The sequence below is a fragment of the Lissotriton helveticus genome, chromosome 10 (assembly GCF_964261635.1).
Source record: "Lissotriton helveticus chromosome 10, aLisHel1.1, whole genome shotgun sequence".
Classification (NCBI taxonomy): Eukaryota; Metazoa; Chordata; class Amphibia; order Caudata; family Salamandridae; genus Lissotriton; species Lissotriton helveticus.
Genome location: NC_136071.1, coordinates 11,481,370 through 12,058,085, shown reverse-complemented (window position 1 = coordinate 12,058,085; position 576,716 = coordinate 11,481,370). Strand labels below are relative to the sequence as shown.

Sequence of the window (576,716 nt, the reverse complement as noted above, 5' to 3'; positions counted from 1 at the left end):
TATGCCAAAGGTGAGGGCCCAGGTGCATGAGCCCTGTGCCCCTACAGTACCCAGGGCCATTCCTGGGCACTGTAAGTGCAATGATGCCATTTAAGAGTATATGGTGCTGGGAGGTTGTCATTACGAACTCCACAGCACCATAATGGCTACACTGAAGACTGACAAGTTTGGTACCAAACTTCTCAGCACATTAAACCCGCACTGATGTCAGTGTGGGATTTAATGTAAGATGCACGAGAGGGCATCTTAGAGATGCCCTCCAAAACCCGAACCTACAATCCACGTCTGGGCTGAGTGGCTGCAGAGGCTGCCCCTGGCAGACATGTTGCTGGACCCCTGGGTGGAGAGCCCCCCGCTCTCCTGGGCCTGCAACAATGCACATCCTGGGCGAGGTGATATGTCTCCTCCCCAGGATGGACAGGGGGAAGCTTCAAAGGCATACCGCCTCTGAGAACTTCTCCAGACCATTTGCTGTACCCAGCAACTGGCCCCCCATCCGTTCTACCCCCTCTCTGGCGGGAAAAACTACGTCAGGAAGGGTGTGCCAACTCCACCCCTCAGGTGGAGGAGGCGAGGTGAAGCACGACCCCGGGCTCCGGCCATCTTGTGGAGAGGAGCAGGCTAGGGGGTGTCCTCACCCCAGGACCAGGACCCATTGGTCCCTGCCCTTGCCCTACATGTAACACCCCTAAATTTAGTATTTAGGGCCTCCCTGACCTTCCTTCCTCAGATCCCAATATTAAAAGAAGATTAAGAAGAAGAAGACCCGCCGCGCAGCTGCTAACAGGACAACAACAACTGACTTGACCCCAGCCCTACCGGCCTGTTGATCCTGGAACCTGCTCCTGCCTAATCCCGGCGACCTCCGCGGACAGCAACCTTGGGACACCCAGAGGACCTGCCTGCCTTGACCCTCTCGAAGATTGGGACTTCCATCAGCAGAGGCTCTGCTGCAACACCCCACCTGGTGCTCACCAGGAAGCTCCGGACCAGCCCACTCTGCACCAGCCGGGCCAACCCGAACCAAGACCACGAGGACGTCCCCCCGGCGACTGGGACCCGAAGTCCAGTGCCCAAAGACCCTCCTCGACGAACCAGTCGACGCCTGCAGACTCAGAACCAGGGGCCACCCCAACCGCGACCAGCCGAGGGTAAGCTTTTCCGACCCCTAAAGACACCCCTGCACCCGGCGCCTTGCGGCCCCCTGTGCCTCCCTTTGGGGTACCTACCTGTGCGCTATACAAGTATCAATTTTTTTTACATCCCAACTTACCTCTCGAAGTGCTGGTCGGCCCTGGAGAGTCACTGACCCCGAGCCTGCAGCCTTTGTTCCTTTTTCAAGATCCTCATTGGATAACATTGAGCGCCCTGTAGGAAAGTGGGGTCTGCAATCCTATGGTCACCCCAGATTTTTGCTTTTTGCTTCACTGGTTTACGACTTTCCCTGGCTGTGGGCCTGCTAATCAGACCCACAGTCTAGCTGTTCTGTCTCTCAATCGACAACCATGTACTTTAGGTGCATTTACCAATTGGTACTGGGCCACCTTATCAGTCCCTGTACAGTGTATCTTAGGTACCCAGGGCATAGGTGTACCCAGGGCCTACCAGGGGCTGAAGCATGTATTATGCCACCCCTGGCTGGCCATCTAAAACTGACACAACTGGCTGCAAGACAGCTGGGGCAAGGTGGTGTAATCACCCTTTGCTATAGATATAGTATACCTATATCTAACCCTAAAATGGACACATATTCCTATCAGTCACTCCTATGGCAGGCCTTATCTTCCCTCTAAGGCTGTTAATATAACTAGAACTAAATCTAGTAATGTAGTAGATTTACCCCCGGATTCGGCAAATTGTTATTATTCTTACAGGCGTCCCGACTCTGTCAGGTGGTAACATTGACTATAATTCCAGCCTTAAAAACAAAGTTATCCATTGGCTGTGTAAGAACAGACCACTTCCCCCGCATCTTAATGGAGACATAGTTTCGGTGAGACGCTGTAACTGGGTGGGCATACGACCTAAACAGATTGAAGGGGATGTGATAATAGTCAATTTTAAAGATCATAGACTGGTCACACATATCAGCGACTGGTTCCCTGGGAGATGTGAGGGAGGCATATCCACGCGGAATCTGAGCTACTTTTACCCTGAAGCTCTGATGACGCACATTTATAAACCACCAACGAGGTTTGCGAGCCATCCCCCATTGAAGTATAGATCTGACGCGTCACATAGACCTGATATAACTCGGAACCAGGCTGTTTTTAGCCATCATAGTGACCATGACACCCCTTTCTACCAATATACGCCCACCAACTATCCATCATTGACTCGGAGACACATACCAACATACAGACAAAATTTTGTCCCGAATCAAGTAGTCCATAGATACGGCACCAAGAATGATAACTCCTTATTTCAATATACGTGCGCTAACTCACAACAACCCTTGGCCAATAACAATTACCCCCATAACAACAATCCTAGGGATTACTGGGACATACCACTAACAAATTTCTTTTACCCCTTGTCTAGTCTGGACGAAAACGAATGACTCAATGCATCACGCAAGAGGAAGATTTCCCCTTGTGGGTATAGGCTTAACAGTCAAACTAAAGCAGATGCATGTAATCCTGATCTAGGGAAGGTAAATATGGTTAATACAAGTAGTAATTCGACAAGGGATATTTCCACGAAAGGGAGGTGTGATGGTAACAGGGGTGACCCTGGCAGAGTCAAACATGATGGCAATTTGGAGGAGCATAGTGGTAATAGGGGTGACCCTGGTAGAGTCAAACATGATAGCAATTTGGAGGAGCATAGTGGGTCCCTTAAGTGCCACGAAGCCTTTATAGGCATGGAAGTCATAGGATGTGGTCCCAAGGGAACTATCCATGACAGCGTCCAAGATACCAGCTGTGGTCTTATCGAAAACTTTGGCAAACAATGGTCTATTACATTCTGGAATATAGCTGGTCTGCAGGCTAAAATAGAGAACCCAGATTGGAAGCTTTTTACGGAAAAATGTGATGTAATTTGTTTACAAGAGACATGGGTAAAGAGCGAATATCATCTGAGCGGTTTTAAAACTGTATCGATTCCCGCTGTTAGTTCTATACATGGACGAGCAAAAGGGGGTTTATGTATGTATATCTCTAATCGCTTCATTTATAAAAAAGTTCAAGTGTATTTTCAGACCTGCTTTTTCCATATTGTAGGGGTGCATTTTAGTAGTGCTGTCTCTATATTACTAGTTAACTTCTATAACAACATTCCTCCTGCCGATGTAGGGACGGTACTTGGAACTCTGAATAACGAAATAGATGGTATTATTAATGGCTCTAATAGATTGTATACGGTAATATGGGGTGGGGACTTTAATTGTACTCTTTGTGATAGATCCGGAATAGGAAATTGCGGCCTAACCATGGAAAGGGACGTTTACCTATCTCATTTTGAGCACTCAATGTTGGGGAATGCGTTAAATGAGATTCTGTTTACTTATGATCTAGGGTTTGCTAATGAATTGTGCCATAACAAGACCGCATTTACTCCAACATTTAATGGGAGAGGTTTGATGTCAACCATAGATTTCATACTCATTTCGTCATGTTACAGGGATTGTATCATCAATTGTAACGTCTTAAATATTCCTCTTAGTGACCATTTCCCTATAAGGATAGAACTTCTGGACGTAGATTTAACAGTGCATAAAAGAGCTGTGGCTTTTTCTACGGACATAGACATAAACAGGCAAAACGGATATGCCATTAAATGGACTAGGGTGGTCCCTGAGGTCTTTCTCAGCAAACTTGTTAGTGCCTGTAGTGCAAATTTTGATGTTTGTCTGGACCCAGAATCTGAGGATGTTGAAATCATAAAGAATTTTAAAGAAATAATTGCAAGTATAAAAAATGGGCTTTGGGTTAATTTCAAGGCTAACAAGAACCAAAAGAAAAGCAGAGGCTGGTTTACACCGGCCTGTAGTAAGGCACACAAAAAACTTAAACTAGCCCTGCAACAGCGAGCAAGAAATCAACCCCTTATAAAGACCCTTCGCAAAGAGTATAAGACCGCACTTAAAACCCAAAAACAGCTGTTAAAAGACAAAGCATGGACTGACATTATGGAGGCCTCGGAATTAAAGGACATGACTGCCTTTTGGAAAGCAGTCAATGCTCCTTTTTTTAAAGACAGCTCTAAAGCCCGCATAGAGGTAGCTGTAAATGAAGGGGACTGGGTTACGCATTTTGAAAGTCTATATAACTCAGTATCAGTTACCACTGATCTAATAAAAGCGCCTATGGTTAAGGAAAAATATCTAGAAGGGCAGCAATTTAACTTTACACTTAAAGAGGTAATTAAGGGCATTAAGTTGAGTCTTGGGGGCAAGGCACCAGGCCCTGATGGTGTCCCAGTAGATATATACAAGATGAACATCTGTCTCTGGGCTCCGCTACTTACTAGAACCTTTAATGCTGCCATTTCTGTAGGCCTATTTGATACGTGGTACCAATCTACTATCATCCCAATTTTTAAAAAAGGAGATAGATCTAGCTGTGCTTGCTATCGGCCTATATCCTTGCTCGACTCTACCATTAAAATTATTGGGAGAGTCATTTTAGACAGACTCCAGAAATGGGCTGAGGAACACCACATCATAAGTGATCTTCAATATGGGTTTCGAGAAGGAGTCGGCACTACTGAGCAAGTACTTAATCTATCAATTTTGATAGAGAAGTACACAACGGCTAAGGGAGGTAGATTTTTTCTAACCTTTTTAGATCTTGCCTCGGCTTTTGATTTTGTAAATCATGGCAAACTATGGACTATCTTAACTAACCTGAGTGTTGAAGCAAATATTATTAGCTTTCTAAGAGAACTATATAGTGAGGCCACTGCAATGGTTAGATTTGGTTCGAGGGGTGAATGCACGAGGGAATTTAGAGTAGGCAGGGGCGTGAGGCAGGGGTGCGTGCTTGCTCCTTTTTTATTCTCTATTTATATTAATAACCTAGAGGACACACTTCTACAGGAATGTATCGATATGCCAAATGCCTCAGCTCGCCGGTTACCTGCACTTATCTATGCAGATGATACCGTGCTTATGGCGAGAACCCCCCTAGCCATGCAGATCATGATTTCGTCTTTTAGTGCCTTCATGGAGAAATTGGAACTACAAATAAATTGCACGAAGACATTTGCAATGAACTGTGGTGGCAATGTCCGTTTAAGGAAAAAAAACATGTTCATCAAATCAACTCCATTACAGCACACCCCAACTTTCCCATACCTAGGCATTCTGTTTGATCAAACTGGAAATTGGAAAAGTGCAATACAGGCTAGAAATCTATTATTCTCTAAAGCCATTATGGCTGTTAAATCTTTTAGCAAAAAAATGGGCAAGAAGCCAGTTAAAGAGCTTATTTACATTTATAAGACTAGTTGTGTCTCAGTGGCACTATATGGGGCAGGCATATGGGGAAATTTAGACGTCAGCAGATTACAGGTAACCGAAAATGGTTTTTTACGCTATCTACTGGCACTCCCAAGGAGCACGTCCAACTATAATTGCCACACAGAACTGGGAATTCCTTTCTGGGAAGACCTAATTAGAATTCAACCGATACCATTATGGCATCGGGTATGGACCAACGAGAAATGTCATCTAAATAGACTCATATTGGGAGATGCGTTAAAATTGGACGGGGCAAAAAGGATAAAATGGTTTTGTTACATCAAAACTGTAAGAACATTAAACATCCAGAGTTTTTTGATGAGCCAGAAACTATGTCTAATATTACTAGAAAGATTTTGAAATCCTTGTGCCTAAACTTCCTTTTTAGTCTTAGACAAACAGGTGAAATGTCAAGAAAAACTGTGATTTCTCATCAAATGGTCACTAATGTAAGGACTATCCAGCCCTATCTAAATCTACACATGAAAGAGCACGAAAGGTTCTTACTGATTAGATTTACGTTTGGAATCCTATTTAGATTAGTAAGTCTCCCAGCCATGAATGACTGGGCAAGGGTTTTGCCTAAATGCTCCTGTGATAACATCTCTGATCAATCGGATATACATATCTTATTTTTTTGTAGATTTTATTTGATATCTAGAAAGAGATGGATTGTGCCAATCTTAAAATATATGAACTTGAGACATTGTCGCCCCGCCTATTTGGCCATACAGACTTTGGAGGATATTTTTACTGTTTCCTCCGTTGTGACATTTCTGAAAAGTGTTTTTCATTTGCGTAAAACAATGATAATATGATTTTTTTGTTTACGTATATACTATGTGTTGTTTGCTCATCTTTTACTTTTTTTATTATTAACGTCTGATCTTTGTAAATTTTATTGTGATTTTATGTACTTTTATGGCTATGAAATATAGCCGAATAAAGTTTATTGACTTGATAACGCTATACCATATACTCTTAAGTGCATTATCAACCTCGCGGTTAAATGCTAACTCTGGTATAGCATTATCAAGACATGTCGAGTAAGGTGTCATACGAATTGGAATACTACCCCCTCGCCAATTCTGGCGAGGGGGATAGCATTCCACCCTTCTAGAGGGGCACGACATGTATGTAACTGTGAACCCCGGTTAAAGTTAACTCGAGCCTTGGCATCACAAAATGGATGCTGCCACCACAGACACAAGTCTGACCTCCTGCTGCTGGGAGTCCTTCCAGCGAGGGAGGCCTGGACAAAGGGTTTCCTGCCTTGGGAGGTGCTAGCACCACCCCAGACAGGATTTTGTGTATTGAGGTAGGGAGGCCTGAAAGGAATGAGACATGCCTGGGGCACACAAGGTGTCCTGTGCATACACCGGTTCAAACCAGTTGCTGGGGCATCCCTGCCCCAGCTCTGGCGCGAAACCGGACAAAGGATAGGGGGTGTAGCCACCCCCCTTCCTGGTCCCACCCAGGGGAGGGACCTAGTCAGTAGTGCAGCCCCCTTTAGGAGAATAAAGGTAGGAGCTGGTCCCATTCCAAATTAGATTATCCTGAACAACTTTACAAGAAGAAACTCTGGACTTCGACGTTCTGCTCCACAGAAGACTGAAGAATCTCCCTTGTGGGCAAGGAGTGTACACCCTGCAACTGCAGGCACCATCAAGCGTCCAGCGGCTTCTCTTTGTCGTCTTCCCTTGAGGATCCAGACTTCAGAGCCCGACGAGACCCGGATTCCCAGACCTCTCCGACCTCAACTCACATCTGCAGCACAGCTGAGATCCGTGGGTGCGACGAGACACGTGGGACCGGCCATCTTGAAAGAAACTGCACTTCGCTTCCAGCACGACTCCCGAGGTAAACTCGACCAAGTGCTTTGGGGATTGAGAAGCCCCAGCCCCGAGCAGCCCCTGCACCGAAGATCAGCCCTCCAGCTTCCACGAGATCTGCGTGGGGCCCTTCTGCTTGGTTGCTGCTCGATGCGTTGTCTGGTCACTTGCCGGCTGGCTAGTGGCCTCCTAGACGACGAACCTTGAAATCTTCACTGCTGGTCTGGTTGCTCCAGACTGGCCCTTGCTCCCTTCCAAAAGAGGGGCACCCCGGACTCTCCTAGTCCGCACCAGACGCCTTTTTCACTCACCGCGTGGGTTGCCTTTGCCAAGGCCTGTTGACTCCAATTCCGGATCCGACACCGCCGACAGTGAGAGCCTGCGTGGAACAGCTCGTGCCTCCATCCTGGTCGTCGAAGACACCTCCTGGTCCACATGGCTGCAGAGTCAAGCGTCCACTCTTCACTTGATCGCGACGACGACATCTGGTTCCTTCCTGGTTCCACTCCAGTCACTGGCTAGTGACTGTGAACATTGTCCCCTCTGCTTTCAGGTCTTCAGCATCTCTGATCCACCCTTGGATCACACCGGACATCTTCCTCCTGGTCGCCTGCAGCATCTTTTCCTCCAGGCTCCATAGACTTCAACGCCGGAACCCGACACGACTTTGCACCTGGGCACCCGCAGCCCGTGGGTGAGGTAACAAGAGCATTTCGGTGCTCAAGGGTAGAGTGACTCTCCTAGTGTCCAGTTCCACTGTCGTTTTAGTCCTAACTAGTCAGGATTGTCTGTACTTACCTTTTTCTTGAACTGTACTGTCCATAGACGTTGTTACGCATCTCGCGTGCGAGTTCACACTCTGCACACGCGTTCCGTGGGTCTCTTATTACTTACCTAAAGATAGGATAGCGTAGTCCCAGCGATCCTACAGCCTCTGGACAGCTCCATTCCTTCTATCGACTTTCACATTCCACTTACTTAGTATATGGTTTGCCGTGGCCCTAGGGCACCATTGTAATTTTGTGCAACTTATCGTATTTTTCCTAAGAGATTGTCATGTGCTTAGCCCTCTGATCTCATAAAGAGTTCAGAGGTGTTTGTTATTAATAAATATATTGTTTATTTTCATAAGAACCTGTGTGGTGTCCTTTCATCTGGTATTCAAGGGGTTTTATGTGGTAAAACAGCTGGCTTCACATGCCAAAAGAGTTTAGCCTAAGACTGCTTTGTCCATGCTACCATTAGGATAGCTGGTCTATAAGGTTGACTTACAACCAATCGACATAAGGGTTGTTTGGACTGATACAAGGTGATCACTAGAACTAGTGAGCATCATATATCAGGCCAACTTCTCACATTGGTGTGCAGTGGTTGGGATTTGAGCTTGCTGTTGTTTTTACCACATATAATCTTGAAATATCATTTGAAAGATCACATAAGGTACCATAGGTACATATAACAAGCTTAGACATACTCTGAGTTCTACTGAACCAGCTTTTGTAGTAGAAAGAGCCTAGCTACCCTGACTACAACTCTTAGCAAGGGATCAGTAGGAAAACCCATAGTGTAGGTAGGTGCATCACTTACACCTCACTAGAAGCATGTCTACCCATGGAGAGACTTCAGAGACTCCCCAAGTGGTTGTTGACCCTCCACAGGTCCTTTCCAGATATGCAGCTCTCAGTTTCCAGGAGATGAGACAGGTGTGTACCTCCAGGAAATTGAAACAGGGTTCTAACACAGGCCCCTCTAATCCAGATGGGAGCATGCCCCCTTAGAAGGTACACCTGGTGATCCGACTCCAACCTCCCTGAAGCAGAGAATGAAGATAGGGAAGAAGGGGATGTATCTGAGGATGAGGCAGACAATGGGCAACCTTTAGTCAGCAGACTTACAAGGGCCAACTTAGACCTACATAGGGAAGGAACTGGGGGACCCTCAGTGCCATCCACAAGCAGGCCTAACTTTGGGGTCAGGAGAGATAGATCTCCTTCTAGGGACTCCAACAGATCTGTGCCTCTCATGCATCTGCTCAGAGGAGAATGACTTCCCCTCAGAGGAGAGAGCATGAAGCAAAGATGAGGGAGGCTAATCTGAGGATCCAAAGGGAAGAACTTGCCCTTGCCAAGGAGAAGCTTGCCTTTGCTAGAGAGCAACAGTTGAGTGGGGTAGTCCCCACTGGTGGCAGCAATATCCCTAGGGATAGAGAAAGGGGTTTTGATACTAGAAACCGGAGTAAAATAGTGCCCTCCTATAAGACAGGAGATGATATCCACAAGTGGATAACTGCTCTGGAGAGGGCCTGCAAAGTACAGCAGGTACCCCAGAGTCAGTGGGCAGCTATAGTGTGGCTCTCCTTTGAAGGTGAAGGTAGAGATACGCGCCTCACTGTTAGAGATGAGGATGCAAATGATTACCAAGTCTTGAAAACTGCTCTGATTGATGGGTTTGGCTTAACAACTGAACAGTACAGGTTAATGTTCAGAGACACCCAGAAAACTCAGGCTCCAGATTGGACTGACTTTGTTGATTGTGCCACTAAGGCTTTGGAAGGCTGGTTACTGGGAAGTAAAGTTACTGATTACACAGGATTGTATAATCTAATTATGAGAGAGCAAATCTTAAATAATTGTCAGTACCAGTTGTTGCATCAGCACTTGATTGACTCAGATCTGACCTCTCCCCAAGAATTGGGAAAGAGGGCAGACAGATGGGTCAGGACAAGGGTCAAGCAGCAGAACCAGAACCAGGGTGGTGGCCAGAAGAAAGCAGACCAGAAGGGTAATAATGAGAATAAGCAAAATGACCAGAAGTCTTCAACAGGGCCCCAACAATCTAAGGACGGTGGGTCCCAGAATTCCCAAAAGAAGAAGAATGATAGTCCTAAGAAACCATGGTGCCAATACTGTGATAGTAAGACTCACTGGTTTAGTGAGTGCACCAAGAAAGACCAAACTCCTACCAATACTGTCCCTAAGACACCCCCTAGTACAGTTAGTAGTGGTAGTGTACCTCCCAAGGCTATAGTTGGGTTAACCCTGGGAACTGAGCTGGGTTCTGACTTAGTCAGGATACCTACTCAGGCAGTTCTTGTTTATACTGGGGACATGGATATGACCCCTACTGTAAGTCCTAGTACTCTGGGCAAATACAGGCAAACACCTTTAATCAATGGAAAAATGGCTCAGGCCTACAGGGACACATGTGCCAGTGTCACTATGGTGACACCAACATTTGTGGACCCTGACCAGATCATGCTAGGTTCAGATTACCTAGTGACCAATGCTAGCAATGTCACTACCAATCACAGTTTGGCAGTTGTTAATTTCTCCTGGGGAGGGGTAACTGGCCTCAAAAGGGTTCTAGTTAGTTCAGACCTCCCAGTAGATTGCCTTTTGGGCAATGATTTGGAATCCTCACTGTGGTCAGATGTGGATTACAGGACTCATGTAGAAATGCTAGGTCTCTCCTCACATGTCCTTGCTGTGACCAGGTTACAGGCCAAGAAATGCCCAGCTGAACAAGTGCTGGATCCTGGAAGAATGGACGAGACACTACCCAAGAGGAAGAGCAGTAGGGGCAAGGCTGAGCCTTCCCCCCTGCCTCAGGTTGAGGATCAGCCTTCACAGGAGGCTGACCCAAAGACCCCAGAAGGAACTGTCCTAGAAGAGCTTGAACCTGAACAGGTTGAGTTTCTTGGGACAGGGGGACCGTCCAGGGCAGACTTGAGGCAGGCACAGTTAGACTGTTCCTCCCTTGAACCCCTCAGACAGCAGGCTGCTGCTGAGGCTGCAGGGAATGCTACGGGTGCCCACAAAGTATATTGGGATGATGGACTCCTATACTCTGAGGCAAGAGACCCCAAGCCTGGTGCTACCAGGAGGCTGGTCATCCCCTTGTCTCTTAGAGGTTTCCTTCTCACCTTAGCCCATGAGATTCCCCTTGCAGGTCACTTAGGCCAGAACAAGACTTGGGACAGGCTTGCCCCACACTTTCACTGGCCTCATATGTCTGAAGACACCAAAGAGTTTTGTCGCTCATGTGTCACCTGTCAAAACAGTGGCAAATCAGGTGGCACAACAAAGGCCCCCCTGATACCACTACCTGTGGTGGGGGTACCCTTTGAAAATGGTGGGGATAGACATTGTTGGACCAATGGACCCCCCAACAGCATCTGGGCACAGATTTATACTGGTGGTAGTGGATCATGCCACCAGGTATCCAGAAGCTATTCCCCTTAGGACCACTACAGCTCCAGTTGTGGCCAGGGCCCTACTTGGAGTTTTCTCCAGAGTGGGGTTTCCTAAGGAGGTTGTCTCTGACAGAGGTGCAAACTTCATGTCCGGATACTTGACTGCAATGTGGAAGGAGTGTGGTGTAAATTACAAATGTACCACACCCTATCACCCACCGTGCAATGGGCTTGTTGAAAGGTTCAACAAGACCCTAAAAGGGATGATAAAAGGGTTACCTGAAAAGCTTAGGCGAAGATGGGACATCCTTTTACCCTGCCTCCTGTTTGCTTACAGAGAGGTCCCACAGAAGGGGGTTGGCTACAGCCCTTTTGAGCTTCTGTTTGGGCATCCTGTAAGAGGACCCCTATGTCTGGTAAAGGAAGGATGGGAGTTACCTCTCAAAAAGCCTAAGCTTGACATGGTGGAATATGTACTTGGTCTCCGCTCCAGGATGGCAGAGTACATGGAGAAGGCATCCAAAAACCTTGAGGCCAGCCAAGAACTTCAAAAAGCTTGGCATGACCAAAAGGCTGCCCTAACTGTTTACCATGCAGGACAGAAGGTGTGGGTGTTGGAGCCAGTGGCCCCAGCAGCTCTCCAAGACAAGTGGTCTGGACCCCATACCATCATTGAGCAAAAGGGAGAAGTCACCTACCTGGTGGACATGGGAACTCCCAGGAGCCCCCACAGGGTGCTTCATGTAAACAGGCTCAAGGGGTTTGTCAACAGGGAGGACATGGGCTTGCTCATGGCCACAGATGAGGGGCAGGAGGAAGAGAGTGACCCTCTCCCAGACCTGCTCACTCAGAACCCTGATGATGGGTCAGTAGAGCCTCTCTGAACATCAAAAAGAGGATTGCAAACAAGTTCTTCAATCCTTTAGACAAATGTTCTCACTGACCCCCAGTCAGACAAACTGGTGCACCCATGAGGTGGACACTGGTGACAGTCTGCCTGTCGAGAGTAAAATCTACAGGCAACCTGACCACGTCAGGGACTGCATATAGAAAGAAGCCCAAAAGATGTTGGAATTGGAAGTCATTGAACCCTCAGAGAGCCCTTGGGCTAGTCCTGTAGTTCTAGTGCCAAAACCTCACACCCAGGATGGTAAGAGAGAGATGAGGTTTTGTGTAGACTACAGGGGTCTCAATGCTGTCACTAAGACAGATGCTCATCCAATACCTAGGGCAGATGAACTGATAGACAAGTTGGCTTCTGCAACTTTCTTAAGTACATTTGACCTAACAGCTGGTTATTGGCAGATCAGGTTAGCTGAGGATGCCAAGGCCAAAACAGCATTTTCTACCCCAGGAGGTCATTACCAATTTGTGGTGAGGCCCTTTGGTTTGAAAAATGCCCCTGCCACTTTTCAAATTTTGGTGAACCAAGTTCTCACTGGGTTGGATGACTTTTGTGCAACATATCTAGATGATATTGCTGTCTTTAACTCCACCTGGGAGGATCACCTGATCCACCTGAGGAAAGTTTTGGAGGCCCTGCAAAAGGCAGGCCTCACTATCAAGGCTACTAAGTGCCAGATAGGGCAGAGTCAGGGTGTGTACCTGGGCCACCTTGTGGGTGGAGGCCAGGTTCAACGCTTGGAGAGCAAGATACAGGCCATAAAGGACTGGGCTCCTCCAACCACCCAGACGCAGGTCAGAGCTTTCTTGGGCCTGTCTGGTTACAATAGGAAGTTTGTCAAAAAGTGTGGGTCCATTGTGACACCACTTAATGACCTGACAAGCAAGAAAATGCCAAAGAAAGTTCAGTGGACAGTTAGCTGTCAGAAGGCATTTGATGCCCTAAAGCAGGCCATGTGTACTGCACCTATTCTCAAGAGTCCTGACTACTCCAAAACCTTCATTGTCCAAACAGATGCATCTGAGTTGGGTGTGGGAGCTGTTCTATCTCAACTGAATATTGATGGTCATGACCAGCCCATTGCTTTTATAAGCAGAAGGCTGACCCCTAGAGAGAAACGTTGGTCAGCTATAGAGAGGGAGGCATTTGCTGTGGTTTGGGCCCTGAAGAAGTTGAGGCCATACTTGTTTGGAACTCACTTCAAGATTCAGACCGACCATAAGACCCTCTTATGGCTAAATCAGATGAAGGGTGAAAACCCCAAACTTCTTAGGTGGTCCATTTCCCTACAGGGGATGGACTTTACAGTGGAGCACAGACCAGGGACTGACCATGGCAATACAGATGGTCTCTCCAGGTATTTCCACTTAGAACAGGAAGACTCACCTGGTCAAGGTTAGTTTAATGACCCTATGTTTGGGGGGGTTATGTAGGAGAGTGGGGTCTGCAATCCTATGGTCACCCCAGAATTTTGCTTTTTGCTTCACTGGTTTACGACTTTCCCTGGCTGTGGACCTGCTAATCAGACCCACAGCCTAGCTGTTCTCTCTCTAAATTGACAACCATGTACTTTAGGTGCATTTACCAATTGGTACTGGGCCACCTTATCAGTCCCTGTACAGTGTATCTTAGGTACCCAGGGCATAGGTGTACCCAGGGCCTACCAGGGGCTGAAGCATGTATTATGCCACCCCTAGCTGGCCATCTAAAACTGACACAACTGGCTGCAAGACAGCTGGGGCAAGGTGGTGTAGTCACCCTTTGCTATAGATATAGTATACCTATATCTAACCCTAAAATGGACACATATATTCCTATCAGTCACTCCTATGGCAGGCCTTATCAATCCTGAAGGCAGAGTGCTTGGAATTATGTGAGATGGTGCTCTGGCATGAGCTGAGCCCGTCTGCAGCTTGCGGAACCAAGTCCTAATAGCTGTTCCATGATAACGCTATACCATATACTCTTAAGTGCATTATAATCCTCGCGGTTAAATGCTAACTCTGGTATAGCATTATCAAAACATGTCGAGTAAGGTGTCATACGAATTGGAATACTACCCCCTCGCCAATTCTGGCGACGGGGGTAGAATTCCACCCTTCTAGAGGGGCACGACATGTATGTAACTGTGAACCCCGGTTAAAGTTAACTCGAGCCTTGGCATCACAAAATGGATGCTGCCACCACAGACACAAGTCTGACCTCCTGCTGCTGGGAGTCCTTCCAGCGAGGGAGGCCTGGACAAAGGGTTTCCTGCCTTGGGAGGTGCTAGCACCACCCCAGACAGGATTTTGTGTATTGAGGTAGGGAGGCCTGAAAGGAATGAGACATGCCTGGGGCACACAAGGTGTCCTGTGCATACACCGGTTCAAACCAGTTGCTGGGGCATCCCTGCCCCAGCTCTGGCGCGAAACCGGACAAAGGATAGGGGGTGTAGCCACCCCCCTTCCTGGTCCCACCCAGGGGAGGTACCTAGTCAGTAGTGCAGCCCCCTTTAGGAGAATAAAGGTAGGAGCTGGTCCCATTCCAAATTACATTATCCTGAACAACTTTACAAGAAGAAACTCTGGACTTCGACGTTCTGCTCCACAGAAGACTGAAGAATCTCCCTTGAGGGCAAGAAGTGTCCACCCTGCAACTGCAGGCACCATCAAGCGTCCAGCGGCTTCACTTTGTCGTCTTCCCTCAAGGATCCAGACTTCAGAGCCCGACGAGACCCAGATTCCCAGACCTCTCCGACCTCAACTCACATCTGCAGCAAAGCTGAGATCCGTGGGTGCGACGAGACACGTGGGACCGGCCATCTTGAAAGAAACTGCACTTCGCTTCCAGCACGACTCCCAAGGTAAACTCGACCAAGTGCTTTGGGGATTGAGAAGCCCCAGCCCCGAGCAGCCCCTGCACCGAAAATCAGCCCTCCAGCTTCCACAAGATCTGCGTGGGGCCCTTCTGCTTGGTTGCTGCTCGACGCGTTGTCTGGTCACTTGCCGGCTGGCTAGTGGCCTCCTAGACGACAAACCTTGAAATCTTCACTGCTGGTCTGGTTGCTCCAGACTGGCCCTTGCTCCCTTCCAAAAGAGGGGCACCCCGGACTCTCCTAGTCCGCACCAGACGCCTTTTTCACTCACCGCATGGGTTGCCTTTGCCAAGGCCTGTTGACTCCAATTCCGGATCCGACACCGGCGACAGCGAGAGCCTGCGTGGGACAGCTCGTGCCTCCATCCTGGTTGTCGAAGACACCTCCTGGTCCACGTGGCTGCAGAGTCAAGCGTCCACTCTTCACTTGATCGCGACGACGACATCTGGTTCCTTCCTGGTTCCACTCCAGTCACTGGCTAGTGACTGTGAACATTGTCCCCTCTGCTTTCAGGTCTTCAGCATCTCTGATCCATCCTTGGATCACACCGGACATCTTCCTCCTGGTCGCCTGCAGCATCTTTTCCTCCAGGCTCCATAGACTTCAACGCCGGAACCCGACACGACTTTGCACCTAGGCACCCGCAGCCCGTGGGTGAGGTAACAAGAGCATTCCGTGTTCAAGGGTAGAGTGACTCTCCTAGTGTCCAGTTCCACAGTCGTTTTAGTTCTAACTAGTCAGGATTGTCCGTACTTACCTTTTTCTTGAACTGTACTGTCCATAGACGTTGTTACGCATCTCGCGTTTGAGTTCACACTCTGCACACGCGTTCAGTGGGTCTCCTATTACTTACCTAAAGTTAGGATAGCCTAGTCCCAGCGATCCTACAGCCTCTGGACAGCTCCATTGCTTCTATCGACTTTCACATTCCACTTACTTAGTATATGGTTTGCCGTGCCCCTAGGGCACCATTGTAATTTTGTGCAACTTATCGTATTTTTCCTAAGAGATTGTCATGTGCTTAGCCCTCTGATCTCATAAAGAGTTCAGAGGTGTTTGTTATTAATAAATATACTGTTTATTTTCATAACAACCTGTGTGGTGTCCTTTAATCTGGTATTCAAGGGGTTATATTGTGGTAAAACAGCTGGCTTCACATGCCAAAAGAGTTTAGCCTAAGACTGCTTTGTCCATGCTACCATTAGGATAGCTGGTCTATAAGGTTGACTTACAACCAATCACCATAAGGGTTGTTTGGACTGATACAAGGTGATCACTAGAACTAGTGAGCATCATATATCAGGCCAACTTCTCACACGCCCAACGGCTCAAAAGCACCCTGCACCCAGCCACCCGAGTGCCGCTGTGACCTCTTTGCCCTATCCTACTTACCCCTATGCCCAGAGCAAGTGACCAGGAGCCACCAACCGAAGGCCCCCTTGCCTTCATTGGATAACATTGGGCCTACCTACCTCTGCACCTGGCCGCCCCTGTGCCGCTGGGACTGAACTAACTGTACTCACCTGACCCTGGAGGACCCCTGAGTCTATGCCAAAAACCCTAACTTCACCCACCAAGTACTCACCTGGAAACCAGTAATTCACTTACCTGCCATTGGATAACATTGACCCATTTTTGACTCGAAAATTTTCCAAGTGTGAAGTTTTGAAAACTGAAAATGTTCCTATAAAATCAGCCAAAGTCCGAATTCGAAAATACTCACCTGTGATCAGGAGAGAAGCCAGTACTGTACCTTTCAGCCCAGTACTGAACAGCAAAAGTAATCCCTAGCGGATTTTACTAGTAACCTGTATTTTCTCCATAGGAACCCATTGTCTGCTTTTTTATGAAATTTCTTCTAAGTGTCTACTTTTGAAAACTGCTAATATTCTTTACAAATTGTACGAAATACTGAAACGCAATTACCTACCTGTTTTGAGTTATGCCCCTAGTGCTGGCCCTAGGAGACTAGTGCTGGGTTACAAAAATAACGCAATCGTACTTTACCTGCAACCTGACTTTCCTCCCATTGAATAAAATTGTCAGAATCACCTTGAAAAGTGTGAACTTTTACAACAGCTTTATTTTCAGGAAAATTCATCACAGTAACTAAAACGTTTTTGCTAATCTGGTTTCAGTTTAGACCCCAGGACTGAATCCAAGATCTAGTCCTGGGGCTACCAAAGTAATCCATAAAGTAATCAACTGTACTTTCCATTGAAAACCCATTGAGCCCAATGCTAGAGTGCGTTTCAGAACTGTATTGCTTATTAGCTAACCTGTGATTATTGTGTGTACAAACTTATTGCTCCTCTGCAAAGTATTTACATGAGAGTACTCGTAACTTGAAAAGTATATTTTTATAACTGTTGGTTCTAAAAATAAAACAACTATATCTGAGGATATAACAACAATTGGCCTGGAGTTCAGTTATTGAGTGTGTGAAACCTTTTGCTGACTGATTGTGTACAACAAATGCTTTACACTGTCCTCTTGTACTGCCTTACTGCTCGAACAAGCTATCAGTTTGGAGAGTAAGGTCAGTTCTGATTTTAACCTCTGTTATACCCTTGGGGGTTGTGGACTTTATACTACCTTATTGTCCAGTATATATAGAGCCACTTTCTCACAACCTGTGACCCTGTTACAGAACTGGTGTCCATTCCGACAGGAGCAAAAGCATCCTGTGGTGGTTCTAAGAATGCCGACATCAACATGGGAATGCGCTGAGGACATTAATACGTGGGCCTTTAAGGTGTCCAGTAGTACATCTGCGTACGGCGGTGCAACCGATGTAAGTGTTAGACTCATGTCCAGGATGCATTCGTATCCAAAGAATAGGCAGCAGAGCACTGGCAAGATGCAGTCAACCCAGACTGATCTGAACAATAGAAACAGATGCTCACTTAGCTACCCACACCGAGGGGTGCCCAGATGGAGTGGCAACATCGCACCAGGAGTACATTTGCCATCTTTTTGGAGGTGGGGACGTCCATTGCATAGCAGGAGAATTAAAGCCAGGATACCCACTACAAGTAGTAGGACCAGCGGAAGCCTACCAAAAACGCTTCCTAATACGGAGTGTATAAGTGATGGAATAACTCCGAAGATCGTCTGAAAGGTGCTCAATATTCCAGAACCTATGCTCTTAAATAGGTGTACTATCCCACTCGTATCAGATCTAATAAAGATATGAGGTACCATTTCTCCGAAATGGAGTGGGAAGTTAGTTCGGACTATTGCCTGTATCTCAGCTGAGGACCTTGCAAACCTGGAGATCAAAAGACTCTTGTGCTGAGGTTAAGGCCACATCCTTCTGTAAAAGCATGGCTTTCAGTCGGCTCAGAGAATCAAACTGTATAAGGTGTGTATGGGTATTCAATGAAGGCCATAGAGGCACCTCCCTGACTGTGTGGGTCGGTGGAAACAATTCTTGCATACAGCAAGTAACCCTGGAACTTACTGTGACCAGATATTTGATGCCTTGAAGAGCCCCACAACAACCTTGATTATTCAAAATCGAATAACTCCCATTCAAGAGCATTTTGAACACCGGATGAATCACGGCAGTCGGGACCCTTTCAAGTGGCCCAATAGGCATGCAACTAAAACATTACATGCTCCGTGAAGCATAATATCCTGACAAATTAGAGACTCACTTAACAGATTCTCACAGTCTGAACCGCTGAGAAAAACTTCAGTGTCCCCATTCCTGTACCTAAATCTATATGGTTATTTCCAAGATTCGTGTATGTATTCCTTACCCAACGCTTCATACCTGCCTACCTGGTGATACTGTAGAAAGTATTGACATTGGAATGTTGTGACTGGCAGTGTAATAAAGCCATGGATTAACCACTCTGTGGAAGGTGACTCAGCCACAGTAAAAGGTAATTGGTCTAATTTTTCAAAGTGCAGGATTGTATATTTTGCATCTCTACGTGCCAATTTTGTCTGCCTTTCTGTTAGATTGTATGCAGAAAACAGAGACGTACTGTTGTTATACTGTCCGTGCATGTGACCAGAGTGCAATGAGTGTAGTGTCCAGCTGAATAATAGAATGGATCGCAATTGCGATTGCCCGTGTTTAAGAATAGACAAATATGGTTCTATTATATCTACAGCAGGACACAATGTTGCCCAATGAATAAATCCTGGAAGTCAGTGTGGTCATGCCGTTGTCGACATCAGCCAAAGCCTTTTCTAGGTTAACCCTGTCAATCTCACGCAATCTCTCAGCAGTCTCCTGTTGCAAGATTTTCCATACCTCATTGCAAATAGCATATAAAAGCAGTTTCAGACGTGGTTCCAGGAGACCTAACAAAAAATCCCCGAGATTTATGTCTTTTGAGAGTAAGGATATTTGTTGTTTCACCTGGGATAGTGTTGGTGTTTAACGACTCTAGGCATAACTTCCCAACACTGTGAGATGTCACGTACTACCCCGTAGCGTTGGTCAGGCCAATGGACACTAAACCCTTCGGTTGTACCCTTAAATCTTGACTGACACCTATTTGTGTTGATAGGCCAATCCAGCCAGCCCTTCAAATTGGGGTCTAATGAATTGTATGAACCATCATTAGAATGTCATCTAGAGTATCCTCACTATGTTGTGTATAGTTTCACCATCCCTCAAAGTGTGTAAGAGAGGGAATTTGAGGTAGGTTCAAGTCCTTTTATCTTGGCTAATCCAAGACAGGAAGTCTGTTGCACTGTGTTGTTCAGGAAAATAATTTGCTGTGGTATGAGGCATGCTCTAAATAAGGCCTCAGTTTCCTGAACTTGCCAATCTTTAGTCCCCCAGACAGATTTTGTGTCTATGGTGTCCCTCCAGAAGTCAAAACCCTTTAAAGTTAGCTGGGAATGAAAAGAAGCAGAATATCTCTGTTTCATGTTGGTGAGCATATTTTTGTTTGCAGGTGTAGGTGCAACTTTATAATAATACGAGGTCCGGTCTGAACCCGGAAAAATAAGCAAACTTCTGTAACAACGTTTGTGAACTACCTTTCGGTGGTGTAGGGCAATGTTCCCATTAATGGTAAGTAAAACATTACGTGGGATACTTGCTTTATGCAAGAAGTGATGACCATAGTGTTGGTAACAGTACATGGTGTCAAAGTCACAGGTATTATCATACAATTAATTACTGCAAAGTGCAGCTGATTGAAACTGTAAATAATATACTATCTGATTCAGAACAGAGTCCCAATCTTCAGAGAAAATACTGGCGGTGATGATATCATTTAAAACGTTTTTAAACAAGTGTAGTATTTTCAAAAGTTCAGTTGGACCATTAACATCATATGCAACCCTTTACCAAACTATTCCCCCAGGAACTGGAATTGCTGTAATGTTCAATAAGGACAGGTCTCTGTTCACGATGTGATGATGCATGCGGTTTCAGGACCAAGTTCCATGTACAGCAGAGTGTTCAGGGAGATAATGTCCATTCAGGAGCGGGAAAAAGACAGTCACAACACCTATCCAACGGACTAGGAAAAGTAGACCAATTTCAATCCAGAACTGTAGCCAGGGTGTAACAAAATAAGGGGCAGATTTACAAGCCCCTTGCACCACTTTTGCGTCACTTTTAACATGGGAACAGTGACGCAAAAGTGCCGCAAGGGGCTTGTAAATCTGCCCCTAAGTCTTTTTCATCCAAAGGTAGACGTCACAGTTTTTGTTTGTGGGAAACAGGCGCTTGCAGTGACTCGGGTTCACTTGGATCCAGAGAGAAAGTATCAAAATCAATGAAGTAGCCAGACGAAGTTTTATCTTTGTCAGTTAGGCTTTATTTCGATGTGGTACATATCTTAAAAAGCATTACAAATAGATAAAAACAGTTAAAAGAGCCAATGCGTAAATAAAAGGCATACAATTCATATTGCAAATGGCGCGAATAAATTACATAAGAACAGTCTAAGAATACATATTAAACCAGGTGCAAAAGCCTAGTGGATCTAATACGCCATGCCCAACCTAGAAATTTCGCCATTCCACATGCAAACAGGGGCCGCGGGTCCGTTTTCAAAATTCGTAGGGCCTCCTTGTGGGATCTAGTCCCGAGCTCTCTACAGAGTGGTTTCAACCATCTGCGGCGAGGAGCTGCAAAGGCCGGGCATTCAAACAGCAGGTGGGGGACTGACTCTATCCTGGACTCACAGAAGGGGCAGAAGGGAATTGTCTGTGCCGGGACCTTCCACCTGGCGGTCAGATTCCCAACTAGGAGTAGGCCTACCCTAAATTTAAAATATAGCGCCCTGTCCCAGGGTTTTAGAAATATATCCAGATATGGCTCGCAGAAATGCACCTCCTTGACCAAGAGGAAATCCGTAGTGGACCTACACAAATTAGCGTTACTATTTCTGCCATCAAACACCCAACTCCAGTATAACTTCTTCAAAGCTGGCTTGGACGGGGCAGTTCTGGTAGTCCAAGCATCTTCGAGGCCCAGGTCTGCGAGAAGGAGCTTGACTTCCCTTAACCAGCGGATCTTAGACCAGCCAGGCATTGAAAGAACTTCTTTCAGACCTTCCGCATAGCTGGACATCTCCGGGACTCTCCAAATACGTGCCCACAAAAGAAGAGGGCACAACCTCGTCTGGTCACTAATAGGCCGAGTGTCCATATCTAGAAGGAGTGGTAGAGTTGGTGTACTATAGGGGAGTCCCATTAAGTCCTTGTGGAATTTGTTTTCTGACCGGGACAACTGGTCTACATTCTCCACACCCCAGAGTTCCGCCCCATAAAGAGCTGCACTGACACCTTTTGCCCTATAGATGTGAAGTACCGGTGCAATGGGTTTGAGGGTTGAGGCACGCTGTTCATTAAGGAGGGCCCCCACCACCCTCTTGTGGGTCAGCAACATCTTTTGGTGATGACATTTCCAACTCATAGAATCGCAGAGACGAATACTGAGGTAATCGAACTCCTTAACCCTCTCGAGTGGAACTGAGTCAAGGGTAGGTGGTTTGACGGTCTTCTTCGGAGGGTTTAGGACTAGGTACTTGGTCTTCCCTGTGTTGATAACTAGTCCTCTAGAATCACAAAAGGACTTAAAGCTAGTTAGGAGATTCTGCAGGCCTGCTTGAGTTTTGGAGACCAGGAGGGTGTCATCTGCAAATAAGAGGGTGGGTATTCTCCTGCCAGCCAGGGATGGTGCGTCTGCAGGGTGTTGTAGCAGGCGCTCCACCACTCAGTTGACGTACAGAGAAAAGAGAGTGGGGGCTAGCACACATCCCTGGCGGACCCCTCTATTTACAGGAATACGTGATGTTTTTTGGCCCTGGTTACCCCACCTGATCTGTGCAAAGTTGTCCGCATGCAGCTTTATCAGCATGCTTAATAGGTATGGGGGAATTCCCAGTGCATCAAGCACACTCCAGAGTTGGCTACGTGGGACCAGGTCAAAGGCAGTCCGCAGATCTATAAATGCTAGGTACAGACTGCCTTTGCCCAGTAGAACCACTTTCCAATAAAGCATCATGAGCCGAAATGATTGCTCTATTGTCCCCATACCTGGTCTGAAGCCCGCCTGGTAGTCAGAAAGGATATGCTTCTCCTCTACCCACTGCAAAACCCTTCCTAAAACCACTTTGCCTGCTACCTTCTGTGTGGAGTCCAGGAGGCTTATAGGACGATAATTAGCTGGCTCCTCCCGGCTCCCTTTCTTGAATATTGGGACGACCACTGCGCCCCTCCATGAATCCGGGAGAGCTGCACCAGCCAAGCCAGCATTCAGTAAGGAAGCAATAAGTCTCCCCCACTCATCTGGATTGATGCGGAGCAGGTCCCCCGGTAGACCGTCAGGGCCCGCTGCCTTGTTGGGGACAAGAAGTTTAATCGCCTCCACCACTTCCTTGGGTGTGAACAGGAGTTCCTCATTAAGCTCAATGCAATTTGTGGGGGAATATTCAGTCGGGGTTACCTCAGTGCCCAAAGCCATAGTGTAGAGCTGCGAGAAGTGATCAAACCATACGCCTTCCGTTATGTTGCATGTTATAAGCGAGTCCACAGGTTTGACCCTAGCTCTTATTAAGTCCCAGAATCCCTTCGAGTCCTTCTTTGAACTTGCCACCTTAAGGTCATACCAAAACTGATTCTCATGAAGTTTTATCTATCTTTGGGAGCTCTGCAGGTTTTTTTTTTTTTAATTTATTTTTTAATTTGGGCCTTGAGAAACACAGCTTGACTCGCCTACAACCCGGGGGCCGGCAGCGTCTACCTAAATTATGCATTCACTCTTAACACAGCTTGGTAGCCGACAACCCGGGGGTTCGGCAGCGTGTCTACTTGGTAAGCATGACAGTGTCGCAAGATTAAGCGTTAGAGTAAATCAGCAGGTCAGGATCAGGGGAATGTTCACATCAAGAGACATATATCACTGCTGTTCATCAGCCACTTCAACTTTTCAGAAAAAAGAACCCCCAACTTCCCCCCCATTACTTTCATGGTTGTAAAGGTATGTACGCAGTCTCTGGATCCCATGTATAATATGGAATAAAACCATGTCAAACATTTGTCAGTATAGCAAAGTATCTTAAAATCAGGTTTTAAGCAGTCCTCCTACAGGACAGATTCAGCCAACTCCCTCCCCCACCCCCCTAGGTTCCCCGGAACAACCCCCTCGGGCATGATGGCAATGTGAATGAGTCTACAAGATTAATTCAGGTCACAGGAGTGAACTCTGTATGTGACGTCTATAGTTGATTGCAGTGTGCAAAGGTGGCGGGATGTGTCAAGTGGGATGAGCCAACGCAAGAACCCAGTGTCTTATACTGGTTAGCGCGAGTGGGAATCTTCAGTGTCCTCGTGGTCTTCCACCGCAGCCTCCTGCTGCGCTCTAAGGTATGTTAGTAGAGGGCCCCAAATGTCTTTAGGTCTGGACTTCACCGGTATCTGCTCCGCATAGACCTGCAAGTTTTCCTGCCATGTCGTCATGTCCTGTATCCACTCCTTAAACTTAGGAGCTCTCCCTCTGCCCCAGCGGCATGCCACTTGGCGCCTCGCTAACACTATACTAATGGCCAAGAATCTTCCGTGCGGGGTTGTGATATCGCCCGTGAGGCCCAGCAGGGCGATCGTAGGAAGTGGGTCGATAGAAAGGCCCAACATCACAGCGAGTCCAGCAAACACTTCTACCCAGTATTCCGCCACCTTGGGGCAGTTCCAGGCCAGGTGCATGAAGTCAGCCGGGCTCTGCCCGCATCGAAGGCACCGGTCATCTGGAAGGAGACCAATTCTGTGTAGGAGGGCTGGCATGTGGTATAATCTGTGCAAGAACTTAAAATGTAGTAGACGAAGTCTGCTGCTATTCGATACGCGTTCCGTTTGCGCGCATGCCGATTCCCACTGTTCGTCTGTGAGCGGAACAGGCAGGTCCTGGTCCCATGCAGCTCTGGCCCTGGCCAGCAGTTTCTGGCTCTTGTATATAGCACCGAAGTGGCGTGTTTCAGTGGGGCGCTCTGCAACATCAGATGGAGGGACTGAAATACATCTGGTTCCGCTGGGAAGCCAGGGCTTATGGCCTTCACGCTTTGTCGTATCCTGGTGTAAAGGAATAATTCCATGAATGTGGGAGGAGTGTCCCCGAAGAATTGCTCTTTGGACCGGAACTGTCCGTCCAGAAATAAGTCTCCAACTAGATAATAGCGTAATTTGGACAACATGTTCTGGCAGATTTTCTCAGTGGTGACACTTAGTAGCGGACAGGAGTGCAGGGGTATCCTAGGGGAGTAAAGATGTGTGAGTCCTTCAGCCTTCGCTAAGGGAGCTCTGCAGGTTTTGTAGAACTGTCCGATGACTCATTTTGAGACATACTCACATAGATGTAGGTATTAGGCCGAATTGAAATCTGTTTCATTTGTATTTTATTGTTTAATTTCAACAGGCACAAGTTACATTCCATTGTTGGTAACTGTTAGAAATGGGATTTCCGGTTGGCTACGGCTTGCGCCAGAGTCAGGCAGAAACCACCATTCTACGTCAGGGCAAGGAAGTCGCCCGCCAAGATAACCCCTGCTCACCCCCTTGGTAGCTTGGCACGAGCAGTCAGGCTTATCTCAGAGGCAAGGTGTAAAGCATTTGCGTGCGCACCCAGCAACAACACCCAAGGCCCACCCCAAAGGAAACTCCACACAAGGTTATATATAAAAATAGCCTTTGTATTATACCAAACACATTAGATAATAAATACACACTGTACAATGCGCCATAGGCACGGGCAGAATTTACAGGGGATTATGGACATGGGACAGGGCCACGTGGGCCACTGTCATGAATAGGCACTTTTAGAACTAGTGCTTGATAGAATTAGCACTTTGTAGAAGTAGCCCTTAGAACATAGAACAATAATAACTGTAGCACAAAATAGGAAATAGAGCACACAACCAGTAACCACTGGCAAGAGGTAAGTACCACCTACGCAACCCTAACCACCTTAGGAAAATATCACGCAGGGAACCATGAGCTCACGAATATCACTATACTAGGCAAACAACCTCCTAAGCATTACAATACATTCAGAGGTATAGGAAAGAACTTGGCACAATTCTGTGTTTGACCTACAGAGCTCTCGAGGATGGACCTAAAGGCGCTATCAGCTCCCTGCTTACCCGTTATCACCCTACAAGGTGTTTGCGCTCTTCGGGACTATTCCAACTTGTTGTCCCCCGCTTTAAGCTCACCAGATGGGGAGCTAGGGCCTTCTCCGTCGTTGCGCCACAGCTCTGGAACATCTTGCCGATGGAGTTGAAGATTTTACCCTCTCTATCGCTCTTTAAAAAGGCCTTAAAAACGTGGTGTTTTTCCAGAGCTTACACAGGTTGAGCTGCAGGGTTTTTTGTTATGAGCTGGATTTGGAATTAGGCGCCTTGACGCCCATTGGGCTAAGTTTGCGCATGATAAGACCCCCTTCAATTCAATGATGCATCCATGACATTAGGCAGGTATCACATTTGCGCCAAAATATCACCCAGGGCATAAACACATAACTTGTCCCCAGGCCAACTGGCCTCTCAGGGGCTGAAACGCCATGTGTCCAGCAGAGTCAGGGCCGGCTGCGCAGGCAACCAACAGAAGAAATGCGCAAAAGTTCCTAAACGGAGCAGCTGCCCACTAAGTGCTGGGCAGCTGTAGCAGGGAGCCTGGCACCACTGTGCCTCCTGGTTCTCTTCTGGGGCTCTGAAATAAACAATGTGGAAGCCTCCTGGGCTAAGTACAATTACTGGGGCCTTAGGAGCCTCGTGGGCTATGTACACTGTAGCCTCGCTGGGGGGAGCAGCCCGCTGCCAGCCGGGGCCGCTCTATCACCCAAATATGCCCCAAGAGCCTCTCGGGCTCGGATTGAACAGTCATGCCCCTAATCAGGTTGGAGTCCCGCTCGGGGACTCAGAAACACTATCACCCAAAACGAAGGTCGCACTTAGCAGGAGGGGGCGGGCACCGGCAATGTGTCCCGACGCCTCCTTTAACAATAATGGCCCCCGGAGCCCCTCGTGGGCTCTGAATGCACTGGTGCCCGAGAGAGCCTTGTGGGCTCGGGATCAACTGGTCGCTGGAGCCTCGTGGGCTCGAATACAAGAAATGCCTCCATCCAATGCGGAGATTTAACTTGGGGGCTGCTCGGGGTAGGACACCGGCAGGGTGTACGACCTAACTCCACCCCACCAGCCGGCTTTCACTCACCGGTTCGGCAGGTGCCTCCTCTCTCCACCCGGTCCCTCCTCTGGGGCCCGGGATCTCCCTGAGGCGGCGGTCTTCTCTGGCGGAGCCTCCGAGGCTCCCACTCAATCCCGCCTTAACAAGCAGGCGGTCCGGGGCGCTCCCTTGTTCTCGGGAGCCCCGGTAAGGATGCGGCTGGCTATTTCCGGGCACAGGAGCGTGGGGTGGGCTCCCTTCCGCTTCCTGTTTACTTCCGCTCTCTCCACCAATGACGCTGCGGGAGGCTCGGCCGGTTGGGGCCAATCCCAGGGCGGCCTTAGGGTGATGCTGGCAGCTGCCTTCTTCAGGGGGAACTCGGCCTCGGGGCTGTGGCGGTGATTTTCCCGGGCAAACGAGGGGTAGGCTCCCTCTCACCTAGAAAGTAAAGCGCCAAAGCGCCACTGCAGAATAACTAATGAAACGGGGTCAGCACCCGAAATAATTAAATATAAAGTCCCTGGCAGGGCAAGATGCAGGGTGGGCACCTGCCTGGAAGATAAGGCACAAAAGGGGGATCCTCTCTCTCTTCCCCAGCAGCGCGACGCTGATGAGAGCCTCCTGGAGCAAGTCAAGCGCCCCCAGGCGCTGCGAGGGAAATAAAGCGCTCCCAGGCGCTTGATGCACAAAAGTCCAGGGCAAGTCACAGCAAAAAGTCCTTCAGGAGTTGGGGGGGGCAAAGGCTGGGCCCAGGGGCCAGCTCACAGGGCCCTCCCAGCAGGGAGGCAGTCCCAGTGGCGGTCCTCCTGGCGCCCAGCAGCAGAAGGCCCCCCTCAAAGTAGTATCAGGAAGAGAACATTTTTCAAGGGGTCACAGCCCCTTTTTATATGCACAAATCCTTTGTCTTTAGGTGCTGGGTGGGGGGGATACCAGTCGCAGCTGGTTTTGGAGCACTCTGTTATGCTCAGCCCCTCTGACCATTCACTAGGCAGGCTAGGGTCATCTGTCGCACCACTCCTCCAGTCCTTTGGAAACCCCACTCTGGAGGGCCCTTGCCACAACAGGACCTGTTGTGGTCCTCGGGGGAATAGCTTCTGAATACCTGGTGGCATGATCCACTACCACCAGTATAAATCTGTGCCCAGATGCTGTTGGGGGGTCCATTGGTCCAACAATGTCAATCCCCACTCTTTCAAAGGGAACCCCCACCACAGGTAGTGGTATAAGGGGGGGCCTTTGTTGTGCCACCTGATTTGCCACTGGCTTGGCAGGTGACACATGAACGACAAAACTCCTTTGTGTCTTCAGACATATGAGGCCAGTGAAAGTGAGGGACAAGCCTGTCCCAAGTCTTGTTCGGGTCCAAGTGTCCTGCTAAGGGAATATCATGGGCCAAGGTAAGAAGGAAGACCCTAAATTGCAGAGGTATAACCAACCTCCTGGAAGCACCAGGCTTGGGGTCTTTAGCCTCTGAATAAAGGAGCCCATCATCCCAATAAACCTTATGGGTACCTTGAGCATTCCCAGCAGCCTCAGCAGCAGCCTGCTGTCTGAGGGGTTCAAGAAATGGAAATGGAAATGGAAATGGAATGGGATTTATAAAGCGCATGGCTGCCCGTAAGCGTCCCGGCGCTGGTGAGTGTGCTAAATGAAGAAAATAAGAAGGATTTAAGGAAATAACCAAGTTTTCAGCAGTTTACGGAAAGGCAGATGGTTGGGCTGTGCCCGAATGGCAGGTGGTAACGAGTTTCACAGTTTGGAGGCGTTATAAGAAAAAAGACGGCCCCCCGATCGGGCTCTCTTGACCCTGGGCATAGAAGCCAGGTGAAGATGAGTGGATCTAAGGGCTCTGTTATTCTTGTAGGGCACAATAAGATCCTTCAGAATAGGAGGGGCATTGCCATAGAAGATTTTATGAGTGGTACATAGAGATTTAAAATACACTCTTTCCTGTATAGGCAGCCAGTGAAGTGAACTGAGGGCGGGTTTTGCTGAACAGCAGTTCCCGGTGCCCGTAAGAAGCCTGGCAGCTGTATTTTGGACAACTTGTAGTTTGGCAGTTACTTTCTTGGGGACCCCAAGATACAGGGCATTGCCATAATCCAGCCTGGACAATATAAGGCCCTGGATCAAGAGCTTCCTAGATTGGGGGGAAGTAAAGGAAGGATTTTCCGGGCGGTGCGCAGGAGGCCATAACAAGCCCCCGGCGTTTTCCTGGCTTGAGTATTGAACGTAAGTTCTTGGTCCAACCATATACCTAGACTTTTAATATCCGGTTTGGGGGTCGGGGCGGACCCATACAAGATGGCCACATGGTCTCAGGGCGAAAATGTGACTGGTCACCCATGACCAGGATCTCACTTTTAGCGCTATTTAACTTTAGGTGGGAACCATCCATCCATCTAGTTATATCTTCAAGGCAGGAGTAAAGGTCCGAAGGGGGGCGATCCATCTGGCTCAGTGATACGATAAGCTGGATATCATCAGCATATGTCAGGAGTTTGACCCCATGTGGAGTAACGATTTCCTCAAGGGGAGACATATATACATTAAAAAGCGTAGGGCTCAAAGATGAGCCCTGAGGAACGCCACAATGTACCGGAGTGATATTGGAGATGGAGTTCCCCTCAGCCACCTGAAAAGAGTGGCTGTGGAGGAAAGATTTCAACCAGAAAAGGGCAAGCCCCGTGACTCCCAAACCCTTGAGGCGGTGAATCAGGGTAGAGTGATTCATGGTGTCGAAAGCTGCACTCCGATCCAGGAGGATCACTGCCACTGATCCCCCTGAATCTAAGATCTTTCTGGTCTCCTCTACCACCGCAACCATTGCAGTTTCCGTGCCCTGACCAGGGCGGAATCCTGTCTGGCAAGGCTGGAGTAAGTCCCCTGATTCAAGAAAGGCAGATAGCTTACGGTTGACATATTTTTCTGCTATCTTGCTAATACCTGGAAGTAGAGAGATGGGCCGATAGTTGCTCAATTCCGAGGGGTCAAGATTGGATGTTTTGGGAAGAGCTTTTACTATGGCCCTCTTCCAGTTTGGGGGGACAATGCCCTGTGAAAGAGAGGTGTTGATCAATCTAGCCATAGGGGTAAGGAATGTTAGAAGTAACTAACTTTAAGATGTTGACTGGGGCTGGGTCCCGCGGGGATCCGCTTTTGATAGATAGAAAGATGGGAAGGAGTGTATCTTCAGTACTAGGAAGAAAAAAGTCAAGGTTAAAAGCTGATTGCTGAGGGACTGCCGAAGGTATATCTTCCAGATCAATAGATTTACATGGAGGAAGAAGCCTCAGAATGTTTTGGATTTTAAGGTCGAAAAACTCTGCCAGCTCATTACAGCGATGATTAGAGGGGTCCGAGGAAGGAGGAGGGTCCGGGGTTTTGAGAAGTTTCTTCACGATACGATAGGTTTCCCTAGATGAATTTGATGAAGATCTAATTTTTTCCTCAAAAAAAAGCCGCCTGAGAAGATTTTAAGGCCTTTTTTATAATTTAGGACCGTGTGTTTATAATCTAATTCTTTTTGAGGGTTGAATTCTCTCCTCCATGCCCTTTCTGACTTTTTGCAGTTTTTTTTAGGAGTCGAAGTTCGTTGGTAAACCAGGGGGAAGTTGTCTTTCCCCTTGGTTTAAAGGCCAATTTTTTGGGGAGAGCTATATCCAGTGAGCTTTCGATCCATGCAGAAAACTGAGCATCTGCTAATACAGGGTCGCAATCATAAGTGGGGAGAGAAAGTTCAAGGATTCGCTTCCATTCTTCCGAGACCATTTTTGACCAAGGACGGGCCGGCATACTGGGGGTCTGCCTAGGGCGCGGGATGGCGGGAATCCGCCAGCTAAATTCTATCAGGAAGTGATCCGGCCAGGGCACAGGAAATGGTGCTAGAATCTTTAGCTCAGGGAGGTTGGAGAATATAGGGTCTAGGAGGTGCCCTGCTATATGAGTAGGTTGGTGGATCTCCAGGTGGAGTTGATAGGCTGCAAGGTCTAGTTTCAAATCTGTTGCTGGATTGTCTCCAGGGCTGTCAAAATGGAAGTTTAAATCTCCTAGAATCATGAAATTCGGTAAAGTATTGGACAGGGCTAGCGAGGTTTCTAAAAGGGAATTACAAAACTGCCCTGCCGAGCCAGGAAGGCGGTAAATAAGGACCCCAGAGAGCGAGTTGCAAGGGGAAAGTTGAATGAAGAAATGAACGTTTTCGCCATCTGATATGGGGCTGCCGTGAAGGCGGCAGATGAGGTGATCTTTGTAAATAATTGCTATTCCCCCTCCCTTTCCCTTCGGCCGATCGATATGTTGAATAAAGAAGCCCGGGGGCAAGGCCTGGACGATGTCTGAGGCTGAGTCTGGAGAAAGCCACGTTTCTGTAAGAAACAGAACCTCCATCTGATGGTTTTCCAGTAGAAAGGCTACATCCTGCGCATGTTTGGGCAGGGACCCGCAATTCAGCAGGGCCATGTTAATAACACGATCTGAGGTGTGACAAAGCTTATGAGTAGATAATGTATACGGACAAGGGAGGCAATGACTGGGAATACCCGATTGAAATAGAATGCGCACAAGACGGCAGGGGGGCTGTCTTAATTGAAGCAGAACATCCCTTGGGTAAAATGGGGTTATCCGGGGATTGGGAGGTATGATACTAGGCCCTGGGCCCGGTCTGGCGTGGACGGGCGCAGACGGGCTTACCTCTGGCGCACCTCCGGCGCGCCAGCGGCACACCTGCTGCGCGCGTCCGCTGCGCGATCGAAACATGGCGGTTTTTAAACAACTCCGCCTGCCGCCTAGCTCCAGCGTCAGGCGTGCCAGGAGGAATGTCAGGCCGTGTGTGTCCGCCCTCCACTCAAACAGCGTCAGCTGCGGTGGAACGGGGCCGGAGCACACGAGCCTGGGGACAAGTGCCAAGTGCAGGTAACTGTGCAAATAAGCAACGTGAATTTTTAAAAGACGATCAGCAAGACAAGACACATTAAATTTTAAAAGAAACACACAAACAATCGCGTTGAGCAGCACTCACTCTAGGCTGCGCGCTTTCTGTTTGCCGGTTTTAAACAACTCCGCCTGCCGCCTAGCTCCAGCGTCAGGCGTGCCAGGGGGAGTGTCAGGTCGCGGGTGTCCGCCCTCCACTCAAACAGCGTCAGCTGCGGTGGAACGGGGCCAGAGCACACGAGCCTGGGGACAAGTGCCTAGTGCAGGTAACTGTGCAAATAAGCAACGTGAATTTTTAAAAGACAATCAGCAAGGCAAGACACATTAAATTTGAAAAGAATTACACAATGGCGTTGAGCAGCACTCACTCTAGCGAGAGGAACATTCTAACTGTGCCTGCCTTCAGATCTGCCCTTGAGGGTCCCCCTGTCCCAAGAAACTCAACCTGATCAGGCTCAAGTTCTTCTAGGACAGTTCCCTCTTGGATCTCAGAATCATCCTCCTGGGAGGGCTGATCCTCAACCTGAGGCAGGCTTGCTGTTTCTCTTGGGTAGGGTCTGGTCTATTGTTCCAAGATCCAGCACTTGTTCAGGTAAGCACTTTTTGACCTGTGACCTGGTCACAGCAAGGACATGTGCTGAAATTCCCAGCATTTTTGCATGGGTCCTATACTCCACCTCAGACCAAACTGAGGTTTCAAGATCATTACCTAACAGACACTCTACTGGAAGGTCTGAACTCACAACAACTCTTTTGAGGCCAGTTACCCCTTCCCAGGAGAAGTTAACAACTGCCATACTTTGGGAGGTAGTGGCATTGCTAGCGTTGGTTACTAGGTAGGTCTCACCTAGTATGATCTGATCAGGGTTCACAAAGTTAGGTGTCACCATAGTGACACTGGCACATGTGTCCCTGTAGGCCCGAGCCATCGTATCATTAATAAAAGGTGTCTGCCTGTACTTGCTCAGATTACTGGGACTTACAGTAGAGGACATTGCTATGTCCCCATCACAGACAAGAACAGCCTGAGTTGGTACTCTGACTAGGCCAGAGTCCACCTCAGTTCCCAGGGTCAACCCTACTACACCCTTTTGCTGGGAACCACCACTAACAGCTGGACTAGGGGGAACAGTTGCCTTAGGGGCAATGGTGGTTGGTGCTGTGCCCTTCTTGGTGCACTCACTAAACCAGAGAGAGACTGATTTACAGTATCCACACCAGGGCTTCTTTGAACCTTCTGGTTTTTGTTTGTTCTTTTTGGAGCCACCCTCCCCCTGTGTCTATTGGGGACCTTCAGAAGACTTCTGGTCTTTGGGTTTCTGCTCATTACCCTTCTGGTCTGCCTTTTTCTGATCACCCCCTTGGGTCTGGTTTTTCTGCTTAATCCTGGTTCTGACCCATTTGTCTGCCTTCTTTCCCAATTCTTGGGGAGAGGTCAGATCAGAGTCAATCAGGTACTGATGTAATAGCTGGTTTTGACAGTTGCTAAGGATTTGCTCTCTCATGATCAAATTATACAATCCTGTATAGTCCCTAACTTGACTTCCCAATAACCAGCCTTCCAGAGCCTTAGTGGCACAATCAACAAAAACAGTCCAGTCCTGAGTCTGTGTCTTCTGGGTATCTCTGAACATCAACCTATACTGTTCAGTGGTTAGGCCAAACCCATCAATCAGAGCACTCTTCAGGACAGAGTAGTTGTTAGCATCCCCATCACTAACTGTGAGGAGCTTATCTCTACCTTTTTCAGAAAAGGAGAGCCATAAGATTGCTGCCCACTGACTTTGGGGTACCTGCTGCACTTTGCAGGCTCTCTCCAAAGCAGTAATCCATTTGTGGATGTCATCCCCTTCTTTCTAGCGGGGCACAATCTTGCTTCGGTGTCTATTCTCATAGGACCTATCTTTATCCTTAGGGATATTGCTGCCACCAGTGGGTTCTAACCCACTCTCTCTATGCTCTCTAGCACGAGCAAGCTTCCCTTTGGCCAAGGCAACTTCAAGTTCCTGCCTCTCAATCCTAAGAGCAGCTTCTCTCATCTTTGCCTCATGTTCCTTTCTCGGAGGGGAAGTCATCCCTCTCTGAGCAGGGCCATGAGAGCTATTTAAAGCCTGAGATTGGAGAGAGTCCCTGGAGTGGGATCTCCCTCTTCTCTGCCCCTGGTTAAGCCCACTTGGGGGTCTGTATGAGGGCTGCCCATACTGACTCTCATGTATGCTTAGGTTAGCCTGGCTAAGTCTTCTGACTGGGACCTGGCTGTTTGTCTCAAGATCAGAATCATCTTCTTCTACCCCCTCTTCTTCCTCTGGTACAGGAGTATCCGCATTATCATCAGAAGAGGGAAAGACTTCATCTGCACTGCCTGTGTCTCCTGTCTTAGGTGGCTGTTGAGCATCATACTCTTCTAAGAGCTCAACCAGGAACTTGAGGGTAGGGTTTGAACCCTGTTTTTGCCTTCTAGAAGTACACAATTGTCTCAATTCTTGGAAGGCTAAGGCTTCATATCTCGAAGCAGTCCTCAAGGGATTTACCTCTGCAGGCAGAGAACTACTGGGGTTCACTGTCTGAGACATGGTTTCTAGTGAGGTGTGGTGTTGCACCTACCTACACTGTGTGTTTTCTTACCGAACCTTTCTAGGCGTTGTAGTCAGGGTGTGCTAGGCCCAGGCTCTACAACAGCTAAGTTCAGTAGAACTTAAGTATACTAAGACTTGTTTTTATATGTACCTATAGGTACCTATGTGATCTTTCAAATGATATCTCAAGATTATAAGTGGTAAAACAACAGCAAGCTCTAATCCCAACCGCTGCACACCAATGTGAGAATTTGGCCTGATATATGATGCTCACTATTCTAGTGAACACCTTGCACCAGTCCAAACAACCCTTATGGTGATGGTTGTAAGTCAGCCTTATAGACCAGCTATCCTAATGGTAGCATGGACAGAACAGTCTTAGGCTAAAAGACTCTTGAGGGCGTGTAAAGCCAGCTGTTTTATCATATGTAACCCCTTGAATATCAAATGAAAGGACACCACACAGGATATATATATATAAAATATATATGTATTTATTTACTAACACACTCCTCTGAACTCTTTATGAGATCAGAGGCAAAGCACATAATAAGTTACTTAATCAGAATACTTTAAGTTGCACAAAATACAGTTAGGCCCTAGGGGAGAAGCAAACCATATACTAAGAAAGTGGTATAAGTACCATGTCACAAGAAAAGGAAAGGCCTAGGGCCTGGAGATTCACTGGGGCTACACTATCTGAACCTTAGGTTAGGAGTAGGAGGCCCACAGACGGCGCGTGCAGTGTCTTTACACACACGCAAGAGTCAATGGGAACTTAGAGTTTAGAAAAAGAAGAATTTAGAACACTTCCGGTCTAGCTAAGAGGAAACAACTAGAAACCTAGACACTTGGATAGTCAATACCCTTAGGAGCACCGAAGTCCTCGCGTTACCTCACCCACAGGAAGCGGGTGCATAGGTGTGAAGATGTATCGGGTTTCGCCGGTGAAGTCTATGGAGCCTGTGAAGAAAGATGCTGCAGGCGACCAGGAGGAAGATGTCCGGGTGGATCCAAGGGTGGATCGAGGATGAAGAAGACCTGAAAGCAGAGGGGACAGGGTCTGGGTCACTAGCCAGTGACCGGGTGGAACCAGGAAGGAACCAGACGACGTCGAGGAGCAATCAGGTACTGTCGTGAAGCTTGTCTCTTCAGCCACGCGGACCAGGAGGCGTCGAGAAAACCAGATGCTGGAGAGGAGCTGTCCCACGAAGGTTCTCGCAGATGGAGGGGTCGACTGCCTGATTGGAGTCAACAAGCCTTGGCAAAGGCAACCCACGCAGGATACAAAGAAGGCTTCTGATGCAGACCAGTAAGGTCTGAGGTGCCTCACCTTTGCAGGGAGGCTAGGACCAGTCTGGAGCAACCAGACCAGTGAGTTGGTTCAAAAGGATTGTCGTCTCAGTGGCTACTAGCCAGCGGGCCAGGAACCGGACAACGCGTCGAGCAGAACACAAGCAGAAGGGCCCCACGCAGAACTCGTGGAGTGTGGAGGGCTGATCTTCGGTGCAGGTGGAGCTCGGGTTCGGGGCTTCTCAATCCCCAGTGCACAGCTGCGAGGATACCTCAGGAGCTGCACAGTTAGCAAGTCGTGGACTTTTCAAGATGTCCGGTCCCACGTGTCTCGTCGCCTCCACGGATCTCAGCTATGCTGCAGACGTGAAGAGAGGGTCAGAGAGGTCTGGAAGTCTGGGTCTTGTAAGGCTCTGTGCTCGGGTCCCAGCGGGAGCGTGGACAAAGCAAGCTGTTGATTTGCTGGATGGTGCCTGGTTGCCCAGGGTGGTCACTCCTTGGCCACAAGGGAGATTCTTCAGTCTTCAGCTTCAGCAGAACATCAAAGGTCCAGAGTTTTGTTTCAAGTTTCAGTTCAGGATCAAATCTAAAGTCCTGGGGCTCAGCTCCTACCTTTATACAACTAAAAGGGGCTGGATTACTTTCTAGGTCCCTCCTATGGGTGGGACCAGGAAGGGGGGTGGTTACACCCCCTCTCCTTTGTTCAGTTTCATGCCAGAGCTGGGGCTGGAGTGCCCCAGCAACCGGTTTGAACTGGGGAATGCATGGAGCACCTAGTGTGTCCCAGGCAGTGTCTCATTCTATTCAGCCCTCCATGTCCCAATACACAAAGTCCTGTCTGGGGTGGTGCTCGCACCTCTCCAGGCAGGAAACCTATTGTCCAAACCTCCGTGACTGGAAGGACTCCCAGCAGCAGGAGGTCAGACTTGTGTCTGTGGCAACAGCGTCCATTTTGTGACGCTGGGGCTCTGGTTAACTTTAACCGGTATAGTCAGCAACAACATGTCTTCTCCCTCTAGAAGGGTGGAATGCTACCCCTATCGCCAGAATTGGCGAGGGGGTAGTATTCCAAAGCGTATGACACCTTACACGACATGTTTAGATAAAGCCAAACCAAAGTCCGCATTCAACCGCGAGGATTATAATGCACTTAAGAGTATATGGTATGGCAATATCATAGAACAGCTATAAGGACATGGTTCCGAAAGCTGCAGACAGGCTCAGCTCATGCTAGAGCGCCATCTCACACATAACCAAGCACTCTGCCTCCAGTCCAGGATTGTTAAGGCCTGCCATAGGAGTGACTTATAGGTTACTGTGTGTCTGTATATAAGGGTAGATATCGGAATACTATACCTAAGCAAGGGGTGATTACACGACCTTGCCCCAGCTGAGTGATCAGCCAGTTGTATCAGTTTGAGTGGCCAGCCAGGGGTGGCATAATACATGCTGCAGCCCCTGGTAGGCCTTGGTTGCACCTATGCCCTGAGTACCTAGGGTACACTTCTACAGGGGCTGACTAGGTGAACCAATTCCCAATTGTGGATGTACCTAGAGTACATGGTGTGAATTTAGAGAGAGTGCATCTGGGCTGTGGGTCTGATTAGCAGGCCCACAGCCACATCTAAGTCGAAAACCATTAAAGCAAAAGCAAAAAGTGGGGGTGACCATAGGAAGCAGACCCTACTCTCCTACACATGACACCCCCCAGCTGAACATCTTGGCCAGGCCAAAACATTGGGTAGTTTAGTCATCTACTTCTACTGGTCAAGTATGTCCCAGAAGGTGAAGGAGTTTTGCAACTCCTGTGCCACCTGGCAAGCCAGTGGCAAGACAGGTGGCCACCCAAAGCCTCCTTATTCCACTTCCAGTGGTTGTGGTTCCCTGTGGAAGGGTAGGGATTGACATAGTTGGTCCCCTTGACACCCCAACTGCATCAGGAAATACATTTATTTTGGCAGTAGTTGATCATGCTACCAGGTAGCCTGAGGCAATTCCCCTAAAGACTACTACTGCTGTAACTACGGCCCTCATTGGTATCTTTAACAGAGTGGGCTTTCCAAAGGAGGTGGTATCAGACAGAGGTACAAACTTTTTGTCTGGCTGACTAAAACATATGTGGGAAGAATATAGACTGACCTATAAGTTCACTACCCTATATTACCCACAACAAATGGTCTTGTTGAAAGAGTCAACAAGACCATGAAAGGTATGATTGGTGGACTCCCTGAAAACCTTAGAAGGATAGTCTTACTGCCATGCCTACTTTTCGCATACTGGGAAGTGCAACAGAAGGGAGTAGGGGTTTCCCCCTTTGAACTTCTGTTTGGTCATTCTATGAGGGGAACATTGTGTCTTGTGAAGGAAGGCTGGGAGAGACCTCTTAAAGAGCTTAAACAAGACACCATGGATTATGTGCTTGGCCTTTGTCAAGGATTGAGGAGTACATGGAGAAAGCATACAAAAACCTGGAGGCCAGCCAAAAATTCCAGAAGCACCGATATGACCAAAAGGCTGCAATGGTGAAGTTCCAACCAGGGCAGAAGTCATGGGTGTTGAAGCAAGCCTGTGGCTCCTAGGAGGCCCTCCAGGACAAATGGAGTGGACACTACCCTATATTAGAAAGAAAAGGGGTGGTCAATGCCAGGTGGACCTTAGCTGTTGCAGTAACCCTAAAAGGGTCATCCAAGTAAACAGCCTTAAACACTGCCAAGACAGGGATGATGTGACCATGCGGATGGTCACTGATGAGGATCAGGAAGTAGAGAGTGACCTTTTCCCTGAACTCCTCCCCAACAGTCCTAAAGGTGGGTCAGTAGATGGAGTGATCTTTCCATACACCCTCTCTGCTTAACAGCAAGCTAACTGCAGGCATGTCTTTGAGCAGTATACTGAGCTATTTTCCCTTACCCCAGGTCAGACTAACTAGTGTGTCCATGAGGTGGATACTGGTGACAGTCTACCTGTCAAAAGTAAACTGTATAGACGGTCTGACCAAGTGAGGGAAAGCATCAAAGCTGAGGTCGGCAAGATGCTGGAGTTAGTGGTAAATGAGCCCTCTGAAAGTCCCTGGGCAAGGCCAGTGGTCTTAGTCCCCAAACCTGCTCTGGGATTAAGAGAGCCAGGCAAATGGTTGGCGACTACTCATGTTTCATGCTGGTGCTCGCAGGTCAACAGCCTCAAAGCTTCTTGATAGAAAAGGTGAGATTCCACTGATCCATTTTAGTTTTTTTTGAATGGGTATAGCCCTCCCTACAATTTATGAGACCTCGGGAATCCAGAAAACAGGATGCCTGTCAAGATGCCGAAGATGATTCACAGGAGCCGATGATGGTCCCACTGCCCCACTGCCTCAACCGCCACTCGAATATAATCAAAGTGACTTCTGAAACAGGGGGGAAGTGGAAGAAAAAGAGAGACAGCCTCTGTTCTGAAGTGTAACGGCTTCTTCTGCAATGGTCTTTTAGGGTTCTGTAGAGTTGGCACCTAAAAAGAAGGCATGTTATAACAACAACTATATTCACTCTATGCCAACTTTCAGTTCTAGAATTACCAAATGATTCTTACCCCTAGAAGCCTAGGCTATTGCTTCTCTCTTATTGAATGGTTGTATTCTTATAACAGATTCTGATACTGTTATTTTAAATGCCTTGAATTGTTTCAACTGGAACCTCTGGTGCTGTGGAGTTGGATTCACTCTTCAACATAAATTGACCCTAGCTATGAGTAAACTTAAACTGAAAACAAATATTGTCTGAAGAACAAAGTTATGCTCCATGCATTTTTGAAATTATAAAACGTCTCACAAGTTCTGCATTCCGGTTTTCTCCTACCGTTGAATGACGACAAGAACCCTCCCGAGTTCACTTCACTCGGAAACAACTTTTCTACCTCTGAACAAGGTGTGTCCTACGTTGCGCATGAGTTTTTCTTTATCAAAATTTCTCCGGAGTCTCCTATAATTGCAACAGCATCGAGTTCCTTGCGTGAAGAGAAAACGCTTCTTCACACGGGAACGGTTACAGTTGAAGTGCGCAGTTCACCTGTGGACCGCGCATCCCGTTTGATCTGCCGCTCTCATGCTCTGAGACGCTAGAACGACAACCTGATTTCAACTGTGTCCACTCAGTTACGACATTTGACTCCCTGGATCTCCTCAACACGGACAAGCATTGTTTAAGAATTAATTAAGAAACAATGTGTTTTCTTCTCCATCTCGGATATCTAGCCTTCCCTTTTAAAAGTGGTTTTAACATTACCCTTGTGCTCACGTGGTAAGTTGTAGCCACAGCAGACCTGACAGTACCTCCCTCCAAAAGGGGTCCCCCCCAATTTGGGTTTCTTAGGATAAGCCTTATGAAAGTTTTTTATTAGTCTTGGTGCATGCACATTTGAGGAGGGTTCCCATGATCTTTCCTCAGGTCCAAACCCCTTCCAATCCACCAAATAAAACAGCTTATTTCTGGAAATTTTAGAATCTAGGATCTTGCTGACTTCGAACTCCTCACCTGACTCTGCATTTATAGGCATTGAAGTGTTTTTGAGCCTCGCACTTACTGGATTCTTTTTTTAAAGTGAGATATGAAAAGCTGAGTGAATCTTTAATGACTTAGGAAGTTGTAATTTCACCACCACTGGGTTTATAATCTTTAAAACCTTGAAGAGGCCAATAAACCTGGGTTGGAATTTCCTATTGCCTTTAAGTCTTAGATGTTTGGTGGACAACCACGCCTGGTCCCCAACTTCAAACCTAGGGCTAGATGTAGGTAATTTAAATTTACAGATTCGAAAATACCGAATTTTACCGATTCGGTATTTTCGAATCGGTAAATACTATGTAGATAAAAAAATCGGTAAAAATTACCGAATCGTTAAGATTCGGTAATTACCAAATCGGTAATTACCGATTCGGTAATTGCCATTCATTCCTAAGGGCCTGGAGGCCCATAGGAATGAATGTCAATTACCGAATCGGTAATTAGGGAAAGAGTCAAGGGTGGCAGGGTGTCACTTTGACTCCCTGTTGCACCCCTGAATAGTGCTTGTGTGCACATGTGGCACACATACATGCCCTAAGGGCTTGTATGTCTGTCACATGGCACAGGTGTAAATGCACAGATTTGCATTTACAGAGGTATTCGTTATTTACCACTAATTAATAGTTGGTGGTAAATAACAAATCCTGTAAGCACAGAAGCCCTCTTCAAAGTGCTTCCTACATTTCATTTACTGATTCGGTAAATACCGAATCGGTAAATTTGCCACCTACATAGGAAAAGCCTATTACCGGTCGGTAACGGCCGAAATCGTCCGTTACCGACCGGTAATGGCCTTCCTACATCTGGCCCCAAGTCCCTACTCTTCTATTCTTGTCAGCTTGTTTTTTGTAGGATTCTTTTGCTTTTAATAAGTTTCTCTGGGCCTTTTCATATGAATGCTTTAACTCAGTCATTACATTGGTGATAGCTGATACAGTCTCATCTTGCTTACCAATCATAAAACTAGGATGTCGGCCTGAATTCAAATAGAATGGTGAATACCCAGTTGAATCATGAAGGGCATTATTGTAGGCGAATTCAGCCGTCCATAGTAATTCTGACCAGTTACCCTCCTGTTCCAACAAATAGAGTCGCAAATACTGCTCCAACTCCTGGTTCACTCTTTCTGTTTGACCGTCTGTTTCCGGATGGTAACTGGTAGAATACCGTGTGTCTATACCTAAATTGTGCATGAACTTCTTCCAAAATTTTGATAGAAATTGGGTTCCTCGATCAGATATGATTACCTGGGGAACACCAGGAGCTCGAATTATGTGCTGATTAAATAGCTGCACTAGTTGAGGGGCTGTGGGTACTGATTTTAATGGAATGAAGTGCCCAATTTTTGAGAAGGAGTCTACCAACACCAATATGACTGTATTGCCCTGACTGGAAGGTAGGTCTACGATTAAATCTAAGGTCACTGTATGCCAAGGATGTGGTGCATTGGGCAAGGGATGTAACAGTCCCTGAGGAGCTTGCCGACTAGGTTTCCCTTTGATACATATCTCACAAGTTGAAACATACTGCCCCACTTGAGCCGCCATGCCAGGCCACCAAAAATATCTCCTGATCAACTCCAAAGTCTTCTTCACCCCTTTATGTCCAGCTAGCCGATCACCGTGACACCCTCTCATAGCCTTTTCCTGCATTTCTTGAGTAGGAAGGTACAATCTTCCTTCGTAGTAGGGAAGACCTTCAGTCGCAGTTCTCTTGTCATCCAACTCGACCCAATCCTTTAATTCTTTGCCGGGGTACATTTTTTGGATTTCATCTGAGAATTCCTCTAAGTGTATGGCTCCTATGATTTTGTTTAAAGGAATAATTGGATCTTCCAGTGGCGTTCTCACCTCGTTACATGAATTCATTCTGGACAAAGCATCAGCTTTTCCATTTTTGGCTCCTGCTTTGTATGTTATGACGAAGTTGAACTCCAAAAAATACAAAGACCATCTTAGTTGACGAGGTGTGAGGGTTTTTGCAGATTTTAAAAACTGTAAGTTCCGATGATCTGTGAATACTGTCACACAATGTTTGGCTCCCAGAAGGTAATGGCGCCAGTCTTGGAAGGCTTATTTAACAGCTAACAATTCTTTGTCAGCTATAGAGTAGTTGACTTCAGCATCAGATAACTTCCTTGATCGGCAAGCCACAGGGTGGAGTTGTCCAGTTTGTTTGTTTCTTTGAGACAGTATACCACCTGTTGCAAAGTCTGAAGCATCAGTTTCACATAGAAAGCCTGTTCCGGGTCTGGGTGCATTAAGTGAGGTTACGTAGTTTCAGCCTCGCTTTGCTACAGTCTCCATTTTACGTTCAGTCGCCATTTTATGTTGCCTCACTCAGGCAGCACGGCTAACGTAAGGAAAATGGTCTTTTCTGCCACTTTCAGCTGCGCTGTGTTTTTCTTGTCGACGAGCAACCTTTGTCTTCGTGTGCAATACTGATGTCAGGGTCCGGCCGAGTTCGCAAAGCCATGTCTAGACTGATTAATCCGTGACTTTACTCCACTGTTTGGGTCCCACCATTCTTCTCTTCCTTATCTTATTTAACTGGCCTTCACTATTCTCTCCGTGTGTTCTCTTGTTACATAGCTCTCCTTTTGAAGCATTCTACACATGTTTTACCACCTGCAAGCTGGATTATGGTTGCCTGTGTTGATTAACCTAATGGGAGGGGAGCACACGGGGTCTGAAAGGAGGGTGTGATTTAGACATCTGATACTTGTTTTTGAACTATTCCTATTCGTTAGTTTTGTGTATCTTGGGAGTTGTCATTGTAAACTTACGTTGTATAATAGACTGTGCGCCACAGATTGAAGTGGCAGTCTCTTGAGAACCTACCTGTTGGTACTTCTTAGATAACTGTGCTTAGCTGCAGCTAATAAAACTACTTTTCTATGCCTAACAGTGTCCAGTGTCTCTGTCGGTCAAGGCAGGTGAACTCGGGGATCTTAGGCGTGCCCTGCGCCGCTTGGCCCGTAAGGCCAGGTTCTCCAATTGGCGGCCCAACGTGTGGGCGACTTCAGCGGTAGTAGTTTTGCCCGAGAGTCGTGAGGAGCTTCGCAGGAAAATTCCGGAGGATTTCGCGAACCACGTGAGCGACCCCTGCATGTCGAAGTGGACCGAAGGTCTTTTGAAGCGTGGCTACTCCTTCCCGACGGCTGCTGACGACTGCTGCCCTGACTGTCGCCCTGCCTTGGCCCCTGGTGATGATTGGTATCGCGAGACGATAGACGGACATCTGTTGGCGTGAGAAAAGCATTTAGTTAAGTATTTGTGGGTAGCGCCCACTCTCTTTGTTTTGTATTTTTGTTATTCGATTAGCGCGCTAACCGAAGCCAAGGGGTAAGTACGTTTGTGCTGTGACTACATTGTCTAAATAGATCCCTTGACGTTTGTAAGGTTAAAATGCCTGGATTTAGTAAATTTAAGAGATTTTGTTGTTGTGCTTGTTCTGCGGACTCCCGGTTGGAGGATTCGTGTCCGATTCCTCCAGTTGGAACTCCTAATTATGAGTTGTACTCAAAGCACGGTGTGGGTCCTATAGTTTTTAATGACATATGGACCCGTTACACTAAAAAAGACGGTGTTTTACAATGGCCACAACACGGGTCATTTGAAACTGAGATTTTAGACAATTTGGAAGCGATTTTATTCAAGAGAAAAGCCCGGCCGGCAATGTTTGACTCTTTTCGCCTATGGCGCAAGGAAGCCAAACAGAAAGAAATTAAGCAAATGAAGAAAGATAAGAAAGAGCAGAGTGTGACGATTCTTCAGGCTGCCCAGCAATTTAAAAATGATGAAACTGATCAGATGATTCAGGTGTCGGAAAGGCAACATCGTATGGCAGCGGATAGATGCTACCCTGTATTGCCTACCGTTACAAAGAGTAAACATCCTGATGACGATTCTTTCATGTCCCATTTGTTGACATTACCTCCGCCTTACGTGGTAGGAGCCAATGCACCACCATTACAGCCTGCTGCCAATGCGGCCGCTGTCCTTCCTGCACAAATACCTGTCCCTGTCATTTTCCCTCAGCCTCCTTTTCCGACAATGTCTGTACCCCAATCTCCTTTGCCTCAGCCTTCTCCATCTGTCGTTTCTTTCGCTACAGATTCTTCTTCCATTTTACAGAATACACTGTCTCCTGTCTTAGTTTCAGATTCTCCTACAGCTAGACGGAGAAGTGTGGCTCACTGGTTAGAGCAGTGAGACCCGGACGCTGAGATCAGGCCCGGGACCAGGGTTCAATTCCCGACGCGGCAGGGTCTTGAGCCCAAAATGTCCACGGACTCGGTAATTCTCGCTTCGGTGCCTACTCGGATCACAGGTTCACACTCTGCAACTCTGGGCAATAGCTTGCTTAGTCTCCACAACGGCCCCCCGCGGCGGGATGCCTGGCTTTCACCTTGGGGATACCCAGGGATAACCAGGACGGGTTCCCAATGCAAAGCGCTTTGAGACCTGGCGGTGATATTGCGCTATATAAAAACCCATCCATCCATCCATCCAGACGGCGTTTAGTTGATACTGTCGCAGGTCTGTTATCGCCTTTGCTTGGCCCTCTTTTCTTCTCTCCTGCTTCGTCTAGGAGACCATCTCGTAGTCAGTTTCCAGATTTTGAAGAACAAACTAAATTGGATTCCCTTGCTTCTAATTGGATCACGAGTCGTGTACCGTATGACACACGTGATATATTAGATACTTTTCTTCAATGGAACGCGCCCACACAGAGATACGTATTTGATGTGATGTGCAATACTTTGATTAAAGCGTGGGAAGACGTAGATCTAGACTCGCCTCCTCGGGATTTATTTGACATCCAGGATCAATTTGATAAGGGATTGATCGTGGGTCCTGCTGTGGAACGTGCTGTTCAACAACTTGTTGCTTTTCGGTCTACCCTTTTCTCTCAGAATTCTCCTGAACCTGATCTTGCGGTTCGTCGTAAGACGACACAATATCCTATGCGAGAAGTTCCTCCAATATGGAGAGATGCAGTTCCTCAAGCAGGTAATAATCCAGGTGTTCCTGCTCATTTTCAGCGCATATGGGTACATGACCCGGGGAAAAGATCGGAAGTATTGGCTCTTAAACAGTCTTTACCGGACCCTCGTAAGAATCCTGCTGGATATTATAAGGAGCTGTCCCAGACTGTTGACGCCTGTATTATGAATTTGGCTGATATTGACTTACTCATGGGGAATGTAGTCCCACAAGCTATATGGGCTAAGATTCGTAGGCAGGATCATGCGGCAGCTTTAGGTGGTGATTGGGCTGCCATTACGGCTGCAGACGTAGGTCAAGTAGGTGGGGCTAAACCAGACGCTTTGATTACAGAATTACCTGGAAGAATCATAGATTTGATGAAGACTCTAATGCCTGCGATGCGTGTTAACTGGGATAAGTTGGCGGCATGTAAGCAAAAGACGGATGAAAGTGTCTCTGACTTCTTTACTCGTTTTGAGGAGACTTTCATCGATCATAGTGGGCAAGACATGAGCACTGAAGGGGGACAGCGATTATTCGTAGACAAATTTGTTTTTAACTTACTTCCAGAATTATCAAACAAACTGAAACAGTCGGAGAGTTCGTGGGCTGTCTCTTCCACTGCCCAGATATTGGCTACTGCTCAATATTATGAGAATAGGGAGAAGGAAGATAAGGAGAAAGCGGAGAAAAAGACAAAAGACTTGAAAATGAAGGTTCTTCTGCAACAGGCTTATCCGCCTCGTTCTGCTCAACCCCCATTTTCCCAGCCCCCCCAGTTTCAGAGGTTGTTGCAGAAGCCAGCTCCCTCTGTTCCTCGGGCTCCATTGGGCCCCAACCAGTGTGCTTACTGTAAGGAGGATGGTCACTTTAAGAACACTTGTCCGATTCTATTACAACGGTATGGTGGATCGTTAGCGCCACGAGGTCGTGGTGATTCTCGATCCATGTCTAGAGGTAGAGGTCGTGGTGCTCCTCCTCAGGAACAACGTCCCTCTCCTCCTCAAACCTCTGCGAATTATTTTGACCAGCAGACTTCTCAATCTGCACAATACTACAATGATGACTATTGTTACGACAATGAGAATGTTGCTTTCCATACTAGCTAGGACAGCCAGAGACAAAGTGAGGGAGTCATATCAGTTCCAGTAGATCAAGAAGGACCTTATGTTAATGTTATGGCATTAGGTGTTACAGAACAATTTCTCCTGGATACTGGCGCTATGAGAAGTTCTATAATGCGTTCTAAACTCCCTGGGGCACCTTTGTCCGGCTTAACAAATGTTTCTGTAGGATTCTCTGGCGCCCCAGTTTCAAATCCTATTTCTTGTCCCTTGCCCATTTCCATTGGTCCATATGATTTGGAAGCTCCACTCCTCTTAACGACAGGATGCAGAGAGAATTTGTTGGGTTTAGACCTTTTGAAACGTTTATACGCTACATTGTATTGTTCACCCTCTGGTGTACATCTTACATTGGGTGATAAAACGACTTCTCCAATGTATGTTTCTAAGGAACAACTGCCACTCGAGTTGCAATCTCTTCCAGCTAAACTTTGGGCTGTGGGTCCAAATGATGTTGGTTTGTTACAGATTCCACCGTATGTCATTACTATCAAAGATAATGTTAAGATGCCACGTGTTCCTCAAAATAAGATCTCCAGTGATGGTGAGCGAGCCTTGTTGGCCATTGTTCATGATCTGGTTCAGAAGGGTGTGGTTGAAGAGACTAGAGGAAACGTCTGCAATAGTCCTGTTTTGCCTATTCTTAAACGTACTGATCCTTCTCAGCCACCTGTTTATCGTTTTGTCATTGATCTTCGAGAGGTCAACAAAATTGTTGTCCCTCAATTTCCTGTTGTGCCAGATATCACGACTTTGCTTACTATGATTCCTGCTTCAGCAGTCTGGTTCTCAGTGATCGATCTTAAGAATGCTTTCTTTAGCATTCCCATTGCTGCAGAAAGTCGGGATCTTTTCGGCTTCTCTCTCGGAGGTCGAAGCTTCCGGTTCAAACGCGCACCTCAAGGCTATTGTGAGAGTCCTTCAATATACAGTCAAGCTTTGAAGTCACAACTTGATACATTTTCTTTGCCCTCAGGCGCCACTCTTATCCAGTATGTGGACGATCTATTGATTGCGGCTGATTCTGAGACTGCTTGTAAAGCAGCGACTGTATCGCTCTTACAGCATTTGTCTGATTTAAATCATAAAGTATCGTCTTCCAAGTTGCAATATTGCCGACACGAAGTTACCTACTTAGGTCATCTCTTGTCGAAGGAGGGAAGGCGATTGACTCCAGAACGTATTCATGCAATTGCACGAATGCCTGTACCATTGTCACAGAAAGAAGTGCGTGCTTTCTTAGGTATTACCTCTTATTGTAGGCAATGGATTCCTAATTTTTCCCCTCTTGCTAAACCTTTGTTGGCACTTACACTTAAAGATACGCCTCAGCCTTTGCCTTGGACTGATGAATGCCAAAAGAGTTTTACAGACTTATGTACTGCTTTGTGTTCTGCTCCTGTGCTAGGTACTCCAGATTACAGTAAACCTTTCACACTATATGTGCATGAAAGGGAAGGTTGCGCATTATCAGTCTTAACGCAACGATTTGGTGACAAACAAAGGCCGTGAGCCTATTTTTCTGCAACATTAGATCCAGTAGCGAAGGCATTACCTAGTTGCCTTAGAGCAACAGCAGCAGCGGCCATTTCTATTCGTCAGTCTGCTGGACTAGTGTTAGATCACACTCTTAATGTGATGGTTCCACATGCAGTGGATACTCTTCTGAATAGAACAAAAACTCAGCATTTAACGAGTGCTCGTTTGTCTGGATATGAGTTGACGCTTCTAGCTAGTCATATACATATAAGAAGGTGTAATGTCTTGAACCCAGCCACATTGTTGCCTGTTCTGGATGTTAATAATGTACAAGATCAGCATGATTGTTTTCTTCGCACTGAAGAAGAAACGAAGGGTCGGATAGACCTTAAGGATACACCGCTTGTGGATCCAGATGGTACCCTATGGGTGGATGGGTCATGTTTCAAGCTCCCTAATGGCGAAACAACGGCTGCTTATGCAGTCACGACGTTGTACACAGTGGTAGAAACTGCACGTATTTTGCATAACTCAGCGCAAGCTGCAGAACTGATTGCGTTGACAAGAGCATGTGTGTTGGCGAAAGGGAAAAGAGTGACTGTCTATACTGACAGTCAATATGCGTTTGGCGTTGCCCATAGTTTTGGTCGTTTGTGGAGGGAAAGAGGATTCTTTACCTCCCACGGCACTAAAATACAGCATGGTCAATTGGTAACGGATCTTCTTGATTCACTTGCCTTGCCTATTCAGATAGCGATTGTAAAGTGCAGTGCGCACAAGAAGATTACTGATGACGTGGGTAGAGGGAATGCATTTGCAGACGAGGTGGCGAAGGAAACAGCGAGGAATGTTGAAAGTCGCATGTATGTTGCAGGGCCTGCTAGATGGGTTGCAGAAGCTGGTATGTGTGAAAACACAGTGGAAAGTGTGAAAGCAATTCAGAAGGAGGCTACTGAGAAAGAATTGAGTACGTGGAAAGAAAGTACGGGAATGTTGGATGATACGGGTTGTTGGACGGAATTGTCAGAGTATCAGCGATGGTTGCTACCTAATGCGTATGTCCTGCCGGTAGTTACTATGGCTCATGGACCAGCTCATATTAATGCTCGTGGTATATGCAAACTTTTAGCTCCAGTATGGCAGAATGAGGGTATTCCAAAATGTGCAGAAAATGTGGTGAAACACTGCATTGTTTGTTTGATGCACAATCCAGGAAAAGGAACTCCAACTCCAGCAGGTCAATTTTCACCCCCTACATACCCATTTGAAGTACTGCAGATAGATTACATCCATATGGAGCGTTCCAATAATCTCAAGTACGTCCTGGTGGTGGTTTGTGCCTTTTCCAGATGGATAGAGGCCTACCCCCTAAAGGACAATACTGCTTTGTCCACTGCTAAAATACTCTTGAAAGAATTCTTCCCGAGGTTTGGTTTGCCGCGCATTGTCTGGAGTGACAATGGAAGTGAATTTGTAGGTCAAATTATGCAAAAGGTGTGTGTAGGTTTAGGCATTAAACAAAAATTCCATGCAGCAAACCATCCTCAGTCAGCGGGTCTGGTAGAGGGTTACAATGGTACTCTCAAACTTAAGCTAGCAAAGATTCAGGCCAGCACGGGCCTTCCTTGGCCTGATGCATTACCTTTAGCACTCCTTTCTACTAGAACAACTGTTCATTCTCGTTTGGGGCTTAGCCCATACGAGATTGTGTTTGGACGTCCAGCTAATGTCTGGGGAGTCCCCAGACCCAAGGAGTACTCAGATATCCCCTATCCACTGTTGATTGACTATTTGCATGATCTCACCACTAAATTGCATGTCATTCGTCAACAGGTTCAAAACGCTTTACCAGAGGCCTCTTCAGATCCCGGACACACCATCCAGCCTGGAGATTGGGTGTGTCTGAAGAACTTCCAGAGGAAAAAGAATTTGGAACCTCGCTGGGGGCCTCCAAGACAAGTCCTGCTTACAACTCGTACGGCTGTCAAGGTCCTGGGAAAAAGACATTGGATTCATGGTGTGCACTTGAAAAGGGTACCATTGCCTTTGCTTTATGACCAGTGGGTCCGAGAAGGCGTTGGTGATAGTGAGTGCGAAAAGGTACCCAAGTTTATTCCATTTAGCAGTGCACACCTGGATTGGACTAGTCCAGAGAAAGAGGACGATGATGTTTTGCAGGAAGCTGTACCTTCTCATCTGAGACTTAATACAACAGATCCCGAACATTTGTTCCAGGACCAAACAACACCCGGAAAGAGACGATACAATTTAAGAAAAAGATCCTCTGAAGACAAATAATTCTAACTTTCCTTTTCTTTACATTCTGCTAATAAAGAAAAGTTTTTCCTTCCCTTATCCATCAAGTTGCAGGGTCGCGGTAGGAGTCTTGAGCTGTGACCTGAATAGTGACTAGGTCAACAGGACTTGCAGTGTCATAGGACGGCTAACAATCACAGCCAAGTCATCTAGGAATATTATCGTAAGCAACGCTTTTAGAGTAATGGATAGTACAGGGAAAGGAAGTGATGCGAAAATATTGAAGAGAGCTCATTATAAGAAGTTATTATTTGGTCGATGTGGCGTAGCATTGTGTGTTTTAGTAGGTTTGAGTAGTTTATTAGCATGCATTGGATGGCTTATTCATGTTCTACAGTTAGTACCTGTTCCTATGTCTGCCCCTTTGACTCCATCTACTACTGTTTCACCCCATACATTTTACTCACTCCCTGATCACGAGCAAATGAGAAGAATGGAATATCTTAACAATTCGTTCATTCAACTGTTACACCAGCATCAATTGATTGTAAATATTACTGATTGTTGGGTATGTGGCCTCATACCACATAATATACAAAGAGGAATGCCGTATCTAGTTCTCCCTTTTTCATACGAAGGTTCTGCTTGGGCTTATCTGGCCATGTTTTCCAATACATACCAGAATCTACTCAGATATCCTTCTGGTGGATCCTATAATGGTGGAGTGGATTTCAGTCACAGTTCGTTGATAAAGGGCATTGTAACTATGGCAAAGATTGCTGACATCATCAAGATTCCCAAAGATGAAAAGAGAGCGTATGATGGGTGGAATATAACTCGTTATACTCTTAGTCTCACTGACAAGCTTAAACAGCGGAATTCTGCACCTATTTGGGTACTACCCCAGAAAGGTCATTTATGCTTACAAATAAATGGCCAGAATACGAAAACCAAGCAAGGGAGGAGCAACTGTTCCCACACTTATGTCTATACTCCTTCTACTCCCGCACCGTTAGTGGCATCACAAGGTACATATTTTATCTGTTACGATAAAGCTTATACATGGCTTCCCACACACTTTTCGGGAGCATGTTATATAGCCTTTCTCCTCCCTCCTACATATACTGCTCCTGCTGATTATCACAAGAAGAGAGTTACTAGAGGAGTAATAGATTCGGAAGACACAGCAGGGTAAGAAGGAGGGGATTTTCTGAAAGGATTCCTTCCCTTTTGGGGTCCGATGGCCAATAGTAAAAATATCAGACAGTTGGTCCGTGTGGTTGATGCCACAATTAATGTCACTTCTGGAGCATTGAAGAATTTAACTGCTGAGCTTCAGGCGGACCGACTTATGACTTTGCAGAACAGGATGGTGTTAGACATAGTGCTTGCAGACAAAGGAGGAGTTTGCAAATTGATTGGGTCTAGTTGCTGTATTTACATTCCTGATAACGCCCCTACGGTATACCAAGCCATCTCTAAGCTAGATGTCATCTCTGAATCCATACACCAAGATACTGGAGATTGGTATGTGATGGGATGGTTTTGGGGACTACTGTCCACTTGGGGATGGAAAGTACTAACTTTCCTTGGAATGATTCTAGCACTCATCTTTTCCTGTTGTCTTTGTCTGCAGTGTGGTCCAGCTGTTTGTGGACTTTGTGCCACGATCTGTGTTTCTAAACCAGTAGCACAACAGACTGAAAATGTTAAGATGATGGTGCAACAGCATCTTAGTGAACTCATGACCATTGACATCGACTCAGATTGACATGGGTTCCTTTTGCTTTGCCTGAGTATGGCAAAAGGAGGGTCTGATGTTACGTAGTTTCAGCCTCACTTTGCTACAGTCTCCATTTTACGTTCAGTCGCCATTTTATGTTGCCTCACTCAGGCAGCACGGCTAACGTAAGGAAAATGGTCTTTTCTGCCACTTTCAGCTGCGCGGTGTTTTTCTTGTCGACGAGCAACCTTTGTCTTCGTGTGCAATACTGATGTCAGGGTCCGGCCGAGTTCGCAAAGCCATGTCTAGACTGATTAATCCGTGACTTTACTCCACTGTTTGGGTCCCACCATTCTTCTCTTCCTTATCTTATTTAACTGGCCTTCACTATTCTCTCCGTGTGTTCTCTTGTTACATAGCTCTCCTTTTGAAGCATTCTACACATGTTTTACCACCTGCAAGCTGGATTATGGTTGCCTGTGTTGATTAACCTAATGGGAGGGGAGCACACGGGGTCTGAAAGGAGGGTGTGATTTAGACATCGGATACTTGTTTTCGAACTATTCCTATTCGTTAGTTTTGTGTATCTTGGGAGTTGTCATTGTAAACTTACGTTGTATAATAGACTGTGCGCCACAGATTGAAGTGGCAGTCTCTTGAGAACCTACCTGTTGGTACTTCTTAGATAACTGTGCTTAGCTGCAGCTAATAAAACTACTTTTCTACGCCTAACAGTGTCCAGTGTCTCTGTCGGTCAAGGCAGGTGAACTCGGGGATCTTAGGCGTGCCCTGCGCCGCTTGGCCCGTAAGGCCAGGTTCTCCATAAGATCGGAGCTGTAATGAAAGGGTTTTTTAGGTTTTGAAAGGCTTTCTCAGCTTCTTCGGTCCAATCAAACTTCTTCCCTTTTTTCAGCAATTGAGTGATTGGAGAGACTTTGGCAGAGAAGTTTGGAATAAATCTTCGGTAAAAATTGCCAAAGCCAATGAAACTTTGTATTTCCTTTACGCTTCTCAGAGATAACCAATCCTGTATGACCTTCACTTTGGACATGTCCATCTCAACTCCATCAGCTGACAAGACGAAACCAAGAAACTCCACTTGCTCTGCATGAAATGAGCACTTTTCGAGTTTAACATATAAATGGTTGTCAAGTAGTCTTTGCAGAATAGGCCTCACATGATCAATGTGATCCTCTACACAATCTGCGAAAATCAAGATGTCGTCGATGTAAACCACCGCTATCCTGTCCAGGAACTCTCGAAGGACATCATTGACCAAATGCTGGAAGGCTGCGGGTGCGTTGCTTAAACCATATGGCATGACTTGGTATTCGAAAAGGCCATATTTTGTCCTGAACGCAGTTTTCCACTCATCACCCTCCGCAACTCGAACCAAATGATATGCCCCTCGTAAATCAAGTTTTGTATAAATTTGAGCTCCTTTAACTTGATCCAGGAGTTGCGATATGAGGGGTAGGGGATACCGATTCTTGACAGTCACTTGGTTTAATGCTCTGTAGTCTATACAGATGCGCAGGGTCCCATCTTTCTTAGGTCGAAAGAACAAAGGCGATGACACCGGTGACTGAGAGGGTCGGATAAACCCAATTTTCAAGTACTCATCCAAATATTCCTTAAGGTGGAGGTTCTCTGCTTCGGTCAAAGCGTATATTCGACTGCATGGTAATGAAGCTCCAGGTTCCAGCTCGATCTTACAATCATATTCCCGATGAGGAGGAAGTCTTTCAGCGTTTCGTTTGTCGAAAACACTAGCCAAGTCTTGGTATTCTTTGGGTATGCCCTGTGTTTCCAGAACACAAATGCTAGTAGTGAGTTGAGCTAACTCGCTGGCTGGGGATCCTTCGAACTTGAGTTTTGTTCCCAAAAACAATTCTTCAAACAATGTTCAGAGTTCATTTTCACGGTTCTTCTCTCCCAGTCAATAGTGGGGTTGTGTTCAGTCAGCCACGGCAACCCCAATATTAACTGAAATTGTGGGGCATCAATTAGATTAAATCTTATAAATTCGCGGTGACCCTGCAGCCCCTCCAATTCCAGAGTTTCAGTCTCTTCTGTGATGGGGCCGGAGGTCAAATTTGTACCGTCCACAGCCTTCACCACTTTGAAATGTTTTTTTCTTAATGGCCTTGACTCCAATTTCTCGAGCATATCTTAAATCGCAAAAGTTCCCAGTAGCGCCGGAATCAATCATCACTGACACCCCATTTATTTCACGTGATCCAAATTTGACTGTAAATGTAACGGTTAAGTGGGGGGCCGCTGATTGCAATGTGTTGACCAGCTGTTGATGTTCAGGAGTTGACTGTTCTACACTTCCCACCAGGGCAACTCCCCCTACTGATGGGATCTGTCTTTTAACCCCAGATTAACCTTGGGTTTTTTCGGACACTCTTTTACATAGTGACCCGAGGCCCCACAATACAGGCACAGATTGTTTGAACGTCGTTTCTCTTTTTCTTCTTTGGTCACAGGACCTCTGATGGAACCTATCTGCATAGGTTCCTCTCCCGTAGCAACGTCTGTCTTGCTGCCTTCAGATTTGATGCGATCAAGCCGGGAAACCCAAGTTCTGAAATCTTTTTTCTTCTCAGATCGTCTCTCATAAAGTCGATGATCTATCTGTAGAACTAAATCTATCAGTTGCGCAATTTCTTGCGGTCTCTTCGGTATCTGTGCTAGGGCATCTTTTAATTAATCTTTCAGACCACAATAGAATATGGCTGAGCGATTACCTTCAGTTCAATCGGTTTCCACAATTAGTTTGTTAAACTGTGCGATGTATGCTACTAAATCACGATTCCCTTGCCTCAGATCTAGCAACTCGATGTCGGTGGCTTGATTAGCGGTTTGTCTATCAAAAATTCTCAAAAATTCTTTCTTAAAGAGTTCAAAGTTGTACAAAGCAGGATCATTTCTGGAGATTAATGGCATGGACCAGGCAGCGGCATCACCACTCAAGTAGGACAGCATGAATGCGACCTTCGCTTGATCCTCTTTAAACACTACCGTCCTGCATAGAAAATGCAAGGAGCACTGGGTGAGAAATATTTGGGCCTTATGAGGGTCCCCACTAAATCTCTCTGGGTTAGCTAAGGGAACAATTGGAGCCACTGAGTGTATAACTTGGGTTGCCACTTCAGTAGCAGATTTACGAGTAGGATCTATCCCGGTAAAGGGGTAGTTCCAGCTAGAAGTTTTTTGTTTAATTTGATGGGTCTCTTGTTGGGATCTTTTGACCTCATCTCTAAGGACTCTATTTTCCTCAGAAGTACAAGTTAATTGGTTCTGTAACCCTTCTAACACCCCCGCTAAAGATTTTAAATCTAAACTTTCGACCATGTCGACTCGGTGGATAAATTGGCACTTCAATCTGTCAAGATGCCGACGATGGTCCCACTGCCCCACCGCCTCAACCGCCACTCGAATATAATCAAAGTGACGTCTGAAACAGGGGGGAAAGGGGAAGTGAAAGAAAAAGAGAGACAGCCTCTGTTCTGAAGTGTAACAGCTTCTTCTGCAATGGTCTTTTAGGGTTCTGTAGAGTTGGCTCCTAAAAAGAAGGCATGTTATAACAACAACTATATTCACTCTATGCCAACTTTCAGTTCTAGAATTACCAAATGATTCTTATCCCTAGAAGCCTAGGCTATTGCTTCTCTTTTATTGAATGGTTGTATTCTTATAACAGATTCTGATACTGTTATTTTAAATGCCTTGAATTGTTTCAACTGGAACCTCTGGTGCTGTGGAGTTGGATTCACTCTTCATCATAAATTGACCCTAGCTATGAGTAAACTTAAACTGAAAACAAATATTGTCTGAAGAACAAAGTTATGCTCCATGCATTTTTGAAATTATAAAACTTCTCACAAGTTCTGCATTGCGTTTTTCTCCTACCGTTGAATGACGACAAGAACCCTCCCGAGTTCACTTCACTCGGAAACGACTTTTCTACCTCTGAACAAGGTGTGTCCCACGTTGCGCATGCGTTTTTCTTTATCAAAATTTCTCCGGCGTCTCCTATAATTGCAACAGCATCGAGTTCCTTGCGTGAAGAGAAAACGCTTTTTCACTCTGGAACGGTTACAGTTGAAGTGCGCAGTTCACCTGTGGAAAGCGCATCTCGCTTGATCTGCCGCTCTCGTGCTCTGAGACGCTAGAACGACAACCTGATTTCAACTGTGTCCACTCAGTTCCGCCATTTGACTCCCTGGATCTCCTCAACACGGACAAGCATTGTTTAAGAATTAATGAAGAAACAATGTGTTTTCTTCTCCATCTCGGGTATCTAGCCTTCTCTTTTAAAAGTGGTTTTAACTTTACCCTTGTGCTCACGTGGTAAGTTGTAGCCACAGCAGACCTGACAATGCCCATCCATTCACCGGCTGCACATGCTCCTTCAGAAGCAAGCTATAGTAGCTTTCCTAGAAGTGCAAGGAAGGAGGAAAAGGAGAAAGAAAATGCTACTTACCAGTATGCATCTGTTTTTAGCATGTAGAGCTGAAGAGTTGCACACTGTGCATAGATCGCCACCTAGTGTTGGGCCCGGATGTTTGCAGTTTGTTGTTGTCCTGAAAAGTTCTTGGGAAGTCACGAGATAGGTGACTCCTCCTTTGGACCACATTGCACATGGGCATTGGCTCTATCCCCAGATTGTTTTTCACCATAGGGAAATGATGGAGCTTTGCAAAAAAAAGGAAGGATGACCATATAATTTGTATCTAATTAAGAGAATACTGGAACAGACGAGGGTAGCCAGGGAGGCGGGTGGGCGTGTGCAACTCTGCAGCTCTACATGCCAAGAACAGATGCATACTGGTAAGTAGCATTTTCCGTTCGAGGCATATGAGCTGCAGATTGCACACTGTGTATAGATTGTATAGCAGTACCCACTCTTAGCGGCGACCACACTTATCTTTTGCAGTAGTTTGGAATAATGTTTTGAAAACAGCCTGGCCCACATTAACTTGTTGTTTGGTTTGCACGTCTACACAATAGTGATTTGTGAATGTGTGTGGTGTACACCATGTAGCTGCTTTGCAGATGTCATCCAGGGGAATGTTCCCTAAACATGCCATTGAAGCCCCTATTTTTCTTATAGAGTGGGCTTTAGGAGGAACAGATAACGCACGTTTAGCTTTGTGGTAACAAATCTGTATGCATTTGACAATCCATCTAGCTATCCCAGATTTTGAAACGGGATTACCTTTGTGTGCTGGTGAGAAAGACACAAAGTTGTTTTGTCTTACGAAAGGGTTGTGCCCTGTTATGTTGTTCTCTTCTTCACTTACCTGTATATCCTCGTGCCCTCCTCTCTTACCTCATTGTAGAATGCCCTGTGTCCTCTGATCTAGAATGTGAGGCTTTCAAGACTCGGCCTCTGGCAGTTCTTGTTGGATCGTCGAGGGTCTTGGATGTCAGTTTCTTCTCTCTACAATAAACGTCTTGAAATTCACTTCAGTCTTCCTCGTTTCATCACAAGATTTTTGGCGACGCTTGATTTTCCTCGGCGCATCCTGAAGAGTGAGAGAGAATTTTGGTATCCCTGCGCTGCACGCTTGATCTCTAGTCTTCGTTGTTGTTAGAGCTTCTGTTCTAGACTTCAACACTGCTTCGGTTTGGCTTTGATCTCCGTTTTCCTTTCCATAAGGTACTTTTCTCATTTTTATATTTGTGGAAACATTTGCTTAGAGATCTGCTGCTTAAGCTCTCACGCTCGAGCACAAGCCAACCGTTGCTCTTCCACGTCATCAACTCCAACTTTGCTGGAACGCTTCTATTCAGCGTGAAACGCACAGCACAGAGTTTGCGTGCTTCGATTACGTATTCGTGTGTGTGTCATCACACCTCACGTTACGTGCGGCCTTTTTGGATTGGTTTTGTCAGTTTCCCTCAAGTTTCGGAGCTGTTACCTGTTCATCCTTCGTGTAAAGCTGTTCTTGTTTTAAATGGCAAGGTATTATTTTTGCTTTTCGTTATCCTCTGCAGCACTTATACGGTGATCTGCACACCTTTACCTTGTACCTGTTTTTTTTGTTCGAGATTTTTGTTTCTCCGATCAACCCAGTGACGCTTTGCTGTTTTTCACCTTGTTCCTCCCTGACTTTTGTCTTTCAACACAAAGACGCTTTGTAGTGTGATTTCCGTCACACCCTTGTGCAACACTTTCACGGTGATTTGCACACCTGTCTTCATTTCTTGCTTTTCACAATGGCTGGGTCTAATTCTAACGTTATTATGCCTCCTTTGTTTCTTCCAACTCCTGGTCCTCCAAAAATCATTTGGGAAGATTGGTTAGGCATGTTAGAAAATCATATTGTAGCCCTGGATGGAGGTAATTTTTCTTCCGCTAGAAAAAAAGCACTTCTTTTAAGCGCTTTGGGAAGTGAGGGCCAACGTATTTTCAAATATCTTCCTGTTGCTATGGGTCCTAATTGTCAACCCATGGACAATGAATACTTTGAGGCTATTAAGAGATTAGAAGTTCGTTTTGCTAAAGATGTCAATGTTGTCATGGCTAGGTATAAATTTTATACCCAACCCCAACTTGAAAACGAAACTATAGATGATTTCATTTCCAGACTGAGAGAACTTTCTGTGAAATGTAGATTTGGCAACATGTGTGAAGAGTTAATTCGTGACCAGTTAGTTGTACAATGTAGGAATAAAAAGATTCAGGAGAGACTTTGGGCTGCCAAGAACCCCACACTTAAAGAAGCTATAGACTTAGCCAAAGTCATTGAAGAGTCTTAGATTTGTATTAAGGAAATAAGCAAGAAAGACAGGTCATCTAATGAGATTGCCAGTACCAATATTGAAGATGACTGTGAAGTTAATGTAGTTGCTAAGAGAAGAGTTGGCAATTTTTCATCTAATATTGTCAAACCTAGAAACAAGGAATGTTCTCATTGTGGTAGTCAGTTCCACTCTTCTGATTTAAAAAAATGTTATGCTTTAGACCAGAATTGCAACAAGTGTGGTCGTAAGGGCCATTACTCTCGTATGTGCAAAAGTTCAGATACCTCTGATAAGTTTAAATCTAAAGTCAATGTTGTTCAGGAACTGCATATGAACAAAAGGATTTTAGCTCTTGGTGAAGAGTTGGATCTCAGTTTGGTCTCTGAAATTGACTCTCGGAGACTTTTTAGACCTTCTGCCAAATTTAATGTGTGTGGCAAAGATGTGTCTCTGATGGTAGATTCTGGTTCCATGTTCACTATCGTACCCAAATCTATTTTTAACTCGTGGCATGATGTTGTCTTGTCTATCAAGGATATTAATCCTGTGAGTTATCAGGGCCAACCTATTGACATCCTTGGCTTCATGAAAGGTCCCATAAAATTTGGTTCTAGGTGTGTTGAAGGCAAGGTGTATGTTTCCAGAGATGGTCCTCCCACTCTTGGGTGGATGCACCAGTTTGACCTAAATATCATTATCAATCCCAGAGCACCTAATCAAATTATGGTTTTTGAGGAAGATATCCTACTTGATCAAATTCTTCAAAATGCCCACAGGGTTTTTGAAGATAGATTAGGTTGTGTAAAGGGATATATGCATAACATTATTTTAAAGTCCAATGCATGTCCTATTCAACATAAACTCAGAAGAGTTCCTTTTGCCGTTAGAGGTAAACTCAAGGATTTGTTGAAGGACCTTTTGAAGTCTGGTGTGATTGAACCTATTGAAGCGTCAACCTGGGTTTCTCCGGTTGTTTTGACGCTTAAGGCGGACGGCCGTTTGAGATTCTGCATTGATTTGAGATCTCTTAATAGAGATATTGTAATGGATACTTTTCCTTTACCAAATATTAACGAATTGTTACAATCAATTGGTAATGCCAAGTATTTCTCTAAAATCGACTTAAGGAGTGCATACCATCAAATCAAGCTCCATCCCTCTTCCAAAGCACTTACAGCGTTTATCACCTCTGAAGGCACTTTCCAATTCACTCGCATGCCGTTTGGCTTAGCCTCGGCTGCGAGTGTTTTCCAGAGGATGATGAGTGGGCTGTTTAAAGACATCAAAGGAGTCATATTCTTTCAAGATGATGTTTTAATTTCAGGTTTAACTGTGGAAGAACATAATGTTGTCTTGAAACAAGTACTGTGGAATTTGGAGCACAGTCAACAAGGACAAGTGTAAATGTTTGACTGAGAAAATCGAATACCTTGGTTACACTGTTTCTAGTGGGGGCTTTACTCCCAAACATGATTTGTTGTTGGCTATTAGAGATGCTCCTCATCCTAAAGACAAGGAGCAATCGCGCTCTTTCTTAGGATTAGTTGAATATAATTCAAAATTTGTGAGGTCCTTTGCTGATGTTGTGGAACCTTTGAGATGTTTATTGCGCAAAGGTGCTAAATTTTGTTGGGCCAAGGAACAACAATTAGCATTTTCAAGTATAAAGGAAAAGATTTGTCATGCTGGGATTTTAGCTCCTTTCACTTCCAACTGCAAAACTGTTTTGACTGTTGATGCTAGCCTTACAGGTTTGGGTGCGGTGCTCTCTCAAATTCAAAAGGGGGTGGAGAGGACTATCGCATTTGCTTCAAGGACTTTGACACAAACTGAAAGAAACTATTCAGTCATCGAGAAAGAGGCTCTGGCGGCTGCATGGGGTACTGAGCACTTTAGAGTATATCTGTGGGGATTGCGTTTTTGTTTGAAAACTGATCATAAACCCTTAATGAAGATTCTTTCAGCTGGGGGTGCGGACCGCATTATCAAAGTGGCTAAACATTATGTGGTAGTCGAAGGTGGTCGTAAATGGAACTTGCGTAGGATTGCACTTTACCAGAGAAAAGGTGATTTGGCTAAGGAGGGTCCTTATGTGGATTTTCTTCTGATGATGAGTGTTCAGGTGCTTTGTTCATTCCTGATAAAAACAGTGTTGTTGTGGGGAGGGAGAGGAGTGGTTATTCTGGTTCTTGTTCTGCTCCACATGATGTGTCTCCACAAGAGGTTGTTTCTCAGGATCAAGGTTCTTCTTCTTCAGATTTTACTGTTCCACCTGCGAGTTTAGGATGTGAGGAACCTGTTGTTTCAGCTGACTTGGTCGGCAGGGTACGCAGACCTCCTTCTTACTTGCAAGATTATATTACTTCTTAAGAGTAATGTTCTATTTATTTTCTTCTGTGCTTTATTGTGTTTTTAATTTCTTTCTTTCATTAGGGAAGAGGATGTGTTATGTTGTTCTCTTCTTCACTTACCTGTATATCCTCGTGCCCTCCTCTCTTACCTCATTGTAGAATGCCCTGTGTCCTCTGATCTAGAATGTGAGGCTTACAAGACTTGACCTCTGGCAGTTCCTGTTGGATCGTCGAGGGTCTTGGATGCCAGTTTCTTCTCTCTACAATAAACGTCTTGAAATTCACTTCAGTCTTCCTCGTTTCATCACAACATGCCCTCTCTATGTAGTATAGCAATTCTCTTTTGACATCTAGGGTATGGAGAGCTCTTTCTGCTACTGTTTGTGGCTGCGAGAAGAAAACGGGCAGTTCCACAGATTGATTGAGATGGAAGGGAGAAATTACTTTGGGCAAGAATTTTGGATTAGTACGCAGAACTACCTTATTGTGATACATTTTGCAAGAAGGGTTCTAGAATGGTTAGTGCTTGTAGTTCACTAACTCTCTGCAGAGAAGTAATAGCTACTAGGACCACAACCTTCCACGTTAAAAATTGTAGTTCATATGTGTGTAAGGGTTCAAAGGGAGGTCCCATTAACCGTGTGAGAACAACATTTAAATTCCACACAGGTGAAGGTGGTACTCTGGGAAGAATTATTCTTTTAAGGCCTTCCATAAAGGCTTTAACTGCAGGCACTCTGAATAGAGATAGATGTCTGTTTTGCAGATATGCTGCTATTGCAGCAAGATGTAGTCTAATAGAGGTATAGGCTAAGTTACATCTTTGGAGATGCAGTAAGTATCCTATGATGTGTTGAATAGACCCATCTAGAGAATCAATATTGTTGTTGTGACAATATTCAACAAAATGTTTCCACTTGGCTGCATAACATGCCCTAGTGGTTGGACGTCTAGCTTCTTTTATGATATTCATGCAGTCTGGAGGAAGGTTCAGATATCCAAATTCTAGGATTTCAGGAGCCAGATCGCAAGGTTGAGCTGAGCTGGGTCCGGATGTCTGATCTCTCCACGGTTCTGTGTTAAGAGGTGTGGAGACCGGTGCAATTTTTGGTGCGGTACTACAGACAGTTGTAGTGTACCACGGCTGTTTGGCCCACGTTGGAGCAACTAGGATGAGGGTGAGAGAATGCTGCTGTAGTTTGCGTACTACTAGTGGCATGAGTGGTAGAGGTGGAAAAGCGTACGCGAATCTGTTTGACCAGTTCATCCATTTCGCATGGCCTTTGGATAGTGGGTGTGGATACACTAGCCTATCTTAGTCCTTTTGCAAAAAGAACCAAACTTGGAAACCAGCCAATCAGGCAGCAGCCCCTCCTAGAACCTTCCCCACAGAGAGGCAAACCCTCAGATTTTCGTAGCACAAGTGACCATAAGTATGCCACAATGATAAGGTAAGCCTCTCCGAGGAGGAGGGAGGGTCGCAAGTGAATCCATGAAAGATACCAATACAGGATAACTGGAGTTACAGGTAAGCAACTCGTTTTCTTATCCAGTATTTGGGTATCTGTCATAGATTCACATGCTTAGAGTCAGAGTAGCTAGCAGTAAATAATACTTATACACATAGTGGATGGTGGGTATCATAACAAGTTCAGGAGATACCATGTCAAACCATTACAAAATATATATCAGCAAACCTATACTGTGAGAAAGAGTAAGCCATACTCATACACAACAATGATTGAATACAATAAAGAATCTGTATAATATCAGAAACAATATACATTCCTGCCATCAGGCTTACCTTATCTAAAGAGGTTTCGTAGTACTGCTTGTCCAACTGCTGACTCAGCTTCTGTTGCCAGATCCAGGCAATAATGCAGAGTGAAAGTATGTACACTCCTCCAGGTTGCAGCCCGGCAAATCTTGTCCAGAGACACACCAGCAAACAATGCCGTAGATGAGGACATTGCCCTGGTAGAATGAGCTCTAGGCTTGCTTGACAATGGATGGCCTGCCTTACAATGGCAGAATTGAATAGCGGATGCAATCCACTTCGAGATAGTAGCTTTTGATACAGCTGAGCCTGGCTTAGGTCCACCATATGAGAGAAATAACTGATCAGATCTTCTGATGGACACAGTCGGAGATATGTAGAATTTTAAGCATCTTTTGACATCCAAGATATGCAATGACTTCTCCGCTGCGGAAGTCGGATTAGGAAAGAATGTCCGCAATATTACCGGTTCATTGAGATGAAATGAAGTAGGAACGTTAGGGATTAGTCCGCAGGAGTGCATAATCATTAGCAAATTTGAAATATGGTTGCCTTATAGTAAACGCCTGTATTTCACTCACTCGTCGGGAAGAGGTGAGTGCCAACAGTAGAGCCGTCTTCCATGAGATATACTTGATATCTGCTTTATGAATGGGTTCAAATGGATGTTTCATCAGTTGTTGTAGAACCAGATTAAGTCTGCACTCCGGAGGAGGAGCTCGAATAGGTGGGAAAATTCTGAAAAGTCCCTTCAGGAACTGCTTAATGAGACGATTGGAACAAAGTGATGCCATCCCAGAAGATCTTCTGTATGTTGAAATAGCGGCCAAATGCAATTTAACCGATGCGAACGTTAGACCAGACTTTGAAAGCGACACTAGATAAGGCAGAACCTTATCGGGAGAACATTCCAGCGGATTTAAGCTGTTGTTAGAGCACCAGCAAGAGAATCTCTTCCATTTTAAGGCACAGATCCGTAATGTAAAAGGGGCTCAAGCTTTATTCAGTGTGTCCCTGCATTCTTTTTTCCTTCAAATCTGTTTTTATTTTCAGCAAGGGGAAAGGGTCATACTCCACAGGAGGATCAGATACACAGCGTTAAGCCTACAACCCTACTCAGGGCCGGCCGCGTAAAAGAAGAGCATATCAGTTGGCATTAAATTCCATGGGGGAGGAGAGTTATACACAGCGTTGCGCCTACAACCCCAGAGGGGCCGGCCGCGATCTAATGGCAGAACATTAGGTAGACCTGTGGAGTGGAAGGACCCAGTGCCCCGTTCTAACCTATAGACGGGCAACAGGCCCGCATGGAACAACCAGTGCAACAGGGCATCATGGCCCGAGAGACAAACAGTGATAGCAAGAAAAAGAACAGCCAGAAAAGGATAGGCAGGGAAAGGAAGAGGAAAAGGAGAGCAAGAGTAGAGACAGTGCGCGGAGAAGGGAGTACTTGATGTTCCCGCCTGTTAACGACAGTGGCGGGGTGCAGCCTAGGGGGGCAGGCATGGTAGCAATCTGTTCGGGTCAGGGGGGGCGAGAGCATCCTCAATCGCAGCGCCCTGAGTTTGACAGGTACGTGGCGCGCCCGCTCAACTGCGCAAAGATATTTGACATGGGGCTGCCACACAGCTTGAAAGCGGGTGTTGCGCGCCTGCAGGCGGGCTGTGAAGAGCTCCCTCGTAAGGACATTGCCAGAGGCGCACAAACCAAGCTGCTATTGGAGGGGCTTCAGGCTTCTTCCAGTATAAGGCTATGAGCTGTTTGGCAGCACCCAGCATTTGTAGCGCCAGGATCCAATCACTCCTGGTAAGGGCCTTTAGAGCAGCTGGTCGAACTCCCAGCAGGATGGTGGTAGCAAGTTCAGGCAGAGGAAACCCCAGTACCCCCCTGATGTGGCTAAGGACCTCCTTCCAGTAGAGAGTAAGCATCGGGCATGCCCACCATATATGTATGAGATCCCCCGTTGCAGATCGACACCGCCAGCACAGTGGCGAGGAGGCAGGAAACATCTGTTGCAGACGCTGCGGGGTGTAATACCATTGAGTCATTAATTTATAGGCATTTTCCCGCTGTGGGATGCTACGACATATTTTGGGGATGTCCCGCCAGAGACTATGCCATTGCGCAGGGGTAATGTCCGTATCTGACAATGCCTGCCATTTGTCTTGATAGGGGTGGGAAGGCGGCGTCTGCGGGTGTAGTAGAATCTGATAAATACGAGACACCAGCCCCTTGGACTCAATGGGATGGCGGGCCAGCCGCTCAAAAGGGGTGAAGGCGCGCGTGGCCGCCTGGTACACGGTGTCTGCCGTCACCCAGTGCCGTAGCTGGGTGTACTGTAGTTGCGCCGTCGCCGGAACACGGAACTCCTCTCTACATTGGGCAAAGTATTTTATTTTGCCCCCCTCAAATAGGTCCGTGACCACCCTGCAGTCCCCTTGAGTCCACTTAGTAAAGGCCCGCGTTCGATGCGCCGGCGGGAAAGACGGGTTTCCTTCAATCGGGGTGTGCGGCGAGGGAAAAGTCGTCAGGCTTCTGCGCACCTCTACCGCGTCCCAGATGTCGAGCACCGTCCTCGTAGGGACCGCCAAGTAAGCACTCTTAGGGCGCGCCACACGCTGATGCCAGGCAAGGTCCCAGATGGTGCGCCCCGTCACAGCTCGGTCCATGTGATGCCATACCTTCTCACTCTCTGTCACTCCCCACTCCACCATGAAGCAGAGGTGCGAGGCCCAGTAGTAATCCAGTAAATCAGGGAAAGCCAGGCCCCCCCTATCTTGCGGTGTCATCAGCAATTTCTGGGAGAATCGAGGCCTCTTACCGCCCCAAATGAAGGCTGTGAGGTCAGGCTGGAGATCGCAAATGTTGCTAAGCAGAATGGGCGTGGGGAGGCACTGAAATAGGTAAAGGATTTTAGGGAGGATTGACATTTTTACGGCGTTGAGCCTACCCAGCCATGTCAGCACCAGGGGCTTCCACCGCCGTAGCTCCTCCAGGACCGCTCGTCGGCACTCCCGCCAGTTGACTTGCGACCATGTGTCCAGGGAAGGGGTTATCTGCAATCCGAGGTAACGATTGCTCTGGGCGGCCCATTGGTACGGCGCCAACTGCTTGAGACGAGGGACGTCTGCCTCAGGAATGGTTAGGGCCCAGGACTTGCAGTGGTTAATCTTAAGACCCGAAGCCCGCTCAAAAAGGGCCAACGCTGAGTGGAGCGCCGACAGAGACTCGTCAGGGCGGGTGAGAGTGAGGAGAAGATCGTCAGCAAACATCGCCACCTTGTTCTCACAGCCCCCCATGCGGATGCCATGGATGTCAGGCACCCGACGGAGCATTGCCGCCAGCGGTTCCACCACGAGGGCGAAGAGCAAGGGCGATAGGGGGCAGCCCTGTCGAGTGCCCCTGTGGATGGGGAACGGCGCAGAAAGCTGTCCATTAATCCGAATCCGGGCCTGCGGAGCAAAGTATGGCGCCATGATCCTAGTGATCATGGCCGGTCCCAATCCAATCTTGCCTAGGACCGCCCGCAGGAAAGTCCAGCTCACCCGGTCAAAGGCCTTCTCTGCGTTCAGCGAGAGGAGGCAGGCTGGGATTTTCCAGTGGCGCGCCTTCCCCACCTGGTGAGCCACTTTGCGAACATTATACGCACCCTGCCGGTTGTGAATGAAGCCAACCTGGTCCGGGTCCACAAGACCCGGCATGTGGGGGTCCAGACGTCTCGCCAGGATCTTGTTGTAAATCTTAAAGTCGGTGTTCAGCAAGGCTATAGGGCGATAGGAGGCGCACTGCGTCGGATCCTTGCCGGGTTTTAGAATCAGTGCTATCTCCGCCATTCCCATGTCCCGAGACGGGCCCACTACATCAGTAAATGAGTTAAACAATCTCAAGAGGTGAGGTCCGAGCTGCGCTTGGAACATACGGTAAAAGGATAAGGGCAGGCCGTCCGGTCCTGGGGTCTTCCCTAGGGGGAGATCCCATATGGAGTCTGCTATCTCTTCCTGGGCGATCGGAGTTTCCAAGGCCGTCGCATGATATGGGTGGAGCGGCATCCCCGTATAGGCTTGCAAGCCCTCCGCCATAGCACCTGGGTCCGGTGTCTCCTCCTGATAGAGCGCAGTGTAATAGGTGCGGAACGCCTCACATTTACCTTTCTCTGAAACTGCGTGCGTCCCATCAGGGAGCTGAACATTTGCGATGTGGGCCCTGGCCGCCCGTGCCCTCAACCGCCTTGCCAGCAAGCTGCCTACCTTGTCTCCACCTTCAAAGTATTTCTGCTTCAGGGCCAACAGGGAAGATTCCACCTTGTTAGTGCTCAAAAGTCGGAGCTGTCCCCTGAGATTGGCCAACCGCCGCCTAGACACTGCAGAGGTGCTCTTATGATCCCGCTGCTCTTCTTGCTTTATATCCCTTTCTAGCGTATCCTCGAGGACCCGGGCCGCTCGTGCCCGAGCAATCGAAAGAGTGGTGATGTGCCCCCGAATGGTCGCCTTGAAGGCGTCCCATACAACAGGGAAGGGCATCTCCGGCAAGTCGTTGCTCAGCAAGGCTATAGGGCGATACGAGGCGCACTGCGTCGGATCCTTGCCGGGTTTTAGAATCAGTGCTATCTCCGCCATTCCCATGTCCCGAGACGGGCCCACTACATCAGTAAATGAGTTAAACAATCTCAAGAGGTGAGGTCCGAGCTGCGCTTGGAACATACGGTAAAAGGATAAGGGCAGGCCGTCCGGTCCTGGGGTCTTCCCTAGGGGGAGATCCCATATGGAGTCTGCTATCTCTTCCTGGGCGATCGGAGTTTCCAAGGCCGTCGCATGATATGGGTGGAGCGGCATCCCCGTATAGGCTTGCAAGCCCTCCGCCATAGCTCCTGGGTCCGGTGTCTCCTCCTGATAGAGCGCAGTGTAATAGGTGCGGAACGCCTCACATTTACCTTTCTCTGAAACTGCGTGCGTCCCATCAGGGAGCTGAACATTTGCGATGTGGGCCCTGGCCGCCCGTGCCCTCAACCGCCTTGCCAGCAAGCTGCCTACCTTGTCTCCACCTTCAAAGTATTTCTGCTTCAGGGCCAACAGGGAAGATTCCACCTTGTTAGTGCGCAAAAGTCGGAGCTGTCCCCTGAGATTGGCCAACCGCCGCCTAGACACTGCGGAGGTGCTCTTATGATCCTGCTGCTCTTCTTGCTTTATATCCCTTTCTAGCGTATCCTCGAGGACCCGGGCCGCTCGTGCCCGAGCAATCGAAAGAGTGGTGATGTGCCCCCGAATGGTCGCCTTGAAGGCGTCCCATACAACAGGGAAGGGCATCTCCGGCAAGTCGTTGCTAGCGAAGTAAGAATCTATGGCCTCCTTGATGCTATCTACATCGGCTGCATCCCTCAGGACACTCGGTGGCAGACGCCAGCGCGCCTCTCGAGCTGGGTGGACGGCCGGGTCCTGCAGCAGCAAGTCGACGTGCGCATGATCCGATAGCAAGATGGCAGAGATGGAGGAACCCAGGACATCCTTACGCAGGGCATGAGAGATGAACAAATAATCGATACAGGAGTACGAGCGGTGGGCATGGGAATAAAACGAATAGTCAGTCAACCCCGGGGAGCAGTAGCGCCATACATCGTAGAGTCCCAGGTCCGTGATCCGGGCGCGCAGCACCGAGGACATAGCCCCAGAGCCGTATGCCAGGGCATCGCTACGGTCTGCGTCCGGGTCCCAGACTAGGTTAAAATCTCCCCCCAGAATCAGGGAGGGGACCCCCCGCGGATCGTGTCTGTTAAAAAGCATGCGCAGGTATCGATCCTGCGACTGGTTGGGTGCATACACATTGCATAAAGTGAAGGAGCGTCTTCCAACGCCCACACTCACCCTGAGAAAACGTCCGTCGTCACTCCTGAAGGGCTTGGTGTCCCCCCGCCTGATGCCCTGTCTACATAGAATCGCCACACCTGCTGTCTTAGTGCTTGCTGCAGCCCAAAATTGGAGGGGATATCTGGGATGCGCCATGCGCCCAACGTCTGCCCGCAGAAGATGGGTCTCCCGGAGAAATATGATGTCAGGGTTCTGCTGCAGGAGGTAGCACCAGGTCAATTGCCTCTTATTGGGGGAGTTGAGGCCTTTGACGTTAAGCGTCAGGACCTTTAGGGGGCTAGGCAAGGGGGCAGCCATATTGAGGTTCTAATGAAAGTCGCCTGCGCCGCTCCACCCCCCTCCCGCAGCCGTCCAACAGCAACCGCACCCCACACCAGCACCACGCAAGCCATGCGCCATCATCCCACCGCTCCCCACCCCGCACAAGGAAAGAAGAAAGGAAGAGGAAGGAAGATGAGGAAGGCCAGAAAGAAGAGAAAGACAAAAAGTAACTAAATGATCCAACAGTGGCCAACTGGGCCAGGTCCAGTCAATCCCGCCAACGGGCATCCTACACCCGGGGGTTCGGAAATGCCCAGGGATGTAACTCCCTCAGGGATCACCAGGTAGTAGGGGCGTAGCCTGTCCCGGGGTCATCGTGGGTAGGAGCCCCAGCGTCGCCCACCCTAGAGATAGGATCCGGGGTGCAGAGTCAGGTAGGGCAGCCGTCCTCAGCGGCGCCCCGAGGGAAAGGGGGAGAGCACTCGCCCCCCGAGGAAGCAAATCATGAGCCGATCTGAGCAGACTTCCACAGGCTCACGGGGTCGACGAACGAGAAGCAGCCTCCTCTCGGTCTCCCTCCAGGGACTTGATGTGGGCGATAATGTCCTGCTTGGTCTGGGATGTAGATTGCTCATCCAGTCGGGGAGATCGGCGGTGGCGATGGACCGTGGTCCAAGACGGTTTTGCGGGGATACGCTCCTGCCTTTGAGGGCGCACCGGACTCGCCGGCAGTGATGTCGGGAGCTGCAGAAGCTGCGCCGCCTCCGCGAATTTCCAAATGACTCTCCGTTTTGTCTCCCACTGGAAAATAAGGGCGAAGGGGTGGCCCCACTGGTAAGCAATGCCCAATGCACAAGTTACTACTTGTGTAACGATATATCTGTAAGAGACATTAGTTAGTATTAGATTCCTTACCTTAGAATATCCCCAGGCGTCAGACTGGATCCGTAAATTTTTGAGTAGCAGTACCCTTGCGCGTCGGTAGGCGTCGTCTACGGCTCCGCGTCCGTCGTCGGCGTCGTGGGCGCCGTGATGAAGTCGTCGGAGTACTTAGACGCCGCCTCCGCGTGCTGACGTCAGTTCTTAGACACAGCTTTTCCGCGCCAGAAACGCAGAGCCATGTTAAAAACCAACACTGGTGCCATTGAAACTAGGGCCCTGAAAGGGGACAACCCTAACCCTAAATATTGGTTCGTAGAACGGGGAGGATGGGTGGGTCGGTAAGGAATCTAATACTAACTAATGTCTCTTACAGATATATCGTTACACAAGTAGTAACTTGTGCATCTGAAAGAGACACGTTAGTATTAGATTCCTTACCTTAGAATAGATACCCCAGCAATACCAACCCCGGTGGTGGGTCTGCGAACCAATAACCACACCAGAAAGTCCTGGAGGACGGAACGGCCAAAGAAGCCATCCCTCCGGACTTCACTGTCCAGGCAGTAGTGTCTTGCAAACGTGTGCAGCGATGCCCACGTAGCTGCCTGACAGATGTCTTGTAAGGGCACACCCCTGCCCAGGGCAGTGGTAGTCGCCGTCGCTCGGGTAGAATGAGCCCGCAGTCCAACGGGGGGCTCCTTCCTAGCCAAGGAGTAGCATGCCTGGATACACAGGATGATCCACCGGGAGATGGTCCTCTTGTGCACCGCTTTCCCCTTCTTAGCGCCCACGTAACAAACAAAGAGTTGGTCATCCACCCGGAACTGGCGTGTGTGATCCAAGTAGAATGAGAGCGCACGTTTTGGGTCCAGACGGTGGAGCCGCTCTTCCTCTTTAGAGGGATGCGGTGGCAGGAAGAAGGTTGGCAAGGTGATAGACTGCCCGATGTGAAAGGCCGTGACAACCTTGGGCAGGAAAGAAGGTTTGGTACGAAGCACCACTTTGTCCGGATGGACAGAAAGGAAAGGTGGAGTACAAGAAAGAGCCTGGAGCTCACTCACTCTCCTGGCAGAGGTGATGGCAACCAGGAAAGCAGTCTTCAAGGTCAGAAGGCGAAGAGGACAGTTGTGAAGTGGCTCAAAGGGAGCGCACATCAGGAATGTTAAAACCAGGTTCAAGTCCCACTGAGGCATCACAAACGGAACAGGAGGAAACGTGTGAGTGATGCCCTTAAGAAATCTGTTTACAATAGGGGACTTGAACAAAGAAGGCTGATCAGGTAGCCTGAGAAAGGCTGAAAGGGCAGAAAGGTAGCCCTTGATAGTGCCCAGAGCAGAGCCCTGCTGGGTAAGGGAGAACCTCCGAAAGAGGGGCAGAAAGAGGATCCACAGCCTTTGCTGTGCACCATGCCACAAATCTGTTCCACCTGCAGGCGTATACCGACTTTGTGGAGGGACGCCTGGCTGCCAGAATGATGTTACAGACTTCAGGAGGCAAGTCAAATGGCCTCAACTGTCGCCGCTCAATCTCCAAGCATGGAGGTGGAGACTGGACAGGTTCGGGTGGAGGACCGTCCCCTGCTGCTGCGACAGAAGGTCCTCCTGAAGAGGCAGACGAACCGGGGGATCGACTGACAGACTGAGTAGCTCTGGATACCAGTACCTTCGAGCCCAGTCCGGAGCCACAAGGATGACTTGGGCCCGGTCGCGCTTGATCTTCTTCAGCACTCTGGGCAGAAGTGGTATAGGCGGAAAGGCGTACAACAGACCGCAACTCCACTCGCGACGAAAAGCGTCTCCGAGCGAGTGCCGCCTTGGAAATTCCAACGCGCAGAACTGATGACATTACGCGTTCTCTTCGGTGGCGAATAGATCTAACCAAGGCTCTCCCCATCGCTGAAAGAGGCCTTGCGCCACGTCCGAGTTCAGACGCCATTCGTGATCCATCATGCACCGACGGCTGAGCTCATCCGCCCTGGCGTTCAGAGAACCTGCCAGGTGTTGAGCCACCAGGGTCACGCACTGGCGTTCCAGCCATTGCCAAAGGCGAAGAGCCTCTTGACAAAGGATCCACGACCCCACCCCGCCTTGTTTGTTGCAGTACCACATGGCGGTGGTGTTGTCCGTGAACACCTGCACTACACTCCCCCGGACAGAGGGGAGGAATGCCTTCAGTGCCAGACGAATCGCCCTGAGCTCCAACAGGTTGATGTGGAGCCGGGTCTCCGCCGGAGACCAGAGGCCTCTGATCTCTGCCTCTCCCAAGTGGCCTCCCCAGCCCTGGAGGGACGCGTCCGTCACAACTACGTGCTCCGGTTGGGGAAGGGAGAGGGATCTGCCGCTGACCCAATCGCGGTCCGTAAGCCACCACTGCAGCTGTCTCGCAGTGCCCTCCGAGATCAGGACGTGGTCGGATAGGTTGCCCTGATGCTGGGCCCACTGAAACTTCAGGTCCCACTGCAGAGCCCGCATCCGCCACCTGGCGTGATGCACCAGTAGGATGCAGGAGGCCATCAGCCCCAGAAGCCGCAGCGTCAACCTGACCGAAACCCGGGATAACGGCTAAGAGTCCAGAACCGCTCCGATGAAGAGGAGCTTCTGAGAGGGACACAGGTGTGACTTCGGCACATTGATGGAGAACCCCAGCTGGTGCAGGAGGTCGGCCGTAGTCTGGAGGTGGCTGACGACTGTCTGGGACGAGCCCGCTGTGAGAAGTTGGCTTGATATGCAGTGCTCACTATTCTAGTGATCACTATGTATCATTCCAAACAACCCTTATTGATGATTGGTTGTAAGTCAACCTGATAGACCAGCTATCCTAGTAGCATGGACAAGAGCAGTCTTTAGGCTAAACTCTAGAGGGCGTGTTAAGCCAGCTGTTTTACCATCACATTTACCCCTTGAACACCAAGTGAAAGGACACCACACAAGTTGTTATGAAAATAAAGTATATTTATTTATAACAAGACTACCCTGAACTCTTTATGAGTCAGGGAGCTAAGCACAATACGAAACTCTTAGGAAAACACTTTAAGTTACACAATTTACACAAATGCCCGAGGGGCACGAAAAACCATATACTACAAAAGTGGAATGCGAATTACTAGCAGGTAAGTAACTATTCTCAGAGGCTTTGGGATCACTAGGACTAGACTACTGAACCTTTAGATTACGAGCAGGAGGCCTAGGGAGATCGGGTGCAGAGTGGGCACTCTCACGCGGGATGCGGAACAAAGTCTATGGAGGCTAGTAAATGCAAAGTTGCAGTTATCGGACGAATCCGACTAGATAGGCTGAAAACGAAAAAGGATCTGGACACTTAGATAGTTAAGCTATGCTGGAGCACCGAAATGCTCAGGTTACCTAGCCCAGGGGCTGCGGCTGCATAGGTCTGAAAAGACGTCGGGAATCCTCGTTGCAGTCTATGGAGCCTGAAAGAAGAAGTTGCTGGCAGGCGACCAGTGATGAAGTTCGATGTGATCAAAGCCTGGATCGATGAAGATGGAGACCTGTAAGCAGAGGGGACCAAGTCCTGAATCACTAGCCAGTGATTAGGTGGGCACCAGGATGGCACCGGGCGAAGTCACCTCGACCAGGTGAGTGGGCGACACTGGGCTCTGCAGTCTCTCGGACCAGGAGGCGTTGTCGGCGACCAGGATGGAGGTGCGAGCTGTCCCACGCAGGTGTCTGCTGTCGACATCGCTGGACCCAGGATTGGGGCAACAACTCTTGGCAAATGCAAGCCCACGCGGTGGACTCAAGATGGCGTCTGGAGTGGACCAGGAGGGTCCGGGGTGCTCCTCTGTTGGAGGGGAGCAAGGGCCAGTCTGGAGCAACCAGACCAGCGGTGTTGTCGTCGTGGTTCGTCGTCAGAAGGGCCACTAGCCAACGGGTAAGTGACCTGGACAACGCGGTGAGCAGCAAAGAGCAGAAGGGCCCCACGCAGATCTCGTGGATGCAAGGGGGCTGGACTTCGGTGCTGGAGCTGCTCAGGGTCGGGGCTTCTCAAACCCCAAAGCACTCACTCGAGGATCCCTCGGCGGTCGTGCTGGGCAAGCGTCGTGCAGTCTTGAAGATGGCCGGTCCCTCGAGGTCTCGTCACACCCACGAATCTCAGCTGGGCTGATGATGCAGGTAGAGGTCAGACGTGCCAGGGAAGCCGGTTCTCGTCGAGCTGGGCAGTCTTGATCCGGAGGAGAGACTTACAGCAAACCGCGATGCTTGGATGGTGCCTGCGGGTGCAGGGTGGCTACTCCTTAGCCACAAGGGAGAGTCTTCAGAAGTAGTTCAAGAGTTCTTTCGTGGAAAGGAGTCAAGATTCAGAATTATCTAATTTGGGAAGGGGGCCTGCTCCTACCTTTATTCTCAAAAAGGGGGCTGGCACGCGACTAGGTCCTGCCCATGGGTGGGACCAGGAGGGGGGTGGTTACACCCCTCTCCTTTGTCCGGTCTCTCCCCAGCTCTGGGGCTGGTGTGCCCCAGGAACTGGTTTGAGCCGGCCTATGCACAGTGAGCACCGGGGTGCCACTTGCAGTCACCTTCCTCTCACGCGCTGCCTACCTGGGATACACATAACCCTGTCTGGGATGGTGCTAGCACCGCCCCTGACAGGAAACCCTTTATCCAAGCCTCCCGCGCTGGAAGGACTCCCAGCAGCAGGAGGGCAGACTTGTGTCTCGGTGGCAGCATCCATTTTGTGGAGCTGAGGCTATGTTCAACTTTAACCGGGGTTACAGGCTACCAACATGTCTTCTCCCTCTAGAGGGGTGGAATGCTACCCCCGTCGCCAGAACTGGCGAGGGGGTAGTATTCCAAAGCGTATGACACCTTACACGACATGTTTAGATAATGTCAGACCAAAGTTACCATAACCGCGAGGATTATAAGGCACTTAAGAGTATATGGTCTGACGCTATCATGGAAACGGCTAAGAGATAGCTCTCGAAAGCCGCAGACAGGCTCAGCTCATGCCAGAGCACCATCTCACACGATTCCAAGCACTCTGCCTTCAGGATTGTTAAGGCCTGCCATAGGAGTGACTGATAGGAGATCTGTGTGCCCATTTTCGGTTTAGATATAGGTATACTATTTCTAGAGCAGGGGTGATTACACCTCCTTGCCCCCAGCTGTCAAGCAGCCAGTTGTGTCTGTTTAGTTAGTCAGCCCAGGGGTGGCATAATACATGCTGCAGCCCCTGGGAGACTTCTGGGTGCACCTCTGCCCTGGGTACAGGGACTTGGAGAGGGCCCAGTGCCAATTCAGTACCTGGGTACAATTTGGAATGGAGAGAACAGCTAGGCTGTGGGTCTGATTAGCAGGCCCACAGCCAGGGAAAGTCGAAAACCAGTGAAGCAAAAAGCAAAAATCTGGGTGATCATAGGATTGCAGACCCTACTCTCCTACACCCGCCTTTAACAACCAGTCGTCGAGGTAGGGGAAGACTGAAACACCTAACCTGCGCAGATGAGCTGCGACCACTGCCATCACCTTCGTGAACACCCGTGGGGCGCTGGTAAGGCCGAAGGGGAGCACGGTAAACTGAAAGTGCTCGTGGCCCACCATGAACCGCAGGTAGCGCCGGTGGGCAGGCAGGACGGGGATATGAAAGTAAGCGTCCTGCAAGTCCAACGCTACCATCCAGTCTCCTGGGTCCAGGGCAGTCAGGACCTGAGCCAGTGTCAGCATCTTGAACTTCTCCTTCCGGAGGAAGCCGTTGACGTTCCGTAGGTCCAAGATAGGGCGTAGGCCCCCTTTGCCCTTCTTGGGTACCAGAAAGTAGTGGGAGTAGCAACCACACCCTACTTCTGGCCCAGGAACGCGCTCGATGGCCCCCTTGGCCAAGAGGGCCGTAACTTCCTCCTGCAGAAGTCGCAAGTGATCCCCCGATACACGGTGGTTCTGAGGTGGCATGGCTGGAGGAGTCGCCTCGAAGGGGAGGGAGTAGCCCCTTCGGACGATTTGCAGCACCCACCTGTCCGACGTGACAGTGCGCCAGTGGAGGTGGTGATGGCGAACCATGCCTCCCACTGGCGTCACATGGGCCTGAAAGCACGGACTAGGAGGGTTTAGAGGCAGATGCTGCGGGGGAAGGTGTGGACTGACCTCGCCGCTGCCCCCGACCACCTGGACGGCGGTTCCCACGGCCGCCACCGCGTTGGGTATTGCCCTGCGGTGCGTGGCTGGCGGCACGTGTGGGCGCACCCCTTCCGTGGCCACGAAAGGAGTGATAGGTAGCCGATTGCTGGCGCTGGCCCGAGAGGCCTAAGGACTTGGCCGTAGCCCTGGAGTCCTTAAAACGCTCAAGCGCATGGTCTGCCTTGTCGCCAAAGAGGCGACGGCCATCGAACGGCATGTCCATAAGCGTGTTCTGGACATCTGCCGAGAAGTTGGCGGACCTCAGCCAGGCGTGGCGTCTGACCGCCACCGTCGTTGCCTTCGCTCTACCCAGCGAGTCAGTGGTATCCAGCCCACACCGGATGGAATACTTGGCTGCATCCCGGCCCTCCACAAGGGCTTGGCCGAGTTTGGCCCGTACCTCCAACGGACACTCTGGCAGCACTTCCGCGACCTTATCCCACACAGAGTGGGTGTAACGTCCCAAGAGGCAGGCGGTGTTAGAAGACCGCAGGCCTAGGCTAAGGGATGAGAAGATCTTCTTCCCATACTGGTCATACCTCTTGGATTCCCGGTCCGGGGGGGCGGACGGGAATGCGGTCTGGGAAATTGGAGGCCTGGATGACCAGGCTCTCGGGGGTAGGGTGGGAGGACAGGAAACATGGGTCGCCCGGGGCTGGGCGGTGGCGTCTGGCCACGTTCCTATCTACGGGCGAACCCGTAGCAGGCTTGGACCAAGTGCCCAGAAGAACGTCGGTCAAGGCCTCATTAAAGGGCAGCAGAGGCTCGGCCGAGCTTGACTGCGGTTTAAGGACCTCAGTGAGGAGGTTAGTCCTCACGGCCGCGACGGGGAGCTCAAGGCCCAAGGCCTTGGCAGCCCTCATTTATTTATTTATTTTATTTATTTTAGGTTTTTATAAAGCGCTAACAATCATCCTGGCTAGGATATCACGGCGCTATGCTCGCTAATGTGAGAGTAGCATGGATGGAAGCTAAGAGGGGGTTTATTCGGGGAGAGGAAAGAGGAAGGTTTTTAGCTGCTTCCTAAATGTCAGGTGGTCTTCTGTGAGTCGAAGCGCTGTAGGTAGTTCGTTCCATTTGGCGGCTGCAATATGAGAGAAAGCGCGTTCGCCCATCCTGGCTCTCTTTACCCTGCAGGTTTTTGCGCGAGCCAGGGATTGAGAGCGGAGGTTCCGAGTGGGCGCATAGAACTGCATCCTGTTTCTGAGGATGAGGGGGCCAGTTTTGTGAAGTGCTCTGTGGGTGATGCACATCATTTTAAAGGAGGCTCTTTGCCTCATTGGTAGCCAGTGGAGGTGGCGCAGACAGCTCTTGGCCGAGTCGTATTTCTTTTTCATGCATATGGCTTTGGCTGCTGCGTTCTGCACCATTTGGAGCTTGGAGAAAAGGTACTCGGCCATGCCTACGAACAAAGAGTTGCCGTAGTCCAGCCTACTCATCAAGAGTGACTGGGCCAGGATCTTTCTGCACTCCAGTGGAATCCAGGGGAAGACTCTTTTGAGCATTTTCAGGATTCCGAAGCCTTTGCCACAAATGGCAGCTACATGAGTCTTCATGGAAAGTGCAGTATCCATGGTTATTCCAAGGTTTTTCGCAGTTTGTGCCGGGGTTGGTGGAGTGCCCAGCGCTTTTGGCCACCAGCTGTCGTTCCACAGCTCAGTATGGCTGCCGAACAGAAGGATCTCGGATTTGTCAGCATTGAGTTTTAAGCAATGTTGATGCATCCATTCGGCCAGCTCGGTAAGACAGTTGAGGAGCCTTTCTTTGGGGTTGTTTTGTTCGTCCAGGATGACCGTAAGTTGGGTGTCGTCGGCATAGGAACAGATTTCCACGCCCCACTTTCTACCTATTCCTGCCAGTTGGGCTTAGTGAGGCCCCCTGTGGGACCCCATATTTGATGTTCCGGCATGGGGATGAGAAGTTACCCATGTGCACTGACTGTGATCTGTCCGACAGGAAAGACCGCAGCCAACCCAGAGCTTTGTCCCTTATACCTTTGGATGCTAAGGTTTCCAGAAGCAGTTGGTGGGGGACGGTGTCGAAAGCCGCCGAGAGATCCAACAGTATCAAGGCCACTGTCTTTCCCTGATCGACATGCATCCTGATATTGTCCAGCACAGCTAGGAGAGTAGTTTCTGTGCTGTTATTAGCCCTGAAGCCCGTCTGTGTGATGTCCAGCAGATTGTTTGCTTCGAGAAAACTGGCCAGTTGTCTGTTGACCAGTTTCTCTAGGACTTTCGATAGATAGGGAAGTTGGGATATAGGCCTGTAGTTGGCCGGGTTGTTGATATCTAATCCAGCTTTTTTTAACAGGGGGGTGACTGTGGCGGTCTTCCAGCACGATGGGAACTCTGCAGTTTCTAGTGAGTGATTTAATACCTGAGTTACAGCGGGGCAGATCAGGGGAGTGAGCTGCCGGAAGATATGATGAGGGCAAGGGTCAAGGGGGGAGCCAGATTTGATTTCGAGCATAGCTTTACTTACTTCCTCTTCGGAGTAAGGACCAAAGCTAGTGCAGTAGGTTTTGGAGGAGGGGGACTCGTGGTCCAGCAGGCAGTCGGTGTTAAGTTTAGGGAAGGATGAATAGATCTTGTCTATTTTTTCGCAAAAGAAGGTGTTCATTTTGTCGCAGCCTGTTTGAGAGGGAGTTAAGTTGGCCGAGAGGTTGGCAGGGCTGCAGAGCTCTTTAACAATTTTAAAAAGCTCTTTCGAGGAGTCCTTGTTATCTAAGATTCTACTTGAAAAGTAGTCTTTTTTCGCCTTTCTGATGGCTTTGGTGTATTGTGACAGTTCATTTTTGTAAGTAGCCCTCATCTCTTGAGTTTTTGTTAGTCTCCACTTGCGTTCGAGCATAGTGCATTTCCTTTTTTGAGCCTTCAGGTCTGGCCCGTACCAGTTTTCAGACACGGTGCGCCTAGGATTGACATTGCGACGGAGCTTCGAGCAGTGCTCCAAGGCTGAGGCTATGTGGCTCTGAAGTCTGTCTGTTGCTTCATCAGTACCTAATTCGCCGCTTAGGGGGTGGATGAAATGTTCCTGAAAGGTTTCAACTTTAAAGTTGGCATAGCTTCTCCTATGGGTTGTTATTAGGTTGGAGGACCTGGGGTTTTTTGTGGGTAGATGAAAGTTGAACTCGACCAGCGAATGGTCTGTCCACACTAGTGGTTTAAGAGCGGAAATAGAAATGGAGTCGATATTGGAGAACAGCAGGTCAAGAGTGTGTCCTGCCTTATGCGTAGGCTGATTAATTTTTTGGTACAGCTGTAGTATCTCCATATACTCGGTCAGTTGTCTGGTGAGGGGGTTGTTACTGTCATCGAAGTGGATGTTAAAGTCTCCTATGAGCAATATATTTTTGTTCTGAAGGCATATAGGCATGACTTGTGACAGGAGCTGGGCATTAAAATCGGAGGCGCAGCCTGGGGGTTGTAGATAATAGCACCGCCGAGTATGATGGTGGTATTGATGGATACTGAGAAGGCCATCGCTTCGTGGTTACTAGCCTGAGTGATTACCTCCTGTCTCATCAGCACCACACTACAAGTTGCCCCCTCCTCCGATGCCATGGAAGGAGGGGAGACAAAACCAGTGTCTGGAGAGGTGTCCAGGCCACTGGCCTCCCCAAGGTCTCCTGCCCAGTCCCCATGAGACTGACACTCCTTGGTCAGAGGGTCCTCAGACCCCTCCCAGTCCTCTTCATCACCCATCTCCTGAAATTCAGGGTTCTCATCTAATGGGGCCTGTTCGTAGAGATGGAACTCTCCAACCGGCGTCTGGAGCGGCGCCCATCGGGGCCGTCCCGACGCCGGAACAGGAACGAAGGTGGAACCGGGGACGGCGCCGCCCGAGGCCGGCGCCGGAGGTGACACCTGAGGGTCCGACGCCGGGGAGGTCGTCAGATCCACCGGCGACGAACCAGATCCCGAAGGAGGACCAGCGGCATCCTGCGGCGCCGGGCCCGAAGGCGTCGGCGGCGTCGGAACAACTGGACCCCTCGGCGCCGGGCCCGAAGGCACCGGCGGCGTCGGGATAACGGGGACCTGCGGCGCCGGGCCCGAAGGCGTCGGGGCCAAAGCACCCGACGGCGTCGGGGCCGGAGCCGCCGACCCGCTAGGGCCCCCAGACGGGTCCGCTGGGCCCGAAGGCGCCGCGGAGCCCGTCGGAGGAGAGAGTTTCCTCATGGCCATGAGGAAGCGCTCGATCTCCTCCGGCGACGCGTTCAGCCCAGGGACCGGAGGGTGTGGAGCTGCACGCGGCGCCCGCGACTCCGACGGAGCCACGTGGGCGGTGTCACCCGAACCCCCGGCCGCATCGCGCGAGCGTCGGGGGGGAGTCTGAGGTGCGATGACGCCGCTTGGACTTCTTGTGCCTCTTACCTGACGACGACTTCGACCCGGAGGGGTACTGCTACGCAAAAATTTCCGGATCCAGTCTGACGCCTGGGGATATTCTAAGGTAAGGAATCTAATACTAACGTGTCTCTTTCAGATTTCCGCAGTTTGTCAGTCACCGGTCTGAACGCTCTCCGTCGCTGGAGGGTGTGAGGCGCTAGGTCTTGAAAGATTTGGATCTTGTGGCCCCTGTAGGTAAGGTCCGGTTTGCTTCGCGCGGCCCGCAGGATAGCCTCCTTTTCCGTGAAGAAATGGACCCTCGTCAGGATATCTGGAAGATATCCTGACGACAAAAAGAATGGTTGATTTTTTAAGTAAGCATGATATTAAGCATGTTAAAAGTCCTTTGTATTTCCCAGCGGGAAATGGACTGGTCGAGAGAGCTAATAAATTTTTCAAAGAAGGGATACAAATAGCTTTATCATCAGGCATGGATGTTAAGAAACATATTAAACAAAAGGCTTGGAGTTATTTGAACACTCCACATTCAATAACAGGTTTTACACCCTTTTTCTTATTGAAGGGTAGAGATGCAAATGATATAATCAAACCAGTTTTTGAAAAAAAATTTGACAACTTTAAAAAACATAGATGGGCATACTTCTGCGAGATCTATTGATGAATGTGTCAGAGATAACTTTGAAAAAAAGTACTGTTTAGGTAATAGGATTTCCCCTCAAAATAACTGCAAGTTTGAAACCGGTGATTGGGTGATTATCAGAAAACCAAAAAAAGTTGTCAAAGGTGAATCTAAGTATTCTTCGCCTCAACAGGTTGTTAGATCATCAAATTCATCTGTAATGATTAAAAACAAGGGCTGGTGGAACAAAAGTGCTGTTATTAGGATTGAACCTTTTCAAAAAGACATTATTCTAAAAAAAAAATTGAAGGTAAAGGTTATTTGGACGATTCTTCTTTTTTATGTTTTAAAGACTTCTTGAATGTAGCACAACCATTACATAATTCAGAAGTTGTAGCACAACCATTAAATAATTCAGAGGTTGTAAAACAACAAACTTTACAAGATTCAGATGTTGTAGAACAACCAATACATGATTCACATGTTGGTGAGACTAGTTTTGAATCTTGTAACAGTTTGGAAAGGGGTGAGAACAGTAATTCAGTTTTGGAAAGGGGTGAGAACAGTAATTCAGTGTTAAATGAGAATTTGAATTCTTCTGATTGTTTTGCGGAAAGTTTGTTAGATGAAACTAATGTTTCTTCAGAAATTAGTTCTGATTTGAATCAGACTTGTGCAAAGAGAAATATTGTTATTCCTGCAAGGTTTAAAGATTATTATTTATATTAATGTTTATATTTTTATTTTGTTTTTCTTCCTTTGTTTATGGAAGGGAGATGTTGTATCTGCACCTTTAATTACTTTGTTATCCTTCCATGACATATTCAGTGTTCTGTGTTCTATTACTGATGTTTGCTGTCGTGTCATTCTGTTCTGTTATCTGGACACGACAACATCACTCTTTCTAGCCTCTTCTTGTGGGTTTTTCTTATCTTGATTTATTCTGAAATAAATCCTTTTATATAACTCCTGCCATTCATGTTGTCTTGATTACAACAGTCCCTATGACGTGTAACTAACCTAGACTTCTGTATCCGAGTTGTCTCCTCTCTCTCCGGACATTCAAGGATAGTGGGTGACTGGACTATGTCATTTTCACCTTTTTCTTTTTATTGTTCTCTCCACCTCCGCTGCACTGCATATTTATTTCCCATGCTGTATTTTTGTCTTTGGTTTGCTTCCATACTGCCGGTCTACTATGTAATGTAATGTCCTGTTTTTTACTGTGTATGTAAAGCGCTCTGATACCTACGGTTCAAGCTAGCGCTATATAAAACTTTTAAAATAAAAAATTAAAATAAGTTTGAGTTTAACAATAGGATTCCTACTCCACCGCTCGCGCCCTTTCAATAGTGAGACGGGGTTAGTTACACCGTACTCGCATGACTATAGCACTTCAGAGAAACAAGTTTACTTTGTGAACCATGTAAGGTTTTTCAACAGGAAACATTTTTTCATTTGTACTTTATTGTATGATTAATTAAAATCTTGCAATATGTAGACAATAGTTCCTATTATAAAAATCCAGCTTTAAAAAGGAAGAAAAAAGTAATTAAAACATGGTTAAAACATTCTTTCATATTATAAAATAGATTGGACTTAATAATACTGTTTCATAATACTATTTACATATTATATACATCATACGTTACATTTCAATTTGACTGATCTAACTTTGTTCTTAGTATTATTAAAAACTTTACAAAAGCTGGGGTCAATAGTATATCGTCAGTATGAAGACATCTTATCAGTGCTTGTCTACAACTCCCTATTTCTTGTTAATTAAAATGTCTCCTAAGTATAGATGTTTTTTTTTTTTACAATTTGTAAAGTGTGAAAATACCCGTGGGTGTCTAGGCGCTGTGGACCGCGAGCAAAACCAAAGACTATAGACTATTGGCTGAATAGCCATGTTTTTGTAATTTTCCTAAAGGCAAGTAGGGTCGGGCTAGATTTGATGTGTATTGGAAGGGAATTCCATAGCTTGGCTGTGGCGACAGTGAATCGTCTGTCACCCCATGAGACTGTCTTGGTGCGGGGTACCCTTAGCAGGTTTGCTGTGGATGACAGTAGAGTCCTGTTAGGGATGTAAGCACCCAAGGCATCCTTCAAGAAGGTAGGTCCGGAGCTTTGATGATTCTGGCCAGGTCCGACATAGATATTAAATAGTGTCGGACTCAGTGATGATCCTTGTGGCATGCCAAAAGGGAGGGCAACACTTTAAAGTTTCAGTTTCAGACATACACAGCAGGTGAATAATATTCTCTTCTCCTTGTTTACATAAGCGGCAGACCATCAATTTCTCTTTTATGAATATTTGTTTGGTCTTCAGGGACCATGGGATTTCAAGATATGGTTGCACTTTCATCTTGGTGTAACCATTCATTAAAGGCCATGCATGTTTTCTTTTTACAAAAGAGGCTTTATCCAAAAGGAGTGATAAGTGTTTTGTTGTATTATTAATAGCTTTTTTAAATGAATCTATTTTTATTGTCATTTCCCAGATCGAGTTTGCGGAGTACTCATCTAGTGCAGCCTGAAGGTATTTCCAGGCCTGGGATTTCCAGTTTGTATTTATTTCCTGCCCCAATAGTTTAGACATTTGGGGCCATATTATCAAGAAGGGCGAAAACATTATTGCCCATTTAGCGGCAGGAAACTGCTGCTAAAGCGGCGATAAGGGGCTTGAAAATATGCCCTTGTGAATTCCCATAGAAACCAAGGTTCTGGTGTGAACCTGGGCCCTGAGTTTACATTATCCATTTTTATTGTTTTCCACACTTTTATAAATTAGCCTTTTTGTGTGTAAATAATTGGTTAGTTATACAAATTCCAATCACATCTGTGCAGGTGATGCATTATGAGGCAGATAAAAGAGGGTTTAATATTTTTTTATAACAGCATTATTAATAGTTACCGAGTCTTTTCCACACAGTGCTTCACAACCATATGTTAAAGTTGGCAAGAGTTTTGCTGATATTACTTTTAGAAATTGTGGTAAGATTTCTGCAAGGTCCTAAAAGCAGATAGCAGGGTATTTGCTTTCCTTTGCATATCGATCTTATGTGGATGAAATGTTCCTTTGTCATCAAATAATACTCCCAAGTATTTATATGTTCTTCCTTGCTCTAGTTGTGACTTATCCAGGATCCATTTATACTTGTATTTTGACCTTAAATTTTTGTTAACCTCCATAATTTTTTTCTTTAAGTTATAGCCATTGTATTTTCATTAGAGTATCTTGATAACCTGTTTATCAGGCGTTGCAGCCCGACCTTTGTTTGGCTAAGTAAGATAACTTCATCTGCATACATCAGGTTTGATATCGGAGTATTAGCTAGTTTAGGCGGATAGGCATTCACCTCATCCAGTGCTTGCGTTAGGTCTGCTATGAACAAATTAAAAAGTAGTGGGGCCAGTACACACCCTTGCTTTAGGCCTGTAGTAGTTGGAATTTCTTTAGTTACAGATGAACCATCTCCCATCCAGGCTTTGATTCAAGTATCAGAGTAGAGGGGTTGGATTGATGTTAAAAGGGAGAATGGTATGCCTTCTTCCTTCAGCTTTTGCCACAAGAAAGGTCTATGAGCACAATCGAAAGCCGTTTTAAAATCCCCCCAAAAAAATACAGGGGTTGTTTCTTTGCGATAATTTATCCACTAACACTGATACCACAAGTATATTTCCCCTGACCTGAGAGCCCTGAACTGGCTGCCTTTTGAAGCCAGAATTCATCTGAAAATCGCCTGCATCACGCACAAGGCTGTCCACCTGAGCTCACCCGGATACCTCGCCCAAAAGCTGACGATTTCCGGAGGCTCTAGAAACACCAGAGGCACAAACAACCTCCTGCTAAAGCCCCAAAGATTCCGCAAGGAAAAAACGTATAAACGATCCTTCTCAGGAATGGCACCCAGGATCTGGAACTCACTCCCCCCTGAAATCAGACTCATCTCCTCTACCATGCTTTTTAAGAAAGAAGTAAAAGCTCTCCTCATGGCTAAATACACTTGAATTATTATTGGGGATGATATTTACAGACGGTGTACCATACAGTTTTACTAATCTTTTTTGCATTTTTGTATGATGCGTGTTATTGACCTGCCTGAGTGTTTACGCTATCAATTATTATTACTTGTATCATTATTGATGTATCTGGCTGACTATGCTCCCACATATATCCTCCCCACCCCAATTGCTATTTACTCACACGTTGTTCCTTTCGTCTGTAAAGCGCTCTGATATCTGTAAAGATCTTGTTCGCGCTATATAAAACTTTCAAAATAAATAAATAAATAAATAAAAAAAGAGCGGGACGCCCTGGCGGCGCGGGAACCTGGTGGGCGCGATCCAGGGTCGGCAGCGAGGCATCACTATCGCCCCACACCTCATGGAGGAGCTGAGCGACAAAAGTAAGAAAGTCTTTCCATTCTTCTGCGAGTGGTACACCGCGAATACGGAGGTTGTTCCGGCGACTCCTGTTCTCCAGGTCCTCTTGTTTGACCTGCAGCTCTATGTGCTGTTCCTCCAGCGTTGCCAGACGTTGCCACAGGAGCTCCTGGTCCTCGGTGCCGGCATCAACTGTCTTCTCCAGGTCGTCTACGCGATCTCCCAGATCCGTGACCTCGCGGTGCAGCTCCCGCACACAAGTGTGGACCTCCGAGCGGAGGGAGCCGATCTCCATTTTCAGGTCCGACATGAAAGATGTCATAAATGCCTGCGTTACAGGAGCCGCGTCTCCCAATGGCCGCGGCGCCTCCACCGCCGGCGCAGATGCCCCCGTCTTGCCCCACATTGCCACCACTGAGTTGTCCCTGGGGGGCACTGTTGGTTCAGCCTTGCTCCCTTTGGAGCGCGTCATGGCCAGTGTTGGCTGGGCCCCGCCGGCCCACCAATTCCACAAGGGCCTGGGTCGAAGCTGTCGTAGGCGATAAACAGGCCGTGGGGTACAGTCTTCTCGGCAGTCCTCCCAGAGCGCCACAACACAGAGCCCCAGGTAGCCCAAACACAAACCACCAAAAGGACCTTCAGCAAGGACACAATGCCTGGGTCACCCCTCCAAGGCACGCAAGGCGGCGGTCCAATCACCTGTAGAGCCCGTCCAGTATCGTGGAGTAGGCGGTAGGGTCCCCAGGCCAGGGGGAACCGCAGTGCAATCACAGGAGGGAAGGGGGAGCCCCTAACACACCAGGCTCCAATTTCCGCCCGGCCCCCCAAGGCCCAGCTATATGGCCTCTCATGGTGGGCCCGTGCCGCCGACCCATAAACAGTTCAGGGGCCCCGGGTCACCAGTCACGCACACCAGCCAGCGCTCTTCAAGGCTGGGGACCCCGGGTGACGCAGAGAGAGTCCACCACAGGTCAGTGGGGCTCCACCAGCACCAAGGCCCTCTCCCAGGGCTCAGCAGCAGCAGGCGCAGCTTCACCTCCAAGCGACTCGTCAGGGGGGGGGGGCGCACCTCGAAAGGCCTCAGCTCAACAGACAGCAGCACGAGGCCTCACAGAATCACCAGCGCCAGAAACTTCCCCCCACAGGCACCAGCGCGGGCCCTCACCGCCACCCCCACTCCTCACCGAGTACGTGCTGGAGAAATTCCCTGACTGCAGCCTGCCTGCCACCTCCGGCCCGCCACCACTGAGGCACACCGTCCAGCAGGGGTCCCGCCGTCAGCCACGGGAGGGTGACGCCGCCACCAGCACCACCGAGCCACTCCGTACGTCGGGTACTCCGGTGTAGCACACGGGAGAGGGGGAGGGACCCACACCTCAGGGCTCCAGGGCCGCCACAGAAGCCAGCAGCCAGCGGACAACAGGTCTAGTCCTCCTCGCGAGGATCGCAAGATGGCAGCTCCCGGCCGCTCCGGGCAGAGGAAGAGCAGGAGCCTGGAAATCAGTCGCGATGGGCTGCGCAATCCAGTCCGCAAACACCAGCTAGGAGGCACGTTCCCTGGGTCAGCGACCCCTCCGGAGGCGATGGGATGCCAGCTCGGGCGCCAGGTGGGCTGTGCAAAATGGCGGTTCCCGCCCGAGGGCCGTCCCCGTCTCTTAACCGCCGGGACCACAGACCTCAACAAGAGGACACCCAAGGCTCTCCGGGCACCTCAGGACCTCAGCTACCTCAGGGTGAGTAGCGATCGCCCCAGGATCCGCTTAAAATTGCTTGTGCAGGTGGTGGACGCCGGGAGCTCCCGGGAGACACGTCCTACCACATCGCTTGCTAAGCCACGCCCCGTCCCTGCATTCTTGAGGTAAGTCTACATCCCTGAAATCTGTGAGTCCAGGAACCAAGCATGGAGTTGCAGTTGATCTGGGCAAGGATGAAGAATCTGGCCTTTGCTCATTGTTAGCAGATCCGGTAGTATTGGAAGGCGGAATGGCTTACTCTAGGAGAGAAGGAGAAGCTCTGAGAACCAGTGCTGACGTGGCCATTTCGGTGCAATCAGAATCATGCAGCATGGTTCCTTCTTCATCTTGTGTAGAAGCTTCGGGATCAGAGGAAAGGGAGGGAATGCGTAGGCAAAGATTCCCGTCCATCTCCTCATGAAAGCATTCCCCCAGGAACCTTTCTCCGGGTCCCAACTTGCGAAGAAAAGACACTTCCAATTGTCTTTCATGGCAAAGAGATCCATATTTGGTTTGCCCCACTTCTGAAAGATATTGTCCAGTATTTTTGGATCCAGCCACCATTCGTGACACGATTTCGTTGCCCTGCTGAGGGAATCTGCCCAGGTATTCCGGACCCCTGGAAGATGTTCCACCTGGATTGTGATATTGTGCCGGAGAAGCCCCTTCCAGATGTTTTGAGCTTCCTGGGACAGAATGTGCGACCTTGTACCACCCTGCTTATTTAGGTAATGCATGCAAGTGGTGTTGTCGGTTCTGATGAGAACTGTAGATCCTCGGAGACGAGGTAGAAAAGACTGCAGGGCCAGTGAAATTGCTCGAAGCTCCAAAACGTTGATGTGCATTTTCGCCATTGCTGAAGGCCTCTTACGCTTAGGTCTTGAAGATGTGCACCCCAACCTTGCAGGGAAGCATCTGTGGTGATGATAAAATCCGGAACTGGAGGCTGAAAGGTGAGCCCTACGGAGACATTCTTGGAACACCTCCACCAAGAAAGCGTTTCTTTCATAACTGGAGTTACTTGAACCATGTCGTCGAATTAACCTGAGATCTGGAGCCACTGATTGTCTAGCTCCTCTTGAATTGGCCTCATCTTTAGCCGTGCTTGAGGCACTAGCAGAATTGCTGACGACAAAATCCCCAGAAAAGATTTGATCATTCTCACTGAAGCGAACTTTTTTAGAAGGTCTGTTGCAAGAGAGAGAAGGCGAGATTCTGTCTGCGGACAAGAATGCTTTGTCTTGAATAGTGTCCAATCTTGCTCCCAGAAATTGTATCACTTGAGAAGTATAAAGGCTTGATTTTTGTGCGTTTAACGAGAGGCCTAGTGTGAGAAAGTGCCATCTTTCTTGCCTTGGTATGCCCCCACTTTTTTTCTGAACTGCTGATGTGCTTTGACTGAGTGTGCCCTGGATCTCTGCCAACCAGGTACCCAGGGCCTGTGTTCCTTCCCTACAAAGAAAAGCTATGCTAAAACAAAACACCCAATTGGCATCTCTGGCCACCTGTCAGCCCCTAGTAAATGGTACCCTAGGTACCCAGGCATGATAACCATAGAAGACCTCTGAGGGCTGCAGCACTTATTGTGCCACCCTCAGGGACCCTGTACCCTGGCACCCACACACTGCCTTTGCAGGCTGAGGGCCTAAGTACAGAACTAAAGCAAGAGTCGACATGGCACACATCCCTGTGTGCCATGCCCACAGAACCCACTCCACTGGCATACTTCAGTCACCCCTCTAGCTGGGTGCCCTATGCCAGAGGTGAGGGCACCGGGGCCATTCCTGGGCACTGGGCCATTCCTGTGCCCCTACAGTACCCAGGGCCATTCCTGGGCACTGTAAGTGCCGTGATGCCATTTAAGAGTATATGGTGCTGGGAGGTCGTTATTACGAACTCCACAGCACCATAATGGCTACATTGAAGACTGACAAATTTGGTACCAAACTTCTCAGCACATTAAACCCGCACTGATGCCAGTGTGGGATTTAATGTAAAATGCACAAGAGGGCATCTTAGAGATGTCCTCCAAAACCCGAACCTACAATCCACGTCTGGGCTGAGTGGCTGCAGAGGCTGCCACACAGCAGACATGTTGCTGGGTGGAGAGCCCCCCGCTCTCCTGGGCCTGCAACAAGGGCAAGGTGCTATGTCCCCTCCCCCAGGATGGACAGGGGGAAGCTTCAAAGGCATACTGCCTCTGAGAGCTTCTCCAGACCATTTGCTGTACCCAGCAACCAGCTCCCCACCAGGCCTACCCCCACCCTGGCGGGAAGACTGGCGGGAAAAACTACGTCAGGAAGGGGGGGGTGCCAACTCCACCCGTCAGGTGGAGGAGAGGTGAAGCACGACCCCAGATTCCGGCCATCTTGTAGATGGGGAGTCCTGCCCAATCCCAACTAGGCTCCTGCCCCTCTCCCACAGAAGAGGAGCAGGCTAGGGGGTGTACTCACTCCAGGACAGGGACCCATTGGTCTCTGCCCTTGCCCTACCTGTAACGCCCCTAAATTCAGTATTTAGGGGCTCCCTGAACCTTCCTTCCTTAGATCCCGATATCAAAAAGAAGATCAAGAAGAAGACCCGCCACGCAGCTGCTAACAACAGGACAACAACAACTGACTTGGCCCCAGCCCTACCGGCCTGTTGATCCTGGAACCTGCTCCTGCCTAAACCCGGCGACCTCCGCGGACAGCAACCTTGGGACACCCAGAGGACCTGCCTGCCTTGACCCTCTCGACGATTGGGAATCCCATCAGCAGAGGCTCTGCTGCAACAACCCACCTGGTGCCCACCAGGAAACTCCGGACCAGCCCACTCTGCACCAGCCGAGCCCGGGCCGGGCCAACCCGAACCAAGACCACGAGGACGTCCCCTGGCGACTGGGACCCAAAGTCCAGTGCCCAAAGACCCTCCTTGACGAACCAGTCGACTCCTGCAGACTCAGAACCAGGGGCCACCCCAACCGCGACCAGCCGAGGGTAAGCTTTTCCGACACCCAAAGACACCCCTGCACCCGGCGCCCTACAGCCCCCTGTGCCTCACTTTGGGGTACCTACCTGTGCTCCTAAATCCCAACTTACCTCTCGAAGTGCTGGTCGCCCCTGGAGAGTCACCGTCCCCGAGCCTGCAGCCTTTGTTCCTTTTTCAAGATCCTCATTGGATAACAATGAGCGCCCGACGGCTCAAAAGCACCCTGCACCCAGCCGCCCGAGTGCCACTAGCTGTGACCTCTTTGCCCTATCCTACTTCCCCCCTTGCCCAGAGCAAGTGACCAGGAGCCCCGCTCCCAGAGCCGCGTGCCAGCAGCCACCAACCGAAGGCCCCTTTCCCTCATTGGATAACATTGGGCCTACCTACCTCTGCACCGGCCGCCCCTGCGCCGCTGTGACTGAACTAACTGTACTCACCTGACCCTTGGGGACCCCTGAGACTATGCCCAGAACCCTAACTTCACCAACCAAGTACTCACCTGGAAACCGGTAATTCACTTACCGGTCATTGGAAAACATTGACCCATTTTTGTGTGAAGTTTTGAAAACTGACATTATTCCTATAAAATCAGCCAAAGTCCGAATTCGAAAATACTCACCTGTGATCAGGAGAGAAGCCAGAACTGTACCTTTCAGCCCTGTACTGAACCGCAAAAGTAATCCCTAGCGGGGTTACTAGTAACCTGTATTTTCCCCATAAGAACCCATTGTCTGTTTTTCTATGAAATTTCTTCTGTCTACTTTTGAAAACTGCAAATATTCTTTAAAAATCGTATGACATACTGAAACGCAATTACCTACCGGTTTTGAGTGAAGCCCCCAGTGCTGGCCCTAGGAGACTAGTGCTGGGTCACAAAAGTAACGCGATCGTTCTTTACCTGTAACCTGAATTTCCTCCCATTGAATAACACGTGAGAATTGTGAGAAGTTGGCCTGATATGCAGTGCTCACTATTCTAGTGAACACTATGTATCAGTCCAAACAACCCTTATTGATGTTTGGTTGTAAGTCAACCTGATAGACCAGCTATCCTAGTAGCATGGACACGTGCAGTCTTTAGGCTAAACTCTAGAGGGCGTGTTAAGCCAGCTGTTTTACCATCACATATACCCCTTGAACACCAAGTGAAAGGACACCACACAAGTTGTTATGAAAAATAAAGTATATTTATTTATAACAAGACTACCCTGGCTCTTTATGAGACAGGGAGCTAAGCACACAACAAAACTCTTAAAGAAATACTTAAAGTTGCACAATTTACACAAATGCCCGAGGGGCACGAAAAACCATATACTATACAAGTGGAATGCGAAATACTAGCAGGTAAGTAACTATTCTCATAGGCTTTAGAATCGCTAGGACTGGACTACTGAACCTTTAGATTGCAAGCAGGAGGCCTAGGGACGTCGTGTGCAGAGTGGGAACTCTCACGCGTAAGGCGGGAAAAAGTCTATGGAGGCTAGTAAAAGCAAAGTTAGTGTTTTCGGGCGAACCCGACTAGGTAGGTCAAAAACGAAAGTGGATCTAGACACTTAGAGAGTTCGTCTACGCTGGAGCACCGGAGTACTCGGTTTACCTAGCCCAGGGGCTGCGGCTGCATAGGGTTCAAATGTCGTCGGGTTTCTTCGTTGATGAACCAGGAGCCTGAAGAAAGAAGTTGCTGGCAGGCGACCAGTGAAGAAGTTCTTGGGGATCCAAGCCTGGATCGGGAAGAGGAAGACCTGTAAGCAGAGGGGACCAAGTTCTGAATCACTAGCCAGTGATTTAGGTGGGCACCAGAGTGGCACCGGGCGAAGTCACCTCAACCAGGTGAGTGGGCGCTGCTGGGCTCTGCAGTCTCTCGGACCAGGAGGCGTTGTCGGCGACCAGGATGGAGGTGCGAGCTGTCCCACGAAGATATCTGCTGTCGACGTCGCTGGACCCAGGATTGGGGCAACACGTCTTGGCAAATGCAAGCCCACGCGGTGGACTTAAAATGGCGTCTGGAGTGGACCAGGAGGGTCCAGGGCGCTCCTCTGTTGGAGGGGAGCAAGGGCCAGTCTGGAGCAACCAGACCAGCGGTGTTTGTCGTCGAAATTCGTCGTCAGAGTGCCACTAGCCAACGGGCAAGCGACCTGGACAACGCGGTGAGCAGCAAAGAGCAGAAGGGCCCCACGCAGATCTCGTGGATGCAGGGGAGCTGAACTTCGGTGCTGGAGCTGCTCAGGGTTGGGGCTTCTCTTACCCCAAAGCACTCGGTCGAGGGTCACTCGGGAGTCGTGCTGGTCAAGCGTCGTGCAGTCTTGGAAGATGGCCGGTCCCTCGAGGTCTCGTCACACCCACGGATCACAGCTGGGCTGATGATGCAGGTAGAGGTCAGAGGTGCCAGGGAAGCCGGTTCTCGTCGAGCTGGGCAGTCTTGATCCGGTGAGGAGACTTACAGCAGACCGCGATGCTTGGTTGGTGCCTGCTGCTGCAGGGTGACTACTCCTTAGTCACAAGGGAGAAATCTTAGGAAGAAGTCTTGAGTTCCTTTCGTGGAAAGTAGTTTCAGGATTCAAAGATGATCTAATTTGGAAGGGGGCCTGCTCCTACCTTTATCCTGCAAAAGGGGGCTGGCACGCGACTAAGTCCTGCCCTATGGGTGGGACTAGGAGGGGGGTGGTTACACCCCTCTCCTTTGGCGGGCTTTCCCCAGATCAGGGGCTGGAGTGCCCCTGGAACTGGTTCAAGCCGGCCTATGCACAGTGAGCACCGGGGTGCCACTTGCAGTCACCTTCCTCTAAAGCCCTGCCTACCTAGGATACACAAAATCCTGTCTGGGACGGTGCTGGCACCGCCCCTGGCAGGAAACCCTTTGTCCTTGCCTCCTGTGCTGGGAGGACACCCAGCAGCAGGAGGGCAGACTTGTGTCTCGGTGGCAGCATCCATCTTGTGGAGCTGAGGCTATGTCTGACTTTAACCGGGGTTACAGGTTACATACATGTTGTGTCCCTCTAGAAGGGTGGAATGCTAACCCCGTCGCCAGAATTGGCGAGGGGTTAGTATTCCAATTCGTATGACACCTTACTCGACATGTTTTGATAAAGCGATACCAGAGTTGGCATATAACCGCGAGGATTATAATGCACTTAAGAGTATATGGTAAGCGTTATCATGGAACAGCTATTAGGACTTGGTTCCGCAAGCTGCAAACGGGCTCAGCTCATGCCAGAGCACCATTTCACATTATTCCAAGCACTCTGCCTTCAGGATTGTTAAGGCCTGCCATAGGAGTGACTGATAGGAATACATGTGTCCATTTTAGGGTTAGATATAGGTATACTATATCTAAAGCAAAGGGTGATTACACCACCTTGCCCCAGCTGTCGTGCAGCCAGTTGTGTCAGATTTGGATGGCCAGCCAGGGGTGGCATAATACATGCTGCAGTCCCTGGTAGGCCCTGGGTACACCTATGCCCTGGGTACCTAAGGTACACTGTACAGGGACTGATAAGGTGACTCAGTATCCAATTAGATATGTACCTAAGGTACATGGAATCAATTTTAACAGAGAGAGCAGTGGGCCTGGGGTCCTGAATAGCAGGGCCCCAGGTCAACTAAGTCAGAAAACCAGCAAAACACCAGGCAAAAAGTTGGGGGCAACCATAGTCAGGGATCTACCTTCCTACATAGAACCCATTGTCTGTTTTTCTATGAAATTTCTTCTGTCTACTTTTGAAAACTGCAAATATTCTTTAAAAGTCGTATGACATTCTGAAACGCAATTACCTACCGGTTTTGAGTTAAGCCCCCAGTGCTGGCCCTAGGAGACTAGTGCTGGGTCACAAAAGTAACGCGATCGTTCTTTACCTGTAACCTGAATTTCCTCCCATTGAATAACACGTGAGAATCACCTCGAAAAGTTTCGAAGTGAGTACTTTTAAAACAGCTTTATTTTCAGGAAAAATCATCACTGTAACTAAAACGTTTTTGCTAATCTGGTTTCAGCTTCGACCCCAGGACTGAATCCAAGATCTAGTCCTGGAACTACCAAAGTAATCCATAAAGTAATCAACTGTACTTTCCTATGAAAACCCATTGAGCTCAATGCTAGAGTGTGTTTCAGAACTGTATTGCTATTAGCTAACCTGTGATTATTGTGTGTACAAACTTATTGCTCCTCTGCAAAGTATTTACCTGAGAGTACTCGTATCTCGAAAAGTATATTTTTATAACTGTTGGTTCTAAAAATAAAACAACTATATCTAAGGATATAATAACAATTGGCCTGGAGTTCAGTTCTTGAGTGTGTGAAACCTTTTGCTGACTGAGTGTGTACAACAAATGCTTTACACTGTCCTCTGGTGCTGCCTTACTGCTCGACCAAGCTACCACTTTGGAGAGTAAGGTCAGTTCTGACTTTAACCTCTGTTAAACCTTTGGGGTTTGTGGACTCTATACCAACTGTAATGCCTTATTGTCCAGTATATATAGAACCACCTTCTCACACCTAGAGAATGAAACATTTGCAGGCATTTGGTTGTTGCAAGAGAAGCCTGGCAAAAGGATGGAGCCTTTATTAGCCAGTCGTCCAGATATGGGAATAGTTGGATGCCTTGCAGCCTGAGATAAGCTGCTACCGGAGCTAGAAATTTGGTAAAGACTCTTGGAGCCGAGCGCAGGCCAAATGGAAGGACTTTGAATTGGAAATGTGCACCTGTCACAGTGAATCTCACAAACTTTCGATGTTTGGGATGAATAGGGATATGAAAATATGCATCCTGGAGATCCAAGGTTGCCATGAATTCCGCATGGTCTAGAAGCTGAAGAATTTCCTTAAGTGTTACCATGCGAAAGGATTTCTTCTGAAGGTACTTGTTCAGCATTAGCAAGTCTAAGATCGGCCTCCAATCCCCAGACTTTTTCTTTATCAGGAAAAAACGAGAATAGAATCCCTTTCCTGTTTGAGAGTGAGGAACTCTTTCTATCGCCCCTTTTGACAACATAGATTTTACCTCTTTCTTGAGTAGAGAAAGATGCAGTGGGTTTTTCTTTGGAGGTGGATGAGGAGGGGGACCTTTGGTGAACTCCAGGGTGTGTCCAAATTTTATGATATCTAATACCCACTTGTCCTTGGTTATTTTCATCCAATTGTTGAAATGTTGGGAAATAATTGGAATTTTGAATGCTTGAGGCATGTCTGGTGCAGGTGCAATAGGAATGTCACTGCCTTCTGGCAGAATCTCTGCCTTGAGGTTGACGCCTCTTGCCTTGTTGCCTATAGGCGGCTGTCGGAGGGTTCCTGAAGGCTTGCTGTTGTTGGTTCAAATATTCGCATCGACCGGGTTTCTCTTGCTGTTGTTATTTCTGGTAACTCCCACGAAAGGAGTAGGAACCTCTGCCTCTTGCTCCTATTGCAAGGTACCCAATGATATTGCAGTATCTGTGTCCTTTTTTATATCCTGTAGTGCGTTGCCTCCACTTTCTTATCATCAGGCAGATCTTTCATATAGAGCGAGATGTCTGACCATAATTGACGATCATATCTTCCTAAGATGGCTAAACAATTTGTAGCCCGAACAGTAGCGCCTGTCATCGTGGTAAAACGTTTGCCTATGTTGTCCAGGTGCCTTCCATCCTTGTCAGGAGGAGCTGCTATTGGAGTTGAAGGGTTCCGAGATTTTCTTTGCACTGCCTGAGAAATAACGGAGTCTGCTTTAGGGTGATCCGAAAGGCAGGCAGGTGCATAATCCGGCGCTTTGTATTTTTTGTCAATCCTAGGGAAGATTGCAAAAATGGAGAATGGAGTTTTCGTGATCTTTACTCCCTCTTTCCATATATGATCAATTATGGGAATAGAACGTGCAGACTTCCTGTTTAGGTCTTTAAAATCATATAAGAAACACTCAGTCTTCTGTACTGGCATGTTTAGGTGAAACCTAACCGATGCCCTTTCCATAATGGCATGGAAACCTCCTATGTCCTCAGGAGGAGAGTCTGCAGCTGGAGGAATCGGTGAAGCTGGAGTCGGAATTAAATATTCATCCCATTCGTCTACGGTAGTGGGTGAATTAGGAATTTCTCCATCCTCAGCTACCGTGTCCCCGTCATCATCTTGCAGCAGCTGCGAACGCAACGTCAACTGGGGCTCAGAAACTCGTGTTGCAGGTGTCACAGGTTGCATATCTATAGGTGCAGAAGGTTGTTGTGGAGGTGTAACTGGTGGAAAACTGCTATTATAGTCTTTTAACATTGCCGTAAGGTCCTGGAGCAAAGAGGCAGGTATTTGAACCACTGGCTCTTGATGGAATACTTTGTGAGGCCCTCTTAGAGACTCACATGGTTCATCCTCTTGATATTTTATCCTGAGTTGTGAAGGGTCATGTGCCTGTCCATAGGGGTGATCATCATCTTCAGATTCCTCCAAGTAATGGCTAGGAGGTAAAGGTGAAATGTGTGATACATCATGGGAAAATTGTCTGGAAGACGACAGTTTAGAGCTCAAAATAGGCGTAAATTGTAAAGGCGTATGTTTCTTACACCTCGAAGTGGCAGAAATATATGTTGATGGTGATTCATATTCTGCTGAAATGGTTGTAACAGACGGCATCGCCGATGTTGTGATCATAGCTGTCGTCGACGGAAAAGACAGTCGACGATGTGGTTGTCTACGTCATAGTTGTAGTTCTCGTCGACTATGGACTAGCCGTCGAGGGTATAATTATCGTCGATGGTGAGATCGTCGACAGTGTCGTCGTCGATGGTGCGCTCGTCGACGGTAACGTCGTCAACGGCAGGCTCGTCGACGGAACATGATGCATCGTCGACGGGATACTCGTCGTCAACGGGATACCGGCGGAGTCATCGTCGACGGGATCTTCGACGACGAAGCCGGCGTCGACATGATGTGAGTCGTCGACGGCGTAGGGACACTCGTCATCGATGCAGTCGACGGTATACTTTTCTTCGATGCTGAAGATCCTTTCACCTTCTGAGGTGATTTTCTCTTCGACGAAGATGTTTTACTCATCGACAGAGGTCCTGAAGAGATTTTGAGGTAGTTTTCTGAGAAACCTTCATCTTATCTCTAGATTTTACCTCAGAAGAGACTTTCTCTTTTTTTGAGGAAGAGTGAACCACCTCAGAAGAGGATGTTTTCACGGTCTTATTCAGCTTCTCAGGAGGATCTCCAGATCTATCCCTCTTCTTGGATATGGGGGTGGACACTTGAGGACTAATACTGCCCTCACCTTCAGAGACAACTTCAGATGATGCCTTCAACTTCTCCAACCAAACCAGCAGGCGTCCTTCTCTGTCCTTCAAGGTCTTGGCTGGAAAGGTTCTACAGATCCTGCAGTCCTTAACCTTGTGTGCTGGGTAGAGGCAATAAATACACTCCTTATGTGGGTCCTCCAAGTGTAGTCTCTTCTTCCCACATGAAGAACAGGCCAAAAACAAACTTCTTGGAATCAGACATATTTCTTCACAGAAAGTAAGGCTTAAGGAAAAAAATTGACCAGAGCTCAGGGAGACTCCCTAACACACGAGGTGCGGTAGAAAATCTGAGTGTTTGCCTCTCTGTGGGGAAGGTTCTAGGAGGGGCTGCTTCCGGATTGGCTGGTTTCCAAGTTTGGTTCTTTTTGCAAAAGGACTAAGATAGGCTAGGGTAGTGACTTTGCTATCTACTATAGCCTATGGTATGTATGTATAAATCGTTTTATAACCCGCTCTGTTACTTGGGAGTATCCTGGCGCGATGGGAAAGAGCAAGAGGAAAACATACAGGAATCAGCTTATATCACACTCTTAAACAGATGGGTTTTAAGTTTTTTCTTGAACTGGACTAAACATTGACTGGAACGCAGATGAAAGGGAAGGGCATTCCAGGCTCGGGCTGCTACTACTGCAATGGACTGGCCACCTAGCCTGGTTCGCTTAAACCGGGGAGGGTCATTTTAAACAGAGAGGATGATCTAAGAGCTCTTGTAGGGGCATAGAGAGTAAATCTCTTCTTCAAATATGCAGGTCCTTGGTCGTGCGTGGCTCTGAATGAGAGCACTAGGGATTTAAAAAGGATACGTTGTGGTACGGGAAGCCAATGAAGGCTGGACATATGAGACCGGGCGCTCTTCCATCTCGGGACATTAAAAAGGAGACGGACAGCGGCATTCTGAATGACCAGCAAACGCTTAACCAAGTAGGCAGGAATGCCACTAAACAGGGCGTTCGCGTAGTCCAGCCTTGCTAAAATGAGCGCTCGAGCGACAGTCTCCCTAGCCTCTCTAGGAAGCAGTGGGAAGAATTTTCTGAGCATTCTTAAGGTAGCAAAGCAGTTCCCGGATAGCTTTTTTATGTGGTCCTCAAATCTTAGATCCTCCCCAAACCAGATCCCAAGATTTTTCGCAGGGCCACCCGTCACCTTGGGGCAGGGAATATTCGGGGGCCACAGCAAATTCCTGAATTCAAGGGGGAATGAGCCATAAAAAATAACCTCCGATTTATCCTCGTTGCATTTTAACTGGGCCAAGGTAAGCCAACGAAAAACTGAAGACAGGCAGAGCTGTACCATAGAAGTGTCCAAGTGATCGTCTGGCCAAGTAAATAGTAGCTGCGTATCGTCAGCATACCCTATGATCTTAGCCCCGTACTGTTCCGCTAGATAAACCAGGGGGGTGATATAAATGTTGAACAGTAGGGGACTAAGGGTAGATCCCTGTGGAACCCCAGTAAGAAGAGGTTTAGGCTCAGAGGCATAAGGTGGCATCCAGACCTGCTGTGTCCTCCCAGAAAGAAATGAGGACAACCAGGCCAGGACATTGCCACCAATGCCAATTGTGGATAGCCTGGCCATGAGGAGCGCATGGGGGACGGTATCGAAGGCGGCAGAAAGGTCCAGCAAAATCAGGACCGCTCTGCCGCCCCCGTCTAGACACTCCCGAATCGATTCTGTCATCTCTACCAGCGCCGTCTCCGTACTATACGCCGCTCTGAAGCCTGACTGGGCTGGATGCAGAGCGTTAGAGGTCTCTACAAAACTCTCCAGTTGGCGAAAGACTACTTTCTCGCATATTGTAGCCAATGCGGGCAAAAGGGAAATGGGACGATAGTTTCCTGGAGCAGTGGCATCCAGGTCAGGTTTCTTCAGAAGCGGCAGGAGCTTTGCCTGCTTCCATTTAGCAGGAACCTCTGCTGAAGAGAGAGAAAGATTCACTATCTGGGTAACATCCCTACAGACAATACTGGCCACTTCCGAGAGTACCCGGGCAGGGCAGGGGTCGGAGGGAGAACCATATTTGAGGGACTGAAGCAGGGGCAGGACATCGCACTCTGCAGCCAGGTATGATGTTATTATGACTATAATGTATACATTTTATTGTACCACAAGCCTCCCACCTCGTCGGCGGGGATGATTCTAAGCATGTGAATCTATGAAAGATACCCCAATACTGGATAACTTGTATTTGTAGCTCCCACTCATGGGTCTGTTGTGTGTGACGACTTAACAGATCCGCTATGGTATTTTGTACTCCTGGAACATGCTGGGCTAGAAGGAATATGTTTTGAGGTACAGCCCACCGCCATATGTCCTGTGTTAGTTGAGAGAGCTGCAGGGAGTGTGTGCCTCCCTGCTTCTGTATGTAATACATGGCTGTCATGTTGTCTGTGCGGACCAACACAGCTTTGTTTGATACTTGCTTTTGGAAAGCTTTTAGTGCTAGGAATATTGCTAGTAACTCCAGATGATTGATGTGGAGTAACTTTTTTTGCAGAGTCCACCTGCGTTGCATGGTGTGTTGCAGTAGGTGGGGTCCCCAAACGGAGAGCGATGGGTCCGCAGTCAAGATTATATGAGGAACTGGCTCTAGGAACGATCGTCCCTTGGAAAGGTTTTTGGTGTTCCACCACTGCAGAGAGCGACCGTCTACCAACACTAGGTCTGTTAATTGACCTTGAGCCTGGTTCCATTGACGTGATAAGCATTCTTGTAGCGGACGCATTTGAAGTCTTGCATTGGGCACTATGAAAATGCAAAAGGCCATCATCCCTATGAGTTGCATGAACCCTCGTGCTGGAAGGGAGTGTTGTAGCTGAAACTTTGTTAGAAGAGTTTGCATGCTGGCTATCCTTGCTGGAGTGGGATAAGCTAGCGCTGTTGAGGTGTTTATTGTGGCACCGAGGTACTGTTGTACTTTGGATGGTTGTAGATGGGACTTGGCGTGGTTTATTGTAAACCCCAATTTGTGGAGCAGCTGTATCGTGGCATGAGTGTGCTCCACGCATCGGTTGTATGAGCTGGCTTTTATGAGCCAGTCGTTGAGGTATGGGAACACATGGATGTGCTGTCTTCGTAAATGCGCTGCCACTACTGCTAAGCACTTGGTGAATACTCTTGGTGCTGTTGTGACTCCGAATGGGAGTACTTTGAATTGATAGTGTTGCCCGTCTATCACAAATCTGAGATACTTCCTGTGAGCCTTGTGAATGGGATTGTGGAAGTATGCGTCCTTGAGATCTAAAGTAGCAAGGAAGTCGTTTTGTGACAGGAGCGGAAGGACTTGTTGGAATGTGACCATGTGAAAATGGTCTGACTGTATGTATATGTTTAGCGGTCTGAGGTCTAGAATAGGCCTTAGAGAGCCGTTCTTTTTTGGGATTAGAAAATATAGAGAGTAAACCCCCTTGTTTTGTTGGTACAGAGGAACTGGTTCTATTGCACTTTTTTGTAGCAGATGTAGGAGAGTAGGGTCTGCAATCCTATGATCACCCAGATTTTTGCTTTTTGCTTCACTGGTTTACGACTTTCCCTGGCTGTGGGCCTGCTAATCAGACCCACAGCCTAGCTGTTCTCTCTATTCCAAATTGTACCCAGGTACTGAATTGGCACTGGGCCCTCTCCAAGTCCCTGTACCCAGGGCAGAGGTGCACCCAGAGGTCTCCCAGGGGATGCAGCATGTATTATGCCACCCCTGGGCTGACTAACTAAACAGACACAACTGGCTGCTTGACAGCTGGGGCAAGGTGGTGTAATCACCCATTGCTTTAGATATAGTATACCTATATCTAAACCTAAAATGGGCACACAGATCTCCTATCAGTCACTCCTATGGCAGGCCTTAACAATCCTGAAGGCAGAGTGCTTGGAATCGTGGGAGATGGTGCTCTGGCATGAGCTGAGCCTGTCTGCGGCTTTCGGGATCTATCCCTTAGCCGTTTCCATGATAGCTTCAGACCATATACTCTTAAGTGCCTTATAATCCTCGCGGTTATGGTAACTTTGGTCTGACAATATCTAACCATGTCGTGTAAGGTGTCATACGCTTTGGAATACTACCCCCTCGCCAGTTCTGGCGACGGGGGTAGCATTCCACCCCTCTAGAGGGAGAAGACATGTTGGTACCCTGTAACCCCGGTTAAAGTTGGACATAGCATCAGCTCCACAAAATGGATGCTGGCACCGAGACACAAGTCTGACCTCCTGCTGCTGGGAGTCCTTCCAGCGAGGAGTGCTTGGACAAAGGGTTTCCTGTCAGGGGCGGTGCCAGCACCATCCCAGACAGGGTTTTGTGTATCCCAGGTAGGCAGGGCTATAGAGGAAGGTGACTGCAAGTGGCACCCCGGTGCTCACTGTGCATATGCCGGCTCAAACCAGTTCCTGGGGCACACCAGCCCCTGAGCTGGGGAGAGACCGGACAAAGGAGAGGGGTGCAACCACCCCCCTCCTAGTCCCACCCATAGGGCAGGACTTAGTCGCGTGCCAGCCCCTTTTCTCAGGATAAAGGTAGGAGCAGGCCCCCTTCCAAACTAGATCATCTTTGAATCCTGAAACTACTTTCTACGAAAGGAACTCAAGACTTCTTCCTAAGATTTCTCCCTTGTGACTAAGGAGTAGTCACCCTGCAGCAGCAGGCACCAACCAAGCATCGCGGTTTGCTGTAAGTCTCTCCTCCGAATCAAGACTGCCCAGGTCGACGAGAACCGGCTTCCCTGGCACCTCTGACCTCTACCTACATCATCAGCCCAGGTGAGATTCGTGGGTGTGACGAGACCTCGAGGGACCGGCCATCTTCAGGACTGCACGACGCTTGCCCAGCACGACCACCGAGGGATCCTTGAGTGAGTGCTTTGGGGTTTGAGAAGCCCCAACCCTGAGCAGCTCCAGCACCGAAGTCCAGCCCTCCAGCATCCACGAGATCTGCGTGGGGCCCTTCTGCTCTTTGCTGCTCACCGCGTTGTCCAGGTCACTTGCCCGTTGGCTAGTGGCCCTTCTGACGACGAACCACGACGACAACACCGCTGGTCTGGTTGTTCCAGACTGGCCCTTGCTCCCCTCCAGCAGAGGAGCACCCCGGACCCTCCTGGTCCACTCCAGACGCCATTTTGAGTCCAACGCGTGGGCTTGCATTTGCCAAGACTTGTTGCCCCAATCCTGGGTCCAGCGACGTCGACAGCAGATACCACCGTGGGACAGCTCGCCCCTCCATCCTGGTCGCCGACAACGCCTCCTGGTCCGAGAGACTGCAGAGCCCAGCGTCGCCCACTCACCTGGTCGAGGTGACTTCGCCCGGTGCCATCCTGGTGCCCACCTAATCACTGGCTAGTGATTCAGAACTTGGTCCCCTCTGCTTACAGGTCTCCATCTTCATCGATTCAGGCTTGGATCACATCGAACATCTTCACTGGTCGCCTGCCAGCAACCTCTTCTTTCAGGCTCCATAGACTGCAACGAGGATTCCAGACGTCTTTTGAACCCTATGCAGCTGCAGCCCCTGGGCTAGGTAACCTAAGCATTTCGGTGCTCCAGCATAGCTTAACTATCTAAGTGTCCAGATCCTTTTTCGTTTCAGCTCTACCTAGTCGGATTCGTCCGATAACACTAACTTTGCATTTACTAGCCTCCATAGACTTTGTTCCGCATCCCGCGTGAGAGTGCACACTCTGCACCCGATCTCCCTAGGCCTCCTGCTCGTAATCTAAAGGTTCAGTAGTCTAGTCCTAGCGATCCCAAAGCCTCTGAGAATAGTTACTTACCTGCTAGTAATTCGCATTCCACTTTTGTAGTATATGGTTTTTCGTGCCCCTCGGGCATTTGTGTAAATTGTGCGACTTAAAGTATTTCTTTAAGAGTTTTGTGTTGTGCTTAGCTCCCTGACTCATAAAGAGTTCAGGGTAGTACTGTTATAAATAAATATACTTTTATTTTCATAACAACTTGTGTGGTGTCCTTTCACTTGGTGTTCAAAGGGTAAATGTGGTGGTAAACAGCTGGCTTAACACGCCCTCTAGAGTTTAGCCTAAAGACTGCTCTTGTCCATGCTACTAGGATAGCTGGTCTATCAGGTTGACTTACAACCAATCATCAATAAGGGTCGTTTGGAATGATACATAGTGATCACTAGAATAGTGAGCACTGCATATCAGGCCAACTTCTCACAGCAGAGATACTACTTCTTGCTTTAACAGTGATAGATGTTATTGTGACATTGGGCGCTGTTTGGGGGGGTAGTTGTTCGTACTAGACAGTAACCTGACTGAATAATTTGTCGCACCCACCTGTCTGATGTGATGTTGGTCCAGGCAGGAAGGAATTGTTGCAGTCTTCCCCCCACAGGAGTGGAATGTTGGGGGGGAAGGGGAGGAAAGTCGTTGGGTAAGGGTAGAGGCAGAGCTGGAGTTGTTGGTTTTGCCTCTGCGTTTGTTGTTGTTACCCCTGTAACCCCCTCTCTGGTAGCCCTTAGTGAATGTGGATTAGCTAAGAGTTTTGTAAGAAGTGGAGGGATTTTCCGAGGAGTAGCCTCTAGTGTTGCCTCTGTATGATGAGCGACAAAAAGAACGCCTGGGAGCTTGCTGCTGCAAGGCTCCCATAGATTTTGCTGTATCAGTGTCTTTTTTCATCTTTGTTAAAGACCCGTCAACATTTGGGCCAAATAAATGTGTCTCATCAAATGGCTAATTAAGGATGGAGTTTTGTACCTCAGGTTTAAAACCTGAAATACGTAGCCAAGCATGACTACGTAGTAGGGGGCTGGTATTGACTGCCCTTGAGGCGGTATCTGCAGCATCTAGGGCACAACGAATGGAAGTATTAGAAATATTTTTACCTTCCTGTATAAGTTCATTGGCCCTATTTTTGGATTTGTCTGGTAGATGCTGCATTATGGACTCTAGTTCATCATAATCATAATGTGCCCTGTCATATCTGGCCAGCAACGCGTTGGCAGCAGAATTAACTAAGTGGAGCAGTGAGGCAGGCTGCATTTCAAAGCCTGCTGGCAGAGTGCTGTTGTGTGCGCTTCCGTAGCTTAGGGCAACTTGCTAGAAAATTGTTCACACGGCGGCCCGGCCGTGGGGGGCTGCACCATCCCCAGCTGTGAGAGGAGTCAGAAACCAGCTGGGTGAGGCTACGGTTAGAACCTTCCAAGACCGAATTAGCACAACGTTCTATATGCAAATTGAGCTTGCTTCCTGACTCTACATCCTACTAAGGAAATACTCGGAAAAAATTACAAAAGAGACATTTGAACTTACTATAAGGAATACCATACTCGCCTCGGGACTCCATGTCCCATCATGCATTCACTGGACATCACATTGAACGTACGCCCACTGAGGGCAGATATGCAAATAAATAAAAGCGGAAACCAAAAGAGTGCGGGTGTCAGACGTCGTTTGTTTCCAGCCCATGAGGAAGAGGTAGTTGGACCTCGAAACGCGTTGACAGCAGAATTAACTAAGTGGAGCAGTGAGGCAGGCTGCATTTCAAAGCCTGCTGGCAGAGCGCTGTTGTGTGCGCTTCCGTAGCTTAGGGCAACTTGCTAAAAAAAATAAATAATATATATATATATATATATAGGTAGATAAACCAAAAGAGGTACAAAAGAGGAAAAATTAGGCCTAGGCCTTATACTATTTTGTAGCCTATAGGTGTCCTTTTGTAAAAAAGACCCAAATGTAGAGCACCAACCAATCAGAACAGCCTCACCCTGTGGAACCTTCCTGAGAAAGCTCAGAGCCTCAGATTTTCGTAGCCGTTGTATAGCCCTAATGACATATGCCAAAAGGGGTGAGCTTTCCCAGGGGAGGTGGGTGGGCGCATGGGATTCTATGAAAGTTACCAATACTGGAGAACTAAAGTTACAGGTAAGTAACTTGTTTCTTACTCCAGTATTGGAACTTTCATAGATTCCCATAGCTTGTATCAGAATAGATAGCAGTAGTATACTTAGCACATTTCGTGTATAACGTCCCAATAACCTCACATAATATGTCATGAACTCACCATATCACAATACCGTTAAACAACAGTATAAATAACGAAATGTGAAAGAAAGGAAGGAGGGTAGAAAGGAAAGCTCACCACTCACTGGAAGAGATTTCTCAGGACCGCTTGACCAACAGACGCATCCCCTTTAGCAGAGGAGTCCAAGCAGTAGTGCCTTGTGAAGGAATGAGTACTGCTCCAGGTGGCCGCTCTGCAGATGTCCTTAATCGATACTCTTGCAAACAGCGCCGTTGAAGATGAGATAGACCTTGTGGAGTGCGCTTTAACCTGTCCTTCCAGGGGCTTCCCCGCCGCCTGGTGGCAGAAACGGATCGCACTAGATATCCATCTGGAGATCCCTTGTTTTGATAACGGAAACCCCTTACGAGGGGCCCCAAAAGCCACAAACAGCTGAGGTGATTTCCTAAACCCAGCCGTGCGTTGAAGATAGAATTTTAGACATCTCTGGACGTCTAGAGAATGAAATGCCCTTTCGGCCGGAGTGGAAGGCCGAGGGAAAAAGGAATTCAGAACAATTGGTTCATTCAGATGAAAGTCTGTAGGAACCTTAGGAATAAACTTGGGGTTCATTCTAAGGATCAAGGTATAATTTTTGAACTGTAAGAAGGGCTCTTTAATGGTCAGAGCCTGTAGTTCTCCCACCCTCCTCGCAGAGGTGAGAGCGAGGAGAAGAGCCACCTTCCATGACAAGAATTTCAAGTCAGACTTATGAATTGGTTCAAACGGGGGCCTCATTAGTTGGGCCAGAACCACATTCAGATGCCATACCGGAGGTGGCGGCCGGATTGGTGGAAACACCCTAAACAGTCCTTTCAAGAATTGCTTTATGACTCTTGTCGATAAAAGAGAAGGACCCGACCTTGTTCTTCTGTATCTGGAGATTGCCGCCAAGTGGACCTTGATGGAAGAATGGGCAAGACCTGCATGAGCTAATGACAGGATATATGGCAAGAGTTGATGTGGAGCAGACGAAAAAGGGTGCACTCCTTCTCGCTGGCACCATATGTAGAAACGTTTCCACTTTGCTCTATACGTCCTATTAGTGCTAGGCGCCCGCGCCAAGATGTTTCTGCATTCGTCAGAAATGTCTAGATCCCTGAACTCTCTGTGCTCAGGAGCCATGCTGCCAATTGAAGCGAGCTCGGGTTGGGGTGGAGAACTTGCCCGTTGGACATTGACAGCAGAGACTGGCTGGGTCGTAGATGTATGGGATTGTCTGGAGACAGAAGGAGAAGCTCCGTGAACCAAAACTGGCGAGTCCAGGCGGGAGCAATTAGAATCATCTTGCATTGGTCCATCTTGAGTTTCCGGAGGACTCGAGGAATTAGGGGAAACGGAGGAAAGGCGTAAACAAATGCGCCGGACCAGGACATCAAAAGCGCATTCCCCAGCGATCCCCGATGGTGTTCCCTGCTTGCATAATGCCGGCATTTCTTGTTCGCCGGCGTGGCGAACAGGTCGATCGCTGGTGTCCCCCAGTGGGCGAAGATCTCCTTGACCACTGAATCGTCCAATTCCCATTCGTGAGAAATCGCTCTTAGGCGACTTAGAGTATCCGCCTTTGTGTTGTCTACGCCTGGCAGATGCTCTGCCACGAGCGTGATGTCCTGCGATATCGCCCATTTGAACTGCAGCTGAGCTTCCTTGGACAGTTGAGACGATCTTGTGCCTCCCTGCTTGTTGACATAGTGCATGGCCGTGGTGTTGTCCGTACGCACTAGGATGGATGAGTTCCTTATCCTTGGGAGGAAAGCCAACAGAGCCAACCGAATGGCTCTCAGCTCCAGAATATTTATATGTAGACGACCTTCCACCGGCGTCCAATGCCCACTGACTTGGAGGTCTTGCATGACCGCTCCCCATCCCTGAAGGGAGGCATCCGTTGTAATGATGTGAGGGGCCGGAGGCATTCTGAAACTGAGACCCACCGAGAGGTGAGAAACTTCTATCCACCAGACAGCCGCCTGCTTCATCTGTAAGGTGACCTTGACCATGACCATGTCGTTGAAAGAACCGTCCACTTGCCTCCACTGAAGGTCTAGTTGCTCTTGCAAGGGACGCATTCGCAGCCTGCAGTGTGGAATCCATTGAATACAAGATGAAATCGACCCTAGAAGAGACTTGTACATCCTGACTGACACTGACCGCTTCTTTCGCAGTCGATTGGCCGAAGAAATGAGTCTTGCTTGTCTTTCTTCTGATGGGAAAGCTTTGCAAGCCTGCGCATCGATAAGAGCGCCCAGGAATTTCACCGAAGTGGCCGGCCGAAGGACCGATTTTTCTCTGTTGAGCTGGAAGCGTAGTTGATCGAAGAGACGCAAACATGTCTCTACTGCTCCTGCAGCCGCTTGATAACTTGGTGCCTTTAGCAGCCAGTCGTCCAGGTACGGGAAAACCTCTAGCGACTGCCTTCTCAAAAAAGCTGCCACCGGGGCCAGCACCTTTGTGAATATCCGCGGCGCTGATTTCAACCCAAATGGGAGCACCATGAATTGGAAGTGACTCTTGCCCACTGTGAAGTGAAGGAAACGTCTGTGAGCTGGGTGGACTGGGATGTGGAAGTAGGCATCTTCCAGGTCTAACGTAGCCATAAAGTCGCATGGATTCAGGAGGCGCAAAATGTCCTGGAGTGAGAGCATCCGAAAGGAGAGTTTCATGAGATAGGTGTTGAGCTCCCTTAAGTCCAGGATTGGACGCCACTTGTCCTTGGTCTTTCGAATCAGGAAAAACCTGGAATAGAAGCCTTCGCCTCTTTGCGATAGAGGGACACGCTGGATCGCCCCTTTCTGAAGCATTTGTTGAACTTCCAATTGCAGAAGGCTTAGGTGTTTCGTATTGGTGGCGTGGGGAGCTCTGTACGGTGGAAAATCCTGAAACTCCAATGTGTGTCTGTGAGAAGTTGGCCTGATGTGCAGTGCTCACTATTCTAGTGATCACTATATATCAGTCCAAACAACCCTTATTGATGATTGGTTGTAAGTCAACCTTATAGACCAGCTATCCTAGTAGCATGGATACGAGCAGTCTAAGGCTAAGACTCTAGAGGGCGTGTTAAGCCAGCTGTTTTACCATCACATTACCCCTTGAACACCCAGTGAAAGGACACCACACAAGTGTTATGAAAATAAACAATGTATTTATTAGAATCACAACAACCCTGTACTCTTTATGAGGACAGGGGGCTAAGCACACAACAAAACTCTTATGAAAATACTTAAGTTAGCACGTTATACACAAATGCCCGAGGGGCACGAAAAACCATATACTCTAAAAGTGGAATGCGAATTACTAGCAGGTAAGTAACAGTACTAATAGGCTTTGGAATCGCTAGGACTTGACTAGGGAATCGTTAGATTACTACTAGGAGGCCCAGGGGACTCGGGTGCAGAGTGTGCACTCTCACGCGGGATGCGGGACAAAGTCTATGGGAGCTAGAATTCACAAAGTTAGTGTTCACGGGCGAACCCGACCTGGTAGGGAGAAAATGACAGTGGATCCTGACCCTTGGATAGTGAGGCTATGCTGGGACACCGAAGTGCCGAAGTTACCTAGCCCAGGGGCTGCAGCTGCATAGGTCTGAAAAGACGTCGGGAATCCTCGTGCCGGACCAGGAGCCTGGAAGGAAGAAGTTGCTGGCAGGCGACCAGTGAAGAAAAGTTCGATGGATCCAAGCCTGGATCAAGGAAGAAGAAAACCTGAAAGCAGAGGGGACCAAGTTCTTGAATCACTAGCCAGTGATTAAGTGGGCACCAGGATGGCACCGGGCGAAGTCACCTCGACTAGGTGAGTGGGCGACGCTGGCTCTGCAGATCTCACGGACCAGGAGGCGTTGTCGGCGACCAGGATGGAGAGGCGAGCTGTCCCACGATGGATGAAGCTGTCGGCGTCGAAGTTACCCAGGATTGGGCAACAAGCCTTGGCTAATTCAAGCCCACGCGGTGGACTCAAAATGGCGTCTTGAGTGGACCAGGAGGGTCCGGGGTGCTCCTCTTTTGGAAGGGAGCAAGGGCCAGCCTGGAGCAACCAGACCAGCAGCAGAAATGTCGTCGGGCGTCGTTCAGAAGGCCACAAGCCAGCGGGCTAGTAGCCAAACAACGCGGTGAGCAGCAGAAAGCAGAAGGGCCCCACGCCGATCGTGGAGATGCTGGGGGGCTGCTCTTCGGTGCTGGAGCTGCTCAGGGTCGGGGCTTCTCGGACCCCAAAGCACTCACCAGGAAATTACTCGGCGGGCTTGCTGGAAAGAAGTCGTGCAGTCTTGAAGATGGCCGGTCCCTCAAGGTCTCGTCACACCCACGAATCTCAGCGTGACTGATGATGTAGGTAGAGGTCAGAGGTGCCAGGGAAGCCGGTTCTCGTCGAGCTGGGCAGTCTTGATCCGGAGGAGAGACTTGCAGCAGACCGCAGTGTTCTTAAGATGGTGCCTGCGGATGCAGGGTGACTACTCCTTAGTCACAAGGGAGAAATCTTAGGAAGAAGTCTTGAGTTCCTTTCGTGGAAAGTAGTTTCAGGATTCAAAGATGATCTGATTTGGAAGGGGGCCAGTCTCTACCTTTATCTGGGAAAAGGGGGCTGGCACGCGACTAGGTCCTGCCCTATGGGTGGGACCAGGAGGGGGGTGGTTACACCCACTTCCTTGGCGGGCTTTCCCCAGGCCAGGGGCTGGAGTGCCCCTGGAACTGGTTTCAGCCGGCCTATGCACAGTGAGCACCGGGGTGCCACTTGCAGTCACCTTCCTCTAAAGCCCTGCCTACCTGGAATACACAAAACCCTGTCTGGGACGGTGCTGGCACCGCCCCTGGCAGGAAACCCTTTGTCCTTATCTCCTGCTCTGGGAGGACTCCCAGCAGCAGGAGGGCAGACTTGTGTCTCGGTGGCAGCATCCATTTTGTGGAGCTGAGGCTCTGTTGGACTTTAACCGGGGTTAGGGGTTACATACATGTCGTGTCCCTCTAGAAGGGTGGAATGCTAACCCCATCGCCAGAATTGGCGAGGGGTTAGTATTCCAATTCGTATGACACCTTACTCGACATGTTTTGATAAAGCGATACCAGAGTTGGCATATAACCGCGAGGATTATAATGCACTTAAGAGTATATGGTATGCGATATCATGGAAACGGCTAAGGGATGGATCCCGAAAGCCGCAGACAGGCTCAGCTCATGCCAGAGCACCATCTCACACGATTCCAAGCACTCTGCCTTCAGGATTGTTAAGGCCTGCCATAGGAGTGACTGATAGGGGATCTGTGTGTCCATTTTAGGGTTAGATATAGGTATACTATATCTATAGCAAGGGGTGAGTACACCACCTTGCCCCAGCTGTCGTGCAGCCAGTTGTGTCAGTTTAGTTAGTCAGCCCAGGGGTGGCATAATACATGCTTCAGCCCCTGGGAGACTTCTGGGTACACCTCAGCCCTGGGTACAGGGACTTGGAGAGGGCCCAGTGCCAATTCAGTACCTGAGTACAATTTGGATAGAGAGAACAGCTAGGCTGTGGGTCTGATTAGCAGGCCCACAGCCAGAGAAAGTCGTAAACCAGTGCAGCAAAAAGCAAAAATCTGGGTGATCATAGGATTGCAGACCCTACTCTCCTACAGGGTCCCTGACGGATGATGTTCAATACCCATTGATCCGATGTTATCTGTTCCCAGCTGCTCAGATGTTGAGAGATCCTGCCGCCCACTGGTGACACATGGGGCGGAGGAACAGTCGGCAGAGTCAGGAGGCCGCTATTGACGCTTGGAGGCGTCCCTGCCTTGACGACCCTGTCGCCCACGGGAGCTTTGGCGAGAGAAAGATTGTGATTGCGATTGACGCTGATAGTACTGATTACCGTACTGAGGTCTGTACGATTGTGATTGTTGAGAATAGCGTTGCTGTTGGTAGCCACCTCTTGTCGATGTGAAAACTCTTCCTCCACGGAAAGGTGTCTTCCTATATTGCAGTGTGCCCAAGGACCAAGCCGTTTCCGTGTCTTTCTTTATCCCCTGTAGAACATCATCAACATGTTTCCCAAACAGCATGTCTCCGTCAAAGGGTAAGTCCAGGATTTTATTTTGGACTTCTGGACGAAACCAGGTCGCTCGCAACCAACCCTGTCGTCTAAGAACAGCTGCTCCACCAAGAGCGCGGAAAGCGGTGGTAGCGATGTCCATCGCGCAATCTATTATTTCCGATGAGGAACGTTGTCTCTCCTCCAAGAGTTTCTGGGCCTCAGCCTTAGGATCGTTAGGGAGCTGATCCAGGTATGGAGAGACGTCACTCCACATCCGACGGTCGTACCGTGCCAGGATTGCTAGGGCATTGGAAGCCCTGACCAGCAAACTAGCAATAGACGAAAAACGCTTCCCTGCGTTATCCAATCGTCTTCCCTCTCTGTCCGGTGGAGCTGTTAGAGGAGCCGATGGATTGCGTGACTTTCGCTGAGCTGCTTGCGATATCACCGAATCCGGTCTTGGTTGGCCAACAAAGCAAGCTGGACTGTCATCCGGCGCCTTATATTTCTTTTCCAAGCGCGGAAGGACTGGAATGACCATAGCCGGCGCCTGCATCACCTTCTTTCCCTCCTCCCATATGTGTTCCACAATGGGAATGGAGCGGACAGCCTTGCAATATGATTCCTTGAAATCATATAAAAAACAATCCGCGGAAGTTGAAGGCATGGTGAGTTTAAAACATGCTGTGGCTCTATCCATTAAGTTGTGAAAACCTCCCACGTTCACCGGAGGGGAGTCTATTGGGTCCGGTATTGGGGATGCCGGATCTGGAATAACATATTGACCCATTCAACATCAGGATCTTGAGCCGGATTATCTCCTTCATCATCCTCTGAAGTGTCAACATGGGTAGGCTCTACCCGCTGAGGAACCTCTACAGCCTCCTCTACATGCTGGGACAGTGAAGAGCAAGTAGCTGACAATTGAGGTTGCTCCTGCGCCTGTTCTTGCACTGGACGCGACGCTTGCCTGCTACGATATTCCTCCAACATAGCTCGTAAGCAGAGACATCGGCATTGAGATCATACCCTGCTGGTTCGGGATTTCCTGGTATTGTACGCGATCCTGCTGCTGCTGTTGTTGCTGATGATAAAAATATTCATTCTCTGGCTCAGAGTCATGAAACTTCAGGTGCAATTGTGATGGACTATACGCATCCCCAAAGTCACCATCTTCCTCATCCGAATCTTCTTCTTCGTCAAATAATAAGGCCGGAGGTAATGGAGCTACCTTCCTCAGCGAAGTCATATCTGGCGTAATACGTCTTTTCCTAGGGTTATCCGCCCTCACTAACGTCGACCCTTCCATCGTCGACGGTGGTGTCGTCGATGACAGAACTGGCTTTGTCGTCGTCGAATTCATCGGCGACGGGATTGTCGTCGTCGACTGAGTTGTCGTCGTCGACGGAGTTGTCGTCGTCGACGGAGTTGTCGTCGTCGACGTGGTCGTCGACGAAGTTGTCGTCGTCGACGTCGTCTTTATCGACGGTGTACTTCTCGTCGTCGTCGACGATGTTACCTTCGTCGACGGGAGCTTCTTCTTCGTCGATGGCAAAGGAGATGTCGTCGTCGATGGTAAACTCGACGACGGTGTCGTCGACGAAGTCTTTGATTCTTTACCCTTGGCAGCTGAGGGAACTTCCACAGCTGGCTTCTTGAAAGTCTTAGATCCATCAGCCTGATGGGATGGCCCAGCCGAGCCATCAACTTTCTTTGATTTTGGCACCTCAGGTACCGGCCTCTCCCTTTCCTTTTCACTTCCGTGAGGAGATTCGCCAGGCCCAGGCTTGCCAGACCTGTCAGAGGTCCCACGCACAGCCTTCGAGGGGGGTTCCAAAGAAACTGAAACAGATGACCTACCCCTCTTCTGTGACCTCTTCGAAGACGTAGAAGCAGCAGCATCCTCTTCATCACTGGAAATAATCCTATCTCTCATCTTCATTTTCTGTTACCACGTCAGCAGACGCCCCTCACGGTCACGAAAAGTCTTAGTCGAAAAGGTTCTGCAGATCTTACAGTCTGCCACGTTATGATCTGGGTATAAGCAATATATACAACCCTTGTGCTTATCCTCAGCAAAAAGTTGTTTAGAACATGTGGCACAAGGCCTGAACAGGCTTTTCTTCTCCTTGTCAGCCATTATATAAAGATGTTAAGAAATCCTGTAAAGATTTTGAAGAAAAACAGTACCTCAAGAGAAAACTAGAGCAGAGCTCTATGGAGACTCCCTATCACCAACGTGCGGTAGAAAATCTGAGACTCTGAGCTTTCTCAGGAAGGTTCCACAGGGTGAGGCTGTTCTGATTGGTTGGTGCTCTACATTTGGGTCTTTTTTACAAAAGGACACCTATAGGCTACAAAATAGTATAAGGCCTAGGCCTAATTTTTCCTCTTTTGTACCTCTTTTGGTTTATCTACCTATATATATATATATCTACCTATATATATATATATATATATATATATATATATATATATATATATCTATATCTATATATATCTATATATATATATATCTATATATATATATTTTATTACAGAGGCTCCCATTCCGACGACGGGGAATGATACAAGCCATGGGAATCTATGAAAGTTCCAATACTGGAGTAAGGCTTAGTAGGCTTCTTTGCTGGGCCCCAAGGCGGGGCGTGGGAAGCAGTCTCTCAGTGTGCACCCGGGCCCGAAGGTGAGGGTGTGCCCAAAGCCTTTTTTGAGGGTGTCGAGGAAAGGTTGGGGTCGACGATCTTACTTACGACCCGTTGAGCTGGAGTGATTTCCTCGACGTCGGAGTCTTCGGCATCTGAGGAGCTGGTACTCTCTTCGGCGTGCTGGTGTTCTGGCACGTCAAAGCCCTCTTCGAAGAGGTCGTCGGGGATGGAAGCTGACGAGCGAGCTATAGTTTTTCGAGCTTGTCGGTCCCGGATCGTCTTCTTGGAGCGGAATGAGGCACAAGCGGAACAGTCTTTGGCCTCGTGCTCCGTGGAGAGGCAAAGGTTGCACACTTCATGTAGGTCGGTGTGGGGAAACTTCAACCCACATTGAGGACACTTTTGAATGGTGTCCTTTCCAAGAGCCAGAAAGTAAGGCCTAGGTAGGCCCGAAGGCCTTCGTCGACGACCGGAATTGAAGTCTGCGAAGTGGTGAAGAATGGCGACGATGGAGAGCTATCGAAACAATACCGTCGAACTGGGTGAGGATTGCGTGCCGAAGGAAATTCGGTTCCAAACCAGAGCGCAGGAAACCCATCCGAGCCCGTTGGCGGAAAAAAAAACAATCGGGGGATGGAGCCGATGCCCATGCGCAATGTGGTGCAAAGGAGGAGTCACCTACCTCGTGTCTTCCAAAGAACTTCAGGACGCAAACATCCGGGCCCAACACTAGGTGGCGATCTATGCACAGTGTGCAATCTGCAGCTCATATGCATCGAACAGGCGGGTTCCGGAGGCCTGTTTCCTTGACCTACAAAGTGGTTTTGCAGCTGCTGCACGGTCTGTGAGGGCAGGAGCTGCCTTTACTGAAATCCCTTTGAAAAACCTTTGAGTTTGCGAAATTGGCTCAAGTCCTTTTCAAGGGTTTGGAGCCCTAGATTTGACATGGCTGACATCCTTTACACTTTAAAGTGTTAAAACGCAGCATCCAACTTGTCTTTGAAGAAATGTTCACCATCAAACACCATGGCCTTTACACTGCAAGAAAAGCCTGTAGATGTCAGCCAGGCACAACTGCGTAGGGCCATTGAAGACCCCATGGTCCCTGCCACCAAATCAGATATGTCCATAGCTTTCCTGACCATCCCACACTACCTCCTTAAATATCCATCATGTTGCCAGAACAAAGGCTGAATGAATATTTGGTAAATATTTTAACTGTGTGGAGATAAGATATCGGAGGATAAAAACACTGGGTCATTAGGCAGACACACACACACATGTTCTTGTAGCAAAGATGCTACAAGCGCAAATAATTTACCAGTTACAACAGGCCAGCAAAAAGAGAAAGAAGAAAAGACCAAAAGATGACTTTTTACTAAAAGAATAGACCTTTATTAAGCACTGTAAGTCTCTTGGCATTAACTGAACAGCAAACTTGTGTCCATCAAGAAACAAACCCAAAGCAATCCACTTCCCTTCACAAATGCTTCCCCGAAGAGTCAGCCATTCAAACTTACATTGATAATCTATGGAGCTGTTGTAAGGGGGTTGGGTATGGTGCAGGACAGTTTGGGTGGGGGAAGGAGTGGATCTGGTAGAGAGTTGGAACTTCAGGGGGTATATTTCTGTGTGCAGGGGGAGCAGGAAAAGGGAAGAGTAGCACATTTTGTACTCACTAAAACGGGTGTCATTAGCATAAAGGAACATATTACACAGAGAAGGAAACCAGGATACCATTCTCTAGTTTTTCATAAACATGTACGGCATCATTTAACAGGTGTAACTAAAATAGTTTTGTATTCTTTCCAGTGAAATATTTAATCTAATCATATATATTAAAAAGAAAGGACTGTTTAAAAAGAGCATGGATTAGTGATAAAATCTGCAGCTAAACTTGATCAAGCTCGGAAAGGGAGGAAGGCTTACAATAAAAGTTTAAATGTCTATATTTGTTTTTAACTGAAATTAAATTTTACTAGTTAAGTACTACCAACAAGGGAGAACCATAGTTCCATAGCATGGGAGCAATAGATACATCAAGGGGAAAGTGTTGGCCCCGGTTAGACAGAGCCATGTTTTTATGTTATTAATTCATTTTTAAACATTCACGAACAAAAAACCCTTCGAAATTAATGACAATATTCAACTCCAAAGCCCTAAGCAACAACAGGTGGTGAAGAGTTGTATAATGTTAGAAACATCCTCTAGATAGCACAAACAATCCAATAAAAGGAAGGAAGTTGAGATACTGAGAAAAATGTAACAACAAAATAAAAGTGAAAAATAGGTTTTAGATAATACACTCCCGACCAGGAACTACACATCAGCACAACTTTGGAAGGTGAGTAGTGACACTTGCATCCCAGGAGGAGATTTTTCTGTTGCAACACACAGTAATGGTGAGACTTCCTATATTAGTCAGGCAACAGTGCAAATTACCAGCCTGTTTGACAATAACAAATTCTGAATTATAGCCTCCCCCTTGAGGTGGGACCTGTTACTGATCCCTGGAGTGTGTGAACACCAAAGACTGGTGTTCGCCAAAGGTCAGATACCCTACTGAAATACCTAAACCTAACGAAAATGACCAATTACATTGTATAATCATGTTTCACAATACATATGGGGATTACTATCAGCATAGGAAATCTAGGCCATCTGAGAACAGGACCCAGCAGTAGTTTAAAGAGAGTTAAGATAGGAGATAAAACAAGAGGGAAAAACGGCGCCAATAACACAGTATGTGTTCATTGGTAAGATTAAAATGCCTGCTAATCACAACAGAACATCAATGGTTAAATATTAATGAAAACATTCGTGCAGCTGTAAAAATGTGGCTCGTGGAGATAAAGATTTTTCGTAACTGTTCATAGCAGTATCTGCTCACAAAACTGCAGCGTTTATTGGCTACATCTCATAAAATGTTAACTTCCCATCTAGGTGTCAGAAGAGGTTAGAGGGACATTTGATCCATCATGGGGAGGGAAGGATGCAGGCATAGCCCTCTGAGGCCCTGCTAGAAAGTGTCATAATATCAGAACAATGTGGACAAAAAGCTGATGCCCCTTAAGCATCTTTGTTGGAATAACAGATGGTAGCTTCCACCACTAGGAAAAGGGGTTTAAAAGTGGGCATAGTGCCTGGAAGCGCTCCTACTTTAAACGTTAAGCAATCCTACCAAAGATAACGGATGCTTCTGCATTCACCAATAGTACTGAAGTTGTGTTAAAAGTTTGAAATTAGGGGAATATCATGAATGCTTCAATTCAATACAGCCATAAAAGGCTATGGCTGGGATTGGCTGAAGCCTGACAAAAGTAACTCACACAGAATTAAAGTATCATGTTAAAAAAAAGAAAATAAATATCCCTCATCATGATAAAAACCTTAAAGGTTTCATCAAAATAATCATAATTATGTATGTTAAAAGGTCGGTTAAATGACCCCAAAATATGCTCCAGTACAAAATAAGCGGTCCCCACACTTTTGAAAAGGGAGCCGGAGCTCGCTTTTCCTCTTCATCAGTCTTGGAAATGGCAGGGGACGCCTCGCCTCGTGCAGTGCGCCTGGTAATCTGCAGGAACCACAAGTGCCATCTCTAGGTCCGGCTGGAAAATGAGGAAACAGCAGCCAGGAGTCCTGATGCATGTGTGCATGGGATCTATTTTGGAAGCAAGAAATGCAAACGGGGGTTTACAAGAGGAGCTTCCCAGTGGACACGAAAGGTCCTTATCCTCCTCCCCTGCAGGAATGATCTTGCCCAATATGCATGCAGATAAGCCAAAGATTCTTTGATCTTGGGGGGCACTGCACAGCCAAAAGGAGATGCCAAGTAGCTTCCTGAAATACCAGTATCAATGAACCTATGTTTTGAACAGAACCAGTAGTAATGAAGTCGGCTTGGAGACGTGTTACGTGCAACTTCAGCAACCAACGTTGAGGTCACAGCATCTCCCTTACAGGGAAGCTGAATGTTTAGAATTGTGGGTGTCACAGCAAGTAAAGGAGACACAGCTGAAAAAGGTCTTACATGGTCAAAGACGATGTGCTGCTGAAACAGATGTGTCGAAGTCACAGGGAGTTCTTTTGCAAGGGTACTCACTGAGTCTGAATACTGCATGGATGACTGGTGACATCTCATTACAGAAGCCTCTCGTTGCAGTCCATATGAACCACTAGGTATCATCTGGTGGTTATCGGATGCCGCTCGGGTTTATGTCAGTACCGAGAAAGGATGCTGTATGTTCAGCCCCATGAAGACTCAGTACATATATGTAGATGACCAGTTTGCAGCACAGTAGTGCAGGTCAAAGTCATAAGTGTGTTCAAATGCACTTTCACCAAGGCGGTCAATGCATTCAACTCAATCTCTGCTTCTCCCCTCCTCTAACAATGTCTGCTAGATGCTCAGGTGGGAAGGTTTGGTCTTTGCAGAGAGCCCCGGGATGTGATGGGAAGGGAGGCTGCAGAGGAGCCTGGGGAAGAATTCAATTGAGCCTCCGACAGAGCTCACAGTCTGGTCATTCATGACCAATGCGGATTTCTCGGGTACCCACAACCACTACAGACATCAGGTCACGCATGCCTCACCACAGCCCTCCTGCTAGAGCCAGACTCCAGATTGGCACATCCAGAAAAACCAAAAAGGTGCACTAGCAAAAGGTAAGTGGACACAACACGAAAGTGCAGATCAGTGAAAAGAAAAGATATAGAATGCATAGGGATTAAACCACCGGTAATCACAAGTGAAGGCAGAGTGTGAGTCTTCGCTTTTACTGCAGAGCATGCAACAACTGCAAATAGATATTACTTCAAGAAAACACTCAATGGTGCATTCCACAGTAAAAAACGGTGATGCCTGAGACCAAATGTCCTTTAATCCAGGCAAGAAACTAAAATGATGCGCCTTTGAGGAGAACAAATTCAGGAATAACATCAAGTCCAAACAAAAAGCCATGGATTCTTTTTTTAACCCGTTGGCTGCTTCTGCTTTTTTGCGGCAGTGCGGCCGTTTTAAAAAACGGGCGCGGTCGCGTCGGCTATTGGCTGACGGCATCACCAGCGAGGTAGTGCTGCCGTTGGCCATGGGCCGACGGCAGCAGCCAACGGGTTAAATGAGGCCAAATATAACCTTCTCCCATATCCAGCCAGCAAGTGGCAACATTGACATCTAGGGAGAACAGGACACTGGGTAAACAAGAGCAATCCTGCAAGAAGTGACTTAAGTGAGGTTCATTAAGAAATTATTTTATTCCTAAAACACCTCCCAGTTAACCATTCACGCCATCACTTTGTAGTTGGGTGGCTCCGATTGTGAACTGTACATATATGTTGAAAGAAAATGTAATGATGAAGACTACACTGGGTCAGTTTCAAGGCATGTGTTCCTGATGCCACATTAAAGAAAGAAGACCCTATGGGTGGACTCAACTACCAAGAATAAAAAGTCCTCGTTGACGGATGGTAGGGATGACTCAATAAAAAACGCTTCTCTTTTTAAGTTCCGCTGCCAGAACAAGGTTTCTTGTGCTGTGGACACATTTGTTTCCTGGCTGGGAGCTTTATACCAAGGACTACAACAGTTCGGCTGTAGACAATCCTTTGCCAGACTCCTCTTGGATCCAGAGCGGGCATTGTCTGTGAGAAACCTCAGAAGAACAATACATGTAATTTTATGGACATAAATGAGACTTGAACACACACGTGAAGAAGCCCCTCAATGTTGTAGATAATTTGACAAGCTCTCTCGTTGGCAGCAGATCTCTCCTAGTAAAACTGGGATGCATGTCTGCTTTTGGACGTCAAGGAGAGTCATTAGGGAGGGCCTGCCAATCAAGAGCTGTCATGTTTTAAACACCGCACTCCCAATCGGACGTGGAAATCAAATAGTGAGCTCTAGTAATATTCTAAGGCCCCAAAGGTAGGCCATTCACCAATGATTAGGAAGAGGAAGACTGAAAACTCCCCTAAATACAATCTGTGGCCTCACGACATTACAAAGTAATCTCAGTCTCCGATGGAGTCCTAACATAATATGGTTTATTAAATAGTATTCATGAACTAGGTAAAGTCCCCAGCACGCAGCCAAGTAGTCTCATTGGCTGCTTCTCTTCGCGGCTTGTGGATTCATCGAGGTACAAAACAACAAGACGGTGCTGTTTTTGTGATGCTTTGCTGGCACCCCCCTTCAGTCTCCCCAACAGCTGAAGGAGTCACTCCTCCTGGGCTGCTTGGGGATTCCAGGCTGCTGTGCTCATTTAGTCTTGGTGGAGTAAACCAGCTGCTGTGCTTGTTTCTTGGAAAAGGCGTGTGCAAATGGTTTATATATGGGTTACAGGAGAGTCTAAGAACACTCGCCCTCCTTCGATGTGCCTGGATGCCCAGAGAACCAGAACATTAATGTTACGTATGCATGATTGAATGGCCACTGCTCCCACAAGACAAGCCCAGCACCTTTATGAAGCACTGCATGCGTGTGTGTAAGCGTGGCTTTGATAGTACATCTGGTGCATGGTTTGTCTGATCGACCCCCCACTCAAGAGTTGAAACCCAGGAGCAGTCCGGAAGACCGCTCTGGGACAGGGAGTCGGCTGAGAGGATTTCCTATTACACGGTGTAGTAAGATTCAACGGGTAGGATGTGTCACTGTTCTGTAACCTGGGGCTGACAGTCGGAGTGCCAGAGCCTTGTGCAGGGACTCCACACCAGGACGAGTCCATTCGTCTGTGCTCACAGGAGTGATCAAAGTCTGATGAACCACAGCAGGAATACAAACATCTGGCGTCTGCTAAAAACACCTCCAAGTCAATACCTGGGAGCAGTCCGATTATCACTGCAAATCCCAAAACCATCATTGTTGGGTAAATGCTCTGTCGCTGGTGTGGCAAATGGAAACATCCATCATTGGATCCTTTCGCTCTTGACTTCACTCATTTTTGGCATTTGCTGGATGCCACTGGTCAACACCCGAACCTGAAAGACACTTCACAAGAAATGTCCTGCTCCCCTAGGACACCGATCGCTTCCTAGGTATATATTTATATATAAACATCTTTCTTTCTACATACATATATAAAGTTTGTGTGCGGCCATGCATGTTTGCAGACACGCTCAGGAATATATATCATGTATATACACGCACATTCACTTTCTCATCAAATGAAGATTCTCGCCCTCTTTCACACCTCATCCATAACCCGCTCACTGATGCAAACGTTGCAATGTCTGTTCACTTGAACATCTGAGAAGTAGATTAGGTCAGTGACTCAGAGGCTCCGTCGTCCATGCAGCGCCAATTGGCAGGAAAAATCTGCCAGCTACCTTCAGATCTCTAATCTCCTTGTACAAAGGTTCAATTCATATATTTGTATGTATGCATACAGTAGGAAATAAACGGGGACAAGCTCTAATCATGTACAGGGCTGATATGCAGACTGAGCTCACCAGACTAGACAGTGAACCGGGACGCCCACACCGAAGCTTGTGTGTTCAGGGAAGAAGAGTGCCGGTGCCACTCCATAGGAGCTTGACAGCATGGCCTTCCTCCGCAGCGCCCCCTCCAACATGTGTTCACAGTATTTGTAACATTCATACTGGGGAAGAAGCCAGGTAGACACTTCAGGCTACAGCTCCATCATCTTTATACTCCCAGACCTCCCTAACCACACAGGGCAGGGAACATGGACAAGAAAGCCACATAGGTGTCCCACTATTCTTTGTCAACTCCCCCAATCTCCCCTCTACCATTTATGTGCCATTACTTCCAACTCTGGAAAAAAGGAGACTGGAAGGAGGGTGGGACTGCACAAGAGAATACATTAAAAAATGGCACTCATATAAAAAAAGGGATTCTTGCAAGCCTTCAAGTTTGGGGTCATTTCTTGTCCAGCTTCCCTCGCCTGTTTCATTTAGGTTAGTGGGATAGCAGCCAAACTCTACCCAGTAACTGAAGCCCACCACCTTGGCCTCTCCCCAAGCTGAGTCTGTCCATCAGGTACTGTACAAGATTTCAACCCGTTTCTTCTTGGTCCTGTGCTTCACTCCTCCTTCTGAAGGGGAGCTGCGAGCACCTTTTCCTCTCTGCAAGAGTCACTGTTCTCTCCAAGAGTGCTAAAGTGGGGTCCCCCAGGACTGGTATCATTGCACACATCATTGTCTCTAGGTAAGGCACATGGGGGCAGCGGGGCGGTCGGGCCACTCTCCTCCTCTGCCGCTGTGCCGCCACTGCTTCCGTCGTTCCCATTGACTTGAAGGGGACTGCGGTTCTGTTCTGTTGGCTTCGGGGCTCCATCTGCTGAGCTCTGTAGATGAAAAAGTGCAAGTAACTTATTAAGGCAACTGTGGCTTAAGTACTTTCATTTCTAAAATCATGCAAATGAGATAGCTGAAGAAATACTTCAGAAAACAAGCTAAACAAAGCCAGAGAAGGTTATGTTCTATAAAGCACTCTGCCACGGAGCTTCGCGACACTGGCTAAAAAACTAGCACCACAATGACAAAGAGCAACAGAATGTGGGACAGAGGCTAAAAAAGGTTGTTGATTAGTAAACCAGGTCTGCAATAACTTTCTAAAACCCATCAGATTGGGTTCATCATGTAGAGCAAGGTAGCAGGCCTTCCAGACTTTGGCCGCTGCAATGGAAACTGATCGCCCCACAGCTCGCAGATTTTGCTTTATAGACCGCAAGAATAAATTGGATAAATGAAAAGGTCAATTTGGAGTATAGCACTCAAAATCTGAAGACAGAAATGCAGCAGTCTTTTGGTGCACAGCTTATTCTTCCAGCTCTGAAACAGCGCCCAGCTACGGATGGAAAGCTGTAGGAGAAAGTGCTCCTAGCTTCAGAGCCAAGCGACCACCAGGCAGCAGCATTCTGAACCAGCTCAAGATGAATGTAGCCTTTTCTGAGTCCGGGCAGGGTATGTGTAGATGTGCCAATATGTCTATCAACTCAAAAATTTCCCATCACTTCCCTTTCTACGCAGACGTAGAATCTACTTTAATGCAAGGGGCTAAGAGGGCACAGATCAGGAGCTGGATGCCTGAGAACTGCCTGATCGACAAAGTAGCAAAGTCAGTTCTGTAGGGATAATGTTACTTAACCAGTAATCATCTGTTCTTGGCAAGTAGAGCTGTAGCTTGGGCATTTTGCGTTTTCTGCTGAGGCGAACAGGTCTATTTGAGGAAATCACCATTCCTGAAAGTAGGTAAGGAGAACCGGAGGATTAAGTTCCGACTCGTGGATTTGCTGCTTCTATCTGCTGAGAAGGTCGGCAATCTGATTGTTTACTCCTGGAAGGTGTTCTGATAGCGGTCATGTTGTCCGTGCGGACTAGTACAGCTTTACCTACGAGGTGAGTTTGAAAGGCTTTGAGCGCTAGAAATACTACTAGTAGCTCTAGGTGGTTTATATGCAGACGTTTGTGCTTTAGACTCCATAATCCTTGGATTGTATGATCCTGTAATCAACCAGTGAGCGATGCGTCTGCTATTATCATTGTCTGTGGAATCGGGTCGATGATGGGCCATATTATGGATACATTTTGTGAGTTCCACCACTGCAGAGAGCGATGGGTGAGGCCGTCTAACAAGAAAACCAGTTACTTACCTGTAACTTTGGTTCTCCAGTATTGGAAACTTTCATAGATTCCCATGCTTGAATCATTCCCCTAGAGCGTGACCTGATGGAGCTTAGGGTGTGCAGAAATTGGGGTGCTCTAGAGCCCTGTGGAGTGCAATGGGTAACTGCTGGGGGCCAGAATACTAATGTGTGTATAAAACAAAGGGACAATATGCTGAACTGGACTATATACATGATTTGGACAATTTCTTGTTCGCTGAGCCTACGGGGGGGAGGGAGTGGGTGGGGATGTTAGTGAGTTTTTGTTTATTTCAAGAGTTTCATGCCATGTCACACATTGGTGCAGAATTTTACGGACCTGGACCCTTAGACCGAGATATATCCCTCAAGCACTGTACAAAGAATAGACCTGATCAGCGGGGGATGTTTTTCTTAAAAACAAAAATGGAAGAAGGAATAATACTGGGTATATTTAAATGTGTGCACATGCTAAGATGCGGTACATACAACTCATGGCTTGCTATAATGTGTTAATGAATATGCTACTTACCAGTATGCATCTGTTCTTGGCATGTAGGGCTGCTGACATTCATATCTATAGTATAGATCGCCGCCTAGTGTTGGGTCCGGAAGATTGCACATTGTTGTCCTGGAAGAGTCTTCGAAGTATCACGAGATAGGTGGCTCCTCCCCTGGACTACAGTGCGCATGGGCATCGTCTCCATCCCCAGATTGTTTTTAGCCATTGTGGGGAAGATGGAGAGTAACAGTGTGAGCAATGACCATGCTAAGAGTAAGTGTAAATTCTGCAGCCGCTACAGGCGCCGGGGAGGAGGGTGGGTGATCTGAATGTCAGCAGCCCTACATGCCAAGAACAGATGCATACTGGTAAGTAGCATATTCAGTTCGAGGCATGTGGGCTGCTGAATTCATATCTATAGCATAGAATATATAGCAGTCCCTCCATTATCGGCGGCCGCCTGTGCCAGCTGCAGACGTTTGAAAAAGTGTTTTTAGAACAGCCTGCCCTACAGCTGCTTGGAGTGCACATCTACACAGTAGTGTTTAGTAAATGTGTGTGGGGTAGACCATGTGGCTGCTCTACAAATGTCTTCCAAAGGGATGTTACCAAGGAAAGCCATGGAGGCCCCCAACTTGCGGGTGGAGTGGGCTCTGGGGGGGGACCGTTAAAGTGCGCTTAGCTTTGAGATAGCAAATTTGAATACACTTAACGATCCACCTGGCTATACCTGCTTTGGAAATGGGGTTGCCTTTGTGCTGGGCTGAGAAGGCAACAAAGAGTTGTTTCGTCTTCCTAAAGTCTTTGGTCCTATCGATGTAGTACATCAAAGCTCGTTTGACGTCAAGAGTGTGGAGCATTCTTTCAGCCACTGTCTCAGGATTTTGAAAGAACACAGGCAGTTCAATAGTCTGATTGACATGGAACTGTGAAACCACCTTAGGAAGAAATTTAGGGTTAGTGCGCAGCACCACCCTGTTTGAGTGAATCTGTATGAATGGCTCTTGTACAGTGAGCGCCTGGAGCTCACTAACACGTCGCAGGGACGTTATGGCTATTAGGAAAGCCACTTTCCATGTTAAGAACTGAATCTCGCAGGAATGTAGAGGCTCAAAAGGTGGGCCCATCAGTCGGGTGAGTACCATATTAAGGTTCCATACAGGAGCTGGCGGGGTTCTGGGAGGATTGACCCGCTTCAGTCCTTCTAGAAAGGCTTTAATGGCAGGCACTCTGAAAACGGAGAGATGCTGCCTGTTTTGGAGATAAGCCGCTATGGCGGATAAGTGTATCCGAATGGAAGCGTACGCCAGATTGCATTTGTAAAGATGTAACAAATAACAAATTATGTTGTGAGTGGATGCATCTAGCGGGTTGATGTTGTGTTCTGCACAGTAAATGACAAACCGCTTCCATTTGGCCGCATAGGATGCTCTGGTGGTGGGCTTCCTTGCCTCCCGTATGATATCCATGCAGTCGGGAGGTAAGTTAAGGTAGCCAAATTCTAAGACCTCAGGAGCCAGATCACCAGGTTGAGCTGTTGCGGATCTGGGTGCTGAATGGCGCCATGGCTCTGCGTCAAAAGCCTGGGTGTGAGGTGTAGCCTTTGATGCGGTACCATGGAGAGTTCTAGAAACGTGGTGTACCATGGTTGGCGGGCCCACGTTGGAGCAACCAGGATGAGTGTCATCGAGTGTTGCTTTAGCTTTCTTGCCACCAGCGGTATGAGAGGTGCTGGGGGAAAAGCGTACGCAAATCTGCCTGACCAGTTCATCCATATCGCATTGCCCTGCGACTGTGGGTGCGGGAACCTGGCGGCAAAGCTTTGGCATTTTGCGTTTTCTCTTGTGGCGAATAGGTCTATCTCTGGATGACCCCACTGCTGGAAGTACGGGTGGAGTACTGATGGCTGTATCTCCCACTCGTGCATTTGGTGGCTGTACCTGCTGAGCAGATCCGCCATCTGATTGTCCTTGCCCGGGAGGTGTTCCGCCATGAGGTAGATGTTCCTCTGAATGGCCCACTTCCACATGCTCTGAGCTAGATGAGACAACTGTGGAGAGTGTTTACCTCCCTGCTTTTGAATATAGTACATGGCCGTCATGTTGTCCGTCCGGATCAACACGACTTTGTTGCACAGATGTACTTTGAATGACTTGAGTGCCATGAAGATTGCCATCAGTTCTAGGTAGTTGATGTGCATCTTCTGGTGCTGCGTTGTCCATAGTCCCTGCACCGTGTAGTGGAGCACATGAGCTCCCCAACCCTGGAGAGATGCGTCCGTTGTCAGAATAATCTGTGGCACAGGCTCTTGGAACGGTCGGCCCTTGCAAAGGTTGTGTGGATTCCACCAATGCAGAGAGTTGTATGCCCGACCGGTCACCAACACTAGGTCTTTCAACTGTCCTTGAGCCTGATTCCACTGATGTGCCAGGCATACCTGGAGCGGACGCATATGCAAACGTGCGTGCGGGACTATGAAGATGCAGGAGGCCATCATGCCTATCAACTGCATGAACACTCTTGCCGGAAGCGAGTGTTGCGGTCTGAACTTCTGGATCAGCGACTGAATGCTGTTGACCCTCACAGAATTTGGCTGAGCCGTGGCTGCCAGAGTATCTAATGTCGCGCCCAGATACTGTCGCACATGGGCTGGCTGAAGGTGCGACTTCGGATAGTTCAGTGAGAATCCCAGAGTGTGAAGAAGGTGAATGGTGTGGGACATGTTGGCAGCGCACTGCTGGGCCGACTTTGCTTGGACAAGCCAGTCGTCCAGATAAGGGTAGACGTGAACGTTCTGCCTCCTGAGGTGCGCAGCCACTGTCGCCAGGCATTTTGTGAAGACCCTGGGGGCTGTGGTCACTCCGAAAGGGAGGACCTTGAATTGATAATGCTGATTCTGAATGGTGAATCTGAGGTATTTTCTGTGTGACGGATGTAGTGGAATGTGAAAATATGCATCCTTGAGATCTAATGTTGCGAGGAAGTCTCCCTGATTGAGCAACGGAAGAACCTGCTACAGCGTGAGCATGTGAAAGTGCTCTGAGAGAATGTACTGATTTAGGGGTCTGAGATCCAGTATGGGTCTGAGGGACCCGTCCTTTTTCGGGATCAGGAAGTACAGGGAGTACACTCCGGAGCCTCTGTCCTCCACCGGCACGAGCTCTATTGCCCCTTTTTGCAGCATGACGAGCACCTCCTGCTGCAATAAGTGCAAATGCTCTGTTGACATAGGACGGTGCCTTGGTGGGATGTTGGGTGGAGTGGACGTTAACTCCAGACAATAACCGTACTGGATACGTTTTCTGACCCACCTGTCTGTGGTGATGGATTTCCAGACTGGCAGGAACCGTTGGAGTCTCCCCCCGACAGGTGTTGTATGGTCGGGGGGCAGTGACAAGGCGTCACTGTTTGTTGGCGGCGGAGGATCGGGAGTTGTTGTTTCCACGACCTCTGCCCTTGGTGCTGTTGCCACGATAGCCGCCTCTACTCTGCTTGTTGTAAGAGGTCTGCGCCCCACCTTTATTGTACTGTGTTTGCTGGGACATCTGGCCTCTGGAAACACCTCTATTGCTTGAGCGACTAAAAGTACTACCCCTGAACTGCTGGGACTGGGGAGCACCCATGGACTTTGCAGTCTCGGTGTCTTTCTTTATTTTTTCCAGGGTGGTATCCACCTCAGGTCCAAATAAGCGATCAGGGTTTACAGGCTGATTGAGGATGGTGGTTTGAATCTCCGGTTTGAACCCGGAGATCCTGAGCCAGGCCTGACGCCGCAGCATCACACTCGTGTTAATTGCCCTGGCCGCGGTGTCTGCTGCGTCCAGTGCACACTTAATAGAGGCATTCGAGATGAGCTTTCCTTCCTGAATGAGCATCTCCGCTGCCTCTTTATACTCATCGGGCAAGTGCTGTAACAGGGTCTCAAGTGTATCATAGTGTGCCCTGTCATATCTGGCCAGGAGTGCCTGAGTGTTTGAGATACGCCAGATATTGGCCGCTTGAGCCGCCACCCTCTTCCCTGATGCTTCTAGCACTTTCGATTCCTTGTCAGGGGGAGGAGCATCACCAGTAGTTTGAGAATTCGCCCTCTTCCGGGCATTAGAAACGACCAAAGAGTCCAATGGCAACTGGCCCTTGATGTAGGTAGGGTCGCCAGGTGCCGGCTTATACTTTTTCTCGATCCTGGGGTTTATAACCCTGGCACGTGTGGGTTCCTGTCTGCAGCATGTTTCAGAACCCCCTTTAGCATTGGCAGAGTCTTGACAGTCTTTTCAGAGGTGGAAAAGGTATCAAAGAGGAAGTCCACCTCAACAGGGTCAGCATGCAGCTGGACGTCATGATTTTTAGCCGCCCTTTCAATGAGAGCATTGAATGCCGCAGAATCCTCAGTAGGGGAGGTTTTGACATTATACACTTGAGTGTCCTGGGCAGTGTGCGGATCATCAGGGTCCCCCGCATCTGCCCATGAGTCCTGGTGATCCTCAGGATCAGTGTTGGCAGGGAAGTTGTACTCCTCATCACCCCCCTCCCCAGCCTCCACATCTGAATAAGTGGGTGAGGACGGAGCCATGGTCTGAGGCCGTGGATCATGCGGCTCCACCAGAACTGGGGAATCCGTAGAAGGCCTTTTGCGCTTCAAGGGAATGATGTAGGACTCCATAGGCTGAGCCGGCGTGATCTTTCTCTTGTAGAGTGAAAGTTTACAGGTGTCGGCGTCGATAAAGTGTTCAGACTGCTTCTCCATCTGGGGTTGTCGATGCTTCAAGCTCACCACTGGCTGTGGAGGCTTCGACCCCGTGGACACCTTGACGGAAGCGTCGTCGACCGTTCTTGGTGCGAACGCCTTCGGCGCCACTTTCGGTGGTAGAGTGAACTGGATTGGCGCCGAGTACTTCGGCTTCACGGCAGGGGGTTTGGGGGTGGAAGAATCCTTCGGATCGACCCCGGAAGCCTCGCTCCTGATGCGTTGTAAGGAGTCCGACACCTGCTTTGTGAAGGAGGCGGACGGTTTCGTCGACCCGACCGGCGTCCTCGGTCTACCAGCATGTGCCGACTCGAGCGCAGAACTTTTGGCCTTCTCCGGTCGATGTGTAGGAAGTGCCTCTTTTGAAGCGCTGTGTCCTCTGCCGGAGTAGAAAGCGGTTCTCGAACTTCCTGCTCGTCCGCTTCTTCCCCCTCGAAAATGTCCACCGGTGCCGGTGCCGACCGCCGGGCCTCCTGGCGCGCCACGCGCCGAAGTCGAATCGTCTTCTTGGAGCGAAAACGGGAACAAGCCATACAGTTGGCTTCATCGTGATCCGGCGACAGGCACTTGTTGCACACCGGGTGGACGTCGATGTGGGATACTTAGATCCGCACACGGGACATTTCTTGAACGGGCTCCGTTCCATGATGTGTAGTCGAAAGTCTGGTTGCGTCGACTGGGCCTCGAGCACCGAAGAGCCACACGACTTCTCTGGAAGTCCGACTCGGTAACTGAGCCTGAACAGAGCAGGGCACCGAACGCAAGACAATGCCGACGCTAAGGAAAGGCCTTCGGGCCTAAAGGAAAGTTTCTATCGATTCCGATCTTGAGTGATCAAATATGCATCCGAACCCAATGGCGGAAAAAAACAATCTGGGGATGGAGTCGATGCCCATGCGCACTGTAGTCCAGGGGAGGAGCCACCTATCTCGTGATACTTCGAAGACTCTTCCAGGACAACAATGTGCAATCATCCGGACCCAACACTAGGCGGCGATCTATGCTATAGATATGAATTCAGCAGCCCACATGCCTCGAACCTATTGTTATGTTACAGATGTAATGGATGCTGCACCCAGCGATATACTGTATTGACACCTAATAAAAGTATGTTAAAAAAAATGTATACCGGGACACTCATCTCGATGATGGGGAATGATTCAAGCATGGGAATCTATGAAAGCTCCAATACTGGAGTAACACTAGATTGGTTAATTGACCCTGCAACTGGTTCCACTGACTTGCTAAGCATTCTTGAGGGGGAAGCGTGTGAAGTCTTGCATGGGGAATGATCAGGATGCAAGACGCCATCATTCCCAGCAGTTTCATGACGTCTCTGGCTGGTAATGAGTGGTTGGGCTGATACAGAGTGAGAAGAGGCTGAATACTGTGAATTCTGGCTGCATTGGGAGAGGCTACAGCTTTTTGAGTGTCTATGGTGGCTCCCAAATAAGTCTGTGTGTTTGGAGGATGAAGATGGGACTTCAGGAAATTCACTGTAAATTCTAGTTGGTGTAGTAAGCGAATTGTGGCCTGAGTGTGTTGGTGACACTTCTGGTAAGTGCTGGCTTTGAGGAGCCAGTCGTCCAGATAGGGGAAGACGTGGATATGCGGTCTTCTCAGATGAGCTGCGACTACTGCCAGGCATTCGGTAAATACTCTGGGAGCCGTAGTGGCTCCAAACTGTAGTACTTTGAATTGGTAATGTTGACCCGCTGTCACAAATCTGAGATATTTCAGATGAGCAAGGTAAATTAGAATGTGGAAACATGCGTTCTTTAAGTCTAGAGTAGACATAAATTCGTCCTGTTTTAAAAGTGGGAGCACTTGTTGAAGTGTCACCATGTGGAAATGTTCTGACAGTATGCAGAGGTTCAGTTCTCTAAGGTACAAAATAGGTCTTAACGAGCAGTCATTTTTGGGAATTAGAAAATACAGGGAGTAAACGCATGACCCTTGATATTGTATTGGTACTGGCTCTATGGCTCCTTACAGCAAGAGAGACTGGGCTTTCTGTTTGAGGAGGTGCAAAGGTGTTGGGGACAGTTTGCGAGTAGGAGGTGGAATGTTTGGAGGATTGGTGGTAAGCTCCAGGCAATAACCATGTTGGATAATTCATAACACCCATTTGTCTGTTATAGATTACCAAATGGGGAGGAATTGTAGAAAACGTCCCCCAACAGGAGTTAAATGATCAAGGGGAAGGGTAGGTAAGTCACTGCTTGTTAGAGGAAGGGGAGTTACACAGTGTAGGACCCTTTCCTCTACCCTTGCCGTCGTTTCCTCTATAACCTCCTCGTGGAGGAAGGTTGATTGTTGCCTTTAAAGGAGGAAACATTGGTGTCTGAAGATGTGGTCTGAGACACCCCATGGTAAAAGGAGTGACGAAAGGAGCCCCGGTTAGGAGGAGACCATAGAGCTCCCATAGACTTAACTACTTCAGTGTTTTTTTCATTTTTCGAATGCCTGATGAACTTCAGGCCCAAAAAAGATGCTCTTTATCAAACGGGGTGTTTAAAACGAATTGCTGGACTTCAGGCTTGAAACTGGAAATCCTTAACCTGGCGTGTCTCCAGAGTAACACACTAGTGTGAATCTCTCTAGCTGCAGTGTCAGCAGCATCTAAGGCACAGATAATAGAGTAATTGGAGAGGAGCTTTCCTTCTTGTACTAAATCGTGTGCTTTAGCTTTGTGCTCATCTGGAAGACATTGGACCAACTGCTCCATTTCGTCCCAGTGCGCTCCATCATACCTGGCTAACAGGGCCTGGGTGTTGGCGAGGCGCCATCGATTAGCAGCCTGGGCAGCTAATGGTTTGCCAGAGGAGTCTATTCATTTTGATTCCTTGTCCGGAGGGGGGCATCCCCAGAGGTTTGTGAATTAGCCTGTTTACGGGCATTAGAAACAACAAGTGAGTCAAGGGGTTACTGTCCCTTAATAAAGACTGGATCAGAGTGAGCAGGCTCATACTTTATCTATTCTTGGAGTCAGAATGCGAGCTCGAACAGGGTCTTTGAAGAGGTCATTAGCATGTCTCATAATGCTTTTGAGCATAGGGAGTGACTAGATCTGTGTGTACTACTTACATTTTCGATCAAGAAATCTTTTTCTAGTGATTCTTTTTGTAGTTGTACCCCGTGATATTGTGCAGCTCTAGCAAGCAACTCTAAATATCCTACATTGTCGTCAGGCAGGGAAGGCTTTGCATGGTCATTGTCTGTAGGTGGATCAATAGTGTAGTCTTTCCAGGGATCTACAGGTAATTGAATATCCTCATCATCATCATCCTCATGCTGTGAGGGTGGAGAATTGTGTGGTCTGATAAGTAAATGCTCCAATATTGGAGAAGGTGGTGAAGGTCTAGGGGAATGTGGTGGAAGGCGAGGATGAGAAGGGTTAGTACCAACATTTTACCTCTTCAAAGGAATCTTATATTGTACGCCCTCTGACTCAGGTTTGCCTTTTGTTGTTTGGAAGGTTGTTTGGAAAGAAGAAGTCCTGTTTCAGGGTTGGTGTAAATTTCCTTTTGTTTAGGATCCCATTTGGGGGGTGGTAAGTCGAGAATTGGATCCTGCAGCTTCAAAAGAGCATTTTCCGATTTCAGTGCTGAGGATTTTGGTGCTGGGATGGAAAGGCCTTTTGGAGTGGAAGGTTTGAGCTCAGAAGCAGTTTTTGATTTTGACGTTGAGGATTTCTGCTCTGAAGCAGTCTTCGGCTATGAGCTCGAAGGTTTTGGCTTGGTCCTGGACTGTGGCTGACTCGATCCTGAGCCGGAAGACTTGATAATAGGTTTTGGTGCAGAGCCGGGAGGTGGGACGTCGGAAACATTGTCTCAATGCCGACCTTGGCCCAGGGGTGGAACTGAAGCATTTTGCTGCCTTTGAGTTGGATTATAGGGCAATGGGTGTTCGGTACTCACAGGACCTTGACCCTGCGGTAAGTCCTCTTCCATCTAGGAGTCTGATTGAGAAATCGATAAAAGGTGTTCTTCCGGTTTCCTCTTTGGCCCCATGTGCATCGAATTCTTCTTTTTCGAATCATTCACCGAAGATGGCCGGAGTGTATTTGATGTTCTATTTTTGCATGTCACGACGTCGAGCCAGACGATTGCGGAAAGTTTTCTTGGATCGGAAGAATCTGCACGTTTCGCAGTCTTGTTCGTTGTGCTTTGGAGATAAGCATAAGTTGCACACTTTGTGCGAGTCGTAGCACGGAGGGCAGAATTTGAAGTCCGTTCACTCGACTGAGAGGTGGATGCAGTTAGGCCCGACGGCCTTGCACAAGTTTTCAGATCGAAACTGAAATTTGCTTTGACCGATACGATACGCAGAGAAGTGGGATACACGCAAGGAAACAATACAGACGCAGGTATAGTGGATTGCACACAGAAGGGAACCCGAAGAAAGGTTTTGAACCGGAGCGCAATAATTCATGTCTGAACCCGATGCCGGAAAAAAACAATCTAACAATGGAGTCGATGCCCATGTGCACTATCACCGAAAGGAGGAGTCACCTTACCTCGTGACGGTAAAGACTTCTTTAAAGAAAAACAACTTGCAAACATCCAGACCCAACACTAGATGGGAGGGGTATGTAAAGCATGTGATCCACAGCTCACATGCCTCGAACACTACTTTATGTTCCAACAATACGACTACTTGTATGTGTTCTCTAAACTTTTTATAATGTATTTCTTCCTATGAAAAAAACCATTAACTATAAGAAAAGATGTCCAAATTAGTCAGATTTATAGCTTAAATAATAAAACAGCCATGTTAGTTCCAAAAACACTTATTACAATATTTTTTTTAATGGCAAAGTACAGGGAAACTATAGCTTCCAACACAGGCTGTGCATACAGTCACAAATTGTACTACACCTTTATGATATCCAGAAGCGGACACCTATCTATCCTCCTGCTTTGCTGCGACAGCCAGGCAGTTACTGTGTGAAGGTAACATAGTCAAAGGATTTTGGCACACTAACACAGAGGGAAGGAGGATTATCAACAGTTTCAGAGTGAAACCTGTTGAAGGTAGAATAGAGTATCAAGATCAACACAGAACCTTGCTTCAAACAGGCCACTAACACCACAGATTGGAAGAAAATAGTTATATTAAGCACACAAATTACACAGAAAGACCTGGCCCCTTAGGAAAGCAGTCTTGGTGTCAGAATCAATACAATGGTATTTTGTCAACCTATGAATAGGGACTTCGAAGCAGCCTCCTAAGCGTGGCATAAACAAATAATTTGCTTACCTTCTGTACTAATAATATTTCTGGTGGATACTTCTAACCACAGATTCCTCACCTTTTAAATCACCCCAGGCACCAGACTGGATCCGGAAGAATTGCAAAGCAACTCCCTGGCATGCCAATAGCTGGTGTCATGTGGGTCCACGTTGGATACGTCCACCCCCGGATGTGACAGAAGGGCCACTATATTTGTGCCACCTCCGCATGCTGACGGCAGTTTCTTTGTGATCTCTGTTTAAAGAAATCAGAATATGCCAGTGTGCAGATGTTTCAGATTTGTGATCTTATTAATGGACTGCATGAGTCCATTTGACAGAACTGCGGTTAGGTAGAGTCTCTGCCAGGAAAGGTGTTAACAAAGGTAAGTAACTTGCTCTTCTGATAGATATCCAACTGCAGATTCCTCACCCTGTGAATAGATACTTAAGCAGTACCTCGTCAGGTGGTCGTTCTGTGGAATGACTTCGACCTGGAAATCCTGCAGGACTGATCGGGCAAAGTGCCTGCCCTCCCGGACCTGGCTGTCCAGACAATAGTGGTTCATGAATGTGAAGAGAGATATCCATGTAGGAGCCTGGCAGATGTCCAGGAGTAGCACACCACGTGCCAAGGCAATGATAGCAGCCTTTGCTCTAGTGGAACGAGTGCACAAACCTTCTGAGGGCTGCTTCTCTACAAGCCCATAGCAAATCTTTGTGCATAATACAGTGCATCTGGAGAAGGCTCTCTTTTGTGCTGCTTTCCCCTTTTAGGCTACAGAGAAGCCCACAAAAGCTGATTGCCTAATCAATAGTCTCTGGTCCTCTCAATATAAAAACTGAAGGCCCCCATAAAAAAAAAAAATGTGGATACACTTCTTCTTGCAACAGATAAGACGGGCATAGAAAGACAGCAAAGTAATAAATTGCCCTTTGTAAAATGGTGCGACTACTTTTGGCAAGAAAGCTGCTTTTGTCTGTAGGACCAGTTTGTCTGTAAAGAAAGGTGTGCAAGATTGCTGGACGGACAAGGCCTGGAGTTAACTCCCTCGGCGAATGCACATCAAGTAGGCGAGAACCAAATTGAGGTAGCACTGCAGCATCAACAAAAGGTATTGGTGGGAATATTTGGTTCCGCCCCTCTAGGAAACACAACACAACCAGTGATTTAAAAAGGGATGGCTGATCTTGCAACTGTAGGAAGGCTGACTGAGCTAAACGATAAACCTTAACTGTCGCCACAACAAAAGCTTGCCAGCTTGAAAGACAAAGCAAAAAATGTCAGACCATTTTGCCTGTAAAGGCTGAATATCACAGGAGGAACACCAGACAAACCTCTCGAGCATCATGTATATACAGTTTTAGTGGAAGGATGCCAGGATGACACCAACTACTTCAGGAGGAAGATCGTAGACAGCGACTGTCGCCGTTCAATCTCCACGTGTGTAGGTTGTGCAGGCTTGGTTGCAAGACCCGGTCCTTGTGTAGCAACAGAAGGTCTCGCGAAATTGGAGGATATATGGTCATGATCGTAATTTCCAGTTACCACACTTGCCTCGCTCGACCAGTCAAGAACCACAAGGATTTTCAATACTCTGGGCAGTAGAGGTAGGGGAGGAAAAGTGTACAGGAGTCCCGAGCCATAGCCAAAGTAGAAGGCGTCTCCAAGCGAGAACTGCCTCAGAACTACAACGCACAAAATCTTGGATAATGTGCGTGTTCTGCGGTGGCAAACAGATCGAGACAGGGTTCTTCCCATTGTTGGACGGAGCCACCTCTAAGTGTAACTACAATACGGGATCGACTAGGCACAGTTGGCTGAGTTTGTCTCCTTTGGCGTTAAAGATCCTGCCAGGTGCTCAGGAAGATGCCTTGAGCATCCAGCCACTTTCAGAGGAGTAGAGCCACTGGCTCAGAATCCATGAATCAATCCTGGTCTCTCATGAGACTTCTACTGGATCCCCAGAATGGGATTGCTCAAAATCTGATTCTAGCAGGTTTATTGAGGACGGAGTTCAGCTGTTACCCAAGGTCTCACTGTACTCTTTAGTTAGCACCTCATGATAATGTGTACCACATCAGACACAGCTTTCCTGACCTCTGCACAGGGTAAAACAAATTGAAATGAAAAATTAGGAAAATCACAAAAAGTGACCACAAAAAGTGACCATAAAAATGAGAAGAGGAGCTCTGATCCATATTAAAGGGTTCGAAAAAAGAGATCTGATATGGGTCTGCCAAGGTGGGTGTGATTTCATTCTGCCGTTGCTTTGGATGCTGGAATGGAGCCAGCACTGCCTACCAGCAAAAAAAGAGATAATGATTCTACAGGTGAGGAATCCGCAGGAATCTGTTGGTAGAAGTATCGTCAGATATACTCATTATGGATTTCTAGACAATTCTATGAGAGAACTGTTACTTACTTGTAGTCCTTCTTCTGCATCAGTGGAATCGTCCATGAAGGGGTAAACGAAGATCTCAAAACATTTCATTTACAGACTTAACAAAATAATTAAATGGAGGGGATATCACTGCCATTTCCGAAAAATAAGTTAGGATTATGATGCAGATTTTTTTCCCTGTTAAAATGGAGGAACATACGGCTCAGAAACCCCTCCATGTTGTTATGGAGACATTCAATGATTGTGAATATTGATAAAGATCCTTTGGAAAATCTTTTTTTTCAGCAGCCCTACATATGACAGGGGTGATTCACAGCATGGGCTCTAGCAACACAACTATCAAATTCAGCTTACAAACATTTGCACGGTAAAATTCACAACACAGAGCAACTGCAATTCTTTTTACAGCCGTTTAGAAAAATGTGAGCAAATGTTTACCTTTTTATTTCCTTTGGCAGTTTTTGCAGCCAACTCCCTCCCTCGTCTGTGAAGTGAAAAATATCAACGTCAAGATTACCTAATAAGCACAAGCAAGTATTTGGTATTCACAGTTCAAACACTATTCTATCACATAAGACTACCGTAATTCTGCATGTGCAGAAAGAGAATGGTTCGATCACACACCATCGAAAGTGAAATCGTTCAGGCGTTCCTCGGTTAATAACAGTGGGGTAGGTCAGCTCGAAAGAAAAGTAAACTCTGCCAGAGAAGCAAATACATAGGATGAAAATAAGTTACTCACCTGTAACTGCAGTTATCCAGTTTTGGTATCATTCATAGATTCACATGCCTGAATATAGTAATATCAAGCAGTAATATAAACTATCTAACGCTAGAATGGCCCTACACCATAAATTTAATAGCCGATCTATGTCCTTTAAAAAAAAAAAAAAAAAGGACCAAATTCGAACTATAACCAATCAGCCGCTAGCACCCTCTAAATTTACTCCTAACAGTGGCTGAGTCCGTCAGATTTCCACTGCACGTTGTCTGTTAAGAGAGTCTCCCTGAGCTCTGCTGAGTTTTTCTCATTTCAATGCATGTTCTTCTGCATATTACCAATATGTCAGACAGGAAAGACCTCTTTCGCCCTTGTAAGTCCTGTGGAAAGAAGAGAGTTCATGTGGATAATCCACATAAGAACTGCATTTACTGCCTCTATCCAAAGCACGAGGCAAAAGAGTGCAACATTTTACGTCTTCTGAGGCGGACGGGACTCCTCTGCCAGGTCTCATAAGAGGGCTAGATCTTTGGAAGGAGCTTCAGAGGCGTCCAGAAAATCCCTCCGGACTTCCCAACAGCCTCAGCTCCAAGAAAAACGAGATGGTACGTAATTTCTTCTCACACACATCTTTACCTGGCCCATTCTCATCTTCTGCCAGGGAAAAAAACAACCCTCAAGCCTCATCGTCCAGCGGTCTGAAGTGATCTCGTGCCAGCGCTCTGCATAAACAGACATTTTTGCATCCACGGGTGGGGGAAGGGGGGGAAGGTGGACTGGCACCCTGAGAAGCTCATTGTTTTCTGGCAGAATCCCAGCCTTGTTGTGGTCTCTTTCAGCCACCCTGGCAAGAGAAACCAGTCGTCGATGACTGACGGTAAGAGGTTTGGGTGTACATCTGTCAGTAATGAGGTTGGCACTGTCGATACTGCTGATTCGACTGTTAGCCGCCCCGATGTGTAGAGAACCCTTGCCCTCTGGCTCCTCTGAAAGGTATGCAACTATATTGTAGAGCACCTAAAGATTTTGCGGTGTCTGTCATTTTTGATTGCCAAAAGGGCTTCACCTATATGTTTCCCGAACAGTGAATCCCCATCATAAGCCATGTCCAGTATATTCACCTGAACTTCGGGTCTAAAGGTAGTCGGCTTAAGCCAACCTTGGCGTCGAAGAACAGCTGCCCCAGCTAATTGCTGAAAGCTGGTGTTAGCGATATCTAACGCGCAGTTAATTGTTTCAGAGACAGCTCGTTCACCTTCTAATAAGATCTTCTGTGCCTCCTCTCTTTGATCCTCTGGGATAAGATTTATCAATCCCGCTATATCGGACCACATTTGGAGGTCATAACGGCAATGATTGCCAAGGCATTAGCAGCTCTAATTGAAGCTGCAGCCATAGTCGATAATTTTTTCCCCCCAAAAGGTCCATACGACGTCCTCCTTTGTCTGGAGGGGTGGTAATTGTTGTTGCAGCGCTTTTCGAATGCTGTTGTGCACCCTGAGATATTACTGAATCTGGCCTCGGATGACCTATGAGGCAAGATGGACTGTTTTCTGGAGCGCTGTATTTTTTCTCTATTCGAGGTAACACCGCAGTTATGGATGCCGGTGTCTTCATGATTTTCACTCCCTCTTGCCAGATGTAATTAATGATCGGAATAGAGCGGATGATCTTCCTGGTATCTTCTTTGAAGTCATGTAAAAAAACAGTCTGTTTGATCGTAATAGGGAGCTGGAACCTAGAAGCCTCTCTCTGCATTAAATTATGAAGTCCTCCGATGTCCTCGGGAGGAGAATCAGAGGGCAAATGTGGAGATGGTGTCTCTATGATATATTTGTCCCATGGATGTGGAGCATCTGCCTGTTTAGGTAACTCGCCTTCCTCAACCTCCTTATCCGAGGAGGAGGTGTCTTGATGTCCAGTTGGATCTTGTGCAGGAGCCGGTGTACCAGGTTGAGTAGGCTCTGGTACCGGAATAGGAACCTCCACTTGTGGAATTGGGTTCTCTGTTAGAACCTGCTGTGGAGGAAATCTCGGGCTATAATCCGCCAACATAGCCTGTAAGTCTTGTATAAGTGCTGGAGGAGGACGAGACATTTCCCTATGACGATATTCCTGCCGAGGAGCCATATATTGCCCATGGCAGTAGTGCTCCTCCTGGTAACCATCCTCGTCAGTATCTTGACATTTAACGTTAAGCACAGATGGACTATGAGCCACTCTGTATGGACTTTCCTCTTCATAATCGTCGTCCTCCATGAAGCCTTCTAACAGATGGGAAGGTGGTAACGGAGAAATGTTACTATAATCCTGAAAAGTCCTTTGAATTGTCTTTATTGATAAACTCTCGTCGACTGGTGCGTCAACGGTGCAGAGATATGAATGGTGGGAATGTCTCATCGACGATCCTGTCGTTGACGGTGGTAGAATCACAGGCACGTTCATAGACTGTGCCGTCGACGGTGCCGTCGTTGATGCCTCTCCCGGCAATGGTGTCGTCGTAGACGGTATTGTCGTCTATGTTTCTCCCGTCGACGGTGTCGCAGTCGACAGTGCAGGAGGAATCTTCGTCGACAGCTTCTTCGTCGACGGTGCATCGTTGACGGGTCTCGTCGAAATAGAAATTCTCGTCGATGAGATAGGTGATAAAATAGCCATTGTTAAAATAGCCGCCGTCAACGATGGTGTCGACGACGTAACACATACCGCAGACAATGTGGTGAAAGTCGTTGTCGACAGAATCTTTGTGCTTTTTACTCACAGTTTTTGAAGAGGATGATCTTGGAGTAGAAGGCGGAGATGATGCTGGCTCAGGAGTGTTTAGAACTCCTTTCTTTGTGAAGAGATATTTCTTGGGAAGTTTTCAGATGTTTTCTTCCCTCACCTGAGGAACCTTCTTGAGACCTAGCCCTCTTGCTAGATGTAGAAGCTCGCTCCTCTTCCTCAGCCGAAGAAGGATGCTCTTTAGACTTGAGCCATAAAAGTAATCTTGCCTCTCTATCCCTTAGAGTCTTGCTGGGGAAGGTACAGCAGATTTTAAGTCTTTAGCCTCATGTTTGGGATAGAGGCAATAAAGAGAATCTTTGTGAAGATCATCCACGTGGGCCCTCTTCTTCCCACAGGTCCTGCAGGAGCGGAAGAGGCCCGTCTTATCAGACATGCTTGCTTGAAGAGGTGAAGAGAAGAAAACTGAGTAGCACTCAGGGAGACTCCCTTCCACATGACGTGTGGTGAAAATCTGAAGAGTACTGCTTCTGTTAGGAGTGTTCTAGAGGGTGCTGATAGCTGATTGGTTGGAGCTGACTTTTGGTCCGTTTCCTATAAGGCCGTAGATAGGCTACTAAGATATAGCCTTTAGCTTATTTTGGCCTATTTATTACTTATGGCACTGCTTTTGTATTTTACCCTGGGGCTCTCATCTCGGCGACTGGGAATGATTCAGGCATGTGAATCTATGAAAGATACCCCAATACTGGATAACAATAGCTTCAAACAAGGTAGAAGTAAAGAATAAAGCATGTTAAGTTCTTGATGCTTAAGGACTGTGGTGGGGCTTTCTGAAGGGTAGTAAATCGCCCATTTTTCTTGGATTAAGTTTCCCTCAAGGTCGAGTGCCTAATCCCTGCTGATAAGTGGGTTGAATACTTTGCTAATAATTTGGACCTTACTGATATGCCATCTGACCTTTGTTCTTAGGACACTATTGACTGCGAGGGTGCTTGAGAACTTAGCTGGAACATAGAATTGAGGAAAATCAGCTTGGCTAACAATAGCCCTAACAGGAAAGACTCAGGGATCGGACAGCGTACACATGGATGTAGTCATAGATACCATTTCTTCATCTGCTCCAATTTTAACCAATGCTATAAGAGCAGCCATTATAAGTACTATTCCCGCAGTCAAAGTTCCCATTTTTAGGGGGGGGGACAGAAAATTGCCTTCACTCAGTCTCATTAATTGATTCAACCACAACAATTTTGGGCACAGTACTATTGTCAAGGCTGGAGATATGGGCAGAGGAAAATGCCGTCCTGCTTATTGTATTGAGAAGGGTGGGGCTGAGGGACGATACGTGTGGGACTCCGCATATCAATTTCTTGGTCTCTGATGTGAAGGGTGGCAGCCTGACTCTTTGGGTTCTTCCAGTGAGGAAGGAATAGATCCATCCAACAGCTCATGGCATAACCCTCGCCATCACACCTTCCCAACTCTTCCATGGCAGAGCCACCATCACCATCTACAATAACGGGATTGTCCTAATTCAATCCACGGACAAGAACCTGGAAATACTAGACAACCTGTTCCCCAAGTTCAAAGAGCACCTCTCCAAGATGCGGACCTCCACCCAGAACTCCATCAGCACTATCATCACCCCTGACGACGCAGCCCCCACCCACAACACTACTAACATAGCTCAGCGCCGGATCTACACGCACCTCACCACCTCCCACAGCACCCTAATCAATCGCCCACCTGCTGTTACCGCCCCACACTCCCCAAGCGCAGTCACCAATCTCTCCCCCTCATACACTAGCCGCCCCTCTAACAATACCCCCACTTTGACCTCCACTCACACCTCCCCCATCCCTCTCTCCCCTGACATAACAACCCCCACCCACAACACCTACTACCTAGATCAGCGCCAGAACAGCACGCGCAATGACAAATCCTACCCTTTGTTCCCCCCCATCCTCAGTCCCCATGTGAGTACACCCCCTCCCATAAATACTCGTTACACCCACATCCTCGACTCCCCCACGCCCCCTTCCCCCCACGCTACACCCCCCATGAACGCTTCTGAACACGCCACCGTCCGGAGTTTATCTCCCCCCCCTCCCTCCCCCCCAAGGCAGTTCCATCTCCCTCCCCAGCTCCCTCCCCACTCTCACTCACGACACCCCCACCCTCGCAACTAGTCCCACAGAACATACCGCCTCTCTTACCTTAGCATCCCCCTCTCTCTCCCCTCCCACTCTCAGCCCCCACTACCTTCCTGCCACCCCCACTGTCTTCAGCCTTCACTCTCTCTTTAACTCACCGGCACCGTCTCCCACTGACGACACCACATATGTCTCCCACCCTCCACCTACTTCACCCACACCCCTCGTCCACAAATACGCCCACACTTCGAATACCATCCCACACATTATCACCGCAGAACCCTCCAACAACGCTAGCATATCCCCCCCCTCGATACCCTGCCCGCTTTCTAGCTCACTAGTCAACCATTCACCGATGGCTCTCACCACCAACGCCATCTCCAATCCTCCTCTTGACCTGACCTTATCTACCCTCCAACAAGTCAAAGAGGATCTCCTACAAGTCAAAAAAGATGTCCACGATATCAAAGACCTTCTCCTCTCACAGCCCAGTCTACCTCCCACCATCCCACTACCCTACAAACGACGCACCCTCCCTACATACCCTCGCCTCAAACGATCCCCGAGATGGCCGACTATCCCCGTTCGCAATAACTCCCACCGCCCCCGCCGTGCCTCAACTCACTGTCTGACCGCGACCTATGCTCTCTCCTACGCTCTTATGGCACAGGTCCGGTAAAACACATATCCAACACACACATCCCCATACCCACAACTCTCTCAAATCCTCTGAGGCTCCCAACCCATAGCAACAGAGGTTCCATCCCTAGCAACCTCAGAAAAGTTCCCCTCTCTCTAGAAGGCTCGACCACCCGTCTCACTCCCAAACGCAAATGCATCCTACTCAACTGCAGATCAGCACAGAGACACTCCTCCGACATCGCTGATCTCGTCTCAGCAATGGAACTGGACCTAGCCATTCTGACTGAAACGTGGCTTACTGAAGCCTCTACCCCGATAATGGACATATTAGTCCCCCCCAATTATCACATCATTAGACTGGACAGGCCTGTCAAGACGGGCGGGGGAATGGCTTGCATTTTTAGGAGCAACCTCTCCGTTACTAAAGCCGCCTCCCCCTCCCTTACCTCCTGTGAACTCCTCTGCCTCGATATCACCAGCGAGGGCAAACAAGTTTGTGCTCTACATCTCATCTATCACCCGCCTGGTGACAACCTCATATTCACCCAACAACTCATGGACACGATCACTTCCAATGTCGGTCGGCAGATCACCCAAGTCTACCTGGGTGACTTTAACCTCCACTGGAATGATCAGAAAGACACAGAGGTGAATAGTCTCAAAACTTTCTTTAATGCGCTTGACCTCACCCAAATATGCGATAGACCAACACACGACAAAGGCTATATACTCGAACTCATCATCGCCAAAGAGGACTCTACCCAACTGGAGGCGATCCAACCCTGCGACTGGTCAGATCACCACATTATCACCTTCTTTATTAACGAAAAAGTTAAACCTAACCCGGTCCAACCCACCAAATCCAAAATCTGGAAAAGGGACATGAAGAATCTTAACCCCACTACACTGCCTCCCCACATCGGCAGTCTCCTCCTTCCCCCTTCAGGTGTCTCGGATGCTCAATCACTGACCAACCACTACCTTGACTATGAAATTAATAGTCAATGAAGTCGCTCCATTGCAACTGAAGAGAGTCTCCAACAAAATTTCTAACCCCTGGTATGATGGCAGACTCAATGACGACAAGCGCACTATGCGAATGGCAGAGCGTACCTGGAGATCTGACCCCTCATCAATGCATCTAAAAACGCTTAAAAAGAAGAGAAATGCCTACTTTAGGAAAATAAAGCGCACAAAGTCGGACTTCTTTAGCCGTCAGCTGGACCAAGCTAGAAACAGGCCAAGAAAACTGTTCGAACTAATCAAGACCCAAACAAAGACACAACCCTTACAATCAAACAGCACAACAAGCGACACCCCACACTGTGAAGACTTCTCTGCTTTCTTTAAGCAAAAGACCGACAACATAAGAAATGACCTTGTCATGGATTTAAGCCGATTCCCCAACCACACCAGAATGTCTAACATTCAACCCAAAAACAAGGCATCATGGCTGCACTTCGACATCTACTCGGAAGAAGCTATACACAAACTACTCTGCACCCTGAAGCCCTCTAATCACCTCACAGACCCCCTACCTGCTAATGCAGTAAAAGACTTCATCCCCTTGCTCCTCCCTCTTTGGACCAAAATCATCAACTGCTCCCTTCAACAAGGCCTCATCCCAGACTCCCTCAAGGTGGGGCAAGTCACACCTATACTCAAGAAACCCACAGCTGACCCGTCTGACCTGAACAATTACCGGCCTATCACCAATATCCCCACCCTGGCCAAACTGCTGGAGAAATGTGTCCAACTCCAACTAACAAAACACATTGACCAATTTGACCTCCTCAACCCTCACCAATCAGGCTTCCGAGCGAAACATAGCACGGAAACAGCTATGACACACATAATTGATGACGCCCTCCAAATCCTTGACCGCAATGAGTCCTGCCTCCTCATCCTTCTTGACCTATCGTCAGCTTTTGACACGGTCAAGCATGAGAACTTATTGGAGCTGCTAAGCACTAGAATGGGTCTTTCGGGAACTGTTCTCAAATTGTTTTCTTCCTGCCTTCATATCCGGTCGCAGAAGTTCAAGATCGACAATGTGCTATCTAAACCGCTGCCTGCAGATCTAGGTGTTCCACAAGGATCTTCCCTCTCCCCCACACTGTTCAACCTCGTCATGGAACCGCTCGCCACCTTGCTCCAAGCATCCAATGTTCAATTCCATATGTACGCCGATGACACACAACTTTACCTAAAGATACAATCCCCGGAAGATATCAAACTACTGAATTCCACACTTAGCAACACTCAATCCTGGTTGGCCGATAATCACCTCAAACTAAATGCGCTGAAAACTGAGTTCCTACTCATCTCACCCCCGGCGAAGACTTCCACCACCCAAACGGCTCAATAACCTAACAGCACTCAATGTCCAACCTACCATCGTGGACTCAGCGAAATCCCTAGGCATCACAGTCGACGCCAAGCTCAACATGCAACAGCACGTTAGCAAAGCCACAAAAGGGGCTAATTTCTAAATCAACACACTGAGGAAACTCAAACCCTTCCTCCCTGCCAAAGACTTCCAAACTGCTGTACAAGCTTTAGTCATCCCTCGCATAGACTACGGAATTGTGACCCTCAGCGGACTACCGCTATCCACAACAGCACCCCTAAGAGCCTCCCTGAACGCTGCCGCGAGACTCATTACTGGCTCAAGAAAACATTCGCATATTTCCCCAGACTTAAAATCTCTAAAATGGCTGCCTTTTGAAGCCAGAATACAGCTAAAAATTGCAGTAATGACACACTCGGCCGTGCACCACAAGGCACCCAACTACCTCGCGCAAAAGTTGTCTATATCAGGAGGGTCGAGATCCAATCGTAGTACAAAAAATCTACTCCTGAAACCTAGTAGATTCCGGAAAGAAAAAACATACAAGCGCTCCTTTTCAGGAATGGCACCCAGGATCTGGAATGCGCTCCCTCCGGAAACCAGGCTTATCTCCTCCACTGCACTCTTCAAGAAAGAGGTGAAAACCATCCTTCTGGCCAAGATCTCCTGAACTTTACAGATACTGGATCTGAGACTCTGCATCGCTCTGTATCACTGATCACCTTACTCTCTGACACTATACTCCTACCTTATGGGGTCACTACTACGCTACTCTCTTACTACCAACCAATATATGTTACTCTTTGGTGTATTTATATTACTTGTTTACCTGACTGTATCTTGATATGTTTCTGTACATTTTGTTATCCTACTATGTTAGTAATTACTATGCTGCTCCCATTATCTTGTTCATTCCTGTTGTCCCTACCCCTGTCTCTGTGAAGCGCTCTGATATCTGTAAGGATCTTGTTCGCGCTATATAAAACTTTGAATAAATAAATAAATAAATTTGAGAGCAGATCCATGTATGCCAATTTTGTGGCACCCATTTCAACATATAAATGACACCGCTTGCCAACATCATCCAATTACCATCACCATCATTTCCTACGCCGATAACACTCAACTCATCCTCTCCTTGAAGGACAAGACAACCACCACCAGGACAAACTTCACTAACTGCATGATCATGGCAGACTGGATGCGAAACAACTGCTTGCAACTCAACTCCGACATGAAGGAAGTACTGGTCTTTGTCAAGAAGATCTCCTCGTTGGGACTTCACCTGGTGGTTGCCGGAGCTAGGACCAACATACACACGCACTCACAGACCACACAAGAAATCTAGAGATCATCCTAGATGACAAGTTCAACATGACTGCTCAAGTTAACACAGTGTGCACCTCCTGCTTCCACATTCTACCCATGCTACGAAAGCTCTTCAAATGGTTACCTCAAAACAACAAATGGACCATCACACAAGCACTAATCACCAGCAGGCTGGACTACGGCAAAACTCCCTAAGCCGGCATATCCAAACAACTCCTACACAGACTCCAGACCATCTAGAACGCCGCTGCAATACTCGACCTCCTACGCCACACCCACATCACACCTCAAGAAGCTTCATGAGCTCCCCACTCACAAAGAGCAGCCAATTCAAATTTCTCACGCACAAATACAAAGCTCTACACAGCTCAGGACCAGAATACTTGAACAGCCGGATTCACTTTCACCAATCCCACAGACAATATCTCTGCCTCACTCGCACACCTTCTCCACATCCACAAAAGCAAAAGCAAAACTGGAGATCGCACATTCTCCTACATTGCACCCAAGATATGGAACAACCTCCCTCAAAGCATCAGAGCCTCCTCCTCATTTCTTAAGTTACAACAATAAGCTGAAGACTGGGCTCTCCGTATAAGCACCTTGGGGACCACACACCTACTCACCTGCCCAAGCACCTGGATACACTCTTGGCCGATTAGTGCGCTATTCAAATCAATATAATATAACACAACAAAACATAACATCTCAAAGCGATCTCAGTTAGAGAAATCTAAAGTAGACACCAAGATCACTAGAAAACCTTCCCTATGAACCTGGGCTCCACAAAAGGAATTGTTTAATTAATTTCTTTGGTGCGTAAACTGTAAGTCTACTGAATTGTGTCAAGCTAGAAGCGGTCAAGGCACCAGACCATGCAATTATTTGTCAATCTTGAGTGTGTGGCACAGAAAGCCTAAGGTTATGAGCTGCTTGTCCCCCCTCCCACCCACCCCACACATAGCCAATATAGGTTTTCTTTCTGAGCCTAAAATGTCCATTTACTGACTATTTCAGAATATGGTCAATAGGCTGCTGAATAGCTGCTTCTCCTCACAAAGGATCCACAGAGAACATGAAAATGAAGCAGCCATCAAAAAGTGATCTAGAAAATGCAGGACTTGAAAAGAAACAGCTGTATCTATTTTCTTACGTGCGATACAAGCACTGCTGTGCTGAAACAGATGTCCTAATCTGTACTTTGAGAATCCACTTGAGAAGACCACTATCAAGATGGCCGCCTAGTAGGAGCCTCACACCGGAGCTCCCAGTGCTGGGGATCCCTGTAATGAACTATCCCAGATAGCACGCACCGTCATCGGGTGAAAACAAGTAACTGGTTTTAGAAGAGTAACTGGATTAAAAAATCAAGTAACAGGATTGAGAATTTGAACTGGTTTTTTCCACGTACCTGAACTGTGGGCAATCGCCGGCGACTGGACACCTATGATCTTCACCGGAGCTGTGGCGGAGCCCTGGACAGTGGGGGAGAGCCCGCCGCGGATGCGGGCGTAGCTGTACGACGTGACCGCCTCTGAATCTCGGTCTACCGGCTGGGGCTGCAGCTGCTATCGTGCAGCCCAGGGCTCAGGGGAGAAACGCTGCCTTCCTCTACCCGAGCGCAACGCTCGCAGGGCGGGCGCCTCGAGACTGTCTGCAGGGCCCGCAGGATCGGCCGTGCGGCACTGGGGGCAGTGTGAGGCGCTGCCTGACGCCTGCTGATGCCGGCGGGCTCCGTGAGGCGAGGCTGAGCGGAGCGACCGGGAGCCGCCGCCCCCCCGAGAGACCTGCCGCTGTTGACCGGTGAGCGCTGCCGAGAGCGCAGTGGATCGTCCCCTGAGCTGGAGGGCTGGCTCGAGGCGGCTTGCGTAGGAGCTGCATCTGGCCTCCCCTCTCTCGCGGGGCTGTCTGCAGCAGAGAGCTGGTCAGACTATGTGGCTAGAGCTGGTCAGACTATGTGGCTATGACAGCGGAGCAACCGGGAGCCTCGGGGCGTGAGGGAGAAGTGCGGCGGCGGGTCGGCTGGTGGACCCTGGAAGGATCGCGCTGTGACAGCGCCAGGATGAAAGGAGTTATCAGCCCCGCCCCCCCACCCCGGGAAACGCTCGAAATGAAAACACAATCACCCAGCATTGGAGTTTCATCATGTTTTTAACCAATCTTCTGGAATAGTGGATTTGCCTCAGCTACACTTGGGTATAGTGAGTCTGATTGGGACAGCCTCATTGGAGCCTGACTATCCTGAAGGTATTTACAAGCACATCATTTAATTTCTATCTTGAACATGCCGGCGCTACATTCTCTGCTCTAAAGATACAAAGCTGGCTGCTTACAACCTATTCACGCGGCATGGCGACCCTGTAGCTTGTCTCACTCTCCTTTACCTAAAATGGCGGGGGCCATATACCGAAACCATAAATCGCCTCCACTGCCCACCAACTGACCGTGAATCTGCATACCAACGTGGTCACAGGTCACCTTAACAGAGATAAGGCTTCCTCCTCGCCTCCTGAACAGTTTGAAACCTAATCTCTCCCCTCCCCTCCTAACAACACAGAGGATGGACTAACTCGACCTGCCCCGGAAAGGGAAACTAGCTCCCAAAGGCACAGCAACAATAGAGATAGGACTACTTCTGGCTCCCTATATGCCACTCTGGTGGCCATCTTTGAATAGTTCACCACTGGAGCGGCCATCTTAGACTAGTCATCCATACCTACTGCCCACACTCTACCATTGAGGCTTAATGCCCCGCAACCACACAAGCTCCCCACCTCTTCTACCCACGCCTCTTCCGCCATGGAACGCTTGGGCGAGCACACCTACAAAATCATATACCCACCTGAGCTCACCAAAAAAAACGCCAAACGCCACAAACATAATTTCCTGAAGGCACACCCCGAACTACCGTGTGTGGACACCTACTTTTCATTGACCAACGGAGACACAAACAACGATATAATCTTTTACACTAGACGGAGAGCACAATGGAGGAAAGCGTTCCTCTCCACTCTCGCTATTCACACCACCAATAAATCCGCTCATGGCCTAACTCTTTCTATCACACCATCCCTAGTCTTCCCAGGCAGAGCCACAATCACCATCTACAACAATGGGACCATTCTACTCCAAGCCACTGATAGGAACCTTGACCGACTAGACAACCTTTTCCCTACCTTCTTAGAACACATCGCCAAACGGCGGACCTCCATTCCGCACACATCAAGCTACACAACTCCGCCCAACTCCAATTCTCAAAATATCCTGCCTTGCCCACTGCAACATCGGAATGACATACACCCCTCCCATCCCCCCAGTGTTATAGTTAGGACCACACCTGACGTTACCCCCCCGATTCCCATCACCCACAGACTTAGTTCATTCCCCCTCGTACAACCAACTTACCCCCATCTTACACCTCATACGAATATCGCTGAATCCAACATCACCCGGAGTATATCTCCCCCCCCCTGTGGCAGATCTTCTTCCCTCTCAACGCCCCACCCATTCTCACCCCCCACTCCCCCAACTAGCACCCCAGAACTTGCGTCCTCCCATACAATAACACCCCCCCACCTCTCCCCCCCATTACTCAGTCCCCGCTTCCTTCTTACCACCCCTATTATCTTCGACCTTCACTCATCCCTCAACTCACCGACAACACCCCCCACCGACGCCCCCACCATTACCTCCCACCCTCCCCCTACTTCACCTACACCCCTCACCTACAATTCATCGCACCCACCGAATACCACCCCACCCACTTTAACGGCAGAGCCCGCCACTAACGCTAGCATACCCCACCTCCCCGCCCCAAATTCGCCCTCTAACTCCCCTCTCAAAGCCTCGCCCAGGGCCCACACCACGAACACTAACACCAAGACACCTCTCGACCTGATTCTATCCACCCTCCTACAACTCAAAGACGAGCTCCGCACCATCAAAGGGTTTCTTCACACACCCTCCAGACAACATCGACCCACAACGACCACAACCGTACCCAACAAACGACGCACTCTCCCCACAGTCCCGCGCACTCAACGCTCTCCACACTGGCCCTCTATACCCGTCCGCAACAACACCCACCGTCCCCGGCGTGCCCTTAACTCCCTGTCGGACCACGACTTATGCACCCTCCTCCGCTCTTTTGGCCCAGGACCGGTAAAACACATAACCCCCACGCACCGTCCCATACCTACTATTCTCTCAAATCCCCTCAGGCACCCAACACTAAGCATCAGAAGTTCGGTCCCAAACAACCTCAGAAGAGTCCCCCTATCGCTAGAACACTCGACCTCCCTTCTCACCCCCAGACTCAAATGCATCCTTCTCAACTGCAGATCGGCCCAGAGACACTCCTCTGACATTGCAGATCTCGTCACATCAAGGGATCTTGACCTAGCCATATTGACGGAAACATGGCTAACTGAAGCCTCCACGCCCCTTATGGACATACTAGTTCCCCCCAATTACCACATCATCAGACTCAACAGGACCGGCAAGACGGGCGGGGGAATCGCATGCATTTTCAGGAGCAATCTATCCGTCACCAAAGTCACCTCCCCCTACCTCACCTCCTGTGAACTCTTCTGCCTCGATATCTCCAGTGAGGGCAAACCAGTATGTGCTCTACACCTCATCTATCACCCGCCGGGGGACAACCTCATCTTCTCTCAACAACTCATGGACACTATTACTTCCAACGCCGGTCGGCAGATCACTCAAATCTACCTGGGTGACTTTAATCTCCACTGGAACGACCAGAAAGACGCAGTGGTGAATAGTCTTAAATCTTTCCTTATTGCGCTTGACCTCACCCAAATATGTAACAGCTCAACACATGACAAAGGCTCGATACTCGATCTCATCATCGCCAAAGAGGACACTACCCAACTGGGGTCAATCCAACCCTGTGATTGGTCAGATCACCACGTCATCACCTTCTTTATCAATGAAAAAATCAAACCCTCCCCGGCTCAACCCACCAAATGCAAGATCTGGAAAAGGGACATGAAGAATCTCAACCCTAACTCCCTACCTCCCCACACCTACAAGCTCCTCCTTCCCCCTGCTGGCGTCTCTGATGTTCAAACACTGACCGACCTGTACCTCGACTCTATGACCTCTATAATCAACGAAGCCGCCCCACTGCAGCTAAAGAGAGTCTCCACCAAAAGCTCGAACCCATGGTATGACGGCAGACTCAACAAAGACAGGCGTGCTATGCGATCGGCAGAGCGCATTTGGAGAACTGACCCCTCATCACTACATCGCAAAAAGCTTAAGAATAAGAGAAATGCCTATTTTAGGAAAATCAAGCGTGCGAAATCTGACTTCTTTCGCCTCCAGCTTGACCAAGCGAAAAACCGACCAAGAAAATTGTTCGAACTAGTCAAAAGTCAAACAAAGCCGCGACCCTTGCTATCAAACAACCCAACAAGCGATATCCCACACAGTGAAGACTTTTCCGCCTTCTTCAAGCTAAAGACAGACAACATAAGAAATGATCTCCTCAATGATGTAAGCCAACACCCTGTGCACATCAGAATGTCTAACGCTCAGCCAAAAAACAGTGCATCGTGGGCTTCCTTTGACATCTACTCTGAAGATGCAATACTCAGACTGCTCGGTACCCTGAAGCCCTCTAATCACCTCACAGACCCCCTGCCTGCTAACGCGGTAAAAGACTTCACCACCATGCTCCTCCCACTCTGGACTAAAATCATTAACAGCTCCCTTCAACAAGGTCTCATCCCTGACTCACTCAAGGTGGGGCAAGTCATGCCCATACTCAAGAAACCTACAGCTGACCCGTCTGACCTAAACAATTACCGCCCCATCACAAACATCCCCACCTTGGCCAAACTGCTGGAAAAATGTGTACAACTTCAACTAACAAAACACATTGACAAGTTTGATCTCCTCAACCCTCATCAATCAGGCTTCCGAGCTAAACACAGCACGGAAACGGCCATGACTCACATAATTGATGACGCCCTCCAAATCCTTGATCGCAATGATTCATGCCTCCTCATCCTCCTCGACCTTTCATCAGCTTTTGACACGGTCAAACACGAGAACCTCCTTGAGCTGCTAAACACTAGAATGGGTTTATCCGGGACTGTTCTCAAATGGTTCACCTCCTTCCTACATAACCGGTCTCAGAAGTTCAAGATCAACAATGTGTTGTCCTCGCCTGTGCCAGTAGACTTAGGCGTGCCACAAGGATCCTCCCTTTCACCCACACTGTTCAACCTCATCATGGAACCACTTGCCACCTTGCTCCAAGCATCCAATGTACACTTCCATATGTATGCCGATGACACTCAACTCTACCTAAAGGTACAATCCCCGGATGATATCAAACTCCTGAACTACACTCTTATAAAGACCCAATCGTGGCTGGCCGACAATCACCTCAAACTAAATGCTCTGAAAACTGAGTTCCTTTTGATAGCACCCCCTGCGAAATCTACCACCACCCAACTTTGGCTCAACCACCTAACAGCACTCAATGTCCGGCCCACCATCGTGGATTCCGCGAAATCCTTAGGTATCACACTTGACGCAAAGCTCAACATGCAACAGCACATTAGCAAAGCAACGAAAGGAGCTAATTTCCAAATCAACACATTGAGGAAGCTGAAACCCTTCCTCCCAGCCAAAGACTTCCAAAATGCAGTACAAGCCCTCGTCATCCCCCGCATAGACTATGGAATTGTGACCCTCAGTGGTCTCCCTCTAGCATCAACTGCACCCCTAAGAGCCTCCTTGAACGCTGCCGCGAGACTCATTGCGGGCTCAAGAAAACACTCTCATATAACCCCTGACTTGAAATCTCTGAAATGGCTGCCCTTTGAAGCAAGAATACAACTGAAAATTGCTGTGATGACACACGCGGCCGTACACCACACGGCACCTAACTACCTCAATCAAAAGCTGACTATATCAGGAGGGTCGAGATCCAATAGAAGTACAAAAAATCTACTCTTGAAACCTCGCAGATTCCGGAAGGAAAAAACATACAAACGCTCCTTCTCAGGAATGGCACCGAGAATCTGGAACGCACTCCCTCCCGAAACCAGGCTTATCTCCTCCACGGCCTTCTTTAAGAAAGAGGTGAAAGCCATCCTCATGGCTAAGTTCACCTGAACTTTAATGCCTGTTGCTCAGAGACTTCGCACCGCCAGGTTATTACTGGTTACATGTTTGTCTAACGTCAAATAATGTCATATTATTCATGATCTAGATTCGTTTATTCTTCTTGTTTGCCATAATTCCACGATGGTTAGTCGATCCTTTTATGCTACTCACTAAATATCTATTATTAGACTATTCACGTTAGCCTACTGAATATCGATGCCCGTTCCCCTTGCTCCCTGTAACTTTTAGATACTGGCATAAGCCATCCCTTTAGCATAAGTTCTATTGATTTTTATCGTAGTTGCATGAAAGACTCAGTTTCGTCTTATATTATCGCTTATTTGATTGTTTGTTGACATTTTATTAGAACATGACTGCTATCCGATCATGCTACTGAATTTTATATTGCACCCAATATTTTTGCGTCACCCTCATGCTATCGTCACCCCCTGTCTCTGTGAAGCGCTCTGATATCTGTAAAGATCTTGTTCGCGCTATATAAAACTCTGAATAAATAAATAAATACATGAACATTAAAAGGGAAAATGCTACTTACCCAGTATGCATCTGTTCTTGGCATGTAGAGCTGTAGTCGTATGCTGTGCATAGATCGCCATCGAGTGTTGGATCCGGATGTTTGCACTTTGTTTTTCTTCAAAGAAGTCTTTTCCAGTCACGAGGTTGCATGGGCATCAACTCCATTATTAGATTGTTTTCCCGCAGAGTTAGTGAGAGTAGTAAAAAGGCTATGTCCATGAATGCATGTATTTAAGTATGATGTTACTGCAACAGGTATAGGTACCAGGGGAGGCGCATATTACTCTACAGCTCTACATGCCAAGAACAGATGCATACTGGGTAAGTAGCATTTTCCGATCGAGGCATGTATTTATTTATTTATTCAAAGTTTTATATAGCGCGAACAAGATCCTTACAGATATCAGAGCGCTTCACAAAGACAGGGTAGGGGCAGTAGGAATGAACAGAGATAATGGAAGCAGTATAATAGTCACTGACATGGTAGGATAATAATAACATACATACAACATATCAATATACAAGCAGGTAAACAAGTAATATAAGACGGCACCAGTCATTGATCCCACTACAGAGGAGTTCAGGTACACCTTGGGTGTGTGGATGGCTTATACCAATGTCTTAGTGTATAAGGAACACTGAGTGGGGGCATCGGGAGAGTGAATCAGTAAGCCAAAGTGTAACATATATTGGTCGGTATTAAGAGAGTAGCGTAATAGTGTCCCCCATCAACTAGAAGTATAGTGCCAAAGGACAAGGTGAGCAGTGATGCAGAGCAATGCAGAGTCTCTGTAGATCAGAGTAGCTGTAGATCATATGTTGGGCATAGACTGCATAGCAGTTATCTCCCAAAGCAGTGGCAAACCTGTATCTGTTGCAGTGGTTTGAAAGGATTAGTTACTTACCTGTAATCCTAGTTCTCTTCCAGGGGTATACTCATTAAAGTCATAAGCACTGAATTATCTCCGCCCATGAGCGGGAACCCGGAACACAAACAATATACATATATATGTGTAAATATATCAAAAAGTACATAGTACTAAACTAATTATACACATATACATGTATAATAACCATAATATGCAGCCTAACATATATACATTGGCTATTAAAGCCAAAATTACACACGTTCTGAAGCATGAAAATATGCTGCATATAAATGCAATAAACAGGCATGAGCCTAAAATGCATTTCATAACCATGAAACACTTTTATTTTCATCAAAGAACCTGTTGTAAACAGTTATTAGCCTAAAATCTGTGTACAGAAAATCAGACTGACACCCTGCCTTTAAGGCCCCAGAGATTCTGCACACTTTGCCTTTAAGGCCTCCAGGAGAACTCTGTTCCCATCATGCACCACAGGTGACAGTTAGGTCAGTTCTTTTGTACGGTACAGTAAACTTTAGCAGGAATCTGCACTTAAAAACTTCATAATACATATTGAAAACCTCAATGCTACTGCTCGCCCGGGGAGGTGGGAGGGTGCTTATGACTTTAATGAGTATACCCCTGGAAGAGAACTAGGATTACAGGTAAGTAACTAATCCTTCTCTTCCAGGGGATACTCATTAATAGTCATAAGCACTGAATAGAGTAGAAAGCTCATACCCACCAGAAGCGGGCGAACAGATAACTGCATACACTTTTAAACCATAGTGTTTAGCTAGAATTAGCAAACAAATTTATGAGGGATGCTTGTCCCACTTGTGCATCAACCTGCGCATCAGAATCTAGACAGTAATGTGGTGTAAACGTATGCACTGAACGCCAAGTAGCTGCTTTACATATCTCTGACATAGCCACATTCCTAAGGAGAGCTGTGGTAGAAGCTTTCCCCCTCGTAGAATGCGCCCTAGGTCTACCTGATAAAGACTTGTGGGCTAGCTGATAAGCCAGTAGAATACATGACACTATCCATCTAGAAATGGATCTCTTGGACGCTGCCAAACCAGTATTTGTAGGACCATAGTTCACAAAAAGACGGTCCGTGTGCCTCAAAGACTTTGTTTTATCTAAGTAAAATTTCAAAACCCTTTTCAGATCTAACGAATGTAGAGCCCGTTCAGCCGGACTCGAAGGGTTTGGGAAGAAAGTAGGCAATGTTATGGTTTGATTAATATGAAAATCCGACACCACCTTGGGTAGGAAAGCAGGATGAGTTCTGAGCACCACTCTGTTTCCATGAAAAATAGTGTACGGTTCATTGCAACACAGAGCCTGGATTTCGCTCACCCTACGAGCAGAAGTGATGGCCACCAGGAACGCTACTTTCCAAGATAAGTGTTGTAAAGATGCTTTATGTATGGGTTCAAAGGGGGGACCCATTAACTTGGTCAACACCACATTAAGCTCCCAAGGTGGAGAAGGAGACCTGACTGGAGGATACACCTTCCTTAAGCCTTCTAGAAAATCCTTCACCACAGGCATCTGAAAGAAAGATATCTGTCTTGGCGATTTTCTATAAGCAGTTATTGCAGCAAGATGGACCTTGATGGAACTAAACTGCAAACCAGATTCAGCAAGATAAAGTAGATAAGGTAAGATCACCTGTTCTTGACCATGAATAGGGTCAAGACCCTTACTCTGACACCAGAGGTAAAAGCATTTCCACTTAAATCCGTAGGATTGTCTTGTAGAAGGTCGCTTTGCCTCCTTAAGAATGTTCATACACTCCGGATTCAGCTGCAAGTGCCCGTACTGGATGACTTCAGGAGCCATGCTGCCAAGCGCAGGGAGGGCAGATTGGGATGAAACACTCGCCCCTCCTGTTTGGACAGAAGATCCGGGCGACAAGGCAATCTCATGTGTGGTACTTCTGACAACTGGAGGAGATCTGGGAACCACCACTGGCTTGGCCACTCTGGGCAAATCAGTATCATTCTGGAGTCAATCTTGTACATCCTGTTGATCACTGCTGGTATCAACGGTGTTGGTGGAAAGGCGTACAGCAAGTTTTGACACCAGTCTATCAAAAGGGCATTCCCTTGAGACCCTTTCTGGAAGAACCTGGACGCGAAGACGGGGCATTTTGTGTTTGCCGCGTCTGCGAACAGATCAATGTCTGGTGTTCCCCAAGCCTGGAAAATGCTGTGCACGACGTCTTCGTTGAGAACCTAGTCGTGCGCTTCGACGAAGTCTCTGCTGAGGTCGTCCGCCTGTGAGTTGAGACTCCCTGGCAGTTGAACCGCTGGGTTTGACAGATCTCGTGCTAGCAGCCAATGCCAAATGGTCTGGGCTTCTATGGACAGAGTCCTGGACCTGGTACCCCCCTGCTTGTTTAAGTAATACATTGTAGTTGTATTGTCTGTTTGCACCAAGAGGGACCGAGTCTGTAGAGATGGTGCCAGGGACTTGAGAGCAAGATGGACCGCTCTGAGTTCGAGTAGATTGATGTGATATCCTTTCTCGAAGTCTGACCATAGCCCTTGTACCTGCAGAGGGCCCATATGAGCCCCCCAACCTTGGAGAGAGGCGTCTGTGATCAGAGTCTGCGTTGGTGGGTCCTGATGAAAAGGAACTCCCTTCATCAAGTGTGTCTTCTTCATCCACCACCGGATGGAATCTCTTGCAGACTGTTGGAGATGAATTCGATCCTCCCAGCAACCCGTCCTCTGCTTCCACTGATCTTCTAGACACTGTTGTAGAGGACGCATATGCAAACGTGCGTTTGGAACGATGAAGATGCACGATGCCATGGACCCCAGAAGAGAGGACACTTGCCGAACTGTCGGACGTGCAGACTGAAGGAGAAGAATACACTTCGCCTTGAGGGATAACCACCTCTCCTCCGAAGGACACACGTTTTCTTTTTCCGTGTCCAGTTGAGCACCCAGGTAGTGGATCTTCTGGGTGGGGTTCATTATGGACTTCTTGTAATTGACTTGAAGACCCAACTTGCACATGAGTTGGAGGCATATCGATAGATGTTCTTCCAGTAGAGATGGGGATGAACTCTTCAGAAGCCAGTCGTCTAAGTACGGATATATGAAAATCCGTCTCTTTCGAAGACAAGCCGCAACTACCGCCATACATTTGGAAAATGTTCTGGGAGCTGATCTCAGGCCGAATGGGAGTACTGCATACTGATAGTGATGAGCAGCTACTTGAAACCTGAGAAACTTGCGATGTTGTCTGGATACCGGAATATGAAAATAAGCTTCCTTCAGATCGATGGAGCACATCCAATCCCCCTGATGCAACTGGGGGAAGATCTGATGAAGAGCCAGCATTCGAAACCTCTCCTTTCGAATGAATCTGTTCAACCATCTCAAATCCAGAATGGGTCTGAACTCCGTAGCTGGACCTTTTTACTTTACGAGAAAAAAATCGAGAGTATAGGCCTTGACATCTCTGCTGAGATGGTACTAGTTCTATGGCCTTCTTCTTCAGAAGGATGTTCGCTTACTGTTGTAAACGCTTTACATTCCACTGTAACCTCTTTACAGGACGCATGACAGGGGGTGGCTTCTTGAATCTCAAAAGGTAACCGTTCTGAATGATACCCAGCACCCATCTGTCCTTTGTGATCTGTTTCCACTCGTCCAGAAAACACACAATACTTCCTCTAACCGGAGTGGCACACGGTTGTGGAGGAAGCCTCCGTTCATTGTTTTTGAGGCTGTTTGGTAGCGGATGACTGCTGCCCATTTCCATTGCCTCTGCCTCGCCCAGGTCGCCGCTGCTGGAATTGCGACCTCTGTTGATTCGGGCCTTGGTTTTGCAAGGACCAATTCGTCTGTTGGCTCCTCTGCTGAAAAGATCTCTTGTCAAAGGGACGAAAATTACCCCGACGTTTAAATTCTTTCTTCTTTTCAAGACCTACGGCCTTAAGAGTGTCCAACTCCACTTCCATCTTGGACATCTCATCGTCAGCGTGAGATCCAAACAGAGTCGAACCATTAAATGGTAAATTCACTATTTTCCTCTGGGCCTCAGGCTTTAGCCCAGTAAGGCGAAGCCAAGCTGAACGCCTAGCACAAACACCATGTGCATAGCCATGCGCTGACAAATCCGCCGAATCAGCAGACGCACTAATGCTCTGGTTAGCCACCAGTCCGCCGCCTTCCACAATTTCCAGGAAATCCTTTTGATCTTCCTTAGGGAGTTTATCCGCAAACCGAGCCACTGAGTCCCAGAGCAGACGATCATAGCGGCCCAGTAAGGCTGACGCACTGGCCACTCATGACCGACCCCGAGGTGTTACACATTCTTCGCCCCAAGGAATCCATACTCTTACTATCCTTTTCAGGTGGAGCAGAAGAGGTAGATGCTGCAGAATGCGCTTTTCTGACTGCCGCTACAATAAGTGAGTCTGGAGGTGGGTCAGAGCGCAAAAATAGTGGATCTTCTTCTGGAGCCTTGTACTTTTTTGCAATCCTAGAAGGACCTGAACCCACCGTGGCCGGAGTTAAAAAAGTTCTCATTGCTGGTTCTATCAAACCGGGCACTAACGGCAGAAGAGGCCTGCCAGTCGTCTTGTGATGCAGGGTTTCAAAGATGACTGACGTTGCCACTTGGGGAACTGCCATCTTGATGTTGAACTTATTTGCCCCACGACATAGCACATCATTAAATGTGCTCAAATCATCTACAGGAGACACTCTGGAAGGCGGAGTAGATGATATAGTGGGAGAATAGTCTCTAGATGAAGACCTTGAAGAAGAGGAAGATGACGTAGAAGATGGTTAAGGGGTTCTACGCCGTCTCTGAGGAGTTGCAGATCGCTGCCTCCTACGCTCCCTTGAACGTGACCTCTCTCTCACTGGGGATTTCAAGCGTGATTGTAGTATTCTTACATCTTATTATGTATTCATGCTTTCTCCACTACCAGTCCAGCTTGTAGAATGTTGCAGCTATGATGCACTAGAGAATGTTGGGTCTCAGTGGGCTGAGGTTGACAGTTGACATTGGGCTGAACATCATGCTAGATGCTCCTGGTGGGGCCAAACATTGCCACGAGCGCAAGTGCGCACTTACATTCGTCCCGTGTTCTTGGCCTCCATAGTGACGTTGACCGCACTGCTGATTAGACGTCCTGCTGTTTTGCCGTGCGGTGAACCACCCGGCTTACGTCAGCAAGCGTGCCTCCATTTTAGACTTGAATCTCCACTGCATCCTTTTATTTGTCTTTTTCTTAGCAGCTGTTGCACACCAAAGTACAGTATGTCGTTGATCTCCCGTCTTCTGCTTGGCAATGCTGTCGGGTATTATCCCGCGTTATACCATCTTCTCCTGCTTTGGATTATTGTATTGGGCCTCCTCACAGGTACTGGTTTCTTCTTTTTGGCCAAAAGTATTCACATGATTTTCTTCAGATCGGGTGAGACATCACTCACCAGCACCTTCTTGTTTTCACGAGGAACAGTTACTTCAAGTTATTTCAACATATGGAACAATTATTTTACGATTTTGTCATAATGTATTTTTCTGTCGAAGTATTATATTCCTGTTACTCATTTTACAGTACCATTTAAAAATGCACATATGTCTTTATTTACTGCATAGTATCACTATCTTCCTGATTAACGTTTAATTGTTTGCATACAGTTCACTTACTGCTTTGTCTTTTGGCACGTGGGTTATTTCCCATGATTTCTTGCTGTTATAAATGCCATACATTATTCTTCTGGTACATTGTTAGCGTACTGGGTCAGTTTTTAAATCTGCCATGCTTAGTGAGAGTTTGAGTGATGAAAAGTTTGTTCTTATGCTAGTTTGGCGCTAGGACTTCTACTTAGGGGATTTGTTTGCTTAGGAGCTGGTTTCCTTGCATTTATTGTATTCTTTCAGTTGAGGTTGTGCACACCTTTTTACTTATTTCCTTCCCCTTAGTTTTGTGTGTCCAGCAGCCTAGGCCATTCTTGAGTCTCGCTATTACTTTACCTTTTGCATTGGCTCATGTAACAGTTCCACTTGTTTTTTTTTTTTTTCTGGTGTATGTGTCTAGGGGGTTCCAGTCCCACCTATGTAATTAGTATTGGGTGTTAGTCCCACATACTTAGTGTTTAGGGGGTGTTAGTCCCACCTAAGTTTTTAGTATTGGGTGTTAGTCCCATATACTTAGTGTTTAGGGGGTGTTAGTCCCACCTACGTTTTTAGTATTGGGTGTTAGTCCCATATACTTAGTGTTTAGGGGGTATTAGTCCCACCTACCTTTTTTTTAGAAATGGGTTTTAGTCCCATATACTCAGTTTTTACATGGAGTTTCTCTACATGGGAAACATCTTCACCGTCCCTCGTTGGGGCAGGTTTTGGGTTAGAGTCCCATTTTCCTTTGTTTTTCATTCTAGTCCTTAATTTAGAAGCAAGGTTTGGGTTTCAGTCCCATTATCCTTATTCTTACATTAACTGTCTTTTGTTTTAGAGACAGGTTTTGCGTTAGAGGCCCTTGTTCTTGGGTCAAGAATTTGGAAATGTTTCTATCCATCTTGTTATATTATCTTTATGGTGGGAAGATGGGTAATGTTGACATCTATTTTTGTCTTAATTTTATCCATATTCTCATGTTTTTAAATTGTTTACACTCTCGTGATGTGGTATATTTATTGCACATTCCTGAGAGTTGAAAAATTTCGCTTGTTTGATCTTGTACTATGTCTTTCCTTCTTGCATGCCTGTTCTGGCCAGTAGGTGTGTCTGTCGGTTAGTCATCGGTATCTTCAAGCTTAGTTTTCCTCTTTGTTGTTTCCTTTTGTTCGGTTCTTGTTTTTCTCTTGTTATTTGTAGAAAGGAGGATGAGTATGTTCTTCTGTTTGTTTTCCATTCTTTGATTCTTCATGACCTGTGTTCTCCCCTTATATTTTTCTTTGTTCTTTCTGACCAGCGTTCTTTCCTTTTTGTTTTCATTGTGGAAGAGAGGGGATGATGTAGTATTCTTACATCTTATTTATGTATTCATGCTTTCTCCACTACCAGTCCAGCTTGTAGAATGTTGCAGCTATGATGCACTAGAGAATGTTGGGTCTCAGTGGGCTGAGGTTGACAGTTGACATTGGGCTGAACATCATGCTAGATGCTCCTGGTGGGGCCATTATACCAACTTAACTACTTATCTTCTAATAAACATCTTAACTACATCAACAGCGTGAGACTTCATTACTACAGTGATCTTCTATGCAGCTCCGTCTGAGGGACCGGAGCCCTCATCCCTATCAGTCCTGCATCTGGACGCATCTTGCAATGTCTCAGGCTTTCCAACCACCTCGGTGACAGGTTAAGAGGCCGTTCCGCACGCTCAGGTGAAACCTGCACAATATGCAGCCCTGCCGAAGACTTGGAGGCCCTGGAGACTACACTGTGATCGGAGTTCAATGAGCCAGATGGAGTCCGTTGTCTGGGCACCAATTGTCTGTCATCTGACACCTGCCCTGAAGTTGAGCCAGAATGCGCCACCACAGAGGAGTCCTGATGTCTCTTGACCCGCCACAGACCTGTGGTCTTGCTGTCCCTGCGGTGAAGACGTCACCCCAAGCTGTGGGCTTATTTCTGACCTCGACAAAGACCTAAGTGAGGTCCGAGAGGCTGGTCTTGATAGTCTCGAAACCGACCTTTCATCAGGTGGGGGAGACCTAGACTCTGACACTCCATGCTTCGAGCCCGAAGCAAGCTTCGACGTCAACCTACGTCGCGATGGAGACCTCGACCGTCTCTTTTTAGGTCTCGACGTCGAATTCTTCGATGACGATCTTCCTCTCGACGTCGACGTTTTCCTCGACGACGACGTACGTCTCTCCTTCGACGTCGATCGATGACTCCCTCTCGGCGTCGACACTGAATCCTTTGACGTCGACACACGATCCTTCGACGTCTGACGCCTCTCTTCCCTCGACGTCGATCTCTTACGATCCTTCGACGTCGAACCTAGCGCCCCGACGTCGTCCTTACTGCAATCGACACCCGATGTCTCGACGTCGAAAAAGATTTCGACGGTGACTGTCGAGACGCCGAACCTTGCCTCACCGGCGAAGTCCTCGACGTCGATGGCTTCAACGCCGACATTGCTGACGGCGATCTGGATCTCGACGTCGAGCGCACCTTTTTTGACGGCGACGCTCCCTGGAGTCGATTTTTCTTAGTTCTACCTTCAGGAGAAGCTGTTCTTCGACGTTTGGGTTGAGAAGATGGCTTAGCAGATGATAACAAACTCCTGGAGCCCTTCTCACCACGGCTTTCTCTCTCCAGAAGGCCCAGCAACCTCATTTTCTCCCTTTCTCTTAAAGTTCTACTAGAAAGGTTGAGGCAGTGATAACAATCTTCCACCTTATGAGAAGCTGGAAGACAAACCACACAAACAGAGTGTGGATCCGTTTTTGACATCTTCTTCCCACAGGAAGGACATTTGTAAAATAAAGGTGGCATTCTGACTAAAAAATCACCAACAGTTTAGTCAGAAAAAGGTATTAAACCACCACCAGAGTAGTATATTGTCAAAAAGACCAGAAAAAAACAACTTCTGACAGACAAACTGCAAAAATTAGCAGAGCTCAAGTTCCAGGTTCCTCACAGAACAAGCCGGAAAAAAGAACTGACCTAACTGTCACCTGTGGTGCATGATGGGAGCAGAGTTCTCCTGGAGGCCTTAAAGGCAAAGTGTGGAGATTCTCTGGGGCCTTAAAGGCAGGGTGTGCCAGTCTGATTTTCTGTACACAGATATTTTTTCATATGCAGCCTTTTAGGCTAATAACTGTTTACAACAGGTTCTTTGATGAAAATAAAAGTTTTTCATGGTTATGAAATGCATTTTAGGCTCATGCCTGTTTATTGCATTTATATACAGCATATTTTCATGCTTCAGAACGTGTGTAATTTTGGCTTTATTAGCCTATGTATATATGTTAGGCTGCATATTATGGTTATTATACATGCATATGTGTATAATTAGTTTAGTACTATGTACTTTTTGATATATTTACACATTTATAAGTATATTGTTTATGTGTTCCGGGTTCCCGCTCATGGGCGGAGATAATTCAGTGCTTATGACTAATAATGAGTATCCCCTGGAAGAGAATAGTGTACGTAAAACTGCCTGGCCCACTCTGGCTTGTTGTCTTGCTAACACATGCACACAATAGTGTTTTGGGAATGTGTGAGTGAGGTGTAGACCATGTTGCAGCTTTGCATATGTCATCTATGGGTATATTTCCTAAGAATGCCATAGAAGCCCCCAGTTTGCGTGTTCACGTTTGTTTTGCTTTTGCATACCATACTTGAATGCACTGGACTTGCAATACCTGATTTTGATATGGATTGCCTTTGTGTGGTGGAGCAAAAGCAACAAATAGTTGATTTGTGTTACAGGAAGGTTTTGTCCTTTCTATATAATAAAGTTATGCTCTTTTCACATCTAATGTGTGTAGGGCACGTTCTGCTACTGAATATGGTTGAGGGAAGAACACAGGTAACATAACAGAATGATGAATATGAAAAGCAGACATGACTTTAGGAAGGAATTTAGGATTAGTCCAAAGAACCACTTTATTTTGGTGCATTTGTAAAAAGGGTTCTTCTATAGTTAATGCCTGAAGCTCACCCACTCTTCTGAGTGATGGGATAGCAACCAGGAAACCAACTAAATTGCAGTTCACATTTGTGCAATGTCTCAAAGGGTGTACCCATTAGGCTGGCGAGAGCATTGTTGAGATTCCACACTGGTCAGGTGGACGTCTCGGGGGAATGACTCTTGAGTCACTCCATATAGGCTTTGATAACAGGCACTTTAAAAAGAGATAGATGTTGGCTATTCTGGAGGTATGCAGCTAATGCAGCCAGATGTAAGCGTATGGACGTGTACGCTAAATTGTAACGTTGTAGATGTAACAAATAACATAACATTTTGTACAGAAGCATCAAGCGGGTTGATGTAGTTGTTATTACAGTATATCACAAACCGCTTCCACTTTTCTGCATAGCTTGCTCTTGTGGTAGGACGTCTGGCCTCTTTGATAATATTCATGCAGTCTGGCGGTAGATTAAGATAGCCAAATGCTAAGACTTCAGGAGCCAGATCGCCAGATTGAGTTGACTGGGGTCTGGATGTTCTTATGTCTCCATGGCTCTGTGTAAGGAGACTGGGTGCGAGACGTAGTTTTTGGTGAAGGAATACTGAGAGTCACAATAGGGTTGTGAACCAAGGTTGATGTGCCCATGTGGGAGCAACTAGGATTAGTGTCAGGGACGCTTGTTTGAGTTTCCAAACCACTAATGGAATGAGTGGAAGAGGCGGAAAAGCGTAAGCAAATATCCCTGATGAATTTATCCATAGCGCATTGCCTTTTGGCAATGGGTGTGGATACCTGGACACGAAGTTTGGGCATTTTGTGTTTAGGTGGGTGGCGAACAGGTCTATGTGTGGGAAACCCCACATTTGGAAAAATGGGAGGAGAACTTGAGGGTGTATTTTCCATTGGCGGATTTGCTGCGTCTAATGACTTAGCAAATCTGCCATCTGATTGTCTACTTCTGGAAGGTGTTCTGCTAGGAGATATATTTTGTGATGTATGGCCCATTTCCAGATGGTCTGTGCTAGCTATGACAGCTGGAGAGAGTGTGTCCCTCCCTGTTTTTAAATGTAGTACATGGCTGTCATGTTGTCTGTACGAATTAGGACAGACTTGCGTACTAGCTGAACTTGAAAAGCTTTCAGCGCCAGAAAAATCGCTAACAGCTCTAGATGATTTATATGAAGCGGTTTCTGCTGCAAGCTCCAAATGCCCTGAATTGTGTGGGTTTGGAGATGCGCTCCCCAACCTGTCAGTGAAGCGTCTGCTGTCAGTACTATCTGTGGAACCAGGTCGCTGAAGGGCCGCCCTTTTAAAAGGTTTTGTGTGTTCCACCACTGCAGAGAGCGATGGGTGCGGCCGTCTACCAACAATAGATCTGATAATTGACCATGAGCTTGGTTCCACTGACGTGCTAAGCATTCCTGTAGGGGACGCATTTGAAGTCTTGCAAGACGCCATCATTTCCAGTAACTGCATGAACACTCAAGCTGGTAAGGCGTGCGGAGGCTGAAACAGGCATTAGGGTTTGTATATTCCGGACTGTGGCTGGAGTTGGGTATGCTAGAGCTTTTTGTGTGTAGTAGCTCCTAGATTTGCTTGAGACGCGAATTGTTGGAGATGGGATTTGGACAGATTTACTGTGAATCCTATCTCGTGGAGCGATTGCACAGTTTTTTGTGTGTGGAGTAGACAGCGGTTAGACGACTGGCTCATAAAGGCCAACTCGCACAAGTATGGGAAGACATGAATATGTTGTCTTCTTAGATGGGCTGCGACTACTGCCAAACCCTGAGTGCGGTTTTTAGTCCGAATGGGAGGACTTTGAATTGATGGTGCTGACCTGCTACCACAATCCTGAGGTATTTGCAGTGCGTAGGGTGTATTGGAATATGAAAGTAAGCGTCCTTTAAATCCAAAGTGGAGAAAAAGTCGCCTTGCTGAAGAAGGGGAAGCACTTGTGTTACCATATGAAAATGCTCCGACTGAATGTACAGAATTAGTTCTCTGAGGTCTAATATAGGTCTGAGAGAGCCAACCTTTTTGGGAATTAGAAAGTAGAGGGAGTACACCCCTGCTCCTTGGTATGGTAAAACGATTGGTTCTATTGCACCTTTTTGCAACAAAGAGTCAAGTCAAGTCAAGTCATAACATTTATATAGCGCACTACATACCCAGAGGGTTTCAAGGCGCTTAGGAAGGGGAGGAGGATTATTTGTCAAATATCCACGTTTTAAGCTGCTTTCTGAACGCTAGGTGATTCTGGGTGAGGCGAAGGTAAGCGGGGAGTGAGTTCCATGTTTTGGCAGCCAGGTATGAGAAGGATCTGCCTCCCATGGTGGTCTTGTTGATGCGAGGTACAGTGGCGAAGGCTTGGCTGGAAGAGCGAAGTTGTCGGGAGGGGGTGTAAAAGGACAGTCGAGAGTTGAGGCAATCTGGTCCGATGTCGTAGAGTGATTTGTGTGCGTGGGTAAGCAGTCGGAAAGTAATCCTCTTATTGACGGGTAGCCAGTGGAGGTCTTTAAGGTGACCAGAGATGTGTTCGTTGCGTGGGATGTCTAATATGAGCCTGGCTGAGGCGTTTTGGATTCGTTGTAGTTTCTTCTGGAGTTTAGCGGTGGTACCTGCGTAGAGGGTGTTTCCGTAGTCCAGTCGGCTCGTGACTAGAGCGTGGGTGACTGTTTTCCTTGTATCGGAGGGGATCCAGCGAAATGTTTTTCTGAGCATGCGAAGAATGTTAAAGCAGGAAGAGGATACGGCGCTGACTTGTTTGTTCATTGAGAGTGAAGAATCCAGGATGACGCCAAGGTTCCGTGTGTGGTCTGTCGGGATGGGTGCATTTCCGAGGGCTTCCGGCCACCAGGAGTCGTCCCATGCAGAGGGGGATTTACCTAAGATGAGGACTTCTGTTTTGTCTGAGTTCAGTTTCAGACGGCTTTGTTTCATCCATTCGGCGACTTCTTTCATTCCTTCGTGTAGGTTAGTTTTGGCGGTGCTGGGGTCCTTGGTGAGAGATAGGATCAGTTGAGTGTCATCCGCGTAAGAGATGATGTTGAGGTTGTGTTGGCGGGCGATGGCCGCGAGGGGGCTCATGTATACGTTGAAGAGGGTGGGACTGAGTGAGGATCCTTGTGGTACGCCGCAGATGACTTCGGTGGCCTCGGATTTGAAAGGTGGGAGGCGGACTCTCTGGGTTCTTCCGGTGAGGAACGAAGTGATCCATTCCAGTGCCTTTCCTTGGATTCCGATGTTTCTGAGGCGTTGTAAAAGGGTGCTGTGGCAGACTGTGTCGAAGGCTGCAGAGAGGTCGAGGAGGATGAGGGCGACTGTGTCTCCATTGTCCAGCAGAGTTCGAATGTCGTCTGTTGCTGCGATGAGGGCGGTCTCAGTGCTGTGTTTGGCTCGGAAGCCAGATTGTGAGGGGTCGAGGGATTTGTTGGCTTCGAGGAAGGCGGCGAGTTGGTTGTTGACGGCTTTCTCGATGACTTTGGCCGGGAATGGAAGAAGCGAGATGGGGCGGTAGTTTTTGAGTTCGGTGGGGTCTGCTGTTGGTTTTTTCAGAAGGGCGGTGAGTTCAGCGTGTTTCCAGTCTTCTGGGAAGGTAGCGGAGTTGAAGGAGCAGTTGATGACGTCTCGGAGGTGCGGAGCTATGACGGAGTCTGCTTTGTTGAAGATGTGGTGAGGGCATGGGTCTGTGGGGGATCCAGAGTGGATGGAGTTCATCAGGCGGATGGTGTCCACAGTGGAGATTGGCTTCCAGGCGTTAAGGGTGTTAACGGGGGGAAAATGGTCAGCTGATGGTAGGGTGGGTTGGCTTCCGGGTTGGTTGACAAAGCTGTTGTGGATGTCAGCAATCTTGTTGTGGAAAAAAGAGGCTAGGGAATCGCAGAGGGTTTGAGAGGGGGTGATGTTGTTGGAGTTGGCCGAGGGGTTGGAAAATTCCTTGACGATGTTGAAAAGTTCCTTGCTGTTGTGGGCGTTGTTGTCAAGTCGATCTTTGAATGCTGTTTTCTTGGCTTTTCGGATCAGTTGGTGGTGAGTACGGATGGCGCTTTTGAAGGCGTCCTTGTTGCTGGTGGATGGGTCTTTTTTCCAGGCCTTTTCAAGGGAGCGGCATAGTTTCTTGGACTTCTTGAGGTCGTCGTTGAACCATGCGGCCTTCTTGATGCCAAGTTTGTGTTGACGTTTTTTCAGTGGTGCTAAGGTGTCGGCGGTGTTGGATAACCAAAGGGTGAGGTTGGAGGCGGCTTCGTTGGCGTTAGAAGAGAGGGCTGGGGAGGTTTGAAGGAGCGATGTGGAGATCTGTTCTGTGGTGATTTTGTTCCAGTTTCTTTGTAGAGTTGGTTGGAGGTGGATGATGGGTTTCGGCTTGTTGTAGGTGAAGTGGACGCAGCTGTGGTCAGTCCAGAGGAGATCCGTAGTGTGGCTGAAGGAGACATGGTTGCTGGAGGTGAAGATGGGGTCGAGAGTGTGACCTGCGATGTGGGTGGGGGAAGTGACCAGTTGTTTAAGTCCGAGGTTGTCGAGGTTGTCTAAGAGGGTGGCGGTGTTGCGGTCGTTGATCTTTTCAAGGTGAAAGTTGAGGTCTCCCAGAAGGATGTAGTCTTTGGAGGGGAGCGCGTGTGGGGTGATGAAGTCCGTGATGTCTTCACTGAATTTTGCGCGTGGTCCTGGTGGTCTGTAGAGGAGGGTGCCTCTGAGTGTGGTCTTGGGGTCGATGTGGATCTGGAAGTGAAGGTGTTCCGAGTTGGCGAGGTTGGCATCAGAGCTGGTTGAGATGCGGATTGTTTTCTTATGGACGATAGCGATTCCACCTCCTGTATGGTCGGTGCGGTCCTTGCGTGAGAAAGTCCTTTTAGAGAAAGAGAGAACCTCTTTCTCTAAAAGGGTGAGATGTCCTTGTGAAATGAGGTGTGACCTTGGAGGAATGTTCGGTGGAGTGCTTCTAAGCTCCAGGCAATAACCAGATTGGATAATTTGTAGAACCCATTTGTCTGATGTAATCGTACTCCGAATGGGTAGAAATTGGTAAAAGACGTCCCGCGACCGGAGTGGAATAGTCGTGGGGTATGGAAAGGAAGCCACTGTTTGGTGTTTGCAGGGGAAGTGCGTGTCGAGTTACCTTTGCCTCTTCCCTTGCTGTTGTTTCCTCTATATACACCTCTAAAATAACCTCTTGAAGAGGGCGACTGATTGTTGCCCTTGTAAGAGGAGGAGGGATTGTCTGTAGACACATATTTGGAGCCGCCTCTGTAAAATGAGCGACAAAACGATCCTCTGTTGGAAGGTGATTGTAAGGCTCCCATGGACTTAGGAACCTCAGTATCCTTTTTCATCTTTTCCTGTGATGTATCGACAGCTGGACCAAAGAGGTATTCTTTCTCAAAGGGTTGATTAAGAATAGAGGCTTGTACCTCCGGCTTGAATCCTGAAATTCTTAACCAAGCATGTCTATCGAGCAGGTCACTAGTTTTTACTGCCCTAGCTGCTGTGTCTGCCTGGTCTAGAGCACACCTGATAGAGGTATTCGTTATTATTTTACCCTCTTGAATAAGGGCACTAGCTCTAGACTTATGCTCATCAGGAAGAAATTCAATGAACTTTTGAAGCTCATAATAATGAGCTTTATCATACCTTTCCAATAGTGCTTGAGCATTGACAATGCGCCAATGATTAGCGGCTTGTGACGCTATCCTTTTACCCGAAGCGTCAATTAGTTTGGACTCTATCAGGAGGAGGGGCGTCCCCTGTTTGCGGATTAGCTCTTTTACAAGCGTTGGAAACTACCAGAGAGTCCAGGGGTAGCTGGCCTTCGATATATACAGGGTCATTAGGTGCAGAGTTGTACTTTTTCTCTACCCTGGAGTGATGATTCTAGCTCTTACTGGGTCTTTAAAGTTGTCATCAGTATGTTTAAGCATACCTTTTAATATTGGTAATGTTTGTGTAGCCTTTAAGATGAACTTAGTGTGTCAAACAGAAAATCCTCCCCTAAAGTCCCTTTACGAAGCTCCACTCCATGATATTGTGCAGCTCTGTTAACAAGCTCAATATATCCAATGTTATTATCTGGAGGAGAAGGTCTGGTTGGATATAGGTCGGGTCATTATCTGGTTGACGGTCAGCATTATAATTATCCTATGGGTCAGTATCCTGTCGTGTGTAGACATCTATATCCCAATCCCCTGTATCCTGTGGGTCAGGTGATGGTGGTAGAGGAGAATCTGTAAGTGTAATGAGTACATTTGGATCAATGGGTGAAGATGGTGGAGAAGGGTTAGTACCCACATTTTTCCTTTTTAGAAGAATGTGGTAGTCTTCTTGTAAGCCCATCTTTTCTCTTCTCAGGAAGTTTGGCATGAATATGTCCAGTTTCTGGATGAATCACAATCTCCACTTGTTTCGGATCCGAAGGTGTAATATCGGTCCAAGGCTCTTTAGTTGAAGTACTTTCTTTAGACACTGGTTTTGGTGTCGAACGTTTTAGCTCCGAAGTTTTCGGCACCGAAGATTTAGCGTTATGCACAAGTGGCACGGAAACCAGAAGGTGTTAGGATTTCGACGCCGAATGTTTCGGGTCGGCACCTGAGTGAGGACGAGTAGAGCACGAGCCGGAAGGCTGTTGACGTTTCGGCACCGAACTCGAAGGCGGGGCGCTCAAAACTTTTTCTCTGTGCCGACCTTAGCCCGAAGGCAGAGGAGGGACCGGAGCCTTTTTATGGGGGAGATGGTAGGGGAAGGAAGTCTCTTTACTCACGATCCGTTGGCCCGGTGTGAGGTCTTCAGCATCGGAGTCGTGTAGCTTCTCTATTTCAGCGTCCTGCGCTTCTTGTTGGGACTATCTCCGAGCAGACGCGGCGCAGAGTCACTTTGCTGTTACATTTCGTGACGTCGAGCCCACGGTCACGGAGTGTCTTCTTCCTTCGAACGAAATGATCGACACGCGTCGCAGGCCTTCTCGCCGTGTTCCGGGGACAGGCAAAGGTTGCACACTTCGTGCAAGGCGGTGCGCGGAAATTAGCACAACACCCTCAACATAACTTAAATGGAGTCCGTTCCATCAACTGCTACCGACCCCGGCGCAGGTAGACCCAACAGCCTTCCACGAATCTTCAGATCAAAGGTTTTCTAGTTTAAACGATACGCGGAGAATAGGAAACGCAATCGATAAACAATACCATCGAGGTTAGTGTATTGCGCGTCGAAGGGGGCCCGAAGAACATTGCTGAACCGGAGCGCAACAATTCACATCCGAACCCAATGGCGGAAAAAAACAATCTAACAATGGAGTCGATGCCCATGCGCACTATCACTGAAAGGAGGAGTCACCTACCTCGTGACTGGAAAAGACTTCTTCGAAGAAAAACAAAGTGCAAACATCCAGACCCAACACTAGATGGCGATCTATGCACGGCATATGATCTACAGCTCATATGCCTTGAACGTAACATTTTCTAGTATAGCATGTTGGGGCTACGGTACTGGTTTTATGAGCCAAGACAAAAACAACACCATGATGTTATGAAAGCATTAAATAAAATACATCCACATCTCAACGTAGAAACAGAAATACTTATTTCTAAAAGAAAAGCAGCCTGCTTTTAGCTGGTTAAAAATAGGATAATTTAAAAGGTTACTGAACAAGGTACTGAAGAGTCTTGGAGTGGGTAATGATGGAGGTAAGAATGACTAGACGATTGATATAGGAAACAGTAATTCATTCAGCAGTCAGGGTAACTTCATGACTGACTTGTGTTGTCAATGTTATGGCATATTTTATATGTACAGTTATCTCAAAATCGACACAGGTATTTTGGGAAATCTTTTCCCTTTGAAACTTTTAGTTTAATAGTGACTATCACTCTTGAACTTTAACTCCAATTACTAGATTGTGTCTCAAGGGGCTAGATAGACTGCACCGGTGCTCATGCCACAAACACTAAAGTTTCTGTTCAGGGACATGATTTTAGAAGCACATTATGTACAAGCATGTTGAAGTTAAATCCTGATCAAACCCTTACCCCTTTCCTGGACCTCCAACCGACACCACCTGCATACCGAAGGATCCTCTTCCCCGCGAAGGTTTGCTGCCAGCCCACTGGCCAACAACCATTCCAGCTATCTCAAGCTTACCACCCTGGGGTGGGATCTGGTGAATACCTGGGGACACAGAAGTAGAAAAAACATGAGAATGTGAAAATGAAGGAACAGACAAATGACCATATAGGAAGCTGGCTCTGTATATACTATACCAAAATGAGGTGTGGTGTGCACAGAGTCCTGAGGAAGCCCAAAGGTAGGCAGAGGTAAATGTAGATAGCACCTTACTCTCTATTTGTGGTAGGGTGGGCAAGCAGTAAGGCTGATCAGAGGGTAGTGTTAAGCATTTGTTCTACAAACTCAGGCAAGAAATGATGCCCCACTCACAAAGACTGAATTTGTTTGTATAAAAATATTATTTAGTTATTTTATTTCTAGAACAGAACCAAGCCAAGCCTAGTGCAGGTAAGTGAAATAATACTTTAGAAAATCTTATGCAGTGATATACAGTTTAATGCAGGTTCAAATGCAGTTGTTTGAATTGAACAAGTTACTTACCTTCGGTAACAATATATGTAAGAGACATATATTAGTTATGGATTCCTCACCTTAGAATTACCCCCAGGCGGCAGACTGGATCCGGAGAATTTTTTCTTTAGCAGTACCTCGGAGCGTCAGTAGGTGTCGTCGGTCGAGTCCGCCTTCGTCGTTGGCGTCATGATCGCCAGAATTACGTTGCGGTATCTACTTAGACGTCGCCTCTGCGCGTTGACGTCAGTTCTTTAAACGACATTCGACGCCAGAAGAGCAGGCCCATGCAAGACACTGACCACTGGTGCACAAAAACTCGGGTCCTGAAAGGGAGTCCCTTATCCTAGAAGTCAGTTCGCAGAACGAGGAGGATGGGTGGGGCGGTGAGGAATCTAAAACTAATATAGGTCTCTTACAGATATATTGTTACCGAAGGTAAGTAACTTGTTCATCTAAATGAGACTATTAGTTTATGGATTCTTCACCTTAGAATAGATACCCCAGCAATATCAACACCGGAGGTCGGTCTGCTACCTAAGTTCACACCAGAAAGTCATGGAGAACGGAACGGCCAAAGAAGCTGTCCGTCCAGACTTGGCTGTCCAGGCAGTAGTGTTTAGTAAACATGTGCAATGAAGCCCACGTGGCTGCCTGGCAGATGTCATGAAGAGGGGCTCCACATCCCAAAGCAGTAGTGGCTGCCGCCGCCCTGTTGGAATGGGCGCGCAGCCCCACTGGAGATTCCTTCTTTGCCAAGGAATAAGAGATTTTGATGCAAAGAACGACCCATCGAGAGCTGGTCTGCTTTTGCACGGCCCGACCTTTCTTGGTGCCCACAAAGCCAACAAAGAGCTGGTCCTCCACCTGGAATTGCTTTGTTCGATCCAGATAAAATGAAAGCGCACGTTTTGGATCCAGATTGTGGAGCCTCTCCTCTTTAGAACGATGAAGGGGCGGGAAGAAGTGGGTGTCTGCCCTATGTGCAAAGTGGAAAGAGGTAACCACTTTGGGAAGGAAAGAAGGCCTTACGCGAAAGACAAGTTTGTCCGGATTAACAGCCAAAAAAGGAGGTTTTGAAGAAAGAGCCTGAAGCTCACTCACCCTGCGAGCATAGGTGATGGCAACCAAAAAGGCAGTTTTAAGAGTCAAAGGTCTGAGAGGACAGTTATGTAGCAGCTCGAAAGGTGCACACATAAGGTGGGTCAGAACCAGGTTCAAATACCACTGGGGCATTCTTATGGAAGTGATTTACAAAAGGGGACTTGAAAAGAAAAGGCTGATCAGCAAGCCTAAGAAAGGCCAAAAGATAGCCTTTTAGAGTGCCCAGAGCAGAGCCCTGCTGGGCCAAAGAAAGAATGAAGAGGAGAACCTCTGAAAGGGGGGTAGAAAGGGGATCCACAGCCTTTGCTGCACACCATGCCACAAATTTGTTCCATCTTCAGGCGTACACAGTTTTGGTGGAGGGACGCTTGGCTGCCAAGACAACGTTACAGACTTCGGGAGGAGGGTCGAAAGCTGTCAACCGTCACCGCTCAATCTCCACGTAAGGAGGTGGAGGCTGGACAGGTTCGAGTGGAGGACCGTCCCCTGCTGCTGCAACAGAAGATCCTTCTGAAGGGCAGTCTGATCGATGGCTATGGGAAGAAGCTCGGGATACCAGACTCTTCGTGCCCAGTAATGGGCCAGAAGAATGACTTGAGCCCGGTCATGCTTGATCATCTTTAGCACTGTGGGCAGAAGTGGTATAGGCAGAAAGGAGTATAGAAGACCGTAACTCCACTTGCGACGAAAAGCGGTGCATAGCGAGTGCCGCCTTGAAAATTCCAACACACAGACCTGCTGACATTGCACGTTTCTCTTCGGTGGCGAATAGATCTAACCAAGGCTCTCCCCACTACCAAAAGAGACCTTGCACCTCCTCCGAGTGAAGATGCCATTCGTGATCCATCATGCACCGGCGGCTGAGTTCATCTGCCCTGGCGTTCGGAGAACCTGCTAGGTGTTGAACCACCAGGGACATGCCATGATGTTCCAGCCACTTCCACAGATGAAGTTCCTCCTGACATAGGGTCCCCGACCCTACCACGCCCGGTTTGTTGCAGTACGACATAGCAGTGATGTTGTCTGAGAACACCTGCACTACTCTTCCCTGCCAGAGGTAAGGAATGCTTTGAGCGCAAAACCAATCGCCCGAAGCTCCAGATGGTTGATGTGGAACCCGGACTCCACCGGAGACCAGAGGCCTCTGATCTCCGCATCCCCATGTGGCCGCCCTACCCCAGAAGTGATGCATCTGTCACCACTGTGAACTCTGGTTGAGGAAGGGAGAGGGACCTGCCGTTGACCCAATCCTGGTTCATTAGCCACCACTGCAATTGGTGTGCATCTGGACACAATCATAAAGATTCCCCTGATACTGTGCCCACTGGAACTTCAGGTCTCACTGCAGAGCTCGCATATGCCACCTGGCACAGTCCACCAGCAGGATGCAGGAGGCCATTAGGACCAGTAGCCTCAGGGTCTCACTGCTCGGGAGGATAATCCGGTGTGACTTCGGCACATTGATGGAGAACCCCAGCGAATGCAGGAGATCGGCCGTAATCTGGAAGTGGGAGATGACAGACTGGGGCAAGCCTGCGTTCAAGAGCCAGTCGTCGAGATAGGGGAAGACTGACACCCCTGAACTGCGCAGGAGAGATGCAACGACCACCATCACCTTCGTGAACACCCGAGTGGCCTGGTAAGGCCAAAGAGGAGCACGGAAAACTGAGAGTGCTCGTGGCCTACCATGAACTGTAGGTAACACAAGGGGCCGGCAGGACGAGGATGTGAAAATAAGCATCCTGCAAGTCCAACGCTACAATACAGTGTCCAGGGTCAAGGGCAGACAGGACCAGAGCCAGTGTCAACATTTTTAACTTCTCCATCCAGAGGAAGCGGTTGACGTTCCTGAGATCCAAGATAGGACGCAGGCCCTTGTCCTTCTTAGGCACCAGAAAGTAGTGGGAATAACAACCACAACCTACTTCTGGGGCAGGAACTCGCTCGATGGCTCCCTTGGCCAAGAGAGCCGTATCTTCCTGTTGGAAAAGGGCCAAGTGATTTTCCGACATGCGATGGAATTGAGGTGGCATGGATGGAGGGGTAGTCTCAAAGGGGAGGGAGTAGCCCCTTCAGACTATCTGCAAAACCTACCTGTCCAACGTGATGTTGAGCCTGTGGGGAGGTGATGAATAATCCTGCCGCCCACTGGCGAATGGTGGCCCTGAAAGGTCGGACTAGGAGGGCTTGGAAGCTGCTGCAGAGGGGGCGCTGGTGGACTGGCCTGCCCGCTGGCCCCCAAACCCACAACGGTGGGTCCCATGTGCCCAGCCGCGCAGGCCTGTAGCTCTGGACGGAACATGGCAGGGCGCCCCTTCCATAGCCACGAAAGGGGCGAAAAGCAGACTGCGCGACGCGAGAGATGGAAGCGAGGCCCAAGGACCTGGCCGTAGCCCTGGAGTCCTTAAAGCACTCGAATGTGTTGTCTGCTTTGTCGCCAAACAAGTGACTGCCATCAAAGGGCATGTCCTAAAGCGTAGCTTTGACATCACCCGAAAAGCCAGTGGACCTCAGCCAGGCGTAGCGTCTCAGGGCAACTGATGTTGAAATCTTCCTGCCCAGCGAGTCGGCGGTGTCCAGCCACCTTCGTATGGTGAACTGCACTGCATCTCTTCCTTCTGCAACTGCACAAGAGCATGGCCCGAGCCTTCTCCGGGCACTGTGCCAGCACCTGCCTGACCGTGTCCCACATACAGTGGGAGTAATGGCCCAAGAGACATGCGGTGTTCTCCGACCGCAGTCCTAAGCTGGACGAAGAAAACAATTTCTCCCAAGGTGGTCCAGCTTCTTGTATTCCCCATCAGGTGGTGGGGTAGGGAATGCGCCCTTGGAAGTCTAGGTTTGGACCACCAAGCTCTCAGGTGGGGGTTTGAGAGAGGAAAATGGGGTCGCCGGGGAGGAGTCACTGTGTTGGGTTTGGACCAAGTGCACAAAAGGACATCTGTGAGGGCCTCACTGAACAGCAGCAGGGGTCCGAAGAGGCCGCTGCCGGCTGCAGCAACTCGGTCAGGAGGTTAGTCTTGACTGCCAATGTTGGAAGCTCTAGGTTTAAGGCCTCAGCCGCCCTACGCAACACCACTGCGTATGATGCACCCCCCTGCGTAGCCACAGCAGGGGGAGATAGCATGTCAAGGTCTGGGGAGGTGTCCAGACAACTGGCCTCACCCAACTCCTCTGTCCAGTTCCGTTCTTCTAACTGGTTTGCAAGAGGGTCCTCAGACCCCTCCCAGTCCTCCTCACCCTCCCCTCTGGAGGCCACTCAGGTGGATAGGGAACACCAGGGGAGAACAGGGGTGCAAAAGTACCGGTCGGCGCCAGTACCGACGTAGGTCAATGTTGGTCTGGCTACGTGTCTACATTGAGGGGGAGGCTGTGGTCGACGTCGGTTGGAGACACAACCGGCGTCGGAGGGGGCGCAGGTGTCGCCAATGGATTCGGCCTGGATACCTGTGACGCCGAGCCGAAGCCGCCGGCCTCAAAGGCCTAGAGCCCCCTGCTAAGTCCGTGGGGCCTGAAGGCGTGCCGGCGGAGTCGGAGCGCCCAAATATGGAGTAGAGGTTTTCGTAAAAGCTACGAGGTTGGGCAGGTAGCCCCGGCTCCTGGACAGGGAGGGAGGCTCGAGCCGACCCAACAGGCTCCGCGGGCAGAGCCGTGTGACTACCATCCGCAACCCATGTCCCGTCGTCCAACGGACAGGGAGAACGAAATAGCGACAATGCTTCTTAGCCTTCTTTTTGTGCTTCAACCTACACGAAGAATTCGGTGAGGAGTGGTGGTGATGGCTCCGCGACCTCCCTCTCGAACAGCACGGAGCCGACTGCCGGGCCTCTAGAAGCTTTCGGGACTGCTCCCACAAAGACTTCGGGCCATGGCCCGGCAGTTGGAGCAGGACTTCGGGTCGCGCTCCTGACACCATAGGCACACAAGATGGGGTCCGTTGCGGACATCAGCTTGTGGCAGGAGCCACAAGCCTTGAAGCCGGTCCACTGAGATGACATTCCTGTGCACCAGGAGTCGTCACAACTTGAAAAGAAGTCGACAAAAAGTCACAAAAAGAGAGTCAAAAAGTGGCTCAAGGTACCGCTCTCTCAGGATCTGGGATGGCTGGCGCGGAAAAAGAAAGAACGGACGTCAGCGCGCAGGGGCAGTATTGCTGGGGTATCTATTCTGAGGAATCAATAACTAATAGTCTCTTTCAAATGAACAAGTTACTTACCTTCAGTAATGATATATCTGTACATGACATATTAGTTGTGGATTCCTCACTGCCCCACACATCCTTCCCATTCTGCGTACTGACTTCTAGGTTAAGGGACTCCCTTTCAGGGCCCTAGTTTTTGTGCACCAGTGGTCACTGTTTTGCATGGCTCTGCGCTTCTGGCAAGGAATGTTGTGTAAAGAACTAACGTCAGCGTGCAACGGCAGCGTCTAAGTAGATACTGCAACGTCATTTCGGCAATCACAACGCCAACGACGAACGTGGAGTCGACCGACGCCACCTCCGGATCCAGTCTGACGAATAGGGGTAATTCAAAGGTGAGGAATCCATAACTAATAGTCTGTTTCAGATTTCTTGTTTTGGACCTGTTTTTAGAACCAGAAGTGATGGGAATAAACTTGTGTTTCTTTTTGGTGAAGGGAGACCTCCTTCAATGCATGTTTCTCTAGTAAGGTCACCTCCTTTCAGAGCAGCTCTTGATGATACTGATAGGACATTAGTGAAATAGGAGGATATCTGAATCTCAGAGTACCTATTCTGAACAATATTCAACAATTGCCTTCTGTTATCGTCTGACACTCTAGTAGATGATTCACAATAATTCCCAACATCGGAAGTACAAATGGAGATTGGGGAAGGGAGCACCCTCCATTTTGAAAACAATTTTTCCAGGACTTCCTCTAGTGGCATGATTGCCTCTGTAGACAGCCACAAAGGGGTTGAGGTGTGTCCTTCCTTTCTTACTCATAGTTGGGCTGAATAGGCCTGGTCTGCATTTAGGGTGGTGGGAGGAGTTTTTGCTAGCACCTGAATAGGCAGTGTCTCCTCTGCACAATGCAGTCTCCACCTCCTGCAGGGAAGCTGGGCCAGAGAGGGTAGAACTCGCTTGGACTGAGTTCAGAGACCCTTGCCCCAAGGAGAAAATGTGGTATACATATTGGGGCCTTGACCCAAGGACTTTAGAACTCTTTTGGATCAAGAAGCCTGCCAAGAAGAAGAGCTGGATAAGCTGTGAGGAGGAAGCACCACTTTGCGGTGTGCTTTGCTGTGTTGGCCTGCAGAGGCTGCTTATGTCTTGGGCAGAGAAAGGACTGGACTGAACTGTCTGCAACTTCTTTGTTTGAGTTTCTCCAAGGGCTTGAGGTAGAGCTTGCCCCTGTTCAAGAAGCCTCAGGAACGGTAAAGACTTCAAGTTCATCTGCTACCAGCACTGGAAACTGTGTGTTGTGTGCAGCAACAGAATAATAAGCAACCAGACGCCGTCAATGACACCGCTGCTGGCTCCGTGTCCTGAAGGCACCGCAGAGGGCACCGCCACACTTCGCACTGCAACCCTGGTTTCACTGCCACCGAGCTGCAGCTTGCATCGCGACCTGTGGGCATGGTACTTCGCACAGACTTGCTTTAAACCGCTGCCCTGGTATGCCTGACGACACAGATCCACGCAAACATCGATCTAGCTGCTTGCACCGTGGTTTGAGGGCCCACTTATAAGTTACACATTCACTGCCCCGTCCCACACTGCAGCCTTGGCCTACTGAACCCGTCACCATTGACTCTGGTTCCTCAGCCGACAACAGTGCTTCAGCAACGACAACGTTGCTGCGTGCACCGTAATCTGTTAGTACTGCACCACAGCCCTGGTCTCACCAATGCCGCCGGGCGACTGTTACGAGGTGCTACCTACACCGCTACTTGAAGGCACTGCATGCCACACAGCTGCACAGAGTTCGATCTGCAACACGTGTGACTTCAAAGGCCCAACAACGTCTGCACCGACCTCCAGACCCGGAAAGGTACTGCTTGCGGGTCTTCCCCACACCGTAGCTGTCCCGCGACGCCATGGTCAGCCATAACTGTTTAGATTTGAAGCTCACGACGCCGTGATAGCCCTGGGAGGAGCTATTGACGTCAAGGAAATGTTCGGGCTGGAATGTTCCCATGAGGCACACGGTTAAGACTGATTTGCATATGGCTGGGTTCAAACTGGAAAGGCATGGTGGAGCAAAAAAACCGATGGATTTAGGCCAGATCTCTGTACTTGGGTGAATGTATGACATTGTTCTGCATTCTGTCCATCAACTGTTCTTTTTGCATTTGCCACTGGATATGTCCAGCACCAACCCAAGCCAGGATACCAGATCCAGCCAGATCGGTGAGTCCTCACCTCTCCGTACCAGACGCCCATGGCCCGAATTCGAGAGGCCTAACACCCCAGCGAGGTCTCCCCGGCAATCCTGACCTGTGTTCCAGCATTGGGCAACTTCGACCTTCTCCTTGATGCCTGCAGCCTCATCCTGAAGGGTCCTCTAACCGAGACCGCAACAGGTGTAAAGAGCCAGACACGAAAGGACGCCCCTGCACCTGCAGCTCTTGAGCCCTGAGGGGCCCGACCGACGGTGTCTTGGTGTCCAGCAACTCTTAATCTTCATCCTCCAGTCGTTGGTTCCCTTCCTCCAGCCTGCAGTCCTTTTCCGCGACCAACATCCTCCATTGAAAAGCATTGGGCTCCCGACATCACCTGAGCACCTGGCCGCCATGGCGCCACTGGTGGTGTGGACTTGGTGCCAACCTGGGACCTCCTTTGTCCTTACCTTAACCCTAGTAGCTTGGCTCCCGAGACAGAGTGGCCTGCCCGTGAGCAGCCTCCAACTGAGGCGCCCCTATCCCCATTGGCTAACATTGGCCCCTAGCACTCTGCACACAACCGCCCTAGTGCAGCTGGTGGTGCCCTTGAGTGGAAACATGAACCTTGGGGAACCTTGGTTCTACCCTCCAAAACTCCAGCTCTGAAACCATTCACTTACCTGCAAACTTAAAACTTTGTATTTCTACATAGGACTGAATGGTGGGTTTTGTCTGAAAATTTTGTGTTGAAATGTCTTGTACTGTAACAAAAAGTAACTTAGTGCCTTCACCACAGTAACCTGTTCCCTAATGTCCTGTGTTGCTTGGAACTGTGTTAGGAGTGTGTTTCATGCTAAACTAGGAAAGTAATCTTGAAGTAGTCTAAATGGTAATCAACAAGTAATCTCAAGTGCTTTTGAACTGTTTTCTCAAACACAAAAGTAATCTGAATGTTCCTACAAACCCAGTGTTTACTGTATTCTTACACATAACATTGTATGAAGAGTTTTACTTACATGATACAAAGTATATCTTGGTTCAGGAACTAAAACAACAAAATAACTTTTTCATACAAACAATTGGTCTGGATTCAGTCTGAGTATCAACAACCAATGCTTAACACTACCCCCTGATAAGCATTACTGCTAGCCCACACTACCACAAAAGAGAGTAAGGTATTATCTGCCTCTGCCTACCTCTGGGGATCTACTGCTCTCTGTGCACACCATACCTTACTTTGGTATAGTGTGCACAGAGCAAGATTCCTACATGACCCCTTCAGGGTGACTTCATAGCAATTCCACAACGTTCCCACCATTTACGGCGTCTTTCATGCCCATTGATACTCAGGATGAAAAAGTAGGCTTTTACACCTCAGCTTTTTTATCCAACTGCTGAGATGACTCAACTCATATCATTTAAAAAACATATTTGTGATTGTTTCCCAACTGTCTGTTAATCTGCCCTCATGCCTTCCTGCCCTTTGTATATTATATCCATTGTGAGGCAAAGCTTCTGCATTATCTAAAAACAGCTTTTAGACAAGGCACCAAAAGCAGTCTTAGAACAGAGATTGTACCTTTTAAAGGATACATAAAGCTCTTCACCGGTGCTGTATCATGTAATACTCACCAGACAGCCCTCTGTTGCGTCCTGGAGGGGGTGGCGGCATTGAACCCATGGCTCGTGGATAGAGGGGGACTGGATAAAAAGGTGACATCATTGGGGGCACGAAGGCAGGGGGAGGCAGCAGAGGAGGAGGGGGTTGCCGGTTCAGGTTGATGCCCTCCAAGATACTTTGCCGCATCCTTTCGACTTTGGCAGCCTGCTCCGCCTGGGAAAGAAAAGGGAAGAAAAGAAACATGAAAACTTAAGATGCATTCTTTAACAAAATTGCACTGAAAACAGATGTGGCTACCCCTTTCACACATCACCATCCAACACAATGAGAATATTTGGCGCACTCTATAAATGTAGCTGAGGCTCAGCAGCCCCAGGCACAGACAAAGAACTCTTGGATTAAGAGATCAGTAAGGAGAACTGGTAACAGTTCATGAAAAGTATTGCAATTAAATTCATAAACGCTAAATCTCTCTGCTGAAGGGCATTATTTCAAATAAGTTTTTTTTTAAAATGATACCTTACTAGACATTACAAATGAACAGTGAAGGGAACAGAAAGGATATTAAGTAAGAAAAGACAAGCATTGGCATAGCCAATAGGTCTCGCTTTTGGGACCTTATAAGTATTTAGTTATGTAGCAAACACTCATAGGGAGTGAACGATTAAGTAAAGCATGTGAAATGTAAGCAGAAACAACATGGTTACCTTAACGATCTCTCACTCACTATTCAGTAATCAGCAAGTGGTTTTACCTGAAAAGTTAAGTACATGACTACGGGGCCCTGAAGGGAACCGTTTCAATGTCCACTGCGTATATCCTTAATAAACGTAAACAGTATGGCTTAAAAAGACCACATCCATAAACACAGAGGTACACATTTTGTTTTCCAATCCACCCATCAACCAGGTACTGCAATACATCCAGGAATGGTGCACTTCCCACCTGGGGGCAACAATGCTGTTCAAAGAAATACGAGAAAATAAAAGTAGCGCTTCACTGCAAAGTCTGTAATGTGAGGCCGATGTGTTTGGATGTGAATAAAACCAATTTGACCACTTTGCAACCACTCGGTCTTGCTTTATTTAGTTATGTATTCATTTTTCATATTTAAAACCTTTTATTTCTCTTCATTCCGAGGCTGCAATCAGGAATACAAAAATGTCAGAAAAAGGGCATTCCCTGCACGAGCGTTTTTCTTTTTTGGATCCATTTCACAGGGAAGCAACTAAATGAAAGAAGGAAAGAGGTTGTGAACCGTTTCTTCAAGTCACAGTTTTCAGTAAGTGAGGAGCAAGACCGAAAGTGAGGGAATAATAGGAAGAGGGGTTGGGGGGTCAGCTGCCAGCACAAGATAATGCTGTACGGAATTAAAACGAAATTTAATTCCCTACAGCATTATCTTCCATTCCGCCGCCTCGACGCACCCGCCCCGGCCTGTTGCTCTGATCGCACCGCACAGCTCAATTCTAGCCCGGTAGGTGTTTTCCTGTGCATACCCTCTCTGACTTAGTGAACTATCAGGCACAACTGAACCCCTGGTCTTTTCCCACAGCGGCCACAACCATCCACAAGCACCTTACTCTCAACGCAGCGCGCTTTCCAGTGCCGTTATGCACAGCACCTTAAGACTTCCACACGCCCCCAACCGGGTTGAAATTATCACCGGTTTTATGGTGAGCATCGCCTTATACTCATCCACTCCATTTCAAGAAGACCACGACTTGTGGTTGCCTCTACCGCAGACTGACCCCTGTCCTCTCATATCTCTTCCAAACAGGGGCCTGCTCAACTTCTTATCCATTCGCAATACAGGTAACCGGCTCTCTACCTTGCATTAGCCACTGACCCAGCGCTCTTAGTAGGTCCAGTTTTCCTTGTCTGTGTAGTTTCTGACTTTTTCCACTTAGGGCCTCTCAATCCCCCGTAGCCAGTTCACTACCTGCGGTATGACCGTTCCTCTCTATTCGAGGCCTTTTACCTGCTAATGTATGTTGACGCACATTGCCCACTATGTATGATACAGTTTCCACCGCCGCCATTGTATACTTTTTCCTTTTTGTCCACTGAGATAAACTCTGGCTCCACTAATGCTCGCACTTGTTTTTTATGCCACATCACCACATATGACATGTTTTCCCGTGTTTCTTATGATGATAACCATTCCATGAGAGCGGCACACACAAGAGTCGCTGTCTTACCATCCTTTCCCGCGGCTCCATCATGGGTTCAGACTCATGAGAGCGGCACATTCACAAAAGTCACCTCTCACCATACGTGTTGCGCGGTGCTTTCTCTTTTTTCTTTTTAGATACACCGAGGGTGATCCCTTCCTCACCATTCCCTGTATATGTCAATGACTAGGTTACCCTATGTTTACGAATACACAAAAGTGGGCTGCCCCTTGAATCAATTCCTATGTGTATCTACAGAGTTCTGTAGAGATGCACTACCAGTGGGGGCATCTCATAAAAAGTTACGGACTGGTCTCACACACCGCCCGGTGTCATGCTTCATCATCGGCTCTCCTCGCCCTCTAAAAACTTGGTTTGATAGAGGGCGGGCATACACCTGGAGACAGGGATGCACTACTAAATCTAAGTGATGGCCGTGGGGGAGTGATAAGGGATTTAAAAACCATTACATTAGTCCATGTTCTATGTTTATTCAAATGGAAAATGTATGGTGGTTAAAAACTAAGTGGACGGTGGTATGGGATATTATTCTCCCTTCACCGTATCAAATGCGGTCGACATGTTTCTGCTGAGGTGTCCCCGAAGGGTACGTAGCATTCTACAGTACCTAAAAAAAGGGGGGGTGGAAGGGGGTGTAAACCCTCTGTGTCCACCTTCCTTTTAACTAGTGAAAATGGAAGGAAAACCCTGTCGCTAGATCAGGGGAGGGGTTTGTGGTTAAAAACACTATGTAAATCGATTGTTCCCTCTTGGTGTAGTACCACTAAGCGTAACTCAGTAGAGAAAGGAAAACAAAAACAAAGCATACAAACCAAACCGCGTGAGTATGTAAACAAATAGTTTATAAACATCATCCATCCCGCGTCATACCTATAGTGCGCGTGGTGGTGTGAAGTGGTCTTTATGAGACACGTGACCGGTGCAACGTGTACTCTTACAGTTAAAAAATGGTTGTAAGCCAACTCTTACCCTGTATTTCTACCCTAAACGCTCCATGGGAGGGCTGAGGTGGAAGGACCTACTTAGACGTTCTGAGGGGAAAAAAATAAAAAAATTACTACTGGTAGCTAAGGGTGAGTCACCAGTATGCAGAAAGAACCAGGACCAAGGTCCCTAGTTAAAGCAAACATAACAAGGTGAAATCCAGAACTAATGGACCACCTATTCATTCAAGTTCACACCAGCATTCCTTCAGGCATACTCTTACTGTCTAGTTTCAGTGCTTCCAGACGTTCTTATCGGAGGCGTCCTCTCTGTCTCCCCGCTGATGGTGAATGGTGAGAAACAGGGTTTTTATACTAAAGAGAAGTGACTAATAAGTGAACTAATCAGTGTTAATTGGGCCCGTTAAGTGTGTTTCCTGTGTCCCTCTACGGGGATGCCTGACCGACTGGTGGGAGGCATGACAGTAAATCGCCCCACCTGATTGGTCAAAACCTGCCTCCAACACTACCTTAGTGTTAATTGGGCCTGTTAAGTGAGTTTCCTGTGTCCCTCTACGGTGGTGCCTGACCGCCTGGTGGAAGGTGTGACTGTAATCGCCCCACCTGATTGGTCAAAACATGCCTCCAACACTACCTTGGCCGTTTAGAAAGTTACAAATGGGCTTGAAGGTTTGTTTCCGGTGTCCCTCTTTGCGCGAGCCTGGCCGCCTGGTGGAGGGTGTGTATATTGGGATTATGGGCCATTGGTACCCACTGTTAGTGAACCACTTAAAATAATGTAGACCAGGAGGGTAGCAATAGAGAATAGTCCCTGCTCTATTAAGCCAGCTTTTTTGGAGTTGGTTGTTTATTTATTTAAAGAGTTTTATATAGCGCTGGCTAGACCCGGAGGTATCAGAGCGCTTTACATGAGAAACAACAATGTAACAGAAAAAGTTCAACAATAACACAATAAATCCCCAAAATTAGGCAATACAATTAGGAGAGGAGCGAAAGGAGAGAGAAAAGTAGTGGAGGGGGCAGGGGAGGTGAGAGAGGGAGGATAAGGGAAGAGACAATACGGAGAGACGAAAAGAAGTCTGTCTAAAGACCGACTAGGTAGGTGAAGACTAAGGAGGGAATCCACGGCCCATCTCACCTATAGCTAAACCAGGTAGCTCCATTGGGCATCAGACAAAAAAGTTCAGTCTCAATACATTGAGAGAGGGGAGAAGGAGAGACATAAATAGAGGGAGGATGCGGTAGGAGGCGACAGGAGGGACGAAAGGAAGTGCAAAATGTGGTTTAACAGTATAACAGAAAAAGATCAACAATTACACATTACATTAAACCATCAGCAATACATTAGGAGAGGAGAGGAAGGAGAGAGAAAAGAAGTGGGGGATAGGTGAGGTGAAAACGTGAGAATAAGGGAAGAGACAACCGTAGAGACGAGAGGAAGTCTGTCAAAAGATCGACTGGGTAGGTGATGACCAAGGAGGGAATCCACGGTCCATCTCCCCTATAGCTAAACCAGGTAGCTCCATCGGGCATCAGACAAAGTAGTTCGGTCTCAAGTGTCGAGGTTTGCAGAAAAACAGGATGGGAGGGAGAAACGGCAGAAAGACGAAGGAAAATCTGCCCAAAGACCGGCTGGGTAGGTGACGGTCGAGGGGGAAGTCCCAAAACCCATCTCCTCTATAGCTATCAGGTAGCTCCACCGGGCTATGGCCAAATAGCTAGGTCTCAATGGGAAACATTTAAATAACATGGAGGGCAAAATAAATGGAGCGTAGAGGGGAGGGAACAGGGAAGGTGAGAAAGGGAGGATAGGGGAAGAGACAACAAGGAGAGACGAAATTAAATCTGTCTAAAGGCCGACTGGGTAGGTGGCGACCAAGGAGGGAATCCCCGGCCCATCTCCTCTATAGCTAACCCAGGTAGCTCCATCGGGCATCAGACAAAATAGTTCAGTCTCAATACATTGAGAGAGGAGAGAAGTAGAGATATAAATAGAGGGAGGAAGCGGGAAGAGACGACAGGGGAGAAGAAAGGAAGTCTGGCTAAAGACCGACTCGGTAGGTGACGTCCAAGGAGGGAATCCCCGACCTGTCTCCCCTATAGCTAAACCAGGTAGCTCCATCGGGCATCAGACAAAATAGCTAGCTCTCAAATGACGCGGGAAATTAATTGGTAAACAGGGTGGGGACTAGGGCAAGGACAGGTGAGGGTAAAGGTTAGTAGCAGGAAAGAGGAGGAGTAGAGCAGGGAGGGGTAGGGGGGTTGAATATGCTACTTACCAGTATGCATCTGTTCTTGGCATGTAGGGCTGCTAACATTCATATCTTAGCATTAGATCGCCGCCTAGTGTTGGGCTCGGATGATTGCACATTGTTGTCCTGGAAGAGTCTTCGAAGTATCCTGAGATAGGTGGCTCCTCCCCTGGACTACAGTGCGCATGGGCATCGGCTCCATCCCCAGATTGTTTTTCGCCATTGTGGCAGAAGATGGAGTGAAAAGTGTAAAGGATGTCCATGCTAATGAATAAATACAATAGTATATCTGCAGCTGCGACAGGCACCGGGGAGGAGGGTGGGCGATATGAATGTTAGCAGCCCTACATGCCAAGAACAGATGCATACTGGTAAGTAGCATATTCAGTTCGAGGCATGTGGGCTGCTAAATTCATATCTTAGCATAGAATACATAGCAGTCCCTCCATCAGCGGCGGTTGCCCGTGCCAGCTGCAGAAACCTGAAAAAGTGTCTTGAGAACAGCCTGTCCTACAGCTGCTTGCTGCTTGGAATGCACATCAACACAGTAGTGTTTTGTGAAGGTATGTGGTGTGACCCACGTGGCTGCTCTGCAAATATCCTCTAAAGGAATGTTCCCTAGGAAAGCCATGGATGCCCCCAGTTTGCGTGTGGAGTGCGCTCTGGGGGGTATTGTTAAAGTGCGCTTGGCTTTTTGATAACATATCTGGATGCACTTAACAATCCACCTGGCTATCCCTGCTTTGGAAATTGGGTTGCCTTTGTGTTGTGGTGCGAAGGCAACAAAGAGTTGTTTTGTCTTTCTAAAGGGTTGTGTTCTGTCTATGTAGTACATCAACGCCCTCCGTACATCTAAGGTATGGAGCATTCTTTCCGCCACCGTTTGCGGGTTTTGAAAGAATGCTGGTAAGTCAATAGTTTGGTTTAGATGAAACTGTGACACCACCTTCGGAAGGAATTTGGGGTTAGTGCGTAGCACTACCCTATTTGGATGAATTTGAATGAATGGCTCTTGGATTGTGAGCGCTTGCAGCTCACTGACACGCCTCAGAGACGTAATAGCTATAAGAAAAGCCACTTTCCACGTAAGGAATTGGAGCTCACACGAGTGCAGTGGCTCAAATGGTGGTCCCATCAGTCTGGTGAGAACGACGTTGAGGTTCCACACCGGAGCTGGTGGTGTCCTTGGGGGAATGACTCTCTTCAGACCTTCAAGGAAGGCTTTAATGGCGGGCACTCTGAAGACAGAGAGGTGCTGCCTGTTCTGAAGATAAGCCGCTATGGCTGATAGATGTATCCTAATGGAAGTGTACGCCAGATTGCACTTGTAGAGATGTAACAGATAGCAGATGATGTTGGGGATAGATGCATCTAGTGGGTTGATGTCATTGGACGTACAGTAGATGACAAAATGCTTCCACTTAGCAGCATAGCATGCTCTAGTAGTTGGTTTCCTCGCCTCCTTGATGATACTCATGCATTCTGGAGGTAGGTTAAGGTATCCAAACTCTAGGACTTCAGGAGCCAGATCGCCAGGTTGAGCTGTTGTGGATCTGGATGCTGAATGTCTCCATGGTTCTGCGTCAAAAGACTGGGCGTGAGGCGCAGTCTTTGATGCGGCACCACTGAGAGTTCGAGGAACGTGGTGTACCAAGCCTGTCGTGCCCACGTTGGAGCAACCAGGATGAGGGTCATGGAGTGCTGCCTTAGCTTTCTTGCGACCAGCGGTATTAGAGGGGCTGGCGGAAAAGCGTACGCAAATTTGCCTGACCAGTTCATCCATATCGCATTCCCCTGCGACTGTGGGTGAGGGAACCTGGCGGCAAAGAGTCGGCATTTTGCGTTCTCCTTTGTTGCGAACAGGTCTATCTCCGGACGACCCCACTGCTGGAAGTACGGGTGGAGAACAGAAGGGTGTATCTCCCACTCGTGCATCTGATGGCTGTATCTGCTGAGCAGATCCGCCATCTGATTGTCCTTGCCCGGGAGGTGTTCTGCCATGAGGAAAATGTTCCTCTGAATGGCCCACTTCCACATGCTCTGAGCCAGATGAGACAGCTGTGGCGAGTGGGTGCCCCCCTGCTTTTGAATGTAGTACATCGCGGTCATGTTGTCCGTCCGGACTAGCACGACCCTGTTGCTCAGATGTACAATGAAGGACTTGAGCGCCATGAAGATTGCCATCAGTTCCAGATAGTTGATGTGCATCTTCTGTTGCTGCGTCGTCCATAGTCCCTGCACTGTGTAAGTGAGCACATGAGCTCCCCATCCCTGGAGAGATGCGTCCGTTGTCAGGACAATCTGCGGCACGGGCTCTTGGAACAGTCGGCCCTTGCAAAGGTTGTGTGGAGTCCACCAATGCAGAGAGTCGTATGCCCGACTGGTAACCAACACTAGGTCTGTCAATTGCCCACGAGCCTGTGTCCACTGATTCGCTAAGCACTCCTGGAGCGGGCGCATATGTAACCGTGCGTGAGGGACTATGAAGATGCAGGAGGCCATCATGCCTATCAACTGCATGAACACTCTCGCTGGCAGGGAGTGTCTTGGTCGGAATCGTTGGATCAGTGACTGAATGCTGTCGATTCTGACTTGGTTTGGCTGAGCCATGGCTGTCAGGGTGTTGATCGTAGCACCCAGGAACTGCCGGACATGTGCCGGCTGAAGATGCGATTTTGGGTAATTTAGGGAGAAACCCAGATCGTGAAGAAGGTGAATTGTAGTCGACATGTCTGCGGCGCACTGTTGCTCTGACTTGGCTTGTACGAGCCAGTCGTCTAGGTAGGGGTAGACATGGATATTCTGCCTCCTGAGGTGCGCCGCCACTGTCGCTAGACACTTGGTGAACACCCTCGGGGCTGTTGTGACTCCGAAGGGTAGGACTTTGAACTGGTAGTGCCTGCCTTGAATAGTGAACCTGAGGTATTTCCTGTGTGACGGGTGTAGTGGAATGTGGAAATAAGCATCCTTGAGATCTAAGGTTGCTAAGAAGTCTCCCTGGTTTAGCAAGGGAAGAATCTGCTGCAGTGTAAGCATATGGAAATGTTCTGACAGTATGTACAGGTTGAGGGGACGTAGATCGAGAATGGGCCTGAGAGAACCGTCCTTCTTTGGAATAAGGAAGTACAGGGAATATACCCCTGTGCCTTCCTCCCCCACCGGCACGAGTTCGATTGCGCCTTTTTGCAGCATCGCCACCACTTCCTGCTGCAATAAGTGCAAGTGCTCTGCGGACATAGGCCTTTGCCTCGGTGGGATGTTGGGTGGAGTGGATTTTAACTCTAGGCAATAACCATACTGGACTAGTTGTCGCACCCACCTGTCTGTGGTGATGTTTCTCCAGACGGGCAGGAACTGCTGCAGTCTCCCCCCGACAGGTGTTAGGTGGTCGGGGGGCAGTGACAGAAAGTCACTGTTTGCTTGGAGTAGAGGTGCGGGAGCTGTTGTTACCTCTGCCGCGACCTCTGTTGCTGTTATTCCTGTAACCTCCCTTGTTCTGTTTAGTGAACGAGGATTGCGCCCCACCTTTGGAGAACTGGGATTGTTGACCCATTTGTCCTCTGGTGACTCCACGTGCACCTGAGCGACGAAAATTGCTGCCACGAAACTGTTGGGACTGTAGGGCCCCCATGGACTTAGCAGTTTCTGTGTCCTTCTTTATTTTCTCTAGGGTGGTGTCAACATCCGGACCAAACAGACTATCAGGATTGACTGGCTGATTAAGAATTGTTGTCTGAATATCCTGCTTAAACCCTGAGATGCGGAGCCACGCTTGTCTTCTCAGCATAACGCTAGTGTTGATAGCCCTAGCAGCTGTGTCCGCAGCGTCAAGTGCACACTTGATGGCTGCGTTTGATATTAGCTTTCCTTCCTCAATAAGCATTTTGGTGCCTTCTTGGAACTGTGGGGGCAGGTGTTGTATAACCTGTTCTAGGGTGTCGTAGTGCGCCCTATCATAACGCGCCAGGAGCGCCTGTGTATTTGCGATGCGCCAAAAGTTTGCTGCCTGCGCAGCCACTCTTTTGCCTCCTGCCTCCAGCACTTTGGACTCCTTATCCGGGGGAGGAGCTTCACCCGTTGTCTGGGAGTTGGCACGTTTCCTGGCATTGGCAACCACAAGAGAGTCCAGTGGCAATTGTCCCCGGATGTAGGCGGGGTCCGCAGGTGCAGGCCTGTACTTCTTTTCAATGCGAGGGTTGACCACTCTTGCCCTCGTAGGTTCCTTAAAAATGTCCCCAGCATGTTTGAGGACACCTTTCAGCATAGGAAGTGTCTTTACTGTCCTTTCAGATATTGCAAAGGTGTCGAAAAGGAAGTCTTCCTCAACCGGGTCGGCATGCATGTCCACATCATGATTGGCCGCCGCCCTTTCAATTAGTGCATGAAATCCTGCTGAGTCCTCAGTCGGGGATGCACGTGCATTAAAGGTCTGCGGGTCTTGGCCCACACCTTGGGTGTTCTGGTCACCAGTGTCGTCGTATGAATCCGGTTGTACATCAGGTTCATCGACAGGGAAATTGTACTGCTCATCCTCATCATATCCCTCGCCCACAGAGGGTTCTGGGGAGGGAGTAGGGCTCCGTCTTGGAGAAGGCTGAATCGGTTCCGTGAGGCCTGAGGCGTCAAGGGGCACCCTCTTCTTCTTCAGTGGGATGATGTAGGGGTCCACCGGCTCAGAAGTGATCTTCCTTTTATAGAGTGTCAGCTTGCCGGTGGCAGCATCGATGAAATGCTCTGAATCGTCTTCCGATTCGAGTACACGACGTGGAAGAGGGTCAGCCAGCGAGGAACCCCGTTTCGGAGCCTATTTCGTCGAAAACGCTTTCGGCGCCTCCTTAGGTGGCAAGAGAAAGAGGAGTTTTCCAGAAGGCTTTGCCGGAGCGTCCTGTTGCGGCTGCGGCGATGGCATCGGAGCCGATGGAGCAAAGGCTTTCTCCCTGATTCTTTGCAGGGACTCCGCAATGGGGGACGGTACACTGCCAGTGGGTTTCGTCGCCGACAAGGATGCTTTGAGCGGTCCCTCGGATCCGACGTCCACGTGGGCCTTGTGCGCTTTGGGCGCGGAAACCGTCTTCGGCACCTCCGATTCTTGAGGCCGGGGCGCAGACTTCTTGTGCGTAGCCTCTTTGGAGCCGACCTTGGCGGGCTTGGACGGCGCCGTAGCCGCTGATCCGTGCCGACCATCTTTCTTGGGGGCCCCTTCCTCGGGCGTCGGTTTCGATTTTGGAAGATCGGAATCGACAGACTTCCTCGGCTTCTGCGGACCGGAGGTCGACGGAGCCGATGGGGTGACGGGCACCGACTTCTTCACAGGCACGGCAGCCATCTTAGGGACACTCGAGTCCTTAGGTTTCAGTTTCGATTTCGGGTCGGCCATTTTAGGTGTTGACGACCCCGATGGTTTCAGTTTCGGTTTCGAAACGGCGTGCCCAGCAAGTGAGTCCGTAGCCGGGCCCGAAGGCGGGGCTGTGGCTTGCGGCAACGGGTCCTGGGTAAGGCCGAGAGGCGATCCCGTGTCCCGGTCGGCATCTTCGTAACCTTCAGGGCAGAGCTCGTCCCCCGAGCTGTCTGCCGCGGCCCCATAAATCTCATCGTCGTCTCCTACCTCTTCGACGTATTCGAGGACTGGACCCGCGACTCCGTCGTCGTCTTCAGGATCCGCCTCGACCTCCGTCTGTGATGGGGAGATTTGTAGATGGTGACCCTGGACCTCTTCTTCCTGGTCGCCGAAGATGTTCTCCGGATCCGGGGCCGCTTGTCTAGCTTCCAAGCGCACCGCGCGCCGAAGCTTGAGAGTTTTCTTGGAGCGGAACTGTGCACAGGCCTTGCACTTGCCGTCGTCGTGGTCCGGCGAAAGGCACTTGTTACACACGGGGTGTAGATCGATGTGTGGGTACTTGGACCCACAGAGCGGGCAGTACTTAAAAGGGCTCCGCTCCATGTCCGTAAAGGCTTGCAGTCGTGTCGCGATGAGAAGGCCTCAAAGTTCAGAGAGCGAAGAAAACTCCGCTTATTCCGGCTCCAAGAGACGGAAGACTCGAGACCGTGCGCAGACAATACCGACGCAAGAAAATCGAGGCCTTTTGGCCGCTAAAAGTTAGTTTTACTTGGTTCCGACAGTAAGACGTCGAGACCACATCCGAACCCAATGGCGGAAAAAAACAATCTGGGGATGGAGCCGATGCCCATGCGCACTGTAGTCCAGGGGAGGAGCCACCTATCTCAGGATACTTCGAAGACTCTTCCAGGACAACAATGTGCAATCATCCGAGCCCAACACTAGGCGGCGATCTAATGCTAAGATATGAATTTAGCAGCCCACATGCCTCGAACAGGTAGTTCGGTAAAAAGTTGGATCTGCTGCGAGGCATTCAGAAAGCAGGTCCGTTTCTTCACAGGCGCCACAGTGGAGTTCTCCATGCGGTGCCGCTGAGCGGGGTCCGGAGCTGACACTTCCAGGCTCTCCTCTTCCTGGGGCCGGTTCGGTGTTCGAGGCGTTGCTCGGAGTGCCGGTCCGGAGGCGATGAAAGTGCAGCCGAAGAACACGGAGAGCGTGATTGCCGAGCCGAGAGGCAGAGAGAGGGAGGACCAGGATACGATAGCAGCAGAGCTTTGCTGGAAGCACTAAACAGACCTGCTTTTGATACACGGAAGTGCTCGTGACACCGACAGGAGGAGGCAGTTCTAAGAACACTGGCAGAGCCGTTGGCCAGCTGTGAACCCAATACACACTGTAGCTATAAGTATAGTTGCCACTATGCTGAAGCTGGATAATTTTGGTGGATACACTCTAAATTATTTTTCAACTCGGTACGTTCACAACAAGTAATTTGGGCTATTGGTCCTCAGCTCCGCTATGTCTCTGCAGGCAACCCCCAATTAGTAATGAATGCGCAGCAAAAAAAAAAAGGGTAAGACTAAAGAAGGTGAATTCTATATATTTTCTATTTCGGAAGTTGCAGCCATGGTATCTCATCATTTAAGCCTTTATCATCGCTGTGAAGTCTGTATATCCAGCGCTGTTCTCGGATGTGGAGTTGTCTAGAGATATCGGTCTTTTGTTTATTCATAACCTCAAGCACCACCTATCTGAGGTCCAGGTCGTTGTGGCCTTTCTCCATGAAATGTTTCATCAGTTTGGTGTTGGTCTTCCTGCACCTGATCGTAGTCCAGTGTTCGCTGATCCGCGTCTTCACCTTCCTGGGGGTCATCCCGACATGCTTCAGGTTACATGGTCAGGATAGGAGGTACACCACACCTTCGGTATTGCAGTTGCTGAAATGTTTTAGCCTCCAGGGTCTCTCTGTACCTATGTCGACTTCTTTTGTGGTGGTGGTCAGACGGCAACACACAGAGTTGCCGCATGGGTAGTGGCCTGTTGGTCTCGGTTGGCTCCAGAGAGTCATCCAATTCTCAATTTTATTATTGGGAGTTTTGGAGTGTACCAAGGTGTCCCTCAAGTTCCTACTCCGTTTGTATGCGCATAGTGGGAGTTCCCACTTCTTGTTCCCGCTGTTTAAGATGGCCCATTTTTTCTTTATAATGTTCTGGATTCTGTTAGACACGGGCGTGTATGTAGTAACGCAGACCAGGCGGTCTTTCTTTTCTTTTTGTGTTGTCTCCAAAAGGGCATCCGGGTTATTATTCCTCGCCCTTTTCTTTGCACGTTTAACCATCTTCTTGGGGTAACGTCTCGCCAGGAGTTTCGTCTCTAGTTGTTCTGCCTGTACCTGGAATGTATCTATCTCAGAACAGTTCCTTCGAAACCTCAGGAATTGGCCTACAGGAAGTTTCTCACGGAGAGCCCTCGATGGTAGCTGTCATACATTAATAAACTGTTCTCGTCTGTTGGTTTAGTGTGGACTTTTGTGGATATTCCTTCTGATATTAAGGTTATATCCAGACCCAAGAAAACAGCCTGATTTTTGTTGATGGTATGTGCATCCCTGTCTCCAGATGTATGCGCGCCCTCTATCAAACCAAGTTTTTAGAGGGCGAGGACAGCCGATGATGAAGCATGACACCGGGCGGTGTGTGAGGCCAGTCCGTAACTTTTTATGAGATGCCCCCATGTGCAGCATCACCAAGAGGCAGAGTCATACACCCTAGTGATTCGAAGAAAACTTCTTGGAACAAAAATAACTTGTAATCATCCCAGCCCAACACTAGCTGGTGGGCTTATGCAAAGCATGTGTATCTACAGAACACATGCCTTGAACACTTTGGTTACATCCTGCACTAATCCTCCACCCCACATCAAAGCTGCTTATAGATGTAACTCACAACCTGCACTAACCATCAGTCCAGCTGAATGCCACTGCTCCCAAACAGCTCTAATCTGACTTTAATCAGAAATGTCCATACACGGTTTACCACGTCCTCCTCACCCCAATTCTGTGATCAACGATAATAGGACACAAATCTCGCCCACATGCAAATTCTGAAAATCCTATATACGGATGTCACCTGCATGGAGACTATGCACATAACCTGCACAAATCTAATCTGCTAAACCCGGGTTATACCTACACTATTTTCACCTCCCTGTAGACTTCTCACCTATGCTCACCTCATCTGTCAGTAGGTTGTTTATAGTCTACACTAAACGCATCCAATTGACTTTTGTGTGCACACCTTGGACCAATTTCACTGCCATCAAACCTATCTTTAGTCTCGGCTCACACCATGCACCTATGAGATTACAGTAGGTACTCCCTGCCAGACACTAGGTTGTCTGTATGCATTGCGGAAAAACAATCTCTCGTCATTAGCCACTGCCCACACTTAGCACTAACTTTAAATGCCTCTGTACTCTGTTCACAGCCAGTCTTTAATATTCATGCATAACTCTGCTTTGTTTGACACAAGATGTGGGTTAATCTCAGGAGCCAATGAGATGTTTGGCAGCTAGAAGAGGAATTCGGACACTGGTGGTCAAGATTTAGTAGGATGTATGGAATAGGTTACTAACCCTGTGTGAAAAAGTACCTCTTTTCACATGGTTAGCTCCCACTTTTTACTCGGTATGTGATGTGGTTTCAATCATAGTGCACAGGGTACCTGCCAACCAGGTTCACTGTGCCAGTGCTTCTTCCTGAAAACGATTCCACAACTGACCCTTCAGGGCGCCCTCCAAGTCCCTAGTAAAGAGTACCTGGGTACCTAGGTTAATGGGACTAAGGAGGGTCCCCTAGGGACCTTTCACCTAGGCCATGCAGACTGCTGCTGCAGCACACATGCCAACTAGCAGTGCCTAAAGTATTTTATGTAAGTCTACCCTCTAGCAGGTCTCACAGACCAAAGGCAGGGTGCACTATACCAAAGTATAGCAGATATGCCCCTGCAATATCCAAGTCCATTCTTAGATACGGCTGACTATTACTTGCCACTGCACGCTCGCGTAAGCTGCTGCTACCTGCTGATTTTATAATTTTAAAATACTCACTTGCACCTGCACTATCGCGCTGCTCGAATTTAGGACGCAGTCGCTTTTCGTGAATTGTGGACATCTTTTGGGGCCATAATTACCAACCAGCTCTTACCTGCACTATAATCGTTTTGCCACCCGCATTTTGCGGGACTTAGGACTTCTTGTAACAGCATCGCGGCGTTTTGGCCGCCATCTTGGGGTGGGTAGCCAGGAGGTGCTCATTAACGGGCGCCATCTTGGGTGTGGGGCCAGAGGTCTGCCTCGCAGGACTCCCGCGCTTAACGGCTACTTAAGATGTGCCTTTCTCAAGCGCGCAGCGTAGGCGTGAAGCGGGCGAGCCGGAGGTGCGCCAGAGGTAAGCCCGTTTGCGCACAGGATGAGCCGGGTGCCGGAAATGCTGCCTCTTCGTCTCGAGCTGCTCTTACTTATTCCCGTGATGAACTTATAAGCCTGAACTCCGGCACTATTCCCAGTCGCCAGCCTTATACCATCAGTAGGCATCAAGAATCCTTGTCCTGTGGCTTGCTGAATGTGAGATCTCTCAGCAAGCATTTTGAAGAAATTGCGCTACTCATTGAGTTTCATGAGTCAGACGTACTCTTCATGACAGAGACTTGGACTAGAGCGCATAGCACGGTGGAATTGGGTTTAGCTTGCCCTCCTGGCTACAAAATCAGACACAATCCCCGGGTGGGGGCCAGAGGAGGAGGAGTTGGGCTGATTTTCAGCGAGACACTAGATCTTTCCCAGCTCGATATTAAGGCAATCCCAGGTTGTGAACTGCTGGGTTTCTCCCTAAATGGTCAGGGAAGTGTTTTACATACTGGGCTGCTGTGCTATAGAACCCCGGCCAGCGCTCTGCCTGCTGTGACTGAGCTTATCGATCTTATTTACGATTTATCTTACTCCCACACAAGATTTAAGGTGTTGGGGGATTTTAATTTGTGGCCGGATGGACCGACTGACTGCTTTCAAAGAGTTGGTCCAGGCCTGCCGCAACATCCAGCTGCAGCTGCTAGTACTCTCTCAGACCCATTTAAAGGGTCACGTCTTAGATTTGATCTTTGCAGACGCATGCCAAGTGACCATACGGAATATCCTACCCCAGTGTTGGACGGATCATGCGCTCGTCCATTTTTCTCTCTCACGTTCTGCCGCCTCAGCGAAGAAAGGCAGTTTAGGAGCCACTAAGGTGGGTAGACAATGGTCTAAGCTCCTTAAACATTTAACTCTGCCTACTCTGCTTCTAGATGGCTTCACCTTGGGAGATAGTGTGGATGTGAGCTATGAGGCCCTCAGCCAGAGAATTTTGGCCTCATTGGACTCATTGGCCCCGCTGCGAAAAACTAGAGTTAGGACCAAACACGCCATGCCGTGGTTCTCAGGGGAACTTCTTCAGCTTAAACTCCAGTGCAAACGGGCTGAGCATGCCTGGAGAAAGCAGTACCTTGAATCAGATAGAGCTCTTTTTAAACAGGCACTGGCGATCTATAAAGCTCAGATTAGACGTGCCAAGGCTAGATTCTTAGAGGAATCGCTATTGTCAGCCGCGAACAAGTCTCAGGCCCTATTCAAGATCGTTAAAGACTTGGCGCGTCCTGCCTGCATTGCAAATGATATTCCTGCCTCTCAAACTTTATGTGATTCGTTGGCACAGGCCTTTGAGGACAAGATTGCTACCATCCTGAGCAATCTTGCTACACCGCCAGGCTCTGTCTCTCAGTCCTCGCCTAATCTCATTTCGACTTTTATCACGGAGAGAGATGCTAGGCTAGTCCGGCTGAACAGTTTTCCTCTGCCGTCCTTTGAGGATTTTTGTGTATTGGCTAACGGTGTCTCTTCGGGCTCGCCGTTTGATCCACTTCCACATACATTTTGGAAACTGTTCCATGAAGAGCTTTTTCCCCCCACTTTTTTCCATCTGTTGTCAGTCCCTCAGGTCTGCACGGGTCCCGGATTGCTGGAAGCTGGCGGTGGTCTCTCCACTCCTGAAGAAGGAAACTTTGGATCCCACCTGCCCAGCAAATTACAGGCCTATTTCTCTACTTCCATTTCCAATTAAAATTCTAGAGAAATTGGCCACAAAACATCTTTCCAGCTTCTTAGAGACCAATGCTTGCTTGGACGTGGCTCAATTCGGTTTTAGACCAGCCCATAGGACGGAGTCAGCATTGGTGACGGTTTTGGATGATCTTCGGACGCGTGCCGACCAAGGTCGAGCAGCCTTTTTAGTGCTGCTTGACATGTCGGCCGCGTTCGACACGGTCAGCCACACGATCTTGATCAGGAGACTGGAGGAAGTGGGGGTGTCTGGCTTGGCCCTTGACTGGTTGGTGTCTTACCTTGGTAATAGGCACCAGGTGGTGGCCCTGCCACCCTTTAAATCTAACATCAGAAGGGTTGGGCAGGGCGTGCCTCAGGGGTCGGCCATCAGCCTGATTTTATTCAATCTTTACCTCCGTCCCCTGATCAAGCTGATAAAATCTTTCGGCATAGCAGTCACCAATTACGCTGACGACACCCAACTTATTTTCTCGTTTGAGGGAAAGGAGGCGGTGTCACAAGAGATCTTTCACCGTTGCATGACTACTACGGCGGAATGGTTGAGACACAACTCCTTGCAATTCAACAGCTCCAAAACCGAGGTGTTGCACTGCTCAATGGATCGCACCCCTAGGTCTCTTCCACAGGATTTTTGGCCTCCTTCCTTTCAGGGCACTAGTTTACCGGCTGAATCCGTTCGGAACCTGGGGGTGATGTTCGGTTCCAACCTGCAGCTAGACGTGTCCGTGAATAAAACGGTGGCCACCTGTATGGCACTGCTTCGTACGTTGTGGAAGATTCTACCTCTGCTCCCTGTGCAGGTCAGGCCAGAGGTAGTGTGGAGCATCATCTTAAGTAGGCTTGACTACTGTAACACACTACTTCTGGGGGCGCCTACGACTTTGGTGGGAAAACTGCAGCGTGTACAGAACTTTGCTGCCAAACTGGCCCTTTCGCGCCGACTTTCTGACTCATCTGCTATGGCACTTAGGGATCTTCACTGGTTGCCAGTCCTTCAGCAGATTGATTTTAAAGCCCTTTGTTTGGTATTTAGGGCCCTTCATGGACAGGGTCCGTCTCCACTGCAGGACTTGTTCTCCTGGTACACCCCGTCCAGATCTCTCCACTCGGCTTCAGCTTGCTTGGTAGTAGTTCCCAAGATTCTGAAGACCCGAATGGGAGGTCGGTCCTTCAGGTTCACCGCAGCGAGACTGTGGAACTCGCTACCGTTGTGCTTGAGAAGTATGGGAGATCTCCCTTCTTTCAAGTAAGCTCTAAAAACACACCTCTTTCCTAGAACAATATAAGCTGAGCAGTAGCTGGAAACATCGTGTATGGGTTACAAACGTCTAAAGCGCCAGGATACCCGTTGGGTGACAGTCATTGCACTATACAAGTATGCCAATACATACATACATACATACATACAGATATTGAAGCTAATATATGAAACGGTAAGGGTGACTCGACAAGCGCAGGGAGAAAATCAATATATTAGTAACAATAAACTGTAAGTAGTCCGTGCATTCTTAGATATTGTAAGTGCCAGGTAAGCAATAGAGAGTACATGGGCTGGAAACGAATAGTTTCTTACCTGTCGGTGTAGTTTTGCAGCTTGAAGATCTTTCTGGATTCACTATGCTGTGCATATTCCGCAATCTGGTGGTTGGGTCCGGAATCGTAGTCTTTTTTCTCTCTCTCCTTTTTTTTTTTGTCGTAGCCCAGGTGGGCGTCGACGTCCCACCATTTGGTGTACCTTCGTTGACGTCGGCGTGCTTCCGGCGGAAGCTCCCACCCTTGGGCGCCATCTTCGGATTCTTTTTTCTGTCTCTTTTTTCTTGTTTGTCTTTGTAGTGAATCCATGGCTATGTTTGTTAATCTTTTTTTCAACGTAATTCTTTTCACGTATCTTGTAATCGTTTTTTCAACGTAATTCTTCCCACGTATCCTTTCACGTATCTTGTAATGCTTCAACTTGCTTTCTTTCCTATGTGTTTCCACCCTCTTCTCCAGCCTCATCTTTCTGGCGGAGGCGGGTGGGTTCGCTAGTGAATCCAGAAAGATCTTCAAGCTGCAAAACTACACCGACAGGTAAGAAACTATTCGTTTTGCAGCGTGAATCTTTCTGGATTCACTATGCTGTGCATAGATTTTGTAGCGGTTTTCGTTACTTTTGTGGCGGTTGGGTGGAAGATGAGCGTTGGTTGTTGAAAATATGTTGAAGCACTTTTTGTCCTACTTGTGCTTCTTTGTTCATCTGTACATCCACGCAATAGTGCTTAGTGAACGTGTGCACTGAAGCCCATGTTGCCGCCAGGCATATGTCCTGAATTGGTGTGTTGGCCAGAAAGGCAATTGTTGCTCCTTTCTTCCTGGTGGAGTGGGCCTGTGCCCCTCCTGTTAGTTCCTGGCCAGCTTGTTTGTGGCAGAATTGTATTGTCTGTGCGATCCATCGAGCTATGGTATTTTTTGTCACTGGTTTTCCCATGTAACTGTTTGCGAAGGATACGAAGAACTGTTTTGTTTTCCTGTGTTCCTTTGTTCTTTCAATATAGTGCATCACAGCCCTTCTTGCATCTAGGGTGTGGAGCGACCTCTCAGCGCTTGTGGTGGGCTTTTGGAAGAAGCTAGGGATCTGAATACTCTGATTCATGTGGAACCTTGACACCACCTTTGGCATGAAGTGTGGGTCTGTTCTCATCACGACTGTCACTGTGTATCTGGATGTAGGGTTCCTGCAGTGTGAGTGCCTGCAGTTCGCTCACCCTTCGTAGCGAGGTGATTGCTACCAGAAAGGCCGTCTTCATAGTTAACATTTGCAGTGATGCTTTGTGGATGGGTTCGAAAGGTGCTTTCATGAGCTCCGTCAGTACCACATTTAGGTTCCAGGCCGGTGGCGGCATTCTCTTTGGCGGCGCTATTCTTTTAGCTCCTTCCAGGAATCTTTTTACGACCTGAGATGTAAAGAAGCTTCTCCCTGTTTCTCCTCTTGTGTATGCCACAATCGCTGCCAGGTGCACCCTCAGCGAGGATGAGCTTAGCTTAGCCTTAATTAGGTGCGTGAGGTACCTTAGCACCGTGGATTCCTTGGTCAGTTTCCTTTGGAGCTGTTTCTTGCAACACCATTGAGTGAATCTTTTCAATTTTTCCCCATAGCACTTGCGCGTGCTGGGCCTTCTTGCCTCTCGCAGCACCCGCAGGGTGCTCTCTGGTAGTTTTAGGTGTGCGAATTCTAAGTCCTCAGGAGCCAGGCTGAGAGGTTGAGGCTCTCTGGCTCTGGGTGTAGAATTTCTCAGTTTTCCATGGAGAGTAGGTCTCTTCTTTTTGAGAACTTGTGGGGTGGCCCCTGCGCCATCTCCATTATCTGAGAATACCAGGTCTGTCTGGCCCATTGTGGGGCCACAAGGATGAGCGTCATGTTGCTCTTCATGCATTTGTTGAGAACCCTGGGATCAGTGGTATCGGGGGGAAAAGCGTAGGCAAATGTTTTTGACCAGCTTATCCATAGGGCATTCCCCTGGGACAGTGCCTCTGGTTGCCTGGATGCAAAGTATTGGCATTTTGCATTCCGGTGTGTTGCAAATAGGTCTATCGTGGGACGCTGAAGTCTGCCTGCTGAGCCAATCCACTTCTACATTGTCCTTCCCTGGCAGGTGTATGGCTAGCAGGTCTATTTTTAGTGGTATAGCCCATTTCCAGATCTCCTGTGCCAAGTTTGACAGAGGGAACGATTGAGTTCCCCCCCTGTTTGTTTATGTAAAACATTGTTGTGGTGTTGTCTGTTTGTATTAGCACCTTCTGGTTGTACAGGTGTTTCTGAAAAACCTTGAGGGCTAGCAACACGGTTTTCAGTTCCAGGTAGTTGATGTGCCTGACTGCATCTGTAGGGCTCCACAGACCCCTCACTCTGAGCCTGTTCATGTGTGCGCCCCACCCCTTCTGGGATGCGTCTGTGGTGCTGGTCACTGTTGGGTCCGGTGGTGTTAGAGGTTTCCCTTCTGTTATTCTCTCCTTGGTCCACCACCATCTCTTCCTGCACCCTGTGCGTTACAACCACTAGATCCTCCCAACTTCCTGTAGCTTGTGACCATTGCTGTTGCAGCCACTCTTGGAGTGGTCTCATTTGTAGGCGTACATTGGGGACCAGGTGTATGCATGATGCCATCATCCCCAAGATCTTGCTCACAGTCCTCACTGTCAGAGCTCGCCCCTTCTGGTAGTGACGTTTCTCCCTCAGTAGGCTGAGCGTTCTATTTTCGCTCGGTAAGACTCTGCATTGGACGGTGTCGATCTGGGCTCCCAGGAAGATCTTCACTTGCTCTGGTTCCATCGAGCATTTGCCCCAGTGTATGGAGAAACCCAGGCTTGCTAGCGTTCTTGTCACCTGTTCTGCATGCTCTTTGCATGTCCTGTAAGAGCTTGCCTTTACCAGCCAGTCGTCGAGGTAGGGGTACACGTGTATCCCCTTTCTTCTTAGGTGTGCGGCCACTGCAGCGAGGCATTTGGTGAACACCCTTGGTGCGGACTTTAGGCCGAAAGCCAGGGTCGTGAACTGGTAGTGATCCTTGTTTACTGTGAACCTTAGCATGTGCTTGTGCTGCCTGTTCATGGGGATGTGCAGGTACGCATCTTTTAGGTCTATGGTGGACAAGAAGTCTCCGGCCTTTATCTGTGGGATGACCTCTTGTAGGGACGTCATTTTGAATTTTTGAGTTTTGACGTATTTGTTTAGGAACCGTAGGTCCAGGATGGGTCTTAGACTTTCGTCCACTTTTGGCACTAGGAAGTAGTTTGAGTACACTCCCTTGTTCCGTTCTTTGAAAGGGACTCGTTCGATGGCCGCTTTGAGGAGGAGTTCTTGGGCTTCCTCTTGCAGTAGTTGCAGCTCTCTTCCAGAGTGCTGTCTTTTCTTTGGTTTTCTGTTTGGTGGCCTCTTTTCCAACTCTATGCAGTATCCGAACTGCATAATATTGAGTATCCACTTGTCTGTTGTTATTTTTCTCCACTCCTGGAGAAAAAATCTCAATCTTCCTCCTACCCGGCGTTACATGTTCCTTTGTGTCTTGTCCGTGTAGCCCTCTCCTCTTTGTTTTTCCGTGCTCCTCCCCCGGAGCGTTTGGGTGGTGGAGCACCATCTCCCGTGTGAAGTCACTTAGAGGGGGGTTGTTCACCGCCTCGCCTTCTCTGGCCCCGTCCATTTCCTCTTGACCGAAAGGACTGGCCCCTGCTTTGGTAGTTCCAGCTTTGCCTCTGCTGGCCCTGGTGGCCTTGGTTGTCACTCTGTTGCCCCTGGTGGAAACTCTGGTGAGAATCTCCTCGCTGACTTCCACCTCTGCCGTTCGGCCTCCGTGTAGGAGTGCCCCTTCTCATCCCCCTGAACTGCAGGGCCCCCATGGACCTTGCCGTCTCGTTGTCCTTCTTCAGTTGGGTGAGCTTCTCATCAACTGGGGCTCCGAATAGTGTTTCACCGTTGAAGGGTGTGTTCAGGATGTTGTTCTGAACCTCAGCCTTGAAGCCTGAGATCCTGAGCCAGGCTTGCCTTTTCTCTGTGATGCCTATAGCCATCAGTCTGCCGGAAGTTTCTGCCCCATCCAAGGCTGTCTTCAGGCACGAATTGGCGATGCTCTTCCCCTCTTCCACAAGGTGTGATGCCCGCTCACGGTATTGTTCCGGGAGGTGCTTGAGCAACTGTCCCATCTCATCCCAGTGCTGGTATTGATGCCTATTCAGGAGGGCGTTGGAGTTCGCCATCCGCCAGTGCGTTGCGGCGTTCCTCTCAATTTTCCTGCCAGTTAGATCCATCCTCCTGCTTTCTTTGTCAGGTGGAGGTCCAGACGTTGTTGGGACGTTTGCCCTTTTCCTGGCCGTTGCAGCGATTATAGAATCTGCTGTGACGGATCCCTTGATGTAAGCTGGGTCTTGGGAGGAGAATTTGTATTTCTTCTCCGTCCTCGGCGTTACTGATCTGCATGTAGCCGGGTCCTTGAAGGCTTCCTTCCCCTGGTCTGTGATACTCTTGAGCATGGGCAAGAACTGGCTTCTTGTCTGTATGGGGAGCAATGTCTCGAGCAGGAAGTCTGCTTTTGGCTTCTCCTCTTCCAGCTTAACTCCATAAGCTGCTGCCGCCTTTCTGACCACCTCATTGTATGCCCCAATGTCATCCGGTGGCGAAGGCCTCGAGGGGTATGTTTCCACAGCCTCCTCTGGGTTTTGGGCCTCGATGTCCTGCCATTCCTGGTCTTGGGCCGTCGAGGAACCTGAGCCGTAGCTTGACTGCTGTTCCCCGTAATCCCCTTCTGTGAAGTAGAGGTCTTCCTCCTCTTCGTGCTCCGAAGGTTCCGGAGTTTTCGGCGGCTCTTCGACGTCGAACTCCTCGAGCTCCTGTACCTCAGCGATGGTCGGTGCCGGCTTCAAGGGGATCTTGTAACTTCTCATCTTTTCATCGAAGTCCTTCTTTCTCTGAAGGATGTTCTCCATTTCAGCCTCGAGCCTTCTTCTCTTTCTCTGCATCTCTGCGGCCTGTTCGTCGTCGAGCGTTTCGGCTGCTCTTTTCGGCGTCGTCGAAACTTTCTTCGGCTCCTTTTCTTTCGACGTCGAAGTCGAAGGCCCTTTTTCGGGGGCTTGCTTCGATGACCTTTGCTTTTCGCTGGTCTTCGGCCTCCGGGAGTCCTTCTCGGAGGATCCGCTGGGCTCTTTTTCGGAGGATGCAGCTTCGGTCGTCGATTTGTTCGGCGCCGGTGCTCCTTTCGAGGCTCTGGGCTCAGACTTTCGGGAGTCTGCCTCTGGTTTTCGAGGCCCTGTGTGAGTTTTCGGGGTCGTAGACTCTCCTACCTTATCAGGCGTTTTCTTATCGGTCTCAGCGACCGTGAAGTCATCTGGGCCTTGAACGATGTTGTCCTCGTCGTCGGTGGAGAGGCCAATTTCACAAAGCGTCGGGGCTTGGCCCTTGCCCTGCATCGTGTGGTGAGCCGTCCTCTGTCTTTCTCGAACTCGGAGTGTCTTCGGCTTGAAGACGGAGCAGGCGTTGCAGTCTCTGCTCTCGTGGTCGATTGGCAGGCAGAGGTTGCAGACTGGGTGCTGGTCCTTCTGCGCGAACTTGTGGTGGCAGTTCTTGCAGAATTTAAAGGGCGTCTTGTACATCCCTGCGCTCAGGGGGCCCCCTGTGTGCGCATTCCTCCAAGGACGTCGAAGATTTCGAAGTTCTCTCCTTTCTTCGTCGTCTCTTCTCTAAAGGTCTTCTTCTCTCGATCTTCTCAGGTGTTCACCGTTGAAGAGTTGCTGTATTTTCTCCTTTCCTCCTTCAAAACTTCTGGAGCTTCACGCGACGATCCAGACCCAACGGCGGAAAAAAGATTCTGAAGATGGCGCCCAAGGGTGGGAGCTTCCGCCGGAAGCACGCCGACGTCACCGAAGGTACACCAAATGGTGGGACGTCGACGCCCACCTGGGCTACGACAAAAAAATAAAAAGAGAAAATGAGAAAAAAGACTACAATTCCGGACCCAACCACCAGATTGCGGAAAATATGCACAGCATAGTGAATCCAGAAAGATTCACGCTGCAAAACTCAACTCAAATTCCCAGCACCATGATGGCTTTTCTAAAACCAGGAGTGTTGGGTACCAAACAACTCCTCTCAATAAACCCCCACTGGTGCCAGTGTGGGATTTATTGTAACATGTCCCCTGCGGCACCCCTGAAAACCTATCAACCATGACAGGCTCACAAACTGTCTGCAGACAGCCTGCCACCACCAGAAATGTTTCTGGACCACTGGGTCGAGAGCCTCTGCTCTCTGGGACCAGAAACAACGGACAATCTGGGAGGAACGAATAGTTTTCTTACCTGTCGGTGTAGTTTTGCAGCTTGAAGATCTTTATGGATTCACTATGCTGTGCATTATTCCGCGGTCTTGTGGTTGGGTCCGGATTCGTAGTCTTTTCTTTTCTTTTTTTTTTTTTGTAGCCCAGGTGGGCGTCGGCGTCACACCCCTTTGGGTGTATTTCCGGTGACGTCGGCATGCTTCCTGCGGAAACTCCCACTCTTGGGCGCCATCTTCGGGTTCTTTTTTTCCGTGTTTCTTTCGTTTCCGAAGTAATGGCAATGTTCTATTCAGGTGATATGTTACCGCTTGTACCTTCAAAGTATTTTCCACTTATTCTAATTCCACCTCTTCTCTCTCCAGCCTCATCTTTCTGGCGGAGGTGGGTGGGTTCGCTAGTGAATCCAGACAGAAAGATCTTCAAGCTGCAAAACTACACCGACAGGTAAGAAAACTATTCGTTTTGCAGCGTGAATCTTTCTGGATTCACTATGCTGTGCATAGATTTTGTAGCGGTTTCTCATCTCTGTGGCGGTTGGGTGGAAGATGAGCGTTGGGTATTGAATATGTGCTGTAGCACCTTCTGTCCAACTTGAGCTTCCTTGTTCATCTGTATGTCCACACAGTAGTGCTTCGTGAACGTGTGCACCGAAGCCCATGTTGCCGCCAGGCATATGTCTTGTATGGGTGTGTTAGCCAGGAAGGCTATTGTAGCACCCTTTTTCCTAGTGGAGTGGGCACGTGTCCCCTCTGCTAGCTCTTGTCCTGCACGCTTGTGGCAGAGTTGAATTGTCTGCGCGATCCATCGTGCAATGGTCTTTTTGGTTACTGCTTTTCCAATGTAACTGTTGGCGAATGACACAAAGAACTGTTTTGTTTTCCTGTGTCCCTTCGTCCTCTCAATGTAGTGCATGACTGCCCTTCTGGCGTCCAGGGTGTGCAGAGCTCGCTCTGCGGCAGTTGTTGGTTTTTGGAAAAAACTCGGTATCAGTATAGACTGGTTCATGTGAAATTTAGATACCACCTTCGGCATGAAGTGTGGGTCAGTCCTCATCACAACCCTATCATTGTGTATTTGTATGTAGGGTTCTTGTTGCGTCAGAGCCTGAAGCTCGCTTACTCTGCGTAAGGACGTTATTGCAACCAGGAAAGCTGTTTTCATAGTTAGCATCTTTAAGGACGCCTTGTGGAGCGGTACAAAGGGCTCCTTCATGAGTTCCGTTAGGACTATGTTCAAGTTCCATGCAGGTGGCGGCACCCGCTTGGGTGGTGCGATCCTTTTCGCTCCTTCTAGGAATCTCTTCACCACCTGTGATGTGAAGAAACTCCTGCAAGTTTCTCCCCTTGTGTAGGCGACTATCGCTGCCAAGTGAACTCTTAAATAGGATGAGCTAAGGTTCTTCTCTAGCAAGTGCGTCAGGTACTTTAGCACTGTGGAGTCCTTCATTTTATTGTGAAGTCTATCTTGTCTGCACCATATTGTGAACCTTTTCAATTTCGCAACATAGCACTTCCTCCCGCAGGACCTTCAGGGTACTTTCTGGCAATCTTAAATGTGCGAACTCTATGTCTTCAGGAGCCACGCTACTAGGCTCATGCTCTCTGGCTCTTGGTGTAGCACCTCTCCGTTCTGCATGGAGAGTAAGTCTTTCCTCCTGCTGAATCTGTGGGGTGCACACTGTGTCATCTCCATGATCTGCGAGTACCATGTCTGCCTCGCCCACTGTGGTGCGACCAGTATCAGTGTCAGGTTGCTCGCTCTGCACTTGCTCAGTACTCTGTGCATCAGTGGTATCGGGGGAAAGGCGTAGGCAAATGTCCTTGACCAATCTATCCATTGGGCATTCCCTAGTGACCCTTCCTCGGGCTGCCTGGATGCGAAGTTTTGGCATTTTGCATTCTGGCGTGTGGCAAACAGGTCCACCGATGGAGTTCCCCATCTGTCGAATAGGCGCCTTGTCTCCTGAGCATTGAGCTCCCACTCGTGGGATGCCGATGTCTGCCTGCTGAGCCAATCTGCTTGTATGTTGTCCTTCCCTGGCAGGTGTATGGCTAGCAGGTCTATCTTGAGAGGGATGGCCCATCTCCATATCTCCTGCGCCAGCGATGAAAGCGGGGCTGACTGTGTGCCCCCCTGCTTGTTGATGTAGAACATCGCAGTGGTATTGTCTGTTTGTATCAACACCTTGTGTTTGTACAGTCTTGTTTGAAAGGCTTTCAGTGCCAGGAAGATTGTCTTCAATTCTAAGTAATTGATGTGCTTTGTCGCATCTGTTGGTGTCCACAGTCCCCTCACCTTGAGCTCCTCCATGTGAGCGCCCCATCCCTTCAGGGATGCGTCTGTGGTGATGGTCACTGTTGGCGTTGGGGCGTTAGAGGCTTTCCCCTTGCTATGTTCTCCATGGTCCACCATGTCATCTCCTTCTGCACTGCGTGCGTTACAACCACTAGGTCCTCCCAACTGCCTGTAGCTTGTGACCATTGCTCCTGTAGCCATTCTTGAATGGGTCTCATGTGGAGTCGTACATTCGGTACCAGGTGGATGCATGATGCCATCATCCCCATGATCTTGCTCGCAGTCCTCACTGTCCGAGCTTGTCCCTTCCGGTAGAGGTGAGTTTCCTTCACCAGCGCCCTCGCCCTCTTCTCGCTGGGGAACACCTTGCCCTGTAAGGTGTTGATCTGTGCTCCCAGGAAGATCTTCACTTGTTCTGGCTCCATTGATGATTTCTTCCTGTAGGAGAGTAGGGTCTGCAATCCTATGATCACCCAGATTTTTAGCTTTTTGCTTCACTGGTTTACGACTTTCCCTGGCTGTGGGCCTGCTAATCAGACCCACAGCCTAGCTGTTCTCTCTCAATCCAAATTGTACCCAGGTACTGAATTGGCACTGGGCCCTCTCAAGTCCCTGTACCCAGGGCTGAGGTGCACCCAGAAGTCTCCCAGGGGCTGCAGCATGTATTATGCCACCCCTGGGCTGGCTAACTAAATCCGACACAACTGGCTGCATGACAGCTGGGGCAGAGTGGTGTACTCACCCTCTGCTGTAGATATAGTATTCCTATATCTAACCCTAAATGGACACACAGATCTCCTATCAGTCACTCCTATGGCAGGCCTTAACAATCCTGAAGGCAGAGTGCGTGGAATCGTGTGAGATGGTGCTCTGGCATGAGCTGAGCCTGTCTGCGGCTTTCGGGATCCATCCCTTAGCCGTTTCCATGATATCGCATACCATATACTCTTAAGTGCATTATAATCCTCGCGGTTATATGCCAACTCTGGTATCGCTTTATCAAAACATGTCGAGTAAGGTGTCATACGAATTGGAATACTAACCCCTCGCCAATTCTGGCGACGGGGTTAGCATTCCACCCTTCTAGAGGGACACGACATGTATGTAACCTGTAACCCCGGTTAAAGTCCACCAGAGCCTTAGCTCCACAAAATGGATGCTGCCACCGAGACACAAGTCTGCCCTCCTGCTGCTGGGAGTCCTCCCAGAGCAGGAGGCAAGGACAAAGGGTTTCCTGCCAGGGGCGGTGCTAGCACCGTCCCAGACAGGATTTTGTGTATCCTAGGTAGGCAGGGCTTCAGAGGAAGGTGACTGCAAGTGGCACCCCGGTGCTCACTGTGCATAGGCCGGCTGAAACCAGTTCCAGGGGCACTCCAGCCCCTGGCCTGGGGAAAGCCCGCCAAAGGAGAGGGGTGTAACCACCCCCCTCCTAGTCCCACCCATAGGGCAGGACTTAGTCGCGTGCCAGCCCCCTTTTTCAGGATAAAGGTAGGAACTGGCCCCCTTCCAAATTAGATCATCTTTGGAATCAAGACACGACTTTCTACGAAAGGACATCAAGATTTCTTCTTCAAGATTCTCCCTTGTGACTAAGGAGTAGTCACCCTGCATCCGCAGGCACCATCTTAAGAACACTGCGGTCTGCTGCAAGTCCTTCCTCCGGAATCTGACTGCCCAGCTCGACGAGAACCGGCTTCCCTGGCACCTCTGACCTCTACCTACCTCTACAGCTAAGCTGAGAACCGTGGGTGCGACGAGACCGAGGGACCGGCCATCTTCAAGACTACACGACTTCTTTCCAGCATGACCGCCGAGGGATCCTCTGGTGAGTGCTTTGGGGTCCGAGAAGCCCCGACCCTGAGCAGCCCCAGCACCGAAGTTCAGCCTCCCAGCATCTCCACGATCTGCGTGGGGCCCTTCTGCTTTTTGCTGCTCACCGCGTTGTTTGGCTACTAGCCCGCTGGCTTGTGGCCTTCTTAACGACGCCCGACGACATCACTGTTGCTGGTCTGGTTGCTCCAGACTGGCCCTTGCTCCCTTCCAAGAGAGGAGCAACCCGGACCCTCCTGGTCCACTCCAGACGCAATTTTAGGTCCACCGCGTGGGCTTGAATTTGCCAAGACTTGTTGCCCCAATCCTGGGTCCAGCGACGTCGAGAGCATCATCCATCGTGGGACAGCTCGTACCTCCATCGTGGTCGCCGACAACGCCTCCTGGTCCGTGAGACTACAGAACCCAGCGTCGCCCACTCACCTAGTCGAGGTGACTACCATCCGGTGCCCTCCTGGTGCCACCTGAGTACTGGCTAGTAGTCACGAACTTGGTCCCCTCTGCTTTCAGGTGTCATCTATCTTCGATCCAGGCTTGGATCACCCGAACAATCTTCACTGGTCGCCTGCCAGCAACTCCTTTCCTTCAGGCTCCTGGTTCGTCAACGGAGAATCCCGACGTCTTTTCAGACCTATGCAGCTGCAGCCCCTGGGCTAGGTAACTTCGGCATTTCGGTGCCTCAGCATAGCCTCACTATCCAAGGGTCCAGATCCACTTTCGTTTTTGACCTACCTAGTCGGGTTCGCCCGAGAACACTAACTTTGTGAATTCTAGTTTCCATAGACTTTGTCCCGCATCCCGCGTGAGAGTGCACACTCTGCACCCGAGTTCCCTAGGCCTCCTGCTAGTAATCTAAAGGTTCAGTAGTCCAGCCCTAGCGATCCCAAAGCCTCTGAGAATCGTTACTTACCTGCTAGTAATTCGCATTCCACTTTTGTAGTATATGGTTTTTCGTGCCCCTCGGGCATTTGTGTAAATTGTGCGACTTGAAGTATTTTTATAAGAGTTTTGTTGTGTGCTTAGCTCCCTGTCTCATAAAGAGCCAGGGTAGTCTTGTTATAAATAAATACACTGTTTATTTTCATAACAACTTGTGTGGTGTCCTTTCACTGGGTGTTCAAGGGGTAATGTGATGGTAAAACAGCTGGCTTAACACGCCCTCTAGAGTCTTAGCCTTAGACTGCTCGTATCCATGCTACTAGGATAGCTGGTCTATAAGGTTGACTTACAACCAATCATCAATAAGGGTTGTTTGGACTGATACATAGTGATCACTAGAATAGTGAGCACTGCATATCAGGCCAACTTCTCACATTGGTGAGCAGCGGTTGGGATTTGAGCTTGCTGTTGTTTTACCACACATATCCTAAGAATATCTTGTGAAGGATCACATAAGTACTAAGGTACATATAACTTAGCTTAGAATACTCTGAGTTCTACTGAACCAGCTGTTGTAGCTCCTAGGGCCTAGCATACCCTAAACTACAACTCTAGCAAGGGATCAGTAGGCAAACATATAGTGTAGGTAAGTGCACCACTTACACCTCACTAGAAAAGCATGTCTACCCAAGGAGAATCTACTGAGACTCCCCTTGTGGATATTAACCCTCCACAGGTCAAATCAAGATATGCAGCTCTCAGTTTCCAGGAGATGAGACAAGTGTGTACCTCCAGGAAACTGAAACAGGGGTCTAACCCCACCATTCCCTTTTTAATAGGTCTCTTAGAGACTTATGATGCGAGAAAGATTTCTCAGCTAGATGGAAATATGCCAGCCTTAGAGGGTACCTCTGGGGATCCAGACCTCCCCAACACTGCCAATGCAGTGGAGGAGGAGGATCAAGAGGAACTCTCTGGGGATGAGGTAGACAAAGGTCTTGAGGTAGTCAGAAGGCTAACTAGGGCCAACTTGGACTTGCTTGGGCTAGGATCTGGGGGACCCCCAGTACTGACCCTAAGTAGGCCTAACCTTGGAGTTAGGAGAGATAGATCTCTTTCTAGGGACTCCAATAGATCTCTGCACTCTAATGCCTCTTCTCAGAGGAGAAGGAACTCTCCCCAGAGGAGATTGACTTCCCCTCAGAGAATAGAGCATGAAGCTAGGATGAGACAGGCTACTCTGAGGATTGAAAGGGAAGAACTTGCCCTGGCCAAAGAGAAGCTTGCCTTTGCTAGAGAGCAGCAGATGAGTGGGTTAGCTCCCACTGGTGGCAGCAATCTCCCAAGAGATAGAGAGAAGGGTTTAGATACTAAACACCTGACTAAGATAGTGCCCCCCTTTAAGCAAGGGGATGACATCCAGAAATGGATGGCTGCTTTGGAGAGGGCCTGCACTGTGCAGTGCATTCCCCAGAGTCAGTGGGCAGCTATACTGTGGCTCTCCTTTGATGGTAAAGGTAGAGATAAGCTCCTCACTACAAGAGTGGAGGATGCTAACAATTACCAGGTCCTGAAGAATACACTGGTTGATGGGTTTGGTTTAACCACTGAGCAGTACAGGTTGCTGTTCAGAGACACCCAGAAAACTCAGTCTCAGGACTGGTCTGACTTTGTGGATAGTGCCACTAAGGCTTTGGAGGGCTGGTTGCTGGGTAGCAAGGTTACTGATTACACAGGGTTGTACAATCTCATGATGAGAGAACACATTTTAAATAATTGTCAGAACCAGTTGTTGCACCAGCACCTTGTTGATTCAGATCTGACCTCTCCCCAAGAATTGGGAAAGAAGGCAGACAAATGGGTCAGAACAAGGATCAAGCAGAACCAGAACCAGAACCAGGGTGGTCAGAAGAAAGCAGACCAGAAGGGTAATGCAAAGAGTGAACAAAATGACCAGAAGTCTTCACCAGGTCCCCAACAAACCAAAGAGGGTGGGGGTCAGGCTTCCCAGAAGAAGAAGACTCAAGAAGGCCAGTCAAAAAGGTGGTGCCAGTACTGTAAAAGTAAGTCTCACTGGTTTAGTGAGTGCACCAAGAGAGGAGGACAAACTCCTGCCACTACAGCCCCTAAGGCAACTGCACCCCCTAGTACAGTCAGTAGTGGTAGTGCACCTCCCAAGGCAATAGTTGGGTTAACCTTGGGAACTGAGGGGTCTGACAACTTAGTTGGCACACTCACTCAGGCTGTCCTTGTCTGTACAGGGGATATGGATATATCCCCTGATATAAGTCCCAATACTTTGGGCAAATACAGGCAGACACCTTTGATTAATGGCAAGATGGCTCAGGCCTATAGGGACACTTGTGCCAGTGTCACCATGGTGACACCTAACTTTGTGGACCCTGGACAGATCATGCCAGTACAGATTTCCTGGTGACCAATGCCAGCAACGTCACTACCAGTCATAGTATGGCAATTGTGGCTTTCTCCTGGGGTGGAGTGAAGGGTCAAAAGAAAGTTGTAGTCAGTTCAGACCTCCCAGTTGATTGTTTGTTGGGCAATGATTTGGAGTCATCACTATGGTCAGAAGTGGAGCAGAGGACTCACATGGAGATGTTAGGCTTGCCAGCACATGTGCTTGCTGTGACTAGGTCACAGGCCAGAAGATGCCCCACTGAACAGGTGCTGGATCCTGGAAGAATGGACCAGACACCTTCCAAGAAGAAGAGCAGTAGGGTTAAGGCTTTGCCTTCCCCCTTGCCCCAGGTTGAGGATCAAGTCTCTGAGGAGGCTGATCTGAGAGAGCTGAGGGAAACTGAGCCTAAAGAGCTTGAACTTGATCAAGTTGAGTTTCTGGGCTCAGGGAAGACCTGGGGAAGGCACAGTTAGACTGCCCTTCCCTTGAACCCCTCAGACAGCAGGCTGCTGCTGAGGCTGCAGGGAATGCCACAGGTGCCCACAGGGTATACTGGGAAGATGGACTCCTGTACTCTGAGTCAAGAGACCCCAAGCCTGGTGCAACCAGGAGGCCGGTCATCCCCTTGTCTCTGAGAGGTTTCCTTCTCACCTTGGCCCATGAGATTCCCCTTGCAGGTCATTTAGGTCAGACAAAGACTTGGGACAGGCTTGTCTCACACTTTCACTGGCCCCACATGAATGAGGATACCAAGGAGTTTTGTCGCTCCTGTGTCACTTGCCAAGCCAGTGGTAAGTCAGGTGGCACAACAAAGGCCCCCCTCATACCACTACCTGTGGTGGGGGTTCCCTTTGAAAGAGTGGGGATTGACATTGTTGGTCCAATGGAACCCCAGACAGCATCAGGGCACAAGTTTATACTGGTGGTGGTGGACCATGCCACCAGGTATCCTGAAGCTATTCCACTTAGGACCACTACAGCACCTGTAGTGGCAAGGGCCCTAGTTGGAGTGTTCTCCAGAGTGGGCTTCCCTAAGGAGGTCGTTTCTGACAGAGGTACAAACTTCATGTCAGGATATCTGACTGCAATGTGGAAGGAGTGTGGTGTGAACTACAAGTTCACCACACCCTATCACCCACAATGCAATGGGCTTGTTGAGAGATTCAACAGGACCCTCAAAGGGATGATTCATGGGCTACCTGAAACTCTTAGGAGAAGATGGGATGTCCTGATCCCCTGCCTCTTGTTTGCTTACAGAGAGGTCCCACAGAAGGGGGTTGGCTACAGCCCTTTTGAGCTTCTGTATGGGCATCCTGTAAGAGGACCCCTGTGTTTGGTGAAGGAAGGATGGGAGAGACCTCTCAAAAAGCCTGCAACCAACATAGTGGACTATGTACTTGGTCTCCGCTCCAGGATGGCTGAGTATATGGAAAAGGCATCTAAAAACCTTGAGGCCAGCCAAGAACTCCAAAAAGCTTGGCATGACGAAAAGGCTGTTCTGACTGTGTACCAGCCAGGACAGAAGGTGTGGGTGCTGGAGCCAGTGGCCCCAGCAGCTCTCAAAGACAAATGGTCTGGGCCCCACACCATCATTGAGCAAAAGGAAGAGGTTACCTACTTGGTGGACCTTGGAACTCCCAGGAGCCCTCTAAGAGTGCTCCATGTAAACAGGCTCAAGGCATATGTTGACAGGAAGGACATGAGCTTGCTCATGGCCACAGATGAGGGACAGGAGGAAGAGAGTGACCCTCTCCCAGACCTGCTCACTCAGAATCCTGATGATGGATCAGTAGATGGTGTTGTCTTTTGTGGCAGCCTCACTGAGCATCAGCAACAGGATTGCAGGCAAGTTCTGCAATCCTTCAGACATATGTTCTCTCTGACACCCAGCCAAACTGATTGGTGTACCCATGATGTTGACACTGGAGACAGTCTGCCTGTCAAGAGTAAAATCTACAGACAGCCTGATCATGTTAGAGACTGCATCAAAACAGAGGTGCAGAAAATGTTGGAGCTGGGAGTCATTGAGCCCTCAGATAGCCCTTGGGCTAGCCCAGTAGTTCTAGTGCCAAAGCCTCACACCCAGGGTGGTAAGAAAGAGATGAGGTTTTGCGTAGACTACAGAGGCCTCAATGCAGTCACTAAGACTGATGCCCACCCAATACCAAGAGCAGATGAACTTATAGATAGATTGGCTTCTGCCAAATACTTAAGTACATTTGATTTGACAGCTGGGTATTGGCAAATCAGGTTAGCTGAGGAGGCCAAACCCAAGACAGCATTTTATACCCCTGGTGGGCATTATCAATTTGTGGTAATGCCCTTTGGTTTGAAAAATGCACCTGCCACCTTCCAAAGGTTGGTGAATCAAGTCCTCACTGGGCTGGATGACTTCTGTGCAGCATATCTTGACGATATTGCTGTCTTTAGCTCCACCTGGGAGGATCACCTGGTCCACCTGAGGAAAGTGTTAGAGGCCCTGCAAAAGGCAGGCCTCACTATCAAGGCCACTAAGTGCCAGATAGGGCAGAAACAGGTTGTATACCTGGGCCACCTTGTAGGTGGAGGCCAGGTTCAGCCATTGGAGAGTAAAATACAGGCCATCCAGGACTGGGCTCCTCCAATCACCCAGACTCAGGTTCGAGCTTTCTTGGGCCTGACTGGTTATTACAGAAAGTTTGTCAGAAATTATGGGTCCATAGTGACCCCTCTTAATGACCTGACAAGCAAGAAGATGCCAAAGAAAGTTCAGTGGACAGCAAGCTGTCAGAAAGTATTCAATGACCTAAAACAGGCCATGTGCACAGCACCTATCCTTAAGAGTCCAGATTACTCCAAGCCATTCATTGTCCAAACAGATGCTTCTGAGTTGGGTGTGGGAGCTGTTCTGTCTCAGCTGAATTTTGATGGTAATGACCAGCCTATTGCTTTCATTAGCAGGAGGCTGACCCCCAGAGAGGAAAATTGGTCAGCTATTGAGAGGGAGGCCTTTGCTGTGGTTTGGGCCCTGAAGAAGCTGAGGGCCTACTTGTTTGGCACTCACTTCACCATTCAGACCGACCATAAGCCCCTCTTGTGGCTAAATCAGATGAAGGGTGAAAACCCCAAACTGCTTAGGAGGTCCATTTCCCTACAGGGAATGGATTTTACAGTGGAGCATAGACCTGGTACTGATCACAGCAATGCTGATGGGCTCTCCAGGTATTTCCACTTAGAGCAAGAAGACTCACCTGGTCAAGGTTAGTTTATTGTCCCAAAGTTTGGGGGGGGGGGTCATGTAGGAGAGTAGGGTCTGCAATCCTATGATCACCCAGATTTTTTGCTTTTTGCTTCACTGGTTTACGACTTTCCCTGGCTGTGGGCCTGCTAATCAGACCCACAGCCTAGCTGTTCTCTCTCAATCCAAATTGTACCCAGGTACTGAATTGGCACTGGGCCCTCTCAAGTCCCTGTACCCAGGGCTGAGGTGCACCCAGAAGTCTCCCAGGGGCTGCAGCATGTATTATGCCACCCCTGGGCTGGCTAACTAAATCCGACACAACTGGCTGCATGACAGCTGGGGCAGAGTGGTGTACTCACCCTCTGCTGTAGATATAGTATTCCTATATCTAACCCTAAATGGACACACAGATCTCCTATCAGTCACTCCTATGGCAGGCCTTAACAATCCTGAAGGCAGAGTGCTTGGAATCGTGTGAGATGGTGCTCTGGCATGAGCTGAGCCTGTCTGCGGCTTTCGGGATCCATCCCGTAGCCGTTTCCATGATATCGCATACCATATACTCTTAAGTGCATTATAATCCTCGCGGTTATATGCCAACTCTGGTATCGCTTTATCAAAACATGTCGAGTAAGGTGTCATACGAATTGGAATACTAACCCCTCGCCAATTCTGGCGACGGGGTTAGCATTCCACCCTTCTAGAGGGACACAACATGTATGTAACCTGTAACCCCGGTTAAAGTCCACCAGAGCCTTAGCTCCACAAAATGGATGCTGCCACCGAGACACAAGTCTGCCCTCCTGCTGCTGGGAGTCCTCCCAGAGCAGGAGGCAAGGACAAAGGGTTTCCTGCCAGGGGCGGTGCTAGCACCGTCCCAGACAGGATTTTGTGTATCCTAGGTAGGCAGGGCTTCAGAGGAAGGTGACTGCAAGTGGCACCCCGGTGCTCACTGTGCATAGGCCGGCTGAAACCAGTTCCAGGGGCACTCCAGCCCCTGGCCTGGGGAAAGCCCGCCAAAGGAGAGGGGTGTAACCACCCCCCTCCTAGTCCCACCCATAGGGCAGGACTTAGTCGCGTGCCAGCCCCCTTTTTCAGGATAAAGGTAGGAACTGGCCCCCTTCCAAATTAGATCATCTTTGGAATCAAGACACGACTTTCTACGAAAGGACATCAAGATTTCTTCTTCAAGATTCTCCCTTGTGACTAAGGAGTAGTCACCCTGCATCCGCAGGCACCATCTTAAGAACACTGCGGTCTGCTGCAAGTCCTTCCTCCGGAATCTGACTGCCCAGCTCGACGAGAACCGGCTTCCCTGGCACCTCTGACCTCTACCCACCTCTACAGCTAAGCTGAGAACCGTGGGTGCGACGAGACCTCGAGGGACCGGCCATCTTCAAGACTACACGACTTCTTTCCAGCACGACCGCAGAGGGATCCTCTGGTGAGTGCTTTGGGGTCCGAGAAGCCCCGACCCTGAGCAGCCCCAGCACCGAAGTTCAGCCTCCCAGCATCTCCACGATCTGCGTGGGGCCCTTCTGCTTTTTGCTGCTCACCGCGTTGTTTGGCTACTAGCCCGCTGGCTTGTGGCCTTCTTAACGACGCCCGACGACATCACTGTTGCTGGTCTGGTTGCTCCAGACTGGCCCTTGCTCCCTTCCAAGAGAGGAGCACCCCGGACCCTCCTGGTCCACTCCAGACGCCATTTTAGGTCCACCGCGTGGGCTTGAATTTGCCAAGACTTGTTGCCCCAATCCTGGGTCCAGCGACGTCGAGAGCATCATCCATCGTGGGACAGCTCGTACCTCCATCCTGGTCGCCGACAACGCCTCCTGGTCCGTGAGACTACAGAGCCCAGCGTCGCCCACTCACCTAGTCGAGGTGACTACCATCCGGTGCCCTCCTGGTGCCTCCTGACTACTGGCTAGTAGTCACGAACTTGGTCCCCTCTGCTTTCAGGTGTCATCTATCTTCGATCCAGGCTTGGATCACCCGAACAATCTTCACTGGTCGCCTGCCAGCAACTCCTTTCCTTCAGGCTCCTGGTTCGTCAACGGAGAATCCCGACGTCTTTTCAGACCTATGCAGCTGCAGCCCCTGGGCTAGGTAACTTCGGCATTTCGGTGCCTCAGCATAGCCTCACTATCCAAGGGTCCAGATCCACTTTCGTTTTTGACCTACCTAGTCGGGTTCGCCCGAGAACACTAACTTTGTGAATTCTAGTTTCCATAGACTTTGTCCCGCATGAGAGTTCCCACTCTGCACCCGAGTTCCCTAGGCCTCCTGCTAGTAATCTAAAGGTTCAGTAGTCCAGCCCTAGCGATCCCAAAGCTTCTGAGAATCGTTACTTACCTGCTAGTAATTCGCATTCCACTTTTGTAGTATATGGTTTTTCGTGCTCCTCGGGCATTTGTGTAAATTGTGCGACTTGAAGTATTTTTATAAGAGTTTTGTTGTGTGCTTAGCTCCCTGTCTCATAAAGAGCCAGGGTAGTCTTGTTATAAATAAATACACTGTTTATTTTCATAACAACTTGTGTGGTGTCCTTTCACTGGGTGTTCAAGGGGTAATGTGATGGTAAAACAGCTGGCTTAACACGCCCTCTAGAGTCTTAGCCTTAGACTGCTCGTATCCATGCTACTAGGATAGCTGGTCTATAAGGTTGACTTACAACCAATCATCAATAAGGGTTGTTTGGACTGATACATAGTGATCACTAGAATAGTGAGCACTGCATATCAGGCCAACTTCTCACACTTCCAATGGATGGAGAACCCCAGGTTTATGAGCGTGCTTGTCACTGTATGTGCGTGCAGCTTGCATTTCTGGTATGAGTTTGCTTTCACCAGCCAGTCGTCCAGGTAAGGGTATACGTGTATTCCTTGCCTTCGTAGGTGCGCTGCGACTGCTGCGAGGCACTTTGTGAAGACCCTTGGTGCTGACTTTAGTCCGAAGGCCAGTGTCGTGAACTGGTAGTGGCTTTCTCCGATGGTGAACCTGAGCATGTGCTTGTGCTTTCTGTTCATTGGAATGTGCAGGTATGCGTCTTTGAGGTCTATTGTGACCATGAAGTCCCCGATCTGCAATTGTGGTAGCACCTCTTGCAGGGAGGTCATTTTGAATTTTTGTGTTCTTATGAATTTGTTCATGAACCATAAGTCGAGAATGGGTCTCATTGTCTCGTCTACTTTTGGTACCAGGCAGTACGTTGAGTATACTCCTGTGTTTCTTTCCTTGAAGGGTACCCGTTCTATGGCCTCCTTCCGCAGGAGTTCCTTGGCCTCCTCCTGCAGACACTGCAGCTGCTTGCCTGCTAGTGGCTTTCTTCTTGGTTTTCTGCTTGTTGGTCTCCCCTCCAACTCTATGCAGTATCCGAATTGGATAATGTTGAGGATCCATGTGTCTGATGTGATTTCTCTCCACTCTCGGAGGTGAAATCTTAATCTTCCTCCCACTGGTGTCATGTGGTCGTAGGTGTCTAGTTTGTCTTGACCCATCTGTACGTGCTGCCCCCTGGGATCTTTTTTGTGGGCGGGCACACGGAGTTTTTTGAAGTCACTTAGAGGTGGGCTGCTGCCCCCCTCTTCTATTTTGTCCCCGTCCATTTCTCCCTCGAAAGGACTGGCCTCTTTGTTGGTACTGCCAGGACTGCTTCTGCTGACCATGCTGAGTCTGCGAGTCTGCCTGGTGCGTTTGCTGGAAAGCCTGGTGTGATGTACCTGGCTGGTTTCCGCTTCTACCGCCGGGCCTCCGTGACGGGGTGCCCCTCTTGTTCCCTCTGAACTGCAATGCTCCCATGGATCTTGCTGTTTCGTTATCTTTTTTCAGTTGACTGAGCGTTTCATCAACTGTTGTTCCGAAACGCGTGTTGCCGTTGAACGGTGTGTTCAGGATGCTGTGTTGCACCTCCGGTTTGAAACCGGATATCCTGAGCCAGGCGTGCCTCCTTTCCGTGACGCCCATCATCATGAGCCTGCTGGCGGTGTCTGCCCCATCCAGGGCCGTCTTAAGGCAAGAATTTGCCGCGTTTTTTCCCTCTTCAACCAGATTTTTGGCCTTCTGCCTGGCATCTTGGGGCAGTCCTTCACCAACTGCCCCAGCACCTCCATGATTTGGTACATGTGCCTGTTTATCAGGGCGTTGGAATTAGCCATGCGCCAGTGGGTCGCGGCATTCCGTTCGATCCTTCTGCCCACCAGATCCATCCTTTAGCTCTCCTTATCCGATGGTGGGCCCGAGGTAGTGGGTACGTTAGCCCTCCTCCTTGCTGTGGCCGTGATAATGGAGTCTGCGGAGACCGTGCCCTGAATGTAGGCCGGGTCCTTTGTGGAATGCTTGTACTTCTTCTCAGTTCTGGGAGTTACTGCCTTGCATGTTGCGGGCTCCCTGAAAGCTTCCTTCCCCTGAGCTAAGACGAGCATTGGAAGGAACTGGCTCCTCGTTTGTGTTGGGAGCAATGTTTCTAGAAGGAAGTCTGCTTTCTGCTTCTCTTCGTCGAGCTTGAGCTTGAAAGCTGCTGCGGCAGCTTGTATCACCGAGTTGTAGGCCCCGATGTCGTCTGGCGGCGAGGACCTCGAGGGGTAAGTGTCGACCACCTCCTCCGGGCTGTCGGTGTCGACATCTATGTAATCTACCTCCTGTAGGTCAGAGGGTGTCGAGTCTGCGTCTGTCCTGCTTTCCTCTTCCTCCCCATAGTTGTAACTATCGTAGGGATTCTCGTACTCCTCCTGGTCGTCGATCACCTCGACGTCCTGGTCTTGTTCCTCGACGACTTCGGCGATCTCTTCCTCCTCCTCGACTGCCTCCACCACCGGTGGCTTGGTCTTGTGAGGGATCGTGAAGGCCTTCATCTTTGCATCGAAATCTTTCTTCCGCTGCATGATGTTTTCCATTTCGGCCTCGAGGCGCCTTCTCTTCTTCTCCATCTCTGCCGCGTGTTCCGCGTCGGATGGGTCGCCGTTCTTTTCGGCGGATGGTTCGTCGCCGTACCTTTCGGCGTCGAAGTTTTCGACATCGGACCGGATCTTGGGTCTCTGGTCGTCGTCGTCGTCAGTTTTGGGTCTTTCTCCCTCGGCGTCGATCGATCCTTTTCGGGGACGATTTTCGACGTTTTCTGCTGATCAGCAGCCCTCGGCGCCGGGGACTCCTTCTCGGAGGATCCGCTGGGCCTGGGAGTAGTCGCGGACGCCGCCTTCGGGGTCTTGCCCTCGATTTTTCTAGACTCAGAGTCTCTCGGGTTCTTGAGGGCCGAAGAGTCTCCTACCTTGTCAGAAGTCTTCGTGTAATCGGTCTCTACGACCGTGTAGCTGTCGTCTTCGGCGGCAGCGTTGTCTTCTTCCTCGGAGGACATCCCCAGATCGTAGAGGGACTGAGTCGGGGCCTTCCCCTGCAGGGTGGCGTGTGCTACCCTCTGCCTCTCTCTCACACGAAGGGTCTTCGGGGCGAAGGCGGAACAGGCGTTGCAGTCTCCGCTTTCGTGGTTCACCGGTAGGCAAAGGTTGCATACCGGGTGCTGGTCCTTCTGCGCGTACTTGTGGTGGCAGTTACGGCAGAACTTGAACGGCGTGTTGTCCATCATCGAGCGTCCAGGGCCTCTCTGGTCGCGTGTTCGTCGACGGTCGTCGATGATCTCGATGAAAAAACGCCTTCTCCTTGCCGGCTTTTCGTCGATGAAGTCCCCTGCAGTCTTCAGATGACTTCTCCTCGTCTTTTCTGTATTTTCTTTCTTCTTTCTCCAAAAATGTCTGGAGCCCAAACGGGAACGATCCAGACCCGACCGCGGAAAAAAAGAATCTGAAGATGGCGCCCAAGAGTGGGAGCTTCCGCAGGAAGCATGCCGACGTCACCGGAAATACACCCAAAGGGGTGTGACGCCGACGCCCACCTGGGCTACAAAAAAAAAACAAACAAACAAAGAAAAGACTACGAATCCGGACCCAACCACAAGACCGCGGAATAATGCACAGCATAGTGAATCCAGAAAGATTCACGCTGCAAAAGTGTCACAACTCGTCCCCCAGGAACAGCACAGGTGCTCGAGAGGGAAGCTTCAAAGGCCTGCCACCTTTGTAATGCAACCTCCTGCCCCTGCTGCTAGCGGATGGCAGCCCCGGGTTTACACCCCCACTTTCGGCGGTTAACCTAGGAAGAATAGGAGCTGTGTCCACCTCTGGCAACTCCACCCCTAAGGTAGGGGAGGCAAGGTGAAGCAAATCTTTCTGTCACTGCGATCTTGAAGATAGGGAGACAGCTCCAATCAGGACTAGGACTATGCCACCTCCCACAGAAGGGTGGCATAATTGAGGGTGTATTCATCCCAGGTAAAATGCCCAATGGTCGTACCTGTTACTCCCCCAAAACTCCCCTAAATTTTGCATTTAGGTGGCTCCTTCTGACCTGGAAGGAAAATGCTACTTACCAATATGCATCTGTTCTTGGCATGTGGGGCTGCAGATTCACACACTAGTGCATAGATTGCCATCTGGTGGTGGGCCCGGATGATTACACTTTGTTGTTGTCCTTGAAGAGTCTTTGTTTGGTAGGTGACTCCTCCTCTGGAGCATAGTGCGCATGGGCATCGACTATATCTTCAGATTGTTTTTCGCCATTAGGGAAAATGATGGAGTTGTGTGAGAACAGAAAGAGATGTCTATGTATGGTGTATCTAAGATATCACTGGAACGGAAAGAGATGTCCATGTGTTGTGTATCTAATTAAGATAATACTGGAACAGACACAGGTAGCCGGGGAGGAGGGTGGGCGTGTGTGGTTCTGCAGCCCTACATGCCAAGAACAAATGCATACTGGTAAGTAGCATTTTCCGTTCGAGGCATATGGGCTGCAGACCACACACTAGTGCATTGATGGCATAGCAGTTCTCTCCCTTAGCGGAGAGTACCAGTATCTGTTGCAGTGGTTTGGAATAGTGTTTTGAGTATTGCCTGGCCCACAGCAGCTTATTTTGCTTGCACATCTACACATTAGTGCTTTGTGAATGTGTGTGGTGTAGACCATGTGACTGCTTTGCAGATATAATCTAAGGGAATGTTTCCTAAAAATGCCATAGATGCCCCTAGTTTACGGGTGGAATGAGCCCTAGGGGGAATGGATAGAGTGAGTTTTGCTCTTTGATAGCAAATTTGAATGCACTTGACGATCCACCTTGCAATCCCCGTTTTTGAGATGGAATTACCTTTATGTGGAGGAGAAAAGGATACAAAATGCTGTTTTGTTTTACGAAATGGCTTTGTACTATCAATATAGTAGAGGAGCGCTCTTTTGACATCTAATGTATGGAGAGCTCTTTCAGCAACTGTTTGAGGTTGGGAGAAGAATACTGGCAACTCAATAGACTGAGATGGAACGGTGAAATTACTTTTGGGAGGAATGCCTCTTCCTCCTCAACCGGTGATTTGAGGTTGTTCTTCCTGCTCGACATGGTCATGACAGAAAATGTGTGGAGTGTTCTCAATGCTCCACTGCGACATCTCAAGCCTATGTGCGCGATGGTTTCGAAGGGTTTACTTGGAGTAGAAGCCTTCGCAATCAGCTTTGCGATGTTCCGGCAACAGGCAAAGATTGCAGACCTGGTGTAAGTCGATCAGTAGGTACTTGGCGTGGCAGTGAGGACAATAACAGAATGGCGCCCGTTCCATCACCAGCAAGTTATTCTTAGAAAACGCGATGGAGGCCCCAAACAGCGGGGCCCTGTGGGGGCTGCGGTAGAAGCAATACAACTCACTGAAATATGTATACCTCGATATGTGAGAACTGGAAACGTGATCGAAAACAACACAGACGAGGGGGAAGGTAGTGAGCGAACCGAAAAGAGCTCCAAGACAAGGACGAACCGGAGCTCAGGCACACAAGTCCGAACCAGACAGCGCGAAATAAAACAATCTAACAATTGTGTCAATGCCCATGCGCAATATCGGCAAGAAGAGGAGTCCCTTTACCTCGTGACTTGAAAGACTTCTTAGAAAAAAAACAGCTTCCACACATCTGGACCCAACACTAGTCGGCAGGAGTATGCAATGCATGTGTATCTACAGCCACATATACCTCGGACATAAATGTTACTTAAGTGCACTTTGCCGGCATGGAGAATGGTTATCAAAAGGAATAAAAAACATTGACAACAAAGACTGTTCAACATTATACCTGTCCATCACAGAGATCGATCAAGGGTGCTCGCTCTCGCCCTGCCCGAATGAGCTTGCTCTGGAAAAGCTTTCCATCAAAATAGATCCAAGGACAGCAGTGTTCCCACGGAACCGGCTGTCCACAGGCGTCGTTGGCAAAAAGGGCTGTGTCCACCCCACTCATGAAAAGGGCAGCAAGCTGAATACCACGGACATCCAACCTCTCAATCTGTGAAGAACACAACCAAAAGAAAACAACAAATAGGAAAACTGGGTGACCGCAATCTGGTATTAAGTGATTCTCAATCCTGAACAGATGTCTGTGAGAGACGTTTACAATGGTCTGTATCTGGTTTTTAAATTATGCATCTTTATACAATTTTCTCAACCTGAAGATAGCCAATAAAACCTTTAACCTGACAAATTAAAAGCACCATCCTCTTAACTTTCCTCCTGTTTTTGAGTATGTGCATAAGTGAAGTTGGATGTTAAGTGAAAAACAGATAAGTTGCTTATCAGTAACAACAGTTTACCAGCGAGGGAAACTAAATCCTGAATCATAACCTTCAGAAAAAACTCCGGCTGCTAGGCGGAGCCTCTGAAATATACTTATTTTTACATATATTTCCATGAATAAAAGCATTTTATATTTTGTAACAAATTATTTGTTTGATGCGTATTGCAGCTCCTGCATATTGTAAGATCTTTTATCCCAGGTGCCAGATTGGATGTGGTAAATTTGTAAACGTCTTGTGACAGCCAGAGCTTTTGGACCTTAAAACTTGATTAAAGAGGAAGCACTTAATGTATTTCTTTACAGTTTAGTTTCAACAATCCAGAGCAATCCTAAAGTTCATAATACAATTACATTTGTTTGATCCATATAGGAGGAGGGAGCCATAACGTGATTTTTTTAAAGCATCTTTATTTGCATTCCAGAAATTTTGCGCACTTCCGGACAGCCAAGCCAGTCGGTCTAGGGCCCACACTGCTCTGTTTCATAGTGTGTGATTCAGTTGAAGCTGAACCCTGGTTGTGTTTTACCAAAAGTGACACTGCAGGCCCAGGCAAAGCATCACAGGCACTGGTGACGCCCAATCGGTTGTTTTACTCACAAAGACTAAGGTCACAGGGGCAGAGTTAAGTAACGAAAACAAAAAAAGATCAAACTCTCAAGAAAGGGGTTATGTGGACGATGAGCAAACTGCTTGAACAGAAAGTAAATTAAAGAAGAACAAGTTGCTTACTTTCATTAACGCAGTTTCTGGTCGAAACTTCATCTAACTGCAGATTCCTCCACTTTAGAATACCCCTGAGAGCCAGACTGGATCTTGATTAGATTTTGTAAATCGCCTCGATAGCCCAACAAGTGGTCTCCTATTGTGCAATCTGCTGTGGGTTTGGGGTATACAGGACAGGGGCGCTCAAACAGTGCGTTTGTAATATGTGGTGATGGACAAGAAGTGGTTAGACGGTGCTGCCAGTGTAGAGGATAACGCTAAAACCTCTAAAAGGTGTACAGGCGTAGGATGCCTCAACACCATACAAAATTTCAACAGGTACTGGGCACACGTATGGTTAATAATTATGATAGTACAGTAATTCGAGACCAATACGATTGACACCGGTAGTCTAGTAAAGCCAGTATGTAATGCTTTATGTAGTTCTTTTTTTCAGATTTTACAAACGCCAGCCGACACGTGTTTCATCAACAGGGCATTGCCTGTGATTCATCAGGGCTGTAAGCGGCGCGGTGCTTGATGTGGATCCGGTGATCGTACGGAAATAAAGGGATGTAAGAAGGGTATGGAGACGGAGTGGTCCAACACACGAGGCAGTCGGGTACGACTGACTGGAAGTAACCTAGGATAAAGGTAACTGGTGAGCTGTCGAGCGGGATCGGTCCAGTGAAAAAAATGTCACTGGACCGATGTAAAATCTGAAAAAAAGAACTACATAAAGCATTACATACTGGCTTTACTAGACTACCGGTGTCAATCGTATTTGTCTCGAATTACTGTACTATCATAATTGTTAACCATACGTGTGCCCAGTACCTGTTGAAAAAAGGGGTGTCCTATTGCTGAAGGAACTGGAAGGCAACAGAAGTATGAAGAGCAATGGTAGATTTTGAAGACCTTGCGGAACGGCAGAAGATGCTTTCATCAAAGATGGCCGACACAAGAGCCTTCCAGCTTGGATGGCGACCACTGAGGTGGAGCGGCTGCCTAGATCAGCCTTCCTGAGTTTGGAAATGTTAAGGTGCTGGAGAGAAGACTGTAACAAGAGAAGAAAGAGAGGCCAGGTAACCGTCAGGGGGACCGGATATGTAAAGCCTTATGGAAGAAGCTGAGTGGCTTAAACAGACACCATTTGCATAAGGGAGGGCAGGAAGATGGGTAACACTTACTTTCCTACTGAGCCCTAGGAAAAGGTATTTTAAATGAGCTTTTGCTTGGAAAGAAGGTAGTTGGGCAGGTCACGGAACAAAACCTTTCTAACTTAGAAATAATCAATGTTTGGGCCAGAGTGTTCCTGGAGAAGCTGGGGAGTAATGGGAGGATTTTTCTGATCATCTTTAACATGAAGTACAAGCAAGAATGATTATTGATAGAACCTCAAAAGTAAGTTTGTTATCAAATATAATCTACAGCTTTCGAGCAGAAGGAAGAGGGATGGAAGCCTTGCTGAGGACACCAGGTCACTAGCTGGAGGAATTGGCAGAAGGATTGCCGATCTAAGGAGCTCCGTTTTATCAGTATTTAGCCTGAGGGTGTTCAAAAACTTCCAGTTAGCAGCGTACAGAGGCAATCCTAGAACTGACTCTATATAAAACTCAAGCCTCCAACAAGGAGGAGGATCCGTTGAGTGTCCTCAACATGACCATAAAAGCGAAGATCAAAAAAAGAACTAAGAGTGACAAAAGGAATCACACAGATGTCAAAAGGCGTAGGGCTCAGTGACGAGCCCTGGTAAAGCCCACTGGTGATGGCTTTGCAGTGAGAGCCAATGTGGGAGTATCCTTGAAATGGGTTAAGTAACTAACTGATTGAGCTGAAAAGTCGTGCAAGAGTGTTTGCGGTCTTGGGCCATTCTGTCCGAAACGTCATGGACCTGGAGACTAGAATTGCCCAAGACTATTAACGGGTCAGTATCTAGAGTAATGCCAGAGATAACTTCCAGCAATGAAGAGATAAAGCAGTTAATATGACCAGGTTTGTAAATGAATAACATTTTCACTTTGTGATTAATGGTGAGGGTCACAGATCTTTCTGGGCAGGACTCCTGCGCGTTAGTAGGCGATGTCATGTGGCTCCGCAGTAACCCTACAGCACCCTGGAAGTGACGGAGCGGAACGCATGCAAGCAGCACCCCTGCATGTGGATGTCACATTCCATGCCTCCTGACATGGAAGCAGGGGTGGGGGAATCATATCACCCGAACCAAGTAGATCGTTAGAATGGGCAAGAAGATTTAATGTCTATTTGTGCCTATGGACAAGTGGACATTCAATCACTAAAAATGTATGAGCTGATGGCACTCTGGGGCTCACAGCCAACTGCCGTCAGAAAGCCTTTGGAGCCCCTTGAGTGGCTGTATGCCCGTGACTGGGCTCTAGCCACTTATTGGCTGGGGGAGCTTGAGCCAAACGTCAGTGTTCTGTTTGAAACGTGGGGCTTCAACACAGGTGCACTCCACCTGCTTAACCCAGCTGCAGAACATGCAAAGGTGGGCCCGAATAGGGAACCCTCTTTGCGCTGCTGGGTCCCAGCACTGTGACCAGCAAGCCATGTGGTCTCTGCCGCTGATTGTTGCATGGCTTAATGCTCCAGTTCACGGGTATCCGTCCAAGGCAGGCCACTCTTCTTTGGGGCACTGTGGCACCTGTGCACACTCCCTGGAATCGAAAGCAGCAGGTCGGTGTCTCAGACACACTGTATGCTCCCCCAGTGGACTAATATTAGCCCTCGGGGTGCAGGGGTGAGGGCCTCTGACAGTGTGCACGGGCCCCCTTACCTTTCATTATGCCACTGGCTCCCCTGGCAGGTGGGTCAGCCTGATAATAGTTTATGCAGCGGTCAGAGCCTTTAGAAAAGGATTTGTGAGCTGTGACGCCGCCTGTGCAAGGGCTGTGTTCAGTAAGCCCGAGGGCAGATCAAGTGGATTTGTGAGCTGTGACGCTGCCTGTGCAAGGGCTGTGTTCAGTGAGCCCGAGGGCAGGTCAAGTGGATTTGTGAGCTGTGACGCTGCCTGTGCAAGGGCTGTGTTCAGTGAGCCCGAGGGCAGGTCAAGTGGATTTGTGAGCTGTGACGCTGCCTGTGCAAGGGCTGTGTTCAGTAAGCCCGAGGGCAGATCAAGTGGATTTGTGAGCTGTGACGCTGCTTGTTGAGAGCTGTGTTCAGTGAGCCCGAGGGCAGATCAAGTGGATTTGTGAGCTGTGACGCTGCCTGTGCAAGGGCTGTGTTCAGTGAGCCCGAGGGCAGATCAAGTGGATTTGTGAGCTGTGATGCTGCCTGTGCAAGGGCTGTGTTCAGTGAGCCCGAGGGCAGGTCAAGTGGATTTGTGAGCTGTGACGCTGCCTGTGCAAGGGCTGTGTTCAGTGAGCCCGAGGGCAGGTCAAGTGGATTTGTGAGCTGTGACGCTGCCTGTGCAAGGGCTGTGTTCAGTGAGCCCGAGGGCAGATCAAGTGGATTTGTGAGCTGTGACGCTGCCTGTGCAAGGGCTGTGTTCAGTGAGCCCGAGGGCAGGTCAAGTGGATTTGTGAGCTGTGACGCTGCCTGTGCAAGGGCTGTGTTCAGTAAGCCCGAGGGCAGGTCAAGTGGATTTGTGAGCTGTGACGCTGCCTGTGCAAGGGCTGTGTTCAGTGAGCCCGAGGGCAGGTCAAGTGGATTTGTGAGCTGTGACGCTGCCTGTGCAAGGGCTGTGTTCAGTGAGCCTATAGGCAGGTCAAGTGGATTTGTGAGCTGTGACGCTGCTTGTTGAGAGCTGTGTTCAGTGAGCCCGAGGGCAGATCAAGTGGATTTGTGAGCTGTGACGCTGCCTGTGCAAGGGCTGTGTTCAGTAAGCCCGAGGGCAGATCAAGTGGATTTGTGAGCTGTGACGCTGCTTGTTGAGAGCTGTGTTCAGTGAGCCCGAGGGCAGATCAAGTGGATTTGTGAGCTGTGACGCTGCCTGTGCAAGGGCTGTGTTCAGTGAGCCCGAGGGCAGGTCAAGTGGATTTGTGAGCTGTGACGCTGCCTGTTCAAGGGCTGTGTTCAGTGAGCCCGAGGGCAGGTCAAGTGGATTTGTGAGCTGTGACGCTGCCTGTTCAAGGGCTGTGTTCAGTGAGCCTATAGGCAGGTCAAGTGGATTTGTGAGCTGTGACGCTGCCTGTGCAAGGGCTGTGTTCAGTGAGCCTATAGGCAGGTCAAGTGGATTTGTGAGCTGTGATGCTGCTTGTTGAGAGCTGTGTTCAGTGAGAGTGGAGGCAGGACACGTGGATTTGTGAGCTGTGACGCTGCTTGTTGAGAGCTGTGTTCAGTGAGAGTGGCACAGGTTCAAGTGGATTTGTGAGCTGTGATGGTGGTTGTTAAGAGCTGTGTTCAGTGAGCATGGGGGCAGGTCTCTAACCAGCTCCGGTCGCGGTCGGGTGGGGGGGGGGCTGGGGGGGATCCTCCAGAAAGAGGCTGCAGGCTTCGCTGGGAGATTGGAGGCAAGTCATAGATCACAAGATCCTGGGTCAAAATCACCAAGGAGACCTCCTCGTGGTGTTGGGCCACTTGCACTCGGGCCGGGGGCGACGGGTGCAGAGTGGGGCAGACTCGCAGATTTGGCCAGAGCTGGAGTCTGTGGGTGAACAAATCCTGTGTTCACAGGAGGCAAAGTCTTTTCTTTGGAGGGCAGGGCAGGTTCATGGGGTTGCTGGCTGCAGGACACACCGGGCTTTTGCTTCTGCAGGTTCGAGGTGGGGACAGGCCGGTAGGGCTGGGGCCAATTCATTGGGCGTCCTCCTCTTCTTGGCTTCGGAACAGCTGTTCAGTCCGTTCTCTTCTTTTCCTCCTAGTCGTTGCTTGTCTGAGGAGGCAAGGTTCAGGTGTGCCCCTAAATACTAGGCTTAGGGTGTTACAGGTCAGTAAAGGTTGGGACAAATGGGTCCCTTCCTTGGGGTGGGTACACCCCCTATTATGCCACCCTCTAGTGGGAGGGGGGCATATACGCCTCACTCTGGTTGGCTGGGTCCCCCATTTGCAAGATGGCATGGACTGGGAGTTGTGCTTCACCTCGCCTCCCGCACCTGAGGAGTGGGGTTGGCACACCTCCATTCCTCACTTAGTTTTCCCGCCGGTTCTGCCGCCCAAAGTGGGGGTTAGGACCTGTGGGGACCAGTTGCTGGGAGCAGCAAAAGGCCTGGGGACGCGCACAAAGGAGGCAAGCCTTTGAAGCTTCACCTTCGTGGACCCTGCCCATCCTGGGGGAGGAAGCTTTCCACCTCGTCCCAGGATGTGATTTGCCCTGATTCAGGCCAGGGCAGTGGGTTGTAGGCATGGCACACAGGGATGTGTGAGATGCCGTCTCTTCACTTTGTTCTGCACCAAAAAACGCAGACTGCAAAGGCAGTGCGTGAGTGTGAAGGTACAGGGCCTCTAAGGGTAGCACAATAAGTGTTGCAGCCCTTAGAGGCCTTCCCTGGCCACAGTTCCCTGGGTAACTGTGATATCATTTACCAGGGGCTGACCTGTGACCAGAGAGTGCCAATTGGATTTTGTCTTCAATGCAGTTTTAGAGAAAGAACATAGGCCCTGGGTACCTGCCTGGCAGGAGCCCAGGGCACACTCAAAGTACACCAAAACTTCAGCAAAACGTGGGAGCAACCATGCAAAAAGAGGGCACTTTTTTACACACTTGGTTGAATCATTGGACACTGAGGTACTGATGGACCCTTTAAAGGCCCACGGGTATATTTGTCCCCAGCATTTTCCATTGCTGTTGAATGCTTTCCTCCAGCTACAGTGGGATGCTTTGGCTCCTAGTGAACTGGATATCATCTCTGCGTAAGGCTTACAGGATGTAGGCCCTTAATCGGCGGCTGCTATGAGGACTGGATGGGACCACCTTTGCTCTATAAACCTGCTTCGGGGTGCGTCTTTAGGAATGTCATCTGTGGTTGCTGACCACAGGAATGTTGCGTCCACCACTTTCAACACAAACTAGGCTATTCCGTTTTGTGGGAACGTTTTATTTGGCCTGTTTTCAAACAAAAACAAACAAAATGATGTTTTTTTTTCTTTTCTCTTCTCTTCTTTTGCCTCTGGGCACCTTGGCTTTCTGAGTGCTTGAAGATTCAACCGGCCTGATGGTTGCTTTTTATGTTTTGTTTAGGGTGATTATTTATAGGTGACTTTAGAATGGTTTTAGATTTTATAATCTTTTATGGACTGCTGTTTTTAGATATCTTTTAGGTCGACCTTTAGTATGAGGAGTGGGTGTTATGTGCCTGAGCAAGACCCCTGTAGCAACGCAGCACATTTCTTACATCGCCATCTTTTTGCATAATAACATTTTACGATAACCCTTTGCACATATTCACATGCGTGATGACGTTAGATTAGTTTCTCACAAACTGCTTTGCTTACACTTTGCTACGCACTTCATTATCATGATGCTTCGAACACTGAGTACAAGTCCTTTGCACACGCTGTACAGTGTTGTTCTATCTTCATCCACGGGGCGAAAGGGCTATCTGCAAACCCATAAGAATGCTAATTGCATATACGTTGCAAGGATGCTTTTTATTATAAATAAATAAGTATTTCCGAGGATTAGCCCGAGGAAACACTTCAGACCTCGAGGGGTCCCTGCATGCTGATGCTTCAGCAAGCAACTATGTAACATCTCTATGAGAGGTGTCCAGTTTGTGACCAAGACGGGGTCCTACATTCTTTCCTGCCAGGTAATGGGGTTGGATCATCCTGTGGGGGGATTCTTGGCTACACACTCTCACACACCCTAGACACACATCGGGTAGGGATTACATATCAGGAGTACGAAAACAAGTTACTTACCTGTAACTGTAGTTCTCCAGTATTGAAAGCTTTCAGAGATTCACATGCCTGAATCGAAGGGCTGTTTCATCAATTGAGATAGTACTATGTTCAATTGCCAGAGAGGTGGAGGAGGGTTTATCAGAGGAAAGGTTCGAAATAACACTTTCATGAATTGTTTGATGATTCTTTCGGACTACAACAATGGTCCTGAGGATGTTCTTCTATATCGTGATATGGCGGTGAGATGCACTTTAACCGCATGCGCGCTGCGGCGATTTTCGCGCTACGCGGCTTTTTTCTAAAAGCTGCGTTACATGACGAGCTCAGCTCGTCATCAGCGTGCGAGCGGCGCAACTGATGACGAGCTGAGCTCGTCATCAGCGCCGAAGGGGTTAATAAACGCATGGGCTAAACAAGATTTTGCCAATAGCAGAATATATGGGATAATTTCATGAGCTGCTGAGTTCAAAGGGTGAATCTTAACCTGTTGGCACCATAAACAGAACCTCTTCCATTTCATCCTATACGTTCTGGTTGTACTTTCCGCTCTGGCCTTTGACAATATATCTCTGCATTCCGATGAAATATCTAGATGTTGAAAGCGCAGTGATTTGGGATCTGGATGAAGCACTTGTCCCTGGGACATCGTCAAGAGCGACGGTATCGGTTGGAGGTGAATTGGTTTAGAAGCAGCTCCGTGAACCGGTGTTGTCTGGGCACCATGGAGCTATCAGTATCACCCTGCACGGTTCTATCTTCATCTTTGTAAGAATGCGTGGCAGGATGGGAATCGGGGGAAGGCGTAAGCAAAGACACCTGACCATGCCATCAAAAACACATTCCCCCAAGATCCCCGTTGGTAACACCAACTTGCGAAGAACCAGCATTTTTTGTTCTGAGCTGTCGCGAAGAGATCCACTGTCAGCTCTCCCCATCTTAGGAAGACGTTTTGTAGGATATCCTGGTTTATCTCCCACTCGTGGCAGGTTGATTTTAGTCTGCTCATAGTGTCCGCTTTGATATTCTGATCCCCTGGAAGATGTTCCACGGTTAGGGACACTGTGTTGAACAGCCCAATCCCATATTTTTTGCGCTTCCTGAGACAGGGAAAGCGATCTTGTACCTCCCGGTTTGTTGAGATAATGCATCGCTGTTGTGTAGTCTGTCCTGATTAGTACAGCAGATCCCTGTATCCTCGGCAGAAAAGCCAGCACTGCTAAGCCCACTGGGCTTAGCAAATTGATGTGAAGCTGTTGTTCTTGTAACTTGCAACGACCGCTGACGTGAAGGTCCTGAAGGAATGCTCCCCACCCTTCCAGGGATGCATCGGTGGTAATCACCAGTGATGCTGGTACGGTAAGGAAGGAGAGACCCATAGAGATGTTTTGTCTTTGGGTTCACCATGTTGCTGCTTGGACCATGGTCGGTTTGATCTTTACCATGTCGTCGAAGGATCCGTCCTGCTTGACGCCATTGTTGATCTAGTTGTTCCTGTAAAGGACGCGTTTTTAATCGGCAGAAAGGAACAAGGGGAATGCAAGAGGACATTGTTCCTAGTAGTGATTTGTAACGGCGTACTGAAAGATACTTTCTTCTTGCAAAAGCCTGGGAAAGAGATATTAGTCCCAGTTGCCTCTCCACGGAGGGAAATGCCTTGTTTACTGTGTTGTCTAGAATCGCCCCCAAGAACGTGATGTTCCTTGAAGGTTGAAGGGATGACTTTTCAGTATTCAGAGTCAGACCCAGTTTGGCAAACAATTCCACGCATGCCACTGTTGATGACTGAGCCAACCTTTGTGAAGGCGCTTTGACTAACCAGTCGTCCAGCTATGGAAACACCTGGTGTCTGTTTCCTTAGAAAATCTGCCACTAGAGCCAGACATTTTGTAAAAATTTTCGGGGCTGATTTGAGGCCAAATGGCAGTACCTTGAACTGGTAATGGTCTCTGGCTACTGCAAACCAAAGATACTGTCTGTGGGAGGGATGATTGGGGATGTGAAAATATGCATCCTGTAAGTCTAAGGTGGTCATATGATCCCCTGGGTTTAAGAGTAGCAGAATGTCTTGAAGGTAAACCATCTGGAAAGATTGCTTCTTAAGATATTCTTGCCATCTTGGGTGGGGGAAACTAGGTTGGGTGCCGATTTACGGGCGCCATCTTTGTTGTGGGGCTAGAGGATTTCCTCGTAGGACTCCCGCGCTGGAGGAGCCTTTAAAACCGGACTCTCTTCGCTGGCAGGTAGACTTACTGACCGCAGCGCGCATGCATACTTTGCTTACTGCTAAGCTTTTAACTTTTTAATTCTTGCACGATTGCGCTGCTGTTTTTTTTTTTAACACAGGCGCTGCCTCTCACCTTTGCTACTCTGGGGGCAATAATTAGCATTAGTTCCTGACCTCGCACTATAATTGTTACTCACCCCGCATTTTGCGGGATTTAGGGCGATCTAGGTCCCGCTGTTCACCGCGTCGCGGCGATTCAGGCCGCCATCTTGGGTGGGGGAAACTAGGTTGGGTGCCGATTTACGGGCGCCATCTTTGTTGTGGGGCTAGAGGTTTTCCTCGTAGGACTCCCGCACTTACGGTTATTTAAGATGCTTACTTCTCAGGCGCGCAGCGTAGGCACGCAGCGGACGTGCCGTGGGCGCGCCGGAGGTGCGCCAGAGGTAAGCCCCTTTGTACCCGTTCGCGCACATGTCCCAATCGTCGGCCGGCAATGCTGCCTCTTCTGTTTGTTCCCGCTTAGTGTATTCCAGAGATGAGCTTACTCGATTTGATCAGCACCCCAAACTGAGCGGCCGTTCAAATACCACCGCCAGCCGTTTAGAGACGCTGTCCTGCGGCCTGCTTAATGTTAGATCTCTTAGTAAGCATCATGTGGAAACTGCTCTCCTCATTGAATCACATGAGTTAGATGTGTTATTCCTGGCGGAGACATGGACTAGAGTCGACAGTGTGGTGGAATTGGGCCTAGCCTGCCCCCCGGGTTATAGAATCAGGCATAACCCTCGTGTAGGGAATAGAGGGGGTGGCTTAGGTCTAATTTTCAGGGACACACTGGACCTCTCACTTTTGGAGATTAAGGAAGTTCGGGGTTTTGAGCTGATGGGCTTTTCCTTAAAAGGTCAGGGCGGTGTCTTGCACTCTGGGCTGTTGTGTTCTAGACCTCCTGCCAACACTCTGTCAGCTTTACCTGAACTGGTAGATCTTATTTATGATCTCTCCAATACTCATGCCAGGCTAATAGTTCTGGGAGTTTTTAATTAGTGGCCTAATGGGCCCTTGACTCAGCCTATAGACACCTGACCCAGGCTTGCTGTATTATTCATCTACAGCAGCTGGTGCTCTCCCAGACTCACCTAAAGGGTCACGCTTTGGATCTGGTTTTTGCAGATGTTAGTCAGGTAGTGATCAGGGACATAATCGCACAATGCTGGACGGACCATGCTCTTGTGCATTTCACCCTACTTCTCCCTGCTGACACCTTGAGGAGTGGCACCACGGGAGTTACCACCAAACTTAGTAGGCAATGGTCCAGGCTTCTGAAACATTCTAGCCTACCAATCCTACTATCAGGGGGTTTTACCCTGGGAGGAAATGTGGAGGAGAGCTATGCGTGCCTAAGCCAGCAAATCACAGAATTTCTGGACAAATCGGCCCCCTGGCGGAATGCAAGAGATAGGTCTAAACCTGCCAGGCCTTGGTATTCAAAAGATCTCCTCCAGCTGAAACTTTGGTGTAAGCAGGCGGAAAGAGCCTGGAGAAAACAGTACTTGGAGCCAGATAAAGTCTTCTTTAAACAGACACTGCTGGACTATAAAGCGCAAATTAAGTGCGCGAAAGCCAAGTTTCTCGAGGAGACGTTGATGCAGGCAGTGAATAAGTCTCAGACCTTGTTTAAAATCGTTAAGGATCTTTCCCATCCTGCCTGTGCCACTAATACCATCCCGGCCTCTCAATCCTTATGTGATTCTTTGGCAACAGCCTTTGAGGACAAGATTGCCACTATTTTGAGCAATCTCGGTGACCCGGCTACTCCTCCCCTCCAGCCTCGGCTGAACTCGGCACCTTCAGCCATCTCTGGGGTTCATGAGGAAGCCGGGATACAGGCACGGCTGGACAGCTTCCCTCCCCTTCCTTTGAGGATTTCTGCCTCTTGGCCAAAGGCGTGTCCTCGGGTTCTCCCTTGGACCCGCTGCCTCATAGATTTTGGAAGGTGTTCCAAGAGGAACTCTTTCCTCCTCTCTATGCCATCTGCTGCCAGTCCCTTAGCACCGCCAGGGTTCCCGAATGTTGGAAACTGGCTGTGGTCTCTCCTCTTTTGAAGAAGGCAACGCTGGATCCTACATGCTCGGCAAATTACCGGCCAATTTCGCTGCTTCCCTTCCCCATTTAGATCCTGGAGAAGTTGGTCACCAAACATCTGTCCGGCCCAGTTTGGCTTCAGGCCAGCTCACGGCACTGAATCTGCACTGGTGGTCATCCTGGACGATCTTCGCTCGCGAGTCGACTCTGGTCGGGCAGCCTTTCTAGTGCTGCTCGATATGTCGGCCGCGTTTGATACGGTCAGTCACGCTATTCTAGTCAGCAGACTGGAGGAAATTGGGGTAGCCGGCCTGGCCCGGGACTGGCTGGTTTCCTATCTTTACGATAGACGTCAGGTAGTAGCCTTGCCGCCTTATAGATCTGAGATCAAAAAAGTAGGGCAAGGTGTGCCCCAGGGGTCGGCAATTAGCCCTATTTTATTCAATCTTTATCTCCGCCCTCTGGTCAGGCTGATCAAATCTTTTGGTATCTCGGTTATCAACTATGCTGATGACACGCAGCTCATCTTCTCTTTTGAAGGAAGTGATGCCGTGTCTCAGGAGACTTTTCATCGTTGAATGACAGCCACTGCGGAATGGCTGCGTTGTAACTCTCTTCAGTTTAACAGCTCTAAAACCGAGGTACTGCATTGTTCCATGGATCGTACCCCCCGCCCTCTGCCGGCGGACTTTTGGCCCATTTCCTCCCAGGGTACAGTGGTGGCAGCAGATTCTGCCCGCAACCTGGGTGTCATGTTCGGAGAAAATCTGCAGCTGGATGTATTCGTGAATAAAACAGTCGCCACATGCATGATGCTGCTTCGCACGCTGCGTAAGATCCTTCCTATGCTTCCAGTCCAAGCCAGACCAGAGGTAGTGCGCAGTATCATTTTAAGCAGGCTTGATTACTGCAATGCACTACTTCTGGGCGCACCTAGCACTTTGATTGGTAAGCTGCAGCGAATATAGAACATGACAGCCAAGCTGGCTTTGTCTCGGCTGCGCTCTGACTCCTCCTCTTTAGCGCATATTGACCTCCATTGGCTGCCTATCCACAAGCGCATCTACTTTAAAGCATCCTGCATAGTTTTTTCAGGGCCCTTCATGGTCTGGGGCCTGATCCGCTGCAGGAGCTGTTCCTCTGGTACACGCCAGCCAGACCTTTGCGATCCTCGTCGGCATGCTTGGTGGCAGTTCCCAGACTTTTTAGGAGTCGGATGGGCGTCCGCTCCTTTGGTTTTACTGCGGCCAAGCTCTGGAACTCCTTACCTTTGTCCCTAAGGAGTGCGGGGGAACTTACCTCCTTTAAAAAGGGATTAAAATCTCACCTGTTTCCTAGGACAGTGTAACATCGTTATAGAGTAACATCGCGCATGCTCAGGAAGGTCAAAGCGCCAGGATACCCTTTGGGTGACAGTTAGCGCTATATAAATAGGCGATACATACATATATACATAAGTATTTAGAGCTCTCCGGTCCAGAATAGGACGCCATTGGATAACATTCTTCGGGACTCGGAAGAAACTGGAATAAAACCCCCTTCCTCTCTGGGAGATTGGCACTGGTTCTATTGCTCCCTTTCGGAGCATTGCCTGAATCTCACGACGCATCGGATGTAGATGCTTGACCTCCTGAAGTGTCGTAGGAGTACAAGGGGGGATCCAAAGGAATCCCAGAGTATGTACGAATTGTATTATATTGAGGACCCATCGGTCCGTAGTAATTTTCTGCCACTGATTAAGATGAGAAGCAATTCTTCCACCCAGGGGAACTAGTGGAGGGGAAGGAATACATGTAGCTGGATCCTGAAGGTTGTCATTGTCTTCTGGAATTGTCCTTTCCTTGATGACTTCCTCTTCCTCTAGGGGCAGATTTTGTATAGCCCCCTGCATGTCGTTGACCATACTGCTCACAGTACTGTTGAGAAGATGACAAATAAGATGGGTGTCTGCCCTGCTGGTATCCTCCTCTATATGATGTTTGCCCTCTACCTCGGGGCCCCCCCCGAAAGGGCACCTTGCGTTAGAGTAATGTTCCTAGGGCCATTGAGGTGTCCGTATCCTTCTTGATACCTTGAAGCACATCATCCACGGCTTCCCAAATAAGTCTTCTCCATCAAAGGGGAGATCCAGAATCTTATTTTGTAACCTCTGGTCTAAAAGCTGTAACTCTTAACCATCCCATACGGCGTAACACCGCCGCTCCTCCAAGCGATCTGAAGGCCGTGGTCGCGATATCCATCGCGCAATCAATGACTTCAGCCGAAGCCCTTTCTCCCTCTTGAATGATCCTTTTTACCTCCTGTCTATTATCCTCAGGGTTGATGTCTATGTAAGGTGTCCGGTCACACCGCATTTGCCTATCGTACCTGCCCAGAATGGCAAGGGCATTAGCAGCTTTAACTAGAAGAGCAGACATGGCCGAAAACCTTTTCCCTGCATTATCCAAACACCTACCCTCTCTGTTGGAAGGCGCTGCAATGGGAGCCGACTGATTTTTTGATTTTTGTTGTGCCGCTTGGGATATAACAGAATCCAGATTGGGATGGCCCAGTAAACAAGCTGGAGTGTCTGAAGGGTCTTTATACTACTTTTCCAGTCTGGCGAGCACAGGTGTGACTGTTGCCGGTGTCTTCATGACCTTCAAGCCTTCTTCCCACACATGGCTAACACTCGGGATAGCCCGTACGGATTTCAGGTATGGTTCCTTAAAATCGTACAAGAAACACTCCATTTGTGTCGTTGACATCGTAAGCTCAAACCTCTTTGCAGCTCTATCCATCAAATTATGGAAACTGCTGATGTCTTCTGGCGGAGAATCAATGGGTACTGGTGAGGGAGACAAAGGAAATGGAATCAGGTAACCAACCCATTCCTTGATAGGTTCAGTTATCTCTCCCTCCTCTTGGTCATCATCAGTGGTGACAGGATCCTGTTGATGCACTGGTTGTGGTGTCCTAGGTGAAGGCTCTGGCAATAATTCCCTTCTTCTAATTGGAGTAGTAGGAATGGAGCGTGGGCGCGGTACCCATAATGGTATTTCCTGAGAGGTTGGAGTTGGTGGAAACCTCTTTCCATTGTCCGGCAGCATAAATTGCAGTTCCATCATTAGAGAAGATGGCATGCCAACCATCTCTTCTTGGTAGCCCTGGCGATAATGTTGCTAGGGAGGATATTGATATTCTCTCTATCCCTCCTCAAAGTCATCCTCTTGGCATTTTACTTGTAAGAACCTCTGCCAAGACAGCACTGGTTAAACTGCACTGGCTTCCCGTAAGGGAAAGAATAAAATTCAAGAGTCTCTGCTACGTCCACAGGATAGCCCACAACAAGGGCCCAACCTACCTAAGAAGACTCATGACCATTCATCGCCCCACTCGTCATCTGAGGTCCGCAGGAATGTCCCTTTTTAAACTACCTCGTGTTCACAAAGCAAAAATCGGTGGCCGCTCCTTTCGTTATCTAGGAGTGAAACTCTGGAACGCTCTCCCGATCCATCTAAGAATGGAACCCTCTGAAACTCTTTTCAGAGCTAACTTGAAAACTCACCTTTTCCCTCAATAATTCTCCTCACTCTTCCCTTTAACCTGATTCTCGGATGAAAGTTTTCAGCAATTAGCGCGGGGATACACAGCTGTGCTGCCATGCGCTTAATAAATGTTTTATTATTATTATTATTATTAACTGCGAGGGGCTACTAGCGTAGCCAAAGGGTCCTTCATCTTCTTCCTCCTCTGAATCCTGCTCTTCCAGGAGGTGTGATGGCACAAGAGGAGTAATCTTGCTTGAGGAAGTGATTTCTGGCGTAATCGTCATCTTTTCTGTTTTTTTCCCCTCGTCGTCGAGATCGTCGTCGAGATCGCCGTCGACAACCTTGTCGTCGATGCAACAGTCGACACTAATCGTACTGCTTTACCCGTCGACGACATAGTTACCATCGTCGCAGTCGACGATCCAGTCGTCGCCGTCGACACTAACTTTACCTCAATCTTCGCCGTCGACGATGAGGATTTCGTCGTCGACATTCCCGTCGACGATGCAATTTTGGCAGATTTTACCACTGGAAGCATAGATGACGGCTTCCTGAAAGGTTGCTTGCCTTGAGGGGGTGATATTGAAGGCTCTGAACTTGTCTTCTTTTGTGGCTTCTCCCCACAGCATGTCCCTTACTCTCCTTTTCTCTAGGCTGAGGAGATTTTTAGGTACTGCGCCCAGAAGACCTTTTAGTGGTCTTTTTTAGGGCCTTCTCAGGACGTTCTTCTGAGGAATGAGCCTGAGGAGATCTTTTTTGAGACCTCCTAGAAGTAGAGGAGGATGCCTTATCACTGTTACTGGACAGAACCTCCTTTCTGGCCTTTAGCTTTTGAAGCCATATCAAATGGCACCCTTCACGACCCCTCAGGGTCTTACTTGAAAAGGTACAACATACCTTACAGTCGTTAGCTTGATAGTCCGGATAAAGACAGTAAATACAGTCAGCATGAGGGTCATTAATGTAGAGCCTCTTCTTGGAACAGGTAGCACAGGCTCTAAATAAACATTTTTTCTCCTTTCCAGACATTCTCAGAAGGATGAACTAGTAGGCAGCAATGAAGAATATATATTAAGATAAAATTCCCAGAACAACGTTCCAAATCTCAAGTAGAAAGAGTAGATTTTGAGATGAGCTCGAAGGAGACTCTAGCACAACATGCGGTAGAAAATCTGAGGGGCAAAAGGTTCTCTCAGGAGTGTTCTAGAGGGTGAGAGGTTTTGATTGGTTCAGGGACAATTCTGGTCTCTTTTACATAATGAAGGATATGGGTTGCAAAAGGGAAATGGGCCTAGCCTCTTTTCAGTTTGCTATCTATCTAAGAATTGCTTTTTTATATATCGGAGACTCCCGTCTCAACGACTGGGAATGATTCAGGTATGTGAATCTATGAAAGCTCCAATACCGGAGTAAGCCCGATTACTACCTTGTTTTATAGTCTTACATATATACACTGTTCTTAGCACCATGGTGGAACCTTGCCTGCTATTCACTCTTTTAGTGCTTGTAATCACTTTCATAGGCTTCTGTCTACTGAATATCACAGGCACATATACTTGAAATAAGAATAACATTGGTTCAGCGTGACCAAGGGCTTTTGGCCCGAAACGCGTCGCTGGTTCTGTTGTTTTAAAATAAATTACCATCTTGCTGACTCTGCTGGTCCGGTCCTCATTCTTTGCTGGCGTGGAGGCGGTGTCTGCGAGCGCAGAGCGAGCTGAGGAGGAGCTCTGTCTATATATATATATATATATATATATATATATATATATATATATATATATATATATATATATATATATATATATATATATATATATATATATATATATATATATATATATATTGAAGAACATCATATTGTGTATTCTCGGTCTAGTTTTCGGAGAACAAGAGTGCACAAGTCACTGATGGAAAGGGTTCTAGATCTGTTATCGTCCCAGAGGAGTCAGGGTTGCCAGAAACCATTAACTCTGTTTTGGTTTGTGTGTGTGTGGGGGTGCTCTTGTAGTGACACTGAGCTAGCTGGTTTCTAAGCCAACATATACTACAGGGTGCATGGAATTAGTCTAGGCACCTCACCCAAAGTTTGTTGTAAACAAGTGCGCAGATCCTACTAATCAGGGAGAACTACGTGACAGAAGGGCGGTCCTGGTCCAAAGAGGTCGGTCCCAAAGGCCTGTCCTTGGTATCAATTGTTGGTGTTGGGCCCCAGGCCAGGGAGTCAAACATTCTTTCGTATCCAACCACGGCCCAAAGGCAGTGGCGGTCCAGCGATCTCTGAATGAGGATGTTTTTAGGCCTGCTTGGGTAATAGAGCAGGGGCCATAGTACCCATGCACGGACTTGAACGGCTACGCATCTCCAGGCCCATCTCCATGTCAGAGTTGGCGATTTGATCAAAGGAAAACGGTCCCTCTTCTTCCCCCGAAGCTGGCTCCTGGGTATGCTCCTCACCGAAGATGTTGTGAGTGTCATCATTGTGGCCGTGAGACATTTCCATTCGACACGTACTTTGATCCCTAAGAGTATTCTTGCACCAAACAGACTTACACACATCGCAGTCAGCCTAACGATGGTATGGCGAAAGACACAGATAGCAAAAAGGTGTTAATAGGTGAGTGTATATTTTGCATGGCAACGCGGGCAAAATCTTAAGTGGGTGTGTTCCATCAGAAGGGCATCTTAGATGGAAAGGAGTGCACACGGGAGTAGGCCCAAGACGGACGGCGCCCTAAGTGCGAGCAGTCGGATTCTGAACCCATGAAATTAGAAAGCAACACAGAAGCGCCAGGCCTCGGAAAATCCCACGCTCTAGTGACATGAATAATCTACTCAACCTAATTATAATGCTCCTGACCCTTAAACTGGTTTCAAATTGTGTGATCCTGGGTAAGTATTTTAATTCACTGAGACGCCATTTTCTTTATCACATATGAGAGCTCCATCAAATATGGGAGTTCAGCAGGTCTGCTGTACAGAAAACTTGTTTTGTTTAATAGACTAAACATTGCTTCATATATAATACCAATCTAGCCACATATAGGATACACATGACCGCTGACTGGCCTCTATTCATTAACAGCACTGTCATGTTTAAAAACTGTCACTTTTAATAAATACATAACTAAAGTAGCACCACACTGCCATTTGCAATTAGCAGATTTTACATTGAAATGCCCACAGAATTTCCCACTGACATGTGGTTTTAAAACTATATAGAGTAAAATGTCTTGAAATCGACTTTCTGCAAATATTTGTCATTTGCACATCACCAAGTAAAGCATGCATGAATGCAGCTGAAGAGAAGCAGTAACCACCCCATTCACTCGTGCTTTCTTCCAGTGTACCTTGAGCTCTTGAAGTTGGTCGGGTTCGTACAGCTGCGCAGAGACCGCCTGAGCTAGGAAAGCATCCAACTCATGCCGGAGAAGGATTCTGCCACCCGGCCACTGCATGATGTAACTAAAAAAATACAAAAAGGGATGATGGAAATTTGAGCACAGTGTTACATGATGCAGATTTGTAGAGCACGCTATTAAGAGGGAGGGTATCCTGGCACGGAGCAGTAGGGAGTTTAGACACGCATAGGGGGCTACTCAAAAAGCCTGGTCTTCAGCTTCTTTGGGAGGAGGCTCTTAAGTAGAGCAGTAGGTCATTCAATGCTTTAGGAGCAATATAGGAGAAGGCTCGACAGCCAGGTCTGGTTTTCTGTATGCGTGCGATTTGTGCCAGCAGGAGTCCAGACAAGCGGAGGTGTCTGGAAGGTTAGTGCTTGCGCCATTGGGTTATGTGCTATCATGTTGTTACTCATACATTCAAGGAATGTGGTTAGGCCACTCCATAGTGTGCAACTCATGCTATACTGTATGTGTGTACACGCAAAGTGCCTTCAGACGATGTACTGTATGATGAGCTGGTTTAGTAAAACAATTAAAAAATAAAAAGTCTTGCGTAGTGCCTTGGAAGTATGCATGCAGCAGTTCAACTAAGCAAAAATGCATACTGCAACAAACCATTCTAGAATCAATGTGACATTAGAAGGGAAAACTGGGTTGTACCTGTTCCACAACAGAGGAAGCACTGGCATGGAGTAATGCAACATTGAAGAAAGGAGCAGAAATGCTGAAATTCAGACCATTCACAAAACCCTGCCAAGACCTGCGAGTGTTACACCTACAAAGGTTATACTAGAGCGCCAGCGTATCTACTCACGACAGGTGCACTCGTTGTGTTTTGGAAATTACCCTTGACAGCACATTATACATTCATAAGACTCGAAAGCATGATAACGTAGCGGGAACTCACCTACTCGCTGTTGCTACGTAAGGCAGCTCACATACAAGCGACTAGTTAAATGAAAAGGTTACTTACCTGTAAACAGTAATTCCAGCGCACAGAATTGTCCAAACATTCAAAAGCTCAGACATCAGGAAATACCAAAAACATTTTATTTTCCACCACCCACTTTTTTAGGTCGAGCAGACCTGCATTCAATGCGAAGCATTGATTGCGGTTGTCTGCTTCTAGTTAGGTCGAGCAGACCTGCATTCAATGCGAAGCATTGATTGCTGTTGTCTGCTTCTAGACCTATTGTCAGCCGTATTTGGGAATGTGGACAAGAGATGGGCACAAGCACAGATTGCACCTCGTGGGCGCGCACGGCGCCGTGCCCATCTCCTGCCTCGGAAGCTCCAACACGCATGCGCATACCCAGAGACACACACACACGAGCACCCATGCACGCACCCATACATACAGAGAACACCCCCCCGCCGTCGCATACACACACGCGCGCACACACACTGCATACACACACGCTCCCCCCCTTACCTCACTAGAGACACACACACGAGCGCACATACACACACGCACAGAGACACCCCCGCCGTCGCACACACACACACACGCACACACATACACAAACGCGCCTCCCCTCCCCCCGCCGCTCCCGAATACAGTCCCACTTACCGCCAATCCGGTGTTCTGTAGCCTCCGCGGGGCTCTCCCTCGGGCATGGGAGCCCCACGTCACCACTGCTACTCGGGCCAGGAACTCCGTGGGCGCTGATTCGCGCACAAGACGGAAGTCCCGCCCCCACGCTAGGTTTCGTTTTCATGAGTGCGCGCGCACATCTTGTTATCACTTGTTGTGGGTTCCCGTGCGTCACTGCTTCTTTTGGTATGAAGAAGACTGGCTCGCGCACCCGAGACTGCAGCCAGCCAGCACTGAGCCGCAGATGAGTCCGTCATCAGAGAGGAGGGCTGGGTGATGCTGGTCAGGATGCCACCATGGCCATACCGGGTCAGGCCTGTGCTGGGTGATGTCATCAGGGGTCAGTGGGGTCACGCAAGTGAGTTTATCAGGAGAGCGAGTTAAGACTTTTCCATCCGATCCCATGGGTTGCTGGGGGCAGACAGGTACGGGAGCAGCGATGAACTGCCCTGAGAAGGAACCATGACTCCGCAATGACAAACAGCTACTTTTCATTTTGTTTCCTCTGTGATAGCTGATGCTTTACCATTGCCAAAATGCAAAATTAGCGTTTAACGTTGTTGTTGTGGTGGTGGTGTCTGTTGAGGACTTCTTCACACAAAGTGTACTCTGCCTGGATTTTACAGTAGAAGGAACCCGGCTTTATCTAGTGGTTTTTTTTTTTTTGTGTGCAAGATTTTATTGACATTTCAATAGAGCACAGTATCAAGCCTACAACCCTGGGGCCGGCTACAATCAACCATATGTAGTCTAGGCAATAATTACACAGCTATTTAGCCGACAACCATCGGTCCGGCAGCCTTTCTGTTAGTATACATCGCAATTGTGTCATAGTTATCGTACGCATGAATAAGTATCATCTTGCTTTTTGTATTTTAAATAACATAACAAAACTTTTGACTCAATAGTTATACATGTGACATTGTGTGTTATTCAGCATCTGCTCCACCAAATGGCAATTACTACACCCCTCACAACCACCCCGCAGTCTCCCTCCCAGCCCCGGCTCTGAACTACTAGAGTGTTCTACGACCCGACCTTCCCCTTTCTACTAATGAGTCCAGTAAGCTATCACTCCATGTGCTAAATATCTTCCATCTCATCCCCCGAGCTGTCAATATCCTCCTCTTCTAAGGGTTCACATAGATTGCCCCTGTATGCGTTCCATGACAGCCATACTTTGTTCCATTTGCGGGGGTTCGCTCTCAGGTGGTACACCGCCCGCTCTGTCACCATAATTGCATCCATATTTTTACACCATTGTGACAGGGTTGGCAACTCCGCAGCCCCCCATCTCTGTGCTATGTCCTTCTTGGCTGTCATTGTAACTATCGTGACCCATAATCTACTTTGGAACGTTAAGTCATTCGGGCCCCATATACCCAGCAGGCATAACCGTGGGTCGGGCATCAGGGACAGTTTCAGCGTCTGCGAAATGGTACGCATCACCTGTTGCCAGTATCTTATCAAAGCTGGGCAGTCCCAAAGTGTGTGTAGGAAGGTACCCTCCATTCCACAGCCCCTGAGGCAGAGTGGGTGTACTGCTCTGCCAAGTTTGAATAGTGTCGTTCTGGTGTAGTATATTCTATGCAGTATTTTCAATTGTACCAGGCGGAATCTAGCTGAGATACCCGCCTCGCGCGGAGAGACTAATGCCGCATTCCAGTTTGATTCATCCATGTCACCTATCTCGTCCACCCATTTTTCTCGCAGCTTTATTAACGGGTCAGGTAGGTTATTCATTATTTTACGATCTGTAAGGGAAGTTGCACCCTCCTGCATGAAGTCAGTAAGCAGTCGATCCTCAAGCGGTGAGGCCTCCGGTACTGTAGTACCTGCTGGGATGGCTGCCATTAGGGCGTGCCTAATTTGCACATACCGAATAGTTTTCTTACCTGTCGGTGTAGTTTTGCAGCTTGGAGCTTGAAGATCTTTCTGGATTCACTATGCTGTGCATTATTCCGCGGTCTTGTGGTTGGGTCCGGATTCGTAGTCTTTTCTTTTTTTTTTTCTTTCTTTTTCTTAGCCCAGGTGGGCGTCGGCGTCACACCCCCTTGGGTGTATTTCCGGTGACGTCGGCATGCTTCCTGCGGAAGCTCCCACTCTTGGGCGCCATCTTCGGGTTCTTTTTTTCCGTGTTTCTTTCGTTTCCGAAGTAATGGCAATGTTCTATTTATTTGGTATTTTACCGCTTTGTACTTTTAAAGTCCTTTCTTTAGTTAACCACCTCTTCTCTCTCCAGCCTCATCTTTCTGGCGGAGGTGGGTGGGTTCGCTAGTGAATCCAGAAAGATCTTCAAGCTGCAAAACTACACCGACAGGTAAGAAAACTATTCGTTTTGCAGCGTGAATCTTTCTGGATTCACTATGCTGTGCATAGATTTTGTAGCGGTTTCTCATCTCTGTGGCGGCTGGGTGGAAGATGAGCGTTGGGTGTTGAATATGTGCTGTAGCACCTTCTGTCCAACTTGAGCTTCCTTGTTCATTTGTATGTCCACACAGTAGTGCTTCGTGAACGTGTGCACTGAAGCCCATGTTGCCGCCAGGCATATGTCCTCTATGGGTGTGTTAGCCAGGAAGGCTATTGTAGCGCCCTTCTTCCTGGTGGAGTGGGCACGTGTCCCCTCTGCCAGTTCTTGTCCTGCACGCTTGTGGCAGAGTTGAATTGTCTGTGCGATCCATCGTGCAATGGTCTTTTTGGTTACAGCTTTCCCCATGAAGCTGTTTGCGAATGACACAAAAAACTGTTTTGTTTTCCTGTGTCCCTTTGTCCTTTCAATCTAGTGCATGACTGCCCTTCTGGCGTCCAGGATGTGCAGAGCTCGCTCTGCGCTTGTTGTTGGTTTTTGGAAAAAACTCGGTATCTGTATAGACTGGTTCATGTGAAATTTCGATACCACCTTCGGCATGAAGTGTGGGTCAGTCCTCATCACAACTCTATCATTGTGTATTTGTATGTAGGGTTCTTGTAGCGTCAGCGCTTGAAGCTCGCTTACTCTGCGTAAGGACGTTATTGCAACCAGGAAGGCTGTTTTCATAGTTAGCATCTTTAGGGAGGCCTTGTGAAGTGGTTCAAAGGGCTCTTTCAGGAGTTCCGTTAGGACTGTGTTCAAGTTCCATGCCGGTGGCGGCACCCGCTTGGGTGGTGCGATCCTTTTCGCTCCTTCTAGGAATCTCTTCACCACCTGTGATGTGAAGAAGCTCCTGCACGTTTCTCCCCTTGTGTAGGCGACTATTGCTGCCAAGTGAACTCTTAAATAGGATGAGCTAAGGTTCTTCTCCAGCAAGTGCGTCAGGTACCTTAGCACTGTGGAGTCCCTCTTCATTTTATTGTGGAGTCTTTCCTGTCTGCACCATATAGTGCATCTTTTCCATTTCGCAACGTAGCACTTCCGAGTGCTGGGCCTTCGTGCCTCCCGAAGTACCCTCAGGGTGCTTTCTGGTAGTCTCAAATGTGCGAACTCTATGTCCTCAGGAGCCACGCTACTAGGCTCATGCTCTCTGGCTCTGGATGTAGTACCTCTCCGTTCTGCATGGAGAGTAGGTCTTTCCTCCTGCTGAATCTGTGGGGTGCACACTGTCATCTCCATGATCTGCGAGTACCATGTCTGCCTCGCCCACTGTGGTGCGACCAGTATCAGTGTCATGTTGCTCGCTCTGCACTTGCTCAGCACTCTGTGCATCAGTGGTATCGGGGGAAAGGCGTAAGCAAATGTCCTTGACCAATCTATCCATAGGGCATTCCCCAGTGACCCCTCCTCGGGCTGCCTGGATGCGAAGTTTTGGCATTTTGCATTCTGGCGTGTGGCAAATAGGTCCACCGATGGTGTCCCCCATCTGTCGAACAGGTACCTTGTCTCCTGAGCATTGAGCTCCCACTCGTGGGATGCCGATGTCTGCCTGCTGAGCCAATCGGCTTGTATGTTGTCCTTCCCTGGTAGGTGTATGGCTAGCAGGTCTAACTTGAGAGGGATGGCCCATCTCCATATCTCCTGCGCCAGCGTTGAAAGCGGGGCTGACTGTGTGCCCCCCTGCTTGTTGATGTAGAACATCGCAGTGGTGTTGTCTGTTTGTATCAACACCTTGTGTTTGTACAGTCTTGTTTGAAAGGCTTTCAGTGCAAGGAAGATTGTCTTCAGTTCTAGGAAATTGATGTGTTTTGCCGCATCTGTTGGCGTCCACAGTCCCCTCACCTTGAGCTCCTCCATGTGAGCGCCCCATCCCTTCAGGGATGCGGTGATGGTCACTGTTGGCGTTGGGGGCGTTGGAGGCTTTCCCCTTGTTATGTTCTCCATGGTCCACCATGCCATCTCCTTCTGCACTGCGTGCGTTACAACCACTAGATCCTCCCAACCGCCTGTAGCTTGTGACCATTGCTCCTGTAGCCATTCTTGAATGGGTCTCATGTGGAGTCGTACATTTGGTACCAGGTGGATGCATGATGCCATCATGCCCATGATCTTGCTCGCAGTCCTCACTGTCCTCACTTGCCCCTTCCGGTAGAGGGGAGTTTCCTTCACCAGCGCCCTCGCCCTCTTCTCGCTGGGGAACACCTTGCCCAGTAAGATGTTGATCTGTGCTCCCAGGAAGATCTTGACCTGTTCCGGCTCCATTGATGATTTCTTCCAATGGATGGAGAACCCCAGGCTTGTGAGCGTGCTCGTCACTGTATGTGCGTGCTGCTTGCATTTTTGGTATGAGTTTGCTTTCACCAGCCAGTCGTCCAGGTAAGGGTATACGTGTATTCCTTGCCTTCGTAGGTGCGCTGCGACAGTTGCGAGGCACTTTGTGAAGACCCTTGGTGCTGACTTTAGTCCGAAGGCCAGTGTCGTGAACTGGTAGTGGCTTTCTCCAATGGTGAATCTGAGCATGTGTTTGTGCTTTCTGTTCATTGGGATGTGCAGGTAGGCGTCTTTGAGGTCTATTGTGACCATGAAGTCCCCGGTCTGCAATTGTGGGAGCACCTCTTGCAGGGAGATCATTTTGAATTTTTGCGTTCTTATGAATTTGTTCAGGAACCGTAAGTCCAGAATGGGTCTCATTGTCTCGTCTACCTTTGGTACCAGGAAGTACGTTGAGTATATTCCTGTGTTTCTTTCCTTGAAGGGTACCCGTTCTATGGCCTGCTTCCGCAGGAGTTCCTTTGCCTCCTCCTGAAGACACTGCAGCTGCTTGCTTGCTAGTGTTTTTCTTTTTGGTTTTCTGCTTGTTGGCCTCCCCTCCAACTCTATGCAGTATCCGAATTGGATAATGTTGAGGATCCATTTGTCTGATGTGATTTCTCTCCACTCTCGGAGGTAAAATCTTAATCTTCCTCCCACTGGTGTCATGTGGTCGTAGGTGTCTAGTTTGTCTTGACCCCTCTGTACGTGCTGCCCCTGGGATCTTTTTTGTGGGCGGGCACACAGAGTTTTTTGAAGTCACTTAGAGTGCTTCTGCTGACCATGCTGAGCCTGCGAGTCAGCCTGGTGCGTTTGCTGGAAAGCCTGGTGTGATGTACCTGGCTGGTTTCCGCCTCTCCCGCCGGGCCTCCGTGACGGGGTGCCCCTCTTGTTCCCTCTGAACTGCAATGCTCCCATGGGTCTTGCTGTTTCGTTATCTTTTTTCAGTTGACTGAGCGTTTCATCAACTGTTGTTCCGAAAAGCGTGTTGCCGTTGAACGGTGTGTTCAGGATGCTGTGTTGCACCTCCGGTTTGAAACCTGAGATCCTGAGCCAGGCGTGCCTCCTTTCCTTGACGCCCATCATCATGAGCCTGCTGGCGGTGTCTGCCCCATCCAGGGCCGTCTTAAGGCAAGAATTTGCCGTGTTTTTTCCCTCTTCAACCAGCTTTTCGGCCTTCTGCCGCGCATCCTGGGGCAGGTCCTTCACCAACTGGCCTCGGTCCAACAAATCCCCCTTAGCAGTGGGGTCTTCCTAATCGTCACGGCCATGGCTCCAGAACGAGCGCGAATAGCAGTGGGGAGAGTGGGCATCCCTGTCTGGTTCCCCTCGCCAGCGGTATTTCACGGGAGATATGTCCGTTTGCCACCACACGTGCTGCCGGGCTCGTGTAGAGCAGCCTCACCCAGGAGATGAATGTGGCGCCGAACCCCATGTGGGCCAGGACCGCAAAGAGGTACTGCCACTCCACCATGTCAAACGCCATTTTGGCATCTAGGGACAGTATAACGGCCGGCTCCTTTAATAACGGGGCACGCGCCAGTGCTCCATGCACTCTACGTAAGTTGAGTGCGGTGCTTCTGTGCGGCATGAAGCCCGACTGGTCAGGGTGGATCAGGTGTGCCAATTATCTAGTGTTTTTTAATGCAGTCCCGCTTGCTTTGAGGTGAGGGTTCTGCATTATATATTTTTTTAATGAATAAACTTTTACTTAGCTGCTTATTCCCGCATTACATCTGTTTCTTACCATCTGCACTGTGTGTTACCGGAGTGACTCCCAACCTTAACGCATGCAACGCATGCACAGCACCACCTTTGAGCAGCCCACCTCTGCACTGTATTGTCACATTTGTGAAGGCGAAGAATGTTTTGTGTTCTAAAGACAGAGATTAGCCCTTGTAAGCCATTCTAAAACACGAAGAAATAAAGGAGACCTTGTATACATAATGCTGGTTGCCTTGTGCATTACTCATAAAATAAATATTATAACCACTGACAGACTTTGATGCTGCTGTGGAATTAGATCTCTCTTTCAATGTGATATTTTAAGCACTAACATTTCTTCAGAAACACGTAATATTATAATTGTATTATAATATGGTATTCTAACATTGTAGCTGTATATAGGAAAGTGGTGTAAAAATCCAACAGGTAGAGAGCATTACGGACCACAACGAACTCTAAAAACATTAATACATTCAATAACAAATTATACAACATGCTGCGCGTGCACACGGCACTTGACTGTTTCATTGGTTTCCTGTTTTGAAATAGCTGAAACTTCCGTCGGTTTCTCGAGGAGCGTTTAAAAAAAAAAAAAAAAGGTCATGGGGTAATTTATCTGTCATTGGGATGTACCACTCTTTCTTCTGCTCTTCATGACGCTTTCAGTGCAGCCAGCCCTTTGATGTCCATTTATTGAACAGCAATTATCAATGTGTGCACACAAATTTTGGCTGCTGTGCATGCCTTGGCAACGTGCAGCTGGTTGTGATTCAAAGTACGCAGGAAAATGTTATTCGTGATAATGTTTTATTGATATGTATTGTGCAACTTTTTTTCTTGTTCTCCAGTGTGGCCAGTTCTTGTGCAGCCTCCTAAGTTCCTTCCCTGCCTTTCTCGCCCCCCTCAGCCGTCTTCTTCTCAGACTATTTTCCGATTTTCTCGGATGTCAGAGTTCTGTCTCTATCTATCTATTGCCCTCACTCTATCTATCGCCCTCAATCTATCTGTCTATCTATCGCACTCACTCGATCTATCTATCTATCTAGCTATCTATCTTTCTATCTATTGCCCTCACTCTATCTATCGCCCTTACTCTATCTATCTGTCTATCTATCGCCCTCACTCTGTCTATCGCACTCACTCTATCTATCACCATCACTCTATCTATTGATTGCCCTCACTATATCTATCTGTCTATCTATCTATCTATCACCGTCACTCTATCTATCGCAATCCCTCTATCGATCTATCGCCCTCCCTCTAGCTATCTGTCACCCTCACTTTATCTATATATCGCACTCGCTCTTTATATCTGTCGCATCACCACAGCATCATTCAGCACCACCACAACATCACTCAGAGCCACCACAGCATCAATCTGTGACTAAACATAATCTTCACAAAAGTTATTTACCAAAGTTTAAGCTATTGCCATTATAAATTACAATAACTTTTATTTACGTATTAATTATTTAAAAAAGCCATTGTTGTTTGTAATATCAATACATCTAAGTCACGTAAATACAACACATATTGCATTACAAATGCTATAGGTGTCACATTTGCGAAAGTTAAAACTATTGGCATTGTAAATGACAAAGCTATTAATTTAGCTATTTTCAAAACCAACACATAAATACAAAATTTGTCATTTACAATACCAATAGCTCAAACTTTCCTAATGCGAGACCTATTGCATTGCAAATGCTTGTTTCATAAAAGTTTTCAAAATGGAAATTCATACAGAAAGACATGAACTGCAACACTTACAAAATGGGTTTATCTAGGGAAAAAGTTCTGCTATAATCTGAGTTTACATTAGGTTAATATAACCAGTCCACGAGCAGACATTTTAGCCTCAACTCCTTTTTGAGGAGTTATTCTGCCAAGCCAGTAATTACAGAAGGGTGGGCGTCTTTCGTTATTTTCCTTTGTTATCCATCCTAGTAGTGGATACTATATTTTACTACAGACTCTTTGCATTGGGATTCCTCTCCTTGTAACTTTCCCCACAAAGAGACTACATATAGAACATTTTCTGCAATCGGAACTGCGCACTGGTGCCATTGCCCTCCACTGCAAATCCATCTAACCTCCAGATTAAGTTGAGGTTCCACTGTGGCACGATAAAAAGAGAGGAAAGAAACAAAAGCAGCACAAGACAACTAGAAACTTAAAAAGGGCTGATAAGGCACCCGTAAAAAGGCTAAAAGAGCCCAAAGGTATCCTTAAACTGTGCTTAGAGCAAAGCCATGTTGAGCTAGGGACAAAAATAAAACCGATAACTGTGCCTGGAAGAAGCCTACCTGCCAAGTTCTGCACCAAGCCACAAACATGTTCCAACAACAGACGTAAGTAAGAAAGTGGCTCTATATATACTGGACCAACGTAAGGTACAGTGTACACAGAGTCCACAGTCCCAAGAGGTTTGGCAGAGGCTAAAGTTAGATATAACCTTACTCTCTAAAGTGGTAGCTTGTTCGAGCAGTAAGGCAGTATCAGAGGACAGTGTAAAGCGTTTGTTGTACACACTCAGTCAGCAAATGGTCTCACACACTCAAGAACTGAACCCTAGGCCAATTATTTTTATATCAAAAGATATAGTTGTTTTATTTTAGAACCAACAAGGTATCCAATGAGTGACTTCAGGTAATTACTTTGCAAAAAGGCAATAGATTTTGTAAATACAATAGCTACAGTGGTTGCAATAGGCAGCACAATTTCAAACACAATATAACATTGAGCTCAATGCGTCTTACTAGATAAATGCAATTGATTACTTTGTGGATTACTTTTCTAACCACAGGACTGGATGCTAGATTCAGTCCCGGGACATATGCTGTAAACAGTTAAGTAAAAGTGTTTTGGCTACAGTAGTACATTTTAAAGAACATAAATGTATTTTCAAAGTTGACACTTCGAAACTTTTCAGTGAAAACCAAGCAATGTTATCCTATGGGAGGAAATTCAAGTTACCGGTAAGTACAGTTCTATTTACTTTTTCGGTTCAGTACTGGGCTGAAAGGTACAGCCCTGGCTTCTCTCCTGATCACAGGTGAGTAATTCGGAATTCGTTATTTGGCTGATTTTAGGTGAATATTTTAAAGTTTCAAAACTCCACACATGGAAGAATTTCAAAGTAAAACCAGTCAATGTTAACCTATGGAAGAAAATTGAGTTATCGGCATTTAGGTAAGTCCTCGACTGGTAGAGTGAAGGTTCTGGGCATAGACTCAGGGGTCTCCCAGGATCGGAAAGGTACACTTGTTACACCCTCAGCGGCACAGGGGCAGCTGGGTGCAGAGAGAGTAGACCCAATGCAATCCTATGAGCTGAGCGTCTGGTCACTTACTCAGGGTAAGTGGGGAGGTAAAGTAGAGTAGTTGTTGCACTTCCAGCGATACTTGGGCGGCTGGGTGCAGGGTGCTTTTGAGCCGCCGGGCACTCAATGTTAATCAATGAGAAAAAAAATTGAACAAAGGTTGCAGACTCAGGGACAGAGATTCTTCAGGTGCAACCACCACTTCGAGAGGTAAGTTGGGATCTTGGCGAAGAGGTAGGTACCCCAAAGGGAGGCACAGGGGGCCACAGTGTGCCGGGGTGTCTTTTAATGTCAGGAAATCTTACCCTCAGCTGGTCGCTGATGGAGGGGTCCCTGGTTCTGAGACTGCAGGCGTTGTCTGGTTCATCGAGGAGGGTCTTTGGGCACTGGACTCTGGGTAACAGTGGCTAGGGGGACATCCTCGTGGTCTTGGATCACTCGGGCACAGGCCGGGCTCGGCGGGTGCAGAGTGGGCTGGATTCGCGGTTCCTGGCTGGCACCAGGGGTATTGCTGTTTGAGCAGAACCACTGCTCGTGGGAGTCCCAGTCTTTTGGAAGGTTCAAGGCAGGCAGGTCCTCCGGGGTTTTCGAAGTTGCTGTTCTCAGGAGACGCCGGAGTTTCGCAGGATTAGGTTCGGGATGGACAGGCCTGTAGGGTTCTGGGTCCAAGTCAGTGGGTGTTGTCCTTTTGTTAGCAGCTGGACATCAAGTCGTTTCTTGTTCTTGTTGCAATCTGGATCTGAGGAAAGGAGGTTCAGGGTGCCCCTAAATACTAAATATAGGGGCGTTACAAGTAGGGCAAAGGCAGGGACCAATGGGTCCCTGTCCTGTGGTGAGTACACCCCCTAGCCTGGTCCTCTCCTGTGTGAGCAGGAGCCTATCTCTGATTGGGCAGGGCTCCCCATCTTCAAGATGGCCGGAGCCCGGAGTTGTACTTCACCTTGCCTCTCCCACCTGAGGGGTGGAGTAGGCATAGGCTGGCACACCCCCTTTCCTCACTTAGGGTTTCCCGCCGTTCTTCCCGCCAGAGTGGGGGTCAGAACCGGTGGGGGCCACTTGCTGAGTACAGCAAGTGGCCTGGAGGAGCTCACCAAGGGGGCATGCCTTTGAAGCTTCCCCCTGCCCATCTTGGGGTAGGAGGCTTGGCACCTCGTCGCAGGATGTACATTGTTTCAGGCCCCCGAGAGCGGCAGGCTCTCGACCCAGGGGTCCAGAAACCAGTATGGTGGTGGCAGCCTCGGTAGCCACGCAGTCAGGACACTGGGAGTTGGTTAGGTTTCAGGGGGCATCTCTAAGATGCCCTCTGTTCTGCATTTTACATCAAATCCCACACTGGCATCAGAGCAGGTTTAATGTGCTGAGAAGTTTGATATCAAATTTCTTAGTCTTCAGTGAAGCCATCATGGTGCTGTGGAGTTCGTAATGACAATCTCCCAGCACCATATACTCTTAATGGCATCACTGCACTTACAGTGCCCAGGAATGGCCCTGGGTACTGTAGGGGCACAGGGCTCATGCACCTGTGCCCACAGCACTGGCATATGGCACCCAGCTAGAGGGGTGACTGATGGATGCCAGGGCAGTGAGCTTGTGGGCATGGCACACAGGGATGTGTGCCATGTCGACTGTTTAGTTCTGCACCTAGCCACTCAGCCTGCAAAGGCAGTATGTGGGTGTCAGGGTACAGGGCCAACAAGGGTGGCACAAAAAGTGCTGCAGTCCTTAGGGGTCTTCTCTGGTCACCATGCCCTGGGTACCCAGGGCACCATTTACCAGGGTCTGACAGGTGGCCAGAGATGCCAATTGGGTTTTAGTTTCAACACAGTTTTTGGGAAGGAACACAAGCCCTGGGCACCTGGTTGGCAGGAGACCAGGGCACACTCAGTCAAAGCACATCAGCAATTCAGCAAAAAGTGGGGGCATACCATGCAAGAAAGATGGCACTTTCTCACAACGTATACAGTTCTTGTCAACTTATGCTGGCTGCCAACATGACATCAACCACCTTTGGAGGAAGGTCTAAGGTGTACAGCTGTCGCCGCTCAATCTCCAAGCAGGAAGGTGGAGATTGCAAAGTCCCGGTTGCAGAACCCTGTGCTATTTCTAGGACAGCAGATCATCCTGGAGGGGCAGTCTAATCGGAGGACAGATGCTCAAACTCAAGAGGTCAGGGTACCACACGCTCTGAGCCTAATCTAAGGCCATGAGGAAAACTTGGTACCGGTAAGTCCTGATCTTCTTGAAAACTCAGGCGACGAGTGGTATCAGCAGAAAGGCATAAAGGAGTCCACTTGAGGTGGAACGCACCTCCAATTGAGAGACGCCTAGGAAACTCCAACATGCAGAAGTGCTGATATTGTGCGTTCTCTGCGGTGACAAACAGATCAAGCCAAGGTTCTCCCCACTTGCAAATGAGACCATGCGCCAACTCCAGGTGTTACCTATAGGTGCTGATGGCCGAGCTCATCCGCCCTAGTATTCAAGAAACCGGCCAGGTGGTTCACCATCAGGAAAATGCCTTGTTGGCCCCACCATTTCAGAGATGCAGCATCTCCTGGCACAGGGTACAAGACTCCACCTAGCCCTATTTGTTGCAGTAGAACATGGGGGTGTTGTCCGATAACAACTGTACCATACTCTCCTTGAAGGACAGAAGGAAGGCTTTAAACGCTAAGTCGATGTGTCTCAGCTCTGGAAGGTCGATATGGAGCCGGGACTCTGCTGGGGACCAGATGACTGATCTTCACCTCTCCCAGATGGCCACTGCAACTGAGAAACAATGAATCAGTCACTGAAAGGGGCCTAACTTTGATTCAATTGCAGTTGATCAACCATCGCTGTAGATCTTTTGCAGTCTCCTACGAAATCTGAACTTGGTCAGAAAGGTCCCCTTGATACCGTGCCCACGGAGTCTTCAAAGCCGGCACATTCCGCCTGGTGTCCTTCACCAGCATGATGCAGGAGTCCTTCAGCCCCAGAAGCCGCGGAGTCAACTTCAGTGAAATCCAGAATCATAGCCTAAATGTACTGGACTCTCTTTTTTAGGGGAAAGGCACTAAACCAATCTGACTTCGGTTTGACTTAGGCACGTTCATAGTGACCCCCCAAAATTATAGGAAGTTTGCCGTCATCTGAAGGTGATAAATTATTGCCTTACCTCCCCCCTCCTACATTGCGCTCTAGTAACCAGTCTCTTTTCAGTGCCTAGATTATGACGTTCATGCATTGGTGGGTGATCCTTTTCCTTTATTGGTCCCAAATTGTGGAACATACTGCCATAGTCAATTAGAGGCTGTAACTCTCTAACCTCGTTCCGCAAACAGTTGAAAACTTGACTATTCTAGGCACCCCAAGTAGGTTAACAACCAATGTTCTCCAGCGCTGGGAAACCTTTTAGGTAGCTGCGCGCTATATAAGAATTTAATAATTACTGCCTGGGGTAAGCCTTCCTTCAACAGCCAGTCGTCGAGGTAGGGGGAAGACTGGAACACCTGACCTCCGAAGGTGTGCTGCGACCACCACTTGAGGGGCACAGGCGAGACCAAATTGGAGTATACTGAACTGAAAATGTTCTTGCAAACCATGAACCGCAAGTTGCGCTTACGGGCCTGCATAATGGGTGTATGGAAATTGGCATCCTGCATGTATAAAGCCATCACCCAGTCTCCAGAGTTGAAGGCAGCCAAGACCTGGCTAGTATAAGCATCTTGATTTGTTGCTGCGAGAGGAAGGCATTGAGAGGCCGCAGGTCTAAAATGGGACAAAGGCCTCTGTCCTTTTTGGACAACAGAAACTAGCAGAAACAACAAACACAACCTACTTCTAGCAAGGGTCCCCTCTCGAGAGCCCCTTTGACCAAAAGGTGTTGCACTTCTGGAGGCAAAACAGATGGTCTTCCATCAGTAATTGAGGGTATGGTGGGAGGTGCGGTGGAGTGGAATGCAGGGTAGGGCTCATCCTGTCTGAACAATTTGCAGGACCCGCCTGTCTGATGTTATAACCAACACAGAAAGAATTGTCTGATCCTGGCTGGGCTCCACTAAGGGCATGCTGAAAGGGTTTAGCAGGTGGAGCTGAAGGGGGGCAGAGGACTGGGCGGCTCCTTCACTTTGAAAGAGGGGGGAGGTGGGTATCGCTGCCTCAACCACTAAACTGCCGGTCTCCTTGTGGAGATTGGCTTGACAGACAGTATGGGGTACCTCAGCCGAAGCTGTAAAAGAGCAACAGGGCTGATGTGGCTAGCAAGGTGGCCCAGGCAGAGTGGTGTGGCACTAGTCTCCTTGAACTGCTCTAGAGCAGAATGTGCCTTGTACCAAAAACACAAAAAGAACAATTGATGGACAGAATGCAGAACAATGTCATAAATTCACCACAGTACAGAGATCTGGTCCTAAATCCATCGTTTTTTAGCTCACCGTGCCATTCCAGTTTGGACTCAGCCATATGTAAATCAGTGTTCCCAGCGCCCAATGGGAACAGTCCAGCCCGCACTGCCAGGCCAGGTCCTCCCTAGACTGGAAACAAGCATCCTAGGCCCTTTTTTGGGCTTTCAGCCCTCATCAGCCAGGATAGCTTGATTCCAGTGGCATGGAGAGCACGGGACTCCCGTCTGAGCATACCCCTCCCACTCGGGGTGACAAATGCAAAAAGAACTGTTGATAGGCAGAAAGCAGAACAAGGTCATACATTCACCTCAGTACCGAGATCTGGGCCTAAAGCCATAGTTTTTTTTGCTCACCGTGCCATTCCAGTTTGGACCCAGCCATATCCCCTTTGGTTTTGCTTTGTTTGCCCTAAGTTGGCAGGGTATGCCCAGACATGGGCCCCTTGCTCACTTTGCCACTAGATTCAAGCTAGCTCGGCTGATGACAGCTGATTAGCCAGAAACGGTCCCAGGATGCTTGTTTCCGGTCCAGGGAAGCCATGGCTTGGAAGTTCTGGCTGGACTGTTCCCATGAGGCACAGGGTCAGACTGATTTGCATATGGCCATGTTTGAACTGGGGTGGTGGAGTCAGCTAAAGAATGATGATGGATTAAACCCAGATCAGTTGACTGAGGGCGAGTGCTTGCATTGTTCAACACTCCGTCCATCATCCCCTTTGGTTTTCCTTTTACAGAGGGGGCTCAAAAAATATGTTCGAGGCATGTCACATGTAGGCTTTCCTGTTTTCACTTTTTTTTAATTTTGGTAAATTCTGGTGGTTTTTCAGTGTTTTACAGGGATTTCAATACCTCAAAAAAACTGCTTTTTAGTGGTTACTTATTTTCACGCCATAAAAAAAACAACTGAAACAGTGTTTTACCAGTGTTTATGGAACGCTTTGCTTTTATTATTGCTTGGTTTCTTCATTGATGCATGGTATATAGACCGTGTACGTACAGTGTATATGAGGTCCAAATACATTTTTACAAGTTGAATTTATTGTAGTACACCATACAATATTTCTTCAGTGAGTCTTTGGTCATTCGCGCTTTCTCTTTCCTTCCCATGTAAACTTTTATTTGTGAAAAGGCCCTCACCACCACATTAGCACTTGAGACTGGCAACGCCAAAACAGCCAGTACATACACACCTTGGTTCCCCAGCAACAAATGCAAACCATGTAATCAACAAAAAACAGGCAAAAAACACACTCCATTCAGTGAATGCAAACTAAGCAAATGACTCACTGACCACTGCTTAGAGCAGCAAGTGTGCAGGAAACAAACACACACAACAACCGATACACCATGAGCATTAACAATGAATGAGTTGAATACCACACTGAGAAACAAAAAACATCCAACATTTTTTACTATTTCCTGACTGCAACATAAGGTTGAGTCTCATCAGACAGGTAACATAATTTTGCTGTGTTATACATTACACTTTTTGTGATAAACTGATCTGAAGTGTTTTTATTTGTGTGATGTTAATAGTGCTGTTGGGTCCCTTTCTTGCATCTCATACAGTTTCTTGGATGGACTGCTTGTGCTACGGTTTCAAGAAAAGCTTGGCATTTCTCCCAGAAACAAGCTTTGAATTCTAGGCACTTGTTTGTTTAACTTTGTGGGGATCAGTGAAAGTGCACAGAGATAAAGCTATACCCAGGTTAGAGGGATAGCATATGCTTTGTTTTTGGTTCAAGCAAAGCTGGCTGCCCCCAAGACAAGTGCTCCCTCATGTAAAAGTGAAAAGGAAGAGCAGGACTTGCAGGAAATCCAAGAACAGACCAGCTTCAGCACATGTCATGATCTCACTTACCGGAGCACGCAGCACATGAGCAGCAGGTGTGTGGGTATGTTGGCTGGATTCAGCATACTCGGAGTATCAGACTTCATACAGGCAAGAAATGCCCGCATCCTTCGGTTCTTGTCCTCCACAGCCTTCCCAAGCCAGAGTTTCTTGAGGTTCGGACAGGTCCATTCCCTAAAGGTAAGCGCAGAAACCAGTTCGGGGGTTTGAGGAGACTTTCCCTTATAGGCGGACCATTCTTTGACAATGACCGGAGGTACTGCAAGAATCGCAAGGAAATGTGTTAGTATTTGACGAAAGCACTACAAATGCACTCTGGTACACATAAAAGGTTCAGCAATCAAAAGCTACACTTGCAGCATGAAAGTGACACTATTACAAGCAAAGGGACAAAGTTCTAATCCTAGTTAGCCAACATGAGTGTTTCTTGAAATTGGTAAACAGATTAATTCTGCCATGAGGGGGGATCCAAGAACACACAAGAATTACATTTTCGACGGAAGCAACATTTTGTATCTTTAAGATATGATTAGTTACAATCCAAATTCTATTTATTGAGTACAACAGCATGAACATTACTTATTTACAATACAATATGAAGAAGGAAAATTTAAGTAGCAGAAATCCTTATTCTCGGTCATAGGTATTCTCTCAGAATCTATAAACAGTAGAATATCTCTTCCCAATAATCCCAGAACGCCATTTTTAAGACTCTGTTATACATAATGAACACACACCTATAGTAAGCAACCTTTTCTACTTATTTTTTAATTTTTGTTTGAAAAAGTAAATTCAGTTAGCCACATTAACGAACAATGCCAACTACCCCATTTTTGAAAGCCCCAAAAATAAACAAAATGTTAAAACCGTGCATTTTATTAAGTTTGGAAAGGGGTTTGACCCTAGCGCTCTGTATGACTCTTCGCATTGTCAATTTATGTAATATTTTTTAACATCACTCATGTGAAGAACGCGATGGTAATGTAATATGATGTACTTTGCCAAAATCCTTAATTAAAATAAGTTTGACAAAATTTTAAAATCACCCACTTTTCAGCTTTATAACAGAGGGGAGCAAACATTTGTTTCACCAATTATCTAAGTGCTGGTCAATAGTTCCTATTTTGCAGCTTTTACCCACTTGCAATTTGTGTGAAAAACTGGAGTAAAACCTAGTCTTACAGTCATGAAATATTGTATTCTCAATTGAGCACCAGCTCCATTTCTTCAGAAGAAACAAACTGTTGAAATAATGAAAGGCGAACGTAAAGGAGAAAAAGAGACACAAACAAGGTGAAGTTATTCTTAACCCAGCCCCTCATCATGGGCATGTGTGAAATTCCGGAACATGTGTACAAGCAAAAAAAAATGCCAGAAAGTGGCATTATCCTTTTTTTTTAAACAACTGCACGAAAATAAATTATTGGTATATCTGGTTAAAAACATCACCCGTAACAGTTTATATTACAAAACAAAAAAGCAGAAAATGGTGGTCCAATGAAAAACAATGTACAACCCTGCTCCTTTGAGAAGCAAGGAAGATTGCACTATCCCATCATGTACAGAAGGGCGAAGCACGGGATAGATACCGATGTATAATGCAGTCACCTGCTCAGAAGCAGGGAGGTGGAAGAGGCTTTTATGAATTCAGAAAGTCTACACAAAGGGCGAAGAATTAGGATTACACGGTAGGAACCTTCCCTGCTTCCCCATGGGATTCGCTGAGATATTAATAAAACACCCAAAGGAGTAGCAAGCTAACCCAAACTTAAAGGCAGTCAGAGTACTGAACTTATCCCGCAGGCAAGAACGTTCGGGAGAGAGTCCAAGCAATCGTGCCAGAGGTATAGGCTGATCTCCATGTGGACGCCTTACACATCCCCGACTAGTAGTCATTTCTTTCACTATTCCATTTCCTAGATTCATATGAAACAGAATACGACGAACCACTAATGTAACAAGTGCTGTTCTAAGCATCAGGTGACTGTTCATCTAAGTTGCTATGGTTCTTTTTTTGCATGAGACCTGTTTTGTTCATGAACTATTCTAGATTGTCTTGTTCTATGGCGATTTTCAGGAGTCACTCCCTTTGCAGGACTCACATTTCAGACGTCTCAAGTGGCCATAGAGGCCAGTTTTTTTCCTGCCACTGAACTGATGCTTGCCCGGACTCTTCATAAAGTGCTATTCAACGCGCAATACGACTCCATTTGAGCCACACCTCAGAATATAGAAATGCTGAATTCATTCTCGCAAAAATACACGAGGTCTTAATAGATATATTTTAACACTCAGGTTGCTCCGTAATCAGTCCTGATGAAGAACCATATAGACGTTGCTTAGTAATTAGGTTATTGGAGGGTCGAAACGTCAACGATTTACTTAAATTGACTGTACTGTGGTAGTCAGAGAAGAGATAACCTTTGTCCTCTCATACGAGACTGAAACCAAAATGACGTGGACAGGCTGATTATTATTTTGTTACGATTTTTTATTGTTAATTTGAATGTGTTTTTTGTTTACTTGCACAGTTACATTTTACTTGATGCGCTGCACGAGCAGTTTCACTTTGCACTTATGAAGCATTGTTCTTGTACACTGATGTGAATCAATTTACTTAATCATTTGAATATATGAAAGACTAAGTTAAACAGACCTGTGTTTACTTTATTGTTTTTGTGTATTTTATCTATGGTAATTTATGCCCTGCATATACAGCTATTGGGTAAATGTATGCACACTAGCGAATTTGCTTCCACAGAACCATTTGTTTTTATGTGCTAATTGATACCCATGTTCTGAGCAATATAGTGTAACTCCATTGAAACTTGACACCTTCCCAATGAAAGCATTATAGGAGGTACCCCATAGGAGGAGAGGGCCTGGAGGGTAAAAAATTCCAGTTAGGGCAAAGTGTGAAGTCCATTGGCCTCCGCAAGCTCTAGGTAACCCTCAGTGGCATCATAAAGGTCCCCAGCCTCATTCGGCTCTGAATCCATGCCAAAGAGGTGTTATTAAGAGTAGTTTTAATCGCTATATAACGTCTCTACCAGGAGGCGCTAGATCTCTATTCCAGACCTCTGAATCAACCCTAAAGGCAGTGAAGTTGTGGGATCTGGTTCCGATGTCGGCATCAACGCCTCGACTGGGACTGGTGTTGCAAGGCTAAGTCGGCACCACCAATAAAGCCATTAGGACCAACTGCACCATCTTCGGGGCATGAAAGATGCAGATTAAGCCATTGGCAGACCCACCAGCAGTAGTCTACACGACAAGATGAAATGCACCAGGAAAAAAAGGGGTTCAGGTACAGTTCCAGATCCATACTAGGTGAGTTGTGCGCTGGTCACTGGAGGTGGCAGTGGCTGTGGAAATCACTGTGGTGCTGCCTCCAAAGGAGCCCATGTTTCGACCAATGCTGGCTACGAAGAGGAACCTGAAGGGAGAGGAGAACCATTTGGAGACTTCTCTCATTCTTCCCGCTGCTGTACCGCCTGAAAAAACACCTCTGAAGCGCTCACGACTGCATCAAATGCACAGAAAAAAGGGAACGGATGTTGTCTTGATGGTGGGGGCGCTTAAGTATTCCTGTGATAACACATGCAAAACGGTGGAGGTGCAGCCCAGTACCACTGGTGGGATGGGTGGACTTTGGCCGGGGTCAGCCAGATCAACGGCAGGAACCATTGACAGACACCTGACTGGAGGCCTGACATGTCCATGGAGAAGGAAAAAACGCTGTGGGTGCTGGAATCAACTGGGAACCTCCAATCTGCTGTAGATTCGACAACTGTCTGATGAACTCTGGTACATCAGCCCAAAACCCTGCATCTAGTCAGAGTTGGCCAACAAAGTCAAAATTGAATGATGTTGCGGAGACTTCGCTTTAGCTCTACTGGACAAGGATGACCTGGATGAAGACTGAGCCTGCTTCTTGCGTTCCACACAAAGTTTAGTCTCCTTTTCTCTGTTGGCCTTCGTATGCAAAGAACACTTGATGCACGACTTAGAGTCATGCTTTGGCCCAATGCCCCTCAGACAAACGTAGAGTAGGTCTGTCACCTTCGTCTGTTTGAGGAAGATTCCAATCTTAGAAAACACCTACTAACACTCTGTTAAGAACCAATTCATTGGTCTCCACATAGAATATGTTAAGTATCTTTGCTTGGGTATTTTGGAGGCAAGAACTAGGAATGGCTTTTACAGAATGATTTCTCGATAGTCGCCAGTTCCAGGTAGTATGGGCTTCCAGTGAAAGGTTCTGGGTTCAGTGCTCCTAGCTAAGCATCAAGAGAAAATCAGGGAAAGCATTAGAGTCCCGGAAAATCATTCCAGAGGAAAAACAAATGAAAATCTAACTGCAAGGAGCAAATATCAAGAACAAAAACAAGCATTTACAATGCAATGGTTTTGCCTTTGTTAAAGTTAGAGCTATTGGCATTGCTCTTGACACTCTGAAGCTCCACTCTGAAGCTCCACTCTGAAGCTCCACTCTGCACTCTGAAGCTCCACTCTGAAGCTCCACTCTGCACTCTGAAGCTCCACTCTGCACTCTGAAGCTCCACTCTGCACTCTGAAGCTGCACTCTGAAGCTCCACTCTGCACTCTGAAGCTGCACTCTGAAGCTCCACTCTGCACTCTGAAGCTGCACTCTGAAGCTCCACTCTGAAGCTCCACTCTGAAGCTCCACTCTGAAGCTCCACTCTGAAGCTCCACTCTGAAGCTCCACTCTGCACTCTGAAGCTCCACTCTGAAGCTCCACTCTGCACTCTGAAGCTCCACTCTGCACTCTGAAGCTCCACTCTGCACTCTGAAGCTCCACTCTGCACTCTGAAGCTCCACTCTGCACTCTGAAGCTCCACTCTGCACTCTGAAGCTCCACTCTGAATCTGCACTCTGAAGCTCCACTCTGCACTCTGAAGCTCCACTCTGAATCTGCACTCTGAAGCTCCACTCTGCACTCTGAAGCTCCACTCTGCACTCTGAAGCTCCACTCTGAAGCTCCACTCTGAAGCTCCACTCTGAAGCTCCACTCTGCACTCTGAAGCTCCACTCTGAAGCTGCACTCTGAAGCTCCACTCTGAAGCTCCACTCTGAAGCTCCACTCTGAAGCTCCACTCTGAAGCTCCACTCTGAAGCTCCACTCTGAAGCTCCACTCTGAAGCTCCACTCTCCACTCTGAAGCTCCACTCTGAAGCTCCACTCTGCACTCTGAAGCTCCACTCTGAAGCTCCACTCTGAAGCTCCACTCTGAAGCTCCACTCTGAAGCTCCACTCTGAAGCTCCACTCTGAAGCTCCACTCTGAAGCTCCACTCTGAAGCTCCACTCTGAAGCTCCACTCTGCACTCTGAATCTGCACTCTGAAGCTCCACTCTGCACTCTGAAGCTCCACTCTGCACTCTGAAGCTCCACTCTGCACTCTGAAGCTCCACTCTGCACTCTGAAGCTGCACTCTGAAGCTCCACTCTGCACTCTGAAGCTGCACTCTGAAGCTCCACTCTGAAGCTCCACTCTGAAGCTCCACTCTGAAGCGCCACTCTGAAGCTCCACTCTGAAGCTCCACTCTGCACTCTGAATCTGCACTCTGAAGCTCCACTCTGCACTCTGAAGCTCCACTCTGCACTCTGAAGCTCCACTCTGAATCTGCACTCTGAAGCTCCACTCTGCACTCTGAAGCTCCACTCTGAATCTGCACTCTGAAGCTCCACTCTGAATCTGCACTCTGAATCTGCACTCTGAAGCTCCACTCTGAAGCTCCACTCTGAAGCTCCACTCTGAATCTGCACTCTGAAGCTCCACTCTGAAGCTCCACTCTGAAGCTCCACTCTGAAGCTCCACTCTGAAGCTCCACTCTGCACTCTGAAGCTCCACTCTGCACTCTGAAGCTCCACTCTGAAGCTCCACTCTGCACTCTGAAGCTCCACTCTGAAGCTCCACTCTGCACTCTGAAGCTCCACTCTGAATCTGCACTCTGAAGCTCCACTCTGAATCTGCACTCTGAAGCTCCACTCTGCACTCTGAAGCTCCACTCTGAATCTGCACTCTGAAGCTCCACTCTGCACTCTGAAGCTCCACTCTGAATCTGCACTCTGAAGCTCCACTCTGCACTCTGAATCTGCACTCTGAAGCTCCACTCTGAATCTGCACTCTGAAGCTCCATTCTGAATCTGCACTCTGAAGCTCCACTCTGAATCTGCACTCTGAAGCTCCACTCTGAATCTGCACTCTGAAGCTCCACTCTGCACTCTGAAGCTCCACTCTGAAGCTCCACTCTGAAGCTCCACTCTGAAGCTCCACTCTGAAGCTCCACTCTGCACTCTGAAGCTCCACTCTGAAGCTCCACTCTGAAGCTCCACTCTGAAGCTCCACTCTGCACTCTGAAGCTCCACTCTGAAGCTCCACTCTGAAGCTCCACTCTGAAGCTCCACTCTGAAGCTCCACTCTGAAGCTCCACTCTGAAGCTCCACTCTGAAGCTCCACTCTGAAGCTCCACTCTGAAGCTCCACTCTGAAGCTCCATTCTGCACTCTGAATCTGCACTCTGAAGCTCCACTCTGCACTCTGAAGCTCCACTCTGCACTCTGAAGCTCCACTCTGCACTCTGAAGCTCCACTCTGAAGCTCCACTCTGAAGCTCCACTCTGAAGCTCCACTCTGAAGCTCCACTCTGAAGCTCCACTCTGAAGCTCCACTCTGAAGCTCCACTCTGAAGCTCCACTCTGAAGCTCCACTCTGCACTCTGAAGCTCCACTCTGCACTCTGAAGCTCCACTCTGAAGCTCCACTCTGCACTCTGAAGCTCCACTCTGAATCTGCACTCTGAAGCTCCACTCTGCACTCTGAAGCTCCACTCTGAATCTGCACTCTGAAGCTCCACTCTGCACTCTGAAGCTCCACTCTGAAGCTCCACTCTGCACTCTGAAGCTCCACTCTGAAGCTCCACTCTGCACTCTGAAGCTCCACTCTGAAGCTCCACTCTGAAGCTCCACTCTGCACTCTGAAGCTCCACTCTGAATCTGCACTCTGAAGCTCCACTCTGCACTCTGAAGCTCCACTCTGAATCTGCACTCTGAAGCTCCACTCTGCACTCTGAAGCTCCACTCTGAATCTGCACTCTGAAGCTCCACTCTGCACTCTGAAGCTCCACTCTGAAGCTGCACTCTGAAGCTCCACTCTGAAGCTCCACTCTGAAGCTCCACTCTGAAGCTCCACTCTGAAGCTCCACTCTGAAGCTCCACTCTGAATCTGCACTCTGAAGCTCCACTCTGCACTCTGAAGCTCCACTCTGAAGCTCCACTCTGCACTCTGAAGCTCCACTCTGAAGCTCCACTCTGAAGCTCCACTCTGAAGCTCCACTCTGCACTCTGAAGCTCCACTCTGAAGCTCCACTCTGAAGCTCCACTCTGAAGCTCCACTCTGAAGCTCCACTCTGAAGCTCCACTCTGAAGCTGCACTCTGAATCTGCACTCTGAAGCTCCACTCTGAAGCTCCACTCTGCACTCTGAAGCTCCACTCTGCACTCTGAAGCTCCACTCTGCACTCTGAAGCTCCACTCTGAAGCTCCACTCTGAAGCTCCACTCTGATGCTCCACTCTGAAGCTCCACTCTGAAGCTCCACTCTGAAGCTCCACTCTGAAGCTCCACTCTGAAGCTCCACTCTGAAGCTCCACTCTGAAGCTCCACTCTGAAGCTCCACTCTGAAGCTCCACTCTGCACTCTGAAGCTCCACTCTGCACTCTGAAGCTCCACTCTGAAGCTCCACTCTGCACTCTGAAGCTCCACTCTGAATCTGCACTCTGAAGCTCCACTCTGCACTCTGAAGCTCCACTCTGAATCTGCACTCTGAAGCTCCACTCTGCACTCTGAAGCTCCACTCTGATCCTGCACTCTGAAGCTCCACTCTGCACTCTGAAGCTCCACTCTGAAGCTCCACTCTGAAGCTCCACTCTGAAGCTCCACTCTGAAGCTCCACTCTGAAGCTCCACTCTGAAGCTCCACTCTGAAGCTCCACTCTGAAGCTCCACTCTGAAGCTCCACTCTGAAGCTCCACTCTGAAGCTCCACTCTGAAGCTCCACTCTGAAGCTCCACTCTGAAGCTCCACTCTGAAGCTCCACTCTGAAGCTCCACTCTGAAGCTCCACTCTGAAGCTCCACTCTGAAGCTCCACTCTGAAGCTCCACTCTGAAGCTCCACTCTGAAGCTCCACTCTGCACTCTGAAGCTCCACTCTGAAGCTCCACTCTGAAGCTCCACTCTGAAGCTCCACTCTGAAGCTCCACTCTGAAGCTCCACTCTGAAGCTCCACTCTGAAGCTCCACTCTGCACTCTGAATCTGCACTCTGAAGCTCCACTCTGCACTCTGAAGCTCCACTCTGCACTCTGAAGCTCCACTCTGAAGCTCCACTCTGAAGCTCCACTCTGAAGCTCCACTCTGAAGCTCCACTCTGAAGCTCCACTCTGAAGCTCCACTCTGAAGCTCCACTCTGAAGCTCCACTCTGCACTCTGAAGCACCACTCTGAAGCTCCACTCTGAAGCTCCACTCTGAAGCTCCACTCTGCACTCTGAAGCTCCACTCTGAATCTGCACTCTGAAGCTCCACTCTGCACTCTGAAGCTCCACTCTGAATCTGCACTCTGAAGCTCCACTCTGCACTCTGAAGCTCCACTCTGAATCTGCACTCTGAAGCTCCACTCTGCACTCTGAAGCTCCACTCTGAAGCTCCACTCTGAGCTGCACTCTGAAGCTCCACTCTGAAGCTCCACTCTGAAGCTCCACTCTGAAGCTCCACTCTGAAGCTCCACTCTGAAGCTCCACTCTGAAGCTCCACTCTGAAGCTCCACTCTGAAGCTCCACTCTGAAGCTCCACTCTGAAGCTCCACTCTGCACTCTGAATCTGCACTCTGAAGCTCCACTCTGCACTCTGAAGCTCCACTCTGCACTCTGAAGCTCCACTCTGAATCTGCACTCTGAAGCTCCACTCTGCACTCTGAAGCTCCACTCTGAATCTGCACTCTGAAGCTCCACTCTGCACTCTGAAGCTCCACTCTGAAGCTCCACTCTGAGCTGCACTCTGAAGCTCCACTCTGAAGCTCCACTCTGAAGCTCCACTCTGAAGCTCCACTCTGAAGCTCCACTCTGAAGCTCCACTCTGAAGCTCCACTCTGCACTCTGAATCTGCACTCTGCACTCTGAATCTGCACTCTGAAGCTCCACTCTGAAGCTCCACTCTGAAGCTCCACTCTGAAGCTCCACTCTGAAGCTCCACTCTGAAGCTCCACTCTGAAGCTCCACTCTGAAGCTCCACTCTGAAGCTCCACTCTGAAGCTCCACTCTGAAGCTCCACTCTGAAGCTCCACTCTGAAGCTCCACTCTGATGCTCCACTCTGAAGCTCCACTCTGATGCTCCACTCTGATGCTCCACTCTGATGCTCCACTCTGATGCTCCACTCTGATGCTCCACTCTGATGCTCCACTCTGATGCTCCACTCTGAAGCTCCACTCTGAAGCTCCACTCTGAAGCTCCACTCTGAAGCTCCACTCTGCACTCTGAAGCTCCACTCTGAAGCTCCACTCTGCACTCTGAAGCTCCACTCTGAATCTGCACTCTGAAGCTCCACTCTGAAGCTCCACTCTGCACTCTGAAGCTCCACTCTGCACTCTGAAGCTCCACTCTGAATCTGCACTCTGAAGCTCCACTCTGCACTCTGAAGCTGCACTCTGAAGCTGCACTCTGAAGCTCCACTCTGAAGCTCCACTCTGAAGCTCCACTCTGAAGCTCCACTCTGCAGCTCCACTCTGAAGCTCCACTCTGCACTCTGAAGCTCCACTCTGAATCTGCACTCTGAAGCTCCACTCTGCACTCTGAAGCTCCACTCTGATCCTGCACTCTGAAGCTCCACTCTGCACTCTGAAGCTCCACTCTGAAGCTCCACTCTGAAGCTCCACTCTGAAGCTCCACTCTGAAGCTCCACTCTGAAGCTCCACTCTGAAGCTCCACTCTGAAGCTCCACTCTGAAGCTCCACTCTGAAGCTCCACTCTCCACTCTGAAGCTCCACTCTGAAGCTCCACTCTGAAGCTCCACTCTGAAGCTCCACTCTGAAGCTCCACTCTGAAGCTCCACTCTGCACTCTGAAGCTCCACTCTGAAGCTCCACTCTGAAGCTCCACTCTGAAGCTCCACTCTGAAGCTCCACTCTGAAGCTCCACTCTGAAGCTCCACTCTGCACTCTGAAGCTCCACTCTGAAGCTCCACTCTGAAGCTCCACTCTGAAGCTCCACTCTGAAGCTCCACTCTGAAGCTCCACTCTGAAGCTCCACTCTGCACTCTGAATCTGCACTCTGAAGCTCCACTCTGCACTCTGAAGCTCCACTCTGCACTCTGAAGCTCCACTCTGAAGCTCCACTCTGAAGCTCCACTCTGAAGCTCCACTCTGAAGCTCCACTCTGAAGCTCCACTCTGAAGCTCCACTCTGAAGCTCCACTCTGAAGCTCCACTCTGCACTCTGAAGCTCCACTCTGAAGCTCCACTCTGAAGCTCCACTCTGAAGCTCCACTCTGAAGCTCCACTCTGCACTCTGAAGCTCCACTCTGAATCTGCACTCTGAAGCTCCACTCTGCACTCTGAAGCTCCACTCTGAATCTGCACTCTGAAGCTCCACTCTGCACTCTGAAGCTCCACTCTGAATCTGCACTCTGAAGCTCCACTCTGCACTCTGAAGCTCCACTCTGAAGCTCCACTCTGAGCTGCACTCTGAAGCTCCACTCTGAAGCTCCACTCTGAAGCTCCACTCTGAAGCTCCACTCTGAAGCTCCACTCTGAAGCTCCACTCTGAAGCTCCACTCTGAAGCTCCACTCTGAAGCTCCACTCTGCACTCTGAATCTGCACTCTGAAGCTCCACTCTGCACTCTGAAGCTCCACTCTGCACTCTGAAGCTCCACTCTGAATCTGCACTCTGAAGCTCCACTCTGCACTCTGAAGCTCCACTCTGAATCTGCACTCTGAAGCTCCACTCTGCACTCTGAAGCTCCACTCTGAAGCTCCACTCTGAGCTGCACTCTGAAGCTCCACTCTGAAGCTCCACTCTGAAGCTCCACTCTGAAGCTCCACTCTGAAGCTCCACTCTGAAGCTCCACTCTGAAGCTCCACTCTGAAGCTCCACTCTGAAGCTCCACTCTGCACTCTGAATCTGCACTCTGAAGCTCCACTCTGCACTCTGAAGCTCCACTCTGCACTCTGAAGCTCCACTCTGAAGCTCCACTCTGAAGCTCCACTCTGAAGCTCCACTCTGAAGCTCCACTCTGAAGCTCCACTCTGAAGCTCCACTCTGAAGCTCCACTCTGAAGCTCCACTCTGAAGCTCCACTCTGAAGCTCCACTCTGAAGCTCCACTCTGAAGCTCCACTCTGAAGCTCCACTCTGATGCTCCACTCTGATGCTCCACTCTGATGCTCCACTCTGATGCTCCACTCTGATGCTCCACTCTGATGCTCCACTCTGATGCTCCACTCTGATGCTCCACTCTGAAGCTCCACTCTGAAGCTCCACTCTGAAGCTCCACTCTGAAGCTCCACTCTGCACTCTGAAGCTCCACTCTGAAGCTCCACTCTGCACTCTGAAGCTCCACTCTGAATCTGCACTCTGAAGCTCCACTCTGAAGCTCCACTCTGCACTCTGAAGCTCCACTCTGCACTCTGAAGCTCCACTCTGAATCTGCACTCTGAAGCTCCACTCTGCACTCTGAAGCTGCACTCTGAAGCTGCACTCTGAAGCTCCACTCTGAAGCTCCACTCTGAAGCTCCACTCTGAAGCTCCACTCTGAAGCTCCACTCTGAAGCTCCACTCTGAAGCTCCACTCTGCAGCTCCACTCTGAAGCTCCACTCTCCACTCTGAAGCTCCACTCTGAAGCTCCACTCTGAAGCTCCACTCTCCACTCTGAAGCTCCACTCTGAAGCTCCACTCTGAAGCTCCACTCTGAAGCTCCACTCTGCACTCTGAAGCTCCACTCTGAAGCTCCACTCTGAAGCTCCACTCTGAAGCTCCACTCTGAAGCTCCACTCTGCACTCTGAATCTGCACTCTGAAGCTCCACTCTGCACTCTGAAGCTCCACTCTGAACTCTGAAGCTCCACTCTGCACTCTGAAGCTCCACTCTGCACTCTGAAGCTCCACTCTGAAGCTCCACTCTGAAGCTCCACTCTGATGCTCCACTCTGAAGCTCCACTCTGAAGCTCCACTCTGAAGCTCCACTCTGAAGCTCCACTCTGAAGCTCCACTCTGAAGCTCCACTCTGAAGCTCCACTCTGCACTCTGAAGCTCCACTCTGAAGCTCCACTCTGCACTCTGAAGCTCCACTCTGAATCTGCACTCTGAAGCTCCACTCTGCACTCTGAAGCTCCACTCTGAATCTGCACTCTGAAGCTCCACTCTGCACTCTGAAGCTCCACTCTGAAGCTCCACTCTGAAGCTCCACTCTGAAGCTGCACTCTGAAGCTGCACTCTGAAGCTGCACTCTGAAGCTCCACTCTGAAGCTCCACTCTGAAGCTCCACTCTGCACTCTGAAGCTCCACTCTGCACTCTGAAGCTCCACTCTGAAGCTCCACTCTGAAGCTCCACTCTGAAGCTCCACTCTGAAGCTCCACTCTGAAGCTCCACTCTGAAGCTCCACTCTGAAGCTCCACTCTGAAGCTCCACTCTGAAGCTCCACTCTGAAGCTCCACTCTGAAGCTCCACTCTGAAGCTCCACTCTGAAGCTCCACTCTGAAGCTCCACTCTGAAGCTCCACTCTGAAGCTCCACTCTGAAGCTCCACTCTGATGCTCCACTCTGAAGCTCCACTCTGAAGCTCCACTCTGAAGCTCCACTCTGAAGCTCCACTCTGAAGCTCCACTCTGAAGCTCCACTCTGAAGCTCCACTCTGCACTCTGAAGCTCCACTCTGCACTCTGAAGCTCCACTCTGAAGCTCCACTCTGCACTCTGAAGCTCCACTCTGAATCTGCACTCTGAAGCTCCACTCTGCACTCTGAAGCTCCACTCTGCACTCTGAAGCTCCACTCTGAATCTGCACTCTGAAGCTCCACTCTGCACTCTGAAGCTCCACTCTGAAGCTGCACTCTGAAGCTCCACTCTGCACTCTGAAGCTCCACTCTGAAGCTGCACTCTGAAGCTGCACTCTGAAGCTCCACTCTGAAGCTCCACTCTGAAGCTCCACTCTGAAGCTCCACTCTGAAGCTCCACTCTCCACTCTGAAGCTCCACTCTGAAGCTCCACTCTGAAGCTCCACTCTCCACTCTGAAGCTCCACTCTGAAGCTCCACTCTGAAGCTCCACTCTGAAGCTCCACTCTGAAGCTCCACTCTGAAGCTCCACTCTGCACTCTGAAGCTCCACTCTGCACTCTGAAGCTCCACTCTGCACTCTGAAGCTCCACTCTGCACTCTGAAGCTCCACTCTGCACTCTGAAGCTCCACTCTGAAGCTCCACTCTGAAGCTCCACTCTGAAGCTCCACTCTGATGCTCCACTCTGAAGCTCCACTCTGAAGCTCCACTCTGAAGCTCCACTCTGAAGCTCCACTCTGAAGCTCCACTCTGCACTCTGAAGCTCCACTCTGCACTCTGAAGCTCCACTCTGCACTCTGAAGCTCCACTCTGAAGCTCCACTCTGCACTCTGAAGCTCCACTCTGAATCTGCACTCTGAAGCTCCACTCTGCACTCTGAAGCTCCACTCTGAATCTGCACTCTGAAGCTCCACTCTGCACTCTGAAGCTCCACTCTGAATCTGCACTCTGAAGCTCCACTCTGCACTCTGAAGCTCCACTCTGAAGCTCCACTCTGAAGCTCCACTCTGAAGCTCCACTCTGAAGCTCCACTCTGAAGCTCCACTCTGAAGCTCCACTCTGCACTCTGAAGCTCCACTCTGAATCTGCACTCTGAAGCTCCACTCTGCACTCTGAAGCTCCACTCTGAATCTGCACTCTGAAGCTCCACTCTGCACTCTGAAGCTCCACTCTGAAGCTCCACTCTGAAGCTCCACTCTGAAGCTCCACTCTGAAGCTCCACTCTGAAGCTCCACTCTGAAGCTACACACCGCGCAGGGCAGCTCTGGATGCTGATGCGAGAGGCCAGCTGGGAGGCGCGCTGCTAGTCTTCCTGCTCGTGCTGACTCGGAGAGAAAACTTGTTTTCATTGGGAGAGCGGCCTTCAAAGACCCGGTCACTGCGCCTCTCCGAGTGTTTAGCTTGGGATAAAATGGGCGCAGTGTTGTGGTGATGACAGTAGAGCAAGGGAGGTGCCGGCAATGCCGGACCAGACTCGGGGGCGTTCCCGGCGTCGCGTGACGTCGGCAAAAGGCAAAGAATGTCAGGAACGCCCCCGTGTCTGGTCCGGCATTGACGGACAGGCCCCTCGTCCAATGGCAAGGCTCCGTTTACGGAGCCAGCCAATCAATGACGAGGGCCGACCCAAAGCACCCTACAGTTCTCAACAGGATTTCGCCTGCGCGAAAACTTTCGCTAGGCAAAACCTAACAAGCAAAGGGGACATGTATGTAAAAAATATATATAAAAGGTGAGAGAACCTATTGTGATTCACACACTTATGAATGCCTTCTGAAAATACGATTCAAACATAATTTATCTTCACAGAAAGAGACTAAACTTCATCGTGAATTGGAAAACTCGGGTCTCAATCCCTAAACGGACCACCATTTTGTAGAGGGTACTTTGCAAGGCTTGATCACGCCACTATATTCTAACACATGACATCAACATGGCTCATGAAGAAGAAACCGAAGTCTGTCGCCTTTCCCAATGCAGGGCTCTGCAGCCCCAAATGCCGCCCTTCCCCGCCGAAGCTCCATATAAGCCGAAGCTCCATGTAAGGTGTGTAGTACCTCTCTGGGTGACAGCATTCATGGAAACCCCAGCACGGTCTTGCGAAGCATGAAGTCTGGACATGCTGCCTAACTGACGAGCAAATCATCAACTGCTGCCTGAAAACTACCACCCCAGTGAAGTCAAGGCACAGTGGCTTGCATGGGAGCAACATTTTTTCGTAACCAGAATGTCTTGCAAAAGTCAAATTTTGAAGAAAAAACAATCCCCATATTACCGGAAAGGTTTAGAATACGTAAGAAAAGGCAAACATCTTATAATACAGCAATCCCATAATTCTATCAATAAAAAGGGTAAACTACCCCTATCAATGGCTGGGCCTTGTGCTCACAGCCAGAAAATTCCAACAACATGATCACAGACAGAACTTGAAAAGTTCTTTAGCACCTGTCGTTTTTGGAAAATGTGTAGTTGAGGCATTTTGGCCTGGGGTTAGCAGGCATGTGTTGGTGGGCTTATTAGCAGATTCTAAGTTGCCTAATGAAGGGTTGTTTTTGGCATGAGAACAGCTGCCCATATTTAGGCCTGGGAGCAGAAGGTACATGTGCAAACCTACAATGCGCAGATGTTTCTGAAAAGTAGAGCAGCGGGTGAATCCTTTATTGTGTACCTTGCAAAATCCCTCCAACTCTGCCTACAAACAAATCAACTTGATTACTTATGGGAGATGGCTGCAGTGTTTGATCACAGGTTCACTGGTACCCAGGGAACCCTACACACCACTGGCAGTTCTGAAGACTAAAGATTAAATAGAGTCCACAGCAGTGTTGTCTGCATGGATCCCAGCACACTGATAGGATCTCTCTCCGTTTCCAATGGAATAGGAGGGACTGCTGCACCCATTTCCACAAACTATGGATTCAATTTAATGGTGTTTGAGCCCCCCCACGGGACCAGGGACTGAAAAAGGCTGTTCTGTGAGTCCATGAGGTCTCCCTTGGGCAAGCGGGCAGTTTCCCATTTCACATGTCTCGAACGACTGGTGCCCCCCCCCGCCCGTTCTCTATGAATGGGGACTATTGCCAGGGTGGACATCTCAACTATCAGCCCTCGCCAGGGGAGGGGAAAGGCTATTTTGGCAGTCACAATGTGTGTAGTCGCCACTATGCAATGGAGGCTGTTCCCACATCAACTGAACTACCAGTACATACTGGTTAGATCTCCAGGCAGGAACCCATTCAATGGCCGCATTGTTGGACAGGGGATTATCTACCGTCCATAACAATGCCTTTTTTTGGAAAATGGGATTTTTTGGCGGAGTTATTTGTATTCGTATTATCCCACTGCCGCCCCCCCACCCCACCGAACTGCCCCCTACACACACACAGCGCCACACACACAGCGCCACACACACAGCGCCACACACACACACCGAGCCACACACACACACAGCCACACACACACACAGCCACAGAGCCACACACACACACACACAGCCACACACACACACAGCCACACACACACACACAGCCACACACACACACACAGCCACACACACACACACACAGAGCCACACACAAAGAGCCACACACACACACACAGAGAGCCACACACACACACAGAGCCCTCCCCACACACACAGAGAGCCCCCCCACACACACAGCCACACACACACACACACACACAGCCACACACACAGAGCCACACACACACAGAGCCACATACACACAGAGCCACATACACACAGAGCCACACACACACACACAGAGCCACACACACACAGAGCCATACACACACACAGAGCCACACACAGAGCCACACACACACACACACACACACACAGAGCCACACACACACTCAGAGCCACACACACACTCAGAGCCACACACACACACAGAGCCACACACACACACAGAGCCACACACACACAGCCACACACACACGTTTTCAGTCTGGAGTGTACTGGGCCAGGCTGGCCAGGCCACAGTGCATGGGCTCTAATCCCCAAAGAACCTGACAATTGACTAATATCTGATTAGTGTGTTGAATTTCCATATAAGACCCTAACATATGGTACGAGAGGTACAAAAGGCTAGTAAGTTCAGAGGTACAAAAGGTTAGTAAGTTCAATGTCACTAGTGGACTGCAGCAGTTGATTGCGGCACCACTTCAGTGACAAAGATGAAAGAGTGACTCTAAACCTACCGCTATGGCGAAGTCGGGCAGTGTTAAAACTGCCAACATGACTTGACAAAATAAACCATTTTGCAAGGTAAAAAAATCCCTTTTTATTATCAAAATACCACCCCATGGCAAGTCTGCGGGTAGCCCACCAGGTAGGATGCCTAATATTAAAAAGAAGGATGTGTTCCTTTAGTGTTTAACATGCCCCAACAGTGAAAATACAAACTGCCATTTTCAGTGTATCAATGCGAGTGATCCCGCAGGCTGACATGGACTCACTAGCCACCACGCTAAGTGTTCACTTCCATTTAGGACCACAAAAGAGAATACTCCAAAGTATCAAAGAACAAGTTACTTACTTTCGGCAAAGCCTTAACTGGTAGAGATTCTATCTAGCCGCAGATTCCTTACCTTAGAATTATACCAGCAGTCAGACTGGTTCCGGAAATGTTTTGTGAGCAGCATCCCTGCGTGACGGTAAGTGGCGATGTTCGGTTTCGCGTGGCATTGTCCATACGACAAATTACGTTTGCAGTGCCTATATAGGCACCAACCAGGTGCACTGACGTCAGTTACTTTTTGCGTCATTTTTCATGCCAAAGGCATGGAGTCACAAAGTACACTGACCACTGGTGTGGAGGGCCCTGAAAGGGGAAAGCCCTGTCCCTAGATATCCATTCACAGAGCGGGGTGGATGGTTGAGTTGGTAAGGAATTTGCGGCTGGATAGAGTCTCTACCAGGTAAGGCTTTACCAAAGTAAAGTAACTTGTTCAGTGGTTGGCGACAGCTGGAGAGAGTGTGTTCCTCCCTGTTTTTGTAGGTAATACTTGGCGGTCATATTGTCTGTGCGGACTAAGAGAGTCTTGCCTAGTAGTTGGATGAGAAAAGCTTTGAGAGCTAGAAACACTGCTAGCAGTTCTAGGTAGTTGATGTGTAGGCGTTTGTGACTGTGTGACCACAGCCCTTGTACTGTGTGATGTTGGAGATGAGCACCCCAACCAGTTAGAGATGCGTCTGCTGTTAATACAATCTGGGTATCGGGTCAATGAAAGGCTGCCCTTTCCTAAGTTTTGAGGGTTCCACCACTGCAGAGAGCGATGGGGGCGGCCGTCTACCAGCACTAGATCGGTTAATAGACCCTGTGATTCCACTGACGTGCTGAACATTCCTGCAGAGGACGCATGTGAAGCCTTGCATGAGGTACGAATGCAATGCAGGATGCCATCATTCCCAGCAGCTGCATGAAGACTCTGGCTGGTAATGATTGATTGGGGTGAAACTGTAATATTGTGGACTGAATACTGTGAATCCTGGCTACACTGGGAGTGGCTAGAGCTTTGAGAGTGTTGAGGGAGGCTCCTTGATAAGACTGCACTTGCGCAGGGTACAGGTGAAATTTCTGTGCATTCATTGTGAAGCCCAACTGATGAAGCAGATGTACTGTTCCCGAGTGTGTCGTATACAGGTCTGGTAAGTGCCAGCTTTGATAATCCAGTCATCCAGGTAAAGGAAGACATGTATACATTGTCTTCTGAGATGAGCGACTACCACAGAGACATTTGGTGAACATTCTGGGGAGTGTGGTGACGCCAAATGGAAGTACCTTGAACTGGTAATGTTTGCCTGCTATCACAAATATGAGGTATTTGCGAGCGGGAAGAATTGGAATATGAAAGTAGGTGTCCTTTAGATCCATTTTAGACATAAAGCTACAATAGGGGAAGTATTTGTTGAAGAGTGACCATGTGAAAATGCTCTGACAATATGTATTTGTTTAACTCAGATCTAGAATAGGTCTCAAAGAGCCGTCCTTTTGAGGAATCAGAAAGTAAAGGGAATAAACCACTGACCTTTGGTATTGAAGTGGGACTGGTTCTATAGCCCCTTTGAGTAATAAAGAGGGCACTTCTTGTTGAAGCAAGTGCTAGTGGGCTGAAGACATTTTGTGTGATTGAAGAGAAATGTTTGGAGGATTGTTGGTAAGCTCCAGGCAATAGCCATGCTGGATAATTCCAAGCACCCATTTGTCGGTTGTTAGTGAGTTCCAAATGGGGAGAACGTTTTGAAGTCTTCCTCCAACAGGTGTGGAATAGTCGGCGGGAAGTGTTGGGAAGTTACTGTTGTTTGAGGAAGGGGAAGTCCGAAGTGTGGTGTTTTTACCTCTACCCCTGGAACTGTTTCCCCTATAACCTCCTCTGAAAAACCCTCTTGTAAAAGAGGATTGGGAATTGCCTTCGCAGGAGGAAGTGTTCTGGTCTGTGCCTGTGGACTTGGACCCTCCCCTATAAAAAGAGCACCGAAAGGAACCTCTCAACCTCCACCTGGAAAACCTCGAAGATAAATCAGCCTCTGCATTCATAGAGGACAAGAATATTTTCAATCTTTCATTGTTAAATTCACTTCCCACTCACATTGTTTGTCATTTTCTGGATCCTATTTTTTCTAATCTTGCTACTTTATTCGTAGCACCACCTGTCCAGCTTTGCTGGACTGATCACTTTGCAGTTCCCTTTACTATCAAGCTTCCTTTTACTTCTTCTACTAAGCTGACCTCATTGCCTAAAACTCTGAACAGGTCCCTTCTTAGTTTGCCGACACTCAACAAAGTGCTTCGGGACAGTATCCCTTCCCTTGACTCTTCCCCTGACTTAGCCTCGCTTTCCGTGCACCAATGGCTCTCAGCTGCCACGGATTCTGCACTACCTCTCTCAAAGCCACAGTTTAGAACCCATCTCCCTGCCCCTTGGTTTACGCTGTAAAGCCTTAGAAAGACAATGGAGGAAACATTACTTGTCTGGTGCTAAGCTGGAGTATTTGGGAGCATTAAAGAGATACCATGCGATTGATCCCACTGACGTGCTAAGCACTCTAGTAGAGGACACATGTTTAGTCTTGCATGAGGCACTATCACAACGCATGACGCCATCATCCCCAGTAGCTGCAGAAAAGTTCGGACTGGAAGATATTGGTTGTTTTGGAATTGGAGTAAAGGTGTTTGCAAATTGTGAATCCAGGCTGCAATGGGATATGCTAGAGCCAATTGAGTGTTTAGAATGGCCCCTAGAAATAGCTGAATTGGAGTTGGTTGAAGATGGGATTTTTGTGCATTGACTGTAAATCCTAACTGATGCAGGAGGTTTATGGTGATTTGTGGGTGTTGCACACACTTGAAATTTGTGTTGGCTTTTATGAGCCAATCGCCTAGGTATGGGAAGACATGGATTTATTGTCTTCGTAGATATGTTGCTACTACAAGGCATTTGGTGAACACTCTGGGTGCAGTTGTTTCTCCGAATGGAAGTACTTTGAACTGATAACTAACATTTTCCTATCACAAATCTGAGATATTTGCGATGTGCTGGGTGAATGGGTATATGAATGTATGCATCCTTCAAGTCAAGTGTTGACATGGAGTCGCCTTGCTGCAAAACTGGAAGTACTTGATGCAGTGTGACCATATGAAGTGTTCCAATAATATGTATAGGTTTAATGGCCGGAGATCCAAAATTGGTCTTGATGATCCGTCCTTTTTTGGGGATTAGGAGGTAAAGTGAAATAAACCCCTGACCCCTGGTGTTGTATTGGAACTAGTTCTATAGCTCCTTTTGTTAGAAGAGCTTGTACTTCTTGTTTGAGCAGATGCTGGTGTTCCTAAGACAGTTTGTGAATATGAGGTCGAATGATGGGAGGGTTGCTTGTGAGCTCCAGGCAATAACCTTGTTGGATAATGTCCAACACCCATTTGACTGTTATTGATTGCCAAATGGGTAGAAACTGTTGTAATCTTCCCCCGACAGATGATGAATGATAGGTGGGGAAGTGGCATCAAGTTACTGATTGTTAGTGGATCGGGAGGCGCGTGTTGGTGTACCTTTACAGCTTCCTTTAAAGTCGTTACCTATATATCCACTGGTATAGAATCCTCTAGAGGGGGAAGATTGTGTTTGTGTTTTATACGAGGATGTGCTGGCATCTGTGGCATTAGTCTTGGGGCCCCCTCTGTAGAAGGAGCGACAAAGGCAACCTCTGATAGGAGACTGAAGTACTCCTATTGATTTAGTCACTTCTGAGTCCTTTTTCATTTTCTCTAGCGATTGGTCTGAGAAGCAAACAAATAGTGCTTTAAGAATAGTTTATTGAACCTCTGGTTTGAAGCCAGAAATTCTGAGCCATGCATGTCTCCTGAGTAGAATACTAGTATTGACTCCTCTAGATGCAGTGTACACAGCATCTTAGGCACATCTGATAGAAGAACTAGAGACGAGCTTGCCTTCTTGCACTATTTCCTGCCACTTTTTCTTGTGTTCTGCTGGAAGATATTGTAAAAGTTCTTGCATCTTGTCCCAGTGTGAACTAACGCACAAGTTACTACTTGTGTAACGATATATCTGTAAGAGAATAGTTAGTGATAGATTCCTTACCTTAGAATATCCCCAGGCGTCAGACTGGATCCGGAAAAATTTGCGTAGCAATACCCCTGCGCGCCGGCAGGCGTCGTCCGCGGCTCCGCGTCCGTCGTCGGCGTCGTTAGCGCCGGAATGACGTCGGAGTACTTGGACGCCACCCATGCGCGCTGACGTCAGTTCTGATACACAGCTTTTCCGCGCCAGATACGCAGAGCCATGATAGAACCAACACTGGTGCCATGAAACTAGGGCCCTGAAAGGGGATGACCTTAACCCTAGATATCGGTTCGCAGAACGGGGAGGATGGGTGGGTCGGTAAGGAATCTATCACTAACTAATGTCTCTTACAGATATATCGTTACACAAGTAGTAACTTGTGCATCTGAAAGAGACACGTTAGTGAGATTCCTTACCTTAGAATATATACCCCAGCAATACCAACCCCGGTGGTGGGTCGGCGAACCAATAATCACACCAGAAAGTCCTGGAGGACGGAACGGCCAAAGAAGCCATCGTTCCGGACTTGGCTGTCCAGGCAGTAGTGTCGTGCGAACGTGTGCAATGAGGCCCACGTAGCTGCCTGGCAAATGTCCTGCAAGGGCACTCCCCGGCCCAGGGCAGTGGTAGTCGCCGTGGCCCGAGTGGAATGAGCCCTCAATCCAACAGGGGGCTCCTTAGCCAAGGAGTAACATGCCTGGATACACAAGATGATACACCGAGAGATGGTCCGCTTGTGCACCGCCTTTCCCTTCTTAGCGCCCACGTAACCAACAAAGAGTTGGTCATCCACCCGGAACTGGCGTGTGCGATCCAGATCGTAAGAGCGCACGTTTTGGTCCAGACGGTGGAGCCTCTCTTCCTCTTTCGAGGGAGGCGGAGGCGGAAAGAAGGTGGGCAAGGTGATGGACTGCCCGATGTGGAAGGCCGTGACAACCTTGGGCAGGAAAGAAGGTCTTGTAAGCAACATCACTTTGTTTGGCTGGACAGAAAGGAAAGGAGGTGTACAAGAAAGAGCCTGGAGCTCACTCACTCTCCTGGCAGAGGTGATGGCAACCAGGAAAGCAGTCTTCAGAGTAAGAAGACGGAGAGGACAGTTATGGAGCGGCTCAAAGGGAGCACACATTAGATAAGTAAGAACAAGGTTCAAGTCTCACTGAGGCGTCACGAAAGGAACAGGAGGGAACATGTGTGTGATGCCCTTCAAAAACCTATTTACAATTGGGGACTTGAACAAGGAAGGCTGATCAGGTAGCCTTAAGAAGGCGGAAAGGGCAGAAAGGTAGCCCTTGATAGTGCCCAGAGCAGAGCCCTGCTGGGCAAGAGAAAGAAGGAAGAGGAGAACCTCAGAAAGAGGGGCAGAGAGTGGATCCACAGCCTTTGCTGTGCACCATGCCACAAATCTGTTCCACCTGCAGGTGAATACCGACTTTGTGGAGGGACGCCTGGCTGCCAGAATGACATTACAGACTTCAAAAGGCAAGTCAAATGGCCTCAACTGTCGCCGCTCAATCTCCAAGCTTGTAGGTGGCGACTGGACAGGTTCGGGTGGAGGACAGTCCCCTGTTGCTGCAACAGAAAGTCCTCCCGAAGAGGCAGAGGAATCGGGGGATCGACTGACATGCCGAGTAGCTCGGGATACCAGTATCTTCGTGCCCAGTCCGAAGCCACAAGGATAACCTGGGCCCGGTCGCGCCTGATCTTCAGCACTCTGGGCAGAAGGGGTATAGGCGGAAAGGCGTACAATAGACCGCAACTCCACTCGCGACGAAAAGCGTCTCCGAGCGAGTGCCGCCTGGGAAATTCCAACGCGCAGAACTGATGACATTGCGCGTTCTCTTCTGTGGCGAATAGATCTAACCAAGGCTCTCCCCACTGCTGAAAGAGGCCTTGCGCCACGTCCGAGTTCAGACGACATTCGTGATCCATCATGCACCGACGGCTGAGTTCGTCCGCCCTGGCATTCAGAGAACTTGCCAGGTGTTGAACCACCAGGGTCACACCCTGATGTTCCAGCCACTGCCAGAGGTGCAGAGCCTCCTGGCATAGGGTCCATGACCCCACTCGCCCTGTTTGCTGCAGTACCACATGGCGGTGGTGTTGTCCGTGAACACCTGCACTACACTCCCCCGGACAGAGGGGAGGAATGCCTTCAGTGCTAGTCGGATCGCCCGCAGCTCCAAAAGGTTGATATGGAGCCGGGACTCCGCTGGAGACCAGAGGCCTCTGATCTCCGCCTCTCCCATGTGGCCTCCCACGCCCTGGAGAGACGCGTCCGTCACAACCACGTGCTCCGGGTGGGGTAGGGAGAGGGATCTGGCACTGACCCAATCGTGGTCCGTGAACCACCACTGCAACTGTCTTGCAGGGCCCTCCGAGATCAAGACATGATCGGACAAGTTGCCCTGATGCTGCGCCCACTGAAACTTCAGGTCCCACTGCAGAGCCCGCATCCGCCACCGGGCGTGATGCACCAGAAAGATGCTGGAGACCATCAGCCCCAGAAGCCGCAGCGTCAACCTGACCGAGACTCGGGATAAAGGCTGAATGATCGGAATCAGAGCCTGAATATCCCGAACCCGCTGTTCGGGAGGATAAACCCGAAACTGCGCAGAGTCTAGAACCGCTCTGATGAAGAGGAGCTTCTGAGAGGGACACAGGTGCGACTTCGGCACGTTGATAGAGAACCCCAGCAAGTGCAGGAGGTCGGCCGTAGTCTGGAGGTGGCTGACGACTGTCTGGGGCGAGTCCGCCTTCAACAACCAGTCGTCGAGGTAGGGGAAGACTGACACCCCTAACCTGCGCAGATGAGCTGCGACCACCAACATCACTTTCGTGAACACCCGTGGGGCGCTGGTAAGGCCGAAGGGGAGCACGGTAAACAGGAAGTGCTCGTGGCCTACCGTGAACCGCAGGTAACGCCGGTGGGCCGGCAGGACGGGATGTGAAAATAAGCAGCTAAGACCTGAGCCAAAGTCAGCATCTTGAACTTCTCCTTCCGGAGGAAGCCGTTGACGTTCCGGAGGTCCAAGATAGGGCGTAGGCCCCCTTTGCCCTTCTTCGGTACCAGAAAGTAGTGGGAGTAACAACCACACCCTACTTCTGGCCCAGGAACGCGCTCGATGGCCCCCTTGGCCAAGAGGGCAGTGACTTCCTTTTGCAGAAGTTGCAAGTGATCCCCCGACACGCGGTGGAATTGCGGTGGCATGGCTGGAGGGGTCGCCTCGAAGGGGAGGGAGTAGCCCCTTCGGACGATTTGCAGCACCCACCTGTCCGATGTGACAGTGCGCCAGGAAGGTTTTGAGGCAGGTGCTGCGGGGGAGGGAGTGTGGACTGGCCTCGCCGTTGTCCCCGACCGCCGCCACGGCAGTTTCCACAGCCGCCACCACGCTGTTGAAACATTCTGCGGTGCGTGGCTGGCAGCACGTGTGGGGGCGCCCCTTCCGTGGCCACGAAAGGAGCGAAAGGCACCCGATTGCTGGCGTGTGGCCGAGAGGCCCAAGGACTTGGCCGTAGCTCTGGAGTCCTTAAAACGCTCAAGCGCATGGTCCGCCTTGTCGCCAAAGAGGCGACAGCCATCGAACGGCATGTCCAGAAGAGTGGCCTGGACATCGGCCGAAAAGTTGGCGGACCTCAACCAGGCGTGGCGTTGAACCGCCACCGTTGTTGCCATCGCCCTGCCCAGTGAGTCTGTGGTATCCAGCCCACACCAAATGGAATATCGCGCTGCATCTCGACCCTCCGCAAGGGCTTGGGCGAGTTTACACTGGACCTCCTCCGGACATTGTGGCAGCACGTCCGCGACCGTTTCCCACAGGGTGTGGGTGTAGCGGCCCAAGAGGCATGCGGTATTGACAGACCGCAGTCCTAAACTCAGGGACGAGAACACTTTCTTCCCGAACTGTTCATACCTCTTGGATTCCCGATTGGGCGGAGCCGTCGGAAATGCGGTCTGGGAAGTGGAGGCCTGGATGACCAGGCTCTCGGGGGTGGGATGGGTGGACAAAAAGCAAGGGTCGCCCGGGGCCGGGCGGTAGCGTCTGGCCACGTTCCTTTCCACAGGCGGACCTGTGGCGGGCTTGGACCAAGTGCCCACAAGAACGTCACACAAGGCCTCATTAAACTGCAGCAGAGGCTCAGTGGAGCTTGCCTGCTGTTTAAGGACCTCAGTGAGGAGGTTAGTCCTCACAGCCGCGACGGGGAGCTCAAGGTGTAAGGCCTTGGCCAACCGCGTCAACATTACACTGTAAGTAGCCCCCTCCTCCGTAGCCACGGTGGGAGGAGAGACAAATCCAGTGTCTGCGAAGTGTCAATTCCATTGGCCTCCCCAAGCTCATATGTCCAGTCCTGTTGAGACTGGCACTCTTGTGCCAGTCTCAGACGGGGCAGTCTTGTGGAAATAGAAATCTCCAAAGGCCGTCGGGAGCGGCGCCCAGCGGCGCCGCTTCGGCGCCAGAGCCGGACCGAAGGGAGGATTGGGGACGGCGTCCACAGTGGGCGCCGGGGGCGACACCCGCAGGGCCGGCACCGGTGAGGTCGTGAGGTCGACCGGCGACGACCCGGATCCGGAAGCGGATCCAGTGAGGTCCTGCGGCGCCGGGACCGAAGTCGCCAGCGGCGCCGGGGCCGAAGCACCAGACGGCGTCGGAGCCGAAGCACCCGACCCGCTTGGCACTCCAGTCGGGGCCGTTGGGCCCGGAGGCGCCACGGGATCCGGCTGAGAAGGGAGGGACCTCATGGCCATGAGGTACCGCTCGACCTCCTCTGGCATCGCGTCATGCCCAGGGACCCGAAGGTGTGGGGCAGGCGGCGACGCCTGCGATTCCGTCGGAGCCGCGTGGGTGGTGTCACCCGAACCCCCGGTCACATCGTGCGAGCGCCGGGGTGGGTCGGGGGAACGATGACGTCTCTCCGACCTCTCATGCCTCTTACCTGAGGAATTGGATCCTGACGACAGATGTCCACTCCCGGAGCTGCGAGGACTCCGACCCCGCGACCGGTCCCTCGACCTCCTGCGGGACCGGGACCTGGAGCGGCGCGGGGCCGACTGCCGGAGCTCGAGCCGCTTGTGGGACCGCTCCCACCTAGCTGTAGACGTCAGGGCCCGGCAGTCGGAGCAGGTGCGGTCGTCGTGGTCGAGGCCTAAACACTTGAGGCACCGGCGATGGGGGTCGGTAACAGACATCAGTCGGTCGCACTTGGAGCAGGGTTTAAACCCGGGCATCCCTACCGGCACCGTCGGAGTCGAAGACTCGAGTTGAAAAATGATCAAAAGATCAGAAAAAGTTCAGTCAAAAAATGACTAAGGGGTAGAGCTTCTCCGGATCTGCGCTAGCTGGCGCGGAAAAAAGAAGAACTGACGTCAGCGCGCATGGGCAGCGTCTAAGTACTCCGACGACGGCATTCCGGAGCTAACGACGCCGACGAAGGACGCGGAGCCACGGACGACGCCTGTCGGCGTGCAGGGGTATTGCTACGCAAAAATTTTCGGATCCAGTCTGACGCCTGGGGATATTCTAAGGTAAGGAATCTATCACTAACGTGTCTCTTTCAGATATACCTAGCCAATAGGCCTTGTGTACTGGTTACGTGTCAATGATTGGCTGCTAGAGCAGCTACTCTTTTTACGGAGGCATTTGTTAATGTTGATTCTTTATCAGGGAGCTGTACCTGCCCTGAGGGTTGTGAATTTGCCCTTTAATGAGCGTTAGAAACTACTACAGATTCTAAAGGTAACTGACCCTTAATAAAAACAGGGTCAGATGAAGGGAGTTTATATTTTGTATCCTCCCTAGGTGTTCGGATACGTGCTCTCAGTGAATCTTTGAAAATATCACCAGCATGCCTCATCATACCTTTTAACATAGGCAAGGATTGAGATGGTGTGTGTGTGTTTAAGATTTCCTATAGGAAACCCTCTTCTAGGGCTTCTTTATGTAAAGTGACTCCAAGGTAAGTGGCAGCCCTCACAATCAACTCCAGATATGCAGTATCGTCATCAGGAGGGGAAGGTTTAGCTGAATACAGATCCGGGACGGTCTCTCCAGGTGGGTCTATATCGTAGTCATCCCACAGATCAGCTGGTGTCATCATCTTCTACTGTATCAGCATTTGTATTTGGAGAGCCTGGCGGTGTGATGTGTAACAGGTCTGAAGTTGGTATAAAAGAAAGACTGTGACAAATTTATTTGAGGGTGGGGGCATTGGCATGCCCATTCTGGGCAGCCCCCACCCTTCAACTACAAATAAAATAGTCCCTGACTGCCTAGTAGTATTTTGCCCCAATCAGCCACCCAAAGGAGGCAGAAAGACTGTCCAAACAGTAGGGGTGGGGGCTCCCGAAACTGGGAAGGCCAGTGACCCCACATGTCCCTGGTGTTTAGTGGGCTTTCTGCCCCCTCCCCTCCCCCGGGCGGGAGGATGGGCAGGTCAGGGGCTATTGCCCCCATCTGCCTTTTGGAGGGAAGGTGGTGGGCGGGGGGGGGGGGGGCAGGGGACAGAAACAACAGGCTAAAGGTATGGTGAAAGTTGTCTTAGTTATTCTTTCAATGCAGCACATTAGCTAACAATGTCTCTCATTCCCTTGCAGTTTTCTTGCAAAGAAAGGCTGTGATTACCTTTTTTTGTCTCTTTCTGTTTTACAGAAATGTTTAATGTGTGAGATGTTTTTGAATTTATTTTATTTTATTTATTTAAGAGGTTTTATATAGCGCTGGCTGGACCCAGGAGTATCAGAGCGCTTTACAAGGTGTTTCCATACAGGTACAGTGTGTATAAGCACAGACAACGGAATAATAAAAGAACAAGTCCACATAGGATACATGACATCTAGATAAAAAAGTAAAAACAATTGCTAGACACTATGAGTCATACAAAATAGCGGTCACAGTTTGGCGGGAAGCCTCACTTAGGTATACAAAAACATGCAAGAGAACTGACTGTCATGAGGAGGGGAGGTAAGGTGATCTGATAGAAGGAAAGGGAGTTGGCCAGGCGGGTGGTCACAAGTCATATGCAGAGCAGATAGGTGGGGTGATGCAGAGGGGCGAGGCTACCAGGGAGGGATTAGAAACCCCAGTATTTATTAAGGAGAAGAAGTTTGAGTTCTTTTTTGAAGCTGGGGTAGGACTGGTTACAGCGGAGGTCTTTAGGGAGGGCATTCCAAATAAGTGGGGCATTGCCTGAAAATGAGCGTGACTGAGTGGAATTCTTTTTCTGAATGGGGGGAATAAGTAGGAGGGTGTTGGAGCTTCTCAGTGATTGCGTGCAGCCTGCTTTGGTCAGTTTATTGGAGAGGTATGCCGGTGTGTTTTGGTGGAGGATTTTGTGCGTAATGCAGGCAGTTTTATATGTGGATCTACCTTCAATGGGGAGCCATTTAAGGGATTTAAGGGCGGGAGAGATGTGGTCAAATCGTTTGCAGTCCGTGATAAGCCTAGCCGCGAGGTTGAGCACAGATTTAAGAGGTGCCAGGTGGGTTTTGGGAATTCCGGTGAGGATGGCATTGCCGTAATCAATGCGCGATAGAGCAAGCGATTGGACTGCCAGTTTAAAGTCATCAATTGGGATGAAGGGCTTAATTTTCTTAAGGTTACGGAGGGTAAGGAGGGCTCCTTTGGCAGAGTTGTTGATGTGAACGTTGAGTTAGTCGGTTGTCAAGGGAGATGCCCAAGGATTTGACTGAGGTGGCTAGGGACAGGGAGCAGTTGAGGGCGTTAAGGTCTGTGATCCACTTTTGAATGGGGAGCTGGTTGTTTTTTGGGGAGAAAAGAATAATTTCAGTTTTTTTTGGGTTAAGTTTGAGATGGTTCGAGTGGAACCAGGCTTGAATTTTGATGAGGGTGTTGTTGAGGTGGAGGATGTCAGCATGGGTTTTTATCTTATGGTAGAGTTGTGTATCGTCAGCGTAGAGGTGATAGTTAATCCCTGCTTGTTTGAGAATGAGGGTGAGAGGTTCCATGAAGAGGTTAAAGAGAGAGGGAGATAGTATGGATCCTTGTGGAACTCCTAGAGAGATGGGGGAGGGGTTCGAAAGGCAATTGTGGATTTTAATTTGCTGAGCGCGGTGCTGCAGGTATGAGACAAACCAATTATGAGTCATGCCATTAAGGCTGAATCGTTCTTTAAGGACTTTGAGAAGAACAGAGTGGTTAACGGTATCGAACGCTGCGGAGAGATCAAGGAGGATCAGTAGGCTAGATTCGCCATTGTCGAGGGAGTGGTGAATGTCATCTATAATGTTAAGCATGGCGGTTTCGGTGCTGCAGCCTTTCCTGAAGCCAGATTGAAGAGGGTCAAGTAAGTTAAAAAGTTCAATGTGTCTGTCAAGCTGAAGAAGGACACATTTTTCAAGGGCTTTCGAGAGGAGGGGCAATGAATGAAAGCTCAATGTAATTTGGGCATTTTTAGCCCCTGCTATAGGCTGCATATATAGATCTATCTATCTACACTCACATATATATATGGCTATATATAGATATATGTGTGTGTGTTTGATTAAAGAAGAATTATGTATTATTCAAAGAGAGATAGAGATAGAGACAGACAGACAGATTTGGCGTCCCTGCACTTGGGCAGTACTGTTGAATGCTTATGACTACTGATGAGGATCCCCTGGAAGAGAAGCTGGTCAGCCTGGTTGAACAAGAGCAGTATCGCAGCCAAAAAGCACTGTAAGGTTTTAGAACGCGCCTGGAGGAAAGCATTCGACCTTTCAGTAAAAATACAATATAGAGCAGCCATCAAAACTAATCATAAACTGATCATGAAATCTAAGGGAGAACGCTTTGCTTATAGAATCAGAAATAGCATCAACTTTGCCGAAGAAATCTTCAACTGAGAGAACAGCCGTACAAAACCTTTGTTATCAGCAGGAGCTATTGAAGCCTCCAGTGTATAATAAAGTAGCAGCTTCTTGACTAGCAAGTTAGAAGACATTTACTCGCATACAAAACGGGACCCCGATGTGAGTTCAGATGGCACGGTACCGCCAGCGGACAGCAACCCTATGGCCCTAGGGCAGCTCAACTTGCTGCACCTCCCCCGTGTCTTCCTGCTTTCCAAACGGTCTGCAGCCAAGTTAAATCCGGCATGCGATACGCTCAAACCTGACCTTTTTATTAAGCTAAAGGGCCTTCTCCTCCCGCTATAGAAATGGTCAATCTCTCTCTATTATCCGTTTCTGTGCCTGGCCCATGGAAGCATGCTAAAGTCATCCCGCTTCTGAAGAAACCATCTCTGGATGCCATAAAGCCTGGAAGTTTCGACCACCGCTTTCTCCTTCATTTACTTGCCAAGGTAACGAAGAGGCACATCAATGGCATCTTGACTAAGTTCCTGACAGATAGTCATAGCTTAAGACACGTCACAAAACTGTTTCAGGCCTGCGCACAGCACAGAATCTGCACTCCTTGCGGTCACCGAACAACTTTGCAGTGCTCTGGATGAAGGCAATCCTTGACCTGAGCGCCAATTTCGATATGGTGTCTCATAAACCTTTACTCGAGCGCTTATAGGTCTTTGGCATAGGGGGACCGCACTGTCCTGGTTCACCTCCTTCCTATCTGAGCGCTCCTTCCAGGCCATCTCTCCTCCACACAGCTCCCAACCTCATGCTTTACACCACGGTGTGCTACAGGGCTCCTCAATGAGCCTCACCTTGTTCAATATATACAACCAACCACTACACAGGTCATTTAAAAAGTAGAAAACTTCAGCTGACCCAAAATGCTGCAGCCAAGCTGCTATTTTCCCTCCCTACCTTCTGCCCTGCCCCATGTCTTCTTTGCAAGCTGCATTGGCAGCCTGTGGACGAGCACATTGACTTCAAGACCCACTGCATTGCCCAGAAGACCTTGCATTCCCATGGGTCCCCAATCCTCCTTAACATTAAACACTCAGCCGACCTTAACTTAGCCACTGTTCCCAGAGAGTAGGAGCGGATGGCCGCTCATTACATGCCGTGGACTCATTACTCTGGAACTCACTTCCTTTCTTCATCAGGAACAGTCAGAACCACCTTTTTCAGGAAATATATTAAGACATGGCTTTTCTCCGCGTTGCCGCTCCACCTCCCTTCAGGGTGTCTGCAGTTGCAGCATGTTTTGTCCTCTGGGTTCCAGCACTGGGAAGCCCTGTGGCTGGGCAGTTATGCTCTCTATAAGCCTAATAACATAACAAAAGGTCATCAAAGTTAATTGCTGGTTGTACTTTTAAATGTGTCACTAGCCTCTTTTTTTCAAACAATCCTTAGGTGAGTGGGGATATCCCTAGATCACCTGAAAAGCTGTAATTAAAAAAAGTTTGCCATTTTAAGTAATGTTACCAATGTGTATGTGATTTTCCATATGCTAAAACTTATGACATCCACACCCATTATAAAGTGGTCTATAAACAAAATCTTGTTTTCACCAGTTTTCCTGAGCAAATGTCAAATGTTCACAACATGCAACACTAAAGAGCCCACCTATCCCTGGGAGAATCGGATACCCCCTACTCCCCTGTACCGGTATCATGCTTTAAAATAAACCATTTGCAACCGACTTCCTCCTCAAAATAAAACTCACTGCATGCTTCAAAATATCAGTGTTAGTCCAGCATTTTTTCAAAACTTACCACATTGAACCTATGCCTCCCCCGCCAAACCCTTAATTGTTGGGGGTCATGGCCATCAAAACATATTTCTGGCTAAGGTTCTGATCTGGCCCTCTTAAATTGTATCTGAATCTAACCCATAGTTGCAGTTGTACACTTGATTGAGAAGGACCAAGAAGCGCACACCGACAGCCTCATGAGCAAATAGCATTTAAGGCAGTTCCAGCTGCATCTCCAAAATACTTCCATAGAGGGGTAGTTCTCCCATTGAAGTGATAATCATATTACCACAGTTACCAACATTTCCACAGCAGACTCCGCAGTAGGACAAACCCCTCATCAGACTCTTCCCAACGACTTAGGTCATAACTTAGAAATAACAACATTCTCGCAGTGCAATGATACATCAGACATTACAGTAGTTTTAACCTTTCCAGCGATTGACACCACTGGTATGTCAGAGACAGATCTGTGCACCAATTACGCTTGGCCCGCAAAACGGAACATATTTATTGCACCCAATATATTCTACACTGTAGGGCTCAACATTCAAGTGTTATAAACATCACCGAATACATCATTGATAGTACATTTTTTTCCCTGTAAACTTCAGCACCATATATATGGGAATTAATTGGAAGAACCATACTTGAGCCCTAACTTTAATGTATCTATTAATGTCCGTTTACAAATAGTACGTGCAGAAATGTGTTGGTTGGATAACATTTCTCTTTATAGAAGTGTTATAGCAACTCAGAAAAGGCAGAGATATTCCGTTTATTATGAATATAAAAGAACATGCTCTGAAAGAGAATACCTCATCATCACATCAAAACAGCATGCTTACCTTCCAATGGCATCCGCCTGCGCATGGCCAAGCGCTCTAATCTTCTCTGGGTTTCTGCCAAGCTGAAGAGGACACCATACACATACTGACGGGCGTTCCGGAAGAGAATAGTGGCAGGCGGGAGCTCCATGTTACACTCATCCTCTATGCACACTGGGATTTTAATCTCCCCCTGAAAAGCAAACAACCAGGAAAAGAACAGTGAATTGCAGAAACTCAAAGTTCCTCAATAACATACAGAAGCTGACGTAGTGAACAAGTTACTTAACAATTTACTTACCTTCGATAACAATATATCTGTAAGAGACATATTTTAGTCATATATTCCTCACCTTATAATTACCCCCTGGCGTCAGACTGGATCCGGAAAATGTTTCTTCAGCAGTACCTCTGCGCGTCAGTAGATGGCGTCGGTCGACTCCGCGTTCGTCGTTGGTGTTGTGTTCGTCGGAATGACGTTGCGGTATCTACTTAGATGCCGCCCCTGCGCGCTGACATTAGTTCTTTACATGACATTCCACACCAGAAGCGCAGACCCATGCAAGACACTGACCACTAGCGCACAAAACTAAGGCCCTGAAAGGGAGTCCCTTACTCTAGAAGTCAGTTGGCAGAACGGGGAGGATGGGTCGGGCGGTAGGGAATCTATACCGAATATATGTCTCTTACAGATACATCGTCACCGAAGTTAAGTAACTTGCTCATCTGAAAGAGACTATTAGTTATAGATTCCTTACTTTAGAATAGACACCCCAGCATACTAACCCCGGAGCTGGGTCTGAAAACTAAGTTCACACCAAAAAGTCTTGGAGAGCTGAACGGCCAAAGGAGCCGTCTCTCCAGACTCGACTATCCAGGCAGTAATGCTTAGTGAACATGTACAGTTATTCCCATGTGGTAGCCTGGCAGATGTCACCAAGAGGGACTCCACGTCCCAAAGCAGTAGTGGCTGCCGTCGCCCTGGTGGAATGGGCGCGCAGCCCTACCGGAGGTTCCTTTTTCGCCAAGGAGTAGCAGATCTTAAGGCAAAGGACGACTCATTAAGAGATGGTCTGTTTTTGCACAGCCCACCTTTCTTGGCGCCCACATAGCCAACAAAGAGTTGATCGTCCACCCGGGATTGTCTCATGCAATCCAAATAAAAAGATAATGCACGTTTTGGATCCAGAATGTGGAGTATGTTTCTCCTTGGAAGGGTGAGGGCAGGAAGAAGGTGGGCAAAGTGATGGTCTGTCCTATGTGGAAAGAGGTAATCACTTTGGGAAGGAAAGAAGGTCTAGTTCGAAAGACAACCTTGTCCGGATGAACAGCAAGGAAAGGAGGTTTAGAAGAAAGAGCCTGAAGCTCACTCACCCTACGAGTAGAGGTGATGGCAACCAGAAAAGCAGTCTTTAAGGTCAAGAGTCTGAGAGGACAATTTGGTAGTGGCTCGAAAGGAGCACACATAGGTTAAGTTAAGACCAGGTTAAGTTAAGACCATATTCAAGTCCCACTGTGGCAGTACGAAAGGAATAGGGGGAAGAGGTGAGTAATGCCCTTGAGAAATCTATTTACAACAGGGGACTTGAAAAGAGAAGGCTGATCAGAGGGGCAGAAACAGGATCCACAGCCTTTGCTCTGCACCATGCTACAAATTTGTCACATCTACAAGCGTATACCATTTTAGTGGAGGGACGCATGGCTGCCAAGATGACATTACAAACTTCGGGAGGAAGTTCAAAGCAGTCAACTGTCGCCGCTCAATCTCCACGCAAGGAGGTGGAGGCTAGACAGGTTCGGGTGGATGACCGTAACCTGTTGCTGTGAAAGAAGATCCTCTCGAAGAGGCAGTCTTATTGGCGGATCGATGATCATGTTCAAGAGCTCAGGATAACAGACTCTTCCTGCCCAATCCGGAGCCACAGAATGACTTGGGCCCGGTCACACTTGATCTTCTTCAGCACTTTGGGCAGAAGTGGTATAGGCCTATAGAAGACCACAATTACACTCGCAACAAAAAGCGTCGCCGAGTGAGTGCCGCCTTGGAAATGTCATTGCGCAGAACTGCTGATATTGCGCATTCCCTTTGGTGGCGAACAGATCTAACCACGGCTCTCCCCACTGCTGAAAGAGACATTGCACCACCTCCAAGTGAAGACGCCATTTGCGATCCATCATGCACCGGCGGCTAAGTTTGTCCGCCTTGGCATTCAGGAACCTGCCAAGTGTCGAACCACCAGAGACAGGCCCTGATGTTCCAGCCACGCCCAGAGGGGGAGAACCTCTTGACATAGGGTCCACGACCCAACCCGCCCTGTTTGTTGCAGTACCACATGGAGGTGGTGTTCTCCGTGAACACCTGCACTACTCTTCCTTTGACATAATGAAGGAATGCTTTCAGTGCAAGACGTATCGCCCAGAGCTCCAACAGGTTGTTGTGGAGCCCGGACTCCAATGGAGACCAGAGGCCTCTGATCCCCGCCGCTCCGATGAAGAACTGCTGGTAGTACTTTGAACCTTGGCCTGCTATTATTTCGATCCCAGAAGGTGAACCCCTTTAAAACAAATGTATCTAATCTTAATGCACCTTTGACTTTTCCTCCCATAGGATTGCATTGTGCGTAAAAGCGCATAGGTCTGAACGTTTTTCTTACGAGTAAATATTTCTATCGAAAACTGTACTTACCTTAAAACAAAGTACTTGATTTAAAAATATATATATAAAATGAAGTGTTATTTTTTTCTACATTTAGTCTCGGATTTATTCTTTGGAGTGTGTGTCACATTTTCTTTTTTTATGTTGGTTTACAGGAAGTACACAACATACTTGAAATGCCAGTCTGCCTTTTCCCAAGAACACCCCCCCCACCCACTTCAGCGACCCAATCCCACCAAAGCCATCCCAGCCCAAATAGCCCCCCCCCCCAACAAAACCAAACAAGTGTAACGCACATTTGGGGTATACCCAGGTAGGAGGCGCAGAGTGCTACTAGCCTCCCAACTAGTAAGAGGTGGTGGAGCAGATCTAGAAAAGTTTCACTTCACACAGCATTATGGTGTATGTCGCCTCTAGGGAGACGCAGGCGCCCAACTGGAGCTCAAGCACTAATGAGACATATAGCAATCTGGTAAGAGTACAATCCTGTGATTAAGAGAGAGGTAAATAGGTAGATAATATTAACACAGAATCAACATGTATAGCATTCAATAATCTTCTTCCTGTGGCGTGTAAGATCTGTAACTCCTACGTTTAAGCTGCTTCGCATGTTCAAGGCTGCTTTAGGGTTGGAGAAAATTTTTGAGTCCCCCTCTGGGCCAAAGCGCAATCGTGCAGGATACAGCATTGCATAGGGGACCCCCTCAGATTGCAAACATTTCTTTACTATGTTAAATTCTCGTCTAGCAGACTGAACAGCCAGAGTGAAAACGGGAAAAAAAAGCCAAAGTGTTGCCCTGGTGTCAATAGTCCCTTTGTCCCGAGCCAAACGTAGAATAGTGTCCCTGTCTCTGTAGTTTAATAGTCTAGCTATTATGGGATGAGGAGGGGCGCCAGGCACAGGTCTCGCCGCAAGGGAGCTGTGAGCACGTTCGATAAACATATTGGAGAGGTGTTCAGTGCCGAACAGCTCCTTAATCAAATTCTCCAGAAAGAGCTCAATTTTCCCCACATTTGTAGACTCCGGCAGCCCTGTGAGTCTAATGTTACTGCGCCAGGACTGCGCCTCCAATTCCTCATTCTTGGCCTGGATGAGGGAGAGCACCTTCTCCATATGGAGTGCCTTGTCAGCAACCTCAGACCATCCTTGATTGCCGATGCACGCTGTTCGACCTCACCCATGCGGGCATTTTGTTTCTCCAACGGCGACGATAGGTGTTCTAGGCGGTGATTCACTGCGGCCATAGTGCCCTCAATAGATTGAAGGATACGTTGCATCGCCAGAAGGGTGGTTTCTAGGGTGGGGGGTGTCACCATTGGTGTCTGCCTTCCGAATTTGAGGCCGCCTTCTGTGAGGATTTAGCAGGCTTGCGAGCCTCCAAGGTGAGGCAAGGCTGCGATTTGTTGGTTCTCCCCATGGTAGGTCAAGCAAAATTTGCCCCCGGGACAAGCAAAGCGATACAAAAGGGGATGATGGACGGAGCATTTGAGCAAATCAAACACTCACCCCCAGTCAACTGATCTGGGTTTAATCCATCACCATTCTTTAGCTCACTTGGCCACCCCAGTTCAGCCATGGCTATATGCAAATCAGTCTGACCCTGTGCCTCTTGGGAACAGTCCAGCCCGAACTGCCAAGCCATGTCTTCCCTGGACCGGAAACAAGCATCCTGGGTCGGTTTCGGATTCATAATCCTCATCAGCCAGGCTATCTTGAATCCAGTGGCCAAGTGAGCAAGGGACTCACGTCTGAGCATACCCTGCCACACTTAGGGCGAACAAAGCGATACAAAAGGGGACAAGCAAGCACAGCCAAGACACGATGAGATGTGCGCCAACCAGGCCAAAGGTAGATCAAGGGCCAGCGTAGAAGGGATCTGAAAGGATAATCGTCGCAGCTCCCCAGAGCCAAGGAGGATCTACCAAGTTAGGGCCAGATAGTGAAGGCTCAGCCCAGGTCAAAGGCACCAGTGGTTACTCTCAAACTAGAAAACCCACAGGAGATACGCAGCACACCCAGGCAACCGTGAACTGTATAAAGCACTGGATAGGCTTGCCGCTGGGTAAAAGCAGCGTAGATGACCAGGGGCAGCTCTAATTGCTGTGGCAGGCCTCTCGAGAGGTGAAGCGATGCAAACCCCTCACCAGCAGCCCAATCTAGGCAAGCACACCCTGCAATGTCAGCCGCCAGCTACACAGACAGTGAGAGGGCCAGTGGCAGGGCAGCAAGTACAGGGTAGCGTCCCCAGACTCAGCAATCCAGTGGAGGCCCCAGCAGGGACACAGACCCAACGATGCGCAGTTTTAAACAGCACAGCAACCCAGGCCCTCGCTCCTCACAGAGCCGCTGCCTTGCCAGTAGCGCGCTCCCACCAGTCCCAGCAGCAGCAAACAGAGTACCGCACTCGCCAGGGCACCCCACTCACCACCGCTAGCACCAGGAGCGATGCGGTCTGCCGGCAGCCTCCTGCATCTCAGCCCCGTGTAAGAAAGTGGCTCTGTATATACTGGACCAAAGTAAGGTACAGTGTGCCCAGAGTCCACAGTCTCCAGAGGTTTGGCAGAGGCTAAAGTTAGATATAACCTTACTCTCTAAAGTGGTAGCTTGGACGAGCAGTAAGGCAGTATCAGAGTATCAGGTCTCACACACTCCAGAAATGAACTCTAGGCCAATTGTTTTGTATCAAAACATATAGTTGTTTTATTTTAGAACAAACAAGGTATCAAAATATACTTTCTCACAATGAGTTACTTTAGTGAAGTACTTTTCAAATAGGCAATAGACTTTTTGATTACATTAGTTACAGTTTGTTGAAATAGGCAACACAATTTCAAACACATTACTATTGAGCTCAATGGGAATTTCTAGTTAAATGCAATTAGTTAATTTGTGGATTACTTTTCTAACCACAGGACTGGATCCTAGATTCAGTCCTGGGACATTTCCTACAAACAGTTAAGTAAAAGAGTTTTGGTTATAGTAGTGATTTTTAAGGAATATTATTGTATTTTAAAAGTTGACACCTAGAAACTTTTTCACATAGAATCACCAATGATATCCTATGGAAGGAAATTCTATCTGCAGGTAAAGTATTTTCGCGTTACTTTTGTAATCCAGTGCTGGGCTCCTAAGTTCAGCACTGGGACATCTATCTAAAACACGTAAGTAATCGTTGGCACGATTTTTAAAGAATATTTTCAAAAATCGACACTTAGAAACTTTTTCAGCAAAAAGCAGGCAATAATATCCTATGGACGGGAATTCAAGTTACTGGTAAGTACTGTTAAAATTACTTTTCAGGGTCAGTACTGGGCTAAAAGATGTAGCACTGAGGTCTCTCCTGATAACAGGTGAGTAAATCGGAATTCTTTGTTCGGCTGATTTTAGATCTATATTTTAAAGTTTCAAAACTCCACACTTAAAAGGATTTTCAAGTGAAACCAGTCAATGTTATCCTATGGAAGGAAAGTGAGTGATCGGCTTTTAGGTAAGTACTCGACTGGCAGAGTTAAGGTTCTGGGCATAGACTCAGGGGTCTCCCAGGGTCAGGTAGGTACTTTTGGTACACCCTCAGCGGCGCAGGGGCAGCCGGGTGCAGAGATGGTTAGGCCCAATGTTATCCAATGAGAGGAAGGGGGCCCATGGCTGGTGGCTGCTGGTAAGCAGGCCACGCGGCTGTGGGAGCTGGGCTACTGGTCACTTGCTCAGGGCAAATGGGGAAGTAGATTAGGACAAAGGTTGTACTGCCAGCAGCACTCGGGCGGCTGGGTGCAGGGTGCTTTTAAGCCGTCGGGCACTCAATGTTATTCACTGGAGATCTTGGAAAGTGAACAAAGGCTGCAGACTCGGGGGCGGAGATTCTTCAGGAGCGACCAACACTTCGAGGGGTAAGTTGGGATCTTGAAGGATAGGTAGGCACCTAGGAGTTGGGCACAGGGGCCGTGAGGCGCCTGGTGCAGGGGTGTCTTTTGACGTCGGGAAATCTTACCCCCTGCTGGCCGCGGTTGGAGGGGTCTCTTGTTGTGAGGCTGCAGGAGTCGTCTGGGTTGTCGAGGAGGGTCCTTGGGCACTGGATTCCAGGTTACAATCGCTGGGGGGACGTCATCAGGGTCTTTGTCCACTCAGGCACAGGCCGGGCTCGGCGGGTGCAGAGTGTGCTGGATTTGCGGTTCCTGGCTAGCACTAGGGGTATTGCTGTTTGAGCAGAACCACTGCTCGTGGGAGTCCCAGTCTTTTGGAAGGTTCAAGGCAGGCAGGTCCCCTGGGGTTTTTGAGGTTGCTGACCACAGAAGGAGCCGGGGTTTTGCAGGAGCAGGTTCGAGGGTCGACAGGCCTGTAGGGCTGGGGCCAAGTCAGTTGGTGTCGTTCTCTTCTTAGCAGCTGCACGGCAGGTCTTCTTGTTTCTTGATCTTCTTGCTTGTTTCAGTATCGGGATCTGAGGAAGGAAGGTTCAGGGTGCCCCTAAAAATACTAAATTTAGGGGCGTTACAGGTGGGGTGAGTACACCGCCTATCCTGCTCCTCTCCTGTGGGAGGGGGCAGGAGCCTATCTCTGATTGGGCAGGGCTCCCCATCCTCAAGATGGCCGGAGCCCGGGGTCGTGCTTCACCTCGCCTCTCCCACATGAGGGGCACATCCCCCTTCCTGACGTAGGGTTTCCCGTCAGTCTTCCCGCCAGACTGGGGGTTAGAACTGGTGGGGGCCAGTTGCTGAGTACAAGTGGTCTGAAGAAGCTCACAAAGGCAGCATGCCTTTGAAGCTTCGCCCTGCCCATCCTGGGGGAGGAGACCTAGCACCTCGCCCAGGATGTGCAGGCGCAGGAGAGCGGGGGGCTCTCCACCCAGGGGTCCAGCAATATGTCTGCTGTGGGCAGCCTTGCAGACAAGACGTGGATTGTAGGTTAGGTTTCAGGGGGCATCTCTAAGATGCCCTCTGTAGTGCATTTTACGTTAAATCCTAAACTGGCATCAGTGTGGGTTTAATGTGCTAAGAAGTTTGATATCAAACTTGTCAGTCTTCAGTGTAGCCATTATGGTGCTGTGGAGTTCGTAATGACAACCTCCCAGCACCATATACTCTTTATGGCATCACTGCACTTAGTGCCCAGGAATGGCCTTGGGTACTGTGGGGGCACACGGCCCATGCACCTGTGCCCACACCACTGGCATAGGGCACCCAGCGAGAGGGGTGACTGATGTATGCCAGGGCAGTGGGTTTGTGGGCATGGCACACAGGGATGTGTGCCATGTTCGACTCTTTGTTTAGTTCTGCCCCAGGACACTCAGCCTGCAAAGGCAGTGTGTGTGTGTCAGGGTACAAGGCCCCTAAGGGTGGCACAATAAGTGCTGCAGCCCTTAGGTGTCTTCTCTGGTCACAATGCCCTGGGTACCTAGGGTACCATTTACGAGGGGCTGACATGTGGCCAGAGATGCCAATTGGGTTTAGATTTTAGTACAGTTTTTAGGGAAGGAACACAGGCCCTGGGTACCTGATTGGCAGGGACCCAGGACACACCAAGGAAAAGTACATCAGGCAAAAAGTGGGGGGGTTACTGCAACAGAAACCCACTTCCTTACACCCCGGTCTCGAGGGAACATAGGTAGGCGGCCTCTCTTCTCAGCTTGCCACTCCTCGCTCAGCGGTGCGCCGATCAGCTCGGTGCCCTCTCACCTTCCACCTGCACAGGTCCGGAATACAGCTCCGGAGATGGCCCTGACAGCTAGGGCACAGCGGCGAAATCAATACTAGATCTTCAAGAGTGCCCGGGAGCAGCCAAATTTGGGAGCGCAGGTCGGGTGGGCCAGCGGTTTGAATATAGAACGTTGTGGTGTACCGAAGTGTGATTCTTTATTCCCAGCACCAGCATGCAGGCACCCTAACACTGCCCAATCCCGTCAGAGGATGAGATGGAGCGATTTCAGGCAGATATTTGTTGGATGATGGCTCGGCCGGGCAAACCAGCACTAAGGTGCGGCCATTTTGCTGTGCGCCCTCTAGCGCCCCCCGAGTGTGTGTCACATTTATTGACTCTCAGAGTACAACAAATGCTTAGCACTTCTCTTATAAGCCGATCTGCTTGCCCACACTACCACAAAAGAGAGTGTTCGTATTATCTACTTTTGTCTCTGTAAACCAATTGGGGACCCATTGGTCTCTCTGCCCAGTGTACTTCCTTTTAGCACACTATATAGAGAGCCAGCATCCTACACCGGCGAACTTAAAGTCTTGCGTTACGCGAGTCAATGTGGTAGGAATGGCAGGACGAAGGAGCTGTATTTGGACTGATTGTGTTTCTTTGGCTTTTTTGTCTTACCTCAAAACTGCGACTTCGATGAAGAGTGATCGCGAGAGTGCACCTGCAATCTTGACTTCAAACAAGACCATCCAACCTTCAACTTCTTTCCGTATTTTGCGACATATAGACTAGCTTTGTGGTCACAGATAGCCTTCGAGCTTACCTTCAAAATTACGGCTGGCCTTCAGATTTATCCTGGCTCATCGGTCACAGAACACAGAGTTTGGTTTGGAGAAAAGTCAACCGAGATAGACCAGAAGAGGTCTGTCATTGACATTCTGCTTAGGGCAATCCTTGTGCAGTTTTTACCCTGTTTTAGGTGCTGGACATGTCAATTGAACAGTAGAAAAAATCTGTCTGAAGTCTAACAGCATCTAAAAGGAACTGATGTCTGCACGCAGAAGCGGCGCATTTATAGTGGCTCGATAAAACATCTGGGGCAGGACCAATTGGATGTGGAGACGCAGAACACCACCTGTGGACATGTGATGGAATTGCTCTTGAAAATTATCCGGATCCAGTCTGGCACTTGGGGATATTCTAATAGTGAGGGATTTGCAGTTAGAAGTATCTAACAGTAACCATTATCAATCACATCAGCAGTAATCAAGTAGTAAAGGCACACTGAACTTATCTGGCCACAAAATGACACAGATGCTGACTTTTAGATATCCAACTGCGCCAAATCTTGCTCACCTTTGTAAGCACATGGTAGATGTACGGATACATAAGTGCTCTCCGATGGCGATGTTCAGCTACCCGAAGGACTTCGGGTGCTACTGGTGGTAGAGGTGGGGTAGTGATGTCCATATGGTTTCTTGTCGACATGGAGAGTAATGATGGTATCGGAGTGCCTGCAGAGCTATTGAGGTTCGCAGGAGAATCGCCTGCACCAGACTGAGGTCCCCATCCAGGGGGCATTTTCTCACTAGATGGATCTTCCCAGCCAGACTTGTGTAAGTCCGCCACATGACTGACAAAAGACAAAAACAACTATTGACTTTTAAACCTTTCACCCATCATGTAACAAATTTCACTTATAACTTCAAGAATAATGTTCTTATAAATTAAGCTGCAGAATTCAAGAACAGAAAGAAGGAAAAGGTAGCCAATTGCTCCGAGGGTAAAGAATTATGCTGTAATTTAACCAACATTTCAATTTTCACATGCATTTGGCCATTAAAAAGGAAAACATCATGTCATAGGAAGCCATCTCCTTCATAAAAAGAACAAACCACAATAAGTTTGTGACTGGTAAAGGGAAGACAGCCCTGCATAATGAGCACTCCCAACAACACAAAAAAGACCCTCTGAAGAAGTTCAAGCTGTTATTAAGAAAACCACCTTGCCTCGGTCCCTCCTCCACTTTCTCATTTTCCTTCGTATGAACTGCTTAAACAGCATGAAATGGATTGTTACGTTTTAACAGTAATAGACTGCAGTGAATGAGTACATAGCTACAAACCAAGTGAATCACCACTCTGGCAGGCTGTTTCCAGTCTTTCAAGTCTTATTAGTTTATTTTTAAAATAAAACACAGATCAGCACCTGACCGCATACAAGGAAAATGATGCTAGAAGATAAAAAGATGATGCTATAAAATGTTCATCAGCCCACAAGCTGTCTCTTCCTGATCCATTAATTTGATCCATGATATTTTTTGACAGTCATTCACTCATTTTATTTACAACTGTCTGACAGGAAAAGGATGCATAGGTTATGAAGATTATTTTCCGGTTTTTGTTTTTGTTTATTTGCCACAGGGATCGCTTCACAAACTGTGAAGTCATTAAGGCTAAACAAATACATGCAGGAAACCACACATTTCAAGTCTTGAAGGTTCGAAACAACATTCAAGTCAAGTCAAGTCAAGTCATAACATTTATATAGCGCACTACATACCCAGAGGGTTTCAAGGCGCTTAGGAAGGGGAGTAGGATTATTTGTCAAATATCCACGTTTTAAGCTGCTTTCTGAACGCTAGGTGATTCTGGGTGAGGCGAAGGTAAGCGGGGAGTGAGTTCCATGTTTTGGCAGCCAGGTAAGAGAAGGATCTGCCTCCCATGGTGGTCTTGTTGATGCGAGGTACAGTGGCCAAGGCTTGGCTGGAAGAGCGAAGTTGGCGGGAGGGGGTGTAAAAGGACAGTCGAGAGTTGAGGCACTCTGGTCCGATGTCGTAGAGTGATTTGTGTGCGTGGGTAAGCAGTCGGAAAGTAATCCTCTTATTGACGGGTAGCCAATGGAGGTCTTTAAGGTGACCAGAGATGTGTTCGTTGCGTGGGATGTCTAATATGAGCCTGGCTGAGGCGTTTTGGATTCGTTGTAGTTTCTTCTGGAGTTTTGCGGTAGTACCTGCGTAGAGGGTGTTTCCGTAGTCCAGTCGGCTCGTGACCAGAGCGTGGGTGACTGTTTTCCTTGTTTCGGAGGGGATCCAGCGAAATGTTTTTCTGAGCATGCGAAGAATGTTAAAGCAGGAAGAGGATACGGCGCTGACTTGTCTGTTCATTGAGAGTGAAGAATCCAGGATGACGCCTAGGTTCCGTGCGTGGTCTGTCGGGATGGGTGCTTTCCCGAGGGCTTCCGGCCACCAAGAGTCGTCCCATGCAGAGGGGGATTTACCTAGGATGAGGACTTCTGTTTTGTCTGAGTTCAGTTTCAGACGGCTTTGTTTCATCCATTCGGCGACTTCTTTCATTCCCTCGTGTAGGTTAGTTTTGGCGGTGCTGGGGTCCTTGGTGAGAGATAGGATCAGTTGAGTGTCATCCGCGTAAGAGATGATGTTGAGGTTGTGTTGGCGGGCGATGGCCGCGAGGGGGCTCATGTATACGTTGAAGAGGGTGGGACTGAGTGAGGATCCTTGTGGTACGCCGCAGATGATTTCTGAGGCCTCGGACTTGAATGGTGGGAGGCGGACTCTCTGGGTTCTTCCGGTGAGGAACGAGGTGATCCATTCCAGTGCCTTTCCTTGGATTCCGATGTTTCTGAGGCGTTGTAAAAGGGTGCTGTGGCAGACTGTGTCGAAGGCTGCAGAGAGGTCGAGGAGGATGAGGGCGACTGTGTCTCCATTGTCCAGTAGAGTTCGAATGTCGTCTGTTGCTGCGATGAGGGCGGTCTCAGTGCTGTGTTTGGCTCGGAAGCCAGATTGTGAGGGGTCGAGTGATTTGTTGGCTTCGAGGAAGGCGGCGAGCTGGTTGTTGACAGCTTTCTCGATGACTTTGGCCGGGAATGGAAGAAGCGAGATGGGGCGGTAGTTTTTGAGTTCGGTGGGGTCTGCTGTTGGTTTTTTCAGAAGGGCGGTGAGTTCAGCGTGTTTCCAGTCTTCTGGGAAGGTAGCGGAGTTGAGGGAGCAGTTGATGACGTCTCGGAGGTGCGGAGCTATGACGGAGTCTGCTTTGTTGAAGATGTGGTGAGGGCATGGGTCAGTGGGGGATCCAGAGTGGATAGAATTCATCAGGCGGATGGTGTCCTCAGTGGAGTTTGGGTTCCAGGCGTTAAGGGTGTTAACGGGGGGAAGAAGGTCAGCTGATGGTGGGGTGGGTTGGCTTCCGGGTTGGTTGTCGAAGCTGTTGTGGATGTCAGCAATCTTGTTGTGGAAAAAAGAGGCTAGGGAATCGCAGAGGGTTTGAGAGGGGGTGATGTCGTTGGAGTTGGCCGAGGGGTTGGAGAATTCCTTGACGATGTTGAAAAGTTCCTTGCTGTTGTGGGCGTTGTTGTCAAGTCGATCTTTGAATGCTGTTTTCTTGGCTTTTCGGATCAGTTGGTGGTGAGTACGGATGGCGCTTTTGAAGGCGTCCTTGTTGCTGATGGATGGGTCTTTTTTCCAGGCCTTTTCAAGGGAGCGGCACAGTTTCTTGGACTTCTTGAGGTCGTCGTTGAACCATGAGGCCTTCTTGATGCCAAGTTTGTGTTGACGTTTTTTCAGTGGTGCTAAGTTGTCGGCGGTGTTGGATAACCAAAGGGTGAGGTTTGAGGCGGCTTCGTTGGCGTTAGAAGAGAGGGCTGGGGAGGTTTGAAGGAGCGATGTGGAGATCTGTTCTGTGGTGATTTTGTTCCAGTTTCTTTGTAGAGTTGGTTGGAGGAGGATGGTGGGTTTCGGCTTGTTGTAGGTGAAGTGAACGCAGCTGTGGTCAGTCCAGAGGAGATCCGTAGTGTGGCTGAAGGAGACATGGTTGCTGGAGGTGAAGATGGGGTCGAGAGTGTGACCTGCGATGTGGGTGGGGGAAGTGACCAGTTGTTTAAGTCCGAGGTTGGCGAGGTTGTCCAAAAGGGTGGCGGTGTTGCGGTTGTTGATCTTTTCAAGGTGGAAGTTGAGGTCTCCCAGAAGGATGTAGTCTTTGGAGGGGAGTGCGTGTGGGGTGATGAAGTCCGTGATGTCTTCACTGAATTTTGCGCGGGGTCCTGGTGGTCTGTAGAGGAGAGTGCCTCGGAGTGTGGATTTGGGGTCGATGTGGATCTGGAAGTGAAGGTGTTCGGAGTTAGCGAGGTTGGCGTCAGAGCTGGTTGAGATGCGGATTGATTTCTTATGGACGATAGCGATTCCTCCTCCTGTATGGTCGGTGCGGTCCTTGCGTGTGATCTTATAGTCATCAGGGATAGCGATGGCGATGTCAGGGGCGGAGGAAGCGTTCATCCATGTTTCCGTTAGGAAGGCGACGTCCGGAGAGATGGTGTCTAGTAGGTTCCAAAGGTCAATGGCGTGCCTGTGGACCGAGCGGGTGTTGAGAAGGATGCATTCTAGGTGGTTGGGGTCGGGAATCTGTGGTGTGGTCGTAGCGGAGATGTTGTCGGTGCCGCTAAATTTGCAGGAGAGGCAGGAGAACGGTCCATGGGTGCGTCCAGGAGCGGCTTGGACGCAGTTGGGGGCGCGACCGGGGTTAAGGGCTAGGAGGGTGGCGGCATCGTAGGTAATGCGGGGGGGCTGGGAGGGACGGGGGCCAGGGGGTATGGCGCTGGGCGCGATCCAGGCGCGGACGGGCGTAGACGGGCTTACCTTTGGCGCACCTTCGGCGCGGGTTGGGCGCGGTCGCTGCGCGTGGACGCTGCGCGCGGGAACTACTGACATATATGGATGGTGGGGGGGAGGGGCGAGGGAGGGGCAGCGGGAGGCGGGTGCGTGCTGGGGAGCCTCGCTACGAGGCACAACAAACAAAATGGCCGGAAAAAGTAAACAAAGTCGGCAAATGCGAGCGCACTATGTAACTGCTAAGCGCTATGATTATTTAGCAGATGCGAGCGTTTTGGAAGCTGAAAATCAATTAATTAGTCACAGGTGAGGCAGTTGCGGGGAAATACCAGATATCCAGGCGGAGATCGGTCAGGGAGCGACCACTGGTCACGAGGATCAGGAGGTCACAGAGCAGTGGGCAGCGAAGCAGCCTGAAGGCAGTCCGTGGGAGGGAGGGGCAGCGGGAGGCGGGTGCGTGCTGGGGAGCCTCGCTACGAGGCACAACAAACAAAATGGCCGGAAAAAGTAAACAAAGTCGGCAAATGCGAGCGCACTATGTAACTGCTAAGCGCTATGATTATTTAGCAGATGCGAGCGTTTTGGAAGCTGAAAATCAATTAATTAGTCACAGGTGAGGCAGTTGCGGGGAAATACCAGATATCCAGGCGGAGATCGGTCAGGGAGCGACCACTGGTCACGAGGATCAGGAGGTCAAAGAAATTCCGAGGTAAAAATGCATCATTCAACAAGCAAGGGAGGAGGCTGATGCTCTTCACAGGGCCCCTAATGGCCTCCTAGCGATTTCTTTCTGTACTGTGTTCTGCTGGCGGACAGTCATGAACTCCCAGGTTTTCCACAGAGTTGCCTAAATGTGCAAAGTCTAACTTGTCAGGAAACCTATGCCCAAAAAGTGTAAAGATACTAACAGCCCTCATCCAACAAAAACTATTTTAAGAAGTTGTTTAACACCTAATAAGACAAACTGTCCTGAAATACCAGAATGGTGGGAAGATAATGGGAATTAAAAGTAATCAAAAAGCCTACACCTCAATACAGCGATAGCAGCCTACATGCAAAATAGGGACCACTCCTCTCGCTTGCACATACCTGTGTTTAAACCATTCATAGAGGGTCACTTTTAACAGGGTTCCACCAGCACCAGTATGGAACCTCAACATTGTCCTCAACGGATGCATGGATCCCCCATTTGAGCTCGTAAGACTCCTGTCCTCTCAAGCATCACTCCTGGAAGGTGGCACCTTTTCAGCTGGCAAAAACGACCCTACAATGCATTAGTGAACTGCAAGCCCTCACATGGCAGGAACCCTTTATCCAAATTCAGGACAGGGTAGTGCTCAGGATTAATCTCAAGTTCCTCCCTAAGGTGGTTTCTCCTTACCACCTTAACTAGATCATAGAGCTCCCAGTATTGTTTCTCAATTTCAGTCTGTAGCAGACAGAGAACTCCACACCCTAGATGTGAAGCGCAAACTTGTGTATTAAATAGACAGAACCAAGTCTTCTTGCAAAGCAGACCAGCTGTTTGTAGCCTTTACAAAACTCCACAAGGTTGAGCCTATATGAAAGGCAGACATTTCCAGGTGGATAGTCAAGTGCGTTCAGACTTGCTATTGTAAAGCCAAGAGAACCCTCCCTGTCACACCCACAGCACACTCTAACCAGAAGGCGGCTGCAATTATGGCCTTTCTAGGAAATTTCCCTCTAGCCGACATTTGTAAGGCAGCTATGTAGTCCACCTCACACATAGACTTACTAAACATTTAAACATTACTGTATGGATATTCTAGCCAGACAGTCTGAATGACCTTTTTTCAGACATCTGCATCATTCACACACTTTTTACAACACATGAAAGGTAGTGCTTTACAGACTATGCAGCGCATATGTATCTGCAGCAACACATGCTATGAAGGGAAAATGTTGCTTACCCCGTTAGCATTGGTTTATAAAGTGTAATGCTGTAGATTCACACGTGCCCACCCTCCTTCTAGGATGCGTGTGATCCCGATCACAGGTCTCTTCTCTAATTTAATTACATTCTTTTTCATGCAACACGTGTGCATCATATTGTGCTCCCTCACCATTCCATAATGCTCTCAATCCACTGTGCGAAAAGCAATCTAAAATGAAGTCGGTGCCCACGCACATCGCCAACTAAGGTAGGTGTCACTATATATCTAGTGACTCGAAAGACTTCGAAGAAAAATAATTAGCCAATGTCCACGCCCTACACTACATTGCAGGACTGTAGGAAACTGGAATTGTTTTGGAGTTGCCCCCCCACTTTTTGCCCCCAATAGAACTTCTAGATTCTGTTTTTTCACTCTGATAGTGCACGGAAGCCTGTAAACCAGTCTCCGGTGCTCTTTCCCTGAAGCAAAGTAATGGTCTAACTGTAGTATCTTTAGCACAATCTTTAGCAACTGTAGAAAAGTGGGTGTCTGTTGCAGTAACCCCTCCTGCACACTTTTTGCCTGGCTTTTGATTCCACTTTGACTGTAGAGTACTGGGTCGCCGCTAATTAGGTTCCCAGTACCAGAGTTCTTTCCCTAAACCCATACCACACTTGGAACAACTTCAGACCCCCTGTAAGTCCTTAGTGAATGGTACCCCTGTTACTTAGGGTATAGGGACTGAAGAGGGTCCACTAGGGAGCCCTCACCAAGTCCATGCCACTGCAGCGTGCATGCCTTGGTGCAGTAAAAAACCTCCAGAGTCAACATGGCCCACTGTCTGTGTGCCATGCCCCGCAGCAATGCCTAAGGTTTCGGTAAGTCATCCCTCTAGCATGCCTTACACGCCCTAAAGCAGGGTGCACTATATCTCAGATGCATGAGCAGATACGACCCTACAATATTTACGTCCATTCCTTAATATTGTAAGTGCCAGGGAAGCCAGAGTGTTTGGTCCCAAACAACTATTCTTGAAAAACACACATTAATGCCAGTGTTGGGTTTATTAAAACATGTACTCAAAGGGCACCGTAGAGGTGCCCCTTGAAAACCTATTAACCCTAGTGTGGTCTCTGAAAGGCTCTAGGCAGCCTGCCACCACCAGACATGTTTCTGGATCCCTGGGTCGAGAGCCCCCGCTCTCCAAGGCAAGAAACAAAGTCCATCCTGGGTGGAGGTGTCACCAGGATGGGCACAGTGCTTAGAGGGAAGCTTTAATCCATGTAATGCCAATCATCCATAGATGAATGGCATTACAATTCTCAAAACATTTACACATCTCAGGCATGGCCCCATCCTTGTCACTTCCCCTGCCTTCCAACCCCTATCCCTCCCTGACATTGTTTAGTAGTGTGCCTACCAACTTCATATTCTTCATACCACCTGACTTCTACTACTTGTATGATTGCCTCTAGATTATTCTGCAGGATAGCACATCCACCGAGAAAGTTCTCTGCCACATCTACTTACATCCAATTTTAGGACATTTTATTGAGTGTTGATCTCGACCCATATCTTTTCGAATTCCTTCATGCATCCCCTACCTATATATATACTCCTTGTTACTTGTGCGAATAGTCTTTATTTAACTCTCAGGTCATGACGCGTTTCAGCCTTGATCACATGAGAGAGATATATATATACGATATATATCTCCAACTAGCAGCCCGTCCCGACGTTGCCCGGGTATGAAATGTAATTTGTGCAAAGTTTGTAATAGTAAATCCTAATTTATGTGGCGCCGAGTGAATTCCTCAGTTCTGAAAGCCGCGCCCATTTCGTTGTCCGGTTATCCCCGCTGTTACGCTGACTCTCCTCAGCCTCTTGAGAGTTCAGTGCGTGAGAGCATGCATGCAACGCTGAGTGTGTGTGAAAGAGCAGCCTGTTTTTGTTTTATCCCCGCTGGTACGCCGACTCCCTCAGCCCCCGCCTGAGCACCGCTGGTACGCTGACTCACCTCAGCCCCCGCCTGAGCACCGTAGCAATCTGTTATGGTGTGTGGCGGCTCCATAACGCATCCAGGATTTGCGGCCCATTTTCCCCGAGTGCCGCGCGAATGCCTTGCCCATCGCTGTATGGCCACGCCCGAGGCAGAACGCCCACAGGGAAGTAGTGTGAAGGCTTTGTTTTTCGGAATGCCGTTTTAATGTCGGAATGCCGCGCCCATCGCTGTATGCACACGCCCCCAGCACAACGCCACGAGCAGAACGCCCACAAGGGACTTCTTTGCCGGTAAGGCTCTTTTACGTTTCTAATGTATATGGTGGGAAGCTGTATAGCCTATGTCCATCTGCTGCAACTGTCCTTTCCAATGCTGTATTGGGTGTTGTGATTGGTGCTGTGGTTCCTGAGATTACCCGCCTCAAAGGTTAGGGCTCTCTCTTATTATATTAGTATAGATAAGCTGCACTGTTCCATACCTAATTTTCAGTCTCAATAGCAGGGTTGTGTTTCATCTCCCAAATTCTGGGAAACATCTCTTTTGGCTACCATGCAGGCCGTCTAAACCAGGATCCTTTGGCCCAGTGTTAGGTCTGTGGGCGCCAAATACATTGTATAGCTACCCGAGGTTTTAGATCCATGGGCATTCCAACGGCGAGTCCAACAATGAGGCACACACCCAATACCAGAATGAACGCAATCTGTGACAGCTCCAGATCGTATATAGTAGTCTGTCTTCCATCCCAATACCTCAGAAACACATCACATTCACTGGTTTCCCTATTTAGTAAAGTAGTACCCTAGTGAGATACGCCCTTTGTAATATTTTAAGTTAGATCAGTTGGTAACTGACTTTTAGCGCTGTTGCAGCAGGGAATCCAAGTGCTGTTTGCCAATCTTCATCTATCTCCCCTTCATCCTGTTCTTTCTTAACTTCAGCCATGCAATGGAAACCTGTGTATTTCTCCCTAAGTGTGCTGTATGTCAGGCAGATACGTTTTTTCTCTATTCTGCCATCCAACATCAGCCCCTCTAGCAGGGATTCTCTTGTGTTTCTTCCTCGCTCGTATGCGGTCATGGAGCGCGTCTCAACTGCTTGCACCGCTGCCACTGTCGCTGGCATTTGGTATTCTACCTCTAAGTGTTCAAACAGGACTATTCCATTCACATCCCAGACACCAGCAAATGTAGAGGCCTACTATGTCCCATCCCCGAAAAAACCTGCAGTGTGGCTGTCTGCGGCAGCCTGGTCCCTTCCCACAGAGGGGTTTTGGGGATCAGTCGCTTGTCCCACTTTATTTCTCTATGCAATCTAGACCAGCTATCTACTACTAACTTGGTGGCATGCCCTGCTTTTCGCTTACAGCACTTGTAGGTAACTCCCATCACCCACGCCTTCCCTATCCAACCAAAAAGCTGGGTAATCGAAGTCCGAATAGACACACTCACTAACCACCCCAACCTGAGCCGCTTCATAATAGGTTCACACGTTGGGAAGGGCTATGCCACCATCGTAATTTCTGCACTGGAGAACGCTTATTGCTATCCGAGGCTGCCCCACATTAATGTTCTGATCATACTATCTATACCCGAGAAGAAAGCATTCAGAATGTTATACGGGCAGTTCTGGAGGATGTACAATAACCGTGGTAGTGCAATCATTTTCAACACAGCTGCCCTGCCTAAAAGAGACAGCGGCAGTTTATGCCAGTGTCTCACGTCCCTTTCTAGTCACAGAACCACTGGTGACAGGTTGGCGCCGTAGTGTACTGTTGCACTCCTAGCTACATATCCGTTCATTTTGATGCTTCAAAGTCGACTATATTTTCCACCAGGGTGGGGAGATGTTGATTACGTTTTCAATGGAGATTCTCATGAATAAGAATCAGGATTACAGGTAATAAACCAATCTTTCATCTTCCGAGGACCTCTATTGATAATCATAAGCACTAAATAGAATAGCTTGCTCATGCCAGACTTTGAAAGTGAAGAGATCAAAAAACAGATCCAAAGACCCCAGAATAGAGATTTTTTAAGGAGGCGTATCCCACTTGGGGATTTGCTCTAGACTCTGAATCGAGACAATAGCGTGCTTTATAGATCTAAAAAATGTGAATATTTCTCAACAAAGCAGCAGTAACTGCTTTACCTCTTGCTGAATGGGCATTTGGTCCATGGATAAAGCTCTGTTAACTTTTTGATTCCACAGAAGAATGCAAGAAATTATCCATCTAGGCAGGGATTGTTTCAATGCGGCAAACCCTGCCTGTCATGGACCATAGTTGCCAAAACTGGACTTTAAGTCTTTGGTCTTACATACATAAAACTTTCAAAGTCTTCTCATGTCAAGTGTGTAGAGAGACCTTTCTGCAGTAGAGTGAGATTCTAAAATAAATAACAAAAAAACAAAAGGTTGGTAAAGAAATGCTTCGTTAAACACTAAAGAATGAAACTACCATAGGGAGGAACTTGGGGTGAGTTTTCATTACTACCCTATTACTGTGAAATACTATATAAGGTTTATGAACATATAGGGCCTGTATCTCTGCAACCCTGCATGCAGATATTTTCACAACCAGGAAAGTTGCCTTCACGCAAAGATGCTGTAAGGGAGCCTTATGAATAAACTAGAAGGCAGGGCTCATGACTGCCCTGCAGGAAATCACTAACTACAAGGAATTTGAAAAAAGAAAAGTTTGTCAACGACATTTTCTGCATGCAGTGAATGTTGATACGTGGATTTTTATAAAATAATATTAAAGCTCAGCCTTGGTTAAATGAAGAAGACCGGTAGTATAATTTTAAGGGACCCAGCCTTCCTCCTCCGCCCCATCACAGGTGGCAGGTCAGTATTTTTTTACGGTACCCAAGCGATCCTGGGTACCAGATGAAAACATTGCTGCGCGTTTGAGTCCGGGGCGGTAGCAGGGTTGCTTAAGACACTGATAAGGATTTGCCAGGAAGAATACTAGGATTAAAGATACGTAATGTTTCCTTCTCTTCTATGGGAACCTCATCAATTGTCTGAAGCACTGATTAAACTACAAAGCCCTTGTTATCAAAACAGGCAGATATGAAAACAAAACAGAATTAGCCAGAATCCTTACAGATTCCTCAAAGTTGCCTGTACTTATTGGGCATCTGCTGGAGTCTAAATCGAGACAATAGTGTCTCACAAATGTGTCCAGACCTCCATGTACTAGCATTGCAGATCTAAAATAGGGACATTTCTTGTCAGAGCTGTGGTGGCTTTCTCAGGTCAAAGGTGCTTTAAACCTATCGGGGGGAAAAATTAATTTAGGAATTATCGACCTTGAGATGGACTGAATGGTCATAGGTAAAGGATAAGTTACTTACCTGAAATCCTAGTTCTCCGTCAGGAGTCCCCTCATCAAAGTCATATGCACTGAATATTCCCACCCCAGGAAATAATAAAAAATATATATGAAAACATATATATAGATAGATTTCAGAGCTCATCGATTTAATCTATGATCGCTCTCACTCCCACACTAAGCTGATGGTATTAGGGGATTTTAACCTCTGGTCGGAGGGGCCAGCGCACTCCGCTTTTACAGAGCTGACTCAAGCTTGTTGCAACATCGACTTGAAACAGCTCGTACTTACCCAGACCCACTCTAAAGGCCACATTCTGGACCTGCTCTTCGCTAATGCAGGTTCGGTGACTCTGGAATCCGTCCTGCCTCAGTGCTGGACGGACCATGCTCTTGTCCTCTTTTCTTTCTCATGTACAGCTGTTGCTATAAAAAGGAACAGGGCGAGTGGCAGGGGTAGACAATGGTCCAGAATTCTCGCAGAATCCACACTGCCCACCCTGCTCCCGGATGGTTTCAGTCTGGGAATCAACGTGGATGAGAGTTATGAGTTGCTTTGCCAGCAAATTTTATCTTCCCTCGATTCCTTGGCGCCAATGTGCAGTATTCGAGCTAGGAGCCATTTGGCCATGCCTTGGTATTCGGATGAACTTCGGCAACTTAAATTGCAGTGCAAACAAGCGGAGAGAGCTTGGAGGAGACAATACTTGGAACCTCAGCGTGTCCTCTACAGGCAGACACTGGCAAAGTATAAAATCCAGATTAAGCGGGCCAAGTGTCGGTTTTTGGAGGACTCACTGATGGCGGCGGCGAACAAATCACAGGTCCTTTTTAGTCTGGTGAAAGATCTAGCTCACCCAGCTTGTATCAAGAACATCATACCGGCCTCTCAGGATCTTTGCGATTCGCTGGCACAAGCCTTCGAGGAAAAAATTGCCTCCATTCTAAACAATCTTGCTCCATCCGCTGACAAGGTGGTGGATAGTCCCCTTTGGGGTGAGACCAACAAGCGGCACTCTCCATCTACAGGACTGAACAGTTTTCCATTACCATCCTTCGAGGAATTCTGTGCGGTGGCAGATGGATTGTCTTCTGGTTCTCCATCGGACCCACTACCCCAGAAATTTTGGAAACTGTTCCGTGCTGAGCTGTTTCCCCCGCTCTTTTCGATTTGCTGTCAGTCATTGGACTCTGCACGAGTCCCTGACTGCTGGAAATTGGCAGTGGTCTCCCCCTTGTTGAAAAAAGAAAATCTGGACCCCACATGCCCAGTAAACTACATGCCGATCTCCCTATTGCCTTTCCCAGTTAAAATTCTGGAGAAATTGGCCACAAAGCACCTTTCTAAATTTTTTGAGTCCACCGAATGTTTAGATATGGCCCAGTTCGGTTTTAGACCAGCTCATGGGACAGAGTCGGCTTTGGTGACTGTTCTCGATGACCTTCGAACGCGGGCCGACCAGGGTCAAGCAGCCTTTTTAGTGCTGCTTGACATGTCGGCCGCGTTCGACACGGTCAGCCATACAATCTTGATCAGGAGGTTGGCGGAGGCGGGAATTTCTGGACTTGCCCTGCAGTGGCTGGTATCATATCTCGATCACAGGTACCAGATCGTGTCCCTGCCGCCTTTCAAATCTAACAGCAGGAAGGTGGGGCAAGGTGTACCACAGGGGTCTTCCATCAGTCCCATTTTATTTAATCTCTACCTCCGCTCCCTGATCTCGTTAATAACATCTTTTAGCATTACGGTCACCAACTATGCCGACGACACACAGCTTGTCTTCTCTTTTGAAGGCAAGCAGGCGGTCTCCCACGAGGTGTTCCATCGTTGTATGAGCACCGCAGCAGCATGGTTGGGTAACAACTCCCTGCAAATCAACAGCATGAAAACAGAGGTGTTACACTGTTCTACGGACCGTACTCCTAGGCCTTTACCAATGGATTTCTGGCCCTCTGATTTCCAAGGAACTGCCTCTCCTGCTGAGTCAGTACGGAATCTGGGCGTAATGATCAGCTCTAATTTGCAGCTGGAGGTAGCAGTGAACAAAACAGTGGCCACTTGCATGGCTCTGCTCTGCTCGCTGCGGAAGATTCTACCCTTGCTCCCTTCTCATGCTAGACCAGAGGTAGTGCGAAGCATTATATTAAGTCGTCTTGATTACTGCAACGCACTGCTTCTGGGGGCACCTGTTAGTCTGTTGGGGAAACTGCAACGTGTGCAGAATTTTGCTGCAAAACTTGCATTGTCACGCCGCCGTCTGGACTCCTCTGCGGAGGCTCTTAAGGACTTGCACTGGTTGCCAGTTCTGCAGCGTATCGATTTTAAGGCCCTATGTTTGGTGTTTCGGGCTCTTCATGGTCAAGGCCCACTCCCATTACAGAATCTTTTTACCTGGTACATCCCAGGCAGACCGCTTCGGTCAGCCTCTGCCTATCTGGTATCAGTTCCAAAGTTCAAGCGCTCCAGGATGGGAGGCCGCGCCTTTAGGGTCACCGCAGCAAATCTGTGGAACTCTCTTCCTCTGGACCTGAGGAGCATGACTGATCTCTCCTCTTTTAAGAAAAATCTAAAAACCTACCTATTTCCCAGAACACTGCACTAGACCTTTTCGGATGCTGGTAACATCGTGTATGTCATGATTATCTAAGCGCCAGGATGCCCGTTGGGTGACAGAAAGCGCTATACAAAAATATCTATACATACATACATACATATATGTTTTTTCCCCACATCAATGCAGCCTCTATAAACGAGACTAACCAATGTAACAATAAATAACTTCTTTTGCATTCACACACTATAGAATATAGGCCACAGCAGGGCAAGCATTACTTGAACTCATTTTAATGAGTAGACCTCCTGTGGTCTATATTCTATAGTATGTGAATGCAAAAGCAGTTAGTTATTGTTACATTGGATAGCCTCCTTTACAGAGGCTGCATTGATGTGGGAAAAAATAATATATGTGTATATATATATATATATATATGTATATATATATATATAATATTTTTTCCCCTATATATATATATATATATAATTTTTCAGATATATTTTTTTATATTTCTGGGGTCCCCTCGCATGGGCGGGAATATTCAGTGCATATGACTATTGATGAGGATCCCCTGGAAGAGAACCAGTTTTTACAAAAGTATAATTTGTAAATGGATGATTCGACTTATCTTTCGTCCCAAAGTTTGAGGAATTTTGTCTGCTGGAGTTGAAAGAATCTAATCAGAAAGTAGGAATGAAAACCATCTGATTATTTTAGGGTGAAAACTCAGATGAGTGCTCATTACCACCCTATTCTTATGGAACAGTGTAAGGTTCTTGAAAACACAATGAATGAATCTTGCTTATTCTGCAAGCAGAGGTAGGACCTACCAAATGTTTTAATTACTTAACTTCAATAAAGATTTCTCTGGTGAATATTCCATCTACTACAGATTCCACACTTTTGAATATCCCAGGTGCAAGATTGGACCTGGAAACGTCTGCAACAATCTTACAGCACCAGAAGAAGGCACTGACTCGGTTTGGACTTCGGATGTGGAGCCGTGACTATGTTTGCAGAACTATACATCAACAGATTCCTCACTTTCGGAATACTTCCCCAGGCGTCAAATTATCTGGAAACTTTTGAGCATTAGCTCTGTGTGTTGGAAAGTGATGCTGTTCCACTCCCGAAATAATGTGTGGCACAAATACACACTGGGACTATTTGCTGAAGGAGGGCATGGGACGCACCTTCCCTAGAAGCCTGGGTGCGCCTTAATGTTGAAGCTGGGCATAAACCGCACCACCACAATGGGCAAGGAGACCTGACTACTGCAGGGAGGACGGAACCGGCTTTCCTTGGTACTGATCCCATACGGAGACCAGGGACTTTGCGCCTGGAGACTCTGCTTCCAGTATACTTGAGGCACTTAAGGTGGCTACTTGGAGACCCTACGAGAAAGCCATCTGACCAGCAAGTGTTGGGCGAAGACTGGGCGACATCCCCTCAGCGAGAGTGAAACCACTACACCAACTACCCGGAGAGGGTGGAGCGCCCCGAAAACTCAAAGAGAGTAGCGACCAACAAAACTACCATGAAAGACATACCGGACACAGTCGCCAATCTGCGAGACTCTCTGAACGAAGTGGTGAACAGGGTCAAAGTGCTGGAGATGAGGGCTGAGGACAGTGAAGGGCGCTCAAGGCAAAATAATCTCCGCATCGTAGGTGTACCGGAGCGCGAAGAGGGAACTGATGCGGTCCAGTTCTTGGAAGCCTGGCTCAAAACGGAGGTGGCACCAGAGGGCCTATCCCCCTTCTATGCGCTGGAACGTGCACACATAGTCCCGGCTTGCCCGCCTAAACCTGGAGCTCCACCCCGACCTTTAGTGGTGAGACTACTGCATTATAGGGATCGGGACTTCATCTTACAGAGAGCCCGGGAACAACAGAATCTGCAAATCGGGAATAGTAGGGTGATGATATTCCCAGATTACACTCGAGAAGTAAAACGGCAGAGAACTTCCTTCTTGGCGGTCAAGTGAAAGTTACGCTAGCTTCATCTCTCGTATGCCATGCTGTTCCCAGCTCGCCTTAGAGTAATTGCAGACTCGGAAACGCACTTCCTTCTCACTCCGCAGGCTGCGTGGAAACCCGTGCTAGCGCTGGTGCACGCTCACCACAATTGACTTCTCCTCTAGCTCGGTTGTCCACCTCGTCACCATTACGGAGACCCATCTACCCTGCGGATCTACTACAAGAACGAGATAGAGCTGTCCTGGCAGTGGTGGCTATTAGTCAAGGCGAAGTCAGCCCGAATAGCAATGACACGGATAAGGAGAGCGCCGGGATGGAGAGTTCAGGAACGGGCAGTGTGCTGGGACTCTCGGATGTTGACCTGCCGGTCGTTACTCCACAGACAGCAGATGGACTATTTGGGTGAGCAGCTTGTGGAGAGTAAGCGGCACGAGATGGTAGGGTACCGGTTGTGACTCCGGGGCCTAGGATCCCAAACGACGCCCTGAGGGGGAACCTATAAGTTAGGGGGACCTATTGGGTGAATTAGCTCTAACGGGGGGAGGGTAGGCGGAGGGGGATTCTGGGACCAACAGAGGCGAGCCATGCACCACCTTCTTCCTATGGTTCTTTGTACGATTGCCCTTGTTTGGATGGGGGCCTGTTTTTGTGTACCTGTCCTGGGGAATGTTAGTTGGGTAAAGTTTGCAGTTCGGGGGGGGGTCAGACATGTCGCTATGGGGGCTCTTGGGGGTCAGGGCCTAGACTTGGAGCCATGGGTACCTCTGTAGGAATCAAAATTATGTCTTGGATTGTTAGGGGAATGCACACTATGGGCCGGAGACACAAAATTCATGCCCACCTGCTGCGCAGAGGAGTGCAAATTGCATTGCTACAAGAAACCCACTTGACAAAGACAGAAGGGGCAGCATTACAACGCCGATGGAGGTGGCAAGTGTTTCATACTAAATAATCGGCCTTTGCACGAGGGACCTTGGTGTGGGTGCGAGCAGGGGTGCCATTTCAATGTATCTGGCAGATTATCGACACCGAAGGCCGATTCACAGTAGTGGTAGGGCGCCTGGATGGCCGGGATATTACTATAGGAAGCATATATGCCCCTAATATTGAACAACGTGCTTTCTTTGCACAGTTATCGCAGAAACTGGCAATGGTCTTGACGGGCCCTGTGCTCCTGGGGGGGAGATTTCAATTGCGTTACTGAGATGGACCTAGACCGCTCCCATCCACCGCTCCCGGACACTCCCAGATGCAGGATTGCAGAAGCCTGACAGGACTGGCAACGATACTGGGGACTGACGGACACTTGGCGGGCTCTTCACCCTGGGGAACGGGACTATTCTTATTTCTCAGCTCTACATGAGCTGCATGTGCGGTTGGATTCTGTCCTCTGCTCCCCTGATGTGCATATGATGGTTGTGGTGAGTGAGTTCTTAGCCAGGACGACATCTGATACAATCCGTTACTGGTGTCCTTCAAATGGGTTAGAATTAGGTCCACTATCCCCAGCTGGCGTCTTCGCCCAGAAACACTGGAAGACCAGACCTTTAGAACCACAATTGGTACTGCGATAGAGGAGTACTTTCAGAACAACACTAACATGTCCACTAGTCTACATAATGAGTGGGATGCATTTAAAGTGGTGATAAGAGGTAGATGCATCGGGGAAGCCGTGGGAGTTCATAAAACCTTACTGAATGATGTCCGGAAGGCAGAACAGCGGCTCAGGGATATAGAAAGACCTGGACGGGAGGATGGACAGGGGGATCTCATGGCAGCCAGGGAGGAGTTGGAGGCACAGGTAGAGCGGTTAAGATGTTTCGATTATAGGGCGTACACAGCACGGGCACACGCAGAGAGGGACAAATCTGGGGCACTGTTGGCTTGGCTGGCCAACCTGGCGCGCAGGGGGAACAGATTCTAGAGCTGCGAGGCGAGGATGACAACATACTATGGGCATCAGGCTATCAATATGCAGTTTCTGGCATACTACACTACACTGTATCATAGTCGGCTAGATCCCAGAGTACTGGAGGAGGGGGATTCCCGGACATTGAGCTGCCGCAGGTTGCGGCGGAGGATTCAGAGGTCCTTGGTCGAGCAGTGGAGTTGGGAGAGATCAGAGGAGCCATAAAGCGTATGGCCCGAAACAAAACCCCTGGCAGCGATGGGCTGCCGGTTGAGTTCTATGCCACATATTTGGATTTGTTGGCCCCCCAGTTGTTAGCCGTCTACAACTGATCAAAGCAAGATGGATACCTGCCTAGCTCAACTAGAGAAGCAGTAATTATACCGCTCCTCAAGCCGGAAAAAACACTGGGTTTGCACTATTTATCGCCCTCTCGCGATGCTTAACCTCGATTATAAGATCTTGAGTAGTATTTTGGCCAGCCGATTGATGGTCCATATGACTACACATGTGCATGGGGACCAGGCTGGGTTTATTCCTTCCCGGAATATGGCTAGGAATATACGAAGGCTGTGCCAACTGGTACACGGCTCGGTGGGTGAGGAGGGAGAGGCGTGCATACTATCGATTGATATTGAAAAGGCCTTCGATAGTCTCGAGTGGCCATATCTGTTCAGGGTCTTGCGGGTATTTGGACTGGGCGAGGGATTTGTGGCATGGACGCAGATTCTATATAACCGCTCGACTGCCAGGGTTCGAACGGGGGTGTGTGTGATTTCAGAGGCCTGCAGCTTGGGCAGGGGGACGAGGAAGGGATGTCTGTTGTCTCCTCTCCTGTTTGCTCTGGCAATAGAACCATTAGCTGTCCATGCACGATCTGGGCGGTATTACAGGGGCTTGGACGGGATGGGGCAGGCACACTACATTGCCCTATATGCAGACGATCTTTTAATGTTCCTCGCAAATGCTGCCGAGGAGTTACAAGGTGCCCGAGAATTGTAGGCTAGTCTGGGGCGGATGGCAGGGCTCAGAGTCAACTGGAATAAGACGTGCCTTTTCCCGGTTTGCAGGGGTAGAGCTGAACCGCCAGATGGACTGGATGTGAGATGGGAAAGCAGCTGCTTGCCTTATTTAAGAGTTTGAATTCATCATGAGCCTTCTGACTTGTTCGAAGGCAATATAGGACGGGCATTGAGAGCTACCAAGAGCAACTTCGGGTTTTGGGGGACCCTGCCTCTATCAATAGCGGGGAGAGTGGCATTGCTAAAGATGGTAACCCTGCCCCGGCTACTATACTATTTTGGCTCACTGCCACTATGGATACCGGGAAAATATTTTATCCAACTAAACACCATGGTTAGGGGTTTTCTCTGGGGCTTTGGGAGGCGCAGAGTGGCGCTGAACACCATGATGCGTCCTAGGCAGGAGGGAGGGGTAGCAGCCCCTGATTTTGAGTCATTATCACGCGGCCCAGTTTCAATGGTTCACACAGTGGATGGCAGGGATGCTGCGGGTAGATGAGGACCAAAGGGAGATGGACCCGGACCTCCGCCAGCTCTCTCGGACTCTCCTCCAGCTGCCGGTGCGCGAAAGGGAGGTACCAAGGGACCTGTGGGTGGTGCATCAATGGTGGAATCGTGCCATTAGGAGAAATAAGGCGGGCCCTTGTATGCACCTGAGATTCCATTATGGCTAAGTGAGGTGTTGCCGCATGGAGGGGATTGGCGGAGGTTGAGGGATTGGGAAGGCCTGGGGATCTCCAATATCAGGGACCTTTATGAAGATGGTACGCTTATACCCTTTCAAGACCTTATGGAAAGGTATGAAATACCCAGACAAGACTTTCTCTTACATGCGGCATTGACGGCAGCCATTCGCAAACATTGGAAGAGAGGGATGGAGGAACCACTGACCTTTCTCCCCTGTCAATATGTGGTCTCTTCAGTGGGAAAGGTCAAGGCGGTTACCTGTCTTTATAGGCGAATAACACAGGGGTTCAGAACCCCTTTAGAAGGGCTGCGCATTAAATGGGAAGCAGACCAGGGGACACCTATAGAGGAAATGCCGTGGGAGGAGATGATGGAACAGGTGTGAAAATGCTCTAGAAACGCGAGATTTCAACTAATACAGTTTTATGTGTTCCACCGAGCCTCACACCTCACAAAATTAACGAGTTTTTCGGATCACGCACAACCTGCCCGCGGTGCAAACTAGAAAATGCCACATTTGTTCACATGTTCTGGGAATGCCCACTGTTACACAGGTTTTTTCGGGGGAGGTCACAACCAGACTAAATGAGGTAACAGACAGGGATATTCAGAAGACCCTGGGTGTTTGCCTGCTCCACTGGTTTCCCCACACTGCCCGCAATAAGGTCACCAGTAAATTTATAGATTTAGGATTAGTCCTAGCCAAAAGGGAGATTACTAGTCATTGGAAGGCGGTCACTGCACCTAATGCTTCACGCTGGCTGCGGGAATTTATAAAGTGGGCTGACTGTGAAGGGATTTTCAGACTACAAATGGCTCAGAGAACCAATAATGACAAATTGTTAGAAGCGTGCAGGGCATGGGTAGCGATGGTGGACTTGCTCAAGAGTCCGACTGACGAAGATGACTGGCCCTCTGAAGAGGGGGACCTGCACTTGTGGCCTGGAACATTGCCTTTGGTGAGCAGGAGGTGTGGATGTTGGGTAGCGAGATTGATATGAGAGCACCCCCCTAAGAGGAAGCGTACTCTCTGACACGGTGAATCCGTTTGAACTGTAAGAGTGAATGAGGCGAGAGATTGTGCGGTTCGAGCTAGAGCGACATGACTGACGGGGAGGGCGATGTTGTTCTTTAGTTAACTCATTGGATGTCGGGGTGCACCAGACTATGAGCAAGCCTGGAGCAGCAAAGTTTGGACGACCTAACTGGAATTGGAGGTCGCACCATCATTGCACTATCGGACGGGCGGACAACTCCGAGAATGTAGACAGCGAGGAGGGCCTCGATGAGGCTGAACTGATTGCGATTATGACATAACGTATGTTCAAGGTGTTAAAGAATGTAATCCTATATGCCTTATGTAATCTGTATGATGATGTTTTTGCATCTGAAGGTAATGGATAAAATCTGTTTACAAAAAATGAACAGGTGAAGGGACATCTAAGTTAATGCCTGATAATTGCCCAGGACAGGAACTTTATGTGCTAATGTAGTGGTAGTGGCCTTGAATCTGGTGGGATGAGCCCTTAACCCTTCCGGGGCTGCTTCTCACGCAATGCATAGCAGATCTTTATGCAGAACACAATCCAGTGAGAGACAGCACTTATCTGCCCAGCCTTTGCTCCCACAAACAATTGATTGTCCACTCCGTGTTTTCTAGTACAATCGATATAAAAACTCAGCGCACTTGAGGTGATGGTGTCTCTCCTCGTCCTTCAAGGGGTGAAGCGGAGCATAAAACGCCGGCATGGTGATAGTATTTTTTTTAAAATGTATTATTTGTTTATTACATTTTACAAAGCATAGCTCGCTGTATGACAGTAAGTTTCACATAATAACTGATGCACAGAATAATAACAAAACAAACCTTTTTGCATACACCATAAGCACAACCCACTGGGCGAGAAAAGCCCTTCTCTGTATTGGACGTGTTACTACATCTTTAGCGTTACCAACAGCTTATATGACAAGTACAGGATGAATCCTATGTACCTTGTGTGAACAATACACAGAGCAGGCCGATGGGGCATTCAGAGGGCAAAGAATTCTAGACATAATAGTTAACATTCTTCACTTTACGTACAGTAACAATTCTCACCGAGGAATGTAGACTTAGGAATGATTAATTTTTTCTTCACCATCTTCTGGCTCTCCCATCTCTTTTTCAATCAGATATTGCTGGTATAGCCCCCAGTCACCCTTGGGGCGACTCTGTGGTGGAAGGAGCTCACTGTATGCATCAGATTGAGTGTTGCAATAAAGCATATCAGCATTCCATTCAGAAACTAGTAGAATGGGGCCCCTTTGCCCAGCGGATGGCAACTCAGCGTTTGGTGAGTATCACTCCCATTGCTACCACTTTCCAGCTGCTGGCTGCTATCTCCTTATTGTACCCCAAGTATGCAACTAGGGGGCTAGGCACCAACTGCTGTTGCACAACCTCACGCAATATCGAGCATACTTTTCTCCAGAATGCTAAAATACTGTAGCAGTGCCATGCCACATGGAGGAACCCAGCCTCCTGCCCCCCGCACCGGTCGCATTTTGCCGAAACCCGCAGTCCGTAGCGAAACAATCTGCTGAAAAGCATTTGTCATCTATTGACATGTCCAGGTCCCTCTGCCATTCCTGTCTGGCTCTGTGCAGCTGCGTTTTCCTGGGTTCCTGAGCTATGGAATATAACACTGATTAGTTTCGCAGGAGAGTTTGCTCTGCTATGGTAAAGAGCAGGAAGTGTAGTAGGTTCCTGCATATCCTCTCCCAGTAGTTCCTGCCATGCATGCCTGGCACTAAAGTATTGAAAACTGTCCAACAGCGTGAGATCTTGTGTACCCTTGGCCAAGTCCTCCCAGCTACATACCACCCCTTCTTGAAAAAAGTCTCCCAAAGTGTGTACACCCAAGAGCTTCATTGTGCGGAGCACATCCCATTCTCTGCCTGTTGGAAACCAGGTACACCTATCCAGCCGTATTAGTGGGGAGTACATGAGTGCACCTGTCTGGGTGTCTAGTAGTGTGCCATGCATGCGGAGTGGACTTGAGGGAGTCCAGTACTCCGTGCCATCGGTTGGGCATATAAATAGTATCTGCGGTAGTGTGTGGGAGTCTGCAGCATCTCGCTCAATTAACAAATGGACCAAGTCTAGGGGGCCGTTAATCCAGGTATGCGTGAGAGGCCTGAGCCACCCTGTAGTATAACTCTAAGTCTGGAACACCAAGTCCCCCAGCAACATATGGAAGAGTCAGTGTGTCCCACCGGACCCTCGGTTGCTTTCCAGCCCAAGCAAATTTAATCAAAGGTTAGCGCAAGTTGGCAAACACAGAGCGTGGCAGCAGGATGGGAATGTTAAACAGAAATAAGACATGGGCAGGATCATCATCTTCAACAGAGGGATACGCCTTATCAGCGAAAGAGGAAGCCTAATCCACCTGTCAATATCATCCTCTAGTCTTGAAATAGCCCTCTTATAATTCTCTGCAATCACCACAGCCGAATCAGTGTGGATCTGTATTCCCAGATAACGAAATCCATTGCATAGGAAAACCGGAGTGGGGGATGTCACCTGATTCAGCGGAAAAATTAACAATTTCGTCCAGTTCATCTTACGTCCGGATAGCTTCCCAAACTGCACCACCTCTGACAAAACGGTGTTAAGATTAGTCCCGGGGTCACATACAAACAACAAGGTATCGTCCACATATGCTGAGATTATTACTTGATATCCCGGGAACCGTAGCCCGCAAAGGCCAGCTGTAAAGAGGGTCACATGGAGTGTACATAAAATAAGTGAGGACCAGGCGGAGATCCAACTGCGGTATATCAAAGAGCGAAGGAGGAAACAAATATTGGAGTCCTTAAAAAAAAACTCATAACAGTTGATGTAAATAAAGAGGACTGGTCCGGCAACCGTGTCAGGCAACGGAGAGAACAAACACAATATCAGACAACTTGACCTGGAGGGTTTTATCGTTCTTGTGTTGCACGAGACCACAAATTTGTCCCTATGACAGACGTACACAGTTTGTCAAGGGATGCCTGGCTGTCAAGATTACATAAACCACCTCCAGAAGAAGGCGAAGGATGGTCAGCTTTCTACGCTCAACCCAAAGCTTGAAGCTGGAGATTGTGGAAATCAGAGTGTAAGACCCTGCCCTCTTGCTGGGACAGCTGATCCTCCCAGAGGGTCAGCTTGATGGGAGAACAGATGCTCATGATCAGGAGCTTTGGAGATCATATGCTCCATGTTCAATCTGGAGCAACTAGGATGACTTGGGCTCAGTTGTTCCTGATCTTCAGTACTTGGGGCAAAAGAGGTATCAATGGGATGGCGTATAGGAGTCCCAAGTCCCCCCATAGCGGGAAAGCATCTCCGCGAGAGATGACTTGGAAACTCCAATGTGCACAATTGCAGATATTATGCCTTCAGAGTGGTGGCAAAGAGATTGAGCCAAGTTCTCCCTATGCGTGGAAGTGATGCTGCACCACCTCCGCCTGTAAATGCTGCTAGGCCTCGATGGCCGAGTTTTTCTGCCTTGGTGTTCAAAGATCTTCCCAGGTGGTTCACCACCATGAAGATTCTTTGATGGTTCAGCCATTTCCAGAGACACAGAACCCCCTGGTACAAGGTTCACAACTTCATACTGCCCGGTTTGTTGCAATAACTCATGGTGGTGGCGGTGTTGTATCTGAGCACCTGCACCAGCCTTTCCTTGATGATGGGCAGGAAAGCTTTCAAAGCCAGGCGGATGGCCCTCAGCTACAGGAGGCTGATGTGGAACTGGGGCTCTGTCAGATCCCACAGACCTCAAATCTTCACCTCTCCCGGAATGCCGGCCCAACCCGTGACCACTGTCAGCTTTGGGTGGGGTAGAGAATTGAGCCCGCCACCGGCCCAAAGGAGGTCAAACAACTACCACTGGAGGTCTTTTGCAGTCTCTTTCAAGATATGGACATGGTCAGAGAAATACACTTCCAGTATGGCCCTAAGGACTCCAGATAGCACTTTAGAGCCCGCATATGCCACCTGGCGGGCTTGACTATCAAGCTGCAGGAGGCCATCAGTCTTAGATTTGAACTCGCTGCGATCCAGATTGGAATTACTGACTGAATATAACTGAACTCTGCTTTCTGAGAGAAAGACATAAAACTGGACTGTATACAGAATGGCTCCTATGAAAGGTACGTTGATAGTGAACCCAAAGGATGTTAGCAGGTTCGTCATAGTCTGGAGATGGGACACGACTGCCTGAGAAGAGGCTGCCTTGAGCAGCCAGTTGTCGAGGTAGGGGAAGACTTGTAATTCTGACCTCCAAAGATGTGCTGTCACCAGCACCATCACTATCACTTTTGCGACAACACTAGGGGTGCTGCAAAGAACAAAGGGTAGCACAGTCAACTAAAAATGCCCCTGTCCCACAACAAATTGCCAGTAGTGCCAGTTGGGAGCACAGGACGGGAAACTGGAAATATGCATCCTTCAAGCCCAGCACCACAAACCAGTCTCCAGCGTCGAGGGTAGACTAGGCCTTAGCCACAGTAAACATCTTGAATGTGTCCTTCTGGAAGAAAACGCTGAGCGGTCCCAGATCGAAAATAGGACTGTAGGAAAGTGCCCCTTGTTGCCTGATTACTTGCTAACATTTTGCCAGATACCTGATGCTAAATTGACTGAGCGTGTGCTGGGACCCTGCTAACCAGGCTGTAAGAAAGTGGCTCTGTATATACTGGACCAAAGTAAGGTACAGTGTACACAGAGTCCACAGTCCCAAGAGGTATGGCAGAGGCTAAAGTTACATATAACCTTACTCTCTAAAGTGGTAGCTTGGTCGAGCAGTAAGGCAGTATCAGAGGACAGTCTAAAGCGTTTGTTGTACACACTCAGTCAGCAAATGGTCTCACACACTCAAGAACTGAACTCTAGGCCAATGTTTTGTATAAAGAAATACAGTTTTATTTTAGAACTAATAAGGCATCAAAATATACTTTCTCAAAATGAGTTACTTTAGTTAAGTACTTTTCAAAATAGGCAATAGACTTTTGAGTACAATAGATACAGTTGTTGCAATAGGCAACACAATTTCAAACAATGTTACATTGAGCTCAAAGGGAATTTCCAGTTAAATGCAATTAATTACTTTATGGATTACTTTTTTACCCAGGGGACTGGATCCTAGATTCAGTCCTGGGACATCTCCTGTAAACAGTGGAATAAAAGCGTTTTGGTTACAGAAGTGATTTTTAAGGAATATTATTGTATTTTAAAAGTTGACACTTCGAAACTTTTCCACATAGAATCACCAATGTTATCCTATGGGAGGAAATTCACTTAGCAGGTAAGTAGTGATCCTGGATCAAGCACTAGTGCATCTCCTGTAAACAATTGAAAGAATTCATTTAGGTCATACAGGTGATTTTTAACTAATATTTGTAAGTTTCAAAAATTGACACTTGAAAAGTTTTTCAGCAAAAAGCAGGCAATGTTACCCTATGGAAGGAAATTCAAGTTACTGGTAAGTACGGTTAGAATTACTTTTCAGGGTCAGTACTGGGCACCAAGATCCAGCACTGGGATCTCTACTGATAACAGGTGAGTATATCGGAATTTGTCGTTCGGTTGATTTTAGATTAATATTTTAATGTTTCAAAACCCCACACTTAGAAGAATTTCCAAGTGAAACCAGCCAATGTTACCCTAAGGAAGAAAAGTGAGTTGTCTGCTTTTGGGTAAGTACTCGACTGGCAGAGCTAAGGTTCTGGGTATAGCCTCAGGTGTCTCCCAGGGTTAGGTAGGTACAGTTGTTACACCCTCAGCGGCACAGGGGCACCTGTGTGCAGAGGTAGTTAGGCCCAATGTTAGCCTATGGGCGGCAGGGGGCCTTTGGTCGGTGGCGGCTGGCAAGCAGGTCACGCGGCTGTGGGAGCTGGGCTCCTGGTCACTTGCTCAGGGCAAATGGGGAAGTAGATTAGGACAAAGGTTGCACTCCAAAGGGTTCGCCGGCGGCTGGGTGCAGGGTCCTTTGAGCCTTCGGGTACTCAATGTTATTCAATGGGAGACTTGTAAGTTGAACAAAGACTGCAGGCTCGGGGACGGAGATTCTTCAGGAGGGACCAACACTTCGAGGGGTAAGTTGGGATCTTGGAGGATAGGTAGGGACCCAGGAGTTGGGCACAGGGGGTTGTGGGGCGCCAGGTGCAGGGGTGTCTTTTGACATCTTACCCTCTGTTGGTCGCGGTTGGAGGGCTCCCTTGCTATGAGGCTGCAGGAGTTGTCTGGGTCGACGAGGAGGGTCCTTGGGCACTGGATTTCAGGTCACAATCGCCGGGGGGACGTCCTCAGGGTGTTTGTCCACTCGGGTACAGGCCGGGCTCGGCGGGTGCAGAGTGTGCTGGATTCGCGGTTCCTGGTTGGCACCAGGGGTGTAGCTTTTTTAACAGAACCACTGCTCGTGGGAGTCCCAGTCTTGGTAGAGTCTCAAGGCAGTCAGGTCCTCCGGGGTTTGTGAGGTTGCTGACCATAGAAGGTGCCGGAGTTACGCAGGAGCAGGTTCAAGGATCAACAGGCCCGTAGGGCTGGGGCCAAGTCAGTTGGTGTTGTCCTCTTGTGAGCAGCTGCACAGCAGGTCTTCTGGTTTCTTGATCTTCTTGCTTGTTTCAAATCGGGATCTGAGGAAGGAAGGTTCAGGGAGCCACTAAAGTCTAAATCTAGAGGTGTTACAGGTAGGGTAAGGGCAGGAACCAATGGGTCCCTGTCCTGGGGAGAGTACACCCCTTATCCTGCCCCTCTCCCGTGGGAGGGGGGCAGGAGCCTATCTCTGATTGGGCAGGGCTCCCCATCCTCAAGATGGCCGGAGCCCGGAGTTGTGCTTCACCTCGCCTCTCCCACATGAGGGGTGGAGTTGGCACAGGCTGGCACACCCCCTTTCCTCACTTAGGGTTTCCTGCCGGTCTTCCTGCCAGAGTGGGGGTCAAAACCGGTGGGGGCCAGTTACTGAGTACAGCAAGTGGCCTGGAGAAGCTCACAAAGGCAGTATGCCATTGAAACTTCTCCTGCCCTGCCTGGGGGAGGAGACCTAGCACCTCGCCGGGATGTGCATTTTTACAGGCCCAGGAGAGCGGATGGCTCTCTACCCAGGGGTCCAGCAACATGTCTGCTGTGCGGCAGCCTCTCAGACAAGACGTGGATTGTAGGTTAGGTTCAGGGTGCAACTCTTAAGTTGTCCTCTGTTGTGCATTTTACATTAAATTCCATACTGGCGTCAGTGTGGGTTTAATGTGCTGAGAAGTTTGATATCAAACTTGTCAGTGTTCAGTGTAGCCAATATGGTGCTGTGGAGTTTGAAATGACAACCTCCCAGCGCCATATACTCTTAATGGCATCACTGCACTTACAGTGCCCAGGAATGGCCCTGGGTACTGTAGGGGTACACGGTTCATGCACGCATGCCCACACCACTGGCATAGTGCACCCAGCTAGAGGGGTGCAGTGCGTTTGTGGGCATGGCACACAGGGATGTGTGCCATGTCGACTCCGTTTAGTTCCGCACCAAGTCACTCAGCCTGCAAAGGCAGGGTGTGTGTGTCAAGGTACAGGCCCCCTAAGGGTGGCACACTTAGTGCTGCAGCCCTTAGGGGTCTTCTCTGGTCACAATGCCCTGGGTACCAAGGGTACCATTTAGCAGGGGCTGACATGTGGCCAGAGATGCCAAATGGGTTTAGGTTTCAACAGAGTTTTAGGGAAGGAACAGACCCTGGGTACCTGGTTGGCAGGAACCCAGGGCACACTCAGTCAAAGGACATCAGCTATTCAGCAAAAAACTGGGGGCATACCATGCAAGAAATATGGCATTTTCTCCCCCCCCCCCCCAAAGAAAGGTGATGAGACTAACTTTGCCCTAGGGAATCTTCGCTGTCTAAGTGGAAGAACCTGGAAAGTCCATCTGCATTGGCATGGGCAGTCCCTGGTTGGTGGTCCACTTCAAAGTCCATTCCCTGTAGGCGGATGGACCATCTTAGTAGTTTGGGATTTTCCTCTTTCATTTGCATCAGACATCTGAGAGGTCTGTGGTCAGTTTGAACCAGGAAGGGAGTTCCAAACAAGTAGGGCCTCAACTTCTTCAGGGACCAAACCACAGCAAAGGCCTCCCTCTCAATGGCACTCCAACGCTGTCTCTGGGGAGTAGCCTCCTGCTTATAAAAGCAAAAGGTTGGTCTTGGCCTTCATCATTGGTCTGGGAAAGGACTGCTCCTATCCCTAGCTCAGAGGCATCAGTCTGCACTATGAACTGCTTGGCATAATCTGATGCTTTTAGAATTGGTGCTGTGCACATTGCTTCTTTTAGGGTGTCAAAAGCCGTTTGGCAACTAACAGTCCAGTTGATTTTCTTGGGCATCTTCTTGGAGGTGAGTTCTGTGAGGGGAGTCACAATAGACCCATTGTACCCAGTCAAGCCAAGGAATGCCCTGACTTGGGTCTCGATTGTTGGAGCTGCCCTGTCCAGGATGCTCTGGATCTTGGCCTGTAAGCGTTGGACCTGGCCTCCACCAACTAGGTGGTCCAAGTACACCACAGTGCCCTGCCCTATCTGGCATTTGGATGCCTTGAAAGCTAGGCTTGCAGATTGCAGGGCTTGTAAAACCTTCCCAAGGTGGATGAGGTGATCCTGCCAGGTGGAGCTAAAGACAGCAATATCATCAAGATAAGCTGCACTAAAGGACTCCAATCCAGTCAGGACTTGATTCACCAACCTCTGGAAGGTGGCAGGGGCATTCTTTAACCCAAAAGGCATTACAGTACACTGATAGTGCTCATCATGTGTGGAGAATGAAGTTTTCTCTTTGGCTCCTGGGGCCATGCCAATCTGCCAGTACCCTGCAGTTAAGTCAAAGGTACTGAGAAATTTGGCTGCCCCCAATTTGTCTATCAGTTCATCTACTCTTGGAATAGGGTGAGCATCTGTCTTGGTGACAGAGTTGAGCACTCTATAGTCCACACAAAACCTCATCTCTCTCTCTTATCACCCTGTTGATGAGGTTTGGGGACCAGAACCACTGGGCTAGCCCAGGGGTCTCAGAGGGTTAAATGACCCCCTAACTCCAGCATCTTGCTGACTAAAGCTTTAATGCTTTCCTTGACTTGGTCTGACTGGAGATAGGTCTTGTTTTTGACAGGTGAACTATCACCAGTGTCCACATCATGGGTACACCAGTTTGTCAGACCAGGGATCGGGGAAAAAAGATTAGCATACTGTTGCGAGACTTGCTTGCAGTCAGTCTGCTGTTGGGCAGAGAGGGTGTCGGAAAAGACAACTCCGTTTACTGACACATCTTTTGGGCTGTAGGAGAGGAGATCAGGGAGAGGTTCACTCTCTGCTTCCTGTTCCTCATCAGTCACCATCAGCATGGTGATGTCAGCCCTGTCATTGTAGAGCTTTAGGTGGTTCACATCGATAACCCTTTTGGGTGTCCTGCTTGTGCCCAGGTCAACTAAGTGACCTCACTCTTTTTCTCTAGGATAAGTTAAGGGCCACTCCATCTGTCTTGGAGAGCCCTTGGTGCCATTGGCTCCAAATCCCACACCTGTTGCCGGGGTTGAAATTCAACCAGTGCAGCTTTTTTGTCATACCAGTGCTTCTGAAGCTTCTGGCTGGCCTCAAGATTCTTGGATGCCTTTTCCATGTACTCAGCCATTCTGGACCTTAGGCCAAGTACATAGTCCACAATGTCTTGCTTGGGTTCTTGGAGAGGCCTCTCCCAACCCTCTTTCACAAGACAAAGTGGTCCCCTCACAAGATGATCAAACAGAAGTTCAAAGGGGGAAAACCCTACTCCCTTCTGAGGCACTTCCCTATAAGCGAAAAGCAGGCATGGCAACAGGACATCCCATCTCCTCTTGAGTTTTTCATGGAGTCCCATGATCATACCTTTCAAAGTCTTGTTGAACCTTTCAACAAGACCATATGTCTGTGGATGGTACGGGGTAGTAAACTTGTACTGCACTTCACACTGGGTGACAGCATAAAGTACCATAAAGCATATGGAGTCCTGACTAAGACACAAGACGTGTTTAACGACTTCAAGGCCAAACTTCTCGAAGCAAATATATTCCAGCCACACTGATCTAACCACCTAGATTCTCTACATGGTGGCAGTAAAGGAGACATCTAAATTCGGCAAAATAGTAGCAGCCTGTACAACGAATCTCTTAGGAGTAGGGTGTCGAGAAAGACAAGCAGCCGTGGCAGGACGATGGTGATGGCAAATGGCACGATCAACAACGACACCGGACACTGGCCTCGTCCAAGTCCCCAGGAGAATATCATACAAAGACTCTCCCTAAGGTAGTAAAGGTTCAATACCTGTGACACCCTGTGAAGCATCTCCAATAAGGGATCAGCTAAAGTCACTGAAGGAAGCTGAAATTTCAAGAACTCAGCAGCTCTCTTAATAACCTCCGCAAAAGCTGCACTAGCCTCCGTAGCCATTTGTGGCTGAGAAAGAAGATCAGAAACAGGAGAGGGTTGCAGACTACTAGTCTCACCCAATGCTGCTCCAGAACCTCCTACCCGAGGCTGAACAAGACCAACCAAGCAGTCAACATCACCTACATCACCTGAGCCACCTTGCAATGCTGAAGAAACAGCAACAGAGCGAGCTCTGTCCTCGAATTGCAAAGGAGAAGATACAGGAACTCAAGTGGTGTGAGGTGCGTTTTCCAGCGCCAATCGATGTCGGGCGGCATCATTAACTCATTCAATATGAACGGCGCCTTCGGCGTCACCCGACGTCGGGCGGCGTAGTATCCACATCCAGTACAACCTCCTCCAACACTGCCAGCGTCACGATTGGAAGCCGCACCAAGCTGTGTAGTGACGAAGGCATGGACCCAAAAAAGGAATGCAGAGCAAGATAATATGCCTGTATCTGGGTCATAGTCGCCCCAGCACCATGATGAGGAGGAAGGCTCAGGATTGACTCTTTTTGAATGTCCGCCAGTAAGGAACTGGGAGGAACCAGCAGCCACGGCAAGATGCAGTGAAGTCGACAGTCACCCTGACCTCGATCCCTTATGATGGGATTCTCACGACTTGGGTGAGCAGCGCCCATGTGTAAGGCTCCCTGAACGGTCCATGGCAGAAATCTCACAGAAGGAAGGAGACCGATGTCATTGTAGACTGACGAGGAGAGCCGCGCCGCCAATAGCTTCACCCGCATTTCCCGCAAGGCCTTAGGATTCAGTCGTTTACAAGTGCGCACTCCCCAGAGCTGAGGTACGCTCCCAGGCACCAAATGCACAAGAGATGGTGATCCATAGCCAACATCTGTCGAGTGCAGGTCTCACATGACTTAAAACCAGAAGGCACACTGTTCCCTGGCAAATAAATGCTTTGAATTAGGCCAAAATTACAGCCCAAGCAACAGCTTCTCTGGATCCAGAAAGAAACTGGCGTCCGCGTGCCGGAGGGGACTTATATGGCTCCACTGACGTCATGACTGGAGTCAACGTCATCACGGAGACGTACAATGCCGTCCCTTGGCACGCAGAGGTGTTGCTGAAAAATTTCCGAATCCAGACTAGAGCCCGGAGAGAAGTCAAAGTTAAGGAATCTGCTTCTAGATGTCTATCAGATACTGGATAACTGAAGTTACAGGTACATAACTTATTTTCTTATCCAGTATTGGGGTATCTTTCATAGATTCATATGCTTGAATCAGAATAGCAACCAGTATGGTATGGATGTACCTATTCTTAGTGGGTGGTGGGTATGAAATAGTTTCTTACCTGTAACTCCAGTTCTCTCGTAGGGGTATTTCCATTATAGTTATAAGCAATGAATAGTCCCACCCACATGCGGGGACCCCGGAGCACTTCAATATAGCTTCTCAAGTCTAAACTCTTGCCCTTCTTGAGGAAGGCCTGCAAAGACACTTAAGACAGAGAGAGATTATGGAGTCTATATACGTGGGCTACAATGGCCAGATTCTTCATCATGAAGACAAAAAAGGGCCAATATAAAGTTAATAAGGACAATTTGAGATGATTTGCCAACAGCATAAATCTCCCTCACAAACCCTTTTTATGACAGATGAAGGAGAGCAGGACAGAGTAGCCTCAGAGGCTGTCATTATCTGGCTAAAAAAGTAACTGTACCTTGAAGAACCCAGAGGCCACCAGTGTCCCATCATGCTCAGCAGATGGCAGTTGCTTCAGTTCTTTTTGGGGTAGATGTGAGAGCAAAAATAAATTGCATAAATACCTCTGTCCATTCCACCAGGGAGGAGGGAGGGTTACTTATGACTATAATAGAAATACTCTAACAGAACTGTAGTTACAGCTAAGAAACTATTCCTTCTCTTGTAGGGGATTTCCATTTATAGTCATAAGCACTGAATAGAATAGCAAGCCCATCCCACTGAGAGCGGTGGAGGGGGCAGAGGATGAACCAGGATGTTCAAGCTAAGAGATTTCTGAGGGATGCCTGCTCTACTTGAGTGGCAGAATAGCTTTGTGAAGGTATAGACTGATTCCCAAGAGGTTGCTTAATAAATTGATCAAGACCGCAGGTCGGTCGAAATGTGTTACAATATATTATGATCTAATAAATCTTTTCTGCATCTACCCTCTTGGCCTGAGAGCGCCCTTCATTGGTGTATTGGAGATATTGATTTGGCGGCTGGTTACGCCAGCGAGCGCGCCTCCTCTCATGGGTCACAGGTTTCCGGAAGGAGCATATTTATTTAGCGCTACCCCTGGTGAGGTGTTGAAGCGCTTTTTGCGGTGAGTAGAACACTACTTGGAACCTATAAATGATTAGTATAGTGAAAAATGAGTGGACATGTTAGTCTGTTATTTGGATTGAAATGGCTAGTGGAGGGATAGAAGAGGAAATGATTTAGACTTAATTTTATATTTTTTTTTGTTTTGGAGGTTATAGCAGTAGGAGGAGGCTTGGGAGGAGTAAAAGGAATGTGGAGGGGAAGAGTCAGAGGGAAGCGTTTAGAAAGGCTTGTATTGGGGGATTGGTATAGAAAAAGAGGTATGAGATGATGCAAGGAGGGGTCGTCTAGAAAGGGTTATTTTGGGGATCATAGTAGTGATATGGGGTTTGGGATGAATGAGAGTGGAGGTAGAGGATGTATTGATAGAAGTATAGGGTGAGAAATAGGGTAGTGCATTGGATATTCTGAATTAGAAGACAAGTAATACATATAAAGATCCATGGGTACATGGTAAATAAATAGATGCATTAATGAAGAAAGTATATGTAGATGAAAGATATTTGTAAAGGTATAGGGTTAGAAATGGGGTAGTGCATCGAAAAGAGTAGTAGAAAGAGGTTTGAGATGAGTCAGAGTTGAGGTAGAGGATATATTATGAGTGGTTTAGGGCGAGAAATGGAGAAGTGCACTGGATATGTTGAATTAGCAGAAAAGTAATAAATCTATATATCCAAGTACATGGAAGGTATACAGATGCATAAAGGAAGTAAGTATATATAGCTTAAAGATGCATTAAATACATTCCGACTTTCAAATGTTGTACTTAAAAATGTATTTTATTTATTTATTTTAAAAGGATGTTACTTACCCAGAAGCAATCTGTTCATGACATGCAGAGCTGTAGATTCACATGCAATGCATACTCCACCCATCTAGTGTTGGGTCTGGATGTTTGCAAGTTGCTTTTCTTCTAAGAAGTCTTTCCAGTCACGAGGTAGGTGACTCCTCCTTTCGGTGATAGTGGGCATGGGCATGGACTCCATTGTTAGATTGTTTTCCCACAGAGGGTGAGAAATGGAGTTAGAAAGTGTAAAATAGACCTGTCCATGGGTATGAATGTAAAATACAAACTACAACCACTATAGGAAACCAGGGAGGTGGATGGGCACATGTGAATCTACAGCTCTACATGCCAAGAACAGATGCTTAATGGGTAACATAATCCTTTCGAGGCATGTGAGCTGTAGAACACATGCTTTGCATAGATTATACAGCAGTATTCTCCCAAAGCGGTGGCTAACATGTAGCTGTTGCAATTGTTTGAAAGAGGGGTTTAAGTACTGCCTGGCCTACATTAGCTTGTTGTCTTGCTAACACATCTAAACAATAGTGCTTGGTGAATGTGTGTGGTGTAGACCATGCTGCAGCATGGGCATCAACTCCATTGTTAGATCGTTTTTTTTCTGCCAGCAGGTTCGGATGTGAATTGCTGCGCTCCGGTTCGACACGGTTTCTCGGGTTCACCTCGTGTATTCCCTTTCTCCACGGATCATATTTAATACAAAACGTTTTGATCGGAAAACTCGTGGAAGGCCAGCGGGCCTACCCGCGTCGGTCCGCCTTGCAGTCAATGGAACGGACTCCATTCAAATTCTGCCCTTGGTGCCACACAAAGTTCCCGTGCACGGACTTGCACGAAGTGTGCAACCTGTACTCATCTCCAGAGCACAACGAACAAGACTGACGCGTGTAAAACTTTCCGCTCCAAAAAACGCTCCGCGACCGTCTGGCTCAAAGTCGCGACATGCAGAGTCAGAACACCAGCTCCATTCTGGACCTCTTTGGAGAAGATTACGAACAAGAAACCAGCTATGCCATAGGGGCCGAGGAACAACAAGAGGACCCGGTCTCCGTCGTCGAGTCCGGCTCCGATGTGAATGAAGGTATTCTGCAAGGTCAGCGTTTCGGGAGTACCAATCCTCCCTTGCCCCAAAGTCCAACTCAGCCGAATAAAACATGTTTCCTACGCCTGCCTTTGGGCTCGGCACCGAAACATACATCAACGCCTTCCGGCTCGGGGTCGAGTTGTCCACACTTGGGCACTGAGCAAAAACCTGTTCTTGGCGTGTCCAGCTGTAGATTCACATGTGCCTCCCCGGTTTCCTGTAGTCGTTATTTTACATTCATACGCATGGGCATCTATATTCTACACTTTCTAACTCCATTTCTTACCCTCGGCGGGAAAACAGTCTAACAATGGAGTCGATGCCCATGCGCACTGGAAAGACTTCTTCAAAGAAAAACAACTTGCAAACATCTGGACCCAACACTAGATGGCAGGAGTATGCAAAGCATGTGATCTACAGCTCACATCCTTTAAACACATAATTCTTCTACACATTTACACAAAGCAATACATATATATAGGTACATATCTATAGTACAAATAAAGGCTTATATACAGAGTGATATTCTGTATATTTCTGTTTGCGTATGGTGCTTCTTTGGGGAAGAGCCAAGTCTTGAGTAGTTTCCTGAAGATAAAGTACTTGTCTGTAGATTTATTTTTGGGGGGGGAAGGGGAGGGGTGTGGGGGGAGGGGTAAAGAGTTCCAAAGTTTGGCTACTTAAACAGAGAAGGATGCGCAACCCATGTTTTTTCTTGTATCTTGGAATTTTGAAGTGAGGTGCCACTCTAGAGCGGAGGTTCCTTTGTTGAATGTGTTTGGTAATTTAATTCCTGATGAAGAGCAGTCATGTTCCATGTAACGCTTTGCGGCTGATACAAAGCAACGTGACCGTGGACCTTCTGGCAACCGGTAACCAATGCAGGTATTTCAAGTCAGGGGAGATGTGGGCTTGCGGTTTGATATGTAAGAGTTGTCTGGCAGCAGAGTTCTGAATCCATTGTAGTCTTTTCATGGTCGTTAAACGTGATCCTTGATAGAGGCTATTGGCGTAATCGAGTTTGGATAGAACAAGGGAGATGGTAGCTTGGACCTTGTATGGAAATCCCAAATGGAGGAAGATTTGTCAGAGTTTTATAGTAAGAAAGCTTGATCTTGCTAGTTTGTCCACTTGGACATTCATCAATAGCTTGGAGTCCATGGTCATTCTGAGGTTTCTTACTTCCTTCGATACTTTAGGTGGTTATCCCAGTTCATCAGGCCAAGCGGTGAGCGGGTCCAATCGCCATACATGAGTATTTCCGTTTTGGAAGCATTCAATTTGAGATGGTTCCACATCATCCACTGGTCAACAGCTCATTATAATTAAATGCATAAATACTTAAGCATAAGGAAATTCAGAATGACAGTTACGACAAGCATTGATAAGTGAACTTGAACCAGAACATAACAATAGAGATCTGGGTTTTATGTATGTATGTATGTATATATATATATATATATATATATATATATATATCTATCACAAACAATCCTTCTTTATAGCGATTCCTGCTTTGCTGAATCAAAGAAAATGGAACGGACTCCTCTTTATTGTGCAAACAAATGTATTTTGTGCGCTGTGCTACCAGGACGCGTCTTGGCCTCGCAAGGCCTTGATCACATGGTGTACCACCGTTACCTCCCCTTATTTAAAGTGTCTAGTGCCTCAATGAATATAGAAGATAGAGTGCGCGTTTACCCTTGCCTAATGTCCACATTTTCCAAATTAATATCATTGTAAGTATGGGTGCTACAATTATCACATTACGTTCAAATTACGCAAATGATCTGTATAAATACAGGAAAGTAAATGCAAACAGTGAATAACAATTATAAAAAACCTTTTTCATAGGTTATTAACTGTAAAATATGAGCCTGCACCTATTTAAAAAAATGCTTAAACGTTGTTCATTTGCTTATTGAAAAGGACCACTTGGAATTACATGTGCAAATAAATGCAAAAAAAGTATATCAGGGAAATATCCCCCCAGTGGGGCCTTTACCCTGCCGCCTGTAAACATAAGAGCTAAAGTGCAAAAATGTGCAAAAAGTGCCTTAAGTGCTGAGCTGCATGATTTAATTCAAATGCAGATAAAAGTGTCAAGTTCAAAATTAAAAATGTTATTGGAAAACGTACAAGTTCCGGGAGAATCTTTGTTTACAATAAAATGGGGCTAAAGTACTCAACGGATATTTGGGATCGCAGCTGTTTGAGATATTATTCCTCCATAATGGCATGTTATTTCATTCATTTTCTTATATTAATGTTAGGAAACATGTAATTGAGTGTTGTAAATTTAAAGCCATGTATATAAGTCCTCAGTCGTGTTTAATCGATGGGGACTTTTGCTCTCCATCTCAGGATATACCTTGTTTCAAGCCTTCTAAGACTGGCTTCGCTATTTCCGCCTCGTCTCTGGTGGGGGACAGTATCAACCACAAAGTATTTCAAGTGGTTCAAGTTGTTATCATGGACATCCTTGAAGTGGCGGGCCACAGGGTAGGTCATGTCTGTATTAGTAATAGCCCTTAGATGCTGGAGGATTCTCTTGTGGACCTGCAGTTTTGTACTCCCCACATACCGCAGTCCTCAAGAGCACTCCAGCACATATATAGCATACTCTGTTTTGCAGGTTATAAACTTGTTTATTGTTACAGGTCTGTCTCTGAACGGGGTACTGTAAGTGGTCTTGCTTATTTATATTTTATTTTATTTATTTATTTATTCAAAGTTTTATATAGCGCGAACAAGATCCTTACAGATATCAGAGCGCTTCACAGAGACAGGGGTAGGGGCAGCAGGAATGAAGAGGGATAATGGGAGCAGTATAATAGTCACTAACATAGTAGGATAATAATAACGTACAGAAAACATATCAATATACAATCCGGTAAACAAGTAATATAAGACGGCACAAGTCATCAATCCCACTACAGAAGTGTTCAGGTAGACCTTGGATGTGTGGATGGCTTATACCAATTTCTTAGGATAGAGAGAACACTGAGTGGGGGCATCGGGAGGGTGATACAGTGTACCAAAGTGTATCATATATTGGTTGGTAGTAAGAGAGTAGCGTAGTAGTGTCACCATCAAGTAGAAGTATAGTGCCAGAGGACAAGGTGAACAGTGATACAAAGCGATGCAGAGTCTCTGATCCAGCACCTATAAAGGTCAGGAGATCTTGGCCAGAAGGATGGTTTTCATCTCTTTCTTGAAGAGTGCAGTGGAGGAGATGACCCTGGTTTCAGGAGGGAGCGCATTCCAGATCCTGGGTGCCATTCCTGAGAAGGAGCGCTTGTATGTTTTCTCTTTCCGGAATCTACGGGGTTTCAGGAGTAGATTTTTTGTACTTCTATTGGATCTCGAACCTCCTGATATAGACAACTTTTGAGCGAGGTAGTTGGGTGCATTGTGGTGCACGGCCGTGTGTGTCATAACGGCAATTTTTAGCTGTATTCTGGCTTCCATTTTAGAGACTTTAAGTCTGGGGATATATGCGAGTGTTTTCTTGAGCCAGTAATGAGTCTCGCGGCAGCGTTCAGGGAGGCTCTTAGGGGTGCTGTTGTGGATAGCGGGAGTCCGCTGAGGGCCACAATTCCGTAGTCTATTCGAGGGATGACTAAAGCTTGTACAGCAGTTTGGAAGTCTTCGGCAGGGAGGAAGGGTTTAATTTTCCTCAGTGTGTTGATTTGGAAGTTAGCTCCTTTTGTGGCTTTGCTAACGTGCTGCTGCATGTTGAGCTTGGCATCGAGTGTGATGCCTAGGGATTTCGCCGAATCCACGATGGTAGGTTGGACATTGAGTGCTGTTAGGTTATTGAGCCAGGTTTGGGTGGTGGAAATTTTCGCCGGGGGTGAGATGAGTAGGAACTCAGTTTTCAGAGCATTTAGCTTGAGGTGATTATCGGCCAGCCAAGATTGAGTGTTAATAAGTGTGGAATTCAGATGTTTGATATCTTCCGGGGATTGTAGCTTTAGGTAAAGTTGTGTGTCGTCGGCGTACATATGGAATTGGACATTGGAAGCTTGGAGCAAGGTGGCGAGCGGTTCCATGACGAGGTTGAACAGTGTGGGGGAGAGGGAGGATCCTTGTGGAACACCTAGATCTGCAGGCACAGGTGTAGATAGCACATTGTCGATCTTGAACTTCTGAGACCGGTTATGAAGGAAGGACGAAAACCATTTGAGAACAGTTCCTGATAGACCCATTCTAGTGCTTAGCAGCTCCAGCAAGTTCTCATGTTTGACCGTGTCAAATGCTGAAGAGAGGTCAAGAAGGATGAGGAGGCAAGACTCATTGCGATCAAGGATTTGGAGGGCGTCATCAATTATGTGTGTCATAGCTGTTTCCGTGCTATGTTTCGCTCGGAAGCCTGATTGATGAGGGTTGAGGAGGTCAAATTGGTCAATGTGTTTAGTTAGTTGGAGTTGGACACATTTCTCCAGCAGTTTGGCCACGGTGGGGATATTGGTGATGGGACGGTAATTGTTTAGGTCAGACGGATCAGCTGTAGGTTTCTTGAGTATAGGCGTGACTTGCCCCACCTTGAGGGAGTCTGGAATGAGACCTTGTTGCAGGGAGCTGTTGATGATTTTGGTCCAGAGAGGGAGGAGCAAGGGGATGAAGTCTTTTACAGCATTAGCAGGTAGGGGGTCTGTGAGGTGATTAGAGGGCTTCAAGGTGCAGAGCAGTTTGTGTATTGCTTCTTCCGAGTAGGTATCGAAGTACAGCCAAGATGCCTTGTTTTTAGGTTGAGTGTTAGACATCCTGGTGTGGTTGGGGAATCGGCTTACATCCATGATGAGGTCATTTCTTATGTTGTCAGTCTTTAGCTTAAAGAAAGCAGAGAAGGCTTCACAGTGTGGGGTGTCGCTTGTTGTGCTGTTTGATTGTAAGGGTTGTGTCTTTGTTTGAGTCTTGATTAGTTCGAACAGCTTTCTTGGCCTGTTTTTTGCTTGGTCCAACTGGCGGCTAAAGAAGTCCGACTTTGTGCGCTTTATTTTCCTGAAGTAGGCATTTCTCTTGTTCTTAAGCCTTTTGAGATGCAGTGATGAGGGGTCAGATCTCCAGGTGCGCTCTGCCATTCGCATAGTACGCCTGTCGTCATTGAGTCTATCGTCATACCAGGGGTTAGACATTTTGGTGGAGACTCTCTTCAGTTGCAATGGGGCGACTTCATTGACTATTGTATTCATAGTGACAAGGTAGTGGTCGGTCAGTGAATGAACATCCGAGGCACCTGAAGGGGGAAGGAGAAGATTGCCGATGTGGGGAGGCAGAGTAGAGGGGTTAAGATTCTTCATGTCACTTTTCCAGGTTTTGGATTTGGTTGGTTGAGCCGGGTTAGGTTTAACTTTTTCGTTGATAAAGAAGGTGATAATGTGGTGATCTGACCAGTCACAGGGTTGGATCGCCTCCAATTGGGTAGAGTTCTCTTTGGCGATGATGAGATCGAGTATCGAGCCTTTGTCGTGTGTTGGTCTATCGCATATTTGGGTGAGGTCAAGCGCGTTAAGGAAAGTTTTGAGACTATTCACCACTGTGTCTTTCTGATCGTTCCAGTGGAGATTGAAGTCACCCAGGTAGACTTGGGTGGTCTGCCGACCGGCATTGGGTGTGATCATGTCCATGAGTTGTTGGTGAATATGAGGTTGTCACCAGGCGGGTGATAGATGAGATGTAAAGCACAAACTTGTTTGCCCTCGCTGGTGATGTCGAGGCAGAGGAGTTCACAGGAGGTAGGGGAGGGGGAGGTGGCTTTAGTAACGGAGAGGTTGCTCCTAAAAATGCATGCAATTCCCCCGCCCGTCTTGCCCGGAGGCCTGTCCAGTCTAGTCATGTGATAATTGGGGGGGACTAGTATGTCCATAATCGGGGAAGAGGCTTCAGTAAGCCACGTTTCAGTCAGAATGGCTAGGTCCAGATCCATTGCTGAGACGAGATCAGCGATGTCGGAGCAGTGTCTCTGGGCCGATCTGCAATTGAGTAGGATGCATTTGAGTTTGGGAGAGAGAAGGGTGGTCGAGTCTTCTAGTGTGAAGGGAACTTTTCTGAGGTTGTTAGGGACGGAACCTCTGTTGTTGAGTGTTGGGAGCCTCTGAGGATTTGTAAGAATTGTGGGTATGGGGATGTGTGTGTTGGATATGTGTTTTACCGGACCTGGGCCATAAGAGCGTAGGAGAGAGCATAGGTCGCGGTCCGACAGTGGGTTGAGGCCACGACGGGGGCGGTGGGAGTTATTGCGAACGGGGATAGTCGGCCAGCGCGGGTGTCGTTGGAGGCGAGGGTGTGTAGGGAGGGTGCGTCGTTTGTAGGGCAGTGGGATGGTGGGAGGTAGACTGGGCTGTGAGAAGAGAAGGTCTTTGATTGCGTGGACATCTTTTTTGACTTGTAGAAGATCCTCTTTGACTTGTTGGAGGGTGGATAAAGTCATGTCAAGAGGTGGATTGGAGATGGGGTTGGTGGTGAGAGCCATTGGTGAATGGTTGAATAGTGAGCTAGAAAGCGGGCAGGGTATCGAGGGGGGGGATATGCTAGCGTTGTTGGAAGGTTCTGCGGTAATAATGAGTGGGATGGCATTCAAAGTGTGGGCGGGTTTGTGGGCGAGGGGTGTGGGTGAAGTAGGCGGTGGGTGGGAGGCATAGGTAGTGACGTCAGTGGGAGACGGTGCAGGTGAGTTGAAGAGTGAGTGAAGGCTGAAGACAGTGGGGGAGACAGGAGGGTAGTGGGGGCTGAGAATAGGAGGGGGGAGAGAGGGGGATGCTAAGGTAGGGGAGGCGGTATGTTCTGTAGGATTGGTTGGGAGGGTGAGAGTGTCGTGGGTGAGAGTGGGGAGGGAGCTGGGGAGGGAGAGGGATCTGCTGTGGGGGGGATGGGAGGGGGGGGGTGGATAGACTCCGAGCGGTGGTGTGTTCAGATGGTGGCGTGTTGTGGGTGGGAGTTGTTATGTCAGGGGGGAGAGGGATGGGGGGTACGAGTGGAGGTCAAAGGGGTAGTGTTAGAGGGGCGGCTAGTATATGAGGTGGAGAGATTTGTGACTGTGCTTGGGGAGTGTGGGGCGTTAACAGCAGGTGGGCGATTGACTAGGGTGCTGGGGGTAGAGGTGAGGTGCGTGTGGATCCGACGCTGAGCTATGTTAGAAGTGTTGTGGGTGGGGGCTGCGACGTCAGGGGAGATAGTGCTGGTGGAGTTCTGGGTGGGGGTCCGCAGCTTGGAAAGGTGCTCTTTGAACTTGGGAAACAGGTTGTCTAGTAGTTCCAGGTTCTTGTCCGTGGATTGAATTAGGACAATCCCGTTATTGTAGATAGTAATGGTAGTCCTGCCAGGGAAGAGTTGGGAAGGTGTGATAGAGAGATTTAGGCCATGAGTTGTTTTCCTGGTGGTGGAGACGGTGAGTAGGGTTAGGAACGCTTTTCTCCATTGGGCTCTGCGTGAGGTGTGGAAGATGATATCAATGTTCAGGGCTCCATTGCCCGGTGAGAAGTAGGTGTCGGCAAAGGGTGTTTCAGGGTGCGACCTCAGGAAGTTATGTTTAAAACGTTTAGCGGCTTTTTTGGTGAGAGTGGAAGGGTAGTTGATTCTAAAAGTGTGCTTACCGATGAGCTCCATTTTAGAGTGGCTGTAGTGTTGGGTGTAGGAGATAGGACGACAATAAAAACTGTCAGCCGTTGGTTACAGGGCAAATGAGTGACACTAGTGAGTGGCCAGAAGTAGACAAGAGTATAGGAGGTAGAAGTCGGTGCAATCCAGGAACAAACAGTGCGTAGGTGCAGCTTACATAATGTATACTATATGCGAGGTAGCAATCAACATACACCATGTACAAAATATGAGAGGTAGAACCGGTTAGGTGGGATCAAATTTACACATCAGAATGTAAGAGGTAGCAGCGGTGTAATCTAGGTGTAGAAAGTGGCTGGGTGCAGCTTACAGGACTAAACGAAGTAAATGAGGTAGTAATAATAATCAGTGCAACATAGTGGTAGATTGAGAAGGAAGTAGCTTACATCAAAGAACCAAATAAATGAGGTAGCGACCAGTGAATGATAGGGATAAAGGTGAGATAGGCGCAGCTTACAACATATACAGTATACAAATAGGGCTAAACTACTAATGAATCCAATATATGTGCAAACAAATTACTGCAATAACAAGTATGACACTAGTGGGCAGCCGGTAGAATATGAGGGAGCAATCAGTACACTGTCGGTGAGTAAAAGTGAAAATGGGTGTAGGTTACATAAGGTGTAGAATACCAATATTAATATAATACTGCAGTAAAAGGCAGACACTTAAGCACATCAAGAACACCAGGTTACATAAAGTGTAAAATACAATAGTAATAAAATACTGCAGTAAAAGGCAGACACTTAGGCACACAAAGATTTAAATACAGAGCTATGTAGAGTCTGTGGTACCGATAGTAAATAATAGTCAGAAAGACTAGTCCATGATGGCCGCCAAAGAGAGCAAGAGTAGTTTAAAAATGACTCCCAAGTAGGGAGGATGGAGTCATTAGTCCTCTTTTAGTTTTTGCTGTTTTCATAGCAGGGCAGAGCAGTTTCAGATTCTATTCCGGCTGGCTCAGGGTCCTGCATACCATGGGGAGTCTTATCTCAGATTTGTTATCTAGAATCGAGCTGCTGTGGGGCCTCGTGTGTTCAGGCAGTACAGGCGGGGATTGAGTACTCAGTTTATGGCCCGGCCATTTTGAACAAAAGAGGTTTTTACAAAATGAGTCAGTAAGAGAAACGAGTGGGCAAAATAAGTAACTAATCCAGCAAAAAGGATTGGGGCACAGTAAATACCTTAATCAGCCTTCATTTTAGCGATCTGCAAACCCAGTCTCAGGGGCAAATACGACCTTTTTTTGCCAGCGTTTGCATATCACGGTTGCAGTGGAGCCCGGAACGACAGGCTCACCTTCGAGCCGAGGGGGGCCGCCTCTGCTCCCGTGTATTACCTCTGTGCAGCACATCCCATAGAGAAAACGTGAGCGCGCGCAGGATCGTGGAGTTCAGGGCAAGCCATTCCCAGGGCAGATCATTCCTCCTAGCCGGGCTCACCCCCAGAAGATGGATGTTCGGGGTGTGAAGAAGAGCCGTGTCAGACCCCTCAGTCCTCTCACTCATAGAGCGATGGCAGCTGCAGGTGGTGAACGAGCTGCCAGGCACACGGCGCACCCGGCCGGGCTGGACTCGCCGATCCCAGCCCGCGATGATCACCCAGGCGGGGGAGCCCAGGCTCGCCCGCTCTCCGCCAGTCCGCCCCGTCTCCCGCCTCCTCCGGCTCCACGACCACCGGGCGCTCACCTCCCCAGGTGTCGTCGCAGTGAGGCGCAGGGGACAGACCAGCCAAGCAGGCAGAGCAAGCAGCCAGGCGCAGAGCCCAGCGGACGAGACAGGGTGCCCAGCTCCCAGCAGGACAATGGAGGACCCAGCAACAACCACCGGCGGGCAGCACCACTCCGCAACGTCGCACTCCAGGCGCCCGCGACGCTCCAGGTCAACTTCAGCGACGTCCCTTAGGCAACCACCGACCTCGCCAGGCAAACCAGCCGGCTCCAGGCAGCAGGCATCCGCAGGTTGGTCAGCGGGGAGCCCAAGGTCCGCGGAGGAAGGCGGGAGTGTCTCGGTCCCAGTCCTTAGTATTCAGATCGGGGATCCGCAGTAGGCATCGTCCAGCAGGTAAGGAAATCCAGTTACTTTTTTTTTTTTTTAAATCCTGTTACTTGTCAATCCAGTTACTTTATAGTTGCTCCAGACGGTGCAGCTCGGAGCTAATGGGGATAAAAACCAGAAAAACTGGATCCCCAGCACAGGAGCTCTTACAGGGAGCTCCTATCCGGCGGCCATCTTGGCTTTTACTATACTTACATGCTTTACACCAACTGGCATCTGATTGTATTTCGGGGCTGCTCTTTACTAGAAAATCACTGGTACTAGGTGCTCTCCTGAATGCTATTTGGGGTGATTCTGGAAGCATGTCACCCAGTATGGGATCGCTAACTACCAGGTGCCAATTCCTTTTGAAAATCCTAGTAATACTGCCCCTTTGTTTGTTATATGTGACAATTAACCTTGGACTTTCTGTTTTTTTACCAGAATTTTGGATCGGTTTGACCTTGCTGTTATATGGCTTAAATAGCAGGTCATCCCTGGACAATGTTGTAGTACAACTAATGGCTAGATCAATGATGTTTTCAGAGTACCCTCTAGCAAGGAAACGGGATTTGCACTCTTGCTGTGCTATCCGGAGAACTTGTTCATTGCTGCAGATTCTTAGCATTCCCGCGTACGGAATGCTCTTGATCATGTGAATTGGGTGGAATACTGTGTTACCAGCGGTTGGTTTCGATGTAGCTTGGTCTGCAGAATGTTATTGCTTATATAGACCTCTATATCTAGGAAACATACTGTTTTCTTACTAATACTGTGTTTCAGGGAGGAGCCGCACCAGCGACCAAGATGGCCGCTTGAGCATCGGCTCCGCCGGCCGCCACCTCCTGACTAACTATCCGGCACAACATCCTGAACCCCGTCCCCACAGACGGGTGGGGGACCAGTACCTGAGTCGCCAGGTGAAATTCCGACTCGTTTGGCTGTTTTGGCGCCTGGCTATCCTCGCTGACAAGAATTGGGCCTGTGGTCTCGGAGCCCGGGACCCCTGGTTTGGTGTCACCCGGGGTGCAGTGCAACAACATCGGCATCCGGGACCGGAAGTGGCCGGTCAGATCTTACTTTGTCACCTCCGGGTGGCGGATGAGACGTCTCGGGCCTCTCTTCAGTTCTGAGGTCACCCATCGCAGGACCCGCCTCCACTCGACTGAGGAGTGGTGGGTTTCTCCTGCCTTCGCGGTCGAGATGGCATCGAGGGATCTTGAGAAGCCTCCGCCGAGATCTACTAAATCTGACCGGCAGATCCAGTCTAATCGCATAGACAAATATGCCGTCTCCAGAGGGTCACCAGTGGATGCGAAACGAACCCCGTCCGGGGGTGCGGAGGGAGGCCCGGACATCGAGGACCCCACCATGAAGGACTTGATGGTTTCTATCGCTGGGATTCAATTTTCATTGGGCAAGATGGACACTAAATTGGACACTGTCACTATTGAGGTGGGTCTCATCAGGGCTGACCTCACCAAAACTACTGAGAAGGTCAAGAACCTTGAGATCAAGACGGGGAGTCTCCTCGAGGATGTCTCGGAGCTCCAGAAGGCAGTGCAAGATCTTCAGGCGGCCCGCATCAAATTCGATGGGAAGCTCGATGAGTACGAGGGTCGGGCCCGCCGCAACAACGTCCGTATCCTGGGGGTTCCGGAGCGTTCCGAGGGGGCGACTCCGGACCTCTTTGTTGAGGACCTTATCCTGCAACATCTCAAGCCTAAGGGCCTCAGCAATTTCTTTACCGTGGAGAGGGCACACAGGATCCCCGGAGGCCGCCCGAAGGTCGGGGCGCCTCCGCGTCCCATCATTGCCCGGGTACTGAATTTGAGACCGGGACGCTATCCTGCAAACAGCACGGTTCACGGGCCCGTTGGCCTATGAGAACGCTTCGCTGCTCTTTTTTCTGGATTTTACGCAGTTGGTCCAGAGACAACGGCAAGGGTTTCTGTCAATCAAACAGCGACTGAGGGACCGCGACATTAAGTACTCTATGATGTATCCGGCTCGTTTGAGGATTGAACGCGACAAAAAGACTTGGTTCTTTGACAATCCTGAAATGGCTGCGGACTGGCTGGATCGAATTGTGGGGTCGCAGCAGGAGGATTGGGCCCGATCGGATAACGAGGAACAGTGACCTGTTTCAGACTGTAGCGCTGGCGCATAAGGATCTGGTGGGGGTTACCCTCGTTATTTTTCCCCCTTCTGGTCTAAGTTTGTTCAAGACTCTTTCTTTTTGTACTTTTACCGAATGGGGGGGATTAGTGGTTGGTCCGGGATGGTGGGCGTCCTGTCGTAAGGTCCTCCCCCGTTTTTCTACTTTTAGATACCTGTAGTTAGTTGGGGGCGACAGGCACACAGAGTTGGGGATGTGCATTTGCTGCATGCAGGGGTGCAGGGTGGGGGGCTGTGGGTCTGGGTGTTGGGGATTTTGGTGTTCTGTTTGGTTTGTTTTGTTTGACCAGAGATTAATGTGGGTGCTCGTGGATCTTCTGTGCTCTGAAATGATGAATGGCTTCCGTTAGACAGGGACTGGGGTTCTCCGTCCTCAGCTGGAACGTGAATGGATTGGGAGAGAAGATAAAGCGAACCATGGTGAGTCAGCTCATTAGGCGACAGATGCCAGACGTTGTATTGTTGCAGGAAACGCATCTCATGGGGAGGCGCTGTATGGCTCTGCACAGGGGGGGCTACAAACTTGTTACACATGTTGGCTTCTCATCTGGCTCTAGGGGTGTGGGCATCTTGGTTAGGAACTCCTTCCCCCTTGCGATCCGTTCGACCTGGTCTGATAATCGCGGCCGTTATGTTGCCATATCGGGTCTATGGGAAGGCAGGATTTTAACATTTGTATCTATCTATGTCCCCGCGGCGCTGCAGGTTGACACGTTTCGTGATTTGGGTCGGATGTTTTTAACTTTGCCCGTCGGCACCATCGTTCTGGGCGGGGACTTTAATGCAGTCATGGACGGGGAGCTGGATAGGCTCCCCTCCCGTGTGTTGTTGCCCTCTCGGAGGTGGTTGCCTGACTTTATTGCTGCGTCGGGGCTGGTTGGCTGTTAGCGTCTCAGACACCCGTGTGCTACTGAGTACACCCATGCCTCGGCGGCGCATCGCTCACTTTCGCGGATTGATCATGTGTTGTTGCCAGCGGCGCAGGCGGCCATCGTTCGGGACGTAGCTCGTTTGGCGCGGGGGTCTCTGACCACTCACCGATCTTGCTTCGGCTGTGTGTGGGGCAGGGTGATGTGGGCAGGATAGCCCCCATAAATGCGTGGCGTCTGAAAGACCCTGTGGTTAAAAAAGAGTTGGTGCGGATTACGGACAGCTATTTCCGTGAGAATGAGGAGTCGGTTGCCTCGAGGTGCTCCCTTTGGGAGGCGTATAAGACAGTTGTGAGAGGGGAGGTCCTCTCCCTCGTATCTGTGCAGAAGAAGAAGAAGAGGGCGGAGTTGGATAGGGTTGAGGCGGAGCTTTTGGCCTTGGAAACAGCTGTTTCTTCCGGGGGGGACCCCGGGGCGAGTCATCGCCTCAGGCTCCTCCGGGATGAATATAGGACCCTGACACGTGACAGTGCTAAGGCGCAACACGCCAACACGCAGAATAGGATTTATGAACACGGGGACAAGGCAGGAAAGTTGATTGCTTGGCTGGAGAAGGGTGACTGGGGGTCTCGCTTGGTGCTGGAGCTGAATATTGTGGGCTCGGGGGCCAAACCGGACCCCCAGTTGATTGTTGATGAATTTGCTAGATACTATGAGGTGTATATCTCGGCCGGAACTTTTACTGAGGCGGATAACGCCGAAATGGTACGGGACATACCGATGCCTGCCCTGTCGGACGATCAAAGGGAATTATTGGACTCCGCTCTTACGAATGATGAGGTAGCGATGGCCATCAGGGGGGTTCATTCTGGTAGGGCCTCGGGCCCTAATGGTCTCCCCATTGAATTGTTTAAGCATCAAGCCATCCGGTTGGCCCCGTATTTGAAGGACATGTACATTGAAAGCCGCGACCGTAGGGTGTTGCCCTACGATCAGCGTGTCGCCAATATCGGTCATTTACAAGGAGTGTAGGCCCCGCCTGGAATGTTCCTCATATCACCCAATTTCTTTGTTGAACGTGGAACCTAAGGTTTTGGCCAAATTGTTAGCCACCCGACTCGTGAAGGTCATCTCGACTTTGATCCATCTGGATCAGTCCGGCTTTATGCCACGGCGTAACACCGCACTGAATCTTCGCCAACTCCATGGTGTGGTGGCGGGTGCGTCCCGCATTCACGAGCCGGCTGTGTTATTGTCTCTTGACGCAACTATGGCCTTCGATCGGGTGGAGTGGCCCTATCTTTTTGCGGTTTTGACAAAGTTTGGGTTTGGCCCAGTGTTCATCGATTGGGTGCGTCTTTTGTATTCTGCCCCCCTATCTCGCGTCGTCGTGAACAACCATAGGTCTCGCGATTTTTCTCTCAGTCTGGGAACTCGTCAGGGCTCTCGCCTCTTGTTTGCCTTGGCCCTGGAGCCGCCCGCGGCATGGGTGCGGTGGGAACGATCGATCAGGGGGCTGCGTTGGACTTCGGAGTGGGAGGACAGGATCTCGCTTTATGCTGATGATATCCTGTTGTACTTGACCTCCCCCCGTAGCTCCCTTATTGTCTGTATGGATGTTCTTGCTATTTTGGCTCTACAGAATTCCTTTGACCATGTGCACCTGTCGTATTTTAACGAGATTGAGTCTCTGCAGCATAGCCTCCTGTGGGAGGTGAGACCGCGTATTGCATTATCGAAATTGATGCTGCCTTGGTATGACGGGGGCGTCGGTCTGCCTAATATTCGTAAGTATTATTGGGCGTCCCAGTTGGCCCCTATCAATCATGCCATCTATGGCTCACCGGTTGATCCGGGGTATGCAATGGATCGCGGTCAGGTGCCGAGGGGGCGAGTACACTCGGGTGCTATATGCGAGGCGTGACTATTCCCCGTTGGTGGGGCCCCCCATGACCTCCACTAAAGTGTGGCACGAGGCCAACAGGGACCTTAAATGGGCCGGGCGCCTGACACTGGCTACTCCGTTGTGGAGCTTTGAAAAATTGGGGATGCTTTGGAAAACGAAGGGGTTTGACCGGTGGGACTTGATCGGCATAACTCAAGTGCGTGATGTGTGGGGTAAGGGCAGGATGTTGACGTTTGAGGAACTGCAGGCCAAGTATCAACTGAATGAGACAGACTGTTTCGATACCTACAGATTAGCCACGCCCTGGGGGCCCTGATGCCTGGGGGTGAGACTCCACCGGTGGCCTCCCCATTGGAGGATCGCTTGCTGGACGGCCTTGTCCCCACTAAAACGATCTCATTAACGTATAGCAATCTGATCAACCACACTGAGGACCCCCTGGTGCAATTACGCGAACAATGGAAAGCTGATGGCTTTGTGCTTGATGAGGAGGATATGAGGGAGGCGGTGGCGTCCCCCAGGGAGGTGGCGGTCCCCATGAGGCTCCGTTTGGTTCAGCTAAGGATTCTGCACCGTTCTTATATTACTGGTCCGAGACTGCAGAGGATGGGTTTGGCTGAGTCTGCCGATTGTCGGAGGGGGTGTGGCCTGCCTGGGACGTTCCTGCATATTTTGTGGGAGTGTGAGAGGGTCCGTGATTTCTGGACCAAGATCCATTCAAAAATAAGTGAAGTGTGGGGAGTGAGGGTCGAGACGGAGGCGAGAAGATGTCCGTTGAATGTGTGGGAGCCTACGGACCTACCGAGCCATGGTAAGGTCTGGGTGGCTCTCGCTTGTGCGGTTGCCAAGCGTAACATTGCACGGCTTTGGGGTGCTTCTCGGGCGCCCCGGGTCGGGCCCTGGATGGAGGACCTCGACTGGTGTATGTTTCGTGAGAAGTCTGTGTATGTGTCCAGGGGGCGTCCCCGCAAATGGGTCAAGATCTGGGGACCCTGGAATACCTATCGGGGCGACATCTGTGCACCTCCGGAATTAGATCCCGATAGTGAGGAGCAGGAGGACACCTAGTTCCGTTCTCTTTCTTTTTCATTGATTGCCTTTATGTTGGAAGTCCACATCTGAATATGTGTAACAATGGTCACCCAATGTACTCTGGTCGATGTTTGTGTATGTATTGTTGGTCTCTTTAATTAATAAAAAGAAATTTAAAAAAATACTGTGTTTCAGGTGCAAATTGATATGGTTGTTAAGTTTTGTGACAAAGTCCTCTGCACTGTGTATGTCTCCTTGCCAAATCAAGAATAAATGGTTGATGTATCTGACCCATTTTATTACTTGACTGGCCATAACTTCAGCATACATTTTGTCTACAACCATCTCCTCCCACCACCCCATGTGGAGGCAGGAGTAGCTGGAGGAAAAACTCGCCCCCATAGCTACGCCTCTAACTTGTTGCTGAAACAAAAAATAGTTATTCTCCAGGCAGAATTTGGTACGGTCAACAATCATTTTGTTGTGCATATGCAGTTCAATTGGCCTAGTGCCCAAGAAATGTTCCAGTGCTCAAATGCCATCACCATGATTTATTGATGTATATAAATTGAATAAATCAAGTGATAGTAACAGATAATCCTCTTGCCATGGGATCCTGTTTATCTGTCTCAGGAAATCAGTGGTGTCTTGTATATATGAAGGTAAGGATTTTACCAGGTTTTGTAAAAAAGAGTCGATGTATACGGACACGGGTAGTGTTAAGCATTTATTGTACACACTCGGGCAAGAAATGATGTAACACACTCAAAGACTGAACTCAGACCAATTTGTTTGTATAAGAAATTATTTCGTTATTTTATTTCTAGGACCAGGCCTGGTGCAGGTAAGTGAAATATTACTCTGCAGGTATACTGCTGTTCAAATACAATTGAAATGTAGTTAGATGCAATTGGTTTGCTTACAGATAAGTCAACAGTCAAAATTACCTTACAGCTACGTTTGAGATTACTTTGTACGTTTCTTTTCAGATTACTTTTTACGTTATTTTTTCTACTCAGTGTGTTGTGCTTAGATATCACACTGGGACATTTTCTAGAGAAAAGGTAAGTAATTCAGTTTTTGCACATTTGCAGTTTCTTAGGGTTTCATACCAACCAACTCCACACTTAGACGATTTTCACAGAAAAGCAGACATTGCAGTCCTACAGGAGAAAACAAGGTTATCGGTTGATGGGTAAGTACTCAGGTTTTGGAGTTGGTATTCTGGGGTTAGAAGGAGGGTTCCCTCAGGGTCGAGGATGCACTCTCAAAGCACCCTCAGCAGCACTAGGGCAGCCGGGTGCAGAGTGCCGAGGCCCAATGTTATCCAATGGGGGAAGATTGAATGCCAAGTCGCTGCTGTGCCATTCCCACAAATCTTATTGAAGAAAAATAATGAAATGTTGCAGTACAACACGGACAGAATAAGATTTATCTAATGTATCAGCCATTTTTTGGGTTGCCCTTTCCCACAGTGGCCGGATATGTGGACAATCCCACAGGATGTGGTAAAAAGTACCTGTCTGGCCACAACCTCTCAAGCACAAATCATCGGAGCGTCTTCCTATCTTGGCCAGGAGGATTCCGGACATATAGGATCTATGTAATATTTTTATTTGTATCAGACGAAAGCGATGGCTTATTGCCGTCTCCCTAGGAGACATCAGTGCAGTCTGCCAGTCCTCATCTTCCAGTTGACCTAGGTCTGATTGTCAATTTTCTCGTAGAGTTTAAAAGAGTCTGGCAGATTGTTGCATAGTTTACGGTAAGTGCAGGATATGGCCTTCGTCAGGAGTGGTTCGGAGAGCAGTCTGTCCTCCAGGGGAGATGTGTCAGGGAGGGAGGAGAGGTCAGACACTTGTATAAGAATAGCATGTCTAATCTGCAAATATCGGAAAATCTCACTCTGTGCAAGAGCATATTTCTGTTGTAGGTCTAAAAAGGTGAGAAGTTTCCCTTTGTGGACAAGATCCCCCAGTGTAGTTATACCGATTGTGTCCCACTTGTTGAACCCCAATTGGAAGCAAAGGGAGCCGAGCCTCTGAGGACCACAGTGGTGGGGCTTTTGTGAGTTTGTTGGCCCACCCCTAACATTTATTAGCCCTGTGCCTTAAGGCTACCGTCTGTGCTATTGGTCCCAGGTAGCGGTTCTTCTGGGTCTTACTATAAAGTGCACCCAGATACCTCTCCCGACCCGTTTGATATCGCTCAAGGTGGAAGGCTGGATTAGTAGGGAATCCATAGAGCCATTGATTCGTGGCCACTAGTTGCGATGCCCAGTAGTAAAGGCATGTCTGGAAGGGCAATGCCTCCGTCGTACCAGCCCTTTGTGAGCTTGTGGAGAGCAATATGAGGTGTCTTCCCATCCCAGAGCAAGAGACGAAGTTCCCACTCTAAGGTTTTAAAATAGGAGTCCACGATTGGGAAGGGGTGGGATTTTTTTTTTTTTGGAGGGCATGCATTTTAAATAAGGCCGCTCTACCTAGGAGAGACAGGGGCAGCGACCTCCAATGCGTGACATCTTCTTGTAGTCTTTTAAGGGGGCCCAAAAGATGGCGCTCATAGAACAATTTAGGATCTTGTGTAATAAAGATGCCAAGGTATTTAAAACCTTTCTTTAAATTTTTTTTTAAATTTAATAAATATATATTTATTATAAATAAATATATATAATTAAATATAAATTTAATAAATAAAAAATAAAAATAATAAATAAAAATAAAATAAAAAAAATTTAAAAAATTAAAAAAATTAAAAAAAAATTCTTTAAAACAGGATTTTGTGTATCCTAGGTAGGCAGGGCTTTAGAGGAAGGTGACTGCAAGTGGCACCCCGGTGCTCACTGTGCATAGGCCGGCTTGAACCAGTTCCAGGGGCACTCCAGCCCCTGATCTGGGGAAAGCCCGCCAAAGGAGAGGGGTGTAACCACCCCCTCCTAGTCCCACCCATAGGGCAGGACTTAGTCGCGTGCCAGCCCCCTTTTACAGGATAAAGGTAGGAACTGGCCCCCTTACAAATTAGATCAATCTTTGAATCCTGAACCGACTTTCTACGAGAGGAACTCAAGACTCTTCCTAAGATTTCTCCCTTGTGACTAAGGAGTAGTCACCCTGCAGCAGCAGGCACCAACCAAGCATCGCGGTCTGCTGTAAGTCTCTCCTCCGGATCAAGACTGCCCAGCACGACGAGAACCGGCTTCCCTGGCACCTCTGACCTCAACCTGCATCATCAGCCCAGCTGTGATCCGTGGGTGTGACGAGACCTCGAGGGACCGGCCATCTTTGAAGACTGCACGACGCTTGTTCAGCACGACCACCGAGTGACCCTCGACTGAGTGCTTTGGGGTAAGAGAAGCCCCGACCCTGAGCAGCTCCAGCACCGAAGTTCAGCCCCCTTGCATCCACGAGATCTGCGTGGGGCCCTTCTGCTCTTTGCTGCTCACCGCGTTGTCCAGGTTACTTGCCCATTGGCTAGTGGCCCTCTTACGACACTTCACGACGACAACCACCGCTGGTCTGGTTGCTCCAGACTAGCCCTTGCTCCCCTCCAAAAGAGGAGCACCCTGGACCCTCCTGGTCCACTCCAGACTCCATTTTAAGTCCACCGCGTGGGCTTGCATTTGCCAAGACTTGTTGCCCCAATTCTGGGTCCAGCGACGTCGACAGCAGATACCTTCGTGGGACAGCTCGCACCTCCATCCTGGTCGCCGACAACGCCTCCTGGTCCGAGAGACTGCAGAGCCCAGCAGCGCCCACTCACCTGGTCGAGGTGACTTCGTCCGGTGCCATCCTGGTGCCCACCTAAATCACTGGCTAGTGATTCAGAACTTGGTCCCCTCTGCTTACAGGTCTTTTTCTTCCCTGATCCAGGCTTGGATCACCACGAACTTCTTCACTGGCCGCCTGCCAGCAACTTCTTTCTTCAGGCTCCTGGTTCTTCAACAAGGGTTTCCGACGCAACTTGAACCCTATGCAGCCGCAGCCCCTGGGCTAGGTAAACTGAGTACTCCGGTGCTCCAGCATAGTCCAACACCCTAAGTGTTCGGATCCACTCTTGTTTTCGACCCACCTAGTCGGGTTCGCCCGAGAACAGTAACTTTGTGATTGCTAGTATCTATAGACTTGTTCCTGCATTACGCGTGAGAGTTCCCACTCTGCACACGGCGTCCCTAGGCCTCCTGCTTCTAATCCAAGGGTTCAGCATTGTAGGCCTAGCGTTTCTACAGTCTAGAAAAGTATTACTTACCTGCTAGCAACTTCGCATTCCACTTCTTGTGTATATGGTTTTTCGTGCCCTTGGGCATTTGTGTAAATTGTGCGACTTAAAGTATTTTCTTAAGAGTTTTGTTATGTGCTTAGCTCCCTGACTCATAAAGAGTTCAGGGTAGTCCTGTTATAAATAAATATCTGTTTATTTTCATAACAACTTGTGTGGTGTCCTTTCACTTGGTGTTCAAGGGGTAATGTGATGGTAAAACAGCTGGCTTAACACGCCCTCTAGAGTCTTAGCCTTAGACTGCTCGTATCCATGCTACTAGGATAGCTGGTCTATAAGGTTGACTTACAACCAATCATCAATAAGGGTTGTTTGGACTGATACAAAGTGCTCACTAGAATAGTGAACATTATATATCAGGCCAACTTCTCACATCTTCAAACATATTTTTCAAGTGGGGGGCTACTTTAAGGGGCATCCCCTTTAGGAATTCAATGGGGACGCCATTAGGTCCCATGGCTTTTCCCCGAGTTAATGGCAAAGATTGCGTTGCAAATTTCATCAGCCGTGATATCGGCGTCCATGGCCGCTATATCAGCTTCTGAAAGCATGGGCAAAGTCATCTCCTCCAGAAGCTGACGAGATTCTTCTGAGGTGTACTGGGCTCTGGCGGTGTATAAATCCTCCAAGTGATCCGCGAACATTTCCGCAATGTCCTGGGGATCCGATATGTGCGTACCATCTGACCTGATAAGTAGCGGGACCCACCTAGCACCTTGATCTCGCTTTTCCAGCCATGCCAGCATTTTGCCGGCTCGATCCCCAAGTTCTTAAACCCTATGGCAAGTCTGAAGCAATCTTGCCTGGGTCTTCTCTCATGCCATGGCTTTGTATTCTCATTGTTTAATCTTGAGTTTCCGGGCTGTATCATCTGTAGGAGCTGCATTATGTGCAGACTCAATAAGGAGCAGATCGCTTTCAATCTGAGTCAGCTGCTCGTTCTGTTAGCAGAGATACCCAACTTTTAATGCCAGGGCCCGTCCCTTAATGACTGCCTTGTATGCCTCCCATATTATAGTGGCAGACTCAACCGAACCCACATTTTCAGTAAAATAATGTTCTGTGTGTTCAGCCAGGTCTTCCTTAATGTCAGGAATTTTGAGGAGCCATGGGTTAATGATTGGCCCTCTGGTGATCTGCCGGTGATAAGTGAGCTCAACACTAAGAGGGGAATGGTCCGAGATGCCTCGGGGGAGTCCTTGAAGATGCTGAAGGAATATGCTACTTACCAGTATGCATCTGTTCTTGGCATGTAGGGCTGCTGACATTCATATCTGTGCATAGATTGCCGCCTAGTGTTGGTTCCGGATGATTGCACTTTGTTGTCCTGGAAGAGTCTTCGAAGTATCACGAGATAGGTGGCTCCTCCCCTGGACTACAGTGCGCATGCGCATCCTCTCCATCATCAGATTGTTTTTCGTCATTGTGGCAAAGATGGAGTATAGAAAAGTAAGAGATGTCCATGTAAATGTATGTAGAAAAAAATCCTGCAGCTGTGACAGGCACCGGGGAGGAGGGTGGGCGATATGAATGTCAGCAGCCCTACATGCCAAGAACAGATGCATACTGGTAAGTAGCATATTCCATTCGAGGCATGTGGGCTGCTGAATTCATATCTGTGCATAGACTGTATAGCAGTATCTCCTCTAGCGGTGGTCACCTGCTCCAGCCGCAGCAGTTTGAAAGAGTTTTGAGGACAGCCTGGCCTACAGCAGCTTGCTGCTTTGCTTGCACATCTACACAGTAGTGTTTAGTGAAAGTGTGTATGGTAGACCATGTAGCTGCCTTACATATTTCTTCTAGGGGAATGTTTCCTAGGAAAGCCATGAATGCCCCCATTTTACGCGTTGAGTGTGCTTTTGGGGGAACTGTTAGAGTGCGTTTAGCTTTGTGGTAGCATATCTGAATGCATTTGACTATCCATCTGGCTATTCCTGATTTTGAGATGGGATTCCCTTTATGTTGTGGTGAAAAAGCAACGAATAGTTGCTTTGTTTTTCTGAAGGATTTGGTTCTGTCAACGTAATATAGCAGAGCCCTTTTTACATCTAGCGTGTGTAGAGCTCCCTCAGCCCCTGATTGCGGGTTTTGGAAGAAAACTGGCAATTCTATGGACTGATTGATATGGAAAGTGGATACAACTTTTGGCATAAACTTAGGGTTAGTACGAAGCGCTACCTTATTGTTATGTATTTGCATGAAAGGCTCTTGAATGGTTAATGCGTGTAGCTCACTTACTCTCCTGAGTGAGGTAATGGCAATCAAAAATGCCACCTTCCAAGTTAGAAATTGTAATTCACATGAATGTAGTGGTTAGAACGGAGGTCCCATAAGTCTGGTAAGTACTATATTTAAGTTCCAGACGGTGAAGGTGGGTGCTTTGGAGGCATTATTCTTTTAAGTCCTTCCATAAAAGCTTTGATTGGGGGTACTCTAAACAAAGACATGTGTTGTCTGGTTTGGAGGTAAGCTGCAATAGCAGCAAGATGTAGTCTTATGCAAGAGTATGCCAAATTGCATCTTTGAAGATACAACAGGTAACAGATAATGTTTTGGATGGAAGCATCTAATGGGTTGATTTGGTTTGGTTATTTTTGCAATAAATTACAAATCTCTTCCATTTAGCTGCGTAGCATGCTCTAGTAGTTGGACGTCTCGCCTCCTTGAAAATGTTCATGCAATCAGGGGGCAAATTAAGGTACCCGAACTCTAAGACTTCAGGAGCCAGATCGCTAGGTTCATCTGGGTGCCTGATTTCTCCATGGTTCGGAGTTAAAAGATGTGGCGAGAGGCGCGGTCTTTGGTGCGGGACTACTGAGAGTTCTAGGAGCGTTGTGTACCATGGCTGTCTTGCCCATGTGGGAGCAACCAGGATCATTGTGAGTGACTGCTGGCGTAGTTTGCGTGCCACCAGCGGAATCAGTGGGGCTGGTGGAAAAGCGTACGCAAATCTGCCTGACCAGTTCATCCATATCGCATTGCCCTGTGACAACGGATTTGGGAACCTGGCGGCAAAGTACTGGCATTTTGAGTTTTCTTTTGTGGCAAAAAGGTCTATCTCTGGATGCCCCCATTCTTGGAAGAATGGTTGGAGAACTTGAGGGTGAATCTCCCATTCGTGTAGCTGCTGGCTGTGGCTGCTTAACAGATCTGCTACCTGATTGTCTTTCCCCGGCAGGTGTTCTGCTAGGAGAAAGATGCCCTTTGGAATTGCCCACCTCCATATGCTCTGTGCTAGGGGAGATAACTGTGGAGTGTCCCTCCCTGCTTCTGTATGTAATACATGTCAGTCATGTTGTCCGTCCGGATCAACACAGTCTTGTTGTACAAGTATTTCTGAAAAGCTTTCAGTGCTAGAAATACTGCTAGCAACTCTAGGTGGTTGATGTGAAGTGTTTTCTGTTTCATTGTCCAGAGCCCTTGAACTGTGAATTGAAGTATGTGGGCTCCCCATCCTGTCAGTGATGCGTCCACTGTCAATACTCCTTGTGGAACTGGCTCTTGGAACAGTCTCCCCTTGGAAAGGTTTTGTGGGTTCCACCACTGCAGAGTTGTAAGCGCGACTGTCTACCAACACTAGGTCTTTCAGTTGTCCTTGAACTTGGTTCCACTGCCGTGCTAGGCATTCTTGTAATGGACGTATTTGAAGTCTGGCATGAGGGACAATGAATATGCAGGAGGCCATCATGCCTATGAGTTGCATGAACACTCGAGCTGGTAGGGAGTGTTGTGGCTGAAACCTTTAGATTAGTGTCTGCATGTTGGCTATCCTGACTGGATTTGGATATGCCTTTGCTACTGATGTATCTATGGTAGCTCCCAGATATTGTTGTATGTGGGAGGGTTGTAGATGAGATTTTGGGTAATTTATGGAAAAACCCAGACTGTGCAGCAGCTGGAGTGTTTGAGACGTATGGCTTGCACACTGCGCGTACGATTTGGCTTTTATGAGCCAATCATCGAGGTATGGAAACACGTGGATGTGTTGCCTCCTGAGGTGTGCTGCCACTACGGCTAGACATTTTGTGAACACTCTTGGGGCTGTAGTTACTCCAAAAGGGAGAACTTTGAACTGATAGTGTTGACCTTCTATTGTGAACCGGAGATATTTCCTGTGAGCTGGGTGTATAGGAATGTGGAAGTATGCATCTTTGAGGTCTAATGTGGCGAGGAAGTCGCCGTGCTGAAGTAACAGGAGTACTTGTTGTAGAGTAATCATATGGAAGTGCTCTGACAGTATGTATTGGTTCAGAGGTCTGAGGTCTAATATGGGTCTGAGCGACCCGTCCTTTTTGGGAATTACGAGGTATAGAGAATATGGAATATGCTACTTACCAGTATGCATGTGTTCTTGGCATAGAGGGCTGCAGAGTGGTACATTTATGAATAGATCGCCATCTGGTGTTGGGCTCGGATGATTGCACTTTGTTTTTCTTCTGGAGAAGTCTTTGTCGTCATAGGTGACTCCTCCTCTCGGTGTTAGTGCGCATGGGCATCGGCTCCATCCTTAGATTGTTTTGCCATAGTAGGGTTAGATGGAGTAGTGTAGTATAGTACATAAAGATATGCCCATGTAAATGTATCTAAATAAGATAATGTTGGGACAGACACAGGTTTCCGGGGAGGCAGGGAGGGCATGTACCACTCTGCAGCCCTCTATGCCAAGAACAGATGCATACTGGTAAGTAGCATATTCCGTTCGAGGCATATGGGCTGCAGATGGTACATTTATGAATAGATTGTACAGCAGTTACCTCCCTAGCGGTGGTCACCAGTGTCTGTCGCAACTGTTTGAAATAGAGTTTTTAATACAGCTTGGCCCACTCTGGCTTGTTGTGCAGCCTGTACATCAACACAGTAGTGCTTTGTGAATGTATGTGGTGTAGACCAAGTTGCTGCTCTACATATGTCATCTAGGGGAATGTTCCCTAAGAATGCCATAGATGCTCCTAGTTTTCTTGTAGAATGAGCTCTAGGAGGAACAGTTAATGTTCTCTTTGCTTTAATGTAACATATTTGTATACATCTTACAATCCATCTTGCGATGCCTGCTTTAGAGATAGGATTGCCCTTATGTGTTGGGGAAAATGCTACAAATAGTTGTTTAGTTTTCCTGAAGTCTTGTGTTCTTTCTATGTAGTACAAAATGGCTCTTTTAACATCTAGTGTATGTAGAGCCCTTTCTGCCACCGTCTGTGGCTTTGGAAAGAAGACTGGTAATTCCACTGGCTGATTGATGTGGAATGCTGAAATTACTTTAGGCAAGAACTTTGGGTTTGTTCTAAGAACCACTTTATTCTGGTGTAACTGTAGGAATGGTTCTTGTATTGTCAATGCCTGTAATTCGCTTACTCTTCTGAGTGAGGTAATGGCTATAAGGAAGGCCACCTTCCATGTAAGGAATTGTATTTCGCACCTATGCATAGGTTCGAAGGGTGGCCCCATTAGTCTGGTGAGTACTACGTTGAGGTTCCAGACTGGGGAAGGTGGTAATCTTGGTGGAATGACTCTTTTAAGACCTTCCATGAATGCTTTTATCGCTGGTACTCTGAACAGTGATATGCGCTGCCTGTTTTGTAGGTATGCTGCTATAGCTGCTAGATGTACCCTGATAGATGTGTACGCTAGATTACATTGCTGTAAGTGTAATAAGTAGCAAATAATCTCCCTTGTTGATACGTCTAGAGGGTTGATATTGTTATTAGTACAGTGTATAGCAAACCTCTTCCACTTAGCTGCATAGCATGCTCTGGTGGTTGGACGTCTCGCTTGTTTAATTATCTCCATGCAATTTGGGGGGAGATCTAAGTACCCAAATTCTAGGATTTCAGGAGCCAGATCGCTAAGTTCAATTGAGTTGGATCTGGGTGCATTATTTCTCCATGGTTCTGTGTAAGGTGCATGGGTAGAATTCGTAGCTTTTGATGTGGCACTTGTGAGAGTTGCAAGAGCGTGGTGAACCACGGCTGTCTTGCCCACGTGGGTGCTACTAGTATCATGGTCATTGAATGTTGTTGCAGTTTCCTGACCACTAATGGGATTAGTGGGAGAGGGGGAAAAGCGTATGCAAATTTGTTGGACCAATTTATCCATAACGCATTGCCCTGCGACAGGTGATGTGGGTACCTGGACGCAAAGCTTTGGCATTTTGCGTTCTGATGAGTGGCAAATAGGTCTATCTCTGGTTGTCCCCATCTTTGGAAGAATGGCTGCAGTATTTGTTGGTGCAGTTCCCATTCGTGTATTTGTTCCGACTGTCTGCTTAAGATGTCTGCTATCTGGTTTTGGACTCCTGGTAGGTGTTCGGCTAACAGATAGATGTTTTGAGGAATGGCCCATCTCCAAATTTCCTGTGCTAGTCTGGATAATTGGAGAGAGTGCGTCCCCCCCTGTTTTTGAATATAATACATTGCTGTCATGTTGTCTGTTCTGATCAGGACTGCTTTGTGGATAACATGTATCTGGAAGGCTTTCAATGCTAGAAACACTGCCAGTAGTTCTAGATAGTTGATGTGCAGTGTTCTTTCCTGCACACTCCACCTTCCTTGTACTGTGTACTTGTCCATATGTGCTCCCCATCCGGTGAGCGATGCGTCTGCTGTTATTGTCACCTGTGGAATTGGCTCTAGGAACGACCGCCCCTTGGTAATGTTTGTTCTGTTCCACCACTTCAGAGAGCGGTGTGTGCGGTCGTCTACCAACACCAGATCCGTAATCTGCCCTTGAGCCTGATTCCACTGTGTCGCTAAGCATTCTTGTAGCGGACGCATTTGTAGTTTTGCATATGGTATTAGCAGTATGCAGGATGACATCATGCCTAATAGCTGCATGAACACTCTTGCTGTTAGTGAGTGTTGTGGCTGAAATCTCTGAGTGATTGTAAGCATTGCTTGGACCCTGACTGGGTTGGGGTACACTTTGGCTTTTTCTGTGTCTATAGTAGCCCCCAGATATTGTTGAACCTTGTTTGGTTGTAGGTGTGACTTTGTGTAGTTCACCGTGAACCCTAGCTGGTGTAGTAGCTGAATTGTCTTTTGTGTGTCTTGCAGACACTCCTCTTGCGACCTGGCTTTTATTAGCCAGTCGTCCAAGTATGGGAAGACATGAATTTGTTGTCTTCTTAGGTGAGCTGCTACCACTGCCAGGCATTTTGTGAACACCCTTGGTGCCGTCGTGACACCAAATGGAAGGACTTTGAACTGATAATGTTGTCCTTCTACCACAAACCTGAGGTATTTCCTGTGGGCTTTGTGAATAGGGATATGAAAGTAAGCGTCTTTTAGATCCAGTGTAGAAAGAAAGTCCCCTTTCTTCAGTAAAGGAAGTACTTGTTGGAGCGTGACCATGTGGAAATGTTCCGAATTTATGTATGCGTTGAGAGGTCTTAGGTCCAGTATTGGCCTTAGAGACCCGTCCTTTTTGGGAATTAGGAAGTATAGGGAGTATACTCCTGTTCCCTGTTGGTGCTGTGGAACCTTCTCTATGGCATGCTTTTCTAGCAGTGATATTACTTCTTGTTTTAATAGTGTCAGGTGATCTTGTTTCATTGGACGCTGTTTGGGGGGGGATGTTTGGTGGGGTAGCTGTGAGTTCTAGGCAATAACCATGTTGGATAATTTGTCTTACCCACTTGTCTGATGTGATGTTTTCCCAGACAGGTAGGAACTGTGATAGGCGTCCCCCTACCGGTGTTATATAGTCTGGGGGAAGCTCTATGAAGTCACTGTTTTGGGGTTGGAGAGTTGCGGTTGTTGTTGTTTCCGCGACCTCTACCCTTGTTATTGTTACCCCTGTATCCACCTTTAGAATTACCTCTGGGTGATGTAGGTGTAAAAGAGGTTTGCTGTTGGTTTGTACCTGTACTTTTGGATCCTCCTCTATAGGTGGATCTACGAAAGGAACCTCTTTGTGTCGGCTGTTGCAATGCTCCCATTGATTTAGCCGTTTCTGTATCCTTCTTCATCTTTTCTAGGGCCTCATCTGTCCCTGTGCCAAAAAGTGTTTTCCCATCAAAAGGTTGGTTCAGTAACGATGTTTGTACCTCTTGTTTGAACCCTGACACTCTGAGCCATGCATGTCTCCTTAACATGATGCTTGTGTTTGTCGACCTTGCCGCAGTTTCTGCCGCGTCTAGGGCGCACTTTATTGAAGTGTTAGTAATTAACTTCCCTTCTTGTATAAGTTGATCTGCTCTCTTTTGATGTTCTTTAGGGAGATGTTTGATGAGTGTTTCTAACTCATCATAATGCGCTCTGTCATACCTTGCAAGTAGTGCTTGCGTATTAGCTATGCGCCAACTGTTTGCCGCTTGAGATGCTACTCTCTTGCCAGAGGCATCTATTAGTTTAGACTCTTTGTCAGGAGGTGGAGCTTCTCCTGTAGATAAAGAGTTTGCTCTCTTGCGAGCGTTTGTGACCACTAGTGAGTCTAGAGGAATTTGCCCCTTAATGTATATTGGGTCTTTTGGAGCTGCCCTATATTTTTTATCAATTCTTGGGTTCAATACCCTAGCCCTCACTGGGTCTTTGAATATCTCTGATGTATGACTGAGAAGGCCCTTAAGCATTGGTAGTGTTCCTGATGTTCTTTGTGCAGTAGGTAGTGTTTCTAATAAGAAGTCCTGTACTTGAGGTTCTGTATGTAGGTCTACCTTATGAAATGTTGCTGCTCTAGTAATGAGTTGTGCAAACCCAGTATTGTCATCAGGAGGTGAAGGTTTTGAGGGATATGACTCAAGGTCGGTATCATTACCTGATCCCACATTATACTCTTCCCATGGGTCTGCCTCCTCTGGGATTGTGTCCTCATCATCCCCAGGGTGTCCCCCCTCCCCTGTGTCACTCTCTCCATCTGTTGTAGGTGTAGATGGGCGTGTGGGAGGAATATCTGGCCTATTGTGAGGAAGAGGCGAAGATGGTGTGTGAGGTTTGGGAGAAGGGGGAGGAGTTGTATTCGTCCCCCATTGTTCTCTTCTTTGGATGAGTCTTGTCGTCCAAATGTTCATGTTTCCTCTTTTTAGGTAGTTCTGTGGCTACCTTGCCAGTCTTTGGGTCAATAAACAAAGTCTTTTGTTTAGGATCCGTTCCGTGTTCCTGTGTCGGTACCGCAGTTTTCGGTTCCGAAAGGTGTTTTTTCTTTGAAATGTCCATTTGTATTTTCGGTGCCGAAGTTTTGTTCGGATCCGACTTCTTCGGTATCGAAGATGTCCCCGGTGTCGAGGGTGTTTTCGGCGCCGAAGCATGCTTCGGTGTCGACATGGACTGCTTCGACTTCGAGCTTTCCTTGACCTGGTGCTTCGGTGTCGATGTGGTCGGTTTATCGGAACCGGAACCACTATGATGGGGGACCGAGTGTTTCGGTTTCTGTTTCGTTGCCGGGCTCGAAGGCGGGGCGTTGGAAACTTTTTTCGGTTGTCTGACCGGGCTCGAGGGCGGGGTCGACACCGTGCGGGGTCTGTTTTTCGGTAAAGGGACGTCGTCACTCGCGGTTTGTTGGACGTCGATTTCCTCGACGTCGGACTCGTCCGCTTCTGACCCCGCTTCGTCGGCCTCTTCTTCCTCCTCTTCTGGGTGCTGGTCCTCGAACAGCTCCGGGATTGCTTGTGACTGCATTCTCGATACCTCGTGTCTTCGGGCTCGACGGTTTCTAATCGTCGATTTTGACGAGAACGCTGCACAGGCCTCACAGTCCCTGGATTCGTGTTCAGGGGACAAGCAGAGGTTGCACACCTCGTGTAGGTCCTTGTGTGGGAACTTAGCACCACACGTTGGACATTTTTTGAATGGAGTCCTTTCCATGGACCCCGGGCTGGACTACGTCGAGTTTCTCGTAGTCGTCGTCCTTCGAACCGCGTCGGTATGGAGTGAAGTCGCGTTCGATAACGATACCGTCGATTTGGAAAGGAATACGCGCCGGTTATAACCTTCTTTGTTGAAGTCGGTCCGGAGCGCTTCGATCCTCATCCGAACCCGATGGCGGAAAAAAACAATCTAAGGATGGAGCCGATGCCCATGCGCACTAACACCGAGAGGAGGAGTCACCTATGACGACAAAGACTTCTCCAGAAGAAAAACAAAGTGCAATCATCCGAGCCCAACACCAGATGGCGATCTATTCATAAATGTACCATCTGCAGCCCATATGCCTCGAACACTCCTGTTACTTGGTGTTGAAAAGGGACTGGCTCTATGGCGCCCTATTGTAGCATGGATTGGACCTCTTGTTGTAACTGTGTTATGTGTTCTTTGGACATAGGACGGTGTTTGGGTAATATGTTTGGTGGAGCAGAAGTGAGTTCCAGGCAATAACCATACTGGATAATTTGTCTCACCCACCTGTCTGTGGTAATTGCGTTCCAGACAGGTAGGAATTGGTTGATTCTGCCTCCGACTGGTGTTAGATGGTCTCGAGGGAGTGTGATGAAGTCACTGTTAGGTGGCAGTGGAGGCTCTGGTGTTATTGCCGCCACGTCCTCTGCCTTTGTTATTGTTACCCCTATAACCTCCTTTATTGGAGCCTTTGTTAAAAGTGCACTGGGTATTAAATTTGAAGGTAGAGGAGCTTTGTGATGTGTTGCCTCTTCCTGCGCCTCTATATGAGGAGCGACGAAAGGAACCTCGATGTTGTTGGAACTGAAGTGCCCCCATTGATTTTGCAGTTTGTGTCTTTCTTCATTTTATCTACTGCTGTGTGTCTACTGCGGGGCCAAACAGGAAATCTTGGTTTACTGGTTGGTTGAGGATGGTGGATTGGACCTCATTCTTAAAACCAGATATGCGTAGCCACGCGTGTCTGCGCAGTAGAACGCTGGTATTGATAGACCTGGCCGATGTATCGGCTGCGCCTAGCGCACATTTGATGGAGGCATTGGTAATGAACTTGCCTTCCTGAATGAGGTCGTTAGTCTGCACCTTAAAAGGTTCTGGTAGATGTTACATGAGACATTCGCGCTGGTCGTAGTGTGCTCTGTCGTATCTCGCTAGAAGAGCTTGTGTATTCGCAATTCTCCATGAATTTGCGGCTTGTGAAGCGACCCTTTTCCCTGAGGCTTCTAGTATTTTAGATTCTTATCAGGAGGGGGAGCATCTCCTGTTGTCTGTGAGTTAGCTGTTTTACGAGCATTTGCAACTACTAATGAATCTAAAGGCAATTGTGGTTTTATATAAGTAGGCTGCCTTATATTTTTTCTCAATCCTCGGATTGAGCTCCCGCGCCCTAGCAGGATCTTTAAACATGTCTGGCGTGTGCTTTAGGAGCCCTTTAAGTATAGGAAGTTGTGAGAAGTTGGCCTGATATATGATGCTCAATAGTTCTAGTGATCACCTTGTATCAGTCCAAACAACCCTTATGGTGATTGGTTGTAAGTCAACCTTATAGACCAGCTATCCTAATGGTAGCGGACAAAGCAGTCTTAGGCTAAACTCTTTTGGCATGTGAAGCCAGCTGTTTAACCACAATATAACCCCTTGAATACCAAGTGAAAGGACACCACACAGGTTGTTATGAAAATAAACAGTATATTTATTAACAATACCTCTGAACCCTTTAGGAGGTCAGAGGGCTAAGCACATGACAATCTCTTACGAAAAATACTACAAGTCGCACAAAATTACAATGGTGCCCTAGGGGCACGACAAACCGTATACTAAGTAACTGGAATGTGAAAGTCGATAATTGGAATGGAGCTGTCCAGAGGCTGTAGGATCGATGGGACCACGCTATACTAACTTCAAGTAAGTAATAGGAGGCCCACGGAACGCGTGTGCAGAGTGTGAACTCACACGCGAGATGCGTAATAACGTCTATGGACAGTACAGTTCAAGTAAAAGGTGAGTACGGACAATCCTGACTAGGTAGGACTAAAACGACTGTGGAACTGGACACTAGGACAGTTAAACTACCCTTGAGCACCGAAATGCTCGTGTTACCTCACCCACGGGACGCGGGTGCATAGGTGTCAAAGTGCGTCGGGTTCTCGCGTTGAAGTCCATGGAGCCTGAAAGAAAAGATGCTGCAGGCGACCAGGAGGAAGATGTCTGGTGCAATCCAAGGGTGGATTGTTGAAGAAGGAGACCTGAAAGCAGAGGGGACAATGTTCACAGTCACTAGCCAGTGACTGGAGTGGAACCAGGAAGGAACCAGATGTCGTCGTCGCGATCAGGTGAAGAGTGGACGCTTGACTCTGCAGCCACGTGGACCAGGAGGTGTCTTCGACAACCAGGATGGAGGCACGAGCTGTCCCACGCAGGCTCTCGCTGTCGGCGGTGTCGGATCCGGGATTGGACTCAACAGGCCTTGGCAAAGGCAACCCACGCGGTGAGTGAAAAAAGCGTCTGGTGCGAACTAGGAGAGTCCGGGGTGCCCCTCTTTTGGAAGGGAGCAAGGGCCAGTCTGGAGCAACCAGACCAGCAGTGAAGATTCAAAGGTTCGTCGTCTAGGAGGCCACTAGCCAGCGGGCAAGTGACCAGACAACGCGTCGAGCAGCAACAAAGCAGAAGGGCCCCACGCAGATCTCGTGGATGCTGGAGGGCTGATCTTCGGTGTAGGCTGCTCGGGGTTGGGGCTTCTCAGTCCCCAAAGCACTTGGTCGAGTTTACCTCGGGAGTCGTGCTGGAAGCGAAGTGCAGGTTCGTTAAAGATGGCTGGTCCCACGTGTCTCGTCGCACCCACGGGTCTCAGCTTTGCTGCAGATGTAGGTAGAGGTCGGAGAGGTCTGGGAATCCGGGTCTTGTCGGGCTCTGAAGTCTGGATCCTCGAGGGAAGACGACAAAGTGAAGCCGCTTGATGGTGCCTGCAGTTGCAGGGTGGACACTCCTTGTCCACAAGGGAGAGTCTTCAGTCATCTGTGGAGCAGAAAGTCGAAGGCCAGAGTTTCTTCGTGTTGAATAGTTCAGGATAATCTAATTTGGAATGGGACCAGCTCCTATCTTTATTCTCCTAAAGGGGGCTGCACTACTGACTAGGTCCCTCCCCTGGGTGGCACCAGGAAGGGCGGTGGCTACACCCCCTATCCTTTGTCCGGTTTCCCGCCAGAGCTGGGGCAGGGATGCCCCAGCAACTGGTTTGAACCGGTGTATGCACAGGGCACCTTGTGTGCCCCAGGCATGTCTCATTCCTTTCAGGCCTCCCTACCTCAATACACAAAATCCTGTCTGGGGTGGTGCTAGCACCTCCCAAGGCAGGAAACCCTTTGTCCAAGCCATCCTCGCTGGAAGGACTCCCAGCAGCAGGAGGTCAGACTTGTGTCTGTGGTGGCAGCATCCATTTTGTGATGCTGAGGCTCGAGTTAACTTTAACCGGGGTTCACAGTTACATACATGTCGTGTCCCTCTAGAAGGGTGGAATGCTACCCCCGTCGCCAGAATTGGCGAGGGGGTAGTATTCCAAATCGTATGACACCTTACTCGACATGTTTTGATAATGTTATACCAGAGTTAGCATTTAACCGCGAGGTTGATAATGCACTTAAGAGTATATGGTATAGCGTTATCATGGAACAGCTATTAGGACTTGGTTCCGCAAGCTGCAAACGGGCTCAGCTCATGCCAGAGCACCATCTCACATAATTCCAAGCACTCTGCCTTCAGGATTGATAAGGCCTTCCATAGGAGTGACTGATAGGAATATATGTGTCCATTTTAGGGTTAGATATAGGTATACTATATCTACAGCAAAGGGTGTTTACACCACCTTGCCCCAGCTGTCATGCAGCCAGTTGTGTCAGATTTAGATGGCCAGCCAGGGGTGGCATAATACATGCTGCAGCCCCTGGTAGGCCCTGGGTACACCAATGCCCCGGATACCTAAGGTACACTGTAGAGGGACTGATAAGGTGGCCCAGTACCAATTGGTAAATGCACCTAAAGTACATGCTTGTCAATTTAGAGAGAGAACAGCTAGGCTGTGGGTCTGATTAGCAGGCCCACAGCCAGGGAAAGTCGTAAACCAGTGAAGCAAAAAGCAAAAGAATCTGGGGTGACCATAGGATTGCAGACCCCACTCTCCTACAGAAGTGTTTTGATATTTCTTTCAGAAGTGGGGAAAGTGTCAAATAAAAAGTCCTCCTCTAAAGGGTCAGTGTGCACGTCAACATTGTGATATTTTGCTGCCCTGTCTATAAGCTGATTAAACATGATAGTGTCGTCTGTAGGCGACGGTTTTGTAGGGTATGGGGAAGTGTCTGGGATGGGTTGCGCTTCGTCAGGATCATTTTGGTCATCCCATGTATCATCTTGTGGCTCAGGATCCCCTGGTTCATCACAAGTGTACTGAGGATCTTCCCCCATGTCCTCTCCCTCATTGTAATCAGAATGTGTGGGAGAGTAAGGTACAAAAGGCATATCAGGAAAGAAAGGAGGAGGAGTAAAAGGTCTTGAGGGAGATGTCCCAAAGTTTTTTTTCTTAGTAGGAACAGGAGAAGGAGTGTCTTGTGGTAAGGGACTCTTGTTTCGGTGGTAAACTACCACGTGTCTTGTTTTAGGGTCTATTTATAATTTTGGTTGCTCTTCAGTCACTGGATCTGGATGGAAGAGTTCTTCCTCGACAGTCCGTGGATTTGGCGTCGAAGGCTTCGGTTTATTGACTTGTTTTTGAGTCTTTGGCTCGAGGGCCTTTGTTGTTGGGAGCTCCTTTAGGCTCAACTGCCGATTTTGGGCCGGTAACCTTTTTTGGTTCAACGCCTTTTTTCTTTTCAGCGTCCTTTTTTGGATCAGCGCCCTTTTTTAGGGTCGACGACGGCCTTCGGATGGACGGAGTTCTTGGTTCGGTACGTTTTTTGTCCGAAGCAAGGTTTTTTTTCGGGTCGATTGTCTTTTTTGTGTGATGGGCCCCTTTTTTTAGGATCAGCTGCCTTTTTTGGTTCGTCTGTTTTGTTAGGATCGACGACCTTCTTGGTCTCGACGGCCTTTTTCGGTTCAGAGGGCTTCTTGGGCTCGACTACGCTCTTCGGTTCCGAGTTTTTCGGTGCCGAGGGCTTCTTGGGCTTGACGACCTTCTTTGGGTGTACGCCCTTCGGATCGACGACCTTGGTCTTCGGGTCGATGACCTTTGGGTGGACCACCCTCTTTTGTTCTGCGCTTTTCGGGTCAACCAGCTTTTTCGGTTCGACGACCTTTGGCTTGAAAGCTCTTTTTGGCTCGATGTCTTTCTTCGGGCCTGGGCTACCGGAAGGCGTGTGTTTAGGCTTCGGAGCCGAGCCGAGAGGTGGGGTCTCCGAAGGAATATCTCGATCTTGGCTAAGGCCTTTCGGCTATGCTTCGACCGGACCCTTCTTTTTTGGGCTGAGTGGAGTGGGGGGGCCGAGTACTCACAGTTTGCCCCAGCGTGATCTGGTCATCGGAGTCCGATTGGTCCTCAACGGTGACGATCTCTAGATCGGAGTCGGCGGCTTCGGGGAGATCTTGTTCGTCCTCGAAGATATTCTCCAGTTACGGTGCCGACTTCTGCATCTCTTGCCAGGCAGCCCGTCGATTCCTGATGGTTTTCTAGGATCGGAATTGGGCACACGCTGGGCAATTTTCTTCTTTGTGTTCAGGTGACAAACACTTGTTGCATACTGTGTGCTTGTCAGTATGCGGGAATTTGGAGTGGCATTGTGGGCACCTTTTAAATGGACTCCTTTCCATCGACGAAAGTCGCACGTGGCGTCGATACGGCCCAACTGCCCGCGTCGACGACCGGATCAAGATGAAAAGTTTAATGGAGTCGAGGGGTACCGAGCGAAAACAATATGTAGAGTTCGAAGGCATTTTAGCCTTAGAAAGTAGTTAGTTTCGGTTCCGAAGTTGGAGTATAGGAAATAACATCCGAACCCAATGGCGGAAAAAAACCAATCTAAGGATGAGTGGATGCCCATGCGCACTGTAGTCCAAGGGAGGAGCCACCTATCTCGTGATACTTCGAAGACTCTTCCAAGACAACAAGGTGCAATCATCCGGACCCAACACTAGGCGGCGATCTATGCTAAGATATGAATTCAGCAGCCCACATGCCTCGAACATGAAGTTCCATCATCGACTGTCGTCGTCGACAGTTATCTTGGTCCGTGGTGTCTTCGTCGATGGCATTCCTGTTGACGAGGGTGCGTCGACGGTCCTTGACGTCGATGTAGAGACTCCAGCAGACAGTATAGGAGCCTGGATTGCCATTGTTGTCACAGTTGCCGTCGAAGACTGTCTATGCCACACAATGTCGTTGAGAGAGAAACTGTCGTCGACGATGACTTTTAAAGGTTCTTACCCACAGGATCTGATGAGGAGGCTCTAAGACAATCTCCCTCCTTCCTGACAGGTGTAGAGGGCACAGATAACACTGGATCAGAGGCATGCTTGGCAACCTTCTCCTTACTTGAAGCCTTTGAGTCCTGGCTTATGAGGCTTTATTCCTTCACCCGAGGAACTGTCTTTGGATCTAGCCCTTTTATGGGATGTCCTCTTCTTCATCAGGAGAACATGACTGTTGTTTAGTGGTCTGAAGTCACAATAACAACCTTCCCTCTCTGTCCTTGAGGGTGTTATTTTAGAAGGTGCAGCATATCTTACAATCTCTCAACTCATGCCTTGGATAAAGGCAACAAATACATTCCTTGTGTGGATCACCCACATGGGCCATTTTCTTACCACAGGCTTTACAAAGGCGGAAAATGCCTTTTTTGTCTGACATGTCAAGATTTGCTGAAGAGAAAACGGAGTAGCACTCAGGAAGACTCCCTTCCACCACGACGTGCAGGGAAAATCTGAGAAGAACTTGCCTCTGCTAGGAGTGTTCTAGAGGGTGCTAGCAGCGGATTGGCTGGAGGCCATTATAGCCTATGAAGTGTTACCGTGGGACTCCCATCTTGGCGACGGGGAATGATTCAGGCATGTGAATCTATGAAAGATACCTGAATACTGGATAAAAAAGGGGACTGACGTCAGCACGCTGAGGAGAGCTCCTTATGGCTCCGATTGCATCACGCTGAGCCATGGCATTATGACGTCCTGGACGTCATAATACCACAGCTCCACATGATGTCATCAGAGTCATAAGAAGCCCTTGTCAGCATCCTGATATCAGTTCCCTTGTGGTGGTCTTTCTTTGGATCTCCCTCTGGGAAGTCCTTTCAGGCACTGCCTTCTCAGGAGGCGCCATGAGGGGGTGTTTCTTCAATTTTCTTCTTCTCTCTCTTTGTTCTTCTGTCTTGAAGTGACCCGTTGAATCTTATGCCTTCCCGGTGTCGGAAGCTCCTGTTGGATTTATTTTGTTTCAACTAATACTGTGCTTTTTCAATGAATCTGAAGCTGGGTGGCACAAAACAAAGACCGTGCGGAGATCTGAGACTAAAAAGGTGAAGTGCTTCTCAAAGAAAGAAGGTGAATGATTGAAAATTCTTATCAGAAACAAGAAGAAATAAAATCACTCCAGTCAACACTAGGAAACATGTGAAACCTCATGTGCTCTAAGGTCAGACTTGGAGAAGCCAGAAAACAATTATTCTATAATGCAGAACGTTTACTCTTGATGTGATAAAACCACTGAGAGATACTTAAAATAAATTCCCAGTGCACAAAAATAGTATAGTAGCATGAATGTACCTGCACCAGCAAACTACAGAATGAAAATTCCAGAAAGACTATTTGCACTCAATGGGCAAACAGCAACAACCTTTGAACTAACCCAGTAAGACATCCTAAGCCACTGCTAAACATGCGAGCCAAGTTTCACATGTTTCAGCACGGCACATGTGCCACTGTCTCTCAGACTACCAGAACTCACATTTGTTGCCATTTCTCTCAACATTAAAGGAAATTCAACAGGTTTTTTTTCCTAGTGGCTCTGAATCATTCATGTTGCTTCTAAGATAAACAGTTTCCTGCTAGACCACTCATCAGTGTGGGAAATGAGGGCAGCTGCATAACAGTAAAATGAGATTTGCTGCTTTGTTGCTCCCCAATTAATCTGAAATTGCAACAGCTATGCAAAGAAAAAGCATAGTACGCAGCACAACAGCACTGAAAACTTTTAAGAGGAACGTGAGTCATATTGACAAACTAAGGCAGAAAGAGGTGCAGCTACTGGAGAACAGAACAAGACGTGGTACACTATTGCTGTAAAATGCATTTGACATTGCTAGAGCAATGCAAACAAAATGCATACCACACAGCACAACAGCAGTGACAATTTTTAAGAAAAATGAGATTCATATGTAGACAAACTACACATACCCTAATTCTAATAGAGCAATACCTTCCATTACTTCTTCAGAAGCACTGCCCCACATGTAGCATTAACGCACAAGTTACTACTTGTGTAACGATATATCTCTAAGAGACATTACTTAGTGATAGATTCCTTACCTTAGAATATCCCCAGGCATCAGACTGGATCCGGAATTTTTTTGCGTAGCATTACCCATGCACGTCGGTAGGTGTCGTCCGCGGCTCCGCGTCAGTCGCGCCGTGATGACATCGTCGGAGTACTTAGACGCCGCCTCCGCGTGCTGACGTCAGTTGTTATACACAGCTTTTCCGCGCCAAAAACGCAGAGCCATGATAAAAACCAACACTGGTGCCATGAAACTAGGGCCCTGAAGGGGATGACCTTAACCCTAGATATCGGTTCGCAGAACGGGGAGGATGGGTGGGTCGGTAAGGAATCTATCACTAACTAATGTCTCTTACAGATATATCGTTACACAAGTAGTAACTTTTGCATCTGAAAGAGACACGTTAGTGATAGATTCCATACCTTAGAATAGATACCCCAGCAATGCCAACCCCGGTGGTGGGTCTGCGAACCAATAATCACACCAGAAAGTCCTGGAGGACGGAACGGCCAAAGAAGCCATCCCTCCGGACTTGGCTGTCCAGGCAGTAGTGTCTTGCGAATGTGTGCAGTGAGGCCCATGTAGCTGCCTGACAAATGTCCTGCAAGGAAACTCCCCGGCCCAGGGCAGTAGTAGTCACCGCGGCCAGAGTGGAATGGGCCCTCAGCCCAACAGGAGGTTCCTTTTTAGCCAAAGAGTAGCATGCCTGGATGTACAACACGATCCACCGAGAGATGGTCCGTTTGTGCACCGCCCCTCCCTTCTTAGCACCCACGTAACCAACAAAGAGTTGGTCATCCACCCGGAACTGGCGGGTGCGATCCAGATAGTATGAGAGCGCACGTTTTGGGTCCAGACGGTGGAGCCTCTCTTCCTCTTTCGAAGGATGCGGAGGCGGAAAGAAGGTGGGCAAGGTGATGGACTGCCCGATGTGGAAGGCTGTGACTACCTTGGGCAGGAAAGAGGGTCTTGTCCGCAACACAACCTTGTCCGGATGGACAGAAGGGAAAGGAGGTTTGGAAGAAAGAGCACGGAGCTCACTCACTCTCCTGGCAGAGATGATGGCAACCAGGAAAGCAGTCTTCAGAGTAAGAAGGCGGAGAGGACCGTTATGAAGTGGCTCAAAGGGAGCGCACATCAGATAAGTAAGTACAAGGTTCAAGTCCCACTGAGGCATCACGAATGGAACAGGAGGGAACATGTGTGTGATGTCCTTCAAAAACCTATTTACAATTGGGAACTTGAACAAAGATGGCTGATCAGGTAGCCTTAAGAAGGCGGAAAGGGCAGAAAGGTAGCCCTTGATAGTGCCCAGAGCAGAGCCCTGCTGGGCAAGAGATAGAAGGAAGAGGAGAACCTCAGAGGGGGGGCAGAGAGTGGATCCACAGCCTTTGCTGTGCACCATGCCACAAATCTGTTCCACCTGCAGGCGTATACCGACTTTGTGGAGGGACGTCTGGCTGCCAGAATGACATTACAGACTTCAGGAGGCAAGTCAAATGGCCTCAAATGTCGCCGCTCAATCTCCAAGCATGGAGGTGGAGACTGGACAGGTTCGGGTGGAGGACCATCCCCTGCTGCTGCGACAGAAGGTCCTCCCGAAGAGGCAGACGAATCGGGGGATCGACAGACATGCTGAGTAGCACTGGATATCAATATCTTCGTGCCCAGTCCGGAGCCACAAGGATAACCTGGGCCCGGTCGCGCCTGATCTTCAGCACTCTGGGAAAAAGTGGTATAGGCGGAAAGGCGTACAATAGACCGCAACTCCACTCGCAACGAAAAGTGTCTCCGAGCAAGTGCCGTCTTGGAAATTCCAACGCGCAGAACTGATGACATTGCGCGTTCTCTCCGGTGGCGAATAGATCTAACCAAGGCTCTCCCCACTGCTGAAAGAAGCCTTGCGCCACGTCTGAGTTCAGACGCCATTCGTGAACAATCATGCACCGACGGCTGAGTTCGTCCGCCCTGGCGTTCAGAGAACCTGCCAGGTGTTGAACCACCAGGGTCACGCCCTGATGTTCCAGCCACTGCCAGAGATGCAGAGCCTCCTGGCATAGGGTCCACGACCCCACCCCGCCCGGTTTGTTGCAGTACCACATGGTGGTGGTGTTGTCTGTGAACACCTGCACTACACTCCCCCGGACAGAGGGGAGGAATGCCTTCAGTGCAAGTCGGATCGCCCGCAGCTCCAGGAGGTTGATGTGGAGCTGGGACTCCGCCGGAGACCAGAGGCCTCTGATCTCCGCCTCTCCCATGTGGCCCCCCCAGCCTTGGAGGGACGCGTCCATCACAACCACGTGCTCCGGTTGGGGTAGGGAGAGGGATTTACCGCTGACCCAATCACGGTCCGTGAGCCACCACTGCAACTGTCTTGCAGTGCCCTCTAAGATCAAGACATGGTCAGACAAGTTGCCCTGATGATGGGCCCACTGAAATTTCAGGGCCCACTGCAGAGCCCGCATCCGCCACTGGGCGTGATGCACCAGAAGGATGCAGGAGGCCATCAGCCCCAGAAGCCGCAGCGTCAACCTGACCGAGACTCGGGATAACGGCTGAAAGATCGGAATCAGAGCCTGAATATCCCGAACCCGCTGTTCGGGAGGATAAACCCGAAACTGCGCCAAATCTAGAACCGCTCCGATGAAGAGGAGCTTCTGAGAGGGACACAGGTGTGACTTCCGCACATTGATGGAGAACCCCAGCTGGTGCAGGAGGTCGGCCGTAGTCTGGAGGTGGCTGACGACTGTCTGGGGCGAGCCCGCCTTCAACAACCAGTCGTCAAGGTAGGGGAAGAATGAAACCCCTAACCTGCGCAGATGAGCTGCGACCACCGCCATCACTTTTGTGAACACCAGTGGGGCGCTGGTAAGGCCGAAGGGGAGCACAGTAAACTGAAAGTGCTCGTGGCCTACCATGAACCTCAGGTAACGTCGGTGGACAGGCAGCACAGGGATGTGAAAATAAGCGTCCTGCAAGTCCAACGCTAACATCCAGTCTCCAGGGTCTAGGGCAGGTAAGACCTGAGCCGATGTCAGCATCTTGTACTTCTCCTTCCGGAGGAAGCCGTTGACGTTCCGCTGGTCCAAGATAGGGCGTTGGCCCCCTTTGCCCTTCTTGGGTACCAGAAAGTAGTGGGAGTAACAACCACACCCTACTTCTGGCCCAGGAACGCACTCGATGGCCCACTTGGCCAAGAGGGCCGTAACTTCCTCTTGTAGAAGTCTCAAGTGATCCCCGACACACAGTGGCACTGCAGTGGCATGGCCGGAGGGGACGCCTCGGAGTAGGGAGTAGCCCCTTCAGACGATTTGCAGCACCCACCTGTCCGAAGTGACAGTGCGCCAGTGGTGGTGGTGATGGCGAACCCTGCCCCCACTGGAGTCACATGGGTCTGAAAGCACGGACTAGGAGGGTTTTGAGGCGGATGCTGCAGGGGTAGGTGTGGACTGGCCTCGCTGTTGTCCCCGACCACCGCCACGGTGGTTTCCACGTCCGCCACCGCGCTGGATGGTAGTCTGCGGCCCGTGGCTGGCAGAACGTGTGGGGGGCGCCCCTTCCTTGGCCACGAAAGGAGCGAAAGGCAGCCGTTTGCTGGCGCGGGCCGAGAGGCCCAAGGACTTGGCCGTAGCCCTGGAGTCCTTAAAGCGTTCAAGCGCATGGTCTGCCTTGTCGCCAAAAAGGCGACGGCCATCGAACGGCATGTCCATAAGTGTGTTTTAGACATCAGCCGAGAAGTTGGCAGATCTCAACCAGGCATGGCGACGAATCGCCACCGTCGTTGCCATTGCTCTGCCCAGTGAGTCAGTAGTGTCCAGCCCACACCGGATGGAATAACGCGCCGCATCTCGACCCTCCACAAGGGCTTGGCCGAGTTTAGCCCGGACCTCCACCGGGCATTCTGGCAGCACGTCCGCGACCGTATCCCACAGAGAGTGGGTGTAGCAGCCCAAGAGGCATGCGGTATTGACTGACCGCAATCCTAAACTTAGGGAGGAGAATACTCTCTTTCTGTATTGCTCGTACCTCTGGGATTCCCGGTCTGGGGATGACCAGGCTCTCGGGAGTGGGGTGGGTAGACAGAAAGCAAGGGTCGCCCGGAGCCGGGCGGTGGCGCCTGGCCGTGGCGCCTGGCCACGTTCCTATCCACGGGCTGACCTGTGGCGGGCTTGGACCAAGTGCCCAGAAGAACGTCTGATAGGGCCTCATTAAACGGCAGCAGAGGCTTGGCCGAGCTTGCCTGCGGTTTAAGGACCTCAGTGAGGAGGTTAGTTCTCACGGCCGCGATGGGGTGCTCAAGGCCCAAGGCCTTGGCCGCCCTCATCAGCACCACGCTATAGGCAGCCCCCTCCTCCGTAGCCACGCTAGGAGGGGAGACAAAACCAGTGTCGGGCGAAGTGTCTAGACCACTGGCATCCCCAAGCTGTCCTGTCCAGTCCGTAGAATACGGACACTCGCGTGCCAGAGGGTCCTCAGACCCCTCCCAGTCACCCTCGTCACCATCGCCTAGTACTCCGGCTCAAAGGATGGGGCCGGGTCATAGAAATAGGAATCTCCCATCGGCGTCGAGAGCGGCGCCGCTCCGACGCCGGACCCAAACCGAGGGCAGGACCAGGGACGGCGCCGGGGGCGCCACCCTTGGGGCCGGCGAGGTAGTGAGGTCGACCGGCGGCGACCCGGATCCGGAAATGGATCCAGTGGGGCCCTGCAGCGTCGGGATCAAAGTCGCCGACGGCGCCGGGGCCGAAGCACCCGGTCCGCATGGGGACCCAGTTGGGACTGCTCGACCCGAAGGCGCCGCAGAACCTGACGGAGGAGCGAGCGACCTCATGGCCATGAGGAAGTCATCAATCTCCCCCGGCGTCGTATTCTGCCCAGGGACCGGCGGGTATGGAGCAGGCCGCGACACCTGCGGCTCTAGCGAAGCCGCGTGGGAGGTGTCGCCCGAACCCCCGGCCGCATCGCGCGAGCGTCGGGTGGGAGTCAGAAGAGCGATGACGTCTCTTTGACTTCTTGTGCTTACCTGAGGAGCCCGAAGACCGTGGACGACTCCCGGAGCCATGGTGGCTACGACCCCGCGACTGGTCCCTCGACCTCCTCGCGGACCGGGACCTCGAGCGGCGCGGGGCCGACTGCCGGAGCTAGAGTTGCTTGCGGGACCGCTCCCGCCTAGCCTTAGACGTCAGGGCTTGACAGTCTGAGCAGGCCTTGTCGTCGTGGTCGAGGCCTAGGCAATGAAGACACCGGCGATGGGGGTCGGTAACCGACATCAGTCGGCGCAGGGTTTGAACCCGGGCATCCCTACCGGCACCGTCTGAGTCGTACAGACTTTGAAGCAGATCAAAAATGATCGAAAAAGTTTAGTAAAAAATAGACTAAGGATACCACTTTTTCCGGATCAGCGCTTGCTGGCGCGGAAAAAAAGAACTAACGTCAGCACGCGGATGCGCCGTCTAAGTACTCCGACGACGTCATCACAGCGCCCAGGACGCCGACGACAGACGCGGAGCCGCAGACGACGCCTACCGACGCGCATGGGTACTGCTACGCAAACAATTTCCGGATCCAGTCTGACGCCTGGGGATATTCTAAGGTAAGGAATCTATCACTAACGTGTCTCTTTCAGATATGGTTCTTCTACCTGCCTACGACTACTGATCAAAAGGAAGGGGTCTTGGAGAGCACTAGGGACATTCTGAACACATGAAATGTGCTAGAACGGGTGGGTTATAGCGCTTACTTGGAGCTGCCTCCGTTATGTTCCTCGTCATCTGAGGAAGTGGTGGGAGTTGAGCCTGGCCCAGAAGGAGACGCTTTGGAGGTCAAATGATTGGGAAACTTGGGGGCAGGCGAATCGTGGGAGACTGACCAGTTGGTGAAGGGAGCCCCCTTCAGCATGGGCTCATCCGGGAAAGGGGGCATGTTGCCAAGGTGGTGATGTTGCTGGTGAGGGCTGAAGATCGAACCCGACATTGGTCCCGGGGGGAAAGAGTGCTGGTACTGCAACTTCTGCTGCATCTGGTGAGAAAACTGAAGGAAAATAAGTTGGTGAGAAAACAGACAACATATAGTGAGTGGCCTACTACAAAGAATGCAATTATCAGAAACCATGAAACTACTTTAGTTCCTTACCATGTGCTTTCCTGTTGGCATTCCGCCCATCTGATTAGGCGGCATAGGAGGAACTCCAAACTGATTTTGGCCGTATCCTGAAACTAAAGCACGATACGTTTACACTAAAATATGCAGACAAATTTAAGAAATACACAGACATCAAGCTTATTATTAAGCACAGTTCTTTACAAATAATAAATCACTTAAACACTTTATAGAGCAGAAAGAGCCGCTACACAGGTGAAAAGGTTACACACCTGTAACAATGTTTCTTCACCATATCCTGACCCAGCGTTTCATCTGTGAAAGCCACATCAAGACAAGAGTGGATGGTGAGCGTCCGTGGTATTCTCCAATTAGCTCCTTAATGTGCGTCTTGGAGAGGCACACTGTTAGTTAATGATGCTTTGGATGCTCTTAGCCTTGTCAATAGGGTTATGTTTCTTCCAAGCAACTGTGATTCCCTTGCCATACCCAAATTTATTTCAAAATGTAATATGTGCAATCCAATTGGCAAGGGTACATTTTGAAAAATTCTCTCAATACCGGCACCAGATGCAATGCGAAGTTTTTAAAGTTGATGGATCTGTCCAAACAACAGTACACATTTCTTTCATGTCCAGTTTACATGTCTCTGACAAAGTAGACAAAAAAAAGCAACCAACAAAACAGGGTGGCATTAAATACTGAAAGTATCTTCAATATCAAATTCAAATTTGCACATATAATAACTATCTTGCAAAAGGCTGCTTTGTAAAAAGTTATGGTTCGGGCACTGTATGTGAAATCAGTTACCTATAAAAACTTTTTACTTAACTTTGACCCTCGTTCTCCAGTATTGGTATAGTTCATAGATTCACCTGCTTGAATCATTCTTGGTCATTGAGGTGTGAGTCCCACAGTACCTTCTAAATCAGTGGAAGTAGTAAACTTACTTTATAATGGCAAAATACATTGATTTTAATAGCTTATCTACATCATTTATAAAGAACCAAACTCCAGCCAATCAGGCGACAGCACCCTTTAGAGGTATCTTCCCTCAGATGTTCAAGAACTAGTGGGAAATAATCACCACTTACAAGAAGGAGAACTTCTATAGGAAGGAGGGTGGGTCGCATGTGAATCTATGAAACATGCCTATACTGGAAAACTGCAGTTACAGGTAAGCAACACATTTTTTCTCAAGTATTGGATCTTTCATAGATTCACATGCTTGAATCCGAATAGTTAGCAGTTACATGATATATATGTTGTCATATCATGTTTATACATCACAATAGGGAATGTTGAGTACATATATACATATATCATCATGCAAGGCTCACCTTACTGGAAAGATGGCATAACACTGCTTGTCCCACAGCTGCTTCACTGCGTAGTGATGAGTCCAGGCAATATTGTTGATCAAGCTTATGCCTGTTTTTCCAAGTCCCTGCACGGCATTTGCTTTCTTTAGGCACTTCAGCAAACAGACCGGTTGTTGTAAAGACCACCCTGGTAGAGTGTGCCTCAGCTTTTTCTCTCCAGGGCTTACCAGCCCTAGAGTGATTGAACTGAATAGCTGTAGATATCCAGTTACAGACAAGCATGTTATGCTTGTCTGTAGCTGATTTGTACAATGCAAATAGAACTTCAAGCATGTCTCTACATCGGGCTTATGCAGTTATTTCTGCAGGTGTCCAATGATTTGCAAAAAATGTCTAAAGTAAAATAGGTTCGTTCAGATGAAAATCCGTTGGAACTTGGGAGTAGTTCTTAGAATCACAGTGTTACCCTTAAACTGTAAGAAATGTTCCTTTATAGTGAACGCTTGAACCTCACTCGCTCTTCTAGCTGATGTCAAAGCTAGAATTAAGGCTACTTCCATATTAGGAATTTGAGTTCTGCCTAGTGAATAGGTTTGAAAGGGCTCTTCAACAACTGTGAAAGTGCAGTGTTAAGTTACCAGGGTGGCATCAGCGCCTTTATCGGAGGGAATACTATGAATAAACTTTTAAGAAATTGTGTTACCTGCTAAATCATAAAGAAGGGGTGTAGGAGAGTAGGGTCTGCAATCCTATGATCACCCAGATTTTTGCTTTTTGCTTCACTGGTTTACGACTTTCCCTGGCTGTGGGCCTGCTAATCAGACCCACAGCCTAGCTGTTCTCTCTACTCCAAATTGTACCCAGGTACTGAATTGGCACTGGGCCCTCTCAAGTCCCTGTACCCAGGGCTGAGGTGCACCCAGAAGTCTCCCAGGGGCTGCAGCATGTATTATGCCACCCCTGGGCTGACTAACTAAATCAGACACAACTGGCTGCTTGACAGCTGGGGCAAAGTGGTGTACTCACCCTCTGCTGTAGATATAGTATTCCTATATCTAAACCTAAATGGACACACAGATATCCTATCAGTCACTCCTATGGCAGGCCTTAACAATCCTGAAGGCAGAGTGCTTGGAATCGTGTGAGATAGTGCTCTGGCATGAGCTGAGCCTGTCTGCGGCTTTCGGGATCCATCCCTTAGCCGTTTCCATGATATCGCATACCATATACTCTTAAGTGCATTATAATCCTCGCGGTTATGTGCCAACTCTGGTATCGCTTTATCAAAACATGTCGAGTAAGGTGTCATACGAATTGGAATACTAACCCCTCGCCAATTCTGGCGACGGGGTTAGCATTCCACCCTTCTAGAGGGACACGACATGTATGTAACCTGTAACCCCGGTTAAAGTCAGACAGAGCCTTAGCTCCACAAAATGGATGCTGCCACCGAGACACAAGTCTGCCCTCCTGCTGCTGGGAGTCCTCCCAGCCCAGGAGGCAAGGACAAAGGGTTTCCTGCCAGGGGCGGTGCCAGCACCGTCCCAGACAGGATTTTGTGTATCCTAGGTAGGCAGGGCTTTAGAGGAAGGTGACTGCAAGTGGCACCCCGGTGCTCACTGTGCATAGGCCGGCTGGAACCAGTTCCAGGGGCACTCCAGCCCCTGATCTGGGGAAAGCCCGCCAAAGGAGAGGGGTGTAACCACCCCTCTCCTAGTCCCACCCATAGGGCAGGACTTAGTCGCGTGCCAGCCCCTTTTTGCAGGATAAAGGTAGGAACTGGCCCCTTCCAAATCAGATCATCTTTGAATCCTGAAACTACTTTCCACGAAAGGAACTCAAGACTTCTTCCCAAGATTCTCCCTTGTGACTAAGGAGTAGTCAACCTGCAGCAGCAGGCACCAACCAAGCATCGCGGTTTGTGACAGAAGTCCTCATCCTAGGCACCTCCCCCTCCGCCTGGGATGACTCTTGGTGGCCAGAGGCCCTTGGAAAAGCACCCATCCCGACGGACCACGCACGGAACCTGGGTGTCATCCTGGATTCCTCACTCTCGATGAACAGACAAGTCAACGCCGTTTCTTCATCTTGCTTCAACATTCTTCGCATGCTCAAAAAAACATTTCGCTGGATCCCCACCGAAACTAGAAAAACGGTCACCCACGCACTGGTCACGATCCGCCTGGACTACGGAAACACCCTATACGCCGGTACCACCGCAAAACTCCAGAAAAAACTCCAACGCATCCAGAACACTTCAGCCAGGCTCATATTAAACATCCCGCGTAAAGAACACATCTCTGGTCACCTGAAAAACCTCCACTGGCTCCCCGTCAATAAGAGGATTACTTTCCGCCTCCTAACCCACGCACACAAAGCACTTTACGAAATTGGACCCGAATGCCTCAACACACGACTGTCCTTCTACACCCCCTCCCGCCAGCTACGATACTCCAACCAAGCCCTTGCCACTGTACCTCGCATCAACAAAACCACCATGGGAGGTAGATCCTTCTCCTACCTGGCAGCTAAAACCTGGAACTCACTTCCCACTCACCTTCGCCTTACTCAGAACCACCTAGCATTCAGAAAGCAACTTAAAACGTGGATATTCGACAAGTAATTCCTCACCCTTCTTCAAGCGCCTTGAGACCCTCTGGGTATATAGCGCGCTATATAAATCTCCTGACTTGACTTGACTTGACTTGACCAGTCTCTCCTTCGGATCAAGACTGCTCCAGCACGACGAGAACCGGCTTCCCTGGCACCTCTGACCTCAACCTACATCATCAGCCCAGCTGTGATCCGTGGGTGTGACGAGACCTCGAGGGACCGGCCATCTTCAGAACTGCACGACGCTTGTCCAGCACGACTCCCGAGTGACCCTCGACCGAGTGCTTTGGGGTAAGAGAAGCCCCGACCCTGAGCAGCTCCAGCACCGAAGTTCAGCCCCCCTGCATCCACGAGATCTGCGTGGGGCCCTTCTGCTCTTTGCTGCCAACCGCGTTGTCCAGGTCGCTTGCCCGTTGGCTAGTGGCCCCCTCACGACGCTCCACGACGGCAAACACTGCTGGTCTGGTTGCTCCAGACTAGCCCTTGCTCCCCTCCAAAAGAGGAGCACCCTGGACCCTCCTGGTCCACTCAAGACGCCATTTTAGGTCCACCGCGTGGGCCTTGCATTTGCCAAGACTTGTTGCCCAATCCTGGGTCCAGCGACGTCGACAGCAAGTACCTTCGTGGGACAGCTCGCACCTCCATCCTGGTCGCCGACAACGCCTCCTGGTCCGAGAGACTGCAGAGCCCAGCAGCGCCCACTCACCTGGCTGAGGTGACTTCGTCCGGTGCCATCCTGGTGCCCACTCAAATCACTGGCTAGTGATTCAGAACTTGGTCCCCTCTGCTTACAGGTTTCTTCTTTCCTGATCCAGGCTTGGATCTCCACGAACTCTTCACTGGTCGCCTGCCAGCAACTCTTTCTTCAGGCTCCTGGTTCTTCAACGTGGGTTTCCGACGCAACTTCAACCCTATGCAGCCGCAGCCCCTGGGCTAGGTAAACCAAGTACTCCGGTGCTTCAGCATAGTCCAACACCCTAAGTGTTCGGATCCACCCCCGTTTTCGACCCACCTAGTCGGGTTCGCCCGAGAACAGTAACTTTGCAACTGCTAGCCTCCATAGACTTTTTCCTGCCTTACGCGTGAGAGTTCCCACTCTGCACACGACGTCCACAGGCCTCCTGCATCTAATCCCAGTGTTTAGAATTGTAGGCCTAGCGATTCCTGAGTCTAGAAATGTATTACTTACCTGCTAGCAAGTTCGCATTCCACTTACTGTGTATATGGTTTTTCGTGCCCCTAGGGCATTTGTGTAAATTGTGCGACTTAAAGTATTTTCGTAAGAGTTTTGTTGTGTGCTTAGCTCCCTGACTCATAAAGAGTTCAGGGTAGTCTTGTTATAAATAAATATCTGTTTATTTTCATAACTTGTGTGGTGTCCTTTCACTTGGTGTTCAAGGGGTAATGTGATGGTAAAACAGCTGGCTTAACACTCCCTCTAGAGTCTTAGCCTTAGACTGCTCGTATCCATGCTACTAGGATAGCTGGTCTATAAGGTTGACTTACAACCAATCATCAATAAGGGTTGTTTGGACTGATACATAGTGATCACTAGAATAGTGAGCACTGCATATCAGGCCAACTTCTCACAAGGGGGTCCAGAAGACCTTTGGATCTGAAATGGCCACTAAATGTACTTTAATTGAAGAGTGAACCAGGCCCGACCTAGCCATAGACAGAAGGCATGGCAAGACATGTTCTCGAGATGATAATATAGGGTCAATCATTGACTTCTGGCACAGTAAGCGGAAGTGCTTCAATTTTAGCCGATATGTTTTGTTAGTGTGATCAGCTCTGGCCCGAGCAAGGATATCTCTGCAGTCCTATGGGATATCTAAATGGTTAAGCTCATGGTAGTCAGGAGCCAGAAAGTTAAGTGCAGAGAGGTCGGGTTTGGGTGAAGCACCTGCTTGTGGCTCATTGTGAGAAGTTGGCCTGATGTGCAGTGCTCACTATTCTAGTGATCACTATATATCAGTCCAAACAACCCTTATTGATGATTGGTTGTAAGTCAACCTTATAGACCAGCTATCCTAGTAGCATGGATACGAGCAGTCTAAGGCTAAGACTCTAGAGGGCGTGTTAAGCCAGCTGTTTTACCATCACATTACCCCTTGAACACCCAGTGAAAGGACACCACACAAGTTGTTATGAAAATAAACAGTGTATTTATTTATAACAAGACTACCCTGGCTCTTTATGAGACAGGGAGCTAAGCACACAACAAAACTCTTACGAAAATACTTAAGTTAGCACGTTATACACAAATGCCCGAGGGGCACGAAAAACCATATACTTTAAAAGTGGAATGCGAATTACTAGCAGGTAAGTAACAGTTCTAATAGGCTTTGGAATCGCTAGGACTGGACTAGGGAATCGTTAGATTACTACTAGGAGGCCCAGGGGACTCGGGTGCAGAGTGTGCACTCTCACGCGGGATGCGGGACAAAGTCTATGGAAGCTAGAATTCACAAAGTTAGTGTTCACGGGCGAACCCGACCTGGTAGGGAGAAAACGACAGTGGATCCTGACCCTTGGATAGTGAGGCTATGGTGGGACACCGGAGTGCCGAAGTTACCTAGCCCAGGGGCTGCAGCTGCATAGGTCTGAAAAGACGTCGGGGATCTCGTTGCCGGACCAGGAGCCTGGAAGGAAGAAGTTGCTGGCAGGCGACCAGTGAAGAAAAGTTCGATGGATCCAAGCCTGGATCAAGGAAGAAGAAAACCTGAAAGCAGAGGGGACCAAGTTCTTGAATCACTAGCCAGTGATTAAGTGGGCACCAGGATGGCACCGGGCGAAGTCACCGCAGTCAGGTGAGTGGGCGCTGCTGGGCTCTGCAGTCTCTCGGACCAGGAGGCGTTGTCGGCGACCAGGATGGAGGTGCGAGCTGTCCCACGAAGGTTCTTGCTGTCGACGTCGCTGGACCCAGGATTGGGCAACAAGTCTTGGCAAATGCAAGGCCCACGCGGTGGACCTAAAATGGCGTCTTGGGCGGACCAGGAGGGTCCAGGGTACTTCTCCGATGGAGGGAAGCAAGGGCCAGTCTGGAGCAACCAGACCAGCAGCAGAAATGTCGTCGGGCGTCGTCAGGAAGGCCACAAGCCAGCGGGCTAGTAGCCAAACAACGCGGTGAGCAGCAAAAAGCAGAAGGGCCCCACGCAGATCGTGGAGATGCTGGGGGGCTGCTCTTCGGTGCTGGAGCTGCTCAGGGTGGGGGCTTCTCGGACCCCAAAGCACTCACCAGGAATTCACTCGGCGGGCTTGTTGTGCAGAAGTCGTGTAGTCTTGAAGATGGCCGGTCCCTCGAGGTCTCGTCACACCCACGAATCTCAGCGTGACTGATGATGTAGGTAGAGGTCAGAGGTGCCAGGGAAGCCGGTTCTCGTCGAGCTGGGCAGTCGGATTCCGGAGGAAGGACTTGCAGCAGACCGCAGTGTTCTGTAGATGGTGCCTGCGGATGCAGGGTGACTACTCCTTAGTCACAAGGGAGAAATCTTAGGAAGAAGTCTTGAGTTCCTTTCGTGGAAAGTAGTTTCAGGATTCAAAGATGATCTGATTTGGAAGGGGGCCAGTTCCTACCTTTATCCTGTAAAAAGGGGCTGGCACGCGACTAAGTCCTGCCCTAGGGGTGGGACTAGGAGGGGGGTGGTTACACCCACTTCCTTGGCGGGCTTTTCCCCAGCACAGGGTCTGGAGTGACCCTGGAACTGGTTCCAGCCAGCCTATGCACAGTGAGCACCGGGGTGCCACGTGCAGTCACCTTCCTCTAAAGCCCTGCCTACCTACAATACACAAAACCCTGTCTGGGACGGTGCTGGCACCGCCCCTGGCAGGAAACCCTTTGTCCTTATCTCCTGCTCTGGGAGGACTCCCAGCAGCAGGAGGGCAGACTTGTGTCTCGGTGGCAGCATCCATTTTGTGGGTGCTAAGGCTCTGTCTGACTTTAACCGGGGTTAGGGGTTACATACATGTCGTGTCCCTCTAGAAGGGTGGAATGCTAACCCCGTCGCCAGAATTGGCAAGGGGTTAGTATTCCAATTCGTATGACACCTTACTCGACATGTTTTGATAAAGCGATACCAGAGTTGGCATTTAACCGCGAGGATTATAATGCACTTAAGAGTATATGGTATGCGATATCATGGAAACGGCTAAGGGATGGATCCCGAAAGCCGCAGACAGGCTCAGCTCATGCCAGAGCACCATCTCACACGATTCCAAGCACTCTGCCTTCAGGATTGTTAAGGCCTGCCATAGGAGTGACTGATAGGAGATCTGTGTGTCCATTTTTAGGGTTAGATATAGGTATACTATATCTAAAGCAAAGGGTGATTACACCACCTTGCCCCAGCTGTCAAGCAGCCAGTTGTGTCAGATTTGGATGGCCAGCCAGGGGTGGCATAATACATGCTGCAGCCCCTGGTAGGCCCTGGGTACACCTATGCCCTGGGTACCTAAGGTACACTGTACAGGGACTGATAAGGTGACTTAGTATCCAATTTAGATATGTACCTAAGGTACATGGAATCCATTTTACAGAGAGAGCAGTAGGCCTGGGGCCCTGAATAGCAGGGTCCCAGGTCAACTAAGTCAGAAAACCAGCAAAACACCAGGCAAAAAGTTGGGGGCAACCATAGTCAGGGATCTACCTTCCTACACTCATCAATAGCAAATTCTTCCAAGGGTCCAGCTGAATGGGATTCCCCTCTGACAGAAGTAGAAGCTCACTGAAACAGTGGTATCTGGGCCACAGTGGGGCAATTACTCTCATCCGACACAGTTTCCTCTTCGTCTTTCTGAGGAGCCTAGCTATGAGAGGGATCGAGGGAAAGCATATGCAAAGATCCCTGACCATCTGATCGAAAAAGCATTTTCCTAAGACCTTTGTGAGGGTCCAGGCTTGTGTAAAACGGCATTTCCGGTTCTCTTGCGATGCAAAGGGATCTAGTTCTGGCTTGCCCTATTGTTGGAAGATTGTGTTCAGAATTAATTGATTTAGTTTCCATTCGTGGCAGCTTTACCTTGTTCTGCTTAAAGTGTCAACCCAAACTGTTGATCACTCCCTGTAGATGTTCTGCTTGTAGTGTTACTTGTTGCAGCAAAGCCCATTTCCATCTTTCTTGCACCTCCAGCGACAGGATCAGAGATCTTGTGCCTCGTTTGTTCAGATAGTGCATACTTGTTTCGTTATTGGTTCGTATCAGCCCTGAAGATCCTTTTATCCTCTGTAAGAAAGCTTGGAGGGAAAGTTAGACTACTCTGAGCTCCAGGAAGTTTGTTCATTTTTGATTGTGTTAGGGTTAATTTCCCATTGATTTAGAATACCTGCAAATGGGGCCCCAACCTTCTATTGAAGTTATGACATATTCAGGAATTTGGGACAAGAAAGTGAGCCCCAATGAGAGATTGTAAGAGTTTATCCACCAAGAAAGAGCTTTTATCATTGGTTTGATGACATGGTCGAATGAACCTTCTATCTGAACCCCACTGTGCATCTAATCCCTCCTGGAAGGGTCTCATCCATAGAAAGGCACAGCGCACAAGTAAAATGGCCGATGACAATGCCGAAAAGTGATTTGAGAAGGCAAACAGAAACTGGTTTTATTTTTGCTAAGGTTTGTGCCAACGTCCCCAGTTTCCTTTGTATTTCTTCTGACAAGAATGCCACGTCTTGTAATGTATCCAGAATTGCTTAAAGAAAATTTGTCTTTGTTGAGGGACGAAGGAGAGACTTTTGGTAACTGTTAGGCTCAATGACTGGAACTACGTTTTCAACGCTTGGCAGGCAGATGGCGCTTTTATCAGCCAGTCATCGCGGTACAGGAAGGGCTGGGGGCATTTTTGTCCTAAGTGGGCTGCCACTGGGGCGAGACACTCTGTAAAAATCCAGGGAGCTGTCCTGAGAACAAATGGGAACAGTTTGACTTGATAGTGAGTGCCGGCTACCGGGAAGCTAAGAAATGTGTGATGCTTCAGATGAATAGGGATGTGGAAATAAGCACCCTACAGATCTAAGATCGGCGTGTAATCTCCGTGATTGAGCAGGTGCAGGATTTCTTGAAGGGTGATCATACGAAAAGATTGCATTTTCAGGTATTTGTTCCATTTCCTGAGGACCAGAATGGATCGCCATGCTCCCGATTACTTCTTTATGAGGAAAGAGCGAGAACAGAAGCCTATTCCTTGCTGAGAATGTGGGGCATTCACTATGGCACCCTTGCTTAGTATAGCTAGCACTTCCTTCCGGAGTAGAGGAGGTGGGTGCACTCTTTTTAGTGGAGTGATGGACGGAATCTGAGAGAATTTTAGCATGTGACCAAATGAGATGAGACCTAGGACACATTTGTCTAATGTTGTTTTCCACCATAGATGATGAGATTTTGACATTTTTGCTTTCACAGAATGATGTGCTATAGGGGGCGTAACTGGCACTACAATATAGTCACAGTTTCCTGCCAGTGTCTCTGGTCGGCGCAGTCTGCCTTCTCCTTGGTGGTTACTTGGAGTAGACTGCCGCTGTCCTATATGATAAGTGTTGCTTGTAAGTTGGCATAAATGGCTGCTGAGAGCGTTGAAAAGTCTGATACCTCTAGTATCTCTTCCACAGGCCTCTCTATAGGGTGTTATTTGAAAGATATTGCAGTGTCAATGTCTGCCTTGATTGCTTGCAATGAGTCGTCGACATGCTTGTCAAAGTGAGTCATCATCGTATGGCATATTTAAAATTTTTGTTTGCACCTCCGGTCTAAATGTTGTGGCCTTTAACCAACCTTGGTGTAAGAAAGTGGCTCTATATATACTGGACCAAAGCAAGGTACAGTGTGTATAGAGTCCCCAGAGGTTTGGCAGAGGCTGAAGTTAGATATAACCTTACTCTCTAAAGTGGTAGCTTGGTCGAGCAGTAAGGCAGTAACAGAGGACAGTGTAAAGCATTTGATGTACACACTCAGTCAGCAATGGTCTCACACACTCAAGAACTGAACTCTAAGCCAATTGTTTTGCATCAAAAGATATAGTGGTTTTATTTTAGAACCAACAAGGTATCAAAATATACTTTCTCAGAATGAGTTACTGTAGTTAAATACTTTTCAAATAGGCAATAGACTTTTTTATTACAATACGTTACTGATCTGCATGTAGCCGGGTCCTTGAAGGCTTCCTTCCCCTGATCTGTGATACTCTTGAGCATGGGCAAGAACTGGCTTCTTGTCTGTATGGGGAGCAATGTCTCCAGCAGGAAATCTGCTTTAGGCTTCTCCTCTTCCAGCTTAACTCCATAAGCTGCTGCCGCCTTCCTGACCACCTCATTGTATGCCCCAATGTCATCCGGTGGCGAAGGCCTCGAGGGGTATGTTTCCACAGCCTCTTCCGAGTTTTCGGCCTCGATGCCCTGCCATTCCTGGTCTTGGGCCGTCGAGGAACCTGAGCCGTAGCTTGACTGCTGCCCCCCGTAGTCCCCTTCTGTGTAGTAGAGGTCTTCTTCTTCTTCGTGCTCCGAGGGATCCGGAATTTTCAGCGTCTCTTCGACGTCGAACTCCTCAAGTTCCTGTACCTCAGCGACGGCAGGTGCCGGCTTCGAGGGGATCCTGTAACTTCTCATCTTTTCATCGAAGTCCTTCTTTCTCTGAAGGATGTTCTCCATTTCGGCCTCGAGCCTTCTTTTCTTTCTCTGCATCTCTGCAGCCTGCTCGTCATTGAGCGTTTCGGCTGCTTTTTTCGGCGGTGGCGTCGACGTCGAAACTTTCTTCGGCTCCTTTTCCTTCGAAGTCGAAGGCCCTTTTTCGGGGGCTTGCTTCGATGACCTTTGCTTTTCGCTGGTCTTCGGCCTCCGGGAGTCCTTCTCGAAGGATCCGCTGGGATCTTTTTCGGAGGATGCAGCTTCGGTCGTCAAAGTTTTCGGCGCCGGTGCTCCTTTCGAGGCTCTGGGCTCTGACTTTCGAGAGTCTGCCTCTGGCTTTCGAGACCCTGTGGGGGTTTTCGGGGTCGTAGACACTCCTACCTTGTCAGTCAGTGTAGGAGAGTAGGGTCTGCAATCCTATGATCACCCAGATTTTTGCTTTTTGCTGCACTGGTTTACGACTTTCCCTGGCTGTGGGCCTGCTAATCAGACCCACAGCCTAGCTGTTCTCTCTATCCAAATTGTACTCAGGTACTGAATTGGCACTGGGCCCTCTCCAAGTCCCTGTACCCAGGGCTGAGGTGTACCCAGAAGTCTCCCAGGGGCTGAAGCATGTATTATGCCACCCCTGGGCTGACTAACTAAAACTGACACAACTGGCTGCACGACAGCTGGGGCAAGGTGGTGTACTCACCCTTTGCTTTAGATATAGTATACCTATATCTAACCCTAAAATGGACACACAGATCTCCTATCAGTCACTCCTATGGCAGGCCTTAACAATCCTGAAGGCAGAGTGCTTGGAATCGTGTGAGATGGTGCTCTGGCATGAGCTGAGCCTGTCTGCGGCTTTCGGGATCCATCCCTTAGCCGTTTCCATGATATCGCATACCATATACTCTTAAGTGCATTATAATCCTCGCGGTTATATGCCAACTCTGGTATCGCTTTATCAAAACATGTCGAGTAAGGTGTCATACGAATTGGAATACTAACCCCTCGCCAATTCTGGCGACGGGGTTAGCATTCCACCCTTCTAGAGGGACACGACATGTATGTAACCCCTAACCCCGGTTAAAGTCAAACAGAGCCTCAGCTCCACAAAATGGATGCTGCCACCGAGACACAAGTCTGCCCTCCTGCTGCTGGGAGTCCTCCCAGAGCAGGAGATAAGGACAAAGGGTTTCCTGCCAGGGGCGGTGCCAGCACCGTCCCAGACAGGGTTTTGTGTATTGTAGGTAGGCAGGGCTTTAGAGGAAGGTGACTGCATGTGGCACCCCGGTGCTCACTGTGCATAGGCTGGCTGGAACCAGTTCCAGGGTCACTCCAGACCCTGTGCTGGGGAAAAGCCCGCCAAGGAAGTGGGTGTAACCACCCCCCTCCTAGTCCCACCCCTAGGGCAGGACTTAGTCGCGTGCCAGCCCCTTTTTACAGGATAAAGGTAGGAACTGGCCCCCTTCCAAATCAGATCATCTTTGAATCCTGAAACTACTTTCCACGAAAGGAACTCAAGACTTCTTCCTAAGATTTCTCCCTTGTGACTAAGGAGTAGTCACCCTGCATCCGCAGGCACCATCTTAAGAACACTGCGGTCTGCTGCAAGTCTCTCCTCCGGATCAAGACTGCCCAGCTCGACGAGAACCGGCTTCCCTGGCACCTCTGACCTCTACCTACATCATCAGTCACGCTGAGATTCGTGGGTGTGACGAGACCTCGAGGGACCGGCCATCTTCAAGACTGCACGACTTCTTTCCAGCAAGCCCGCCGAGTAATTTCCTGGTGAGTGCTTTGGGGTCCGAGAAGCCCCGACCCTGAGCAGCTCCAGCACCGAAGTGCAGCCTCCCAGCATCTCCACGATCTGCGTGGGGCCCTTCTTCTTTTTGCTGCTCACCGCGTTGTTTGGCTACTAGCCCGCTGGCTTGTGGCCTTCTGAACGACGCCCGACGACATTTCTGCTGCTGGTCTGGTTGCTCCAGGCTGGCCCTTGCTCCCCTCCAAAAGAGGAGCACCCCGGACCCTCCTGGTCCACTCAAGACGCCATTTTGAGTCCACCGCGTGGGCTTGAATTAGCCAAGGCTTGTTGCCCATTCCTGGGTAACTTCGACGCCGACAGCTTCATCCATCGTGGGACAGCTCGCCTCTCCATCCTGGTCGCCGACAACGCCTCCTGGTCCGTGAGATCTGCAGAGCCAGCGTCGCCCACTCACCTAGTCGAGGTGACTTCGCCCGGTGCCATCCTGGTGCCCACTTAATCACTGGCTAGTGATTCAAGAACTTGGTCCCCTCTGCTTTCAGGTTTTCTTCTTCCTTGATCCAGGCTTGGATCCATCGAACTTTTCTTCACTGGTCGCCTGCCAGCAACTTCCTTCTTCCAGGCTCCTGGTCCGGCAACGAGATTCCCGACGTCTTTTCAGACCTATGCAGCTGCAGCCCCTGGGCTAGGTAACTTCGGCACTTCGGTGTCCCAGCATAGCCTCACTATCCTAGGGTCAGGATCCACTGTCGTTTTCTTCCCACCAGGTCGGGTTCGCCCGTGAACACTAACTTTGCCTTTACTAGCTTCCATAGACTTTGTCCTGCATCCCGCGTGAGAGTGCACACTCTGCACCCGAGTCCCCTAGGTCTCCTAGTAGTAATCTAACGATTCCCTAGTCAAGTCCTAGCGATTCCAAAGCCTATTAGTACTGTTACTTACCTGCTAGTAATTCGCATTCCACTTTTAGAGTATATGGTTTTTCGTGCCCCTCGGGCATTTGTGTATAACGTGCTAACTTAAGTATTTTCGTAAGAGTTTTGTTGTGTGCCTAGCACCCTGTCCTCATAAAGAGTACAGGGTTGTTGTGATTCTAATAAATACACTGTTTATTTTCATAACACTTGTGTGGTGTCCTTTCACTGGGTGTTCAAGGGGTAATGTGATGGTAAAACAGCTGGCTTAACACGCCCTCTAGAGTCTTAGCCTTAGACTGCTCGTATCCATGCTACTAGGATAGCTGGTCTATAAGGTTGACTTACAACCAATCATCAATAAGGGTTGTTTGGACTGATATATAGTGATCACTAGAATAGTGAGCACTGCACATCAGGCCAACTTCTCACAGTCAGTCACTTAGCTTTATTCGATTTTTGATTTAAAAATCATAAAAGCATACAAACAAACAGGAAAAAACATACATACAATAATATATCTGCAAGTTAAAAAGAACGTGTGCCCAGCCTGTTGGAACATTTCCTTAATTATATCGCACTGTACATAAAATTAGCATTTACAGTCTGAGTTAATACGTTGGCTTGTCCCTTCAGAAATTACAATTTTTGTACAATAAATCAAATCTATTGCGGGCAGGAGAGCTACTACCAGTAAAAGCACGAAGTCCCCTTCCCATCAAATATTTGTGTACTGTCGTTGATCTTAGTAGAGGGATATGTGGGGTACTTGGGTAGAAATCGTACAAGTCCCAGATGGAAATGGGGCCATCTCCTTCTTGGGGCTGGGAGGATCGTAGATGGGGGACAATGTTCTGATTCCTAAATTTAACTAGAATTAGGGCCCCAGGGATGTCTTTAGGTAATGACCCTAACCAGCCCACCCTTCTAACGCTCAGAATTCCACCGTCTTGATTGGGTAGGAGGGGTCTGTTTTTATTTAACCAGAATATGACCTTATTTAATAGGTCCTGGTGTCTTTCGGGTTTCCCGTAAGTGGGTGCCGGTATTCCTGAAAGAACAAGCACAAAAGGGGCGGCTTCCGGAGGTAAATAGATACATGCTACTCTGTTTCGCTCTGCTCTAACAACAGGGTAATTAGTTAACACAGATTTGGGGGCAATTTTAGTAGCAGTTAGGGGTGGTATATTAGGAGTTTGACTTTCAATTGGGACATTTTTCCTGATGTTAATTGGCATAGGGACTTCGGGTGTAATGGGTAGGTTGGAACGATTGGGTATTACCGTCTTTATAAGAGGTAAAGAGTTGGTTTTAATTGTTGTCTCTATACTTGTCAGCCTATCCCCCAGGATATTAATTTTTTCTACCAAGGGTGCTATTATAGATCTTAGCATTTGCTCGAGCTGAAATAGTAGTGGCAACTGGGGCAATGATACCCCCTTAGATACGGTGGAGTTCATGGCGGGCGATGAGAGACCAACGCAAAGTTTTTGTATTTTGGGTTGAATTCCATGGTCATTAACCCCGTCATATTTCCTTTTAGCGCTTGGGCCCTGTGGCAGTACAGCGGCTTGGGTGTTGACCTCATTAGATGATAGGGATGGTTCGCACAGTCTGCCAGCAGGGATGTCGATACTAGAGTTTTTTACAGGGGAGGGGGATGCTACTGGAGCGAACTTAGTACCACACAAAGCATTTAGTTCCTCCCAGTAGGACAAGTTTTGTGGTCTACCCATGGTTAATGGGGGAGATTGCGTAATATCTAGAAGTTGGCGAGATACATCAATATCTACTTCACTTGGAGAGGGCAGTATCTTCCTACTCGGGATTTCCTTTTCCATCCCCTTGCCCGAGCCCCGCTGTAGAAATGAATGTTTATTAGCCTCCTTTCGCATCATTCTTGATGGAATATGATCAATGTTAATGTCTTTCAACGGGGAGAAAAGTGTTCATGGAAAGTCAATATATAGTGTAGATCTCTGTACCTTGTATGGTCGGGGTGCCAAGGGAGGTGGCCCGTACCGTCCTCCTCAGGCCTCAGAGGGCCACAGAGGGCCCGCCCTTTGCCCGGGCTTCGTCCGGCTAGTCCCGCGTGCGTCCCGCGCTGCGGGACCCGGATATGGTAATATAGCCCGGTGAGCTGGGGGCGGGCCTCCCCACAGGTGCAAGCACGCACGGGCTCCTGGTCCCTGGAGTCCCGTGCAGCGCGATCCTGCCGACAATGTCCCCTCAGTGGCGGCTTTGCAGGTGATGGCGAAACCCCTCCAGGGGTGGCGGCAACAGTATTTGTATTTGTATTTATTTATTTATAAAGCGCTAACATTCATCCTAAAAGGACATCACGGCGCTGAAGAAAGTTGCAAGAGGTTTAACATCAGTTCTGATTGAGGATTATTGATCTAGCCTGGGAAAAAGGAATGTTTTCAGTTGTTTCTTAAATGAGACAAAGCAGTCATTTGTTCTAATTTTAGGGGGTAGCTCGTTCCACTTTGTTGCCGCAATGTGAGAGAAAGCCCGCTCTCCCATCCTGACAGTACGAACTCGGGTAATAACTGCTCTTCCTAACGTCATAGATCGTAAGTGTCTAGCGGGTTTATGAAATCTGACCCTGTCATGTAGGATGGTAGGGCCTGAGCCGTAGAGTACCTTGTGAGCAATACACAACAGCTTAAAAATGGCTCGTTGCCGCATTGGGAGCCAATGAAGCTCACGCATGCAACTTTTAGCTGAATCATATTTTCTTTTATTGCAGATGGCTTTTGCAGCGGCATTCTGAACCATCTGTAATTTAGAGAAGAGATAATCTGCCATTCCTACAAACAGAGAATTACCATAGTCCAGCCTACTCATCAGTAGTGACTGGACTAAGGTTTTCCTACAATCCGTTGGCACCCAGGGGAAGACACGTCTAAGCATCTTCAAAAGTCCAAAGCTCCTTCCACAAGTTATAGAGACATGGGATTTCATAGATAAATCCTTATCCAGTGTTATTCCTAAGTTTTTTGCTTTAGCAGTGGGATTGGGAGGCAAACCCAAGTCACTTGGCCACCAGCTATTGTCCCAGGCCTGTGTACCTCTGCCGAACAATAGGATTTCGGATTTGTCGGCGTTTAGTCTAAGACAGTGGTCCTGCATCCAGGTTGCCAATTCAGTCAAACAGTTCGTCAATCTGGTTTTAGAGTCATCATTTCCATCAATGGTGACCATCAGCTGAGTGTCATCAGCATAAGAGCACATTTCGACACCCCACTTTTTGCCAATGGTTGCCAGCGAGGAGACGAATACATTAAACAAAGTTGGGCTCAATGATGCCCCCTGGGGAACTCCGTATTTTATGAGTCGTGGAGGGGATGTGTAGTCACCCAAGCGTACTGATTGGGTTCGATCCGCTAGGAACGATTGTAGCCATCCTAATGCTTTGCCCAGTATTCCTTTCTCTGCCAGGATGTTCAATAGTTGGTTGTGGGGTACGGTATCAAAAGCCGCTGATAGATCAAGGAGTATCAGTGCGACTGTTCTACCCTGATCCACCTTGGCTCTGATACTGTCTGTCACCGCTAAGAGTGTAGTTTCGGTGCTGTTGTTTGTCCGAAACCCTGTCTGTGAATCATCCAGCAGACCATTTGCTTCCAAGAATGTGGAAAGACTTCTGTTGACTAACTTCTCCAGAACCTTTGATAAATAAGGTAGCTGGGAAATTGGCCTGTAATTGGCCGGATTGTTTACGTCAGCTCCAGCCTTCTTTACTAAAGGGGTGACTAGGGCCTGTTTCCATGATTTTGGGAATTCAGCAGAACTAAGGGAGAGATTGAGTACTCTAGTAACTACTGGACATATTACAGGGGTTAACTGGGAGAAAATATGATGTGGACAAGGGTCAAGTGGGGAACCCGACTTGACCTCAAGCATGACCTTTTCTACCTCCTCTTCTGAAAAAGGGCCGAAACCGTGGCAGCTGGTATGTGCGATGGTTGGTACATATTGTTCATTGATTTCGGTCAGGTGATTTGGAAAGGAGGCATAGATGGAACAGCAAGGGAGCAGGTGCGGTGGACGACGCGGGACTCGCGCCAGCGGATCCGGCGAGCAGTTTTCTGCGCCCGGTGAGCTGGCGGCGGGCCTCCCCACAGGTGCAAGCACGCACGGGCTCCTGGTCCCTGGAGTCCCGTGCGGCGCGATCCTGCCGACAATGTCCCCTCAGTGGCGGCTTTGCAGGTGATGGCGGAACCCCTCCCGGGGTGGCGGCAACAGCAAGGAAGCAGGTGCGGTGGACGACGCGGGACCCTACCTTGTCAGGCGTTTTCTTATCAGTCTCTGCGACCGTGAAGTCATCTGGACATTCGGCGATGTTGTCCTCGTCGGTGGAGAGGCCCAGTTCGTAAAGCGTCGGGGCCTGGCCCTTGCCCTGCATCGTGTGGTGAGCTGTCCTCTGTCTCTCTCTAACTCGGAGTGTCTTCGGCTTGAAGACGGAGCAGGCGTTGCAGTCTCTGCTTTCGTGGTCGATTGGCAGGCAGAGGTTGCAGACCGGGTGCTGGTCCTTCTGCGCTAACTTGTGGTGGCAGTTTTTGCAGAATTTAAAGGGTGTCTTGTACATCCCTGCGCTCAGGGGGGCCCCTGTGTGCGCATTCCTCCAAGGACGTCGAAGATCTCGAAGTTCTTTCCTTTCTTCGTCGTCTCTTCTCTGATGGTCCTCTTCTCCCGATCTTCTCAGGTCTTTACCGTTGAAGAGTTGCTGTATTTCCTCCTTTTCTCCTCCAAAACTTCTGGAGCTTCACGCGACGATCCAGACCCAACGGCGGAAAAAAGAATCTGAAGATGGCGCCCAAGGGTGGTAGCTTCCGCCGTAAGCACGCTGACGTCACCGAAGGTACACCAAATGGTGGGTCGACGACGCCCACCTGGGCTACGACAACAAAAAAAAAAAGAGAGAAAAAAGACTACGATTCCGGACCCAACCATCAGATTGCGGAATATGCACAGCATAGTGAATCCAGAAAGATTCACGCTGCAAAAACACAATTTCAAACACAATGCAACATTGAGCTCAATGGGAATTTCTAATTAAATGCAATTAATTACTCTGTTGATTACTTTTCTAACCACAGGACTGGATACTAGATTCAGTCCTGGGACATGTCCTGTAAACAGGTAAGTAAAAGCGTTTTGGTTACAGTAGAGATTTTTAACCGCATGCGCACTAGCGGTTTTCCCACTGCGCGCTGCGATTTGAAAAAATCCGCATTACATGACGAGCTCAGCTCGTCATCAGCTTGCGAGCGTCGTCGCTCATGACGAGCTGAGCTTGTCATGAGCGCGGAAGTGGTTAAGGAATACTATTGTATTTTAAAAGTGGACAGACACTTTTCCACATAGAATCACCATTGTTATCCTATGGGAGGAAATTCACTTAGCAGGTAAGTAGTGTTATCGTTACTTTTTCTTACTCAGTGTTGGATCCTGGATTCAGCACTGGTGCATCTCCTGTAAACAGTTAAAAGAATGCGTTAAAGTCAAACAGGCGATTTTTAAGGAATATTTGTAGTTTCTGAAAATCGACACTTAGAAACTTTTCTGATGAAACCAGACAATGGGTTCCTATGGAAGGAAATTCAAGTTATTGGTAAGTATGGTTAAAAACACTTTTCAAGGTCATTGCTGGGCTAAAAGATGCAGCACTGGGTTCTCTCCTGATAACAGGTGAGTAAATCGGAATTCGTTGTTCGGCTGATTTTAGATGAATATTTATAGACTCAGTGTTCTCCCAGGGTGAGGTTAGTACAGTTGGTACACCCTCAGCGGCGCAGGGGCAGGGGCAGCCGGGTGCAGAGGTAGTTAGGCTCAATGTTATCCAATGAGAGGCAGGGGGCCTTCGGCTGGTGGCTGCTGGCAAGCAGGCCACGCGACTGGGGGAGCTGGGCTCCTGGTCACTTGTTCAGGGCAAATGGGGAAGTAGATGAGGACAAAGGTTGCACTGCCAGGGGCACTCGGGCGGTTGGGTGCAGGGTGCTTTTGAGCCGTCAGGCGCTCAGTGTTATTCAATGGAGTTCTTCTAAAGTGGACAAAGGCTGCAGGCTCGGGGACGGAGGATCTTCAGGAGCGACCAACACTTCGAGGGGTAAGTTGGGATTTTGGAGGATAGGTAGGCACCCCCGAGTTGGGCACAGGGGGCGGAGTGCGCTGGGTGCAGGGTTGTCTTTTGCCGTCGGGAAATCTTACCCTCTACTGGTCGCGGTTGGAGGGGTCCCTGTTTCTGAGGCTGCAGGCATCGTCGGGGTCGTCCTTGGGGACTGAATTCAAGGTCAGAATCGCCGTGGCGACGTCCTCAAGGTCTCTGTCCACTCGGGCACAGGCCAGGCTCGGCAGGTGTAGAGTGAGCTGGATTTGCGGTTCCTGGCTGGCACCAGGGGTATTGCTGTTTGAGCAGAACCGCTGCTCATGGGAGTCCCAGTCTCTAAGAGGGTCAAGGCAGGCAGGTCCTCCGGGGTTCTTGAGGTTGCTGTCCACAGGAGACTCCGGGATTTAGCAGGAGCGGGTTCAATGATCAACAGGCCTGTAGGGCTGGGGCCAAGTCAGTTGGTGTCGTCCTCTTGTTAGCAGCTGCACGGCAAGTAGTCTTCTTCTTGGTCTGGTTTCAAAATCAGGATCTGAGTAAGGAAGGTTCAGATGCCCCTAAATACTAAATTTAGGGGCGTTACAGGTAAGGGAAGGGCAGGGACTAATAGGTCCCTGTCCTGAGGTGAGTACACCCCCTATCCTGCTCCTCTCCTGTGGGAGGGGGCAGGAGCCTATCTCTGATTGGGCAGGCTTCCCCATCCTCAAGATGGCCGGAGCCCAGAGTTGTGCTTCACCTCGCCTCTCCCACCTGAGGGGTGGAGTTGGCACAGGCTGGCACACCCTCTTTCCTCACGTAGGGTTTCACGCCAGAGTGGGAATCAGAACCGGTAGGGGTCAGTTGCTGAGTACAGCAAGTGGCTTGGAGAAGCTCACAAAGGAGGTATGCCTTTGAAGCTTCCCCCTGCCCATCCTGGGGGAGGAGGCCTAGCACCTCGCCCAGGTTGTGCATTGTTGCAGGCCCAGGAGAGAGGGGGGCTCTCCACCCAGGGGTCCAGCAACATGTCTGCTGTGTGGCAGCCTCTCAGACCAGACGTGGATTGTAGGTTAGGTTTAAGGGGGCATCTCTAAGATGCCTTCTGGTGCATTTTACATTAAATCCCACACTGGCATCAGTGCGGGTTTAATGTGATGAGAAGTTTGATATCAAACTTGTCAGTCTTCAGTGTAGCCATTACGGAGCTGTGGAGTTCGTAATGACTACCTCCCAGCACCATATACTCTTAATGGAAACACTGCACTTACAGTGCCCAGGAATGGCCCTGGGCACTGTAGGGGCACAGGACTCATGCACCTGTGCCCACACCACTAGCATAGAGCACCCTTCTAGAGGGGTGACTGAGGTATGCTAGGTCAGTGGGTTTGTGGGCATGCCTCACATGGATGTGTGCCATGTCGACTCTGTTTAGTTCTGCACCAAGTCGCTCAGCCTGCAAAGGCAGGGTGGGTGTGTCAAGGTACAGGGCCCCTAAGGGTGGCACAGTAAGTGCTGCAGCCCTTAGGGGTCTTCTCTGGTCACAATGCCCTGGGTACCATTTACCAGGGGCTGACATGTGGCCAGAGATGCCAATTGGGTTTTAGTTTCAACACAGTTTTAGGGAAGGAACACAGGCCCTGGGCACCAACAAATCTGATCTTGCGACCATCCTGCCTGGCCTGTGACAAAACAAAGCATACATCATCAGGGACAGTTGGAAGAACCTGTGCTAGAGTCCCAAACAAGCATTTGCAATGCAATAAGTCTCGCATTTGTGAAATTTTAAGCTATTGGCATTGTAAATGACAATGCCATTTATTTATCTGTTTTTAAAATCAACACATAGATAAAAGCTTTGTCATTTACAATGCCAGTAGCTGAAAGCATCGCAAATGAGATACCTATTGCATTGCAAATGCTTATTGTTATTATCGGGAGCTAACTGAGCTTTATGGAGGGAGCTCTTCAGTCCAAGTATCCCACTGTATAATCATACTCAGATCTCAGCAACTGTGTTTGTTATCCAGCACAGATCCCGGGGTGTCAGTGGTATAAAGAGCTCTGGCTGAGCAGAGCCCCAAGTATCAGTGGTATAAGAGCTCTCACTGAGACGAGCCCAGAGTATCAGTGGTATAAGAGCTCTCACTGAGACGAGCCCAGAGTATCAGTGGTATAAGAGCTCTCACTGAGCAGTGCCCGGAGTATCAGTCGTATAAGAGCTCTCACTGAGCAGAGCCTGGAGTATCAGTGGTATAAGATCTCTCACTGAGCAGAGCCTGGAGTATCAGTCGTAGAAGAGCTCTCACTGAGCAGAGCCTAGAGTATCAGTCGTATAAGAGCTCTCACTGAGCAGAGCCCCGAGTATCAGTGGTATAAGAGCTCTCACTGAGCAGAGCCCCGAGTATCAGTCGTATAAGAGCTCTCACTGAGCAGAGCCTGGAGTATCAGTGGTATAAGATGTCTCACTGAGCAGAGCCCAGAGTATCAGTGGTTGAAAGAGCTCTGGCTGAGCAGTGCCCGGAGTATCAGTGGCATAAACAGCTGACTGAGGAAGTGTATTACCAAGACCAGAGCACTGAGTGAGTCTGGGTTTCATGGAGTGAGTTTGTCAGTCCTGAGTAAGCCCCGGATTAATCATGCTCACTGATCTCAGCATGTGCAATAGTTATGCAGCACAGACCCAGGAGTATCAGTGGTATAAGAGCTCTCACGGAGCAGAGTGAATATGCTACTTACGAGTATGCATCTGTTCTTGGCATGTAGGGCTGCTAACATTCATATCTTTTGCATTAGATCGCCGCCTAGTGTTGGGTCCGGATGATCGCACATTGTTGTCCTGGAAGAGTCTTCGAAGTATCCTGAGATAGGTGGCTCCTCCCCTGGACTACAGTGCGCATGGGCATCGGCTCCATCCCCAGATTGTTTTTAGCCATTGTGGCAGAGATGGAGTGTAAAGTGTAAAGGATGTCCATGCTAATGATTGAATACAAGAGTATGTCTGCAGCTGCGACAGGCACCGGGGAGGAGGGTGGGCGATATGAATGTTAGCAGCCCTACATGCCAAGAACAGATGCATACTCGTAAGTAGCATATTCAGTTCGGGGCATGTGGGCTGCTAAATTCATATCTTTTGCATAGAATAAATAGCAGTCCCTCCATTAGCGGCGGTTGCCTGTGCCAGCTGCAGAAACCTGAAAAAGTGTTTTGAGAACAGCCTGTCCTACAGCTGCTTGCCGCTTGGAATGTACATCAACACAGTAGTGTTTTGTAAAGGTATGTGGAGTAACCCATGTGGCTGCTCTGCAAATATCTTCTAAAGGAATATTCCCCAGGAAAGCCATAGATGCCCCCAATTTGCGTGTGGAGTGCGCCCTTGGGGGTATTGTCAAGGTACGTTTTGCCTTTTGATAACATATTTGGATGCACTTAACAATCCACCTGGCTATTCCTGCTTTGGAAATAGGGTTGCCCTTGTGCTGTGGCGCGAAGGCAACAAAATGCTGTTTTGTTTTCCTAAAGTGTTGTGTCCTGTCAATGTAGTACATCAACGCCCTCTTGACAGCTAAAGTATGAAGCATTCTTTCCGCCACCGTTTGTGGGTTTTGGAAGAATGCCGGCAAGTCAATAGTTTGGTTGAGATGAAACTGTGACACCACCTTCGGAAGGAATTTTGGGTTAGTACGTAGTACCACCCTATTTGGATGAATCTGAATGAATGGCTCTTGGATTGTGAGCGCTTGTAGCTCACTAACCCGCCTCAGTGACGTAATAGCTATTAGGAAAGCTACTTTCCACGTTAGGAACTGGAGTTCACACGAGTGCAGTGGCTCAAAAGGTGGTCCCATCAGTCTGGTGAGGACCACATTGAGGTTCCACACCGGAGCTGGCGGTGTTCTTGGGGGAATGACTCGTTTCAGGCCTTCAAGGAAAGCTTTAATGGCAGGCACTCTGAAGACAGAGAGATGCTGCCTGTTCTGAAGATAAGCTGCTATGGCGGATAGATGTATCCGAATGGAAGTGTACGCCAGATTGCACTTGTAAAGATGTAACAGATAGCAAATGATGTTAGGGATAGATGCATCTAGCGGGTTGATGTTATTGGCTGTACAGTAAATGACAAAACGCTTCCATTTTGCAGCATAGCATGCTCTGGTAGTAGGCTTTCGTGCCTCCTTGATGATGTCCATGCATTCTGGAGGTAGGTGAAGGTATCCAAACTCTAGGACTTCAGGAGCCAGATCGCCAGGTTGAGCTGTTGCGGATCTGGATGCTGAATGTCTCCATGGTTCTGCGTCAAAAGTCTGGGCGTGAGGCGCAGCCTTTGATGCGGCACCACTGAGAGTTCGAGGAACGTGGTGTACCATGCTTGGCGCGCCCACGTTGGAGCAACCAGGATGAGAGTCATCGAGTGCTGCCTTAGCTTTCTTGCCACCAGCGGTATCAGAGGGGCTGGCGGAAAAGCGTACGCAAATCTGCCTGACCAGTTCATCCATATCGCATTCCCCTGCGACTGTGGGTGAGGGAACCTGGCGGCAAAGTGTTGGCATTTTGCGTTTTCGTTTGTGGCAAACAGGTCTATCTCCGGATGACCCCACTGCTGGAAGTACGGGTGGAGTACAGACGGGTGTAACTCCCACTCGTGCATTTGATGGCTGTATCTGCTGAGCAGATCCGCCATCTGATTGTCCTTGCCCGGGAGGTGTTCTGCCATGAGGAAAATGTTCCTCTGAATGGCCCACTTCCACATGCCCTGAGCCAGATGAGACAGCTGTGGCGAGTGGGCGCCCCCCTGCTTTTGAATGTAGTACATCGCGGTCATGTTGTCCGTCCGGACTAACACTACCTTGTTGCACAGATGTACAAGCAAGGACTTGAGCGCCATGAAGATTGCCATCAGTTCCAGATAGTTGATGTGCATCTTCTGTTGCTGCGTCGTCCATAGTCCCTGCACCGTGTAAGTGAGCAGATGAGCTCCCCATCCCTGGAGAGATGCGTCCGTTGTCAGGATAATCTGTGGCACTGGCTCCTGGAACAGTCGGCCCTTGCAAAGGTTGTGTGGAGTCCACCAATGCAGAGAGTCGTATGCCCGACTGGTAAACAACACTAGGTCTGTTAATTGTCCCTGAGCCTGCGTCCACTGATTCGCTAAGCACTCCTGGAGCGGACGCATATGTAGACGTGCGTGAGGGACTATGAAGATGCAGGAGGCCATCATGCCAATCAACTGCATGAACACTCTCGCTGGAAGCGAGTGTTGCGGTCTGAACTTTTGGATTAGCGACTGCATGCTGTCTATCCTGACTTGGTTTGGCTGGGCCATGGCCGTCAGGGTATTGATTGTCGCACCTAGAAACTGCCGGACATGCGCCGGCTGAAGATGCGACTTTGGGTAGTTCAACGAGAAGCCCAGATCGTGAAGGAGGTGAATGGTAGTCGACATGTCCGCGGCGCACTGTTGTTCCGACTTGGCTTGAACGAGCCAGTCGTCTAGGTAGGGGTAGACATGGATGTTCTGCCTCCTGAGGTGCGCCGCCACTGTCGCCAGACACTTGGTAAACACTCTTGGGGCTGTGGTCACTCCGAAGGGTAGGACCTTGAACTGATAATGGTTGCCTTGGATAGTGAATCTGAGGTATTTCCTGTGGGATGGGTGTAGTGGAATGTGGAAATAAGCATCCTTGAGGTCCAAGGTTGCTAAGAAGTCCCCTTGGTTTAACAAGGGAAGAATCTGTTGCAGTGTAAGCATATGGAAATGTTCTGAAAGTATATACAGGTTGAGGGGACGCAGATCCAGAATGGGTCTGAGAGATCCGTCCTTCTTTGGAATAAGGAAGTACAGGGAATATACCCCTGTGCCCTCCTCCTCCACCGGCACAAGCTCGATTGCGCCTTTTTGCAGCATCACCACTACCTCCTGCTGCAATAAGTGCAAATGCTCTGCGGACATAGGCCGTTGCCTTGGTGGAATGTTGGGTGGAGTGGATTTTAACTCTAGACAATAACCGTACTGGACAAGTTGTCGCACCCACCTGTCTGTGGTAATGTTTCTCCAGACGGGCAGGAACTGCTGTAGTCTCCCCCCGACAGGTGTTAAGTGGTCGGGGGGCAGTGACAGAGAGTCACTGTTTGCTTGGGGCAGAGGAGCGGGAGTTGTTGTTTCCTCTGCCACGTCCTCTGGTGCTGTTTCCTCGGTAACCCCCTTTGTTCTGCTTGGGGTACGAGGATTGTGCTCCACCTCTAGAGAATTGTGATTGTTGACCCATCTGTCCTCTGGTGACTCCACGTGCACCTGAGCGACGAAAATTGTTGCCACGGAACTGTTGTGATTGTAGGGCCCCCATAGACTTAGCAGTTTCGTTGTCTTTCTTAATCTTTTCCAAGGTGGTGTCAACATCTGGACCAAACAGTCTATCAGGATTGACGGGCTGATTAAGTATGGTTGTTTGAATGTCTGGTTTAAACCCCGATATGCGGAGCCACGCCTGCCGTCTCAGCATGACGCTAGTGTTAATAGCCCTAGCTGCTGTGTCTGCGGCATCAAGTGCACACTTTATGGCTGCGTTGGAGATCAGTTTTCCCTCTTCTATAAGCAGTTTGGTGCCCTCTTGAAACTGCGGAGGCAGGTGTTCTAAAACGTGCTCTAGGGTGTCGTAATGCGCCCTATCATAACGTGCCAAGAGTGCCTGTGTATTCGCAATACGCCAAAAATTGGCAGCCTGTGCAGCTACTCTTTTGCCTCCTGCCTCTAGGACTTTTGACTCCTTATCCGGGGGAGGAGCTTCACCCGTTGTTTGGGAGTTCGCCCTTTTACGGCCATTTGCGACCACAAGGGAGTCAAGCGGCAACTGTCCCCGAATGTATGCAGGGTCTGCAGGTGCTGGTCTGTACTTTTTTTCGATGCGTGGATTGACCACCCTCGCCCTGGTAGGTTCTTTAAAGATGTCCGCAGCATGCTTGAGGACCCCTTTGAGCATGGGCAGTGTCTTTACTGTCCTTTCAGAGACTGAAAAAGTGTCAAATAGAAAGTCTTCTTCTACTGGGTCAGCATGCATGTCCACATCATGATTAGCAGCTGCCCTTTCAATGAGTGCATGAAAACCTGCAGAATCTTCTGTTGGGGATGCACGTGCAGTGAAAGGCTGTGGGTCTTGCCCCACATTTTGGGTGCCTTGGTCCCCTATGTCATCATATGAATCTTGCTGTGCATCAGGTTCATTGATGGGGAAAGTGTATTGGTCATCTTCACCATATCCCTCACCCTCAGAGTGTTCTGGGGAAGGAGTTGGGCTCCTTCTAGGAGGAGGCTGGATAGGTTCCATCAGTGTTGAAGCGTCCTGAGTAAGCCTTTTCTTCTTCAGGGGGATAACATAGGAGTCCACTGGCTGTGAAGTGATCCTCCTCTTGTAAAGGGTCAATTTGCCCGTGTCTGCGTCGATAAAACGCTCAGAATCCTCCTCTGAGTCGAGTAGTCGACCTGAAAGTGCTCCAGACGTTGAAGAATCCGACTTCTTTGGCGTCGTTTTTGTTGAAAAGGCCTTCGGCGCCTCTTTTGGCGGCAGAAGGAAGAGAAGTTTACTCGAAGGCTTTGCTGGAATGTCCACCGGCTTCTGTGGCGACGGCATCGGAGCCGACGTAGCAGAGGTCTTCTCCCTGATTCTCTGTAGGGAAGAGGCGACGAGGGACGCGTCACTTGCAGCGGCCTTTGGCGCCGACGAGGATGTCTTGACCTTGCCCTCGGTGGCTCCGTCTCCACCACGCGTCCGACTAACGAAGTCCCAGTCGGAACCGGAGCCGTGTCGCTGGCTTTGGCGGGCTTTGACGGCGTCGCAGCGGTCAACCCGTGCCGAACTCCCGTTTTAGAGGAACCCTCCTCTGGCGCCGATTTCGACACTGCGGAATCGACAGATTTCTTCGACTTCTGTGGACCGGTGGCCGACGGAGTCGATGAAGCAGCGGGTTTAGGTGTTTTTGGATGGACGGCCGCCATCTTAGGGACGCTCGAATCCATAAGTTTCGGTTTCGATTTAGGGTCGGCCATTTTAGGTGTAGTCGATACCGTAGGTTTCAGTTTCGGTTTCGATACGGCGTGCGCTGCAAGTATGTCCGTGGCCGGGCCTGAAGGCGGGGCCGTGGCTTGCGGTACGGGGGTCGTGGGTAAGGCCGACTGGCGATCCCGTGACCCGAGCCTGATCCTCGTAACCTTCGGGGCATAGCTCATCCCCTGAGCTATCTTCCGCGGCCCCATAAACCTCTTCGACGTCCCCTACCTCGTCGACGTATTCAAGGCCTTGACCCACGACTCAGTCGTCTACCGGATCTGCCTCGACTTCCGTCTCGGGCGGGGAGATTTGAAGATGATGGCTCTGGTCCTCCTCTTCTTGGTCGCCGAAGATGTTTTCTAGATCCGGGGCCGCTTGTCTGGCCTCGAGGCGCACTGCGCGCCGAAGTTTGAGTGTCTTCTTTGACATGAATCTGGCGCAGGCCCTGCAGTTGTCTTCGTTATGGTCTGGTGAAAGGCATTTGTTACAGACCGGGTGCACGTCGATATGTGGGTATTTGGACCCACAGAGCGGACAGTTTTTAAACGGACTCCGCTCCATGCCGAAAAGTTGCGGTCGTGTCGCGATGAGAAGGCCTCGATGTCCGAAGAGTGAAACGACTCCGCTGATTCCGACTCAGAGACGGAAGAACTCGAGACCGTGCGCAAACAATACCGACGTAAGGAATATAAGGCCTTTTGGCCCGTAAAAAGCTAGTTTTTCTCGGTTCCGACAGACGTCGAGACCGCATCCGAACCCAATGGCGGAAAAAAACAATCTGGGGATGGAGCCGATGCCCATGCGCACTGTAGTCCAGGGGAGGAGCCACCTATCTCAGGATACTTCGAAGACTCTTCCAGGACAACAATGTGCGATCATCCGGACCCAACACTAGGCGGCGATCTAATGCAAAAGATATGAATTTAGCAGCCCACATGCCTCGAACCCTGGAGTATCAGTGGTATAAGAGCTCTCACTGAGCAGAGCCTGGAGTATCAGTGGTATAAGAGCTCTCACTGAGCAGAGCCTGGAGTATCAGTGGTATAAGAGCTCTCACTGAGACGAGCCCAGAGTATCAGTGGTATAAGAGCTCTCACTGAGCAGAGCCCAGAGTATCAGTGGTATAAGAGCTCTCACTGAGCAGAGCCCCGAGTATCAGTGGTATAAGAGCTCTCACTGAGCAGAGCCCCGAGTATCAGTGGTATAAGAGCTCTCACTGTGCAGAGCCTGGAGTATCAGTGGTATAAGAGCTCTCACTGAGCAGAGCTCCGAGTATCAGTGGTATAAGAGCTCTCACTGAGCAGAGCCTGGAGTATCAGTGGTATAAGAGCTCTCACTGAGCAGAGCCCCGAGTATCAGTGGTATAAGAGCTCTCACTGTGCAGAGCCTGGAGTATCAGTGGTATAAGAGCTCTCACTGAGCAGAGCTCCGAGTATCAGTGGTATAAGAGCTCTCACTGAGCAGAGCCTGGAGTATCAGTGGTATAAGAGCTCTCACTGAGCAGAGCCCCGAGTATCAGTGGTATAAGAGCTCTCACTGAGCAGAGCCTGGAGTATCAGTGGTATAAGAGCTCTCACTGAGCAGAGCCCCGAGTATCAGTGGTATAAGAGCTCTCACTGAGCAGAGCCTGGAGTATCAGTGGTATAAGAGCTCTCACTGAGCAGAGCCCAGAGTATCAGTGGTATAAGAGCTCTCACTGAGCAGAGCCCAGAGTATCAGTCGTATAAGAGCTCTCACTGAGCAGACCCAGGAGTATCAGTAGTATAAGAGCTCTCACTGAGCAGAGCCCCGAGTATCAGTGGTATAAGAGCTCTCACTGAGACGAGCCCAGAGAATCAGTGGTATAAAAGCTCTCACTGAGCAGAGCCCCGAGTATCAGTGGTATAAAGTCCACATTTGTAAAGCGCACAATCACCCGTAAGGGTCTCTAGGCGCTGGGGGCCGTCGGGAAGATTAAGCGAGCTATTGCCCAGAGTCACATGGTGCTGGGCTAACCTGCCGCCGGAGCCGGGGATCGAACGAATAGTTTTCTTACCTGTCGGTGTAGTTTTGCAGCTTGAAGATCTTTCTGGATTCACTATGCTGTGCATTATTCCGCGGTCTTGTGGTTGGGTCCGGATTCGTAGTCTTTTCTTTGTTTTTGTTTTTTTTTTTCTTTCTCTTTGCCCAGGTGGGCGTCGGCGTCACACCCCCTTTGGGTGTATTTCCGGTGACGTCGGCATGCTTCCTGCGGAAGCTCCCACTCTTGGGCGCCATCTTCGGGTTCTTTTTTTCCGTGTTTCTTTCGTTTCCGAAGTAATGGCAATGTTCTTCTTAGTTTGTATTTACCGCTTTGTATTTTCAAAGTCTATTCTTAGTTAACCACCTCTTCTCTCTCCAGCCTCATCTTTCTGGCGGAGGTGGGTGGGTTCGCTAGTGAATCCAGAAAGATCTTCAAGCTGCAAAACTACACCGACAGGTAAGAAAACTATTCGTTTTGCAGCGTGAATCTTTCTGGATTCACTATGCTGTGCATAGATTTTGTAGCGGTTTCTCATCTCTGTGGCGGCTGGGTGGAAGATGAGCGTTGGGTGTTGAATATGTGCTGTAGCACCTTCTGTCCCACTTGAGCTTCCTTGTTCATTTGTATGTCCACACAGTAGTGCTTCGTGAACGTGTGCACCGAAGCCCATGTTGCCGCCAGGCATATGTCCTCTATGGGTGTGTTAGCCAGGAAGGCTATTGTAGCGCCCTTCTTCCTGGTGGAGTGGGCACGTGTCCCCTCAGCCAGTTCCTGTCCTGCCCGTTTGTGGCAGAGTTGGATTGTTTGTGCGATCCATCGTGCAATGGTCCTTTTGGTTACTGCTTTGCCCATGAAGCTGTTTGCGAAGGACACAAAAAACTGTTTCGTTTTCCTGTGCCCCTTTGTCCTTTCAATGTAGTGCATGACTGCCCTTCTGGCGTCCAGGGTGTGCAGAGCTCTCTCTGCGCTGGTTGTGGGTTTTTGGAAAAAACTCGGTATCTGTATAGACTGGTTCATGTGAAAATTGGATACCACCTTCGGCATGAAGTGTGGGTCAGTCCTCATCACAACTCTATCGTTGTGTATTTGTATGTATGGTTCTTGTAGCGTCAGCGCTTGAAGCTCGCTTACTCTGCGTAAGGACGTTATCGCAACCAGGAAGGCTGTTTTCATAGTTAGCATCTTTAGGGAGGCCTTGTGAAGTGGTTCAAAGGGCTCTTTCATGAGTTCCGTTAGGACTGTGTTCAAGTTCCATGCAGGTGGCGGCACCCGCTTGGGTGGTGCGATCCTTTTCGCTCCTTCTAGGAATCTCTTCACCACCTGTGATGTGAAGAAGCTCCTGCACGTTTCTCCCCTTGTGTAGGCTACTATCGCTGCCAAGTGAACTCTTAACGAGGATGAGCTAAGGTTCTTCTCCAGTAAGTGCGTCAGGTACCTTAGCACTGTGGAGTCCCTCTTCATCTTATTGTGGAGTCTTTCCTGTCTGCACCATATTGTGAATCTTTTCCATTTCGCAACGTAGCACTTTCGAGTGCTGGGCCTTCGTGCCTCCCGAAGTACCCTCAGGGTGCTTTCTGGTAGTCTCAAATGTGCGAACTCTATGTCCTCAGGAGCCACGCTACTAGGCTCATGCTCTCTGGCTCTGGATGCAGTACCTCTCCGTTCTGCATGGACAGTAGATCTTTCCTCCTGCTGAATCTGTGGGGTGCACACTGTGTCATCTCCATGATCTGCGAGTACCAGGTCTGCCTCGCCCACTGCGGTGCGACCAGTATCAGTGTCATGTTGCTCGCTCTGCACTTGCTCAGTACTCTGTGCATCAGTGGTATCGGGGGAAAGGCGTAGGCAAATGTCCTTGACCAATCTATCCATAGGGCATTCCCCAGTGTCCCCTCCTCGGGCTGCCTGGATGCGAAGTTTTGGCATTTTGCATTCTGGCGTGTGGCAAACAGGTCCACCGATGGTGTCCCCCACCTGTCGAACAGGTATCTTGTCTCCTGAGCATTGAGCTCCCACTCGTGGGATGCCGATGTCTGCCTGCTGAGCCAATCGGCTTGTATGTTGTCCTTCCCTGGTAGGTGTATGGCTAGCAGGTCTATCTTGAGAGGGATGGCCCATCTCCATATCTCCTGCGCCAGCGTTGAAAGCGGTGCGGACTGTGTGCCCCCCTGCTTGTTGATGTAGAACATCGCAGTGGTGTTGTCTGTTTGTATCAATACCCTGTGCTTGTACAGTCTTGTTTGAAAGGCCTTCAGTGCAAGGAAGATTGTCTTCAATTCTAAGTAATTGATGTGCTTTGTGGCATCCGTCGGTGTCCACAGTCCCCTCACCTTGAGCTCCTCCATGTGAGCGCCCCATCCCTTCAGGGATGCGTCTGTGGTGATGGTCACTGTTGGCGTTGGGGGCGTTAGAGGCTTTCCCCTTGCTATGTTCTCCATGGTCCACCATGTCATCTCCTTCTGCACTGCGTGCGTTACAACCACTAGATCCTCCCAACTGCCTGTAGCTTGTGACCATTGCTCCTGTAGCCATTCTTGAATGGGTCTCATGTGGAGTCGTACATTCGGTACCAGGTGGATGCATGATGCCATCATCCCCATGATCTTGCTCGCCGTCCTCACTGTCCGAGCTTGTCCCTTCCGGTAGAGGCGAGTTTCCTTCACCAGCGCCCTCGCCCTCTTCTCGCTGGGGAACACCTTGCCCTGTAAGGTGTTGATCTGTGCTCCCAGGAAGATCTTCACTTGTTCCGGCTCCATTGATGATTTCTTCCAATGGATGGAGAACCCCAGGTTTATGAGCGTGCTGGTCACTGTATGTGCGTGCAGCTTGCATTTCTGGTATGAGTTTGCTTTCACCAGCCAGTCGTCCAGGTAAGGGTATACATGTATTCCCTGCCTTCTTAGGTGCGCTGCGACTGCTGCGAGGCACTTTGTGAAAACTCTTGGTGCCGATTTTAGACCGAAGGCCAGTGTCGTGAACTGGTAGTGGCTTTCTTCGACGGTGAACCTGAGCATGTGCTTGTGCTTCCTGTTCATTGGGATGTGCAGGTATGCGTCTTTGAGGTCTATAGTGACCATGAAGTCCCCGGTCTGCAACTGTGGGAGCACCTCTTGCAGGGAGGTCATTTTGAATTTTTGCGTTCTTATGAATTTGTTCACGAACCGTAAATCGAGAATGGGCCTCATTGTCTCGTCTACTTTTGGTACCAGGAAGTATGTTGAGTATACTCCTGTGTTTCTTTCCTTGAAGGGTACCCTTTCTATGGCCTGCTTCTGCAGGAGTTCTTTTGCTTCTTCCTGAAGGCACTGCAGCTGCTTGCTTGCTAGCGGCTTTCTTCTTGGTTTTCTGCTTGTTGGCCTCGCCTCCAACTCTATGCAGTATCCGAATTGGATAATGTTGAGGATCCATTTGTCTGATGTGATTCCTCTCCACTCCTGGAGGTGGAATCTTAATCTTCCTCCCACTGGTGTCCTGTGGTCGTAGGTGTCTAGTTTGTCTTGACCCATCTGTACGTGCTGCCCCCTGGGATCTTTTTTGTGGGTGGGCACACGGATTTTTTTGAAGTCACTTGGAGGTGGGCTGCTGGCCCCCTCTTCTATTTTGTCCCCGTCCATTTCTCCCTCGAAAGGACTGGCCTCTTTGTTGGTACTGCCAGGGCTGTTTCTGATGGCCCTGCTGACCCTGCGAGTCTGCCTGGTGCGTTTGCTGGAAAGCCTGGTGTGATGTACCTGGCTGGTTTCCGCCTCTTCCGCCGGGCCTCCGTGACGGGGTGCCCCTCTTGTTCCCTCTGAACTGCAATGCTCCCATGGATCTTGCTGTTTCGTTATCCTTCTTAAGTTGGCTGAGTTGCTCATCAACTGTTTGTCCGAAAAGCGTACTGCCGTTGAATGGTGTGTTCAGGATGCTGTGTTGCACCTCCGGTTTGAAACCGGATATCCTGAGCCAGGCGTGTCTCCTTTCCGTGACGCCCATCATCATGAGCCTGCTGGCGGTGTCTGCCCCATCCAGGGCCGTCTTAAGGCAAGAATTTGCAGCATTCTTCCCCTCTTCAATTAGCTTTTCGGCTTTCTGCTTGGCATCCTGGGGCAAGTCCTTCACCAACTGCCCCAGTCCCTCCATGATTTGGTACATGTGTCTGTTTACCAGGGCGTTGGAATTAGCCAGGCGCCAGTGGGTCGCGGCATTCCGTTCGATCCTTCTGCCCACCAGATCCATCCTTTTGCTCTCTTTATCCGGTGGCGGGCCCGAGGTAGTGGGTACGTTAGCCCTCCTCCTTGCTGTGGCCGTGATAATGGAGTCTGCGGAGACCGTGCCCTGAATGTAGGCCGGGTCCTTTGCGGCATGCTTGTACTTCTTCTCAGTTCTGGGAGTTACTGCCTTGCATGTTGCGGGCTCCCTGAAAGCTTCCTTCCCCTGAGCCAAGACGCTCTCGAGCATCGGGAGGAACTGGCTCCTCGTTTGTGTTGGGAGCAATGTTTCCAGAAGGAAGTCTGCTTTCTGCTTCTCTTCGTCGAGCTTGAGCTTGAAAGCTGCTGCGGCAGATTGTATCACCGCGTTGTAGGCCCCGATGTCGTCCGGCGGCGAGGGCCTCGAGGGGTAGGTGTCGACCACCTCCTCCGGGCTGTCGGTGTCGACATCGATGTAATCTACCTCCTGAAGGTCATAGGGCGCCGACTCTGTGTCTGTCCTGCCCTCATCTTCCTCCCCATAGCTGTAGCTCTCGTGGGGATTCTCGTACTCCTCCTGGTCGTCGAACACCTCGACGTCCTGGTCTTGCTCGGTGACTTCGGCGACCTCTTCTTCTTCCTCCTCGACCGCCTCCAGCACTGGTGGCTTGGTCTTGTGAGGGATCGTGAAGGCCTTCATCCTTGCGTCGAAATCTTTTTTCCGCTGCATGAAGTTCTCCATTTCTGCCTCGAGGCGCCTTCTTTTCTTTTCCATCTCGGCCGCGTGTTCCGCGTCGGATGGTTCCGCCGCTCTCTTCGACGGATGGCTCGTCGCCGTGCCTCTCGGAGTCGAAGTTTTCGACGTCGAACCGGATATCGGGTCTCTGGTCGTCGTCGACAGTTTCGGGTCTTTCTCCCTCGTCGATCGATCCTTTTCGGGGACGATTTTCGACGTCTTCTGCTGATCAGCAGCTCTCGGCGCCGGGGACTCCTTCTCTGAGGATCCGCTGGGCCTGGGAGTAGTCGCGGACGCCGCCTTTTTTGGCGTCGGCGCTTTCGGGGTCTTGCCCTCGATTTTTCGAGACTCAGAGTCTCTCGGGTTCTTGGGGGCCGAAGAGTCTCCTACCTTGTCAGAAGTCTTCGTGTAATCGGTCTCTACGACCGTGTAGCTGTCGTCTTCGGCGGCAGCGTTGTCTTCTTCCTCGGAGGACATCCCCAGCTCGTAGAGCGACGGGGTCGGGGCCTTCCCCTGCAGGGCGGCGTGTGCTACCCTCTGCCTCTCTCTCACACGAAGGGTCTTCGGGGTGAAGGCGGAACAGGCGTTGCAGTCTCCGCTTTCGTGGTCCACCGGTAGGCAAAGGTTGCATACCGGGTGCTGGTCCTTCTGCGCGTACTTGTGGTGGCAGTTACGGCAGAACTTGAACGGCGTGTTGTCCATCCTCGAGCGTCCAGGGCCTCTCTGGTCGCGTGTTCGTCGACGGTCGTCGAAGATCTGGATGGAAAACGCCTTATCTTTGCTTGTCTTTCGTCGGTGAAGTCCCCTGGAGTCTTCAGATGACTTCTCCTCGTCTTTTCTGTATTTTCTTTCTTCTTTCTCCAAAAATGTCTGGAGCCCAAACGGGAACGATCCAGACCCGACCGCGGAAAAAAAGAATCTGAAGATGGCGCCCAAGAGTGGGAGCTTCCGCAGGAAGCATGCCGACGTCACCGGAAATACACCCAAAGGGGGTGTGACGCCGACGCCCACCTGGGCAAAGAGAAAGAAAAAAAAAAAAAAAAACAAAGAAAAGACTACGAATCCGGACCCAACCACAAGACCGCGGAATAATGCACAGCATAGTGAATCCAGAAAGATTCACGCTGCAAAACCATGGTCCCCAGATTCCAGCGTCAGTCGCCCTGGCCGCGGCGCCACACCTCTCCCGATAAGAGCTCTCACTGAGCAGAGCCCAGAGTATCAGTGGTATAAGAGCTCTCACTGAGTAGAGCCTGGAATATCTGTGGTATAAGAGCGCTCACTGAGCAGAGCCCAGAGTATCAGTGGTATAAAAGATCTCACTGAGCAGAGCCCCGAGTTTCAGTGGTATAAGAGCTCTCACTGAGCAGAGCCCAGAGTATCACTGGTATAAGAGCTCTCACTGAGCAGAACCCCGAGTATCAGTGGTATAAGAGCTCACTGAGCAGAGCCCCGAGTATCAGTGGTATAAGAGCTCTCACTGAGCAGAGCCTGGAGTATCAGTGGTATAAGAGCTCTCACTGAGCAGAGCCCCGAGTATCAGTGGTATAAGAGCTCTCACTGTGCAGAGCCTGGAGTATCAGTGGTATAAGAGCTCTCACTGAGCAGAGCTCCGAGTATCAGTGGTATAAGAGCTCTCACTGAGCAGAGCCTGGAGTATCAGTGGTATAAGAGCTCTCACTGAGCAGAGCCCCGAGTATCAGTGGTATAAGAGCTCTCACTGAGCAGAGCCCCGAGTATCAGTGGTATAAGAGCTCTCACTGAGCAGAGCCTGGAGTATCAGTGGTACAAGCGCTCTCACTGAGCAGAGCCCAGAGTATCAGTCGTATAAGAGCCCTCACTGAGCAGAGCCTGGAGTATCAGTTGTATAAGAGCCCTCACTGAGCAGAGCCCCGAGTATCAGTGGTATAAGAGCTCTCACTGAGCAGAGCCCAGAGTATCAGTGGTATAAGAGCTCTCACTGAGCAGAGCCTGGAGTATCAGTGGTATAAGAGCTCTCACTGAGCAGAGCCTGGAGTATCAGTTGCATAAGAGCTCTCACTGAGCAGAGCCCAGAGTATTAGTAGTATAAAAAGGTCTGGCTGAGCAGTGCCCGGAGTATCAGTGGCATAAACAGCTGACTGAGGAAGTGTATTACCAAGACCAGAGCACTGAGTGAGTCTGGGTTTCATGGAGGGAGTTTGTCAGTCCTGAGTAAGCCCCGGATTAATCATGCTCACTGATCTCAGCATGTGCAATAGTTATACAGCACAGACCGATGAGTATCAGTGGTATAAGAGCTCTCACTGAGCAGATCCTGGAGTATCAGTGGTATAAGAGCTCTCACTGAGCAGAGCCCAGAGTATCAGTGGTATAAGAGCTCTCACTGAGCAGAGCCTGGAGTATCAGTGGTATAAGAGCCCTCACTGAGCAGAGCCTGGAGTATCAGTGGTATAAGAGCACTCACTGAGCAGAGCCCCGAGTATCAGTGGTATAAGAGCCCTCACTGAGCAGAGCCTGGAGTATCAGTGGTATAAGAGCTCTCACTGAGCAGAGCCTGGAGTATCAGTGGTATAAGAGCTCTCACTGAGCAGAGCCCAGAGTATCAGTCGTATAAGAGCTCTCACTGAGCAGAGCCTGGAGTATCAGTGGTATAAGAGCTCTCACTGAGCAGAGCCTGGAGTATCAGTGGTATAAGAGCTCTCACTGAGCAGAGCCTGGAGTATCAGTGGTATAAGAGCTCTCACTGAGCAGAGCCTGGAGTATCAGTGGTATAAGAGCACTCACTGAGCAGAGCCTGGAGTATCTGTGGTATAAGAGCTCTCACTGAGCAGAGCCCCGAGTATCAGTCGTATCAGAGCTCTCACTGAGCAGAGCCTGGAGTATCAGTGGTATAAGAGCTCTCACTGAGCAGAGCCTGGAGTATCTGTGGTATAAGAGCTCTCACTGAGCAGAGCCCCGAGTATCAGTCGTATCAGAGCTCTCACTGAGCAGAGCCCCGAGTATCAGTCATGTAAGAACTCTCACTGAGCAGAGCCTGGAGTATCAGTGGTATAAGAGCTCTCACTGAGCAGAACCCTGAGTATCGGTGGTATAAGAGCTCTCACTGAGCAGAGCCCCGAGTATCAGTCGTATAAGAGCTCTCACTGCGCAGAGCCTGGAGTAGAACAATAGTTACATACCTGTAATCTGTGTTTCTCCAGTATTGGTGTCTTTCATAAATTCACATGCCTGAATCATTCCCAGTCGTGGGAGTGGGAGTCCCACGGTACATAAAAAAGCAATAATATGCCATAATTACATAGAAAAACCTGGTAAAACCAACCAGGAAGTAAAGTAGCCCAAGCTACAGGAGAAGCAACCTCCACAACCATGACTATCCTAGTCATTTTGTATAGCCCAAACTGCAGCCAATCAGGCGACAGCACCCACCAGAATGTTCTCCCCAGAGGCTCAGGCTCTCAGATTTTCTCGCAAAGGAGTGATGATAACCATAGTAGCCTAGAGCCTCCAAGGGGAGGTGGGCGGGTGCATGTGAATCTATGAAAGACACCAATACTGGAGAACCACAGATTACAGGTAAGTAACTATTGTTCTTCTCCAGTATTGGGGTGTCTTTCATAGATTCACATGCCTGAATCAGAGTAGAGAACAGTATATATCCGTGCTCGGAAGACGCTATCTGCGGTAAAGCTTGTATATAAGAAGCACATAATATACAATATGCAATCATGCAGAAATGCAGTTACATGAGCATGCATAAAAGAGCAATAAAGCATAACAAGCGTCTGACCGCAAAAGAGAAGGTGGGAAAACAGAGGCTCACTTTATTTGAAAAGATTACGCAGAACTGCTTGACCCACTAAAGCATCGGTCTCGCTGGCAGCATCCAAACAGTAGTGTTTGGTGAAAGTATGGCGGCTGGCCCATGTTGCCGCTCTGCAGATGTGCTGGAGAGGGACTCCAGCGAAAAGAGCAGTTGATGAAGACATGGCTCTCGTAGTGTGCGCTCTTGGAGCTGCTTGCAAAGGTCTTCCTGCTCGTGTATGGCACAAATCGATAGCTGCAGAAATCCATTTTGCAACTGTTTGTTTAGATACTGCTTGGCCCTTACAGATTCCTCCATAGGCGATAAACAGCTGATCAGATTTACGTAAAGTGGATGTCCTTTGTAAATAGAACTTCAAACACCTCTTAATGTCCAGTGTATGCAATGCCCGTTCCGCAGGGGATTGTGGGTTAGGAAAAAATGCCTTTAACCCCTTCCATGCTCATGACAGAACGGTTCCGTCATCAGCGTCGGTGCTCCGGTGCTGATGACGGAACATTTCCGTCATGAGCCAATACGATTTTAAACCCTTCAGCACTGCAGCGAAATTCGCGCAGCACTGAAGAGGTTAAGATGACTGGCTCATTTAGGTGAAAGTCTGAAGGACCCTTAGGCATGAATTTTGGGTTTGTGCGGCGCACCACCGAGTCATGTGTGAATTGCAAGAAAGGTGGATGGACTGTCAAAGCCTGGATATCGCCGACTCTTCCAGAGGAAGTCAAGACCAATAAAAGTGACACCTTCCATGTAAGGAATTTCAAATCGACTCTGTGGATCGGTTCAAAAGGATGGCGCATGAGCTGCGCTAATACTACATTGAGATGCCACGATGGTGGTGGACGACGTACCGGAGGAAACATTCTGAAAAGCCCTTTGAAGAATTGTTTTAAAATTCTTGAAGAATAAAAGCGAGGTGGAACCATCTTGCCTGTACCTTGAAATTGCTGCTAAGAAAACCTTCAGAGTTGCATGCGACAACCCCGACTTTGCCAGGTGCAAGAAAAAAGGTAAGATTTGCTCTGGCGTAGCTAGAAAAGGATGAAGTCCAGCTGAAAGACACCAAATACAGATTCTCTTCCATTTAAGTCTGTATGTTTCAACAGTAGCAGGTGCTCTTGCTTTGGTCAGTACCTCCTTGCAATCTGCAGGGATATTCAGATGGGCGAATTCAAGGTACTCAGGCGCCAGGTCGCTAACTTCAGAGATGCTGGGTCTGGATGGAAGATCTGACCATCCTGGATGGAAAGGAGGTCCGGAATTGGCCGGAGCTGAATAGGTTCGCACTCCATTAGGAGAAGGAGCTCGGTGAACCAGTATTGGTGAGGCCACCTGGGGGCAATGAGAATCAGCCGACCCGGTTCTTTCTTCATCTTCCGCAGGTCCCTGGGAACCACTGGTATCGGAGGAAAGGCGTAAGCAAATATTTGAGACCAGTTGATTGAAAACGCATTCCCCTGAGAGTCTTTTTGGGGATGCCAACTTGCAAAATAAATCGGCATTTGCTGTTCTTCCTGGTCGCAAAAAGGTCTAGATTTACAAGACCCCACAGTTGAAAAATCCGATCCAAAGTTTGCTGATGGAGTTCCCACTCGTGATTGGACACTGTTGTCCTGCTGAGAGTGTCCGCAAGAACGTTTGCCGTTCCCGGTACATGCATCGCCTGAAGATTGATTCCGTGTTGTATCGCCCATTCCCATAGCTGTTGGGCTTCCTGAGACAAAGGAGCCGATCTTGTGCCCCCTGGCTTGTTCAAATAGTACATACTCGTTATATTGTCTGTGCGAACCAATACTGTGGCTCCCTGAATGACTGCGCGAAAGGCCTTGAGGGCTAGAGAAATGGCTCTGAGTTCTAACAGATTGATGTGCCATTGCTTCTGCTGAGGACTCCACTTGCCGCTGATTGTTAGTCCCTGAAGATGAGCTCCCCATCCTTCGAGGGATGCGTCTATGGTAATTGTAAAGGTTGGAGCGTCCTGAAGGAACGCACAACCTTGTTTCAAATTCTTTCTCTGTGTCCACCATTGAAGGGCGCCTCTCATGCGAGGGGTGATCTGGATGAGAGCCTCGAATGAGCCTGAGACCTGCACCCATTGCCAGCTGAGTTCTTCCTGAAGAGGTCTCATTCTGAGACGGAAATTCGGTATAGAGGGAATGCAAGACGATACCATCCCCAGAAAGGATTTGAAGTGTCGGACAGAAATTGACTTTTTTTAAAGTAGATTCCGAGCCATGTCTTGTATCTTTCTTTGTCTTTCGTCCGATACGAACGCTTGGAGCCGCTGAGTGTCCAGTGTCGCTCCCAAGAAGGCTTGTCTTTGGGATGGAACTAACTGATTTGCTGACGTTGATGGACAGACCCAGAGAGTGGAAGAGCATCAGACACCGATGTAACTGGTTGTCTGCATCTGCGTAAGAATTGGCCTCGATAAGGCAGTCGTCTAAGTAAGGAAAAATTTGTATTCCCTCCAGCTGGAGGTGTGCTGCAACCGGCACCATGACTTTTGTAAATACCCTGGGTGCTGAGCGTAGTCCAAAGAGAAAGACCTTGAACTGATAATCCCTGCCAGCCACTCTGAATCGAAGAAACTTTCTGTGACGAGGTAAGATGGGGATGTGAAAATATGCATCTTGGAGATCCAAGGTCGCCATGTAGTCTCCCGCTGATAGAAGATGCAATATTTCCTGTAGTGACAGCATCCGGAATGTCAGCTTTTTCAGAAATTTGTTTAAAGCACGGAGATCTAGAATTGGACGCCATTCCCCTGACTTTTTCTTTATTAGAAAGAATCTGGAATAGAATCCCATTCCTCTCAGATGCTGAGGAACCTTTTCGATCGCTCCTTTTTTAAGTCGAGGACCGAAGGCTGCGCTTGCGCAGTCACCGGGAGGAGATTTAATGATTTTGAGTATGGGGGCTTGAACCCACCTCTCTCCTCCATTGGCTGGCTTCCTAAACGGAGGCCAGCCATTGGATGAGAGGGGCATCACTCCAATCAAGGCCCGTCTCTTTCGGATTCAGGGGCGTGTTGTTTTGCGTTCTTTCGACTGTGACGTCATCCGTCACTCAAAACGCCAAAAACACGGCCCGAATCCGAAATTTTCGGATGTTTGCGGCCGCCATTTTTTTCACTCTCGTAGCAGGGTGTGTGGTTATCCTGGTTTCCCAATGCAGTTCATTCACAAGGGGCTCAGGTAAATGAGAACCCAACAAGCACCCTGAAGCATGACTTCTCTCAAAAAGCTGCAAAGAAAGCTGTTGGCACTAAAGAGCGTACAATTCTCAAGCTGGGAGATAAAGAGACAAAAGATTTAGCAGACGCCTCTCGGAGCTGAAAGTGCCTCCTTCCTCTCGGCTTCGTTGCATGACTTCTCTCAAAAAAGCTGCAAAGGAAGCTGTTGGCACTAAAGAGCGTACAATTATCAAACCGGCATATAAAGAGACAAAACATTTAGCAGACGCCTCTCGGAGCTGAAAGTGCCTCCTTCCTCTCGGCTTCGTTGCATGAACCTCTGTAAATGCTAAACAGGCCTCCATTGCGGCAGTTTTAATGGGAAGCGCTTCCATCTCTACACGCGGCCCTGCAGGGGACCAGCGCTCAGAACTTGCTGCTAAGCCGACATTAAAACCTATTGCCAACTCTCCAGGAGACAACAACACCCAATGTCACCCCAGCGCCACCAGACTGACAGAGCCCCTGCTTTCAGAAGGTGGTGCGCACATCTGGTTCCTCATCATACGAAGAGAATGCAAGAAAATACAGAGGCCACCCAGCAGAGGCGGCAGAGACAACCCAGCATCAAGAATGCAGCCGGAGTTCAAATGCCAACCAATCTGTATCACCGGCGAGGCACAGGTAAAAATAGGCCTGCTCTCTCCGCTCCCCTACCGCTGAAGCTCCTCCACACATCCCCGCCATAAAGATGAAATAAAAGGCTGCCTCTGCTCTGACCCCCTGCCGCAGCAGGCTTAATGGTTCTGCCGACAAGGAGGAGATGGGCCCCAGCTGCGAGGCCTCTTAAACACTGCTCCCAGGCCAGAGGAAGCAAAGCAACAAAGCAACAAAGCAACAAAGCAACAAAGCAACAAAGCAACAAAGCAACCCCGTGAATGCCACTCGCGCGGATGAATAATTTGGGCTGCACTTGGCAGGCTTTTAAAAAAGAACCTGTGCTAGAGGAACATGCGTAAATTCCTCTTACTGAACTCCTGTGCTGCACCCTACAGAGGGGGACCTCGAAGGAGGGAGCCGCGGGTTGCAGGAAGGGCCCACCGGTTAGTCATGCTCAGAAATCCCCTCCGAGGGCGCGAGGCGACAAGGAGCCTTCAGCAAGGGCTGGCCGCGGCAGCCAGGGCGAGACAGCGGGGAGGGTCACGGCCTCCGCCCGACTGCAGTTGGGTGATCTCCCTGGCATAACCCGGAGCCGTAGTGTACCCCTCCGCCCACACACACACCTCTCGGAGGACGCCCATGGCCCTTTCCCGGGTACTAAAGACAGTTGTGAGAGGTGGTGGGCGAGCCACTGAAAGCTCGAGCCAGGCTCCAGCCTGAATCTGGGTCAGCACAAGGCCCTGTTGGAACCTCGTGCCCATAACGGCTTCATGCGAGCGCTCCGTCCAAAGTGCCGGCGAGATTTCTTTGGTAATATTCCCCCTTCAAGAAAACTGTTTTAGGGTGTCGTCGGCAACGGGCTTTCTGGGTTTCTATAAATGCGAGCGCTTGTTGTTTACAGCAAATTTGTGGCGCGCCTTTGATTTACAGCTGTTTTTACGACCGCTGATGCGGCCTCAAAACGAGGGAAGCTCACAAAGCAGGGAGTAAATGTTGCCTTCTTCTGCCGCTCCATTTTATTCCCCTGAACAGGAAGAAACAACAATATCGCGCCCTCGGGGGTCGATGTCGCGACAGAGGAGTGGTTCCGGCAGGCAAAGGGCACTCCTGTGACATGAGGGTACAATGCCCCCTAATACAGCCCTGCATCCCCACCGATCCTGCTTAGACGGGGGTGTGCACGAGGAATTAAAGTCCGTAGGACCGGGCCTTTAATTATTTGTATCATGGTTCGTGAAATCAGGCACAAGACTGTGTGCGCTGCACAGCCAGTGTGTTTCCTTTTTTAGTAGGACCATAGGAATTATGTGGCATGGCCTTAATCTCTCCTAGCAAACAGGTAGTTTGGCTATAACACTCCTCTGCCATTCTCTACCAGGAATCTAAGCGCCAAGATACTCCTTGGAGTGGTAGTGCGCTATATAAATGCCGTTTCACTTCACTTCACTTCACTATGAAAGGTAAAGGACAGTGAGAGGAACTACGAAAGGTAGAGGACAGACTGAGGACTGTGAAAGATAGAAGGCAATGTGAGGAACTTCAGAGTGAGGGTCCTTCCAATGTCAATAACATGAATATGATTGTCTTAGAATTCAGCACATTATTCAAGTACCAGGGCCATTTGATGTTTGTCGCTGCCTCTTTAGTAGTGCCCCATTCCCCACTGTACCACAGTCATGTGACCCTAGTGTTTCTACTTCCTTCTCCCATTTTGACCAGTGTGGGCCTTCCACTGGTCCCGCAGCCAATAAGTGTGTTAATACATAAATTGCGCCTGCTCTGTGCCCGCGGCGGTGGAGAAGCATCCCTGAAGCTGGCCCACCGCACCAAACACACTTTGGGTGCCTTCATCTCGAGCACCATGGAAGTCAGCTCTATTTCGGAACCTTCTCGTGGGTGTGAAGCCCTGTCTGCATCTCCACGGCTATTCCTAGCTCGGGTCAACCCAAAGCACTGGCATGTGTGACGCACCCGCTAACCCTCGGCACCTGGGACCGCTTCAGTCAGTCTCTGGCCTCTAGCCACGTGGCAGTGGCATTGCCTCCACGCTCATGGGGACTCACCCAAGATGGAAGATGTAGGTGAGAGAGGGCCTTGTAGGTGCCTTCCCATGCACGAGAGGTTTGTCCTTTGTGCCTTCAGCCGCAAAGTGTTAAGTGCTAGAAAAGGGGTGGGGCACGGGAGAGGGAGGGTTGTCAGCACTCTTAATGGAACAAATGCAAAATGGTTTTCTCCGTGACGGTTGGCATAACATCTCAAGATCTGTACCTGGAAGAGCACAAGGGAAGTGGAATACACTCACCCGGGCAAATCGGTTCATCCATCCAGGCTGGTGGTCCTAGCATTGGCATTCATCTATAGCTAACCTACTTATTATTGGGTCATAATCCCAGGCCTGGTGCCAACTGCACCCTCTGGGAACGTCTGGCGTATGGTTTCCTCTGGGTAAGTGGTGCGAGGATAGTTGCAGCAGTTTAGGAGGCCACAGCTCTCTTGTCCCGCTCTCGCCCCCCCTTCCCTCTGCCCGCAGCTCTCCTTCGTCTCTCCTCGCCCCCTTCCCTCTGCCCGCAGCTCTCCTTTGTCCCGCTCTCGTCCCCCCTTCCCTCTGCCCGCAGCTCTCCTTCGTCTCTCCTCGCCCCCCCTTCCTTCTACCCGCAGCTCTCCTTTGTCCCGCTCTCGCCCCCCCTTCCCTCTGCCCGCAGCTCTCCTTTGTCCCGCTCTCACCCCCCCTTCCCTCTGCCCGCAGCTCTCCTTCGTCTCTCCTCGCCCCCCCTTCCCTCTGCCCGCAGCCCTCCTCCGTCCAGGCAGGCGCAGCACACCCAGAGCCCTGGCGGTAGGCAGGCAGCTCCCAGCTCGCCGGGCACTGAAGCCACCGGGTTCTCTCGGCGCTCCCTTCATAGACGCTTGGTGCTGGGGTGACTGGCATCTTTATTTACAACGGTTTGTTAAATTTCTTGCCAAAAGAAGGCTGTATCCGCGGGGTCTCCCGCTGAGCACTAGTGTTGCATAATGTGCCTCGCGCCCCTCGTCAGACCCCTCAAGTTTCAGTAATCTCATGGTGGGCTTTGTGACCCCACTGGCTTAAATACAGTTTCGAGCCTCGACATTTTTTTGCCTCGTGAATACACAAAGCCTCAGTATTCACTTGTGAAGATTCTGCCGTTCACAGTCAACTACTGGTTAACAAAACAACAAAGCCTTGTTACTTGCATTTGCGCTGCCCGGTGCTTGCATCTGCAGCTTCCCTCTTTCTACAGTGTTTGTGTACCTTTGTAGTTGGTGTTAATAGGACTGCCGTGTGTTGTTGGACATCTGCCTATCTATGGTCATGCCCGTTTATTTACATGCTCCATGACCTTGTCTTGCAGTCTGTAACATGTGATCTTGTGTCAGTGGTCGCATTTTAGCATTAAAAACACCCATCAAACTAGAGTAATGGAAATAGTGTGATGTGTGCCTCTGGGCTTTTTTAGCTGTTATTTTTCCTGGTGCTGACAGTGGTTGGTGCTTGAAACATAACCTGTACATCAACAGTGGAGTGAGTGAGGTGGGGGCATATATAGTTTACTTCATTTAGTAGAAGCGTTTTCCTGAAACATTCTCATTCATATGTCGCATTTTTGTCAAACGGCGCATTTTGTGGGAAGGATGGGCAGTTACTATTGACAACTCTAATTATCTAGTTGAGCCGCATTGGTTTCTAGTTGGACCTACATGCTGCGTGGTGCAATCCTCAGGGGAGCATGTCCAGCCCTCCTCACGGGTTCGTTTCCCACCCATAGTCCAACAATGTCTGGTTTGTGCAGAAAACTCAGGGTATCATATGGTTCAAGCAAACTAATCTTTGTGGAAGTTGAATGATTCATACACATGTTTGCGTGTAACCTTCCAACTCCTTTTCCTCACAGCTGTCCTGATCACCTACGCACTACTCATGTACTGTTTGTATCGCAAGGCTAAAATCACAGGGTTGGAGAATAGGGTGTTTAACGAAATTCGACAAAAAGGGGAAGCAGAAGGCTTGCGTTTTCCAGGTCAAGCACCGGTGTCTCATCTGGTTTGTTTCTTTGTTTTCTGTGCCTTTTAGTCCTGATGTGTGTGCAGGCTAGCGCAGGGTTTTTACAGTGGCGTAATGCATTAGTCCAAATGTAAGCACACGTATGACGGGCTAATACACACACACACACCCCCCCCCCCCACCACCACCACCACCACACAATTTTGGGTAGTGTATAGCAGCCCTATTTGGGGACCACTGAACTGTAGCGCAATTGCACCGGTTACCCCTTTTATAACTTCTTCCCTGGGGAGTTGAGTGATCGCTGCTGAGGGAAACGCTATTGGCCAGAGGAGTTTGATTCCTGATAAGGCCGGGCCAACCTCCTGAGTCTGTACACATATTAAGAAAATTAGGTGCCATAAGGCTATATACTACTAACAAAAATTAATTACAGCACTTAGAAACTATATATGATAACGTGTTATTTTGAAATGGAGCCACTAGGGCTACAAATCCCAGAATGCAATAGAATGTTTGAGCAGCGCACGCATGGTAATAGGAAAGTACAGAGAGCTGCGAAGGAGCAGTGACAGTGGTGATGTTTCTCCGCATCAGAACATTTGTCGTGTGACTTTTAGACACTTGCCTCAGGCGTATATGGAGAGCAACTTGGAAAAATAGTTTAAATGAGTTTAGTTGAGTAGGGCTCTGTGTGTGGGTAGGGCTCTGTGTGTGGGTGGGTGGCTCTGTGTGTGGGTGGGTGGCTCTGTGTGTGGGTGGCTTTGTGTGTGTGGCTCTGTGCCCGCGAATAATCTCTACTACTCTCTAATGCTCACCTATTGCCATTGTAAATGACAATACCATTTATTTATGTTTTAAAAAAAAGAAAGAAAGAAAATGTCATAAGCAATGCCAATAGCTCTACTTTTAATAATGCCGAGACCATTGCATTGTAAATGCTGGTTCAACATCAAATTGATTTAGGCAAACAGCTGCTTGAGATGAGCTGGAGGTGGGCCTTTTGGGGGAACGAATTCGAGGGCATGGCCCTTGGCCACAATGTCCAGAACCCACCTGTCCAATGTTATCGATAACCATTTTGAGTAGAATTCTGATATTTGTCCTCCAATTTTTTTGTGAGATTGCGGTAGAAGCAGTGGCAGGTGACAAGGCTCATTGCCATTTATCCTTTCCACGATAAGCAGGTCTTCTCTTGTTCTGGGAGTAATTAGTGTTGCGCTGATCGTAGGACTAATAAAGTTGGCCTTGGTAGCGTTGATTTCCCTGCCTGTAAGAGGACTGTTGACTATATCCTCCCCTGTTAGAGAACGATCCCCGTCCTCTCGCGCCTCGAAAGGGCTGCTTACGAAATTGTAGGGTGCCCGTGTCCTTTTTGATTGTCTGTAGTGCTTCTTCCACTTGCGGACCAAACAGATGCTCTCCGTCGTAAGGCATGTCCAATACCTTGGTCTGAACCTCTTGGCAGAACGAAGTGGACTTCAGCCAACCATGCCTGCGTAAGACGGCAGCCCGTGCTAATTGCCTGAAGCCAGTTGAGGCTACGTCAACTGCAGAATCAATTATTTCTGCTGATATTCTTTCTCCTTCCTGTAGAACTTTTAGAGCTTCGGACTTGGAAGGCTCTGGCAGTAGATCAATATATGGCGCGATTTCCGACCACATTTGCCGGTCATATCTGCCCAGGATGGCCAATGAGTTGGCGGCTCGGACTGTGGAAGCTGCCATAGTTGAAACTCGCTTTCCAATAGCATCCAAACGCCTGCCATCCCTATCTGGAGGGGCTGCGATTGGAGAAGAAGGGTTCCTTGATCTTTTCAGTGCAGCCTGTACAATCACTGAATCCAATTCGGGTGGGCTGGGGACTTTTCAGGAGCCTTACATTTCTCATCAATTCTTGGCTGGACCAGAGGTATGGAAGTCGGAGTAAACATAACATTAATTCGCTCCTTCCAGATAAAATCTACGATTGGAATAGACCTTGACTGCTTCCTCGGCTGGTCTTTAAAATCATACAAAAAGCATTCCTGCTCTGTATGTTCCATTTCCATACGAAAGCGTTTTGTAGCCCGCTCCATTAACAGGTGAAAACCACCTACATCCACTGGAGGTGAATCAGTGGTAGCCGGTGGTGGAGGAGGAGAAGGAGTTTGCACCTGATAATCATCCCACTCCGACATCAAGGATCTATCGTCCACTTCTTCTTCCCTTTCTTCTTCATCAGAAGAATGCTGCTCGTCCGTTTGATTGAACGTTGTAGGTGGAGGAGACTTCGGAGGTCTGAAATCCGGAATAGGCGTTTGAACTACCGGAGTAGGAGGTACAGAGCTTGCTGTCTCCGATGGGGGAAAACGCCTGTAATAATCATCCAGCATGTTTTGCAGGTTTGTAAGCAATGCTATGGGCACTTGAGATGAAGAAACATTAGTCACAGGCGATGACACGTGCTCAGATGAATGCAGATCTTCCTGTTCATCCTCCTGATATTTAATATTTAATTCCGAAGGACTTGTTGTCCCAAACCTTTCCTCAATTACGGAATCCTCTTCGCTTTCATCAGAATCCAGTAACTTGTCTGGAACTCGAGGTAACAAGCGTAGAGGAGATAAAGGTTCCAAGCTTGAACCTCGCCTTTGAAGCAAAGAAGGCTTTGGTGCTGATATAAACACCGTAGACGGTGACCAGACCTGCAAGTTGGTACATGAGGATAGTTGCGGCGTTGACCGAGGCCCCATCACAGGGCTCGTGGACGAAAAAGCTGTTTTCGTCGATAAATGGCTCCGTCGACAGCGGTGTCTTAGTCGACGGCGTTTTCTTCATCGACGATGGTGGCTTCGTCGACGATGTTGGCTTAGTCGACGATGGTGTCTTCGTCGACGGCAATGGCTTTGTCGACATTGAAGTCCTCGTCGACGATGATGGCTTCGTCGACGGCGAGGCAATCGTTAATGCTTTCGTCGTCAACGGTAAGGCAACCGGTGACGTCGACGAAGCGAATGTCAACGGAATTTTCTTCAGCTTGCTCGTCGACGAGGCGCTGACGACGGCAGATGAAGACTCGGTCGTCGACAAGATAGGTCTGACGGATACATAGACCATCGTCGACGGTGAAGACGCTGTTAACATAATCATGTCAGGCTTAGGAGAGGTAAAAGTTACCGTAGACGTTGAAGTAGCGCTGACTGGAATCCTGGTCGACGAAGAAGTTGACTGAGGCACCGTCGGCGGCAGGGTCGATTTCTGAGGTAAAGTCTTCTCAGAAGATGCATGAGGTAACTTTTGGGTTGATCTTCTCGGGGGCGGGGGCGTGGGTGACCCAACTTTTTCCTTAGTAGGGGGAGTAGCCTTAGATGTGGAAGGCCTCTCAGACCCCTTAGTAGGTTGCTGCTTCCTAGCAACTTTAGCCCCAGGAGAAGAAAGTACCTCCTCTGCAGCCCTCTTTCTAGAGGCTGAGGTAGACCCAGAGGCAATACTGCCTACCTCTGAAACAGGATGATCCTGATCCTTTAGCTTTTGTAGCCACAAAAGCAGGCGGCCCTCCCTGTCCCTGAGGGTCTTCTGAGGGAAGGTCCTACAAATCTTGCAGTCCTTCACCTGGTGGTCAGGGTACAGGCAGTAGATGCACTTCTTGTGGGGGTCTTCCTTAAAAAGCCAGAGCCTTCCACAAGAGTCACAGGGCCTGAATAAAGATTTCTTGGATGATGACATCTTCAAAAGTAGATTCCTGAAGGAAATTAGAGAAATACTGAGCAGAGCTCAGAGAGACTCCCTTCACACGACGTGCGGTAGAAAATCTGAGAGCCTGAGCCTCTGGGGAGAACATTCTGGTGGGTGCTGTCGCCTGATTGGCTGCAGTTTGGACTATACAAAATGACTAGGATAGTCATGGTTGTGGAGGTTGTTTCTCCTGTAGCTTGGGCTACTTTACTTCCTGGTTGGTTTTACCAGGTTTTTTCTATGTAATTATTGCATATTATTGCTTTTTTATGTACCGTGGGACTCCCACTCCCACGACTGGGAATGATTCAGGCATGTGAATCTATGAAAGACACCCCAATACAGGAGAATCTGTGGTATAAGAGCTCTCACTGAGCAGAGCCCAGAGTATCAGTCATATAAGAGCTCTCACTGAGCAGAACCTGGAGTATCAGTGGTATAAGAGCTCTGACTGACCAGAGCTCTGAGTGAGTGTTGACAGGTGCACGAACATGACATTTTTCGACTTCCAGTAGTTCTGGCGCAGAGATTTCAGTACCTGTGGGTGTTCCAATAGGCCTCTCAGTGTTCCTGGATGTTCAAGGAAAGGTATGGTTATCGCTGGTTATCCCACTAAGCTAACCGCAATGTGCTGTAGAATAAAAGCATTCTAGGTTTGCAGTGCCCATATTAAATGGGCATCGGTACAACAAACAGGAATAAATCTGGTGTAGTGCCATCTTCCCAGTGTATGACAGCCTTCACGGTCATTAAATCAGCTGAAAGTATCCCCAACCAGACTATTCTGCTGCATGTGATTCCGTGGCCACCTCAGGTGCCCCAGTGAACCGCCGATGTGTTTTGGCCTCACTAGCCCGCGGCCATTGCTTGACTTCACGAAGACACTACTTTTAACGTAAGCACTTGCCCACTACAGCTTTCCTTGCTGTATTATTGAATGATACTGTTTTCTGAAGGGCTTCACGTCTTCTGCCAGTGCATCTATGACTGGCGTTCCTTCATCTGTGGCTCGATGTTTCAACTGTTCTGAGAGGTCACACTGGCCTCTGACGGTGCACCAGGAGTGTAACTGGGCACCAATACATCTCAGGGGAATATCAAGGGTTTGGGGACATTCTTGAAAATTAGGACGTATGTAATTATGGGTGGTTATCCGTTTTTAAAAACCACTATTAATCAAAGCGGTCTCCCTCACCTAAGAAAGCTTAGGAATAATATGCCAGACTCTTTCGGACAGCTCAAGGAGAAATGAGAGGGTGATCTGGGGGCCATCGAGGATGAGGATTGGAGGCAGGCGCTGATGTCTCACAGAGAGGCTGCCATCACACTTAGATACCGCCTTGTTCAACTTCGTGTTTTCCACCGCTCATATAGGACTGGAATCAATCTAGCAATGATAGGGACTAGGACTGACGATCACTGCTTCAAGGGCTGCGGGCAACCAGCCTTCTTCCACCACATGGTAAGGGATTGCCCAGCGATACAAAGACGATGGGGTAGAATTATAACACATATGCATTCTGCCCTGGGAAAGGCAATTACCTTGACTCCACGATTGGGCCGGCTAAACATCTGGGAGGCGACAGATCTAACAGAAACGGAACAACAATTTGTAATGTTGGGCTTCATGTTATTCAAACGAGAAATCGCTAGAGGATGGGGGGGGTACCCGAGGTAGCACTGTGGAATAGGGAAATGGATAAATGCATGATAGCCGAGAAAGAAGTATTTATCGTGAGGGGGTGGCCAAAGAAATGGGACAGGAAATGGTCCAAATGGAATCTGTACAAAGGAGAGATTTGTGTGTCACCAATGGTAGAGTTAGAACTGAGAAGAGCTAGGAATGGAACACAAAATATGTAAAGTATACCTCTGATTGAACTTATTATACATGTGAAAACAACTGTATGTGACAAGATGGGATTATCTGCACAGAAGTGAAAAGTTTGTCATTTCTTTAAATAAAAAAAAATATATATTTTTTTATTAAAACACTATTATTTTAGTTAGCTGACTGATACCACTGACCAGCACCTCGTCTGTCAACCCCGCCTGCCTAGGGACATGTGGAGCAGCTCTCCTTGTGGTCTCTCACAGAAGGAGGGCTCGCTCTTTGCAGAGAGCCGGGTATCTTCAGTGCACAGTTAATCTGTGTCCGGGGGTGGGGGTGGGAGGCACCTGTTGGGTGTCGATGCCCAGGTTGCATTTGTGTGGATTAGAGACATTGAGCGGTGCCTGCCCCGGACAGAGCACGAATTCCTCGACAGATCAGAGGCACTGGTCTCACTCTCACAACACTCCCCGTCCCCATTTCCAGACACTACATAAATGCCGATCGTATCTGGATCCCCAGAGACATCCGGGGGGGGTTGAGGGCTAATGCGATCCAGGGGCGTGCCCTGCCCAGGGTGGCTTGGTTGGAGCGCTGGGTCTGCCTCGCACAGCATTCCCACCCAGCATGGACAGCATGTCCACCATGTCCAGAGGGCCACAATTTTCTGCGATTTCGTAGACTTTTAAGGAAACGGGGCATCTTTATTTAGGTGTGTTAGATACAGCACAGCCATAACTTTTTAGAGCAGTGTACATAAACAGGAATACAAAAATAAATTAAAATAAATAAAGAACATAGAAGTTAGAAAATCGAATGGCAGGCAGGGAGGGCTTGTGAATGGTGCCCACCGGGCAGGCTGGTGAGGGCTAGAGCTCGCTGGACTCCCAAGAGGGTTTGCCTCGAGGGACACTCCTGTAAAGCAGTGCTCTACTCAACGGGAACACAGCTAGGGAGGTGCGTGCAACCAGGTGCCCGCAGTACACTTTAAGCACCCTCTTACATGTCTTCCGGGCGTTGCATTCAGTTGTGATGGCACATAAAAAGTGGGGGTGGGGTGAGGGGGACTCTAGCGCAGACGCACTACAGCCTCCCATACCTCCTATGAGCGTTTTCTCTACTCGGCCGGTACTCTAGGGGAGTATATACCTGCAGTGTGTCTCAAACACCCTCTGACAAGTCTTCAGGGCGCTCTATTCAGTTAGGATGGCACATAGAGAGGGGTGACGGTGCTTTCTAGCGCAGGGGCACTGCCGGTACTCTAGGGGAGTATATACCTGGTGTGTGTCTCAAACACCCTCTGACGTCATCTCGTCAGGCTGGTTATCCTGGGAGAGTGCATGACATCATAGGCTGGCTGCCCCCATATCCACGCCTAGCAATAGGCACACTGCTGCCCCAGACACGTCTGACATCCCTCCCCGTGGGGTTTGGAGCTCAGCTGGCCTGCTTTCCTGCTCAGACACGAGCGCTGGAAAGTTCACATCATTCAGAGAAAATCTCCAGAAACTATTTCAATCCTTCAGTCTGACCGCCTGAATATTAAAGTCCGATTCCACAGGACAGCAAATTAAGACGAATAAACTGGATTTAAATCAATGAAATAAAACACACGACATCCCAGGCGCCGCGTCAGGAGCCAAACACTTTGCACTGACTGCAGTAAAGTCTTAATAGGACTCCAAATAACAGATTCCATGAGCAGCTGCACAGTGCGAGATACAGAAAATAAAATATACCAAAGCAGACGCAAGGTCATTCTAAATCCTACACAACATGCGCCGGAGATCACAATCAAATTGATGTGCAGCAGATATTCAGAGGGGAAGAAAAAGATTACGTCGATTTCACCTCCATAAACAGTCATTTAAACTGGGGCAGCCAGCGGAGCCCTGAAGCACACAGAGAAAAAATAACGCTCGCCATGTGTTTTCATTCATCCTCTTGTATTTGCGTCTGGGCTGAGTGAAAACAGATGCGCTTGTCACGATGGGCGGGCTGCAAAAACTGCAAGCACGGTACCGAAAATGACGCACAGCAAATCGAAAGCGCGAAAAAAACATTAATCACAATGTGACTCAATTGTAAACGGCCAAGACACAGGGGCGTGGATTGAAGTCCCCTCTTCATACTCTTTACTATAGCTCTCGCAGGCGAGAAGCGCCTGCGCGCTCCAGGCCAGTCCGAGACCTAAAAACTAGAGAACGGCAGCCTAAAAGGCAGCTGGCATTGACGGACATTAATGCTAGATTTGGAGGAAAACATACGTTTCCGGAATAGCCCTATTCATTTGGATTCCCTATCGGATGGTTTGGTATGGTGAGAGTTCAAATTAACCTTACTCACTGAGGCCTGCACTACAAGGCTCTCTGTAGTATGGTACGGCTATAAGATGTGGTGGACACCATGGGCAGGGCAATGGCACCTCACAATCTGCCGAATGACTGGAGGTTCAGAGCAAGGTTTTGCCCACATCCCCAAAAGAGTTTTCGTGAGGGCCTCATTAAAAAGGAGAAGGCTCAATTACTTTGCCCCAAATGGAGGTCCTCAGTCAGTATGTTGGTATTGACTTCCATAATAAGAGGACGTAAATCAAGCACCTCAGCTACTGTTCGTACGACGACTGCGAAGAAGACGCTCACTTTACGTGCGGGGCCGGTGGAAGAGACCAAGCTAGAGTCTGGTGAGATGCAGAGGCCACTTTCATCCACGAGATTCTGGTACCAATTAGCCTCAGTGTATGGCTGGACAAATATCCCCAGCCTCATAAACGTCATTGTCAAATCAGTGGCACAAAGTATAGCGGGTATGCCCTGTTGCTGTGGCGAAAGTGGTGCATTTGATTCAAAAGGGTTGTAAAAAGGCTGCAGCCCAGGTGGATCAGGGTGTGTACTCAGTCGATGCTGAACCAGCGCCAACTTTGAGTCGGGCAGCACTATGGGCTGTTGGTCGTAGTCTGGAGTCAATATCAGCATTCTTACTCCATGCTCCAGCATGGATTGTGGCACCAGGCTAGAAGTCAGTGCAGAATCCATATCAGGTCCAACTGGTGCAGAGGGTGGTCCCGCTGGGAGATGTCCAACTGGGAACCCTCTTGGCTCCTTGGGACCTGGAGGGTATTGGTAACCTAACAGAGGCGAAACATGGGCTTGCAAAACTGCTATTTGTTGGGAACAGCACAGTTTTCTGTGTAACAAGGGTCGGAGTCGGCTCAGAGGACTGACTTCAGGAGCGAAACCAGAAGGCACGATACCCTCACACCTTCTCTGTAGAGCGAGAGTGGTATGAATGAGCGGAGTCCCACTTGGACTTCTTGCATTTCTTCTTGCACTTGGTTAAAGACAGTGACGAAGATCTACTGCGGTAACAAATTAGGAAACAGGACCTTCCCTTCAACCTTGACCGGTCATGGCATAGCATTTTCCAGTATTTCGCGACGTAGAGCTTCACTTTCCATTTCCAAATGGCCTTAGTGTGCATTAGGTCATATTCACTGAAGGCCTTGGAGTCCTGGTCCGATGGGGATTTGTCAAACACATTTGTTTGTAACAGTCCCTACATGGTTTAAATCCTGTAGTTTTGGCGGGAAGACATTATGTTGCTGACAGGTTAGTAGAAATGTTTTCAAAATTAGTCTCTAAATATGAGGGATAGCCTCAGATATATGTGTGCAGGTGCAGAAACAAAGGAACTGCCATTAGCGCACATGGTAGCGCAAATATACAACTCCGCACTGGACTTTCAGAGCGGAACTGTAGTGTGGCCCTCATGGACCCACTTTGGTTCCCCTTTTAGTTTTACATTTTACACGTTGTAGCAGACTCCATTTTAGACATTCTATTTACACATTATCATTCTAGCAAGACACTGTACATGCTGCTTGTTTTTAGAAAGCCTTTCCTGCTACATTGTCTGTACATTTTGTTCAAGTCTAAGAAGATATCTTAGTGTTTGCGTTGCCAGTTTGGAAACTGCTATTATCTAGACACATCATTGTATCAGAGCTGTACCTCTAACATAGTAGTTTTATTATACAAACAGTGCACTGTCCCTTTACTGGTCTGGGAACACTCCAGCCACGAAGGACCTGGAACCAATGCTGTGTACGACATGCAGCTCTGTTAACGCTGATCTTCCATCTTGATCCTGCAGAGAGGGATTGCTAATCCTTCTCTAGACCAATTAAGTCAGGTATGGGGCCTCAGGCTAACCTAAGATCATGCAGAGTGTACACCCACAATACCCTCAGAGTAGGGGTAGGTATAGCTAATATTATATATATATATATATATATATATATATAAATGTTGGTTACATTGCTTTGTTTTATCTGCCTAATAATCGCAGCTCACTCTTTCTATGCAAGATTACATTTGTTTCAATAAATGTATTGAAAACATTATTCATATCTTTCTTGTATTTACCAAGGGCATGCACAAGTAAATAACAGAAAGTGTAAGATCTGGATATAATGTGTCATGTTCAAGGTTGCCAAAATCACCTGCCACTACAGGAAAGTTAGGGCCTCGGGTGAGGCACTGAGTTAGCTAGGGATTGGGACAACAGTCTCAGATGGTGTAAATGAACTCAATCGCTGCACTTTGACGTCCTGTTGTCATAATACGCACTCCTACCTCTTCTAGCGGGAACGGTGTAACAGAACAATGTCTCTGCAGAGCCCTGTGACAGCACCTACCGGCGTACAGGACTGCTGCTGAAGATTTTCCGGATCCAGACTGACGCTTGGGGGAACATTCAAAAGATGAGGAATCTGAGGTTAGAAGTCTATCAGAAAATAGTTCTCGCTCGGTTATGTGGTCACAAATTTTCATGCAACCATGGATGCTGCACGGTTATGTGGGATTACTTCTTTCCACAACTGCAGATACTGCTATGTCTCATTTTACTTAACGCTTATTATTTCTACTCCCTCTTGATCTCACACACACACTGGCTCTTACACTACCTATAAAATAAATTACAGATTACCTTCATTCAACTCAACCACTGCCTTCCCCACCATAAATACCTATAAGGGTTGCAAAAACTTTACCACTTCAGAAGACAACACAACACTCAACCAATTCCTTATGGAATTGGATATCCCTCTACAAAATCCATCTGTATTTTCTACAACATCCCCAATGCGGAGATCTTATGTATCATCAACACCCATGTCTTCCTTCCCCTTTATCTATCCCAGTCAAAGCTTAGGGCAGGCCTCTCGCTCTCACAAAATCCTAGACTTCTTTCTAGAAACCCTGAGCCTTGCTAGTTAGGCAGATGGTGCTTGTGGGCATTGGTGGCCGTTTGCAACAGAGTGTGCGGGCACTCGATTCTGAATGCTTTGGTGAACAATTTTTTTTTTTTTTTAAATATATCCTTTATTTAGTTCACAGGAGAAAGAAAACATGAATTGTACAGTATGTCGTTGCACGAAAACGCATAAAAAGATAAAGAAATGTCATACATGGATCATGGAGCGAAACGTAAGGTACACTGTTACTTCACAATGAAATACCATGGCGGAAACATCACTCAATCATGTCTTCCTCGTTATGTTGTAATGAATAGGTTAGGATAATTAAAAACGGGGAGAAGTGGGGTTACCAAACTTGGAGGTGTATGGTGTGTTTGGACTTCTGAGTGGGGGGGTCCGGGGGTGGTGTCATGGTCGGTCCGTGTCCGACTCAGTAGGACAGAGAGGGCGGTGCGGGACCAGCGGTGAATGCGCCGTGCAAGTGTAGCGGGGGGGTGGGGGGTGTAGCGGGGGCGCGGGGCAGTGCTCGTTCCCACTATGTGACAGGAGTGCTGGCAACATGGCCAACATCAGCAGTGCCTGGTGTTGTGCACCTGTCTCTGTGTTCTCCGCTTGGGGAGGCGTGTCCTATGGGTTCTTCTAGTGTTTGGAATTCGCTGTGGAAGGAGCGTAGCATTCCGTCCCAAAGCGCCGCAATGGGGAATTTACGCAGCCCTGCCGTCCCATGACGTGCATGTACTGTATTAGCTGGTGTATGGGAGGCTCTTCAGTAATGTTACCCCACTTCTGCGTGAGCGCTCTGATTATGGAAGCGTGTTGCAAGAACTGTCCTGCTGGTAACCCTGCGTCGGCGGCTAGTGTCTCGAAGGGTAGCAGGGCGCCGTCAGCGTAGAGGTCCGCCATGGTTTCTATACCGAGCGTGTCCACTGCTCCAGGGCTGTTTCTGTAACTACCGTCGCGGTCTTGGGGGTGCCTAGGAGCGGGAGCGCCGGAGCATACGGTGTAGTGTTTCTGGTGAGCCGTAGGCACCGAGAGTAGCATTTCGCAGCCACTGCTACGTGTAGTTGGGTGTGTTTCCTAGTGCTCGCCAGCGGGTGAAATAATGAGTGTATCTGTAGCGGGGATAGTGCGCCCACAGCTGTGGCCGTGTCTTCATGATTCCTACCCGAGAGCCAAGCCACTACCCATTGCAGTTGCGCCGCCAGATAATAGAGTTCCAGGTTCGGTACCGCTAGGCCACCATCACTGACTGGAACGTACAATTTCGTCAGTGCCACTCTGGGTCTTCCCGTGTTCCAAATCAGGTCTCTAAGCATGGTTTCCAAATCTCTGAAAATGCGGGCCGGGACATATAGTGGAATGTTTGCAAAGTAGTACAGGAGTCTGGGCAGGACGATCATTTTCGTTAAAGTCTCCCTGCTCGGCACATTGATGGGGAGAGTTTTCCAAAAGGCGATCTGCGCCCTGATGGATGTTATGGCTCGTGTCAAATTGCCACCCAAGATGTCTGGAGGGCTTCTGTGAATATGGATTCCCAGGTATTTGAACGTGTGTTGGTGCCACTGCAACCTCTCGCCATTGATCCTGAGCTCAGGGTCTGGGGTGTTAGGAGCAAATGAGTACGCCCCCGACTTGGCCCAGTTGACTTTTAGGCCGGACATGGTCTCGAACGTTCGGAAGATGTCTGATAGTTCCGGTGGTAGGTGCTCGAGGTCTCTGACGTACAGAAGTAAGTCGTCCGCGTACAGCGATATTATATGTGTGCCATCCGCCAGTGGAACGCCCCACTGTGCGCCGCTGTTGCGCATTCGCTCGGCTAAAGGCTCCATCGCCAGCGAAAAGAGTAGTGGGGAGAGCCCCTCCTGACTCGGATGGCCTCGGACAGCAGTCTGCCCGTGCGTACTCTCACCTCTGGCCTCCTGTACAGCAATCCCACCAGTTCGATATAGTCGTCACCCAGATCAAACTTGCGGAGCACCGCTAGCAGATAAGGCCATTCCACGGAGTCGAACGCTTTTTCAAGGTCCAAAATCAAGCAGCCCGATCTCGGCCAGTTCTGGATTGCGTACTCTTGCACTCGGAACAGCCTCCTTATGTTCTGGGAGGTGCATCTCGTTGGAACAAAGCCGTTCTGATCTTTGTGCACTAAGGCAGGCACCAGGGCCGCCAGCCTTCGGGCTAGAGTCGAGGCCAGGATCTTGTAGTCGGTGTTCAACAGAGCCAGAGGTCTGTACGAGCCGAGGAGCGTACCGTCACTGCCCGGTTTGAGGAGAGACACCAATGTTGCCTCATTCATGGACTTGGGTAAGGATGAGTCCTCTAACGCTGCTGAGTATGTTCTGAGTAGTTCGGGAATTAGGATGTCCGAGTAGGCCTTGTAGTATTCAGCTGGCAGCCCGTCTGGGATCGGGGCTTTGCCATTGGAAAGGGCGAAAATGGCGTCACGTAGCTCATCTGCCGTTAACGGCGATCCAAGATCGTCCCGTTGGCTATCAGTCGGAGTGGGGAGCGTTATTTCGTCTAGATACTCCGTTATATTTGGCTGCGGAGTTCGCAGTTGTGACCGATATAGCGCATCGTAATGTGTCACAAAAGCGGCATGGATGTCCGCCTGTGTATACACCATTGTATCGGTGGCAGGGCTTATCGCCGTCACCGGGGAGGATCGGATTTCACGTCGTATCAACCAGGCCAACAGTTTGCCCGGTTTGTCACTATAGCGGTGTGTGCGGGCCGAATGAGCAGCATAGTGGATAAGTTTTAATCTACCCACTAATCTGTCATGCTCCGCCTTCGCTTCCAATAGCCTAGTGTTGGCGCCCTCAGATGCCTCCCGTTCTGCCTGTAGCAGGTCTGCTTCCAGGTGTTTTAGGTCTTTCTCTACCTGTCGCCTAGAGTGAGCCTGCGTGCCTAGACACAGTCCCCTGAGGACCACTTTAAATGCGTCCCATTCTATCTGGGGCGTGGAAGCAGTCCCATTATTGTCCTCAAAGTATTGCGCTGTCTGTGCACCTATCGAGGTCCTGAGTGTGCCATCCAGCAATAAGTCAGGTTACAGCCTCCAGAAGGTCACCGGCGGCCTCGGCTGTTCCCAGGCCAGGTCCATGAGGTGGGGGTTGTGATCTGAGTGCGTGCGGGCCCATGTAGTGTGCGTCTGACGATTGGCAGCAACTCTCTAGTGACCAGGTGTAGGAAGGTAGATCCCTGACTATGGTTGCCCCCAACTTTTTGCCTGGTGTTTTGCTGGTTTTCTGACTTAGTTGACCTGGGGCCCTGCTATTCAGGACCCCAGGCCTACTGCTCTCTCTGTAAAATGGATTCCATGTACCTTAGGTACATATCTAAATTGGCACTGGGCCCTCTCCAAGTCCCTGTACCCAGGGCTGAGGTGTACCCAGAAGTCTCCCAGGGGCTGAAGCATGTATTATGCCACCCCTGGGCTGACTAACTAAACTGACACAACTGGCTGCACGACAGCTGGGGCAAGGTGGTGTACTCACCCTTTGCTTTAGATATAGTATACCTATATCTAACCCTAAAAATGGACACACAGATCTCCTATCAGTCACTCCTATGGCAGGCCTTAACAATCCTGAAGGCAGAGTGCTTGGAATCGTGTGAGATGGTGCTCTGGCATGAGCTGAGCCTGTCTGCGGCTTTCGGGATCCATCCGTTAGCCGTTTCCATGATATCGCATACCATATACTCTTGTGCATTATAATCCTCGCGGTTATATGCCAACTCTGGTATCGCTTTATCAAAACATGTCGAGTAAGGTGTCATACGAATTGGAATACTAACCCCTCGCCAATTCTGGCGACGGGGTTAGCATTCCACCCTTCTAGAGGGACACGACATGTATGTAACCCCTAACCCCGGTTAAAGTCAAACAGAGCCTCAGCTCCACAAAATGGATGCTGCCACCGAGACACAAGTCTGCCCTCCTGCTGCTGGGAGTCCTCCCAGAGCAGGAGATAAGGACAAAGGGTTTCCTGCCAGGGGCGGTGCCAGCACCGTCCCAGACAGGGTTTTGTGTATTGTAGGTAGGCAGGGCTTTAGAGGAAGGTGACTGCACGTGGCACCCCGGTGCTCACTGTGCATAGGCTGGCTGGAACCAGTTCCAGGGTCACTCCAGACCCTGTGCTGGGGAAAAGCCCGCCAAGGAAGTGGGTGTAACCACCCCCCTCCTAGTCCCACCCATAGGGCAGGACTTAGTCGCGTGCCAGCCCCTTTTTACAGGATAAAGGTAGGAACTGGCCCCCTTCCAAATCAGATCATCTTTGAATCCTGAAACTACTTTCCACGAAAGGAACTCAAGACTTCTTCCTAAGATTTCTCCCTTGTGACTAAGGAGTAGTCACCCTGCATCCGCAGGCACCATCTTAAGAACACTGCGATCTGCTGCAAGTCTCTCCTCCGGATCAAGACTGCCCAGCTCGACGAGAACCGGCTTCCCTGGCACCTCTGACCTCTACCTGCATCCTCAGTCACGCTGAGATTCGTGGGTGTGACGAGACCTCGAGGGACCGGCCATCTTCAAGACTGCACGACTTCTTTCCAGCAAGCCCGCCGAGTAATTTCCTGGTGAGTGCTTTGGGGTCCGAGAAGCCCCGACCCTGAGCAGCTCCAGCACCGAAGTGCAGCCTCCCAGCATCTCCACGATCTGCGTGGGGCCCTTCTGCTTTTTGCTGCTCACCGCGTTGTTTGGCTACTAGCCCGCTGGCTTGTGGCCTTCTGAACGACGCCCGACGACATTTCTGCTGCTGGTCTGGTTGCTCCAGGCTGGCCCTTGCTCCCTTCCAAAAGAGGAGCACCCTGGACCCTCCTGGTCCACTCAAGACGCCATTTTGAGTCCACCGCGTGGGCTTGAATTAGCCAAGGCTTGTTGCCCAATCCTGGGTAACTTCGACGCCGACAGCTTCATCCATCGTGGGACAGCTCGCCTCTCCATCCTGGTCGCCGACAACGCCTCCTGGTCCGTGAGATCTGCAGAGCCAGCGTCGCCCACTCACCTAGTCGAGGTGACTTCGCCCGGTGCCATCCTGGTGCCCACTTAATCACTGGCTAGTGATTCAAGAACTTGGTCCCCTCTGCTTTCAGGTTTCTTCTTCCTTGATCCAGGCTTGGATCCAACGAACTTTCCTTCACTGGTCGCCTGCCAGCAACTTCCTTCTTCCAGGCTCCTGGTCCGGCACGAGGATTCCCGACGTCTTTTCAGACCTATGCAGCTGCAGCCCCTGGGCTAGGTAACTTCGGCACTTCGGTGTCCCAGCATAGCCTCACTATCCTAGGGTCAGGATCCACTGTCGTTTTCTTCCTACCAGGTCGGGTTCGCCCGTGAACACTAACTTTGCCTTTACTAGCTCCCATAGACTTTGTCCCGCATCCCGCGTGAGAGTGCACACTCTGCACCCGAGTTCCCTAGGCCTCCTGCTAGTAATCTAAAGGTTCAGTAGTCCAGTCCTAGCGATCCCAAAGCCTCTGAGAATCGTTACTTACCTGCTAGTAATTCGCATTCCACTTTTAGAGTATATGGTTTTTCGTGCCCCTCGGGCATTTGTGTATAACGTGCTAACTTAAGTATTTTCATAAGAGTTTTGTTGTGTGCTTAGCACCCTGTCCTCATAAAGAGTACAGGGTTGTTGTGATTCTAATAAATACACTGTTTATTTTCATAACACTTGTGTGGTGTCCTTTCACTGGGTGTTCAAGGGGTAATGTGATGGTAAAACAGCTGGCTTAACACGCCCTCTAGAGTCTTAGCCTTAGACTGCTCGTATCCATGCTACTAGGATAGCTGGTCTATAAGGTTGACTTACAACCAATCATCAATAAGGGTTGTTTGGACTGATATATAGTGATCACTAGAATAGTGAGCACTGCACATCAGGCCAACTTCTCACATTGGTGAGCAGCGGTTGGGATTTGAGCTTGCTGTTGTTTTACCACACATGCCCTAAGAATATCTTGTGAAAGATCACATAAGTACTAAAGGTACATATAACTTAGCTTAGAATACTCTGAGTTCTACTGAACCAGCTGTTGTAGCTCCTAGGGCCTAGCACACCCTAAACTACAACTCTAGCAAGGGATCAGTAGGCAAACATATAGTGTAGGTAAGTGCACCACTTACACCTCACTAGAAAAGCATGTCTACCCAGGGAGATTCTACTGAGACTCCCCTGGTCAGTGTTGACCCTCCACAGGTCACTTCAAGATATGCAGCTCTCAGTTTCCAGGAGATGAGACCGATCTGTGTATCCAGAAAACTGAAGCAGGGGTCTAACCCCACCATTCCCTTTCTGATAGGTCTCTTAGAGACATATGATGCCAGAAAGCTTTCTCAGTTACATGAGAACATGCCAGCCTTAGAGGGAACCTCTGGGGATCCAGATCTCCCCAACATTGCTACTGCAGTTGAGGAGGAGGATCAAGAGGAACTCTCTGGGGATGAGGTAGACAAAGGTCTTGAGGTAGTCAGAAGGCTAACCAGGGCCAACTTAGACTTACTTGGGCTAGGATCTGGGGGACCCCCAGTACTAACCCGAAGTGGGCCTAACCTTGGAGTTAGGAGAGATAGATCTCTTTCTAGGGACTCCAATAGATCTCTGCACTCTAATGCCTCTTCTCAGGGGAGAAGGAATCCTCCACAGAGGAGATTTACTTCCCCTCAGAGAAAAGAGCATGAAGCTAGAATGAGACAAGCTGAACTGAGGATTGAAAGGGAAGAACTTGCCCTGGCCAAAGAGAAGCTTGCCTTTGCTAGAGAGCAGCAGATGAGTGGGCTAGCTCCCACTGGTGGCAGCAATCTCCCAAGAGATAGAGAGAAGGGTTTAGATACTAAACACCTGACTAAAATAGTGCCCCCCTTTAAGCAAGGGGATGATATCCAGAAATGGATGGCTGCTCTGGAGAGGGCCTGCACTGTGCAGTGCATTCCCCAGAGTCAGTGGGCAGCTATACTGTGGCTCTCCTTTGATGGTAAAGGTAGAGATAAGCTCCTCACTACTAGAGTTGAGGATGCTAACAATTACCAGGTCCTGAAAAATGCACTGGTTGATGGGTTTGGCTTAACCACTGAGCAGTACAGGTTGCTGTTCAGAGACACCCAGAAAACTCAGTCTCAGGACTGGTCAGACTTTGTTGATTGTGCCACTAAGGCTTTGGAAGGCTGGCTACTGGGTAGTAAGGTTACTGATTTCAAGGGATTGTATAATCTAATTATGAGAGAGCAAGTCTTAAATAATTGTCAGAACCAGTTATTACACCAGCACCTGGTAGACTCTGATCTGACCTCTCCACAAGAATTGGGTAAGAGGGCAGACAAATGGGTCAGAACCAGGATTAGGCCCAAGAACCAAGGTGGTGACCAGAAAAAGGAATCAACCAAGCCTCAAGAGAAGGGTGGGAATAAATCTACAGATCAAACCACATCAGGGCCCAAAAAATCCTCTGAGGGGGGTGGGTCCCAGAATCCTTCCAATAACCAAAAGAAACCTTATTGTTATCCCTGTAAACAGGTGGGTCATTTAAAAACTGACAGCAGTTGCCCAAAGAATAACAATAAGGAAAACATACCCCCAAGTAACATTCCCAAACCTCCTGTTACTACTAGTAGTAATCCCCCAGGTGGTGGGAGTGCCCCCAAGAATTTGGGTGCATTTACTTTGGGAGTTCCTGGGGACTCTGGCCTAACCAGGTCCCCAAACTTAGATACTCTTGTCTGTGAGACTGGCATGGGGTTTGCCAACTTCACAACTTGTCCCAACACTTTGGGCAAGTACAGACAAGAGCCCCTCATCAATGGTATAAAAGTTGAGGCCTATAGAGATACAGGGGCTAGCATCACTATGGTGACTGAGAGTCTAGTCCCCTCAAGGCAACTTTTACCTCGTGCCACATACCAGGTGACCAATATTGATGGAGTACAGAGAGATCATCCCATGGCAGTGGTCAATCTCAGCTGGGGAGGTGTCACTGGCCACAAGAGAGTGGCAGTGTCACCAAACTTGCCTGTAGATTGCCTACTGGGGAATGATTTAGAGCTCTCAGCCTGGGCTGAAGTAGAGCAAGAAACCCATTCTAAAATGGTAAACACCCATGGTAAGGTTAGTGGGGCAGTGATAGCCACAGCCCCAGTCCAAGATGTCCTCCCTGAACAGGTCAGGAGGGTTGTGCCAGTCACAACCCAATCTCAGACAACTTCCTTCCCAGAACAGGTTGTCAAGGCTGTCATGGTAACAGCCCACACCCAAACTGAGCCCCCTCCTGAAAAGGTTGGGAGAGTTGTGATGGCCACAGCTCAAACTCAGACATATGATAGTGTAGTGAAGCCTGAAACTATGGATCACTCCACTCAGACAGAGAGTACTGAGGAGGAAGAGAAATCTCCCTCCCACCAGACTTTAGGAAAGGGTCAGCCTCCTCAGGGAACTGATCTGACCCCTTGTGAAGAAACTGCCACAGAGGTAGTCAGGCCTAGCCTGGCAGAACCCCTGATGTCAGCGGACCCTTCCAAGGTGGGACCCAGTCTGGAGCAGGTAACCTGCCCCTCTCTACCCTGCCTCAGTCAGCCCAGGGCTGTAGAGGTCAGGGAGGCCAGTGGTGGACCCCAAGGGGCCCCCTGTCCAAAAGAATTTCCCAATCAGCAGATTAAGGGCACTGAAGCTAGTAGTCCTAGCCCAGTGAAAATAAAACATACTCCTGAGGGATCCCCCTTAAAATTAGTTAGGGACCTCCCACAGATGGACACTGTTGGGCACAGCCAAACTTGGGACCTGAGGGCCCCAGACCTGACCTGTCCCTCCAGTAAGCCAAACAGAGGGACCCAACCTCCAGCTGTAGGTAGCCAGAGGTTGACCCTGAGAGCCCAAAACAACTCAGTCTTGGAAAGAAAGGCCTATATGGTGGAAAATGATTGGAGGAAGCTGAGCCCAAAATTAGTGGAGCCTCACTTCAGTACTCCATTTCAGCACCAGCCTTTTACTTTGCCAAAACACACCACAGGTAGAGATTCCCTATGGTGGAGACCCTCAGACACCCTTAGGGTGAGGGATTGCTTAGTGGACCATGAGAAAGGGGGTCACCATGCCAGTGCTGGTACTTCCTTATATGGCCACTCAGGCAATATAGGCTTACCTGGCAAGGCTAGCCTTATCTCCTTTCGTTTGGGGGGGGGTTATGTAGGAAGGTAGATCCCTGACTATGGTTGCCCCCAACTTTTAGCCTGGTGTTTTGCTGGTTTTCTGACTTAGTTGACCTGGGGCCCTGCTATTCAGGACCCCAGGCCTACTGCTCTCTCTGTAAAATGGATTCCATGTACCTTAGGTACATATCTAAATTGGCACTGGGCCCTCTCCAAGTCCCTGTACCCAGGGCTGAGGTGTACCCAGAAGTCTCCCAGGGGCTGAAGCATGTATTATGCCACCCCTGGGCTGACTAACTAAACTGACACAACTGGCTGCACGACAGCTGGGGCAAGGTGGTGTACTCACCCTTTGCTTTAGATATAGTATACCTATATCTAACCCTAAAAATGGACACACAGATCTCCTATCAGTCACTCCTATGGCAGGCCTTAACAATCCTGAAGGCAGAGTGCTTGGAATCGTGTGAGATGGTGCTCTGGCATGAGCTGAGCCTGTCTGCGGCTTTCGGGATCCATCCCTTAGCCGTTTCCATGATATCGCATACCATATACTCTTAAGTGCATTATAATCCTCGCGGTTATATGCCAACTCTGGTATCGCTTTATCAAAACATGTCGAGTAAGGGGTCATACGAATTGGAATACTAACCCCTCGCCAATTCTGGCGACGGGGTTAGCATTCCACCCTTCTAGAGGGACACGACATGTATGTAACCCCTAACCCCGGTTAAAGTCAAACAGAGCCTCAGCTCCACAAAATGGATGCTGCCACCGAGACACAAGTCTGCCCTCCTGCTGCTGGGAGTCCTCCCAGAGCAGGAGATAAGGACAAAGGGTTTCCTGCCAGGGGCGGTGCCAGCACCGTCCCAGACAGGGTTTTGTGTATTGTAGGTAGGCAGGTGTGAGAAGTTGGCCTGATGTGCAGTGCTCACTATTCTAGTGATCACTATATATCAGTCCAAACAACCCTTATTGATGATTGGTTGTAAGTCAACCTTATAGACCAGCTATCCTAGTAGCATGGATACGAGCAGTCTAAGGCTAAGACTCTAGAGGGCGTGTTAAGCCAGCTGTTTTACCATCACATTACCCCTTGAACACCCAGTGAAAGGACACCACACAAGTGTTATGAAAATAAACAGTGTATTTATTAGAATCACAACAACCCTGTACTCTTTATGAGGACAGGGTGCTAGGCACACAACAAAACTCTTACGAAAATACTTAAGTTAGCACGTTATACACAAATGCCCGAGGGGCACGAAAAACCATATACTTAAAAAGTGGAATGCGAAATTACTAGCAGGTAAGTACAGTACTAATAGGCTTTGGAATCGCTAGGACTTAACTAGGGAATCGTTAGATTACTTCTAGGAGACCTAGGGGACTCGGGTGCAGAGTGTGCACTCTCACGCGGGATGCGGGACAAAGTCTATGGAGGCTAGTAAAGGCAAAGTTAGTGTTCACGGGCGAACCCGACCTGGTAGGAAGAAAACGACAGTGGATCCTGACCCTAGGATAGTGAGGCTATGCTGGGACACCGAAGTGCCGAAGTTACCTAGCCCAGGGGCTGCAGCTGCATAGGTCTGAAAAGACGTCGGGGATCTCGTTGCCGGACCAGGAGCCTGGAAGGAAGAAGTTGCTGGCAGGCGACCAGTGAAGAAAAGTTCGGTGGATCCAAGCCTGGATCAAGGAAGAAGAAAACCTGAAAGCAGAGGGGACCAAGTTCTTGAATCACTAGCCAGTGATTAAGTGGGCACCAGGATGGCACCGGGCGAAGTCACCGCAGTCAGGTGAGTGGGCGCTGCTGGGCTCTGCAGTCTCTCGGACCAGGAGGCGTTGTCGGCGACCAGGATGGAGGTGCGAGCTGTCCCACGAAGGTTCTTGCTGTCGACGTCGCTGGACCCAGGATTGGGCAACAAGTCTTGGCAAATGCAAGGCCCACGCGGTGGACCTAAAATGGCGTCTTGGGTGGACCAGGAGGGTCCAGGGTACTTCTCCGATGGAGGGAAGCAAGGGCCAGTCTGGAGCAACCAGACCAGCAACAGAAATGTCGTCGGGCGTCGTCAGGAAGGCTACAAGCCAGCGGGCTAGTAGCCAAACAACGCGGTGAGCAGTAAAAAGCAGAAGGGCCCCACGCAGATCGTGGAGATGCTGGGGGGCTGCTCTTCGGTGCTGGAGCTGCTCAGGGTGGGGGCTTCTCGGACCCCAAAGCACTCACCAGGAATTCACTCGGCGGGCTTGCTGGAAAGAAGTCGTGCAGTCTTGAAGATGGCCGGTCCCTCGAGGTCTCGTCACACCCACGAATCTCAGCGTGACTGATGATGCAGGTAGAGGTCAGAGGTGCCAGGGAAGCCGGTTCTCGTCGAGCTGGGCAGTCTTGATCCGGAGGAGAGACTTGCAGCAGACCGCAGTGTTCTTCAGATGGTGCCTGCGGATGCAGGGTGACTACTCCTTAGTCACAAGGGAGAAATCTTAGGAAGAAGTCTTGAGTTCCTTTCGCAGAAAGTAGTTTCAGGATTCAAAGATGATCTGATTTGGAAGGGGGCCAGTTCCTACCTTTATCCTGTAAAAAGGGGCTGGCACGCGACTAAGTCCTGCCCTATGGGTGGGACTAGGAGGGGGGTGGTTACACCCACTTCCTTGGCGGGCTTTTCCCCAGCACAGGGTCTGGAGTGACCCTGGAACTGGTTCCAGCCAGCCTATGCACAGTGAGCACCGGGGTGCCACGTGCAGTCACCTTCCTCTAAAGCCCTGCCTACCTACAATACACAAAACCCTGTCTGGGACGGTGCTGGCACCGCCCCTGGCAGGAAACCCTTTGTCCTTATCTCCTGCTCTGGGAGGACTCCCAGCAGCAGGAGGGCAGACTTGTGTCTCGGTGGCAGCATCCATTTTGTGGATGCTAAGGCTCTGTCTGACTTTAACCGGGGTTAGGGGTTACATACATGTCGTGTCCCTCTAGAAGGGTGGAATGCTAACCCCGTCGCCAGAATTGGCGAGGGGTTAGTATTCCAATTCGTATGACACCTTACTCGACATGTTTTGATAAAGCGATACCAGAGTTGGCACATAACCGCGAGGATTATAATGCACTTAAGAGTATATGGTATGCGATATCATGGAAACGGCTAAGGGATGGATCCCGAAAGCCGCAGACAGGCTCAGCTCATGCCAGAGCACCATCTCACACGATCCCAAGCACTCTGCCTTCAGGATTGTTAAGGCCTGCCATAGGAGTGACTGATAGGAGATCTGTGTGTCCATTTTAGGGTTAGATATAGGTATACTATATCTAAAGCAAAGGGTGAGTACACCACCTTGCCCCAGCTGTCGTGCAGCCAGTTGTGTCAGTTTAGTCAGCCCAGGGGTGGCATAATACATGCTTCAGCCCCTGGGAGACTTCTGGGTACACCTCAGCCCTGGGTACAGGGACTTGGAGAGGGCCCAGTGCCAATTCAGTACCTGAGTACAATTTGGATAGAGAGAACAGCTAGGCTGTGGGTCTGATTAGCAGGCCCACAGCCAGGGAAAGTCGTAAACCAGTGCAGCAAAAAGCAAAAATCTGGGTGATCATAGGATTGCAGACCCTACTCTCCTACAGCAGGGCTTTAGAGGAAGGTGCCTGCACGTGGCACCCCGGTGCTCACTGTGCATAGGCTGGCTGGAACCAGTTCCAGGGTCACTCCAGACCCTGTGCTGGGGAAAAGCCCGCCAAGGAAGTGGGTGTAACCACCCCCCTCCTAGTCCCACCCATAGGGCAGGACTTAGTCGCGTGCCAGCCCCTTTTTACAGGATAAAGGTAGGAACTGGCCCCCTTCCAAATCAGATCATCTTTGAATCCTGAAACTACTTTCCACGAAAGGAACTCAAGACTTCTTCCTAAGATTTCTCCCTTGTGACTAAGGAGTAGTCACCCTGCATCCGCAGGCACCATCTTAAGAACACTGCGGTCTGCTGCAAGTCTCTCCTCCGGATCAAGACTGCCCAGCTCGACGAGAACCGGCTTCCCTGGCACCTCTGACCTCTACCTGCATCATCAGTCACGCTGAGATTCGTGGGTGTGACGAGACCTCGAGGGACCGGCCATCTTCAAGACTGCACGACTTCTTTCCAGCAAGCCCGCCGAGTAATTTCCTGGTGAGTGCTTTGGGGTCCGAGAAGCCCCGACCCTGAGCAGCTCCAGCACCGAAGTGCAGCCTCCCAGCATCTCCACGATCTGCGTGGGGCCCTTCTGCTTTTTGCTGCTCACCGCGTTGTTTGGCTACTAGCCCGCTGGCTTGTGGCCTTCTGAACGACGCCCGACGACATTTCTGCTGCTGGTCTGGTTGCTCCAGGCTGGCCCTTGCTCCCTTCCAAAAGAGGAGCACCCCGGACCCTCCTGGTCCACTCAAGACGCCATTTTGAGTCCACCGCGTGGGCTTGAATTAGGCAAGGCTTGTTGCCCAATCCTGGGTAACTTCGACGCCGACAGCTTCATCCATCGTGGGACAGCTCGCCTCTCCATCCTGGTCGCCGACAACGCCTCCTGGTCCGTGAGATCTGCAGAGCCAGCGTCGCCCACTCACCTAGTCGAGGTGACTTCGCCCGGTGCCATCCTGGTGCCCACTTAATCACTGGCTAGTGATTCAAGAACTTGGTCCCCTCTGCTTTCAGGTTTCTTCTTCCTTGATCCAGGCTTGGATCCAACGAACTTTCCTTCACTGGTCGCCTGCCAGCAACTTCCTTCTTCCAGGCTCCTGGTCCGGCACGAGGATTCCCGACGTCTTTTCAGACCTATGCAGCTGCAGCCCCTGGGCTAGGTAACTTCGGCACTTCGGTGTCCCAGCATAGCCTCACTATCCTAGGGTCAGGATCCACTGTCGTTTTCTTCCTACCAGGTCGGGTTCGCCCGTGAACACTAACTTTGCCTTTACTAGCTCCCATAGACTTTGTCCCGCATCCCGCGTGAGAGTGCACACGCTGCACCCGAGTCCCCTAGGCCTCCTAGAAGTAATCTAACGATTCTATAGTCAAGTCCTAGCGAGTCCAAAGCCTATTAGTATTGTACTTACCTGCTAGTAATTTCGCATTCCACTTTTAAAGTATATGGTTTTTCGTGCCCCTCGGGCATTTGTGTATAACGTGCTAACTTAAGTATTTTCATAAGAGTTTTGTTGTGTGCTTAGCACCCTGTCCTCATAAAGAGTACAGGGTTGTTGTGATTCTAATAAATACACTGTTTATTTTCATAACACTTGTGTGGTGTCCTTTCACTGGGTGTTCAAGGGGTAATGTGATGGTAAAACAGCTGGCTTAACACGCCCTCTAGAGTCTTAGCCTTAGACTGCTCGTATCCATGCTACTAGGATAGCTGGTCTATAAGGTTGACTTACAACCAATCATCAATAAGGGTTGTTTGGACTGATATATAGTGATCACTAGAATAGTGAGCACTGCACATCAGGCCAACTTCTCACACCAGGTACCTATCGAGTCGTACATGTAAGTCGTGTGCCCCCGAGTAATATGAGTAGATCTTGGTGCTGGGGTTATGGCTGCGCCACGCATCTTGCAAGTCCCATTGTGTGGACCAGTCCTGGAGGGCACGTGCAGCGTGCAGTGCTGGGGAGTTGAGCGGCGGGGGGGCGGGAACGGTCCAGGGCGGGGTCCAATGTACAGTTGTAATCCCCACCCAGAGCCCACGGGATGCCGTGCCAGGGTGCCAGTGTGTTCGACAAGTGCGCTAAGAATTCTGGCAGCCCCGTGTTGGGTGCATAGATCGAGGCCAGTACTAGAGGGTTCCCGTCTAACCTGCCCTTAATAACCACATACCTCCCTCCGGGGTCTACTTGGGATTCCTGTGCGGCCCATGGGGTGCCCGGACGCACCCACACCAGTGTCCCTCTGGCGTAGGAAGAGTGATGTGTGGCATACAACTGTCCTCGCCACCTGCGTCGTAAAGTATTGACCTCCGACTCACAGAGGTGTGTTTCTTGTAAAAGGGCTATCTGTACATGATGGCGCTTGAGGTATGAGTAAATCTGGTACCGCCTAGATGGAGTGTGCATGCCCCTCACATTCCATGTACAAATTTTAATCACAGACATTACAGTTCTTTAGCAAAACCCTTGTCCCACACCCCCGCAAGTCCCACAATCCCCACCATGTGTCCAATCCGTCTGTTTACCAGGAGTACATTCAGTCATACACGCCATTGCATTAGTGTAAAAAGGGGGGGTGAATAACACAGCTAGTGGAACAGTTAGCCATTTAACAAGAGGAACATGTGGAATACCAAAAGGTCGGAGGCCAAACATGCTCCCGTCCATGCTCTCAAGGAGAGTAACAAAGTCTAATTCTGGGGGGGTTGCTATGCAGTGCTCGCTATAGCAATAGTCCGTGTGTTTACAGTGTCATTCTATGTGGGCTGCCCCCCTTCCTGGGGAGTGTGCAGTAGCCCAGGCCACATGCGGTATATAGGGGAGTCATACATTTATGCATTAAACACCATACATAACGTGTCTTGATCGGTCGGTTGATGAGCTGGCGTTTTCAGGAACTGTGCGCGGATTGTGCATGAGCCGCCAAGTTTTCTCCCGGCCTATATACATTAAAGAGGAATTGGCCAGTCATTGGCTCCCAGTGTCCAGTGGGGGCTGGGTGCGGCGCCTGCCGACCCGAGAGTCTCAGTCGGTCAGCGCAATACAGCGTGGGTCCGTGGTCTCCTCGTGGTTAGCATCACAGGTTTCAGTAAGGGGTTCCAGGGCGTCGTATCTCATGAATCGATCAGCTGATGTAGTCTGCAGTCTGAGGGGTGACGTCCGGTCCAGCTTCTGTCGCCGGAGAGTCCGGCACACCATAGATGGCTTCGTCGTCGCTGGGAGGGTCCCGTCCGCTGCCGCCAGCCGGCTCGCTCAGTGCGGGGGAGCGACTCAGTTCCATCACGAGGCAGAGGGCATCCTGCTTTTCCTGTTGCGAAGCATCAGTTGGTGGGGGTGTTCTCGGTGCTCCGCTTGCGCCCGTCTGTGTTTGTTGTCGATGCCGGCGACGCCTTCTGCCTCCTCCGGGTTGGCGTCCGCCAAAGTGATCCGCCGGTGCTCGGGGGGCAGAGTCCGTGCCGCTGTCCAGCCATGCCGCCACCTCGTCAGGGTCCGTGAAGAAATATGTCCGCACGCCGGCTATCACTCTCAATTTTGCCGGGAATAACAAGGAATATTGCAGGCCTTGTTGGCGCAAACGTCGTTTCACCGCTAGGAAAGAGTGTCTTTGCCTCTGCACTTGTATTGTATAGTCCGGGAAGAACATCACCTGTGCGTTATCAATTCGTACTTCTTGGAGTTTGGGCGTCTCACGTAGGATTGAGTCCCTGTCTCTGTAGTTCAATATGCGGAGAAGCATGGGTCTCGGGTTAGAGCCTGTCGCCAGGGGTTTGGTGGGAACCCTGTGGGCGCGTTCCACCACGAAGTGAGGCGAGAGTGAACCCTCTGGCAGGATAGACGTCAGCCAGCGCTCCATGTGCTCCTCCGGTGTCTTCCCCTCCCAATTTTCCGGAACTCCAACAAGTCGCACGTTGTTTTTGTGCCCTGCCTTCCGCATCCTCGGCTCTGTTTTCTAGGAATTCCACCCTGTTCAGCAGGTCCTGTAGGTGCGTATTCGATTGCCCTACTTGGGGTTGGAGCTCCTTCATGTTGTCTTCTAGGGACGAGGTGCGGTCCGCAAGCTTTTTATGATCCGCCCGCAGGTGTGTGAGGTCTATGGCTACACTGTCGATCTTGGTGGCCAGGGAGGTGCGAGTGAGTTGGAGAGACTCCTCCAGTCTTTCCATGGCTGCAAGCATGGTGTCAAGTTTCGCCGCCGTCTGGTCCTGATCGGTGGACTTGCCAGATTTGTCCATCTTGCCTCTGTTATTTGCGCCTCCGGTCCCGGTACGTGCCCTGGTCCCGTTAGACATCAGTGTCCTAGTCAGCTGCCAGCGCCCTCAGCGAGGCCTGCAGCGAGGTGGTTCCCGGTGGGTGGGTCAGGATTCGTATCGGCGGAGGGTGGAGATCGGGTTGAGCCTTCAGGGTGGCTACCAGTGGTTGGCCGGTGGTCAGCGTGCTCGTTTGTGTGACGGTGGTTGCTGGTATTCGGGTCTAAGTGGACGCACTGTTAGGCTCACATCCGCCGGTCAGCTGTGGAGTGTGCCTCCCGGGCTGTTCGCCGTGGGTCGACCGGGCTCACCAGTTGTCCGAGTGCCCCCTGGTGCGCTGCACCTCTCAATGCCTCAACTGGGGTGGCCGCGTCCGCCCCGTGGAGTCGTCGTCGTTCCACCCGGGCCAGCCTTCGTCGTGTGTGTAGTGGCGGCTCTGCACACGTGGGTGGCGGCCAGATGGGCTGCCGTCGATCACTTATGTCGCCTTCTGTCCGTGAGCATGAGCCCGGCGTCGGTCCCCCTCCGCGCCAAGAGCGTTATGGCTTGCACTCACCAGTGCAGCGCTGTGGGCGCCATGTTGTGGTCCTGTCCGGGGGCGGTCCGACCTCCAATCCCGGGTCGCTCCCACTCGGCCTCCCCTCCGCCAGGGACGACCCCGAGCGCCACGGAGCAGGAGGTGCCGTGTCCACCTGTGGTTGAGAATGAGCTGTGGGTGGCCTCAGTCGCGGGTGTGCGCGTTCCGCTGGTGTCTGCCTCAGGCCGCGCCTCTGGGCCTACCTCCGCCACTGAATCCCCAGTGTGTCTTGGGCAGCTGCCGGGCCAGGGGCCGACGTGTGCGGCAGCAGCTCCTCGAGGTTCCCCGGTGCAGTGGGGCGAGTCCGATCGGCACCAAAGTTGGGCAGGTGCCGTGTCGGGATGTGTGGACCTCGCGCGGTGATTTTCGGCCGGCTCTGCAGAGTGGTTCTCCGGATAATTGCGCCGGGAAGGGGAGCTCGGCACGGAGCTCTACCCGCAGGCGTCCATTCGCATCGCGCGCTAAGCCACGCCCCTTGGTGAACAAAATTGTTAGTGAGTTTTAGCATGCAGTTATGAGAGAAATACAATGTTCAGGCTTTGGCTGCAGGGGAGTTTGGGGTCTTGGCAAAGGACCATGAGGAATTGGATGGAAATGGAGGGACAAAGAAGGTTGAGAAGTACGTTTTCTGCGGGCTCCACGACTGCCCAAACAAGATTGATGGGTGATGATGTCACTGACAGGACATGCTGTGATGGAGTCTAAACATTCTGGTTTCGCACACCTATCATCCTATTTATTTGATAAAGAGCTTGTGTATTGATTGATTGCATTAAAGTAATAGTAAACTTTTTGATTGGGGAGGCTTTGAAAGCAGGTGTTGCCACAAATATATGGAATCTTAGCTTTCGTCCTCCCAGAAGATTCCATGCAAAGTGGCACTGATAATGATGGAGAACTAAGAGAAGATGGCTCCAAAGGCAGACAATGAATGTCATCTTAGATGGGGGAACCTGGCTTGGCCTGTCTAGTGTTTTGCACACAACGTCCTGGACTCAGAAGAGGATTAGAAATAATGAGGTTTACGCTGAATAAAGAGCACTCACAGCCAACCTCCCTGTTCTGAAGGTTCACCAGACAACAACCCTCAGACAGAGATCTGAGGGCAAATACCAATATTAAAAGTGTATATTTGAAAAACAATTGCCTTCCTTGTCAACAATCACAAAACCCACTCATGACATGACAGAAAAGGCTATTAAATTGGTACTGATTGGGTGTCGTGGGCACCTTTCACCAGTTGTCTGCAGTGCAGGTAAAAGTGGACAAGCTCATAAAAAGGACGCTCTCAGACTTTGAGCTAAAGCTGTAGTGCACTCAACCAAGAAAGTTAGTTTATGCAAGAATGCATGCTGGAGAGCAGTTCTTAATGCTTACCTAGGAATGGAGAAGGGCCCAAAGGTAATGGTCGCGGCTTGGTGGCCACAGAGTAATATTCTACTGCTTTCTTAAAACGCTCAATCTTCTCTTGAGTCCTAGACTAGACAGCAAAGAGTGGAAAACAGTATAGGAGTGAAAGTGAGTTATCTGCATGCAAGTTACTCTTCAAAAAGAGCATCTGCAGAGAAAAATCATTTAGCCACAGTGGCTCACGCAAACACAAACGTCATCCTAAAAAATGCCCATTTATTGGCTGGAAATTCTAAACTTCAGTGTGTGCTAATAAAAAAAAAACAAGATAAAAAAAAGTTTAAAACATAATTACTTGTAATAGTTTATCTTGTTTCCTTCAACGTAGCAGTGATGGTCAAAAAATTAACATAGTTGAGTGTGATCCCACAGCTCACAGTCAGTTTAGAATGAATAATCCTATTGAATATGCTACTTACCAGTATGCATCTGTTCTTGGCATGTAGGGCTGCTAACATTCATATCTGTTGCATTAGATCGCCGCCTAGTGTTGGGTCCGGATGATCGCACATTGTTGTCCTGGAAGAGTCTTCGAAGTATCCTGAGATAGGTGGCTCCTCCCCTGGACTACAGTGCGCATGGGCATCGGCTCCATCCCCAGATTGTTTTTAGCCATTGTGGCAGAGATGGAGTGTAAAGTGTAAAGGATGTCCATGCTAATGATTGAATGCAAGAGTATGTCTGCAGCTGCGACAGGCACCGGGGAGGAGGGTGGGCGATATGAATGTTAGCAGCCCTACATGCCAAGAACAGATGCATACTGGTAAGTAGCATATTCAGTTCGAGGCATGTGGGCTGCTAAATTCATATCTGTTGCATAGAATATATAGCAGTCCCTCCATTAGCGGCGGTTGCCCGTGCCAGCTGCAGAAACCTGAAAAAGTGTCTTGAGAACAGCCTGCCCAACAGCTGCCTGCTGTTTGGAATGCACATCAACACAGTAGTGTTTTGTAAAGGTATGTGGTGTAACTCATGTGGCTGCTCTACAAATGTCCTCTAAAGGAATGTTCCCCAGGAAAGCCATGGATGCCCCCAATTTGCGTGTGGAGTGTGCCCTTGGGGGTATTGTTAAGGTGCGTTTAGCCTTTTGATAGCAGATCTGGATGCACTTAACAATCCATCTGGCTATTCCTGCTTTGGAAATAGGGTTGCCCTTGTGCTGTGGCGAGAAGGCAACAAAAAGTTGTTTTGTTTTTCTAAAGGGTTGTGTCCTGTCAATATAGTACATCAACGCCCTTCTAACATCCAAAGTATGGAGCATTCTTTCCGCCACCGTTTGTGGGTTTTGGAAGAATGCAGGCAAGTCAATAGTTTGGTTGAGATGAAACTGTGACACCACCTTCGGAAGGAATTTAGGGTTAGTACGTAGTACCACCCTATTTGGATGAATTTGTATGAATGGCTCTTGTATTGTGAGCGCTTGCAGCTCACTAACACGTCTCAGTGACGTAATAGCAATAAGGAAAGCCACTTTCCATGTTAGGAACTGGAGTTCACACGAGTGTAGTGGCTCAAAAGGTGGTCCCATCAGCCTGGTGAGGACCACATTGAGGTTCCACACCGGAGCTGGCGGTGTCCTTGGGGGAATGACTCGTTTCAGACCTTCAAGGAAAGCCTTAATGGCAGGCACTCTGAAGACAGAGAGATGTTGCCTGTTCTGAAGGTAAGCTGCTATGGCGGATAGATGTATCCGAATGGAAGTGTAGGCTAGATTGCACTTGTAAAGATGTAACAGATAGCAAATGATGTTAGGGATAGATGCATCTAGCGGGTTTATGTTATTGGCTGTACAGTGAAGAACAAAATGCTTCCATTTAGCAGCATAGCATGCTCTGGTAGTCGGCTTCCTTGCCTCCTTGATGATGTCCATGCATTCTGGAGGCAGGTGAAGGTAGCCAAACTCTAGGACTTCAGGAGCCAGATCGCCAGGTTGAGCTGTTGCGGATCTGGATGCTGAATGTCTTCATGGTTCTGCGTCAAAAGCCTGGGCGTTAGGCGCAGCCTTTGATGCGGCACCACCGAGAGCTCCAGAAACGTGGTGTACCATGCTTGGCGTGCCCACGTTGGAGCAACTAGGATGAGTGTCATCGAGTGCTGCTTTAGTTTTCTTGCCACCAGCGGTATCAGAGGGGCTGGTGGAAAAGCGTACGCAAATTTGCCTGACCAGTTCATCCATATCGCATTCCCCTGCGATTGTGGGTGAGGGAACTTGGCGGCAAAGTGTTGGCATTTTGCGTTTTCGTTTGTGGCAAACAGGTCCATCTCCGGATGACCCCACTGCTGGAAGTACGGGCGGAGTACTGATGGGTGTAACTCCCACTCGTGCATTTGATGGCTGTATCTGCTGAGCAGATCCGCCATCTGATTGTCCTTGCCCGGGAGGTGTTCTGCCATGAGGAAAATGTTCCTCTGAATGGCCCACTTCCACATGCTCTGAGCCAGATGAGACAGCTGTGGCGAGTGGGTGCCTCCCTGCTTTTGAATGTAGTACATCGCTGTCATGTTGTCCGTCCGGACTAACACTACCTTGTTGCACAGATGTACATTGAAGGACTTGAGCGCCATGAAGATTGCCATCAGTTCCAGATAGTTGATGTGCATCTTCTGTTGCTGCGTCGTCCATAGTCCCTGCACTGTGTAAGTGAGCAGATGAGCTCCCCATCCCTGGAGAGATGCGTCCGTCGTCAGGGTAATCTGTGGCACTGGCTCTTGGAACAGTCGGCCCTTGCAAAGGTTGTGTGGAGTCCACCAATGCAGAGAGTTGAACGCCCGACTGGTAACCAACACTAGGTCTGTCAATTGTCCCTGAGCCTGTGTCCACTGGTTTGCTAAGCACTCCTGGAGCGGACGCATATGTAACCGTGCGTGAGGGACTATGAAGATGCAGGAGGCCATCATGCCAATCAACTGCATGAACACTCTCGCTGGAAGCGAGTGTTGTGGTCTGAACTTTTGGATCAGAGACTGCATGCTGTCTATCCTGACCTGGTTTGGCTGAGCCATAGCTGTCAGGGTATTGATTGTCGCGCCCAGAAACTGCCGGACATGTGCCGGCTGAAGGTGCGACTTCGGGTAGTTCAGCGAGAAGCCCAGATTGTGAAGGAGGTGAATGGTAGTCGACATGTCCGCGGCGCACTGTTGTTCCGACTTGGCTTGAACGAGCCAATCGTCCAGGTAGGGGTAGACATGGATATTCTGCCTCCTGAGGTGCGCCGCCACCGTCGCCAGACACTTGGTAAACACTCTTGGGGCGGTGGTCACTCCGAAGGGTAGGACTTTGAACTGATAATGCCTGCCTTGGATAGTGAACCTGAGGTATTTTCTGTAGGATGGGTGTAGTGGTATGTGGAAATAAGCATCCTTGAGGTCTAAGGTTGCTAAGAAGTCCCCTTTGTTTAACAAGGGAAGAATCTGTTGCAGTGTAAGCATATGGAAATGTTCTGACAGTATATACAGGTTGAGGGGACGCAGATCCAGAATGGGTCTGAGAGATCCGTCCTTCTTTGGAATAAGGAAGTACAGGGAATATACCCCTGTGCCTTCCTCCTCCACTGGCACGAGCTCGATTGCGCCTTTTTGCAGCATCACCACTACCTCCTGCTGCAATAAGTGCAAGTGCTCTGCGGACATAGGCCGCTGCCTTGGTGGAATGTTGGGTGGAGTGGACTTTAACTCTAGACAATAACCGTACTGGACAAGTTGTCGTACCCACCTGTCTGTGGTGATGTTTGTCCAGAGCGGCAGGAACTGCTGTAGTCTCCCCCCGACAGGTGTTAAATGGTCGGGGGGCAGTGACAGAGAGTCACTGTTTGTTTGGTGCAGAGGAGCGGGAGTTGTTGTTTCCTCTGCCACGTCCTCTGGTGCGGTTTCCTCGATAACCCCCTTTATTCTGCTTTTTGGTAGGAGGACTGTGCTCCACCTCTAGTGAACTGTGATTGTTGACCCATCTGTCCTCTGGTGACTCCACGTGTACCTGAGCGACGAAAAGTGTTGCCCCGGAATTGTTGTGATTGAAGGGCCCCCATAGACTTAGCTGTTTCGTTGTCTTTCTTAATCTTTTCGAGGGTGGTGTCAACATCAGGACCAAACAGTCTATCAGGATTGACGGGTTGATTGAGTATGGTCGTTTGAATGTCTGGTTTAAACCCTGATATGCGTAGCCACGCTTGTCGTCTCAGCATGACGCTAGTGTTAATAGCCCTAGCTGCTGTGTCAGCGGCATCAAGTGCACACTTTATGGCTGCGTTGGAGATGAGTTTGCCCTCCTCTATAAGCAGTTTGGTAGCCTCTTGAAACTGCGAAGGCAGGTGTTCTAAAACTTGCTCTAGGGTGTCGTAATGCGCCCTATCATAACGCGCCAACAGTGCTTGTGTATTCGCAATACGCCAGAAATTTGCGGCTTGCGCAGCTACCCTTTTGCCCCCTGCCTCAAGCACTTTAGACTCCTTATCTGGGGGAGGAGCTTCACCCGTCGTATGGGAGTTTTCCCGTTTGCGGGCATTCGCGACCACAAGAGAGTCTAGTGGCAACTGTCCCCGAATGTATGCAGGGTCTGCAGGTGCTGGTCTGTATTTCTTTTCGATGCGTGGATTGACCACCCTCGCCCTGGTAGGCTCTTTAAAGATGTCCGCAGCATGCTTAAGGACACCTTTGAGCATAGGCAGTGTCTTTACTGTCTTTTCGGAGACTGAAAAAGTGTCAAACAGAAAATCTTCCTCCACTGGGTCAGCATGCATGTCCACATCATGATTAGCAGCTGCCCGTTCAATGAGTGCATGAAAACCTGCAGAGTCTTCTGTTGGGGATGCACGTGCACTGAAAGGTTGTGGGTCCTGCCCCACAATCTGTATCCCTTGGTCGCCTATGTCGTCATAGGAATCCTGCTGTGCATCGGGGTCATTGATGGGGAAAGTGTACTGGTCATCTTGTCCATATTCCTCTCCCTCAGAGTGTTCGGGGGAAGGTGTCGGACTCCTTCTAGGAGGAGGCTGGATAGGTTCAATCAGGACTGGAGCGTCCTGTGCAAGCCTCTTCTTCTTCAGTGGGATAACATAAGAGTCCACTGGGTGGGAAGTGATCTTCCTCTTGTAAAGGGTCAACTTGCCCGTGTCTGCGTCGATAAAACGCTCCGAATCGTCTCCTGAGTCGAGTTGTCGACCCGACACTCCAGCAGACGTGGACGAGTCCGATGTCTTTGGCGCCGTCTTTGGCGCAAAGGCCTTTGGTGCCTCCTTTGGCGGCAGAAGGAAGAGAAGTTTGCTAGCAGGCTTCGCCGGCATGTCCATCGGCTTCTGTTGCGACGGCGCCGGAGCCGACGTCGTAGAGGCCTTATCCCGAATTCTCTGGAGTGAAGCGGCGATGAGGGATGCTTCACTCACGGCGTCACTTGGCGCCGACGAGGAGGCCTTCACCTTGCCTTCGGAACCGACGTCTTGTGGGCCCTTCGGAGTCTTAGACGTCGATGCTGCAGCCGTAGACACCGAGTCCTTGGACCGATGTGTTGAGCTTCCGCTCTTTGATCCGTGGGATCGCACAGGCTCCGTGTCAACCACGCGTCCGACTAACGACGTCCCAGTCGGCACCGGAGTCTTGTCGCTGGCTTTGGCGGACTTTGACGGCGTCGTCCCGGTCGACCCGTGCCGGACGACCTTCTTAGAGGATGCCTCCTCCGTTGACGACTTCGGCACTGTCGAATCGACAGTCTTCTTCGACTTCTGTGGACCGGAGGCCGACGGAGTCGATGAGGTAGCAGGCTTTGGTGTTTTCGGTGGAACGGCCGCCATCTTAGATGCACTCGAATCCGTTAGTTTCGGTTTCGTTTTCGTGTCGGCCATTTTAGGTGTAGTCGATACCGTTTGTTTCGGTTTCGATACGGGCTGCGTAGCAAGTATGTCCGTGGCCGGGCCTGAAGGCGGGGCCGTGGCTTGCGGTACGGGGTCTTGGGTAAGGCCGAGTGGCGATCCCGTGACCCGAGCCTGATCCGCGTAACCTTCGGGGCATAGCTCATCCCCTGAGCTATCTTCCGCGGCCCCATAAACTTCTTCGACGTCTCCTACCTCGTCGACGTATTCAAGGCCTTGATCCACGACTCCGTCGTTGTATTCCGGATCCGCCTCGACCTCCGTCGCGGGCGGCGAGATTTCAAGATGATGGCTTAGGCCCTCTTCTTCCTGTTCGCCGAAGATGTTCTCTGGAGCCGGGGCCGCTTGTCTGGCCTCGAGGCGAACCGCGCGCCGAAGCTTGAGCGTCTTCTTTGACCTGAATCTGGAGCAGGCCTTGCAGCTGTCCTCGTTATGGTCTGGCGAAAGGCATTTGTTACAGACCGGGTGCACGTCGATATGTGGGTATTTGGACCCACAGACGGGACAGTATTTAAACGGGCTCCGCTCCATGCTGAATATTCTGGTTGTGTTGCGATGAGAAGGCCTCGATGTCCGAAGAGTGATACGACTCCGCAGATTCCGACTCAAAGAGACGGAAGAACTCGAGACCGTACGCAAACAATACCGACGTAATGAAACTAAGGCCTTTTGGCCGTAAAAAAGCTAGTTTTCTCGGTTCCGACAGAGACGTCGAGACCGCATCCGAACCCAATGGCGGAAAAAAACAATCTGGGGATGGAGCCGATGCCCATGCGCACTGTAGTCCAGGGGAGGAGCCACCTATCTCAGGATACTTCGAAGACTCTTCCAGGACAACAATGTGCGATCATCCGGACCCAACACTAGGCGGCGATCTAATGCAACAGATATGAATTTAGCAGCCCACATGCCTCGAACATTTTGTTACATCATCTCGCACACAAAACACCTAAAAACAATGGCTGGTGCATCCACTTTGCTCTCCATTAGCCCAGCGCTCTCAGTACTACTTAAAAGTTCTATAAAGGACGAGCAATTCATCGGACAATAGGGAAGGAGCGACAATGTGAATACAAAACACATAACAAAAAATAACCATTAAAATGTAGCTACATTTTCTTTTGCCTCACGTTTTTCATTATTTTTCACAACCAACAGGACAAGCACCGAGTGTAAACGGTTCTCAACGCTACTATTAGGGATAGCGCAAGTCACATCTTGCACCCAATGACTCCCAAAGACATTACAGAGAATTTCACCTCAATAAAATACAGAACATACCATCAATATTAAGAAAATACAATAGGTGTAAGATTTAGAAAGAAATGTTACTCATAATGCAACTTCAGGGTAACATACGGATACTATAAACATTTCTACTATTTGAAAGATATGGAATATGTAAATGACCCTGTAAGCATCCAACTGCGACATGTAATGCTTTAGATTCACACGCTATGTATATTCTTGCCATCTAATGAGCACCTCATTTTTCCTCGAAGCAGCCTTTCAAGTTACAAGGTATAGTGACTCCTATTAAGACTGATAATGGGCAGTGGATCGAAGATTGTTTTCACTGTGGTGGGTGAGGATGGAGAAGGAGCATAAATAAAAAAAAGTTGGATGACCACGCAAAAGGAAGAGAGTTAAAGGGACATTTGCAACAACCAGAGGCTTTCGGGAAGGCGCATGTCAATCAACAGCGCTACATGCCACAAACAGATGCTTAAGAGGTATGTAACATATTCCATTTGTGGCATGTGCAGCTGTGGATACATATGCGCCGCATAAACTGCAAAGCAGTACTCCCATGTGCGGTAGTGCTTGATGAACGTGTGAGGAGTGGACCATGTAGTCGCCTTACAGATGTCAGCAATGGGAATATTTCCAAGGAAAGACACAGAACGCCCCATTTTGGGAGTGGAGTGTGATTTGGGTAGAGCATGCAGCTGCCTTTTGGCCTTCGTGCAGCAAATTTGGATATACTTGACTAGCATTCTGGCTATGCCCCTTTGGAACTGGACATCTCGTTTATGTGGTTTGGAGAAAGCAACAAAGACTGGCTGAGTTTAATGAAAGAGTTAGGCTCTATCAATGTAATACACGAGGGAACGCTTAACTTCTTGGGTATGAAATTGCTCTCTCCCGCAGTCTGGCTGTGAAGAACAAATGGCAGTTCAATGGTTTGATTGAGATGGAATGTGGATACCACCTTTGGGATGAACTTTGGAATGGTTCTCAGGACAACTCTGTTTGGTATGAACTCGGAAAAAGGATTCTTCTAGGGTAAGAGCTCGTAATTTGCTGATGCACCTTAAATAGGTGATAGCAACTAGGAAGGCAACCTTCCAAGACAGGAATCACAGTGGGCCAGAGTGTTGGTTTAAAAGGTTGGCCCATGGGAGAAAATAAGATATTGAGGCTCCAGTGGGAGTTTCCCTAGGAGGGATGACTCATTAATGGCAAGGACCCTAAACAAGGAAGACTGCTCCCTATTCTGCAAGTAAGCTGCAACAAGATGGAGTTGTATGAAAGAGTAAGCTAAACCTGCTTTTGTAATATTAGGAAGGTAAAAGTGTCTTGGACCACTGGTTTGAATGGGTCTATTTGCTTCGGAAGGCAATAGTGGACAACCCCTTTGAACTTGGCCGAATAACAGGCCCACATGGTGGCTCTATGTGCCTCTTTAAGAACAGACATACATTCTGGAGGCAGATTAAAGGTACCCAACATCTAGAGCCTCAGAAGCCAAATACTTAGATTGATTTTCTGTGGTTTGGAGGTCTCCTCTTGCCGTGGCTCTGCGTGAGGTCTGGCCTGCTAGACATCTTCTCGTGGGGAACCAGTGATCAGTTTACCGGTGACCAGTCTAGAAAGGTTAGCCATCTGGCTTTCCTCTCTCGTCATGGTGCGCGCACATCGCACAAAACTCGCCAGCCTACTTTTGCAGTCGCAAGCACGTCTCGCTTTGAAGTTAGCTCCCCACACCTTCGCCCTAATGTTTTCGTTGTGCGTTTTCACTTGCTTCGATTGAAACACCTTCCCTGCTCGAGTCTGGGTATTTCACTCACAGGAAACAAGCCGGCCTCTTTTCACTGCGGCCACGGGTTCGAACTGTGCTTTAAATGACAACACTGGCAAAATGGAACCGTCTCGCACAGTGTAAGAGGGGTATTAAGTGGCTATCCCTTTAACTGCAAACATCAGGCACGCGGAGAAGCACATTTTATTCTTTCGTTTACCCAAAGCGTGGTAACTGATTTATTACTACACCTACACACTGCAGAAGGAAATCGCTCTATATTTGAGTTTTTTAGTAGTCTTTATTTATTTTGTATAATTTATTAGCTGCACCGTCTTGTTGGGCACAAAAACACTGCTAACAAGCACACGTGACACGCGAAGAGCAGACTGGGCCGTGATTCCATTTCGTCTTATTACATTCGTTTTTATATTCGGCAGGTCTGAAGAGATTCGATAAGGGAAAGTGTGCATCAGCAATGTAGGGAATTAAGCATCAAAGTGAAATAAGTCATCCTTCAGCACAGCGTAAATAGCGTGAAGCGTCTCAAACACTCATCTCTAACTTAGCCATTTTTATATATTCGCAAATTAGGTCTCCTAGCAAGTCATCTTAAGTCCTACTGCATAAGGGAGGAAAAATGATGAACAAAATGTTTGGTGCGCTACATGCCACATAATTACAATACATCAAATTCAACTCTATAAATTTCCACTCAGCTTCTCGACACATAATTCGACTTCTCATAATACAACTGCATGCACCATCACACTCCACGCAACACTATTCAACTCCAGATAATTCCACTACACATACTTACACTTCAACCTACATAGTTACACTTCACGCACCAGTATTCAAGCACATATATCCACCTAGCTCAAAGACACATTACACTCAATAAAATTCAACCCACATATTTACACTCTACATAATTCCACACCATGCCACACTACACAATTCAACGCCACACAATACCATACCATTCAACATAAATACAATCCACGCCATACCACATAATACCACTACACATACATCTACTCCATCCCAATTAGCAACACTCCATTTAATACAACTTACACCATGCAACATGATTCCGCTCAACATAATTTTACTCCGTGCCACACAATTCCATCCAACACATTTCAACTCCACACAATTCCATCCCACAGCACAAAATTCCACTTCACAACACATACATCCAATCCACCGCACACAATTACACATAATTCAACACCACACCACATTATTCCACTCAATACATACCACTTCATGATGCACAACAAAAGTCCACTGCACTTAATACCACGTAATTACTATTTACAATTCCATTGCACACAAATACTCTGATCCAGCATTTCTCATACTGATTCCATTAAGGTCTTTCAGCAGTTTCTTTACTATAACTTTTCAAAAAATCCAAACCTCAAAAACACTCTCCTCCACTTCTTTCGATTTCTTCTGCGTAAACAAGCATAGTCTCTTTATGTGTCTATAAACTTCTCTGCCCTTCATTCTATTTCTAACACACTCTTTCTACTTCTCTATCTAGATTTCACGGTTGTATGTCAGAATCACACCGGTCTTAACGCGGTCCGAACAACGAATGCATCTTTACAGCACATTCCTTTACCATGCAAGTTGTTAACAGTTGATGTTGTTGCACCAAGGGTATTGTGCTGGATAACTAAACACTTATCAGGTCCCAAAGGCGAGACCTATTGACTATGCCAATGCTTGTTTTAATTAAGGGGGAGGGGGCGGGGCATGCCATCTCTATCCTACCTCCTTATATCACTTTTTTTTTTAAAGTTCAGGCAAGGGACTAAGTCTCCAAATCCTGTAACAGCTTCAGCAGCAACATTTTTCTAATGTTGCTGGCAGTCAGTGTACTCGCTCCCACTGACTCCCATGGAGTGAACTGGCTCTAGGGGAAAAAAGCTCCCTGGGCCAATCAGAATACTCCATTTTTAAATTGGCGCTCCCGCAAGACTTTCTCAAGTAACTATAACTCATATCTCAAGTTTTGTTAGTTTTAAATGCTATGTTTTACGTAACATTTTCACCTAACTAGAACATTACTTTACCCTTTGCTTTTTTACAGTAAATTCATAAGATTTTTTTAAATGGAAAGTTAGATATTCTTACACTTCCCAACTACGATGTCACTTTAACGTTGTTTTTTTCTGTGAATTTCTAAGGATTTTTTTAAGGTAAAGTAAGATGTCCATTTCATGCACACAGGGTCTAGCTTTGCATTTTCAGTTGTGCTGCCCCTGCCCCCTCCTCCTTGCCTTCCATATCGAAGTCCATACCCCTTCCCCCCTCATCCAGCTCTGTGTGGCCATTGTTCCGCCACTGCCCTTTACAGTTAGCTTGCTGCCCCTACCCACCTCTGTTGTCCGCATCCATGCACCTTCCCCCTCCCTCCTGTCCTGAATTGAGCGATGTGCTGCCACTGCCATCCAGTTAGCTTGATGTCCCTGCCCACACCTCCTGCCCTCCATTGCCTGAGGATATGCCCCAATCATTTCCCTCCTGATTAGCCTCTTGTAGGAAGCTGGCTCTGTATATACTAAACAAATAGTTTTCTTACCTGTCGGTGTAGTTTTGCAGCTTGAAGATCTTTCTGGATTCACTATGCTGTGCATTATTCCGCGGTCTTGTGGTTGGGTCCGGATTCGTAGTCTTTTCTTAGTTTTTTCTTTTTTTGTAGCCCAGGTGGGCGTTGGCGTCACACCCCTTTGGGTGTATTTCCGGTGACGTCGGCATGCTTCCTGCGGAAGCTCCCACTCTTGGGCGCCATCTTCGGGTTCTTTTTTTCCGCGTTTCTTTCGTTTCCGAAGTAATGGCAATGTTCTATTCAGGTGATATGTTACCGCTTTGTACCTTCAAAGTATTTTCCACTTATTCTATTTCCACCTCTTCTCTCTCCAGCCTCATCTTTCTGGCGGAGGTGGGTGGGTTCGCTAGTGAATCAAGAAAGATCTTCAAGCTGCAAAACTACACCGACAGGTAAGAAAACTATTCGTTTTGCAGCGTGAATCTTTCTGGATTCACTATGCTGTGCATAGATTTTGTAGCGGTTTCTCATCTCTGTGGCGGTTGGGTGGAAGATGAGCGTTGGGTATTGAATATGTGCTGTAGCACCTTCTGTCCAACTTGAGCTTCCTTGTTCATCTGTATGTCCACACAGTAGTGCTTCGTGAACGTGTGCACCGAAGCCCATGTTGCCGCCAGGCATATGTCTTGTATGGGTGTGTTAGCCAGGAAGGCTATTGTAGCACCCTTTTTCCTAGTGGAGTGGGCACGTGTCCCCTCTGCTAGCTCTTGTCCTGCACGCTTGTGGCAGAGTTGAATTGTCTGTGCGATCCATCGTGCAATGGTCTTTTTGGTTACTGCTTTTCCCATGTAACTGTTGGCGGATGACACAAAGAACTGTTTTGTTTTCCTGTGTCCCTTCGTCCTCTCAATGTAGTGCATGACTGCCCTTCTGGCGTCCAGGGTGTGCAGAGCTCGCTCTGCGGCAGTTGTTGGTTTTTGGAAAAAACTCGGTATCTGTATAGACTGGTTCATGTGAAATTTAGATACCACCTTCGGCATGAAGTGTGGGTCAGTCCTCATCACAACCCTATCATTGTGTATTTGTATGTAGGGTTCTTGTAGCGTCAGAGCCTGAAGCTCGCTTTCTCTGCGTAAGGACGTTATTGCAACCAGGAAAGCTGTTTTCATAGTTAGCATCTTTAAGGACGCCTTGTGGAGCGGTTCAAAGGGCTCCTTCATGAGTTCCGTTAGGACTATGTTCAAGTTCCATGCAGGTGGCGGCACCCGCTTGGGTGGTGCGATCCTTTTCGCGCATTCTAGGAATCTCTTCACCACCTGTGATGTGAAGAAACTCCTGCAAGTTTCTCCCCTTGTGTAGGCGACTATCGCTGCCAAGTGAACTCTCAAAGAGGATGAGCTATGGTTCTTCTCTAGCAAGTGCGTCAGGTACTTTAGCACTGTGGAGTCCTTCATTTTATTGTGAAGTCTTTCTTGTCTGCACCATATTGTGAACCTTTTCCATTTCGCAACATAGCACTTCCGAGTGCTAGGCCTTCTTGCCTCCCGCAGGACCTTCAGGGTACTTTCTGGCAATCTTAAATGTGCGAACTCTATGTCCTCAGGAGCCACGCTACTAGGCTCATGCTCTCTGGCTCTGGGTGTAGCACCTCTCCGTTCTGCATGGAGAGTATGTCTTTCCTCCTGCTGAATCTGTGGGGTGCACACTGTGTCATCTCCATGATCTGCGAGTACCATGTCTGCCTCGCCCACTGTGGTGCGACCAGTATCAGTGTCATGTTGCTCGCTCTGCACTTGCTCAGTACTCTGTGCATCAGTGGTATCGGGTGTAGGAAGGTAGATCCCTGACTATGGTTGCCCCCAACTTTTTGCCTGGTGTTTTGCTGGTTTTCTGACTTAGTTGACCTGGGACCCTGCTATTCAGGGCCCCAGGCCTACTGCTCTCTCTGTAAAATGGATTCCATGTACCTTAGGTACATATCTAAATTGGATACTGAGTCACCTTATCAGTCCCTGTACAGTGTACCTTAGGTACCCAGGGCATAGGTGTACCCAGGGCCTACCAGGGGCTGCAGCATGTATTATGCCACCCCTGGCTGGCCATCCAAATCTGACACAACTGGTTGCTTGACAGCTGGGGCAAGGTGGTGTAATCACCCTTTGCTTTAGATATAGTATACCTATATCTAACCCTCAAATGGACACACAGATCTCCTATCAGTCACTCCTATGGCAGGCCTTAACAATCCTGAAGGCAGAGTGCTTGGAATCGTGTGAGATGGTGCTCTGGCATGAGCTGAGCCTGTCTGCGGCTTTCGGGACCCATCCCTTAGCCGTTTCCATGATATCGCATACCATATACTCTTAAGTGCATTATAATCCTCGCGGTTATATGCCAACTCTGGTATTGCTTTATCAAAACATGTCGAGTAAGGTGTCATACGAATTGGAATACTAACCCCTCGCCAATTCTGGCGACGGGGTTAGCATTCCACCCTTCTAGAGGGACACGACATGTATGTAACCCCTAACCCCGGTTAAAGTCAGACATAGCCTCAGCTCCACAAAATGGATGCTGCCACCGAGACACAAGTCTGCCCTCCTGCTGCTGGGAGTCCTCCCAGAGCAGGAGGCAAGGACTAAGGGTTTCCTGCCAGGGGCGGTGCCAGCACCGTCCCAGACAGGGTTTTGTGTATTCCAGGTAGGCAGGGCTACAGAGGAAGGTGACTGCAAGTGGCACCCCGGTGCTCACTGTGCATAGGCCGGCTGAAACCAGTTCCAGGGGCACTCCAGCCCCTGGCCTGGGGAAAGCCCGCCAAAGGAGAGGGGTGTAACCACCCCCCTCCTGGTCCCACCCCTAGGGCAGGACTTAGTCGCGTGCCAGCCCCCTTTTCCCAGATAAAGGTAGGAGCAGGCCCCCTTCCAAATTAGATCATCTTTGGAATCAAGATACCACTTTCCACGAAAGGACTTCACGATTTCTTCCTCAAGATTCTCCCTTGTGGCTAAGGAGTAGTCACCCTGCATCCGCAGGCACCATCCAAGAACACTGCGGTCTGCTGCACGTCCTTCCTCCGGAATCCGACTGCCCAGCTCGACGAGACCCGGCTTCCCTGGCACCTCTGACCTCTACCCACCTCTACAGCACAGCTGAGAACCGTGGGTGCGACGAGACCTCGAGGGACCGGCCATCGCCAAGACTGCACGACTTCTGCACAGCAAGCCCACCGAGTAAATTCCTGGTGAGTGCTTTGGGGTCCGAGAAGCCCCCACCCTGAGCAGCTCCAGCACCGAAGAGCAGCCCCCCAGCATCTCCACGATCGGCGTGGGGCCCTTCTGCTTTTTGCTGCTCACCGCGTTGTTTGGCTACTAGCCCGCTGGCTTGTGGCCTTCCGAACGACGCCCGACGACAACACTACTGCTAGTCTGGTTGCTCCAGACTGGCCCTTGCTTCCCTCCATCGGAGAAGTACCCTGGACCCTCCTGGTCCGGCTAAGACGCCATTTTAGGTCCACCGCGTGGGCCTTGCATTTACCAAGACTTGTTGCCCAATCCTGGGTCCAGCGACGTCGACAGCAAGAACCTTCGTGGGACAGCTCGCACCTCCATCCTTGTCGCCGACAACGCCTCCTGGTCCGAGAGACTGCAGAGCCCAGCAGCGCCCACTCACCTGACTGCGGTGACTTCGCCCGGTGCCATCCTGGTGCCCACTTAATCACTGGCTAGTGATTCAAGAACTTGGTCCCCTCTGCTTTCAGGTTTTCTTCTTCCTTGATCCAGGCTTGGATCCATCGAACTTTTCTTCACTGGTCGCCTGCCAGCAACTTCCTTCTTCCAGGCTCCTGGTCCGGCACGAGGATTCCCGACGTCTTTTCAGACCTATGCAGCTGCAGCCCCTGGGCTAGGTAACTTCGGCATTTCGGTGCCCCAGCATAGCCTCACTATCCTAGGGTCAGGATCCACTGTCGTTTTCTCCCTATCAGGTCGGGTTCGCCCGTGAACACTAACTTTGTGAATTCTAGCTTCCATAGACTTTGTCCCGCATCCCGCGTGAGAGTGCACACTCTGCACCCGAGTTCCCTAGGCCTCCTGCTAGTAATCTAAAGGTTCAGTAGTCCAGTCCTAGCGATCCCAAAGCCTCTGAGAATCGTTACTTACCTGCTAGTAATTCGCATTCCACTTTTAGAGTATATGGTTTTTCGTGCCCCTCGGGCATTTGTGTATAACGTGCTAACTTAAGTATTTTCATAAGAGTTTTGTTGTGTGCTTAGCACCCTGTCCTCATAAAGAGTACAGGGTTGTTGTGATTCTAATAAATACATTGTTTATTTTCATAACACTTGTGTGGTGTCCTTTCACTGGGTGTTCAAGGGGTAATGTGATGGTAAAACAGCTGGCTTAACACGCCCTCTAGAGTCTTAGCCTTAGACTGCTCGTATCCATGCTACTAGGATAGCTGGTCTATAAGGTTGACTTACAACCAATCATCAATAAGGGTTGTTTGGACTGATATATAGTGATCACTAGAATAGTGAGCACTGCACATCAGGCCAACTTCTCACATCGGGGGAAAGGCGTAGGCAAATGTCCTTGACCAATCTATCCATAGGGCATTCCCTAGTGACCCTTCCTCGGGCTGCCTGGATGCGAAGTTTTGGCATTTTGGCGTGTGGCAAACAGGTCCACCGATGGAGTTCCCCATCTGTCGAATAGGCGCCTTGTCTCCTGAGCATTGAGCTCCAACTCGTGGGATGCCGATGTCTGCCTGCTGAGCCAATCTGCTTGTATGTTGTCCTTCCCTGGCAGGTGTATGGCTAGCAGGTCTATCTTGAGAGGGATGGCCCATCTCCATATCTCCTGTGCCAGCGTTGAAACCGGGGCTGACTGTGTGCCCCCCTGCTTGTTGATGTAGAACATCGCAGTGGTATTGTCTGTTTGTATCAACACCTTGTGTTTGTACAGTCTTGTTTGAAAGGCTTTCAGTGCAAGGAAGATTGTCTTCAATTCTAAGTAATTGATGTGCTTTGTCGCATCTGTTGGTGTCCACAGTCCCCTCACCTTGAGCTCCTCCATGTGAGCGCCCCATCCCTTCAGGGATGCGTCTGTGGTGATGGTCACTGTTGGCGTGGGGGGCGTTAGAGGCTTTCCCCTTGCTATGTTCTCCATGGTCCACCATGTCATCTCCTTCTGCACTGCGTGCGTTACAACCACTAGATCCTCCCAACTGCCTGTAGCTTGTGACCATTGCTCCTGTAGCCATTCTTGAATGGGTCTCATGTGGAGTCGTACATTCGGTACCAGGTGGATGCATGATGCCATCATCCCCATGATCTTGCTCGCAGTCCTCACTGTCCGAGCTTGTCCCTTCCGGTAGAGGCGAGTTTCCTTCACCAGCGCCCTCGCCCTCTTCTCGCTGGGGAACACCTTGCCCTGTAAGGTGTTGATCTGTGCTCCCAGGAAGATCTTCACTTGTTCTGGCTCCATTGATGATTTCTTCCAATGGATGGAGAACCCCAGGTTTATGAGCGTGCTTGTCACTGTATGTGCGTGCAGCTTGCATTTCTGGTATGAGTTTGCTTTCACCAGCCAGTCGTCCAGGTAAGGGTATACGTGTATTCCTTGCCTTCGTAGGTGCGCTGCGACTGCTGCGAGGCACTTTGTGAAGACCCTTGGTGCTGACTTTAGTCCGAAGGCCAGTGTCGTGAACTGGTAGTGGCTTTCTCCGATGGTGAACCTGAGCATGTGCTTGTGCTTTCTGTTCATTGGAATGTGCAGGTATGCGTCTTTGAGGTCTATTGTGACCATGAAGTCCCCGATCTGCAATTGTGGTAGCACCTCTTGCAGGGAGGTCATTTTGAATTTTTGCGTTCTTATGAATTTGTTCATGAACCGTAAGTCGAGAATGGGTCTCATTGTCTCGTCTACTTTTGGTACCAGGAAGTACGTTGAGTATACTTCTGTGTTTCTTTCCTTGAAGGGTACCCGTTCTATGGCCTCCTTCCGCAGGAGTTCCTTTGCCTCCTCCTGCAGACACTGCAGCTGCTTGCCTGCTAGTGGCTTTCTTTTTGGTTTTCTGCTTGTTGGTCTCCCCTCCAACTCTATGCAGTATCCGAATTGGATAATGTTGAGGATCCATTTGTCTGATGTGATTTCTCTCCACTCTCGGAGGTGAAATCTTAATCTTCCTCCCACTGGTGTCATGTGGTCGTAGGTGTCTAGTTTGTCTTGACCCATCTGTATGTGCTGCCCCCTGGGATCTTTTTTGTGGGCGGGCACACGGAGTTTTTTGAAGTCACTTAGAGGTGGGCTGCTGCCCCCCTCTTCTATTTTGTCCCCGTCCATTTCTCCCTCGAAAGGACTGGCCTCTTTGTTGGTACTGCCAGGACTGCTTCTGCTGACCATGCTGAGTCTGCGAGTCTGCCTGGTGCGTTTGCTGGAAAGCCTGGTGTGATGTACCTGGCTGGTTTCCGCTTCTCCCGCCGGGCCTCCGTGACGGGGTGCCCCTCTTGTTCCCTCTGAACTGCAATGCTCCCATGGATCTTGCTGTTTCGTTATCTTTTTTCAGTTGACTGAGCGTTTCATCAACTGTTGTTCCGAAACGCGTGTTGCCGTTGAACGGTGTGTTCAGGATGCTGTGTTGCACCTCCGGTTTGAAACCAGATATCCTGAGCCAGGCGTGCCTCCTTTCCGTGACGCCCATCATCATGAGCCTGCTGGCGGTGTCTGCCCCATCCAGGGCCGTCTTAAGGCAAGAATTTGCCGCGTTTTTTCCCTCTTCAACCAGCTTTTCGGCCTTCTGCCTGGCATCCTGGGGCAAGTCCTTCACCAACTGCCCCAGCCCCTCCATGATTTGGTACATGTGCCTGTTTATCAGGGCGTTGGAATTAGCCATGCGCCAGTGGGTCGCGGCATTCCGTTCGATCCTTCTGCCCACCAGATCCATCCTTTTGCTCTCCTTATCCGGTGGTGGGCCCGAGGTAGTGGGTACGTTCGCCCTCCTCCTTGCTGTGGCCGTGATAATGGAGTCTGCGGAGACCGTGCCCTGAATGTAGGCCGGGTCCTTTGTAGAATGTTTGTACTTCTTCTCAGTTCTGGGAGTTACTGCCTTGCATGTTGCGGGCTCCCTGAAAGCTTCCTTCCCCTGAGCCAAGACGCTCTCGAGCATTGGAAGGAACTGGCTCCTCGTTTGTGTTGGGAGCAATGTTTCTAGAAGGAAGTCTGCTTTCTGCTTCTCTTCGTCGAGCTTGAGCTTGAAAGCTGCTGCGGCAGCTTGTATCACCGAGTTGTAGGCCCCGATGTCGTCGGGCGGCGAGGGCCTCGAGGGGCAAGTGTCGACCACCTCCTCCGGGCTGTCGGTGTCGACATTATGTAATCTACCTCCTGTAGGTCAGAGGGTGTCGAGTCTGCGTCTGTCCTGCTTTCCTCTTCCTCCCCATAGTTGTAACTATCGTAGGGATTCTCGTACTCCTCCTGGTCGTCGATCACCTCGACGTCCTGGTCTTGTTCCTCGACGACTTCGGCGATCTCTTCCTCCTCCTCTACTGCCTCCACCGCCGGTGGCTTGGTCTTGTGAGGGATCGTGAAGGCCTTCATCTTTGCATCGAAATCTTTCTTCCGCTGCATGATGTTCTCCATTTCGGCGTCGAGGCGCCTTCTCTTCTTCTCCATCTCTGCTGCGTGTTCCGTATCGGATGGGTCGGCCGTTCTTTTCGGCGGATGGTTCGTCGCCGTACCTTTCGGCGTCGAAGTTTGACGTCGACCCGGATCTTGGGTCTCTGGTCGTCGTCGTCAGTTTTGGGTCTTTCTCCCTCGGCGTCGATCGATCCTTTTTGGGGACGATTTTCGACGTTTTCTGCTGATCAGCAGCCCTCGGCGCCGGGGACTCCTTCTCGGAGGATCCGCTGGGCCTGGGAGTAGTCGCGGACGCCGCCTTTTTCGGCGTCGGCGCTTTCGGGGTCTTGCCCTCGATTTTTCTAGACTCAGAGTCTCTCGGGTTCTTGGGGGCCAAAGAGTCTCCTACCTTGTCAGAAGTCTTCGTGTAATCGGTCTCTACGACCGTGTAGCTGTAGTCTTCGGCGGCAGCATTGTCTTCTTCCTCGGAGGACATCCCCAGCTCGTAGAGGGACTGAGTCGGGGCCTTCCCCTGCAGGGTGGCGTGTGCTACCCTCTGCCTCTCTCTCACACAAAGGGTCTTCGGGCGAAGGCGGAACAGGCGTTGCAGTCTCCGCTTTCGTGGTTCACCGGTAGGCAAAGGTTGCATACCGGGTGCTGGTCCTTCTGCGCGTACTTGTGGTGGCAGTTACGGCAGAACTTGAATGGCGTGTTGTCTATCATCGAGCGTCCAGGGCCTCTCTGGTCGCGTGTTCGTCGACGGTCGTCGATGATCTCGATGAAAAAACGCCTTCTCCTTGCCGGCTTTTCGTCGATGAAGTCCCCTGCAGTCTTCAGATGACTTCTCCTCGTCTTTTCTGTATTTTCTTTCTTCTTTCTCCAAAAATGTCTGGAGCCCAAACGGGAACGATCCAGACCCGACCGCGGAAAAAAAGAATCTGAAGATGGCGCCCAAGAGTGGGAGCTTCCGCAGGAAGCATGCCGACGTCACCGGAAATACACCCAAAGGGGTGTGACGCCGACGCCCACCTGAGCTACAAAAAAAAAAAACAAAGAAAAGACTACGAATCCGGACCCAACCACAAGACCGCGGAAAAATGCACAGCATAGTGAATCCAGAAAGATTCACGCTGCAAAACTGTTAGATCTGGATTTTTCAGCAGGTTTATCCCCAGACTCTATGCTTTTTGGCCTCCTGTTTCTGACCTTTTTGTTGGTTTTATGACTTTAGGCACTTTACCGCTGCTGATCAGTGCTAAAGAACAAGTTACTTACCTTCGGTAACGATATATCTGTAAGAAACAGTAGTTAGTATTAGATTCCTTACCTTAGAATATCCCCAGGCGTCAGACTGGATCCGGAAACTTTTGCGTAGCAGCACCCTTGAGCGTCGGTAGGCGTCTGCGGCTCCGCGTCAGTCGTCGGCAGCGCCGTGATGACGTCGTCGGAGTACTTAGACGCCGCCTCCACGCGCTGACGTCAGTTCTTAGACACAGCTTTTCCGCGCCAGAAACGCAGAGCCATGTTAAAAACCAACACTGGTGCCATTGGAACTAGGGCCCTGAAAGGGGATGACCCTAACCCTAGATATCGGTTCGCAGACGGGGAGGATGGGTGGGTCGGTAAGGAATCTAATACTAACTACTGTTTCTTACAGATATATCGTTACCGAAGGTAAGTAATTTGTTCATCTGAAAGAAACAGGTTAGTATTCGATTCCTTACCTTAGAATAGATACCCCAGCAATACCAACCCCAGTGGTGGGTCTGCGAACTACTAATCACACCAGAAAGTCCTGGAGGACGGAACGGCCAAAGAAGCCATCCCTCCGGTCTTGGCTGTCCAGGCAGTAGTGTCTTGCGAACGTGTGCAGCGAGGCCCACGTAGCTGCCTGACAGATGTCCTGCAAAGGTACTCCCCGGAACAGGGCAGTAGTAGCCTCCGTGGCCCGAGTGGAATGGGTCCTCAGCCCAATAGGAGGCTCCTTTTTCGCCAAGGAGTAACAAGCCTTGATTCACAAGACGACCCACCGAGAGATGGTCCTCTTGTGCACCGCCCGTCCTTTCTTAGCGCCCACGTAACCAATAAAGAGTTGGTCATCCACCCAGAACTGGCGTGTGCGATCTAGATAGAACGAAATCGCACGTTTTGGGTCCAGGCGGTGGAGCCGCTCTTCCTCTTTTGAGGGATACAGTGGCGGAAAGAAGGTGGGCAAGGTGATAGACTGCCCGATATGGAAGGCCGTGACAACCTTGGGCAGGAAAGAGGGTCTAGTCCGCAACACAACCTTGTCCGGATGGACAGAAAGGAAAGGGGGTGTGGACGATAGAGCCTGAAGCTCACTCACTCTCCTGGCAGAGGTGATGGCTACCAGGAAAGCAGTCTTCAGAGTAAGAAGGCGGAGAGGACAGTTGTGAAGTGGCTCAAAGGGAGCGCACATCAGAAAGCTAAGGACAAGGTTCAAGTCCCACTGAGGCATCACAAACTGAACTGCCCTCCTGATTGCCCTGTGTGGTGTGTGGGCAGCTGCAACCACTGCTGCCTGCACTGTGAAGGTCTGTTTGGTGCCTCTGCCCACCTCCCTCAATTGCTATAGTCTATGTCCCTACCCCATTCCTCCTGCCCTTCAGGGTCAGATGTGCCATAAATTCCCACTTTTTAGGTCTCGCCTCTCAATGCGCATGCGCATTGAGCAGAGCGAGACTATAGGGGCTTACATAAGCTTTACCTAGACTGGCGATTGACTGGCGATTTGATGCTGTGCCCGTGCGCTTTTAGGTCAATGCGCAAGCGCATTGACCTAAAATGCGCGTGCACATCATCAAATCGCCATCTGTTCCCCAGCAGCACTCCTCCCACACCTTTGAAGTGAAGCTTAGCTTCACTTCAAAGGCCCCTGCTGCTTCACACCCTCATCGCCGCTCTCCCCGCTCCGCCCCCTCCCCTGCCCGCCGTGTCGCATTTCTCCTCCCCCCTCCCCTTCTCTGCCTTCCCTCCGTCTTGTTTTCCTAGCACCCTCCCACCCCCCACCCCCAACCCCCTGTCCCCTACCAGCCTCCACTGAATGTTCCGATTTTTCTGTGAAAGTAACTGGGCTCGTGAGAAGTTACACTTTTCTCCTTCCAGTCCTAATGTGCATTGAGTGCTGCTCCGGCAGCTTCCAGTTCTGCAGCACTTCGTCTATTGCTTTTGGAAAGCTGCATTTCTGTAATTTTGGCTCTCCCCGCTCCGCCCCCTCCCCTGCCCGCTGTGTCGCTTTTCTCCTCCCCCCTCCCCTTCTCTTCCTTCCCTCCGTCTTGTTTTCCTAGCACCCTCCCACCCCCCACCCCCCTGTCCCCTACCAGCCTCCACTGAATGCTCCGATTTTTTATACCAGTCTCAGTTTTCATAACATACGTGGTGGCGGGGAAGAGGGAATGGCAAGCTGGCTTATATTTTTACATATTCTAAAATTTCCAAGTAACGGAAAATGTGTAGTATTGAAGCCCAACTTCACTCAGTTTTGCTCCTTTTTTGTATGTAAACAACTGAGAATTAAGCACAGATGTGATTTTTTTTTTAAAATATATACGCATCGAGTCCTAAATACATTTTACACACCGAGCACGTGTCCTTTCACTACTGTTTCCCCCTTTAGCGTGCTTCTGATTTCAAGAGAAACTGGAGTTCTTTTACTTCTGCTTGTCACCCCACTTAATGTAGTAGTACTCTGTGCTGCAGGTAAACCGCAGATGTGGCCCAACGACCAGAGCTGCCATCTAAGTCACGTAAATACAAAACATGTTGCATTACAAATGCTATAGGTGTCACATTCGCGAAAGTTATAACTATTGGCATTGTAAATGACAAAGCTATCAATTAAGCTATTTTAAAAACCAACACATAAATAAAAAATTTCATTTACAAGACCAATAGCTACAACTTTTCTAATGCGAGACCTATTGCATTTCCAATGCTTGTTGAACTTGGTAAGAGGAGGACTTTGAAAATGAAATCTGGGGAAGGAGTAGTTTCTTACCTGTAACTCCAGGTCTGTAGTAGGGGTATCTCTGTTATCATAATCTAGTAAATAGTCCCGCCCATGTGCGTGGACCCCGGAGCAATCAAAAATAATCTCTTAAGTTGTCTTCATTGCAGTCCTGCATAGACACTTAAAGAGAAAATTAAAGACAATAATGCAGCCTGTACCTACAAGGCTACACTGTCCAGTACTTCAGTGCCAAGGATATTTCACCAACATACATTTATCATAATGTGTCAAGTTCCATCCACAGAGAAACTTCCCCTTCACAAAATCCTTGGAATGATAGAGAGGAAGGGATGGACAGACAAGCCTCCATAGGCTGCCATTATGTGTCTGAAAAAGGGATACCGTGCCTTTAAGGAACTCTAAAGACCCTCGGTATCCCAGCATGCACAGCCAAGTCCTTTTACTTTCAGTTCTTTTTGAAGGTGCATAAAGCAAGGCCTGTAGCATACATTACAGTACCATTTTCTCCACCGGGGAGGAGGGCGGGTGCTTATGACTATAACAGATCTCCCTTCTACAGAACTGGAGTTACAGGTAAGAAACGACTCCTTCTGTAGTAGGGGATCTCTTTGTATAGTCATAATCTAGTGAATAGAATGGCAAGCCCATCCCAACAATCTAACCGGCGGTGGAGAAAAGACAGACAACACCACTACTGTGCAAATAGATTTCGCAACGAAGCCTGCCCAACCTGAGCATCTGCCCTGGCATCAGAGTCCAGACAGTAATGCTTAGCAAAGGTATGGACCGACTTCCACGTGGCTGCCCTGCAGATCTCTGCAATGGGAACATTGCGGAGCAAAGCTGATGTAGTTGCTTTGCCCCTGGTAGAATGAGCCTTAGGCTTACCCCCTAAGGTCTTGTTCGCTTTTGGATAACATAGCTGGATACACGACACAATCCACCTGGAGATGGACTATTTAGATGTAGCCAGACAAGTCCTGACCGAACCATAGTTAATAAATAACTGGTCGGACCTAGGAATATCCTTGGTCTTATCCAGATAGAATTTCAACACCCTCCTGACATCCAGGGAATGGAGAGAACGCTCCGCTGGAGTGGAAGGATTCTGAAAAAACGTTGGTAAAGTTATAGACTGATTAACATGAAAATCAGAGATCACTTTAGGAAGGAACTTAGGGTGAGTACGCATAACAACCTTAGCAGCATGAAACACAGTATAAGGTTCCTGGCAACACAATGCCTGAATTTCGCTCACCCTGCGGGCCGATGTAATGGCCACGAGGAACACCGCCTTCCACGACAGGTGCTGCAGCGAAGCCTTGTGAATAGGCTCGAAAGGTTCCTTCATCAACCTGGACAGCACCACGTTCAGCTCCCATGATGGAGAAGGATGCCGAACAGGAGGGAACACCTTCTTCAATCCTTCCACAAAATCCTTTATCACAGGAATCTGGAAGAAGGCTAAGTCCAGAATGAGCTAAATGCAGAAGGTATGGAAGGATGACATCTTCCTTGCAGGTCGTCGGATCCTAGTTCTTAGACGTGCACCAGATGCAGAATCTCTTCCACTTGTAAGCGTAAGAAGTCCTAGTGGAAGGCCTCTTAGCCTCCGTCAATATGTCCATGCAATCCTCCGGAAGATTCAAGTGGCCATATTGCACTATCTCAGGAGCCATGCCGCCAAACTCAACGATGAGAGGTTGGGGTGCACCATCTGCCCCCGAACTTCGTGAGAAGGTCCGGCCGACACGGCAGCCGCCCGTGAGGTAGGAGCGACCGGTGAAGCAGGTCCGTGAACCACCACTGGCTGGGCCGTTCCGGAGCAATGAGGATCATCCATGCCCTGGACTGAGACAGCTTGATGAGCACCGCCGGAATCAGGGGAATTGGTGGAAAAGCGTACAGAAAGCTGTTCGACCAGCTGATCTATAACGCGTTCCCCAGAGTCCCTGGTTGGTAATACCTCGAGGCGAAGTCGCGGCATTTTCTGTTTTCAGCAGTGGTAAACAGATCTACGTCTGGAGTGCCCCACATGCCGAAGATGTCGTCGAGCACCTCGTCGTTTATGACCCACTTGTGGTTTTCTTGGATCAACTTGCTGAGGGCGTCCGCTTGAACATTCTGCACACCTGGCAGATGAGTCGCCGTTATAGTCAGTCCTCTGGCTAGCAGCCAGTGCCAGTTCGCCTGTGCTTCCTGAGACAGTGTGCGTGATCTTGAGCCCACCTGCTTGTTGAGATAATACATTGTGGTCGTGTTGTCCGTCTGCACAAGCAAGGAGTTGGTCTGGAAGTACGGATGAAAGGCCTTCACTGCCAAGTGAACAGCTCTGAGTTCCAGGAAATTGATCTTATACGTGGACTCCGCCGGAGACCACGTTCCCTGGATCTGTAGATGGTCTGAATACGCTCCCCAGCCCTGGAGAGACGCATCCGTCACGATAGTTTGAGTGGGAATGTCCTTGTGGAATGGAACCCCTCTGAGGAGATTCTTTGCTGAGCACCACCATCTCAGGGACTGTTGGGCGTGAGGGGACAACTGGATCCTGTCGTCCCAGCACCCTTTCCTCTGGTCCCACTGATCCTCCAAGCATTCCTGCAGCGGTCTCATGTGGAGGCGCGCATGCGGAGTGAGGAAGATGTAAGAGGTCATCGACCCCAGTAGAGAAGAAACCGTCCTCACTGTTGTAGATGGAGCAGCTATGAAAGCCTGAGCCTTCCGAAGGATCGATAAGCGTCTCTCCTCCGAAGGAGACACGCTTGCTGACAGCGTATTGATGGAGGCTGCCAAGTACTGCAGGCACTGGACAGGAATCGGGACAGACTTGGACATGTTTATGTGCAACCCCAGTTGGCTCAACAGAACAGCTGTCTCGTTGAAGTGCAGTTGCTGGAAGGTGGAGGCTTTGATCAACCAGTCTTCCAGGTAAGGGTAGACAAACACCTTGTTCTTTCGCAGGAGCGCTGCCACCACAGCTATGCATTTCGAAAAAGTCCTTGGTGCAGACTTCAGTCCAAACGGTAGTACGGTGTACTGATAGGGATTGGTGCCGACGAGGAAGCGCAGGAACTTCCGGTGTTTCTGTGCAATGGGCACATGGAAGTACGCATCTTGCAGGTCTATCGCGCAAAGCCAGTCTCCCCTTTGTAGCTGAGGATAGATCTGGTGCAAAGACAGCATACACAACTTTTCCCTGTGAATCCATTTGTTTGCTTGCCGCAAATCCAGAATGGGCCTGAACTCGTTCTTGTCCTTCTTCCGTACTAGGAAGAAACGTGAATAAAGGCCCTTTCCCCTTTGAGAAAGAGGGACGTCTTCTATAGCCCTTTTTCTTAACAGGGTATCGGCCTCCACTGGAGCTCGAGCAGTCGAAACTGCGAGCAAACCGGTGGAATTGCTGGAGGCTGGCTGGTGAAACGAAGACTGTATCCATTGCAAACAATATTCAGCACCCACTTGTCCGGAGTAATTTTTCTCCACTCTGCCAAGTAATGTTGGATGCTTCCCCCCACCGGAGCGGGTAACAGACGAGGGGGAAGTAGCACTTCAGGGCCTAGACCCGGCCGGACCTTTGGGCGTCGAGGAGGACTGCTGGCCGCCTCTGCCCCTCTGTCGCTTCTGGAAAGGCCGCTTCTGGTACTGCTGCTGCTGATGTTGCTGCTGGCCAGTCCAACGACATTGTCCTCTGCCCTGGGCACCAAAACACCTCTGGAAGGGGCGGAAAGTCTTCTTCTGCTCCTTCAGCTTCTCTAACCCGACAGCCGTCAGGGTTTCGGCCTCGCCTTCATGCGGGCCATCTCAGTGTGTTTTCCAAACAATGTCGCTCCAGAGAATGGCAGGTTGGCGACCCTCTGCTGGGCCTCTGGCTTCAGCGACGTCAGGCGCAACCAGGCATGACGTCTCAAGTTTATCCCGTGGCAGTAGCCATGGGCAGCCAAGAGCGAGGAATCCGCCCCCGCACTGATCACTTGATTGGACACCATCATACCCTCGTTGATGATCTCCTGAAAATCCTCCCTCTTGTCCCTAGGGAGATGCTCCACAAACTGCTGTAGGGAATCCCACAACGTTCGGTCGTATCGCCCCAGGAGAGCCGTGGCACTAGCGGCTTTCATAGACGTAGCAGCCGTACCGCAGACTTTACGACCCGCAGAATCCATCCGTCTACTCTCTTTATCCGGGGGTACCGTGGATGATGGAGCAGTAGCGTGTAGTTTCCTGGCTGCCGTGACTATCACTGAATCCGGGACCGGGTCCGATCTGAGAAACGCCAGATCGGAGTCTGGAGGTCTGTATTTCTTCTGCAGCCTGGAGGGGGCGGATCTTGTTGTCGTCGGCGTCAGGAAAAGCTACATCGCCGGTTTCTCCATCCCCGGCACCAAGGGCAACAGGGGTCAAGACAGCTGCCGCTTGTGGAGGGTCTCGAAGATCACAGATGTCGTAGGCGTGGGCACCGTAAGGGTAATACCCAGCTTCGCCGCCCCTCGCAATAGCACCTCTTGAAAAGACACAATGTCGTCCACTGGCAACACTCTCGTGTGGGGTGAATCTGACTGAGTGGGCGAATACCCCCGAGCACTGGACAAATCCGTATGACGGGTTCTCGACCGATCTAGTCTGTCACGCCGCCGGGACCGTGTAAATGAACGACGTTCACTCCTAGAGCTGTCTCTTCGCCTGGATCGCGACCTGGATCGTGATCTGGACCGCCGAGGTCGTGGACGATCCACCGGCCTGGTCGGGGGTAGAGGCTGCGGCGGTAGAGCCGGAGTCTTCGGCTGTGGCGTCCCCTTAGATGGTGAAGGGAAGCGCGGCAACGAGATGGACTTTGGAGGAGGCCGTAGCGGAAGAGGCGGTGGGCGATGAGGAGGAGGAGGAGTCTTCAGCAGAGGAGGAAGCGGAGGAGGAGGAGTCCTAGGAAGAGGTGGAGGAGTGGGACTCTTCGGAGGCAACGGAGGAGGCGTAAGCGACCTCGACCGAGAAGGTGAGTAGATTTGAGAGTACTCAGAGTCGGAAGATCTAACCACTCTCTTCTTCTTTGTAGGTCTTCGCGATGAAGTCCTAGAAGCAGACCTTCTAGTAGATGAGCGCCGGCGCCGCCGCGACCGGGGGCTCGTGGAAGCAGAGGACAGGCTGACCACCGAGCCCGGGGACGCCATCCTTGCCCTGGATCGCCTCCCTGAGGTTGACTTCTCCTTTCTGGACGTCGACCTCTTCCTCGACGCCGAATGCCTCGACGTCGACATCCCTCAACGGCGATCTCCTTTTCCTCGATGCAGAGTGCCTGCTCCTCGACGTCGAACGCCGAGTAGACCTCGACGGCGAGCGACGGTGTCGCCTCGACGGCAAGCGCCGGTGCCTGGAACCATCACGACGTCGATGAATCCTCGACGTTGATGTAGTTCTCGACGTCGACCTCGTCCGAGGTCTCGACTTCAGCCCCTGCGACGTCGAACGGTGACGCCACATCGACCCAGAGCCCTGGGTCGACGGGGAGCACACTGTGGTCAACCCTCTCGACACCGAGGCCATCGACATCGATGGAGAAATGTGCCGTTTTCTGGCCTTCTCTTGACTGGGGAGCCCCCCAGAGGCCGCAGCACAGGCAGAGGGCTCAGATCCAGCCCTCCCATGCCCAGACCCACCTTGATCCTGAAGAATCCTCAGCTCCAATTAAACCCAAAAAGGGAGAGCTCAATGCTCCAGGGTCCTGCTAGCAGGAGCCGGAAAAAAAGAACTGAAAGTAAAAGGACTTAGCTGTGCATGCTGGGATACCGAGGGTCTCTAGAGCGTTCCTTAAAAGGCACGGTATCCCTTTTTCAGACATATTGGCAGCCTATGGAGGCTTGTCTGTCCATCCCTTCCTCTCTATCATTTCAAGGATTTTGTGAAGGGGAAGTTTCTCTGTGGATGGAACTTGACACATATGGTAAATGTATGTTGGTGAAATATCCTTGGCACTTCTAGTTGAAGTACTGGACAGTGTAGCCTTGTAGATACAGGCTGCATTATTGTCTTTAATGTTCTCTTAAGTGTCTATGCAGGACTGCAATAAAGACAACTTAAGAGATTATTTTTGATTGCTCCGGGGTCCACGCACATGGGCGGGACTATTCACTAGATTATGATTATACACCGAGATCCCCTACTACAGAATTGATTTTCCTCATTGACTTATATTGAAAAAGAGAAGATTTTAGGTGGGAGATGGCAAAAAAAAGCCCTTTTGGGCTTAAAAACATCAGGAGTCTCCTGCTGAAACGGGTCTGTTAGCATGTATGGTTGTACAGCCACTGCCTCTTGTCTGTCCTGCATGGTTGGTTTGTTGCCCCTGCCCCCTATGGTCTGTTGCGCTGCCACTGCCCCTCTGCCTGCCCAGTATGGTCAACTTGCTGCATCTGCCCCTTCCTCCCTGTCCTCAATGGTCAGAGTCCACGCCCCCTCATTTAGTGCAGTATCGTCAGTACAAAATGCTTTCAGTTTCCCCCTTCAATTCCACCAAGAGGGCATTCAGATGCACCACACCTTTGGCATACATTCAGAATGTTAGCACTCCTTAGAACACTGTGGTAAAGCTGCTGATTACCAAGGACTTAACTGGCAGTCTGCTGCTGGTGTTGAATGTGAATGGTTCAGTCTGCATGTTAGAATGTTTAATGATATATAAGAGGAAGATATTTAAGAATTCATTTTAAATGTGTCATGATTTTTGTAGGAGGCTGGCATAGTATATGTCTATGTAATGTTTCTGTACAGCGCAACCGTTACTCCAAGGAGTGTCCTAGCGCTAGTGCAGGAAGAACAGTCAGCTGGGAAATGCGAGGGAAGACCTAGGGACTAGAAAAGAGCCAGGTCTGGAGTTTTTTCCGAAACTCAGGTGTAGCCTTGATGCATCTGAGTGTCAGCAGGATTTTATTCCACAAGGAGGGGCCCAAGAAAGAAAAATATCTGCCCCTCCCGACCTGGTCTGAGGAGTATAAAACATAATTCTATTTCGTAGGTAGCCCGGGCCGTGTCCGTGTCCGTGTAGAGCTTTCTGAGTAAAGAGCAGAATCCTTAAAGATGATCCAGTTCCTCACTGGGAAACAGTGTAGACTTTGAAGAAGTCCTGTAGCATGTGAATTGCGCAGTAATCCGAATATAGTACGAGCTGCTGCATTTTGGACCAACTGTAGCCTACCAATAAGGAATTGGGGAAGGACCATGCAAAGTCTGTAGTTGGCTGGATCAGTCAGAAGTATTTATTTTTTGAAGCGGTACAATTTTCGCCTGCTTCCATTTTTTGGGAATAGTAGCGGAGAAGAGGGAGGTGTTAAGCAGCTGATTCACCCGCAGATTGAGAGAGACTGCCCCGCTAGAGAGAATAAAAGTGGCACCTGGATCAGAGGGAGATCCTCATTTTTGAGTCGATTCAAAGCTAGTAGAGAATCTTCTATGGAAATTGGAGAAGGATTGAAGGAAACTGTCGCTTTTAACTCCAAATGGTGGAAGGCTAGCCTGGATAGTGGCTATTTTCTCATTAAAGAAAAGGGTGAGTTGTTCACACCATTCCTGGGGAAGGAAGGTTATGGTTTGTGCCTGCTTCAGGGCAGGTGAGATTTAACAAGTTTAAAATCTTCCCAGGAATGGTTTCCCGTATTTAAACTTTTAGCCTTAAAATAGTTTTTTTTTTTGTTAACTAATTTAATTTCTTTAGGATATTATTCTAGAGATGCTTTATACTGTGCATTTTCTGTTGTGTAATAGGTCACCCTCCATTGCCTCTCTTTACGTTTACATGCTAGCTTGGTTATTTTGAGGGAATGATTATACCGGGCAAGACTGTTTAGTCCAACAACGCTGCTGATTCCCTCTTTCTGGATCTAGGGCTTGGATGGAGGACTCAATCCAATTATCTATCAGACTAACTTCATTGTCAACCTTGCCGGAGAGAGAGGGCTCTCTCTCTTCCTGCCTACTAGACAAAGCTTCAGATTTAACTTTATCTTACAGTATGGGATAAGTTGTCTTTGTTAACAAGTGGGCCTCTGAGCTTTGCCCATCTAAACTTGAGCATGTAGTGGTCAGACCAGAGGGATAGGAATTTCAACTTCAAGAGGTACGGAGGTGAAGATTTGGTCTCAGGTAAGGACCATTATAGCCAAATTCTCTAAAAGTAGCTCTCTCTCGCATTATCACACTCCATGTGTAGATTGAAATCTCCCATCAGGATGCAATGAGCATATCTGAGAGTTAATGGGGCCAGGACATCGCATAGTGTGGATATGAACCCTCCTGTGGGGGCTGGGGGTCTATAAATAAGTGCCTCAGATACAGATTGATTAGGTGAGAGGGCGAGAGAGAAGGCTAAGATATCCGCTCCATCCAATTCCATTGGGGCAGGAGGTCCAGGGTAGAACATGCTTTATAGATAATCGCAAACCCTCCCCCTCTACACTTGTCTCGATCTTTCCTGAAAATGTTAAAGCCTTTGGGGACTGCCGTCCTGATTTCCGGGCCAGAGGAGTCTATGAGCCAGGAGTCTGTCACAAAGCATCTAGATCTTCCTCATACAGGTGATCATGAATATTGTCTGCATGTTTTGGAAGACAGCGAAAATTAATCAAGGCTGCTACAAATGTGGGAATCAGCCCTGGTTGATCTATTATAGATGGGTGCCTGGGATTAGGATGGAAATAGCAGGAGGTAAACTTGCTCCCTGAAGAATCAAGGATAGAAGGACTAAAGGGTATACCAAAGTTGAGAGGGGCTGTAGAAAAGACAAGAGTACCTTTTGTAGTGGTACCGGAACAGTGACTGGCGCTGGACTCTTCCGGGACGCTTCAAGGCACAGACGGGCTTGCCTTTGGCACACCTTCAGCACGCCGGTGGCGCGTCTGCGCTGCATCCCTGATTAAATACATCAGGGTAGTTAGGTGTAAACTAGAGCAAGCACGCACCAAAATGGCCGTTCGATCTGTCCCTAGCTGTCCCTCAAGGAGTAAAAATCAACTCCGTGCACAAGCACATCAAAGCAAGGAGCCCTATGAGAAGTTTTAGCTGCTCCCTCCTCCCGCAATACCAAGGAGTGGTGTGGATCAACAACACAGGTCGGATTCTAATTCAAAATCCCACCCCACTCCACATACTTTTGCACCACACATAGTTCCTCAAAAAAGTGCTCCTGCGTATTGTCGCAAGTCGCAGCACGCCTCAACCCGCAGCGGGTTGTGATGGCCCCAATGATGAAGCATGTCACCGTGGGGAAACCTTGGTGAGTGAGGGGACTCAAGAAAGGAAATTTTTCCTTTCTTTTTCCAGTGTTGGTCCATCATAATGAGAAGAACCAACCCCAGCTAGGTCCTTTATCCGCGATCACAAATTTTTGTATGTTTACAGCTAGAATAGGAGGGTGAACCTAGCATTTCCCTCTACCTCCCCCCTCTTTTTGAACCAGATTCTAATTCAAACAGTATGTGCGGGGGCGTGGCTAGCGACCAGCCAAGATGGGCGCAGCTTAACGTAGCTCTGTGACTGGAGAGCCCTTCCCCGTAAAATCCGTTCATTTATCAGCTCAACAGACGGTGCTGAAACACAGAATCGCCAGCGGGAGGACTTCCGGTGCACATCGCACTAAGCTGTTTCCCCAGACTCACAAAATTCGAGCCGCACCGCCGCTGTAAAGATCGCGGCCTGTTTTGGCGCCTGGAACCGGGGACGAGAGTAAAATCGAAGCCCGGGAGCGTGGAGCACAAGACGGAGCTCATAGCAGCGACGGCATGGGGAGAAGGTACTGGAGCGGGGGCCCGGGCTTCATCACGCTCGGCATATATTTGGGCAGACCGGAGCGAGCCCCCCCCCGCCTTACCAATGGTGGAAAAGTGCTCTGAGCGAAGAACTGAAAAGAACGGCCGACGCCCGACAATCAGACCTTTGGCGTCATTGGAGCCGAGAGTGGCGGATTGCATTCAGTGCCTGAGATCCTGCTGGCCAACCCTGGAAAAGGGCCTCGCCGACAACTACCGGAGCGAAGGAGGTACGGTCACAATATCCTCCTCAGTATACAGTTCAACAAAAAGAATCCATACGCACCCTTGGAGCCCATAAAAGTCGCGGTAAATCTGAGGCGGTGGGTCCGACCTAGTGCCCTACAGCAGTTACAAACGTATACTGGGCATACCATTGATCGGCGAGTACAGGCGTAGTGACCAAATCCTGGCATTCGGACGGTAAGCCATGCGCTGCAACGCATTGAGAAACGCCACCATAGCCACACTAGCACACAACCGGGCACTACAAGGCCCCATGCCCCCCCCACCCCCACCCCACCCTGATACCATAAAGACTGTTTTTCGCCTGATTGCGACCCGCCTGACATATACTAAACTGTAAAGAGGAACAATGAGCGGCAGGGGGCAACAAGTTCAACAGATCACGAGACTGGAAAAATATGCATATAATAAAGATCCCCCGGACACCTCAAGGGGGGAACCACCGCGCACACCGCCCCCGCTGAACGGCGACCAAACCACTAACGAGAAGGCCACCCTACAAGACGTCATGGCAGCCTTAAAAACGATGCAATCTTCAATGGGCACTATTTCTACAGACGTCTCCCTACTGACGGCAGACTTTGCAAAGATATTGGGTCGCCTACTAGAAGTTGAGAAGACGACGACAGGGCTCACAGGAGACACAGCGGACCTAAAACGGAAAGTACAAAAGCTGGAAGATGATAATATGTTGAAGGCTAAACTCTATGAACAAGAAGGACGCTCCCGGCCTAATAACGTACGCTTGGTAGGCGTACCAGAATCCAAAGGGGGCCCAGCCTTAGACTTGTATGTGGAAGACCATATCCACAACCAACTCAAGCCAAAAGGACTGTCCAACTACTTCTCGGTAGAAAGAGCCCACCGAGTACCTGGGGGTAAGCCAAAACGAGGAGCACCACCACGTCCCATTTTGGCAAGGATTTTTAACTTTCGAGATCGTGACGCCATTTTGCAGGCTGCACGTGTTGCCCCGCCGCTCAAAATAGACACTGCAGAAATAACTTTCTATCCTGACTACACGGCAGCAGTGGCACAACAACGGAGAAGTTTCACTGACGTAAAGAAAGAACTCAGAGTCTGTGAATTGAAGTATTCAATGATTTTTCCAGCGAAGCTACGCGTTGAATCAGAAGGAAAAACGTGTTTTTTTGATTCCCCGAAAGAAGAGCAAGATTGGCTGGAAGGCTGGAGACCAGCTAGAGGACCCAAGAACCGGGATGCGAGGCGAAACACCTGAAGACGGATTCTATCTGTAAACAACGAGAGAGGGGACAAGTGTTGAAATGCGATATTGTGCTACTGACGTATGCGAAAAATGATCTACTACAAGAGACGCACAATGTCTACCTTCGTTCGGCTGCATTCATCCTGGACAAGACCCAGGGCTATGTGACGGGACTGTGGGGGCGGCCCTACCAATGGCTTGATGTTTCGGACGATTGACCTGAGGTAGGATGCGAAGACAGGGAATGGGACCCCCGAAGGTAGGCCACATAGATCTGAAACAATACAAAAGGGGATGATGGACGGAGCGTTTGAACAAATCAAACACTCACCCCCAGTCAACTGATCTAGGTTTAATCCATCACCATTCTTTAGTTCACTCAGCCACCCCAGTTCAGACATGGCTATATGCAAATCAGTCCGACCCTGTGCCTTATGGGAACAGTCCAGCCCGAACTGCCAAGCCATGTCTTCCCTGGACCGGAAACAAGCATCCTGGGACCGGTTTCGGATTCATGATACTCATCAGCCAGGCTATCTTGAATCCAGTGGCCAAGTGAGCAAGGGACTCACGTCTGAGCATAACCGACCCAGGATGCTTGTTTCCGGTCCAGGGAAGACATGGCTTGGCAGTTCGGGCTGGACTGTTCCCATGAGGCACAGGGTCAGACTGATCTGCATATGGCCACGTCTGAACTGGGGTGGCGGAGTGAGCTAAAGAACGGTGATGGATTAAACCCAGATCAGTTGACTGGGGGTGAGTGGTTGTATTGTCAACGCTCCGTCCATCACCACCTTTGGTTTTTCTTTGTTCGCCCTAAGTTGGCAGGGTATGCTCAGACGTGAGTCCCTTGCTCACTTTGCCACTGGAGTCAAGCAAGCCTGGCCGAAGACGGTTGTAATGCCAGAAACCGGTCCTGGGAAGCTTGATTCCGGTCCAGGGAAGACATGGCTTGGCAGTTCGGGCTGGACTGTTCCCATGAGGCACAGGGTCAGACTGATCTGCATATGGCCACGTCTGAACTGGGGTGGCGGAGTGAGCTAAAGAACGGTGATGGATTAAACCCAGATCAGTTGACTGGGGGTGAGTGGTTGTATTGTCAACGCTCCGTCCATCACCACCTTTGGTTTTTCGACATAGATCTGAAACAGCACCGAATGGACAATTGTAGAGAGAGGGGGGGGGGGGGGGGGGGGGGGGGGGGGGGGGTTGAACTGGGTATCTAAAAAAAAAAAAAAAAAAAAGGACACAGAAGTCTCACCCTCACGAACAATGCAGTTGCTTTGGGACAGTAAGCGCTCTGCTCAGTTGGGGAGGTGGAAAGTTTTTGATCCACCGGGCAGGGAGGCAGGGAGGGGGGTAAGGGTTTTAGGCTCCACATGTTTTCTGTGGTTTTGTTATATGTTGATTGTTTTCCAATCACTCCATGATCACCTATGTTTGAACATATGGACTACGCCTCCGCAAACGCACACATTGATTCCAGTACACCGATCTCTCCATAGACACCTCTTATCTACTGTATGGCTAACCGCTGCACCTGCAGTCCCTTTACCAGGCTTACTGATATGCCCTCCGTGGGATGGCATACAATCTAATTCGACTCAAAGTAGCATGGAGGTTGTCAGGCTACACTCACCCTTCACGCTCTATGCCAGACAGTGAGCTATCGGAACACGGTTCCCAGACACCACAAATGGTCTCCGCTCCCCTGACACTCATCTCCTGGAATGTAAATGGGAGAGGGGAAAAATTAAGAGGGGACTGGTTCTACAATATTTAAAACGAAGAGCCCCTGCGGTGGTATTACTCCAGGCAACACATTTGACGGGGTCGGCCTGCAAGGCGCTAAACCGGTGGGGATTCAAAATGGCCGCACATGCTGAGCTCTCCTCAGGGTCACGAGGGGTTGGTATCCTGATATACAAAGGCTCTCCATTGATCATTAAAAATACATGGACGGACGATCAGGGACGCTTCACTGCAATCGCCTGTCAATGGGAAGGATGCAATTATAACAGTCTCAGTATATATCCCCCCGACACTACACCAAGGAGCCTTCCAAGACCTCAGGAGACTACTGCTTAGTCTCCCTGAGGGTGAATTAATCATAGGGGGAGATTTCAATGCAGTACTTGACACGACCATGGATCGTAATCCTCCCAGGGAGGGAGTCAAATAAACCCACTCACGCTTTTAGGGACATTCTGGATGCGATAGGACTGTCGGACGTATGGAGACTTAACACCCTGCCGACCGCTACTATACGTTTCACTCGGGCGCACATAACAGTCTATCCCGCATAGACTACATATTGACACTAGCAATACCGTCGGAAAAAATAACAGCAGTAGAACATTTACCGAGAGGGATTTCGGACCACTCCCCGATTCAGCTTACCTACACCACGCACCTCCCTAGGCGACAGAGACTCTACCCTGTACACCCAGGCTATCTGAAGAATCACAAAATAGCGAAAGCATTAACAACTTCCACCGAACATTATTTCGAAGAAGATCTAGCAACGGTAGAATCACCATCCATCCTCTGGGAAGCGTATGAAACAGTAATTAGGGGACAGGCCATCTCGACAATCACTAGGCACAAGAGAGAGCATAGAGAACGCCTCGACTCACTAGAGGTGGAAGTGCAGAGAGCGGAGACGACCCACGCGTTGGATCCCACTGACGACACAGCACATACCCGAACACTAGCAGCTCAAGAATACAGAGCATATGCAGAAGATATGGCGAAAACTAGACACACGAATACATTACATAGGATTTATGAATTAGGAGATAAAACGGGGAAAATGCTTGCATGGTTGAAGATGAGGGAAAAGGCAGACAGATGGCTAGCTCAGATTACACTAGCGGATGGGTCCACCACCACAGACCCACAAATAATAGTAGAAGAACTGGCCACATACTATGAAAAGGTATACACTCCACAGGGCACAATGATGGAAGAGGATTGCCTACAATTCCTCGACAGCATACCACTGACCACATTATCGTCAGAAGACATGCACACACTCTAGAAATACTTAACGATAGAAGAAGTTGGAAAGGCACTGGCAGCACTCCACACCGGGAAGGCGATGGGACCAAATGCTCTACCGGTGGAACTCTATTAAAAACTTGCCCAAAAAGTTACCCCCCACATGCTCCCCCATGTATAATGACTGTTTAACACAAGGCTCACTGTCCAGAGACCAAAGATTAGCTTCTATCGTAGCCATTCATAAACCGGGAAAGCCATCGGAACGGACATCCTCATATCGTCCGATATCATTAATGAACGCGGACGCAAAAATACTGGCAAAACTGTTGGCACTCCGACTGCAACCTCACCTCACGACTTTGGTTCACCCAGACCAGTCTGGCTTTATGCCTGGACAAAACACCTCCCTTAATCTTAGGCGTCTTAATGGGGTACTCCACCGCCATCCTATCCGCAGACGCCACAATGGCGTTCAACCTTGTGGAGTGGCCGTTTTTATTTGCGGCGCTCCAAAAAATGGGTTTGGCCCCAAATTCTGCGGGTGGGTCAAGCTATTATATACGGCGACTCTAGCCCAACTGGTGGCCAATGGCCATATCTCAAGGGAATTCCCGCTGGGACGCGGGACACGACAAGAGTGCCCGTTATCCCCGCTTCTCTTTGCGCTTATCTTAGAACCGCTGGCGACGAGAATAAGTACGGAGCCGTTGATTCATGGAATCACATGGGAGGCGGGCTGGCAGGACCGCATCTCACTTTACGCTGATGACGGGCTAATATATCTAATGTCCCCCACAAATTCAAGAAAAGCCCTGATTCACATCCTCACGTCATATGGGGCAGTATCAGGCTACACCATAAATTGGACAAAATCACTATTATAATTGCTACACGGCCAAATGCCAGCCCTGCCCCCTGACTGCACATTACAAACAGTGACCAGAGTCTGTATTCGTGGAAAAAAATTTAATGAAACCCCTGCAGAGGCTCAAATCGGATGGCACGCATTGGAGATCCCTCCCACTGACGCTTCTGGGAAGGGCAGCACTCTTTAAAATGCTTGCACTCCCCAGGTTTATCTATGCACTCCACAATACCCCGTTCCCAGTCCCGCTTTCCTATTTTAATGCCATTGACGCAGAGGTCTCCTCCTTACTTTGGGATGGGAAACCGGCCGGTATAGCGCAGTCTAAACTGGTCCGTAGTTATAACGACGGGGGTATAGCCTTACCGAGTGTCAAACTGTACTATTGGGCTGCACAGCTGATGATTTTAAACCAATGGCTTCACGCTCCACAGCATGACCCAGCATACAGACTTGACAGACATGTACTTCCCGTGGATCACTTGATGAAGGCCCTGTACACTAATAAAAAGCGGCACACGCTCACAGGCCCCACAGCTCACATGGTCAAAATCTGGCACCCCGCACATAGAGCCCTGGGATGGGAGGGAGTGCTCACTTTGGCCACCCCGCTCTGGGAGACACGCCTCCTTGGCACCCTGGCTAACACCAAGGGTTTCAGCAATGGGACCTCATCGGCATCACGAAGATAGAGGACCTATGGATTAGGGGAGAAATTATATCATTTGTGGCTCTACAAGAGAGGTATGGAATGGCGGATACTGAACTGTACCGATACATCCAAATTAGGCACGCACTACAGAGTGCAATCCCACCAGGCACTAAATTAGCTGACTCCTCTCCCCTTGAAGACAGACTTCTCACTGACTATTTGGACAAAAAAGCTATCTCACAAACGTACCGTAAACTAGTGAACAATCTCCCGGATCCTATGGTCGTGCTGCGTAGCAAGTGGGAGGTAGAGCTAGGAGACATAGAGGACTCGGACTGGATGGATGCGCTGGCATCGGCCAGGGAGGCGGCTATCCCGTCTCGGCTAAAACTAATACAATTTAAGGTGTTACACCGCATATACTACTCTCGCACCATGTTGCACAAACTGGGGCATACACCTGATCCAATCTGTCTAAGAGGTTGCTGTGAGAAGTTGGCCTGATATGCAGTGCTCACTATTCTAGTGATCACTATGTATCAGTCCAAACAACCCTTATTGATGATTGGTTGTAAGTCAACCTTATAGACCAGCTATCCTAGTAGCATGGATACGAGCAGTCTAAGGCTAAGACTCTAGAGGGCGTGTTAAGCCAGCTGTTTTACCATCACATTACCCCTTGAACACCAAGTGAAAGGACACCACACAAGTTATGAAAATAAATGTATATTTATTTCTAACAAGTCTACCCTGAACTCTTTATGAGCCAGGGAGCTAAGCACAATACAAAACTCTTAAGAAAATACTTTAAGTCGCACAATTTACACAAATGCCCTAGGGGCACGAAAAACCATATATTACAAAAGTGGAATGCGAATTACTAGCAGGTAAGTAACTATTCTCATAGACTTTAGAAACGCTAGTCCTACAATACTAAACACTTAGATTAGATGCAGGAGGCCTGTGGACGTCGTGTGCAAAGTGGGAACTCTCACGCGTAAGGCGGGAAAAAGTCTATGGAGGCTAGTAAAGACAAAGTTACTGTTCTCGGGCGAACCCGACTAGGTGGGTCGAAAACGGGAGTGGATCCGAACACTTAGGGTGTTGGACTATGCTGGAGCACCGGAGTACTCAGGTTACCTAGCCCAGGGGCTGCGGCTGCATAGGGTTGAAGTTGCGTCGGAAACCCACGTTGAAGATCCAGGAGCCTGAAGAAAGAGTTGCTGGCAGGCGACCAGTGAAGAAAAGTTCGATGGATCCAAGCCTGGATCAAGGAAGAAGAAAACCTGAAAGCAGAGGGGACCAAGTTCTTGAATCACTAGCCAGTGATTACGTGGGCACCAGGATGGCACCGGGCGAAGTCACCGCAGTCAGGTGAGTGGGCGCTGCTGGGCTCTGCAGTCTCTCGGACCAGGAGGCGTTGTCGGCGACCAGGATGGAGGTGCGAGCTGTCCCACGAAGGTTCTTGCTGTCGACGTCGCTGGACCCAGGATTGGGCAACAAGTCTTGGCAAATGCAAGGCCCACGCGGTGGACCTAAAATGGCGTCTTGAGTGGACCAGGAGGGTCCAGGGTGCTCCTCTTTTGGAGGGGAGCAGGGGCTAGTCTGGAGCAACCAGACCAGCAGTAGTTGTCGTCGTGGAGCGTCGTGAGGGGGCCACTAGCCAACGGGCAAGCGACCTGGACAACGCGGTGAGCAGCGAAAAGCAGAAGGGCCCCACGCAGATCTCGTGGATGCAGGGGGGCTGAACTTCGGTGCTGGAGCTGCTCAGGGTCGGGGCTTCTCTTACCCCAAAGCACTCAGTCGAGGGTCACTCGGGAGTCGTGCTGGACAAGCGTCGTGCAGTTCTGAAGATGGCCGGTCCCTCGAGGTCTCGTCGCACCCACGGATCACAGCTGGGCTGATGATGTAGGTTGAGGTCAGAGGTGCCAGGGAAGCCGGTTCTCGTCGTGCTGGAGCAGTCTTGATCCGAAGGAGAGACTGGCAACAAACCGCGATGCTTGGTTGGTGCCTGCTGCTGCAGGGTGACTACTCCTTAGTCACAGGGGAGAAATCTTGAGAAGAGTCTTGAGTTCCTTCTTGAAGAAAGTAGTTTCAGGATTCAAAGATGATCTGATTTGGAAGGGGGCCAGTTCCTACCTTTATCCTGCAAAAAGGGGCTGGCACGCGACTAAGTCCTGCCCTATGGGTGGGACTAGGAGGGGGGTGGTTACACCCCTCTCCTTTGGCGGGCTTTCCCCAGGCCAGGGGCTGGAGTGCCCCTGGAACTGGTTTCAGCCAGCCTATGCACAGTGAGCACCGGGGTGCCACTTGCAGTCACCTTCCTCTAAAGCCCTGCCTACCTAGGATACACAAAATCCTGTCTGGGACGGTGCTGGCACCGCCCCTGGCAGGAAACCCTTTGTCCTTGCCTCCTGGGCTGGGAGGACTCCCAGCAGCAGGAGGGCAGACTTGTGTCTCGGTGGCAGCATCCATTTTGTGGAGCTAAGGCTCTGTCTGACTTTAACCGGGGTTACAGGTTACATACATGTCGTGTCCCTCTAGAAGGGTGGAATGCTAACCCCGTCGCCAGAATTGGCGAGGGGTTAGTATTCCAATTCGTATGACACCTTACTCGACATGTTTTGATAAAGCGATACCAGAGTTGGCATATAACCGCGAGGATTATAATGCACTTAAGAGTATATGGTATGCGATATCATGGAAACGGCTACGGGATGGATCCCGAAAGCCGCAGACAGGCTCAGCTCATGCCAGAGCACCATCTCACACGATTCCAAGCACTCTGCCTTCAGGATTGTTAAGGCCTGCCATAGGAGTGACTGATAGGAGATCTGTGTGTCCATATAGGTTTAGATATAGGAATACTATATCTACAGCAGAGGGTGAGTACACCACTCTGCCCCAGCTGTCAGTTGTGTCTGATTTAGTTAGTCAGCCCAGGGGTGGCATAATACATGCTGCAGCCCCTGGGAGACTTCTGGGTGCACCTCAGCCCTGGGTACAGGGACTTGAGAGGGCCCAGTGCCAATTCAGTACCTGGGTACAATTTGGATTAGAGAGAACAGCTAAGCTGTGGGTCTGATTAGCAGGCCCACAGCCAGGGAAAGTCGTAAACCAGTGAAGCAAAAAGCAAAAATCTGGGTGATCATAGGATTGCAGACCCTACTCTCCTACAGTTGCGGGCTCATAGGAACGTACTTTCATATCAAATGGGAATGTCCTAAAATACAAGCCTACTGGGAGCAGTTACTGACTGAAATCTCAGTGGTGGGTGGGGTAGAGGTCCAGCTAGATCCCGGGTGTTGCATATTAAATATATGGAAGCCTACAGACCTCAGCCTTGGACTACAGTCTTGGGCGACGCTCTGGTTAGCAATTGCGAAGAGGAATATTGCTAGGAACTGGGGATCTGGAACAGTGCCCACACAGACACAGTGGGAAAATGACATGGATGCGGCAATGGTGGCGGAAAGAGCAGTCTATACCCATAGGGGCTGTCCCAAAAAATGGTCCAAGATATGGGGGAAATGGAATGAATCCCGAGGGAATATTTGTGAGCTTCCACAATCTTCAACTAACCCTGAAGCTAGCCCATAAACTTTTAAAGTAACTGTTGATTACATGATGTAAACCGAGAGTGATGATAGGGGCGGGGATGGTGTGGTAGAGGAAGTCCAGTGGGTACCCAAACACATATAGTAATTGTTGCCTCATACACCTAGAGTCACACAAGATATTGATATATAGTCGTACATAAGCGCCATATGCTACCTATCTATTGCAGCCGGGGATTCATGTCGGTGAGGGGGCGGTGAGATGGGAAATGTTAGTTAAGCTACCAAACATGTATTACAACCACACAATGTGGGCACGGTGTACCATATATTGTATTCCTACATTGTCAATGGAGAGGTTTCTGTTTATTGATGTTAATTTCTTATGCAGAATGTACAATTCTGAAGCCAAATCGCTAATAAAAATCTAAAAAAAACAAAAAACAGTATGTGCTATTAAAAATTGTTAGAACATTTAAAAAGACACTGTACACAAACAGAAAGTTCTGTAACCCACTGATATCTTTACTGCAGATGGTGCACACTTAAGTGAAGCACCCTGCACTAATCCAGACAACCCTTATGGTGTTTTTAGTGGTCTTAGACAACATTAGAACGCTCTCTAAGTGGTAGCTGTGGAGAGCAGCCTTCAGGCTTAGTCCAGGAGTGTAAAGCAGCTTATTTTACCAGTACTAATCATATAACGTAGATTAGGTGAAAAAGACCACACAGTGTAGTTATAGAGATATGTATTTATTATAAACACTCACACATTGGTATATCTCCTACCAAGAGATATAATAACAATAGACACAATACTTTTATAATAGAACAGGTAAGAAGCACAAATACACTGTGGTCTCCAGGGGGAGACCAAACCATATACTAATAAAGTGGAATGTGACCCGCGACCAAAGTCGGGACTGGACCCAGAAGAGCTGGGGACCCAAGGAATCACCCAAGGTAAGTATCCAGGAACCCCACAGAGGCCGGGTGCAGAGTGGAAATATGACCACGTACTGAATACAAGTCAATGAGGAAGTCGCTGGTGCAGTTTTCAAGAAGAAGGACCCTTCCCAGAGGACCCTGAAGAAACCCCGTAGAAGACGGAAGGTTGGAGAGTCACACCACCCGTGGATACCCCGGGAACCAGGATGCCTACACCAGGGAAGCCGGGTACATAGGTGTGAAGTGACGTCGGGAACCACATTAGACCACAATGGAGAACTTCAGGGAAGATGCCGCTGGCAAAGAAGATGAAAGAGTCTGCTGAAATCCAAGAGTGGATTCTTGAAGAGGAGTACCTGCAAGCAGAGGGGACAGAGTATGCCACTCAGGAGTGACCAGGAGGCACAGAAGACCAATGACCACCGATGAACGAAGAAGCAGGAGAGTGGACAGTGATATTGTCGCTGAAGCTGTGAGGACCAGGCAATGCTGTGAAAGACCAGGAGCCTTCACGAGCTGTCCCACGTCGGAAGTCGAGAGCCAGGGGGTCAGTGTCTGGCGGGAGCACCAACAAGCCTATGTACCAGTAAGGTCCAAGAGACCCATCCAGTACAGAAGAGTAAGAGCAGGCCCTGAGCAAGCAGGGGAGGCCACTGGAACCAAAGAAGACCCTCAAGAGGACCCAAAGAGCAGAGGTATAGGAGTCGAAAGAGGACTTTGAGCAGCTCACCAAGTATGCAGGCCCCTGGTGCAGAGGATGCGTTGAGGATGAAGATCTTGGAAGCGAGAGATGCTAGAGGCTGGAGCTTCCTGGAGCCCGAAGATTTCTAGAGAAGAGAGTCAACAAGCCTAGGCAACGGCAAGTCGACGCGGTGCACAGAGGTACTACTTGAGCGGTTCCGACCAGGGATACAGGCTTCAAACTTGCTGAAAAGACAGTGCAGACCTCAAGGGAGTTGCAGAACCACCACCTGTGTTGCTTAGCCTTTCTGAGTCCATAGGACAACAGGAGCAGCAGACATGTCAGCTTAGTTGACGTGCCTGCAGATGCAGTAGAGTGACTCCTTCACTCCAAGGGAGCTTCCTTCGGGTGTCTTTGATGCCCACAGGCCTGGATAAGAACCTGGACGGAGCATAGGCACAGACAACGCAGAAGACTGGCAGGACGACGAGACCAGGAGCAGCAGGAGTCTTCCTTGATGCAGTCTCGGTTCCCAAAGCGAAGTCCAACAAAGTCCAACGTGCCCAGACAGTTGAAGATGAAGTGGTTCCGGATCTGAATCATGCCCCACAACGAATCTCAGGTAAGCCCTTAAGTACCCAAAGGAAAGGGTTGGGACGATTCAAGGGTCCCTCTCTGGGAAGGGGCTGGACAGTGGGGAGGATACTCCCATGCCCTTTGTCCAGTTTCACGCCAGAGCGGGAGCCAACGGCTCCCTGAACTGGTTCCAACTGGAGTATGCTAGGAGGGCACCAAATCTGCCCTTCAAAGCAGTATGGTGGTGCTGGCAAGTGCCCCCACCAGAACCCAACACACTAACTCCTGTCTTGTCCCTGTGAAAAGAAACCTATTGTTCTGCCTTCCCCTGCTCAAGCTTGGCTCAGCAGCAGGAGGGCAGTATCATGTCTCAGGTCGGCAGCAGCCCTAGCTTGCTGTTAGACCCTGGAAGGCTGGTACCGGGAATACAGGGGTGCTCCCTAGGGGAGCCCCACAGAACATGGGATCCTACATCCAACACTGGAATCGGTGTTGAGGTAGGATTCCATCATGTTTGATACCAAACATGACCAGTTTTGGTGCAGTCAATATATAGTTAGACATCTCGTAATTGACTTGATTTTCACTATATGTATAAAAAGGCTGACAGCACTTACAAAGCCAGGGGAATCGGCTCCAAGGTTTGTAGGGGGGTGTCCTGCTCATGCAGGGTACCCTCACACTTATAACCAAGCACCATGCCTTCAGGATTGTAAGGCCAACCTCAGGGGTGACTTATAGGTTTTAATTGCAGTGACCTCAGCTATAAGGAAACGTATATCTGTGGTGAGTGGTGCTAGCACCAGCTCACACAGGCTGCAATGGCAGGCCTGGAGTCACAATTTGGGTGGTCTCTCATGGGTGGCACAATACATGCTGTAGCCCACGGGAGACCCCCGGTGTACCAATGCTCTAGTACCATATACTAGGGAATTAGCAGGGTACACCAGTAGCCAATTAGGGTGGTACGAAAGTACTTACCATAGTCCAATTTAGGGAGAGAACAGAGTTACTGGGGTCCTGATTAGCAGGATCCCAGTCAGGCTAGTCACAAGGCAGAATGACACCAGCAAACAGTGGGGGTAACCATAAAAACAGATCCTACTTTCATACAATTTTGCTTTCTACAGCACTAACCATAATGTTTATGACAAAATGAACCTCCTCATGTTGTTCCTTCTAAATTAAATGCTTTAAGTTTTACCAGTTTGATTCAATCAAGATGGCTTCGTGTGTGCCACACATTTGTCATAAGTAAGACTGTTAGGGCTCTAGTTGTTCTTTAGAACACTCGGAGGCTGCAATAGAACACTGGGTATCAGATGGAAGATGCTCCTGATGGAAGACATGTTTTACTGAGAATGTCAGACTTCATTCTCACATGGCTGAGAAAGACAGGGAGAATGTACAGAAAATATGCTCTCATTTTAGCTTCTGGAGCATCTTTCATAACCTCTATGAGAAAATCATGAGAAAACAGTTTTCTCTAAAACATGATTCATAAAATCCCAGCCGAAGGTCAGATTTGTATTAGCGTGATACCACCAATAATGATTTATATTAGAATTACGTGGCTCACTGAAGCCTCTACCCAGATTATGGACATACTAGTCCCCCCCAATTATCACATCATTAGGCTGGACAGGTCTCCTGGCAAGACGGGCGGGGGAATTGCATGCATTTTTAAGAGCAACCTCTCCGTTACTCAAGTCACCTCCCCCTCCCTTTCCTCCTGTGAACTCCTCTGCCTAGACATCATCAGTGAGGGCAAACAAGTATGTACTTTACATCTCATTTATCACCCGCCTGGTGACAATCTCATATTCACCCAACAAGTCATGGACCTGATCACTTCCAACGCCGGTCGGCAGACCACTCAAGTCTACCTGGGTGACTTCAATCTCCACTGGAACGATCAGAAAGACACTGCGGTGAATAGTCTAAAAACTTTCCTCAATGTGCTTGACCTCACCCAATTATGCGATAAACCAACACACGACAAAGGCGCGATACTCAATCTCATCATTGCTAAAGAGAACGCTATTCAACTGGAAGCGATTCTACCCTGCGATTGGTCAGATCACCACATTATCACCTTCTTTATCAACGAAAAAGTTAAACCTAACCCTACTCAACCAATCAAATCCAAAACATGGAAAAGGGATTTGAAGAATCTTAACCCCTCCACCCTACCTCCCCACATCGGCAACCTCCTCCTTCCCCCTTCAGGTGCCTCAGATGTTCAATCACTGACTGACCACTACCTTGACTCTATGAATACAATAGTCAATGAAGTCGCCCCTCTGCAACTGAAGAGAGTCTCCACCAAAATTTCTAACCCCTGGTATGATGACAGTCTCAATGACGAAAGGCGTAATATGCGAATGGCAGAGCGCACCTGGAGATCGGACCCTTCAGCACTGCATCTCAAAAAGCTTAAGACCAAGAGAAATGCCTACTTTAGGAAAATAAAGCGCACAAAGTCGGACTTCTTCAGCCGCCAGTTGGACCAAGCGAAGAATAGGCCAAGAAAACTGTTCGAGCTAATCAAGACCCAAACAAAGGCACAACCCACACAATCAAATAGCACAACAAATGACACCCCACACTGTGAAGCCTTCTCTGCTTTCTTTAAACATAAGACTGACAACATAAGAAATGACCTCATCATGGATGTAAATCGATACTCCAACTACACCAGAATGGCTGACACTCAACCTAAAAACAAGGCATCCTGGCAGTACTTCGACACCTACTCGGAAGAAGCTATACACAAACTGCTCTGCACTTTGAAGCCCTCTAATCACCTCACAGACCCTCTACCTGCTAATGCTGTAAAAGACTTTATCCCCTTGCTCCTCCCTCTCTGGACCAAGATCATCAACAGCTCTTTGCAACAAGGACACATTCCAGACTCCCTTAAGGTGGGGCAAGTCACGCCTATACTCAAGAAACCTACAGCTGATCCGTCTGACCTAAACAATTATCGGCCCATCACCAATATCCCCACCCTGGCCAAACTGTTGGAGAAATGTGTCCAACTCCAACTAACAAAACACATTGATCAATTTGACCTCCTCAACCCTCATCAATCAGGCTTCAGAGCGAAACATAGCACGGAAACAGCTATGACACACATAATTGATGACGCCCTCCAAATTCTGGATCGCAATGAGTCCTGCCTCCTCATCCTTCTTGATCTCTCGTCAGCATTTGACACGGTCAAACATGAGAACTTGTTGGAGCTGCTAAGTACTAGAATGGGGCTATCGGGAACTGTTCTCAAATGGTTTTCGTCTTTCCTTCACAACCGGTCTCAGAGGTTCAAGATCAACAATGTACTATCTACACCTGTGCCTGCAGATCTAGGGGTTCCACAAGGATCCACCCTCTCTCCTACACTGTTCAACCTCGTTATGGAACCCCTCGCCACCTTGCTTCAAGCATCCAATGTTCAATTCCATATGTACGCTGATGACACACAACTCTACCTAAAGTTACAATCCCCGGAAGATATCAAACAGCTGAATTCCACGCTTATTAACACCCAATCCTGGCTGGCCGATAATCACCTCAAACTAAATGCTCTAAAAACTGAGTTCCTACTCATCTCACCTCCGGCGAAAATCTCCACCACCCAAACCTGGCTCAACAACCTAACAGCACTCAATGTCCAACCTACCATCGTGGACTCGGCGAAATCCCTAGGCATCACACTCGACGCCAAGCTCGACATGCAGCAGCACGTCAGCAAAGCCACAAAAGCAGCTAATTTCCAAATTAACACGCTGAGGAAAATTAAACCCTTCCTCCCGGCCAAAGACTTCCAAACTGCTGTACAAGCTCTAGTCATCCCTCGAATAGACTACGGAATTGCGACCCTCAGCGGTCTCCCACTATCCACAACAGCACCCTTAAGAGCCTCCCTGAACGCTGCCGCGAGACTCATTACTGGCTCTAGAAAGCACTCGCACATATCCCCAGACCTAAAGTCTCTAAAATGGCTGCCTTTTGAAGCCAGAATACAGCTAAAAATTGCAACTATGACACACGCGGCCGTGCACCACAAGGCACCCAACTACCTCGCTCAAAAGCTGTCTATATCAGGAGGTTCGAGATCCAATAGGAGTACTAAAAATCTACTCCTGAAACCTCGTAGATTTCGGAAAGCGAAAACTTACAAACGCTCCTTCTCAGGAATGGCACCCAGGATCTGGAATGCGCTCCCTCCTGAAACAAGGCTAATCACCTCCACTGCACTCTTCAAGAAAGAGGTGAAAACAATCCTTCTGGCCAAGATCTCCTGATCGCTACAGATGTTGGGTCCGAGACTCTGCATTGCTTTGTACCGCTGCTCTGCCTATCCCCTGGCACTATACTCGACTTGTTGGGGGCACTATTACGCTACTCTCTTACTACCGACCAAGATATGATACACGTTGGTTTACTGATCCACCTGTACACCATTGTAGTGGGTTCAATGACTTGTGCTGCTCTATACTACTCCCTTACCTGATCATATATGGATTGGTTTTATGTTTGCTTTTATCATCCACGTTATTACCATGTTATTACCATGTTATTACCATGTTACCATGTTACTTACCTGATCATATATGGATTGGTTTTATGTTTGTTTTTATCATCCATGTTATTACCATGTTACTGACTATTATACTGTTCCCATTATCTCTGTTTACTCCTATTGCCCCTTCCCTGTCTTTGTGAAGCGCTCTGATATCTGTAAGGATCCTGTTCGCGCTATATAAAACTTTGAATAAATAAATAAATAAAATTAAAATCGGTTATCACCCTTTATATATGCTCCTTTTTGTGACACTCAAAACCAGACATTCACTACAACCATTTTAATGGGGACCATGTCCCAGAGCCCTGTAACGGCTGCTACAGCATGTTGTCCATGTTGCGGCTGGCCAATAAAGTAGGGGGAGGGGCTTCCCCAGATGCCCTGTGGGGTTTGGATGTGCTCACTCTGCCCCTTACGTATTTCTTTTTAATTCATTTATGGTACATGGGGATCAAGTCTTGTAATGGCTGCCAAAACATTGTTCAGGTTGAAATCAACCAATCATGATTGACTAGTTCCCTTTAAAGAGGCCAAGAGCATATTTGGACATTAACTGCCCAGATATCTATATTTTTTTAAACCGTAATTTCTCAAAAACTACTGAACAGATTTATACGACTCCCATTTTCTAAGAGAATTTGTTTATGCTGAACTTTTTCCTAGGTATTTCTTTACCCTATATCTAATGTGGACCTAGAATTTGGTCACATCTAATCGGGTAAGCTCTGAGCAAGTGGAACATGGAACAAAAGAATGGGTTGGAGCTGGCATTATGGTGGTCGTTAGCAGCCTTGTTGGGTAAAATGTCAAATGTAGGCTCTGCATCTGTTTTTAAAGTATTATAATTTAATTGAAAAGTAAACTTTTGATTCCAACGCTGTTTCAGGAACCCAAATCTAGCCTAATCGGTAAGAACTATGACAATCGCGATCCAGATTAAGGTGTCTCCCACTGTGGAGAGTTGAAATTGGGTCTTTTTAAACAGCTGGAAAATCTGTGCTGGACTTCACTTTATCTCTGGATCCCAGCACTTTTAAAGCTGCATTGGCCTGGTGTGGTAGAAAGTCCACACCTGTTAACATTTAGAGCCCAGTCCCTACAAAACAAAAACAGCATGCCATCTTTTAACATTACCCACATCACCCAAGACTACAATCAGCGTGGAGCACATTGCTGGACTGCAGCTCATAACAGACATGCAGAAGAATAATCTTTCATTCGTCACTGAAGCTTCCCAGCTACCTGTTAACACACACTATGGGACCAGGGCACGTCTGGGGGAGAGGGGTTGGCCTAACGGCTAAGGCGCTCGACCTCGGACCTGGGGATCTGGGTTCGAGTCTCGGTAACGATGCCAAAAAACCCCTGTGATTCTGGGCAAATCACTTAATCTCCCCGTGCCTAAAATGAAAGTGTGTCCTCATGTAACGTAACTGGTGCTATGTAAAGCGCTCTGATAACTGATTCGGTTCTAGTTTGCGCTATATAAAACTCTGCAAAAAAAAAAAAACACCTATGTTCAACCAAACCAGAGTTTAAGTAAACAATTTGAGAGGTCTGTAGGACAGTCTCACCTGAGAGTGTTTAAAGACATCCTTTCCCACCATATCAAGGTTTGATGGATCTCGGATTGAAGCCACATACTCGGAGACAGCCTTGATCACGACATCGCAGGGCGGAAGGACTAGCTGATGAGCACGCACCTATAAAAGGACAAAGAGACATAAAATACAAAGCAAGTGAAAGAAGGCTCCCATAATTCCTAAAATAACCTCCCTCAGAGGTCTGAGTGTTGAGGGCTTGAGTGACTGAAGAGTTAGTCTTCTTTGGGTGTGTGCATACAAGTGTGAGTGAGGATTCTTCACATTTTAGAGAACAAGGAATTCCTTTGTCTAAAGCATAATTTAGCAGTGAAAAATGACAGGGAAATGGATCAGGGCAAAAACAGAGTGCCGCTCAATATAGTGGAAATTGGTGAACGGAGAGCGTCAGGGCGACAAAACTCTGCAAAGAAAAGGAACAGGCATCACCTTCAGTGAGGCCAAAGGGTGGTCTGGTCCGAGCAGGCTCCAGTGAAAAGCAGCTAGGTCTTCATCTGGAAGAATGTGATTGCCTGAAATAAATAAAAGCTTATTTGTGTATTTCCCAAGTGCAGCCTTCCAAAGAACCATCTCAAAGCACTACACAATGCTTTATAAATGTAAGCACCTCGTTTTAGCAACACAACCAGCCCCAGTGTTGAGTTATATGAAACAGGTAACCAGCCTCGGATGGGAAGCACAAATGGAATGCAGATCTACCTCCACCACTAACTTGTTTATATTTACCAAGTAGGGCTGCAAAAAGAGGAAAGTGGGCAAGCTTCAGGCCCAGCTGCTTGGCAACCTCTTGCATGAGAAACTGATTGGTTGTAAGATTTTTCCCATTCCAGCTGAGTTTCAAAGCATGAGAACTGTAGTAGGAAGGTATGTTGCAGAGGGCATATTCGGAGTCGTGGGCAATTAAACCATGAAAGCCGTTCTCTCTGTAGAAGGCAACCACTTCAAGGTGATGGTCTTCAAGGGTCTGGAACACCTAGAGAAGAACGGGAGAAAGAAGACCCTTAGCAGGAACCAAAAAAGCCACAGAAGGCCACAAGCCAAGAAACTGCCTTAAAGGCTGTCTTGATCAATTTACTAAACATTGGGTTTTATTGCCACCTCACGCATACAGACCCAACAGTAGCAACTTATCTAATTTATACTTGCAATCTCAAACAAACCTGTACTGCAACACTTCAACACTACCTACTTACCCATCTCAGTACTGGTCAGCAAACTATACTGACAATATACATTTGAGATCCGAAAAAGGGGATCTTTTCTAAATCCAGAGGGTTGAGAGGTCCCTGCACAATTGAAGGGGATACGGGGGATACGTCCTCCCTAGTGTATCTACATTGAAAACACGAGTATCCCACCTAAGACCACAGGTGTGGTCCTTAGAAGAACAGAGGGAAAATGTGGGTGGTAACTCCGAGTGGGCACAGTAGCTCCGCACAACTAGTGCAGTGAAGAAAAAAAAAAAAAATTTTTAAATATATATAACCGTCACACACTCTAGTAGTGTCATGCTTCATCATTGGGTTCACCCTGACTCCTAAAGGTCAGGGTGGGCTTGACCGTATTCCAGAGAGCACTTACAAGAAGGATGACCAGGGGGCTAAACTAGAGATTAAAAATCCCTCAACTTCTCCAATGTATACCTTTATTAGCAGAGAAGGTGTGGAAAGTAAAAACAATATCTTGTGGGTAAGTGGATTATTATGGTCCTAGGATCCTGTATTATACCGACATGTTTCAGCTCTACTCTAAGGCCCAAAAAGGTCTGGGGCTTTCATCAGGGTAATGTAATGATACCTCCCTGGATTAATGATAACCTTAATATGAGGCTAATTTGACTCAAATAAGTTGAGATGGGGCAGTGATAATACTTTCCAGCAAGTAGTCTTGGTGAAGTTTCACCCGCAATCATCAGGTGTAGTGCATCTCGGGGGCGGGAACTTTGGCGCCCTGTGGTCGTACTTTCATCAAGGGTCCTGACCCCGCTATTAGCCTAGTTTATCTCCGCGTCTCCCGGCTTCTACTTATCTAACCTGGTACTACACTGCAATCACAACACACCAAGTGTGTATCTAATGTGGCACTTCAACATTTCCACTCTTTACTGTAATCTGGGGGCAGACTTTTCTTTTACGATTACTTTTTTCCAATTCTGGACAGCCACTCTGTTCCTCAAGGTCCCGCTTTAATATTGATACTTTAAACACATCAATTTCCTAATATGTTTAAAAATGTTTCGTTTCAATGGACATTTTAACCTAACTGTAGCATCACTAACGTTTTTTTTTCTCAGTGAATGTAAACTTTTTTTCAACGTAAAGTAAGATATTATTACTGCACCTAACTGTAACTTCACTCTAACTTTTCTTTTGTTCAGTGAGTTTGAGGGTTTTGTATTTTTACATAAAGGAACTATATAAAGGGGTTTATTTTCAGTCAGGCAGACCTACTGGCTTTGTCAAAGGGTCGGACTACCAAAACATAAAAAGCAGACCTATTGGCTTAATCTTGAGGTCAGCACATCAACATATATAAATCAGAATTATTGCCTTTGTCCAAAAACAAAAAATAAAAAAAAGAAATGACTGGTGATGCCCCCTCTCTCTCTTTAGGGCACCACACAAACAAAAAATGCCAACCAATACCTCACAGGGCAATTATGCGGCGTTTCTCTCAAGAGAAATAAACATAATAAGCTAAGCCGATGGAATTTTTATATTTGGCATCATGTCAAGCGTTTCTTTTAAAAGAAATTCTGGTTGTCCCGGTCCCACCTTGGGCACCCACACCTTTTGATACTGTTGGGGGCTGGGACGCCAGCTTGAAGGCCGGCACTCATACTTTTAAAACATTGGCTTCAAATTAAAGTAAATCCATGGACAGGTCAATCTTTCATCTCCCAGACGGTTTTTGGATGAAGTCACATAGGAATAGAATAGCACCAATATTTAGCAGCACACGGCTAAATCATATTTGCAAAATGCCATCAAATTTAAGTGAATGCAGCTTCAGTGCAGCACGCCCCTCTTTCCTTCCATCTTCTGTCTCTCACTTCATAAGCCCTGCTTCATTCTTCTTTATCTTGCCCAAAGTGTGGCCCGGTTTATTTTTCTCCCCTTCCCCACACCATCTTTACCTGAACTGTATGCAGCATACCTTGCGTCCACCAGAAAATCTCGCATTGCTCTGATCCTTATACTTTCGCTTAGCTTATCCGTGAAACGAGTGTTTCTGCTCCAGATTACACTGCATAACCTTGAGTGTTCGCCACTAGTCAAAGCGACCCATTGGTGCTCCGCATGGGGTACTGTGAGTGGCTCTGATGCCTCCCGTTGCTTCTTGCATTTTGCACAAGGCTTTCCCGCGCCCTCCCTACTATGCCTGCAAAGAGTGGATCCCTTTGCCTGCCAGGTACAAACCGGCCAACGCCTGTGATGGAGTAGTCGATTTGAGCAAGTGGGACCATCCCCACTGACCCCTTCAATAAATCAATGCCAGCTGTTCAGGCAGTTTCGGATCCACATCAAGAAGACTTATAAATCCACAGTCTTCGATATTTTTAGCACTACGGACCAATGCGCCGCTCGCAGCCCGTCCCGGCTGCGCTCATATTCTGCAGACTAACCGTGACTGTAATGCGCCCCCCGGTCCATTACGGTTAACAAATTAACAGCCTGTGCTCACCTCGTGATAACCGTTTCCGCCCAATAGTAAACAGGGAAGGGGTGCCGAGATAATAACACTCTGCCGCGTTGAGCCCCAAATAATGCCAAGCTGGTTTCTCCCAGTTTGATATCTAGAGCCTCCTGGTAAACCTCGTGCTCTAGCAACTCTTCCTGCGCCCGAACAACTATACCCGGTACGCCAAAGCATTAACCCATGGCTACACTGTGCTCCCGTGACATACGTTGTTAACCGGAACCTTGCTGGTGTGCTTACCTTCACCACACGATGTCGGGAGACATTGTCCTCAACCGTTTCGGGGGCACCAGCGCCCGCACGACCTACAATGCAGCGGCTGGCCATCTAAGGTAATGCCGCCATCCTGTACTGACTCGCTGCAGACGTTGGTAAGTTCCAAGTTGTGAGATCATGAGCCTTCTGTCCATCCAGCCTCCCAGATCACATGAAATGCCCATTCTTTAGATTCTTCAGGTTCCTCGCTGACACGCATTTCTCTTGAGCTCGCCTCCATGCCGCTGCCCGCTCCTATTGCTGGCTCTCCTCCTGCCCGCTCTTGCATCCGAGCTCAGTGGGGCTCCCCCGCCAGTTCTTTTTCGCCGCAACCAGGGCAGTGCACTCACTCACGCCACTGACCGCACCTCGCAAACCACGAGAAAGTACAAAATGCAAGGGCGACAGAATACTATTAAAAACAAGCACGGCCAAAAGTATACAAAATTGTTACCAACCGAGGGGCCTCGTGTCTGCCTCTGCGTCGTGGCACTTTCTTCGATGGGCTCCAGGCCTCGAGATCCGGAGCGCCTCTCAGCCCTGCCAGGCACACCTCTGCACCTAGCAGTCCTCCGAGGCTTCTTGGCGCTGTCCCCAAGACCGGCATACTTTTTCCCCGCGCCACAGGCTGGTACAGTCACGTGGACTTGTGTGGTGAGCGTCCTGCTCCCAGCAGAAGCGGTCGCTCCACAAGCTGATCCACGCCTTCACCTGCCCTGGTACAGTAGTGATCTCGCTCTGCACTGCTTGAGCCTGCAGAACTTATTTAATATAAATAGATTGCCTGCATAATTATCGGACCTTATTTAATAACCTGCATAGCTATTTGCTTTTCGCTAAGATAGACCTGATAGCAGCGCTTATTGCCAGGGTGCGCTAGTCCAACTGTTAAGATTGCTGCCTGCTGATTTAATTTGCCTGATTGTGCCCACGCCACTGCCATTAGCCTCGTGCATTTGCCTATCGTGCCCCAGTCCGGTTTTATTATTGGCTTGCAGCCATTTTGTTTGTTGTCGTTTGAGCCTCCCTGCCCTGATCGCCACCCCGCTCCCCGCCTCCCAGCTGACCCTCCCTCGCCCCTCCCCTTCCACTATCCACATATGACAGATGCCTTTGCGCGCAGCGTTCACGCGCAGCGATCGCGCCCCATGCGCGCCGAAGGTGCGCCAAAGGTAAGCCCGTCTACGCCCGTCCGCGCCTGGACCGCGCCCAGCGCCAGACCCCCTGGCCCCCGCAAGACCCACTCCACCCGCATAACATATGACGCAGCTACCCTCTCAGCACTTAACCCCGGCCGACTCCCAAACTGCTTCCAAGCCGCCCCAGGAAACACCCATGGATCCTTCACCTGCCACTCCTGCAAGTTCGACTGCATCAGGAACCAGATCACAACCACTAACCCCAAACAAAGCACGAACAATAACCACCTAAAGTGCATCCTGATCAACACCCGCTCAGTCCACAGACACTCCATCGAACTCTGGAACCTACTCGACACTACTTCTCCGGACGTCGCCTTCCTCACAGAAACATGGATGAACGCCTCATCAGCCCCTGACATCTCCATAGCCATCCCGGAGACCTACAAAATCATCCGAAAGGATCGCATCAACCAAACAGGAGGAGGTATCGCCATCGTCCATAAGAACACCATTCGCATCACAACCAGTCCGGACGATAACCTCGCTACCGCCGAGCACCTTCACTTCCAAATTCACACCGACCCCAAAACCACACTCAGAGGCACCCTCATCTACAGACCCCCAGGACCCCACTCACAATTCAGTGAAGACATCGCTGACTTCATCAGCCCACACGCCCTCACCTCCGAGGACTACATTCTACTAGGAGACCTCAACTTCCACCTGGCCAAGAAAAACGACAACACCACCACCACCCTCCTGGACAACCTGGCCAATCTCGGACTCAAACAACTTGTTGACACCCCCACCCACTCTGCCGGACACACGCTTGACGCTATTTTCACCTCCAGCAAACACATCTCCTTCGATCACACCACATCCCTCCATTGGACTGACCACAGCTGCGTCCACTTCACCTACAAAAAGACCAAGAACCACAACACCCCACAACCAATTCCCCGAAGAAACTGGAACAAAATCACCTCCGACCAGCTTTTCTCGTCGCTTCAACAAAACCCCCCTACCAATTCATCGGACCCAAACCAAGCTGCCACCGACCTCACTCAATGGATCACCCACAGCGCCAACGAACTGGCACCCTGGAGAAATCATCAAATCAAGCAAGGTAGCAAAAAAGCCCCCTGGTTCAACGATGACCTTAAGAAATCCAAGAAGCTCTGTCGTACCCTCGAGAAAACCTGGAGAAAAAACCCTACCTCTGACAACCTGGCCTCCTTCAAGAACGCCACCCGCAAGCACCACCAACTCATCCGATCCACCAAGAAATCAGCATTCAAGGATCGACTTGACAACAATGCCCAAAACAGCAAGGAACTATTCAACGTCGTCAAAGAATTCACTAACCCCTCCGCAGGCAATAACGACATCACCCCCTCCCAAGATCTCTGCGACTCTTTATCTTCATTTTTCCACAACAAAATCGCCAAAATACACAACAGCTTTCAAAACCAATCCGAAAACCAGCCCACTCCACCCACCTCCGAACCAACAACACCCTCCAATAACCTTTGCGCCTGGAACCCAATCACCACTGAAGACACCATCCGCCTGATGAACTCCATCCACTCAGGATCGCCAACCGACCCTTGTCCCCACCACATCTTCAACAAAGCAGATTCCATCATCGCACCCCATCTCCGAGATGTCATCAACTGCTCCCTCAACTCCGCCACCTTCCCGGAAATCTGGAAACACGCCAAACTCAGCGCCCTTCTGAAGAAACCCACGGCTGACCCTTATGAACTCAAGAACTACCGCCCCATCTCGCTCCTCCCATTCCCCGCCAAAGTCATCGAAAAAGCCGTCAGTCAGCTCGCCACCTTCCTCGAATACAACAAATCCCTCGACTCCTCTCAATCAGGATTCCGAGCCAAACACAGCACCGAAACCGCCCTCATCGCAGCAACAGATGACATCCGAACACTATTGGACAACGGAGAAACAGTTGCTCTCATCTTACTTGACCTCTCCGCAGCCTTCGACACAGTCTGTCATAGCACCCTCATACAACGCCTCAGCAACATCGGAGTACAAGGAAAGGCATTGGACTGGATCATATCGTTCCTCTCCGGAAGAACCCAGAGAGTCCGCCTCCCCCTTTCAAATCAGAGGCCACCGAAGTCATCTGCGGCGTATCACAAGGATCATCTCTCAGCCCCACCCTCTTCAACGTATACATGAGCCCCCTCGCATCCATCGCGCGCCAGCATAACCTCAACATCATCTCCTACGCGGACGACACTCAGCTGATCCTCTCCCTCACCAAAGACCCAAACACCGCCAAAACCAACTTACACAAAGGAATGAAAGAAGTAGCCGAGTGGATGAAGAACAGTCGTCTAAAACTAAACTCGGACAAAACAGAAGTCCTCATCTTAGGATCATCCCCCTCTGCCTGGGACGACTCCTGGTGGCCACCGGCCCTCGGAACGGCACCCACACCTAAGGACCACGCACGTAACCGTGGCTTCATCCTTGACTCCTCCTTCTCGATGACCAGACAAGTCAACGCCGTATCATCATCCTGCTTCAACATCTTACGAATGCTCAAAAAAATCTTCCGTTGGATCCCCACCGAAACAAGAAAAACAGTCACCCACGCACTGGTCACAAGCCGACTGGATTACGGCAACACCCTTTACGCCGGAACCACAGCCAAACTTCAGAAAAAACTCCAACGCATACAAAACGCCTTAGCCAGACTCATTTTAGACATCCCTCGGCAAGCTCACATTTCCAACCACCTGAAAGACCTCCACTGGCTCCCTGTCAACAAGAGAATAACGTTCCGTCTTCTCACCCACGCACACAAAGCCCTCTACGACCTAGGACCCGAATGCCTCAACACGCGTCTATCCTTCTACACTCCCGCCAACTACGATCGTCCAATCAAGCCCTCGCCGCAATTCCACGCATCCACAGATCCACCATGGGTGGAAGATCCTTCTCCTACTTGGCGGCAAAGACCTGGAATTCTCTCCCCACCCACCTCCGCCTCACTCAGAACCACCTCTCCTTCAGAAAACAACTAAAAACCTGGATATTCGATAAATAAATCACCTCCCGCCCTAAAGCGCCTTGAGACCCTCTGGGTGAGTAGTGCGCTATACAAATTCTAGAACTTGAACTTGGTGTGGGGGCTGGTGCCTGGAGGTCTGGCAGATGGCATGTAATGCTGGTTTTTTTTTCAATTCAATTTTTTTTATCAATTCAATTCATTTTATCATGATTTGGAATTCCGAAGAATTCCACATAACATTACAATAAAACATTCACTCATCCACAACATATCGCGCAGAGCGAGCAGAGCATGCACGCTGCAAAGCTCGGCGAGACCTAAAAAGGCCTCCTGATGCAGATTAGAGCATATATGGATGGTATTTCAAGTGTGTGGGCCCTTGATTTTAAACACCAAGCACAGTGACCTACCTTGGTCATCTCTACTTTTGTATGTTATTAGTAACATTTGGTGAACAAAGTATTGCCAACCCCTGATGACAAGTAGTATCGTATGGAAAAACATTTCAAGTTCATTCTATTCCAATCCTGTCTTCACAGATCTGTCTCCTGTAGAAGGGATATATGTCATTTGGTTTCACCTCAAGTTAAGTGTCGCGAGGCGCTTTCCGGGTGTTTTGAGTCCCTTTACATAAAGGATGATTTTCTTGACCACTGTGTAGCATAAGAGGATTTTTTCTGTGACCCTCCCATTACCCCTGCATCCTATTCACTGCTTCCGCTAATCTCTTGCCCCATATGTTAGAATGCCCAACAGACCACTGACATTAACACTAAAAGCAACCCCCGCCTCCCCTGCTGTCCACCTGTGATGAAGAAGTGGGTGCAGGTGTCCCATGAACCCTTCCAATGTAGACAGCCGTAGGCTAGAGCAATCTTTGGAACTCTGTTTTATTGCACATAGAGGTCAAGAGACTGGCCACTGGCGTTTGATGCTTAATGGGGGGGGGGGGGGGGAGAGATGATTGTGCACGCCTTCACCAGTGCCCTAACAGTGTGGTGCCTAGGTGAGGGAGTTGAGTGTTTAGCTGGGTGCTTTTCTTAGTAGTGCCCACCAGGCCTTTAACGAAAAGAAAGGTGCAACTGGCACTTGCCTGTATTAACGGCCCTCGGGGCAGTGTTGATGGCAGATCCAGCCTCCTTAGTCTCCCCAGGAGTACCGGTCTCGAGCACAGTGCTCTGGGAGCATCCCTCGTGGTTTTCGATCATCTTCTCCTCTGGTTCTTCTGGGGCAGTTTTCTCCTCGATACCGCTTTTCTCCTGCTCTCTGTTTCCTCTGCTGCTGCTCGACCTGGTCCTCCTGCACTGTGGTTCTTCGTCTCATCCCGCCTCCGGTCGGAGAACACCTGTGTGTTTTCGCGGCTTTCCTTTTCTGCTCTCCTCGCATCTTCGCCAGATTGTGCCCCAACCACTAGCACGCTAACTTCACTTCCTGGTTGGGCCACGGTCGCCACTATTTTAGAAGTCCCGGGAATCGGCGGACTAATCACACAACCATATAACAAGAACGTCTGAAAACATAACATAAGACCCTCACTCTGGTAACAATCCAGTGTTTTGTGCCAGTTTGTGTTCCTTCAGTGCTCCGATGTGATCGACCCCGCTCTTACTCTTCTGTTTATCTGTGATGCAAAGCCCCTATTACTCTTTCCCTTCCACGAATACTCAACATCTGTGCCAGGCCTATGGTTATCTCTCAAGTTAGCCTACAACTCGTCTGTTGATTTCTCTCTCCTGGGAACCATACAGTGCGCCTCTGTGGCTTAGATGTTCTGTATCTGCAGTGCCGCTTCCCACTTGACTTGTTCAACATCTGTAGCCAATGTGTGCACTCCACTTTGCCATCATCCAACTCTCCACCTTTTAAGTACCTCAAGTCTTTGTTTCTCACCTCTAGGTTCAAGATCTATATTGTCACTGTACTCTGGAAGAGTAAGCAACCCTCCACAGTTCGTATCATGCGTTTAGTTTCTGCAAGCTCGAAAATCGGGGCAGGGGGTGGGAGACGTGTTCCCATTGCTATATTTTGTGACCAAAGACAATCGGTGCCTACCCCAAGCGCTCTTCGTTTGAGGGTGGCTCCTGTCCAACCCTGGAATAATAACAGTTCTTGTCCATAATATGAATTTAAATTGCATTCTCACAATGGCCATAAGTTCCTCATTTTCTGCAAAACGGTGGACCCTGGTCAGAATGCCTAAACACGGTCTCTTTTGGCATCCCATGCGGAGAAATCTGTGCGTGTGATCTAGCTGAATAGGAGGGTAGGAGGGTCGCCGGGTCGTCCCCTGAAAGCATTGAGGGGTTGGCAAATTGCTCCTAAATATCTTGTCCTCTACATTGCATGGTAATCTACTTATTTGAATGCTGTTTCGGTATGACAAATATAAATGTTCTTCGTTTTGAAGGATCACTTCCTCTCATTTCTCCTTATGGATCAGGATTCTACTTCTCAGGTATTTCTGTCCTTCAGAGAGCTCATTCAACATCATTTCAATGCCATGAATGCTGTGTCCCAAGGAAGCTTTTGCCATGTTTAATTTTGCAAATGCATGTCTTCAGGTCCAACCTGATGGTACCCACTTCCTCGGAGAGATAACAAGCTTTTGCAGCAGGGACACCTCCGGTACCCAAGAGGACATACATGAGTGCATGCCTGTCTATCATTAAAGTTGGTCCATTTGGACAATCAAGCGTCCTTTACAAATTGGCACATTTTGCCTCTCAATGTAGTCAATTCACTGCATTTGAGAGACATCATGTATGGGTGCCATCTACATGTAAAAGAGGAAGAACAACAGGCTAGACTGCTGTTGACCATAAAGTGGTAACAGAGTGGTGCACACAAGTAAAAGGAACACAGGTCATGGCAACACTCACTAAACACACATTAGCTGGTATGAACGAAACAATAGAAACAAACGCAGTATTACAGAGGGGTGCAATTCTTTGAGCAGACCATTTGGTTGACTGGATGTGGCGCGTTTGGTTGTTTGGGACAGCGCTGCGCAACTAGAAAAAGTTTAATAAAAATGTGATACAGCAAAACCAATTCAAAGACATTCAGCAGAAATTATAGATCGACAAATAACTACACATGTTGCGGCTACAGCTTCATGCAAGGAGATCAGTGAATTAATTTGCAGGTAACCAAGAATAACTAAGTGATCAATATACAAAATATTCAAGGATATTCTGAAACCACTACCTTAAAAATACTGCAACATTCAGTTTATATTAACCTACTGTATTATTTTGTTGCGGTAAGTTCATTATTTTAGATAATTATTTAAGTTAGTTGTTTTCTTTCACAAAAATGGCAGCTGCAAGTATTTCTCAATCACCATAATTTTTTTCGGAACCTCAAGAGCCTTTACTACCACGGAAAAAAACTATTTGACAGATATTTTTATTTAGATAGATAGTTTTGTATAGCGCGAACGTGACCCTTGGGTATCAGAGCGCTTCACATATACAGATAGAATACAATAGGTGGGTAAGGGATACATCTTGCATATCATAACCATTCCGAGAATGAGGTAGGTAGGTTTAAAGTTATGTAGTAAAATGATTAATACTGATTTGTGGTGGGTAAGTGTAGGATTGTAATGCGTTTTATCATAACAATGTACAATGGCGCACTATATTTAACTACAACTTGCCATCAGCATGTGCATATTCCAATATAGTTAAGCCGGTGTCTGTCTTCAAGGTTATCATACATGATATTCTATTTGCCTACAGTACTGTAAATTGAAGTACAATAACAAAAGGACCAATAGTCTTTAGCTGTGCATTTCTCCTCCCGATTCTGGATAAGTATAACGCCTCTAGGTTATTCCCAGTGCAATTAGAGACTTTCTATTTACTTCCCTTTGTTGTTCTGCTTTGGCACAACAGTGTCGTGGCGGCGGAAAATTTTAGCTTCCCTCTTAAATGTTGCAGTGTTCGTAATTTTCCTAACATTTGGAGGGAGTGAGTTCCAGATTCTAGGAGCTGCCCCTGAAAAAGCTCTGTCGTATGTTTTCTTCTTCCGGAAGATGGGTGGTCTCAGCAGCAGTTCCTTCCCACTCCTGGCCGGTCTGTCTCCTCCCGATAGTTCGATTTTCTGAGCCAGGTATCTTGGTGTTTTGTAGTGAAGCGCTTTGTGGGTGATACATGCCATTTTAAGTTGGATTCTCGCTTCGTATGGTAGCCAGTTTAGAGCTTTCAGGTGTGGCGTGATATGATCGAATTTCCTAGATCCGGTGATGAGCCTTGCAGCAGTATTGAGACATGCTTTTAGCAGTTGTGTGGATTTATTTTTTTTTTTTTAAATAGCGATTGGAGGGGAAGCTGGTTTTCACCAGCCAGGGGGCAAGCGGACTTGTTACACAATCAGGGAACTGAAAGTCACAATAGCTAAAAATGCTGGGATCAATTGCCAATTGCTTACAATGAAGGTGAACCTCTTCATATTTATGAAATGTCTGTGAAAATGCTGGAAAATCACTTTTGCCCAAAGATCAGCAAGGTACTAGAGTGCCATAAGTGTTTCGCCGGGTATAGGTGATGGTAAAAAGATTTGTAGTTATGTTGCTAGTTTGAAAAGTCTTTCCAGAACTTTTGACTTTGGATCCAATACAGATTTGCTCATACGAGACCAGTTAGTATGTTACACTAATAACCCTTGAGTACAGGAAAAGATTCTAGCTAAAAACCATAGTTAGAAGAAAGCCATTGACATTGTAAAAAAGTATGGAAAATACATCTGGATGGATGAAAGAGAAAAGAGGACCTGCTATGTCGCATGAACAAAGATAAATGAGAGCGACATCAAAGTTGTGTGGGGAAGATCATAATGAAGTTGTGCGGAGAGCGAATGGTGATGAATCACAGGGTCTTATTCAAAAGGAAACATAGCTAAAGTGCTGTCATTGTAGTAACGTAGGACTTTTGCCCAAGTGTTAATTGTTTCGAAAGTAGCTCCGCTTGATTAAAAAAAAAAGCAAATGGGAGCATTTTGTGCATGTGTGCAAAGGAGGATTAGAGCAGAACGTGAAGGGGTGTTTGAGCAGTGTTCAGATACTAGTCCTGCAAGTTGCTGATACCTCCAAGTGGAAAATAATGGAATATGTGATGGTCCAATGACGATTCTAGAGTGCAGTATTGAAGAAGGGGAAAAATGAATAACAGTTCTAGTAGATTGGGAGAGAATTTCTGAAAGGGAGACTACCACACTATCACCTCAGAATATTAATCCTAGTGGATATGGGGGAATTGGGATTGAATTCATAGGTTTCACTGTCATGAGAATTGTATAAGGGAAAGGGAGACAATTGGAAAGGCTGGCGTCGCCAACAAGGCTTGGGTATTACACCTAATTCGAATTCTCTGGATTAAGCATTAACGCTAACTGATTTTATTGATGATCTGGACACTATAAAAAAAAATTTGGGACAAGAATTTAGAAATGAGCTAGGGCTGCTTAAATATTCTGAACATAAGATAGTGGTGAAATCAGCTGTACACAAAGTTAGAAGGCTCCCCAATCCATCTTGTTGCACCGTTAAGGAAGGAACTGGACAGGTTACTGGAATTGAAAGAAACAAGATTGAAACCTCCGAGTGGCTTGCACCTGTGGGTTTGTATCCAAGAATGGCAACACAAAAATCGGGATGGGCATATCTTTGAGATCTTAATCAAAGCCTTCAACCACTGTCAAATATACCAGAGCTCTTAACCATGTTAAGTGACGCAAGTATGTTTAGTGTAATTGACCTTTCTGCAGCATACCATCAGGTATTGCTTCACAAAGAACGCAGAGCCCGACTCCTTTCGTGATGCCTTTGGGAGCTTTCAGGTTTGAGAATACAGCTTGGTTTGGCCATTTCAGGTGAGTGCTTTCAAAGCAGGTCTCGAAAAACCATAAAGATTTTAAAAGACCGACAGGTCTAGTGACCATGACCATCTACTCTACCTAATTGTGATTCGCTTGACCCATAAACTGGTCCCAAACTGCGTGATCCTAGGCAAATATTTTATTTTACATTCAACTTTTTCTTCACTATCACATATGAGTGCACCTTCAAACATAGGACTTCAGCATGTCTGCTGTACAAAACAGCATTTGGTTTAATTGGAAAGATTAAATGTTTGCTCCACGTATAATAATAACCTAGCCCCCCCAATAGGGTACACATGATCTGTGACCTGCTTCTTAGTTCACTATTAGCACTGTCATCAGGGAGGGGCAGCACTGCTTCTAAGTCCATGTTTAAATATATTACTAAATCATGATGTAGTAGTGCACTGTCATTTACAGACAGCACTATTTAAATGGCCATTAGCTTTCCCATTGACATGCAATGTTACTGATTTACTATTTAGCATACACACAAGTGTGTGGAAATCTGGTTTCAGCAAATATTTGTCATTTGAACTCTACCAAGTAAAGTGTTCCGATTTGTTTTGATTCTATTAAAATCTGTGTTTCCATCACTGTTCAGAATTACCAAAGAAATGTAGTTTCCTAACTGCTATCTTTTGCAATCTCTGTACAGTTCACTTACAATCTATTTAAATGTTGATTGTTGGAAAACAAACTGACATCCTACAGCATTTCATTTCACATTCCCTTGTCAGACAGTTCACTTTACAAATCCCTCCAACTCTGCAGTCAGGGAAAGAAAAGCTCACACAAAACTCCAGGACAAAAGAAACCGCAGTCTGTAAGAAGATATAAACTGACATTTGACCTCTGTCTTTGAATGCATACATAGCAATGTGAAAAGATAACAAGATTAAAAGGCATCTCTATTGCTCATGCACCTTCTGAATGAGCAGAACACCGGAGTTTAGCCAGCTTGAGCTGTTTTGCCAGAAAGGACCAATAGGCTCTAAAAATAGCTTGTGCTGATAAAATCTGAGTTGCCATACCAAGAGGAGGCAAATAGATTTTTTGAAGCCTGCAAAAAAAAAAATCATAAAACCTGCTACATACAGGGTATTTATAGCATGATGTTTTTTCAGGAGATATTTTGGTCTATGGAAAGACTAGAGAATAGCACGAAAAAACTGTATGAGCCAGATGTACGAACATTCCATTTTGTGAGTCTCTAATTGCAATTTAAGACTCGCAAAATGAAATGTACTAATGTGTCTCAGACAAATTAGCGATTCCCAATGGGGCCGCAATTGTCCGGCCTCATCAATATTCATGAGGCAGGTCACAATTTGCAACCCATTGGGAATAGGCAATAACAGAGGGATGGTGACCAGCTGGGGACGCAGAACACCATGTCTTTGTTTGCTTTTAAATAAAGCAAATTGAAATGCAGCCCGTTTTCCTTAAAGGAAAACAGGATTCATTTAATTAAGAAAAACGTAACTTTTCAGTTCCATTTATTAGGAGATGGCAGTGGTCCGTGGGACCATTGCCTGATCTTAAAAAGGTTTTCGCTACCACTCACCAAGGGGAAGGGGTACCCTGTGGACCCCTTCCCGTTTGCAACTGGCTTACCATCTACTTGAAATAAGCAGTAAACTGCAATTGTTTTGTGAACGCATTCCAGTCACAAAACAATCTTACATGCCCTTGCAACTCACTATTTGGAGGGGACACCCTTGGCACACCCCTTCCTAATAGTGACTTGCAAAACCCTATTATACGAGTAATAGATTACTGACTCGCAAAATTGGGTTTGAACATAGAAAAATGCATTTAATGTGCCTTTTGCGATCTGTAAAATGCATGGTATATGTGGCCCCATGTATGGTGTTAGAGGTTGACCAAAGTTGACTCACTTCCAAGAGAGAAAAATGCAAGTTCAGAAGTAAAACATACTTCAAATGTTTTACAACTTATGAGCTGCTTATGTATCTACATGCACCTTTTTGCATTAGCACTTTATTAATTCCAGACCTGAATTTATATCCCTTTCATGATAGTAAAATATACAATAGTTTTAATATCTAAATTGTAAAATCTGTTATGTATTTTATAGACTTTTTTTCCCCCATTATGACTGATATAGTGGGAACAAGAGAATGACAACTTCTTGATTGTACCTACTTAATATGTCGTATTGTATAATGAGCATCTTTTATGGTTTTTCAAACTGAATAAAGAATAATGAATGAATGACAAAAATGTAAGTTCAGAGTCAATGTAGTGTTTTGTCTAGTCACACTGTCAGATGAAGTGATCAGTTTAAAGATGACCTAGCCAAATCAGTGGACAAAGCACCCACACCTAAGGATAACGATCATGCAAGATCTTTGCATGGTATGGCAGATTATTATTCCAAATCCATAGGAAACTTTGCAAGTATGATGTAACCTCTGACAATCTGGTTGAAAAAAGGAGTTAAGTTCGCTTGGTAAATGAATGTGTGAAAGTCCGTGATGCAGTGAAGTCAGAAAGAGGGACAATGTTAACATTAGGATATTTTGATGGCAATAGAGGACTTCAGTTACCACTGGCACTAGCCTGAAGGATGTAGGTGCAGTATTATCCCAACATATTGATAGTGAACAAAAAGAGGTTGTTTTTGCTTCAAGCACACTCTAAGCAAAAAAAAAATATTTTACAATTGAGCTTAAGACACTCGCTTGTTTGTGAGCAGTTATTTCAAGTTTTATCTGTGGGGTTTGCAGTTTGTAGTGCAGACCAATGATTCCAAACTGCCTGGTCCACGTCCTACCTTTTCCCCCGTATGACCTGTACAGAGGGTTAGGTTAGCCTGTTGAGACTGCTGCTGCTTGCTCGAAAGGATGAAGTCCTGCCAAAACCGCAAAACTTGTGGCGTCCAAAACCCTTGGACTGGGACTGAAAGGCCAAAGATCTTACTGTGGCTCTGCTGTATTTAAAACACTATCGTGTAGAGTCCACTTTGGCGCCAAAGAGACGAGAAACGTCAAAACGCAAGTCCAAAGGGGTAGTCTATCTGTCCGGCGAAAAACCCAGACCCGCTTAGCCAAGCGTGCCTCCTGGTTTCAACAGCGGAAACCATTACCCTGGTAACAGAGTCCGCACTATCCAGACCTGATTGAATGACCTGACGGGCTGCAGCTTGAGTGTCAGAGACTACTTCCGCAAAAATGGCCCTGAACATCCTACGGAAGTTTCGGGAGTGCCTTCCTCGCTGAGTCCATCAGAGCATTGATATAGCGACCCAAAAGGCAGGACGCAATAGTTGATTTTAGAGCCATACTACCAGATGAAAATACTTCATTTGCCAATAGCTCCATCCGTTTGGATTCTCTATCTGCAGGCGTAGATGGGAATGAGCCTGCAGACTATTTAGAGAGGAGCACGACTACCAATCTCTCAGGAGACGGGTGGGTGGGAAAAAAGGAAGCAGGATCTCCCGGGGCCACTGTATACCTCCTTACAACAGACATGAACACCGCAGGAGCAGTCTTTGGTTTCTGCCACACCTACAAGATAGGCTCATTCAAAGCCTTGTTGAACGAATGGAGGGGTTCCTAAACAGAAGAAGGGGAATGAAGTCCCTCTGTTAAAATGTTCGACTTAAGTTCAGCAGTAGGCAATGGCAAATCCAGCAGCTCCTCTGCCTTGCTTATCACAGAATGATATGAAGACACCTCCTGCGGTGGAAGGCATTTCTGTGAGCAGAGCTCCTATTCTGGAGATGTGTCCAGGCCACTAGCCTCCTGTAGGCCTTCAAACTCTTTGACAGGGTCAACAATCTCACCCTCTTCAGCCTCCTGCTGCTGCTCTTGATATTCCTCCTCTCCCATCAGCCTTTGTGCTTCCCTTCTGGATCTCATCTTTGGGACCGGTGCCGGCCCTGCCAGACACAGCCCCTGTGACTTGGGGACCGACGAACAGCCAGACAGTGCCGAAGAAGATCCATCCAACTGCACTCTTCCCTCCAGGGACTGCACCGGTGTAGAGATCCTCGGCGTCAGGAGATGCCAACCCCTTAGAGCCACTGACATAAAAAGCATGAGAGTAGCCTGAGAGAAGTGGGGGCGGCCAGCCTCCAAGGGAGTAAGCAAGTGGAGCCATGGGGCCAAACGGCGCACCAGCAGGGCGAACCGCTCTGCCAAACATGCCAAACATTGCATTAAGGAAATGCAACGGATCCGTACCTGGAGCCGGAAAGGCTGGATATCCTGGATCTCGTACTGATGGTTGAGAGACTGCTCGAGGAGGCAGTCTAATTTGCTCTGGCACCGGAGACCCTAGAGCCGGGGGTGAAGTGGCCGGCACAAAGGTGTTGCTTTTCTGGGCGCTGGTGAGACTCTCGGAGGCGGAGACAGGGCCGGAGTCACCTGAGAAGGTGAAGGAGAGACTTCATCCTTGTGGTGACCTCAGAGAACTGGAGACCCTAAACTTTAGTGTTTCATCTTTTGATGATTAATATAGAGATCCATGGCGTACTTATTATTTTTCCTTGACGACGTCAAGGTAAGCTGAGTCAGTGACTTGGATCTCGACCTCCTGCAGCCCTTTTCAACTTTTTCACCTTGGACATAAACAGCTTGGCCTCCCTCTCCTTTAAGGCTTTGGGGTTCATGCGCATGCATGACGAACACCCTTCAACGTTGTTTTCAAACAAGAGGCACCATAAACAATCTTCATGGGGGTCAGTAATCGACATATGACCCCCACATTCCCTAAATGGCTTAAAATCTGACTTCTCCTGGGTAGCCATGATGGCTGATATAATTACACTAAATACTTGCAACAAAAAAAACTCACAGAAAGGGAGAGCCCTGGAAAAACAGTTACGTATCGAAGGCGCGGATAAATGGGAACTGACGTCGGCACATAGACTAGGTCTTCTTATGGCTACCATGACGTCATGTTGAGTCGTCCCATGATGACGTCCTCGTCGACGTAGGAGAGCTATGGAGAAAAGTTTCCATGGAATGCTATGCAAGGGGTCATTCAAAAGTTGAGAAATCCACAGGCAGCTTTAGCCATCAGAACATAGTAAATTTGGCCCATGAAGGACACCTGGGCAGGAAGCAGACTAAAGAGAGAGTCAAGGAAAAGAACTGGTGGCCAAAAGTGGACAAAGAGGAGAAAACTGTAGCCCGTGATTGTGTTTTTTGTTTGTTTTATATGTCGCAAGTAAAAAATCCAAAGTAGTCCGGCATGTTCCCCTTTCGCCTGTAGAATTCCTGGGGAGCCTTGGTCTCCGCTAGGTCTGGACACAGTGGGACCTTTGGAACTGTTGTCTCCATCTCAAAGGTATGTGCTTGTATATGTAGAATATACTATACAAGGTACTGCAAGTTGTATTACAGTGATACTAACGTATGACCGTGGACATGTCTGATGGGGCATGGAGCGGGCTCAAAACTCAACCCATTAAAGTTGAGATGTAGGAGTGGGATAAATGTGATATCACAGGAAGTGATTTGAAGGCAACAAAGAAAGAAGAAATATTAGTAATACAAACAGAGATAGGATGACAAGATAAATGCGAAAGTAAGCAAGTGCGTGTGGTAGATATGGTGTTGATCAGGAGGGCAAATTGGGAGAAAAAAGCAAGGCCTGGGTTTGTAGGTCCTTTCAAAATTGCTGAAGTTAAAAAGAAAGTTGCAGTGATAAACAAGGGGAAGTTTGGAATATGCCTGTTTTAGATGAATGTCCAAGTGACTCAAGAATAGGCACTGGGTAGAAATGGAGACATGCAGTCGGAGGTGGGTCAAGCCGGACAAAGACGTGAGCTACCGGGAATGGAACTTATGATGGGAGAACAGGCAGAGTTGGGCAGCACATAGACCCCCTGTCTCCGCCGCATGGACTCTGGATCAGGTACTGCAGTTCATCTGAATACACCTCCATGCCAGGGATTGACCAGGGTCTCTGAATGATCATATTTCTATAAGTAACACTGAATATTTTTAGGAGATGGTGTCTGTGGCTGGACAGTTGCTCACAGCCATTGATTATCGGCCTGTGGTGAAAATGTGGGTAAATTACTGTAAAAAGCTGGCGGTTTCAGTCCACCAAGAAGTTGCTGCAGTGAGTGATATTGTGGTAGCGATGATTAGACACCTAAGTCTCACAGTCCTGGCCTTTGCAGTAGGCTGTGGAGGAGGCCCCAGCAGCACGAACCCTATGTTTTTCCATCTTCATAGCAGCTGATTATGTCCCTCCGTCGTTATCTCTGAACCTCGCACTAGTCTCCTGCGCTGGCCTCAAGCTAGGCATCAGCTTGCATAGATTAACCAACTAAACACAGTTTAGTGCAACTATGAAGGCAGGCGCTATATGACTACAGTACCAGTCAAGGGAGGCAGTGGGAGACTGCTCATCCTCCTATGAAGAGAGACAACAGGGACTGCTACTCTACTGGTGAAAAGCGACAGTAACTGAGGCAACAGAACACTCCTGCACCTTACAGAAAAGTCAAACTCACCATTTTCGCCCGTCGGAGGGTCGACGGTCTCGTAAATAGGCTTGGGCGGAATGTTGTTACACTGGAATTCTGAGTAATTTTGGTAATTCCATGTTACATATGATGCAGAATTACGAGATTATTCCTGCTTGTGAAATTAAAAGTAATTAGAAAGGATCCTATCGCAAGAGCTCATTTCACGTTTTCTATTCGTGTTTTCTTGCATTTAGCAAAGTATGTGCAAAATGGATCCTCGTGTGGTACATTTTGTGCTAAAAAAATAGTGATAAATGCCAAGAGTAAATTGAAGGAAAATCATAACTCAAGAGAATATTTACTGAGTGTGAGCATCTGTTCACACTCTGTGTTCTGTTGCAATTAGCGTTATTTTTACTGCAAAATGCATCCTCAAGCCTATTTTGGACGCAAGGGTGCCTGCCTGTCTGCGCTAAGAAATAGCGCTGAACGCAAAATTGCTCGACTCGCATAATCACATGCAATTCTTGGGTAATTCCGCAATACAGAATTATGCCCACCCCTACTCTTAACAAGAACAGTGTAACATTTTCCAGAAAAGCACGTCACCAGCCACTGCAGCATGTAGTGAGACTTCAGGTAGGGTTGTTCCCTCCAGTGACATAATTTCCTGTGATGAATTCACTGGGAAAAAATCTCAAATTATGTTATTTTGGGTGACATCATTGTTATGAAATTTTTAAAAGATGAAAAATCCTACCTGTTTTTTTTTTTTTTTTTTTTTTAATCACAGAATAATAGCAAGTGTGCCAGCATGGATCCAGTTCTACTGGTCCTAAAATAGTCAGCCGTGATCTACATGAATATATATATGAATCAAATACTAATTCGAACAGCATTAACATATAGACACAAGTATTACCTTAACTGTCGCTAATGCCCTTCCCTGATATATGTGGTAGTGTAAACTGCCAGCCAAATTTTTTGAGCTCCAGGGGGTTGAGCCTACTCGTCACACCAGACACTGTTTCCTCACAGAGACGTGTCTCAATCCTGCCTCTGCACCAGACATCACCACACCACGCAGATACAAAATAATCCACTGTGACCACACCAACAAGAAAGGCGGTGGAATAGCCATCATCCATAAAGTGTGCATCAACTGCACTGCCACCGCGTCCCCCATCATGGAGAAAGTTAATTTCCAGATTAATACCTACTGCAAAACCACCAACAAAGGCACCCTCGCCTACAGACCCCTACAATCCCAGACCCCGCCTACCCTTCTTCAAAGCCATCACAATCATCCTCACCCCTCTAGCCATTAACTCTAAGGACTTCCTCTTGTTAGGAGATCTTAACTTCCACCTGGAAGATGCTTCCAATACCAGCACTACTAACCTCATAGAGCTGGACATCCTGTGACCCTCCCAGCGATTCATTGACCCGATATATAATGCCGGATACATACCGGACCCCATATTCTCAGCCAGCAACAGGATCAGGTTCAGGCATGCCACCTAAGTCACCTGGACCAACAACTCAATCATACAATTATACACCTTCTCCATCCCCAGCCCCCCCTGAAATTCCCACTAGCACCACCCACAGAAGCTAGAGGAAAGTTACAGAGCACCTCTGGCCACGCAACCTCAACTCCACACCCCTATTCCAATTCAGAGTAAACAATAAAAGTTCAACACCTGGAACATCAACTGCACCGAAAAAGTTGCACCCCTAAACCTTCCAAAAAGTTAAAGCCATTTGCTTTGCTAATGGTATTGTATTCTAGCGTTGCATTATTTAGTGTATATTTGTGATATGTTGTAGTTGTATGTAGTTAGAATTGTTTTGTTAGATGTGTAGTAGTATAAAGCATAGCTTTAGTAGGAAAAGAGCAGTGTTTCAGATTTCGGAGGTGAATAAATAGAAGAATGGTATGTGTGTTAATTTTGTATAGTGAGTATTACAATAGCATGAGGTAAAAGAAAGGGGCAAGGGGGAGCAAATATATGCACATATCACAAATATACACTAAATCATGCAAAGCTAGAATACAATACCATTAGCAAAGCAAATGTCTAACTTAATCGAAGGCGAAACCTATTGCATTTTCAATGCTCGTTTCAGTGGCGAGGGATACAAATCCCACATTCAGTCAATAACCAGTTGTACAGGGGTGACAAGAAGTAAGGTTTGCGTGCTGGGGCAGTTCTTTGCACAAGGTGACATAAGAACGAATACAAACAAGTGTTTAGTAAAAAACATAGTAAACCTGCATTACAACGCAAATGTTACGGTTGAGCGCAGAAAAAAAAGAGAACTGGCTATAACTTGAGGAAACTTGGGTTCAAGGGAAATTTGTAATTTATACTGTAACTTTCCCGGATTGTAGAATGAATTGAAGCAGCTATGTATTTATCATACCAGTGACAGGCAGGAGATGGAAAGGGGCAACATGGGATCACCATTTCAGCTCTGAATGGTGAGCACAAACAGTGTTCAGGGTCATCTGTTGATCTGCCGCCAAGTCACTAGGTTCAATAGTACTTATTAAATTGGATTACTGCAATAACCTGCTGAATTTTACTGCAACCGCACATCCCAACCCCATGCTCCTGGATATCAGAGTCTGCCCCGCTCATTGGATTCAGAAGTACCCTGAGAAGCTATCTGCCGAGTCTGGAACAAAAGAAAAATTAATGACAGCACCAGAAGTGTAAACAGGCCCTCACTACTCCTTGCACGATTGTACGATTCATGTTTTCTTTCCAGGGTATACCTCCCCCTGTCACAAAACAGCTTCGTTGCTGAAAACCTCACTTTACTCTTGCTTCTCTATTCCATCATATCTACCTAACATGATGTACCACAACTGACTTTTGGGGGGTTTCCGGTCAAAAAGGTTGTGCTGCTTTTGCCGAAACTAATGAGTACATTTAGATAATTTTATTTCATCACTGGATGGTGTGTGCCCACTCGAGGGGGTATTTCACATTCACAGTAAAAGGCCTCCGGATAATCCAGATAGATTTCCCCCTCCCTCCATCGCCAAAGCTGCCTTCTTACTCCCACCTCTCTGGATCACGTGCCTAGTTATCTCTTTGGATTACAGGTTCTCTTTATTCAGACAATTGCGGTCACCTTGAACTGCAGTCCAACTGGCACTTACTGTGAACGACTGACTACAGCATCCAGAATACACTGCTTTAAACTAATGTCCGCCCCGCACGAGCCAATGGCGAGATCATATTCCATCCAGTTTTTCATTCTCTAAAGCATTGTAATCTGTACCGCTAGGCCAGTTGTGAACTAGGACTACAGCTCCCAAAATGCACTGTGCTTAAATTAATGTTCATGACTCATAAACGGTGACACTATAGATAAGGAGTCTTCTGTTAGCCTTAACCAAATATACTCAATATTCGATTCAGAAACTGTGTAAAATGTGAATTCTTTTTAATAAAAAAAAATAATAATTATACGCTCTGCACTCCAAGAAGTCACTGCATGCGTCCCGGACTATTGGCGGATCTCATCTCCCTTGGAGACCCTACGTTTGCCTGCCTGGACGGCAGCAACACCATCTCCAGCCACACAGGCCTCATCAGTGCACCAGGGCTTGGCCCCGCCAAGACGTGACACTTAGTCACACTGTCACTCCGTTATGAAGTGCCTCAGGAGACCTGCTCATACAAAAGGGTAACATTGTCAGCTGCTGTGGCCACCGCTTTCGCTCCCACACACACTTCCTATCGCGTTAAAAAACCTCCCACCTCAAACCTTCCCACTGCAGACTCCATGTGAACACAAACCCGGCAATTAACAGGACTTCCGGTAACCGGAGAGGACTGCACGGGAGTCGTCGCCTGTTCATGCACAGTGTACACACAGGCTGGATGACGGCATGCAAATCTATGATACATGTTAAACTTGAATTAAAAAAATTAAACTACCACCACCTTTGTTGCAATTTTAAACAATGCTAAGAAATCTGGTGCCGCAATGAGCATAGGTTGTGGACTTCCACCGGTTGGCAATCCATTTGTAGTGGATAACAAGAGCACAGTCGCTTCTTTGTGCTTCATTGGGCATAGTTTGATAAGAAACACATGGCTCCAAAAAGATAAGAAAGTGCTTTGAGACAGCAGCAAAGCAGGCCACCGAGTACGGATCGGAGGCGAAAGGGCGTGATCCAAAAACCCTCATTTCCAATGGCAGGCCACCGTTTAGCATAAACGGTGACGCCAGCCAATGGAAATGAGGGGCGGGGCTTCAAGCCCTCTTCTGAAAGTCTTCCTTAACAATAAATCTCGCCGCGCTAACAGCGTATGCGCTGCCACGCTTGGCGAGACCTAAAAACCCTAAACAACTACTACTCACAACTGAAGAACACCAAGAAGGAAGCAGTCAACAACCGCCTGGAAGCCGGCTCCAACCGCAATCATCAAGGTGCTCTCCAACCCCACAGCAACCGAGAACGCCATCACCCCCTACCAGGACCTCTGCAACTCTCTTGCCAAATTGTTCCACGACAAAATTGCAATCATATAGGAACACTTTCACTCCCAACCACCATTGGCCATTAACAAATGACTCGCCACCAACGACCACAACCTAACCATCATCAGCATGTGGGACCTACTCAAAGCCCAGTCCACTGCCACCATCATGGGTTCCATACACTGAGAAGGCCCACATGTTGAACAAGGGAACCAACGCCATCTGCAAGGAACTCGCGACGATCATCAACACCATCGACGCTGCCAACTTCCCAGAAGCTTGAAAGCATGTGAAGGTCAATCTGTCCCTAAAAAAACTTCTGCAGACCCAGCAGAACTCAAAAGCTAACCACTGATATCCCTACTCCCCTTCTCAGCAAAAGTCCTAGAAAAAGTTATAAACATCCAACTAACCAACCACCTGGAAACCAACAAACTCCTGGACCACTCGCTTCCACGCAAACCACAGGACTGTGGAGAAGTGTGGCTCAGGGGTTAGAGGCAGCAGACCCGGAAGCTGAGATCGGTCCTGGACCAGGGTTCAATTCCCCGCCTCGGCGGGTCTTGGGCTAAAAATTCCACGGACTCGATAATTCTCGCCCCGGTGCCTCCTCGACTCACGGGTTCACACTCTGCGACTCTGGGCAATAGCTTGCTTAATCTCCACAACGGCCCCTCGCGGCGGGATGCCTGACTTTCACCTTGTGGATACCCTGCTATCTCCCAGGGGAATATCAGGACGGGTTCCCTAAGCAAGCGCCGGGACACCCACTGCGGGTAGCTGTGCGCTATATAAGCTCAACTACATTTACATTTACATTTACATTTACGGAGGCGGCCCTATTCGCTGCACTGATATCAGAGCTCTCATGGACAGGAGAGAAACAGCAACCCTGATCCTGCTCAACCTATCCACAGCTTTCAACACTGTATCCCACTAGTTCCCCCTATCGTAATATGGACAACGCTGTGCTCCCATCTGACCAACTGTTTTCCAGTAATACAGCAGGCCCGAAGGACAACTCAGCCTCACAATTTCAAACTTTCATTACAGTCAAAGGTACTTAAGAAAGCCAGGAATAAGGCCCTGCGGTCACTTGCAAAAAATCCTGGGAACAGCGAATGTTTAAATCTCTATCAAGCTGCCCAAAAGTCATTTAGGTTGGCGACCTTCAAAGACAAACAGAACCACGAAAATCAATTTTGGTGCAAACTGGTGTGGGAGAGTAAGAGCAAAAACCCAAGAAAGTTCTGGGCCCTAATAAACCACACCAATTCGAGCACCACCAGCTTCGGATCAGCAAATATCCAAGAGTCTGAATGGGCATCATTCCTCACAGACCATTTCAGTTCCCCAGAACATCTAGGACCCATAGGATGTGGACCGTTGAGAGAGACCGCGATCGGGGCCAGCACCCAGCGGAACACACCCAATGAGCCATCAAGCTCACTCAATATGGATCTTCAGGTGTCCCAAGACAGAGTAGCGACGGTTGTGACTAAAGCAAGATCAGATGGAGCACCGGGCCCAAATGGCCTGCCACAGAACCTTTTCAAATCTGATGTAGCTTTTTGGTCAGGAACTCTAACAAACCTTTTCAACTACGCCCTGAGAACCGCAACCATCCCAGATTCATGGCGGGGTGCAATAATACATCCAATTTATAAATCAGGATCTCGCGCTGCCCCTAACAACTACAGACTCATAGCTCTTTTGGACATTGAGGCTAAGCACTATGCAGGCCTCCTCTTGGAGGACCTGAAGCATTGGGCAACGGAACACAACCGGATCCCGATGAATCAAACGGGGTTTGTTGCCAACTCAGGGACTATGACCAATCTCCTAGCAGTGTCAACCATCGTCGACAAAGCACTCTTAACATCCAGGACAGTGCTATGCTGCTTTGTCGATTTCAAAGCAGCATTTGATAGGGTTCCTAGGGCGGCCCTATGGGAAAAGCTAAGGAAGTGGGGAATCCCTGACAAACTACTGGAGGCCATGATTCAACTTCACTCTCGTACCTGGGTACGAGTGAAGTTAGGGTCCGGCACGCATCTCTCCCGGAAAATTATGACAACGAGAGGTGTAAAACAGGGATGCGTGCTGGCCCCCCTTCTCTTTAATCTGTTTATAGCAGATCTGTCACAGACCCTGGATGAAACGAATAGTCATCCTCCAAAGGTGGGCGGCACGGCACTCAGCAATCTGTTATATGCCGATGACCTAGTTCTTTTCAGCCTCACCAAGGTCGGGCTGCAAAGGCTCCTTGACACTCTGCTTCGCTACACAATAGCGAATCAATTAGAAGTCAATCTAAAGAAAACCCAAGTAGTCCCCTTTGGGAAGAAACGACATGTCTGCGGTGGGTGGACTTTCAACAACATAAGCCTCGCGATTGGTCAATCGTATAAATATCTTGGTGTCCACCTGGATTCAAGGGGCAACCTTTTAAAACAGCGTCACGAGATTGCAGTTAAAGCCACAACCCTTGCAGTATCTTTAACCAAGCTTTCGAAAAACCTCTCAGGTCCAACCCTTTCGCCCCTCCTGGAAGTCCTGAGAGCGAAAATCGGCCCCACCCTATCATACGGGATAGAGTCATTCAAGGGTAAATTGAATACGGCCCTAAATCAACATACCACCAAAATCTATAAAAAGGTCCTCCAGTTGCCAACTTCTGCATCTGCTGCACAGATAAGACTGGAGATGGGGCTACCAAACTATGAGGTTTTGAATATTGGTGCATATCTAAACTTGTGTCACAAGCTGAGGCAGGCTAACCCAGGCTCACTAGAATCTCTAGTCTGGCTGGAAATCTCCCAGAAAAATCCAGGTGGAACGTTTGGTCGCCTTTTTAAGGACTACATTCAACAAATGTCAGCAGGTGACCTATGGGCTCTTAACCCCAGTCAGACAGCGTTTAAAATCGCCATCAAAAAATGTGTAAGAATGAGATCACTCATCACAGACAAAGCACTCTTCTCAAAACGCAGCCATTCTTGGGCCCTTGTAAATTCTTACAGTCGGCTACTCCCCGCCGCTTACTTTTCCTGCACATATCCACTGTATCTAAAACGAACCCTTATAGCCATTAGAATGGGTGATTGGCGTTTTCTGCAAGATTTACCTCCCTGGAGACGGACAGTGGAAGATCTAACCTGCAGAGGGTGCGGTAAAACAGCCGAAACATTGCTACACGTGGTTTGCCTTTGCCCAGCCTTTAACCTCCAACGCAGGTGCAAACTAAAACCCGAATGGAATAGGTTGGGCGCCCGAACCTGCAGGCAAGCCATCATTGTGGCTCTGAACCCTGAAAACACTGTCTTGAATATCAGACTCACAAAGTTCATCCAGCAAGCTTATCGTAATTTTAACTTAAAGAGGTCCTGCTAAATCCTCCCTCTTATTTCCTTTTTCTTTTTTATTACTTAATGACCCTTACGATACATCCCAAATTTCTAGGGGGATGAAACGAAAAGAATATGAGTAGTACCCCTAGGAGAATTGGGTCGTTTTTTAGTTGTTTGATATCCAACTCAGTGAGAGTAAAGAAAATGGGGTGAAGTTCCCAGTATATTAGATTTTAACTTTTGTACTATTTTTTTTTTTTTCTTTTTTCTTCTGGTTTTTATCCTTTATAAAAATATTTTTTTTTTTTTTTTTTTTATGGACCTAGGAGGTTGAGGATGCGGAAGACCCCTATTTTTATCATGCCTGGCTAATTGACTGTCTTGTTGTTTTTATTTTTAATAAGTTGTATACAACGTGAACTATGTAATCCTCTTTTAAAGATATCTGTGTTATATCTAAATAAAGAATTTCTACTACATCTCTCTAGTTCCTCCTACTTTGCCATCACCAGGTGAGAATCCAAGTGAAAGCCCTGAAGTGGATCACTTCCTTCCTTACAGGGATGGTGCAAGACATGCATGGACCTCTTCTGCAAAAAGTTTTTCACATTTATTGCAAACCAGACCAGAAGTTCTGCTTTACCAGAGTACTAGTTACATTAAAAATGTTTTTATTTTAGACACAGGAATACGATTTGCCCAGAATCAGAGGATGGTGAGCCAACGATGAAGCTCAAACCTGGTTCACCAGCTCAAAGGTAGGCAGCTCTGGCGGTAATGCCAAAGTCTCTCCCCTGTGAGTTTAACACTGATGCTTTATGACGATAAGCAACTAGATGAGATGTCTTGGACCCATTGCCAGGGAGATGTGTTGCATTAATATATATTTTTCTTGTTCAACTTTTTTTTTTTGCAGAGTTTTATATAGCGCGAACTAGACTTGAACCGAATCAGGTATCAGAGCGCTTTACATATTTTCCAGTTACGTTACATGAGGACACACTTTCATTTTAGGCACGGGGAGATGAAGTGATTTGCCCAGAATCACTGGAGGTTTTGGCGTCGTTACCGACACTCGAACCCAGATCCCCAGGTCCGAGGTCGAGCGCCCTAGCCGTTAGGCTAACTCCTCTCCCCTAATTAAAACTGTAATTAGCGCTCAGTCCGTAATAAAGCTGTGGCTTTAAGAAAGAAAGGCCCATGGGATGCAATCTGTGGTTCCATATATTTCAACTCTTCGCAACATAACTACACTGTTTCACATGAGCACTAAATGTAACATTTTAAATATATGCTCAGCTGTTTGCTGCATCGTGACGAATGCAGTAACTCGCATCATGGATTAGTGAGCTGAGGCTAGGATTTCCCACCTGCTTCCTTAATTACGAAGAAGACAGCTCTCTTGCACATCTTGTAAACTTATTTGCAGTAACTTCTTGCCTTTTCAGCACTAAACAGCAAAATTACAAAGGCAAAAGACCTGGATGCTGCCAACAAAAGTACGGATATAGCTCATGGAAAGGGAGTGGGGATTAGACCACATGCTCAGCTGTGGCAGATGTTCGAAAACCGTAGCAGCGGTGAAGCCTAAAACAAAGCAATATTTTTGATTTAACTTCCCTAAACCCCATGAACCCTGCTCAGCTGATAACCGCTGAAAGGTTCAAATACCCATAAAGCACAGCAGGATGGCGAGATGTACACTTGCAAGGATGGTCAAAGATGAAGAAACAAGTGAAAACATAAGCGCTTGTGTTAATCAATGAAAAAAATAGTCCCAAAAATATTTCCTAAATGGGACAGACAAGTGTAAGTAATGAAGCGGTGCTCCATGGAAGGGACCAACCCACAGAAAAAAGGGACAAATAGGAAAGAATAGCCACTTGGAAGCAAGATTTCTAAAGGAAACTCGAAGAAACAAATGAAAAGAAATGGGTGGGCTGGGCTGTAAGCCCACAAAGTATATGAAACATGTCTAAAAAAACAGCGATATCTAGGCTCGACCTAAAAAACAAGCATTTACAATGCAATGGTCTCGGCATTATTAAAGGTAGAGCTATTGGCATTGCTCATGACATTTTTTTTTCTTTTTTTTAAAAAAACATGTAGTAGAGAGTATTTGCAGACACAGAGCCACACACACACACAGACAGCCGTGCACACACACAGAGCGAGCCGCGCACACACACACACATACACAGACAGAGCACAGAGCCACACACACACACACACAGAGCCGTGCGCACACACACAGAGCCGCGCACACACAGAGCCGCGCACACACACACAGACAGTGATTGAGCAAAGAGCCAACAGTAAGCTGTCATGCCACTTGAGTCCCATGTAACAATGTTCACATAGCCTAATTAGGAAGACATGCCTCCACAGACATATTTCCGCCTTGTTGGGTCTCATCCGTGAGATATATTTTAAGTCCTATGGCACAGTGAGGAAATGGCTCATATCTGGCCGTACTCGTCACTCCTACAGTGTCTCACTTAGAAAAAAATCATAGGTAATATTCTCGAACTAATATCAGCCACAGGTAATTATTTGGAGCCGCATTCCAGTTCATCGATTTTTGCTCATTATGCTATTGCAGAAAATGACCAGCCTTAATGCATCTCAGACTTACGTACCCGCTATACATGAACACAAGCTACCAACTTTGACCATGTTGAGTTTCATCACATAAAAAGTGATGGTTGAAATGAATAAATTAGCGTCAGCCACTGGTAATTGTTCAGATCTCATTCTAGTCCATAATCGTTCCCCTCTATACCGCTCCATACAAGGGCCAGGAATGTGCAAATCAGACTTGATCCTGCTCGAACAGGAACAGTCCAGCCTGAACTGCCAGACCAGGTCCCCAGATTGGTTTGGGCCTTGTTGGTCCTCTTCAGTGAGGGACACTGGCTAGGAGGAGGACCACCTCATTGTGAACACCTCAAAGTGGGCTGGAGGGCAACACCTAAGGCTGGGAGGAGGAAGCCTCTAAGGGTAGCTACTCCTAGGGGCTGGAGGTGGGGACCTCAAGATGAAAGGCTAGAAGCCACTGCTCATGTGGGCTGGGAGCCATCAGGTTAGGGTGGACTCGATGGGAGCCTTGGGGTGTCCGATTACCGCTCAAATAACCATTTATGTGTTTTTTTGTTTGTTTTTTTTATTTAAAAAAAAAAACCTATTTCGTTTCTTCTCTACAATACAACGAACCCAAAGGGCGCCTCAGTGGTGTGGACCCGGGCTGGCCTTCAGTGTAATCTGCATATCTCTAACAAACAGGCTTTGTGAGCTAGGCCTCCCCGGGCTCGTGGCTGAGGGTGGTAATCACACAGGGGCAGCGGTGCAGCGAGGGATTATTCAACGGTGTGTATTGGTGTCGGCGCTTCATCGGGGCACTAGCCTTTATTCTGGGGCGAAACCTTTTCGGTAAAGGACGGCGTTTGTCGGACTTCACGCGGATGTTAAATGTTTCAAGCATTTCTGGTTTTTCACGACCTTTGGCAACTGTGCTTGTGTATCCGAGATCGCAGTTACTGCGAGGAACACACCTCAGCTAGCGGGGTTATGGGGGGAGGAAGCTGGGGGCTGTTGCTGCACGTCGGACCGACTTCCCTCAGCAGGGTATTTTTGAGGAGAAAGATAAGCGGCTATGATGTAACAATAAAACTGGAGTATTAGTCGGAGCAGTAATTCTGCCGACACCCTGGGAGGCGAGGGTCGGTTGTCATTTGGGGTGCAGACACACTGCGGATCACAGGTCAGAATTTGGGGTGACTTGTGAAGTGATACTGAAGACCGCCCAGGTCGGTTTTGGGGGTCACTTCAAACCGTGCCCCCTCCTCTGACTCCCTTGACGTGTAGGGCAGCAGAAAAGGTGTGAGACAAAATATGAGAGCAGCAGCAACATTTCACGTGCTCCCTCAGGACGAGCAAACCCTCGAGAGCCGAACCCCCACACCACCATTGTGCAGTTCTTTCTCTATGTGCAAGGGCTGCCTGTTTCCCGCCTCGCTGGGTTATTGTAAAGCAGGTGTCGGTCGGAGACTGAAGAGGTCTGAGACCCACAGTCTCGCATAGAAGTGAGTGGAGCGTGAACTCCCCCCGGCTGCGGGGGACCTCCCCATGTCTCAGGCACCCCAAGAGAGACCCTCTGAAGAAAGAGCTGCGCAGAGTTACGCTATGTTCAGTCGAACACTTAACGAGGGAATACGGGGCGCTTAAAGGGTCCTCCCTCGAGAAATACGTGGAATATCCTGGGTTAGTATTGATGAGTGCAAGGTCCGGGCATTGCCCCTCGGGTACATGTGCTCGTATAGAGGTATTCAAGACAGACAGCATCGATAGAAGACGCTACTCAAGGAACTGTCATAGTATCGATACCATAGTGATAGTAAATGGAAGCGATACCCCGTGATAATCAGGGCATGGGCCATGAAAATCTCGTTACCAGTCGGCTAAGCTGTTCTAGAAGGCTCTAGGCGCTACTTAGGACATGCTTGTGTGTGCTGCGGGTACCGGTGTTAGGTGAGCGCTGAACTGCAATGAAAGAAGAATTAATGGGCTCCGGAGTGCAGTGTCGGGGAGAACATTGCAGGAGGTACATACACACTGCGCTGAGCAGGGATTCCACGACCTCTGCTAACAGTGAGCCGTGATACCTGTGTTAGTGTTTGCATGAGCCCAGGATGTGGAATTCCTATAGCCCGACGCCCAGGACATATTGTTTGGGGTCAAGGGCAACACATTTTAATGTGTATTCTGTCCTTGGGACAAGTAGGCCCAACCCCCTGCAGCACAAACCCTTTGGCTGCCAGTTTGCAGAACCACATTAAGGATCAGGGAAGAGTACTGCCTGTAGTTTAGTTAATATTTGTGTGCATGTGTTAATGCTGTTCAAACTTGTATTTATGGTTCATTAAATGAAAGCCTTTATTATTAGGGAGAGCGTTTTAAGTAAATGTACGTCTGACTGCACTACTGACAGTGGTTCCAGTATGAACACACGGTTTCAAAGTTTAGCAACATGAGGCTATGCATGATGCTCACAGAATGCTCTCTGATTAGATGCAAATATTTGCAGAAGCTTGAAAGCAAGATTAAGGTTTCTTTGCTTTCAATATAAAATATTTCTAAAAAAATGAAAGTAGGGAAATAACATTTTGCTAAACTACTGGAAAATGTCAAGTACCATTTCTTTGCAGCATCATTTAGTAAAATGTGTTGATGCATGCTAGTATTTCCCAAAAATATTCATATTGGAAAATTTGTGTAACCAGTTTCAATAAGATTATGGGAAACAAAAATAAACAAGCCTTGGCAAAGCCAGTATGTCTGACATTGGTGGTCTGCGTTTTAGTTTTGGCAATGCGCGACTTGTTTTGGCATGGCTTTTGTAAAACCTTATTGATGTGAGAGCTGCCGGGCCCTCACCATTATAACAAACATTGGCAAACGCAAAAATTGTTTTGGTCTCAAAGAGCACACACTGCCACATTAGTTACTGAACAAAACTACTTTGTGTACCGATATGCTCCTTGTGAAAGAGCAGAATGCTGTCACTCACAGTGAAGCCAGCCGATTCAGAGAGAGAGAGAATTTTAATAAACACAAAAGGTCATGGTTAACGCCAGACCAAATTATGTGCCCAATTATTAAAGAAAATCTCAAAAGTGCACCTTTGGTATATGGATTTCGTGAATTCACAAGAATTTACATTAGTAGGGCAAGAAATTGTACTCCTACAAAATATTTGGGAACTGCATTTTAGCATGAGCAAATATGCATGTGTAGATTTGCTCATGTGAAAACCTGGATGTTTGAAACTTCATTTACCCTCCAACTACTTTTTTCCTAACTCTGAAAGAAGGTTTACGTATGCCACGCTCAGGAGTAAATTTCCAACATTTCTCAGTATGGGAAAGATTAGAGAAGATTTGTTGAAAACCCTAAAACACAGACTCAATAGGGCATTCCAAGCCTGGAACTACTGCTTACCGCCATCTTCAGTCCCTGTATGTGGAGCTGCGGAAACGTGGCAACATAAAATGATTACTAATATTCAAACACTACTATGGGATATGCCCTGACATCATTAGAGAGGCTATATAAGAGCTCTTATATAATGAGATTGCTGCCATAATTTGTGGCAGCACTACATGGCACCAAAGGGACATGTGGATTTTGTTACAGGACAAGTAGATTTATGAAGCAACCTGCCCCATGGACAAGTAGATATTTTAATAAATTCCACACCCCTGATGAGCCTGTTTACACGGGCATGTACACAGGGGCGTGGACAGACAGACACAGGCGGGCGGACATTTGCAATTAACAGCACCAAAATGGCAACGGGAGTGAGATCATAAGAGAACAAGCACTCACTGGAAGAATCGGCGGCGGCCGGGCAACAGTGGCGGCCGCAAATGCCCGAAATTTTCGGAACCGGGGGCGCGTTTTTTGCGTTCTGAATGACGGTTGACGTCACAGGACGAAAGAACGCAACAAACACGCCCCCGAATCCGAAAGAGACGGGGCTTTAATGGAGTGACGCCCCTCTCCTCCAATGGCTGGCCTCCGTTTAGGAAGCCAGCCAATGGGGGAGAGAGGTGGGTTCAAGCCCCCTAACTCAAAAACATTAAATCTTCGGACTCCCCCCACTGCTACGCAGTGCGACGGTCCGAGACCTAAAAACTACTAAGGAGGGTATAGGTATGCCCTGCGCAATTTAGGTTTCAATTTCATAGCCCCTTAAACCACCTTCAGGATTTCACTGAAAAGAGGGATGTGTTTGTGAAAACCAATAAGAAAATGTTTACAAGAAGGGAGCAATATGAAAGCAAGTAAAAGAGTGGTAATGGGAACAATCAGTCATCTCTTCTGGTTAAGAGAGGTAATGGAAATGACTAACTTTTACGTGCTTGGAGCCGGAAAGGCATGTCTACATCTTGTGCCCTCAGCTTTTTACAACACTCCTGTAACCCCTCTCATTACATCTGAAGCTGCTGCCACCGTCCTAAGACAACGCAGTTTTCCTCACCACTCTTACACCCAAGAATGCTGTACCACCTTTCATTACTTTTAGCTGATCCTCATTAGAAGCGAATGAGTCGCTTAATTTTAATCTTTGGAACTACGAAATATTAATCCAGCCCAAAGTACTATAACTGAACATGGAGATATAAGTGGTGTGTAGAACACAATCTAAATGTCACAGACAATTCTGTACCTTAAACTAAATTCAAGTAGATGTAACCTTCCAAAGAGGGCGTAATTTATCCCACCCTATAATTACGAAGTACAGTGAACTCCAAACAACTAACAATTTTATTTGTACAGGGCCCCAAAAACTCCGACCCACACACAATCACGGTATTACAGTTCTTTTATACCAACTGTACAATCAGAACAAATTCCAGAAAGGCAAAAAGGTGGTCTAGTTGACCAAAGCACTCCTCTCCCCTTGTTGTAAAGGGCTCCAACATATGCCCTGGAGTCTCAGCGACCCCACTGAGAGAGTCCACCGCGACAAGGGAATCACACAAAATGGAAGATTGGGAATGATCCCTTTACCGCGGGGAGTCGTCTCCCACCCAGCCGGACATCAGACAGTTACTTCCTAGTTTCCTCGCTGTGTCTCCTACTCCCCCCACTTCTACCCTCCTTCATTCTTTGCTTGCCTCCCCAATTCCTTTCCTCTCTCCCCCTGCCTGCTTTGTTTTCCCTGTGCCAATTCTCCGCTTAATATCCCTCTCCCTTTTACATTACCCCCTTACCCTCTACACGCCTTGTACCAACGGATGTAACTTGTAATCGATGTACCTTCTGTAACAATGTATAACTTGTAACCTATGTAACTCTCCTCATGTAAAGCGCTCTGATACCTCCGGGTCTAGCCAGCGCTATATAAAACTCAAGTAAATAAAAAAATAAAATAAAAAAGACCCATGCATGCTCCTGGGGCACTGGAGAGCTCTGCCCACGACCCGCCGCACTTCACATCCAAGGAGCTGACACCTTTTATTTTTTACAATATAAATATGCACCTGGTTAGCTTTGTAACTACATATATGTAACTTATTAGCGTGCTCAGCCTATCTTGTGTACCTTGGAAACTGTATATATGTAACTTGTTTGTGAGTTTAGCCTATCTTGTGTACCAACCACCCAATACCAATCGTTTTCTGGCAACGCTCCCAGGATATGGAACGCCCTTCCTGGAGTCGTCAGATGCAACCCCTCCTTCTCTGGTTTCAAAAGGGATCTGAAACTCCATATCCTAAACAAATACTTTCATGACCAACGTCAACTAACCTAGTCTTCTTTATCCGAGTTGTCTCCTCTCTCCCTGGACATTCAAGGATAGTGGGTGAATGGACTATGTCACTCTCGCCTTTTCTTTCATTGCTCTTTCCCCCTCCGCTGCACTGCTTATTTATTTCCCACGCTGTACTTTTTTCTGTGGTTTGCTTCCTTACTGCTGGCCTACTATGTAATGTAATGTCCTTCTGTTGTTTACTGTGTGTATGTAAAGCGCTCTGATACTTAAGGGTCAAGCTAGCGCTATATAAAACTTAAAATAAATAAAATAACATTTTGTAATTTACCTGGTTCTTTTGTATAGCCCACTGACACCTTTGGGTAAAGTTCGAGATCTATAAAACTGCATTAAATAATAATTGCACAGACTGATTCATGACACAACCCTGCCCCAGGCAGCACACCCTCCCTGGCCCGGTCCCCTCCCCCAGGCTGCACACCCCCCTCCTCGGCTGACACCTGGACACTGGCCAGTGCTGCTGGGGGGTTACACCCCCCCCCCCCCCCCCCCCGTGGGAGCAGGCGGCTGCACAGCACCTGCTCACCGCTGAGACTACATCTCCCAGAGTGCACTGCGCTGCACAGGAGTCCAGGAACGGAGGAGACTACATCTCCCAGAGTGCACTGCGCTGCACAGGAGTCCAGGAACGGAGGAGCTGACTTGACACTACGGTTCCGCCCCGCACAGCCTGGGCGAGCCCCGGAGCCCTCAGCCGGTCACCCTCTCCCTCCCTCCCAGGCCCCCCCGTGGTCTCACCTTGACCCTGAAGCGCAGCAGGGCCAGCCGGAGGCAGTGCTGCAGGCAGGCGGGCGGCAGGAACCAGGCCCGCGGCGGCGGGGTGCCCTTGTGGCCCACGTGGCCCACGATGAGCTGCGCCGTCTGGCGCTCGGCCTGCGCCCGGCGGGCCCACTCGGGCAGGCGCGGCTTGCCCAGGGCCCCGGGCAGGGCCAGCGCCAGCTCCAGGCCGCCGGCGCCCGCCAGCGCCCACAGGTAGCCCAGCATGGCGCCCCACTGGCCCCCGCACACCCAGTCCGTCTGGTAGCCGCCGTAGAGCCGCTGCATGGCCGAGCCCGCGTCCACCAGCACCCGCGCCGGCGGCGGCGAGGCCCCGGGCGGCAGCGGCGGCCCCGGCGAGCCGCGCCAGACGGCGCGCGCCAGCTTCAGCAGGTCCACCGGCACCACGGCGCCCGGGCAGCGCTTCTCCACGAACTCCTGCAGCCCCTGCACGCCCATGGCACCGGCGGGGCCTCCACAAGATGGCGAGCACCGAGCTCGACAAAATGGCGGCTACCGGCGGGGCCTGCGCTCAAAATGGTGGCCACCGGCCCGCTCAAAGATGGCGGCCTCCAGTGGGGGGGAGCGCTTCCCGCCAAAAACAGCCTCGAGCGGCACAGTCCAGACCGTCCGGCGCGCGCGCCTCAAGCTCCAGGCGCCATGTTGCGCCTCGACTCTCGCGGGCCGTGGCCGGGTATCGCGGCCTCTTCCAGTTTCTGACAAGCCACGCGAGGCCTTACTGGGAACTGTAGTTCTTTTCTTAGACCTCGCCCGGGTCTTGGTATAGACAGGGAGTCGCGCTCACACTACGTTTCCCAGAGAGCAGTGCGCGCGAGCACCGGCCCGCGCCTCCCACAGACCCCCGGCAGCCATTTGTGACCGGCCTGGCGTCCGTTCCTTCTGGGAGAGGTAGTTCGACCCCTCTGCTGCCGCCCGGGAGCTCTCCTTCACAGACCGTGGTTTGTTTTGTCAGTGGTTTCCTTGCACGATCGGAGTTTCCTTTATTGAAGAAAAAATATATTTGTATCCGTCGCCTGCGTTGTTTTGATTCTATGGCCTGCTATTTTTCGCCAAGAAGTTCTTTAGTCATTGTACATTTGTCATATATATTTATATTTTTGTTTGTACATTCTGTGTTTGATAGTGTTCCTTTTGACTGTGTTGTTTTGATTCTGTGGCCTGCTATTTTTGTTTGTTCTATTCCCGTAACAGTTCTCTCATGTAACATAACTGGTTCTATTGTACTGCGCTCTGACACCTTCGGGTAAAGTCTGCGCTTTATAAAAAATGCAGTAATAAAATGTACGTTCTCAACGTTGTGCATTTTAATGCGCTATATCCAGCCTTTGGCTCAAGTTCGCACCATATAGAATGTCAAAATGGAAAACAAGCATTGGCAAAGGAAATAGGTATCACATATGTGTGCAAAAACTATTGGGTTTGCCAACATGCTTAGCCATGTTGTACACCCGCATGAGGCTGCTGTTCAGCATTGCTAAAAGTTGGGGGGGTCTAGAGAGAGTAGTGTGCAAAGTTCAGTGTTGTAGTGGGGAGTAGGGTGAGTTAGAATAGTGTTGAGTGCAGGGTGGAGTTTAGAGACAAAGTGCAGGCATCCTTGCAGCGAGTCGTAGGTTCATTTGCATAGAACGCAGTAGAGTAGGTGGCAAAGAGCGCAGTGGTGTGGAGCACATTGGCTTTGAATAAAGTGGCGTAGAGTGCAGTGTTTGGAATAGAGTAGATTGTTCTGGAGTGGTGCAAGGTAGCATGGAGTGGTAAAGGGCGGAGAGTAGACTGTTGTAGAGTACAGTGGTGCAGAATAGAGTGGCGTGAAGTGTGTTGCAGACTATAGTGGCAGAGTTGCTTGGTAGTGCTTTGGTTTTGAGTAAAGTGGTGTAGCATGACATTTCAGTGGCATAGAGTAGAATGGGGTGGCATTGAATAGAATGGCTTTGAGTTCAGTGACCTACAATGTGATGGTGTAGAGTATGTTGTAGTGGTTTAGTGTGTTGTAAAGTATGCTGGCGTAAAATAGATTGGCATAGAGTGCATGATGTTGATTAAAGTGGTGTAGAGTGCAGTGGTTAGAGTACAATGAATCCAGTTTATTATGAAATATATCTATAAAATCTCTGGGACAAGTACTGGATCACAACACTTTCAAAGAGCTTGTAAACTAAACAGTAAAAATCATCTCTCTAGTGGATGACAAAGCAGCATTAAAGAAAGGGGCCCATGGTTGGTTTGTCCTTCAGAGCTACACCAGGGGCCCCCTTAACCCTACTTGGGCACCAGGTTCACACGGTCAACCAAGGAGAAATACCTACATCTAAGGCTGGGCATTCTTCCATCACTGTACCATCTGCCACTGTGGAAAGGCTTACAAACAACTGCGGACAGTGCGGGGATTCATAAGAGGACATGATACATCTATTATGCATAGGCATGCGATTGAATAAGTGCATATGTATATTGAAACCTGCTTTAAAAAGACCGGAATAAGATCATGCAGGCATGCGGTTAAAGCATGTTTCAAAGGCAAAGATAGCCTACCGCCATGTCCAATTTCTAGACAAAGCAGGAAAAATGCTGAACTCCAACTGGCAGCCAAAAGGTGAGGTCGCCACATGATGTTCTGCAGATTTATTGCCTTTGCTATTGTACTACAGATTCAGTACCTCTCGTTGTAGCTACCTGGAACTATGCAGCACCCATAATGGCCATACCAGAGGAACAACAGAAAACTGGCAGCTACCCGCAACTTTACGATGCAACATTCTTAAAACATTTTAATTACCCGTCTTTTGTTTTTAACAGACCGCCTGCAAAACCCTGAGACTAATGAATTGGATGTTACCACACAAACAAGGTCTTGAACTTTGAATATTTGTCTATCATTGTTTTATGACCGCAAATTTTAAATAGTCTTATATAATGAAATGTTTTGCTATATTGTCTTATAATTGTAATAGTTTTAAGTAATCGCACAATAAAAGTTTATTGATTGAAGTCTATTAATCACACATATTACAAAAAACAGCATTTCATGATCATAAATTTATAATAGAAACAGAGTTCAGATGTACTTAACATAAGGCATGACTATGTACTAAGAATATAGGTAAAATATACTAAACACAGGATCTTAACACTATAGGCATGATTTAAAGATGTTATAATGGGGGCGTGGCGAATATGGCGGTCGGGTGAGACATGTCTCTGAGTCTTTCCGACACCTCCAACATTCAGCAAGTTCATAGTCTCTCCCCTCGGCACCAGTGCTGGGGCGACACGCTAGACCCAGTGGGGAACATATGCTGTGACGGATAACCACACCGGAGGGACGGAAGACACATACTTGAGCCTCGCAACAGAGATGGAAGAGCAGCCTAGCATTCGTGGCAGGGGAGTAGGCGAGCCTGACCACCACCCGTGGACAGATTCCCACACCAACTCATCTGTGCCTGCGGAGGGCAACTGGAATCATTGGCGGCTGGTGTAGAAGCCAAATATACCACAGGAGGTGCGGGAGGCGCAGCCACACCCAGAAAGGAAAGAGATACGGGACGAGGGAAGCGGCCAGCAAGGCGAAAAGCCCCTCCCTGCTCCGGAGCATTCATCGACTTTGGGGCCACAAATCTGAGCACCCGTGTAGATGGCTCCTCCCTATTTTGCAGGTGGGAGTCGACACCCCCAGCAAAGGCTCCAGTGTATCCGGCACCTCACAGAGAGCTTTGCAGGCTGCCACAAATGGAGCGTAGCACAAGGGGCAGGACCACGCAGTCCTAACTCTTCGGCCCACAAATGGGATTATAATCGCGGAGCTGGGCCGTTCTAGCAGTGTCTGTAGGCCGTCACGAAACTAGAGAGGTGATCAGGCAAGACTGTGTTAGGCTCTCACCCTCTCTCCTCCCCCCTCCCCCCCCCCCCCCCAACGAGCTGAGGCCTAATACCTAGGGCCACTGGAATATGCCAGAGTCAATAGCCCCTCCAGCACTCACAATTAAAGAAACAGTGCAACTGCCCAAGACACACCACTAGAGTCCAACTGCACTAGGAAGACCGAAGCAGAAGGTGACTGCTCAAGATAGGACCACACAGGGGAACGGCAGAGATAGCTAAAATGTCAGGAGCAGGTGTGTAAGAAGTTGGCCTGATATATGATGCTCACTAGTTCTAGTGATCACCTTGTATCAGTCCAAACAACCCTTATGGTGATTGGTTGTAAGTCAACCTTATAGACCAGCTATCCTAATGGTAGCATGGACAAAGCAGTCTTAGGCTAAACTCTTTTGGCATGTGAAGCCAGCTGTTTTACCACAATATAACCCCTTGAATACCAAGTGAAAGGACACCACACAGGTTATGAAAATAAACTGTATATTTATTGATAACAACACCTCTGAACTCTATGAGGTCAGAGGGCTAAGCACATGACAATCTCTTACGAAAAATACTACAAGTTGCACAAAATTACAACGGTGCCCTAGGGGCACGACAAACCATATACTAAGTAAGTGGAATGTGATAGTCGATAAGGGAAATGGAGCTGTCCAGAGGCTGTAGGATCGATGGGACCATGCTATACTAACTTCAGGTAAGTAATAGGAGGCCCACGGAACACGTGTGCAGAGTGTGAACTCACACGCGAGATGCGTAACAACGTCTATGGACAGTACAGTTCAAAGAAAAGGTGAGCACGGACAATCCTGACTAGGTAGGACTAAAACGACTGTGGAACTCGACACTAGGACAGTTAAACTACCCTTGAGCACCGAAATGCTCTCGTTACCTCGTCCACTAGCCGCTGGTGCATAGGTGTCAAAGTGCGTCGGGTTCTCGCGTTGAAGTCTATGGAGCCTGAAAGAAAAGATGCTGCAGGCGACCAGGAGGAAGATGTCCGGTGCAATCCAAGGGTGGATTGTTGAAGAAGGAGACCTGAAAGCAGAGGGGACAGTGTTCACAGTCACTACCAGTGACTGGAGTGGAACCAGGAAGGAACCAGATGTCAAAGTCGCGATCAGGTGAAGAGTGGACGCTTGACTCTGCAGCCACGTGGACCAGGAGGTGTCTTCGACGACCAGGATGGAGGCACGAGCTGTCCCACGCAGGCTCTCGCTGTCGGCGGTGTTGGATCCGGGATTGGAGGCAACAGGCCTTGGCAAAGGCAACCCACGCGGTGAGTGAAGAAAGCGTCTGGTGCGGACTAGGAGAGTCCGGGGTGCCCCTCTTTTGGACGGGAGCAAGGGCCAATCTGGAGCAACCAGATCAGCAGTGGAAATTCACAGGTTCGTCGTCTAGGAGGCCACTAGCCAGCCGGCAAGTGACCAGACAACGCGTCGAGCAGGAACCAAGCAGAAGGGCCCCACGCAGATCTCGTGGATGCTGGAGGGCTGATCTTCGGTGCAGGGGCTGATCTTCGGTGCAGGGGCTGCTCGGGGTTGGGGCTTTTCAGTCCCCAAAGCACTTGGTCGAGTTTACCTCGGGAGTCGCGCTGGAAGCGAAGTGCAGGTTCGTTCAAGATGGCCGGTCTCGTCGCACCCACGGGTCTCAGCTTTGCTGTAGATGCAGGTTGAGGTCGGAGAGGTCTGGGAATCTGGGTCTCGTCGGGCTCTGAAGTCTGGATCCTCGAGGGAAGACGACAAAGAGAAGGCGCTTGATGGTGCCTGCAGTTGCAGGGTGGACACTCCTGGTCCACAAGGGAGATTCTTCAGTCTTCTGTGGAGCAGAACGTCGAAGACCATAGTTTCTTCTTGTTGAATAGTTCAGGATAATCTAATTTGGAATGGGACCAGCTTCTACCTTTATTCTCCTAAAGGGGGCTGCACTACTGACTAGGTCCCTCCCCTGGGTGGGACCAGGAAGGGGGGTGGCTACACCCCCTATCCTTTGTCCGGTTTCCCGCCAGAGCTGGGGCTGGGATGCCCCAGCAACTGGTTTGAACCGGTGTATGCACAGGGCACCTTGTGTGCCCCAGGCATGTCTCATTCCTTTCAGGCCTCCCTACCTCAATACACAAAATCCTGTCTGGGGTGGTGCTAGCACCTCCCAAGGCAGGAAACCCTTTGTCCAAGCCATCCTCGCTGGAAGGACTCCCAGCAGCAGGAGGTCAGACTTGTGTCTGTGGTGGCAGCATCCATTTTGTGATGCTGAGGCTCGAGTTAACTTTAACCGGGGTTCACAGTTACATACATGTCGTGTCCCTCTAGAAGGGTGGAATGCTACCCCCGTCGCCAGAATTGGCGAGGGGGTAGTATTCCAATTCGTATGACACCTTACTCAACATGTTTTGATAATGTTATACCAGAGTTAGCATTTAACCGGGAGGTTGATGCACTTAAGAGTATATGGTATAGCGTTATCATGGAACAGCTATTAGGACTTGGTTCCGCAAGCTGCAAATGGGCTCCGCTCATGCCAGAGCACCATCTCACATAATTCCAAGCACTCTGCCTTCAGGATTGATAAGGCCTTCCATAGGAGTGACTGATAGGAATATATGTGTCCATTTTAGGGTTAGATATAGGTATACTATATCTACAGCAAAGGGTGTTTACACCACCATGCCCCAGCTGTCATGCAGCCAGTTGTGTCAGATTTAGATGGCCAGCCAGGGGTGGCATAATAGATGCTTCAGCCCCTGGTAGGCCCTGGGTACACCTATGCCCTGGATACCTAAGGTATACTGTGCAGGGACTGATAAGGTGGCCCAGTACCAATTGGTAAATGCACCTAAGGTACATGGAGTCCATTTTAACAGAGAGCGCAGGAAGCCTGGGATCCTGAATAGCAGGATCCCAGGCCAACTAAGTCAAAAACCAGCAAAACACCAGGCAAAAAGTTGGGGGTAACCATAGTCAGATATCCACCTTCCTACAAGGTGGACAGAGCAACATCTCCCTGAGCAGGGCAGAAGATCGCTGGAGCACTCAAGAAAGAGTATATACCAGGTTCAGGGCAGTCAGGACTTTGGGCCACTGGTGAATCCCAGGGGCCTGCACAAAGAAAGGACCAGGAAAGGTAACGCTTGTATTAGGCATCTGGAGTGGGACCTCAAGAGACAGCCAACGCTTGGGAATAGAGTGCCCAGAAGAGGCCCACCTTTATTGCCTGGGTTGCTAACTTACCGAAGCCCGAGACAGCATTGCTCGGCAAGACCTTAAGGATAAAAGACATGCGGCGTGGCGGAAGTGGGCCTAGCGTAAAGAAGGGGCGGTTGGGACATCGCTAGACCCCAGCCTAGAAGATCCACAAGACCCAAACCATGGCCGCTGCGCGCTCCAAGAAGGTTCAGTAGAGGACATGCTTGTGAGACAGCCCATTCCAGGGACACCATCAGCACCATTACTGAGAGGCTCTGGGCAACAAGACGGAACAGAGGAAGTAGATAGTCCTGCCACAAAGGCATATATAAGCTCACTTTTCACCTCCCTTCTAGAGGAACGCCAAGCAATGCAGGTGCAGCTCTGAAAGAAGTGCAGCAGGACCTAGAAGCAGTGGGGGAGTGGGAATCTGGCAGGGAAAAAGAGATGGATCTGATGCAACAGGAGAGCCTCCGCCTGAGAGAACAGCACATATAGGTGCAGGCAAAAGCAGAGGACTTGGAAAACCTATAGAGGCAAAATAATGTCTGCATCAGAGGAATACCAGCTCAAGCAGAAGGGGACAATATATGGGCCTATGTCCTTGCACCGTTTCAACACACCCTAGGATACCAGAACAGCGCAGACATACAAATAGACCATGTACTCAGCGTTGGCCTGTCAAGAGGAGGAAATGCGCCCCTGCAGGACATCTTGGCAAGTGTGCATGGTTTCCAAATCAAAGAATCCCTCATCCGCCTAGCCAGGGAGGCGCAGCCCTGTACGCTTCAAGCCAATCCCATGCCATCTGAGGATTTTCGCAGTAGTGGGTTTGCCCATCTAGTATGATACGGAGTTGTGCAGGGAACATGAGAGAGTACTGCAGTCCCTCACTGCAGAGGGCCTTCTTCACTTCAAGATACGATGTCCTCCTTCTTTGGACTTCCAAAGTATAGTCGGGGTAGATGGAGACCTTGCAGTTGTTACGTGTGTATGGGCAGTCAGTGTGTGCTTTTTCCAATACCAAGTCTCTATCTTTGAAGTGCAACAGATTAGCAGCTACAGGACGGGAGGGCAGCCAGGGGCCGGAGGTCTGGCCAGGACTCGATGTGCCCTCTCCAGTGTGTAGAAGGGGGGACAGGCCCTCTGGCGCAGCCACTGTACAGAGCCATAGTTCTAGGTAGCTTATGTCTCTGCCTTCCACTTTCTCTGGCAATCCCATCACCTGAATGTTATTCCTTCTGTTGCATCCTTCCACCTCCTCCGCTCTATGCTAGAATGTTTCCACCCTGCTGGCCATGTCCGTCATTTGCAGTGCCGTTGTCACTTGTGCTGGTGCTAGGTCTGCTTTGGTGGTTTCTACTGTTTTCACCCAATCGGATAACTTGTGGTGTTCCGCTTTCAAGAGTCCCTGCCCTACCAAATCTGTTTCTATATCCTGGTGTAGTGTTTCTTTGGTGTCCCCTATGGCCTCCATGATTTTGGCCAGTTGTTGCTGTACTGGATCCTCCAGTAGCAGGGATTGCAGATTCATTTGCTGGGGGGCAGAGGGGGCGACCCCATAACAACTGTGAGTTGTTGGGGAGGCCAGTAACCCTAGCGGAGGTCCGCCAAGGCATAGCTTCAATGATCACTGGGAAAACACCAGGACCAGATGGACTTCCAGCTGAATTCTACTCTGCAATTACCCCTCTGGTGGCACCCTGACATGTCTCTGCAGAGTCCCTGAAATTTGGATGACACCCGAAACAACAAAAAGCGCACTGGTGATTCCACTGCCCAAGACAACAAATTCAGGAGCCCGAGTGACAGAATGCAGGCCCCTATCCATACTAAACATGGATTTTAAGATCCTAAGTAAGGTCTTGGCACTCGTACTACACCCACACAAGTACCCTAATCCACACAGACCAGAATGGGTTTATTCCATCTCGGAATAATGATTTAATAATCTCTGTATAGTTTAATGCTGTGACGTACGAGTTGCTTACCTTCGGTAACGATGTATCTGGTAGAGACGTGGTCTAGCCGCAGATTCCTTAACTTAGAATTATCCCAGGCTTCAGACTGGATTCAGAATTTTTTTTGCAGCAGCACCTTTGCGCGCCAGGGGACGGCACCACACGCCCCTGTCCTGACATCGTCCACGGACGTGACGTCAACAAAGTCATATAAGTCCCTTCAGTTTTCTTCAGAGAAACTTTTCCGTGGCACAACGCGGAGCCACCAACAAAACTGTGAAAGTATGGGAACAGTGTGCATAGGATGAAAAATCCATAAAATAAAGAAGGCGGATGGTGTAGAACACCATCATAAAAGACAGTATCAAACACTGAAGAAGTAAAGGCAGAGCAAAGCTCTGAGAAAGAATCCTGCAAAGCGAAGCGAAGACCCTTCCCAAAGGCTGAGTAAAAAGGGAAAAATATCTTAACAGACAAATGTAGATTGATATTACCATGTAGAACTGTGCCGGCCAACAAGGACGGATCACAGGAAGAACAACAATCTACAACAAGAAGGTATGAAAAGAACAGCACTGCCCCTATAGTAATGGAAGGCCGAAACACAGCCTAGCAGATCCCCAAAGAAAACGACTATAGAGGAGACAAGAGCCCTGAGTAAATTGAGAAAGCAGGAGGGAGGTAAGGCAATAGGCGGAGAAGAAGAATTATCCCCTGATGAAGGTGAATCAAAAAGCACTGTTTTCAGGGAAAGAAGCCACCTGGAGGAGAGGCAGCTGCATATGGCAATTCTTAAAGGAAGCGCAACAATGTGGGCACCCTGGAAGAAAACCAATGGCAACTGAAAGGAGGCAAGTAGAAAAGCCCCCTGGTAAGGTCCTCGTAGAACGGGGAGGATGGGTGGGCGTTAAGGAATCTGCGGCTAGACAACGTCTCTACCAGATACATCGTTACTGAAGGTAAGTAACTCATACATCTGATAGAGACATCTAGCCGCAGATTCCTTAACTTAGAATAGATACCACAGCCATACCCCAAGGGGGAGATGGGTCTGCGACAGAACAACAAAAAGTTCTAGAGGCACTGCGTCGGCAACAGAGTGGTGGACTATGGGGAAGGCTGTGGCGGAGCAGCCGGACCGCAACCCAAGCAGCTCGAAAGAGCAAAGACAGGAAGGTATCACACAACTGTCAGAATGCCGCAACACCATACCCGTGTGAGTATGATACATTGAAACTGCACTAGCCATAGCCCAGAACAGAGAGTCCACAATGAAGGGAGGAAGGACTACTCCCAGAGCCCAAGGGCACACTAAGTTGACACCAACCAAGCTAGCGGACAACATGGAGAGATGTAACCAGAGCCTACCAGGCTAGCCTAAGCAAGGGAGGCCGGAGAGGCAGCATCCAGGAAGCGAAGGGCAAGAGGCAGGAACTGAGCAACGTCTCAGAAGTACAGGAGTGAACAAAAGACACGCCAAGTGCACACCTAGTCACAAAAGGGGCGACAGGGGCAAACAGTATCACGCTGGTGCGGACCACAACTAACATGCACAGAGCAGACATCGACGGAGACAACAAGGTGGCATAGCTAAAATGAGCATATATGCAAGGTTCAAGCAAGGCGACCCATGGCGTAAAGGAGATAGCGCTAAAAGGCACAACATTGAACACCGTCAGTGGACGTAGAGAGCAGAAAGGGACCTCCATGCCCGCTCGAAGCATAGCAGAGCTATACAATAGCATAAAAGTACCCCACTTGGAGTATGGCACACCCCCAAACAACGGGGTAACACCTCTTAGGGCAACCCACAGTCAGAGAACAGAACACAAACAGCCTGTGGAACACCGCCACCGTAGGCTTACTGCCAGCCTAAAAACGCATAGTGCAACTGGTGGATGCTAAATAAAAGGGTAACCACCCCAGCACATGTGAGAAGAAGACCTGTGAAACACATACCTATGTGGGGAGGGCAAAAGCCCGCAAGGAGGTGCAGAACAGCCAAATCGGCGTGGGCTTCAAACAAAAGGACCCCATCAAAGGGTAGATCAACAAGGCGCTCCAGATATTCTCCGGGAAGACGCCATCCCGCAACCAAGCTTGGCGCCATAGGGCCACCGAACCAGCCATACCTCGGCCCAAGGAATCCGCAGTATCCAAGGGCAAATGGATTGTAAACTCTGCCAAATCACAGCCATCATGGAGAAGATGAAGGAGGTCAACACGAGCGCCCTCAGAGGTGGCCGAAAGAAGAGACTTGGCAGAGTCCCAAAGGGCAGAGGTAGCCCGAGCCAAGACACACACTGTATTTAGTGAGCAAAGAGCTGCGCTAGTGGAGACGAAAGTGTTACGACCCCACAACTCCAGCCATCTGGACTCCCAGGAGGGAGGAAGCATCAGCTGAGGCAAGGAAGGGTAAGCAGTTTGCAGAACAAACCCCCGAACGTCTGGGTGAACAAATAAGCAAACTGGATCATGTGAAACAGGACGGTGGCGGTGCAAGATAGAATGGGCCACTGGATCACCGGAGCTGGCCGAGTCCAGGTGGCCAGAAGGGCATCGTAAAGAGAAGCTTCAACGGGCAGAAGCGGCTCTACATTCCCCGAACCGTGGTGGAGGACATCCAGCAGACGGTCCACAGGTAGGGGGACAGAAGGGGGTTGCATACTGAGAACACAGGCGGCCAAGGAGACAACCCTAATGAACGCCGCACCGGCCTCTGAAGCCCTCCGAAGAGGGGACAGCAACTCATCTGTAGGTGAGGGCTGTATACTAAGTTTTCCACCCCAAGGAGGTTGACCAATAAACTGACGCAAACAGGAGGTACACGTTTTAAAGCCAGAAGGCATCGCGCACACTGTTCTTGACGCGAAGCGTCAAAAAGGAGCCTGAAAACAGGCCAGAGGAACCGCTTACACCAGATCCGCGTTGCACGCGGAAAAGAAGGAAACTGACGTCAGCGCACCGGGAGGGACTTATATGACCTCACTGACGTCACATCCCGGGATGACGTCAGGGCGGGGTCGTGTGGACCGTCCCTCAGTGCGCAGAGGTGCTGCTGCAAAACAAAATTTCGGATCCAGTCTGACGCTTGGGGATAATTCTAAGTTAAGGAATCTGCGACTAGAGGTCTCTATCAGATTACTGCATATTCATACGTATGGCACAAATTAACAATTTCAAGTTATAGTGACTATAACTTGAAATTATTCATTTGTGCCACACGTATGAATACATTATACAAAAATAATGATTTCTTCTATACAAACATAAGTGCCTAATTAAAACGACAGTTCAGACTGGCAGTGCAAGCAAGTGAGAGACAAAACACAATTACATCTATAGCTTTCGTTATTGCAACGAGGAATTAAAAAATGGCGGCTTCTATTGACTAACGCTATATGTACAAGCTTGGAATGTGTTAATAAACTTTTTTCAAGAGTAACTACTAGACTGATTACATAACGTCAAAAGGACGCACAAGGTAGGGTAAAAAAACAAGGTACAAAGAAATGGTTCATTTACAGACGAACCACGGTCGAGAAACGGTACCAGGAGTAGCAGATTTCGTCAGAATAAAAAGGTGAGCACCATGGAGTCATGTGTGAAATATTGAAACCTCTTTTATCAAATAGGAGTTAGATCATGTAGCTTTGGTGTCAGAGTATAGAGCTCTGACGCTATCTATACAATACTGGGGCTTTGTCACGATAGATACCCAGACAATGTCACAGGCTCATTGGGGGGACTTAAAAATAGATGGAGGGATTAACCGCCCCTGTCCATGCCTTAACCGCATGCGTGCGGCATGATTTCCGCCCGTACGCTGGATTTTGCGGATTCGCATGTTACGTGACGAGCTGGGCTCGTCATGAGCGTGCCAGGAGGCTACCTCATGACGAGCCCAGCTCGTCATGAGCGTCGAAGGGGTTAATATAAGTAACGAGGGAGTATGACAATGGCATTATACGGGATCGCAAGTGTAGATAACCAAAATATACATGTGCATAAATATATTCTTACATATTGATTTACATTATATTTAGCCACGAAAACGTGATCCTGCTGCCAGGTAGACGGGCTAAATTGAGACCCGCTATTTGTGTTACACATGGTGAGACATTTATTTATTTACTTTTTAATTTTATAAGGCGCACAGCTACCAAAAAGGTTTCCCGGCACCGCTTGACAGGAAAAATGGAAAGAGTTAGAAAAACAACCAAGTTATTAGAAGTATACCTACACATTATTAGTTAAACAACCAGGTTTTTAAATGTTTGCGAAAATTGCTGAAGATAGCTTTGTTCCGGAGAAGTGAAGGAAGGGAATTCCACAGATGAGGACCCAGATAAGAAAAGGACCGGCCTCCCATTCGTAACAGTCTGATCCTAGGAACTGAAAACTTAGCCTGGGTAGAAGAGCGAAGAGAGCGTGATGGAGTATAAGGGTGGACAATGGCCTTTAGGTATTGAGGGGCGTTACCGGACTTCACTTTAAACATATAGCTCAGGGCTTTGAACTTCACACAATTCTTAACCCTGAGCCAATGAAGATCACGAAGGGAGCTTGAAACAGGCCATTCTAGGAATCTGACAGAGCAACCTGGCCGCCGCACTCTGCACCAATTGTAGTCTGCGTATCACATCCTTATTGGCGCCTAAGTACAGGATGTTGACGTAGTCCAGTCTAGACGTGATAAGAGCTTAAACTACAGTTCTTTGAGTGGAACTAGGCAACATCCAAAGAATCTTTCTAAGTCATTTAAGGATGGTGAAGCAGGTAGATGCCACCTTTGTTGCTTGCTGCGTCATTGATAGTTGGTCGTCAATGATAATCCCCAGATTACAAACTTGAGCAGTGGGTTGAGGGAAAGTTCTCATTTCAGGCGGCCAGTGCTGAGGGCCCCAAAGGTCCTTGTTCTTTCCCAGAATAAGTACCTCAGTTTTGTCGCCATTAATTTTTAACAAATTGGCTTCCATCCAACCAGCAATTTTCCTCAGACCCATCTGAAGAGATGATGACCTATACACCGATAAAGAAAAAATAATTTGGGTATCGTCGGCATAGGAAAAGATTGACAATCCCACTTCTTCAGCAATAGTTGCCAAAGGTTTAACATGAATATGAAACAATAGTGGGCTCAAAATGGAGCCTTGCAGAACTCCATGAGGTAAAAAAGAGTTTTGGATGCTGCTTCAGAAGAAAAAACCTGGAAGGTACGGTTAGTCAAAAAGTCGCCAAGCCAATTATGGGCTGGGCCATCAACGCCCAATGATCGCAGAGCTTTCAGTAACACGGAATGAGACACTGTGTCAAAGGGGGCGCTTAAATCAAGCAATATAAGCGCTGCAGTATCCCCAGCATCCAGATGACCACGTAACATCTCAGTGACTCCTAGGAGAGTAGTTTCAGTTGAAAAGCCCTCCCGGAGACCTGACTGCGATGAGTGCAGAAACTTTTGAGAAGCAACACATTTGGTTAGTTTAGTGTTAATATGTTTTCCAAAATTTAAAGAATATATTGAAAGCAATGAAATCGGACGGAAGTTGGACAATAGCGCCAGATCAGCGTTTGCTTTTTTCAGCAGCAGGAGGACCATAGCATGCTTCCACTCCGCAGGAATAATAGAATCACGAATGGAAGCATTAAGTAGCTCCATGATAACTTTCAAGACAGATGAATCCAGTTTCTGCATTATCATAACAGGAAGTTGGTCTATAGGCGAGCCAGATTTAAGGCTGTTTAAAATAAGCTTAAAAGAGGTGACATCTAATAGTGCCCAATTTGCAAGTTTAGAACCAGATTCCAAAAGATCACCATCTAACTGCTCAGCTGTGCTTGATGTTATAAGAGTTTTAATGGCTGGATGTAGAATATTGGCCTGTTTAACATTCAGAGCAGAGTACATTTTTTCCACGTTTCCGAGAAAGCATTCTGCCATATCCTCACATTGTACTTCAGTAAGTGTGTGTGGGGGGGTTGTGGGGTAAATTGCCTGCAAGAGATACATTTTTGACTGCTTTGAACAGGGTCTTGGTGCTGTTCTGTGCATAATGTAAAGTGGTATTCACATATTCAGCTCTGGCAGTGTTACAGGAAGAATGGTAAGCTCTTATTGCCATTTTATAAGCAAGTTTAGGTTCGATTAAATAATCCTTTCTCCAGCGTCTTTCGAGCGCCTTACATTTACTTTTTTCCTGCTTTAGCTTCTCCGAGTACCAGGGAGCAGGAGGGCGATGTTTATTACATTTCTTAGTAGAAAGAGGAATACATATGTCAATAGATTTTTCAAGCCAACAGTGAACATTTTCTAGGTCAGCTAAAGAGACCTGGTTAATGTCATGAACATTGTTGGCTAGAGACTGGTTAAGAGCTTCAATATTCAGCTTCCCCCCAGTTTCTACATTTAACTTTACAATCCATGATGGGTATGGATGGTATAGACAAAACTTGCTTTATACTGAAGCTCGTTAGATAGTGGTCTGACCACGTCACAGGGAGAGATGGGGAGCAATGAATCTTTAAAAGATTGGGAAAAATAGGATCCAGGAAGTGCCCAGCCAGGTGGGTGGCACCGGAATTATGAAGTAAAATATTCATAGCAGCTAAATCTGAGATCAAAGTGGTGCCTATCCCGCAAGTCAGATCATCAAAGTGAAGATTTAGATCGCCCAAGATGGTAAAATTGGCAGTATATAAAAGGTAAGGAGCAATCAAGTCAGGAAGTGCAGCAGGCCCACGGGGACGATAAAACAAAAACCCTGAGAAAGTAAACTGGGGACTTAAGGTCAATTTATCCTTTGATAACATCTTGTTTCAATAGTCAATGTAGACGTTTTAGAATAAAGACACTAACTGTTAAAATTTCAGAGACTGAGACGTGTTCCGTTTTTTTAAACATTAACAATATATGACTGATACCTAAGTCAGTCCTTAAAGGTGAGGTCAGTTTAAAATACCTTGTAATAGAGTAAGGCGATATATTAATTAATTAATAAAATAAGTAAACTTATGATGCCAACAAACTCTGGCAGGAAATCGGGGTAACATTGCTTGTAACCTTCTTTACCATATAGGGAGCAATAACATTGGACCAACATTGAACCCGCCTATACGCTCCAAAACTGATGAACATGTAAAAATAACGGGATTAATTGAAAATGTCGCAGTGAACTGTTACCTCGTTGATGAACACAGTAGGACCAAATATGATGAGTCTTCTCTAATATTCTAGAATTCATTGAAACGCCAATTCGGCTGTGAGTAGAGTGTTTCGTGTGTTAAATACATTCCCAACTTGGGATGATTTGAGCACTTATAAATTGTGAACTGTATATTCAAGGGATTTTGAGTAAACTGTGATGTTGCATAAAATGTTAAAAAGATTTAAATTTAGGAATGAGTTACTTTTGTTTATATCGATAAAGTTCATTGAAGTGATATGCTTTTTTTTCATTTTTACTTCATAATAGCTGTGATTCATGGTTGATATAAGATCCATTTATAAAGGAGAAAATATCTATGTCCTGAAGAAAGTGGTTCTATTGTGAATGTGCCACTGAAACACGTTGACGCCTAGTTTTTTCTGGTGTTACATTTGGATAAGTCAGCAGTTAGTTATAGACAGGGAATTTAGACCCATGCTTTGTGCTGTTTATAAGTGTATCCAAATTAACATTTCTAAGACAAAGTGGATTGACTTTGTGTATTCTCCTTTTCAGATTTATACATTCTGCTTTTTAGATATATGAATAACTGTGTTCAGAATTCATGTGTTTTTAACTGTTTTATGAATTGTCCGTGTGGACTCAAAACCTGTAGTTTTATATACACTGCCTGGGGCGAGCCGGTCTTCAACATCCATTATCAAGGGAGGGGAAGACTGGTACCCTTAAGGTGTGCTGCAAGCACTGCCATCATTGAACACCTGAGGGGCACTCAGGGCAAGGCTCGCAGATGAGAACATATGCTTCCGAAACAACATTTTGACACATTTCGACTAACTTGCCGTTTAGATGGTAGCAAAGACGTTGGGATTCTGCTTAACTGTGGCGGCCTGTACCACCAAGCTCTCGGGCATAGAGCGTTTTATAAGAAAGTTGGGGTCGCCTGGTGCTGGTGTATGCTGACAAGCAATCTGTCTGTTTATTGTAGGTCCAGAGTCCAGCTGTGCCCAACCTTCCAAAAGAGTATCTGTGAGGGCCCCGTTAACATGCAAGAGGTTCTGTAGGCGCCTGGGCCGATTGTAGAACCTCTGGGAGGACATTAATTTTCACCTCCATAGTAGGTAACCGCAAATCAAGTACTTCAGCTGCCTGTCGCATCACTACAGTGAAGGAGGTGGTGTCTTACGTGGCAGGGCTGTGTGAGTGGGGTTGGTTGGGGGGGAGGGGCAGGGGGTAACCAGGCCAATATCTATGGAGGTGTCAACGCCACTGGATTCCTGCATCTTTTCAAACCAATTATCCGCAGTATATTTTGGGAGATAAAGTTATCCCCTTCATCAAAGTCGTCATTATCGGAGTCTGTGCCACAGATATAGCGCAACACCTGGGCTCTGCCATGGGGGAGGGACACAGTATGGGAATCAGAGGAGCTGCTGGACATCTGTGCCTCAGAAGGATATGGATGTGGCCTCAGTCGACGTCAGGACGAGTCTGGCTCAGTTGGAGAGCAGGATGAGTTGAGCTTCCTTCTCCGGTGCTAGCAGGAGTGTTAATGCAGAAGCAACCAGCACGGGGGATGGAAGGGTGATTGAAGACGCCACCAGGTCAAAACACAAAGTGGGTTCGGAGGGCACAGACAAGGGCAGACCCTCCAGCAATAGGTTGACCCAAAGGCATGCAGGAGGAAACCGGTAAAGTGCAGAAGATCAGCAGCACGGCCTCAGGAAAGGCCTCAACCTGCTGGCATCAGCGGCAGACCCAGACACAGTGATCGAAGCAAGACGTAGAGGCACGTGGACACCCTGGCACCTTATCTAGAGCTCAAGAGTGGCGAGAAGGGGTCAAGTCCCACTTGGACAATTTATGTTTCCTCTTAGACTTATGTGAGGACTTTGACTGCGACAAAGATCTGGCATGGGAATGGGACCTTCATTTTGACTTCCACCAATCACAGTGTGGTGTCTTTCGGTGTTTGGCAATGTAAGGTTTCACCCCGCAGTCCTGAAGGGCCTTTGGGTTACTTAGACGCAATCGTCACCGGTTCTGGGGTCATGTCCCGATCTCAGGCACCACAGGCATACCTCATGGGGGGTTGTCACCGACATCTGTTTGCAACAGTCCCTACAAGCCTTACACTGTGTTGCTCTGGGAGGTGACATCCCAGGCACACTGTAAATAAATTGAAAAACAAAGACTTCAAAAGATGGAGTCAGTGTGCATGGTTGCTGCTTACATACAGCTTTGTTTGTTGCTTCTTTAGTGGAGCAACATCGTTTCAGGGCACACAATGCCACCTACCGCCACGCTTTGAAGATAATTTGGGCTTCCGGTTTCATGGTATTTTTTTGGGTGCTATTTGTATTTATCCATATTCATTTTTTGCTACTTTTACCTCTATTTATCCATATTTATTTTGGGTTTCTAGAGCTTGAATGCCTGTCAGGTTTCAATGCTATAAACACCAGCAGAATATAAAACAATGCGCTTGCATATTTCAGTATCAACCTTGTGCACATCTGATGCTGCTGAAACCTCTTTACTAAAAATTATTTTCTTTTTTAACCCCCTTACCTATCAATCCACACAATTATTGGCCTGGCAGTCAGTATTTAGAATCACTCAAAAAGCAACCCAATTTAAATTTTTTCCACATTTAAAAATAAACACAGACAAGAAAATAAATGTTTTTCTATAAAAATCCGTAAAAACGGAAACCAGGGAGCCTTAAAGATAATCTTTCTTCTATGGAGGAAATGCCTTTGCCTCATGCTCTATCTAGTGCTGCTTCTAAACAGGATACAATCTGCACTTGGGATGTTACTGACTTTGGAAGGGTTACCTGCACATCCAAGGACTCCAACAGCTGTAGTTTTTTTGTCTGCAAGTGCTGCATTAATTTCTATGGATCGTGGGGGTTTACCCGCCAGTCATTTGTAGAAGACCATTCCCTGTCAACAGAGGTAGCCTGCTACTGCTGCCATGCATTTGACAGGATTTAGGCCAGAGTATAACTGCTTATTAAAGGTGATTTACAACGAAGCTTAGATATTTTCTGTATTTTTAGGAGGGTGAAGTAATTGTTTGTGGATTTAGGGCAGTTGCCTGATGAGCCGGCAGGTTGATTCAGCGTCATCTTATTTCTTGAACCTCATCTTTCATGGTCCAGGTATCTTTGGCCCTGTTGGTGTTACTTCTATTGGCAGGGCGGACAAGGGGATGGAACCCTCCTTCAAGAGTAGTACCTGGGATCTTTCTGCCTCAGTTATTACCTGCATACGCTGGCTCTCCACCAGGTGAACCGCTTTAAGAACCATCACCTTGTTTTCCATTTTTTGCATCACTGCTTCGTGTGTTGACTAAAGAATGTACTAAATGTTACATTTTTTAGCTGGGCTTCTGGCTTCAAAGAGGGAAGACGTAACCAAGGAGAGCGTGTTCCTGTGACGATTTTTCTACCCAGAACACAATGCATTTCCTGATGTTCTGTGGTCATTATACAGAACTAAGGTTAACATTTTTGGTCCCTATTTTAAAGGAGGCTGGGTTTCTGCAGGTTAAGCCTGCCCTTTTGTATTTGCAATTATTACAAACCCCCAGGATTATCTTCCATGTTGCTGGTTTTTTAGTGGGGGAAGTCAGGATTAGTAAAAAGAACATGAACGAAAGCCCGTAAATGTATGGATATGAACTGAGCTGAAATCTGGGTTTACTACACATAATATGTTATAGCATTTAAGGATAATTATTGTGAAAGATCCATTTTAAATAATTGAAATAGTCTTTAAAATTTTTAACATTATGACCTCATTGTAGGAAATTTTATGAAAGTTTTTATAAATCTTAAGAAAATTTTAAATGTTTGATACTTTTTTGTGTAAAATCAATTTTGTATAGATTAATTCTGTTGTAGCATGCACAATTATTGTAACTGTATTTTATGTTAATTTTGTACAGTACCATTGTCTTTTTATGATATTAATTTATCGAAATAAAGTATTCTGACTGATTGACTGAGAGCGTATTTGGGTTATTCTGAGACAGTAGCTGCAAGTCGTTCGTTCTGATGAATCAATTGTGGAGCTGAGGACCCGATTAGACAGATCTCATAAACTGGACCTGGTTGGGAGGCTTGTATTTCTTTAGTAAGCGTGGGATATCTGACTTTACAACGGCAACTGTTAAGAATTGCTCTTTCATGATCTTCAATACACCTGGTACAAGAGGCAATAAAAGTCTGGGTGAAGCCCTTGGTTGAAAGGTCTCCATGCTGATAGAAGCTTTAGCGTGTGATGTTTCTGGAAAGAAGCTCGGTTTTGTTACTTCCTGGATTAGTAGATAATGAGAGGTGTTGATATACTCCACAGGTGAAATCCTAGAGAGAGTGGCTATTAAAGATGTGGGTGTATATGAGGAAATGTCACCAACAGAATGGAAGGACACGGCTGGAGATGGAGCAGACCACCTTTTCTGCCGATGTTTAGGTGATGGTTGATCACAATCGCAGGCGACAGAACAGGCTCCTAGGAGGGTACCTAGGTGTGACCGGCCTCTTCCTTATAGGGGGCTTGAATTATACCTTGTCACTTGAGCAGGGTAGAGGGCAGCAAGAGGCAAATCAAGAAGTTGGGGATGTTCTTGAAGCAAGACTACTGCATGAATGGTACAATGCAGCAGTCCGACAGGAACAGGAGGTTGAGCTGGCGGGGGTGAGAGTCTCAACATCTTCTTAGGCGTTTGGTCTGGTGAATGGCTTGACAGGATGAATATCAACATCAATCTCCTTGTTACTGAGTGGTGCCATTACATCCTGTGGCACCTTGGGCGAGAGTGATGTCTCAATGTTGAATGAGGTCTCAACGTCAAATGGCACTCCAGCAACAGTCGAGGCGCTGTTAGGAAGAAAGACAAATGTGAGATTAAAATTGCTATTAAGGGCTTTCAATGTCATAGATTTGTCAGTTGGAAAATGATGGTGGTGACGTGTTTTGATGCTGACCCACTGCTGATGTTGTTGCTTTCTATATTGACTGTTGACAATGTTTTTCCTGCCTTTTGTGATTTTCTCTCTTTGATTCTCTCCATTTGGCAGTTCTCAAAGGGGGAGGAGGATGACCCAGTAAAAGTAGTTCTATTTGAAACGCAAGTTTCAAGGCACCCACGTCCAACGGAGCTCCCGCCCGGATCATAGGTGTTCCAGTGGGACCGAAGACTACGCCAAAGTGCATAGGAGTTTCGGACCACCGGCAGAGACCCTTGGAGTTTGTCCTTTGTAGTTAGGAGTACAAACAGAGGAAACAACTCTCACATTTCTAGCACCTTTGTGTGTGCTACACATACATGGTACTGACAACATACAAGTCCCTTGTACCAACCTTCACACATAAAGGTCCTGACAAAAGCCAGTTTAAGAAAAAAGGCCTGGCTGAAACTAGTAGACCACGTGGGAGACCATAAGTCCCTCCCTACACATCCTAAAGCCTTTGTTTTTAATTCTGCCTGGGGCCCATTAATAAAGTAATCTTTCGGGACCCCTGAGACAGAATTTTAAAATCCCACTCAACACACCAGCACTGCACACTCACGTAACATAACCCGCTCTGTTGTAACCAGGCGTCGACTCACACCTGAGGTACACTCGGTGCCTCGGGTGGCGCCCGATGATGAAGCATGCCACCAACTAGGTTGGTGGGTGAGGGCCTTCATGAAAAACCAATCCGTTTTTTCCATGCAGACACATACTACACGTATATTGTCCCAGCAGCTAGTTTCTTTTGTTTTTCATAATCTCTTGGGGAAACAAACTAGCTACTCTAGTTCCTCACTCTCTCACTTGATTTTTTTTGTGTCAAATCTGTTTATTAGCAACATTTCTAAGTTTTGCAAAAGAAACAATACAGGAAAGATAATCACAGTGCATTGGACTTTCTCGCTGGCGGCACAACAATATGGGATATCGGGCACATTTCTACAGGCTTTGAAACTGATAATCAAGGGACACAATGCTATATGTGTAGTAAGGTGAGAGATTGCCCGCCCATCGCCGATCAGGCGCAAGTTGCCAGGGCCATCGCCCTAAAGTAAGTCCATAGTTGTCCACACGCTAAGTCTCTGTGTATCAGCATGAGTGAGGATGGACCCTCCCGGCACTATGAGTGCATACAAGATTGACTTTAGTATAACAGTTGAAACCAAACAGTAAAGGAAAATATAGGAAAACAATTGCAGCTGCAGGAAAACATCGATGCCTACTGGTCCCCCTCCCTCCCCCCCACAGGACAGCCCCCCTCCACACGCTCCTCTCCCCAAATCACAATTATAATACACACCCGGAGCCCACACGCCCCACTACACAAGGATGCCCATCAAGCAGTTGAACAAACTGGGATCCATCCCGCGACACACCCCATTCTCCCGGCAGCACCGCTCAATCCTCCACCACTCCCATGCCTCCCACCCACTCATCCCTCTGCAAGACATCAAGCATGCGCTCCCATCTCTCCGCCATGGGTTCCCTCCGGAGGCCCACCAGTTCCTCCCTGCGTATGGCCGTCCACTCAGCCCGGGCCCACGCCTGAAGGGAAGAGACCCACGCTTGCGCGCTTGGCGGATCTTGCGCCTTCCAGCACCTCGTAATGAGGCGCGTGGCCACCACCAACCCCAGGTCCAAGAAGCAGGAGGATGCCTTATCTTTGGGCGGTCTCTTGAATTGATGCAGTATGTACTCCGGCCACTCCAGGGGTATGTTGCGTCCAGTGCACTTACGGAGCAACTCGCCTATTGTGCCCCAGTAGGAGGCCAACCTGGGGCAGCTCCATAGGAGGTGAAGGAGCCCCGCATCTAGCTCCCCGCACCTGGGGTAGGACGCGTCCACGCGGTGGAAATACTTATTTATGAGCGCAGGTGTAAGGCAGGCCCTGTGCACTACATAGAGTTGTATTTGGCGGAAGCGCAGATTTATGGGAATGCGCACTGGGCTTTGGAGGATTCTGCCCCATTCTCTGTCGGACAATGCCCAGCCCAGGTCTTGCTCCCATTTACCCCTAAGGGAAGACAAACTGACCCCTGTGTGTACCCTCAATGACCCCGCAAACCAACGCACCAGGTGCCTGCCCCTCCCCATGACTTGCAGATATTGTATGGTCAAATGTGTCGCAGGCTCCGAGGTCATGTCTCCCCACTTGGCCGTCATTTTTGCGGCTAAGGACCGGTGCAGCAGGAACCCCCCATCCGCTACCAGCGTCTCATACAGTACCAGCGCACCATCGCGGAAGAGGTCTCCCAGAGTCTGTATGTCTGCCTCTTTCCAATGATCCAACATGGGGCGCGCGAGGATTCCGGCACCCCCAAGGAAAGCCTCCGGCGGCACCGCAGGCGCATATGTAAGCACCCTCCGGGTGATGTAGAGGGCTCTGCGAAAGCACTTGTAGGCTACCGCCAGCAGTAGCAGAGCAGGCCTTGCTGGCGCCGCCAACAGATGGAACAACGGGGTGATCCGCTCGAATGAATACTGCGACTCCACCATGGCGGTGTCTTCCCTACCTCTGTCCGCCAGCCATCTAGCGATCCACTGGAGCTGCGCCGCCAGGTAATAATGCTCGAAAGAGGGAGCAGCTAGCCTGCCACTATCAGTCGGTAGGAACAATTTCGCGAGCGCCAACCGGTGTTGGGACGTTTCCCACAGGAAGTCTTGCAGCATCGTGTTGAGTGCTGAAAAAAAGGAAGGCGGCACAAAGGGAGGTAGATTGACAAAATAGTACAGGAGTCTAGGGAGCATAACCATTTTGGCCAGGGCCACCCTGCCCGTCGTGGTCAGCGGAAGAGTAGTCCAAAAATGCATCTGTGACCTGAGCGCTGCCACCGCCCTACCTAGGTTGCCGTCAAACAGGTTAGCCGCCTGCCTATAGACTTGTATCCCGAGGTACCGGAAAGTGTTGGCTTTCCATTGTACCCGCGTGCCGCCAAGGCTGTACCGCGGGTCGTCCGTTGCCGCGTAGAAGGCATATAGACACGACTTACCCGCGTTTACCTTAAGCCCTGAAACAACTGCGAACTGCTCCAACATCTGGGCCAGCCTCTACGGTATGTGCGCCACATCTCTAACGAACACCAGCAGGTCGTCTGCATAGAGCGAGACCTGGTGCGTCGCATCCCCCAGTGGGATCCCCGCTCCTAGAGTCTGCCGCAACATTTCCGCCAGTGGTTCCACCGCTAATGCAAATAACAGCGGGGACAGGGGGCAACCCTGACGGGTGCCTCGGCCAATCGCCATAGACTCAGAAATATAGGCACCCAGCCGCACTCAAACTTGAGGGTTCGTGTAGAGGAGCTGAACCGCCTGTAAGAAGCCCTCGCCCAGTTCATAGCGCGAGAGCACCGCTGCTAGATACCTCCACTCCAGGCAGTCGAAGGCCTTCTCTAAGTCGATTAGCAGGCATCCTGCCCTAGGCCAGTCCCTTGCTGCCCCCTCCGCCACCCGAAAGAACCTCCTGAGGTTCAGGGAAGTGGATCTTGCCGGCACAAACCCGTTCTGGTCAGGGTGCACTAGGTGTGGGACAACTACCGCAAGCTGCTCGGCAAGGATTTTCACGAAGATTTTATAGTCCGCGTTCAGCATTGCCAGCGGCCTATACGAGCCTAATGCGGCGGGGTCTCTATCCGGTTTGGGTAAGGAAACTAGAAACGCTTCCCGCATGGACGGAGGTAACGAGCCTTCATCAATGGCCTTGTTAAACAGCTGAAGAGCTGGGGCGCCAGAGTGTCCCTATTTGCCTTGTAGTACTCCGCGGGCAGGCCATCCGGCCCAGGGGTCTTTCCAGTCGCCATGTCCCCGATTGCGTCTCCCACTTCTTCCAGAGTGAGCAGAGCATTGAGCTCAGCCCTGTGATGCTATGTCGCCGCAGGTAAGTTGAGGGGTCCAGGAAAGCGTCCAGCGCGTGTCGTGGGCCTACGCCTCGAGACTGATAGAGCTGTTTATAGTGATCATTCAAGGCGCGGTGGATTTCTCTGTGTGTACACCAGTACACCCTCTAAGGTGCGTAGCGCTCCTATAGGGGCATGACGACCGTCGCTCTGCACCAACCAGGCCAACAACCGACCGGCTCTGTCTGCCTTGGCATTCGTCCTAGCCGTGTGTGCCGCGTAGTTATGACAGCACAACTGTTCCAGGAGTGACGAATGCAGAGTGCGCAGTTCGCCGAGCGCACCCGAATGCTCTCCCGCCCCTTCGCCCTCTCTTTCGTAGCGGAGGAGCTCCAGCTCTAGTTTCGCCAGAGATTCCGACAAGTTTTTCTGGATGTTCCACGTGGCCCCCAAGCAATGTCCGCGAATGGCCACTTTGTGCGCCTCCCACTCCACCAGGGCGCTGCTTGCTGTCCCCCCATTGTCCTCGAAATAATCCAGGATAGCCATACCCAGGGTAGACCGGAACTCGGCATCTTCAAGCGCAGCAGGTTGCAGCCGCCACGTGGGCACGGGGGGGCGGCCTGCCTCCCTGATGATCTTAAACCAAAGGGGGTTGTGGTCCGAGTGTGTTCTCCCTAAGTATTCCGTCTCAGCAAGGAGTGGGAGCAAGGACTGAGTGCCAATTATTCTATTCAGGCGGACGTGGAGGTCATGGACTGGGGAGTAGAAGGACCTGCCCGCTGGGTCCACCCGCACGTCTGTACATGTGAAGGGGACCCCCGCCCGCACCCAGATCAGGGTGCCACGTGCATGTGCAGAGAAGGTTGTGCCAAAGATCTGACCCCTCCAACGCCTGCGCAACTTTTCTATCTCAACCAGCGTCATATGTGTCTCCTGGAGAAGTGCTATCCCCACCCCTTGACGCTGCAGGTAGGAAAACACTGAATATCTGCGAGAGGGGGTGTGCATACCGCGGATGTTCCAGGACACTATGTTAGTGTGTGTCATGTGTCAGGTCTATGTGCACGTGTACCAGAGCAAGGGAGCGCCCCGCAGGGGGATCTGGGAGCACCAGCAGGGGTAGGAAGACCATCGCGCTGCAATATATGAAACATTTGAACGGTCACAAACAATAGGGCGAGCCCCCAGTGAGGCTTACGTCCAAACAGTAACAAGATCCACCCCACCATAGTGAGCTTAACTCAGCGTGTGCGGTGTTTGGGTCCGTGTGCTTCCGACAATTCCAGTGCGCCACAGCCCCAACCCTTACCGCTTGGGATCCCAGAAGGCGCCCCATAGCATCTAATACCCATATTCTCGCTGCAGCGGTGCATGCCCCCTGTAGAAGAGCCCTCCTGCGCGCATAAGCTGTCAGCGCATGCTGGTCGCGACTCCGGGATGACTCCCCCCTCCCCACAGCCCAGCAAGCATCCACGGCCATGCAACTATACAGTGAGGAAGGCAAACGCGGCTCAACAGCTTCCCTTACGCGCTCTCAGCAACATTTGGGGCAAAGAAACATCGCTAACAGTGAGCAGGCTAACAGCAAGATTCCCACTTCTCATTGTCCCAGGTGCACAGCACATTAGGAAGTCCGCTGTCTGCGGTGTCACCACTGGCAAGGCTACGTCATCAGAGAGTACAGTTGAAGGGGATGACAGGTTGCTGATGCCTGGGTCACTCCGCGTCTGCGAAGTCTGCCTGCTCACGCCATGTATTACTCCCAGATTCACGACCGCTTAAAGGGCCTCCTGTCTCGCGAGCCGCTTTTCCTCCAGGCTAGGAGATGCTGGGCCGGTGTTCTGGCCGCGATGGGCACCTCGTTTCCTACGCCTCCTCGACTTTTGCACCTGTCATTCACCTTCCCCTTCCACGGTCTCAGGCCGCGTTCCCTTCCATTGCCCTGTCTCCTCCAGCCAATCCCATACATCCGATGGCGCATCGAAGAAGCAGGCCCCATTTATAGTAATCACTCTGACCCAAGAAGGGAACAACAAGGAGTATGGAAGACCCAGCTCCCGCAACTGCTTCTTCACCGCCAGGTAGGTGCTTCTCAGTCTCTGCACCATCGCCGTGGAGTTGGGGAAGAACATCACATGACTGTTCCCCACCTTCAGATCGTCCAGCTTCCTTGTCTCTCGCAGGACCACATCCCGATCGCGGTAATTGAGCAGTTTAAAAAGGAACGGGTGAGGCCGGGCGCCGGGGCGAGGCCTCTGCGCCGGCACCCTATGCGCTCGCTCCATAACAAAGTGCGGGGACAACAC

The 576,716-nt window shown here is 48.7% G+C and overlaps 1 protein-coding gene across 3 annotated transcripts; it reads right to left on the bottom strand.

The window, feature by feature from the left end:
* Window positions 1–115,160: 115,160 nt before the first annotated feature.
* Window positions 115,161–550,030, bottom strand: FAM120C (family with sequence similarity 120 member C). Of its 3 annotated transcripts, none has more exons than XM_078664559.1 (16): window positions 549,325–550,030; window positions 512,649–512,895; window positions 512,352–512,434; window positions 511,896–512,024; window positions 461,109–461,211; window positions 384,432–384,514; window positions 384,040–384,329; window positions 304,765–305,041; window positions 295,139–295,310; window positions 262,293–262,542; window positions 244,696–244,810; window positions 225,505–225,714; window positions 182,029–182,230; window positions 172,400–172,538; window positions 136,714–136,759; window positions 115,161–122,091 (listed from the first exon to the last, which is right to left on the bottom strand). In XM_078664559.1, exons 1-16 carry the CDS (start codon window positions 549,799–549,801, stop codon window positions 121,828–121,830), a joined length of 3,087 nt encoding a protein of 1,028 aa, XP_078520685.1. In that variant the 5' UTR covers window positions 549,802–550,030; the 3' UTR covers window positions 115,161–121,827. The 3 variants fall into 3 exon arrangements, with proteins under 3 accessions (XP_078520685.1, XP_078520686.1, XP_078520687.1); XM_078664560.1 differs by having other exon boundaries at window positions 384,169–384,329; XM_078664561.1 differs by lacking the exons at window positions 115,161–122,091; window positions 136,714–136,759 and having other exon boundaries at window positions 172,396–172,538.
* Window positions 550,031–576,716: the final 26,686 nt, after the last annotated feature.

What these genes read in the sequence shown, in the direction of transcription:
- FAM120C (XM_078664559.1), bottom strand. Translation starts at nt 549,801, where the DNA reads ATGGGCGTGCAGGGGCTGCAGGAGTTCGTGGAGAAGCGCTGCCCGGGC. An exon ending in TCTTTTTGCAGCCCTACTTG is followed by an intron (nt 512,435 to 512,648) that starts GTAAATATAAAC and finishes TATTTATTTCAG; the next exon opens with GCAATCACATTCTTCCAGAT. An exon ending in CTGCCAAAGGAAATAAAAAG is followed by an intron (nt 122,092 to 136,713) that starts GTAAACATTTGC and finishes TTTCATCTACAG; the next exon opens with AGCTCAGCAGATGGAGCCCC.